This window comes from Oncorhynchus tshawytscha, linkage group LG30 (genome assembly GCF_018296145.1).
Source record: "Oncorhynchus tshawytscha isolate Ot180627B linkage group LG30, Otsh_v2.0, whole genome shotgun sequence".
NCBI lineage: Eukaryota > Metazoa > Chordata > Actinopteri > Salmoniformes > Salmonidae > Oncorhynchus > Oncorhynchus tshawytscha.
The window spans coordinates 27,463,854-28,040,569 of NC_056458.1; the positions used below are offsets into that span (position 1 = coordinate 27,463,854).

General features: G+C 42.0%; 1 protein-coding gene across 15 annotated transcripts; it reads right to left on the reverse strand.

The window, feature by feature from the left end:
* Positions 1-45,880: 45,880 nt before the first annotated feature.
* LOC112228466 (neural cell adhesion molecule 1) lies at positions 45,881-358,257 on the reverse strand. Of its 15 annotated transcripts, XM_024393804.2 has the most exons (23): positions 357,964-358,257; positions 119,760-119,834; positions 118,844-119,053; positions 118,251-118,394; positions 116,745-116,882; positions 116,253-116,370; positions 113,277-113,437; positions 112,448-112,590; positions 105,420-105,449; positions 100,308-100,458; positions 98,054-98,238; positions 97,333-97,429; positions 96,157-96,324; positions 89,882-90,007; positions 83,825-83,839; positions 79,723-79,770; positions 75,416-75,418; positions 72,214-72,338; positions 71,634-71,814; positions 58,978-59,185; positions 58,665-58,778; positions 57,559-58,116; positions 45,881-49,284 (listed from the first exon to the last, which is right to left on the reverse strand). In XM_024393804.2, exons 1-23 carry the CDS (start codon positions 358,013-358,015, stop codon positions 49,155-49,157), a joined length of 3,180 nt encoding a protein of 1,059 aa, XP_024249572.1. In that variant the 5' UTR covers positions 358,016-358,257; the 3' UTR covers positions 45,881-49,154. The 15 variants fall into 15 exon arrangements, with proteins under 15 accessions (XP_024249572.1, XP_024249574.1, XP_024249573.1 ...); XM_024393806.2 differs by lacking the exon at positions 83,825-83,839; XM_024393805.2 differs by lacking the exon at positions 75,416-75,418.
* Positions 358,258-576,716: the final 218,459 nt, after the last annotated feature.

Here is a 576,716-nt window from a genome sequence, read left to right on the forward strand (position 1 = left end):
TCGCTCTCTCTGTCTCTCTGTCTCTCTCTCTATATCGCTCTCTCTGTCTCTCTGTCTCTCTCTCTATATCGCTCTCTCTGTCTCTCTGTCTCTCTCTCTCTCTGTCTCTCTATCTCTCTATCTCTCTTACCCCTATCACTCTGTCTCTCTCTCTCTGTCTCTCTCTCTCTCTCTGTCTCTCTATCTCTCTGTCTCTCTATCTCTCTGTCTCTCCCTCTCTCTCTCTTACCCCTATCACTATGTCTCTCTCTCTATATCGCTCTTTCTGTCTCTCTATCTCTCCATCTCTCTTACCCCTATCACTCTGTCTCTCTGTCTCTCTATCTATCTCTCTTTCCCCTATCTCTCTGTCTCTCTCTCTCTCTCTCTCTCTCAATTCAATTCAATTCAAGGGCTTTATTGCCATGAGAAACATGTGTTAACATTGACAAAGCAAGTGAGGTAGATAATATATAAAGTGAATAAAGTGCCTTTTCTCGTGGCAACAGGTCACAAATCTTGCTTCTGTGATGGCACACTGTGGAATTTCACCCAGTAGATATGGGAGTTTTTCAAAATTGGATTTGTTTTCGAATTCTTTGTGGATCTGTGTAATCTGAGGGAAATATGTCTCTATAATATGGTCATACATTGGGCAGGAGATTAGGAAGTGCAGCTCAGTTTCCACCTCATTTTGTGGGCAGTGAGCACATAGCCTGTCTTCTCTTGAGAGCCATATCTGCCTACGGCGGCTTTTCTCAATAGCAAGGCTATGCTCACTGAGTCTGTACATAGGCCCTGCAGTGGCCCTGCCAGGCCCTGCATTGCCTAGCTCCACTCCTATTCCCCAGGCGCTCTCTTTTGATGACTTCTGTAACCGTAATAGCCTTGGTTTCATGCATGTTAACATTAGAAGCCTCCTCCCTAAGTTTGTTCTATTCACTGCTTTAGCACACTCTGCCAACCCGGATGTTCTAGCTGTGTTTGAATCCTGGCTTAGGAAGACCACCAAAAATTCAGAAATTTTAATTCCAAACTACAACATTTTCAGACAAGATAGAACTGCCAAAGGGGGCGGTGTTGCAATCTACTGCAAAGATAGTCTGCAGAGTTCTGTCCTACTATCCAGGTCTGCACCCAAACAATTTGAACTTCTACTTTTAAAAATCCACCTCTCTAAAAACAAGTCTCTCACTGTTGCCGCCTGCTATAGACCACCCTCTGCCCCCAGCATTGCTCTGGACACCATATGTGAACTGATTGCCCCCCATCTATCTTCAGAGTTCGTGCTGCTAGGCGACCTAAACTGGAACATGCTTAACACCCCAGCCATCCTACAATCTAAACTTGATGCCCTCAATCTCACACAAATTATCAATGAACCTACCAGGTACCTCCCCAAAGCCTTAAACACGGGCACCCTCATAGATATCATCCTAACCAACTTCCCTCTAAATACACCTCTGCTGTCTTCAACCAAGATCTCAGCGATCACTGCCTCATTGCCTGCATCTGTAATGGGTCAGCGGTCAAACGACCTCCACTCATCACTGTAAAACGCTCCCTGAAACACTTCTGCGAGCAGCCTTTCTAATCGACCTGGCCGGGGTATCCTGGAAGGATATTGATCTCATCCCGTCAGTAGAGGATGCCTGGATATTTTTAAAAATGCCTTCCTAACCATCTTAAATAAACATGCCCCATTCAAGAAATTTAGAACCAGATACAGATATAGCCCTTGGTTCTCCCCAGACCTGACTGCCCTTAACCAACACAAAAACATCCTATGGCGTTCTGCATTAGCATCGAACAGCCCCGTGATATGCAGCTGTTCAGGGAAGCTAGAAACCATTATACACAGGCAGTTAGAAAAGCCAAGGCTAGCTTTTTCAAGCAGAAATTTGCTTCCTGCAACACTAACTCAAAAAGTTCTGTGACACTGTAAAGTCCATGGAGAATAAGAACACCTCCTCCCAGCTGCCCACTGCACTGAAGATAGGAAACACTGTCACCACTGATAAATCCACCATAATTGAGAATTTCAATAAGCATTTTTCTACGGCTGGCCATGCTTTCCACCTGGCTACTCCTACCCCGGTCAACAGCACTGCACCCCCCACAGCAACTCGCCCAAACCTTCCCCATTTCTCCTTCTCCCAAATCCGTTCAGTTGATGTTCTGAAAGAGCTGCAACATCTGGACCCCTACAAATCTGCCGGGCTAGACAATCTGGACCCTTTCTTTCTAAAATTATCTGACGAAATTGTTGCCACCCCTATTACTAGCCTGTTCAACCTCTCTTTCGTGTCGTCTGAGATTCCCAAAGATTGGAAAGCAGCTGCGGTCATCCCCCTCTTCAAAGGGGGGGACACTCTTGACCCAAACTGCTATAGACCTATATCTATCCTACCGTGCCTTTCTAAGGTCTTCGAAAGCCAAGTCAACAAACAGACTACCGACCATTTCGAATCTCACCATACCTTCTCTGCCATGCAATCTGGTTTCAGAGCTGGTCATGGGTGCACCTCAGCCACGCTCAAGGTCCTAAACGATATCTTAACCGCCATCGATAAGAAACATTACTGTGCAGCCGTATTCATTGATCTGGCCAAGGCTTTCGACTCTGTCAATCACCACATCCTCATCGGCAGACTCGACAGCCTTGGTTTCTCAAATGATTGCCTCGCCTGGTTCACCAACTACTTCTCTGTTAGAGTTCAGTGTGTCAAATCGGAGGGTCTGCTGTCCGGACCTCTGGCAGTCTCTATGGGGGTGCCACAGGGTTCAATTCTTGGACCGACTCTCTTCTCTGTATACATCAATGAGGTTGCTCTTGCTGCTGGTGAGTCTCTGATCCACCTCTACGCAGACGACACCATTCTGTATACTTCCGGCCCTTCTTTGGACACTGTGTTAACAACCCTCCAGGCAAGCTTCAATGCCATACAACTCTCCTTCCGTGGCCTCCAATTGCTCTTAAATACAAGTAAAACTAAATGCATGCTCTTCAACCGATCGCTACCTGCACCTACCCGCCTGTCCAACATCACTACTCTGGACAGCTCTGACTTAGAATACGTGGACAACTACAAATACTTAGGTGTCTGGTTAGACTGTAAACTCTCCTTCCAGACCCATATCAAACATCTCCAATCCAAAGTTAAATCTAGAACTGGCTTCCTATTTCGCAAACAAAGCATCCTTCACTCATGCTGCCAAACATACCCTTGTAAAACTGACCATCCTACCAATCCTCGACTTTGGCGATGTCATTTACAAAATAGCCTCCAATACCCTACTCAACAAATTGGATGCAGTCTATCACAGTGCAATCCGTTTTGTCACCAAAGCCCCATATACTACCCACCATTGCGACCTGTACCCTCTCGTTGGCTGGCCCTCGCTTCATACTCGTTGCCAAACCCACTGGCTCCATGTCATCTACAAGACCCTGCTAGGTAAAGTCCCCCCTTATCTCAGCTCGCTGGTCACCATAGCATCTCCCACCTGTAGCACACGCTCCAGCAGGTATATCTCTCTAGTCACCCCCAAAACCAATTCTTTCTTTGGCCGCCTCTCCTTCCAGTTCTCTGCTGCCAATGACTGGGACGAACTACAAAAATCTCTGAAACTGGAAACACTTATCTCCCTCACTAGCTTTAAGCACCAACTGTCAGAGCAGCTCACAGATTACTGCACCTGTACATAGCCCACCTATAATTTAGCCCAAACAACTACCTCTTTCCCAACTGTATTTAATTTTTATTTATTTATTTATTTTGCTCCTTTGCACCCCATTATTTTTATTTCTACTTTGCACATTCTTCCATTGCAAAACTACCATTCCAGTGTTTTACTTGCTATATTGTATTTACTTTACCACCATGGCCTTTTTTGCCTTTACCTCCCTTCTCACCTCATTTGCTCACATTGTATATAGACTTGTTTATACTGTATTATTGACTGTATGTTTGTTTTACTCCATGTGTAACTCTGTGTCGTTGTATCTGTCAAACTGCTTTGCTTTATCTTGGCCAGGTCGCAATTGTAAATGAGAACTTGTTCTCAACTTGCCTACCTGGTTAAATAAAGGTAAAATAAAAAAATAAAAAATAAAAAACATAGTCAAAGCTTTCCTTAATTTTGGGTCAGTCACAGTGGTCAGGTATTCCGCCGCTGTGTACTCTCTGTGTAGGGCCAAATAGCATTCTAGTTTGCTCTGTTTTTTTGTTAATTCTTTCCAATGTGTCAAGTAATTATCTTTTTGTTTTCTCAGGATTTGGTTGGGTCTAATTGTGCTGTTGTCCTGGGGCTCTGTAGGGTGTGTTTGTGTTTGTGAACAGAGCCCCAGGACCAGCTTGCTTAGGGGACTCTTCTCCAGGTTCATCTCTCTGTAGGTGATGGCTTTGTTATGGAAGGTTTGGGAATCGCTTCCTTTTAGGTGGTTATAGAATTTAACGGCTCTTTTCTGGATTTTGATAATTAGTGGGTATCGGCCTAATTCTGCTCTGCATGCATTATTTGGTGTTCTACGTTGTACACGGAGGATATTTTTGCAGAATTCTGCATGCAGAGTCTCAATTTGGTGTTTGTCCCATTTTGTGAAGTCTTGGTTGGTGAGCGGACCGCAGACCTCACAACCATAAAGGGCAATGGGCTCTATGACTGATTCAAGTATTTTTAGCCAAATCCTAATTGGTATGTTGAAATTTATGTTCTTTTTGAAGGCATAGAATGCCCTTCTTGCCTTGTCTCTCTCTCTCTCTCTCTCTCTCTCTCTCTCTCTCTCTCTCGATGCATGCTGGGAGTTTTTGGAGTTTTGAGTGTTTGGTGTGGAAAGCTCTATCCTAACTAACTTTCTTGATTCTTTTCTTTACATGTTATTTTCTATGGTGGAGGGTTAATGCAATATTTGTTTTTAGCGGTATCCAAAGTTTTTTTTTTCAAAGTTAGGGTGGAAGAGGACAGAGTAACTTTCCTGGGGGTTGGAAGGTGTAGTGTGCGCAATGGCTTCTCAGCCTAGCGCGGAGGAGACGCTGTCGATACAGCATGGATTCAGGTGTGTTCCTGAGAACGGAGTTAAGGTGGAGGAGGTTCTGCTCGCGGTCGGTGAACAGGTAGGAGCTGAGTTTATAAATTCTGCTTCTAGAATGAACAAAGCTGTGGTTGTGTTCATGAAAAGGGCTAATTTGGTCGGTAGGCTAATTGCTAGCGGAATATTTGTAAGGGATGTGTTGGTGTCAATTTCACCTCTCTCTACCCCTTCAACAAGAGTTGTAGTGGCAAATTTGCCTCCGTTTATTACGGATGATCAAATTAGGAAAGAGCTGAGTCGTTTTGGTAAGTTTGCTAGCGGTTTCCGTGTACTGTCAGCAGGTTTTCAGGCAGATGCCGTTAAGCACGTTGTTTCGTTCAGGAGGCAAGTGTTTATGTTTCTGAACAATAATGAGCAACAGCTAAATGTGCATTTTAAAGTGAGGCATGGGGAGGGGCTCTATGCAGGTTTTGCCAGCACAGATAGTCTACGGTGTTTTGAATGTGGGGATTTGGGGCACAAGAGTTTTGCGTGCCCACATAAAGGCCATAGACAAGGTGAGGGTACAAGCGCAAGTGGGGGAAATCGAGGTCAAAATGCAGGGGGTAAGGAGATGCAGACAGCAGAGGCTGGGCCTAGTCAGTCTAGAGATGGTGGTGTAGATGAGGCTGGGCCTAGTCAGGCTCGAGATGGTAGGGTAGTGGAGGCTGGGTCTAGTCAGGCTAGAGATGGTGGAGAAGCAGAGGCTGGGTCTAGTCAGGCTAGAGATGGTAGGGTAGTGGAGGCTGGGTCTAGTCAGGCTAGAGATGGTGGAGAAGCAGAGGCTGGGTCTAGTCAGGCTAGAGATGGTGGGGTAGCTGTGGCTGGGCCTAGACATGCTATGGAGGGTGGTGCAGATGATGCTGGGCCGAGTCATGCTATGGAGGGTGGTGCAGATAATGCTGGGCCGAGTCATGCTATGGAGGGTGGTGTAGCTGAGGCTGGCCCTAGTCATGCTATGGAGGGTGGTGCAGATGATGCTGGGCTAGTCATGCTATGGAGGGTGGTGTAGCTGAGGCTGGCCCTAGTCATGCTATGGAGGGTGGTGTAGCTGAGGCTGGCCCTAGTCATGCTATGGAGGGTGGTGCAGATGATACTGCGTCTAGTCAGGTTATTCTAGTGGATGAGGAGAGTATAGTGGGGAAGTGTAAGAGATTAGGGGGAGGAGGAGGGTGTCAAGAGGAAAAGGAAAAAGGGTGTGGACAAAGGCACCATGGAAATGTTGCCTGTTGCTGTGGGTGAGGCCCTAACCAGAGAGAAAGGGCAGGTGGTCAGGGTGGGAGATAGAGAAGAGGAGGAAAGTGAGTCTGAGGAAGAGGATGAGGAGTTATTTTTTTCAGACTCCTCTTCAATTGGCCCGGAGCTGACAGCCAGTCAACCAGAGGGGTCTAAGTACACGTTGAGAGAACTGACAAGGTTCCTGAATGAGACTAAGGGGAAAAAAGTTAATCTTGAGGCTTTTTTTCCTGATCCTAGAAAGTTTGTAAGATCAGTACAACATGCTATGACAAATGAGGGGCATGGTGTCCTCTCACCCAGGAAACGGTTTAGGTTGAGGAAGTGGGTCACAACAGTGCGTAAAGGTTTACCTTCAGACACTGTTTAAATGTTTAATTTCTTACTGACACTGGGGCTTTTTGAGCTTTGCTATTGGTCTATTTCTCTGCTGGCTTTTCTCCCACTTCTTATGGAGACTCTTCGGGTAGGATCACTCAATATAAATGGCGCCAGAGATGCGGGAAAGAGGAGTGTGTTGGGTGAATATGTAAAACAAAAAAAAGTACAGGTGTTGTTTCTGCAGGAGACGCATAGTGATGTGGTGAATGAAGTTGATTGGGGGCTCTGGTGGAAAGGGGCAAGTGTGTTGAGCCATGGGACAAATCTTAGTGCAGGGGTGGCAGTCCTTTTTGCACCGGGTCTGGCTGTAAAAATTTGCTCCTCAAAGGAGGTGTGTAGGGGTAGGTTGCTTGTTGTTAAAAGGAAATTAACAACATGTGTTTTGTCTTTATAAATGTGTATGCGCCTAACACAGGGAGAGAAAGAGGGGTTCTATTTGGGAGTCTTAGACAGGAACTCTCACAAGTAGCGCCTGAGGAGACGCTGGTGATCGGAGGTGACTGGAACTGTACAATGGATTTTACAAAAGACAGAAATGGGGAAGAGCCTCATTCAGTGTCAGTGGGAGTGTTAAGGGATATCTTTAATCAGTTTGACCTAGTGGATGTTTGGAGAACTAAACATCCAAACACAAGACAGTATACGTGGGTGAAGGTTTTTGGGGCTAGGGTGAGTGCAGCTCGACTTGATCGTTTTTACATGTCCAGGAATCAGAGCAATAGGCTGCTGGGTGCTACCATTCTCCCAGTGGGGTTTTCGGATCACCACATAACCATGGCTCGGCTGTCTATTTCACCAGGGCCCCGGCAGGCATCTTATTGGAAGTTCAATGTAAAGCTCTTACAAGATGCCACTTTTTGCTCAGGTTTCCAGACTTTTTGGGAAAGATGGGGGCAGCGAAGAGAGGAGTATGAGTCTCTGAGTCAATGGTGGGATGTGGGGAAAGTGCAAATTCGGCTTTTCTGTCAACAGTACACAGCTCTCTCATCCTCAGAGGCTAGGAGAGTATTGGGGGAACTAGAGCGGTGTATTAGTGAGATGGAGGTAGAGATGGTGGGGCAAGGCAATGTAGGCCTCCAGGCTAACTTAGCCGAATTACGTAGGGACCTGGGCAGTTTTTTCCAGGTTAAAGCAAAGGGAGCACTTGTAAGAGCTAGGTTCTCCATGCTCAAGGAGATGGATGCTCCCAGCTCCTTCTTCTTTGGTTTGGAAAGACAGAGCAGTGAAGCCAAGGGTATGCATTGTCTACGGCTGTCTGATGGGCGGGTGACCTCTGTGGTGGGGGAGATGCGGGAGCGGACTGTGGAGTTTTATACTGAATTGTATAGGGCAGAAATGTGTGATCCTATGTGTGCTCAGGTCTTGTTCGCAGGACTCCCTAAGCTCTCTCGGGCACAGAGGGATGAAATGGACATTCCTCTGTTGTCACATGAACTGGCAGAGGCAGTAACCCAGATGTCCCCCGGTCGTGCACCCGGGGTCGATGGACTTCCAGTGGAATTTTACAAAAATTCTGGGGAACAATTGGACAGGATTTCTTTTGCGTGTTGCGTGAATGCGTCGGGGTAGGAGAGTTGCCGATGAGCTGCCGTCGGGCGGCTCTGACTCTCCTGCCCAAAAAAGGGGACTTGTGTGAACTTAAGAACTGGAGGCCTGTGGCATTACTCTGTGCGGACTACAAGATTTTTGCCAAGGTCCTCTCTAACAGACTGAAGTCCCATCTGGACTCTATAATACACAAGGACCAGACATATTGTGTACCGGGACGCTCAATCACGGACAACTTGTTCTTGATTAGGGACATGTTGGACTTGTCGAGAGGTTCTAATGTGAACTTTGGACTGGTCTCTTTAGATCAAGAGAAGGCTTTTGATAGAGTGGATCATGAGTATCTGTTTAATGTGATGTCTGTGTTTGGGTTTGGGAAGAGTTTTGTGACCTGTGTGAAGCTGTTGTATGCTGGGGCGTCATGTATGGTTAAGGTGGGAGGGGGCTCAGTAGGCCAGTCTGGGTGAGACGGGGCATTAGACAAGGATGCCCTCTATCTGGGCAGCTGTACACACTAGCCATTGAGCCTTTTTTAGGACTGCTACGCAGGAGACTGCGGGGAGTGTGCTGGACAGGCATGGATGTGGTGACAGGAATAGCAGTCTCAGCATATGCAGATGATGTTTCTGTGATGGTCAGGGATGGGCAAGATATGCAGGAACTAGAGACCAGTCTGAAGGTGTACGAGGGAGCTTCATCAGCTAAGGTAAACTGGGGAAAGAGCAAAGCTCTGTTATGTGGGGCATGGGGGGATAGGGCTCCTCCTCTGCTTCCAGGGGGTTTGCAGTGGGGTTGTGAAGGGCTTAAAGTGTTGGGGGTGTACCTGGGCTCGGAGAGGTGGGTCAGCAAGAACTGGGAGGGGCTGTCACAGGCAGTGGTGTCAAGACTGGCCAGGTGGAGGTGGCTCCTGTCCCAAGTGTCATATAGAGGGAGGGTGCTGATAATCAACAACCTGGTGGCATCTTCCTTGTGGCATAAACTGGCTGTCCTCAACCCCTCCGCCGTTCTGCTTGCAGACCTGCAACGCAAGCTGGTGGACTTCTTTTGGTCGGGACATCACTGGCTGAAGGCAGCAGTTTTGTACATGACCGTCCACGAAGGAGGACAGGGCCTGGTGGAACTGGAGAGCAGGATGGCTGCTTTCCGACTAAAGGCGGTGCAGAGACTGCTGTACCACACTGATGTTGGCTGGAGGGAACCAGCATGCGCGCTGCTGAGGAGAGCTGGCGGATTAGGGTTGGACCGGCAGCTGTTCCTCATGAAGCTGGAGAGGCTGAGTACAGCAGGTCTCTCAGAGTTTTACTCTGCGGTGCTGAGGGCCTGGCAGCTGCTAAGGCCCACACGAGAAGGGGGTGTGGAGCCTGGGCAGTGGGTGTGGGAGGAACCTATCTTCCACAACCCAGCCATCCCTTTGAGATCGGTTCAGTCGGCCACCCTGCAGAGGCAACTGATGGCAGGGGGTTTACAAAGGCTGGGTGACCTGAGACTGCTGGGAGAGGAGAGGTGGAAAACCCCGGAGGTCTTGGCGCAACAAACAGGAATAACGTCTCTTAGGCTGCTGGAGAGATTCCTGGAGGAGGTCCAGGAGGCACTGTCTGAGCCGGTAAGGGGGGTGTTTGAGAGGCCAAAGGGAGAGGGGCCACCAATGTTCCCGCCACTGCAGGTGACGGCAGAGACTGGAGACTGGCAAGGGGGTCTGGAGGACTTGTTAGATTTTAACACTCCGAGCCTGGGGAGTTTGAGGGGGTGGGAGGTAAAGCCCTCTACAACCTCTGCGTTAAGGTTAGGAGCATTAGAAGCCTAACAGGAGTGAAGGCTCATCAGTGGCAGGGGGTATGTGGGGCAGAGAGTATGGTGGGTTTTAGATGGAGGGCGCTCTACAAACCCCCAGTACCAAAGAGGTCAGGGGACCTCCAGTGGAGGGTTCTTCATGGAGCCCTGGCCACTAACAGCTGGTTGGCACGGGTTGATCCGGGAATTGGGCAGGGGTGTCCTTTCTGTCAAATGAAAGAAACTGTAATTCATGTGTTTTCTGTGTGCACCAGGTTAATGCCATTAATGTCTCTGTTGGAATGTCTGTGTGACAGGTTGGGGGTGGTTTTTGCTGTTGGGATGTTTATAATGGGATACAGGTATTCGAGTAAGGAGAAAGAAAAATGTGTTTTGTTGAATTTTCTGTTTGCTCAGGCAAAGTTAGCTATTTGGCTAACAAGGAGGAACAGGGTCAAAGGTGGGGGATAACAGACCCTTTACTACTGTTTAATGGGATGGTCTCTGCGCGCCTTAGGGTTGAATTTGAGTTCTATAAAATGATCAAATGTGTGGAGATGTTTGAGGAGATATGGTGTGTTGGGGGGGCTGTCTGTATTGCTGGGGAAGATGTTTTGGATATACAGTTGTAGGAGAGGGTTTTTATATTTTTATTTTTTATTTTAGGAGTGGGGGGGTGAGTTTTAAATGAATTGAGAATGTTTCAATAAAGAAAGACCAAAAGTCAAAAGTCTCTCTCTCTCTCACCCCTATCACTCTGTCTCTCTGTCTCTCTGTCTCTCTCTCTCTTACCCCATTACTCTGTCTCTCTCTCTTACCCCTATCACTCTGTCTCTCTCTCTCTCTCTTACCCCTGTCACTCTGTCTCTGTCTTTTTGTCTCTCTGTCTCTCCCTGTCTCTCTCTTACCCCTATCACTCTGTCACTCTGTCTCTCTCTGTCTCTCTCTTACCCCTATCACTCTGTCTCTCTATCTCTCTGTCTCTCTCTTACCCCTACCACTCTGTCACTCTGTCTCTGTCTCTCTCTCTCTCTCTCTTACCCCTATCACTCTGTCACTCTGTCTCTCTGTCTCTCTCTGTCTCTCTCTCTCTTACCCCTGTCACTCTGTCTCTCTGTCTCTCTCTCTCTCTCTCTCTCTCTCTCTCTCTTACCCCTATCACTATGTCACTGTCTCTCTGTCTCTCTCTCTCTTACCCCTATCACTCTGTCTCTCTGTCTCTCTCTGTCTCTCTCTCTTACCCCTATCACTATGTCACTCTCTCTGTCTCTCTCTCTCTTACCCCTATCACTCTGTCTCTCTGTCTCTCTCTGTCTCTCTCTCTTACCCCTATCACTCTGTCTCTCTGTCTCTCTCTGTCTCTCTCTTACCCCTATCACTGTGTCTCTCTCCACAGCTCTCTCTCCCAGTGTAAGAATCCAGCTGTTCCCAGTGGAGCAGAATTCCAAAAATGACCTTGAAATATCTCTCTCTCTCTGGACCCATTGTCCATTAGTGGAGGTACTCAGTCCTTCTTCTCCGTAGTGCTTAGCCACTGGACCGATGGCAAACAGCAGAGTAATTATATTACAGTGTTCCTGGGAAAGAGGGACATCTAGCCACAGGGAAGCTCCTTCGGCTAATCCCTGGATTTCAGTCCGCCTTTCAGAGCAGCTCTGGAGGTGGAGGATCCTTTAGCTGCTCAAGGATGTCAGGTCCGCTACCCCGGATCCCGGATACCCCGGATCCCTCCCCTCCATAAGCATTCCCTCTGGAATATACAGTAAGAATCCACATAAACTCTGTCTGTCCAGCGGCACCTATAGCGGTGGTTGATGTTCACTTAACACCGTGAAAACAAAGATGTAATGTTTGTAGTGGCCACTCTGCTGGACTAAATACACCAAACATTTGCATAAACACTTCTGTACACAAATACACTGTACTGTAAATATATTGTAGGACTGAGCACACACAAACACCCACACCCATGCGCACACACATCCACAAACACGTGCACGCACACACAGAGCGTGCTGACAGGTAAGGATGTATTTCCTGTGAGACGGTGCCCTCTATGTCTCATTTGCCATTATATTTGGGTCCTTTCATCACCTGGGCTCCATTTCTCTGCACCTCATTGACTGCACACCACATCGCCTTTTTATCAATAATTAATATGCCATGATAAATCACCCATAATTAAATACATTAGGAGAACACGGGTGTGGATTTACCACCCCTGAACCATTTCCAGTGATAATAAAATGAGTCTGATGCTCATTAAATATACATGAGGAAGTCACTGACTGAATAATAAACAATGGCCATTATGAAGACTGTAACTACTGTAACAAAGGGGAGATGCGGTAGGGGGGTGACACTCAGGATATGCATCCCAAATGGCACCCTATTCCTTATGTACTGCACAACATAGGGAATAGGGTGCGATTTGGAACACAGCCAGGAACTTCGCCACCACGCTGATGTAATTAGACTGTAACCAGATGACAGTAGAATGGAGATGTCTGAATAAAACATTTGAATAGTAGAATATACTCTGAGAGTACAAACATTAGGAACACCTGCTCTTTCCATGACATAGACTGATCAGGTGAATCCAGGTGAAAGCTATGATCCCTTATTGATGTCACTTGTTAAATCCACTTCAATCAGTGTAGATGAAGGAGAGGAGACAGGTTAAAGGAGGATTTTTAAGCCTTGAAACAATTGAGACAATGATTGTGCATGTGGCATTCAGAGGGTGATTTGGCAAGACAAAAGATGTAAGTGCCTTTGAACGGGGTATGGTAGAAGGTGCCAGGCACACCGGTTTGAGTGTTTCAAGGACTGCAATGCTTTTTCCCGCTCAACAGTTTCCCATGTATATCAAGAATGGCCCATCACCCAATGGACATCCAACCAACTTGACACAACTGTGGTAAGCATAGGAGTCAACATTGGCCAGCATCCCTGTGGAACGCTTTCAACACCTTTTAGAGTCCATACTCCGACGAATTGATGCTTATCTGAGGGCAAACGTGAGCGCAACTCAATATTAGGAATGCGTTCCTAATGTATTATACACTCAGTGTAGATAAGCACTTAGTGGTATGCAATCCTCCATATGTTACACAGGGATTGGGTAATGTTGGATGGAGATTGGGTAATGTTGGATGGAGATTGGGTAATGTTGGATGGGGATTGGGTAATGTTGGATGGGGATTGGGTAATGTTGGATGGGGATTGGGTAATGTTGGATGGGGATTGGGTAATGTTGGATGGAGATTGGGTAATGTTGGATGGGGATTGGGTAATGTTGGATGGGGATTGGGTAATGTTGGATGGGGATTTGGGTAATGTTGGATGGGGATTTGGTAATGTTGGATGGGGATTGGGTAATGTTGGATGGGGACTGGATAATGTTGGATGGGGATTGGGTAATGTTGGATGGGGATTGGGTAATGTTGGATGGGGATTGGGTAATGTTGGATGGGGATTGGGTAATGTTGCATGGAGATTGGGAAATGTTGGATGGGGATTGGGTAATGTTGGATGGGGACTGGGTAATGGTGGATGGGGACAGGGTAATGTTGGATGGAGATTGGGTAATGTTGGATGGGGATTGGGTAATGTTGGATGGGGATTGGGTAATGTTGGATGGGGATTGGGTAATGGGAAGGTCAGTCTAGGATAGTGTGGGGAATTCCCTACAATATGTTACAATGCAAATGTGTCAACTTACTTGGCTCTCAACATTCAAATGTAGACCACCCTTAGGAGGAATTTACCTTCTGGGATAGGAGGATGACTATCAATCATGTACAGTACATCAGAAACTCTGAGACTGGGTTTGGGGAGGATATTGACCTCTTTAGTAAATGTGGGATGAGTAAATACAAAAAAGAGGCAAGTAGTGTGAGGATTACCTTTCTCTCAGAGAACGGAGTGCCTTCATAGAATGAATGCCTCCTGCATAATTTACCCACCTGTATCACAAAAGCACCTAGATACTGTCACGGTTGTTAAAGGAAGAGGGCCAAGGTGCAGCGTTGTGAGCGTACATATTCTATTTATTAGAAAAGACGCCAAACTTAGCAATAAACACTACAAAACAAACCGTGAAGCTAAAGGCTATGTGCCATAAACAAAAGTCAACTTCCCACAAAGACAGGTGGAAAAAAGGGCTACCAAAGTATGGTTCTCAATCAGAGACAATGATAGACAGCTGTCCCTGATTGAGGGACATAGAAGTATAAATAATAGAGTATGTACGCTCACAACGCTGGTCCTCTTCCTTTAACAGCTGTGACAGAACTTCCCACCACCAAGGGATCAAGCAGCGTGGTAAGGAGGACATGGTGAATGGCAAGGGATCCTGGCCGAGAAGGATTGCCTGCCCTGGGAGCAGGTAGAAGCAAAATCAAATCAAATCAAATCAAATGTATTTATAACACCCTTCGTACATCAGCTGATATCTCAACGTGCTGTACAGAAACCCAACCTAAAACCCCAAACAGCAAGCAATGCAGGTGTAGAAGCACGGTGGCTAGGAAAAACCTAGGAAGAAACCTAGAGAGGAACCAGGCTATGTGGGGTGGCCAGTCCTCCTCTGGCTGTGCCGGGTGGAGATTATAACAGAACATGGCCAAGATGTTCAAATGTTCATAAATGACCAGCATGGTTGAATAATAATAAGGCAGAACAGTTGAAACTGGAGCAGCAGCACGGCCAGGTGGACTGGGGACAGCAAGGAGTCATCATGTCAGGTAGTCCTAGGGAATGGTCCTAGGGCTCAGGTCCTCCGAGAGAGAGAAAGAAAGAGAGAAGGAGAGAATTAGAGAATGCACACTTAGATTCACACAGGACACCGAATAGGACAGGAGTACTCCAGATATAACAAACTGACCCTAGCCCCCCGACACATAAACTACTGCAGCATAAATACTAGAAGCAGAGAGGAAGGTGAAGGCAGTAGCTAAAGCAGAGTGGCAGCGTTATGAGGGAACACGGCTAGCAAGAAAGCCCGAGAGGCTGCCCCAAAAACATTTTTGGGGGGGCACACAGGGAGTGTGGCAGAGTCAGGATTCAGACCTGAGCCAACTCCCCGTGCTTACCGTGGCGAGCATGTGACTGGTCAGGCACTGTGCTATGGGGTGATGCGCACGGTGTCTCGGTTGAGCATTCACAGGCCGGTGTGCTCTGTGCCAGCGTCCCGCATTTGCCGGATGGAAGCGGGCATCCAGCCAGAACGGGTTGTGCCAGCTCTACGCTCGAGACCGCCAGTGAGCCCCCACGGCCCAGTGTATCCGGTGCCTCTGCCAGAACTAAGCCTCCTGTATGTCTCCCCAGCCTGGGGAGTCCTGTGCCTGCACCTAGAACTAAGCCTTTTGTATGTCTCCCCAGCCTGGTGAGTCCTGTGCCTGCTCCCAGAACCAGGCCTCCTGTGTGTCTCTCCACTCCAGTGATGATCCATGGCAAGAAGCCTCCAGTGATGATCCATGGCACGAAGCCTCCAGTGATGATCCATGGCAGGAAGCCTCCAGTGATGATCCATGGCACAAATCCTCCAGTGATGATCCATGGGAAGAAGCCTCCACTGATGATCCATGGCAGGGAGCCTCCAGTGAGGAGTCATGGCACGAAGCCTCCAATAGCGGCCTCTAGTCCGGAGCCTTGAGCGACGTCCTTCAGTCCGGAGCCTCCAGCGACGTCCTTCAGTCCAGAGCCTCCAGCGACGTCCTTCAGTCCGGAGCCTCCAGAGACGGTCTCCAGTCCGGAGCCTCCAGAGATGGTCTCCAGTCCGGAGCCTCCAGAGACGAGGGTGCCTAGTCCGGGGCCCGCAACGAGGGTGCCCAGTCCGGGACCCACAGCGTGGGTGCCCAGTCCGGGGCCCACAATGAGGGTGCCCAGTCTGGGGTCGGCGACGAGGGTCCCCGCACCAGAGGTGCCACCAAAGTGGGGTGAGCCATTGGTGGAGCGGGGTGTGCATCCCGCACCTGAGGTTTAGGTTTTGCGGCCGGAGTCCGCACCTTTTGGGGGGGGTACTGTCACGCCCTGACCTTAGAGATCCTGTTTATGTCTCTATTCTGGTTTGGACAGGGTGTGAGTTGGGGTGGGTATTCTATACTCTATTATTTGTATTTCTATGTTTTGGCCGGGTAGATTGAGAACCACACTTAGGTAGCCCTTTTTTTCCACCTGTCTTGGTGGGAGGTTGACTTTGTTTATGGCACATAGCCTTTAGCTTCACAGTTTGTTTTTGTAGTGTTTATAGTTTTGTTCGGCGTCATTTTCCAAACAAAGAGAAAATGTACGCTCACCATGCTGCACCTTGGTCCTCTTCTTCTAACGTCCGTGACACATACATACTTTACTGTGAGACAAACAGTTTTCTCATTCGTAACCATTATCATTCTTAACCGTTATGATATGTGCAAAATCTACCCTAATGAGAAGGACAAAACTTCTCCACTACATTCCATATTCAAAACAGCCAAATACCATTTGATGTAGAATTTACAGTATTTACGGTCTTTGAAGTATGTCAACATCACCAGTATGAAAAAAACAGTACAAAAATGTACACACTCACTACTGTAAGTCGCTCTGGATACGAGCGTCTGCTAAATGACTTACATTTAAACGTAAAATCACCAGACCTAACTCACACTTTATCTGTTATAGCCATGTGGTGTCACAGTCACTCAACAGGAGCCATATATGAATGATTTGCATTCACAAAGTACTGCTTTCTGACAGTTGGCTGCATATAATATGTGATATGACGTGATGTCCCATCCACTACCCAGGAGCTGATGTTATGTCATTGATCATAGTGTGTCATGTCATATGTCCGCTGTCCTCCTGAGGCATATGCTGTTTAGTAGTGATTCATAAACCCTTTGTGACAGTGTAGGGATGGTATGCTTGACTGAGGCTGCAGTGTACAGTGTTGAATGTAGTGGGCTTGCACACAGACCACTCATGTTTAGAAAATTATATTAGTGATAAGAGTATCTGTTTTACGCACAACAACAGCTTATGGATACATAGGTGATCTTTACATTTGACTTCTGTTGATGGAAGATCTCATGCCTGCTGGGAGAGTTTCTGTTGGTTGAATATGCAGTTCTCTGTTGTAGTTGTTATCATAGCGTTGTCATCAATGGCATCATCATCGTCATCACCACCGTCATCATCATTATCACCATTGTCATCATCGTTATCATCACCATCTTCGTCATAATCAGCATCAGCAGCAGCTTGGAATCCAACCCACTGGGCATACTACATCATTTCACTGCGGATTATTGGGTAATATTTGGTTAAGACGTTGATCAATGAGATTACAACTTATATTCACCCACTCAAAAAGACTGCCAAAAGTTAAGTTGAATTTCCAATGTGTCATCAGGTTTCTTTCAACCATCTAAAAGCACAAACATGTTCCAATAGAAAAACAATGTCTGATTGTTGGTTAATAAGTTATCACTGAAAATGTTGCCAAGTCTCAAGACCTTGAAAATCAGTAATCATCAGTTGTTTCTGCTCAATTATACAAATAGCAATTGAATATCACACCTATAAACAACAGCGTTCAAACAGCCAAACTACGCCTTACAAAGCAGTGCAGTGAACACAACGTTTTAAGGAAACGTGGGTATAATTGCACTCCTTTCATGTGTGTACCTGTAGCGTGGCATTCTCTCCCGGTCTCTCTGGACGGAGGACGAGAGTGGGCAACAATACTGCCAGCTGCGGCCACACGCTGTGAGAAAAAGCCATTCATTTCAAGAGGACTTTTTGTTCAGTCTAGGAAATGAAGTGGTTATGATCAAAAACTGGAACCTCAGAATCTCTGTCTGAACAAACCTGGGGTTTTCAGAAAACGGCTCACATTAGAAAAACTGTTTGCATAGCATATAGCCTATAAGCACAAGACAGTGTGTGACAGTAATGTATGTCCCAAAATCATGTCTTTGCAATGAGAGATATGAATTAAATCAATCAAATGAACATTGTCTGCTCTTTTCATACCTTGTGTCCCAAAGATGAGTTGTGTTCATGTTCCAGTTCAAAGCTTTCCCATCAGGTGGTCAAATAATGTTTCTTTCCCCTAAAGGAGTGGACTAAGTTAACCCAAGAGTATCCTCAATCAATTCACCTAAAATCGGTTAAAATGTATTATGTTTGCACAGGAAACTTGCTATGGTTGTATTAATCACAAGTGCTCACTACTGTCTTCATTTAGTACTTATCACCCCCCCTACTAATTTTGCAATCAGGCTGAGAGGAACGTTAGCAGGTTTATAGCTCATTTCTTGCAATTCTACATATTTTACCATTCGGTGGTGGCAAATGTCTGCAGTTTTTTTATAATGATAACTGATGATCAATGGGCCATACCCCAGTCAGTAATTCGACCATGCTACAAGTTTAGATAGCTTGCCGCTAGACTAATTTACCAGTCAAAATAAATAATTGCTGACATGGTCTAGTTGAGTGACTGCTGATGCACAATCGCATTTTCAAAATTGCACCTTTTGTATGCTATTATTCTAACTCTCAGGAGTCATTTGAGGACCTGTCAAATTGGTGAGGTCTGCGGCCTGCCATTTTCCCATCCCTGGCCTAAGCTTTAATATGGTCCTGAAAAGGTATTTGCCTTGCATACTGTACGGACATTTACATTTTTGTCATTTAACAGACATTCTTATCCAGAGCGACTTACAATTAGTGCATTAATCTTAAGATAGCTAGGTGAGACAACAACACATCACAATCACAGGGGAGGCTCAGTGCGCTGCATGGCTATATTTTGACAAAAAAAAACGATTCCATGGGATCGAATGGCGGGCTTTTACACAGATGGGGCTCCATCTATGGTGGGACAGCAGGCCAGCCTCTGCACTCTAGTTATGAATGTGTCTCCCTCTGCCATATGGATGCGTTGTATGATACACCGAAGGCACTGCGGGAAAAGAGCTGAGGCACAGAACTCGGAGATATACTGTAGCAGCTAACTTAGATTGTAAACTACATCAAACCACATCCACAGCACACACGCCTGTTCGCAAAACTATGTGGAGATATGGAATCAGAGCATGACAATGTTCTATTTCATACCGAGGCTTGGTGGTTATCGGGGGGGAGTGTTGGAAAGATTTTTTGCATTGAGAGAGGAACTGTTGTCATTCACAATGGAAGAGCACTTTGGAACTTACTTCCCAATCTGTTTGACTGTGACATGGCAGTAAATGAAATTGAACAGTTGCTTGAGTTATCATGTGACCGAATGCATTCATGGGACACTACAGAGGAGATTTGGTTCCTGACTCAAAGGGAATACCCTGCCGTCTGCCTCTGAGCATTAATTAATGCTGCATTCAAAACAACTGGGAACTCGAAAATCTCAGACTTCAGTGCCTTCAAGATAACTGGGAAAGAAAACTAGCTCCAACTGGGAAATTGTTTTGAACAGTCATCCAACTCCGAATTACAACTTGGGAACTCAGGACTCTTTCTAGAGCTTTGACTTTCCAACCTAAAGATCACTGACATCATTATTTGACCTCGTATTTTTCAGAATTTTCAGATATCAAAATGGGGTTGGGAACCCCTGGAATTTGAGTTATATTAGCTCGCACCACCGCTAACTAGCTAGCCATTTCACATCGGTTACACATGCACAATGCCAATCATTGGCTGGAGTGGAGTAAAGCTCTACGCCGTTGGACTCACGCTTCACCATCTGGCAGTCCAACAGCACAAATCTGGGTTTGGCAGATGCCAGGAAAACGCTACCTGGCCAAATGCATAGTGCAAACTGTAAAGTTTGCTGGAGGAAGAATAATGGTCTGGGGTTGTTTTTCATGGTTCGGGCTAAGCCCCTTAGTTCCAGTGAAGGGAAATCTTAACGCTACAGCATACAATGACATTCTAGACGATTCTGTGCTTCCAGCTTTTTGGCAACAGCTTGTGAAAAGCCCTTTCCTGTTTCAGCATGACAATGCCCCCATGCACAAAGCAAGGGCCATACATAAATGGTTTGTCAAGATCAGTGTGGAAGAACTTGACTGGCCTGCACATAGCCCTGGCCTCAATGCCATCGAACATCTTTGGGATGAGTTGGAACGCCGACTGCGAGCCAGGCCTAATCACACAACATCAGTGCACGACCTCACTAATGCTTTTGTGACTGAATGGAAGCAAGTCCCAATATCTAGTGATAAGCCTTAGCAGAAGAGTATAGCAGCAAAGGGGGGACCAACTCCATATTAATGCCCATGATATTGGAATGAGATGTTCAACGAGTAGGTGTCCAGTTTTTTTCCCATGCATCGGCAGGACAGAAAGTAAGTAATAGTAAGGAATTCTCGAGGTTCTACTTGCCTGAGTTAGAATACCTCATGATGAAGCTGTCGATCATACTATTTACCAAGAAGGTTTTGATCTATATTTTTTGTAGCTTTCTGTATTCTACCTCAAACCAATGCTGGCAATAAGACCACACTAAACGAGCTGTATAGGGCAATAAGACCACACTCAACGAGCTGTATAGGGCCATAAGACCACACTCAACGAGCTGTATAGGGCAATAAGACCACACTCAACGAGCTGTATAGGGCAATAAGACCACACTCAACGAGCTGTATAGGGCAATAAGACCACACTCAACGAGCTGTATAGGGCTATAAGACCACACTCAGCGAGCTGTATAGGGCAATAAGACCACACTCAGCGAGCTGTATAGGGCAATAAGACCACACTCAATGAGCTGTATAATAGGGCCATAAGACCATACTCAGCGAGCTGTATAGGGCAATAAAGACCACACTCAGCGAGCTGTATAGGGCAATAAGACCACACTCAACGAGCTGTATAGGGCAATAAGACCACACTCAACGAGCTGTATAGGGCTATAAGACCACACTCAGCGAGCTGTATAGGGCAATAAGACCACACTCAGTGAGCTGTATAGGGCAATAAGACCACACTCAACGAGCTGTATAGGGCCATAAGACCACACTCAGCGAGCTGTATAGGGCAGTAAGACCACACTCAACGAGCTGTATAGGGCAATAAGACCACACTCAACGAGCTTTTATAGAGAAATAAGACCACACTCAGTGAGCTGTATAGGGCAATAAGACCACACCCAGCAAGCTGTATAGGGCAATAAGTCCACACTCAGCAAGCTGTATAGGGCAATAAGTCCACACTCAACGAGCTGTATAGGGCAATAAGTCCACACTCAATGAGCTGTATAGGGCAATAAGACCACACTCAGCGAGCTGTATAGGGCAATAAGACCACACTCAGCGAGCTGTATAGGGCAATAAGACCACACTCAATGAGCTGTATAGGGCAATAAGACCACACTCAGCGAGCTGTATAGGGCAATAAGACCACACTCAGCGAGCTGTACAGGGCAATAAGACCACACTCAGCGAGCTGTATAGGGCAATAAGACCACACTCAACGAGCTGTATAGGGCAATAAGACCACACTCAACGAGCTGTATAGGGCAATAAGACCACACTCAACGAGCTGTATAGGGCAATAAGACCACACTCAGCAAGCTGTATAGGGCAATAAGACCACACTCAACGAGCTGTATAGGGCAATAAGACCACACTCAACGAGCTGTATAGGGCAATAAGACCACACTCAGCGAGCTGTATAGGGCAATAAGACCACACTCAACGAGCTGTATAGGGCAATAAGCAAACAATAAAATGTTCATCCAGAGGCGGCACTGCTAGTGGCCGGTGGTTTTAATGCAGGGAACCTGAAATCTTACCTTCGTACTACCAGCTTGTCCCCTGTCCAACTAGAGGCAAAACAACTCTAGATAACCTTTCCTCCTGTTCTCTCTGCCATGCCATGCATTTGATGAGGCATCACAGGTAGCATAGATCTTGATTCCATATTTTGCGGGTTTAGAAGGTATCTACTGCCTGAAGGGGCAGCGGCCCCTAAATGGCATAAGCTGCTCATCAACAGTAACATTGGGCCCAGGGTTGTAAAACAGGGGAAAGCGGTCTACCCACTTGTCCCACACTGACCTGATTGCAGCTAGCTTGTCTCTCTGCCGCCTTGCTGGTCTGGTGTCTCGGTTATCGAAGCAGATATTCCTTGAAATAATGTGGAAGTTTTCCTGAGACATTGTTGCACTGAAAAGTTATCTGCCAGGTTCTGCATCCCACAGGGATTCTGTGGATTCCCCATTGGATCTGAAAACACCAGCAAGGATAAGAACCTCAAAGTATGCATGTAAATGAGTTTGGTCCATCTCCTTCCATCTCTCTCCAAAAACATGCCTTCCCTCCAAATTAGTGCAGAATTACTTTCTGGATTGGTGTCTGGAATGAACAAAAAAACACACCTTCCCTCCAAATGAGTCCAGAAGTATTTTCTGGATGGTGTCTGGGATGAACAGTTCAAAGGAAGACTTTATGTCCTACACATAAGTAGCTGCCATCTGCGTCGGCCCTGGTTGCATCCTTATCACATTGGCAGCCATGCAGGGTGATTCATTCCTTGGACAATTCAATTTAACATTATTTTTACATCCATATTTTTCCTCCTGCAGGCTATTGATGAGCTGGTTGCTGACGGGCTGGTCCTGGGGCTGGTTGCTGATGGGCTGGTCCTGGGGCTGGTTGCTGATGGGCTGGTCCTGGGGCTGGTTGCTGATGGGCTGGTCCTGGGGCTGGTTGCTGATGGGCTGGTCCTGGGGCTGGTGGGGCTGCTGATGGGCTGGTCCTGGGGCTGGTTGCTGATGGGCTGGTCCTGGGGCTGGTTGCTGATGGGTTGGTCCTGGGGCTGGTTGCTGATGGGCTGGTCCTGGGGCTGGCTGAGGGTCAATCTCATCCTCTCCAACTCACTGTCAGACTCCGAATTGACAGAGACATGATCCTCAAATTCTGAAAATTCTTCATCTTCTAAAGTGGAAGACGGTCCTTCCATATAGCTTCTCTCTCTGCAAAAATGATTTCTAAGGCTCTCTGAGCAGAGACTATTTTTGCCATACTGATTGATTGAGGTAAGGAGCCACACATGAAAAGCTATTTATTTGTTGTGTCTCTCCCCAATTTGCACCTGGCTGGGGTAGAGTGTGGGAAAATACAGATGATTTTTTTTTACAATGTATCGAAATAATGTTTTGTAATAACATTGTGCAGGTTCCAGCAAGATATTATGTACTTTCACACAATACAAAGGATAAAGATTGGGAGAAAAGCAGTAGACAGCCAGACAGGCAGGGAGACAGACAGGTTGTTGGTGCTATGTTGAAACAGCAGGCCCAGGGAAGAGGAAGACAGAGTGAAGGCACATTTATTTTTTATTTTTTTATTTCACCTTTATTTAACCAGGTAGGCAAGTTGAGAACAAGTTCTCATTTACAATTGCGACCTGGCCAAGATAAAGCAAAGCAGTTTGACAGATACAACGACACAGAGTTACAAATGGAGTAAAACAAACATACAGTCAATAATACAGTAGAAACAAGTCTATATACGATGTGAGCAAATGAGGTGAGATAAGGGAGGTAAAGGCAAAAAAAGGCCATGGTGGCAAAGTAAATACAATATAGCAAGTAAAACACTGGAATGGTAGATTTGCAGTGGAAGAATGTGCAAAGTAGATATAAAAATAATGGGGTGCAAAGGAGCAAAATAAATAAATAAAATAAAATAAATACAGTAGGGAAAGAGGTAGTTGTTTGGGCTAAATTACAGGTGGGCTATGTACAGGTGCAGTAATCTGTGAGCTGCTCTGACAGCTGGTGCTTTAAGCTAGTGAGGGAGATAAGTGTTTCCAGTTTCAGAGATTTTTGTAGTTCGTTCCAGTCATTGGCAGCAGAGAACTGGAAGGAGAGGCGGCCAAAGAAAGAATTGGTTTTGGGGGTGACCAGAGAGATATACCCCCTGGAGCGCGTGCTACGGGTGGGTGATGCTATGGTGACCAGCGAGCTGAGATAAGGGGGAGCTTTACCTAGCAGGGTCTTGTAGATGACATGGAGCCAGTGGGTTTGGCGACGAGTATGAAGCGAGGGCCAGCCAACGAGAGCGTACAGGTCGCAATGGTGGGTAGTATATGGGGCGTTGGTGACAAACGGATGGCACTGTGATAGATTGCATCCAATTTGTTGAGTAGGGTATTGGAGGCTATTTTGTAAATTACATCGCCGAAGTCGAGGATTGGTAGGATGGTCAGTTTTACGAGGGTATGTTTGGCAGCATGAGTGAAGGATGCTTTGTTGCGAAATAGGAAGCCAATTCACATAGCAAACCTTTGTTTCATTTTGACTTGTTTTCACTTACACACACACATTTTCCCACACTTTTATTACCCTCGGGTCCAGAAAATGAGGCCATTGAGTCTCAGGTTGAAAAAATTATTAATTGTATCATTTTTCTTTCAGTAAACATTGAAAATGGGTCTCACAGACCCGAACACCACACAAGGGTTAAATAGTTTTAACATTTTAATAACAGAGTTGACTCCAATACGTTTCCAGGAGAACATACAGTAATAAGAACATACAATATTTCTCCCACTGTCACGCCCTGACCATAGAGAGCCCTTGTTTCTCTATGGTGTAGTAGGTCAGGGCGTGACGAGGGTTGTTCTAGTTTAAAATGTCTATGTTGGTGTTTTGGTTTCGTTCCCAATTAGAGACAGCTGGTAATTGTTACCTCTAATTGGGGATCATATTTAGGTATCATTTTTACGCACCTGTGTTTGTGGGATATTGATTGTTTGTTAGTGTGTTTGGGCACTACGGCCTCACGGTCTTTGTAAGGTTGTTATTTTGTTTTGTTAGTTTCACTTAAATAAATATGTGGAACTATACTCACGCTGCGCCTTGGTCCGCTCATTTCCAAGATCGTGACACCCACAGACTTATAATTACGTAAATGGTTTACCCAAAATAATAAACAGGGACAATTTGATCGGTCCAAGTTTATGTAACCTATTTACTGCCACTTAACACAGAGGAGAGCGACAAGCAGTGGGTGTTTACTCTCTCTCTCCTCACTGCGATGGAAGGGAACAGCAGAGATGGGCCAGTGGCATTCCTCCGAGGGAACATTTTGAACTAAACAGACATATTTGTGGAACAGCCTGTGGGACTACTCTCTCTCTCTCTCTCTCTGTTTCTCTCCCTTTCTTTCTCTGTCTCTCCAGTATCTGCCAGATTGTTTCATAACAGGGCACCAGACCAGACGCTTCCATTGAGCTCCAAATTTGGCCTTTAGACAGCCACACAAGCTACAGACAAACATCTCACAATCTCATCCACTGTCATCATCAGACTTTTGCTCTTCATTTCACTCTCTCATTCAGTCAGAAATGTCAGTCAGTCAGACAAAAATGGCCAATTGACGTTGAAGTGTTTCCTAAAATGTCTTGTTGTTGCCAGATCAGAGTTGGTTGGTGTTGATACAGCCTGGTCTGGTACTTTTTTAAATATTTTAATTGAACCTTTATTTAATGAGGCAAGTCAGTTAAGAACAAATTCTTACTTACAATGGCGGCCCACCAAAAGGCAAAAGGCCTCCTGTAGGGACAGGGGCCTGAGATTAAAATATAAATAAAAATACAATATAAATATAGGACAAAACACACATCACAACAAGAGAGACAACACAACACTAAATAAAGAGAGACCTAAGACAACATAGTAAGGCAGCAACACATGACAACACAGCATGGTAGCAACACAACATAACAACAACATGGTAGCAACACAACATGGTAGCAGCACAAAACATGGCACAAAAATTATTGGTCACAGTCAACAGCACAAAGGGCAAGAAGGTAAGGACAACAATACATCATGCAAAGCAGCCACAGCTGTCAGTAAGAGTGTCCATGATTTAGTCTTTCAATGAAGTGATTCAGATAAAACTGTCCAGTTTGAGTGTTTGTTGTAGCTCGTTCCAGGCGCTAGCTGCAGCAAACTGAAAAGAGGAGCGACCCAGGGAGGTGTGTGCTTTGGGGACCTTTAACAGAATGTGACTGGCAGAACGGGTGTTGTATGTGGAGGATGAGGGCTGCAGTAGATATCTCAGATAGGGGGAGTGATGCCTAAGAGGGTTTTATAAATAAGCATCAACCAATGGGTCTTGCGACAGGTATACATAGATGGCCAGTTTACAGAGGAGTATAGAGTGCAGTGATGTGTCCTATAAGGAGCATTGGTGGCAAATCTGATGGCCGAATGGTAAAGAACATCTAGCCGCTTGAGAGCACCCTTACCTGCCGATCTATAAATTATGTCTCCATAATCTAGCATGGGCAGGATGGTCATCTGAATCAGGGTTAGTTTGGCAGCTGGGGTGAAAGAGGAGCGATTACGATAGAGGAAACCAAGTCTAGATTTAACTTTAGCCTGCAGCTTTGATATGTGCTGAGAGAAGGATAGTGCACCATCTAGCCATACTCCCAAGTACTTGTATGAGGTGACTACCTCAAGCTTTAAACCCTCAGAGGTGGTAATAACACCTGTGGGAAGAGGGGCATTCTTCTTACCAAACCACATGACCTTTGTTTTGGAGGTGTTCAGAACAAGGTTAAGGGTATAGAAAGCTTGTTGGAGACTAAGAAAGCTTTGTTGTAGAGCATTTAACACAAAATCCGGGGGGGGGGGCAGCTAAGTATAAGACTGTGTCATCTGAATACAAATGGATGAGGGAGCTTCCTACTGCCTGAGCTATGTTGTTGATGTAAATTGAGAAGAGTGTGGGGCCTAGGCTCGAGCCTTGGGGTACTCCCTTGGTGACAGGCAGTGGCTGAGACAGCAGATTTTCTGACATTATACACTGCACTCTTTAAGAGAGGTAGTTAGCAAACCAGGCCAAAGATCCCTCAGAGACACCAATACTCCTTAACCGGCCCACAAGAATGGAATGGTCCACCCTATCAAAAGCTTTGGCCAAGTCAATAAAAATAGCAGCACAATATTGCTTAGAATCAAGGGCAATGGTGACATCATTGAGGACCTTTAAGGTTGCAGTGACACATCCATAACCTGAGCGGAAAACAGATTGCATACTATAGTATGTACATCAAGAAAGCCAGTCAGTTGATTATTGACAAGTTATTCCAACACTTGGTACTGTCTGGTGAAATGTGACAGTGATTCTCAATTGCTGAGGCTGGAGGTGGACTAGTTATTGTTTAACCCTTCAAGGGCCAGTGCACTGACAAATACTGGTCCAAACTATGAAATCAATACATTTTGAGCAGATACATATATAAAATAGAATTGGTACTACATAGCAGTATGCCTCTGAGACAAGCCAGTTAGGGTCAAGTCAGCCTATGGATCCAGAAATGTTAATAAAGAGTACCAATCTGCCATCTAGTGGAGAAGAGTTAGAAATGCATCCATACGGTCAGAGATTCCAATTCATCGATCATCATTTCTCTTTACAGCACAATCTCTCAAACACGTCAGTTGTATTTCTGTTGACTTGTAAAATTAAAACATCTATAGACAAGGTTAGGAATTTCAACAGCTAAATGCATGAATTTGGTTCACTTTGAGATTAACATTGAGAGATCAAATGAAATCAAATTGTATTTGTCAGATGTGCCGAATACAACAAGTGTGGCCCTTAACGTGAAATGCTTACATACAAGCCCTTAACCAACAATGCAGTTTTAAAAAATTGAGCTAAGAAAATATTTACTAAATAAATTAAAGTAAAAAAATGTTTCACAAATAAAAAGTTACAAAATAAAATAACAATAATGAAGCTATATACAGGGGGTACCGGTACTGAGTCAATGTGCGGGGGTACAGGTTAGTCAAGGTAATTTGTACATGTAAGTACTGTAGGGGTAAAGTGATTAGTCCAGGTGGCCATTTGATTAATTGCTCAGCAGTCTTATGGCTTGAGGGTAGAAGCTGTACATTGAGAGATTTGATATTTTTAAGGTAGCTTGCACCTTCCCACCTGCCACAGCAGATACTGCCAGTATTCAATTACAGTAGCTACTGTGGGTCTCTCTACTCTTAAACACTCTCTACTCTCTATTCTGGAATGCATATATCTACAGAGTATTGCCAAAAACCTCCATACCACTTAATAACTTCAAACATAGACTCTGACCTGTCCAATGAGCCAAAGGATCCGCCACTTTTTTTCAATTTTCACCTAAAATGACATACCCAAATTGTTTCCTTTCAAATGGTATCAAGAATATGCACATCCTTGCTTCAGGTTCTGAGCTACAGGCAGTTGCCTGAAGCAAGGATGTGCATATTCTTGATACCATTTGAAAGGAAACCGTTTGAAGTTTGTGGAAATGTGAAATGAATGTAGGAGAATAAAACACTTGAGATCTGGTAAAAGACAATACAAAAGAAAAAAACATGCTTTCTTTTGTATTTGTTTGTACCATCATCTTTGAAATGCAAGAGAATGGCCATAATCTATAATTCCAGCAAAGGCACAATTTAGATTTTGGCCATTAGATGGCAACAGTGTATGTGCAATGTTTTAGACTGATCCAATGAACCATTGCATTTCTGTTCAAAATGTTGTATCAAGACTGCCCAAATGTGCCTAATTGGTTTATTAATACATTTTCAAGTTCATAACTGTGCACTCTCCTCAAACAATAGCATGGTATTCTTTCACTGTAATAGCTACTGTAAATTGGACAGTGCAGTTAGATTAACAAGAATTTAAGCTTTCTGCCAATATCAGATATTTCTATGTCCTGGGAATTTTTGTGGTTACTTACAACCTCATGTTAATCGTATTAGCCTACAGTAGCTCAACCGTCCCGCGGGGGACCCAACGATCCTGTAGAGGTTTTAAAAAGTGCACGTTCAGGCACGTTCTCACACACACACACACACACACACACACACACACACACACACACACACACACACACACACACACACACACACACACACACACACACACACACACACACACACACACACACACACACACACACACACACACTTTGCAGTAATTGAAATGAATAGAGCAGCTTTAATTGATACAGTCTACTATGTGCTCCCTCCCTCCTCTGTCTCTCTCCATAGCTTTCTCTGTGTTGTCTGTTGCTGTCGCTTTTGTCTGCTCTCTTCTGTTCCTGTCTCTTGTCTACCCTCCTCTCTCTTCCTGTTCTGGTTGGAAAAAGTGTAAAAGTAAACAATTGTTTTAATAGTAATATCACATATTGTTTCACCTCACCTGCATATTTTTTGTAAACCATGTTTTACATTTCACTGTCTGTATTTCACCTGTTATGATTTGTGCAAATAAACAAAACAAATTAGAATATATAGAGCAGCTTGAAGCAATAAATCAAACAAATCAAACAAATATTCAGAACTCCTTGCACACAGAACACCTAGCTGGTGATGGTGATATAACTGAGTAGAACAATCCTTCTACACCAGACTGACAACATTAACTACATCCTTCATTCCTATACATTTCAAAGCAATAAAATGCCATTGTGTGCGCAACCTACCTTTGTTCTCTCTCCATCTGCCCCCTCTGTGTCTTGTCTGTTGTTGTCTGTGTCTTGTTTGTTATTGTATCATTTGTCTATCCTCTTATGGCCTGTTCTGTGCTTCTGGTGTCTCTCTTCATCATATCATATTCTTCTGTTGCTGTCTCTGTGTCTTGTCTGGTGTGTCGCTCTCCATCACCTAATCTTCTGTTGCGGTCTCTGTGTCTTGTCGGTTGTGTCGCTCTCCATCACCACTCTGTACACCTATTATTCTGTTGCTAGCGGCCATGACTGAATTCAAACGTGAGTTGGTTTCGGGTATAGTTTGATGTGGGTGTCTCGTGTGTGTTCGCAGGATTGAAATAAATCCACCCTTCATTTACATTGTGATGCAGTCATGACTAGGGCTATGGCTGTCATTACATTTTGTCAGCCGGTTATTGTCATGTAAAGCCTGCCGGTCTCAAGTTAATTGACCGTTAATTAACATAAACACTTTTAGCATCACTATGCCTCCACGCATACAAACCACTGCCTTTGGAACATCTACATTTAAAAAATATAAATATATTTATTTTAATTTCACCTTTATTTAACCAGGTAGGCCAGTTGAGAACAAGTTCTCATTTACAACTGCGACCTGGCCAAGATAAAGCAAAGCAGTGCGACAAAAACAACAACACAGAGTTACACATGGAATAAACAAACGTACAGTCAATAACACAATAGAAAAATATGTATACAGTGTGTGCAAAATGAAGTAAGTAGGTAAGGCAATAAATAGGCCAATAGTGGCAAAGTAATTACAATTTAGCAATTTACACTGGAGTGATAGATGTCCAGATGAGGATGTGCAAGAAGAAATACTGGTGTGCAAAAGAGCAGAAAAACAAAAACACATATGGGGATGAGGTAGGTAGTTGGTTGGATAGGCTATTTACAGATGGGCTGTGTACAGCTGCAGTGATCGGTAAGCTGCTCTGACAGCTGATGCTTAAAGGTAGTGAGTGAGATATGCGTCTCCAGCTTCAGTGATTTTTGCAATTCGTTCCAGTCATTGGCTTCAGAGAACTGGAAGGAAAGGCGGCCAAAAGAGGTGTTGGCTTTGGGGATGACCAGTAAAATATCCCGGCTGGAGCGCGTGCTACGGGTGGGTGTTGCTATGGTGACCAGCGAGCTGAGATAAGGCGGAGCTTTACCTAGCAAAGACTTATAGATGACCTGGAGCCAGGCGACGAATATGTAGCGAGGGCCAGCCAACGAGATCATGCAGGTCACAGTGGTGGGTGTAATATATGGGGCTTTGGTGACAAAACGGATGGCACTGTGATAGACTACATCCAATTTGCTAGGTAGAGTGTTGGAGACTATTTTGTAAATGACATCGCTGAAGTCAAGGATCGGAAGGATAGTCAGTTTTATGAGGGTATGTTTGGCATCATGAGTGAAGGATGCTTTGTTGCGAAATAGGAAGCCGATTCTAGATTTAACTTTGGATTGGAGATGCTTAATGTGAGTCTGGAAGGAGAGTTTACAGTCTAACCAACCTAGGTATTTATACTTGTCCACATATTAAGTCAGAACCGTCCAGAGTAGTGATGCTAGTCGCGCGGGTGGGTGCGGGCAGCGATCGGTTGAAGAGCATGCATTTCGTGAAGTGGAGTGATGTAGTGTTGTCTGGCGTTGAAGCTCGTTCGGAGGTTTGTTAACACAGTGTCCAAAGAAGGGCAAGATGAATACAGAATGGTGTTGTTTGCATAGAGGTGGATCAAAGAATCACCCGAGCAAGAGCGACATCATTTATATATACAGAGAAAAGGTAGGCCCGAGAATTGAACCCTGTGGCACCCCCATAGAGACTGCCAGAGGTCCGGACAACAGGCCCTCCGATTTGACACACTGAACTCTATCTGAGAAGTAGTTAGTAAACCAGGCGAGGCAGTCATTTGAGAAACCAAGGCTGTTGAGTCTGCCGATAAGAATATGGTGATTGACAGAATTGAAAGCCTTGGCCAGATCGATGAAGACGGCTGCACAGTACTGTCTTTTATCGATGCCGGTTATGATATCGTTTAGGACCTTGAGCGTGGCTTAGGTGCATGTGTGACCAGCTCGGAAACCAGATTGCATAGCGGAGAAGGTATGGTGGGATTCAAATTGGTCGGTGATCTGTTTGTTAACTTGGCTTTCGCAGTCTTTAGAAAGGCAGGGCAGGATGAATATAGGTCTGTGACAGTTTGGGTCTAGAGTGAAATTGAGGGCATCTAGCTTAGATTGTAGGACGGCCAGGGTGTTAAGCATATCCCAATTTAGGTCACCAAGCAATACGTACTCTGACAATAGATGGGGGGCAATCAATTCACATATGGTGTCCAGGGCACAGCTGGGAGGTGAGGGGGCTCTATAACAAGCAGCAACAGTGAGGGACTTATTTCTGGAGAGATGGGTCTTTAAAAGTAGAAGCTTGAACTGTTTGGGCACAGACCTGGATAGTATGACAGAATGCAGACTCTCTCTACACTAGATTGCAATTCCGCCCTCTTCAGCAGTTCTGTCTTGACGGAAAATGTAGAATAAATCGATTTAATATACAGTATACCATCACAATAAATCCATTATCTATTTTAGTCAGGTCTAATTAAACATTATCCTACAGAGAGGGACCAGGGAATCTAGTCACAATAAGGACAAAGTGGACTGATAAGAGACACATTTTATTATCATGTATAGATGCAACAAATCTTGATCAGATGACAAAAACCACATGTTAATGCAAGGTGTAACCACGTCTATATCCCCTTTTCCTTTTCTGTTTGTTATGTCTTATTGGTTGCACCTGTTTCTTGCATTAGTTTTGATCCAGGACTATTTAAGCCTGTTAGGCCCGCCAGTTTTTGTGTGGGCTTGTTTGCTGTTAGTCAAGGTTGTTGCGTGTTGTGCTCCCTGTCTGTTTGTGCCCTGTTTTGGGTTGGACACTTTTGGATATTCGCCTGTTGTTTTGGGCGTGTGTTTTGGATGCCACAATAAAGTCCAGTTTCCCCCATTATCCTCTGCTCTCTGCGCTTGACTCTGCACCCACCACTCCAGGCTGTGTGATACTATGTAACTATTATTTGTTTTTTTTAAAAGTGTTGAAATTTGGTGAAATAATTTAATTGAGCTTTTATTTGTATTACTCTTTTTATTCACTTACTTACTTGTTTTTTCTATTGTTGTTGCATTGTCCAGAGGTTAACCTGCAAGTAAACATTTCATTGCACTGTCTCAACGTCAACAGTGAAGAGGCGACTCCGGGATGCTGGCCTGCTAGGCAGAGTTGCAAAGAAAAAGCCATATCTCAGACTGGCCAATAAAAAGGAAATATTCATATAGGCAAAAGAACACAGACACTGGACAGAGGAGCTCTGCCTAGAAGGCCAGCATCCAGGAGTCGCCGCTTCACTGTTGATGTTGAGATTGGTGTTTTGCGGGTACTTTTTAATGAAGCTGCCAGTTGAGAACTTGTGAAGCATCTGTTTCTCAAACTAGACACTCTAATGTACTTGTCCTCTTGCTCAGTTGTGCACCAGGGCCTCCCACTCCTCTTTCTATTCTGGTTAGGGCCAGTTTGTGCTGTTCTGTGAAGGGACTTGTACACAGTGTTGTACGAGATCTTCAGTTTCTTGGCAATTTCTCACATGGAATAGCCATCATTTCTCAGAACAAGAATAGACTGATGAGTTTCAGAAGAACGTTCTTTGTTTCCGGCCATTTTGAACCTGTAATCGAACCCACAAATGCTGGTGCTCCAGATACTCAACTAGTCTAAAGAAGGACAGTTTTATTGCTTCTTTAATCTGGACATCAGTTTTCAGCTGTGCTAACATAATTGCAAAATGGTTTTCTAATGATCAATTAGCCTTTTAAAGGATAAACTTGGATTAGCTAACACAATGTGCCATTGGAACACAGGAGTGATGGTTGCTGATAATGTGCCTCTGTACGCCTTTGTAGATATTTCATTTAAAAAATGGTCAGTTTCCAGTTTCCAGCTACAATGGTCATTTACAACATTAACAATGTCTACACTCTATTTCTGATCAATTTGATCACCTGTGTTTGTTGGTAGTTGTTTTCTGTTTTGTGTGTCTTCACCTTACAGAACTGTTTCATTTCGTTCACTCTCTCTCTTTGTTTTTTGGTTATTACAGTGTTCGGTTTATTTTTTTTAAATTAACATGGACACTTACCACGCTGCGTTTTGGTCTGAGCCTTCCTATTCCTCATCTGAGGAGGACAACGACCGTTACAACCTAAAAGTGCTTTTCTTTCAAATACAAGGACATTTTTAAGTGACCCCAAACTTTTGAACGGTAGTGTATATCAAATAAAATACTGAAATATAACATTTACATAAGTATTCAGACCCTTTACTCAGTACTTAGTTGAAGCATGGCAATGATTACATCCTCAAGTATTCTTGAGTATGTAAGTCTTCTTGACACGACAAGCTTACCCAAGTCTTCTTCGTCATACCCAAGTCTTCTTGGGTATGACACTACAAGCTTGGCACACCTATATTTGGGGAGTTTCTCCCATTCTTCAATGCAGATCCTCTCAAGCTCTGTCAGGTTGGATGGGGAGCGTTGCTGCACAGATTTTTTCAGGTCTCTCCAGAGATGTTTAATCGGGTTCAGGTCCCGGCTTTGACTGGGCCACTCAAGGACATTCAGAGACTCGTCCTGAAGCCACTACTGCGTTGTCTTGGCTGTGTGCTTAGGGTCGATGGTGCCGACAGACACCATCGTCGGCACTAGCTCCTAAGCAACTTTGCAGTATTTGTTTTCTTCTGAGTTATTTAATTTCATAATTAGCCCAGAATGTTTTTTATGTTATTACATACGGACGGAAGTAACTTTTGGATATCATAGCGGTGGTAACTCACCAGCATGATGACCAGGAATACAACTTTCCAGAATTGGATCCTTTGTTCGTACCAACCAGGGAAAATGAAATTATCCCAGAGGTTGCTCCAAGACACTGCCAGCGGAGAGGAGGTATTTGGCGTGGACTTCTAGTCCAACTCAGGAGGTGTGCACACCATCCACTGTTTCCAGGTATATTACTCGCTAGTGTTCAGTTACTGGACAATAAAGTAAACGAGCTCAGCGCAAGGATCTCCTGTCAAAGACACATCAGGGACTGTAACATACTCTGTGTCATGGAATCACTGTCCCCATCCATACAGCCATTCTCAGTACATCGCGCAGAGAGGAATAAAGAACTCTCTGGGAAGAATAAAGGCGCTGGTGTATGTTTCATGATGAACTACTCATGGTGTGATTGTGATAACAAACAGAAACTGAAGTCCTTTTGTTCACCCGACCTCGGTTATAGTCACAGCCGTGTATATTCCCCCTCAAGCCGATACCACTACGGCCCTCAAGGAACTACACTGGACATTATACAAACTGGAACCCACATATCCTGAGGCTGCATCTATTGGAGCTGGGGATTTGAACAAAGCAAATTTGAGGAAAATGCTACCAAAGTTCTATCAACACATTGACTGTAGTACTCGCTCTGGGAAAACACTCGACCACTGCTACTCCCCCTTTCGAAATGCCTACAAGGCCCTCCCCGCCCTCCCTTCGGCAAATCACATCACAACTACATTTTGCTCCTCCCTTCCTATAGGAAGAAACTCAAACAGGAAGTACCCGTGCTGAGGTTTATTCAACCCTGATCTGACCAATAAGAATCCATGCTCAAGATTCTTTTGATCATGCGGACTGGGATATGTTCTGGGTAGTCTCTGAGAATTACATTGACTTATACATGGATACGGTGAATGAGTTCATCCACTATTAAAACCTACCCAATCCAGAAACTGTGGACAGATGACAGCATTTGCGCAAATCTGAAAGCGTGAACCACCGCATTTAGCCACTAGGCTAGCCCTGGGGCGGCAGGGTAGCCTACTGGCTAGAGTGTTGGACTAGTAACCGGAAGGTTGCAAGTTCAAACCCCCGAGTTGAGGAGGTACAAATATGTCGTTCTGCCCCTGAACAGGCATTTAACCCACTGTTCCTAGCCCGTCATTGAAAATAAGAATTTGTTCTTAACTGACTTGTGTAGTTAAATAAAGGTAAAATAAAATTTGACCATGGCAAGGTGACTTGGAATATGGTTGAATACAAACATTGTAGTTATTCCCTCCGTAAGGCAATCAAACAGGCAAAATATCAGTACAGAGACAAAGTGGAGTCGCAATTCAATGGCTCAGACATGAGAGGTATGTGGTGATTGTCTATAGACAATCACTGATTACAAAGGGAAAACCAGCCACGTCATGGACACCGATGTCTTGCTCCCGGACAAGCTAAACATCTTCTTCGCCCTCTTTGAAGATAACACAGTGCCAACGAAGCGGCCCGCTCCTAAGGACTGTGGGCTCTAGTTCTCCCCGTGGCGGACGTGAGTAAGACATATAAGCGTGTTAACCCTCGCATGGCTGCCGGCCCAGATGGCATCCTCAGGGCATGCGCAGACCAGCTGGCTGGTGTTTTTACGGACATATTCAATATCTTCATATCCCAGTCTACGGTCTCCACTTGCTTCAAGATGTCCACCCTTATTCCTGTACCCAAGAAAGCAAAGGTAACTAAACTAAATGACTATCACCCTGTAGCACTCACTTCTGTCATCATGAAGTGCTTTGAGAGGCTAGTTAAGGATCATATCACCCCTACTTTACCTGACACCCTAGACGCACTTCAATTTGCTTACCGATGCAATCGAACCACAGACGATGCAATCATCATCGCACTGCATACTGCCCTATCCCATCTGGAGAAGAGGAATACTTAGGTAAAAATGCTGTTCATTGACTATAGCTCAGCCTTCAACACCAAGCTCACCATCCAAGCTCATCATTACATTCGACCCCGCCCTGTCCTGGACTTCCTGGTTCCTGGACTTCCTGACGGGCCGCCCCCCAGATGGTGAAGGTAGGAAACAACATCTCAACTTCGCTGATCCTCAACACATGGGCCCAACGAGGGTGCTTGCTCAGCCCCCTCCTGTACTCCCTGTTCACCCATGACTGCGTGGCCACACGCCTCCAACTCAAGTTTGCAGATGACACAACAGTAGTAGGCCTGATTAACAACAATGACGAGACAGCCTACATGGAGGAGGTGAGGGCCCTGGAAAATAACCTCTCCCTCAACATCAACCAAATGAAACTGCAGAAAACAGCAGAGGGAGGATGCCCCTATACACATCGACGGGACCGCAGTGGAGAAGGTGGAAAGCTTCAAGTTCCTCTGCGTACACATCGCTGACAATCTGAAATGGTCCACCCACACAGACACTGTGGTGAAAAAGACACAACAGCGCCTCTTCAACCTCAGGAAGCTGAAGAAATTGGGCTTGGCCCCCAAGACCCTCACAAACCTTTACAGATGCACAATTGAGAGCATCCTGTCGGGCTGTATCACTGCCTCAAGGACATCAACCACCCAAGCCACGGCCTGTTCATCCCGCTATCATCCAGAAGTCAAGTTCAGTACAGGTGCATCTAAGCTGGGGCCGAGAGACTAAAATACAGCTTCTATCTCAAGGCAATCAGTCTGTTAAATAGCCATCACTAGCCGGCTACCACCCGGTTACTCCACACTGCACCTTCGAGGCTGCTCCCCTATATACTGTATATACTGTATTCTATTCTACTGTGTTTAGTCAATGCCACTCCGACATTGCTCGTCCTAATATTTATATATTTCTTAATTCCATTATTTTATTTTTGGATTTGTGTGTATTGTTGTGAATTGTTAGATATTACTGCACTGTTGGAGCTAGGAACACAAGCATTTTGCTACACCCGCATTAACATCTGCTAAATATGTGTATATGACCAATAACATTTGATTGATTTGAGGTGAATTTTCACCCCAGTCTGAGGTCCTGAGCACTCTGGAGCAGATTTTCATCAAGGATCTCTCTCTACTTTCCTCCGTTCATATTACCCTTGATCCTGACTAGTCTCCCAGTCTCTGCCACTGAATAACATTCACACAGCATGATGTTGCCACCACCATGCTTCACCGTAGGGATGGTGCCAGGTTTCTACCAGATCTTGGCATTCACTCTTAGCATTCAGGCCAAAGAGTTCAATCTTGGTTTCATCACACCAGAGAATCTTGCTTCTCATGGTCTGAGAGTCCTTTAGGTGCCTTTTGGCAAACTCGGGCTGTCATGTGCCTTTTACTGAGGAGTAGCTTCCATCTGGCAAATCAGCACCGGAGTCTCTTTCCCTCATCGAGGGTTGATAGACTGATATACTCGCATTACTTAATTTAAACTGAACTACAAATGTATTGGGGATGCATGGGACGGACTATGATGGAGTTGCAGCAGAAGAGCGAGAAAAGGAGTTTGCTTGTCAATACATCTTCAACGGAACATGCCAGGATGATGGAAACGTAAAATTCTAAATCAGCCGACAATAGCAAACAAGTTACACCCCTTGTTTTTCCAATTCCGTGTCACATTTACTCTTTGAAGGCGGAATGTAGTTAAAACATTGCTATCCTCCGCCCAGAGGCTTAAGGGACCGTCTTTTTACTTTGTTTTAAAAAAAAGTGCGGGTGCCCCAGTTCGCAACGTTATGGAGATAGATGTTCCCCGGCCAGGACGCAGTGATGGTTGATGCCCAGGGAGTGGGGTGTTTCCCGGGTGGGCACCTGCAGGTCCAGAGATTAAGATGGACTCTCAAGGGGAGGGAAGGCAGGCAGGCAGGCAGGCAGGCAGGCAAGGCAGGGCAGGGCAGGGCAGGGCAGGGCAGGGCAGGGCAGGGCAGGGCAGGGCAGGGCAGGGCAGGGCAGGGCAGGGCAGGGAAGGCCAGTGGAGGTCTGGCTGTGGAGAGGAAAATTAAAGTACCAAATCAGGATGTTATGTCCAGCTGGGTTCCGAACCCAAAGTCAGTGAACCATGTCCAAATGGCATCTGCCGCAACTGGATCTATAACTTAAAAAAAAAACATTTGCCTAAAACCTTCAACTTACAAAATTGTAATATTAAACATTCATGAACATACATCTACATCATTGAAAAACTTAACTTCTTGTTAATCCAACTGCGTTGTTAGATTTCAAAAAGGCTTTATTGCGAAAGCATACCAGGCGATTATCTGAGGACAGCGCCCCACTTCAAACTATTTTTCAACCAGCACCGGCTTCACAAAAATCTCAAATAGCGATAAAATAAATCACTTACCTTTGAAGATCTTCCTCTGTTGGCAATCCCAAGGGTCCCAGCTACACAATGAATGTTTGTTTTGTTCGATAAAGTCCTTCTTTATATCCAAAAAGTCAGTTTAGTTGGTGCCATTGATTTCAGTAATCTACTCCTTCAACATGCATACAAAGGAATCCAAAAAGCTACCGGTAAACTTCGCCCAAACAATGTTTCTAATCAATCTTCAGGTACCCTAATATGTAAATAACTGATAATATTTCAGACAGAAAGAACGGTGTTCAATAGAAAAGGAAAATAACGAAGAGCACGCCCTCGTTCACACGCGCCAGAAGTCTACCTGTCCTGATGATAACACCTTGGAATAACTACAACTACTTAGTTTTTCAAGAAACAAGCCTGAAACCATGTCTAAAGACTGTTGACATCTAGTGGAAGCCATAGGAACTGCAATCTGGGAGCTATTTTTTGTATATCCCATAGCATTACATTGAAAAGGCCTGTGACCTCAAAAAAAAATAATTCCGGATGGATTTTCCTCTGGGTTTTGCCTGCCATATCAGTTCTGCTATACTCACAGACATTATTTTGAACCGTTTTAGAAACGTCAGATTGTTTTCTATACAATGATACCAATTATATGCATCTCTTAGCTTCTGAGCCTGAGTAAAAGGCAGTTTACTTTGGGCACGTCAGTCATCCAGAAATTCAGGATACTGCACCCTAGCCTTAAGAAGTTTAACCATCATCAAACGGACGTTGTATGATTTCTCATAAATTACGATACATAAATGGCTGGTTCTACTTTTCCTTACATTGTAGGTTTATGTACTTTGACATGAATCGGTCAAATTAGCGCTGTATTACCGTTTTCAACCTTTAATCCCAGAAAATAGGCATTAACTCAAAGAGCGTTGAGGCCTCAATGCCATCCTTGTTTCTGGGCTAAAAGTACATTTGGCCAAACCTGTGCTCACCCTGTTTCGTCTTCGAAGTCTTTTCCATTTACGAGAAACGGCCATGTCCATTTGTTGATGTTTTGTTCATTTGCCATAACCAGCCAGTCACCATCTTGTGGAATTTTATGGGACAGCAGAAAATAGTCAAAAATAAAAACAAATGTATAATGCAGAAACCAAATGTCCGAGAGACTTTATTTGATGACTTCCCGGAAGACCCAGCCCTGAGGGACGACCTGAGGCCGTTGGCCAATTTTAATAACACCCGAGGACGTCTAGTAAGGGACCGTACATTTGCAATATGGAGATCCTCATAAATCATATGGGAAATGCCACTCGCATCCCTTATGTAGGGGAGAGGTCATGAGGTCAGCGGGGGTCTGTCTGGAGCTCCAGAGAGGCCCAATAAGGGCAAGGCAGGAGTGTGGCCCAGACAGGGGTGCCTCGTGTGGGGTAGAGGTCACCAGGTCAGTGGGGGACTGTCTGGAGCTCCAGAGAGGGCCAAGGAGGGTTAGGCAGCAGTGAGGACCAGACAGAGGTGCCTTGAGTGGCGGAGAGCTCACCAGAGCAGTGGGGCTGTACCTGGACATCAGGTAGGACCCTGGGAGAAGGCTCATCTGACACTATCATTCATGAAGTCAGAGCAGACAGTTTCTGTGGTGGTTAGCGGCTCTGTGCCCCAACAACATGATATCAATGTCTTAAATGTTGCTACGTTTTGCTACGTGTAATCTGTAGCTGGCAATGTCAATATAAAATCAGTATCAGAACAGCTTAAATTATTACTTCCTACTTAACAAAATGTTCTTATTGAAAGACAAATATATGGTAAAGAAAGCATGTTCTATTTACAGTCTTTTCGGGCCTCTGAAGAAGCAGGTAGTCAACAGGTAGTCACTGTCAAAATCACTGTCCTTGGAGAGCAATTCTGAGGTAATCCTTTTGCGTGGACTGAGCGAGCGCTTATGAGGTGAAATGATTTGGCGATCTGGAGCAAAGGTAATTGTTTTAAAAGCATTAAGAAATGTGATAGTGTGTTAGGCCATATTGCCAGTGACAAGAACCATGTAGCCATGACGCGTTCCTTCATGATTTCCTGATTTCACAGACGGACCACTTAGAAGTTCAATAGAAGTTAAATCTTGGGAAAAGATTTATTTTACCCACTGATAGAACATAGGTTTTCACCAAATTGTCAGGAGTTCCATGATTGGCTTCACACTGCTCTAAAACAGCCAGTGGAGCAAAAGCTGGTCTCTGTAACTTTTTCATTCATTCAAGTCATATGGGATGGAAGTAATTGAAGTTTAAGAAAGTATTGGTCATGTAAATACAATTAACATTGATTTAAAAAAAATACAACGTAAAAATCGCAAAAGCAATTGCCATGTGTCATGTCTTTGGCTATACTGGATTAAGTGATATGACATGCTATTCTATAAAATCCTTTCGCTGTAATTAATATTACCTGAGCTAATCATGTAAATGTAATTAACTGGAAAGTCGGGGCACCACAAAATAATATTTATAGAGCAGTTAGCTTCCGAATAAACTCTTAAAGACCTAGTAATATTTTACATCAATAGCAGTCAATATCAATCGTCATCTTATTTCATTCTCATCTTCACAAACCCTGGCTAACAAGTTGAATCAACAATACAAAATTGGGTTAAATTATTTATTTACTAAATACCTAACTAATCACACAGAATTACATATACACAGAATGAACCATACATTGATTACAAATTATGTCATAAAGGAAAACGTCCCTAGCGGACGGAACATATATATGACAGCTGGTTACCCAAAGAAAAGGGGGTTGGGTTTGAGTGAAAGAGCGGGAAGACTGAAGCGATGTCTCTGTCGTGCCGTAGGCAGCTACTCTATCATAAGCACAGAATCTTATGCATTCTAAATTACCGCCCATTTGGAAAAGGAAAATGCAATAAATATTTACTCTGAGCTGCGCTTCGGTAGGTTGGTCGTAGATGCTGGTCGTGTTGGCCAACAGTGATCTTCTTGTCCTCGGAAAAATGTCTCTGGTGGTAAATTGGAAACGTTGTAGTAACGTCGTTGTGTGGTAGACGGAATACTCTGTCTGTTCTTTCCTAACCCACGTTTGCAGCTGCTGTTGCTAACTCAAGGGCTAGGAGGTATCACTTCTGTAGCGAATAAGGGTTGAAAGTTCATACCATTCGCAACCAAAGCTCACGCTGAGGTTGGCTTCCTTCTGTTGTTATTATCTGAACCCTTCTGACATCGGATCGTCATCCTAATGCACCCGGAACAGAAAGTTATATTGTCGTCAAGGCTTTATATAGGAAGGGAGAGGAGGGCGTGTTTCATAGTTTATAACCAATGTCTCTTCACGTGGGCGGGCCACTGAGTCAGACCTAATTCACTCATGAAAACCCAATTCTCACATTTTAGAAGCTAAAATCACATTTCATCCCCTCCCAAATAATTTCATATTCAAACATTTAAATTGCACAACAATTCCACGTGAATCTGATAACTATAATGTGTAGACTTTCCACTGTACATTTTATGTCATGCCATCATTGACGAGAATGTCTCAGATGACAACCGAACTGACATCATATTCATTAAGTACCAACGCATAGTATATGGTTAATATGGTTAATTTCTCCCACCTTCTGATGTTCCCAGAATCTCTGTTTAACAAAGGCTATTCAAGAGTCCCTCTGAAGAGTCAAGAGAGAGGGAAGGGAGAAAGGTATTTATGGGGGGGTCATAAACCTTACCCACAGGCCAACGCCATGACACATGGATTGGAGCGAAGAGATCCCTGAACCAATACCAGTTGGTTGTATTAATTTAAGTACTACGGGATAGAAGATATTGATGTTTTAAGGAAGTATTTTTTGTGTAAAGCCAATCAAATTCATAAAAATTCACCCAATGTAAGAAACTACTAAAGTAATTACTGTTGATTGGAGGGCTGAGGTTCCTGAACCAATAACAGTTGGGTGTATTCATGAAAGTCTTATGAGGTGGAAACTATTTAAGTTTAAAGGTTTTAATGTAAAGTAAATGTACATATATAGAAAATACCCAAACTCCAAAAATACAAAGGTAATTGCCATTGAATGAAGGGATGAGGTCCCTGGACCAATAACAATTGGTTGTATTCATGCAAGTCATATTGGATTGAAGCTAATGAAGTTTTAAGAAAGTATTCTTGACTTAATTTGATAAAATTAATAGAAAATAGAAAAAGTCAAAAATCGCAAAAGGAAATGCCTTGGGTTGGAGTAATGGTGTCCCTGAACCAATAACAGATGGAACTCATTGTGTATTTATTCCTTTTATTATTTTTTCTATTATTTTTCTCTCTGCATTTTGGGAAGGGCCCATAAGTTAGCTTTTCACTGCTAGTCACCTGCTGTTTATGAAGCATGTGACAAATCAATTATGAAAATGGGCATTGGCCTTACTGTACAATGTTTTTAAATATTTGATTTTGTGCTAGCATTGGATGTGGGAACGGGTGGAACCCTTTTTCTCGTTCATAAATATCTTTATTTCTATATGCGTGATCAAATTTAGATTGGTCTGTGGCATCCGACCACAGTGCCAGTAGGAACTTGGTTTCTAATGAAGACCATGATCTTAATTCTGGAGGAACTGTAGCGGTATCCTTGAACTTGTGCATAATTACTACCTCAACTGGCCGGTGATTTTTTTGAGAGGGTGTGATAACTGTGACGTTGGCAAAATATATACGCTTTTGTTGTCATGATTTGTTTACACTTCAAGGATATGCGTACAAGATGTGTCTTCGACTACCTCCAGAGGTGGTCAGGAAGATCTAATCCCAATCAGATAGCAATGAGTCTTTTGATTGTCTACACTTGTCAACAAATGTGTGGCACAATCAGAATGTGGACAAGATCAGGACAACATACGCATGTTAGAACCAGGTATAAATGGTGCTAGTGATTAATTTCATTTAGTCAGTTCTACCACCTGAACATTGCCCACTTTAAACAGGGTTAAATATCAATTTGTTGTAAAGTTCAGCTTCCGTCCACAGGGGGGCACTGTGTCACTGTCAGAACTGCTTCAGCACATATTATCCATTGTATTGACCAAACACAATTGCCCGCTCTAACAATGAAAAGAAATGTCTTCAAAATGGGAAGGCATTCGGGAGGAGGCAGGCAAGATCAGGTGGGACCATTCTAACAAAAGAGAAGGCAGATAAGAGTGTGATAACAGCCATAACACTTACATAAAATTGTTTTTTTTCTCAAAGTTACCGGGATGTCTTCAAGTCACTCGGTGTCCACATCACTAAGGAATAATCATGGTCCACACACATCAACACAGTCGAGGAAAGGACATGACAACGCCTCTTCCCCCTCAGGAGGCTTAAAAGATTTGGCATGGGCCCTCAGATCCTCAAAAAGCACTACAGCTGCACCATTGAGAACATCTTGACTGGCTGCATCACCGCTCGGTATGGCAAATGTTTAGCATCCGACCACAAGGCGCTACAGAGGGTAATGCGTATTGCCCAGTACATCACTGGGGCCAAGCTCCCTGCCATCCAGGACCTCTATACCAGGCAGTGTCAGAGTAAGGCCCTACAAATGGTCAGACTCCAGCCACCCAAGTCATAGACTATTCTCTCTGCTACCGCACGGCAAGTGGTACCGACGCACCAAGTTTGGAACCAACAGGATCCTGAGCAGCTTCTACCCCCAAGCTATAAGACTGCTAAATAGTTCATTAAAGCTACAATATGTAATTGTTTGGGGAAACCTGACCAAATTCACATAGAAATGTTTGTCTGACATTCTCATTCAAAGCATGTCTAAGAAGCGGTAGACCTGTTCTATATAAGCCATTTCTATACTTCCCTTTCTTAAGTTTAGTTTTTGCATATTTTAATTTCGGTTTTGTACAGCAGCTTCAAAACAGCTGAAAATACAATATTTTTGGTTATGGAAAATATGTTTCACAGCGGTTTAAATTATACAATGATTTTCTTCACAATGACTGGTTGTTTTAGAATTTTAGCAACCAGGAAATGGCGGAGAGATTTCTGCAAATTGCATCTTTAATTAAATAGTTAATAGCTACCCGCAATATCTATATTGACCATTTTTGTCTTTGTCAATTGTTTGTCGGGGTCCTATGTTGCTCAGTTAGTAGACCATGGCGCTTGCAACATGAGGGTTGTGGGTTCAATTCCCAATGAGAACCAGTTTGAAAATGTATGCGCTCACTACTGTACGTTGTTCTGGATAAGAATGTCTGCTAAATTACAAATATCAAATGAATACATCCCACTTCTGAGTGATGACATTGACATTGTAGAGGTGCTGGGGGAGGGTCAAGAGACAGGAGTGGTCCACTGTGTTGTGAAATCTCAACCAACCACAGCAGGCACCACTTCCCTCCAGGGTTTTCTTGCAGTACCTGGCCTGCTAGTGCAGTTTATTTTTGTCAGTGAATAAAAAAAAAAAATCATTTTTATACTGCATAGCGCAAGTGGTTATGAAAACTCATATCAGACCGAAATGTTTTTTTTTGTTTGTTGGTACCATCAAAAGGTTTGGGGCAGGACCAAAAACATCTGTGGCTGAAGCTCAAGAAGACCAGGACTAATGACACCACTGTAAATGGATATATAAACAATTACAAACCAACCTGTCTTTGGTCTTCATTAAACGTAGTGTAACTATACCACCATCTAGAGTTGTAATCCTCAGAAGCAAAAGGCCTTTGTGGTTGTATTGTATGGGCAATTTATGGTTGTCTGTGCTACAGCCATACAGTCATTGGTTACAGCATATTCTAACAATTAATCATGAATGACAATAATTTACTCAGGTTTGAGCGTAGCAGTGTACTTAATGCCCATTGTTGTTTACTTACAGTTTTTGAGCTACAAAGTGACTGAGTAAACCCTCTGAACAACAACGGATCCCAGCAAATTTGAGCAGTCACTGAACATTTAATTACATTTTTTTGGTAAACAAAGTGTCTTCATTCATCGTATCCAAATTTCAAACAAGCGGTACACTACAAACTACCATAAAATATAGATTTTTTTATTGACACTATTACTGAAGTCATGAGCAACAAAAATTCCAACAAAACATCTTCAGAATACTTTCTTCGAGGGGCTTCTTCTTGTCATTGTTGTGGCTAAGTAAACGTCAATTACGCAATGATTTTTTTCTTTAACTTTATTGAACACAATTTCTGACAGAATGTAAAGTCAAAATGTTTTCTTTTTTTCGGTTAGTACTCAGTATTTACACCAGTGACAGTGGAAAGAGAGGTGGTACCAATGATTCACTTAGTAAAAATCTGTATATAAGAGAGAAGGCCCCCAAAAGCAAGGAATGGTGGGTAGGAATGAAAATGGAAGTTACTGGGAAAGGTCTTGGTTTGGTGGGACAAGGTCCCTATCTGACTGAAAATGAAACATGACAGACTTTTGTTTGGCTATCGGAGTAAGAGACTTCAAAGCTTGTTGGAATAGCTGGGCAGCGTTCAGCAGGACACAACGCTTACCAGCGTTTAGATCTGTATTTTTGTTCTACATCATACATTTCTATCTCGTAGGGCCTACACATAAGAAATCACGTCAGCTCTAGCAATGGCATTTCTATCTGCAATGTTCCACAGTGTTTTCTTACTGAATATGGCCCTAGTCTCCATTCAAACACTTGAAAAACACTTTTATACTTCCTCTATTCCTTGAAATAGTCTGGCATGTTTGGTGAGGTGAAAGCAATATGATGACACCTCACTTTCACCAAGCCAACTGTGTCAGGTAAGTGGTCACTTTCAGGAAGTGAGGAAGTCAGAGAAAGAGTGTTTTTCCTTCTTACTGAATTTTCAACAAAATAAATGTATAGCATTTTTTGTTCCCTGACTTGTTTTCTGAAATAAGTTCCATGGCACGGTGCACTGGTGAACATTTCCATGGAAACGTATATAGAAATTGGTCCCACATTATAATTGCATTTGAAAATACAGGTCAAAAGCCACAGCAGTCTCCAGCTTTTTTTGGGACAAGAGAAACCCATAATGTTTTTTCAAATGACATAATCGTTAGGTATGGTTTATACACATTTAATCAGAAACAGTGTCATTTTGACACACCTACCCCTTTAGATTACATAACCTTGTGGAGTAAAAGCACTTGATGTCTATTTAGAAGAAAACTAAAAGTTTGGAACAGACAACAGTTTATACACTTCAAAAGATCAATGTACAACAGATAAAGCCTTGGTCAATTCCTATTTCAGGGACTTTTCAGTTCTGCCACACCAATGAAATCCATCTAAATCCAAGATAAAAGTACATTGCATGCTTGTTTCAGGTCAAGAAAAAACACATTTGACCTTCATTGCTGGATGCTCGGTTTTGAGGACAATCCGTGAGCACTACAAGTCATTTAAGCCAAATGAGATCGTATTTAATAATGTCCAAGGTTATGTGTTTGTTTTGAAACTTAACTCTTGGTGTAGTTATCATGAGTTAATCATTGGAATGAATGGTGTTTTTCCTTGTTTGCTTGGGGATGAAATTGTTTTTTGCATTAGTCACATGGAGAAATAGTGAATGAGGAGCCATGTGAAAACTATGTGGACACAACCTACCACCTCCATATTCAATAACTCAATGACATAGCCGTTTAGTATTGTTTTCACACTTTGCAAATCAGTTACATTGTCAGTACTCTTCCTGTGTTTTCCTTGGACCGTTCAGAAAAGGCATGGTGATGGACAGAAATATTAGGATGTGAAACCTTACGCCGTCGCCTCCTAGAGGTGGAATAGTCAAACACTGAGCAGGATGGAACGCATGCCGCCATTTTGACATGTTTCAGAAGGCACCATCTCCTTATTGTCTTTTTGATCTTGTCATTGTCTATTTGCTCGTTGCTGCCAACTTTTTTGTCATCTGTACTATTAGCTATACCTTTCATAACCAAACTATGCATATGTTTTTTATTCTATGACAAAGAACACATTGTATTCACACTAGGATATTCACGCATTCACAGTGCACAAGCTTGCAGTCTAAAGTATGAGAAACACTGTACAAATAGTTCAGATTGAATATTTGTTTTGATTTTCCCAAATCCACACTGGAGTACTATGGCTTAAATAAGAAATGAATCAATCTGGCCACTAAATGTGTTTATATGCTTAAAAATATGCTTAAAAACACAACACCATCTTTTTTTCTTCCCTTACATTTTGAGATGTGGCCCAATCACTAAATCGGAAGTGCTGTTCGCAACAGGCACAGTAATCTGAATTTATGGGACAAAGCCATCAATCAGGGGAATAAACAGGACTGTTTCTAGGCTATTTTAAGGGCTTCTGTTCGTACATTCAACTGCTACCACTCATATCCGGCCTTTGATTACATCATTCTCCCGTAAGCCAAGATGGTGGGCCATGCTACTCTGTATGCCCGTCACTCCCTGTGAGCCCTTGGGACCTGCAACATTTTCGGGATTAAAGGTGATCCCTGAAACCCTTGGAGTGTGGAACAGGTCCAAAGCGCTTCTAATTGAAGACTTAATGACAAAGATATAGAGGTATGTGTGTGAGAGAGAGAAAGTGTGTGTTCTTGCCAAATTAAAACCAAAGCAAATTAACCAAAAAATGGAATCTTAGAGTCAATAAATTGCGTAATTTCTGTGGAATGAAACATTGTCTTTCTGTGGTGTCTTCTTTTGTTTTGTTGTGTCTACACAATCTTAGGATAGAGTTACCACAGTGTAAACATTCAGGAACGAAAAGAAAACAAAAAAAGATAAGAACATATGGAAAAATATTTTCCTGCAAAGTAGACATGCTGATGCTAATCTCTAGCTCTCAAAAATTCTACATGAAAAATAAAGATACAATAAAAGGCAGTTATTTTGCACATGATTTAAACATGACAAACATTGAAAGCGTACTCATAATCCATTAGCAGTGAAAATATTGATGGCAATACTGCATAACAAAGTGAAAACATAACTGGAAATAGTGTGTGGATAAGGTGTTGGATTTATATGTGTGCACATCGTAAAGGCATGGTTCTGAAATAAAGCTACAATCCCCCATGGTTATCTATGCCAACTGATATTTAGCTTCTGTCCTATTTAAAAGACTGGTAACTTTGATGTTATATACAAAAGGAGGATAAGGAGAGTGAACTAGAGGTAAGGATTTTCCTTCTTCCTGTGAATAAAGAGAGAAAATTACAAAAGGAATAAGAGATAAAGAAAGAAAGAAACACTAAGGCATGTGCATGAGGTCTTATTCCCAATCTACATGTCTAACAAACTCATCTTTTGTTTGGAAAACTAATAGAAGACACTGAAGAAAGAGACCCTTTTTTTATTTTTAGCTTTTTGTCATTTGATGGAGTGGTGTTTGACGTTTTTCCTCTGGACTGTCGTGAACCCTCCCCTGATCCCTCCTCCCTTCTCGCGGTCGGGATCATGCTTTGCTCTCGTTGCCGTTTGTCTGAGCAGCTTCATTGGGGACGGTCTTCACCTCGGTCGGGGCTTTCTTCACCTCTGTCTCCATCTCTGGCGCTATACTTTTATCTTCTGTCATGATTTTCCCACTGGAGAGAACCACACAGAGGAGAGAGAGATTCTTTAAGGGATGAATACACAATCTCTTGTAGCACACAACTGTCTGTTCTAAGCTGCTTTTTGTCTTCAAAAAATAGGTAAAATAATTGCTTGAGTTTTTTCTGGGAATTTGTTTCCCCTGGAACCAAACGTGTTTCACACATAACAGGATATGCTCTGCTATCCTATCCTGACATCAAAGACAGCCACACGGATGTCACAGACATTTCATGGGAGAATGCATGGTGATTTGGGAAATGACAGAGCAGAGATACGGTACATGAGGGAATGGCACACAAACAGAACATCAATACAATTGTAAGACGAGATACAGTTGGTCTGAATTGAAGGAGGAGCAAATGATGAATAGGTAGAACAGAGAATGGAGAGGAATCTTCCCACATTAAGTCACTGACTGTACTACAAAACATCCACTTCAAGACTGCAACAAAATGATGGCACTGATTACTATAGTTCATTCTCTCCAAAAGTGCAGTAAAGTACAATAGCTTTGTGACAGGGTCAGACATTTTTGCCTAGTCATGCAATTTCACAAATGGCTTTAGATCGCACTTTGATCATTCAATGAAATGGAGTCAAACTTGTATCCCATCAGATGTGACAGAGCAGGGTAGTGCACTTCTCATCAAATTGCTTTCAACCTATGATTAGTCAGGGGTTAGTTTGTATTGATTGACTGTCCAAGGAAAAGACTCTTCCGATCCTGTATCTGTGAGTCCAATCATAACGGCTAATGAATGATCAAAATGGGTCAAGCCGTAGAGCTGAGAATCCTGAAGTGACTTGGAGTGAGTCTTAATTGGTGCGGTGTGCCTCAGTTTTCCTATGCTTTTCACAAACCTCTTCCACTGTCTCTTTTATGTTCAACGATATTCTTCAAACACTTCAGGTGACGAGTAACGGCTATGGGCTAGATAGTAAGGATGGACTTGTCACCTGGGTCTCTCTCTGGTAGTAACTAATCCTGAGGACTCCCAGGTTATCTGAGTAGTATGGTACTGATCTTCTGTATGGCAAAGAACCATGTTGGAGAATTTCACCTACCATGGCATTGTATTATACCTGGGAAACCATGTATTCTACTACCAAGGGAACCCCCTTAATGAAAAGCCCCTGTATATAAGGGCACAGTGACAGAGAAAACAAGGAAGTGGGGTGAATGATTGCTGATAAAAGACCTGAGTCTCTCCGGTCTCCTCCGTTAGCGACAGAGAGGCATTGTGGGTCATTGTGGCGGCCTCAAAGCGGAAAAGCTATTTCTTTACTATCTACAATATCTACACAATCCGCCTGGTGAACTGGGCTTTGTTGGAGTCCACTGGGATCTGGCTCCTACTGTCAGCTAAACTCCACACCAGGTATCTGACCCCAGATATTTGGGTTTGATTATGACAGCATCAGGACTTCCATTACCTTGTCCACAATAACCCTCTCTGGGAGGACAGCTGCTGCTGGGCACAGCGGGTGACCCCCCGGCCGGCCATGCAGGGGGTGTATTCAACAACACCACCCAACACCTTGTGGCTCAGCGGGCATCAGTTGCATCCGTGAAAAGGCACTTTCCTCTTTGGCGGTGTCAGGGCCAAAGCACTCTGCCGGCTGCAGTTAAAGAGTGGAAAACCGCAGGCTGTCTTCAACCTGACAAGGACAGGACTATTGCGGTGGACATTTTGTGACCTCAGGGGTGGCGTTCTCTGTCAGAGGTCTGGTGCTGTATCGCCCTGCGGTTGAATTTGTCAGAGTAGCGATAAAATTACCAGGTTGGCTGACGAGGGAAAAAGTCACAGGGTCATTTATCTCAGCACTGGCTGACTTTGGCATTAGAGAGTAGAACAGGAATGGTATCAACAGTGACAAAACTAAAGTTGCCGTTTGAAAAAAAAAACAGCTCAGCATACCGTCACGACAGGACCAGCCAGGCAAATGGTAAGTCGGCCTAATTAACTGCTAGACAATGCAGATAAACTGGGAGCCTAAAAGGCTTTTCTCCATGAATCCTGCTATGGTGGCATACTGTAAATGTAGCTAATTAGGATAACAGCCTGGACGGCTATTAAAGTGTGGCGTTGTTATAGCCTGGAGGAAAAACTGACCAGCCTGGGTTTGGCCAGGGCAGGGGAAACTAGGCTAGGCTGGTCTGGACTAGCAGGAGAGTGGGAGGGGAAAATGAGGCACCTTATTCCACATGCAACAACATAAGTCTCATTAATAATGGTGAACCAACTGGCAAGTGTCTTCACTGACATTTTCAACCTCTCCCTGGCCAAGTCTGTAATACCTACATGTTTCATGCAGATCACCATAGTCCCTGTGCCAAAGAAAGCGAAGGTAACCTGCCTAAATGATTACCGCTCCGTAGCACTCACGTCGGTAGCCATGAAGTGCTTTGAAAGGCTGGTCATGGCTCACATCAACACCATCATGCCAGAAACCCTAGACCACCCGACCAATTCGCACACTGCCCAAACAAACACATCTCAATCGCATTCCACACTGCCGTTTCCCACCTGGACAAAAGGAACACCTATGTGAGAATGCTGTTCATTGACTATAGCTTAGCGTTCAACACCATAGTGTCCACAAAGCTCATCACTTAGCTACGGACCCTGGGACTAAACACCTCCTTCTGCAACTGGATCCTGGACTTCCTGAAGGGCCGCCCCCAAGTGGTAAGGGTAGGCTACAACACATCTGCCATGCTGATCGTTAACACGGGGGTCCCTTCAGGGGTGTGTGCTTAGTCCCCTCCTCTACTCCCTGTTCACCCACGATTGCGTGGCCAAGCACTACTCCAACACCATCATTACGTTTGCTGACAACACAACATTAGCAGGCCTGATCACCGACAACGATGAGGCAGCCTATAGGGAGGAGGTCAGAGACCTGACAGTGTGCTGCCAGGACAACAATCTCTCTCTCAATGTGAGCAAGACAAAAGAGCTGATCGTGGACTACAGGAAAAGGAGCGCCGACAGGACATCGACGGGACTGAAGTAGAGCGGGTCGAGAGTTTCAAGTTCCTTGGTGTCCACATCACCAACAAACTATCATGTTCCAAACACACCAAGACAGTTGTGAAGAGGGCACGACAACACCTTTTCCCCTCAGGAGAATGAGAAGATTTGGCATGGGTCCCCAGATCCTCAAAAACTTCTACGGCTGCACCATCGAGAGCATCTGACCGTAAGGCGCTACAGAGGGTAGTGTATATGGCCCTGTACATCACTAGGGCCAAGCTTTCTGACATCCAGGACCTATATACTAAGCGATATCAGAGGAAGGCCCAAAAATTGTCAAAGACTGCAGTCACCCAAGACATATACTATTCTCTCTGCTACCGCACTGCAAGCTGTATCAGGGCGCCAAGTCTAGGACCAAAAGGCTCCTTAACAGCTTCTATCCCCAAGCCATAAGACTGCTGAACAACAAATCAAATGACCACCCGGTCTATTTACATTGACACCCCCCCTTGTTTTTACACGGTTGCTACACGCTGTTTATTATCTATGCATAGTCACTTTACAAATTACCTCGACTAACCTGTACCCCCGCACATTGAATCGGTACCGGTACCCCCTGTATGTAGCCTCGTTATTGTTATGTACATTTATTGTGTTACTTTTGTTTATTTTGTAAGTATTTGATTAACTCTATTTCTTGAACTGCATTGTTGGTTAAGGGCTTGCATGTAAGCATTTCACAGTTGTATTTGGAGCATGTGACAAACAACATTAAATTAGATTTTTTTTAAACTCTGCCCCTGTTGCTATGGGAACCCTGGTCTGGGTAATACTGGGTGCCAGGGAAGATAGATTTTATCTGTCCAATATGATGATATAATGGAAGAAAACAGAGTAGTTGCTGGTTTGTTTTAGCACCCAGATGCAGAGGTGCAGTTACACCTGCCAGCTGCAGTGTAGCTACATGTCAGCTGGAGGGCAGAGCTGTGTGTGTGTTTGTGTGTGTGTTTGTGTATGTGTGTGTGCGCGCATGCAGTGGGTGGGCCAAGCCATCCGAAAGTCCTACAGTTTCCTTACGCCTAGGTAAAATAAAAAATGTCCTCTGTTCTGAGATGGGAGGGTGGAGAGACTCTGTTTGCATTCGGTACCGGTAAAACCAGATTGCAAAGGGATCCTTCCCATGGTGCCCGGTGCTCAGAGCTGACAGCGGCAGTCAACGAAGAGGGAGCCCCAATACTCAAAGGCAGCGAAGTGAGGAAGGGGGATGAACAAACCCCCGAGCACCAAAAAGAGAAGGGGCAAGAAGAATCAAAAGATTGTTGTAAATATTTTAAGAGTGCCCATCGTGAAAAATGATCATACAGTGCCTTCAGAAAGTATTCATACCACTCGATTTATTCCACATTTTGTTGAGTTACAGCCTGCAGCCTGATTAACAAAATTGATTAAATTGATTTTGTTTCTCACCCATCTATGCACAATACCCCATAATGACTAAGTGAAAACATGTCTTTAGAAATGTTTGCAAATTTATTGAAAATGAAACACAGAATCATCTAATTTACATAAGTATTCACACCGCTGAGTCAATACTTTGTAGAAGCACCTTTTGCAGTGATTACAGCTGTGTCTTTCTGGGTAAGTCTCTAAGACCTTTCCACAATTGGATTTTGGTACATTTTCCATTATTCAAAATTCTTCAAGTTGGTTGTTGATCATTGCTAGACAACCATTTTCAGGTGTAGTAGATTTAAATCAAAACCGTTACTCGGCCGCTCAGGAACATTTACTTCTTGGTAAGCAACTACAGTGTAGATTTGAATTGTGTCCCAGTGTCTGGAGGAAAACAGAGGGAACCAGGTTTTCCTCTAGGATTTTGCCTGTGCTTAGCTCCATATTGTTTATTTTTTATCCTGAAAAACTTCCCAGTCCTTAACAATTACAACAAAACCCATAAGATGATGCAGCCACCACTATGCTTAAACATATGGAGAGTGGTACTCAGTAATGGGTTGTATTAGATTTGCCCCAAACTTAACACTTTGTATTCGGGGCAAAACAGTTCATTGCTTTGCCACATTTTTTTCACTATTACTTTAGTGCCTTGTTGCAAACAGGATGCATGTTTTCGAATTAAAAAAATATTTTACAGGCTTCCTTCTGTTCAATTTGTCAATTAGGTTAGTATTGTGGAATAATTACAATGTTGTTGATCCATCCTGAGTCGTTTTCTCTTATCACAGCCATTAAACTCTGTTTTAATTCACCATTGGCCTCATGGTGAAATCCCTGAGTTGTTTCCTTCCTCTCCGATAACTGAGCTAGGAAGGACTCCTGTACTTTTGTAGTGACTGGGTGTATTGATATACCATCCAAAGTTAAATTAATTAATTCACCATGCTCAATGGGATATTCAAAGTCTGCTTTTTTAAAAATGTACCCATCTACGAATAGTTGCCCTTCTTTGCGAGGCATTGGAAAACCTCCCTGATATTTGTGGTTGAATCTGTTTGAAATTCACTGCTCAACTGATAACTACAGATCATTGTATGTGTGGGGTACAGAGATGAGGCAGTCATTCAAAAATCATGTTAAAGACTATTGCACAGTGAGTCCACTATTGCACAGTGAGTCCACTATTGCACAGTGAGTCCATGAAACGTATTATGTGAATTGTAAGGCAAAATGTTTACTCCTGAACTTATTTAGGCTTGCCATAACAAATGGGTTGAATACTTATTAACTCAAGACATTTCAGCTTTTCATTTTTTAATTAATTTGTAATAATTTGAAAACAAAATTCCCCTTTGACATTATAGGGTATTGCGTGCTGGCCAGTGACAAAAAAAATCTAAATTGTATCCATTTTAAATTCAGGCTGTAAAACAACAAAATGTGGAAATAGTCAAGCGGTGTCAACACTTTCTGAAGGCACTTTATGGCCACTCTACCATAAAGGCCTGATTGGTGGAGTGCTGCAGAGATGGTTGTCCTTCTGGAAGGTTCTCCCGTCTCCACAGAGGAACTCTGGAGCTCTGTCAGAGTGACCATCAGGTTCTTGGTCACCTCTCTGACATAGGCCGTTCTCCCCCGATTGCTCAGCTTTGCCAGGTGGCCAGCTCTAGGGAGTCTTGGTGGTTACAAACTTCTTCCATTTAAGAATGGCGGAAGCCACTCAGTTCTTGGGGACCTTCAATGCTGTCTACATTTTTTGGGACCCTTCCCCAGAACTGACACAATCCTGTCTCGGAGCTCTATGGAAAATTCCATCGACCTCATTGCTTGGTTTTTGCTCTGACATGCACTGTCAAATGTGGGACCTTATATAGACGTGTGTGCCTTTCCAAATCACGTCCAATTAATTGAATTTACCACAGGTGGACCAATGAAATTGTAGAAACATTTTAAGGATGATCTTATTTAGCACAGCCTGGGGAGGAGACTATTCTACCCCGGGAAGTGGAAGAAGGGGTCCTCAGTGGACAAGTCCAGGAATGTAGTGAGCCTTCAAGACGCCTGACAAGACTGGTTGGTTGTTGTGTGGAAGACAAATCACCGTGGAGACGGGGAAGGAGGTGCCTCAGACCCACCAGACTTATGAAGACAAATCTATCCGTTGATGAGTCCTGCTTCATCACACCGATGCTCCGTTGAAGACAGCCTCATTGTAATGAACGTTAAGTCCTGATAATCCATCACTGATGTTTCGTTTTTTTGTTTGGGGTGTTCTGGGTGAAAAGCGTGGGACAAGAGCAAGCTCCTGGAATATCTCTCCCCAGAGTTTGCCTCATCATCCTAAGGGTTTGTCTGAGATAAGACTGAAACGTAGAACAAAGCCCTTTCATACTGCCGATGATCATAATGGCTTTTTATTGTTGTTACGAAGAAGGATTGTTTTCAGGAGATAACAACCGTAGAAGATGATTGTGGCAGTAACATTAAGGCCATAATTCTGTCGTATCTATCAGATTTGGTAAAACTTCTGATATGGCATTTATCATGACATGATATGTAAAATAAAAAACAAAAGATACAAAACAACACAAAATGATTGAGAAAAAAATGTATTTTGTTTCTATGTTTCGCTAGATAGTAGGTAGAGATAGTGGGAATCTCGTTCATCCATTCATGCGCGTCACTAATTAGATGACGAGGCATTTGGCTACCTTAAGTGAGTCATAGTTGCTCTCGCCGTAACCTGCGCGACCTCGATTTTTACATGCTACGCATGAGGAGCACGGGCCACTGTAGGAGTTCCGCTGGTCGGATCTCTTCACTTTGATACCCTGATGCGCCAAACCCAGCGAGCTTTGACATTTCTACGTTTTTGGGCTGCGCATCAGCCGCCTACCTTCCGACCGGAGGCCTTATATGGCGACATATCCACGATGCAACACAATCGTGACGAAAATTCCCATTAACTCCTTATGTCTAGTTTTTAACCCAGCCTTAGTTGAATGAGCGGATGTTCGGCGTAATCAACAGACTTTCCTACTGACGGGCCCTTCGGATGCTCCGAACCGGTGACGGAAAACGGGGTGAGTTGGTACTTCGTGGGGTCCCTTGGCCCAGCCTCTACTCCTTGGAACACGCCGTGTTTGGGACGGTGTACGGCGGCCAGTGGCAAAAACTCCCTATTGGTCGGGCCCTGCGGGGAAACCCTGGGAGGACCTGGCTCCTTGGAGTGGCCCTTCCTCTGAGGCTGTACTGGGCCAAGATAAGAAGATTTCACCAGTGGTACCCAACCCACTGGCGGCACCTTTTTTCGGTTCTCAGGAAGTGCATCCTGCATTACTTAGCTCACTATGCGACCTTCTCTCCCTGTGGTGTCCGCTCGAGGTCGCGTTTTGTTCGGCCTGCTTGCAGAGCCAAACCTTATCCCATGGGTTACGGATCTGACTTGCCTGTTTCCTTTGCTGCCTATCTCCTGCCCTGCTCACTCCTTTTCGTCGCCCTCTTTCTCCCTTTCGGTCTCCGCCGGCCGCCCGGCTTTGCACTCTAGGCCGAAGGCCTTTAGGATGTCCAGAGAGTACAGCAGGGTTTGTCTGCTGATCAGGATCGTGAATCTCGCGCTTCGTTAAAGCGTTAGGTGTCATCCGTGGCGATGTAGCTGATTGAATGGCTGCAGTAGTAGTATAGTGATTGATAGAAAGAGTGTAACAAAGGGAGGTTGCCCAAAACTATGAGAACAGACAGAGGATACAGTAGGTGGTGGTGGTGGAGGTGGGTGAGCGAAAACATACACACAGTAAAACAGACTCTGAGGAAGGGAGGAGGTCATACTCGTCCTTGGCCGGTGCAGGAGCAGCAGTGGAGTCTGCTGGGGCCTCTGAGCTTTTGCCCAGTGTATCAAACACATCCTTGGCCAGGCAGTCTATCTGTAAGTCCTTATTCTGACTGTCGCTGGCAGGGGTGCTTTGGACGGGTTCGGGCTGGCTCTGTGAAGCGGCATCGGCTTTGGCAGAGGGGAGGTTGAAGGTGGCCTTGGCTGCCTCTAAGGAAGAGGTTGCGGGGGTGGCGGGCTTAGGGTCGGACAAGGGCATGGCTTTTGGAGCCTCGCTTAGGTCGACGAGGGGAGCCCCGTCAGATTGTGCGGCAAACTGAGCGGCGGGAGCGCTAGCTTTGGGCGTGCTGGACTGGATGATGGGGGCAGGGGTGCTATTAGGGAAAGTTTTGGCCTCGGTCGGGGCAAGGGTTGGGGCAGCTGTGCTGGAAGTGAGGGTGGTAGTCTCGCTAGCTGGGCTATTCTGGGCTGTGCTAAAGCTCTCAGTGACGGGGTCAGAGTTAGTGGCGATAGAGGGGAGCAAGTCCACCACGGTGGCAGTAGTGTCAGCAGTGGGCCTGTGAGTAGAGGAGGAGAGCAGGAAAGAGACGAGCCATCGAGCAGCGAGAGGGTGAGAGAGGAGAGAGAGAGAGCAGGGACGGGTAGGGAGGGGAGACCAAGGCACAAACACACATCCAAAGTGAGTGCTACATGCAGTGATAAAGCAAAGAACTAGAGATTCAAAATGTTAAAGTGCAGTGAGGGATAGACACAAACACTATCTTAAGCAAACTAAAGCAAATTAAACCAAAATCAGTTTAGGGTCTAGGTTATTAAGTGTTTAAGGCTGGTACACACAACAACTAGCTATGTTTGTTACCATTAGCGTAAATAACAAACATCAGAGCACATCTTCAATATTTGATGTTGATATTCCATTCTCACATTCTTTTATCAATTAGTTTAGCCAATATGTCAGCAAACACATGATCAAAATGCTCAACTGCTGTCATGGATTAAGAAGTATATCTTATACATAGACATATCACATGATTAGTATGGGTTTTCCAGTGTAAGGCAACCCTAGTGCAGGGGGTCTACCTACAGCCAGTGCTGGAATACTCACTCGGGCTCGGTAAGAGGGGTGGTCTCATTGGGCTCTGTGGGTCCCCCCCCTTCATGGTTAGGGGTGCGGTCCTCTGTCCTCACCTCCACGATGGGCTCCTTTGACTCGTCCTTTCTGTAAGGGGAAAAATTGTTTTGAATAAATGCTGGTGCAGTACAACTATACTGTAGTGAGTTGTTTTGGTTAAAAACACTGCAATTCTGCACTGCCAAACTGTGGTCTAGTGTCTGGGAGTAGCTACTGCTTAAAGTGCATACAGCATTTCAGAGAGAAAAGCAAGGGGGCCAGGGAGCAGAGAAGAAGAGCGACTCACATGAATGCCGCTTTGCCCTCCTCGATGTCCTTGTTCTTTGCTCCAGGTCCAGACTTGCCGCAAAAATTAACGGCAATGCACATGAGGAAGCCACACTTGTTGAGGAAGTAGCAGGTCACGTCGACACCCACCAGCAGCAGCACAAAGACCACGATGAGGATCCCCACGATGGCCCCCGTGCCCAGGCCTGAGCCGCTAGTCATGGTGTCTGGAATGAAGGAAAGAGAAGGAAGAGAGAGAAGAGAGACAGAATGAGGAAGACAGAGAGAGTGGAGAGAAAGTTAGAGGGAGAGAGAAAATACGGGAAGAGAGGGAGTTAAAGAGAAAGTTACAGAGAGCGAGGAAAAGATAGAGACAGAAATGCGGAGTCAGCTTTTATCTCCAACCTTTCATCCATAACTTCAGAATGTCAGACTGCTTCCCTCCAGGCCTCAAGTGTGTTGTTGTTCTTTTAGTAGGCTCTGGGCCAAATCATTACATATTCTACTCCAAAAACTTCAGAGTGACACAACTAATTTCGGCACTTGATTTAATCTGTTATGATTAAAAATAGGTTGATGGTCTGATTATCAAACACCACAATCTTGGGCCTAGGGAAATCACACAGCATTTCATTAGTTGCATTCAACCAATTAACAACTGTCAGTTACTATCTAAGTTAATATGTTACTCACACCATTGCATGTATCAGCCATGTACGATACTATATTAGAGGTGAGCTGATACATATATTACCCATATTAAGACAACACACCAGACATGCCAATCACGACATGCTATACTAATCTAATCATTAGAACATGAAGCAATCTAATGGTGCGTCAATCAAAAATCATAAAGTTGAGTTCATAAACAGGTCAACCATTGGAAAACCTGGTTCATGCTTCCAACCTTTCCCCAAAATAAGATACGGCAACGTTAAATAAATATGCTTGTTTTCATATCATCACTGCCTGTAAGGGTCATATGCCTATATGACCCCATATGTGTATTTCGCTTACCCACTCTCACTATTGTTGACAGCAAAAAGCATTGGAAAGACAGTCAAATCAAACATTGTGCAAATATGTTTCAATCTCTTTTACATAGATGAATACTGCACACAAACAAATGCACACAGAAACAAACAATGCAGAAATAAAGCCAATCATTAGGGCAATGCATTGTGTTTTCATAAAGTAATCATACACGAGCTACAGTACTTACCAGAAAATGAACAAGGTTATATTCAGGACTATGTAAAATACTACAATATTAATATGAATAAGGATCTATAATATGCATTGCTCCACTACAATGGTTGAGCATGCATCCACACTGTTAATACTCTGCCTTCCACATACATCGTTCTACATGAACACACACACACCATACATTATCATGAACATGAGTTAATGCGAGCTAGTAACCCAACCACAAAACTGTTAAACAGATGAATGTTTCACACAAAATGTATTACGATGCTTTGTGTCAAATCAATCTCACACAATCAAATTTTGAAATCATTTGCACCTAATTTGCATTCAGTAAACCGACACACAAAGAGATCAGAGATTTGCTCTGACAGAATAATCTAAAAGTCCTGTTAGTTCAATACAAACCAGAGCATTTGGAGTATGGTTGATTTGACACATAATGCTCTACATATGACAAACAGGTTAGCTAGAATTCTGATGCCGGATCAAAGTTTTAACTCCAATCTTTGTTAGCTTTGTTAGGGGTCAAATATGAGACAAGTTGTATTCTGAATTAAAGCAAAACGCAGGCAATCCTTGATTAGGACTTACTCTTTGCTCTTGTCATTTTGAGAATGACAGGTTGTCCAAATGTCAGACATTAGACATCAGACACCACACAATATTCACAGTAGAATCAATGCAATAAAATGAACCGGTACTGAATAATTCTATGATTTACTGGAAAAACATCATCAAAACAGGGAAGGCTCCAGGGTAGGCATTTTTTAAACCTTTATTTCTACAGGTTTTTCTCATTGAGATCTAGAAGAAAAAGAAACGCACACCTATTTAGGCGAGGTGCTGGCTAGCGGAGTAGTTGAACTCAATTCAAGTTTTCTCATTGAGATAACATCTCTTTTCCAAGAGAGACCTGGTCCAATGTAGTTATATATATATATATATGAACCTATCATGCAATTTAATTGACATGGTTCCCTTTCTGAGATCAATGAAATGCACGGGAAGAGACTTTAAAGCTGCAATTTATTACTTTTTGGGTGACCCGATAGAAATGTGTGTTATAGGCCTCCCGGGTGGCGCAGTGGTTAAGGGCGCTGTACTGCAGCGCCAGCTGTCCCACCAGAGACCCTGGGTTTGCGCCCAGGCTCTGTTGCAACCAACCGGGAGGTCTGTGGGGTGACGGGTTAGGGAGAGCCTTGCTGGTAGGGATATCCTTGTCTCATCACGCACCAGTGACTCCTGTGGCGGGCTGGGTGCAGTGCACGCCAAGGGTGTGTGGTGTTTCCTCTGACACAATTGGTGTTATAGATATGTCATTCTCATTCGCAAGACTAAGAAGTGGGCTATTTCTATGCTGTTTCTATGCTTCCCCTTCTTAAGTTCGGTTTTCGCTTCATTTACTTTTGGTTTTGTACACCTGAAAATGCTAAATTGTTGGTTATTAAAAAGATATGTCAAAGTGATTTGGATGGGACACTATATATTGCTTACTTTGACAGATAAACTAAAATTAGGAAAACTATTCGAACTTTAGCAACCAGGAAATCACAGAGCGATTTCTTCTGCACCCTTTATTAAAAAATTCAAGCAAAGTGCTCATTCCCATTGAAATGTATTGAGAGCATTCCTTCCAAATTACCAGGATGCCTGGGTCTTATCTTACTGTAGTACACAAAGTGATTTTGGCAAAAAGTAGGCAATGTTTGTGCTCCAGGATCAATAAAATATGTTTCAGGAGACTGATTGAGACTTGGCTGCATAGAAAGGACCGCAAGGCGCTACAGAGGGCAGTGCGTACGGCCCAGTACATCCCTGGGGCCAAGCTTCCTCTATGCCTGGTGGTGTCAGAGGAAGGCCCTAAAAATTGTCAAAGACTCTAGCCATCCTAGTCATAGACTGTTCTCTCTGCTACCGCATGGCAAGCGGTACCGGAGCGTCTAGGTCCAAAAAGCAGTCTTGGCCCCAAGCCAAATAGCTACCCGGACTATTTGCATTGACCCCCCTTTTTTTAATTAGAATTTATTTTTTATGCTACTACTACTCGCTCTTTATTTTCTATGCAGTCACTTTACCCCTACCCACATGTACTGTACATATTACCTCAATTACCTCGACTAACCTATACCCCCGCACATTTACTCGGTACCGTTACCCCATGTACTGTATATAGCCTCGTTATTTTGCTACTTTTTAAAATGTATTTAGTCAGTATCTTCTTAACTCTTATTTTTCTTAAAAATACATTGTTGTTTAACTTCTTATGGCTGCAGGGGCAGTATTGAGTAGCTTGGATGAAAGGTACACAGAGGTGCCCAGAGTAAACTGCCTGCTCCTCAGTCCCAGTTGATAATATATGCATATTATTATCAGTATTGGATAGAAAACACTCTGAAGTTTCTAAAACTGTTTGAATGATGTCTGTGAGTATAATAGAACTCATATGGCAGGCAAAAACCTGAGAAGAAATCCAAACAGGAAGTAGGAAATCTGAGGTTGGTCGATTTTCAACCCAGCCCCCATTGAATACACAGTGGGATATGGATAAAGTTGCACTTCCTAGGGCTTCCACTAGATGTCAACCGTCATTATAAACTTGAATGAGGCTTCTACTGTGTTGTGGAGCCGGATGGGAGCTCTTTGAGTCAGTGGTCTGGCAGAGAGCCAGGTCCTGGTCACGCGCATTTCACATGATAGCGACCTGTGTTCCATGGCTTCTCTACAGACATAGGAGTACAACATCCTAAAGATTTATTCTATACTTTGACAAGTTTCTTCGACCTGTAATATAACTTTTTGAAGTTTCGTCCGACGTTCGGGTGGACCTGCACGAGCGTTTGGATTTGTGTACTAAACGCGCTAACAAAACTATCTACTTGGACATAAATAATGGACATTATCAAACAACTTTTTCCGTAAAGTTTTTTTGAAATCTGACACAGCGGTTGCATTAAGAAGAGGTATATCTATATTTCCATGTCTAACAGTTGTATTTATCGACATTTATAATGAGAATTTCTGTAAAATGATGTGGCTCTCTGCAATATCACCGGATGTTTTTGGAACTAGTGAACGTAACGCGGCAATGTATACTGAGATTTTTTTATAAATAAATATGAATTTTATCAAACAAAACATACATGTATTGTGTAACATGAAGTCCTATGAGTGTCATCTAATGAAGATCATCAAAGGTTAGTGATTAACCTTATCTCTATTTGTGCGTTTTGTGACTCCTCTCTTTGGCTGGAATTTTTCTGTGAGTTGGTGGTGACCTAACATAATCGTTTGTGGTGCTTTCGCTGTAAAGCCTATTTGAAATCGGACACTGTAGTGGGATTAACAACAATATTACCTTTAAAACGGTATAAAATGCATGTGTGTTTGAGGAATTTTAATTATGAGATTTCTGTAGTTTTGAATTTGGCGCCCAGCCCTTTCACTGGCTGTTGTCATATCGATCCCGTTAACGGGATTGCAGCCCTAAGAAGTTTAAGGGCTTGTAAGTAAGCATTTAACAGTACTTGTATTCGGTGCATGTGACAAATAACATTTGATGATTTGATTTGTGTACATTTATGCAAATCCAGTCGACACTGATACCTTGAAAGGGAGGATACTTTGTGTGGCAGAAACACAAATTCAGACACACACTTGATTTATGTATTTGTAGACTTGTAGCGTCTAGTCAGACTAGAGCTTACTGTCACTGTCACTGATTGCTCTTCTTTGAAATCATGTTGTTGACTGCATATTGTAATTCCACCAGTCTACATTACGCATAAAGAGGGATGATATGACAGTAGTAAAAAAAATTCTACTGGCAATAGTTGACAAAGATTTAGCACCATGCAGTGCAGTACTGTATTGTATATTCCAATACCTTGCAAATGGTATGTTCAAATAATATAAAAATCTCATCAGGGAAAACATCGGAAATGGTCGTAAATGTCATTACCTGAGTGAGTCACCAGATTTGAGTCAAAATGGATACCCATGGCATAAATTTCTATAAGTCTAACACAGAGTATAGTGCAACTGAGAGTTGAGATGTGTGCTTTCTGCCTCTGCTGGAATGGCTTTAATGATGCCGTTGTTGATATAAACTTCAATATACCCCTCATATGGCTACAGCTAATGTATTGGAGGGCAGCTCATTTATTAATACCATGCACCAGGGAGCTGATAGGAACATACTTTTCAGCGACTGCAGCAGTGCTAGGGAACAACTCAAAGAAAGTCCTGGCAAATCGCTTTACCGGGTTTTAGCCTAGTATAAACAGCACCATCTGGTAGTTACCATGACAATCATTCAATCAGTATTTATATTCACAGTATATAACATCCTCCCAGCCAAGTAAAAACGCTTTGAGAAATGAAAGCCCAGTGGCCTCACATAGTGTATACCAGGGATCATTAACTAGATTCAGCCACAGGGGGCGAAACATACACTACCATTCAACAGTTTGGGGTCACTTAGAAATGTCCATGTTTCTGAAAGAAAATCACATTTGTATTTTTTTGTTGTCCATTAAAATAACATCAAATTGATCAGAAATACAGTGTAGACATTGTTAATGTTGTAAATTACTATTGTAGCTGGAAACATCGGATTTTTAATGGAATATCTACATAGGCGTACAGAGGCCCATTATCAGCAACCATCGCTCCTGTGTTCCAATTACACATTGTGTTAGCTAATCAAAGTTGATCATTTTAATAAAAGGCTAATTGATCACTAGAAAACCCTTTTGCAATTATGTTCGCACAGCTGAATACTGTTGTGTGATTAAAGAAGCAATAAAACTGTCCTTCTTTAGACTAATAAAGGCTATTCCATACGAGAAATTGCCAAGAAACTGAAGATCTCGTACAACGCTGTGTACTATTCCCTTCACAGAACAAACTGGCTCTAACCAGGATAGAAAGAGGACTGGGAGGCCCCAGTGCACAACTGAGCAAGAGGACAAGTACATTAGAGTGTCTAGTTTGAGAAACAGATGCCTCGCAAGTCCTCAACTGGCAGCTTCATTAAATAGTACCCGCAAAACACCAGTCTCAACATCAACAGTGATGAGGTGACTCCGGGATACTGGCCTTCTAGAGGCATAAGAGGCAAAAGACCTCTGAAGAGAGGTAGAGGCGCTGAGTACAGCTGAGCGGCCAATTGTCATTTCCTCTCACACTAATTTGCCATATTCTCCGAAAGTCTATAAAGTTGAGTCACCCTCTGTGGCGGCAGTAGCTCCGACAGGCAACTCTTTATTTACTGCCATTGCTAAGAGCAGGAGAGAGAGTAAGCATTCACCTGCAGGGCAGAGTTATGATGCTTGTTTTCTCGCCGTTCCGTCTACATCTTAAAAAGTGCCATAAATCACATCACACATTTTAACACAGATGGGGTCGCCTCACAAAGCTTTCTTGGAAACTGAGAAACACAGAGACATGTAATGTCAGCACAGAGCATCAAATATTTGTAACAGACATTCAGGTGTTTGCCGCACATTTCTCAGATCATCCTGCTGATACCAAACAGAATACAGGAAGTAGGAGAGAAACACAGTCAATAACACCATTAATTAGTCATTACCCTATGAAGCATTAGTGTCCTAACCAGCGGGCAACATTTGGCATGGGATGTCATAATGTTGTCGTTCTCTGATTGTAAACTGGTTATCTGGTCAAATAGAACCAGGTTTTGCTGTCTTTTTCATGGCATCAATATGCCTGGGAAATACATAATACTTTGTTATCTGGTCAGATAACTAGATTACAACCAGGTTATCTGGTCATTTGTCATTTTACAATCATTATGCAACCTGACTATGTAGGGCATTAAAGACGTCGGCCTGACACCATTGCAACCTGTTTTGCCCTCTGGGTATGACTTTGCATAATAGTACAGTACGGTTAAGGTACTGCACACAGGTTCAAAACGATCCACGTAGTGTGCTCCTTATCTCTAGACAGATTACTCTCCCTACTTGATATCATAAAAGCGACAAGTTTCAACTCAACCTGCTGTCGCCTATGAAAACTTGGCGGGCGTCTTTAAGGAGTAGCACTTGCTTGTATGAAAGAAGAACCAAACAATGGGATTGGCACATGCGAACCCAGGAGCCAAACTCCAGGCGCATCACTTTATTACCTTCAGAGTCAATAAAAAAATGCTCATCTGAGTTTTGAACAAAGGACATTGATCTCTCTTTCCCATGGCAGGGTGTTTTCAGTGCAGTCAGGCTTTAGGGACAGTCCTAACCTTGGTTTACAACCCCATGATATATGATACTTTGTTCAAGTATCAGACGAGCACAAGATATGGGCTAAAACAAACGTAGCATTTCTGAGGATGAACAGTCAACAGAAGTCAGCACTGTGTCACACTCTTGCATTTCAGTATGCAAGTCTCGAGCTCTAGCTGTTATTTTTTCAAAAAAAGTCATAACACACTATTTTATAATTTCTTCTTAAAACCTACAATGATTACAGCATGGAAACACACTGGTATGTACCTACAAAAATGTGTCATAGAATATAATCATTTCACATTATTGAAAATGACGGACAGATTTTAGTTGTAAACAGCTGTAGCATTAATTTTGAGCATTTTCTGTTTTCAGGTAAAAAGAGAACAAAAGAAACAACAAAAAGAACAGCCTATATTTTGTTCTGAAGATCTTTTGAAAATATTATGTACACTTTGTCACAAAACATCATTTGAATGACCTTCAAACGGACAAGGCAGTAGCTTGTTCTTCATTTAATTATCCCATTCAAAACAAGCCTTGACTATGAAAAGAAATGAGAAGACGTAAGAAAGTTGAGATGTCATGATCTTCATGACTTCTCTTAACCAATGCAAAAATCAGAAAAATGTGCCTTCCCTGTTATGTAAAGTGGCAATTGAAGCTTTTATCCAAATACACAAATACACAAGGTAAGCACTGTTTTTTTCTACAATGTCCCAATATGACTCATGTCCATTGTGTGGTATAACATAACTTTTTCAATGCTGCCTTATTCAAATCCATAATTTTTACTTTATGTAAAATAAAAATATATGACAAAAAAAATCTAAAACATTCAGAATGATATAAGTACCAAGCACCCCATTTTAACCCTTTAACATAAAACTGATATCTTGATTATTCGTCTTTTGTGTGTGTGTGTGTGTGTGTGTGTGTGTGTGTGTGTGTGTGTGTGTGTGTGTGTGTGTGTGTGTGTGTGTATATGTCTGCACAAGGGTCAAAATGCATAAAAAACAAAGGGGTCTGGCCGAGATTTGAAGGCAAAGCTATCCTCTCTCCTTAAGCGAAACCCAGTTTATGAGAGCAAGAACACAGTCAGCATGGAGAGGATGAGAGATGCCAGAGTGTATTTCACACACAAGCAACCAAGGGTAGCTGAGACCACAAAAACACGGACAGAACCACACAAAACACAACGATTGTTCACAGATATTCACAGTAAAAAAGTGGAAAATAAAAGTTTACACCAAAAAAACAACAACAATTTAGTGTATGACAAACGTAAAGGTCCAGAGGTGCCCAAGACCACACATGAAGACAGCACAAGGAGAGAAGGGGAGGTGGGAGAGAAATAGGAAAAGGGAGAGAGAAAAAAGAGAGATAGAAAATAGGTCAGAAATACAGAAACGCAAGTTCGAAAAGTTCATTGAGACTAACAAGAGAATAAAAAAGGAAATCCAAGCAAGTTAGAGGGATCAAAGTAAAAAATAAAATCAATAGCATGTTAGTAGCACAACAAATGACATGTATCACAGCAAGCAAAGGTGAAAGGTCAGAGAATAGTTAAAGGTGCTGCGTGATGGGAAATATCGACAGAGACACATATATTTCAGCAATATGGCCCGAGGAGGTCGGGTATATGGCCAATATACCACGGCAAAGGGCTGTTCTGAAGCACGACACAACGCGGATTGCCTGGATACAGTGGTATAATATTGGCCATATACTCGACCCCCTTCTGGCCTTATTGCTTATACTACACACTCCCAAAGTGCCTTATTGCAATTATAAACTGGTTACCAAGATAATTAGAACAGTAAACAAGTAATTTTGTGTCATACCCGTGGTAGATTGTCAGATATACCACAGCTTTCAGCCAATCAGCATCCAGGACCCAAACTACCCGGTTTATAATAACACATATAGGACATTCTCCCTGGTTAATTAACAACAGGTGTGTTCTCACAACAATTACAGTACAGATCATACTGTTTGTATAATTTAAATAATGGGCAAGCCCCTGGATGTGAGAGCACATCAAGGAGAGAGTAATTAAATCAAATTCTCCATGCGGAAGAGTTGCCCAAGCAAAACACACATTCAAAAATAAAAACTGGTTACAATGTCAAGGCGATATCAGATGGCAGGTGAAATGGATTAATGGGTGATCTCATGTTACTAAAACTGCAAAAGTGAATAGCTTTTTAATAGTTTTACTCCATGTCAACCTTAGCCAGGGAGATTTGGATTGGTCAATTTAGGACTCCAGTGACCCTTGCACGCTCAGTATTGAGCACGCTCAAAATATCAATCCTTCCAGGAGACGTGAAAACAAGTGGGTCAGTATTTTCTTTATTCAACCTTACCTTGTTTTTAACTTGACCTGCACTGAGGAACATCGATTGAAGTTTACTTTTTAGGAATATATATATATATATATATATATATACAGACAGTACCAGTCAAAAGTTTGGATACACCTACAAGGGTTCAAGGATTTTTCTTTATTTTTTACAATTTTCTAGAGAGTGTGCAAAGCTGTCATCACGGCAAAGCGTCACTACTTTGAAAAATCTCAAATACAAAATAAATTCTGATTTTCTTAACATTTTGTTGGTTACTACATGATTCCATATGTGTTATTTCATAGTTTTGATGTCTTCACTATTATTCTACAATGTAGAAAATACAAAAAATAAAGAAAAACCCTTGAATGAGTAGGTGTGTCTAAACTTTTGACTGGAACTGTATGAAGAGGATAAAGTAAACAAAAATAGTAAACTTCACATCATATGCACTCACTATGCACTCATATTTATTTAGCTAATAAGTTGCATAGCCAATATATAACACAGAGCGAGTCTGGATTTATGACACAGCAGCTGTTTTCGGCCACATTTATCAATAACAGCTGTGGACCTTACGTCAGTGCAGATGTTTAGCTTAAAAATACACCCCCCCTTTTTCCCCTCAAATACCCACAGGCTTCGCATAAAAACAACTGGCACTGGCATTAGCACTGCAACACATGTAGTGGCAAAATAACTCAAATGAAAAAATGTAATAAAGAAGTACATAAAAAGGGAACTTGGACGGTGTCCGTGAACCTGCTCTGGCGGAATAATGAGTGATCCAAACCTCCCACTGCTACAGTATATGGATGGTTCCCACAAAGTGCGTGAAAAAGCCGGTCCCTGTGCCATGCACTGGCAGATAGATGCCTGTTAGGTCTCAAGTAAAGCATTAACACATTCATCCTATTGAAGTGTCACCATGCAAGACTGGAGGCTGCATCCCCAAGGAGGCTGCATCCCCACAGAGCCAAGGCACATATTCAGGTCAGTAAATACAGCAGTGAGCCTGAACTGAGACCCATTAAACCTGGCGTTGAAATAGAAAGACAGACAGAAAGAGAAAAAAGGAGAAAAAGAAAGAGAGATAGAGAGCAAGATGGAGAGACACTGACTTTTGATCCTCTTTCATAGAAACATCAAAAAAGCCAGATAGAGAGAGAATGTGCATGAGATAAATTGAAGAGAGAGGAAGCATGGAAGATGGGGAAAAAGAGAGCTCAAAAGAGATAGAGGGAGCTACCAATAGAGCCATAAGAAAGAGAAAAAGACAGAAGGGAGGTGGAAAAGTAAGAGAGACAAAAACATATAGATGAAGAGAAAGAGATATATAGAAAGAGACAGGTTCCAAGCTCAGGTTTGGTCAGTGGGGAGGCAACCCAAGTTAAAATGCAAACCTCTCAGGCCACAACACTGTCAACAGAGCATCAGCTGACCGTGACCACCGAGGCAGGGGTATCGCTATGGACTTGAAGAGAATGTTCTAGGCCTGACAGATACAATTTGTCCTGACATTATTGCTCACTGAACCTGTGCAGCAGTGTCAGCCAAGACGTTATAGGCCTGCAGAGACCAAAGGACTAATCTCACTCTACAGCAGGGCTGTTCAATTTCCGGTCCTGGAGGCCGAAACAGAGGATGAGGAGAGGATGAAAAACAGAAGTGTTTTGGCCTTCCAGGACCCATATTGAACAGCCCTACCCTACGGCAACAAAGACTCACAGTGGGCAAAAATATTCTGCCGAAAACAGTGAGACTAAAATGCTGACCACACCGTTCGTGTTGCGCGCGCAAGAGTTGCGAAAATAATGTTACACATACATGTTATTAAACCATTTAATCCAGACTGCTCGCGTGCGTCAACGAGCATCTGCGTAGCCAGGTGCTAAGTCCCGCCTCGCCCATCTCCTGCAAGTCCCGCCTCTCCCATCTCCTCATTGGTTTTTAGGAGCATATACCCAGGTGGGTGATTGAAAGCTAAGCTGAGATGCACCTTAAAGTTGGTTGCCAACTGGCATATAAAGTCCACAGAAGAAGAAGAAGACTAAGACTGAAGGAGGAGAGATTACTAGAAAATAACTAGGTTTCCCCTTTTATCTGTGGATTAATTGTCAGAGTAGAGAACACTTGATTTTGTGTGACTCAAAATTGAGACCCAGGAAAAAAAGGACCTTGTGCATTTCAGGTAAAATAACAATCCAATGTTTAATTATATCCCAGGACAAATTAGCTAGCAATACCAAGCTAGCCAGCGAGCTAAATGTCCATGAATGTGTTTTGACCTGTCTCCAAATTAATATAGTTGGTTCAGAATTTGTTTTGAAATATCAACCTGATCGCATTTGGTGTGGATGGACAAAATCAACATGCGTGCCCGGTGTAGTCAGCATGTAACTGCCACAGTCTTTGTTCAATTCTTATCTTATCACCCCAAAGCTTTGTGCAATGGTGGGAAAAGTGTTTCCAGATTAATAAATATGTAGCCCTGACAGAAGTTAGAAGAGGACTCTGCTACTCTGTTCTTTATCTGTCTAACTTTTGTCTATTTCCCACTTTCTTTTGGGATTAACAACTAGATGAGGGTGTGCCGATTACAACTCCACCTTCAAATCAAGAACGAATGAAAATATCATCCAGCAGAAAGGTTCAAACCAATCAATTACCCCAACAGGTTAACCCAACATATCAGGACAGAGGAATGACGTCTACATCTGTGTCAGCACTACGGTTGTCTCAAGACCTGACTAGAAGTCCATTTGGGTGAAGGACTGGAGGAATAAACATAGATACATCTGGTCACGGTGGCAGTGTTTCTGTTGGCAGTGTGTGTGTCGTTGAGGTGCAGGGTGGGGGGGCAGTACCTGGGATGGCGGTAGGCTCTGCTGCAGTCCTAAAGGAGATGGTGCCGGGCTGGGACTTGCCCTGCTGGTTCTCGGCCACCACGTAGACTTCATACTCCGTGTTCCAGTCCAGACTGCTCAGCACCACGTACTCACTGCCATGGGGCAGACGGATCTCCGGCTTCCAGTCTGAAACGTGCTTCTAGGGAGGGTCGCAGAAAAGGGGGGGTGAAACACTCAGACAGGACTCAGACATCCGTGGCTATGACACTCAAGCAAACTGCCCATCACTTTATATCACTGTAAAATCTTTCTATGCATTCACACTTATTTGTCCATCCATGAATCTTCCTACATGAATCCCTAACCATTTATTAATCTAGGCATAAACACAATAGTGATCTGTTGTCAATCTATTCAAATATGATCCATTCCTCAGTTTTTCATATGTATATCCATAAGTCTATGTGTGTTTTGCTAAACTGAAATCATCACAGTACAATCAAACAGGGGAGATACGTAATAAATAATCATATTTTTGGGGAAAACCAGGAAGCAAAGCGGTATGCACAGCGTTACCTCCTTGTCCTGTCATACTCACAGCCCTGTATCTGATCAGGTAATGTTTGATGGGCGAGCCCCCATCGTCCTGCTTGATCCAGTTGACCTTGAGGGCGTTGCCCATGGTCTGCAGCTTGCCTTCCAGCTTAGGGGGACTGGGCTCCCCTAAACGGGACATAGCGGGACACAGCGGTCAGTCAGTTACCATGGCATCGACCTACATGCTCAGCTCAGTCTCCTGCCCTTGGCCCTTAATGCAGGTGGCATGGCTGAATGCATCTGTCCCTCATCAAAGCCCATTGTCGGAGAACCAACACACGTTCCCACTCTGCCCCATCGCTTCAGGAGCCCAAACCACTGTGGGATATGCACTTATTGTCAATCCCTTTACTCTGATTTTTGTGTATTTACTGCTTTAAATGTCGTACATCTAGAGGACAAATGGATTGTCTTTATAGTGGCAGTGGCAGAGGATGTTACAAGACGATACAATTACGTTTTGTCCCTCATAGACTCAAGGGCGGTTTTATGACAGAGGGACAGTGAGGGCAGTGGGTAGTGGGGTGAGGGCCGTGGGTAGTGGGGTGAGGGTAATGGGGTGAGCTGATGGGAATATGTAATTCTCCTTCAGGTGCAGCTCGTTATCTGGCCTCTCCTCCAGACTAATGACAGGGACACAGGCTAATTATCCTCCTCATCTTGATTAGACATGTTACTCTATTACATTTAATAACATAATCATGATCTGCTGGGAAGGGAGGGTTGGTGTGTTCCAGCATGTGTACAGTATGTGTTTGTGTGCACCTTTTGAGAGTGCCTGTGTTCGTGTCTAATGATGTTAGCGTTCAAATTTACAGCCATGTCACCTCAGTCAAAGAGAGTTTAGGGAGGAGACTTCAATCACCATAACTCATTCATCATGGGCACATTGGTTACACACAGTTAGCGGTGTGAATATGTTATTAAAATAACTCACAGAATGTTACATACAGCTCCAGTATTCTACTCCCCACTATCACTAACCGCCCAAAAGGTGGTATCAGGTTTCAATTGGCTGCTGCAGCACATCTGCAATGTACACCATATTGCTTGTTTTTTGCTGAGATCAAAGGATATTATTTACTGTCCCATTTGTATGTATTCTTTTCTGACATTTTGCAGTCAGACACCCTGACCTTAGGTCACAACTGGTACAAGTTTTGAAGCTCAGTGCCAATCTTGAGGGAGCATTTTTGCCCATGATCACCCTGATGATATTTAACCACCAATGAACTCTGAGAGCGGATCATTCCCACAGAGGGCAGTGAAAGAGCAGTTGACAACAGAAATGGTTCCAGGCATTCTGAAAGAAACCTATGGAAGTGCAGGAGGGAATATTAATGTTGGACTTTCAATTATACTTCAGCATGGAAGTCTGTTTGGACCACCTCCTTTGACTTCAGCCAAAATAAGGTAAGAAAAACAAGAAATCATAGGGTTAAAGACAGACAGTTGAAACCTGCTCCACTTTTGCACACCCGATCAAGTGGATCTTGGCCTAAAGCTCCCTGACTTCAACCTGACTGAATCCTATAATGATTGGATTGTATTTTTCATTTTTATCCTCTACCCTGGCCCTGAAAAGCTGAGTACTTTCTTTCATTTTTATTTAAATTGAGTTACATCTTAATTAATGACACTTGAAACATTAATTGAAGGGATTACACAATTAGTCAATTAGGCATGCGTGAAGGCACTTGTTCTTGATCTCAGATTTTCTGATTACATTCTCTTGAAAATGCATTAGAATAAATAGTCTTGGAGTAAGCATGATATGATGCCGGAATTGAAATAAACAGGGTTAGTGATAAGAAAAAGTGGCATGTACAGAGAGTTATATTCAGTTTATCCAGTCATGAGCATCATTCCCAGTTAGGTGAGGTTTTTCCAAATGCTAAGAAGAAAGAAGAGCCATTAAGGTTATACGTGAATTAGAGATATTAACAAAAACATGCTCTTTCATGCAAACACCATATTTTATTAAATATGTAGTGATTAGAGGAGATTTTGAAATATCAATTTATGATAGTCGCATGATCATGCCCATTTTCATCTGATGCAACAATAACTCCACCTTTTTATTGGTCTCCCTAAATAAATACTGTACAGATAGCATTACTTTAAGTGTGTCTGCACAGTAGTGCATACATACATCATATCAATTTCTGAAAGTTACATTAGACAAAAATGTTTTATTTGTCAGATCCTTTACTCCAACTGACATGAACTGACATGGTTAAAGGCAATTATGTTCTGGAGTAAATAAAACTTGAGCTACCTTCACTGAATCACCTAAATTCTTGTTCACTTTTTCAGCTCCTTTAAAGACATCCCCGCATGTGTGAACAAATGAGCTTATTGATAGGTTTGTTGTGCCCAAATGCAATGGAAAGATTATTGTCACACCAGATGGGTTAAAGAACTCATGAATTGTAAATGGGACTGTAAGTTTTCAGTCTGTATCAATACATGTGAATAACACAGAGGCACTCTGGAAGACAAACACAGACAGACAGACAGGACATACTGTACATGCAGACAGGCCAGAACTTCCTGTCTGGTGAGACAGTAGAAAAGAAACAAGGAAGTTGGAGGAAAGAGGAGTGAACTTGCATGCATGCAGTAATGCAGAAAAGCATTCTGGGAGACAGAGTTTGAAAAGGAATTAACTCCATGGATGAGTAGGTCAATCCAGGTAATATACAATTCAATGAGAGTGCGATGCAGTTGCTATAGGTGATGGTTTCAAAAAAAGTGCTTTAAAAATATGTTCTGTTTGCATATGATAGCCATTGGAGGCACCAAAAAGAAAACTCTAGAAAATACATCAGGGTTAGAGGTCAACCATTTGCTTATCTTCAACTTCATTATGTAATGCTCACTGATAGCTATATAGCAGCATATTTAATATATTATGTGATGTATAGCTTTTAAGAAGGCAAAGAGGGAAATATACACCTCTCATAAAAATGTGAATTATACCCTCTCTTTTAGTGGGATACCAAGTAAGCATACCTAAATCTACATACAATTGTAGTAATATGATTGGATAGAATGCAGGTTGACCTAAAGTCAAAATCTATTCAATGGTTGCACTCTATTGTTCTATCAAAGTAGATTATTTTAGCTTAAAATCAAATCTAGTTTCCCACTGCTGCTTGTTGATATAATACGAATTGACCAAACAGAACAAAAAAAATTACCTTCTGTTCACCAACGAAGACGACATCATCAGCACCATGCAAGAGCCACATGACAAAGTCATATGATACGCAGGCACATGATTGGTTGAAAGGAAAGTGGAGGGGGGGTCACATGGAAAATACAAAACATTTTTAAATTATGTAAACATGGGTAAGGTACAAAACAATAAGAAAGTTAAAGACAAAATTATACAAAACAGAAACACAAATGACAAAAAGAAATACATAAGTTCACAATAGAACTTCTTTACACATCAAATAGACATAGAAAACATGTACAGCAACTAGATACATGAAGCATTTTAAGACATCCAGTTTCGGGTTTTCAGTGTATTGAATAGATATGTCATGACCAGGAATAAGCAGGCTCATATATGCAGGCTAAGATATGTCACTGTAATGTTTTTGTGTGAACTAGATGCCAATTCCATCAAATGCTGTCCGTCCAAATTTGCCTCATGCATCTTTCTTTGAAACAGTATTTCCTCTGGACTGGAATTCATGCGAATATAAATTTTTCATACTCTATTTCTACACAAACAAAATAATGGCTTTATATGAGACTGTAGCATATATTTAGGAAAACTCTTGACCTTAAAGGGTCTTCATAGAACCTTGTTTTCTGTGTACATTGTACATTTTGGCTCCAACCATGTTGTGAAAAAAAAGGAAACCAGAGGAAACTCTGCAGTATTGACAATACTGATTGACAAAGCACATTGTCAAATGTCATATGTGCAACTAAATATGGTATATGACAACAACAATATGACCACATTTGCGGGTGGGGGGGTTGATCAGCAACAGAGGAGATAGCTAAATGGGGGGGTGATCAGCAACAGATGAGATAGCTAAATGAGATAGCTGAAGTCCTCACACATTGTAGGACTTCAGGGTACATACTGTATCTCTGAGGGCATATTGTCAAAATGTATGGCCTCGATGTATGAGAACGCAGAATAAACCCATACCATAGTATAAAGTCCCATACTTTAAGAAATAATGTATATATGTTCATAGAGGAAATAAACATGAATCACAGCAACACTGAGTGGACTATGAACCTCGTTTAATGAATTATAAACATCATTAGACATGCAACATACTTACTCCAATTACCTGGTATCAAATGCATATAAAGAACGCACACTTGTTAACACACCGCAAGCCTTGAGGAAAAATCCCTCTTGCCATTTTTCACATTTAGCTAACTAGAATACTAATCACACGTGAAGGCAATCAGTATTGAATAATGACTGATTTGTTAATATTAGTTACATAGAGCCTATGAGCTCAACAAGTTATCATTCTACAGGTGAGTCAAAATCGAATTAGTAACTAATAGACCAGTGTTATTATACAGCTGTTATATGATGTATATTGGTCAGCCTTGTACATGACCTACAAAATAGTTCCTCAGGCTTCCTTATATTTTTCACAGTAGATAGATACCATCAATTCAACAAATACATAGTACACACACACACACACACACACACACACACACACACACACACACACACACACACACACACACACACACACACACACACACACACACACACACACACAAACACACAACACACACAACACACGAGGACCCAATGTTGACCCATAGCAGCTTCCTAATTTACAGCCAATCAAATCAGCTATGTTTATCCTAACAATACCTTAGGGAAACCTGATTTACCTTTCCCGAACATGTATGTAGCCTTTACCTCTCCCAAGAGCATGAAACATATGGCTAGGTTACCAATGTGGGAACTTCAAAATCCTCATTAAAACACACTATCCTGCAAACAAACCACGTTTTCTAATCAATAAAAAAATGATCTTATCAGTAACTGTCATCAACAACCATGAGTCTCAGTAACATGATATAAAAGAGCATAGCTTTATCTTATAATAGGAAGTTGCTCATCCATGCCTCTCATTCTTTGCCACCAGAGAATTTTTATTTTATCCACCCCCCCTTTCTTCCTTCTCTTTTCATGAGTCACAGGATTTATGTTAGGACAGATTAACATCCCTACTGTTATTCATAAATCTGTTAAAGATACTGGGAAAATTAAAGTCCTGGGCCCAGTTTGCCAAAAGCATCTTAAGGCTAAACTCATCGTAAGAACCTTCATAGGAGCATCGTTAAATCACCGAGTTGTTTCCCAAAAACATCATTATTAACATTGTACTTGAAAACGCTCGTAATCTAACGCCTGCATTAGACCACTCTTAGAACAGCTAGATGCATCATTATATGCTTTTTTTGCCCTGTTATCCTCTCTTTTTTAAAATCAAAGATCAGTTATCTTTCAGAAATCCCCAGTCTGTCAGAATAATATTTTTTGTTTTGCTGTCTGTCAAACCAGGCTCCCTTAGACACAAGTACACTATATATACAAAAGTATGTGGACACCTCTTCAATTGAGTGTATTCGGCTATTTCAGTCACACCCGTTGCTGACAGGTGTATAAAATCAAGCATCTAGCCATGCAATCTCCATAGACAAACATTGGCAGTAGAATGGCCTTACTGAAGAGCTCAGTGACTTTCAACGTGGCACCGTCATAGAATACCACCTTTCCAACAGGTCAGTTCGTCAAATTTCTGCCCTGCTCGAGTTGGGTCAACTGTAAGTTCTGTTATTGTGAAGTGAAAACATCTAGGAGCAACAACGGCTCAGCCGCAAAGTGGTAGGCCACACAAGCTCAGAGAACGGGACCGCCGAGTGCTGAAGCGTGTAGTGTGTAAAAATTGTCTGTCCTAGGTTGTAACACTCACTACGGAGTTCAAAACATCCTCTGGAAGCAACGTCAGCACAAGAACTGTTCATCAGGAGCTTCATGAAATGGGTTTCCATGGCCGAGCAGGGCACACAAGCCTAAGATCACAATGCGCAATCGGCTGGAGTGGCGTAAAGCTCGCCGCCATTGGACTCTGGGGCAGTGGAAATGTGTTCTTTGGAGTGATTAATCACGCTTCACCATCTGGCAGTCCGACAGACGAATCTTGGTTTGGCGGATGCCGGGAGCTACCTGCTCGTACGCATAGTGCTAACTGTAAAGTTTGGTGGAGGAGGAATAATGGTCTGTGGCTGTTTTTCATGGTTCGGACTAGGACTGTTAGATCAAGTGAAGGGAAATCTTAACAGTACAGCATATAATGACATTCTAGACGATTCTGTGCTTCCAATCTTGTGGCAACAGTTTGGGGAAGGTGCTTTGCTGTTTCAGCATGACAATGCCCCCGTACACAAAGCGAGGTCCATACAGAAATGGTTTGTCGAGATCTGCGAGCCAGGCATAGGCGCCCAACATCAGTGGCCAACATCACTAATGCTCTTGTGGCCCTCCAGCAATGTTCCAACATCTAGTGGAAAGCCTTCCAAGAAGAGTGGAGGCTGTTATAGCAGAAAAGGGGGGACCAACTCCATGTTAATGACCATGATTTTGGAATGAGATGTTCGGCGAGCAGGTGTCCACATACCTCTGGTCATCTAGTGTATATGAAATGAACTCTGTCATGGTTAGCCATGGAACACCCCAAATATTACCTGACGTCACTGTCAATACCATAGCCGCCAGGGGAAAGACAGAAGAGGTCAAGGAAGGGAGCTGCCTACATCTTAGAAGAGTGTTCAGACATAACACCTGGCATAGCCGAGGAGCCACAGATGCACAGACAGGAAGAAAGACAGAGAATGGAATGTACAAAATGAAGAGACTAGCTATATATCTAAAGGGCAGAGAAGCTCTAGGTGTGCTAAAGCTAATGGTGGAGATGTTAGTTAATGGCAGGACGGTAGCGCCCTTCTTTAGACTAATCAGACAACATGCAGCAGTGTTAGCTAATGTTACAGTGATCAATCCTGTAATCAGATGAGTGCTGCATGCTGCACTGCACTGCTTCGACATTAAAGAAGAATGTCTGTAAAACCCACTCTAAATTCCTTGAAATCAAACACACGCCAAACTGTGGGGGCCGATACCAAAAGCACAGTGTTTTGTAATACATACGTTTGGGGTTAACTGAATTCATATCAAGTAGAGGGCAACCTGTTTTAAGTAGAGGGCAACCTGTTTCTTGCTGGCTGGGGTTAGTCAGTGGAACTGTACTAAGGATTGAGGCAGTGAGCAGAGTCAGTGACTGCCTGACTGTCTCTCTGTATCACTGACCAACCCTATAACTAATAACAGTACAGCAGTAGCTCCTCGTCTCTAAAGCGGAGCGAGTAGCACTAAGCAGTGTGAGACCAAGCAGGCATAGAGAGGGATATTGGGGGGTAGAGGGAGACACACCGGCATACTCACTAAGGGCTGCACTGGTTGAAGGAATGAAGGTTGGTGTCACTGACGAAACTGCAAGATGGTGAAAACATGGTGAGAGGTGCCCGCGATTCCCCAGAGAGGGCAGTGCAAGTCGTTAGTGTTACAGACGACTGAACATCCTGATGGCAGAGCATCCCCTCGGTACACATCAGTCATCCACTGGCACCAACACACCATAGAGCGTCATATCGACTTTCAGATAAGGCTTATGCTGAGCAGCATGAAACACCTCATGAACAAGAGCACTTCAAAATCATGATGTACAGTACAACATCACATTCACCATAAGAATGTGTCATACCACAACCTGAGATGCTGCTATTATGGAACGTATTTAACTGTGTTTTATCATTAAAATCAGCTGGAATCTACATTGTACTGTAATAAACTAGTTTCACACTCATTTAACGTACACTATCATATTCTTATCTCACTAGGAACACCAGCAGGTAGCCCTGTAAATTCTAAATACATATTGACCTCCCCACATTAAAATTCCTAAGAGCAGAAGATGAGTTTCCATAAGCCTTGTTTGAAGCAGGTAGTATAGCTGTTGGTCTATGTTTGACAATTATCATTAGAATTGAACCCATTTTATCAACACAAACACAATTCATTCCAACCAAGCTGCTTTCTCAAGATAATCATGAGTCATTACCCACAAGGTAGGTGTTCTTGTAAAAACCACCGATTTGTGCAGACTCATGACAATGAAAATGTATCATTGGTAGTCAGCTGAAAATAGTTATATGAGAAACTACTCTCTTGTATGACTCAATTAACTGTGAACATCTAAAATCGTGTTATTAGTGACAAAAGCATATTGTGTAAGTGAACCATAAAATGGACTATCAATGTACAATACGCCTAATTTACCAGGCTCTATTTGTACACAAGTGAGGGTAGAACTGTCTAAGGGAACCTAAGTTGTTGCTTCAAGTGGGTCAGGCTTTCCTTACATATACTGTAAATGAGGTGAGGAATGGTATGGCAGACAAAGACACCAAATGATAAAAGCAACACTGCGGCCATTGACAGAACAACTCCAACCAGAGTGAAAAAGACTTGGTAGAACACTGTCAATTTAAAAATGAGAAATGTTTTCATTTGAAATTTAATTTGAAAAAAGCATGCCTGCTTTTGACATGATATTTGCAAGAAACGCTCATAAGCCATCGACTTCGCAAAGAAGCTTCACACTGCTTGACTGCCTTTAAGTTGTCATCAGTTCAGAAACAATCAGAAATGAGTTGTTTCACCGGTTAGAATTTGAATGATAATCCGTCTTTCATGAGCAGGCCAGCAACTATGTCTGGCAAACCGCAGATATTGCAAACCACATATTTGTGGTAACGTCCATTGCAGATAATACATTTTGAGAGAATGCAAAAATGACCAAAAGAAAAATCTTCTCAACCTTTTAATTATTAATAGGGATTCGGTCCGCAAAAGCATGCTGGGGAGAGATGGACGCTTAGAGCAGACTGGAAATCACATTTTGGATAGCTACATAATAACCAATAAACATATTTTTTTTCACTGCAATTGCATAAAAGCTGAGAGGCAGCCGAGGTATTTATAGCCAGGTTTCCATGGTGCCAGGGCCAAGGCACATCATGTTAGAAGGGTTTCTGAAAAACCAATTCGTTGAAAAATGCCAAGAGACAGGGAGAAGGAGGCTGAGCCATCCCTTAGAAGGGCATACTCACTCTCCAATTATGTCAGATCACCAGCTGGAATGCTGCGTGAGTGTGTTGGGAGCATTTTGTGAGGTAGCTGCTGTTGTATATGTAATTTGAGGTGTGGTTGCTGACGTTCTCCATAGTTTCTTCCACCACCTCAGCCTCGACCACCATGGCCGGCTTACTGGTGACTTCCTCTACCTACAGAGGTAAAACCCCCTTATACATGCAATCTACAGAGTTGACCTCAAGGCTATTGCCATGGGTCACTGGGTCTCTGTTGCCTTGACTGGAGCGAGGATATGTGTTGTCATGGCTACAGGAACAGCTGTGTTACCCGCTGCCCTCTGTGGGTCATCAGGTCGAGTCCCCAGAGGGAAAGGGGAACCTCAACACAGGGGGCTCTGTCTCTGACATGGTACCCATGACTAAACCTCCCTGGTCCTCAGCTTTGGTTGAAATGTCCTGGGGATCTGGTTAGGAACCTTGAGCATCGGGTTAGCCCTTAGAGAATCGTCATATCCCTTTGCAGGTTCTGTGGACACCTGGCTTACCTCTTATTCTAGTAGGACTTCTATAAGGGTGGTTGTGGACACTATGGACTTCTAATTGTTTTAACTTGGGTCACGGTATTTCAAAAACTAAGACATGTCTTCTGTTCCCAATTGATGGAGACACTGTGTAGAACAATGGCATGACACAGAAATGTACAAGAGAGCATTCACTATGGCCCATCTTGTAAACCCTGAGTCCTCCTAACTAGTACTATGACACACACGCCTGCACACACAAACCAATTAAAGGAGATTGAATTGAAACTTGTATAACATAATTATATTAAATATATCTGATCATATGTTTTTAAAGTAATTATTTCATTATATGCCATTTAATATCAACAGCTTTTGTCTAGATTTATAAGTTGTCCCTTACACCCTGGAAATACAGTAGTACTGTAATACAGTAGTACTCATACAACAACAGAGAAGACTAAAGTCTATGCCATCCCTGTGCACCTGGCTAGTCATGCAGGCCCTGAGGAATGTTAAGTGTGTGTTTGGAGTGTTCCAACCATTATCCCACCAATCACCTCTCCCATCCAGGCAGGTTAGCCTCCACAATAAAAACAGATGATGGTATCCATCTCCTCCAAACATAACCACATAAGAGAATCAGCATAATTATGAGATATTGTCTTTGTTGCGCTTCTCTGCCTTTGTACTAGGGTCTTATGAGGGGGAAAAATAGGCTTCTCTGTAATGTTGCTTCACACTGTCATGGCTGAGCAGAGATGCAATAAACCCGGTGGAAAAGCTGATGCCCGGTGAATTAGGGATGACTTAAAGGGATACTTCAGAATTTTGCCCATTTTTGGCAGAGTCAGATTAGCTTGTGGATACCATTTTTATATCTCACGTGCAGTTTGAAGGAAGTTGCTGACTAGTGTTAATGCAATTGCTAACTAGCATTAGTGCAATGCCTGGAGGTCTATGGTAACTGCTAGCATACTAGTAGATACAAAAGACGTCATTGTGCTAATGCTAGTTAGCATTGGCTCACGAAACTACCACTTAACTTCCTTCATACTGGATGCAGATTGCCAAAATCCCAAAGTATCCCTTTATGAACGGCAACAAACCATCAAACCCAACCACGGCTGGATCCTGTCTGTTGCCGATATCTCAGGCTACATTTAAATTGTGCCACATAAACAATGAGTCATCATTGAGAAACTAATGGCACTGAATATTTATATTTCCCTTTGGCTGATAATGCGGGTCAGTTCTTTGTCTTTGCTTGTATACGCTGCTGTATGGGCAATAACACTGTCCAACATGTTGTTATTGTCCATTATGTTCATTCGAATTACTGAGTATCTGTACAATTGGCTAAGGATTGAGTGACTATTTGAAGTCAATCAGGGGTCAATCAGTTCACTGTACAAAGGGAGAGGGGACAAGATGCACACGGGAGAAGCAAGTGGCTAAAAATGAGCTATGGAACTATGTGATTGCACGGTACATGGTCACTCATGTATTACACGCTCAAAGTCTGCTTAGAAACTACAATATGACTAAAACAAACCTGAGTCCACGTTAGAGTAATGAAATGGTATGCCGTCTGGAAATGTTTGAGACAAGAGTTATTGTGTGAGCGTTTTAATTGATTGAAAGCAAATACCAAAATGCCCCAATCAAAGCTTTGAGGTAATGGCCAAGTAGAATTCTTAATTCAATGAGATAATGAAACAAAGCAAATTCAATTGTCCATTGAAAATATGTTTTTTCATCTATAAAACAAGCAATTGTTAATTCAGTCTTTTACATAAATGTTTAAAATAAATGGATGAAATGAAAACAGTCAAAGAAAAGGATGCAAAGACAGGGAGATGAGAAACTTACTTGTGAAAGTATAGCCTGAGAAGTCCAATTGAACAAAAATAGATGGGTAAAGATGAACAAAATCAGAAGAAACAGAAACAATTAAAACAGAAATGTACAAAAATGGTAGAAGGTGGCTGTCCTGTCACTTGACAACTAAATGTGAACCATGATAAACAGTGATAATGGGATAGTTCACTTTGGTAAAGTATACAGTGTCTTCAGAAAGTATTCACGCACCTTGACATATTCCACATTATGTTGTGTTACAGCCTGAATTCAACATGGATTCAAAACATCTACACATAATACCCTATAAGGACAAATTGAAAACAAGTTTTTAGAAAGTTTTGCAAATGTATTGAAAATTAAATACAGAAATATCAAATTTACATAAGTATTCACACCCCCGAGTCAGTACTTTGTAGTAGAAGCACCTTTTGGCAGCGATTACAGCTGTGAGTCTTTCTGGGTAAGTCTCTAAGAGCTTTCCACACTTGGATTGTGCAACATTTGCCCATTATTCTTTTAAAAATTATTCAAGTTCTGTCAAATTGGTTGTTGATCATTGCTAGACAACCATTTTCAGGTCTTTCCATAGATTTTCAATACGATTTAAGTAAAAACTGTAACCTGGTCACTCAGGAACATTCACTGTCTTCTTGGTTGGCAACTCCAGTTGGCCTTGTGTTTTAGGTTATTGTCCTTCTGAAAGGTGAATTCATCTCCCAGTGTCTGGAGGAAAGCAGACTGAACCAGGTTTTCCTCTAGGATTTTGCCTGTGCTTAGCTCCATTCTGTTTATTTTTTATCCTGAAAAACTTCCCAGTCCTTAACAATTACATCAACACCCATAAGATCAACACCCATATACTTAAACATATGGAGAGTGGTACTCAGTAATGGGTTGTATTGGATTTGCCCCAAACATAACACTTTGTATTCAGTACAAAAAATGTATTGCTTTGCCCCAACTTTGTTGCAAACAGGATGCATGTTTTGGAATATTGTTAATTTTGTAAAGGCTTCCTTCTGTTCACTCTGTCATTTAGGTTAGTATTGTGGAGTACTACAATGTTGTTGATCCAGCCTCAGTTTTCTCCTATCACAGCCATTAAACTAACTGTTTTAATTCACCATTTCATTCAGATTGGCTGCTCGTATGCCCTCCAAGGCCCATCTACGGCTGCATCCCTGCCCAGTCATGTGAAATCCATAGATTAGGGCCTAGTTAATTTATTTCAAATGACTGATTTCGTTATATGAACTGCAACTCAGTAAAATCTTTTAAATTGTTGCATTTATATTTTTGTTCGGTATATTTAACCCTTACTTTACCAGCTAAGTTGACTGAGAACACATTCTCATCTACAGCAACAACCTGGGGAATAGTTACAGGGGAGAGGAGGGGGGATAAATGAGCCAATTGTAAGCTGGGGATGGTTAGGTGGTCATGATGGTATGAAGGACAGATTGGGAATTAAGACAAATAAGTGCCATGACATCTTTAATGACTACAGAGAGTCAGGACAAAAGACACCACCTTACACAGGCCCTGGGGCATTGGGATATTTTTTATTTTCAGACCAGAGGAAAGAGTGCCTCCTACTGGCCCTCCAACAGCATCTGGGGTCCCATCCAGGAACCAACCAGAATCAACCCTGCTTAGTTTCAGAGAAAAACCAGCAGAGGTATGTAGGGTGTTATGCTGCTCTCTTTGTCGTGACTGATACACCATCCAAAGTGTAATTAATAACTTCACTATGCTCAAAGGGATATTCAATGTCTGCTTTTTTTAACCCATCTACCAATAGGTGCCCTTCTTTGCGAGGCGATGGAAAACCTCCCTGGTCTTTATGGTTGAATCTGGGTTTGAGATTCACTGGGGGACACTGAGGGACAGATACTTGTACAGTATGTGTGGAGTACAGAGATGAGGTAGTCATTCAAAAATCACGTTAAACACTATCCATGCAGCTCATTATGTGACTTTTTTACTCCTGAACTTATTTAGGCGTGCAATAAAAAGGGGTTTAATACTTATTAACTCAAGACACTTCAGTTTTTCATTTTGAATTACTTTGTTTAAATTCCACTCTGACATTATGGGGTATTGTGTTGAGCCCAGTGACAAAGAGTCCAAATTATATCCATTTTAAATTCAGGCTGCAATACAACAAAATGTGGAAAAGGAGAAGGGAACAATTTCTGAAGGCACTCTAACTATTATCAGGAAAAAAAATCATAGATTTATAGAGCTCATGAGCCGTAAAATAAACATACCTAATCAATGTACCTTATAAATTAAGCATGTTTAGCATTCTGGACAGACTTCAAATAATGTCACAGTACTTTCAAGGTGAGAAAACATTCAGAACATGATGAAATAGAGTAATAGAGAGTTATGACTTTAGGTCGCTGTTTATCTGATTAAGGTACTCAATGCTCCAAATCAAGATGAAGTAAAAGGACAAGGCATCCCTCTAGACTTCAGACTGAAAAAAGGGTCTAAGTGGGAACTAAGGGTGGTTGCTACAGAAGCACAGAGGGTGAAAAGCACAGATGGAAGCAATGGAAGAAGCAAAACAGAATCAGACTGATTCATGCCTTAAATTTGTTGAATCAGAAGTGAATAAACCTAGAGAAAATAACCTTAACTACCACGTACAGCAACACCGCTCAGCATGACTGACAAACTAGGAGGGAGAAAATAAAAGATGGGGTCGCTTTTCCATTCCAACTCTCTAATTCCTTCAGTGTTTTTAGATGGCTAACACAGTGTGTGAATCTGGGCAGATTCATATTATGCTATTTTATTATGCAGCTCTTACAAATGAGATCCAGTGACTTAAATGTGTAAAGCGGCCTTAATAAAACATCCCAAAAATGGCGCAATCATAAACTGTTCTGGTAGTAAATTAATCTCTATATTTTCAGATTGAATGTTCCCCCTATGCCCGTGCTACTCTACGCATACAGTGGCTTATGAAAGTATGGCCTTGGCCTTTTTCCTATTTTGTTGCTTTGCAACCTGGAATTAAAATGTTTTTTTTGGGGGGGGGGTTGTATCATTTGATTTACACAACATGCCTACTACTTTGAAGATGCAAAATATTTTTTTTATTGTGAAACAAAGAAGAAATAATAAGAAAAAAAATGAAAACTTAAGCATGCATAACTATTCACCCCCCCAAAGTCAATACTTTGTAGAGCCACCTTTTGCAGCAATTACAGCTGCAAGTCTCTTTGGGTATGTCTCTATAAGCTTGGCACATCTAGCCACTGAGATTTTTGGCAAAACTGCTCCAGCTCCTTCAAGTTGGATGGGTTCCGCTGGTTCACAGCAATCTTTAAGTCATACCACAGATTCTCAATTGGATTGAGTTCTGGGCTTTGACTAGGCCATTCCAAGGCATTTAAATGTTTCCCCTTAAACCACTTGAGTGTTGCTTTAGCAGTATGCTTAGGGTCATTGTCCTGCTGGAAGGTGAACCTCAGTCCCAGCCTCAAATCACTGGAAGACTGAAACAGGTTTCCCTCAAGAATTTCCCCATATTTAGCACCATCCATCATGCTTCACTGTAGGGATGGTGTTCTTGGGGTGATGAGAGGTGTTGGGTTTGCACCAGATATAGCATTTTCCTTGATGACCAAAAAGCAATATTTTAATCTCATCTGACCAGAGTACCTTCTTCCATATGTTTGGGGAGTCTCCCACATGCCTTTTGGCGAACACCAAACATGTTTGCCTATTTTTTTCTGGCCCTCTTCCGTAAAGCCCAGCTCTGTGGAGTGTACGGCTTAAAGTGGTCCTATGGACAGATACTCCAATCTCCGCTGTGGAGCTTTGCAGCTCCTTCAGCGTTAGATTTGTTCTCTTTGTTGCCTCTCTGATTAATGCCTGGTCCATGAGTTTTGGTGGGCGGCCCTCTCTTGGCAGGTCTGTTGTGGTGCCATATTCTTTCCACTTTTTAATAATGGATTTAATGGTGCTCTGTGGGATGTTCAAAGTTTTGGATATTTTTTTATAACCCAACCCTGATCTGTACTTCTCCACAACTTTTTCCCTGACCTGTACGGAGAGCTCCTTGGTCTTCATAGTGCCGCTTGCTTGGTGGTGCCCCTTGCTTCAGAACAGGTGAATATATACTGAGATCATGTGACACTTAGATTGCACACAGGTGGACTTTATTTAACTAATTATGTGGCTTCTGAAGGTAGTTGGTTGCACCAGATCTTAATTAGGGGATTCTAGGCAAAGGGGGTGAATACATATGCACACAGCACTTTTCCATGTTTTATTTTTTAGATTTTTTTTAAACAAGTTCATTTTTTTTCATTTCACTTCACCAATTTATACTATTTTGTGTATGTCCATTACATTAAATCCAAATAAAAATCAATTTAAATTACAGGTTGTAATGCAACAAAATTGGAAAAATGCCAAGGGGGGTGAATACTTTTGCAAGGCACTGTATAACAACATTTTCACAACCTGGATTTTGGATTCGTCCGTAGGTAGAACTTGCAGAAACAACCTCTTCTTACTTGTGACTGCATCTGAGATTCAGAATATCAAACCCTCAGTGTTGATTTGTCTCAAGATACCGTTCATCTATAGGAAGGGTTGTAATCTTCCATTATACTGACATAGGCACAATGTATTGTTTAACTCCAAATTCACTATGTTTTACAAGTTTTGAAGATCCGGGCAAATTTTTTGCCAATCTTGAAGTTAGTAATTGCTTAATAATTTACTCTTCAGTGTCCAGACTAATCGTAAATGTGTGTTTTTACCAGAACAGGGTAAAACACTGTAGGCTTATGTGTGTGATGTGTGTTCATTTTTTGTGTGTTCATGCTCTCCGATTGGTGCACTCACAAGCACACAGCGCCTCTTTACTAACAAACGTGTCAAAGTGCTAGTCACCACTGTGTTGCAGACGACCAAAATAACACTTGGCCAATTTACCTTGACATCTACACGGATTTTTAGTCCACCAAAATAGCAGCCTTAAATTACATTGTCAAAATTGTTTTTGATGTTGTGTTGTGTAGTGTAAGTGATGCGAGCGCTGTTCCTTTCATTTAATGATTAGGCATTAGCATGAATTGATCTATCAGATACCTGTCAAGAGAAAATCTCAAAACGACAAAGAATTGTGCTCTGATAACATTTACAGTTGTCATCGTAGATATTGTCTTTTATTGTCCTCATGAAGAGGGACATTGTCCCAAAACAGCTTGCAGAAATGCACGGACTGAAGTTAGCTTCTCAATAAATGGAAAATGTTTGAGTTGTGTAGACTGAGAATGCCGACACACAGAGATAGAGACGAGACAATATGTTTTCTGCACCTAGCAAATTATACTCTGAAGGTTGGGAGGGGTGGTATGTGGGGTAGGGAAGGGGGCTGTCTAGCCCTCTAGAAATAACAACATCCCATGGGGAGAGAAGGACAAAATACACCAGAACTGGGTAAAACACTGTAGGCCTGTGTGTGTGTGTGTGTGTGTGTGTGTGTGTGTGTGTGTGTGTGTGTGTGTGTGTGTGTGACAAACACAAACAGACACTACGGTCACCAGGACCAGCGAAAGGGAGGGGGAGGACGGAAATTTGAATGGCGCCCCCCTTCCACCACCCATTAGCTGAAAAACGTAGGTCCCCACCCCTCCTTCCCTAACCTTTCTATGAAACCTAACTTAACGTAACAGGCATAAGAGAAACACCTCAGTTGAATTCCCACATCCAGTTTTCAGTGGAAAAGGAAGCTAGGGTGAAAATAGAGGTATCCCTGAAAACCGGAACATCCGGTTGTTGGTAACTCCGCTAAGGCTAATGCAAACAGACACACAGGCTGGGGGCAGTTGGCAATGCATCCCTGGAGTGCAGTGGCTGGACCTTCAAGGAGATCAGAAGGAAGATGCATTATGCATGTGGCGCTGGGAGCTTGGGGGGGATAGGTGGTTGCGGTTGGATGGCTAGACTACACGAGGTGGTGATAGGGAGGAAAAGCATTCGGGTTAAGTGAGTGCTATCTCTCTGCAGGAGGGAACAAGGAAGGAGGGAAGCACTTACGGACTGGCGCTGTCTTGAAGTTAAGAGGAGTGCTGCTCTCGCCCTCACCCTTGCCATTGATGGCAGACATCTTGACCTCATAGAAGGTCTCGGGCTTCAGGCCAACGATGGTGATCATGCTCAGGCCTGTCGGAAAAAAGGGGGATTTTAGAAAGCTCCATTAAAGACATTGATACAGACCTAGTCACCCGGCTGGCTGATGAAGCCCACTTGTAATGTCTTGGATGGCTCAAGGACAAGGATCATCAACTAGATTCAACCCTGGGCCGATTTTTTGTTGTTGAGTGGATGGTCAGGAGGCCAGAACATAATTACAAATCATTTGTAGACTACAAATTGACTGCAAGAAGCCCAAACCGATATAATATTTGACTAAAACATAATCATTTCAAACCTTGCTTACATTTGTATACGATCACTCTACTATGCATAGGAATACTTTGGAATAGATTTCCTAAATTAAAATTACTTGGAGCTGATTTGCTGGTGTTTTTACAGTCTTATGTCCCAAAATTGCTCAGAAAACTTTAAGGGCCAAATAAAATTACCCACGGGCCTCCAGTTGGGGAACCTTGCTCTAGGATGAGTGATGCAATGGGAGGCCTCTGCTAAGAGGAGCAGAGGGCAGGACAGAGTGATGGCTGATATTGTGATCTCCTCTCTGTCGAGGAGCAAGACAGTGTGGTGGAAAAGAGAGTGATCTGAGAGGGGGTATGTTGGCACTGTTTTTTGTGTATGAGCGAGCGTAGAGGCTGACCCTTGTCTGTTTGAGTGAGTGAGTGGGGAGGTTTATTGCTTGACACTGTGTGTGTGGGGGGAGTGTGTGTGAGGATGCCATATGTTTAGGTTGTCTGTTTTTTGTTTCTGTGTGTGTGTGAATATTTTCTAGTCCATAACTAGGTATCTGTGTGTGTTTGTTGGCAGGTCTTTCACAGTGCAAATGTCTATTGGCAGGCTGTTATGTGTGTGTCTGTGTGCAGAATTGCAGTCACTGGTGTGTGAACCAAGTTGTCTTTAGTTTGGGTGCTTCTGTGTGTGTGTGTGTGTGTGTGTGTGTGTGTGTGTGTGTGTGTGTGCGCGCGCATCAGGCTGGGCTGTGACAAGTGGCCCCTAGGTTCTGGGCTGACAGAGGAGCCTGTCAACAATCTGCTGATATATCCCATGTGAGAGTAAGACAGACAGACCAACAGATGTGCCCACATTAGAGTCCTGCATCAGGTTGGATACCCACGGTTCCCCACAGTTGACCCGCAAAGAAAATCAGCTAGTGGGTGGAATGAAAAAATGATTTCAACCTGCAGGTCAGCTCGCGGTTCAGAACAATTATATTGCGGGTCAGAAACGTTAAATAAAATGTTAAAACATTTACAAACCCAGGAGCTTGTTGTGTTGCGAATCACATTCTGTGAGTTTACATACACTTAGGGTGGAGTCATTAAAACTCATTTTTCAACCACACCACAAATTTCTTGTTAACAAACTATAGTTTTGGCAAGTCTGTTAGTCTACTTTGTGCATGGCACAAGTAATTTTTCCAACAACTGTTTACAGACAGATTATTTCACTTATAATTCACTGTATCACAATTCCAGTGGGTCAGAAGTACATACACTAAGTTACTGTGCCTTTAAACAGCTTGGAAAATTCCAGAAAATTATGTCATGGCTTTAGAAGCTTCTGATAGGCTAATTGACATCATTGAAGTCAATTGGAGGTGTACCTGTGGATGTATTTCAAAGTCTACCTTCAAACGCAGTGCCTCTTTGCTTGACATCATGGGAAAATCAAAAGAAATCAGCCAAGACCTCCACAGGTCTGGTTCATCCTTGGGAGCAATTTCCAAACGCCTGAAGGTACCACGTTTATCTGTACAAACAGTAGTACGCACCATGGGATCATGGGACCTCACAGCCGTCATACCGCTCAGGAAGGAGACGTGTTCTGTCTCCTAGAGATGAACGTACTTTGGTGTGAAAAGTGCAAATCAATAACAGAACAACAGCAAAGGACCTTGTGAAGATGCTGGAGGAAACAGGTACAAAAGTATCTATATCCACAGTAAAACGAGTCCTATATCGACATAACCTGAAAGGCCGCTCAGCAAGGAAGAAGCCATTGCTCCAAAATCGGCATAAAAAAGCCAGACTACGGTTTGCAACTGCACATGGGGACAAAGATCGTATGTTTTGGAGAAATCTCCTCTGGTCTGATGAAACAAAAATAGAACTGTTTGGCCATAATTACCATCGTTATGTTTGGAGGAAATAGGGGGAGGCTTGCAAGCCGAAGAACACCATCCAAAACGTGAAGCACGGGGGTGGCAGCATCATGTGGGGCGGCAGGGTAGCCTAGTGGTTAGAGCGTTGGACTAGTAACCGAAAGGTTTCATGTTCACATCCCTGAGCTGACAAGGTACAAATCTGTCGTTCTGCCCCTGAACAGGCAGTTAATCCACTGTTCCTAGGCTGTCATTGAAATTATGCATTTGTTCTTAACTGACTTGCCTAGTTAAATAAAGGTAAAAATAATAATACAAATAAATGTTGTGGGGGTGCTTTGATGCAGGGGCGACTGGTACACTTCACAAAATAGATGGCATCAAGAGAAGAACATTTCTGTGGATATATTGAAGCAACATCTCAAAACATCAGTCAGGAAGTTAAAGCTTAGTTGCAAATGGGTCTCCCAAATGGACAATGACCCCAAGCATACTTCCAAAGTTGGGTCAAAATGGCTTAAGGACAAGGAAGTCAAGGTATTGGAGTGGCCATCACAAAGCCCTGACCTCAATCCCATAGAAAATTTGTGGGCAGAACTGAAAAGCGTGTGTGAGCAAGGAGGCCTAAACCTGACTCAGTTACACCAGCTCTGTCAGGAGGAATGGGCCAAAACTCACCCAACCTGTTGTGGGAAGCTTGTGGAAGGCAACCCTAAACGTTTGGCCAAAGTTTATTAATTTAAAGGTAATGCTACCAAATACTACTGTATAGGCTACCAGCCATGCATGCAGTGGATCAGGGAACTGTCTATTATTTGTGTAGTGCTGAAATGTATGTTTCATCCTCCCACGTTAAAATAAGTTGCCAAGTGTACTTTCCCTGGCTAGCCTAGCTCACAGAAAAATGTCTAACGTAGGATAAATAAAAAGAAAGGTTATGAAATAGACCTACACCATCGTGGAAACAGGTGCTGCACAATTAAAGTCCCCAGTTTGGTTGGGAAGGATTTGGGACTCATTGTGGACAAGGACAACAACCCGGTAGCTGGATACACAGCCAGCAAAAAGTGCAAGCATGTATTTGTTGACGATAGGCTAATTCAGTTTATTATCAGTTAATTATTACTTTCATTCAGGCTTTCATTCATTCAGACCTTATGCAGCCATATCAAGTTTAAACCAGTGTGCTGGTCAAAGTTTGAGTGGTAAATAAATGTATTTTTGCTGCCAATATTCAATTCTGGGAATTGTTTATTTCAGCTTCAATTAAACTATTTGATTATCTAAACAATATTGAATGTAAAGGTCTTGTTTTGTTATGTCGTGGGCCCGGTTCCACAAGGGGTCTAAAGTGACTTAGCCCCCTCAGTTCAAACTTTAGCCCCCTCAGTTGTAGTCTAGTGTCCCTATATAAAAATAGCAAAAAAGTAAAAATTATTGAGTGACAGGTTGGTGGTTTCTCCACCGCGCTTTGTCAGTATAATGGACAGCACGCACCGCGATGTGTGTTGGAGGGCTATGGAAAGCCACTGGGCAGTTAGGTATGACTCCTCTTGTTACCATTAAAAGCGGGGGGAAAAATGCTTTTAAGTGTGCAAAGCTGTCATCTAGGCAAAGGGTGGCTATTTGAATCTCAAATTTAAAATATATTTTGATTTGTTTAACACTTTTTTCCTTACTACATGATTCCATATGTGTTATTTCATAGTTTTGATGTCTTCACTATTATTCTACAATGTATAAAATAGTAAAAATAAAGAAAAACCATTGAATGAGTAGGTGTTCTAAAACGTTTGACCGGTAGTGGGGTCAAATAAACCGTTGAAGCTGCTTCAGTCTTAGTTAGCTAGCTGTAAAAAGTGTTTGTGTTGTTAGCCTTAGTCTATTTAGCTAGCTCAAACCATTTAATATGCCACAATGGATATCAGAATGTAGCTTCACCAAAGTACCCACACAAAGGAGGAGAGCGATGAGTAACAGCAGCAGCATCAAACCACAAAGGCCGCTGCCAAGCCCAGCAGTGATGATGCTGCCGAGCTCCAGCTAGCTCCATGTGCAGAGCCTACCCACCCTTCCACAAGCACCATCAGGATAATGGCTCCACAGCCACCTCCACCTCTGACTGTTCCTGCTGATCTTGTAACAGAGGAGCCAGACCAAGTTAGTCTAGAATCCTACCCTAGCCGCAGGTTTTATGTCCAAAAACATTAATTTAATAGCAATTGGTTCATAGGAAGAGAGTGGTTGGACTACTGCAGATGCTATTACATGTTTTTATTTTTAACCTTCATTTAACTAGGCAAGTCAGTTAAGAACAAATCCTTATTTTCAATGACGGCCTAGGAACAGTGGGTTAACTGCCTTGTTCGGGGGCAGAACGACAGATTTTTACCATGTCAGCTCAGGGAGTCGAGCTTGAAACCTTTCAGTTACTAGTCCAACGCTCTAACCACTAGGCTACCTGCCGCCCCGGTTTTCTACGTAGCCTATTGGTTTTACTTGCTGTAAATCATGGATGGGAAACTTGATAGGGGCGGGGGCCACAAAAAACAGAACTCATAAGGGGCCGCAGTGGCTCATGGGTCCTCAGTGGCCCACATCCTTCACCCCCCCCCCACCTTGCGAGAAAAACATTATAACGGCCCTCTTTGTGCCAGCGAATATACATTATTTTTTAGCTTTAATGTTCATTTCCTACAATTTTGCACATTTTGCCATGGGGCGGAGAAAATATTTTTTATTATATAACTGATGATCATTGGGCCAAGATAACTGACGATCAATGGGCCAATACATGGGTCAAATTTGACCTGTAGGGCGCTTTCCATCGTGCTGATATAGAGCAGCAGAGAGGCTACAGATTTCAAAAACAATGATTTTGGAGTCTCGGCATTTGAACTTTATGTTTACTGTGGTATAACATAATTATATAAGCAGAATTCAATATAATTCCAATGCAAGAACCACCAAACATGTGGAGTTTCAACTGTCCCCTTGGTCACTTGATCCTGGCGCCGGGTCTGTTATGTCGGCTATAGGCTTTCATTAGGTAATAAAGGTAATTAGAAGGCCCATTTTAACAGAGCGATTTAAGATGTCAATGAGCCGCATCTCATTGTAAAACTAAAAAGATATCATTAATTCATGGCATGGTTTCCTTTTATCCAAATGTTGAAAAGTCATGCAGACAAATCAATTCATGCAGGGAGGGGAATAATCGCTACTACTCCTACTCTGGAGTCATAAAAACAATACTATTTGGCAGGTCACAGATCGGCTCTCGGAACAAATCTATGCTGGTAGGTCAGGTTGCGGAGAAAAATCTTATGTCGGATATCAGGTGGGGCTCAGAATTGATGTGGCCGGTGTGGGGCGAGTGTAGCTCCAAAAAATGGACACGCGCAGGATTCTAGCCCACATAGACTTCTAGCCCCTGGCAGATTTGGCGCGTTGTGCTGCCGCACTGATAATCAAATTCTAATATCTTCCCCAATATCCTACATAGGTTTTGATGGGCGGCATATAGCCTAGCGGTTAAGAGTGTTGGGCCAGTAAACAAAAGGTCCCTGGTTTGAATCCCCGAGCCGGCAAGGAGGAAAAATCTGCTGTTCTACCCTTGAGAAAAGCAGTTAACCCCCAACACCAACTGCTCCTCGGGTGCAGTGGATGTGGATTAAGGCACCTCTATGATTCAGAGGGATTGGGTTAAATGCGGAGGACACATTTCGGTTGAATGCATTCAGTTGTGCAACTGAATAGGTCTCCCCTTTCCCCTTATATTTTATTTACACGTTATTTATCCAGGACCCATTGAGGTGGATTTGTCTCCTCCAAGAGAACACTGGCCAAGACTCAATATGAAAGGTATTGATAATGCTCTGACTCTAGGCTTGTTTCTACGAACAAGCCTTATTCAAACTGAATGCTGACGTTCACATTTCTGGCTTGCTTTGATAAACTAGCCTACTCCAGAAACATTTCTGTATGTATATGGCTCTGGTCTACTGGCAATGTCATCTTGTTCTGGTCTGTCTGTCTGTCTGTCTGTGAGACTCACCATCCTCTGCGTCGTACTCCCTGCTGGTCCAGTCTTGGCCCTTCATGCGCCACTCGGCCCGATATTTGAGGATGGCAACTCCGCCGCTGGCATCGGGCTCCTCAAACTCTACAACGGCTGTACTGGAGAAAGGCTCCACACGCTCGATGGCGGGCGCCGACGGCACATCTACACAACACCACGGAAACATACAGGTTTAATCCTGTCCCTGGAGACCCACAGGATGTGTAGCCAATCAGGATCAAGGATTTCAAAGATTCAACCAATCATAAAGAGAAATGTGCCAGATTCATCCAATCATAGGGCCACATGTGAAGAGATCAGTCAATAACGGTTTCAAGGTGCTGGCAGTCTCATGTTACTACAGGTGACGGGAGCTACAGTACATGTGAAATGCTGTGCCAACTGCAATGGAATAATGCAAATGATATCTTCCAAATCCTTTTGGCAAGTCTCAGGCACTCAAGAACATGTTGGGATGATATTCTGAGAAGCACATGGTTTACTGACACAGGGTGCCTAACTAGTTTAAAAACGAGCTTAAAAAATGTAAGCATGGTTCTCCCATTGGTGCACTCACAAGCACACATTGCCACTCTACTAAAAAAGGTGTTAAAGTGCATGTCACCACTGTGTTGCAGATGACAAAAAAAACACTTGGCCTACCCATGACATCTGCACTGCTTTATAGTCCGCCAAAATAGCAGCCCTCAATTTGCACTAAACGCCAATATGTCTGAAAATGCCCTGGAAATTATACCCATTATGTTTTTATCACAATGGCACTTCACCTTAACAACTGAAAAGTAACTAATCTTGAAGCTATAAACAGTAAGTCAACCTCCAGATGTGATGTATGAAACTAACAGAGAAAAATACTTGAGGTTTCTAAAGTAAAATCAAGACCAAACTTCACGGTGGGCCTCCGCTGAACTGTTCCAGAAATGGTTGAGACTGCTTGAGGTGTGGTAATGACACTGGGCGGCTGTACTATATGCATTGGATTTTCCTTCCATTTAAATGAAAATACAAACTTCTATTGCTATCTTGGTTCAGCTATACAGTTTCATAATGAATTCACAATCAATTAAACAATAACGAATACATATGAATCTGAATATATCTTGGTGAAATCATTGTGTACAGTATATTACAGAGTAAGCCCTGTTTACTGACCTGCTTGGATGAGGAGGAACTCCTTGGACTCTGTTCCAATTAAGTTGGTGGCTGTGCAGTTGTAGCTTCCAAAGTCATTCTGGGAATCTGGGGTGACCTAGAAGAAGAAATAAGATGTCTGCATCAACAACATCTTCTTCCTTCAGTGATCTGACGTACCCCAGACGATAGCAGTGCCTTTTGTTCCTCACCACTTGCACACGTCTTGCTCAATAATTATCAAGTAGTGGGGGCGGTTGGACCCTCCGGCGGCACCATTAACCAGGCATTTTAGTGTAAATGTACCAGCGGCTCATACAGGCCTCTTTGTGCCACAGAGAGTGTTCTGGGTTCAGGGGACTCGGGGCATGAAACTCACTTTTGAATGGGAAGTCTCACTGCCCGAGATTCAGCACAGCAGGTCATGCATGCTGACTGTGTCTACCCAGGTCCTGGGAACAGACTCAAGGGTTGTGTCCCATATGGCACCCTAATCCCATTATAGTGCACTACTTAGACCAGGGCCCATAGGGTCAAAATTAGTGCACTATAGGGAATAGGGCGCCATTTGGGATGCAGATTATGTTCTATGTTCTGCTTGAGAAACCCAGTTTGAGCTTGCGTTTTAACATTGTAAATTGTATAACCCAAAAAGTAGTTGTCAATCCCAGGAGGAATGTAACTACTGAGGTTACATCCTTTAGAAAGGCACTTAAACCATCTTAGCCCTATTGTACCATACCTCGAGGTAGCTAATGGCTGGTGTGTTGTAGATCTTGACGTTGGTGGTGTTCGCGCTAGGCAGCTGCTGGCCATCTCTGAACCACACCACCGAGGCCCCCGGATGGGCCAGAACCTCACAGCTGATGTTGGCAGCGTTCCTTTCCCAGGTGTAGACCGTCACTGGGCCCTGGATCTTAGGAGCATCTGCAATGGCACGGGGGGGTCACCAGAAGGTCAACACACAGACTTCTGTTTATAAACATACTGCAGCAGACATAGCAACCTGTCCACCACAGACATAAAATCTATAAATAGCTGAAACACTACGCTGAATAAATACTAGAATACTATATTACTAGTACTCAGGGTGTTTTATTTATTGTTCTGGATACGTCTCCCACAGTAAGCACTATACTAAAAACATTTTACATTAAAAAAGTTGCCCATTCTGTTTTTTCTATGAAGACATAAGGCTGTATACATCATATCGTGAGCATAATAACTTTGTGCTACACCATGAAATACAATCACAGAAGCTGCTGTGGTTAGTTGCATTCAAGGAAAAAGTTTGAGCCAGCAACTCAGTGTAAAAATAACACTAGATAAGACAGAGGCTGAATCTTCATTCGGCACCTCTACATGATACATACATTTGTTTTATTATGCAATTTGTGCACCATAGTGAATAGTAAAGCTACCGTGTAAAAAATACTTTTTATTTGTTGGTGTATATGATTCTTTGCTTTGCCTTTAAATGGCAAGCATAGATCAACCAGTGGTCAGTAAAACACTTTCACTTAATGCCACTCTATGCACTCCATTTAACCGATTCACTGCAGTTGCTATAGAGCTATCACAATTTATTGATCTAGCACACATCCCTAAAGTGTTTTAGTCAAGCATGTTTTATATTGTAAGAAAGTAACCCTGGGATTCACTGGCCCCACATAAACTGTGTAAAATATTGTACTTCTCTCTAATATGTCCCTGATACTAAGGTCTCCCATGACACTGCTAGGCCTTGGTTCAAGTTCCAACCCTGGGTACTTTATGCCATTGCTGTCCCCAGCTGTTGGGATTGATGGACATCGCTAAATCGGCAGATTCTCCATCCCGCTCCCCCTATAAGGCCTTGCTCCTTTTCCGCAATCTCATCCCACTCTCTGAGTCTGTGACAAGCCTGTGCCCACGACCCTGCCATTCAATTACTCTAGACTGCCCCGCTAAATGGATTTCTCAAAATAAACCCTGCTTATCAAGAGGAGAGCTAAAACAATCATTGTTTTAATAAGATATTCATGCCAAACAGACTGATGTGCACCGAAAGAGCCAAGGCCAAACAGAAAAGACATTAACACTTTCCTATCAGCACATGGGTAGCACAAACAAAGATCGCACACCACAGATAATGGGAATTGAGTGTCTCAATTGTCTCAATCCTCCTATGTGTATATACTGTCCTGATTGTACAATCTGGTTGAGTTTAATTTTGGAGGGAGAGAGCTCTGCTCAAGACAAAGCACCTTTTATTTTCACTAATTACTGTGCAACACTGAACTAACAACCTGATTACCCACTAGCCAGACTCCGGCTAAACACTAGTCCTCACAATCCTATCAATTGTTTATTGTGATGCTATCTGGTTTTCGGAGCAGATTGCCTGTGTTTGGGGAAAGGGAATTTAATCCAATTAGACGTTCATTATTGGGTACATACTGTATTTTTTTCTCCCTCTTCCTTCTCCATATTCATGGAACATTTGAATGTGCAAAAATGAGATTACGCATGATTTGGCTCTCACTTGCCTGTGCACAGCTCTGTGTTATGTACCGTTAGCTGGCTGTGACTGTAATCTGATGCGTCTGGAACTCATTAACATTGAAATTTACTAGCCCATATTCCGTTTGTAAGCCAGAAAATTCAATTCAATCTTTTGCAAGCCTACAAAGCTGTCCTTACAGAGTTCTAGATACTGTGAACAATCCATTAAAATCTACTGACACAGCAGAAAGGAAAAATCAAAGGGTCAAAGGTCATGGGTCCATGGCTTCTGGTGTAAAGTGTGTCAAATTCAAGAGTAGGTGTCTTTTGGTAACTTCCGATCCAGCAAGAATTTCTTGGACTATCCCTCTCCATGACAATCTCATCGATAAAGTTTAAAATTGTTATTTGCAAATGGTCGTGAGGATTCAGGAAACTTTTGAAGATACTGGTAAAAAATGGTATCAGTGAAAACGGATGTGAGGTGTGATGTGAAAAGTTAGGTGTCTTACAGCGCACTTCCAGGTACATGGTCTGCTGGTCCTGACCAATGGAGTTGCGGGCAGTGCAGAGGTACTGGCCAGCATCGGTGAACTGCACGTACTTTAGGGTTAGAGAGGACACCCGTGCGTGACTACGCACCATTACGTTCCCATCAAGACTCTACCAGGAAGAAAAGAGAAGAACCACAATGAACACTTTGACTATTTCATGTTTTGGGATTACTTGACCACTCAAGGTGCAACCTTCTTTCTTCGGTTTTAAAATGTATTTTTTTCTGTGCACCTGTCAGAATTTGGACAGAATTTCATTTTCCTAGATTTGTCTTTTTCTACACAATTCCTTAACAAAATACTGCCAAATAAAGATGGCAAACATCCACCGGATGTTTTTAGATATTATCTGGGCTGCTTTGCAGGAGGTGGCGGGAAAACCAAACACATCAATAATGGAGCAATTCAATGCAGCAGGTTTTCTAAAAGCATGTCTGAAAACAAATCCAACAGCTATACTTCCAGCTTGCTTTGGGCTTCACACAGCTTCACACAGCTTCACACCAATGAGCAGAAATACATCTACTTGTTAAGGTACTAACACTCTCTGACTATTTTCTAAACAGCATTCCACACACTTCAGCTTTTGCTTTATTTGAATAATAGATTCAGAATTGATACGTGAGGCCATCCCTATTGTGTTATCTTCTCTGTGTCGTGAGAATGGCTGTGCAGCACTGTAAAAACAGCTGGCTGAGGATCTGAAGAGTGCCCTACAACCTTTTCAAAGGGCAGCATTAATCTTGTGTTAAGGGAATTTTAGAGCAAGCATCTGCTCCTGTGTCTTATGAGCCTGAATATAAATAATGCAGCACATCTAAGTGCAAAGGCTGTTTTCATTTATTCTATGATAAAGAGCTAATTTCATTGACAAAATCAAAATGGTACTGAAACTCAATATGGCATTTAATGGGAAGATTGGTTAATGAATGGCACACACTGATATCAAGGAAAACATGAAAGTTAATTGACCCGTTTTAACCGTTGAGAAGTCTCTTCCCTGACACATTTTAATAGATGTATTAGTCATGCCAGCTGAAACCCTATTAGATAAGCTGTCAAAAGATGTAAGATGTTCATCATGCTCGTACTGTCAGTAGTAGACTTAAACGCATTAAACTAAGTCACGCCATCTTGCAAATGTTTCATGGCGAGCAGGACGCCAGTATCAAAATAGGTGTGGTGACCCTAACAAATGAGTAAAGGGTGCATCATAACTTATCTGGAAAGTCTATGCATCTCACAGTATCACTAAATCAATAGCACTGACATGTACATCATCAATCTACATCAATCTAATTATTGGATCAGTTGTGGGGAATAGTCAGCAAATGATCTTCAGGTCAATGTTTCTGAGACAGAACTTGTTTATTACTGTATGTATGACATCATGTAACACCCTTTGGGAGGTCTTCTTAAGTCCACAAATGACTTGTTCAATGGCCAGAGGGGATTTGGTCTGTATCGCACATTTGGGGCTTTGCAATTCAATCTATTCGGTAAGTCGATTTAAGGTGGGATGGCTTAGTCATGATCCAAAGACATTGAGTTCTTTAAATTATAGACAGGATTTTTGGAGCGTGGATCCCATCCCGTTTATGCCTCACGCTCCATAACCTGTTAGTATGCAGGGCTGTCTACATAGCAGCTTCCTCGCCAAGTAATTGGTGGTAAGCTACACATGCAGGGCCTTTCTTATTACATGTGTTCTGAGGCGGGGGGAAAATGTAATATATATGCAGTGTGGACATTGCTTTACATTGTGAGGGTCGGTCGCACGCTAGCAAAGCTGAGGCACGATTCATGTCACACCTTCCCCTCGTGCAGATATTCTTGTGTTGTCACATATCAAGAGGAACAGGAGAGAGAGAGAGTGAGGGAGCTTTGCAAAAGCGAGGCTTTGCAATGTGGTCCCATAATACAATTCTGTGTCTATGGCTCTTATCTCCTCTAATAAAAAGCACAGAAGCATCATTCTGCCAACCCCTTTTCTCATTCTAATAAAAGTTCAAGGAAAATAGGATGGCTGGCTGAGCCCAGGAACAAGAGTGAAAAACCCAGCTCGATGTCTCACCAAGCCTTCAGAAACGGTCGTGCCCGCTGGGGATTGGGTGTCTCGCTTCTCTCTCAAAAGGTGTCATGTCTGAAGGAGGCCAGACTAGAGTGTGCTACGGACGCCGTGACACACTTACAGTGGGGTTTTGCTAAACTGACCAACTGACCCGTCGTATTGAGGGTGAACCCAGGAAGGCATGGATCAATCCTCTACCCATGGTGCCCATGTCAGTAATTGACACTACCAGCGTACACGAGGCAAATGTTGACTCAAACAATGGTGAAAAGATCAGAGCAGCTTATTCGAAATATCAAAAGCAAAGACATGGTATGACATTATGTGGAATGCAAACTACTTTTCCTACAAACTATGTGTCTATAATACCAGGGACTAAGACAGCTAGAACACTACTGGGCATCTGAAAAGAAGGATTTAGCAACACTAGTTATCTACTGAAGCTACGCTAAAATTAGCTAAGCATTAGAGGGCCAAAATACACTACATAACCAAAGGTATGTGGACACCTGCTTGTCTAAAATCTCATTCCAAAATCTTGGGCATTAATATGGAGTTGGTCCACCCTTTGCAGCTATAACAGCCTCCACTCTTCTGGGAAGGCTTTCCACTAACATTTCTGAGGGGACTTGCTTCCATTCAGCATTAGTGAGGTTGGGCACTGATGTTGGGCGATTAGGCCTGGCTCGCAGTCTGCGTTCCATATCATCTCAAAGGTGTTCGAGGGGGTTGAGGTCAGAGCTCTGTGCAGTCGGGTCAAAATCTTCGACAAACCATTTCTGTATGGACTTCGCTTTGTGCACGGGGGAATTGTCATGCTGAAATAGGAAAGGACCCTACCCCAAACTGTTGCCTCAAAGTTGGAAGCACATAATCGTCTAGAATGTCATTGTATGCTGGAGCGTTCAGATTTCCCTTCACTGGAACTTAGGGGCCTAGCCCAAACCATCAAAAACAGCCCCAGACCATTATTCCTCCTCCACCAAACTTTACAGTTGACACTATGCATTGCAGCAGGTAGCGTTCTCCTGGCATACGCCACAACCAGATTCTTCCGTCGGACTGTCAGATGGTGAAGTGTGATTCACTCCAGCGAATGCGTTTCCACTGCTCCAGAGTCAAATGGCGACGAGCTTTACGCCACTCCAGCCGACGCTTGGCATTCCGCAAGGTGATCTTAGGCTTGTGTGCGGCTGCTCGGCCATTGAAACCCATTTCATGAAGCTCCTGACAAACAGGTATTGAGTTGACATTACTTTCAGAGGGAGTTTGGAACTCGGTAGTGAGTGTTGCAACCGAGGACAGATGATTTTTACACGCTACGCGCTTCAGCACTCTGTAGTCCCATTCTGTGAGCTTGTGGGGCCTACCACTGTCGACACCTTCCTAATAAGTGGTTATGAAATCAACGATATGAGAGGAATTAATGCAAAATGAGGAGGGACTGAACTTGAGGGCAAGTTGCAAATTAGCAATCAGAACATCTAATGTAAAATGGACGTTCAAAAGGAAGCGTCTCATTTCATAAACCCGAATTGGACTTCATTAGTCTGGAATCGTTGTTCGTAGACATTTCCACTTCACAATAATAGCACTTACAGTTGACCGGGGCAGCTCTAGCAGGGCATACATTTGGTGAACTGACTTGTTGGAAAGGTGGCATTCTATGATGGTTCCACATTGACATTCACTGAGTTCTTCAGAACGGGCCATTCTACTGCCAATGTTTGTCTATGGAGATCGGATGGCTGTGTGCTTGATTTTATACATCTGTCAGCAATGGGTGCAGCTGAAATAGCCGAATCCACACATTTGAAGGGGTGTCCACACACTTTTGTATGTGTATTAAATTATTTGAATTCTGAATGATCAGAATTTCAGTTATGAAGATACAGTATGTTGGCTGTGGGGTGATTATCTAGGCTACATGACCATCTTCCTGAACTGATACTCAAAACCTAAAAACTGGCGTTTGGGTTTTCTGATGTGAATTCATGGTTGGATGCCAGAGTAAAGATCAGCTGAGACCTGAATTAATAATGAAGATGTTATAGATACAAGAAGCTATGTTTTCCAATGAACAGAACTTCAGAGTATTTTTTTTGTACATGCAGTGGGATTCATTAATAACGGCTTGCAAGATGATAACTGGGAGTTTTCATCTGTAGTTAAAACTCTGGGAAACTTATTTTCCCCAATCCACACCATTCATATGTCACTGAATCATTCATTATAAACACAGAACACATGTTGATGAATATTCAAACAAAATCAACAGTTATGCCTAATGTGACAGAGACATTGAGATTGTTGAGTAAATGCCTCAGATATTTACCAGAAAGGCATAAGCATTTCTTGAATTCTTCTTATAGTATTTATTTTTCTTTCTTTCTAACAAGCAGTGGAGTAGACAATATTAAGGTGCATCTCTATTTTAGGGTTTTCTTGTGCAGTCTACAGCATGGCTGGTTAGTGTTTTCAAAAGGCTCAGCTAGATTGGCTTGGCTTGGTCCACGGCAGAGCAGAGAGTGTTGGCTAATTGAGGTTTTTCAATGTTGCCTGGCTAAACAGGACTCACAGTCATTGGGACGAGCTTGGCAGTTATCACACCATGAATGGGAATGAAAACAGCTACAAGGAAGTAGACCTGGAGCATCTGCAGCTATGGGGGAACAGTCGACACCTACCTAATAAGTGGTTATGAAACCAACGATATGAGAGGAATGAATGCAAAATGAGGAGGGACTGAACTTGAGGGCAAGTTGCAAATTAGCAATCAGAACATCTAATGTAAAATGGACGTTCAAAAGGAACCTCATTTCATACTACCGAATTTGACTTCATTAGTCTGGAATCATATTTGTGGTAGATTTTGGAGAGTTTGAGAAAAGGCTTTGGGGAAAAAAAGCCAACACTGATGCTCTGCAGTGAACAGGGTTTGTCTAGATCCAGTGTGAAGCACTGGATCTGGAGTCTGGCTACGTGTTCAGTAGCCATACCTCGAACGTCTCGGGCCGAGTCCAAGAAGCCTGGAGAGGACAAACACACAGGGAACAACACACAAAACAGCGGGCCTTTAAAAATTAACCCTCAAACACAAAGCTCAAGACATGCATTGCATTGAAATGCACATGTTAGTTGCTGCTGATACAGGCTGTATTTTACCTGTAGAGGTCCAGTGAAATTAGCTCAATGTTCAAAACAAAGATGCATGGGGTTTAATGAGAAAATACATGTTAAAGAAGTGTAAATAAAACATGGCCATGTCCGAAATCTGTCTTGCCTATGACTTACTAAAACTACACACTCTGTACTAATTATTTTACATGCTATTTAGAATGTACTGTTTAGTAAAATTGTATGCAGTAAGCAACAAATATCAACATACTAGACTCACCCAAACTGAGGTGGCGCCATCTAATGCACAACTGTGTTGTTTTCCCGCCATTCATTCATTTTGGTACTGCATGTCTGGTACAGTCGTGGGTATGAAAAGATTATTCTCTACCTCAAAAGCATGCATTGAATTAATACTAAATGAAAGCTGAAAAGAGTATAGCATCCAGCCATTTAAAGCATACTACAGTTCAAAATTTCACATTCTATAAAACAATATATTTTTTCACACTCAAAATGCCTTCATTTTTGAATGCAAGTCTGGGTATTCGGACATGGCCATTTAAACATTTATTTTAGGTGAATAAGCCCTCACCGCCAATGATGACTTATCTAGATTTAGTTTTAAAATTGCCCTCAAACATTTGACTTTTATTACTTTAACAGCTTCCAACAGCTTCAGCTTTCTCATTTTTAGTTTTCCATGTTATCATCTCATCACAAGCAATAACAAAAACAACAGCATCATCATCAACAACCAAAGGACACACACTGGATACGCAGTTTCAAGGCTGGAATAGGATGAAAACATTTTCTTAAGGGGGATTTGTGATATTCCATGACGAAAGGTGTCAAACCAACAGCATTCTGACAAGGCTGTTCTTTCACCCCATCCCAAAGGTCACCTGCACCACGGGACATGTACGCTGACCAATGATCAAAATGCCAAACCATGAAAGGAAGCTCTGCAATGCATGATGGGAGGCTCTCTTATTAAGACGCTAAATGCTAATTAATGAAATATGAGGGCATTGACACTAATTTTGAGCAAGACATTGTTTGCCTAATCAGTAGCCAATATTGTTGCTAGGATATTCTACACCTTGATTATTACCTTTAGGTTTTAACATTTATACTAATTAAAGTAACATATTTAAAGAACCCCTTATATGAACTTTTCTTCCTAAAATAATTTGTTATACAACCCCTGATGTTTGCTGTATGGAAAGATTGTACAAAAACATTATTTCTTGCCAGGTGGTTTTCATGCAGTCCGTTTTAGTTTGAGATACATTAGGAATCAATAGATGAATTCTTTGGTGGAACGTGTCATGATGAATATGCATGTGCAATCTCATAGATTTGATCCACAACTCTGTTAAATCAAAAGGGACATGAATGGAAGATGGAGAGAGGTAGGAAGGAACTAGTTCAATGACAGATGACGGAATGACAAAGAACCAACGGAATCTTTGACAGCTTTTATCACAGGAACAGCAGGTTTTTCCCATTACAGAGGGCGGTAAATAAAATCCTCGGTGACACCCAGAAAAAAGAGGCAGACAGATACAGAATGGAAGGGAGGAGATAGACACTGGGGTTAGTGAGCAGTGACAAAGCAATGTTATCCAGGTGGATCATTCGTGTTAGTGGAGGACGGTGTTATACGTTTTAGACAAGACTGTCATGTATGCACTGTTGACTTGGACTGGTTCCATTGATTTCCACTGATATATGACATTGGGAATTGTAAGTGGCTTGGGATTCTTAATTAAAGTGACTTCCTTCAATCTAGAGTAATACACCTTACCAGAAGGGAAGATGGTCCAGATACGACAATACAATCTAGAATATCAATCAAGTGAAAATAAAACGTTAATAGTCAGTTCTATTATTATTACAAAATGTATTCAAAATCTGTGATAAATGATAAATATAGCATGATGGAGCATCTCTTGTGATCTCAAGCAAGGGATGGTGGTGTTGCCTACTGACTTCCAGTTATCCATTTCCTCCTGCATGGTCATTGAGGGGAGTGTGAGCTGGGAGGTGTTTTGACACCTTCCTCCACATCATCTTGATGGCTCTGGGGTGAAGTTTCCCCTAGATACAGATCTAGGATCAGCTTCCCCTCCCCTAATACTAAACTTAAATATTTATGGGGAAAATACAAAACTGACAAAAGATCAGAGTCTAGAGTAAACTTCATCATGATGTGCCTCCTGCACAGCCAGCCCGTTATAAAGCATTACCCGGCTACTTATTATGGAGTCAAGCATTACTTTTTAGTGAAGGAAATGCTGCAAGACATTCACACATCCTCTTTAAACGTCTAAGCTTCCAGCTACTGGCGCTGTCAAAGAAGCCAAGAGAGCCATCAGCATAAGAAAGCTTCAAGAATGTTATTTGAGCCTGGCAACCACTAGTCCCAGTTCAACTGAGGATAAATGCTAAATTGGACATTTGCTATCTATTCTGTGTTTGTTGACATAGCAATGGCTTAATGAACTCTATGGGCTTGTGACCGTCATACTGCATGCATATGCATTAACCTATGGTCCTATGGATTGAATAAAGTATCAGTCGTGTGTTTAAAGCAACATCTCAGGTAGCGAGCCACCATGAAAGTAATTGAGGATTAACAGCAGTGGTTGGTGTTTTGAGTGACGCTTGTTAATTTCCTCTACAATTGTTAGCTTCTTTCATAGTGATTAAGGAGCCATGTTTTAATAGGTGTCTAGTTGTGAGAAGACCTCTTAAAACATGGAGCATATACTGGTGATAAGAGAGGTGTGGAAACAACACAAAACCACAACAGAGCTATAAGAGTGGAAGGGAGAAAGTGAGTGTCTGCAAGGGCTATAGGGCTAGGGGTCTATTTGAAATGTAGCATCTAATGTACGTTTCCTGCAGACAGTTCATCCCACTGAAGAAAGAGGATGCAGGGCGTCTTTCATGACAGGCCAAAATCTCAAAACCATCTCTCTTCAAGCCACTTCTCACACTACCACCACCAATAAAATAACTGTCTCCCTGAAAACGTTCTATTTTAAATGTAACACTCTCTTCCTTCCTCCTCTAGTCACTTTTGGTTTAAACTTTTATTCTTGTTGTTCACGGGGCCTCTTTCAGCACTCTCTCTTGTCATCTACTTTAAAATGGTTGGATTGTCCATCTAAACCAAAGTAGGGCAGCGTGACCCAGATGTAGAATGCTGAGATAACTGCGTCTCCCTGAGACTACACACAAGAGAGGCGACTAAGTGTGTTAAGGTACTGTATATTGGGCCTATTAGTAGTTGATGCCACATTATACTAGGTATTGTGAATATACTGTGTGTATATACAGTCCCAGTCAAAAGTTTGGACACACCTACTCATTCCAGGGTTTTTTGTTATTTTTACTATTGTCTACATTGTAGAATAACAGTGAATACATCAACACTATGAAATAACACATATGGAATCATGTAGTAACCAAAAAAGTGTTAAACAAATCAAAATATATTTTAGATTTGAGAATCTTCAAAGTAGCCACCCTTTGCCTTGATGATAGTTATGCACACTCTTGGCATTCTCTCAACCAGCTTCATGAGGTAGTCACCTGGAATGCATTTCAATGAACAGGTGTGCCTTGTTAAAAGTTCATTTGTGGAATTTCTTTCCTTCTTAATGCATTTGAGCCAATCAGTTGTATTGTGACAAGGTAGGGGTGGTATACAGAAGATAGCCCTATTTGGTAAAATACCAAGTCCATATTATGGCAAGACCAGCTCAAATAAGTAAAGAGAAACAACAGTCCATCATTACTTTAAGACATGAAGGTCAGTCAATGGGAAAAATTTCAATAACTTTGACATTTTCTTCAAGTGCAGTGCAAAAACCATCAAGGGCTATGATGAAACTGTCTCTCATGAGGACCGCCACTGGAAAGGAAGACCCAGAGTTACCTCTGCTGCAGAAGGCCAGCATCCCGGAGTCGCCTCTTCACAGTCGATGTTGAGACTGGTGTTTTGCGGGGACTATTTAATGAAGCTACCAGTTTAGGACTTGTGAGGCATTTGTTTCTCAAACTAGACACTCTAATGTACTTGTCCTCTTGCTCAGATGTGCACCGGGGCCTCCCACTCCTCTTTCTATTCTGGTTATGGACAGTTTGCGCTGTTCTGTGAAGGGAGTAGTCCACAGCGTTGTACAAGATCTTCAGTTTCTTGGAAATTTCTCACATGGAATAGCCTTAATTTCTCAGAAACTGAATAGACTGACGAGTTTCAGAAGAACGTTCTTTGTTTCTGGCCATTTCGAACCTGTAATCGAAGCCACAAATGATGATGCTCCAGATACTCAGCTAGTCTAAAGAAGGCCAGTTGTATTGCTTCTTTAATGAGGACAACAGTTTTCAGCTGTGCTAACATAATTGCAAAAGGGTTTTCTAATGATAAATTAGCCTTTTAAAATGATAAACTTGGATTAGCTAACACAACCTGCCATTGGAACACAGGAGTGATGGTTGCTGATAATGGGCCTCTGTACGCCTATGTAGATATTCCATTAAAAATCTGCCGTTTCCAACTACAATAGTCATTTACAACAATAACAATGTCTACACTGTATTTCTGATCAATTTGGTGTTATTTTGATGTACAAAAATCAGCTTTTCTTTCAAAAACAAGGACATTTCTAAGTGACCCCAAACTTTTGAACAGTAGTGTATCTAAATAAGGTTTTCGCTTTGTCATTATGGGGTATTGTGTGTTGATTGTGAAAGAAATTGTTAAATTTAATCAATTTTAGAATAAGGCTGTAATGTAACAAAGTGGAAAAAGTCAAGGGGTCTGAATACTTTCCAAAGGCTCTGAATATATGACTATATACATCACCAAAGATCTTGTTTATTCCAATAGCAAATGTGAATCAAATATTCTCTTTGCACTTTCTGATGTAAAGCAATGCACCGCACTACATTGTTGTCTCACAGAGAATTATTGATGCACTTTTGAAGTACTTTGGAAACTTTCCCCCTCAGACTCATATCTTACGGTGTAAAAACACCATAAATAGTAAGATTCTCTGCGGAGAAACATGCTTTGAGATTCTGTACAAGAAGCAGAGAGCTAGTTTTCAAAGTTTTATTCCAGGGATAATTACTGACATATGGTGTAGTGAATAAACCAGGTCGCTTATAAATGAAAAGGTAATTATAAAGTGCTTATAATGTTTAAACACCACTTGAACTAGAAGGAAACATTATCTCTCTCAACTGACTAAACCAGCTGACTTTTCTTACACAACTCACAATCAGAATCGAACACTAAAAGATGGGTTTAGAAAAGCCGACGACACCATCAGAATGCAGCAATAAGAGCATGAAAATAGGCTTGAAATTAGGTCCTTTGCCTTTACTCTAAATGCAGAACAGCGATAATGCCTTTGAATCTGACATCCTTGCAAGATAGGAATATACACAGAGGTGGGCTATTCATATATACAGTAGATGGTGTGTAATATATCATATCATTCTGCAGGAGCATAATGCTGGCAGTGACAGAGATGCATAACCGCATGTAGATACACACGCACAATCTGGAATCAAATCTGCCCTTTGAAGAAAATGCTAATGCTGCTCCGTGTCCTTAAGATAAAGCATAGTCTTAGTCACAAATTGTTTTAGAAATACCTTGACTTGTCAAATGCATCGGGTGCCTATGTAAACATCCACGTTTTTAAAGTAAACAAACAAGGTACAAACTATACTAAAGGGGACACACTGACCTAGGGATTGAGTGAGTGGATAAAAAAATATATATAAAAAAATCTAACTTTACTCTGAGTCCACGTATAAAACCTATTTCTTTCCTTTATAAAATGCTTTCTGCTCCAATCATTCCAATGCACACATATGCCCCTTCCGAAGTGCTAATAATTAGTAAGAGTGCTGTTAGCAACACAGAGCGGAAATGCAGAGGTGCAAAGAGACTAAAGTAATTGCAGGGGAATTTGATATGCCTCTGTCCTAGTAAGAGAGATAGAGAGAGAAAAAGAGCAAAGCAGAGGAAGGGTGTGAAAGTGAGTGTAAAAGTGAGAGTGTAAAGTGGGAAAAGAGTTTCTCACCATGGCTGAATATTGATAAGAGCTGTTAGCAGTTGTCGATAGATATTGCTTGATTGCGTTTGGATGAGAAAACATGAAATGATGCTTAACAACTGATGTGGAATTTCTAATTACATTTGTCTGGGTGAAATATGCTGAGAGATGCAGCTGCACCTGGGGTTCAGGGATCGCTGATGTTGCTGCATTTCTTTCATTGTTTGAGTAAAGCTACAGTATGACTTGGAGCGGCTGGTTGTAAAGGGATATGAAAGCCTTCTAGTGGAGCGTCAGATAGGACCATGTCCTGAAACACATGCCTCCAAATGAACACTGGGTAGAGGATGAAAGAGGTGGGGGGGAATTGAGTGTAAACTATGATTCACAGTGACCATGCAAACAGCATCATCAAAGTGTCGAACCCTAATAAGATCAGACAGGGATTTTTTTTGCGGATGACAGGACTTGCATCTGCTTGATTCTATCAAGGTTTTATTTTTCATGTATATGGAGTTGCATTACCTGACCATCTGAATATCATACCTGGTAAATCCTGTTTAGAGGCTCCTTTAGACGAAGAAACCATGCATGAAACCACCAGGACAGACTAGTACATGTCCACTGGCTATTACTGTTGGACTTGCTCAAAGGAACTTTTGAAAGGTGTTTGGTATAATACCATGGATGAAATGGAGCTGTGCTTGTCTTTAAGTTTTTATATCAATATTCAGTTGGCAGTAGTTGGCACTTTGATTGACACATCCTGTCCACCACAGCTCGGGTCCCTGGTTCCATGCCCGTCCCTGGTCCCCAGACAAAAGTACCTGCTCTCCGTCTGTGAAGAACCTCCGGCCAAAGCTCCAGGTGATGGTGGGGGTGGGGTCTCCAGAGGCCTCGCAAGTCAGGGTGATCTGCTCCTCCAGCTCTGATGCAGTCTGATTGTCCAGGTAGGTGATCCTGGGTTGCACTAGATAAAAAGGAAAAAATACAATAAATTGATAGATGCCAATGGAATATACACTGAGTGTACAAAACATTAGGAACAACTGCTCTTTTCATGACATAGACAGACCAGGTGAATCCAGGTGAAAGCTATGAGCCCTTATTGATGTCACTGGTTAAATCCACTTCAAATCAGTGTAGCTGAAGGGGAGGGGATAGGTTAAATAATGATTTTTAAGCCTTGAGACAATTAAGATATGGATTGTGTACCATTCAAAGGGTAAATGGGCAATACAAAAGATTTAAGTCAATTTGAATGGGGTATGGTAGTAGGTGCCAGGCGCACCGATTTGAGTGTGTCAAGAACAATAACGCTGCTGTGTTTTTCCCGCTCAGTTTCCCATGTGTATCAAGAATGGTCCACCACTCAAAGGACATCCAGCCAACTTGACACAACTGTGGGAAGCATTGGAGTCAACATGGGCCAGCATCCCTGTGGAACGCCTTTGACACCTTGTAGAGTCCATGCCAAGGCGAATTGAGGCTGTTCTGAGGGCAAAAGGGGATGCAACTCAATATTAGGAAGGTGTTCCCAATGTTATGTGTATTGCTTGTATGCACATCGCTATAGTAAAACCAAGAAAAACATTTAAAAAGCACAAAAACGCAAAGGTCTTTTACTGCAGTTAATGGGAATCATTTTACTCTTACCGAACACATTCAAGCTGACTTCCTCCTCCTTCTCCCCAGCCTTGTTCCGGGCAATGCATGTGTAATCTCCTTCATCCACTTTCTTGACATCCTTTATTATCAGCTCCGAGCCGTCGTCATTCAAGCTGTATTTATCGTCCGATTCAAGGACAATGATGTTACTGAGGGGGGAGAGGCAGAAACACAGAGTTCACATCACAGACTTTTGTCTCCACAACATGAAGCTAAAAACAGTCCTCTTCAGTCTGTGACTAAGATCGGTTTGGGGGCTTTATCTCAAAGTTAAGCAGTTGGTAAACAAAATGCTTGGCTCAGAACCGTAAGTCTTTGAAGCGTCGGACCAGATCTCCACGTCAGAAATCGTACACAAAGCTTTTTTAAACTTCTTTCTCTGGCTCTGCACTGTAAATATATCATGGCTGTTTTACAAAGGGACAACATCCATAGGATGGTGATAGACTGTATGATGTCAAGTTAAGGATTTAAGGATTTTTTTCGGCACCCTTTGAACCACGACATGCCTGAGCTTTCCTTGAACTCTAAATCAGACGTGCATACACTGGGTTTGGACAGCAGTCCTTCATCTGTATGCTTGTAGGAGCTTCAATCCTGAAGCGTTCTCCAAGGGATACCAAATGACAGGCCTATCAGCGGCCCATGAAATAAATTACAAATGGTTGGAGCTGCTGGCCCCCCTCCCGACACCCGACCCCACTTTTCTCCTTCCTCCTCCGTTGAGGCCAAGCACTGATCGGATGGGTCTCCTCATCCTCCTATCCCTCTCATTCATTTAAACTCCAAGAGAAACTAGAGGAACACTACAGTAACTCTGTAGTGTTGTAATTCTTCCCCCACTATACTAGTTGTGTCAACAGCTATGCTGAGGATAGATCAAACAAGAGAGCTTTGGCCATCTTCAAGGAATTAGATAAATGGAATTCATACTGTTGACCCATTTCTTCTTTTATTGTGAGAATGCTTACCCTTTGATTACAAAAAAACAACATTAACCTCGATCTCCCCAACCAGCTGATACAAGCCACTTTATTTATGCTCATGAAAGCACTGCATCACTGCCTGGTACGGCAACTGCTCGGCCTCGGACCGCAAGGCAGTACAGAGGGTCGTGCGTACGGCCCAGTACATCCTGCCATCCAGGACCTCTATATCAGGAGGTGTCAGAGGAAGGCCCTAAAAATGGTCAAAGACTCCAGCCACCCTAGTCATAGACTGTTCTCTCTGCTACCGAATGGCAAATGATATGGGAGCGCCAAGTCTAGGTCTCAAAGGCTTCCTAACAGCTTCTACCCCCAAGCCATAATACTCCTAAACAGCTAATCAAATGGCTACACAGACTATTTTCATTGTCCCCCCCCCCTCTTTTACGCTGCTGCTACTCTCTGTTTATTATCTATGCATACTCTCTGTTTATTATCTAGTCACTTTAACTCTACCTACATGTACATATTACCTCAATTACCTTGACTAACCTGTGCCCCCGCACATTGACTCTGTACCGGTACCTCATGTATACCCCCTGTTGAGGCCCTGGGTCTCAACCACGCCCTGTGTAATTGGGTCCTGGACCTCTTGACGGGCTGCCCCAAGATGGTAAAGGTAGCAAACAACACCTCTTCTTCGCTGATCCTCAACACTGGGGCCCCACAATAATGCGTGCTCAGCCCCCTCCTGTACTCCCTGTTCACCAATGACTGTGTGGCCATGCACGCCTCCAACTCAATCATCAAGTTTGAGATGACACAACAGTAGTGGGTTTGATTACCAACAACGAGACAGCCAACAGGGAGGTGAGAGCACTCGGAGTGTGGTGTCAGAAAAACAACTTCTCACTCAACGTCATCAAAACAGAGGAGATGATCGTGGACTTCAGGAAACAGCAGAGGAAGCACCCCCTATCCACATCGATGGAACAGCAGTGGACAAACTGAAATGGTCCACCCACACAAACAGTGTGGTGAAGAAGGCGGAACAGCGCCTCTTCAACCTCAGGAGGCTGGAGACATTTGGCTTGTCCCCTAAAACCCTCACAAACCTTGACAGATGTACAATTGAAAGCATCCTGTCAGGCTGTATCACTGCCTGGTACAGCAACTGCACCGCCCACGCATCACCGGGGGCAAACTACCTGCCCTCCATGACACCTACAGCACCCGATGTCACATCAAGGCCAAAAAGATCATCAAGTATAACAACCACCCGAGCCCTTGTCTGCTCACACCGCTACCATCCAGAAGGCAAGGTCAGTACAGGTTTATCAAAGCTGGGACCGAGAGACTAAAAAACAGCTTCTATCTCAAGGCCATCAGACTGTTAAACAGCTATCACTAACAACATCACTAACACAGAGAGGCTACTGCCTACATACAGACTTCAATCATTGGCCACTTTAATACATGGCTCACCAGTCACTTTAATAATGCCACATTAATAATGTTTACATATCTTGCATTACTGATCCCATATGTATACATTATACTGTATTTTATACCATATATTGCATCGTGCCTATGCCACTCTGTCATTGCTCATCCATATATTTATATGCATATATTCTTATTCCATTCCTTTACTTACTGTAGATTTGTGTGCATTAGGTAGTTCTTGTGGAATTGTTAGATTACATGTTAGATACTGCTGCACTGTCGGAACTAGAAACATAAGCATTTCTCTACACTCGCAATAACATTTTCTAAACATGTGTATGTGACCAATAAAAATGTTTTTGATTTGGTATAGCCTCGCTACTGTTATTTTACTGCTGCTCTTTAATTATTTGTTATTTGTTACTTATCTATTTTTCACTTAACACTTATTTTTCTTGAAACCGCACTGTTGGTTAATGGCTTGTAAGAAGCATTGATTGCACTGTAAGGTTTACTACACCTGTTGTATTCGGCACATGTGACAAATAACATTTGGTTTGATTTGAAAGACAAGATAGTCGGTGTGACTTACCGGGCCCAGGTGACTGTGGGTTCAGGGAAGCCGTCAGCGTCACAGGCCAGCATCACAGACTGGTTTATGTCCGCCGTGGCATTCACCTCCGACTGCCTGGTGCGGATGCTAGGGAGCACTGAAACACAGACATACAGTAGACACAAGCATTATTGAAAGATACAGAGGTCATACGTGAGTAGGAAATTAATTATACTACTGTGATACTAAGATAAGACAATGTAAGGTTGTTATGGGCTTCAAACAAGTCTTAAAATGGTTTATAATCAGATCATGATGCACTATACTGGTTGGCTTTAAGTATGATAGCAGTAAATACATGTTACTGTAAACTTGTTACAGGATTGTTCTTTTTTTGGGATTCTGTAATGGTCTTCATAATAGCACAGTATTGGATCTACTATATTCTAAGTGTGTTCAGATCCAAATCCCAGGGTGAGAGCATAGGCGAAGAAAGAGGGGGTAGGGTGAGAGGGAGGATGTGATACTCACCGTTGACGATGACCTTGATGATCTTCAGGTCAATCTCTCCCCTGGCCATAACACGAGCCTCACAGGTGTACGCCCCTTCATCCGTTTTCTTGATGCCTCGGATCTGGAGGTGGTTGTTGCCCATGATCTTAAATCGAACTGTGAACAATCGCAAGAAAAGGAAAGAGAGAAGGCTCAATCATCATTAACAATAGGTGGTGCAGGTTTAACACAAGGCAACATGGGAAGGCACACATACAATGAGAATTCAGGAGGCGTGATCTGAGTTACAGTTGAATGCTGCATTTGCCCCCCCCCCATTATCAATATTACAATGTAAAAATAGTCATGAGTTATACATAGGTGTGGAGGGAAGATGATCTTTAGAACCATATGATATAGTCAATAACTCGCCACCAGAAAAACTAGTGACATATAGACTCATCAAAAGAAAGCTTTACCATCCATCCACTGGAAAAAATGTTATTTACATACAGTATGTTCATTGTTTCAATGTTTATTTAGATAATTAAGTGCTGTACTATTCACTGTGAGATTTTGTTACATTGCTCAACAGAGCATTGCCATGGCATTGTGCCTCTTATTCTTTGTCCTTTATATCCATACTGTAGTAAATGTGGTGAAACATGGACCATGTAAACATACAGACGCTGAAAGCAACTACTACTACTTCTTGAATTGCGTTGTCATAGCTCTACTATGTAAATATTCCATGAATCCTCTTTACTCTGTAAGTTCAAACATCTGGCAGCCAGCGTACAAATATTGTATGGCAACTGTGTTAATTCAACCCTCTTTTGAAGCGATGCCAGATGTAGATCTGGTTTAGTGAATCTGTATTTGGGCAAAAGCTTTGAATTCATTAACCAGACTTTTTAAATAGCTCTCTGAGCTGTGAATCACATATTAGCATGAAAAAGATGTGTACTTAGAGCTATAAGCACATGCAGCTTTGATATGGAAAAAGTTAACTGGAGCAATGTGGAAAATGTATTTACATAAGCAGTATGGGTTTCAGTCTGGGCTACAATTAGTGGTTTTCTAGTGAAAAACACATCCCTGTCCAGGGTCCAAGAAAACGCCACACACCAGAGCGCTGTGGTCACCCTGAGCCTCCCAGTGGTCGCCAGAGGGAGGGGTCCTCTAAGGTTAGAATAGTGCAGTCCGGAGAAAAACAAAATCCTTCAGAATGCCTCTCCGACAGCATCCCACTTGTCTGAATATGAAGCCTTCAAATATCCTTTCACAACTGACAACCACCATTTCTCTTGATCAAGAAATATCCTGTTTCCTGTCCTCACTTCATCTGTTATGTTGAAACACTCAAATGACCAAAAGGCAGGGAGGGCTGTGCTCTTAGGGAGAGAGCGAAGGAGTGTGGGGTGAATAAAAAAGAGCTGCAGATATAATGAAAGCAAACAAAACAACTGGGGGAGGGGGGGTCTCCACGACTCTGGGTAGTAGGCGACCCACACATTGGCACATCGATTTGTGTACAAGCCTTACCATCTTTTGTAACCTGGATCTTTGAGCCTTTGTGCTTCCAGATGATGCTGGCGGGAGGCGAGCTGACGACGTCACAGATGATGTCAGCATCATCCCCTTCATTAAACTCCTGTGGGGAAGGGGCGTTCTTGAAGGTTATCTTTTCTGTAGGGGAGAAGAATAGAAGTCAACTGCATTTCCCGAACAAGTCAACAAACTTAATAGACCAACATGTTCTATGGTGAGTGCTCCCTTTGTTACCCAGTCTATGCATTTGTCATGGCATTCCACCTGTTCATGATGGAACATACTATACAGTTAGTTTAGTTGTATATTCTAAATACGCGGGTTCTCTAAATGGAGAGAAATAGTTACCTTTACAATGACACTAGTGCGAAGATACAATCAACAATACTGTATGAAGGAGGACAATTGAAGAAAACAAATATGCACAAAATATGCACAGACACTTAAATTACATTCTTCAAAATTACATCGTGCACGTCACATATGTACAGATAATACAGTAAGGGGATTTCATTTGGTGGTAATCCACTAAATTACAATGAATAATATCAACACTTTTCAAGGACTGAGTTTGAGAGGGAACTTACGGAAGATTTTCACGTTGACAGTGCCCTGAGACTCCTTGTCTGCATTTTTGGCCACACACTTGTAGACACCGGCATTGTCCACATCAGCATTGTAGATAGTGAGGGTGGACGAGGACTCGTCGTTGCGGTTCACAATGATGTCCTGTCTGTTCGGTAAGAGCTTCTCGCCGTTCGGGGCATACCAATCAATGTCCTTTGCATCTCCAACAACTGAGGAGGCAGGGTGGATGTGTGAGCAGAGTGCAAATGCACTGTTTATGTGTCTTCAGCAGTTAGTATGAATGATAACCTAACAGATAACTATGTGCTGCCTTGTGAGGTGATGCTGCATCTGAGGTATGCATTATAGCTTTTTTGGCCTAGGGTTTCTCTGCTTTATGAAGACCATCTTCATACCAATATGCACAAAAAGGTAACTATTTGACATATTTGCTCAGATGATATACTACCTGAAAAAATACTGAAATTAAAACGCTGCCATTGATATTTTGAAAGAAGGGCAAAAAAAAGTCACATTTTCTGAAATCTTTCACTCCCTCATTCATAATGGAACAAAGAAGTGCTGAAGCAAACAGTATTTTGCTGACATCTTACTGCAAAAAAGTATACAGCTATCTACAGTTCTTTTCATCTAAAGGAAACATTGCTAAAGTGAAATGTTCTCATCTTTGCTATGACATATTGAGCCTCTATTTTCTCTTTGCAGGATGATGGCCTGCAGGAGTCTGCCAGTAGTGGGGGGTAACTGACCACAGTTGCAGGTCAGCGTCCTGGGAAACCCATGCTACTGCAGCCATGAGAACTTCTGTAGCACCTTCACTTTATGTAGAGTTATTTTCTATATCAAGCTGTCAAAATACTGTAGCTATTTGGGAGTTTGCAGTTATGGAGGCGATTGTATCTGTACCACACCTACCTTCGCAGAGGAAGAATTTGGACTCCCCCACGCTGATCTCTCCTTGCATCGGTGTGATCTCCACTTGCAGGGAGGCTAGAAGAGAAAAACACAGACAGAGCAGGTCTCAGAACAGTTCACATCAAACTCTGCACTTTTACATCGTTCCAATACACTTTACACACAGCCTGGTCCTATAACAGGCGTGAGCAAGGGGAGGGGAACAGGATGACACAGCGGCAAAGCACAGTGAGACAAGGCACACTTTAATGCATCAACAGCTTGACTGAACATCTGCCGCTGATCAACCTAAGATGAGCCATTTACCCACCCTTCACTTTTCAATATAATGCTGCATCTATGCCGTTAATTGGATTCAGTTAACAAAGAAGTATTTTAGTATTTGCAGCCTCATTTTAGTAAAAGCACAGTCACAAAAAAAAAATGTTGCAGACATAGTTGTAGAGTTGGTATGCTAAGTCGACAAATGAAAACACTTCTCACCCAACATTCCCACATTGTAGCCGTATAGGCCACAGTAGCATGTATTTAGATAACAATGTGTTAATTGTTGGCGCTCTGGCAAGGTCCCAGCATTGCTAATGCAGTAGGCAGCTCCCATCGGCATTAGTGGGATTGTTAGTGAGGTTGGGATGATGGTAGGGTTGTGCGGGCGGATAACATAATGAAATGTGGTGGAACAACACATAGCCATGGCAAATACTGTCCACTTATTGAAAAACCACTGTGTTGGACAGGCAGATTATCTGACAAAATATGACAATTAGGCCCTGGCACTATCTTAAAGGACCATTAATTATATGCCTTTCAAATGTATTTTAGACTTGTAATTACCCAGGCGTCCGATAAGATTTTATAATGGCACCTGACCGAGCTAACCCTGTGTTCTCACAATTTTTTCGTCTGACACCGAGTGTCCGCTCAGGAAGTGTAATGCCGTAAATCAAAGCATATTAGCTTCCTAAGATGCTGCCGAATACATTTAATAGTTCTGCATCAACTAAAGTGGGAGACAGAGATGAGATTTAGAATGTACAGGAGAGAATCAGCTGGTGTTTGTTCTCTTCAACTCTGCTGGATAAATTAAAGAGGAATCAACTTCCAACTTGGTGAGCGACAGGAGAGACATACTCCAAAGTTCGGGACAGCATACCTTAAAGATTTATATCTTCTTAGCCCAAGGTGTGCCTGGACAATCTTTCTTAAAAATTCTCCGATGTGGCCTATTTTAAAACGTTTCTCTTACCAAATCAGGAAATCAGGTCTGGTACTCTCTCTGCCATGATCTGTTCCTCAAGAGCAGAGGTGAAAGTAGGCATGTCTGGTCCAGTACGGCATCCTGGCAAAATAAATAGTGGGAGCACACCATACCGTGGACACACCATACCCACCATTAGTGGGGCTATCATTTGTTTTTCAACAGAACAAAGACCAAACACACCTCCAGGCTGTGTAAGGGCTATTTTACCAAGAAGGAGAAGGATGGAGCGCTGCATCAGATGACCTGGCCTCCACATCACCCAACCTCAACCCAATTGAGATGGTTTGGGATGAGTTGGACCACAGAGTGAAGGAAAAGCAGCCAACAAGTGCTCAGCATATGTGGGACCTCCTTCAAGACTGTTGGAAAAACATTCCAGGTGAAGCTGGTTGAGAGAATGCCAAGAGTGTGCAAAGCTGTCATCAAGGCAAATGGTGGCTACTTTGAAGAACCTAAAATATAAAATTATTTTGATATGTTTAACACTTTTTGGGTTACGTGTTTTATATAGTTTTGATGTCTTCACAATTATTCTATAATGTAGAACATAGTAAAACACAAAGAAAAACCCTTGAATGAGTAGATGTGTTCAAACTTTTGACTGGTACTGTATGTATACATACACATACATGGTGTGGCAAGGTATCCTAGTGGTTAGAGCATTGGACTAGTAACCGAAAGGTTGTAAGTTCAAATCACTGAGCTGACAAGGTACAAATCTGTCGTTCTGCCCCTGAACAGGCAGTTAACCCACTGTTCCTAGGCCGTCATTGAAAATAAGAATTTGTTCTTAACTGACTTGCCTAGTTAAATAAAGGTAAAAAATGATGTCTCTTTTAAATATATTATATTAAGTTTATTATTGTCTCCTACCACCCCTCCCCTAATTAAGTTATTAAGTTTATTATTGTCTCCTACCACCCCTCCCCTAATTGGAGTAAACTAATGGACAACAACACTTAGGCTTCTACTTCCAGCTGACACATACTATATAAATTTTATGGACACAATGTATTTTACAATAGGTATCTTTCATTTGTTTACAAATGAACCCCTCAGCTCCACTCAACCCCTCCCATATACTTTTTATTAATCACAATATTATTTAATACATTTTGGTATTTAATATTTTTTAGTATCAATTCGTATATTTGAGTTTAACCACAATACTGTTTGTATTATTTGTTCTGTCTTTTCTGGTGGATTAAACTGAAATTGCAACTAACTTTCTATGGCTTGTTTTAAAATTAGCGATATATTGGAGATGATTTCATTTTCAAATAACCAAAAGTTAGAGCTTTTAGTCTTAATAAATGGAAAAAGGCCAGTCTTTGAACACAGGGTGGGACATTCTTACTAATCTGTTAGAGAATCAGTTTGGATTTAAATATAACTTTTGTATAACTGATGCCTTTAGATAGAGGTCTAATGCTTTCATATTTAATATTTCTGCCCTCTGAATTCACATTCTTTATTTATTTATTTAATTTATTTAATTTATTTATTTAATTTATTTAAGTTTCATTTTGTCTTGCCGTTCCACATAAAATGGAATATTTTTTGCTCATATAATTAAAGAAACTGGTCGCTAGGTGTAGGCAAGACCATTAGCAAATAGGTAAACTGGGATATTATTTTTCATTTTATTGAATATCCGAAACATACAATATACTTGCAGTGAAGCTGCTCAACAACTACATCATACCAGTCTTCCAACAGACTCCCATTCAGAGTGGCACACAGAAACATCCAGGGTCAATGTCCTGCTCAAGGGCAGGTTGACAGATCTCCCACCAGGCCAAAAAACGTGAACCCGCATCCTCCAAGATCCCCCCCACAGTCCCCCCCAAAAGCTGTCCCTCCCACAGTCCCCCAAGAAGAAAAATAAAAATACCATTAATTCCATTCCCCACCCCCAAGAACCCCCAATGCACCAACAACCAAGAGAATGAACTAAAGAGAAAAAAAGAGAAAGACAGAAAACAGAAAACAACAATGCAAAAAAAAAATAATAGTAATACATTTAAAACAAAGGACATCAAGGACAACTGAAATCATAACAACAATGGCAACTGTAAATGTTTGTGTGCATGTCTGGCAATATTACATGTATGTGTGTATTCTTGCATGCGTTTATTTGAATGAGAGTGTGTGTATATGCATGTGTACAAACACCTGCACGGCATCAGCCTCAGGCAAACCAGCATTAGTTGTAAAAACACTGCCCCTTAGTGTCTTTCAAACTTACTTTTATTATGTTTTATTTTTACTTTTATCTTTGACCATCATTCTATCTCCCACACATCAACTCCACTCCCACTTGTCTCCAATTCCACATCCCAACCCTCAGCTTCCCTCAGCCCATCCCATCTATCTCTGCTGGCCACCCACTTCGGGTTTCTATGCAACACATATCTTTCAACTATGCTGTGATGTTTAACGTACAATTTCAATCTATCTAATCGAATAGAATCCACAGAATGCGATCTCATAACAGTACTATTTCTAGGGTCAATTTTAGATCAATGCTATGAATTTTCAGCCATTCCTGAACCTGAGACCAGAAACAGGCTACCTGAGGGCAATACCAAAATAAATGGTCTATTGATTCTGTATCCTCACAACAAAATCTACAGAGCTTCCATGATTATATGCCCCAAATATTCAGCATTTTGTTCGTGGCAAGAACTCTATATAATAATTTTAGTTGAAAAGCACGAAGTCTTGAATCTTGCATTGTTTTATATATCAACTCATACACCCTGTACCATGGAATCGGTACATCAAAAATCTCTTCCCAACTATTTTGCAATATCTATGGCACAGATATACACATACTGGTCCTCAAATGAAACTGGTATCCTTTCCTATTTATTCTATTTTTATTCCCCCGCCAGTTTTGATGCTTTATATTGGGCAGACAGACCAGTTCCCTACCTCCTCCTGCTGCCACCTGCCTCCTCCAGTCATGATCCTTTATATTGGGCAGACAGACCAGTTCTCTACCTCCTCCTGCTGCCACCAGCTGCCTCCATTTTTGGGGTATTGCTGTAATCAATTGGTTGTACTCTTGGATTGAGCAGACCTTCCCATACAATTGTGATAACTCCATGAAGGACATAACTCTACCATTCCAATTTCCAATATCATTTAAGAACAAAATACCCTTTTCAAACATCTTTCCCATAAATACAGGTATTTTAGCAATCAGCACATTTGAGTTCAGCCATATTATTTGTTGTAATATTTCTCCTATCTTTTCAGGGGGATGGAATTGTAGCCTGCTCTGCAATGCTTGTCTGAAAAAGAGAGATACTTTGAAAAAAGTCATTTTTGAAATTATAATTTTCAATTGACCCGAAAATGAGACATGGCAATCTGCACAAAGGCAAAAAGGCCATTTTTAAACAATGTAATCTACTTGAGAACCATTTAGGGTTCAAGTAAAACTTTTGAATAAGTGAAGCTTTTAGAGAGGTTTAGTGCTTTTATATTTAATAATCTTAACCCACCCATTTCATATTCATTATATAGACAGGCACTTTTTTATTTTGTCTGGTTTAGCGTCCCAGATAAAGTGAAATATTTTTTGCTCATATGATTTCAAAAACTAATCATCAGGAGTAGGCAGCGCCATAAGTAAGTGAGTAAACTGAGATATGACTAAGGAGTTAATCAGGGCAATTTTTCCATAAATAAGACAGGTATTTACCTCTCCATGGTTGCAGGGTCTTGTCTATTTCTAAGTTTTAAGTTTTCTATTGAAATTCATTGTGAAGCGCTTATTTATACATTTTGTGCTATGAATACCAAATATGTCTACTTCACCATCAGCCCATTTTATATGTAAACTGCAAGTTAATGTAAAAGTTGTATTTTTCAAAGATCCAACATGTAATATTGTACACTTATCATAATTAGGTTTTAGTCCAGAAAGTATAGAAAAGTTACCTAGATCTTCAATGACACATTGCAGGGATCTATCTTGCGGACTTAACTTGAGTCATCAGCATACATGGGCACCTTTGTTTTTAAGCCTTGAATTTCTAATCCTCTAATGTTGTTATTGGATCTAATTTTAATAGCTAGCATTTCGATGGCCATAACGAATAGATATAGTGACAGCGGACACCCTTGTTACTCTCCTCTTGACAATTCAAAACTCTGAGAAGTTGCCGTTATTTACTATTTTATACCTGGGGTTGCAATACATTATTTTTACCCACTTTATAAGAGAATGACCAAAATTGAAAAAAATCTGGGCATAACTAAAGTTAATCAGGGTGATTTTTCCACAAATAGACAGGTACTTTCCTTTCCATGGTAGTAAAATATAATATATTTTTGCTAACTTTCTAAAAAAATGTATTGTAGTAAGATAATTTCTTTCTTGTATATTCTATAGCATTCAGGTAGCGTTCTACTGGCAACTGCCAAACCCAGATTTGTCCGTCCGACTGCCAGATTGTGAAGCGTGATTCATCACTCCAGAAAACGCGTTTCCACTGCTTCAGAGTCCAATGGCGGTGAGCTTCACACCACTCCAGCTGATGCTTGGCATTGCGCATGGTGATCTTAGGCTTGTGTGCGGCTGCTCGGCAATGGAAACCCATTCATGAAGCTCCCGACGAACAGTTCTTGTGCAGATTGGAACTTGGTAGTGAGTGTTGCAACCGGAGACAGACCATTTTTACGCGCTGCACGCTTCAGCACTTGGCAGTCCCATTCTGTGAGCTTCTGTGAACAACCCGTTGTTGCTCCTCAATGTTTCCACTTCACAATAACAGCACTTACATTTGACCAAGGCAGCTCTAGCAGGGCATAAAATTTGATGAAATGACTTGTTGGAAAGGTGGCATTCTATGACGGTGCCACGTTGAGTCACTGCGCTCTTCAGTAAGGCCATTCTACTGCCAATATTTGTTTATGGAGATTGCATTGCCGTGTGCTCGATTTTATACACCTGTCAGCAACGGGTGTGGCTGAAATAGTTGAATCCACTAATTTGAAGGGGTGTCCACAAACTTTTGTGTATATAGTGTAAGTATATCAGTCCTGTAAAATAAAAAAATTAGGCATAGCACATTGCACAAGCCCTGCGCTTTTAAAATGGTTATATATGTGATTTTGCCAATGTTTAGAGCACCACCATTAGGTAAAAGGTCAGATTTTTTGGGGTGACATATTATTTTGTATACAGTGTAAATATATCCCGTCTGATTCCCAGTTTGTGGGGGGATTCGTATGACGTTGCCAGCAGTAAGATTTGAGTTTGATTTCCTGTAGCTTTCAAATCATAAGTCACTTTCTGTTTTCTGACCCCCAAAAATTAGGGTGGTTCCAAAACAATCACTCAGAGTTTAACAGGTTATACCACTGCCAACACGAGCTAATGCTAAAGCTAACAACAAAAAGTCGACTGGTAGGGACCACACACCGGTGGTCGTCAGTGCTGTGCTTTTTAAACACTCCCTCACAGTATGGAAGACTTTCACAGCTAACATATCAGGGAAGAACATAAATTAAAGGAGATCCAGAGATCCAAAATCCAGAAACTTTCAAGTGATTCCATACATTGAAACTAGTTCAGTTGAGTTGGCCCTCTCCCCCTCTCTCTCCCTGGAGTGCTGTACTGAAACAGCTGCAAAAACAGATTACATGACTTGTGATGTTGCTGGATGCAAGCAATTATGTAAAAACATTCCTTCCGCAGGATACTTTAACTGGTGACAATCCGGGTGAACAAAGAAAAAGGATCACACTGTCGCTGCATGAATCTGATAGAATTATTGACAGGACAAGTAAAAAATAGGCTCACATTTCAGCATGAATCGCCTTGATCAGAGCCGAAACGATCCATGCTACTTTTTCTTTAAGTAACCTGTTTTTTGGGGGATTTTCAAGTCCCTCGGTAGAGCAGCCGATTCCCCCTTTTTTGTTAAAGCTGTGCTAAAGCGCGATTGGGTATACCTTCTTTCCAATACAATTATGTAATTTGGGTGATCTATACATTTAACAATGGGGGGGCTTTAAAAAAGTATCACATAATAGCAGGAACAGCACCATCTAGTGGTCAGAACATGGTAATATCAGGATGTAGGATGGGACAACTTCAATGGCAAATTTCTCTAAAAAGGGTGAAAAAACATCACCAAATTCACTGAGAATACATTACATAGGATGAAGAAAAAATACTCATAGCCGCAGCTCCATACTAGTCGTCAAACAGAGAACTGATACTATATACTCGTTGTTGGGGTGGGGTTGGTGTTGGGGGAAACGTGGGTGGCTTGTTACAATTTCTTTGGATCTCATGTCTAATTTATTGTTAGAAAAACATTTGGTCAAAATTGAATGTTTGGTACTATATTTATTGACAATTATATGAATCATATTAATGTAATAATTTCTCAGAGATCAAATTATATTTCAACAAAATAAGTTCTCTTTTAAAACTGCAACCTGACCAAGATAAAGCAAAGCAGTGAGACAAACAACAACACAGAGTTACACATGGAATAAACAAACGTACAGTCAATAACACAATAGAAAAGTCTATATACAGTGTGTGAAAATGAGGTAAGATTAGGGAGGTAATGCAATAAATAGGCCGTAGTGGCGAAGTAATTACAATTTAGCAATTAAACACTGGAGTGATAGATTTGCAGAAGATGATTGTGCAAGTAGAGACACTGGGATGCAAAGGGGCAAAAAAATAAAACCAATACGGGGATGAGGCAGTTGGATGGGCTGTTCACAGGTGGGTTATGTACAGGTGCAATGATCTGTAAGCTGCTCTGACAGCTGATGCTTAAAGTTAGTGAGGGAGATATAATGTTGCAGGAATGCTAATCTTATCTGTTTCTAACAACAGAAACGATTTCAGAACAATCTGAGATGGTGGATATCGAAATCCTCTTTCTTGTGCTTTTGTGGTGGAACTTAGATATTTATATAAGCTTCATAGGTTTCATACGATTTTTGGCTTCGATTTCAGTTCCAGACATCTAGACGATGATGCTAACAAAAATAATATTGCTTCAAAAGACTTACTGAAATCCAAACTATATCTCCCTGCAGATTAATTGAGAAATTCATAAAAATCGATATTTTCCTTAAACATCATCTGTGCTTTGTTAGATGGAAACACATCCTCAGAGGCAGTGAAAACAGAGCTGTCGAAAGCATGTTCGCACTGCTTTCTATGAGGTATCGTAAAGGGACAACAATAACAGCTCTTATTCCGGCTCTCACCATTGGCAAAACCGCACCACAAACACGAACTCTGAGGACAAAGACAACCGGTGAAAAACAAACCAAATGTATTTCAGGTCAATAGGGTAAAATTTTATTTTTCGGTGTTTCAAACTCTTTAAAAGGATGCTGAAGCTTGAAACTCCAGAGTGTTACAGTTACACGGTAGAGTGTTTTAACCTCGTACACTTCCAACTGTCGACACAGCAACAAGTGAGATGATGTGTCCTTTGCTGAGAGCATATAGGAAACAAATACACTAAACATACTGGGGCGGGAGATCGATAGCCTTAATTACAATACAAATCCCAAACACTTCAGCCCTTACTGCTGCTGTCTGCTTCTGCTCCTTCTTCTGCTCGAATGTTCCAGCACATGGGGCCCAGAGCAAAGTCCCTGCACACCAAGCAATACTGCCCGTAATTTAATGGGGAGATAAGTGTAGCGCTTTATTCTGGATATGCATTTCTGAACGATGAGGGCCTAGGAAAAAACTCCTAATAGAACATGCACACAGGCATGTGCTGTGCAAGTTGGAAACAGCTCATTACTGGAGCAGCGAGCAGATACGATAAGGTAGTTCATTGGACAGTTTTAAATGTCGAGGAAGCCAACTGAACATACACTACAGGACCAAAAGTATGTGGACACCTGCTCATCGAGCATTTCATTCCAAAATCATGGGCATTAATATGGAGTCCATACCCCCTTTGAATCTATAAAAGCCTCCACTCTTCTGGGAAGGCTTTCCACTATATGTTGGAACATTGCTGCGTGGACTTGCTTCCATTGAGCCACAAGAGCATAAGTGAGGTCGGGCACTGATGTTGGGAGACTAGGCCTTGCCCGCAGTTGGCATTCCAATTCATCCCAAAGGTGTTCTATGGGGTTGAGGTCAGGGCTATGTGCAGGCCAGTCAAGTTCTTCCACACGGATCTCGAAGGAACCATGTCTGTATGGACCTTGCTTAGTTCATGGAGGCACTGTCATCCTTAAACAAGAAAGGGCCTTCCCGAAACTGTTGCCACAAAGTTGAAAGCACAGAATCGTCTAGAATGTCATTGTATCATGTAGCATTAAGATACCCCTTCACTGGAACTAACAGGCCTAGCCAGAATCATTAAAAACAGCCCCAGACCATTATTCCTCCTCCACCAAACTTCAGAGGCAGTGAAAAGCAGACATTATCGTGTGTGTAGCGAAATGCTTGTGTTCCTAGCTCCAACAGTGATATCTAACAACAATCTTCTTCACAACAATACACACAAATCTATATCCGCCCTCCACATTTTCATGTCACACATTAAACAAGAATGGATAACTCAAATGTAAATTTGAAATGATTCAACTTCAATCAGAGAAATGTTCAGCTGCTAATAGCTTATAACCAAACAGGGCTGTGTCTCCATTGTCAGTATAGAAACTAGGCCATAGGCTATGTTCCATTTAAAGTCTAATATATTTATTTTATTTAACCTTTATTTAACTAAGCAAGTCAGTTAAAAACAAATTCTTATTTACAATGACGGCCTAACCCGGCCAAACCCTCCCTTAACCCGGACGACGCTGGGCCAATTGTGTGACGCTCTATGGGACTCCCGATCATGGCCCGGTTGTGATACAGCCCGGGATTGTACCCAGGTCTGTAGTGACACCTCTAGCACTGCAATGCAGTGCCTTAGACCGCTGCGCTACTAGGTATAAAGAAGCATACTTCTCTATGGCGCTCCGCATGTTACACTAGAGAATGTTACAAGCATAAAGCATCTGCACACTAGACATTCCTGGAGATATATATAACATTTTTTCATTCCATATACATTGGATAACAACCTTTCTACCTAGCTGAATGAGAACATTAATCTTGGGTAGCAAATGAACACAGGCCATACATTGAACCTGTAAATTCACATGAGCCCAAGTGTGCTTTTGCTCATAAATCACTTAGCATATTTTCACTGGAGACAGCCATATCGATTCATCATGAAATAAAAGATCATCAAGGTTTTCATGTGAATCAACTCTGACGTAAAACAAACTCAAGATATTCACATATCACTATTCAATTGGACTTCACCATTGTTTCTACCTGTCATTCACAAGTCAGCACAGAAAATGAGCATGAGAGCAAGAGATTAACAACAATATTCACAGTTGGAATACATGGTTGAAACTGACATTGAATTACTGTTAATTAATGGGGTGGATTTGGTTCATGATGTATGATGCAATTTGGCCTCAAGGGTTAAAACTTCCTGGGGCGGCAGGTAGCCTAGTGGTTAGAGCGTTGGCCCAGTAACTGAAAGGTTGCCTGATGGGTTGGCGCCCCCCTTTTGGGTTGTGCCGTGGCAGAGAGATCTTTGTGGGCTATACTCAGCCTTTTCTCAGGATGGTAAGTTGGTGGTTGAAGATATCCCTCTAGTGGTGTGGGGTCTGTGCTTTGGCAAAGTGGGTAGGGTTATATCCTTCCTGTTTGGCCCTGTCCGGGGGTATCATCGGATGGGGCCACACTGTCTCCTGAACCCTCCTGTCTCAGCCTCCAGTATTTATGCTGCAGTAGTTTATGTATCGGGGGGCTAGGGTCAGTTTGTTATATCTGGAGTACTTCTCCTGTCTTATCCAGTGTCCTGTGTGAATTTAAGTATGCTCTCTCTAATTCTCTCTTTCTCTCTTTCTTTCTCTCTCTCAGAGGAGCTGAGCCCGAGGACCATGCCTCAGGACTACCTGGCATGATGACTCCTTGCTGTCCCCAGTCCACCTGGCTGTGCTGCTGCTCCAATTTCAACTGTTGTGAATCCAGCCAACATGCCAGATTTCAAAAAGGCTTTTCGGGGAAAGCAAACAATGCTATTATCTCCGTAAACAAAAGAGAGAAAACATATTTCAACCCTGCAGACAAAACGGAGAAACAAAAATATAAATCATGCCTTACCTTTGACGAGCTTCTTTTGTTGGCACTCCAATATGTCCCATAAACATCACAAATGGTCCTTTTGTTTGATTAATTCCGTTCATATATATCCAAAATATAAATTTATTTGGTGCGTTTGATCCAGAAAAACACTGGTTCCAACTTGCGCAACGTGACTACAAAATATCTCAAAAGTTACCTGTAAACTTTGGCAAAACATTTCAAACTACTTTTGTAATACAACCTTAGGTATTTTTTAAAGTAAATAATCGATACAATTGAAGACAGGATGATCTGTGTTCAATACAGGAAGAAAACACACTGATGCTAGCTTTCTGGTCATGCGCCTCTATCAAACAGTACACACGAAGCGACCCTCGTTTTGAACAGGACTACTTCTTCATTACACAAAGGAAAAACCTCAACCAATTTCTAAAGACTGTTGACATCTAGTGGAAGCGGTATGAACTGCAAGCAAGTCCCTTAGAAATCTGGATTCCCAATGAAACACCATTGAAAAGAGAGTGACCTCAAAAGAAAGAAAATCTGAATGGTTCTTCCTCGGGGTTTCGCCTGCTACATAAGATCTGTTATACTCACAGACATGATTCAAACAGTTTTAGGAAATTCACAGTGTTCTACTAATAATATGCATATCTTATCTTCTGGGGATGAGTAGCAGGCAGTTGAATTTGGGAATGCTATTTATCCAAAATTCCAAATGCTGCCCCCTATCCTAGAGAAGTTAAGGAGAAGTCTATCTTTAATTCCGTGAATAACACTTGTATCTTTATCAATGTTTATTATGAGTATTTCTGCAAAATCACCGGATGTTTTGGTATCAAAACATTACTGCACGTAAGGCGCCAATGTAAACTGAGATTTTTGGATATAAATATGCACATTATCGAAGAAAACATACATGTATTGAGTAACATGATGTCCCAAGAGTGTCATCTGATGAAGATCATCAAAGGTTAGTGATTCATTTTTATCTATATTTCTGCTTTTTGTGACTCCTATCTTTGACTTGGCTATGCTATGACCTAACATAATCATATGTTGTGCTTTCGCTGTAAAGCATTTTTGAAATCAGACATGATGGGTAGATTAACAAGATGTTTATCTTTCATTTGCTGCATTGGACTTGTTAATGTGTGAAAGTTACATATTTCAAAAAAATATTTTTGAATTTTGCGCGCTGCCTTTTCAGCGGAATGTTGTCGAGGGGTTCCGCTAGCGGAACGCCTGCGCTAGAAAGGTTAACCTCTGCTATAGACAGGTGGCACTGGTGTGTAAGCCAGAAACGTACAAACCAGAGACTTTAAATATACCCTTATTACTTCAAAATCTATGCTCTTATTTAGGATTCTATGTGATTTAAGCCGCCCTGTGTCAGGTAAGTTCTTGTCATTGGGATGTCTGCTCACAGAAAGGCATAAGAACTTTGAAGGCCCAAGATAAAAAATATTCCACCAGAAACACCAGAAAACTTTTCTGACAGAGAATGTACTTTTGCACTGCTTTCAGGCGGGAACGTGGTGCTTTAGAATGCCATGCCAATCAGGCCACGATGCACTTATCAAAGAGCATGGCCAAGATCCTACGAAGACGCAGTCATTTCCAATCACAAGATTAAGGCCCCACAGACAAACACAAACTGCCGCACATACACACGTACTCATAGACAAACTAAGGAGAGGCAGAGGATAGGCTCTAAGCCTGGGAGCATGCCTCTTTATGTCACTCCCTTGGTTTTCAGGTGCTCAGAGAGAGATTCTAATGTATGCTAAACCCCATGCAATTCCAAATTGTACATTTAGGTTCTCCACCTGGATGCTAAATTGACAGCATCTCTACTTATCTGAATTGGTAATCTCCATTAATTATAGGTAAACACTACTCACTGTCCATATTAGTTACTCAGTATGCCTTTATACAGCAAATAGCAGATCCAACACCTGCTGCCAGGCGACCACTGCCAAGTTTGTCTACTTTGTACACAATATTTCTTCTCGTTCAAGTGCCCCTGCCTTGCAACATTTTATTAACGCACACATTTTCCTCAGTAATTTATTTGGCTGGAAGTAATGAAAAAGACCTTCAGCAGAGAATAGCACTCCCCCTTCAAATTCAACTCATTAAAAAAGCATGCTCTTAAGTGATATTAGTGATACATGTTTTCAATCACATATAATCCTATTTGTTTAGAAGAAGTGGTGGGGGAGAGAATACTGAGAATGGGCAATCTTTTTTCCTTTATAAAAATGGTTGTCAGGTGCCAGGGGTGAGGGCCACGTGGGGTGAAGGGGGGAAAGAGTTGCCCTCATTAAGGGGCCTCCCTGGCAGGGCTCAACCCAATCACATAATTGTCCGACTGTTCCACTTCCACTGTTCCTCTCCAACCAGGTGCGTGGGATGCGCCAACCATGCAGCAGCAACATGCAGTGTCCTTGGGCAAGACATGGAAGGGAGAAAAAAGAGCCAGCATTGATAATGGGGCTGGTAATGGTCTTACCCCGTTGACATTGTCTCACACAGCTTCAAACTGGCATAAAACGATGTCGCATCATTGTAAATTCCTTTCCCTCCAGTTTATTTTTGTTCGCTTGCCTAGTCATGCTTCTCTATTACCGGGTCCAACTGGGCACCCCACAAAAGAACAGGCTGTGAAAAGTAATAACGGTAGACTAGAGCATTGGAAAGAATGCTGACCAATCAATAGTCTACCATGATATAAACAGTCACGCTCATAAGGCAGCAATACATTTCTCCATGTGTACACTGTGCCAGTGCTGCTGGCACTATAGCTGCACTATTCCATTACAAACATGACAATGACGAGGAGAGGCACTATAGCCACAGATACAGCTAGCGATTCCCCTTCCATCCATCCACTCTGTAATCAGTTACGTTGCCAGCAAAAATATTGTAATCAGATTATAGATACTGTTGAAAAACAAGATTATTACTTTTTGGATTACTGTTAAATTTAGAAATTATGTTTGCAAAAAAAACAAAACATTATAACACCTTTTTGTTTTCTCAATGACATTCAATTCAGCATAGAAAAAAGGTGCAAGTTTAAGTTTGTTCCTCCTGAGCGAGTCTGATCACAAGTCAGAGACCACTATGATGACACACCAGATGCATTTTATGGATCCTTTTTTGTCTTCTTCTAATGCCTCTTAAAACCTTTTTGGGCTGCAATCCCGTTACCGGGATGATATGACGACAGCCACTGAAAGTGCAGGGCGCCAAATTCAAAACAACAGAAGTCTCATAATTAAAATTCCTCAAACATACATGTATCTTATATCGTTTTGAAGATATTCTTGTTGTTAATCCCAACACAGTGTCCGATTTCAAATGGGATTTACGGCGAAAGCACCACAAACAATTATGTTAGTTCAGCACCTAGTCACAATAAAACACAGTCATTTTTCCAGCCAAAGAGAGAAGTCACAAAAACCACAAATAGAGATAAAATGAATCACTAACCTTTGATGATCTTCATCAGATGACACTCATAGGACTTCATGTTACACAATACATGTATGTTTTGATTGATAAAGTTCATATTTATATAAAGAAATCTGAGTTTACATTGGCGAGTTACATTCACTAGTTCCAAAAACATCCAGTGATTTTGCATAGCTACATCGATTCAACAGAAATACTCATCATAAATGGAGATGATAATACAAGTTATCCACATGGAATTATAGATATACCTGTCTTTAACTTCTTATGGCTGGGGGGCAGTATTGAGTAGCTTGGATGAATAAGATGCCTAAAGTAAATGGCCTGCTCCTCAGTCTCAGTTTTAGAAACGTCAGAGTGTTTTCTGTCCAATACTAATAATAATATGCATATATTAGCAACTGAGACTGAGGAGCAGGCTGTTTACTTTGGGCACCTTATTCATCCAAGCTACTCAATACTGCCCCCCAGCCATAAGAAGTTAAAAAAGTTTTTAAAAAGTAAAAAAAGTAATCAAAAAGTAACTGAAAGTAATCAAATTACGTTACTGAGTTTGGGTAATCCAAAGGGTATGTTACCGATTAAAATTCTGCACAGGTAACTAGTAACTGTTTTTTATTTTATTTTATTTCACCTTTATTTTACCAGGTAGGCTAGTTGAGAAGAAGTTCTCATTTGCAACTGCGACCTGGCCAAGATAAAGCATAGCAGTGTGAACAGACAACACAGAGTTACACATGGAGTAAACAATTAACAAGTCAATAACACAGTAGAAAAAAAGGGGAGTTTATATACATTGTGTGCAAAAGGCATGAGGAGGTAGGCGAATAATTACAATTTTGCAGATTAACACTGGAGTGATAAATGATCAGATGGTCATGTACAGGTAGAGATATTGGTGTGCAAAAGAGCAGAAAAGTAAATAAATAAAAACAGTATGGGGATGAGGTAGGTAAAAATGGGTGGGCTATTTACCGATAGACTATGTACAGCTGCAGCGATCGGTTAGCTGCTCAGATAGCAGATGTTTGAAGTTGGTGAGGGAGATAAAAGTCTCCAGCTTCAGCGATTTTTGCAATTCGTTCCAGTCACAGGCAGCAGAGAACTGGAACGAAAGGCGGCCAAATGAGGTGTTGGCTTTAGGGACGATCAGTGAGATACACCTGCTGGAGCACGTGCTACGGATGGGTGTTGCCAACGTGACCAGTGAACTGAGATAATGCGGAGCTTTACCTAGCATGGACTTGTAGATGACCTGGAGCCAGTGGGTCTGGCGACGAATATGTAGCGAGGGCCAGCCGACTAGAGCATACAAGTCGCAGTGGTGGGTGGTATAAGGTGCTTTAGTGACAAAACGGATGGCACTGTGATAAACTGCATCCAGTTTGCTGAGTAGTGTTGGAAGCAATTTTGTAGATGACATCGCCGAAGTCGAGGATCGGTAGGATAGTCAGTTTTACTAGGGTAAGTTTGGCGGCGTGAGTGAAGGAGGCTTTGTTGCGGAATAGAAAGCCGACTCTTGATTTGATTTTCGATAGGAGATGTTTGATATGAGTCTGGAAGGAGAGTATACAGTCTAGCCAGACACCTAGGTACTTATAGATGTCCACATATTCAAGGTCGGAACCATCCAGGGTGGTGATGCTGGTCAGGCGTGCGGGTGCAGGCAGCGAACGGTTGAAAAGCATGCATTTGGTTTTACTAGTGTTTAAGAGCAGTTGGAGGCCACGGAAGGAGTGCTGTATGGCATTGAAGCTCGTTTGGAGGTTAGATAGCACAGTGTCCAAGGACGGGCCGGAAGTATATAGAATGGTGTCGTCTGCGTAGAGGTGGATCAGGGAATCGCCCGCAGCAAGAGCAACATCATTGATATATACAGAGAAAAGAGTCGGCCCGACGATTGAACCCTGTGGCACCCCCATAGAGACTGCCAGAGGACCGGACAGCATGCCCTCCGATTTGACACACTGAACTCTGTCTGCAAAGTAATTGGTGAACCAAGCAAGGCAGTCATCCGAAAAACCGAGGCTACTGAGTCTGCCGATAAGAATACGGTGATTGACAGAGTCGAAAGCCTTGGCAAGGTCGATGAAGACGGCTGCACAGTACTGTCTTTTATCGATGGCGGTTATGATATCGTTTAGTACCTTGAGCGTGGCTGAGGTGCACCCGTGACCGGCTCGGAAACCAGATTGCACAGCGGAGAAGGTACGGTGGGATTCGAGATGGTCAGTGACCTGTTTGTTGACTTGGCTTTCGAAGACCTTAGATAGGCAGGGCAGGATGGATATAGGTCTGTAACAGTTTGGGTCCAGGGTGTCTCCCCCTTTGAAGAGGGGACTGCACGAAGAACATAACCTAACGAACCCTGCACTTACACCTCTCTTGATGACAATTACATTCTAGGGCCCTCTTATTATCATCCTGCGAGCGCCCACAATGCACTACTGTCTGGCGTTTTAGGGTTTTCCCTCTTTCCATTTTACAGGAAGAAGTCGTCACAATGGAGGGACTGTCACAATGCTCTGTCTTCGGTGCAATTATTAGTGCGCTCATAACTTTGTGAGTGTTATACTTGGCCCATCCAGACTACTTTCAGCCCCCATCAGGCCTGACTAATTGCATCAAGGGCAAGAGATGGTGGAGGGATAAAGCGCACCAATGGCAATCGTAATCCCCTGTCAACGAGGTTTGCACAATTACAGCATAAGAAATGGAGGGGGATCAATGCCGGCGAGGTGGAGCGATGGCCATCACGCATTAATGCACCTTAATGAATATGCCAATAAAGACAATTGGAAAAATGTGCCTTTTCAAACTAAACTAATTGTTATGGATGTTAGTTGGTTTTCTCTGCAATTTTCTTCAAATGAAAGTCAATGAAAATCATCTTTTCAAAAGATAATATCAAAACTTTGTGTTGCACAAAACCCGCACACGTAAACAACGGCCATGAATAAATCGAGGAGATGATTTAATGAATCTGTAACGAGTCTAAATAGATAACACTTTACTGCAGAATACAATATAATCAATGTCACTGAACATAATTTCCTAAAAACAACAATGCTTGAATATAGAGCCTCCTTAGCATTCCCACCAATGCCTTTGAGGGCTTATATATCCACTTGTGATCAGAGGCCAGGTACACCCAAATGGAGCATAAATCAGAGACTGATCTGAGGGATTGTTTCTGACCTTATCCAAGCATTAGTGCTCTATGTGTGGATGTCATACATGTATGTGTCAGCCAGCCACTAGGGCAGAGAGGAGAGGAGGGCTAATGGAGAGGGAGCAGAGAGCCAGGGACCTTTGGGGTTCCCCAAAACTGACAAGTCACTGTGGACGCATCAGTACCCCAGAGAGCCAAAAGCTCTTCTCATTTAATGGAGATAGGCTTTCCCCCACATTGGAGGAGCACGGAGATAAAGGGGATGGCAACGGGGTGTGGTGGGAGTGGCCAGAGGCACCGCGTTCTGATCTGGGAAAAAGAAAGAGAGAGAGAGAAAGAAGAAAGACAGAGACTGATTCATGGTGACATTTCAGTCAATTTGACTCAACATCAGGCTTTGACGCCATTTCGGATGAGTTGAGGGGTTCAGCGTTGACCAAAAGACAAACAATCATAGGTAAAAAGGGAATCCAAGACTATAGGAGAAAGGAAAGGACAGCTAAAATTGTGCAGCACTCAAATTACTAATCTATAGTGAATCCACTTAAAGCTCTTGGGTGGCACAACAACCATAAAATGGTTTGCAAATGAATATTGCAAAAGCTATTGGAGCCAACGATTGCGTCCACTCCAGTCATTGAACCACGTAGCATGCCATGTCCAGGGTCAATGTCCTTGTTTCATTAACATCTGTAATAGCCATTATGCCGGATTTGGGAAACAGCAATTATAAACTGCAATTTTTCTTCCCCCCTCTCCCCTTCTTTCTACTGCACAGCATTGTCATGCATCATTACCACTCATGTGATGGCAATACAGTCCTTCAAAGCATCAGAAAACATTCTAGGTGACCAAAGCTACAGGAATCCCAAACATATGCTTCCTCTCGTCCTAATTGAGACACACCATTGGCTCTTTTAAGGCTCTGTTATTTTCTCTCTCACACACAATTTAAAAAAAAAGTTCTCTCTTCCCAAATTACTGCTCGGCTCAGTAATCCTAGCATTAATGATACTGATGCCTGCAGTTTGCCCTCTCAGTTCAATGGAAGAAGCATGGCTTCCTTTCACTGACACAAGGCTAGGGATCCTGCAGGACTCTAATTGCACAGAGTTGGGGAGATTTAGGTGACAGAACTCTGACACTGGCGCTACTTAGCAATGTCAAGCTCTGTCTCTGTGAGTTAAAGTTCTATCAATAACACAGCACCTGCAATTTTTCCCCCACAGCAGTTTAAATAATTAACAATCTAAACAAATGAACTGTTTTCTTTTCTAATAGCAAAACAGCCATGGCTATAAACCCAGGGTTCAGCCTAGCTCTTAGAAGTTCCTGCTAGCCTGCTAGTGTAATGTAGCCAAGGCAAGGGGAGCTTTTCCTCCTTCCTGATAACTTGAGATATAGATCATGACAGTGTGAGAATAGCTTATTAAACAGTAGCAGGGAGCTCGTTTGTGTGGATAATGATGAAAAGGGGGAGTAGCTGTGGAACCAGATTAATAGGTGGGGCCCCCAGGAACGGGCCCTGAAGTCAGGTTTCCCGTGGCGGGGGCCTCCACTGAGCCATAATTAGGCTTAATTGACTTGCTATTGAAAGTCATCGAGACTGGTGGCTTGAGTGCGGTGTCAGCGAAAGAGCAGAAAAAGGTTAAACCAACGCAGGTTTCCCTTGGGGGTGGCTTAAAATAACATGCTTTTCCCTTTCTTCTACTCGGGTCCCCTCAGCCATTTTGAAACCTGTGCTATACTTGGCATTCCCCATATGAAGCGATTTGATAATTAGTCTGACATTTTATTTGAAGGGCAGAGAGGAAAATCTTCACAAGACAACAGAGTAGCACCGGATTGGAAACACATTTGTTTATTGTTTTTCTGCAGCACACAGACGGCTCTCCTCCTCCCCCTCTTCAAAATCATACATTTGCTCATTGAAGTGTTAATCTCAAATCGGTAAACAATAAACAGAAGATAGAGACTGTCTTATCTTCTCTGCGTCATTCAATAAAACAACATGGGGCAGAACGACTTGGGTTAGAGAGCTGCGAAATGCCTAGAGGTATCAACCAAAGATCTGAAGCTTTTCGTTTCAGTCTCCTCCATCTCCACAACATGGGGCAGAACGACTTGGGTTAGAGAGCTGCGAAATGCCTAGAGGTATCAACCAAAGATCTGAAGCTTTTCGTTTCAGTCTCCTCCATCTCCACTAAACAAAGTTAATTGTAAGGATTGTTTTTCTATTAATAATGTAAAATGAACAGCTGTACAGAAAAACTCATGTGAAGGTCAAATTACAGAGGAGGAACTTCTTGATGCATTTAAAGCCTTTAACCGGAGACTCATTGGCCTTGGCTCATTTTCTGTGAAGAACATGTAAAAGAACACATTTTCATTGACTGCACACTGTGCACCCCCCTACACATTTATATTATGTGGTGTTCGGGTCCACTGGGTAAAAGTGTGGGAAAGGGTGTAGGTGAAAACAAGTAAAAATGAAACAATAAGGTTTGCTGTGTGCCTTCACTCTGTATTCCTCCTCCCTGGGCTTGCTGTTTCAACATAACACTAATAACCTGTCTATCTCCCTGTCTGTCTGCCAGTCTCCCGCTTTTCTCGTACTCTTTACCCTTTGTAGTGTGTGAAACTACACAATGTCTTGCAGGAACCTGCACAATGTTATTACAATATATTATTTCGATAGAGAGAGAAGCTAGTATGGAAGATGAAGAATTTTCAGAATATGAGAATCATGTCTCCATCAATTCGGAGTCTGACAGTGAGTTGGAAGAAGAGGATGAGATTGACCCTCAGCCAGCCCCAGGACCAGCCCGTCAGCAGCCAGCCCCAGGACCAGCCCATCAGCAACCAGCCCGTCAGCAACCAGCTCATCAGCAGCCTGCAGGAGGAGAAATATGGATGTCAATTTTTTTTAATTGAATGTTCTTCTTGCCCAAGGAAGGAGCCACCCCGCATGGCTGCCAATGAGGATAAGGATGCAATCAGCGCCGACACAGATGGCGGTTACTTATGTGTAGGACATAAAGTCTTCTTTTGAACTGTTCATTCCAGACACCATCCAGAAAGTAATTCTGCACTAATTTGGAGGGAAGGCATGTTTTTGGAGAGAGATGGAAGGACATGGACCAAACTCATTTACATGTATATTTTGGGTTACTTAACCTTGCTGGTGTTTTTAGATCCAATGGGGAATCCACATAATCCCTGTGGGATGAAGAAACTGGCAGAACTTTTCCAATCACTTCTGTTATATAATAATCTACTTCCACATTATTTCCAGGATTATCTGCTTTCATAACTGAGACACCAGACCAGCTCGGCGGCAGAGAGACAAGCTAGCTGCAATCAGATCAGTGTGGGACAAGTGGGTGGACCACCTTCCCCTGTTTTACAACGCTGTGCCCAAAGTTACTGTTGATGAGCAGTTTATGCCATTTAGGGGCCGCTGCCACTTCAAGCAGTACATACCGTCTAAACCCGCAAATACGGAATCAACATCTGGGCTGCCTGTGATGCTGCTTCATCATATGTGACATGATTCAGGAAACTAGCGTACGTCGCAAGTCACGACATTCTTTTTTTTTCTCAAAATGCATTTTTGGGCAAAAATGCCTTCTAGAAAATGTGAACTTTCATGTGCCTTAATAACAAACTCGTATGCCATCTGTAAATACAAATACAATGTTATATTATGAGCCTTGTTGGTTAAGCCATAGCAACCTTCCCACTAGCCACGATTGGCTGAGATAATGAGTGGGCTGGACATGCAGAGAGAGTTCGGATTGGTTTGCCATAGAATCTCGTCAGTCTGTGTGGGTAATCCTGTCGAACGTTGCTTTTTTAAAATGTATTGTGTAGTGGAGCTACATAAGTGTGGCTCTCCTCTTTCTGGGGGATCAAGTTTTGAAATCAGTGGAATTAGAGTTTGATAGCTAAAGAGATGGAGGAAACACTTGTCTCCGGATTACATCTTCAAACTAAGGGCAACCGTGGCATGGCATTCCTAACAGGGAGACACATCCATGCACGATGATGTATACAGGTAAGATAGTCTACCGTTAGCTAGCTAGCGTTACATTTTCAGATATGACACATTTTCTAATTTTGACAGAAAGTGGTTTCATTTCAAGCTAAAGTATACTGTTAGCTAGCTAGCTAATGTTAGTTGGCTGGATCCATAGCTGATATTATTTGTTTTCCAGAACCGTTTGCTTTTCTAGTTAGAGCCTAATGTTAGCTAGCTAACATTGAACATGGTTGGTTAGCTCCCAGAACTATGGCATTGTTGGCACTGGTCATTGTTGACTCGTTAGCTAACGTTATGTGACGTGTGTGAACTTACTTTGTTTACCTACAGTGGTTCCTCCTTTAAAGGTTGCAGCGTACTGCGGCGCAGCTTGCATAGTGCCGCAGAATTCTATGGCATGTTATTTTAGTGTGAACCACTGGTACCATTCATTAAGGCTTGTTAGTGCTAGTTTGACCACCAGAGGGCATCTTAGAGAAGCATTTGATAGCCTTCAATAGTGGCTGTACAAGAGAATGTGGTCACGAGGGAGACCGGGGTTCAATTCCCAGACATGGAGGAAGGAATAGGCTGTCCTTTGTTCTTGTCACGATCGTCGAAATAACATTCGGACCAAGGCGAAGCGTGATATGGGTTCCACATCTTTTATTTTGTGAAACACACAAAACATTTTTTTTTTAAAGCAAACGAAACGTGAAGCTATGGGGTGCTCACAGGCAACTACACATAAACAAGTTCCCACAAAAAAACAGTGGGGAAATGGCTGATCCCCAATCAGAGACAACGCTGAACAGCTGCTTCTGATTTGGAACAATACCAGGCCAACATAGAAATAAAACAACATAGATTACCCACCCTAGTCACACCTCGACTTAACCAAAATAGAGAATAAAAAGGCTCTGACAGTCAAGGCGTGACAGTACCCCCCCTCAAAGGTGAGGACTCTGGCCGCAAAACCTGACTCTATAGGGGAGGATCTGGATGGGCATCTAGCATCGGTGGCGGCTCCGGGTCAGGACAAAGAACCTGCTCATCCCGCGGATCCAGCATCGGTGGTGGCTCTGGTGCGGGACTTTGCCCCCACCCAGACCACGGGTCCGGCCATGGAGCCCGGTGGAACGCCGTGCCTGGACTGGGCCTCGGAGCAGAGGAGGGCCCCGGCCATGGAGCTGGGTTGAACGCTGCACCCGGACTGGGCACCGGCGCCGAGGATGGCTCCTGCCTTGGAGCTGGAATGGACACCGTGCCTGGACTGGGCCCCGGCGCAGAAGAAGGCTCCGGCCATGGAGCAGGACTGGAAGCTGTGCCTGGACTGGACATCAGTGCAGAGGAAGGCTCCGGCCTTGGAGCGGGACTGGACGCCGTGCCTGGACTGGACATCGGTGCAGTGGAAGGCTCCTGCCATGGAATGGGACTGGACGCCGTGCCTGGACGCCGTGCCTGGACGCCGTGCCTGGACTGGGGACCGGCGCAGAGGAAGGCTCCGGCCTTGGAGCGGGACTGGACACCTTGCCTGGACATCGGCTTGCCTGGAAGCTCCAGACCGTTGACCCTCGCTGGAGGTTCCGGAACGTTGACTGTCGGCAGGAGGTTCTGGACCATGGACCGTCGCAGGAGGTTCCCGGACAGTGGACCGTCGTAGGAGGTTCCGTACTGTGGACCGTCGCAGGTTACAGACTGTGGACCGTCGCAGAAGGTTTCTGACTGTGGACTGTCACAGGAGGTTCCGGACTGTGGACCGTCGCAGGAGGTTCCGGACTGTGGACCGTCGTAGGAGGTTCCGGACTGTGGACCGTCGCAGAAGGTACCTGACTGTGGACCGTCGCAGGAGGTTCCGGACTGTGGACCGTCACAGGAGGTTCCGGACTGTGGACCGTCGTAGGAGGTTCCGGACCATGAACTGTCGTTGGAGGTTCCGGACCATGAACTGTCGTTGGAGGTTCCGGACCGTGGCCTGTCGTCGGAGGTTCCGGACCTTGGCCTGTCGTCTGAGGTTCCGCACCGGGGACCGTCATAGGAGGTTCCGGACTGTGAACCGTCGCCGGAAGCTCTGGACTGGGGACCGTCGCCGGAAGCTCTGGACTGTGAACCGTCGCCGGAAACTCTGGACTGTGAACAGTCAGCGGAAGCTCTGGACTGGGGGCCGTCGCCGGAAGCTCTGGACTGGGGACCTTCGCCGGAAGCTCTGGACTGGGGACCGTCGCCGGAATCTCTGGACTGGGGACCATCACCGGATAGGTACATTGTTTACCTAGCTAGCAAGCTATATGTCTTAAGTTCAAGTGTACTGTTAGCTAGCTAACATTAACTGGCTGGCTCCTTAGCTGACGTTATTATTTGTTTCCCAGAGCCATGTGCTGTTCTAGTTAGAGCCTAATGTTAGCTAGCTGACAATGAACATGTGTAACCAGTGTGAAATGCTCCCAACTCAGCTGTTGAATACACGGAACAGGCCTATCGATTCCTCTAAGCCTGTGTTCAAGGCCAAACACGTCCCTAGTGTCCTACGTGCCAAAGAAAATCAAAAATGTGGTTCTCATGAGTACGCTGCATAGGGATGGGAGAATCTGTGGCCAGGAGCATCAAAAACCAGAAATCATCATGGATTACAATACCACAAAAGGAGGGGTGGACAATTTAGTCAAGCTGGTGACTGGCTACAGCTATAAAGGAGAACCCTACGCTGGCCACTAGTGATATTCTTCAACATCTTGGACATCTCGGCATACAACGTGTTTGTCATCTGGATGGCGTTGAACCCAGATTGGAACAGAGGTAAGCTCCGTCTCGGCTCTTTCTCGAGGAGCTGGGCAAGACATTGGTAAGACCTAAAATCCAGAGGAGGTAACATATCCCAAAGACCCCAGCTTCTGCAGCCATCGTGGGGAGGATTCAGTAGGAGGATGCTGGTGCCCCATCTGCCCGAACCACAGAACCAACAACTCCAATATCAGAGGTAAGTGTGAGTGATGTTGTTGCATGTGTGTGCGTCTGACTCTCCTACCTTGGTCTGCTGTAACTATATATGTGAGTGTGTGAGATGTTAAGTGTTTTCATCATTCTAGATTGCAGCCGGTAGCAACAAGAAGAAGCGCTGCAATGAGTGTTGAACCAAGAAGGACAGGAAGACACAGTACACGTGCATCAAGTGCAAGAAGAGCATTTGCAACACACACACATAAAACTCTCAATCTTGCATCCTTCCGGTTACTAGTCCAACACTCTAACCTCTAGGCTACCTGAAGTCCTGGGTAGCCTAGTGAAGAATTGCAACATTTACCTGGAGCTAACTCTCCAAATAGCACTCCTGGGTGATTTGAAAAGTCATAGTCAAAAAAATATAATAATACTCTTAGCCCCCCAAAAATAAATATTTACTATCTGTAGAAACTATGAGAATAGAAATGTTCAGAACTTTTGTAAAACATCACAGCACAGTTGAAAAAAATATGGCAGATAGAAATCAAAACTGGATGATGTTAAAAGGGGTTGAGGGGAGCTGAAGGGTGGGACTAAAAATAACAAAAAACAAGATAACTAATATAAAATATACTGTGTCCATAAAATGTATATAGTATGTATAAACTGGAAGTAAAAGTATTGTTGTCCATTAGTTTACTCCAATTACGGAAGAGATGGTAGGGCTAGGGGAAAATAATAAAAGAAAATCTATAATAAAATATACATATTACCCCAAAAATATATGGGGGATAGGAAATTATGCAGATAATTACATTGATAGAAGCCACAATCTACCTGCAATATTAAAGCTGATCTACCCCTTAAAAAATCTTATTGCAATTGGCTCAATCGACAGAGGTACATTTGACTTCCTAGAAGCCCTTGGACAAAAGCTGATTTATCCTTTTGTTGAGAGGTCTATAAATCGCCATTTAAGTTCAGGAAGGATCAAATTTGTAATTGCTACAGCCTAGTCATCCCCCAACCCCCTTCAATGTCCCTCAGCACTGGGCTCAGATGACAAGTTGGAGAGGTGCCGTGGGGAGTGATGGTACAGGACTTAATCCAGGCAAAGCCTGGCAGTGAACAAATGAAGGACGCTGGTGTTATATTGGCTTAGGGCTGACACGGCCTTCAGCTTGATTAAGACCTGACACCCAGGGACCATCCGGATGTCTGCAGGTGTAACTTCTGTGAAATGGCTACCTAGTTAGCAGTGCATGCTAGTGCCGTCTCAATCGGTGACGCCACTTACTCAGAGACCTTGAAGTAGTTGTTTCCCTTGGTCTGCAAGAGCATCGGCTTTTGTGGAGCGATAGATAGATGGTTGTGGGAGGCAGTTGTTGATGTGGTCAGAGGATCCCTGGTTCAAGCCCAGGTTGGGGCAAGGAAAGGGACAGAAGCAACACTGTTACACAGGGAGTATGCCAAGCATTATCTGCAGTATGTTGCTAGCTCAACCCCTCTGAGTTGGAAGCCTACTTTGAGTTATGTTTGAAACATTTAATTGCATACTTGTATTACACAATACAAAGTATGCATTTTCCTTATGAGATATAAAATAATCAAACTATAAGTATGACAGGTTTGGGGAATTGTCTATACAAGACAAGTATTTGAGAAGGTCATATATATACTCTGTCTTTGTCTCGCACACAAACAAACATTGTCTGTACGTCCCAAAACAATAGATAAAAACCAATGGAAAAGTTATATATTACAGAGTCAACACAGACTGGATCCAATTTCATGGCTGTGGTGGATTTCGATTTCATTCACTGTGCAATGGTGCAAGCTAGGAAGCCGGCTCAAGGATGCAATGGAAATATCTCTACCTGAAACAAAAATCATTGACCCGTGGGCCTCTGGTCAGGGGTCTCTGACCTTGCAGTGTGTGGAAAGCATGTGAGGGGAATACCATGGGTCTGGTCAGCTGAGAGAAAAAACAAAACTGCACTCAGGAAAAACGTATTTGTCAGGTACCCATATCCTTGGAGGAAACTCCCAAGGAGACAAGGAAAATCACATTTGGGGACATTAATTATGATGGGTGGTAAGAACAGGGGAAAATGGTGAAGGAGCCTGGATCATAAGCGCTGTGGGACTCTGGGGGTTGGCTGAGGCCGAGGCGCCTGGCAAAGCCATCAGTTTATCCCTTCCCCTCGTGTGATGAGGCGTGAGACTCCTGAAGTAGCCTCGACTCTACAATCCTCACAGGGGAGAGTTGGCATGTCAACTCCAAAATCAAAATAATTGAACTCTCTCCCTACTGTCTCTCCCTACCGTCTCATTTGAATACATTGCTTGTGTACCGTCCTCCAAAAGGAAATGAATAATTCCTGTCTGAACTACTCAACATTGCTGTCCCACTCCTTCCCTGATTACAGTTGCTTGGCAATATGAATATCTACAATGATTTATTACAAAAATTACCCCCTTTTTCTCCCAAATTTCATGATATTACGATTTTGTCTCGTCGCTGCAACTCCCCAATGGGCTCGGGAGAGGCAAAGGTTGAGTCATGCATCCTCTGAAACATGACCCGCCCACCCCGCTTCTTAACACCCTCTCGCTTAACCCGGAAGCCAGACGCACCAATGTGTCAGAGGAAACACCGTTCAACTGACAACCGAAGTCAGCCTGCAGGTGCCCGGCCCACCACAAAGAGTCGCTAGAGCGCAATGAGCCAAGCAAAGCCCCCCCTGGCCAAACCCTCCACTAACCTGGTCGACACTGGGCCAATTGTGAGCCGCCCTATGGGACTCCCGGGATCGAACTCCAGGCTGTAGTTACGCCGCAGCTCTGCGATGCAGTGCCTTAGACCGCTGCGGCACTCGGGAGTCCCACTTGCCTCTGATTGTATTGCTGTTCTGGACTGTTTCAATATTACCCATCATGTACATTTTCCCACACTCTTTAAGGGACACATAGTTGATCTCGTCTTCTCGGTTGGCCTAAACCTAACTCATATTTCCCCCTCCCTGTTCCGTCTGTCTGACCACAAGATGCTTAGCTTCTCTCTTCCCTCATACTCACTCCACACTCTCCTTCTGCAACATCAAAGCTGTCGACCCCCTCCATGTCTCTGATGCCATCTGCTCTGCCCTGATCCTTGACCACGCCCCCAACTCACCTGATGAACTAGCTGCCCAATTCAACACTGCTGTATCTGTCTCCCTCAACTCTCTGGATCCCTCCAAACTAAACCTGGCCTCCTTCTCCTCCTTGTTTACCCCTGAGCTCCGTACAAGCAAGCTTGTAGCTGCCTGATGAGCCTGAGCAGGAAGTCTGGGCTCACTGTCCACACTTAGGCCTACAAACGCTACCTCTCCACCTACAGAGATGCCCTCAGTGCTGCCAGGTTGGCCTACTTCTCCAACATCATCCACAGCTCCAAGTAGTACTCCCAGACTGTTCTCCACTGGCAGCAAACTACTTGAAGGCCCCTTGAAGACATCTTATCTACTCCCTCCACTGAACTCTGCAACTACTTCCTTCAGTTTTTCAAGGAAAAGATCAGCAAAATAAATTCCTCACTGACTGATCAACCCTCTCAGCCGCCCCTCCCCCTGTCAACCCCCCAACCGTCACCCCTCTGAATTTGCCCCCAATTGACTCTCCCGATATATCAAAACTCATCATGTCATCCAAGACTACAACTTGCTCCCTGGATCTTCTCCCCACTGTTCTCATAAAAGCCTGCAAGCCTGATCTCTGTCCATATATCACACACATCTTCAACCTCTCCCTCGCCCACAGAACTGTCCCCTCTAACTACAAAACAGCTGCAGTCACCCCCATCTTTAAAAAATCCAGGATTGGAAACCACCATCCTCAATAACTTAAACCCCATTTCCAACCTCTCCTTCTTTGCCAAGACTCTGGAACAGACTGTTGCCTCCCAATTACAAACCCACCAGCTAACAACCTATTCGAGCCCCTAAAGTCTAATTTCCACCCCCTCCACAGTAGTGATGCTGCACTCCTCAAAGTTGTCAATTACCTCCTCACCTCTGCTGATGCTGGAGCCCTCAACATCCCGATTTCCCTTAACAGCCACACCTCAGACTTGGGTGTAGTTACACAGAGTGTCCCCCAGGGCTCTGTGTTGGGTCCTTTGCCCTTCATCATCTATATCCTCCCCCTTGGTCAGATCCTCTGTCACTTCAACCTTGACTTCCACTGCTATGCCGATGACACCCAAATCAACCTCAGCACCAAATCCCTCCTCAACCCACACTGAATCCTGGCTCTCTGCAATAAAAACATGGATACAACAAAACTTCCTCAACCTCAACAGTGATACAACAAAACACCTCCTCATAGGCACCAAAGCCACCCTCACCAAAGCTGTAAACCTCACCCTCACCATTGACGACACCACTGTCCCTCCCTCCCACCACACATGCAACCTTGGCATCCTCCTGGACTCCACCCTATCTTTTGACCACCACATAAGACCGACTGTCAAATCCTCATTCTTCCACAACATTGCCAATGCCAGTCCTGCCGCTGAAACCCTCATACATGCATTCATCTTCTCCCGTCTTGAATACTGCAACTCACCAGTCTCCAGCATCAACTCAAACCCCCTCCATCAGCTCCAAATGGTTCAAAACTCTGCAGCCTGAATCCTCACCCACACTAAGTCCTGGCAGCACATCACCCCTGTCCTCTGTGAACACCACTGGCTCCCCGTCTCCCAACGCATTTATTACTTCCTTCTGACCTACATTACAAAGCTCTTGCCGGGTTCGTATCTTGCCAGGTTCGTATCCTAACCCCAACCCTACCCTCCCCAAACCCTAAACTGGGGTTTGTATCCAAACCCCAACCCTACCCTCCCCGTACACTGATACATCACACTCTTTCCCTTCCAGAGAGATTTAGATCAACTTTATTATCCCACCAGGGGGAAATTCATTTAGTCATGTGCTTAAAAAGACGGTACATAAAACATGAAAACACAGAAACTACACAAGAGAATTCATTCAAAGTGCTATACATTTAAAGTGAAAGTGTAATATGCTGTATACTCGAGTGACCAACAGACTGTCTATTATACAGCCTTCCTTGAGCCACCCCTCTCTTTGTTAATGTTTTTGTTTAATCTGATGTTTTGTTTTGACTTTTTTTTATTACTGTAATGCAATGGGTGTGTTTCTAATTAAATGTACGCACATGGTAGACATACTGTGCAAGTTTCCTCTTTACAGCCTTTCCAAAGGAATACCAACGACTGAAATGAGCTTAATTTGTTTTGTCTGACATTAAAAGTAATATCATGAATGTCAAAAATGAATGTAAGCCAGGAAGGCTGTAAACGTGGCAATTAGGCTTCTACCTATGTATCATATTAATGACTTGTATTCTAGACGTTTTAGGACCACAAAATACAAATCTATTCCAAAATCTACTGGGAAAAAGGTAAAAGACCCACCTTTAAAAATTATAATTTCTAAAACCCCTCTAAAAACAAAAACTGTCCTCCAGAGACAGTCTCCTTAAGCTGCACAGAATCCATTTTCTTATCGATGCCCAACTAATCAAAGACTCCTGCACCTGCACTTTTTTTTGATGTGGACCAGCTCATTGAATACTGATGCTTCTCTACTCCGTTGGGCTTTGCAGGTCGAACTCATAGAGCCCAATGGAACTTCGACCCAAAGTCTGATATAGCCTTATCAATCTCCATTTCACCTGCTTTTTTCCTAGGTCTGAAGACATGAAAATGGACTGTAGGTACAGTATCTGCCACTTAACCAGACCTGGAACTGTATTTTAATGTATTCAAGACAGTTAATGACATTTAAAGGAAAAGCATCAGCTAACTCTTACAGTGATTCTTGAAACATTCATTGCAAGTCGTGAAGCTTTCATTCTTTTATCTGTTTCTGCATTAAAAGTTGCCTGAAGGGAAAATCTGGCACTCATCTGGTTTGACTTGGAGGCTCCGTGACTTTAAACTGAGACCTATGTCAAAGCCTCTTTCACTACAAGGGGACACTTAACAGAGGTACTGTGCACTAGAACAGGCTGTGGGGTCTAAGCATTTTAACAATGGCCTCGGTGGAACAAACTGCAGGACAAAAGGCGATCTGACAGTCTGAGGCTCTTGAGGACATGGACATGCTGAGGAACAGTGGAAGGGGGAGTCTGCTGATGCCAGAAACTACAAAGTGACTGTTAACTTTGAAAAGATTCTCTGAATATGCTGCCAGGGTAAAGTCAACAAGAAACCTGGCATGTGAAAGTAAATTATGCCTCTTGTTGAAACTTGTTTTTCAGTGACCTCTTTTGTTGTATGACTTCCAAGAGAGATTAATAAATGGCTACATATCAAAGCATATTAATACTTCCGATGCCACTGTGGCTCATTACGTGCCCCAACTTGCCTTACCAAACATTTCCGGAGAGACATCTAGAAATAGTCTACATAGTTAACTAGAGATGGTACATTAAATTGCTAATGTAACATCTGCAGGCCATCCGTATGACCCTAACTGAGGTTCAGGGGTCCTGGAGTTCAATGGTGTCAGCATTCAGAATGTCAACTAAGTGATACTGACCAGTGTGTGAATGTCCCCTCTGCCTTTTTCCCTTCACTCTCTTTCTCACACTTTCTCTCTCATTAATTATCATTATATTACTGGAACGGGGTATGCTGGTACAAAAGTGAGTGAGCGAAGTCTCAGGATTGTACTCTAATTAACTAACGAAGAAATGGACTCCCAACCCCCCTCCCCGGTTGGCTGGACATGGCCTGGGCCCTTATTAGAATGTCATGTACAAACCAGGGACACATAGTTCCCCTCAGCCACAGCCTTTCATCTCTGTAACTGTTCTACAGAGATGTATTTTCCTCCAAGAGAGCACATTATATATGCATAATTTAATATGTTGTTGAGATGTTATGCAAATATCACTAAGGACCAAGAATAGTCCCCTAATCCCGTTTGTAGTTAAACCCTCCATTTCTCTATTTGACCAAGAAGAAACTTTAATTTCTCCCCTTTGCAGCCACTTCAAACGATTGAGAGTGCACTACAGGAAGGAGATGCTTGTGGACTACAGGAAAAAGAGGAACGAGCACGCCCCCATTCTCATCGTCGGGGCTGTAGTGGAGCAGGTCGAGAGTTTCAAGTTCCTTGGTGTCCACATCACCAACAAACTAACATGGTCCAAGCACACCAAGACAGTCGTGAAGAGGGCATGACCCAACCTATTCCCCCTCAGGAGACTGAAAATATTTGTCATGGGTTCTCAGATCCTCAAAAGGTTCTACAGCTGCACCATCGAGAGCATCCTGACTAGTTGCATCACTGCCTAGTACGGCAACTGCCCGACCTCCGACGCAAGGCACTACAAAGAATAGTGTGTATGGCCCAGTACATCACTGGGGCCAAGCTTCCTGCCATCCAGGACCTCTATACCAGGCAGTGTCAGAGGAAGGCCCTAAAAATTGTCAACGACTCCAGCCACCCCAGTCATAGACTCTTCTCTCTGCTACCGCATGGCAAGCCGCACTGGAGCGATAAGTCTAGGTCCAAGAGGCTTCTAAACAGCTTCTACTCCTGAACATCTAATCAAATGGCTACCCAGACTATTTGCATTGCGCCCCCCTTTTACGCTGCTGCTACTTACTTTATTATCTATACATAGTCACTTTAATAACTCTACATGTACATATTACCTCAATTACCTCGATTAACCGGTGCCCCCGCACATTGACTCTCTACCGGTACCCCCTGTATATAGCCTCGCTATTGTTATTTTACTGCTGCTCTTTAATTATTTGTTACTTTTATTTCTTATTTTTTAAAGTATTTTTCTTAAAACTGCATTGTTGGTTAAGGGCTTATAAGTAAGCATTTCACTGTAAGGTCTACACCTGTTGTATTCGGGGCATGTGACAAATACAATCTGATTTGATTTGAGACAAAAGGTATGTTATGAGAATCAACTGAATCTAAGTGCATCTGGCTAACTTGAGTTGGCTCTCTGTGTGTTTCAGGGGAGCATTGATAACCCATTACGTATCCTCCAAACTTTGTGCCGTAGCCTTTGTGTTCTCGTGGGAATAGAACATGAGTGAGACAAATTAAGCTAATACAAAAGTGTGATCCGGTAGCACCACTTTGGCCTGTATGTTTACCGATTCGTATGCAAGGGTACTGTACCTCTCGGTTAAAATGTTTCCAAGCATGATACGAGGCTGGGGGAGACGTGGTTGTGTTATCCTTCATGGGCCAGCAATCTCATCCGAATGTTGACAGTGGTTAAATGACCTGAGCAGCTGTCTAGGCAGCGAGTAGCTTAGGTAAACTCGCTGCAATTGAGGAAGTTATGCTGCGAGCCCAGGGCCTGTATTAAAGAAGCCCATTTGACAATTTGTCATCACAAGCCCTTCAAGGGGGTATCTATTGCAGCCCAGCACAGCTTGAACCTGGAAGTAGCACCAAAGCACGGCTAGTTCTTTGAAGAAAACCTCTTACTTTCACAAATGAACCAAAGCATCCCTAGATACAGAGGCAACTCTTCTGTTAGAAACTTTGAAAACACAAATACTTTTTTCAAACAATTGTTTTCGAGTGGAGGCTTTAGAAAGGTCTGGGCAAAAATAGAGAACACATATAATCACTGTGCGTGACAACGGTACGTGATCGATCTGGAGGAGGTCTGCAGGCAACCTTCTGCACAGTTCTACTGACACTCTGGGTGCCAAGGGATAATGTCTTTCTGTAAAGTCCAAAGGGAAAGTCGATTCTATCCAAACCATTAATACCAATGTGGTAGCCTGTAATTCCAATACAAAACCTGGGCGGTGCAGTGAATTGACTCTTCCGTCTGGGCATTCTATCAATGGGGGCATAATCACACAGTTCATGGAGGGGAAGGGGGAGGGGGAATAAACCTTAAGAAGGGTCTTTATCTATCCATCTTCTCTCTCCCAGGCAGAAAAGCCCTCCTCAGGAGAATATCTCTCTATTATCAGCCCGATAGATCCATGTGCCGGATGGCCTCCTCTTTAAGGTTGAAATGTAAGGTCGAGGAGCGCTTTCTCTTTTCTTTGTTGCCTAGCAACAGGCCATACAGTGCAGCAGGCACTGTGCTTGAGGGGTATGTCAAAGTGAGTATTGATGGAGGTCTCTCAAAGATAGAGTATAGCGCCTATATACTCTCCAACGAGAAGTATGAAACCAGTTCCAGGGATCATCTCCTCAAGTCTCTGATGTGTTAATTAGCCAAAGAAAACAGCTTTGGTTTTGCATGTTTGACATTTGAAAAATGGGAGGAGCTACTCTAGGGAGCTTTTATACTGTAGATGGTGCCAAATGTGTACTGCTATCCCTGGAGGATGCCCACACTTTGATTCCCTATTAGCACTAGCTACCTGTTCTGCTCGGCAGAGGAATGTCCAGGATACGGGTCTGCAATAGTATGTGGATCTGCAATAATACCTATGCTCACTGCACAGACTCAAACAGATCCTTCAGTGAGGATATGTAGCAAACACTGTCTGAGGTAACTCTAAATCCAACTAAATCTCTTCAACACTGTCTTCATCCTGCGGGCACTACTTAAGCTATTTCGTACTTCATTCCTCAAACAATACCCAAGACACCTTGTCAAGAGGTTTTAATATCACTTACACACAGATTTGAGTTAACTTCTTGGTGACATGGGTGGCAGGGTAGCCTAGTGGTTAGAGCGTTGGACTAGCAGCAGAAAGGTTGCAAGTTCAAATCCCCAAGCTGACAAGGTAAAAATCTGTCGTTCTGCCCCTGAACAGGCAGTTAACCCACTGTTTCTAGGCTGTCATTGAAAATAAGAATTTGTTCTTAACTGACTTGCCTAGTTAAATAAAGGAAAATAAACAGGGGGTAGTATTTTCATGTCCAGATGAAATGCATGCCGAAATTCAACTTCCTGCTACTCATCCCCAGAAGATAAGATATGCATATTATTAGTAGATTTGGATAGAAAACATGTCTGTGAGTATAACAGAACTTATGTAGCAGGCGAAACCCAGAGGACAAACCATTCAGATTTTTTTTTGACACTCTCTTTTCAATGGATTTTCATTGGGAATCCAGATTTCTAAGGGACCTTTTTGCAGTTCCTATGATGTCACCAGTCTTTAAAAATTGGTTGAGGTTTTTCCTTTGTGGGATGAAGAAGTAGCCTTGTTCAAAACGAGGGTCACTTCAAGTGTACTGTTAGATAGAGGCGCGTGACCAGAAAGTCACTGTGTTTTCCTTCCTGTATTGAACACAGATCATCCCATCTTCAATTTTATCGATTATTTACTTTTAAAAAATACCTAAAGTTGTATTACAAAAGTAGTTTGAAATGTTTTGGCAAAGTTTACAGGTAACTTTTGAGATATTTTGTAGTCACGTTGAGCAAGTTGGAACCAGTGTATTTTCAAAAATAAATGGACATTTTGGGGATATATCGACGGAATGAATAGAACAAAAGGACCATTTGTGATGTTTATGGGACATATTGGAGTGCCAACAAAAGAAGCTTGCCAAAGGTAAGGCATGATTTCTATTTTTATTTCTGCGTTTTGTGTTGCGCCTGCAGTGTTGAAATATGTTTTCTCTCTTTGTTTACGGAGGTGCTACCCTCAGATAATAGCGTTGTTTGCTTTCGCCGAAAAGCCTTTTTGAAATCTGACATGTTGGCTGGATTCACAACAAGTGTAGCTTTAATTTGGTATCTTACATGTGTGATTTAATGAAAGTTAGATTTTTATAGTAATTTATTTGAATTTGGCGCTCTGCATTTTCACTGGCTTTTGGCCAGGTGGGACACTAGCGTCCCACATCCCAGAGAGGTTAAGAGTTTGAGTGAATTTCTATGCAGTGGCGATTTTAGCATGTACATCTTGGTGGGGTAAACAATTATTATAATTTGTTAATGCATGCCAGCAAAACCAACACAACACAAAAAAATACATGAATTGCACTATAACGGAGACAAATGGTGCCCACAAACTGTTAGGGCCTACATAAAGCTGTCCCAACAGCAGCGCTTTACTTTCAGCACCATGGAGTGAATCCTTATCCCACTACACTACCTTATCCCACTACCTGGCTATCAGCGGAGCCTTGTATGGCAGTGAAACAGTTAATTCGGCCTCATTTACTGTATTTAAAAAAAAACATAGCTGATATGGCTGACTTGCTTAAACAAATGTGGTTTCTACTGACAATTGAATGTACAAACTATGGCATAAGACATTAAGACATTAATGAGTGAGCTAGGACAAATGTAGTCAATATAATTATTTGTACAATGACTTTTGAAATGAACAGCGACAGCATTCAGAACATGTGCCATTCTTAAAGTATTCTCCCTGTATACCAAGTCAGAACCGTAGGATAAATAAAGGAGGCATATAAGCAGACAATGAAAGCTCTTACAATATTCAATGATTACATTTCTCTAAAACAGGCTTTAGCCTACATGTGCACCATCTGGTCAGAACAGTAGGCGAAAGTAAGGGGTAAATATACCAAATTATTAGGATGAGGCACATGGGCTACTAACAGCTTACTACACAACATACACTTAGTATTACTTTCTTGGCTACAGTATAAATATCTCCCTGGCATATTACATCATTTATGCAGCAGCATACAAGACATTTTTGGAATCATCGTGTTATGCTGTGCCCACTTGAACAGGAAGGTGGCGAGAGCACGATGAGACAAGGACATCTCAGCTGGCAAAACCGTCCCCTAAACTGGACGATGCTGGGCCAATTGTGTGCCATCTCATGGGTCTCCCGGTTACAGCCGGCTGTGATACAGCCTGGGATTATACCCGGGGCTGCAGTGGTGCCTTAGCACTCATTGTTGAATTTGCGAGTTTCAACTTGGTGTGTAATGTTTATGTCCAATGAGCACCGATACGTTTCATTTATAATTTCATATGACAAGTATTGAAAAGGATTTACCAGTAGATTGCCGACTTGATGCATGACGATGACTGCTTGTCTAGCTTGCTAGCTAAGATTTTGAAAGTATGACGTTGACATGATCAGTCCAATCAAAGCTACGGTAGATAGAACGTGATTTGACCTAATTTTATTTGTGGCCAATGACCTTGGTCTTCTTGGATGGGCACTTGTAATGTAAGTCTATGGCAGCACCCAAGGGGCTTGACTTTTCGAGCTCTGCCTATAGATTTTGAGGTGACGTAGTGTCCCCATAAGTGAAACAATCACGGTGCAACTAGAGAACATTACCAACCCCAATGCTCTGTAATTTCCCAAGGCTGCCCCACCACCAAAGAGAGCACTGAGCTACGCTGCATTTTGGAGCTGCCTTAGACAAGAAAGCAAAAAAAGAGACCATGTTTGTATGTGGCTTTCTTAACTCAATTAAATATATTTTTTTACATTGTTTGCAATCTGATACGTGACACATATTAATGCCAAAATAACATACAAAACAGGCAACAGGCAGTGCTCAAAACAGGCTCTGCCCCACTTGCCCTGAATGATGCATCACCACTGTTCCTATGAATCTCTCCATGGACATAGCACTGGGAGAATAATGAAGGTGACGAATGTTATGGAGACACCATAACCACCGCGTGTGGAATGGCTCATAGCAAAACTGATGGGAATCCATCCTGGTTGATTGAAATGGCAGAAAGCTTTTTGTCTCATCAAGAATTGGATACTAATTCCCCATTCTCAATCCTCACACTCGGACCATGAACTTATAGCATGAGGTCTCTCTCTGTATGTTAATACCAAACAGAGATGCTATAGTCCCAAGGAACACTTGGCTGTTGATGAGTTAGGATTTCTTACACAGACAATGTAACTTTCAGAGGGCTGGTCTAGAAGTGTGTGAAAATAGGAACTTATTGAGTGCTACTGGAGGCCTATCGCTGTGCTGGTCTATGATACCAATCCCCTTAGAGAAGAGATGTTCTTCAGCTGCAGAGACACTGTTGATATCACTCACAAACTGCAACTTGGTTATACCTCAGCTGTGAGAGACCATCTTAATCCTTACATCTATGTCCCTTTTGCCTAGATGCAAAAGAAAACTTTGAATACCCATAGAAAAGGCAGTAAAATTAAGCTAACTACTGTAAGACAGCAGCTGTACAAATGCCAATGCTTTGATATGCATTCAGTCAGTAACAAGCTGGAAATAAAGAATTCTGGAACACAAATACAACAAAAATCAAGACAACCCAGACTTAAAGAGTCACATTTACAACCCAAATGAATTCATGCCAGGGTAATTCATGGGGTTTCCTAGACTTTCAGTACCTAGGGAGCTCTGCGCTATTCTGAGGGGAAGGGCAACGATAAATTAAGAGATGCCAAAAAAACGACTATCTAGACTTCTTATTTTCTTTTTGGTGAAAGATTTGTGGCTGTGCTTCTTCGATTGGCCAGTCTCCTAGCGAATCGCACCTCCTCCACTATTCTCCCCACTGTGATTTGTAGGAGCGTTCCTAAAAATTATTGCTTCCGCCGGCCAGGCCCCCATGTCATCAATCAGTGCCCGTGGATGTGTGGAGCCGGTGTTTGGCAGCTGTCCATGTCATAAAATCGACCCAGAGCCCGGTGTGATGGTGTAATGCCGTAATGGTGTGCTGAGAGAGACGGTGCTAGGCGTGTGCCATGTTTTCTGAAGGGGCCCACTAAGGCTGACAAAAAAAAAACACTACTGAGAAGCACATTCCAGCTATTCGGTACTGAAGTACCCCCCGCAGACGTCCTGGAACTGGTTAAGAAAAAAATCAAGAGGAGAAAGGGGGCTTTGTCCAGACTATGATCCCTGAGGAGGAATGGCAAATTAGAAAAAAATACATTAACATTAAAGTGTTTGGAAATAACCACATTGTTTCTGGTTACACTAAAACCAAATGACAAGTTGCCAATGGTAGCTATTTTGAGAAGTTGAAAAACCGCAGGCTTCGACAGTTGACTGCATGACTTTCATCGAGGGGGGTCCTAAGGCAGAACGTGCCAGCTTAGCATTTAGGAGGCCCAATACTAATAACATTACGAACAGCAATTTGTGTTACTCCTCCTCAAATTGATTTATGAATGAGACCTTCCAAGCTTATTTTGGTTTCCCAATTAGGATAAACATATACATGTCCAAATGAAAAAAATTAAAACAAACAATACTTATGAATAATAATATGGCAACTACTGTCTAATAATGATAACAATTAAACAATATACACTACCGGTCAAAGGTTTTAGAACACCTACTCATTCAAGGGTTTTTATTTATTTGGACTATTTCTAGACATGAAAACTATGAAATAGCAGATATGGAATAATGTCGTAACCAAAAAACTGTTAAACAAATCAAAACCCAAAATATATTTTATATTTGCGATTCTTCAAAGTAGCCACACTTGGCGTTGACGACAGCTTTGCACACTCTTGGCATTCTCTCAACCAGCTTCACCTGGAATGCTTTTCAACAGTCTTAAAGGAGTTCCAACGCATGCTGAGCACTTGTTGGCTGCTTTTCCTTCACTCTGCGGTCCGACTCATCCCAAACCATCTCAATTTGGTTGAGGTTGGGTGATGTGGAGGCCAGGTCATCTGATGCAGCACTCCATCACTCTCCTTCTTGGTAAATAGCCCTTACACAGCCTGGAGGTGTGTTGGGTCATTCTCCTGTTGAAAAACAAATTAAAGTCCCACTAAGCGCAAACCAGATGGGATGACGTATCACTGCAGAATGCTGTGGTAGACATGCTGGTTAAGTGTGCCTTGAATTCAAAATAAATCACTGACAGTGTCACGAGCAAAGCACCCCCACACCACCTCCTCCAAGCTTTACGTTGGGGAATACACATGCGGCAATCATCTGTTCACCAACACAGCGTCTCACAAAGACATGGCGGTTAGAACCAAAAATCTCCAATTTGGACTCCAGACCAAAGGACAAATTTACACCGGTCGAATGTCCATTGCTCGTGTTTCTTGGCCCAAGCAAGTCTCTTCTTATTATTGGTGTCCTTTAGTAGTGGTTTCCTTGCAGCAATTCGACCATGAAGGCCTGATTCACACAGTCTCCTCAGAAAAGTTGATGTTGAGATGTGTCTGTTACTTGAACTCTGTGAAGCATTTATTTGGGCTGCAATTTCTGAGACTGGTAACTCTAATGAACGTATCCTCTGTAGCAGAGGTAACTCTGGTAACTCTAACTTCCTTTCCAGTGGCGGTCCTCATCAGAGACAGTTTCATCGGTTTCAGTTTCACCCCCCCCCCCCACACACACACACCTGATTGGCTCAAATTCATTAAGAAGGAAAGAAATTCCACAAATTAACTTTTAAGAAGGCACAAATGTTAATTGAAATGCATTCCAGGTGACTACTTCATGAAGCTGGTTGACAGAATGCCAATAGTGTGCAAAACTGTCATCAGGCAAAGGGTGGCAATTTGAAGAATCTGAAATATAAAATATATTTTGATTTGTTTAACACTTTTTTGGTTACTAGATTCCATATGTGTTATTTAATAGTTGATGTCTTCATTATTATTCTACAATGTAGAAAATAGTACATATAAAGAAAAACCCTTGAATAACCAGTAGTGTGTATATATATAAATAACATATAAATATAGGACAAAACACACATCACGACAAGAGAGACAACACAAAACTAAATAAAGAGAGACATAAGACAACAACATAGCAAGGCAGCAACACATGACAACACAGCATGGTAGCAACAAAACATGACGACAACGACATTGTAGCAAAAAAACATGGTAGCAGCACAAAACATTGTACAAACATTATTGGGCACAGACAACAGCACAAAGGGCAAGAAGGTAGAGACAACAATACATCACGCAAAGCAGCCACAACTGTCAGTAAAAGTGTCCATGATTGAGCCTTTGAATGAAGGGATTGAGTTAAAACTGTACAGTTTGAGTGTGTGTTACAGCTCGTTCCAGTCGCTAGCTGCATCGAACTGAAAAGACGAGCGACCCAGGGATGTGTGAGAGAAGAGAGACGGACAAGTACTCCCAAGTACTTGTATGAGATGACTACCTCAAGCTCTAAACCCTCAGAGGTAGTAATCACACCTGTGGGGAGAGGGGCATTATTCTTACCAAACCACATGATCTTTGCTTTGGAGGTGTTCAGAACAAGGTTAAGGGTTAGAGAAAGTTCGTTGGACACTAAGAAAGCTTTGTTGTAGAGCATTTGACACAAAATCCAGGGAGGTGCCAGCTGAGTATAAGACTGTATCATCTGCGTATAAATGGATGAGAGAGCTTCCTACTGCCTGACCTATGTTGTTGATGTAAATTGAGAAGAGTGTGGGGCCTAGGATTGAGCCTTGGTGTACTCACTTGGTGACAGGCAGTGGCTGAGACAGCAGAGTTTCTGACTTTATACACTGCACTCTTTGAGAGAGGTAGTTAGCAAACCAGACCAAAGACCTCTCAGAGACACTAATACTCCTTAGCCGGCCCACAAGAATGGAATGGTCTTCCATATCAAAGCCAGGTCACAGTTGCAAATGAGAACTTGTTCTCAACTAGCCTACCTGGTTAAATAAAGGTGAAATAAAAAAAATAAAAAGCTTTGGCCAAGTCCATAAAAATAGCAGGACAACATTGCTTAGAATCATGTGCAATGGTGACATCATTGAGGACCTTTAAGGTTGCAGTGACACATCCATAAGCTGAGCGTAAACCAAACTGCATACCAGAGAGAATACTATAGACATCAAGAAAACCAGTCAGTTAATTATTGACAAGTTTTTCCAACACTTTTGATAAACAGGGCAAAAATAGATATAGGCCTATAAAAGTTAGGATCAGCTTGATCTCCCTCTTTAAATAAAGGATGAACCGTGGCTGCCTTCCAAGCAATGGGAACCTCCCCAGAAAGGAGAGACGGGTTAAAAAGGTCGGAGATAGGCTTGGCGATGATAGGGGCAGCAACTTTAAAGAAGGGTCAAAACCATCTGACCCAGATTGTTATTTGGGGGTCAAGTTTCAGGAGCTCCTCTAGCACCTCGGACTCAGTGACTTGCTGCAAGGGAGAAACTTTGTTTGCGGGGCAGGGGAAAAAGAGGGAGATAGTTGCATTAGAAGGGGTGGGAGATAAGGAAATGTTGGACGGGAAAGGAGGCATGGCTGAGTTAAATAGGAATCCTGAGTTAATGAAGTGGTGATTGAAGAGCTCAACCATATGCTTCTTGTCAGTAACAACCACATCATCAACTTTAAGGGACATGGGCAGCTGTGAGGAGGAGGGTTTATTCTCCAGGTCTTTAACCCTTTTCCAGAACTTCTTGGGGTTACACCCACATAGAGAGAACTGCTCCTTAAAGTAACTAACTATGCCTTCTGGATGGCCTGAGTGCACTTATTTCTCATTTGCCTGAACGAGAGCCAGTCAGCCTGAGTATGCGTGTGACAAGCCTTTCGCCAAATGCAATTCTTGAGGTGGAGTAACTCTGCAAGATCACGGTCGAACCGGGGGCTGAACCTGTTTCTAATTCTCATTTTATTTATCGGGGCGTGTTTGTTAACAATACAACTGAAAATATCTAAAAAGAAGGTCCAAGTGTCTTCGACAGAGGGGATCAAGCTGATTCTATACCATTTTACAGAGTCCAGTTCATGAAGGAAGGCTTGCTCATTAAAGTATTTTAATGAGCAACAACTAATAAGCCTACAACTACTAAAATCTACTGCTACAACTACTAAAAACAAAAAAGAATGACAAAAACTGAACAACTAAAGAGCATCCTAAGGAAAAGCAAAGCTAAAAAGCTGTGTTTTAAGATCTCTTTTAAATATGTCCACAGTTTCGGCCCCTCTCAGGTTCTCTGGCAGGCTATTCCAGAGGCTGGGGGCATAATATCTAAAGGCTGCCTCTCCATGCCTCTTGGTCCTAGGCTTTGGGATAGTTAAAAGGCCAGTGCCAGAGGACCTGAGGGACCTACTGGGTACATAACTTAAAAGTATGTCTGACATGTTTTAGGGAGCACAATAGTGTATTGATTTAAAAACCAATAGCATATAGCATCATCTTAAAATGAATTCTAAAACTCACAGGCAGCCAGTGCAGGCAGACACCTTAAAACCGGTGTATTTAATGTGTGCTCTCTGTCTGGTCTTGGTCAGCACCCATGCTGCAGCATTCTGTATGTTTTGCAGTTGACCAATGGCTTTCTTGGGTATACCAGATAGGAGAGCATTATAGTAGTCAAGCCTGCTTGTAATAAAAGCATGAATGAGTCTCTCTGTATCAGCCTGAGAGAGAAATGGCCACAGTTTGGCAATGTTCCTCAGGTGGTAAAAATCTATTTTGGTCACATTCCTAATGTGTGTTCAGAATCTAAAATAACACCTCTGCTTTTTACCTGTTGTTTTATCTTCATTGCCCGCGAATTAAAATGTGCGGCCAGATTCTCTCTCTGTGCTTTGGCTCCAACAACATATACATATACAGTATATTTCCAAAGATCTTCACATGTTGATATTTATATGTGTTAAAAACTCAAACATTTTGATCTTAACATTTTAAAAAGTGCTTTCTTAAATTCACTGTCTGATTTCATTGCCCTGATTTCTATAGGTAAATGATTCCAGCCAGTTGGGCCTTTGTATCTGAAAGATCTTACTCCAACCCCATGATGTACTCTTGGAGTTTGTAATTGCTGCTGTTGTTGAAAGGATTAATGTGAGTATTGTAAAGTTAGGTGATCCTTAATATATACAGGGACATTTAAGTTGATATATTTAAAAATCAATAGGTACCAATGCAGTTGACATCTGTTTGGAAGTGAAAGCCAATTTAGTGATTCATACATTGTGCAATGATGTGTCTTATAATGGCATCTAATAATGAATATGCAAAGATAGTTATAAATATCTAATTCGCAATGTCTTGGTTGTGGTCTTGGTTAAGGTCTTGGTTGTGTTTTGATAAATGATGTCGCCATAGTCTAGGAAGCTGCAGTTGGGTTACTAAGGTATTTTTAATGGATAAAGTTTTTTTTAAAATTAGATCTGTATAGTATCCAAGTTGTACACTTAAAAACTTCTTAGGGCTGCAATCCCATCCCGTCACAGCCAGTGAAAGTGCAGGGCGACAAATTCAAAACAACAGTAACAATCATAATTAATATTCCTCAAATATTCCTCAAACATACATGTATCTTATAGAGGTCATCTTGTTGTTAATCCCACCACATTGTCTGATTTCAAATAGGATTTACAGCAAAAGCACCACAAACGACTATGTTAGGTCACCACCAACTCACAGAAAAATTTGGCCATTTTTCCAGCCAAAGAGAGGAGTCACAAAAAGCACAAATAGAGATAAAATTAATCACTAACCTTTGATGATCTTCATCAGATGACACTCATAGGAATTAATGTTACACAATACATGTATGTTTTGTTTGATAAAGTTCATATTAATATAAAAAAAATCTATATATTGGTGCGTTATGTTCACTAGTTCCCCAAACATCCATAGATATTGCAGAGAGCAATATCATTTTGCAGAAATACTCATTATAAATGTCGATAAATACAATTGTTAGACATAGAACTATAGATATACCTCTCCTTAATGCAACCACTGTGTCAGATTTTTTTTTTTTATTACGGAAAAAGCAAACCATGCAATAATCTGAGACGGCGCTCAGAAAAAAAAACATTATCCGCCATGTTGGAGTCAACAGAAATCAGAAATCACATTATAAATATTCCCTTACCTTTGACGATCTTCATCACAATGCACTCCCAGGAATCCTAATTCCACAATAAATGCTCGATTTGTTCGATAATGTCCATTATTTATGTGCAAGTAGCTACTTTTGTTAGTGCGTTTAGTACACAAATCCAAACGCTCGTGCAGGTCCAGCCAAACGTCGGACAAAAACTTCAAAAAGTTATATTACAGGTCGAAGAAACTTGTCAAACTAAGTATAGAATCAATCTTCAGGATGTTGTTATCATAACTCTACAATAACGTTCCAACAGGAGACTTCCTTTGTCTGTAGAAAAGCCATGGAACGCAGGTCGCTATCATGTGAAATGCGTGTGACCAAATGAGTGTGCAAAACCTGATGTATAGAGTACTGTATCGTCAGCGTATAAGTGAACGTGTATTCTGATAAATTATAGGCAATTCATTTATGAATATACAGAAAAGAATGGGGCCAATGCCAAGCCTTGAGGTACTCCTCTACTCAGTCCAAGAAGTTGTGATTTGTGTCCTTCTATGAAAACACATTGTTTTCCTATTGCTAAGATATGCATGGAACCATTTTAGTGATCCGTTAGTGAAGTTTTCCTAGTAAGATAGAATGATCAACTACATCAAATGTAGTTGATCAATAAAGATGGCACTAGTAAGTTTTCCTTGGTCACATGAAGAATTTATATCCTTGTTAAGTTTCATAAATGCTATCGTGGTAGAATGGTTGGGTCTAAAACCAGATTGAAAGGGTGATATTAAATGAATCTAGGTACTGATGCATTTGTGAATATATTAAATTCTCAAGGATCTTTTGCTAATGAACAGATTATAGATATAGGTCTATAGTTATTTAGGTCTAAGGAGTTTCCACCTTTATGAAGAGGGGTCACTCGGGTACATTGCCATACAAAAGGTTTTCACCAGTCGTTGAATAGATCTGCTCAAGGATACATTATAACATTAGCGGACCACCTTATATACATTTGGGTTCCAGTCCATCTAGGTCAGCTTCTTTGCTGATATTTATTTAATTGAGGACAGACAGTATATCAGTTGGTTTGATCTTTCTGAAGTTAATTGTCTGATTTGGGGTGTTGATCTCCTGGTTCCATGTATACCTAGCATTGATAGAATTGTGGATGACAATATTATTTGAGGTAACGCATGAGAAATGCTGATTAAAAACATCAGCTATATCTGCTGGCTCTTGAATGACATGGTCACTTAGGATTATTTGCTGAATAGGTTGATTATTTAAACCAATCTAAACAGTCATTTGCGTATTTCCAGAACGGCTGTGGAGTTTTTTAATTCTTTGTAAGACCATCCATATTGAAGGAATCTTTCGCATTTTTAGTTTTACTGGCATTTCTATTGCTATAAATGCTTCCTCCCTTGCCCCCTGTCTTTAAGTGAACTTGCTAACACACTAGTCTAGAGAGATGAGTAAGCTCTCTCTATGGATTTATCAGTAATTCATTGCTATGCTAAAATCACATTATGCAGATAATTCCTAGATTTATCAAAGTGCTTGGGGCTTTTTCCCCCCTATTTCTTCAAATGAATACATCTAAATAAGAAAGTGCACAGATATTGAATAGGCTAACTCCCCACCTGTACAATCCTCTTTTGCAGATATAATCTACATTGTACATTGGGACTGGAGTGGGAGTAGAAAAAAGTCTTACTAGATTTGTGTGACAGCCATGCAACAACTTTTGGATTTAATGAGGTCAGTTGTGGGCTGCCAACTTTCTTGTATCGTGTATAGATCCCCTCTCAAATCTGGGCCTTGAGGTCTACAGCACTGCTGGTTTGCAGTCTTTCCTCTAATCAGGGACTGATTCAGACCTGGAACACCAGGTGAGTGGAACCTCCGGCTAATCGCATGAATCCATTAAATAACTACCATTTAGAAAAGAATACACAAATACTTCCGACCTTGAGGCTATGATGAGTATACTGTACTATAGATATTCTTAGGGCGTGTAAAACATTTCCGAGGAAACACTGGATGGCTAAAACAATGTATTTTCAACTATAAGGTTATTTCAGTATTTGATTAAAGTAACAAAAAGATTGCTCATCGTCAAACTCTTTTTATATATCATCCCCAGTTATAATCTTTCCTTAATATTTGGGGTATGGTAATCTGAAGACAAAGGTGAGATTGGAAGTCCAGATTAAACATACAGGATAACATTATCCTCCTCACTGAGTCATCCATCTTTGTCTGAGACGGCAGGGCGTCCTCCTGAGCTTGGGGACAGGATGTGCAGCTCGATGACACAGCGGGTAAAAGTGAGGACAGACAGGGAATAGATAGGTTTGTCTGGTTATGCATTAAAATGGTGGCGCAAGTCACCTGGTGATTTGGAGAGAGCCTGTCTGCCCTGCTGTATTCAAATCAACAGGCTTTTGTTACTGAGAGACATTTGATTCCAATTGGATTTCTCTTTGATATTCACACTGTGTGACAGCATCCATCGCTGGATCAGACTCAAGACTGTTTGGGGGGCCTGTTAAGACCAATAATAAGCTGATGGCACTGGCTGTATACTGAATGAATGCTATTTCAAGAATAATCACTGAATATGAATATATATATCGAGCCAACATTTTGATTGCTTTTTGTGATTGTAGCATTTTTTCATTATCTCCAACTCGACAAATATTCTTGCTATCAGAGAGAAATGCTGATACGTTCTATAAAATGTAAAGCCATAAAACTCATTTGAATGAATTTTTCATGACACAAGCTTGTTTATTTTCATGTCCAATCTGATTTCCACCATGTGCAAGGGGATTTTAATATGCCGTGACTGACAACAATTTTCTACTCCACAAGATCTAACACACCCTCCATAGAACATGAGAAGCCCAAATGACTCAATGCAAAGAGATCACTGCGGAACATAGTCCTGATAGTAGTAAAAGCTGTCTGTTCAATACTTTGGCCAGAGTCTGATGACATTGATAGAATATAATAATCACCTCCCACCTGGGGCAATTTCTCTAATCTAGCTTCATTCCCCAAGTTCAAATACAGATATCAAAGGCATAAAAACAACGAAGCGAATACATTACTAGTTGTGCCGTCAGTAACTAATTGCGGCTAATGAAAAAGTAATAACAGTAATTCAGAAAACATTCATGTTTCATATCCTGAGAGGCATAATGTACAACATCATGAACTTAATGTTTCAGTCTATTACAGACAGAGGATGTCAAAAGTGCAATACGCACAGACGTTGCACTTTCTGATAGAGTTAATTTCAGTTTAAAACAATGGAATTGTGGTTGCTAGCATTATATTTTCTTTAGAAACATACAGTATACCATTAGCATATCGCTGATAGCATATTCTACATCATGCTACGAACACAAATGTATATTCTCCCAATACGTGTTAAAAATGGAAGGATCTTCAGTATTTTGATAGCACCACTGTCTGCCATTGAATACCCCCATAGACAGCATCATGACAGATGACAGTAACTCTTGGAAAGGGAAAATATTGACAAAGGCTCCCTGTCACTTATCATGACCTGTTCACCTAGGAGTCAATGGTATGTCATCACCCGAGGCGGCAGAGTACCTCACACAGCTCCGTACTTTGACACGCTCCGTTGTCATTACAGGAGGGCTACAACAGCATCTGAAAGCTCTTTAATAAACTGAGCGCATTATGAATGCCACTTATGTTCATGAATAACAACAGGCAACTACACTAACTTCTTTATTCTGTTTGTTAACGTGCATCACAAAAGCCAGTAGGAGGCTATGCATGGAAACATTAGGAACGATAGAAGAGCCTTATTATTTTGAGTCTCTGCTCTGGGCTCATTTAAAACCTGTGAGAGGTTCTATTTTATTCACATGTTTGTGAGCGTCATCTCCATATGAACGCAGCGCACGGTACCTGTTCTGTTGCCGGGGATCATGGGGCATTTGTGCTGATTCATCTGTGTGCATGTATTAACTCACTGCCAAGCAGGCTTCCAGGACACAGGGTCATGTGAGATGTCATGATTCAGTAGCTTTTATGGCTACTACATTAGGATAACTTCTATTTTAGGCGTACAATAGACAGGAACAAGAGGCACATGGTTGCCATCGGTAGAACAGATAAACAAATGTATCATTCTGGTGTAGCTACGGCAGGTGGTTGATATGAATATCAAAGATAAGTATAACAAGCGTGAGGCACATTCTAACACTCACTTTCTTTAGCGTTCCTACTGCATGTTCAGGTGAAAGTGGGATTGTTTCAAAGTGACATACTTTGGGGGCACAGTGCATAGTTATGACAGTGATATCCACTCTACCATAGTTCCTGTGTCAAACTAAAGGGAGACAGAGTAGTAACATCTAGAAAGCGCCAGTCAATAAGCTTAATATGAAAACAAACTTCAGAGAGGTAGCTACTGTACATGGACTGAAAACGCAATATCATTCTAGCTAGCCCCTCCCACTTGAATAATGTAGCAGTGTCAGTAAACAAACAATCTCTCATTTCCCACTGTGCTGCATCCACAACTGAGGTGACGTGTGTATGCCATTACTGTCTGTCCTAATGACCACGTACTAACACTTCTTGTTAAATAATGTATGACATAAGACAGCCTCCTGGCAGTGGGTAGGGAAGACAACACACCACGTCAGAGGAGAGAGGGAGGAAGTGAGGAGGGCAGCGGCAGCCACTCCTGTCGGCTCCACTGGCAGAGGTGTAACAAGCTGTTTACCGGGCGCTTTGCCCTTGAAAAAGGAGGACGGGAACCCAGAACTAGGCTGACGGCTCTGGTCGGCGATGTGAATGAGTACAGCATGCCTGCTCGCCCAATCATCGCCTTGCTGGCTCGCTCACTCACTCCCCATCCAGATACAGTATATATAGCAATGACTAGGAGGCTAGCATGTCACATTGATTTCAGAGAGTCTGTGCTAGAGAGACTGTGTGGAGAGTTTTATTAGGGGCTGTGTTTTTGGAGGAGAATGACTATCATTCATTACACCATTGTCTCCTTTAATGACAAGTAGTTTTTCTCTCAAATGTGGAGACAGCGGTCTGTGTACTCGGTTTGGAAATGGAAAAGTGATTAGGGTTTAGAATGTTTGGCTGCAAAAGGAAGTTGGGCCTTTTTTCACAACCCATTGACAATACATGACTTAGGTTGTGAGGGCACCCGTCATGGACTGTTGACCTCTGCACGGGACACACTTGCACTAAAAGCTGCTTGCTGCCACTCAATGTTCTACACACGACTAAATGAGACCCTCCTGTCCTGGACCCAGCTTCAGTTGAGCACCAGGTCACCCTTGAGAAAGAGGTATTCTGACCTCAATGAGATTTCTGGATTAAATGGGTACGTTTTTGGCTAAAAAATGTACCCATTTGAAACGGCCTATTTCTCAGCCCCAGAAACTAGAATATGCATATCATTGTCAGATTAGTATAGAAAACACTCTAAAGTTTCCAAAACTGTAAAAAATATTGTCTGTGAGTATAACAGAACTGATATTGCAGGCGAAAGCCCGAGGAAAATCCAATAAGGAAGTGCCTCTCATTTTGAAACCTCTCTGTTCCTATGCAAGCCTATCCTCCATTTAAAGGGATAACCACCAGATTCCTTTTTCTATGGCTTCCCTAAGGTTTCAACAGTCTTTAGACATAGTTTCAGGCTTTTATTTTGAAAAATGAGCGTGAAGGATCACATTGCGTAAGTGGATAGGTGGGGGCTCTCAGAGTGAGTTTTTGTGAAACTGAGTAAAGCGGCCATTGTTCCTCCCGCTGTTATTGAAAAACCTACACACTCGGTTGATATATTATTGAATATATATTTTAAAAACAACATGAGGATTGATTATAAAAAACGTTTGACATGTTTCTGTGGACATTATGGATATTATTTGGAATATACGTCTGCGTTGTCGTGACTGCTCTTTCCTGTGGATTTCTGAACATAACGTGACAAACAAACGTCGGTATTTTGGGTATAAAAATAATCTTTCTGGAACAAAAGGAACATTTGTTGTGTAACTGGGAGTCTCCTGAGTGAAAAAATCCGAAGATCATCAAAGGTAAACGATTAATTTGATTGCTTTTCTGATTTTCGTGACCAAGCTTCCTGATGCCTAGTGTACATGATGTTATGCTATGCTATCAATAAACTTACACAAATGCTTGGATTGCTTTTGCTGTAAAGCATAATTTCAAAATCTGAGACGACAGGTGGATTAACAAAAGGCTGAGCTGTGTTTTGCAATATTGCACTTGTGATTTCATGAATATGAATATTTTTTAGTAATATTATTTGACTGTTGCGCTATGCTATTCAGCGGTTGCTGACGAAAATGATCCCGCTAACAAGATGGGTAGCGCCAAGAAGTTAAATAAAAAATGAATAAAAAGTTACTGCGCCTCCCGAGTGGCGCAATGGTCTAAGGAACTGCATCGCAGTGCTAGAGGCGTCACTACAGATCGGGATTTGATCCCTGCTGTGTCGCAGCTGGCAGTGAACGGGAGACCCAATTGGCCCAGCGTCATCAAGGTTTGGGGAGGGTTTGGCCGGCCGGGGCGTCCTTGTTCCATTTGCCACAAGTGACTCCTGTGGCGGGCCAGGGGCATGCACACTGACATGGTCGCCAGTTGGACAGTGTTTCCTCTGACACATTGGTGCGGCTGGCTTCCGGGTTAAGCGAGCAGTGTGTCAAGAAGCAGTGCGACTTGACAGGGCTGTGTTTCAGAAGACGCATGGCTCTTGACTTTTGCCTCTCCCGAGTTTGTAGGGGAGTTGCAGCGATGGGACAAGACTGTAACTACCAATTGGATATCACGAAATTGGGGAGAAAAAAGGGTAAAAAGTACCCAAAAAATTGATATGGCTGTAATTGAACTTTTTATGCCGGCTTTAACCACATAAAATAGCTTTAAATCCGAGGCTCTACGATTGACCTTGAAGAAACGAGCATGTACTGTGTGTGACAACCTGAAAAGGCATTTCATTTGTCCAATCCTAGAATTCTGTCAGACAAAAGGGTCCCCCTGTGACCTCACAACAGGATGATCCGTGATTGGCTCCCCTGCATCTCCTCAATCTGATGTTGTGACCTAGTGTGTTAATACACAACTAGCCCCTAACACTGACCCTCTCAGCAAGTGTTATCAGCAAAGCCGCCAAGCTATCGAAGTACCAAGCTATCTATTCCTCATCGCCTCATCCCCAATGGGTTGTGGGGATAAATTAACCAGTTAGCATGCAGCGTGCCTTGGCTGGCAGCAACAGAAGCGTGAGTGCTTCATTACGAGGGAAAAAGGCCCAAAGGGAAGAACTATTAATCACACAACGCTACATCAAAAGATATGCGAACAGATGGCTCAGTGTAACCAGGGAATGAAGGCAGGAGAACAGCTAAAATGAGCTAATCCATTTTTTCTTTTCTGAAGGACTCAACCCCTCCATTTCTCAACACAGAGGTGGGAAATGCACCCGAGATGCTTCCAGGGGTGATGCCTAAAGACCAATATCCAATACAGAGGGATGTGCGGACAGCCTGTACATCAGTACATCACTGTACATCACTGTACATCACCAGTACATCACTGGGCTCAGCTCCCTGCCATCAAGGGCATCTATATCAGGCGATGTGAAAAGAAGAACAGGAAAATCGTCAAAGACTCAAACCATCAAAGCCATAGACAATTTTTCTCTGCTTCCGCACGGCAAGAGGTACCGGTGCATCAAGTCTGACATAAACAGGCTCTTGAACAGCTTCTATCCTCAAGCAATACAACTGATAATAGCTAACAAAATAGCTACATGGACTATATGAGTTTACCTTGTATCTTTATTAACCTTTTATTTCAATCTTTGCACTGTCTCTATGCACACTCACACAGAGTCACTCCAACACACACAAACACTCACTCCATCATTTGCTCACTCACACATAATATGCACATACATTTATCCTGACTACATACCGAGACACCCACTCACATACAAGCAGCTAATACTCTTATATCCTGTTGCCCAGTCTACAGGAAATCACGGACTACAAAAAGAAAACCAGCCACGTCACGGACACCGACGTCACACTTCCAAGACAAACTAAACACCTTCTTTGCCCGCTTTGAGGATAATACAGTGCCACCATCGCGGCCCGCTAGTACCCTCCAAGCTCATTACCCCTCTTTTACGCTGCTGCTACTCTCTGTTTATCATATATATGCATAGTCACTTTAACTATACATTCATGTACATACTACCTGAATTGGCCTGACCAACCAGTGCTCTCGCACATTGGCTAACAAGGCTATCTGAATTGTGTCCCGTCACCCACCACCCGCCAACCCCTCTTTTACACTACTGCTACTCTCTGTTCATATATGCATAGTCACTTTAACCATATCTACATGTACATACTACCTCAATCAGCCTTACTAACCGGTGTCTGTATGTAGCCTCGCTACTTTTATAACCTCGCTACTGTACATAGCCTCCCTACTGTTATTTTTCACTGTCTATTCACTGTTGTTTTTATTTCTTTACTTACCTATGGTTCACCAAAAACTTTTTGCACTATTGGTTAGAGCCTGTAAGTAAGCATTTCACTGGTTGTATTCAGCGCATGTGACAATTTTTTTTCTTTTCTTCATTTGATTTGATCAAGCTGGAGGCCCTGGGTCTCAACCCTTCCCTGTGCAATTGGGTCCTGGACTTTCTGACGGACCACCCCTAGGTGGTGAAGGTAGGAAAAAACATCTCCACTTCGCTGACCCTCAACACTGGGGCCCCACAAGGGTGAGTTCTCAGCCCTCTCCTGTACTCCCTGTTCATCCACTACTACGTGGCCATGTACGTCTCCAAGTCAATCATCAAGTTTGCAGACGACACAACAGTAGTGGGCTTGATTACCAACAACGACGAGACAGCCTACAGGGAGGAGGTGAGGGCACTCGGCGTGTGGTGTCAGGAAAACAACCTCTCATTCAACGTCAACAAAACAAAAGAGATGATAGTGGACTTCAGAAAACAGTAGAGGGAGCACACACCTATCTACATCGAAGGGACAGCAGTGGAAAAGGTGGAAAGTTTTAAGTTCCTCGGCCTACACATCACAGACAAACTTAAATGGTCCACCCATCCAGACAGTGTGGTGAAGGCGGCGCAACAGTGCTTCTTCAACCTCAGAAGGCTGAGGAAATGGGTCTTGTCACCCAATACTCTGACAAACTTTTACAGATGCACAATCGAGAGCATCCTGTCGGGCTGTATCACAGCCTGGTATGGCAACTGCACCACTCTCAACTGCAAGGCTCTCCAGAGGGTAGTGTGGTCTGCACAACGCATCACCGGGGGCAAACTACCTGCCCTTCATGACACCTACAGCACCCAATGTCACAGGGAAGCCAAAACCCACCCAAGCCACTGCCTGTTCACACCACTACCATCTAGAAGGCGAGGTCAGTACAGGTGCATCAAAGCAGGGACCGAGAGACTGAAAAACAGCTTCTATCTCAAGGCCATCAGACTGCTAAACAACAATCACTAACTCAGAGAAGCTGCTGCCGACATTGAGCCCCAATCACTGAACACTAATAAATGGATCACTAGTCAATTTAAACAATGCCACTCTACATAATGCCACTTTAATAATGTTTACATATCTTACATTACTCATATCACATGTATTTTCTACCATCTATTGCACTTTGCCTATGCCGCTCGGCCATCGCTCATCCATATATTTACATGTACATATTCTCATTCACCTCTTTAGATTTGTGTGTATAAGGTAGTTGTTGGGAATTGTTAGATTACTTGTTAGATATTCCTGCACTGTCAGAACTAGAAGCACAAGCATTTTGCTACACTCGCATTAACATCTGCTAACCATGTGTATGTGACCAATAAAATTGGATTTGTATAGAGTGGGAGTGGAAACGGTTGGACTGTTTACCATGCTGTGCTGTGCTAGTGGAGAGCAGGGGTGAACTATAGCCCTGGTCCAGATTAACCCTGTCTGTCAAGTTGCTGACACTCCAGATTAGGAGGCCCGCCCCCTATAATTGCCTCCAGATTCGGTAAACCATTTAAAAGTGAAGGTTCTGATATCTGTGTTAGTGTTTCCCCCCTCTTCTTCCCCTATCCCTCTCTCTCTCTCTCTGTCCAATATCTATCTGGTGCCTCTCTCCCCCTTCATTTCCATCTCCTTTCAAGGTGAATCTTTACTGTGGGGTTGCTGGGAGGAGGAGATTGTGGTTTCTTCTCTCATTGCGCCTCAGACTTTTGGGCTTTGAAAAGTGTGTACAATGGCTGCTTTTTGAGGAGAGAGAGCCCGGGTGAGGGGGAAAAATGAGGCCAGTTAGTCTTCATACAGTCGTGGAGGATTTAACATTCACAGAGCGTATGATAAAACAGAGAAAAGGAGAAAGAATGGCAGGCCCGGTTCACCCAGTGGCATAAATACATTTTTTGCCATTTATTTTCCTAACTGAATGCATGAGGCGGCGAAGATCACCAATATGATGCCGCCCTTATCAATGAGGCATGTCGGTGGAACGATGGGAAACTGTGAATTAGAGAGAGAAGGAGGGTGCCAGATAGTAGCAATATGTCTGACTAAGAGGAAAACAGCACTTCTGTGTTAGAAGACCTCCATCAGCGAGAGTTGTGTGAACGTTAGCGCAATAACTTTACCTTTTTCAAATGTTTACGAATGTCATGATTCATTGCTTCTCAGACCTCTGTTGCTAATCTACAAAGTCTGAAGGAAAAAATATTTTGGCTTCGAGTGCTTCAGTTTTGGAGCTCTGTGTGTGTGTGTGTGTGTGTGTGTGTGTGTGTGTGTGTGTGTGTGTGTGTGTGTGTGTGTGTGTGTGTGTGTGTGTGTGTGTGTGTGTGTGTGTGTGTGTGTGTGCGTACAACAACATATCTGTGGTTTGCTGAATGTGTTGCTTTGGAGTATTGTGTGTGGAGAGGTTTAAACTCGCTGGTGGGATGAAGTGGTGGCCTCAGCCGTGACCCTCTGCTGCCCCCAGTTTTACCACGGTAAATGGAGACCTGTGGTGCAGCCTCTATCCTGTGGCCAATGTCTTCCAATGGGCTGAGACAAAGGGGACTGGGCAGTCCAGATGTACATACGAAAGGCCCAGGACTATAAAAACTTACCTGAAGTCCCATTTAGCAAGGAGAAAATGTAATCAAATGCTGCTTGTCTGTCAAGTAACACCCCCTCCACACACACACACACACACACACACACACACACCCCTCCACATGCACACACTTCCCACCCCTGGCCGTTTTCCCTCCTTCTGAGGGACCAGATATACAGTGGGGGAAAAAAGTATTTTGTCAGCCACCAATTGTGCAAGTTCTCCCACTTAAAAAGATGAGAGAGGCCTGTAATTTTCATCATAGGTACACTTCACCTATGACAGACAAAATGAGAAAAAAAATCCAGAAAATCACATTGTAGGATTTTTAATGAATTTATTTGCTAATCAAAAACATCAAAAACATCCCACTGCTTCCATCTAATACAGCTGGAAACTCTGACCATGTTTCTCATTTAGAATTCTGATGACAGCAGGAACGCTATGGGCAGGAGATGCTCTCCTTATCTGAAATGTATCAACAAAGAGTGCCATCCAGTAGCTAATGCAGGTCTTTCAATCTGTGAATGTATTGCACCATATGGTTGTGGTGAAATCAACCTTGGTTGAAAAAGGCAACAAGTAGATAAACTACTACTGATCTGGTAAACTTAAATTACGCTTGGACAATAGCTTACAAAAACACAGACAACCACACTGTGTGTGTGTGACTGCCTAAACGCTTGGAGGGCCATTTACGCCCAAGCACTACAAACAATTTTCCGGCCTGTGTTTGTTTTTTTACCTGCTATGTTCAGCGATAACAAGCATATAGCACATGATAGAGTGGAATGGCTGCGTGTGAGAGAGGTAATTTTTCATGGAGAATGCCTTGCCCTCATCTATGCCTTGCCCTCTAGGGTTTTTCTTTATTTTTACTATTTTCTACATTGTAGAATAATAGTGAAGACATCAAAACTATGAAATAACACATTCGGAATCATGTGTCCTTTAGTAGTGGTTTCTTTGCAGCAATTCGACCATGAAGGCCTGATTCACACAGTCTCCTCTGAACAGTTGATGTTGAGATGGGTCTGTTACTTGAACTCTGTGAAGCATTTATTTGGGCTGCTATATCTGAGGCCGGTAAATCTAATGAACCTATCCTCTACAGCAGAGGTAACTCTGGGTCTTCCTTTCCTGTAGCGGTCCTCATGAGAGCCAATTTCATCATAGCGCTTAATGGTTTTTGCAACTGCACTTGAAGAAACTTTCAAAGTTCTTGAAATTTTACGCATTGACTGACCTTCATGTTTTAAAGTAATGATGACTGTAATTTCTCTTTGCTTATTTGAGCTGTTCTTGTCATAACATGGACTTGATCTTTTACCAAACAGGGCCATCTTCTGTATACCACCAATACCTTGTCACAACACAACTGATTGGCTCAAAAGCATTAAGAAGGAAAGACATTCCACAAATGAACTTTTAACAAGGCACTCCTGTTAATTGAAATGCATTCCATGTGACTACTTCATGAAACTGGTTGAGAGAATGCCAAGAGTGTGCAAAGCTGTCATCAAGGCAAAGGGTGGCTACAGTGGTTCCTCCGTTAAATGTTGCGAGCTTACACCACAGGACTTAAGAGGTACCCCGCATCACGGCTTCATTGCTCCAGACCACCACAAGGGGGAGTAAGAGTAGTCATTATGCATTTGGGTCCCAAGGTTTTTATATGACCAATCATATCGAGTAGTTCCAATGACGAATTTGACGCAAGCCACCCATCCCTGGTGACTTTCTTCAGCAAAGATGGCTGACAAGACATTACAGGGGAAGCAAATGTAAGTAGTTATAACGTCATAACGGGTCAGGCAAAAAATGTACAATTGAGAGCATATCGAGTAGTTCCAATGACGAATTTGACGAGAGCCACCCATCCCTGGTGACTTTCTTCAGCAAAGATGGCTGACAAAACATTACGGGGGAAGCAAATGTAAGTAGTTATAACGTCATAACGGGTCAGGCGACAAATGTATAATTGAGAGGAAGATGTTAGTTAATGTAGAGACAAACTATTGTGCATATTTTTTTGTCAAAGTTAACTTACGAAAATCGCTATTTAGCAAGTTTTTTTCCCGTCATATCCAATACCAGGTGTATCAAAATCCATGATTTGAATGATGCATGTATGGATTACAATTATACACTTCAACAGTGTTTACCACTCCTCCTCCTGGGACATCAATGATTACACATTGTTACTATGCATTAGACTAGAAACATGATTTAAGGAAATGCTGATTTATAATTCATATATACAGAATAAAAGACAGTACATCCTGCCAGCATGCCCAGAAGCGTGCTGAATGACGCATGGAAGAGAGCAAGGAACCAGATGGGAGTAACAATCCAGGCTATGTGCTCTGAGACCGACATAATAATGTAATGAAACAAGCAGGGAGCAAGTTTTGAACCCTCAACATTCTAGCCCGAAGTCCAGCACGCTATCGACTGTGCCCAAATTTATTAATTGGGGTTGGGGCCGATTGTGGCTAAAAACATTTATCTATTGGAATCTTTAACATGTGGAAAGGGGGAAAAGTATTATAATTCGTTTTTGACAAGCATAGCAGGATGGGCTATTATCTGAACAATTCAACCTTTATTAAAGACTTGTCTAATAGCCGAGCTAGGTGTGACACCCTCGCCCCTCGAGCTGGGTGTGAACCCCCCGACAAATAATTTGTATCTATCTTTCCACATCTACCTACACACGTATCTACCTCCACCTCTACACCACATCTATCTACACACGGTTAATGTTCTGATTTTTTTTATAAATAATAATAAATATATATATATTCAGGTCATGGTTCCAGAGTGGTGCAGTGGTCTAAGGCAATGCATCTTGGTGCAAGAGGCTTTACTACAGTCCCTGGTTCAAATTCAGGCTGAATCACATCTGACCGTGATTGGGAGTGCCATAAGGCGGTGCACAATTGGCCCAGTGTCATCCAGGTTTGGCTGGGGTAGGCTTTCATTGTAAATAAGAATTTGTTCTTACCTGACTTGCCTAGTTAAATAAAGGTTCATTTAAAAAAAAAACTGGCGGCAACCGCAGCACCATCAATAGGATGTGAACAGTGGCTGGTGCTGAAAATATAGCTAACTTGTTATGCAAGTGTCGCACACCAACAGATGGAGAAAACCTACACCAGTCGAGCAATTCATTTCAACAATAATCTTCATTTTAATTTGACTTTACAAACAACAAGAGGGCTAAATTGTTTAAGTAATTTATAGGGAAAAAAATTCTGCACGTTCAAACTAAAACAATGTAACTATGTTCTCTTCGGAGTACTTCCGGCGCCGACAGAGATGGCCGCCTCGCTTCGCGTTCCTAGGAAACTATGCAGTTTTTTGTTTTTTTACGTGTTATTTCTTACACTAGTACCCCAGGTCATCTTAGGTTTCTTTACATACAGCCGACAAGAACTACTGAATATAAGATCAGCGTCAACTCACCATCAGTACGACCAAGAATATGTTTTTCGCGACGCGGATCCTGTGTTCTGCCTTACAACCAGTGTAACCGAGTGGATCACATGCAGCGACAAAAAAAAAAAAAAACGACTCAGAAAAAGAGGGAAACGAAGCGGTCTTCTGGTCAGACTCCGGAGACGGGCACATCGTGCACCACTCCCTAGCATTCTTCTTGCCAATGTCCAGTCTCTTGACAACAAGGTTGATGAAATCCGAGCAAGGGTAGCATTCCAGAGGGACATCAGAGACTGTAACGTTCTCTGCTTCACGGAAACATGGCTAACTGGAGAGACGCAATCCGAAGCGGTGCAGCCAGCGGGTTTCTCCACGCATCGCGCCGACAGAAACAAACATCTTTCTGGTAAGAAGAGGGGCGGGGGCGTATGTCTTATGGCCAACGTGACATGGTGTGATGAAAGAAACATACAGGAACTCAAATCCTTCTGTTCACCTGATTTAGAATTCCTCACAATCAAATGTAGACCGCATTATCTACCAAGAGAATTCTCTTCGATTATAATCACAGCCGTATATATCCCCCCAAGCAGACACATCGATGGCTCTGAACGAACTTTATTTAACTCTCTGCAAACTGGAAACGATTTATCCGGAGGCTGCATTCATTGTAGCTGGGGATTTTAACAAGGCTAATCTGAAAACAAGACTCCCTAAATTTTATCAGCATATCGATTGCGCAACCAGGGGTGGAAAGACCCTGGATCATTGTTACTCTAACTTCCGCGACGCATATAAGGCCCTGCCCCGCCCCCTTTCGGAAAAGCTGACCACGACTCCATTTTGTTGATCCCTGCCTACAGACAGAAACTAAAACAAGAAGCTCCCACGCTGAGGTCTGTCCAACGCTGGTCCGACCAAGCTGACTCCACACTCCAAGACTGCTTCCATCACGTGGACTGGGAGATGTTTCGTATTGCGTCAGACAACAACATTGACGAATACGCTGATACGGTGTGCGAGTTCATTAGAACGTGCGTTGAAGATGTCGTTCCCATAGCAACGATTAAAACATTCCCTAACCAGAAACCGTGGATTGATGGCAGCATTCGTGTGAAACTGAAGGCACGAACCACTGCTTTTAATCAGGGCAAGGTGTCTGGTAACATGGCTGAATACAAACAGTGCAGCTATTCCCTCCGCAAGGCTATCAAACAAGCTAAGCGCCAGTACAGAGACAAAGTAGAATCTCAATTCAACGGCTCAGACACAAGAGGTATGTGGCAGGGTCTACAGTCAATCACGGACTACAGGAAGAAACCCAGCCCAGTCACGGACCAGGATGTCTTGCTCCCAGGCAGACTAAATAACTTTTTGCCCGCTTTGAGGACAATACAGTGCCACTGACACGGCCTGCAACGGAAACATGCGGTCTCTCCTTCACTGCAGCCGAAGTGAGTAAGACATTTAAACGTGTTAACCCTCGCAAGGCTGCAGGCCCAGACGGCATCCCCAGCCGCGCCCTCAGAGCATGCGCAGACCAGCTGGCCGGTGTGTTTACGGACATATTCAATCAATCCCTATACCAGTCTGCTGTTCCCACATGCTTCAAGAGGGCCACCATTGTTCCTGTTCCCAAGAAAGCTAAGGTAACTGAGCTAAACGACTACCGCCCCGTAGCACTCACATCCGTCATCATGAAGTGCTTTGAGAGACTAGTCAAGGACCATATCACCTCCACCCTACCTGACACCCTTGACCCACTCCAATTTGCTTACCGCCCAAATAGGTCCACAGACGATGCAATCTCAACCACACTGCACACTGCCCTAACCCATCTGGACAAGAGGAATACCTATGTGAGAATGCTGTTCATCGACTACAGCTCGGCATTCAACACCATAGTACCCTCCAAGCTCGTCATCAAGCTCGAGACCCTGGGTCTCGACCCCGCCCTGTGCAACTGGGTACTGGACTTCCTGACGGGCCGCCCCCAGGTGGTGAGGGTAGGCAACAACATCTCCCTCCCCGCTGATCCTCAACACTGGGGCCCCACAAGGGTGCGTTCTGAGCCCTCTCCTGTACTCCCTGTTCACCCACGACTGCGTGGCCATGCACGCCTCCAACTCAATCATCAAGTTTGCGGACGACACAACAGTGGTAGGCTTGATTACCAACAACGACGAGACGGCCTACAGGGAGGAGGTGAGGGCCCTCGGAGTGTGGTGTCAGGAAAATAACCTCACACTCAACGTCAACAAAACTAAGGAGATGATTGTGGACTTCAGGAAACAGCAGAGGGAACACCCCCATCCACATCGATGGAACAGTAGTGGAGAGGGTAGCAAGTTTTAAGTTCCTCGGCATACACATCACAGACAAACTGAATTGGTCCACTCACACAGACAGCATCGTGAGGAAGGCGCAGCAGCGCCTCTTCAACCTCAGGAGGCTGAAGAAATTCGGCTTGTCACCAAAAGCACTCACAAACTTCTACAGATGCACAATCGAGAGCATCCTGGCGGGCTGTATCACCGCCTGGTATGGCAACTGCACCGCCCTCAACCGTAAGGCTCTCCAGAGGGTAGTGAGGTCTGCACAACGCATCACCGGGGGCAAACTACCTGCCCTCCAGGACACCTACACCACCCGATGCTACAGGAAGGCCATAAAGATCATCAAGGACATCAACCACCCGAGCCACTGCCTGTTCACCCCGCTGCCATCCAGAAGGCGAGGTCAGTACAGGTGCATCAAAGCTGGGACCGAGAGACTGAAAAACAGCTTCTATCTCAAGGCCATCAGACTGTTAAACAGCCACCACTAACATTGAGTGGCTACTGCCAACACACTGTCAATGACACTGACTCTACTCCAGCCACTTTAATCATGGGAATCGATGGGAAATGATGTAAATATATCACTAGCCACTTTAAACAATGCTACCTTATATAATGTTACTTACCCTACATTGTTCATCTCATATGCATACGTTGATACTGTACTGTATATCATCGACTGCATCCTTATGTAATACATGTATCACTAGCCACTTTAACTATGCCACTTGGTTTACATACTTATCTCATATGTATATACTGTACTCAATATCATCTACTGTATCTTGCCTATGCTGCTCTGTACCATCACTCATTCATATATCCTTATGTACATATTCTTTATCCCCTTACACTGTGTATGACAGTAGTTTTTTTTGGAATTGTTAGTTAGATTACTTGCTCGTTATTACTGCATTGTCGGAACTAGAAGCACAAGCATTTCGCTACACTCGCATTAACATCTGCTAACCATGTGTATGTGACAAATAAAATTTGATTTGATTTGATTTGATTTGATTTAATAATTAAAAGCACACATTTGTAAATCACAAAGTCTGAAAGTAATTGGAAAGGTAGATACAAATTATGTGTGACATTGTGGTTATAATAAAGAATGTAGTCCATCATGCAAATGTTTCCTATTAGCAGGACAATAGACTTTTTATAGCCCGGCTACTGTTGTGAAAATCCCTCAACTTGCAATGTATTTGATGCTTAACTTGTTATGGCTGGGGGCAGTATTGAGTAGCTTGGATGAATAAGGTGCCCAGAGTAAACTGCCTGCTACTCAGGCCCAGTTGCTAATATATGCATATTATTAGTATATTTGGATAGAAAACACTCTGAAGTTTATAGAACTGTCTGAATGATGTCTGTGTATAACAGAACTCATATGGCAGGCAAAAACCTGAGAAAAAAATCCAACCAGGAGGTGGGAAATCTGAGGTTTGTAGTTTTTCAACTCTTTGCCTATCGAATATACAGTGTCTATGGGGTCAAATTGCACTTCCTGAGGCTTCCACTAGATGTCAACAGTCTTTAGAACCTTGTTTGATGCTTCTACTGTAAAGGAGGGGGTCAATGAGAGGGGATTGAGTTAGAGGTCTGGCAGAGTGGCATGAGCGGACCACGCGTTCACGTGAGAGTTACCTTGAGTTCCATTGCATTTCTGAAGACAAAGGAATTCTCCAGTTGGAGAAACTAAGAGATCACGCATTGGGCATTTGGATTATTGGGCTAAATGCGCAAACAAAAAGGAGGTATTTGGACATAAATGATGGACTTTACCAAACAAATTAAACATTTATTGTGGAACTGGGATTCCTGGGAGTGCATTCTGATGAAGATCATCAAAGGTAAGTGAATATTTATAATGTTATTTCTGACTTCTGTTGACTCCACTACATGGCGGATATCTGTATGGCTTGATTTGTTGTCTGAGCGCTGTACTCAGATTATTGCATGGTGTGCTTATTCGGTAAAGCTTTTTTGAAATCTGACACAGCGGTTGCATTAAGGAGAAGTGTATCTATAATTCCATGCATAAGAGTTGTATCTTTTATCAATGTTTATTATGAGTATTTCTGTAAATTGATGTGGCTCTCTGCAAAATCACCGGATGTTTTGGAACTACTAAACATAACGCGCCAATGTAAACTCAGATTTTTTTTATATAAATATGAACTTTATCGAACAAAACATACATGTAACATACATGAAGTCCTATGAGTGTCATCTGATGAAGATCATCAAAGGTTAGTGATTCATTTGATCTCTATTTCTGCTTTTTGTGACTCCTCTCTTTGGCTGGAAAAATGGCTGTTCTTCATCAACTTCTTTATGCTTTCGTTAATCTTCTTGATATTCTTCCTTTTTTCTGTAGCAATTTTGAGCAAATTGCTCAAGGGCCATGGTTGATTTGTATGTGAAGATGACATTATTGAATGTCTCACCAGCTTTGATCCATGCCTGGGCCTTCAGAACGCAAAGTTCTTTGTTTGTCAGATGAATCATTGGAATCATTGACTCACTCATGCGTTGAAAAGAGCGAGGAACGAGATGAAGTCACAATCCATGCCAGGCACAGCTGTGAGCTCTGGAACTCCACCTCTGACAGGCAGAGTCAACATATGTGGCGGGTTCATCAGGGCTTTGGTTCACCCTGACTTTTGCATTCCTCTTCTGGCAACAGAACTTGACCAACTGCTCACCAGGCACAGCAAGGGCTGCCCGGACTGTTTTGCTGTTCTGCTATTCTATGGATGTGTAACCGAAGCAAGATATCACGTGTGGGCGTCTATTTAGCACCGTTTCGTGCTGCTCTGAGACAAGCATGGAGAAATGAAAATGTTACAAGATATTCTTAAGATATGTGTTCAGTGAATATAAGCAAGTGATGTCTGCTAAAAAATCAAGTTAGGTTTCTCTAGAAATAAATCATTCTAAATAACAAACTGGCTTTATTTACAAATTAGTTAGAATGTCTCACCCCATGTTCCAGAATTGCCTTTCTCTCTCTCACTCTAGGTTAAATGAAAACTAAATCTCAAAAATATAGCCCAGTAATGTACTGCCGACCGTCACTTGTACAGCGCCATATTTTCCATTCCATCCTAACAGAAACCCTGAGGGTTTCGTTTTTCTCTGAATAGAAACACCATAATATTAATCAAATTAATGAATCCAAATTTCTTAAAATCAATCCCAAATACTATGTTATTACATAAAAGGTTTTAAATTCTCTGGTAATGCCAATACGGAATACCAAATGCTATCAAATGCTTTCTCAAAGATGCCCTTTGGTTGTCAAACTAGCAATAACTTGCATTAACAGAAAAAATGGCTGAAAATTAAATGATGTACCACAAAATGCAAGATGTGCCACAGTGTGACAAAACTTTTAAAGGAGGAACCACTGTACTTTCAAATAATCTATATTTTGATTTGTTTAACACTTTTTTGGTTACTACATGATTCCATATGTGTTATTTCATAGTTTTGATGTCTTCACTATTATTCTACAATGTAGAAAATAGTCAAAAAGAAAAACCCTGGAAGTAGGTGTGTCCAAACTTTTGACTGGTACTGTACAAGTCACTCAACATAGGAGTTTTTTCTCTGAACAGAGAGTCTATAGAAGATAATGAGAGAAAGAAAGTTCTCTGTGCAGTACTGTTTCCCTTCAGTCATCCCTTCGCTGCTCCCTCTTTTCCGACCAGCTAAATGTATCCCTTTCAATGGCTATGTGAAGTGTTCCCCAATTCCCAGAGCCATTTATTCAACTCGGCAGCTGTCAGGAATTACTCCGGGCCATAGCTGTTGCCGTGGCAACCCCCTATACCAATTAAATATGTATACATATAAAATATATTTTCGCTGTTCAATTCCATGTGCTCCCCCAGACACGAGAGCGTGCACCACTACTCTCTTGACAATGTGTACATTTCAAAGAGACTGCTGTTAAAAAACAATACTACTAGAAACAACACTCCTATGGACTATGTTTTGTGTTTCATTGTTAGCTGTTTGTTTTGCTTTCATCTTGATTCAAACCCTTCACATCCCGGCCAAGTTTCTCTCTGATCCACAACAAAAGTATGAGGCTGTTTATTCAGTTAAATCATTTGATAAAATAAAAGCTATATGTATTAAGAAAGAACAAATAAACTACATTCAGGGAATTAATAAAGAATACATAAAGAACTTCCTTTTTGAGTTGTGGGCCCTCTGATAATAAACACAATCCATTTAGAAGGTCATACATTTGAAGGCGCTCAGAAAGAGGCGTTCATGCCGATGTGGACGGAGTGCAAACAAGACCAGAGACATCTCATGCATATCTATGAGCCTCTTAAGAGCGACAGTCAGGGCCAAAAGGAAGTAAAACACCAACAGAAGTGTTTGATGGTAGCTATTGTAAAGATATAGTTAGGCCCAAATAAGATATAATATTCAAGAATCAATGGCTGTATATCAAGTCCAAGAATATACTGTTGAAGTCGGAAGTTTCCATACACTTAGGTTGGAGTCATTAAAACTCGTTTTTCAAAAGCTTGGAAAATTCCAGAAAATCAAAGTCAATTGGGGTTGTACCTGTGGATGTATTTCAAGGCCTACCTTCAAACTCAGGGCCTCTTTGCTTGACATCATGGAAAAAAATTAATCAGTCAAGACCTCAGAAAAGGAATTGTAGACCTCCACAACTCTGGTTCATCCTTGGGAGCAATTTCCAAACAACTAACATGAAGGTACCATGTTCATCTGTACAAACAATAGTATGCAACTATACACACCATGGGACCACGCAGCCATCATACCGCTCAGGAAGGAGACGCATTCTGTCTCCTAGAGATGAACGTACTTTGGTGTGAAAAGTCCAAGAACAACAGCAAAGGACCTTGTGAAGATGCTGGAGGAAACAAGTTCAAAAGTATCTACAGTGGGGCAAAAAAGTATTTCGTCAGCCACCAATTGTGCAAGTTCTCCCACTTAAAAAGATGAGAGAGGCCTGTAATTTTCATCATAGGAACTTATTAGATACTTATTTTTCACCATAATTTGCAAATAAATTCATTAAAAATCCTACAATGTGATTTTCTGGATTTTTTTTCCTCATTTTGTCTGTCATAGTTGACGTGTACCTATGATGAAAATTACAGGCCTCTCTCATCTTTTTAAGTGGGAGAATTTGCACAATTGGTGGCTGACTAAATACTTTTTTTGAAACACTGTATATCGACAGTCAAACGAGTCATATATTGACATAACCTGAAAGGCCACTCAGCAAGGAAGAAGTCACTGCTCCAAAACTACCAAAAAAGACAGACTACGGTTTGCAGTTGCACATAGAGACAAAGATCGTACTTTTTGGAGAAATGTCCTTTGGTCTGATGAAACAAAAATAGAACTGTTTGGCCATAATGACCATCGTTATGTTTGGAGGAAAAAGGGGGAAGCTGCAAGCCGAAGAACACCATCCCAACCGTGATGCACGGGGGTGGCAGCATCATGTTGTGGGGGTGCTTTTCTGCCGGAGGGACTGGTGCACTTCACAAAATAGATGGCTTCATGAGGAGGCAAAATTATATGGATATTTTGAAGCAATCTCAAGACATCAGTCAGGAAGTTAAAGCTTGGTCACAAATGGGACTTCCAAATGGACAATTACCCCAAGCATACTTCCAAAGCTGTGGCAAAATGGCTTAAGGACAACAAAGTCAAGGTATTGGAGTGGCCATCCCAAAGCCCTGACCTCAATCCTATAGAAAATTTGTGGGCAGAACTGAAAAAGTGTATGCGGGCAAGGAGTCCTACAAACCTGACTCAGTTACACCAGCTCTGTCAGGAGGAATGGGCCAAAATTCACCCAACGCATTGTGGGAAGCTTGTGGAAGGCTACCCAAAACGTTTGACCCAAGTTAAACAATTTAAAGGCAATGCTACCAAATACTAATTGAGTGTATGTAAACATCTGACCCACTGGGAATGTGATGAAAGAAATAAAAGCTGAAATAAATCCTTCTCTCTACTATTATTCTGACATTTCACATTCTTAAAATAAAGTGGTGATCCTAACTGACCTAAAACATGACATTTTTACTCTGATTAAATTTCAGGGATTGTGAAAAACGGAGTTTAAATGTATTTTGCCAAGGTGTATGCAAACTTTATTGTACCAGGTAGTAAAGCACAATGGGAGACAAAATACTTGTTACTCATATCCAGCCAGTATGTTAGGACTGTGTTGCAGCTTGCCCACACCCACCTGCTTGGGGCACACCTGGGGATGGAGAAAACCAGGGTGCAGATCGGGAACTGGTTCCACTGGTCTTGAGTCAAGCACGCCGTGGATTACCATATCACAGCTCCAAGGGTACATTATAGAAATCCTTGGGTTCCCTTGTACATTATAGGAGTGTCATTTGAGCGTGGCCATGGATCTGGTGGGTCCATTGGTGAAGAACGTGAGCGGACACCAACACATCCTGGTAATCGTGGATTACGCCACCCGGTATCCTGATGTAATCCTGTTACGCACGGCGGCAGCAAAATTTATCGCACGGGAGCTCTTCCATTTATTTAGCCGGGTGGGTATTCCGTGGGAAATCCTGACGGACCAGGGCACCGCGTTCATGTCTCGTGTGATGAAAGACGTCTGCAATCTATTACGAATAAAACAGGCGAAGACCAGTGTGTACCATCCACAAACGGACAGGCTAGTTGAACGCTACAATAAGACCCTAAAACAGATGCTGAAAATTGTCATCGAGAGAGACGGGAGAAACTGGGACCAGCTGCTGCCCTACCTGATGTTTTCATTGCGTGAGTTACCCCAAGTGTCGAGAAGGAGTGCCTCACCGTGAAGTGGGCACTGGACACCCTCAAGTATTACCTCCATGGGAAGAAGTTCACCCTGATCACTGACCATGCCCCCCTTGTGTGGATGGCAAGAGGTAAGGACATGTCTCACAGTAATTGATTGTTAATTAACATAAATACATGTTTAGCATCTCCAGGCCTCCACACACACAAGCCACTGATGAGTACCTTTGTAACACTACATTTAAATAGTCTAATAAAGAAATGCAATATACACCATCACAATAAATCCATTATTTATATTAGGCTGGTCTAAAGAAACATTAGGCTATGATTTTTTTTAGTTCAGAAGAACCGAATATGACTTTGCCTACTGTATGTTACCTGGCTATGTGCCATGTCATAGGCTGTAGGCCTTGAGCAAACACAAAGTCCCGTGCAATTATTTTATATTATATGATTTTATAATAAGAATATAATTTAACTTAGCTGAATAAAATAAAAAGGATATGTTTCCCATTCGGGAGTGAGTATGCATATGAAGTGGCTATGTTGAGTGTAAAAGTGATCATTTGAAACAGGTTCTATACACTAGATTTAGAGTTATTTGGCAACTTTAGTTGTGAATGATGCAAACCTTAGAATGTTTTAGAAATCAAACATATATGGGCTGCACGCTATTGATTATTTGCGAAAGTTGTAAAAAAACGAAACACTTGAGCTCTGTTCCATGCCTCAGGCTGCACAGCTATTCTCTCATCAAGCGATCATACTTTCACTATTTCTCAATTTAATCTAGTCTTTTGATTTACAATGGCCCATTATCAAATGGGCAGGAACATGGTCAGAGGATAAAATACAAGTCATCCATACGCATTCCAATAGTGAATGGAGGCCGCTTTCCCACTGTTTTTTTCCCAATCATGCCAGGTAGGCTACTCCGGTTATTTCACTCCATAGATCAACCACTGTTTGAAGAGCATGCAGCCTCTCATTGCGTGACAGGTGATATTCCGCCGAAACTCTGTATGCCATTGGCTCTCCAACCCTGTTGCTGCAGCTACCCAGTACTTAATTTGGGAAACCAAGTGAAATCTGTTCGGGAACATGGATAGTAACATGTTTTTACAGCGAAACACATTAAACTGTTGACAACCACTCTCTCTGCGCACTCGAGAAAGAAATGAAGGAGAGAGAGGAGAAGATAGAAACGCACAGGGGTGAGATATTCTGTAGTTAAAGGTAATGTGTCAGCCTATTAATTATGAAAATATATAAAATTCCCTATTACTAGGCTATTCACTATAATTGTAGGTTTAGCTGCCTTGCACAATCAATGAACCAACAGCATCGCCTAGGCCTATGCGTTCTCTCCCAGACACATGGATAGAAAGTTTGGAGCGCAGCATAAAGTATCCAGTCCACCCAGTATGCACAATAATACAGTCCACACTCAAAGGCATTCCAGTTAATGCGCGTCTTCATTACTTCCTGTTGAACGCAGAACAAGGGAGAGCTCAGTTGGCTGTTTTGGAAAGTTTTGAAAGTCTCAGAAATATAGTGTTCTATTGAAAAAGTTTGGTTACTAGCTAGCTCCCTTTTTGAGTTTGGATCCCACAACACGGTTGGTATCAGTTGTTGGGACAGCTGCAATCTGTCCAGGCATCCTGCCGACTAAGGGTCTGATGAGCTACCTGGAATAGCAGCTAGCCTAGCTGCCACTATTAGCTGCCTATCAAGCTAGCGGGATTTCCTTGAGGGCTTGAATGCAGCCCGTGATGCGGTTAGTCCTTGTGGCTGGGACCTGCCTTGTCTGGAACTACAAGGAGTAAAAGCATAGCTTAAGTTGCTACCATGACAAAGACCAAAGCCGTTGGTACCGATGAGGACAATTGTATCTCTCTATCACAGGTGAAGGATCTTTTAAAAGAACAAAAACATTTCTACAAGCAGTTGTTATAACAACAAGAAAATAGCTTCAAGTGTTAATACTGGTGGAGTTAACTAAAAAAATAATGGACAATCTGACCAGAGAGGTCCAGGACCTGAAGAACAGTTTGGAGTTCTCCCAGTTAAACAGGAAAACCTGCAAATGACAGCAATCTAAATCAAATCAAATCAAATCAAATCAAATTTTATTTGTCACATACACATGGTTAGCAGATGTTAATGCGAGTGTAGCGAAATGCTTGTGCTTCTAGTTCCGACAATGCAGTAATAACGAACAAGTAATCTAACTAACAATTCCAAAAAAACTACTGTCTTATACACAGTGTAAGGGGATAAAGAATATGTACATAAGGATATATGAATGAGTGATGGTACAGAGCAGCATAGGCAAGATACAGTAGATGGTATCGAGTACAGTATATACATATGAGATGAGTATGTAAACAAAGTGGCATAGTTAAAGTGGCTCGTGATACATGTATTACATAAGGATGCAGTCGATGATATAGAGTACAGTATCTACGTATGCATATGAGATGAATAATGTAGGGTAAGTAACATTATATAAGGTAGCATTGTTTAAAGTGGCTAGTGATATATTTACATCATTTCCCATCAATTCCCATTATTAAAGTGGCTGGAGTAGAGTCAGTGTCATTGACAGTGTGTTGGCAGTAGCCACTCAATGTTAGTGGTGGCTGTTTAACAGTCTGATGGCCTTGAGATAGAAGCTGTTTTTCAGTCTCTCGGTCCCAGCTTTGATGCACCTGTACTGACCTCGCCTTCTGGATGACAGCGGGGTGAACAGGCAGTGGCTCGGGTGGTTGATGTCCTTGATGATCTTTATGGCCTTCCTGTAGCATCGGGAGGTGTAGGTGTCCTGGAGGGCAGGTAGTTTGCCCACGGTGATGCGTTGTGCAGACCTCACTACCCTCTGGAGAGCCTTACGGTTGAGGGCGGTGCAGTTGCCATACCAGGCGGTGATACAGCCCGCCAGGATGCTCTCGATTGTGCATCTGTAGAAGTTTGTGAGTGCTTTTGGTGACAAGCCGAATTTCTTCAGCCTCCTGAGGTTGAAGAGGCGCTGCTGCGCCTTCCTCACGATGCTGTCTGTGTGAGTCGACCAATTCAGTTTGTCTGTGATGTGTATGCCGAGGAACTTAAAACTTGCTACCCTCTCCACTACTGTTCCATCGATGTGGATGGGGGTGTTCCCTCTGCTGTTTCCTGAAGTCCACAATCATCTCCTTAGTTTTGTTGACGTTGAGTGTGAGGTTATTTTCCTGACACCACACTCCGAGGGCCCTCACCTCCTCCCTGTAGGCCGTCTCGTCGTTGTTGGTAATCAAGCCTACCACTGTTGTGTCGTCCGCAAACTTGATGATTGAGTTGGAGGCGTGCATGGCCACGCAGTCGTGGGTGAACAGGGAGTACAGGAGAGGGCTCAGAACGCACCCTTGTGGGGCCCCAGTGTTGAGGATCAGCGGGGAGGAGATGTTGTTGCCTACCCTCACCACCTGGGGGCGGCCCGTCAGGAAGTCCAGAACCCAGTTGCACAGGGCGGGGTCGAGACCCAGGGTCTCGAGCTTGATGACGAGCTTGGAGGGTACTATGGTGTTGAATGCCGAGCTGTAGTCGATGAACAGCATTCTCACATAGGTATTCCTCTTGTCCAGATGGGTTAGGGCAGTGTGTAGTGTGGTTGAGATTGCATCGTCTGTGGACCTATTTGGGCGGTAAGCAAATTGGAGTGGGTCTAGGGTGTCAGGTAGGGTGGAGGTGATATGGTCCTTGACTAGTCTCTCAAAGCACTTCATGATGACGAATGTGAGTGCTACGGGGCGGTAGTCGTTTAGCTCAGTTACCTTAGCTTTCTTGGGAACAGGAACAATGGTGGCCCTCTTGAAGCATGTGGGAACAGCAGACTGGTATAGGGATTGATTGAATATGTCCGTAAACACACCGGCCAGCTGGTCTGCGCATGCTCTGAGGGCGCGGCTGGGGATGCCGTCTGGGCCTGCAGCCTTGCGAGGGTTAACACGTTTAAATGTCTTACTCACTTCGGCTGCAGTGAAGGAGAGACCGCATGTTTTCGTTGCAGGCCGTGTCAGTGGCACTGTATTGTCCTCAAAGCGGGCAAAAAGTTATTTAGTCTGCCTGGGAGCAAGACATCCTGGTCCGTGACTGGGCTGGGTTTCTTCCTGTAGTCCGTGATTGACTGTAGACCCTGCCACATGCCTCTTGTGTCTGAGCCGTTGAATTGAGATTCTACTTTGTCTCTGTACTGGCGCTTAGCTTGTTTGATAGCCTTGCGGAGGGAATAGCTGCACTGTTTGTATTCAGTCATGTTACCAGACACCTTGCCCTGATTAAAAGCAGTGGTTCGTGCCTTCAGTTTCACACGAATGCTGCCATCAATCCAAGGTTTCTGGTTAGGGAATGTTTTAATCGTTGCTATGGGAACGACATCTTCAACGCATGTTCTAATGAACTCGCACACCGAATCAGCGTATTCGTCAATGTTGTTGTCTGACGCAATACGAAACATCTCCCAGTCCACGTGATGGAAGCAGTCTTGGAGTGTGGAGTCAGCTTGGTCGGACCAGCGTTGGACAGACCTCAGCGTGGGAGCCTCTTGTTTTAGTTTCTGTCTGTAGGCAGGGATCAACAAAATGGAGTCGTGGTCAGCTTTTCCGAAAGGGGGGCGGGGCAGGGCCTTATATGCGTCGCGGAAGTTAGAGTAACAATGATCCAGGGTCTTTCCACCCCTGGTTGCGCAATCGATATGCTGATAAAATTTAGGGAGTCTTGTTTTCAGATTAGCCTTGTTAAAATCCCCAGCTACAATGAATGCAGCCTCCGGATAAATCGTTTCCAGTTTGCAGAGAGTTAAATAAAGTTTGTTCAGAGCCATCGATGTGTCTGCTTGGGGGGGGATATATACGGCTGTGATTATAATCGAAGAGAATTCTCTTGGTAGATAATGCGGTCTACATTTGATTGTGAGGAATTCTAAATCAGGTGAACAGAAGGATTTGAGTTCCTGTATGTTTCCGTCATCACACCATGTCACGTTAGTCATAAGGCATACGCCCCCGCCCCTCTTCTTACCAGAAAGATGTTAGTTTCTGTCGGCGCGATGCGTGGAGAAACCCGCTGGCTGCACCGCTTCGGATAGCGTCTCTCCGGTTAGCCATGTTTCCGTGAAGCAGAGAACGTTGCAGTCTCTGATGTCCCTCTGGAATGCTACCCTTGCTCGGATTTCATCAACCTTGTTGTCAAGAGACTGGGCATTGGCGAGAAGAATGCTAGGGAGTGGTGCACGATGTGCCCGTCTCCGGAGTCTGACCAGAAGACCGCTTCGTTTCCCTCTTTTTCTGAGTCGTTTTTGGGTCGCTGCATGTAATCCACTCCGTTACACTGGTTGTAAGGCAGAACACAGGATCCGCATCGCGAAAAACATATTCTTGGTCGTACTGATGGTGAGTTGACGCTGATCTTATATTCAGTAGTTCTTCTCGGCTGTATGTAATGAAACCTAAGATGACCTGGGGTACTAGTGTAAGAAATAACACGTAAAAAAACAAAAAACTGCATAGTTTCCTAGGAACGCGAAGCGAGGCGGCCATCTCTGTCGGCGCCGGAAGTAGTCTGTAAGTCTTTGAGAGACGACATCAGTTCTGTATGTGAATCCATGATAACAATGAAGGATAAATCAGATTATCTACAGGGGCAATCAAGGCTGAAAAGCGTTGTTGTGAACAGAATTGCAGAATCTCCACATGAGACCTGGATGTCTGAGGACAAAGTGAGGGAAATTATCTCAGAGAAACTGAAGATGGACCACAGGAAGATTGAGGTGGAGCACTCCCACAGGATTGGAAAACCCACCACCGGCCCAGGTGACTGGCCCAGGCCAATAGTGGTAAAGTTTCTGAGGTTCAGGGCCTCCCAAGTGGCGCAGCGGTCTAAGGCACTGCATCGCAATGCTAGAGGTATTACTACAGACCCAGGCAGTGCCACAACCAGGCGTGAACGGGAGTCCATTGGACGGCGCACAATTGGCCCAGCGTCATCCAGGCTCATCACGCTCTAGCGACTCCTTGTGGCATGCCAGGTGTCTGCCGGCTGACTCAGGTCGCCAGTTGAACGGCGCTTCCTCTGACACATTGGTGCGGTTGGCGTTTAAGGTTAAGCTGGCAGGTGTTAAGGAGCAGGGTGAGGCGGATCATGTTTCGAAGGATGCATGACTCCACCTTCACTTCTTCAGAGGCCGTTGGGGAGTTGGAGAGATGAGACAAGATCAACAATTGGGGAGAAAAAGGGGGGTAAATAAAAATATATATATCCCGGAGTCGCCTCTTCACTCTTGAGACTGGTGTTTTGCGGGTACTATTTAATGAAACTGCCAGTTGAGGACTAGTGAGGCATCGGTTTCTCAAACTAGACACTAATGTACTTGTCCTCTTGCTCAATTGTGCACCGGGTGTGGACTTGTAGACTTGTAGATGGACTTGTAGATGACCTGGAGCCAGTGGGTCTGGCGACGAATATGTAGCGAGGGCCAGCCGACTAGAGCATACAAGTCGCAGTGGTGGATGATATAAGGTGCTTTAGTGACAAAACGGATGGCACTGTGATAAACTGCATCCAGTTTGCTGAGTAGAGTGTTGGAAGCAATTTTGTAGATGACATCGCCGAAGTCGAGGATCGGTAGGATAGTCAGTTTTACTAAGGTAAGTTGGCGGCGTGAGTGAAGAAGGCTTTGTTGCGGAATAGAAAGCCGACTCTTGATTTGATTTTCGATTGGAGATGTTTGATATGAGTCTGGAAGAAGAGTCTAGCCAGACACCTAGGTACTTATAGATGTCCACATATTCAAGGTCGGAACCATCCAGGGTGGTGATGCTGGTCAGGCGTGCGTGCGGGTGCAGGCAGCGAACGGTTGAAAAGCATGCATTTGGTTTTACTAGCGTTTAAGAGCAGTTGCAGGCCACGGAAGGAGTGTTGTATGGCATTGAAGCTCGTTTGGAGGTTAGATAGCACAGTGTCCAAGGACGGGCCGGAAGTATATAGAATGGTGTCGTCTGCGTAGAGGTGGATCAGGGAATCGCCCGCAGCAAGAGCAACATCATTGATATATACAGAGAAAAGAGTTGGCCCGACGATTGAACCCTGTGGCACCCCCATAGAGACTGCCAGAGGACCGGACAGCATGCCCTCCGATTTGACACACTGAACTCTGTCTGCAAAGTAATTGGTGAACCAGGCAAGGCAGTCATCCGAAAAACCGAGGCTACCAACAGATGCATGTGAACTGGAGCGCGCTTCACATTGTTTTTATCCGGTATTAGAAACAGTTTATTCCTTCTTTAATCGATTATTTACATTTTAGGGTACCTGAGGTTGGATTAGGAACGTTGTTTGAAATGTTTGGACCAAGTTTACAGGTAACTTATTAGATACTTTGTAGGCATGTTGGGCGAGTTGAAACCGGTGTATTTCTGAATCAAACACGCCAAATAAATGGACATTTCTGGGACATAAAGAAGGACATTATCGAACAAAAGGACCATTTGTGATGTTTCTGGGACATTTTGGAGTGCCAACAGAAGAAGATCTTCAAAGGTAAGGCATTAATTACATCGCTATTTCCGACTTTTGTGGCGCACCTGCCTTTTGAAATATGATTTTCATGTGTTTGTATGCGGGGCACTGTCCTCAGATAATTGCATGGTTTGCTTTCGCTGTAAAGCCTTTTTTAAACCTGACACAGCAGCTGGATTAACAAGAAGTTAAGCTTTATTTTGATGTAAAACACATATATTTTCAAGAATGTTAAATATTTGAATTAGGTATTTTTGAATTTCGCACTGCAATTTCACCGGATGCTACCGTCCCACCTGCCTATAAGAAGTTAATGGAAGTCTCTCTAATGTCAAACATGTCAAGTGTGGTGTACCACAAGTCAGCTCTCTTGGCCCTCTACTCTTTTCTATTTTTAACAATGACCTGCCACTTGCTTTAAACAAAGCCTGTATGTCCATGTATGCAGATCATTCAACTATATTCGTGTCAGCAACCAAAGCTAATGAAGTCACTGAAACCCTTAAGAAGGAGTTGCAGTCTGTTTTGGAATGGGTGGCCAGTAATAAACTGGTCCTGAACATCTCTACAACAAAGAGAATTGTATTTGGTACAAATCATTCCCTAAGCTAGACCTTAGCTGATTCTGGTAATGAATGGTGTGACTGTTGAAGAGTCGAGGAGACTAAATTACTTGGTGTTACCTTAGATTGTAAACTGTCATGGTAAAAACATATAGATTCAATGGTTGTAAAGATGGTCTGCTTTTTTGACACCCCATCTTATCTTGATTAATGCTGCAAAGAAAGACCTAGTTATGATGCAGCTGGCCAGAGCAGAGCAGCACATCTTGCTCTTCATTGTAATTAGAGGGCTAGTATAAATACTTTGCATGCCAGTCTCTCTTGGCTAAGAGTTGAAGACAGACTGACTGCCTCACTTCTTTTTTTAAGAAACATTGTGTTGAAAATTCCAAATTGTTTGCATAGTCAACTTACTCACAGCTCTGACACAAACACTTACCCCACCAGACATGCCACCAGGGATCTTTTCACAGTCCCCAAATCCAGAACAAATTCAAGAAAGTGTACAGTATTATATAGAGCCATTATTGCATGGAACTCCCTTCCATACTTCCCTCATATTTCTCAAATGAACAGCAAACCTGGTTTAAAAAACATAATGCACCACCTCACAACGCCTTTCCCGTATTTTATATAGATATTGTGTGTATGTATTGACATGTAGGCTGTGTGCCATTTTTTAAAACGTTTTAGTTCTGTCCTTGAGCTGTTCCTGTCTATTAATGTTCTTATGTCATGTTTCATGTTTTGTGTGGATCCCAGGAAGAACAGCTGCTGCTTTGTAACAGCTAATGGGGTCCTAATAAAATATTCCAAATACCAAAGGCAATTACTAGAATTTGTTTAATTTTTAAGTATAGGCTGGACCAAGTATGTACCAAACAAATCTTAAAATCAGTTTTATTTACATTTCTCTGCCATGCGTAATATGCAGCAGGCTATATACTGTACAACGCCACAATCATTATTTTAATTCCGTTTTTCGGGGGAGGCTTGGGCTCATAGGCCTATGCATATGCATAAGCTCTAATATGCGTATGGGTGTTTTGAATTAATCAATCATCGCCTTAGAAAGCGCTGTCCAGTTCGTTTTTAGGCTTTGAAACAACATCCACAACGACCATGTTTTCCACTTAGTTTCAACCTGTTGTTGAACATCTGTCTTTAAATTGGTCACTCACAGAACAATACTGTTTTGATGATAAGTGTTTGATGTGATTATCGATAGCATTTCCATTGCTTGCAGGGACAATAGAGCACTGAGTACCAGGTCATTAGGACCTGATGGTAGTTAACGAGTTGAGTACTACCAACGCATGTCCAGAGGGAATAAAATGAAATTACCGTGACTCAACGGTCACATGGATCATGAATCATGACTGCCGGTGTGGCGGTAATACGGTCACCGCAACAGCCCTACTATCTACTCGAATGAGCGATAGATACACCTCTGCTGGCACACACAAAATTTGGAGGGCTAAGGTGATTAGCACCTGGCATGCTTTCACTGAGCCTTGCTGAGCAGTGATATCAGCAGTCACATGACATGAGAGAGGAAGCATTACGCCTGGGAAGGAGCAGCATTCACAGCATGGGACCCGGAGGTGGCTTATCGTTTCCTGGATTTGTCAGAGCTTCTCTAACTGCCATTCTAAACATCTTCATGGTTGTGACAAAGAAATCAATCGTAGGCGCCGACGGGAAACAACTAAACATATTAGAGTCAGAGGAGCTCTTGCTTTTCCACTGAAGTGGATAAAAGCAGACAGAGAATAAAGAGAAAATTATCAAAAAAGAAAGAGAACGGGAAAAACAGAAATGGAATATGAGAGGGAGGGAAAGGGAGAGGGAGACAAAGAGAGAGGGAGAAAGAGATAGATGGAGAGTGGCGAGACCAAGGCAAGGCTCCAGCTGTAGAGCTAAGCAGCAACACTGGAACAGAGGTTAGTTGCTAAGACAAGGCCCTGTGTTTCTCACACACTCCTGCTGCTGATGATACTGCCACAGAAAGCGCAGTCCTAGTTCCTGCTCTGGTTGCTATGGAAACACCTGCCTCCCTCTCTCCTCTCCTCCACTCCCCTCCCCCTTGCTGGTAATCCTACTATGAATAGGATGCGAGAGCACAGCTTTGGGGGAAAAAAGATTAACATGGCGGAAGGCGGAGGCAGCGAACTGAAGCGTGTCATACGCTCAGGAGGCCCCTGTTACAAACAAACACACTGGTGCGCCACAATTTTTTTCATTCCAAGAATGTTTTAAATATTCAGGATCCCATTAAAACACAAATAACAGGGGCGAGGAGAGTTGGAGAGTCATGGTTTTAAGGGTGTGTTTATACTAACTTATTTTGTGTTCGTAGATCTTGTTTTTTTTCACCCCCGTCTCCTCTCCACACAATATCCTAGTGGATTTTTTGTCACTGTGTTGGGTTATGTCGAGGTCTTGGTAATTGGAAGCAGTGGTTTAAATGGGGAAAAATAGCTCAAGCTTTGCTGCCTGGGGGTTCATGATGCTTTTATAACTCAATCAGCTCACCCCCCCGTAAAAACGGCTGAGCATTCGCCCACAGAGGTTGCGTTGGTGTCATCACTTCCTGCAATTTGTATGGCCTAGTTGCATTTCGAGTAAATAATTAATAAATTTGTACTTTTGCAATCCATTCCCTCCACTAACAGTTAAGATACACAATCCACAAATGTTGCTCCATTCAGGTTCTATCTAACTTCGCCTCCACCGCTCACTTACTGCAGTTCAAGATGGATTCAGCTCTCAGTGAATCAGCATTCATTCACTAGAAAAATCAGGGGAAAATTGTTCAACAAACAGGACAAAGTACACAAACATGGGGTGCTTATTTTTGAAAAAAACTAAATTTACAGGACTAATTCAGAGCAGCATTGAATGGGCACTGTTTACAATAACAAATTACAGAATATCCTCATTTTGTCAACAGTGCTTATCAATGGGGCACGGTATGGAAATGAAGGGGAGCTGTTTTCAATGCAACCCCAGCTGCACTCTATCTATCTATTTCTTGTATTGTGCTGTAGCTGTTGGCTGGGATGCTATGAGAGACTTGTCACACAGGTGTCAGTGCCTAGAAAGAGTGCTGTCAATAGGAGTTCTCTCTGTCATTACAGCCCTGTGCTCACCCCCGTTACCATGACACCAATCAACCCCTGCGAATGGGAGGAGACCGTCAGGGTCAGGTGACACATAGTTGTACCTCGCATCTTCACATCAGCCGTGTTCAAGTAAAGGGCAAGGGGGCGGGAGGTTGAGGAAGTGGAGAGAGGCGTGGGTGGAGGGAATAGTGCTCTAATTAGCCATTTTGTTCGTCTTCAAAACAAACACCTTACCCACCGCAGGCAGTTTGAGAGTGAACAAGTGAGCGAGTGAAAGGGTCTTGATTATACCCGATGGCTAAACGTATTTCGCATCCATTGTTTGCAATCCGCACTCTTCCTGTAAGGTGTTTTTGTGTGCATCTCCCTAAATCTTAGATAAAGCTGTGGAGTACAAAAGACTGTAGAATAAAAAGGCATCCAAACAAAGAGGAGATTAGAGTGAGGATTGCTACAGCGGGCTCTGAGGAGATAAGTTACAAAGGGAAGGCATATTCCTTTTTACCGTATTCTTCTTCTCATATTCTCTCGCTCCTCTTGCACCGGGCTAATTGAGTCTGCGCTTTGTTTTTCTGACATAATGTGTATTCTAACAAGAAAGAGAGAGCGAGGAAAGCAAATACAGTAACAAAAGTCAGGGGCATTGCCAAGAGGAAGGAAGTGCTTGTGGGATATTTTGAGGTGTGTGTATTTCATCTGATTGCCGTCAATGGGGGCCTAACAGAACTCGGCAAAGTCAGTGGAGTGCTCAGTCTTGTTTATGAATTGCTGTCATCCTGTATAGCTAAACTAATCAAACATGCAGGATACATAGTAGTAACACAGTCACAAGGGACTGGACAAGAGTATTTCATTATATTAAGAAATCAGTTCCTTTTTAAGAAAAGGAAAGTGGGAGTAAATCGAATGCCTCTGTAAAGGTATGTTATTTACTTATGTAGTAATTCCGTCCACACAAACGGAATACATTAATCAAATCTACTTTTTTTATCCCCTCCTAGCGATGCAAGAAGACAATAGAGAGGTAGGAGGAATTAAGATCACGCTCCAATTCACTGGAGCTCGTCCATACATCACGAGCACAAGGGTAACCATTTTGTTATATGTCTCCTTGTGATCAGGGCAGGGGATTTACAGCGGGGATGCTATTGTATATGTAGTTAATTAAAAACACACAACTCCCACACAACTCCTACCTTCATCCAGACGTGGCAAGGCATGGCAGACAAAGGGTAGGCACCAATCACCAGTATGCAGAGGGAGGGAAGGAGGGAGGGGGGGGGGGGGGGGGGAGATAATCATTAATACAACATAGGAAATGTCCTCTTGATGGAGGCAAAGAGAATCAAATATCTCACTATGAGAAACAATCAGGGCTAGCTCAGAAATCAATTGTGGGAGGATGGAGCCGTGCTAAATGCCAGGCGGTATTACTGCTACACGCAGCTGATGACATGGTGACGGAGCGTGATGTCATCACAGAGGGCAGAACATGTCAAAGAGCTGAGAGAGACACAGCATGTTAAGGTCACTGCCCTCATAACAACTTAGTGCTCCCTGTTATGTAACGCTTTCCTCCATCTAGATAAAATGATCTTATTGATCATTATTATTGATCTCATTGATGAGCACTTATGTGATGTTATAAAACTACTACAGACAGATACAAAGGGTCTGAAAGACTGACAGAGTTCTGTGTTTTTCAGGGCTAAATTAAAAGTACCCTACTGGCTTGCTACCATGCACCATTGGAGCAACAGAGTTGAAGGTTACTATAAAGATCAGGTAGAAGACAATGTTGGAAAAATCTATAAAAATGTGTAGCTTGTTATCAAGCCCACTGCCCACATATAAACAGTTTCCATGGCAGTATATGGGGAGGGTAGACATCTTTTACGAGGCTGAGGCTTTACTGTGTAGTATTAGTGTAACTGTTCCCAGTGGGTGGTCGCTGTGCCTTTATCATTCAGACGGAAGCAACTACTGTTTCACAGATGCTAAAGTCACCATTGTCTCCGAATAAGCAGTATTTAACACATCCAGACAAAATAAAGAAGTCAACAGCAAAAACTAAAAAGGATTCCCCAAGATAGACCTAATTTGTAAACATCCTTACTGAAGTTTATTGGATGTAGGGCATGAAGGGGGGGAAAGGCTTTCTCAAATAAATATTCTACTCTCTAAGGAGAGCTTGCCTTTAAATTCACCCCTTGAATCAGAGTATGTTCTGAACCCTGGGGCAGCCATATTTGTTGCTCTGAGAACACAGCGATCTGTTAGCTGCGTAAACACAGTTTTAAGCAAATACAGAAGTCCCAGATGTTCAACAGATTTCCCCCATCCACATCCATAGTGGATATTGACGGTGGGATCATCTGTGTGTAAAATAACATTTTGTGTGTAATAGATGGAGTGCTAAATAACATCAAGAACGTAGGCCGATGAAGAGCGGGTAAGGAATAGACACGTGTAATGCTTGTACTGCCTGCCCCCATGTTTGACAAGCCTTATCCACCAGGGTGATTGCCAATGGCTTAGGATGAAATGTAGCTGTAATGCTGAGGCTGCATTGGCACGCACTATGTTCACAAGCATTTGATGGTTGCTAGGCAGCACCCATTACTACTATACCCCTGACAGTTCTAAACTTTACTAGGCATGACACTTCACCCATCTCTTCACATAGCCCACCACATGCACTGCTTTCTTAACCACAATTGGATGGATCCATAAAGAATTACTGTATAAATATCACTGAATGATAAAAATATTGGAATAAAAAAGGCTAATGCAATTGAAGGCATCAAATTGTTGCTTACTGAAACTCCCAAGGTCATCCAATTGTTAGGCTATAATACATTTCAAGCATTAGTCTACCCACGCGTGGTCAACTATTTCAGCATCGTTTTGCGCTGCATTGAGACAAGCGTGGGGACTCTTGATAACTCAATCAATGTCTGATTGGTCGACCGAGAGTAGGCTGTTCTTTTGACAAATCGATTGGTTGACATTTTAAAAATGTGTATTTGTCCATGTAGTACCAGTCAAAAGTTTGGACAGACCTACTCATTCAATGGTTTATCTTAATTTTACTATTTTCTACATTGCAGAATAATTTCGAGGATATCAAAACTATGAAATGACACACATGGAATCATTTAGTAAGCTTTTCCTTCACTCTGAGGTCCAACTCGTCCCAAACCATCTTAATTGGGTTGAGGTCCTGTGATTGTGGAGACCAGATCATCTGATTCAGCACTCCATCACTCTCCTTCTTGGTCAAATAGACCTTAACCAGCACACTTAATCAGCACGGCTACCACAGCATTCTGCAGCAATATGCCATCCCATCTGGTTTGTGCTTAGTGGGACTCATCATTTGTTTTCAACAGGACAATGACCCAACACACCTCCAGGCTGTGTAAGGACTATTAAATAACTATTGATTTAATGTGCATGGCGCAGCCATGTAGCCTATAGGCTGCACAGACCAGTAACATAATCTAAATCTGCTATTAAATGGCTATTAAAAAAGGACAACCCTTTTTGGATCAAGGGAGAACCCTTTTGTGTTACATGTAAAAACCCTTTCCAAAGAGGAAAGAGCTCTACCTGAACCCGAAAAGGGTTTTCAAAGGGTTCTCCTATGGGGAGAGCCGAAGAACTCTTTTAGGTTCTAGATAGCACCTTTATTTCTAAGAGTCTAGAAAAATGTTGAATACCTGCTCCAAACTGTGTTCTCTCGCCCACTCTATTTATTCAGAGAGAAAAAACGACACAGCAAAGCAATACTTGTAATCCATAAGAAATCCAATTTATGATTCTATAATCTTAGCATGGCCTGAGCTCTGGAGGACCTGGAGAACTGACTGTTTCACAGCAACATGCTCCCCCTTTAAAAATAAAGTGCACTCATTATAAAGGTGAGGGTTGTACCAGCAGGGTCAAAGACACTGGCGCAAAAGGCCCTGGTCTGCCCGGAGAAGAGCGACAGCACAAAACGAGTGATCTCCGATGACAAAAAAAGAACAAAAAGATTAAATGAGAAAAGAGGAGAAATGAAAATCCCATTCATTTCCCTCCTGTATCTCTCCAATCTGTTAGCACTTGGCTACAGGAACGGTCAGGGAGAGAGACTTGAGGGAGGGAGGGATGGAGACGTGGGTTGCCTTGTGAACAGCCCCCCATCCTTATTTACTTATGCATGACTGCACTCGTTTCATCAAATCAGGGCTGGCTCTGACACTGGGCCTCCCATCCACTCCTCTCCTCTCGTCTCCCTGCTCCACCCAAGTATACAGTATAGCTAACACATTACACTGTGTGGAGAGTCCCGTCCTCTCTGCACACACACAGCCAGTTGGGTGTGTTCAACAGCAGCACAAGATCAAAACTTCCTCTGCCAGTCATCTACATTCAGGGCTGTTTTGGGTCTCAAAATGTCACAGCAGTTTTGTCAGCTTTAAACAAACAATGAACTGCACGGAGAGAAGCAGAATCAGGGCAGTCCAAATACTTTAGGAGTCAGTTTGATAAAGTTGGCCGTGTGGAATATGAAATGCAACTTTACTAAACTACCACTAGGAGAGAGTGGAATTGTTTGTGAAGACTGTGCTAAGGTATAAGTGAGAGAATGAGTCCACCCACATATATGGAGGCTATACTGAACTTAATGACCATTTAAAGATCTGACTTGCCCTGATAAGAAATGTGCATGTATGCACGTACACACACCACACACAAATACAGACAGACACACACACACTAAATGAGCCTGTGGCATGGTGACCTTGAGAAGAGACAGGCGATCCATGCGGATCGTGGGAAAGAACTTCATCATTGGCTGCACTCTGGACGTGACACATCCTGGATTCAGAGGGTGTGTGTGTGCCATTGATTTTTGGGGGGTATGAACTAAATCTGTCAATTTACATGTTTACTCAAATGCAACCCCAAACACTCACACATTTCCTCACTGACATCAATACATTGGATCAAAAATACTGTATATAATTTACATAAGTATTATTTACAGTCAATACACCATCTTTGGCAGCGATTACAGCTGTGAGTCTTTCTGGGTAAGTCTCTAAGAGCTTTAGGCACACTTGGATTGTACAATATTTGCACATTATTATATATAAAAATTATTTAAGCTCTGTCAAGTTAGTTGTTGATCACTGCTAGACAGACATTTGAGTCTTGCCATATATTTTCAAGCAGATTTAAGTCAAACTTACATTCAATGTTGTCTTAGTTAGCACCTTCAGTTTATATTTGGCCATGTGTTTTAGGTTATTGTCCTGGTGAAAGGTGGATTTGTCTACCAGTGTCTGTTGGAAAGCAGACTGAACCAGGTTTTCCTATAGGATTTTGCCTGTGCTTAGCTCTACTCCGTTTCTTTTTATCCCCCCAAAAACTCTCTAGTCCTTGCCATGACAAGAATACCCATAACATGATGCAGCCACTACCATGCTTGAAAATATGAAGAATGGTACTCAGTGATATGTTATGTTCAGTGATATGTTATGTTGGATTTACCCCAAACACAGCACTTTGTATTCTGGGCATAAAGTATTCATTTTTGCCACATTTTTTGCAGTTTTACTTTAGTGTCTTATTGAAAACAGGCTGCCTTCTTTTCACTGTCATGTAGGTTAATATTTTTGGAGTAACTACAATGTTGTTGATATATCCACAGTTTTCTCCTATCAGCCATTAAACTCTAACTGATTTAATGTCACCATTGGCCTCATGGTGAAATCCCTGAGTGGTTTCCTTCCTCTCTGGCAACTGAGTTTGGAAGGACACCTGTATATTTGTGGTGACTGGGTGTATTGATACACCATCCAAAGTGTAATAACTTCCCCATGCTCAATGGGATATTCACTGTCATTTGTTACCCATCTACCAAAAGGTGCCCTACTTTTAGAAAACCTCCCTGGTCTTTGTGGTTGAATCTATGTTTGAAATTCACTGCTCGACTGAGGGACCTTACAGATAATTGTATATGTGGGGTACCGAGATGAAGTAGTCATTTAAAAATCACTATTATTGCACACAGAGTGAGTTCATGCAATTTATTATGTGAAATTTTTATTTGAAATAACAAAGGGGTTAAATACTTATTCTCAAGACATTTAAGATTTTAATTTTTGAGTCATTAGTAAACATTTATAAAAACATAATTCCACTTTGACCTTATGGGGTATTGTGTGCAAGCCGGTGTCACAAAATCTCAAATTAATCTATTTTAAATTCAGTCTGTAACACAAGAAAATGTGGAAAAGTCAATGTGTGTGAATACTTTTTGGAGTACTTTTACCTGTGTAGGTACCAGGGTCCCGAAAAGGTCTAAAAACTAAACCCACTCAGCACATGATGTCCACAGACATCGAATTATGGCTAGCTAATGATACAAAAGGGAAAGCATAGCTAACTGATTTGCAAACTAAATAGCTTGATGTATGGGTTAACTAGCTATTTATCTATCAAAGTTATTGAGAGAGGGGCATTAAGAAGGGGGGATGAGGACAATGAGTTGTCCAAATGTAGCTAGCATAGCTAGCTGGTTAGCTAACTAATTGGCTTGCTGTAGCTATCCAACTATCATAGCTATCATAGCTAGCTAGCTTGTAAGAAAGGGGCGTTAATATACTGCTAATTGCTAAGAAGTGGGAATGAGTTGGCCAAATGTACCTACTGCTGGTGCATGAGCATGCACCTTTTCTGATACATATGATTTCTGCACCGTTTGTAGCTTGTCAAACATGTTTTAAGGGAGCAAAATCAAGAATCAGCCTGTCCAAATTTAGTTTAAACCTTCACCACCCGCCTCTTTTGTTTCTCCGTCTCTTGTGTCTGTATGCACTCTCACTGGCATATGCAATTGAAAAATGTGAGAGCTATTCATTCTCCTTACCAGAGTTTTGTTAGGCTGTGAGTCACTTCACTTTATTGCTGATTGACAACTGTTCCAGACCATTATTTCTCCTCCACCAAACTTTACAGTTTGCACTATGCATTTGGGCAGGTAGCGTTCTCCTGGTATCCACCACACCCAGATTTGTCCGCCAGACTGCAAGATGGTGAAGCGTGATTCATCACTCCAGAGAACACATTTCCACTGTTCCAGAGTCCAATGGCCGGTGTACTTCCGGCGCCGACAGAGATCGCGTTCCTAGGAAACTATGCAGTTTTTTGTTTTTTACGTGTTATTTCTTACACTAGTACCCCAGGTCATCTTAGGTTTCTTTACATACAGCCGACAAGAACTACTGAATATAAGATCAGCGTCAACTCACCATCAGTACGACCAAGAATATGTTTTTCGCGACGCGGATCCTGTGTTCTGCCTTACAACCAGTGTAACCGAGTGGATCACATGCAGCGACCAAAAAAAAAACGACTCAGAAAAAGAGGGAAACGAAGCGGTCTTCTGGTCAGACTCCGGAGACGGGCACATCGTGCACCACTCCCTAGCATTCTTCTTGCCAATGTCCAGTCTCTTGACAACAAGGTTGATGAAATCCGAGCAAGGGTAGCATTCCAGAGGGACATCAGAGACTGTAACGTTCTCTGCTTCACGGAAACATGGCTCACTGGAGAGACGCAATCCGAAGCGGTGCAGCCAGCGGGTTTCTCCACGCATCGCGCCGACAGAAACAAACATCTTTCTGGTAAGAAGAGGGGCGGGGGCGTATGTCTTATGGCCAACGTGACATGGTGTGATGAAAGAAACATACAGGAACTCAAATCCTTCTGTTCACCTGATTTAGAATTCCTCACAATCAAATGTAGACCGCATTATCTACCAAGAGAATTCTCTTCGATTATAATCACAGCCGTATATATTCCCCCCCAAGCAGACACATCGATGACTCTGAACGAACTTTATTTAACTCTCTGCAAACTGGAAACGATTTATCCGGAGGCTGCATTCATTGTAGCTGGGGATTTTAACAAGGCTAATCTGAAAACAAGACTCCCCAAATTTTATCAGCATATCGATTGCGCAACCAGGGGTGGAAAGACCCTGGATCATTGTTACTCTAACTTCCGCAACGCATATAAGGCCCTGCCCCGCCCCCCTTTCGGAAAAGCTGACCACGACTCCATTTTGTTGATCCCTGCCTACAGACAGAAACTAAAACAAGAAGCTCCCACGCTGAGGTCTGTCCAACGCTGGTCCGACCAAGCTGACTCCACACTCCAAGACTGCTTCCATCACGTGGACTGGGAGATGTTTCGTATTGCGTCAGACAACAACATTGACGAATACGCTGATTCGGTGTGCGAGTTCATTAGAACGTGCGTTGAAGATGTCGTTCCCATAGCAACGATTAAAACATTCCCTAACCAGAAACCGTGGATTGATGGCAGCATTCGTGTGAAACTGAAGGCACGAACCACTGCTTTTAATCAGGGCAAGGTGTCTGGTAACATGGCTGAATACAAACAGTGCAGCTATTCCCTCCGCAAGGCTATCAAACAAGCTAAGCGCCAGTACAGAGACAAAGTAGAATCTCAATTCAACGGCTCAGACACAAGAGGTATGTGGCAGGGTCTACAGTCAATCACGGACTACAGGAAGAAACCCAGCCCAGTCACGGACCAGGATGTCTTGCTCCCAGGCAGACTAAATAACTTTTTGCCCGCTTTGAGGACAATACAGTGCCACTGACACGGCCTGCAATGGAAACATGCGGTCTCTCCTTCACTGCAGCCGAAGTGAGTAAGACATTTAAACGTGTTAACCCTCGCAAGGCTGCAGGCCCAGACGGCATCCCCAGCCGCGCCCTCAGAGCATGCGCAGACCAGCTGGCCGGTGTGTTTACGGACATATTCAATCAATCCCTATACCAGTCTGCTGTTCCCACATGCTTCAAGAGGGCCACCATTGTTCCTGTTCCCAAGAAAGCTAAGGTAACTGAGCTAAACGACTACCGCCCGTAGTACTCACATCCGTCATCATGAAGTGCTTTGAGAGACTAGTCAAGGACCATATCACCTCCACCCTACCTGACACCCTTGACCCACTCCAATTTGCTTACCGCCCAAATAGGTCCACAGACGATGCAATCTCAACCACACTGCACACTGCCCTAACCCATCTGGACAAGAGGAATACCTATGTGAGAATGCTGTTCATCGACTACAGCTCGGCATTCAACACCATAGTACCCTCCAAGCTCGTCATCAAGCTCGAGACCCTGGGTCTCGACCCCGCCCTGTGCAACTGGGTACTGGACTTCCTGACGGGCCGCCCCCAGGTGGTGAGGGTAGGCAACAACATCTCCTCCCCGCTGATCCTCAACACTGGGGCCCCACAAGGGTGCGTTCTGAGCCCTCTCCTGTACTCCCTGTTCACCCACGACTGCGTGGCCATGCACGCCTCCAACTCAATCATCAAGTTTGCGGACGACACAACAGTGGTAGGCTTGATTACCAACAACGACGAGACGGCCTACAGGGAGGAGGTGAGGGCCCTCGGAGTGTGGTGTCAGGAAAATAACCTCACACTCAACGTCAACAAAACTAAGGAGATGATTGTGGACTTCAGGAAACAGCAGAGGGAACACCCCCATCCACATCGATGGAACAGTAGTGGAGAGGGTAGCAAGTTTTAAGTTCCTCGGCATACACATCACAGACAAACTGAATTGGTCCACTCACACAGACAGCATCGTGAGGAAGGCGCAGCAGCGCCTCTTCAACCTCAGGAGGCTGAAGAAATTCGGCTTGTCACCAAAAGCACTCACAAACTTCTACAGATGCACAATCGAGAGCATCCTGGCGGGCTGTATCACCGCCTGGTATGGCAACTGCACCGCCCTCAACCATAAGGCTCTCCAGAGGGTAGTGAGGTCTGCACAACGCATCACCGGGGGCAAACTACCTGCCCTCCAGGACACCTACACCACCCGATGCTACAGGAAGGCCATAAAGATCATCAAGGACATCAACCACCCGAGCCACTGCCTGTTCACCCCGCTGCCATCCAGAAGGCGAGGTCAGTACAGGTGCATCAAAGCTGGGACCGAGAGACTGAAAAACAGCTTCTATCTCAAGGCCATCAGACTGTTAAACAGCCACCACTAACATTGAGTGGCTACTGCCAACACACTGTCAATGACACTGACTCTACTCCAGCCACTTTAATCATGGGAATTGATGGGAAATGATGTAAATATATCACTAGCCACTTTAAACAATGCTACCTTATATAATGTTACTTACCCTACATTGTTCATCTCATATGCATACGTTGATACTGTACTCTATATCATCGACTGCATCCTTATGTAATACATGTATCACTAGCCACTTTAACTATGCCACTTGGTTTACATACTTATCTCATATGTATATGCTGTACTCGATATCATCTACTGTATCTTGCCTATGCTGCTCTGTACCATCACTCATTCATATATCCTTATGTACATATTCTTTATCCCCTAACACTGTGTATGACAGTATTTTTTTTTGGAATTGTTAGTTAGATTACTTGCTCGTTATTACTGCATTGTCGGAACTAGAAGCACAAGCATTTCGCTACACTCGCATTAACATCTGCTAACCATGTGTATGTGACAAATAAAATTTGATTTGATTTGATTTGGCAGCGAGCGGTACACCACTTCAGCCTACGCTTGGCATTGCGCAATCGGATCTTAGGCTTGTGTGCGGCTGCTTGGCCATGGAAACCCCTTTCATGAAGCTCCCGACGATCGGTTCTTGTGCTAACATTGCTTCCAGAGGCAGTTTGGAACTCGGTAGTCATTGTTGCAACCAAGGACAGACAATTTTTTACACGCTACGAGCTTCAGCACTCGGTGGTCCCATTCTGTGAGCTTGTGTGGCCTACCACTTCGCGGCAGAGCTGTTGTTGATCCTAGACATTTCTACTTCACAATAACAACACTTACAGTTGACCAGGGCAGCTCTAGCAGGGCAGAAATTTGACTAACTTATTTGTTGGAAAGGTGGCATCCTATGACGAAGCCACGTTGAAAGTCACAGAGCTCTTCAGTAAGGCCATGCTGCTGCAAATGTTTGTCTTTGAAGATTGTATGGTTGTGTGCTCAATTTTATACAACTGTCTGCAACTGGTATGGCTGAAATACCTGAATCCACTCATTTGAAGGGGTGTCCACATCCAGAAAAAACAGAGATAATGCATTTTTAGAAAACCAGGTACTAAGAGAAGTGTTTTTCAGTTTTTCTTGGTGAAGACATTTTTGAGTTTTCTAGCAATTATAAATATCTGGGTCCTTCTTTTTATTAATATACAGTATGACCTTTCTATATGGCACATCTTCCCTGGACGACTCAGCAACTAGATCTCTTGAGTGAGTGTGAGTTATAGGAAAAACAAAACACTCAAAGATATTGGTTATGCAACGTATTCCAAACTGTATCAGACATGCGTGTGTGTGTACTGTTCTGGACTATTCAGCAGGAGTGTGGATGCTAAGAGGTATCTCAAAAATGAACATGTCCATAACAGAGCAGTACGTGTGTGTGTCCATCTTGGGAGGGATGCGGAGCCATCTGGACAGCAGCGTAGTGCGTGTGAGGCGCATGGGCATGGTGCTGGGGGAGTGTCTCCGCCCTTGCATCAATGGAGCAAAGCTCAAAATCGAGGAACATCTATAGTACAGTATGGCACCTTACTGTCACATTCTGACCTTAGTTCCTTTGTTATGTCTTTGTTTTAGGTTGGTCAGGGCGTGAGTTGGGGTGGGTAGTCTATGTTATTTTTTTTCTATGTGTTTGGCCTAGTATGGTTCTCAATCAGAGGCAGGTGTCGTTCGTTGTCTCTGATTGAGAATCATACTTAGGTAGCCTGTTTCCCCATTTTAGATGTGGGTGATTGTTTTCTGTTTAGGTTGTTTCCCTGACAGAACTGTGTGCTTTCGTTTTCTCCGTTTGTCATTTTGTTTGAGTGTTTTTTGTCAACATTAAATATGAACAATTTCCACGCTGCGCTTTGGTCTCATTCCAATGACGATCGTTACACTTACCCAAGGTTTTGGGTGCATCTCAATAGTCTAAAGTGGCTCGCTATCACTATTTTCTTTTCTCTGCTGATACTGATCTGAAAGAACTTGACAGGTGAAAACAAATACCATAATGCTTTCATCTATCTGATGTTCAGAAACCATGCCACCGGCACACACCTTCGCCAGGCTTGAAAAGTGGGATTGATCTGTTTGTCTTTGTTTGTTTCAGTTGTTTAATCCTTTGGCATATTGTTAATTTCAACATTTCATTTTCAACAAAATTGCACTGGATTGGTTGAAAAGTAATACAAAACTTACATACCATGCACAATTTTGAAATAGTGGAATATACAGTGCCTTCAGAAAGTATTCATACTTATTCCACATTTTGTTGTGTTACAGCATGAATTCAAAATGGATTAAATAGATGTTCTCACCATCTACACAAAATACCCCATAATGACAAAGTGAAAACATGTTTTTAGAAATGTTATCAAATGAATAGAAAATGAAATACAGAAATATCTACATAAGTATTCACACGCCTTTGTTATGACACTCCAAATTGAATTTCCTTTGATCATCCTTGAGATGTCACTACAACTTGATTGGAGTCCACTTGTGGCCCACACACCTGTCAATATAAGGTCCCACAGTTGACAGTGCATGTCAGAACAGAAACCATGAAGATCATCCCTGAGAGTGTTGAAAGTTTCCAAGAGCACAGTAGTCTCTATCATTCAAAAATTGAAAAAATATGTAACAGTCTGGAACTGCCCAGACTGCTGGACATCCGACAAAACTGAGTAACCGGGCAAGAAGGACCTTGGTCAGGGAGGTGACCAAGAACTCAATGATCACTCTGACAAAACTACAGAGTTCCTTGGCTGAGATGGGAGAAACTACCAGAAGGACAATACAGCACTTCACCAATCTGGGCTTTATGGGAGTGTGGCCAGACGAAGCCGTTCCTGAGAAAAAGGCACATGAAAGACAGACAAAAATGTTACTATATGGCCTGAATGCAAAGAGCTATGTCTGGAGAAAACCAGGCACAGCTCATCACCCATCTAACACCATCCCTACCGTGAAGCATGGTGGTAGGGATGCTTTTCAGCGGCAGGGACTGGGTGACTGGTAAGGATAGAGAGAACAATGAAAGGAGCAAAATACAGGCAAATTCTTGATGAGAACCTGCTTCAGATTGCAAACGACCTGAGACTGGGGGCGAAGATACGTTCCAACAAGACAGTAGTGACTCCAAGTATACAGCCAAAGCAATGCTGGAATGGCTTCAGAACAATAATGTGAAAGTCATTGAGTGGTCCAGCCAAAGCCCAGACTTGAATCCCATTGAAAATCAGTGGAAAGACTTGATTGCTGTTCTCCCCACGTAATTTAACAGAGCTTAAGAAAATCTGAAAGGAAAAATCCAGATGTGCAAAGCTGATACAGACATACCAACATCGTCTCAAAGCTGATACAGACATACCAAAATCGTCTCAAAGCTGATGCAGACATATATCAACATCGTCTCAAAGCTGATACAGACATACCAAAATCGTCTCAAAGCTGATACAGACATACCAACATCGTCTCAAAGCTGATACAGACATACCAAAATTGTCTCAAAGCTGATACGGACATACCAAAATCGTCTCAAAGCTGATACCGACATACCAAAATCCTCTCAAAGCTGATACAGACATACCAAAATCCTCTCAAAGCTGATACAGACATACCAAAATCCTCTCAAAGCTGATACAGACATACCAAAATCCTCTCAAAGCTGATACAGACATACCAAAATCCTCTCAAAGCTGATACAGACATACCAAAATCCTCTCAAAGCTGATACAGACATACCAAAATCCTCTCAAAGCTGATACAGACATACCAAAATCCTCTCAAAGCTGATACAGACATACCAAAATCCTCTCAAAGCTGATACAGACATACCAAAATCCTCTCAAAGCTGTAATCACCACCAAAGGCTATTCTACAAAGCATTGACTCAGGGGTGTATATACTTATGTAAATTAGATTTCTGTATTTAATTTTCAATAAATTAGCAAAATGTTGATGCCATTGATTAAAATAGTGAGAATAGGATACAATGTCCAACCCAAAATATAAGCTTGTTTTACTCCATTGTTTGTAAACAATATAATTGTACAAAAAAAATGATTGGTTGAATAAGTAATGATGATTGCTAAAAGTTACATGAAATATATATATGACATTTCAAAAACAAATGTAAACCCCTTTGTTATCAAATCAAATCAAATGTTATTTGTCACATACACATGGTTAGCAGATGTTAATGCGAGTGTAGCGAAATGATTGTGCTTCTTGTTCCGACAATGCAGTAATACCCAATGAGTAATCTAACCTAACAATTCCACAACTACTGCCTTATATACACAAGTGTAAAGGGATAAAGAATATGTTCATGAAGATATATAAATGAGTGATGGTAAAGAAAGGCATAGGCAACATGCAGTAGATAGTATCGAGTACAGTATATACATATGAGATGAGTAATGTAGGGTATGTAAACATAAAAGTGGCATAGTTTAAAGTGGCTAGTGATACATGTATTACATAAAGATGGCAAGATGCAGTAGATGATTGTCATGCCCTGACCCGTAGATTGCTTTGTATGTTTCTATGTTTGTTTGGTCAGGGTATGATTTGGGTGGGAATTCTATGTTTGTATGTCTAGGTTTTTGTATTTCTATGTTTTGGCCGGGTATGGTTCTCAATCAGGGACAGCTGTCTATCGTTGGGACCGCTGTCTATCTATCTTTGGGAATCATACTTAGGTAACCTGTTTTTCCACTTTTAGTTGTGGGTAGTTGTATTTCTGTTTAGTGTTTGTTTCACCTTGCAGGACTGTTTCAGGTTTTCCTTTTGTTATTTTTGTATTCAGTGTTCAGTTCCTTATAATAAAGATGAACACGTATCCCGCTGCATTTTGGTCTGACGATTCCTCTTCTTCCGATGAAAGCCGTTACAATGATATAGAGTACAGTATATACATATGAGATGAGTAATCTAGGGTATGTAAACATTATAGTCAGTATGTTGGCAGCAGCCACTCAATGTTAGTGGTGGCTGTTTAACAGTCTGATGGCCTTGAGATAGAAGCTGTTTTTCAGTCTCTCGGTCCCCGCTTTGATGCACCTGTACTGACCTCGCCTTCTGGATGATAGCGGGGTGAACAGGCAGTGGCTCGGGTGGTTGTTGTCCTTGATGATCTTTATGGCCTTCCTGTGACATCGGGTGGTGTAGGTGTCCTGGAGGGCAGGTAGTTTGCCCCCGGTGATGCGTTGTGCAGACCTCACTACCCTCTGGAGAGACTTACGGTTGTGGGCGGAGCAGTTGCCGTACCAGGTGGTGATACAGCCTGACAGGACGCTCTCGATTGTGCATCTGTAGAAGTTTGTGAGTGCTTTTCGTGACAAGCCAAATTTCTTCAGAATCCTGAGATTGAGGAGGCGCTGCTGCGCCTTCTTCACAACGCTGCCTGTGTGGGTGGACCAATTCAGTTTGTCCGTGATGTGTACGCCGAGGAACTTAAAACTTACTACCCTCTCCACTACTGTCCCGTCGATGTGGATAGGGAGGTGCTCCCTCTGCTGTTTCCTGAAGTCCACGTCTCCTTTGTTTTGTTGACGTTGAGTGTGAGGTTATTTTCCTGACACCACACCTCCTCCCTGTAGGCCGTCTCATTGTTGTTGGTAATCAAGCCTACCACTGTATGTATTGGCAATAATTAACTTCATGGTGAGGCATGGAATAATAAAAAATATATATCCTTTGTCACATTGGATGTTTGAAATATGAGTAGGTATAATAATTCGAGTCATGCTTCTTCAGTTGTGGAATAAAGACAATTAATAATTGAAAGTTATAAAGAAATACTGTGTGTGAATACTGGAGTGACGTATGATTGTTAATCAAATTGTTCAATGACCATTTTTTTTATACTGCGTCCTTTTGTATAGGCTGCAAGTACATTTGAAATCCAGTTGTTTCAACGACATGAAAAACATGCATTTTTAATGACCTGAGAAAGACATATTTTCAACTTTCACTTTCAACCTCAAATGCTCCACACAGAAACATCTGGATTATTGAACCCACTCCAATGTATTAGTAGGTTAACCAACATCTGTAAACCAATGACTTTACACGAAACCAATGACTCAGGACAAAAAGGAAACGTATCAAAGGGAGTGTTATTTGAGATGCTCTCCTAATAAGGACACCGTACTCCATGCCTCTTTTCATGATCAGAATTCCAAGATCAGAGAGGTGACAGAAGTGTTTATTTTCATTTTCCATTTGTTGAGGTCACATCACGCCCTGCAGCGTTTTAGCTGTAATATATGTTTGCACCACTTTCTTCAACATTCGCCCACAAATAAAATAAAATTGTATTTTTCACATGCTTCGTAAACAATAGGTGTAGACTAACAGTGAAATGCTTTATTACGGGCCCTTCCCAACAATGCAGAGAGAAAAATAAAATAAATAATAACAAACCACAGGCCAATACTGTGCTGTGTAGAGGGTCCGTCCCAAATGGTACCCTATTCCTTATGTATAGGGTGCAATTTGGGATGTAGATGTGTCTTCTAATGATCTCAACCTCATATCTGTCTTCAGTGACAGACATATTATCTTCTAATACGCCACTCACAAAAAGCGATGCTCTCAGAGACGCAGACTTTAAGCTCACCCAATTTTTGTGTTTTCTTTCAAGACCCGAACGAACAGTGCTGCTGGAATGAATGAACGGGCACTGTGCCCGCCACGCAGTCAAAATATAGACTCTTTGAGCTCTTTCTTTTCTCCTCAAAATAGGTAGACAGTGAGAGAGGGAGCCCGCCATTGTAAATCAAGGTTTCTGACAGAAACTCTATTAGTTCAGTTGTTGAATTAATCATTGTTCTCTCCATTCTGAATGCAGATGGTAGATCTTTTAAGTCATAATACTCTGAATTATTCACATCATCTTCGCAGGAGTGATTTCCCTCTGAATTATTGAATTCTGCCATTCTAGGGATACAGTGCCTGATTGGCCTTTTAACACAAGGACCATCCTTTAAAAAAAAAAGATTCCCACCTCTTTTTTTCTGCGATTGCTTTTGAGTCCCCTTGAGAAATCCAACAGCCATTTTCAAAATAAAGCATGAGTCATCGAAAATTCAGCTCTGCAGGTTCAGGGATAAAGTTGGAATTCCGATAAATATTGCAGATTGTCGAGTGCCAGGTTCTGACAAATGTTCTCCTTGGGAAGGCGCTGTATCAACTAACCTTGATTAATTAACACAGTGTCCTGTTAATCTGTTTACCAAGTCCTGATGGAAATATTAATACCTCATTACTCACATGCTTCGTCCCTAATAGAGTCTAGGTATTGTCGTTGCCATAGATATCTCCCCTTGCCCACAGGATTTAATTGCGTCGCCTCCTCGTCGGCCATCTAAACGCCTCTTAGTGAAACGCTGTCCCATAAAGGATGATTTGTAACTTGTTATTTTATAGGGAAAAAGAACACCTGCAGGGTTACTAGGATGCCATGTAAAAACTGATTAGGCTGCTGCTTACAATTTGCCAGTGTGGGTCTGATTTCTGCAAACAATGCTGCAATAATAGAGATAGACAACAATCTCATAAATTAAATATGAAATGGTTATATTAACACTTTTGTTTGGCATTTATGAATTATTTGGATAGTTTACAGTTTTTGAGCAGTATTCCTCGTAAGGGAAAGGGACCGACTGGCTGATATGTGGTTGGTTTGCACCAGACAGTGTGACGACATAAGGAGAGAGATGTGAGGTTGCTGTCAATTAGCTAACTCAGAAACCCTCAACGGAGCATTCGAATGGCCTCAAAGAGACTAAAATTAATTTCACCGACCAGCCCAACTTTGGGAAAGCAGCCTTGTCCGTTACTGGTAAATCCTCATACCGCAGAATCAAAGCGTACAATTAATTCTAGAGCTAATCAGCCCTCTCCTGTACACCCTGTTCACCCATGACTGCGTGGCCATGCACACCTCCAACTCAATCATCAAGTTTGCAGACAACACTACAATGGTAGGCTTTATTACCAACAACGACGAGATGGCCCACAGGGAGGAGGTGAGGGCCCTCGGAATGTGGTGTCAGGAAAATAACCTCACACTCAATGTCAACAAAACAAAGGAGATGATCGTGCAGCCCCCTATCCACATTGACGGAACAGTAGTGGAGAAGGTGGAAAGTTTTAAGTTCCTCGGCGTACACATCACGGACAAACTGAAATGGTCCACCCACACAGACAGCGTTGTGAAGAAAGTGCAGCAGCGCCTCCTCAACCTCAGGAGGCTGAAGAAATTTGTCTTGTCAACAAAAAAGACTCAAACTTTTACAGATGCACAATCGAGAGCATCCTGTCGGGCTGTATCACCGCCTGGTACGGCAACTGCTCCGCCCACAAACGTAAGGCTCTCCAGAGGGTAGTGAGGTCTGCACAACGCATCACCGGGGGAAAACTACCTGCCCTCCAGGACACCTACACCACCCGATGTCACAGGAAGGCCATAAAGATCATCAAGAACAACAACCACCCAAGCCACTGCCTGGTCTATCATCCAGAAGGCGGGGTCAGTACAGGTGCATCAAAGCGGGGACCGAGAGACTGAAAAACAGCTTCTATCTCAAGGCCATCAGACTGTTAAACAGCCACCACTAACATTGAGTGGCTGCTGCCAACATACTGACTCATCTCTAGCCACTTTAATAATGAATAATTGATGTAATAAATGCATCACTAGCGACTTTAAACAATGCCACTTTACATAATGTTTACATACCCTAGATTACTCATCTCATATGTATATACTGTACTCTATACCATCTACTGCATCTTACCTATGCCGTTCGGCCATCGCTCATTCATATATTTTTATGTACATATTCGTATTCATTCCTTTACACTTGTGTGTATAAGGTAGTTGTTGTGAAAATGTTAGGTTAGATTACTTGTTAGATATTACTGCATGGTCGGAACTAGAAGCACAAGCATTTCGCTACACTAGCATTAACATCTGCTAACCATGTGTATGTGACAAATAAAATTTGATTTGATTTGAAGCATGAAGTCAAGAGACCTGCTGATTGGCCACTGCGTAACAACCTAGCTGTGCCAAAAGCCCTGGTCTGACCTAGAAAGCCTATGTAAATTACTAGGTTGTTACGCACGATAACATATCGGAATTGTCTGATATTAGCTAAAAATGGCAAAATCGGTATCGGCCGATGTCTAGTTTAATGCCCGATGTGCAAAACCGATGTCAAAGCTATATAACGAAGGTACATGAAGTAATGACGCCACGTAAAATATAGCGCTATACGTGCAACACAGCATTCCTAAACTAGCCCACAATGTCTGCTGTGTGGATCAAGCAGTCAACAAGTCAAGCAGTCATTTGAAAGAGAAACAACATTTCAGCGAGAAAACTCAAATGCAAAATCCATTAACCGCTCTGAGCACGGAACCCGGTAGCTGGCTGAAATTCCACAACATACGGTGATCGCTACATAAATAGTCATTTTAAACATTCATGAAAATAGAAGTGTCTCGCATGTATCGAAAGCCTAGAATCTTGCTAATCCAACCGTTGTCAGATTTAAAAAAGGATGTACTGCGAAAGAATACAATGCGATTATCTGAGTATAGAGCCCCATAAAAAACATCAATTTCAACCAGCACAGGCGTAACATAATCACAACTGCATTAAAATAAATGGTTTACCTTTGACGATACCTTTGACTTCGCCTGTTTGCAATCCCAATGCTCATTGTTACACAATGAATGATCTTTTGTTTGATAAAATACATTTTTATAGCCTAACACAAAACATTTTGTGAACCGCTTGTGTCGTGAATTCCGTCTCATTCCATTTTCGACAACACATTCCAGGCAAATAACCCACATAGAACGTGACTTTTCCAGTCATGTTTGGTTTCACTGCAATCAACTGGTTTGTTTGTAACATAATCAAACCTGATGGGTCATTTCGCGGGACGTATTGACTGAAAGAACCCAATTTGAAGACAATAAGTAATGACATCATTGTGCACCAATGATTTGCCCGCTGTTTCATTGATTGACTGTATTTTAACCCAATGACCACTGATCGTCTTGAAATCTAGCTGGGTAGACAGCCAATGAGCTGAGGTAAACGGCAATAGGTCATGTTTATGTGTTGCAAGACCAACCCATGTAGTAAGCTCTTGCGTAAAGAGAGTAATTCGCTATTTAAGTTTCATACCGGAAGGAGCAACACATATTACGCAGTGTTGTTTCGCATATTCAGCTGTTTATATATCAACCATTATGGCGACTAAGTCAGGGAAAGCTAAATCTAAGTCTTGATATACAGATGTACACACCATTTTAGAATAAATTGATTGGGAAAGTGAGACAGAAGATTGTTGTAGGATGATTCATTTAGCGATTCCCAAGTGGAGGAATATTTTTTTGAACGGGAGAGGACATCGTTTTGGACTGGTAAGTTCTTCTCATGCTAATACCTTTGTTTGAAATTAATAATATCAAATATTATTTGTGATTTTTTTTTACATTTTAGAAGCAATATATAAACATGTAATGTCATGATGCGTGTCAGATGCGTGTGTCTGCCGCCCCACCCCAACCCACATGAAATAGCCTATTTGAGGCTGTTGAGGGGAGGGCAGGCCCACAACAATGGCCAAAGTGAAATGGAGACAGTAGGTACAGCCGGTCTGTTGTAATATAATAAAGACAGTAGATCTAGCTGGTCTGTCATAATATATTTATCCTTATGTTCCCTGTACTCTCTCTCTCTCTCTCTCTCTCTATATATATCTATATATATATATCTGTTTATTATACCTGTTGATACAGGGCTCATATGTGAAACTATTCTAACTGAACATTTTCTTTCACAGTGACACTGACTCCGAATGGCAGCCCCCAGGGCCAAGGTGTCCATCCCCCACTGAAGCTGGTTCATCCAGCTCCTACCACAAGTGGTGTTCATCTGCCCAAATGTATTTCTGCAGGCATGGATCTGCCTCAGGGCCAAAAGGGCACAGCATGGAGGCGTCGCTGTGTTCTTTACAAAAATAAGTCCCCATCACCCGCGCCACATGCTTGGTGACCCTCTGCTTTACAGCAGAAAGAGACTGCTATGGCACCTGGCATCAGCAGCACAATATTGTGTAGAGCTTTGACAAAGTGGGTGGGGTTATATCGTGCCTGTTTGGCCCTGTCCGGGGGTCTCATCAGATGGGGCCACAGTGTCTCCTGACCCTTCCTGTCTCAGCCTCCAGTATTTATGCTGCAGTAGTTTATGTGTCGGGGGGCTAGGGTCAGTTTGTTATATCTGGAGCACTTCTTCTGTCTTATCCGGTGTCCTGTGTGAATTTAAGTATGCTCTCTCTAATTCTCTCTTTCTCTCTCACAGAGGACCTGAGCCCTAGGACCATGCGTCAGGAGTACCTGGCATGATGACTCCTTGCTGTCACCTGTCCACCTGGCCTTGCTGCTGTTCTAGTTTCAACTGTTCTGCCTGCGGCTATGGAACTCTAAACTGTTCATATTTACTCTTGAGGTGCTGTCCTGTTGCATCCTCTACAACTACTGTGATTATTATTATTTGACCCTGCTGGTCATCTATGAACGTTTGAAAATCTCGGCCATGTTCTGTTATAATCTCCACCCGGCACAGCCAGAAGAGGACTGGCCACCCCTCATAGCCTGGTTCCTCTCTAGGTTTCTTCCTAGGTTTTGGCCTTTCTAGGGAGTTTTTCCGAGTCACAGTGCTTCTACACCTGCATTGCTTGCTGTTTGGGGTTTTAGGCTGGGTTTCTGTACAGCACTTTGAGATATTAGCTGATGTACAAAGGGCTATATAAATACATTTGATTTGATAGAGGACTGAGGGTTTTCCAAATATTGAAAGTGTGTAAATAGTTACCCATGTTATTTTGTAAATGTATATATTTTTTTAGAAATGTATATATAAATGTATATATTTTTTTAGAATACCACTTTGGTATTTTGTATATAGTTATTTTTTTCAAAATGTATACCTTCACCAATAAGGCCACTTGGGTACATTTGGGCTACTTGTGTGGGACACCTGTGGGCCTTCATGATAAATGTCATGTAGCACCCTCATTTTGGAAGTTATCATTCTGAAACTTTGTACAAGTACTGTTGCCCTCTTATGCTTTTCACTGAAATTGTCCCCATCATCCTATCTGAATGTTTGTTTTATCTTGTTCATTTTAAAGATGATGATAAAACAATAAAATTGTATTATCTAAACCATATCTATTGTGTTATATTCTCCTACATTCAATTCACATTTACACAAACTTCAGAGTGTTTTCTTTCAAACGGTACCAAGAATATGCATATCCTTGATTCTGGGCCAGAGCTACAGGCAGTTAGATTTGGGTATGTCTTCAGGCGGAAATTGAAACAAGTAGGTGGGTAGCTTTATTAACACAGTGTCCAAAGAAGGGTCAGAAGTATCCAGAATGGTGTCGTCTGCGTAGAGGTTGATCAGAGAATCACCAGCAGCAAGAGCGACATCATTGATGTATACAGAGAAGAGAATCGGCCCAAGAATTGAACCCTGTGGCACCCCCATAGAGACTGCCAGAGGTCCGGACAACAGGCCCTCTGATTTGACACACTGAACTCTATCAAGAAAGTAGTTGGTGAACCAGGCGAAGCAATCATTTGAGAAACCAAGGCTGTTGAGTCTGCCAATAAGAATGTGGTGATTGACAGAGTCGAAAGCCTTGGCCAGGTCGATGAATACAGCTGCACAGTAATGTCTCTTATTAATAGCAGTTATGATATCGTTTAGGACCTTGAGCATGGCTGAGGTGCACCCATGACCAGCTCTGAAACCAGATTGCATAGTGGAGAAGGTACGGTGGGATTTGAAATGGTCGGTAATCGGTTGGTTAACTTGGCTTTCGAAGACCTTAGAAAGTCAGGGTAGAATAGATATAGGTCTGTAGCAGTTTGGGTGTAGAGTGTCTCCACCTTTTGAAGAGGGGGATGACCGCGGCAGCTTTCCAATCTTTGGGAATCTCAGACGATACAAAAGAGAAGTTGAACAGGCTAGTAATAGGGGTTGCAACAATTTCAGCAGATCATTTTAGAAAGAGAGGGCCCAGATTGTCTAGCCCGGCTGGTTTGTAGGGGTCCAGACTTTGCAGCTCTTTCATAACATCAGCTATCTGGATTTGGGTGAAAGAGAAATGGGGGAGGCTTGAGCAAGTTGCTGTGGGGGGTGCAGGGCTGTTAACCGGGTAGGGGTGGCCAGGTGGAAAGCATGGCCATCCGTTATCAATTATAATGTATTTATCGGTGGTGACAGTGTTTCCTAGCCTCACTGCAGTGGGCAGCTGGGAGGAGGTACTCTTATTCTCCATGGACTTTACAGTGTTCCAGAACTTTTTTGAGTTTGTGCTACAGGATGCAAATTTCTGCTTGAAAAAGCTAGCCGTAGCTTTCCTAACTGCCTGTGTATATTGGTTCCTAACTTCCCTGAAATGTTGCATATCACAGGGGCTAATTCGATGCTAATGCAGAATGCCACAGGATGTTTTTGTGCTGGTCAAGGGCAGTCAGGTCTGGAGAGAACGAAGGGCCATATCTGTTCCTGGTTCAACATTTTTTGAATGGGGCATGCTTATTTAAGATGGCGAGGAAGGAACTTTTAAAGAATAACCAGGCATCCTCTACTGACGGGATGAGGTCAATACCCTTCCAGGATACCCGGGCCAGGTTGATTACAAAGGCCTGTTCGCTGAAGTGTTTTAGAGTGTTTGACAGTGATGAGGGGTTGTCGTTTGACCGCAGACCCATTACGGATGCAAGCAATGAGGAAGTGATCGCTGAGATCTTGGTTGAAAACAGCAGAGGTGTATTTGGAGGGCAAGTTGGTTAGGATGACATCTGTGAGGGTGCCCGTGTTTACGGGCTTGTACCTGGTGGGTTCATTGATAATTTGTGTGAGATTGAGGCCATCAATCTTAGATTATAGGATGGCCGGGGTGATAAGCATGTCCAAGTTTAGGTCACCTGAGGGGCCTGTTGGAAAAAACCCTCGGACAGATTATATCGGTAGTCCAGTCGTGATGGATAAGCAGGGCTTTGTTGAGTAAAAGGGGCCCAGGCCAATTGGCAAAATAGGTATAGTGGAACGAGAAATTGGCCGATGGGCCTATTAGCTAACAGTCCGATATGCAGCGGCTAGCAATCCTGCCTGCTACTCTGTACCTCCTGGACTCTGACCTTGGTTATGATATTTTGCCTGCCCACGACCATTCTCTTGCCTGCCCCTTGGATTATAATAAATATCAGACTCAAACCATCTGCATCTGGGTCTCGCCCTGTGCCCTTAAAGTTCATGCAAGTGACTGATTGAATAAATCCTCACTATCAATATCTGAATTTGGCAGTAAACCCAGAACCTTGTTGAGAGAAAAGGATCCCTCAGTTTCAAGGTCTCAGCTTAGAGAGAAGCCTCGTGAGGTATTGGTCTGTCACATACCAGGACCCAGTATTGGTCTGTCACATACCCACTGGTCTAGTGTTTTAGAACCTGGATGTGTCCTAGACTTTTTAGGGAGGAGGCTTTAATGTTAACATGCATGAAACCAAGGCTTTTAGGGTTACAGAAGTCAACAAATGAGAGCACCCGGGGAGTAGAAGTGGACACAGTATTCGTCGTCACATGAATGAAGAAAATATTAATTATGAAAGATGAATAAGCTAAATCATGCAAATATAAATTGTCAGTATCTAAATGAAATAATGGGAGTGCCCCATTAGAGCTCACATCAGACCAGTACTTTATGCATCTACAGTTGAAGTCGGAGGTTTACATGCACCTTAGCTAAATACATTTTTACGTTTTTCACAATTCCTGACATTTAATCCTAGTAAAAATTCCCTGTTTTAGGTCAGTTAGCTCTTTATTTTAAGAATGTGAAAAAACAGAATAATAGTAGAGAGAATGATTTATTTCAGCTTTTATTTCTTTCATCACATTCCCAGTGGGTCAGAAGTTTACATACACTCAATTAGTATTTGGTAGCATTGCCTTTAAACGTTTTGGGTACCCTTCCACAAGCTTCCCACAATAAATTGGGTGAATTTTGGCCCATTCCTCCTGGCAGAGCTGGTGTAACTGAGTCAGGTTTGTAGGTCTCCTTGCTCGCACACTCTTTTTCAGTTCTGCCCACACATTTTCTATACAATTGCAATTGAGGTCAGGGCTTTGTGATGGCCACTCCAATACCTTGACTTTGTTGTCCTTAAGCCATTTTGCCACAACTTTGGAAGTATTCTTGGGGTCATTGTCCATTTGGAAGACCCATTTGCTTCCAAGCTTTAACTTCCTGACTGATGTCTTGAGATGTTGCTTCAATATATCCACATAATTTTGCCTCCTCGTGATGCCATCTATTTTGTGAAGTGCACCAGTCCCCCCTGCAGCAAAGCACTCCCACAACATGATGCTGCCGGTTGGGATGGTTTTCTTCGGGTTGCAAGCCTCTCCCTTTTTCCTCCATTATGGTCATTATGGCCAAACAGTTCTATTTTTGTTTCATCAGACCAGAAGACATTTCTCCAAAAAGTGTGATCTTTGTTCCCATGTGCAATTGCAAACTATAGTCTGGCTTTTTATGGCGGTTTTGGAGCAGTGGCTTCTTCCTTGCTGAGTGGCCTTTCAGGTTATGGCAATATAGGACTTGTTTTACTGTGAATATAGATACTTTTATACCTGTTTTCTCCAGCATCTTCACAAGGTCCTTTGCTGTTGTTCTGGGATTGATTTGCACTTTTTGCATCAAAGTACATGACGGCTGCGTGGTCCCATGGTGTTTACACTTGCATACTATTGTTTGTACAGATGAACGTGGTACCTTCAGGCGTTTGGAAATTGCTCCCAAGGATGAACCAGACTTGTGGAGGTCTACATTTTCTTTCTGAAGTCGTGGCTGATTTTTTTCCCCCCATGATGTCAAGCAAAGAGTTTGAAGGTAGGCCTTGAAATACATCCACAGGTACACCTCCAATTGACTCAAATGATGTCAATTAGCCTATCAGAAGCTTCTAAAGCCATGATATCATTTTCTGTAATTTTCCAAGCTGTTTAAAGGCACAGTCAACTTAGTGTATGTAAACTTCTGACCCACTGGAATTGTGATACAGTGAATTATAAGTGAAATATTCTGTCTGTAAACGATTGTTGTAAAAATTACTTGTCATGCACAAAGTAGATGTCCTAATCGACTCAGCAAAACTATAGTTTGTTCACAAGAAATTTGTGGAGTGGTTAAAAAACGAGTTTTAATGACTCCAACTTAAGGGTATGTAAACTTCTGACTTCAACTCTAAGTTTGACTGTGACACCCATTGCTGAAAGGTGTATAAATAGTTTGTTTCGGGCTAGGCTCCTTAGTTCCAGTGAAGGGAATCCTTAACGCTACAACATACAATGACATTCTAGACGATTCTGTGCTTCCAACTTTGACAATGCCCCTGTGCACAAAGCGAGGTCCATACAGAAATGTTTTGTTGAGATTGATGTGGAAGAACTTGACTGGCCTGCACAGAGCCTTGACCTCAACTTCATCGAACACCTTTGGGATGAATTGGAATGCCGACTGCGAGCCAGGCCTAATCGCCCAACATCAGTGCCCGGCCTCACTAATGCTCATGGCTGAATGGCAGAAAGTCCCCGCAGCAATGTTCCAGCATCTAGTGGAAAGCCTTCCCAGAAGAGTGGAGGCTGTTATCGCTGCAAAGGGGGATCAACTCTATTTTTTAAGCCCATGATTTTGAAATTTGACACGAGTAGGTGTCCACATACTTTTAGTCATGTAGTGTATGTGTCATATTTGTTTAGTTGGTGTTTGAATTTCTAATATATTGGTATGCAGTGACACAGGCTACATAACTCCATCTTGGTCACATTAAAAAAGTATTACTGCATTTCTAAGCAACGATTGTGGTGAGTTATCAGTGTCAGTGGTCTACACACAGATGTTAATCATTTGTGTGTGTGTGTCTGAATCTTCTTATAACTATGGATCAAGAGCATTCTCTCCCGCTGGGAGATACCTGCCACGTCAGACATAAAAACCACATCGGCAGAATGACCCGACAGATCCTTGATGAGGAGGAGGCCTGTCTGACTACCATGAGGACCCGGAGAGGCCTCCCTCCATGGTGCCTGGGAGTCTGTCGGCAGACTTTGTTTTACATTTTAGCTGTTCATTATCATTACCCAGGCTGGTTTCATTATTGGGCTTTCCAGACTTCAATATATTCTCAGTAAATATAGAGTATGGTTTCATATTCTAGGATTTTTCATCTCATGGCTCCTGCAACTGAATGAGGTCGGTGCTATTCTTTGCAGGTTTATCCATAGGGATAGTCACGTAGCCTCAATTCATACTGAAAGAGTTAAGAGATTAAATCTGGCATCTACACAAGTTTATAAAAGTATTTTGGGATCTTAGACAGTGTTAACACTCCCGTAGGGCAGAATGTCTTTAGGCAGATCAGATACTTTCATTTTTATTTCTCATTAATACTAGTCAAGTATGCGGGAGATATCCTTAAAAGAAAAACACTGAACAACTACAGGTTATCGATAACTACACAGGTACAAGTGGTGCACACACATGAGGGTCATTCAAGGACTTTGGACTTGTGAATAAATTGTATTATTCTGAATATATCATGTATCCTCAAAAATATAATAATCTGCATAAATTGAAGCCATTTGTCATATTAAGCATTTTGGGCAGCTCTTGTAGTCCAGGAAATCTTCGCATTTTTAGGAATAAATAACAGTAGCGAGACATGAATCTCAAATTTTCATTTGACTAGTGGAATATGGAGCAGAGCTGTCAACTTCTGCCCTGTCCTCTCTTCCAACATACTGTGGTCCCAACATACTGTTTACAACAACAAAGTTATGAAGGAGATTACCACTCTCCTCTCCAAGTTCTCCTCTCTGAGGCCGTGTTGTGTTCCCTCTAGAGTGTTAGATTCTGGGAACTTGCCGCAACCCTCGGCAGACCCACTGTGACAAACGGAGAGAGAGAGAGGGAAGAAACAAAGCCAGAGCACAATGCCCACAGATTGCTCACTCTGGCACAAGATGTTCTGCCCAAAATCCAGGCCCCTTTTTTCCCCTCCACGTTGGCAGGATGTCTGAGGATCATGTCTCTCTCGATAGGCAACAAGCTGTGGGAATCTGCTGAGGGACGGGGGGTGGCAGGGAAGGGAGACATTGAAGGGAGGAAGGGAGGATGGATGTGCTGGTGGGGGATAAGGGATGCTGGAGACTTGACAAGGAAGGGGATCAATGGGAGAGAGAAAAGGAGGGAGGAGGGAATCATTTCAATCCAGAGAGACAGATGCTTCCCAGCCAGAGAGAGAAAGAGGGAGAGACGGAGAAGCAGTGCCCTGGTTGACTTGTCATAATGGGGTATGGAGTAGCAGCATCGCTCTTCCATTTCAGAAAGTTAAAGCAAAGCCCACAGCATTCCTTTCATTGACAGAGAGCGAGACAATTTCTCAACGTTGTGTGTGTGTGTGGGGGGGGACCACACTTACTCCGCTGAATCTGGGTTTAGTGGGCCAAATACTAAGTTACAGATACATGGTACGTTTCTCATAATTATTTTCAGTACAGTTCATTTGCATGTCATTGCAAGATACTGTGCAAGATTATACAATGATGGAAAATCCAATAAGGACAGAAAGCATGCATCTAAGCATCATATAATTTAAATGGATCCACATTTACAATAAATAGAAAGACCTTGCAACTCATACCGGTCATACATAATGCACATGTCGTAGGCTACATATGCTCTCATTATTATCTGAAATCATTGATACCATGTCAGAAAGGCCCTGAGTAATGGATGACTCCTCCACAGCCCGGTAGGTCTCAGAATAGATTTTTCCCTCCACTAATGCTAGCAGCTAAAAACAATAAGCTAGCACTGCGGCTGGGGGTTTGTTTTTAACTAATTATTTGACGTGAAATACCCCTCCCCTGCCTTCCTCTCCATAAAGGTGTGCTTAAGTTCGGCTGGCAGCTAGCCGAAGTTGGCTAGGCAAACCAAACATGTGTGCTCGCATACTCCTTAAAAGACCTTCGCCCTAAAAATGAGAAAAAAGTGTCAACAGTACTGTTTATACATTTTTAGTTGCTGTGTAGCCAGTATACACTTCCTCAAAATAGTAAGAACTAATCTAAGATAACTCAAGAAATCGGTCATTAATTGTGACATTTTTTTTCTGAGAAGTTAGTTGTGCAATTTTACATCTAACTAAGATCTTTGGTGCAGTATTTCTCAATTAAAAAATGTACATGGAAATGACTTGAATGACAACGAAGACTTTACTAAAGAATCCCAACAGTACACCAATCATGGACGAAGGGGCGTAGACTTCGGCTCTTGAACTTCGACTGGCCTTGAGTAAAAATGCTCTTACAAAAAAATACTGCCGTTTTGAAATGGCAGTAAAAGTGCAGTAACTGCAGTCGACTGTGGTATTTTGGACGTAGTGATTGCAGAATAACTGCAGTGTACTGCACTCTGACCACAATCTTTTTTCATAAGGGTTGTGTGCCCGAAGTCCAAAATTAACAAAAACATGACATAATGCCATCATAATACTGTATATGCACAAACTTTTCCTAACTGTTTCAGCTGGGAACGCATGCGGACGCCTTTAGGAAGCTTGACAGCCAAACACACTCACCCATGCGCACACCGTATAACAATCCCATGTCTTTCTGTCACAGCAACGCCTAACTACCACCCTGTCATAAACAAAAACTGAGTACCATCCTAGCTAGCATTACAATTCTTTATAACGACAACCTTTGGTATTATAAACTGCACTGCATGATATAAGAAGTGTATTGTGTCTAATGTAGTCCAGCCCCTTAAATGGTAGAAAATAATAGGTTCTGTTTGATGAATACTCTAGAAGAATATATACCCCACTTGTCCTACAAAGCTGCAGGTCTATGGGGGAAATAGGCCAAATATGTCCTTAAACGTATTTGGTAGACTGATTCGGTTCTACAATCCTGGACAGGCATGTGCACAACAATAATAGTGGCATATAAATTATCTGGAAACTAAGACCCTGTATTTCATTTTGGTGCAGAATGCCTTAATAAAGAGGGGTGTATTGATGTTCCGATAAAGTGGATATTTCTCTGGGTGTGAAATGTGAGGGGAGGACTGAGCCTTAAAGTCACTTTATTACTGCTGAGGTGTAGTGAGACTCAATCAGGACTGGTCGAGCCCCAGAGCCAACAGCTCCTGGTGTTGTTTCCCTCTGTTAGCATAAGGTTACTACAAGCTTCACTCCGTTGATCTACGTGTGTATGTGCATGTGGGTGGAGTCGTGAACACCGTTTGGTAACATGACATCCTCGTTGGTCCCACTCCCATTCACAAGAGGGCGATAGGAAGAGCCTCCTTCCCTTGCTTGCAGCAGCTAGCTGGCAGCCTGGACAACCTACTTTAGTCTGGCTAAAAACATAGCAAACTATAGTTAGCCTTTTTAGCTTCCCACATCTCATGTGAAATAATCAGATGTATATATTTTTAAAAGAAGCCCTGCCAAATATTCTTCTACTTCCCGGTGTAACCTAAAACATGATCCCAGTTTGATATGCTGCTTGTGTATTCATTCCCATATCAGCTAAAATAGAACGTCATCATATTTGACTCATTGAGAAAGCTAGTTGGCTACAGCAGGTTCTACCATTTCACAATAACCTGTAATCACTAGTTATTAGTTATTAAATAAAATACCTTATTGGGTGGATTCTTGCTGTTTGGTTTACTGTTCGAACAGTTGATGAGATTATATTTGGTTATCATTGCAAAATAGGCTACTTTGATAAATAGCCTTCAGAAAGTATTCATACCCCTTGATGTATTCCACATTTTATTGTGTTACAGCCTAGATTCAAAATTGATTAAAAGAATACAATTTCTCACCGTTCTACACACACTACTCCATAATGACAAAGTAAAATATTTTTTTATATTTATTGAAAAATAAATACCGAAACGTATAATTTACATATGGGGCAGCAGGGTAGCCTAGTGGTTAGAGCGTTGGACCGGTAACCGAAAGGTTGGAAGTTTGAGTCCCCAGGCTGACAAGGTGTAAATCTGTTGTTCTGCCCCTGAACGAGGCAGTTAACCCACTGTTCTTAGGCCGTCATTGAAAATAAGAATTTGTTCTTAACTGACTTGCCTAGTTACATAACGGTAAAATGAAACACCCCTGAGTTAATACTTTGTAGAAGCACCGTTGGCAGCTATTACAACAGTGAGTCTTTCACCTGGATTGTGCAACATTTGCAAATTATTTTCATAATTCTTCAAGCCTTGTCAAATTGGTTGTTCTTCATTGCTGGACAATATATTCCATATATTCCATGAAGATTTAAGTAAAAACTCTAACGCTGCCACTCAGGAACATTCACTGTCTTCTTGGTAAGCAACTCCAGTGCAGATTTGACTTTGTGTTTTAGGTTATTGTCCAGCTGAAGGGTGAATTCAGCTCCCAGTGTCTGAGCCAGGTTTCTTTAAGTGACCATCTCTGTAGTGACTGGGTGTATTGATACTCGAGGTCGACCGATTAATCGGAATGGCCGATTAATTAGGGCCGATTTCAAGTTTTCATAACAATCGGAAATCGATACTTTTGGACACTGAAAAGTAGCTCTTCGTTGTGCGTCAAGCATTGCGCTGTTTATGACTTCAAGCCTATCAACTCCCGAGATTAGGCTCGTGTAACCAATGTGAAATGGCTAGCTAGTTAGCGGGGTGCGCGCTAATAGTGTTTCAAACGTCACTCTCTCTGAGACTTGGAGTGGTTGTTCCCCTTGCTCTGCATGGGTAACGCTGCTTCGAGGGTGGCTGTTGTCGTTGTGTTCCTGGTTCGAGCCCAGGGAGGAGCGAGGAGAGGTACGTAAGCTATACTGTTACACTGGCAATACTAAAGTGCCTATAAGAACATCCAATAGTCAAAGGTACTGTATATGAAATACAAACGGTATAGAGAGAAATAGTCCTATAATTCCGATAATAACTACAACCTAAAACGTCCTACCTGGGAATTTTGAAGACTCGTGTTAAAAGGAACCACCAGCTTTCATATGTTCTCATGTTCTGAGCAAGGAACTTAAACGTTAGCTTTCTTACTTGGCACACTTTTGCTTTCTTTGTTTTTGCATTATTTAAACCAAATTGAACATGTTTCATTATTTATTTGAGGCTTAATTGATGTTATTGATGTATTATATTAAGTTAAAATAAGTGTTCATTCAGTATTGTTGTAATTGCCATTATTACAAAAAAAAAAAAAAAAAAGGCAGATTAATCGGTATCGGCTTGATTTGGTCCTTAATCGGTATCGGCGTTGAAAAATCATAATCGGTCGACCTCTAATTGATACACCATCCAAAGTTTAATTAATAACATCACCATGCTCAAATGGATATTCAATGTCTGCTTTTTACATTTTTACCCATCTACCAATAGGTGCCTTCTTTACAAGGCATTGGAAAACCTCCCTAGTCTCTGTGGTTGAATCTGTGTTTGAAATTCACTGCTCGACTGTGGGTCCTTACAGATAATTGTATGTCTGGGGTAGAGAGATGAGGTAGTCATTCAAAAATCATGTTGAACACTATTATTCCATGTAACTTATTATGTTATTTGTTAAGCACATTTTTACTCCTGAACTTAGGCTTGCCATTACAAAGGCGTTGAATACTTATTGACTCAAGACAATTCAGCTTTTCATTTTTAATAATTTCACTAGGACATTATGGGGTACTGTGTGTAGGCCAGTGACAAAAAATCTTAATTGAATCCATTTTAAATTCAGGCTGTGCTACAACACAATGTTGGAAAAGTCAAGGGGTGTGAACACTTTCTGAAGGTACTGTATCTATAGTGACAACACTGTCCCAACAGCTGCGGAAGGAATGATACGGCGTCTCAATTTTCAGGTAGTAAAAAAGTATGTTGAATGCCGGAGCATATTGTGAAGGAAAACGACATTGCAACACTCTGAATCCTGCATTAGCGTAGATCTTGTAGTAAGCTATAACGCTAGGCTAACCTTAGCGTATTACCACACTAGCACTGAGCTCCTAGCCAACCGCATGTGTCTTTAATTAAACTCATTGTGCTCGGGAAACTATTTTGCAGGATTGAGATTTCCATATGCTATAAACAAGAAATGGAGTTGGCTTTTTTTCCATTAATTCACGTGTCAATAGGATACAGATTGTAATTCCCAGTCCCAGGACACACACACGCTGACACACTCATTCTCACACACACAGCCTGACAAACATAGCCACATGGACAGCCACACACATACACCTGACCCACTCACTCAGACACCAGCTAAAACCCCACCCACATATACAATGCACAAACAAGCAGAAGTGCTGACAAACAGATAAACACACACACGCACATACACACACACACTTCCTCACTCTCACACACACTGCCTCACTCACACACGAGACACACGCAGACTTGTTTAACATGCGCAGAGGTCACATCCTCTCTCCAGCTCTCACATCTGGCGTCCAGCGGACTCTATTACACGGCTCTGTGGTACTGTGTACTGTCTGTCATCCCCCCAGGAGCCCCGAGACAGCCAGCAAGCCCCCTCCAGTGATTTACTTCCCTTTGTCTCTCCACACTCCTGCTCCCAATTGTCTCTTAGGGAAGAGAGGGGGGTGGAGCACGGGGAGGGGGTTGGTCCCCCTCTGACAACACACACACAGGACTGGGAGAGAATATTTGGAATTGAGTGCCATGCTATCTGTTGTCATTTTTCAAAAATAAAGTGCCATGTACCAAGGACAATAACATTGTTTTGGTTAAATGGACAAAACCAGTGGTGCAACAAGTTTAATTTCTGTAACAGATTACATATGTGGCCAATGCACTTTACTGACTCTATTGGAGGAAGAGAGAGAGAGGGTTTGTCTTTAAATACTCTGGCAGATATTTGGCGGAGAGATTCATGAGCTGTGGAAGGTGTGGCATACACATTGAGCAATAAATCACGTTGGCTCCACCGGGGAATATTTATGTAACAGGGTGCACTGCCCCGGCGATAGACCCTCTCTACAAATACAGCATGAATGCAACCGAGCAAACATATGTTTCTCACACCGTAACACGTCTTTTGACTGACAACCAAGGAACAGCCTTGCTTCCCCGGGTCCCCTTGTCATTGGAGCTCCGATTCTTACTGAATGGCAGCAGGTAGTCTCAAATCCCCTGGAAGAAAATATGCCCTTTCTCCACTATCACCAAGAGACACAAAAGCAACCGTGCGAGTCCTTCAGGGACATAGAGTGCCACCCATGACACTAATGAACGCTGGAAAAACAAAGGCCTTTCATTGGACCCTGGAGCCCCCAGTGACACTGGAGCTGATGTCATTGTGCTGCTTCAGTCACAAACCGGTAAGGCCTCGTGACACAACCATGGCAACAGAGCTAATTATTCCAGGTGAAAATTAGGGAAAATTTGAAAATTATGAGGTGCTTGAACGACTCAATGAGTATCCCATCATCACGTTACCTTCCTTATTGAGTCAAAGTGTGGAGTGTCATGACTTGGAGGGATCACCCCTACATTGTTTTATGTGTACACTTATGCCCTCTCAACCATGTATGTCACAGAAAGTCCAAAGAGACAATATGTTTAAATCAGAGAAATCAATAGAAAACATGTTATCCCCCACTCGCTCCCTCTCTCCCCCTTTCCACCACACCCCTGCCAAGCCTGTCCGCCATGAAAAAGATATAGTGCCCTTCACTTCTGCCTGGGATGGGACAGAGTCAGCGGGGGCCTTTTATTCACCACAGAACACTGCCAAACACTTCCATGGTCATCACTTCCTCTGGGTCATCTTGGACCATCTCACTCACTGCCTTTTGTTGGGCCTGGACAAAGAATAGCAAACTGTCCTAAGATTCCCCCGATAGATCAAGAAACTAGGAGGATGGTCCTAGAACACAGACTGATGCTTGTGCCAAACGGGGGAAGACAAGCCCTTTTTCAAAATATACATTTGACTGACTGCAATGCAATTGCCCATGGCTGGAACTCCCCCCTCAACGATAAAATGCTTGTTCTCTGACTACAACACGGCCACTGCAAGTCACCTAGAAGTGAAAATCCTTGAATATGCATTATGCTAAGAACCTCCTTCATACTAGCATCTCATTAATGAGAGTTTTCCAGTAAACATGGAAAGTGTAGTCACATCAAGCCAGCGTAGGAGGATGTAAACATGTCATACAAGGATTTTCCAGCCACGAGAGGAACAGTTAAGGATTAACAATACTTGCAAACCTTGAAGAAAAATCTTGCACCAATGAACCAATGGCTTCAGGAATACAGACTTTTCAGTTTATTGGTTTCCCTCTAGAATATCACCTCCCTCCACAACTGTATCCCCAAGACGAATATTCCTTCACTGACATCTTTTCTCACTCTCTTAACTCATCACCGTTAATTGAACGAGTTAGCAATTAGCTTCAAGCTGATGCAGAGGCTAATACTATGGGTGATGGAGAGAGAGTGTAATTTTGACGAATGAAGGTGGAAACCATTACAGTTTAAATACAGTGTACTGCCATCAAGACAAAGTGTGACTGGGAGAACATGCTCATTCAAGGACCAGATAATACATCTTGAGCCTTCTGTTGACTAGGCAATATGTCTGGATTCAAACACTGCCTCGTCAATTGTGGGACGAGTGGGGGGAATGGGACATATTTCGCAATAAAGCAGAGGAGTTTTCAAAGTCAGTCTGCTGGCTCTGGCTCTGATTATAGCTTGATTGTGCACCATGCCTCATTTGAATTTCAAATGAGGTTTATAAATAAATGAATACAAAAACTAATTGGAAAACAACTCGCGATGCACACTTTGACAGCCCCGAAGTCTTGTCAGAGTACAGTAAACATCCTCTGACATTGGCATATCAGATTTTAAAGCCCAATAGTGATAGGGAACAGGAGCAACGATACTTTATCTTTACCGCCGGCTTCAACAAGCCCATGACACAAGTCGTTGCACATCGCTTACATAAGTCAGGGGAGACAAATGAGTTGACTCCGATTCTAAACCGCCAAAGGGTGTCTGATAAGATGACTACGATCTTTTTTCTTCCAAATGCACTGCCAACTATATAGGATGGGCAGGGTGATATGTCAGCCAAAAGTCTCCATCTGCAAAGGCTGTGTAGCCTTCTTCAGATGGCAAGGCTTGATGTCTGATGTTGACAACTAGCTCAAGTGGTCTGAATCTGCTTCCAATTTATAGCTGAACTAAGGCAACCATTTCTGTGATGAGACCATTTCCTATAAGAGCTGCACTCCCATTCAACTCTCGTAAGCAGTAGCGCCCAAAATGCTAGACTTGCTGATTCTAATGGCTCTTTATAGAGCAAGGCCCTGACAGCTTTGGTTCATGCAGTTTCACATTGCTGAAGGATGAGGGCACTGCCTTTGGCTCAGAGATCTTGCAGCTTTGGTCACCACTTGGCCTGCTAATATTCCCAAAAGCGCTTGCTTGCGCTCTCTGAGTGGAAAAGCCCACACAGCAAAACTAAGTATAGGGGAATCCTGATTGCATTAGGTGTTTTTACTAATATATGCGTAATTATTTCATCTTGAAAACAGTTATGGAAGTTTTGTGGTCCAACGTACTGTCATGGGTGCCATGTTTCAGGATTTAAAGGGCTTTCTGCATCTTCACAATGCCTTTGCCAGTGGCAGAAAAATTAAACATAGGCACTCAACAGCAGGGCCCTACAGTGCAACCATTTACTTGCATATGTGCCTAAATACTTATCTGTGCAACCTGGAATTTAGATTTAGGAGCACTAGCACGCCTAGAGAAATTAAGCATTCTACAGTACATTTGTAAAGAAATTATGAAAAATAAAACACTAATATATCTTGATTACATAGGTATTCAACCCCATGGGTTGAATCACCTTTGGCAGCGATTACAACTGTGAGTCTTTCTGGGTAAATCGCTAAGCGCTTTGCACATCTGGATTGTACAATATTTGCACATTATTATTTTAAAAAATTCTTCAAGTTTTGTCAGGTTGGTTGCTGATAAAAGCTAGACAGCCATTTAACTCTTGCCATCGATTTTCACTTTTTTTCAGTTTTACCTTAGTGATTTATTGCAAACAAGATGCATGTTTTAAAAAATATTTGTATTCTGTACAGGCTTTCTTATTTTACACTGTCATGTAGGTTAGTATTGTGGAGTAACAATGTTGTTGATCCATCCTCAGTTTTCTCTTATCTGTAACGGAATTCCTCTTCTTCAGAGGAAGAGTAGCAAGGATCAGACTAATGTGCAGCGTGGTAAGTGTCCATAATTATATATTTAATAAATCAACAGAACACTGAACAAAAGTACAAGCAAACAACCGAAACAGTCCCATATGGTGAAAACACTAACACAGGATACCCACCCACAAAACACAATAGAAAACAGGCTACCTAAATATGGCTCCCAATCAGAGACAACGACTGACACCTTCCTCTGATTGAGAACCATACTAGGCCAAACACATAGAAATATAACAACAGAACAAAACATTTTTAAAAAACATAGAATGCCCACCCTAACTCACGCCCTGACCAACTAACATAAAGACATAAAAAAGGAACTAAGGTCAGAACGTGACAGTACACCCCCCCCAAAGATGCGGACTCCAGACGCAAAACCTGAACCTATAGGGGGGGGTCTGGGTGGGCATTTACCGCGGTGGCGGCTCTGGAGCGGGACGTGGACCCCACTTCACCATAGTCTCGGCCCACTTATGTGGCACCTTAGGAGTGGCGACCCTAGCAACGGGTCCCGAATGGACGGGAGATTCCGGCAGCACCGGACAGGCGGGAGACTCCGGCAGCTCCGGAGTGAAAGGCGATTCCGGCAGCGCCGGAGTGATGGGCGATTCTGGCAGCTCCGGAGTGAAGGGCGTTTCCGGCAGCACCGGAGTAACGGACGGCTCCGGCAGCTCAGTACAGACGGGCGGCTCCGGCAGCTCAGGACAGACGGGCGGCTCCGGCAGCTCAGGACAGACGGGCGGAGAGCTCCAGGACAGAGCTCCGGCAGCTCAGGACAGACGGGAGACTCCGGCAGCTCAGGACAGACGGGAGAGAGCTTAGGGCGGGAGACTCCGGCAGCTCAGGACAGACGGGCGGCTCCGGCAGCTCAGGACAGACGGGCGGGCAGCTCAGGACGGGAGACTCCGGCAGCTCAGGACAGACGGGAGACTCCGGCAGCTCAGGACAGACCGGAGACTCCGGCAGCTCAGGAGAGACGGGAGACTCTGGCAGTGCTGGACAGGAGGGAGACTCTGGCAGCGCTGGACAGGCGGAAGTACCTGTAGGGAGGAGACGGAGAGACAGCCTGGTGCGGGGGGCTGCCACCGGAGGTCTCGAGCACCGAGCCTGCACAACCCTACCAGGCTGGATACTCCCGTACTCCCTGGATACTCCCCGGCTGTGCTGGCGAACCGGGGACACCATGCGTAGGGCCGAGGAGACGCACTGGAGACCAGATGCGCTGAGCCGGCTTCATGTGACCTGGCTCGATGCCCACTCTAGCCCGGCCGATACGAGGTGCTGCGCTGTAACGCACCGGGCTATGCCTGCGCACCGGGGACACCGTGCGCCTCACGGCATAACACGGTGCCTGCCCGGTCCACCTCTCTCCACGGTAAGCACGGGGAGTTGGCTCAGGTCTCCTACCTGACTTAGCCACACTCCCCGTGTGCCACCCCCCCAAGAAATATTTGGGGCTGCCTCTCGACCCAGCCGCGCTGCCGTGCTGCCTCCTCATACCACCGCCGCTCAGCTTTCGCTGCCTCCAGCTCTGCTTTGGGGCGGCGATATTCCCCAGCCTGTGCCCAGGGTCCCTTGCCGTCCAGAATCTCCACCCAGGTCCAGGAGTCCTGAGAATTCTGTCGCTCGTTACCGCGCTGCTTGGTCCTCTTTTGGTGGGTGGTTCTGTAACAGAATTCCTCTTCTTCTTCAGAGGAGTAGCAAGGATCAGACCAATGTGCAGCGTGGTAACAAACAAACAAACAACCGAAACAGTCCCGTATAGTGAAAACACTAACACAGGATACAACCACCCACAAAACACAACGACTGACACCTGCCTCTGATTGAGAGCCATACTAGGCCAAACACATAGAAATATAACAACAGAACAAAACATAGAAAAACAACATAGAATGCCCACCCCAACTCACGCCCCGACCAACTAAAATAAAGACATAAAAAACTAAGGTCTGAACGTAACACTATAAAAGCCATTAAACTCTGAAACAGTTTTAATGTCACCATTGGTGAAATCCTTGAGCAGTTTCCTTCATCTCCGGCAACTGAGTTAGGAAGGACACCTGTATCTTTTGTAGTGACTGGGTGTATTCATACACCATCCAATGTGTAATTATCTCTGTGGGAAACAAAGATGAGGTAGTCATTCAAAAATCATGTTGAACCCTATTATTGCACACAGAGTGAGTCCATGCAACTTATAAATGTGACTTGTTAAGCACATTGTTACTCCTGAACGTATTTAGGCTTGCCATTACAAAGGGGTTGAATACTTATTGACTCATGACATTTCAACTTTTTTTAATTTGCAAAAATGTCTACTTAATTCCACATTATGGGGTATTGTGTATAGGCCAGTGACACAAAACTTCAATTGAATCCATTTTAAATTCAAGGTGTAACACAAAATGTGGGAAAAGTCAAGGGGTGTGAATACTTTTTGAAGGCACTGGAGCTTTATTACCTCAAATATTTTTCATTGTACTCCTACATTTCTTTGTCTGCGCCTACATTTTTCAACTTACTGTAGGTGCAAATGTGCTTCTTATAAAAAAGATCAGCGTAGAGCCCTGCACTGGTCAAAACTAATTTCCTTTGGTCCAGACATTTAATGATTCTGACAGTGTTATGACTAGGACCTAAAGGCCTTGAGTTATTTGAAGCCTATGGCGTTTCTTGCTCTCTGTTGTTGGCGTAAAATGAGAATGTGCATTGACGGCATACTGGAGAAAGTGAGAGAAGAGATCAAAGACCACACATCAGTTAATTATTTATTATGGGGTATGATCTAAAATGTCCCATGCCAAGCAAAATAACTTGACGCTAATTACTAGGATCGTGAAAAACATTAACAGCCGATTAATGCCGGGAAGCTCAAGACACATTATCACCTAGGTTTGTCAAATATTCTTAAGCACAGAAATTATTGGATCGCTAACAGACTTCACACTCTTCAGTTTCTGAATATGCTCCAAGACTTGTTTGCCGGTGTCAGGTTAAGAGTTAAGAGTATGTTGGGGGGGGTGTAGATGCACATTAATACAGAATCCCTCCAAAACAGAGTGAAGAAATGACAAAGATTGAAAGCTCTGGCCCCCCCAGATGTGGTGAATAAACAGCATACCTCACATGGGCTCCATGTGGATCTTGCAGCAGGAAACAAAGACCATCCTGCTCGAGGTTTGAAAAATAAAATGGGGAAGCCCACATAACAGAACAGGGGCATTCACTTCGATCTCGACAGACGAACGGGATGGTAAACAGAATACATTATCCTCCCCGTACTTATGCCCGGCTGATAAAAGGCATTCTTTGTCTCTTGTTCTCTCAGCCTATACTTTCCTAAATTTCACACGTTTTTTCTAATTAGGTGCAGCTGCTTTTTATATACGGGTATTAGAGCAACAGAAGTCTGGAGGGAGAAAATAAAAAACTCCAGGAACTAATTTTAACAGATGGAGGTATTATCTATGTGGCGTCTCGACCCAAAGCACATCTCTCCTGAAATAAAAGGCGGATTGGAGGGGGTAGACATTATATTTCAAAAGGAGACGTTGGAAGGAAGTGCATGTTTCAATGACAAACTTTGGAAAATGTAATTGACAACTGGTGAGAATGGGGGAGAGAGACAATGATGCGTTATTTGGCGATGAGCAGTGTGTGTTGTCACTGCTGCTGGCACTGCTGAATCCCATTTGCAAACCTCTTTTCCCAGGACAGCCCCATGTATCCGACGTTAGGAGGTGATTTTTCCATTGTCAGCAAATGCCAACATTCATTTACACCAGCACACTGCTTCTGAAAAGAGTCTTGCGGTTCATTCGCCGAGGCGGTTCACTCTCTAGAGAGATATTTTAATGATCCCGTCCACCTGTCATTCTTCCTCTTCTCTGGAGTTCTCTGGAGTTTATGGATGGACGTACCCGTACTCAGATTGAACTATTCATCACATTACTTACACCCGATTACATACACCCATGTCTTTCCTTCTTGACAGCATATCTCAGATTAGCCACATTACTACAATAAATTCCACTGTCAGTGCTCCAGAATAAACATGTTTAATTGGATTGTCTCTCGCTGCTTATAATGAGAGATTTGAATGTAGGCCTATGATCACAATACATGTAATAGGCTATACTTTACATTAAAGTAGATCTTTCAGTGGTTGAAATGTAAGCATATATTCCCATAACAAATTAGAATTGTCTGGCATTGAGTTACATTATTCTCTTTCGACATCTCAACTTTCACACTAACTATTATCACTATGTGTTTTATGCAATTGAATTTGTCTCCCAGAGGTGCCAGATACACCTGTTTGGAATAAGAGGGCATTAAAATTCACTTGACATCTAAGTCAGCTTCAATCACCCAACTGCAGATATGATGGCTTATCCATGTAGTGTCCTGTAGTGTATCCAATACAATATATAGAGCTTTGATAGCAAACGTGGCAAAACAGTCCCCAGTCTCAAGCAAAGCACTACTGACCTACACAATGTAGTGGAAATGGTGATGACAGATGATAGTTCCCTCAATGCAGATAGACAATACAATCACAAACATAACATGTTGACAGCATTATATCTTCAACATGTTCACACAGCAGGCTGTAGAAAACATGACAGGAAATTGATACTACTGTCAATCATCTGCCGTAACTAAGACTGTAGGTATACCTAGGGACACCAACACATCTTTACATTGTAATTGATCATCTATTTTGTCTGTGAAATATCAAAACAAAACAAAACAAATCAATTCTGAAGTATGGGTTTCCCCTCTCCTTAGAGGGCTCCTGAGTGGCGGCGCATTCTAAGGCACTGTCTCAGTGCCAGAGACGTCACTACAGACCCCGGCTCTGTATCACAACCGGCCGTGATCAGGAGTCCCGTAGGGCGGCGTACAACTGGCCCAGCGTCGTCCGGGTTAGGGGAGGGTTTGTCAGGGGTAGGCCGTCATTGTAAAATAAGAATTTGTTCTTAACTGACTTGCCTAGTTAAATAAAGGTTAAATAAATACTGGAGAAGCTGTGTCTTAACCTCTGCAGGGAGATGATAACATCCTCTGTGAAGATTTACGGCCAGAAAAGTTTGTTGACTTCCACTACATTTTATTAATGCCCATTGGTCCGGATTAGAGATTCGTCATCGTCTCATTGGCTTTCCTCTGGCTGCAGGGCAGTCCTGGAAATATATAAAGGTTGTTCAATAAGGCTGTTTTCTTCTCCTGCAGCCTTATACGGACTTCAGACAGCGTCTCTAACTTATCCTCCGCCCCAGGAAAGAGCCGTGCAAGCAACATCCTGCCCCGTTAATTCATAGACGTGGCAAAAATATATACAAGTTAAAAGTTGATTTACTGCTTTTAAAGCGCATAAAGTTGTTTTTAAGACTAATGCAACTCTTCCCATATGCTGTTAATTCATTGTGATCGCATATTAGAGGAGAGGATTTGCAGATCGTCCTGTTTTTCCACCTGCCTGTTAATATGCTACTCCGTAAATGTATAATCTTGGGCAAATGTTGTTTAATTAGAGTATTATGAACTTTGCAGAGTTGGTGTGTGTGGGGATGGGGTTACTCCCATATATGTTTGGATTAGTACAAGGTAAATCATGGGGCTATGTGATCACATTAAAATAGTATATTCTGTGCCAGCAGCGGGGCAACTGCTCTCATTCCCTGGAAACCCTCCTGGTTACAGTGCGTAACGAGCACACTGTACAATTTAGCTCATGGCAGTTAATTGACCACTCTCTTCCGGCACCAGCACATGGGAATATTCTCGGATTACCTGTAATAGTAAAATGCTGTTATGTACAGTATACAACAGAAAGAGAATGCTTATTGCTTCCTTTCCTGGAAGGCTAACATGGGCAAAGAAGATGAAACTGGAGCTAACAAGCTAAGCAGCACCTCTCAGTGCTCAGGCTCTCTGCTGTGTGAGAACAGAACAGCCAGAGTGTGTGGTATAATCATTAACTAAGTTATTGTGTGCCACAGCCCATCTGTGACCCACACACAGCCATCCAATCTCAGCTCTGCTGCTAATGAGAAAATTGATCTGGATTGCTCCATATTCAAACTGTACATATTCAAAGTACATGTGGTGGGAGACTGGGATGGTCAATGGTGTGTGCCTTAACTGTGTGTCTCTGTTTGGCACAATAGCGGAATACCTTTTAATACAACTCAAATGGAAAATGCCACATTTTTCTCTGTGCTCTGAGTGTAACACATCAAGGTTTGAAATGTCCTGTTCTTGAAAATAGATTTCCATAAAAGCGACATGACTTCTATTTGAAAAGTGCCACAATTTACCAACATATATTGAGAGCTACATGGCCTATAAATAAAAGATTGCATCGCTGAATTAATAGAGGGATGATTTAGACTGAGATTGCATCAGATCTGGAGCACTACATTTGGGAGCTTCAGGGCCTCTGTAAAAATATTTTTGGAGGGACAGAAGAAGGGAGACAGGAAGAGAAAGAGATATACATAGCGAGAGAGAGAGAGAGATGCTCTCCTTATACAGTAATGATTTGCAGCAAATAGCTTGAGCCCTGTCTTCTTCGCTCATACACCTCTATTAATAAATACTACCTACATGTACCTGTCATGGTTGACATACCACAATAGGCAGCTTGTGTTAGCAAACATAAAGGAACACTGGCATGCTATGTCTTCTTCCTATATTAACAGTGATGCATTGTATGGAATGTATCCTTCCTTTTGCAAGGCTACTTCACCTGTGCTTTCAAATTTCTTCTGGCATAACTTCAAAAGCTAGAGCAGCCCCCTTCTGAAGTCTCAAGAGGGGTTGAACAACCTACAAAGCCCCCTAAAACATGGTTCTACACACACCATACACACGTTCATTTCTGGGTCAGATGTGAGTGCACTAGAACATCATTAACTGTCCCTGTTAGTACCCTCCATGCTGTTTAAGGTGTCCTGACTCAGTCCTAATCTCCTATGCATTAAATGGGAGGAATAAATTAGGTTCTAGTTGGGCTACATTAGTGACTCTGATCTTCATTTGAGTTTGAATCAGGGAGATAAAAATTAAATTAACAGTCTTTCAAAAAACCTGAGTGTTTTTTTCCAAAGGAGTATTTGACCTTCATACCAATGTGGCTTGGGCCGGAGAGAAGAGTTTGTCTCCCCCACACACACACAGCTCAGTAGACAACTACTGTATGTGAGCTGGGAAACAAACATGCTGTTTTCATTAGTGGTCAATGGATTTAAACCTTGAGGGCGCCTATCAGCCCACTGTTAAAATCTCCCCACACAGGCGCCATTGTTACGCCACTCCACACTTTCTGCTCGACTTGAGATCCCTGTTTTGGGGCGGTTTGTCATAGGATGGTACCGTTTTCAAAGAGTGCTACAAGCAAATCAAACAGGGGCCTGATTGATAAAGGGGGTTGAGGTCAGGAGCAAAATCAAAGCATTATTAATTTGCCACAGAAGCTTCACCTGCACAACTTTGGACAAAAAATACATGAAAGCCTTTCATTTAAACTTGTCACCCTGACAAGGGTATTTCCGTTCCCATATCTCTACAAATCTATATACAGTTGAAGTTGGAAGTTTACATACACTTAGGTAACACAATTAAAACTCGTTTTCAACCACTACACACATTTTTGTTAACAAACTATAATTTTGGCAAGTCGGTTAGGACATCTACTTTGTGCATGACAAGTCATTTTTACAACAAATGTTTACAGACAGATCATTTCACTTATAATTCACTTGTCAAAATTCCAGTGGGTCAGACATTTACATACACTAAGTTGACTGTGCCTTTAAACAGCTTGGAAAATTCCAGAAAAAGATGTCATGGCTTTAGAAGCTTCTGATAGGCTAATTGACATCATTTGAGTCAATTGGAGGTGTACCTTTAAACTCAGTGATTCTTTGCTTGACATCATGGGAAAATCAAAAGAAATCAGCCAAGACCTCAGAAAAAAATGGTAAACCTCCACAAGTCTGGTTCATCCTTGGGGCAATTTCCAAACGCCTGAAGGTGCCACGTTCATCTGTACAAACAATAGTACGCAAGTATAAACACCATGGGACTGCGCAGCCGTCATACCGCTCAGGAAGGAGACGCATTCTGTCTCCTAGATATGAACAAACTTTGGTGTGAAAAGTGCAAATCATTCGCCGAACAACAGCAAAGGACCTTGTGAAGATACTGGAGTATCTCCATAGTAAAACGAGTCCTATATCGACATAACCTGAAAGGCCGCTCAGCAAGGAAGAAGCCACTGCTCCAAAACCGCCAGAAAAAAGCCAGACTACGGTTTACAACTCCACATAGGGACAAAGATTGTATTTTTGGAGAAATGTCCTCTGGTCTGATGAAACAAAAAGAGAACTGTTAATAATGACCATCGTTATGTTTGGAGGAAAAAGGAGTAGGCTTGCAAGCCGAAAAACACCATCACAACTGTGAAGCACAGGGTTGGCAGCATCTTGTTGTGGGGGTGCTTTGCTGCAGGAGGGACTGGTGCACTTCACAAAATAGATGGCATCATGAGGAGGCAAAATTATGTGGATATATTGAAGCAACATCTCAAGACATCAGTCAGGAAGTTAAAGCTTGGTCGCAAATGGGTCTTCCAACTGGACAATGACCCCAAGCATACTTCCACAGTTGTGGCAAAATGGCTTAAGGACAACAAGTCAAGGTATTGGAGTGGCCATCACAAAGCCCTGACCTCAACCCTAGAGAAAATGTGTGGTCAGAACTGAAAAGCGTGTGCGAGCAAGGAGGCCTACAAACCTGACTCAGTTACACCAGCTCTGTCAGGAGGAATGGGCCACAATTCACCCAACTTATTGTGGGGAGCATGACCCAAGTTGAACAACTCGGTTGACCCAAGTTAAACAATTTAAAGGCAATGCTACTATATACTAATTGAGTGTATGTAAACTTCTGACCCACTGGGAATGTGATGAAAGAAATAAAAGCTGAAATAAAGCACTCTCTCTACTATTATTCTGACATTTCATATTATTAAAATAAAGTGGTGATCCTAACTGACATAAGAAAGGGAATTCTTACTACAATTAAATGTCAGGAATTGTGAAAAATTGAGTTTGATGTATTTGGCTAAGGTGTTTTGTAAACTTCCGACTTCAACTGTACTTATTTCCCACCATCTCCATGCAAAGAATTGTTCAATTTCCATATCTCTATAAATTGTATCAATGTAAATGGGTGTGGAACAATGCTGTTTTGGCCTTATCCACGACTCAGCAGAGTTAGTCATGAATCAGAAGAAGGGTTTCTGCTAGACTGAGCTGAGATGAAGAAGCAAGCAGAAACCTTATTCAGCGTGGGTTTCAAACTGCCTGGTATAGTCTCTCTGGTGGCTATGTTGTTGCTGGTGGGGTTGTTGCCTGTTTTGTTAGGTGCCTACTTTCTGGACTGACCTCACCACACTAGCGTGTCCCACCACTGTATGGAAGGATGCTACGTGGGGGACATTATACAGGGGGTATGCAGGGGTAAAGGGGAATAATGGCTTAATTAAAACTTCTTATGGCTTGGCGGCAGTATTTCGACGTCTGGATGATAAGCGTGCCCAAAGTAAACTGCCTGTTACTCAGGCCCAGAAGCTAGGATATGCATATAATTGGTAGATTTGGATAGAAAACACTCTAAAGTTTCCAAAACTCTCTAGGTATAACAGAACTGATATGGCAGGCAAAAACCTGAGGAAAATCCATCCAGGAAGTGGGATTTTTTTAATGTGGTTATTTTCAATTGAATGCCTTTAGAGTATCTAATGGGTTACGACCCAGATTGCAGTTCTTATGGCTTCCACTAGAAGTCAACAGACTTTGTTTCGGGCTTGTTTTCTGAAAAATGAAGAAGAATGAGACCTTTCTGTCTGTGGACTAAGGAAGAATGCAGAGCTGGTTTGCGCGCGTGACCCAGTGCGCGCCCTTCGTTGTTTTTCCTTTCTATTGAAGACGCTATTGTCCGGTTGAAATATTATTGATTATTTAGACAATTGACAGCCTGAGGATTAATTATAAACATCGTTTGACATGTTTCGACAAACTTTACCTGTACTATTAGGATGTATTCGTCTGCCTGTTTTGCCCGCCTTTGAGCCAGTGGATTACTGAACAAAACGCACCAACAAAACTGAGTTTTGGGGATATAAAGAGAGACTTTATCGAACAAAACAAACATGTCTTGTGTAGCTGGGACTCTTGTGACTGCAACCATATGAAGATCTTCAAAGGTAAGTGATAAATTTTATTGCTATTTCTGACTTTTGTAATTCCTTTACTTGGTTGTAAAATGTTTGTATGCTTTTTGTAAGCGGGGCGCTGTCCTCAGATAATCGCATAGTATGCATCGTATTCAAAGTATTTTTGAAATCTGACAAACGGCTGGATTAACAAGAAATTAATCTTTAAGCCGATGTATAACACTTGTATTTTTTATGAATGTTTATTATGACTATTGCTATATTTTGAATCTGGCGCTCTGTAATTTCACCGGATGTTGTCGAGGTGGGTCGCTAGCGGAACACCTGCGCCAGAAAGGTTAACATTCTGATGCTGCTACCATCTTGGATATGTTCACTCTTAACTCTCCCTCTTCTTCTTCTTCCATGCAGGTGTAGGAGAAACTGAAGAGAGGTTCAAGCAACCTCAAGCAACTTCAAAGGGCATAACCAAGGTTATGAAGTTCATGCAACCTCAGAGAGAAATGGCAATTGACAAACCAGTCACTTCATACGTACTTCATAGCACCTTTATAAGTAACCATTGTTCCCTAACTAACAGACAAAGTCAACTGCAGCTAGTCAGTACGGTGCTGCAAATTCTGCAAGTTTAGTCCAAAAGTAATTTCAATGTTTTTCAAGTGGCTTGTTCATAAATGTGTGTGGCGGGGGGTGAATCAGTGTGCCTCTGCCGGGGAATCAGTAGCTATTGACTGATCTGACAGAGCATATAATGGGGTGATGTGAGGCAGAGTGAGGTAGCTAGCGGTGATCCATTAATGAGCTTATGCTGCCCTGTTCCCATTGATCCAGGCTGGGGAGGGCTAGCCTGCAGCTTATGAGCACAGACACCACCATAGTCCCCCCATGAAACCCTACAGAGGCCTCCAAAACACCCTGATGGGTCGAGCTCAATTACTGAATGTACCGCATACTTCTATACTGAATTCTTGACATGCCTCACTGTAATATATCTACTGTTGTACATACAGTATCATTCTTCATATATATTTTTGGTGTATATACGCATAGATGGCATATAGATTACTGATTGAGTTATTTGGGTTGTTAATTGGATTCATTCTTGATTTCTTGTTTTTGATCATTTGTGTTCTTGTTTTGATATTTTACCCCCATAACATCTGCTGAACTGTGTATGAGACCAATAAACTTTGATTTGATTTGAGTTCAGTCGGTTCCGTTTTTAGCATTATTTTTACATCTAGGCCAAATCGATAAACACTAGGTAGACATTTAGACAGTGTACCTACGGACAGTAGTTTGGAGCTATAATTTAATAAGCAAATTATTTTACGTAGAAAAGAGTATTTCAATGGAGGAAGTGATTCCAAAATAGCACATAGCGAATGTGCTTAGAAATACACAATCAAATGCTCCAGACAGGATGTCTAAACTAAATGAGTAACAGAAAAGACTGTGGTTCACCATATTCGTGTCAATCTTCCCACGTCTGTCACTTTAAAAATAAACCATCTGCTAATGGTTATAGGGCAATGGCTACGGCTTTGTTGGAAAGTTGACGCTCTGAAATGCCTGTCTTAAAAACTAACATGGCTCTCGACATGAAGCTGTCCTGGTCACTGATAAAACATACCAAGCTGGCATTAGAGGTAAATGGGCTGAATTAATAGAAACCTCTCCACTCGACGGTACAAGAGACAGAGAGCCACAGCTAGAACCTGAAGCAGCCCAGAGGTCTGGTTTGAATTCCACTGACCCGGTGTCAGCTCTCAGGTTTCATTGGCCTCTAATGGCATAAATCAGACCAATCCAGTCTCATTGGACAAAACGCATTCCAATTTGTCACCGGCTAATAGGTGCAGACACAACAAATTAAAGCTCGTAAAAAATTACGCTCCGTTTACGAGAGAGTCTGAATTAGCCACAGACAGGTTAGGGAACATAACTAGGGCACTCTACAAGAGACCATCTTGAAAACATCTCACACTTGCAAATGTATACTGTATTCGAGACTTCAAATACTTAGGCTCCTTTTTAGCATTGTTGCTGGTGCATCAGAAGCTTTTTTGTCCTGGAAATAACAGGCGTCCTGGAAAGAAAACACTTTTTTTCAAGAGTTGTCTTCTTTTCAAGTGTTAATGATCTGATTATTTTTGCACATATGTTTTTGTTATGGAAATCTAATTCGAGATTATTGGGGACATCAATCGTCTTGGATCATTGGCAAACAAAGTGGTTTCGATGGGCCTCTTACAGGCTTGGGCTAGACCATAAAAGAACGGAATCCCTCACCTCTTGTACACACAGATTTCAATCAACAGTTTGGATCAACATCACCAACAGGAGGCTGCACTGGTTGCCATGGCAACATATTTTGCAACTAAGAGCCGGAAACACACTAACTGAATAACAACGGGGGCGGTGCTGACTTCAGAGAATGGTAGGCCGTTTTTCACCAGACTTATTATTTGCTGACATATCATTCACACACCAAACATCCAACTCTGGCAGCACTTTTTGAGTTGGGTGATCATTTGTCAGTTTTGGCATAATTAGGATATACAGTACATATTGTATTATCAGAGGTTAAAACATGTCCAACGTTATTTATTTTCCAAACGGCACTTTTTCCAAAGTACTAGAGAAAGACCTTTTAACTTGTGCTTTTGACAATGTACCAAAGTAACAGTGAAAAGGTCAAAGATTGGAACAGTGACATTATAAAGCCCAAAATAGGCACTGAAAGTACCTAGGAATTTTTACTACTGTCACTAATCCTACCTTTTGCCAACCAGCCTTTGTGCTACAGTATCATCCTACACCCTTGCTCATCTTACCCTCAGCAGACATAAACAAAGATGATCGATCTCTATTGTTGAGCCTTATTCTGCTTTTTCAACAACAGTGACTTTAGTGTGTGTGTCAACGGAATTGGTTTTCAATAGAGGCCGTGTGAGGTGGCGGGAGCGCCAAAACAGTATTTTGCTGAATGCTACCAGACTAAGTGGAGTGTATAAATGAGAGGGATATTGTAATGAAACATTTCAACGGCTACGGATTTGGAGAGCTGCTGGGTGCGAAGGAAAGGTAGGGCTCGACAAGAGTGAGGGGTTCTTAACTTGCCGACGCACCCGGGCGGGCATGGTGACAAGGATGGTGTCAGGTAGCACCTAGGTTAATAAGATTTCTCACAAGGTTGAAACGCTGACTGATTTACCGGTCTGATAAATTACCGGTACATATCCTTACATCTTGTTTGAACAAGGAAGATATTAGCTGTGATTTTGCACAGACACCCCCCACTTCCACAGCCCCCCCAAAATAATGGCTGTTTCAGACTTGTCTAGGCAATATATTTCCTTTCTAATTTTGGTCATGCCAAACTGTTACAAATGTTACAAATTCAGGAACACCTACTAATTTAACATCAGCAATAACACAGAGTTTCCCGTTTCATGCTGATGGATTTCTGGAGTTAGGGTCGGAAATGGAATATTCTCACTCCCTTTAAGTACAGTACACTTCTAATAACATGAACTCGTCATGGGAAGGCGAGTGTCTTTCATTAAGATAATTTCCCTACACATACAGACGGTGAGACCAGTGTGGTAACTACTGTGAGGGAGGAGAATAGGACAATAAGAGAGAAGGAGAAGAGGAGGAAAGCAGGCCCCAGCCCCCACCCTCCTCCCTTTCCCGCCCATCTAATGGATGGGTTTTGTATACATTCACTTCCAGCACTCAACACCTCCCTTGGCACAGAGGGGGGAAGCTAAGGCTCTTTTTACCACAATTAAGCTGTGATGAAAAGTGTGTGGCTAGTTTTACAGGACCTGTTTAACCAAAAACATTGTGGGGCCTATGTGATGGAGGAAGACTATTTGGGTCGAAACGTTCTCTGTTCCGCAATAGGCTTCGAGAGTAAGAGGATACCTGTGGGATATACAGTAGTTGTCACGTTCTGACCATAGTTATTTTGTGTTTTCTTTGTTTTAGTGTTGGTCAGGACGTGAGCTGAGTGGGCATTCTATGTTGTGTGTCTAGTTTTCCTGTTTCTATGTTTGGCCTGATATGGTTCTCAATCAGAGGCAGGTGTTAGTCATTGTCTCTGATTGGGAACCATATTTAGGTAGCCTGTTTTGTGTTGGGTTTTTGTGGGTGGTTGTCTTCTGTCTTTGTGTGTCTGCACCAGACAGAACTGTTTCAGTTTTTCACAGTTATTTTGTAGTGTTCACGTTTACCGTCTTTATTAAACATGATGAACACTAACCACACTGTGCTTTGGTCCCCTCCTTCGTCCACAGAAGAAAGCTGTTACAGTAGTGATGACTCTACCTCTAAGGCTACACAGGGTCTGACTCGGATTACTTTATCTGAACATGAATCAGTCATGTTACCATGTGTTTTACAAAGGAAGGACTGAGTAGGTTTACAGAGCCCTTGTGCAATGACAACATAACTAGTTCAAAATCATATTGCCACCTGAAACATATCATGCCAGATACACAGTTGGGTGGAGCGGAATAGTGTACAGCGCAACAGTACCACTTACTAATGCTCATTGTAGAAACTTGCTGCTTGGAGGTCAGTTCGATCAGGAGATAAGACTAGTATCATTGATGTATTAATTCCAGGAAGCTAGACAAACACAAAGTAAGAATCTTTCCAGTGAACTTTGAATATAAGAGAGCTTAATAATTACAAATTGCCCTCTCCGGGAGACTGGTATATACTCTCTGAAGCAGGGCGAGGAAGGTAAGGCATCAGGGAAAGGACAGGGTAGCTGGACAAATCTTATCCTGCATGTCTCCCACTATACTTTCAACTGACCTTTTAATTAACGTGAAGCATAGTCACGGTCGGGTTGCCAAAATGACTTGCTGATCCCAAACACCAGCTGAGAGAGGGGGGACAGAGAGAGAAAAAGAGGCAGAGAGAGAATGACAGAGCAAGCAGGCTCATACCTCTCAGTTGTGCTCGCACTTCTGCATACCATCAAAGGGGGATTTGAGAGTTTACAAGTACACTCTTTCTTTTGGACGGTCACGGCAGCAGGGGGATGCTAGGTCTGCCTGGCTGAAATGGATTCACTGCATACAGGCGTTGATATATGACCTGGCAAACTGAATTGCCTACCAAGACAGCTGTGGCAAAACAAAGAAAGAATCTGGACGGTCCTGGTTTCAAAAAGCTGTTGCATTGACATGAGTGATGTAAGATTCTCCTTAGCTTTAATTTCAGCACCATGCTTTTAAAAATCAAGATAGCATGGGTTTTCCAAATGGTAGGTCTAAATAAAATGAACACATTCCTCATTGTAGGCTATGATTTTCAAAGGTGTAGCAGCTTCTCCAATGACTCTGACAAACCATAGGGAGTCATTACTCTAGCCCACATATGTTGGAGGACATGGCCTTTCAAAGCCATCCATCACGGCTGGCTGATGAAAATGTCAAGCCAGCTTGTTTAGTCCGAGTCCTAATGTCAGCTGCAGGTAGCGAATTTCTAGACACTGTTGTCAAAAGGCATCAAAAACACACTGACTGACCTTTGAGATATAATGCCTTGGAGCGATTTTCTCTTTTATTTGTTATGCCCGTATTAAAGAAAGTATAGAGAGGACCATGAAGAATAGACTAGTAAACCATTATAAACACAGAAAGCTTGGGAGCTGTAAAAACAACGGACTTGTCCAAATTTGTGTGAGTCTTACTGAATTGTCACAGCACAGGCTCAAATATATGTTAAAATGTTTTTTAATCTTCTATAAAAATCATTAGTATCAAAAAAAATTAGACTGCTAAATATAATATGTATTACGAAGCAATGAGTAATTGTATGTGTATATATATATAAATTGGGGGGTGGTACTAGCTCCATTAATTTCACTGTAGCATTGGCCCCCTCTGTCGGACACGGACAAATTATACAAGATACAACTCACAAGGCCCAAGTGCTCTGTTTGGTACAATTTGTGTCCATATTAGACAAACACACATTTATTAAAAATGTTCTTGTATTTGACCTTTTAAGAGGTCCGGGGGGCTGATGTCAAGTCCTACAGAGACTATACATGTTTTTGGATTCTCCTGGACCAGACAAGTAAAACAGTATCTTGCAGTTCAATATACCTCACATGGAACTCAGTCAATAGCTGTTGACATCACAAGCCTCTCTTAGTCAATGAAAATTTAGCAGGGACTCTTACGAAAACTAGGTTGTGTAGTACCGCTTACGTCCACTAGATAATACACACCACTGGACGCACAGCAACGAGCGGAAACACATAATGTCAGACTAGTTTTTGGGGGGATTATTTAAACAGCCTAGTACGTGATTTCAGGGACAAGGATTTTTGTCAGCTCTAAAGGTTTTAAGTTATAATTATTTGTATTTATTTATTGGGAACATTTTAAATAGGAAATTAACAATCTAAGTGTATTATTTGAGGCTATATGGGAAAAATTGCAATACATAAATGGAGCATCTCTTACTAGGTCATAAAAACATTAACTTGTAATTCTCATTAAATTCCTCTGTTTATTCTGTTTTTAGAAAGACACACAAACCCAGTGGAATGCATGGCCTGCAATGCTTTAAATGGGAGGGCAATGATGAACTGAGTTATTGTTAATCTGGTTGGATAAATCTGATACTATTTTCCATTTCCACTGGAACATTTATTCTGGCTGCAGTCCAAAAAAATCTCCTACCGCAATGGCATTAAATTCCACTCAAAGTAAATGCACAGAACAAAAATATAAACACAACATGTCCATGTTTCATGTTTCATGATCTGAAAAAAAAGATCCCAAAAATGTTCCATATGCACCAAAAGCTTATTTCTCTAAAATGTTATGCACACATTTGTTTACATTCTTGTTAGTGAGCATTTCTTCTTTGCCAAGATAATCCATCAACATGACATGTGTGGCATATCAAGAAGCTGATTAAACGGCATGATCATTACACAGGTGCATCTTGTGCTGGGGACAAGAAAAGGCCACTCTAAAATGTGCAGTTGTCACACAACACAATGCCACAGATGTCTCAAGCTTAGAGGGAGTGTGCAAACATTGTGAACAGAGTGCCTCATGGTGGCGGTGGGGTTACGGTAAGGGCAGGCATAAGTTACGGATAACAAACACAAATGCATTTTAACGATTGGCAATTAGAATGCACAAAAATACCGCAACAAGAGCCTGATGCTCATTGTGAGGCCCATTTTTTAAGGTATCCGTTTTCCCAGTCATGTGAACTCTATAGATTAGGGCCTAATGAATTTATTTCAATTGACTGATTTCCTCATAAGAACTGTAACTCAGTAAAATCTTTTATATTGTTGCATGTTGCATTTATATTTTTGTTCAGTATTCTGTAGATAGTACATTTTACTTGATTAGAAAACAACCTTATCTACTGGAGTAAATGTAATATTTTACGTTATTGTGGTTTTTATCAGGATAGAACTGGGAAGAGATGTGCAAACAACAAAACTTTGAGTCATCATTCAGCAAGCCTTTTCTCTGGAATAATCTAACTCCAAATGAATCCATGCTGTACCACAGTGGCATCACTGTAGCATCAGGTGGCCCTGTGGCAGTTGTCTGAGATGGAAAGCCACAAAGGATGATAACGAATATCGGCCTACATGTAATTTCTCGACACGTACTGTATATTTCCCTACTGTGAGGGACAGAGAGGTGTCCTATATACTTCTAAAAGGAGGCCTGGGACGACTAATCTTGTTGACAAGCAGCCGCAAAATAAGCTCCTGTGCTGAGGAGTTCAGCATCATCATTAGTAGAGCCATCAAGGTGATTTTCCAGATCCCTGTCAAGTTAGACTTTTGGACTGTTTTCACATTGTGCTCTACACTACTGTATAGTATGTTCCATTCAGGAAGCCAAAGCTGTCCCGCTCTCCCCACTACCCCTGCCAGTCTAGATAATGAAACAATTGAATTGGCTCCATAGGAGTTTGACAGGGGGGCGAGGGCGGAAAGCCCCCCTTACAAAGTGCTTAATTCATTATTATTGCATAAGACTTCTTTGTCCCGCTCTCTCCTTCCACTCTATTGTCTAATGGATTATCCTCTTCTTCCCAGACACCCAGGAGAGTTCTTGATGGTAACTGTAATGGTGGAAGGCAAGTGGTTGTTATATGGAGAAGGGGAGTAGGGTAGAGGAGGGGGGAAGCACATATGCATAGTAAGACATCGTTTGGATGCCCAGGTACAGGGGAGGATGGAGTGGGGATGATCAGTACCAGCCAAAAGATTGGGCACACCTACTCATTCAAGGGTTTTTCTTTGTTTTAACTATTTTGTACATTGTAGAAGAACAGTGAAGACATAACAACTATGAAATAACACATATGGAATCATGTAGTAACCCAAAAAGCGTTAAACAAATCAAAAAATATTTTAGATTTTAAATTCTTTAAAGCAGCCACCCTTTGCCTCGATGAGAGCTTTGCAAACATTTGGCATTCTCTCAACCAGTTTTTCAACCACTACACAAATTTCTTGTTAACAAACTATAGTTTTGGCAAGTCGGTTAGGACATCTACTTTGTGGATCACACAAGTCATTTTCCAACAATTGTTTACAGACAGATATTTCACTTATAATTTACTGTATCACAATTCCAGTGAGTCAGAAGTTTACATACACTCAGTTGACTGTGCATTTCAACAGCTTGGAAAATTCCAGAAAATTATGTCATGGCTTTAGAAGCTTCTGATAGGCTAATTGACCTCAGTTGAGTCAATTGGAGCTGTACCTGTGGATGTATTTCAAGGCCTACCTTCAAACTCAGTGACTCTTTGCTTGACATCATGGGAAAATCAAAAGAAATCAGCCAAGACCTCAGAAAAAAAAATTCTGGTTCATCCTTGGGAGCAATTTCCAAACGCCTGAAGGTACCACGTTCATCTGTACAAACAATAGTATGCAAGTATAAACACCATGGGACCATGAGGCCTTCATACCACTCAGGAAGGAGACGCATTTTGTCTCCTAGAGATGCACGTACTTTGGCACGAAAAGTGCAAATCTATTCCAGAACAACAGCAAAGGACCTTGTGAAGATGCTGGAGGAAACAGGTACAAATGTATCTATATCCACAGTCAAACGAGTCCTATATCGACAAAACCTGAAAGACCGCTCAGCAAGGAAAAGGCCACTGCTCCAAAGCCGCCATGAAAAGCCAGACTACAGTTTGCAACTGCACGTGGGGACAAAGATTGTACTTTTTGGAGAAATGTCCTCTGGTCTGATGAAACAACATAGAACTGTTTGGCCATAATGACCAGTGTTATGTTTGGAGGAAAAGGGGGAGGCTTGCAAGCCGAAGAACACCATCCCAACCGTGTAGCATGGGGGTGGCAGCATCATGTTGTGGGGGGGGGGGGCTTTGCTGCAGGAGGGACTGGTGCACTTCACAAAATACATGGTATCATGAGGAGGCAAAATTATGTGGATATATTGAAGCAACATCTCAAGACATCAATCAGGAAGTTAAAGCTTGGTCGCAAATGGGTCTTCCAAATGGACAATAGCCCCAAGCATACTTCCAAAGTTGTGGCAAAATGGCTTAAGGACAACAAAGTCAAGGTATTGGAGTGGCCATCACAAAGCCCTGACCTCAATTGTTTAGAAAATGTGTGGGCAGAACTGAAAAATCATGTGCGTGCAAGGAGGCTTACAAACCTGACTCACTTACACCAGCTCTGTCAGAAGGAATGGGCCAAAATTCACCCAACTTATTGTGGGAAGCTCGTGCAAGGCTACCCGAAATGTTTGACCCAAGTTAAAATATTTAAAGGCAATGCTACCAAATACAAATTTAGTATATGTAAACTTCTGACCCACTGGGAATGTGATGAAAGAAATAAAAGCTGAAATAAATCAATCTCTCTACTATTATTCTGACATGTCACATTCTTAAAATAAAGTGGTGATCCTAACTGATCTAAGACAGGGATTCTATACTAAGGTTAAATGTCAGGAATTGTATAAAACTGAGTTTAAATGTATTAAGCTAAGGTGTATGTAAACTTCCGACTTCAACTGTAAGTATTCAAAACCTTTACTCAGTACTTTGTTGAAGCACCCTTGGCAGCGATTACAGCCTCGAGTCTTCTTGGGTATGACGCTACAAGCTTGGTGTTTCTCCCATTCTTCAAGTTGGATGGGGAACGTCGCTGCACAGCTTTTTTCAGGTCTTTCCATGTTCGATTGGGTTCAAGTCCAGGCTCTGGCTGGGCCACTCGAGGACATTCAGAGCTTGTCCCGAAGCCATTCCTGTCTTGTCTTCAAATCAAATCAAATGTATTTGTCACATACACATGGTTAGCAGGTGTTAATGCAAGTGTAGCGAAATGCTGGTGCTTCTAGTTCCGACCATGCAGTAATATCTAACAAGAAATATAACCTAACAATTTCACAACAACTACTACTACAAGTGTAAAGGAATGAATATGTACATAAAAAATATATAAATGAGTGATGGCCGAACGGCATAAGCAAGATGGAGTAGATGGTATAGAGTACAGTATATACATATGAGATGAGTAATGTAGGGTATGTAAACATTTGTGGCATTGTTTAAAGTGGCTAGTGATACATTACATCAAGATGGCAAGATGCAGTAGATGGTATAGCGTACAGTATATACATATGAGATGAGTAATGTAGGGTATGAGAACATTATATAAAGTGGCATTGTTTAAAGTGTTTTTGGTGACAAGCCGAATTTCTTCAGCCTCCTGAGGTTGAAGAGGCGCTGCTGTGCTTTCTTCACCACACTGTCTGTGTGGGTGGACCATTTCAGTTTGTCCGTGATGCGTACGCCGAGGAACTTAACTTTCCACCCTCTCCACTAATGTCCCGTCAATGTATATAGGGGGCTGCTCCCTCTGCTGTTTCCTGAAGTCCACAATCATCTCCAACGGCCTGTCTGGGAGTAAGGCATCGTGATCCGCGACTGGGATGGTTTTTCTTTTTTAGTTTGTGATTGACTGTAGACCCTGCCACATACCTCTCACGTCTGAGCCGTTGAATTGCGACTCCACTTTGTCTCTGTACTGACGCTTAGCTTGTTTGATTGCCTTGCGGAGGGAATAGCTACACTGTTTGTATTCAGTCATGTTTCCGGTCACCTTGCCCTGATTAAAAGCAGTGGTTCGCGCATTCAGTTTTGCGCGAATGCTGACCTCAATCCACGGTTTCTGGTTGGGGAATGTTTTAATAGACGCTGTGGGTAACCATCACCGATGCACTTGTTAATAAACTCGCACACCGAATCAGCGTATTCGTCGATGTTGTTGTTCGCCACATTGCGGAACATATCCCAGTCCACGTGATTGAAGCAATCTTGAAGCATGGAATCCGATTGGTCGGACCAGCGTTGAACAGACCTGAGCACGGGAGCTTCCTGTTTTAGTTTCTGTCTATAGGCTGGGAGCAACAAAATGGAGTCGTGGTCAGCTTTTCCGAAGGGAGGGCGGGGGAGGGCCTTATATGCGTCCCGGAAGAATAACAGTGGTCTAGGGTTTTGCCAGCCCTGGTAGAACAATTGATATGCTGATAGAATTTGGGGAGCCTTGTTTTAGGATTAGCCTTGTTAAAATCCACAGCTACAATAAATGCAGCCTCAGGATATGTGGTTTCCAGTTTACATAGAGTCCAATGAAGTTCTTTCAGGGCAGTTTGTGTCTGCTTGGGGGGGAACGACTGTGATTATGATCGAAGAGAATTCTCTTGGTAGATAATGCGGTCGGCATTTGATTGTGAGGAATTCTAAGTCAGGTGAACAAAAGGACTTGAGTTCCTGTATGTTGTTATGATCACACCACGTCTCGTTAATCATAAGGTTACACCCCCACCCTTCGTCTTACCAGAGAGTTGCTTGTTTCTGTCGGCGCGATGCGTGAAGAAACCAGGTGGCTGTACCGACTCAGATAGCGTGTCTCGAGTGAGCCATGTTTCTGTGAAACAAAGAACGTTACAGTCTCGGATGTCTCTCTGGAATGCAACCCCTGCTCGGATTTCACCTACCTTGTTGTCAAGAGACTGGACATTGGCGAGTAGGATGCTTGGGGGCGGTGCGCGATGTGCCTGTCTACAAAGCCTGACCAGAAGACCGGTCCGTCTGCCCCTTCTAAGGCGTTGGGTCGCCGGCTGGGATCCGATCCATTGTCCTGGATGGTAGGCCAAACAGAGGAGCCGCTTCGGGAAAGTCATATTCGTGGTCGTAATGTTGGTGAGTTGACACTGCTCTTATATCCAATAGTTCCTCCCGACTGTATGTAATAAAATCTAAGATCACCTGGGGGGCCAATGTAAGAAATAACACATAAAATAAATAAAAATACTGCATAGTTTCCTAGGAACGGAAGCGAGGCGGCCATTTGTCGGTGCCGGAAGTTGTCTTGGCTGTGTGCTTAGGGACATTGTCCTGTTGGAAGGTGAAACCTTCGCCCCAGTCCTGAGTGCTCTGGAGCAGGTTTTCATCAAGGACCTTTCTGTACTTTGCTCTGTTCATCTTTGCCTTGATCCTTACTAGTCTCCCAGTCCCTGCCACTGAAAAACATCTCCACCGCATGATGCTGCCACCACCATGCTTCACAGTAGGGATGAGGCTAGGTTTCCTCCAGACGTAATGCTTGGCAGTTAGGCCAAGTAGCTCAATCATGGTTTCATCAGACCAGAGAATCTTGTTTCTCATGGTCTGAGTTCTTTAGGTTCCTTTTGGAAAACTACAAGAAGGCTGTCATGTGCCTTTTACGGAGGAGCGGCCTCCGTCTGGCCACTGTACCATAAAGGCCTGATTGGTAAAGTGCTGCAGAGATGGTTGTCCTTCTGGAAGGTTCTCCCATCTCCACAGACGAACTCTGGAGCTCTGTCAGAGTGACCATTGGCGTCTTGGTCACCTGCCTGACCAAGACCCTTCTCCTCTGATTGCTCAGTTTGGCCAGGTGGCCAGCTCTAGGAAGAGTCTTGGTGGTTCCAAACTTCTTCCATTTAAGAATGATGGAGGCCACTGTGTTCTTGCGGACCTTCAATGCTGCAGAAATATTTTGGTACCCTTCCCCAGATCTGTACAGACAATTCCTTCGACCTCATGGCTTGGTTTTTGCTCTGACATGCACTGTCAACTCTGGGACCTTATATAGACAGGTGTGTGCCTTTCCAAATCATGTCCAATCAATTGAATTTAACACAGGTGGACTCCAAACAAGTTGTAGAAACATCTCAATGATGATCAATGGAAACAGGATGCACCTGAGCTGAATTTCGATTCTCATAGCAAAGAGTCTGAAAACATATGTACATAAGGTTGTTCTGTTTCTTAGTTTTAATACATTTGAAAGTATTTCTAAAATCCTGTTTTTGCTTTTTCATTATGAGTAGGTATTGTGTTGAGAAATGTTTTATTTAATACATTTTAGAATGAGGCTGTAACGTACCACATTTGGAAAAAGGGAACAGGTCTGAATACTTTCAGAATACACTGTAAAGTAAATGGAGTATCTCTGATTTACATACCAAATAATATGAAATGCTCTGAGTCCACATTGCCCCTCCCTTACCATCAATTCCACTGTCTATGTCTGACTGGCTCATTTCCCCACCACTCTCCCCCTCTTGAGCAGACACTACATCACGCTCAACAATAGACTATTAACATCCGCAATGAGGGCCCATCATCCACTACAACAGTGGGTAAGTGGAGATCTTTTATGAGGGGAGGGGTGGAGATGAGAGATAGAGAGGGACAATGCTCAATATGTCTAACAAAGAATTGGCCTATTGTTTCTCAGAGACCAGAGGAGACTGGAGGTTCAGGCGCTGCAGACATTTGCATTCCACATGTCCTCTGGCCGTGCCTCTGTTCCACAGTACCTCAGAAAGATGGTGAATGCTTCCACAAGGTCAGGGATAAGGTACTTGATAGCTTTCAGGAAGTGACAAATGCTACAGTACAGAGAGCTGTGCTTTAGTACAGTAGTACAGTTGAGCCAGCCCAGATTTGTTATTTTGTCACTAGGACACAAGCCTGCTCCCCTTCATCATCCAAAATGGTGGCTCAGTGAGATATAACAGGCCCTTGATGACAAGAGATGTCCCTGACACTTGCAGTGTTGCTCTCTCACCTTCCTACACTACGATTAGCCACAAAACATTACTAGAGGCAATGTGTGTACCCCCCTCCCATCACCTCCTCTTCTGAGGAATCTTTCCTTGGTAGTAGCAGTAGCAATCTTGTCTCGTCAAACTTCCCACTCCCCCGCAATTTTAACCATTCAGGAGTAATGAGAGAACCTGGAGCCTTTTCACTGGCGACATAATCTGCCGAGGCCCCTAGCCTGCCTGGGCAAACACCCTCAATAATGTTGCAAATGCCCTGTCACAAATCTTCACGACTAAAAAGGTGACAGTAATAAATAAATATATCAGTGCCGTTTCAACATTTCAAATTCCTGTGCTATCAGCTCCTTGGAAACGTGACTAGCATGGCTAAGGGTGGGAAGGCAGAGAACCCTGAAAGTGAACGGAAAGAAGTCAGTGCAGGTGGTTCTCAAGTCTCCTTAGTCTGAGCTGAAGTGAAAAAGGGATGAAAGTAAGGGGAGACAAGGAGAGCAAGTCACTTTAGACTAGTGAGTCCTAAGCTTCCACCTATCACATGACTGGGACTACCAATTAACCAACTGTCTGTTTGCTTTTGTTCAATTCATTATGTTCACATCTTTATTTCTGTACACTACTGTTAGTCCACACAAGACTAGGTCTAAGCCTATTCACAGTACCATCCCATAGAGGAGAAAAACTGGAGAGAACAGTGAGCAACAGGGAAAGATAGGTAACTGACTAAAGGAAACAGTTGAGTAAATGACGGATACAAAGTACAGTATATTGAAAGCAGGTGCTTCCACACAGGTGTGGTTCCTGAGTAGAGGTCGACTGATACCGATGCCGATTATTGGAGGACGAAAAAAAGCCGATGCCGATTTATTAATCGGCCGATTTATTTTTAGAAGTATTTATTTATTTGTAATAATGACAATTACAACAATACTGAATGAACTTTTTTTTCACTTTTAATATAATACATCAATAAAATCATTTTAGCCTCAAATAAATTATGAACCATATTCAATTTGGTTTAAATAATGCAAAAACAAAGTGTTGGAGAAAAAAGTAAAAGTGCAATATCTGCTGTGTAAAAAAGCTAACGTTTAAGTTCCTTGCTCAGAACTTGAGAACATCTGAAAGCTGGTGGTTCCTTTAAACATAAGTCTTCAATATTCCCAGGTAAGAAGTTTTAGGTTGTAGTTATTATAGGAATCATAGGACTATTTCTCTCTATACCATTTGTATTTCATATACCTTTGACTATTGGATGTTCTTATAGGCACTTTAGTATTGCCAGTGTAACAGTATAGTTTCCGTCCCTCTCCTGGCCCCTACCTGGGCTCGAACCAGGAACACATTGACAACAGCAACCCTCGAAGCATCGTTACCCATCGCTCCACAAAAGCTGCAGCCCTTGCAGAGCAAAGGGGAACAACTACTTCCAAGGTCTCAGAGCGAGTGATGTCACCGATTTGAAACGCTATTTGTGCACACACCGCAAACTAGATAGATATTTCACATCGGTTACACCAGCCTAATCTCGGTAGTTGATAAGCTTGAAGTCATAAACAGCTCAGTGCTTGAAGCACAGCAAAGAACTGCAGGCAAACACACAAAAGTGCTGTTTGAATGAATGCTTACGAGCCTGCTGCTGCCTACCACCGCTCAGTCAGACTGCTCTATCAAATATCAAATCATAGACTTAATTATAACATAATAACACACAGAAATACGAGCCTTAGGTCATTAATATGGTCAAATCCGGAGACAATCATTTTGAAAACAAAACATTTATTCTTTCAGTGAAATACGGAACCGTTCCGTATTTTATCTAACGGGTGGCATCCCTAAGTCTAAATATTGCTGTTACATTGTACAACCTTCAATGTTATGTCATAATTATGTACAATTCTGGCAAATTAATTACGGTCTTTGTTAGAAATAAATGGTCTTCACACAGTTCGCAAAGAGCCAGGCGGCCCAAACTGCTGCATATACCCTGACTGCTTGCACGGAACGCAAGAGAAGTGACAATTTCCCTAGTTAAAATAAATTAATGTTAGCAGGCAATATTAACTAAATATGCAGGTTTAAAAATATATACTTGTGTATTGATTTTAAAAGAAAGGCATTGATGTTTATGGTTAGGTACACATCGGTGCAACGACCGTGCTTTTTTCGCGAATGCGCTTGTTAATTAAATCATCACCCGTTTGGCGAAGTAGGCTATGATTCAATGATAAATTAACAGGCACCGCATCGATTATATGCAATGCAGGACACGCTAGATAAACTAGAAATATCATCAACCATGTGTAGTTAACTAGTGATTATGTTAAGATTGATTGCTTTTTATAAGATAAGTTTAATGCTAGATAGCAACTTACCTTGGCTTTTTGCTGCACTCGTGTAAGAGTTAGTTAGTCTGCCATGCAGGCTCCTTGTGGAGTGCAATGTAAGGCAGATGGTTAGAGCGTTGGACTAGTAACCGGAAGTTTGCAAGATCGATTCTCCGAGCTGACAAGGTAGAAATCTTTCGTTCTGCCCCTGAACAAGGCAGTTAACCCACCTTTCCTAGGCTGTCATTGGAAATAATGTGTTCTTAACTGAATTGACTAGTTAAATAAATAAAGGTAAAAAAAAAAATGAATCGGCCACAATCAGTGTCCAAAAATGCAGATTACCGATTGTAATAAAAACTTGAAATCGGCCCTAATTAAATGGCTAAATAATCGGTCGACCTCAGTTGACCCGAGTTAATAAAACAAATTAACATCCCATCATTCGCAGGGTCGTGTATAAAAATGCCCGGTTGCCCATTATTTTGGCTACCATGGCAAATAGAAGAGATCTCAGTGACTTTGAAAGAGGTGTCAAAGGAGCATAGAGAGATAAAAGGGTGTGTGTATGTCTCAGTCACCAGATCTCAACCCAACTAAACACTTCTGGGATATTCTGGTGTGCCTGAGACAATGTTTTCCATCAATAACTACTGGATTTCTTGTGGTAGAATGGTGTCACCTCCTTCCAATAGACTTCCAGACACTTAGAACACGTAGAATCTATGCCATGGAGAATTGAAGCTGTTCTGGCGGCCCAACGCCCTATTAAGACACTATGTCAGCGTTTCCTTTCATTTTGGACCTTGGTAGCACAAATGTCTTTGTATTCAGTGATTGTGGCGACATAAAGGAGCATTAGAAAAAATGCATCTGTGATGCAGTGAACAAGTCTATGGACATAGCTGTGGTAAAATGCGCTTCTATCTGGCTGCACTGTCGAAGCTGAAACAATGTTGGAAAAATGGCCTTGGCTCCGCCACCATGTGTGGCTTCTCTCTGATGACAATGGCTATAGCCCTGAGCAAAAACCTCTGTTGAAGTTCTCACTTCCACTTATCAGGATTGAATGGATGGACACACACACACTGGCTGTCACAGACACACATGCCTGTTTTTCGACAGTGGAGATTTCCACTTTCCCAGGAGATATGCCAGTACATAAAGCAGTATCCAGATAAATTAAAAACCAAGTGTCCACTTAACACTTTCTATTAGTGCCCTGGGAGAATACGAGGCAAGTGTTATAGGTAGAAAAACAAAATGAAAGAGGAAATGTTCTCCTTATGTCTGTGGAAGTATAGAAGATGGCTTCAGGGGGATCCTTTGAACATCAAACCTTCCCTGGAGCCTACAGGAGGACGTTCAAGGAGCCTTGTAAAGCTAACCCCAGAACTGAACTCAGACATTGCTACTGAACCCGTGATGAGGGCAACGGCAGAAGGCTATTTCCTCCATCTTATCTGACATACCTTCTATGTCTTGAATGTCATAGCTATCTTCATATGATGAATGATAAACTGGGGTATGTTATGTTGACATTATCAAGGATGGTCTTCAGATTAGGAAGTGTATAACTCATGATCAAATTATGATCTTAAGATGCGTTGCTAATCAATAGGCTATAATGCATCCATGCAGAGTTGTGGTACTGGATCTCATTAACTGTTGTGTTTGACCTCAAGGAACACCTTCCATGTTTATTTAATTATCTTTAAGAGAATAGGTATCTTACCTTATCATGATGAAGAATTGTACAGCCAATGTCAGCACAGCATCATGGGAGAAAAGAGAAGGAAAAAGTAGGTAAGTGCCAAAAAACATCTTTAACCTATACACCATGCATTAGCATTAGCTAAAGAGCCACCAGTGAGGCAAGATTGCAGTATCCTCACTGAGTGAAGAGTTGTTCTGCCTCTTCAAATGACAGTATTTGATGTCAAAGACCTTCGGCGAAGGCGAAACGGAGTGTGGAGCCCTGACAAAACTTACAAGCCATCGATACCTGAAGTTGAAGGTTGGGGAAGATTAGGTCACATGTTACGGCGGTAGGCTACCAAGTGTGAAATTAATAGGGCCAGAGGGGAGAGTGGAGCTGTATTACATTTCTTTCTACAGATCTGCCACAGGAGTTTCACTGATTTCCTTTTGTCTTTGGGAGCACGTGCCACACACTGGCCACACTCAGCATTAGCTCCGAAACCAGCCAACATTACCTCAACTCACACCACATACATGTCTACAAGTCAAGGACAAGACACAAAATGGCTGAGTATTCCCATGACATTTGATGGCATTGTGGGGTATTTGATCCCTCCAGCTGATAAACAACAAACTTTGTGACTTAAGACTGGGAATTATGAACAAAGTCAATGTGACCAACATGGTAATACAGTATGGTGGCTATATTATGACAACATACACGCATAGGGTATTCCTTATAGAATAAATGGAAGATAATGCTTCAAATAAATTGACAAGGCCTATCCACTCAATGGATTCAAATGACAGGTGTTCAGAAGTTTTGAGGTAGAGTCAAGTCTTTTAGGGCCAAGTCTAAGTCAAGTCTCAAGTCCCTTTTGGCAATGGCTTTCTGCCTGCTGTGGGTTAGGTCTGTAAACATTGTAAATTATTTGAAAAGACTCCCTTGTTCATTCGTCCATACTTGTATGAAAGAAAGCACATCAGGCACTATTTACATCAAAATACATTTCCTTTTAAAATGTAGACAGTTTACATTAATAAAAGTCATTGTACCGGATATGAAAAAAAGCTAACATAACCTTTTAAAGCTCATGGTATTTTGTGGCAGACATTGTCTATATTTCACTTCATTCTGTCACACAAACAGAAAATCTCTGGTGAGGGAAGATTAATGACAAGCAAACTGTTCAATAACTGCACCACTAAAGTGTCCTATATATCAAATTACATCTTGTGCTCTAAGACAGAGAACATTTATGTTGCAGACAGGTTACATTAAAGAAAGATCAAGTTTGTCAGCGTTCTTGCACTGAGCCTGGCACGATGAGGGCGCATGACGGGGCCTCCATGACTAAACACTGGAGGCACTGGTGGCAGGCACAGCCAACACTGTCATTGCTACCTGCTTGAGCCTTGGAAAGTCTTTTGCATGGATTCTCCAAAAATCCAGGCAATTAACTTCATTTTCATCAAAAGATACTTCAATGTAGCAAATAATCTCTGCTCTGACTTGACTTTGTCTCCTTTCTTCTTGCTGATCTTGTTGCGGTAGTCAGAGAACAGTCTGGAGGTTTTGGCAGGTGGTGGTTGTTCTTCTACTCCACTACTGCTCTTTGTAACGGTGGCTTTCCGTGCATCAGCCAAAACAAGGTCTGAATTATTTTTTTTTAAATGGTATATAACAGTATACATTATACATAAAAAAAAACATTATTTGGATGCAAGTGACATATAAAATGTTGCATGTTGCAATACATTGAACCTACGAATCAGACTCTCCTTCAATTCAGCTTTATCTTCATGTGGTATGAGGACATCATGATCAAGCCAGAACAGGCAGAAAGAGTACAGTGAAGTCATTATGTATACTTTGTCACCAAATGAACGTTTTGTTGCACAGATAGTATGTAGTAAGCTGCAAAGTTTAATTACCTTAGCCATCGCACTGTTTATGACTTTTGTTTCCTACAGTCCATCTCTAATCACCAGTTGTAATGAATGGGCAAAGCACTGTAAGTGCTGTTGCCTGCAGTTGGTTTGGATACTTCTACATCAGCATTGTACTCTTCACCAAATTATTCCCATAGGCTGGGGTTATCCACATCATCATCATCATGATCATTGCTTGCTTTGGGGAAACAAACTGTGAAGGCCTTTTTTATATTTTCAGAATTATCACATATGACATAATCTAATTTATGTTTTATGCCAAAATTATCACATATTACTTCAAATGTATTACTGATTATTTCCCCAGTGTGTGACCCTGTGAATCTATCACAGCTCAACAGAACTGACTCCAGTCTGGGAGTTTTTTTCTCTTCCGTTGACCATGTAATAGGCCATTACTCCCATGAAGCCCCTCATGGTCCTGTCAGTCCATATATCTACAGTGACAGACACTGATTCTGTCTTCTCTAGGGTACTTTTGATTGTAGCCTCTGTGTTCAGTGTTAAGTCATGCAGGCACCTGGTCAATGTGGGCCTACTTACTGGTCTATATTTGTCATCAACCACTAACATGAAATGCCTAAAGTGAGGGTTGTCCACTAAGGACATAGGCAGGTTGCAGGAAATGATCAGGTCTTGCAGTAGCCTCTGTTATGGCCTCCTGCCTGGGGTGGCCCTGGCTGTACACATGGACATCTGTTTTCATCAAGAATGAGTCAATGCTGCTCTGTCCTTCTGTCCTTGCACTGGCCACCTTTGCTTTGCAGAATTCAGTGAGCCTGCAGATGAACAACAAGATAGATAGTTGCTGCTTACTTGAGATGGAAGTACAAGGACACAAACAAATATTCAGTGGGGCAAAAAGTATTTAGTCAGCCACCAATTGTGCAAGTTCTCCCACTTAAAAATATGAGAGGCCTGTAATTTTCATCATAGGTACACTTCAACTATGACAGACAAAATGAGAAAAAAAATCCAGAAAATCCCGTTGTAGGATTTTTAATGAATTTATTTGCAAATGATGGTGGAAAATAAGTATTTGGTCAATAACAAAAGTTTATCTCAATACTTTGTTATATACCCTTTGTTGGCAATGACAGAGGTCAAACGTTTTCTGTAAGTCTTCACAAGGTTTTCACACACTGTTGCTGGTATTTTGACCCATTCCTCCATGCAGATCTCCTCTAGAGCAGTGATGTTTTGGGGCTGTTGCTGGGCAACACAGACTTTCAACTCCCTCCAAAGATTTTCTATGGGGTTGAGATCTGGAGACTGGCTAGGCCACTCCAGGACCTTGAAATGCTTCTTACGAAGCCACTCCTTCGTTGCCCGGGCAGTGTGTTTGGGATCATTGTCATGCTGAAAGAGCCAGCCACGTTTCATCTTCAATGCCCTTGTTGATGAAAGGAGGTTTTCACTCAAAATCTCACGATACATGGCCCCATTCATTCTTTCCTTTACACGGATCAGTCGTCCTGGTCCCTTTGCAGAAAAACAGCCCCAAAGCATGATGTTTCCACCCCCATGCTTCACAGTAGGTATGGTGTTCTTTGGATGCAACTCAGCATTCTTTGTCCTCCAAACAAGACGAGTTGAGTTTTTACCAAAAAGTTCTATTTTGGTTTCATCTGACCATATGACATTCTCCCAATCTTCTTCTGGATCATCCAAATGCTCTCTAGCAAACTTCAGATGGGCCTGGACATGTACTGGCTTAAGCAGGGGGACACGTCTGGCACTGCAAGATTTGAGTCCCTGGCGGCGTAGTGTGTTACTGACGGTAGGCTTTGTTACTTTGGTCACAGCTCTCTGCAGGTCATTCACTAGGATCCCCCGTGTGGTTCTGGGATTTTTGTTCACCGTTCTTGTGATCATTTTGACCCCACGGGGTGAGATCTTGCGTGGAGCCCCAGATCGAGGGAGATTATCAGTGGTCTTGTATGTCTTACATTTCCTAATAATTGCTCCCACAGTTGATTTCTTCAAACCAAGCTGCTTACCTATTACAGATTCAGTCTTCCCAGCCTGGTGCAGGTCTACAATTTTGTTTCTGGTGTCCTTTGACAGCTCTTTGGTCTTGGCCATAGTGGAGTTTGGAGTGTGGCTGTTTGAGGTTGTGAATAGGTGTCTTTTATACAGCTAACAAGTTCAAACAGGTGCCATTAATACAGGTAATGAGTGGAGGACAGAGGAGTCTCTTAAAGAAGAAGTTACAGGTCTGTGAGAGCCAGAAATCTTGCTTGTTTGTAGGTGACCAAATACTTATTTTCCACCATAATTTACAAATAAATTCATTAAAAATCCTACAATGTGATTTTCTGGATTTTTTTCCTCATTTTGTCTGTCATAGTTGTAGTGTACCTATGATGAAAATTACAGGCCTCTCTCATCTTTTTAAGTGGGAGAACTTGCACAATTGGTGGCTGACTAAATACTTTTTTGCCCCACTGTATATGGTCTATGGGATTTTTCAGCAGAAATGTCCAAGAAGTTGCATGCTTTGAACTCTCATTTTATACTAAGTTACTTCCTAGGACCAGGCTACAACAGAAACTATATTACATCTCAGAGTGATATGTATATCGCCGAGATGTAACTTAATAATCTCTGCTAACAAGTAGGCCTAGCTAACCCACCTCTTAATCTTTCAAGAAATATTCAACAATAATACATTTCCAGTTAGCTAAAAGATGACACACAAGAAAGCTAGATATATCAAGCTGGCATCTGCTAAACAAGCTGTTATTAGTCTAACCACATTGTAACGTGGTTAGCTAGCTAGCCTAACTGACCTTTCGCAGTGAATTTTCAAATGTCAGACAAAGTTAGATGTAGTTGCGCCAGCATCTTCAATGTTAATTACACAAGTTTTGCAAACAGCATTTCGTTTTTTTGCCACTGGCATTATACTCCAGATTCTCTGTAAGAATGCACAACTAAAACTTATCCCGGTACTGACTTGTTCACAAGTCTCTCATCTAGCCCAAGTCAAGTCTATTGATCATGAGTCTAAATCAAGTTGCAAGTAATTTTCTTTGCGACTTAATAGGTGCGACTTGAGTCCTAGTCTCAGACTCGAGTTGCCTTCTCTATCAAATTATATATAATTATGACGTAGTCTTTAACCTTCAAATGACTCCTCTGAGTAATCTTTATCTACACAAATCCGTTTATTTCTCTCAGCATTGCCCCCTTGCCCTATGACATAGCATGGGAACTTTATGGGGTATATTTAATATGACACCTTTCTAAATGGCAACCATAAATCAGGGAGGCCTGGCTATTGAATGGGTGGGACCTTTTATGCTAATTAGTTCTTATAGGGCTCTTCTAGAAAACTCCATGTGAAAGGTCAAAGAAAGAGGAGGGAAAAAAGAAGGGGAAAAAAGTCTCTACCACACAAGTCCATTTGCGCACACCAAGACGAAAAGGCATTTATTTAATACATATGAATTTGCATGGCTACTGGCCTCGGAGCACCATTAATGGCTGATTATCAGCACTCACAAGAGCACACACAATGGCACAGAGTCTAAATTGTCAAAAGCCTGCAGCGGATATTTAAAGGGGTGAAAATGAATGTGTGAAAATGAATAATGTCAATACGGGGGCCATAAGGGAGACATGCTAAACAAAAACATAGCACTAACAAAGGTTGACTTTCTCTAAAAGATAGTATATTTTTCTTTAATTTCTCCTCACACCCTTCCATCTCATTAACGAGTAGATTTAAAGCTTCAGTAAGTATTTTGAGTCGTTCTCTTTCTTACAACCTTCCTGAAAGCAATAACCCACATTGGGTCTGGATTTATATGTACACCATCTCTGATCCTTCTACTGAAGGGGTTTAGAGGCTAACAAAAGACAGCCATGTTTATTCAACGTTTCTTCATAGCCACGTTTTATGAATACTGGCATGTGTGCGCTATTTTGAATGCTAACAGTAGTGCGTTTATCTCTGGTCTCCCTAAACACTGCAGTAATAATACAAACCATGTTGCAGGAGGGCACGAGGACTGACTGTTCAAAAGCCAAGCACTGAGGTGGCAAATACTGGCTTAACTGGTCTACTTAGCCATCCTCTGGCAATGTGATGAGGCAGAATCCTAAAATATTATGGACAAGCTTAAAATCAGTCATGATTAAAATATATCATATATCTGACAAGAGTACAATTTATGGAAGGCATTTTCCCTCCAAAATGAAAACCATGTTTCTGGTCAATAACACTGATGCTGGTAAGAGCATTGGCATTTGGTTTGTGTGACTTTAATTAAGGAGTGAACAGTGAGATATTGCCCTATACACAGGACAAAAATAGATGAAGGTTGTAGCAGAGTGGAGATCCAACGGAACAGTTTCAAAAAACAACAGCAGAGACCAACCACAATGTAATGATGATCAATTTCCATTTGGGAGAGAAGACAGCAGTCTACCACATATATTTGGCTTCCAATACAAGAGGCATTCAGTAATATGTTAACTCTAAACAGAAAGTTACAAAGCAATACAATGCTTACATATGCTTGGAAACAAAGTTGATTGGTTGAACACATCTTTAGTAAAAGAGGGCTTTGAGTTTAAGGCAATTAGAAATCTCGCCTCAATGGAGACTTCACTGCGAGCCGAAGTCAGAGAAATGTTATTGTGCATTCCTTCAGTAAAAAAACGTTCATACTAAACAAAGCTGTCTGGTCAAAGCTTGCATTGAGTCAGGTTGGATTTAAAGTTATCCAAAGGCTTCTTAGCCTTGATTAAAATCAGAATTTCCTAAAGCTCTGCTGTTTTTACTCCGTGGAATGCGCCCACCAGAAATATATATTATCTTACGAAAATAAAGCAATAGGGAACATTCTCTGTGGATGTTAAAAATTGTTATTTGAAAGCCAAATATTGATTTGACCTACCCCAGATAAATGTCAAGGGGTCAGAGTATGGCTGTATGTATCAAGTATTCAGTATGAGGTTGGACACACATAAATATTGTTCTGCTGCCATGGCTCATTGTGTAGAGGGCTCTTCTGAGAAATGTCTCCCCTGTGGATTTAGGTTAGGAATGCGGTGTGTGGTAGCAGAGTTCACGGGTTCAATTGCTGCCTTTATTGTGCAAGTTACCCCCGGTGTCATGACTCAGATACTTGAGATCTATCCCCAGAATAAATGGGCAGCAGGGAGAGTAAGAGAACCCCGTGTAAAGGATTAGCTCATAACTCAGGAGTTACTGAAACTCTTTGAACCAACTGTATGTTTACCATAAGTAACAAATGCTAACAGGATAGACCAATGGGAAAACAATCTGGAAAATGTCAAACTGGTTGTTTTCAAAGACTCAAAATAGCCTTCTTGTCATCAGTAATTCTAGATTATGTGTCAGTATCATCACCCTTCAGAGCCTTCATAAGCACCTATTAACCAGGGAAACAGACTTGTAGGGAAATTCCCCGGGAGAGCATGTTAATCTGTTGGTGGCACTGCTGCGGCCAGTCGTGTGCACTGATGCTAGTCTCATGGACTCTCGTGGAATGACACATACTGTAGCTTATCGACAGCAAAAGGTAGAATTCTGATTTGTTCGTTTTTTTACTTCTACATCCGACTCTTCACTGTTATAGAGGGGGCTTAGGGAAACCCTAGTTTTGTGACATGCAACTACAGCATCAAGGGTTAATCTCAACATGCCTTTCTTGATATAGCTAGCTGTATCTTATGCTTTCAGTACTAGATTTGTTCTCTGATCCTTTGATTGGGTGGACAACATGTCAGTTCATGTTGCAAGAACTCTGATGGTTGGAGGACGTCTTCCGGACGTTGTCATAATTACTGTGGAAGTCTGTGGAAGAGGGTGAGAACCATGAGCCTCCTAGGTTTTGTATTGAAGTAAATGTACCCAGAGGAGGATGGAAGCTAGCCGTCCTCCGGCTACACCATGGTGCTACCCTATGTATCCTCTGAGGAGACTCCACTGATTTGCATTGATGTCCTTTCATATTCTGGATCTGTCTTCCTTCTTCCATATCACAGCACTTTCAATGCACACCACATCAGGAAGCGCAATAGATGACTATGTATTTAGACCAAAAGACCATTCACACAGGTTAGGCACCTTTCCATTGCCAGACTGTGCACATCCTCAGCCATGTTAGGGGCTGCCTTCTGAAGAGTCCTGTATGGAGAAGAGAAAGAAGCTGACAGACATAAATCGCATTCTGTCTAGCTGAGATGACTATGATAATGGCAGCCAGTTCTCCGACAGGCTTTTTCACAGCGGATTGTGTTTTGGGAGAGAGGCAAGGCTGTCCTTGTGGAACTATTGCGATTCACTGACCGCTCCCGGACTTGAATGCTGAATGCTCGAATGTCCATGCTTAAGCAGTCCCTTAATTACATGCTACATAAAATCTGCATTTGCATGTAGCTCAGGGTCCAAACACAGCCAACCACAATGAGTCAGAGGGTTCAGCAGCCCCAGGGAACATTAACTGTACCTTACCTTGAGTCCTGTAGTAGACGGTGGAATGAGAAGCCATGATGGAATTCATTGGTAACATGTTCAGCCAGCCATTCAGCCAATTGCCACTGTAAAATACACCTTCTCTCGATCCAAACGTCAGGGTTTGCATGTAAACAATTGCTGGCCCAACAACGGTATGAGAGTTATAGTGAACTCCAGTGTGTTCACTGTATGTGCTCACTGAGGTGCTGCAAAGCTTTCTAGCCGATTCCACTAACAATTCATTACATTCGGTATTGTGGGGTTGCGGCCCACATTCACGCATGCCATGCTTCAAAGGTCCACCATCCATTGACACCGTCTGCCCGACGCAATTGTGATCTGTGTGGGGACCGGATATTGCAATCCTACACAATACTGTAATATTGACTGGCTATTCATGAAAAGGATTTAAATTGTGTTGCCTTCACTGTGTATGCAGGCCCACCATTTTGTTCTCTTGACAATTCTGAAACAACAAATTCCACCATGGTAGGACAGTCACACCCCCCTCCCTCTCTCCTCTGAGGTGACATTATATACTACATGACCAAAAGTATATGGACACCTGTTCGTCGAACATCTCATTCCAAGATAACGCACATTAATATGGAGTTGGTCCCCCCTTTGCTATAACAGCCTCTACACTTCTGGGCAGGCTTTCCACTAGTTATTTGAACCTTCCTGCGGTAACGTCCTGCCATTCAGCCACAAGAGCATTAGTGAGGTGGGGCACTGATGTTGGGCGATTAGGCCAGGCTTGCAGTTGCCGTTCCAATTCATCCCAAAGGTGTTCGATGGGGTTGAGGTCAGGGCTCTGTGCAGGCCAGTCAAATGCTTCCATACCGATCTCGACAAACCATTTCTGTATGGACCTCACTTTGTGCAAGGGGGCATTGCCATGCTGAAACAGGAAACTGTTGCCACAAAGTTGGAAGCACAGAATCGTCTAGAATGTCATTGTATGTTGTAGCGTTAAGGATTCCCTTCACTGGAACTAAGGAGCCTAGCCCGAAACATGAAAAACAGACCCAGACCATTATTCCTCCACCAAACTTTACAGTTGGCACTATGCATTCGGGCAGGTAGCATTCTCCTGGCATCCGCCAAACCCAGATTTGTCAGTCGGACTGCCAGATGATGATGTGTGATCCATCAGTCCAGAGAAAATGTTTCCACTGCTCCAGAGTCCAATGGTGGCAAGCTTTACACCACTCCAGCGGAAGCTTGGCATTGCGCATGGTGATCTTCAGCCACTTTGAGGCTGAGCCGTTGTTGCTCCTAGACATTTCCTCTTCACGATAACTGCTTCTCCTGTGTCTTTATTTGTTATTGTTTTAAAATGTCTCAAAAAGAAGGGCAGCGTGAAATTTTGCCTCAGGAAGTCTCAACACAACCAATTCTCCTTGGAAGTCTATATCGGGAGATTATAGTAACATTTGCTTTACAGCCACTTCATCTAATCTTAAAAATAATCTGCTTTCTTAAGCGTTCTGTTCTGTAAATACTTTTTAGGGGAGATTTTAATGATTTAATGAAGTTATTGCTCCTCGTAGACTGACTATATCATATGAGGTGGTGGGAGGAATCAAAACTACAGGAGGGGGAGATCGGCAGATTTAAACTGACAAACAGCTCTGCAAGAATGTAAGGTGCCCTAGTCAGAGCATTTTTGTATCAATCAAGCGAATATACACCTTTGAAATAGCCACGACCTATAGCTATCCAACGGGGCAGAAATGGAGCCTCAAATCCGAATTAGATCATGTGAGACGTGCACATATATTCCAGATGACACTTCTTCATTTCAGGGCCCGACTCCCCGGAATGTTAATTCTGTCTAGACAGATGTTAGGAGGTAGCACTTGTTTTCAAGGGGACTGGAGGGACCCCCCTTTCTTCCCCACCTCCACCCTTTCCCTGCCTGACCCCTCGCTCCACTAAACTCTACAAACTCCATGAGGTCTCTGGCTCTGGCCTATATGTGGGAGAGGAGGACCGAGGGCTGCCTGCCTAGCTGGCAGGCTAGGACTAGAGTGTGGGGAGCATGGCATAACCTGTGACAGTCAACCCATTGCACTGTAAAGCACTGGAGAAATTATTATAGGTCTGTCGTTTGAAGTCCTCCCAGCACAATGGAGCAGGCATATATTTCATTTCCACAGTGTTGTCTGTTAAAGTCTTCACACTATCCCAGGGTCTGATGCGTTTATTCCAGTAGGATTCTTCTCGGTGATGTAAAACCAATTCTGCGCGGTCTGGAAGATGACGTCAAGATCCGGTTAAGTGTGCACAGCTGTAAATTCGAGGAGACTGAAGGAGATGTAAAAAAGCTTAGCAAGCAATATCCCCCATAGTTAAAGATCAAATGGGGGCTTGGTCTTCTTGCATTTCTGTAGTCTGCTGCTGGTGGCCTCCATTCGAGCAGATGTTGACTGCAGTCAGAATTCTGTATGTCAAAGCCTGGCGGGGGCACAATGTTAAAACTATTTCATTAAGAAAAAACCTTATATATAAAACCATTATCTGAGTCAGGTCACAGAAGCAGTAGAAAACATCTCTGCACTATTGCTGCTGAACATTGCATTCCATATCATCATTGTGAAATACCCTTTAGTATAATTTGTTATTGCAATCTAGCTATGCAAACAAAGATTGACTCCTAAACAGATCCCCATTCATTCTGGCTGTGGGGAATGACATGCTAGTTTGAAAGGCATTTGTACAAGCATTGAGTGTTATAACAAACCGTGCACTATGTACAATGGCCCAAGGATACGCAAACCAACGCAGCTTTGGAATGATGTCATTCGTCAGTGATGTCCAATTTGTTGGCGACAGAACAGGCCTGCGATGTAATTTTCGACTTCGATATCCCAGCTAGATGTGGTTGGGGATGGAAATAGCATACTACTAAATATCATACTACTAAAATTCTACTTCTGAAAGTAGAGGGGAAAATAATGTCTCTCTAAAAAATGGTTAATCAATATCAAGGAGATATGGCTCTGTTATGAGCTAATGTGGAGTGCAAATACTCACTTCATCTGCAAACTGGCAAAAATCTATAGCTCACCAGCATTAGCCTAGCTTAGCAGACCATAACCGGTGTTATTAAAGACAAATGAACCGAGGTGAGCATATTTTCTCGCCACACGCAGAAATGAGAATTTGCATGGAAACAAACACTTCATGGCTGGCTTGAAATCATTCCAATACACGGTTCTGATGGTCAGGGTCATGGCTTTTATAAAAATAGAAAATGATTATTTTTTTATCAGGATAAACTGCATGCAGGCTGTGAGTTAAAGCCTTCAAAATGGGGTTTGATTAAGGTCTTCTTTTTGTTTTTTAACTCAGGCACTAAGGAGGCCAAATAAAGCCCCCATGGACTCTGGACTGGAAAATAGTACCAACATGACCCAAATGAGTCCATAAAATACGTAAATGCCTAATAAAACATCTGTTGCGGGTGTAAATTGGTGGCGAGGAGCAGCGTGAATCAGATGCTAATATAGAGCTGGGTGACCGAGCCATACTAGGCTGGTGGAACTGACCACTTATGTGTCCGTCTCCACCAGAGAGCCATGGAAGGCTTTTAAATCCATGGGGGGCGTGAGATGACACAAACTCCCCACGTATCTGCGTCTACTCTTCTCAGGTTCATATGCTACTTAAGAGGCCAGCCAAGAGCCATAAATGAAGAGAAGTCTTCTACCATAAAGGACACTCTTAAAAAGGGGGAGTGTGTAGTAGATGCAGCTGGTCTTTGCGACTATTACCATGTAACAAACAGGGTTAGAATACGACTATATATGAGAGGCCATACATAATGGGTGCAAAACCCACCCGGGCGATTCTCACAATGCTGGAACTTGACAAAAAATTTAAAAAATCCTCTTGGATCACTATGATTAGGATTTGTATTTATTTCAGAATTATTGTTATGTTTATTGATCAGATATTATACATTTACCACAATTTCCACTGCAAAAATTCTCATTACCGCAAACAGTTTATAAGTCCCAAAAAGTAAACAAATCGATTTTTTAATATTTCTTTTTACTTTGCTCACCTAATGACAGAGGTCAAACATTTTCTGTAAGTCTTCACAAGGACATATTTCTTGACAACACATACTTAATCAAATAACTTGAAACAAAGATTTACAAAAAATCTACACAATAGGTATAAGCAGTGCTCCTAGTAAATAATTAAAGTTACCAGCACAGCACACTCATTGACTATACATTAGAATTAGCTTATTATCATTACTGAAATAAAGGTTATTTTCACCAAAACGGACCTAAAGATTACAGGACTAGACTTCCAGACAAAAGCTGCACAAAATGGAGGGAAAAGCCCATGAAGTAGAACTGGACACAAGGCTTCCGACGCAAAAAGACAGGCCATATTAAAATTGGCAGGAAGGAGAGAATGAAGGACAAACTTGGAGCTACTTTGTTGAGCTAAGCAATATGCTACAGAGCTATAAGCTGTCCCCAACTAAAGTTCAGGATTAATTATGCACCCGAGGCAGGTTTCTTTTGAGATTCTGGCTCTCCATAGGTTATACACCGATAATAATGTAACCTTGTTCTCCAACACATGTTTCGAGGAGGTGCTTGAATGCGGGGGGTAAGGTTATTTGTAGGAGGCAACTGGTCAGTGTGAACACAGAAGTCCAGCCAGCTCAAATGTGGACATGAAAGAGAATAGAATAGCCTTGACTTGGCTATGCCACTTATGTAACACAATAACAAAAACTTAGCGGCGAGTGGAACCGCAGAACAATATGTTCTTTGTGAGGGAACAACTGCAACACAAATGGCGGGTGCAGCCAAGGAACTATTTTTATGAATTAACTTGAGAACAGAGCTCTGTCAGGGTGCATTCTGATCTACAGTAACTGTCCAGTGTTTCCAGATTTCTATGAAATATGACCTAGAATTACTTACAATATGAGTGAAATAGTTTTCCTTTCAAAAATGGTAATAAGTATGTGAAAAATAAGCTTTTCTGTGCTGGCATGGTGTGGGCGTACCCAACAACAGAATGGTGTAGGAGTGTACTGGTCATTCAAAATATTAATGCGAGTAGACCAATGATTGGCCAACTCATCCTCTAGACCGCTGATTGGCCAATACATCCTCCTCTGAGGAAATACAATTTTTGTTTGAAATACAAATTTGAGGTGGGGCTTTTGAAGTGTTTTCTCCAATGTATACTTTAGCCACAAATATGAGTATAGGACGAGTCAACAACATTATTTGGGTATAAATTAACAGAATATGAACTTAAAATTGAGATTTTCAGTGAACAGTTACTTTAAACAGTACAGGCAGGCCAAATGCAATTTACCCCGGGCTCTTATCCACATGTATTGTACCTCCGGAAGTCTGCTGTGCACCACTGATCACATTAATGAGTGTCTTGGAGTGCACTACATATATCCCGTAAAGAGGGCGTGGCTTTCTAGATATGTACAGCTACTAGGCCTAAGTTCTGGCAGGATCGATGAGAAAGCTGAAATACTTTTGATTCAATCACGCTGATGTTAAACCAATTCAACTCTAATTGGATTGACCATTTCCCTTCATCAATCAATATGCAGTCTGTCACTTAGTGAAGAGGAAGCATGTCTACTAGTGTCAAACCAATTTCTTTCATTACAGAGACGTGCTTAAGGTATGGATATATACACAAGCATTTGAAAAGACGCACATTTCCATAACAATATCAGAAAAAGTTAACTTCTCCACTGTTTTCACTTTCTTCTGACTGGTTTTGTAATTACTACAGAGCTGAAGGAAAGAGATAAAGACATCAATTAGGGCCTGTAGCAAAGTATCATTTTGTTTTCTTCTCTCCTCTGGAAAAAAAAGAGTGTCTGTGCGGGTGCTCGGTTCAACTTTTTAAATGTTTATCAGATACACTATCAAGCCTGAACTCCTGGGCAACTTCAAGGTTTTAAATGCTTATCAGATACACTATCAAACCTGAACTCCTAGGAAACTTCAAGTTTGGTGGAGCTAAGGTTTATTTAGCTTTGTTCACCGAGCCAAGAAGGGGGAAAAGGCATTTGAATGTCTTTTTAATAGAGCACATGAGGGAAATCTATTCACTGCCAAGTCTGAGACCACAGCTGGAAAAAAAACACGACACAGATCACCACTGGAGTCGAACTGTGCTGAGACATAAAAAATGTGTACTTGTGGAAAGCAATCCAGGAAAATTATCCTCAGTAGCAATAGGGGATTCATGACGAAAGGAATTTGCTATTGTTCTTGGGAGTGCCTTCAACTCTGAAAATGTGGGTTAATGTTATTGGATAATTTGACAAATTAAAGCCTGAGAAGGTAGTTCTCTTCTAAAGCTTGCGAGTGTGCAGGGAGCACTAATAATACTGTCAACAAGGACCTGATCCTACCTGATCCTCCACAGTATGGTCTCCGAGTTGGTTGTTAAATCCTCTGGTTCGACCCAGCCCGACCAATAGAGAAGTGATGAGGAGCTAAAGGCTGTGACCTTCACCTCTCTAAGCCTCTGTTTAGAGTTAGTTAAGGTAAACCACATAGCCAGCTCATTTAATACTGGATTGAGATCCAGAAGTCTAATTAGGTGTCTTTTTTTGGCTTTACCAACCTGTTAGTTCTCTCTTTTTACTCCCTAGCTCAGCAAACTGAGTTCTATTACCCGAATGTGTTCAGGGCAACGCATGACTCATGCTAATGAAAGCACATTCAGCAGTCAATGAGCAGCTTTTGGCCTAATGTTTATGCATACAATTAATTTGGCTTAACCCAATCTCACTGTCTGAGGTGTTTTAATCTCTTCCCCCCTTCCCCCTGCCTATTAGACAGACTCATATGTCAACTGCTGCTGGAAATATAAATAAATATATTGACAGCGGGGAAAAAGAAAGAAAACACTGCTTTCTGTAACGGTTTTCTAGTGGTGATGAAAGAGAGTCGGACCAAACTGCAGCGTGTCGATTGCGATCCATGTTTAATATAACAAAAAACACGAACTTACAAAAAACAATAAACAAAACCGAAACAGCCTATCTGGTGCAAACTAACAACGAGTACACATAGGACACTAAGGACAATCACCCACGACAAACTCAAAGAATATGGCTGCCTAAATATGGTTCCCAATCAGAGACAACGATAAGCACCTGCCTCTGATTGAGAACCACTCCAGACAGCCATAGACTTTGCTAGACAACCCACTAAGCTACAATCCCAATACCACCACCAAAACCCCAAGACAAACACACCACAATTACAAAAACCCCATGCCACACCCTGGCCTGACCAAATACATAAAGATAAACACAAAATACTTTGACCAGGGCGTGACAGAACCCCCCTAAGGTGCGGACTCCCGAACGCACCTCAAAACAATAGGGAGGGTCCGGGTGGGCGTCTGTCCATGGTGGCGGCTCCGGCGCGGGACGTGGACCCCACTCCTTTAATGTCTTAGTCCCCTCTCCCTTCGTCCCTGGATAGTCCACCCTCGCCGCCGACCATGGCCTAGTAGTCCTCACCCAGAACCCCACTGGACTGAGGAACAGATCGGGACTGAAGGACAGCTCGGGACCGAGGCAGCTCGGGACTGAGGGGAAGCTCGGGAGTGAGAGAAAGCTCAGGAGTGAGAGAAAGCTCAGGAGTGAGAGAAAGCTCAGGAGTGAGAGAAAGCTCAGGAGTGAGAGGAAGCTCAGGAGTGAGAGGAAGCTCAGGAGTGAGAGGAAGCTCAGGAGTGAGAGGAAGCTCAGGAGTGAGAGGAAGCTCAGGCAGGTAGATAGATCTACCAGCTCCTGGCTGGCTGGTGGTTTCAGCAGATCCTGGCTGACTGGCAGATCCTGGCTGACTGGCAGATCTGGAAGAGTCTGGTTGACTGGCAGATCTGGAAGAGTCTGGTTGACTGGCAGATCTGGAAGAGTCTGGTTGACTGGCAGATCTGGAAGAGTCTGGTTGACTGGCAGATCTGGAAGAGTCTGGTTGACTGGCAGATCTGGAAGAGTCTGGTTGACTGGCAGATCTGGAAGAGTCTGGCTGACTGGCAGATCTGGAAGAGTCTGGCAGACTGGCGATGCTGGGCAGACCGGGCGGCGCCGGGCAGCTGGCGGCGCCGGGCAGACTGGCGGCGCTGGGCAGACTGGCGACGCTGGGCAGACTGGCGGTGCTGGGCAGACTGACGACGCTGGGCAGACTGACGACGCTGGGCAGACTGGCGGTGCTGGGCAGACTGGCGATGCTGGGCAGACTGGCGATGCTGGGCAGACTGGCGATGCTGGGCAGACTGGCGATGCTGGGCAGACTGATGGCGCTGGGCAGACTGGCGATGCTGGGCAGACTGGGGGCACTGGTGGCGCTGGGCAGACTGGCGGCACTAGCTGCTCCATATAGGCTGACAGCTCTGGCGGCTTCTTACAGACTGACCGCTCTGGCGGCTCCGTGCTGACTGGCAGCTCCTTGCAGACTGGCAGCTCCTTGCAGACTGGCAGCTCCTTACAGACTGACAGCTCCGTGCAGACTGACAGCTCCGTGCAGACTGACAGCTCCGTGCAGACTGGCTGCTCCATGCAGACTGGCTGCTCCATGCAGACTGACAGCTCTGGCTGCTTCATGCAGACTGACAGCTCTGGCTGCTCCATGTAGACTGGCTGCTTCATGCAGACTGGCAGCTCGGGCTGCTTCATGTAGACTGACAGCTCTGGCTGCTCCATGCGGACTGACAGCTCTGGCTGCTCCATGTAGACTGACTGCTTCATGCAGACTGGCAGCTCGGGCTGCTTCATGTAGACTGACAGCTCTGGCTCCTCCATGCAGACTGACAGCTCTGACTGCTCCATGCAGACTGACAGCTCTGGCTGCTTCATGCAGACTGGCAGCTCTGGCTGCTCTATGTAGACTGGCTGCTTCATGCAGACTGGCAGCTCGGGCTGCTTCATGTAGACTGACAGCTCTGGCTGCTCCATGCGGACTGACAGCTCTGGCTGCTCCATGCAGACTGACAGCTCTGGCTGCTCCATGCGGACTGACAGCTCTGGCTGCTCCATGCGGACTGACAGCTCTGGCTGCTCCATGTAGACTGGCTGCTTCATGCAGACTGGCAGCTCGGGCTGCTTCATGTAGACTGACAGCTCTGGCTGCTCCATGTAGACTGGCTGCTTCATGCAGACTGGCAGCTCGGGCTGCTTCATGTAGACTCTGACAGCTCTGGCTGCTCCATGCAGACTGACAGCTCTGACTGCTCCATGCAGACTGACAGCTCTGACTGCTCCATGCAGACTGACAGCTCTGACTGCTCCATGCAGACTGACAGCTCTGGCTGCTTCATGCAGACTGGCAGCTCTGGCTGCGCTGAACAGGCGGGAGACTCCTGCAGCGCTGTGTCGGAGGAAGGCTCTGGCTGCGCTAAACAGGCGGAAGACTCCGGCAGCGCTGGAGATGAGGAAAGCTCTAACAGCGCTAGATAGGCGTGAGACTCCGGCAGCGCAGGAGAGGAGAAAGGCTCTGGCTGCGCTAAACAGGCGGGAGGCTCCGGCAGCGCTGTAGAGGAGGAAGGCTCTGGCTGCGCTGAACAGGCGGGAGGCTCCGGCAGCGCTGTAGAGGAGAAAGGCTCTGGCTGCGCTGAACAGGCGGGAGGCTCCGGCAGCGCTGTAGAGGAGGAAGGCTCTGGCTGCGTTAAACAGGCGGGAGACTCCAGCAGCGCAGGAGAGGAGAAAAGCGCTGGCTGCGCTGAACAGGCGAGGCACACTGAAGGCCTGGTGCGTGGTGCTGGAACTGGTGGTACTGGATCGAGGACACGCACAGGAAGCCTGGTGCGGGGAGCTGCTACCGGAGGGCTGGGGTGTGGAGGTGGTACTGGATAGACCGGACCGTGCAGGCGCACTGGAGCTCTTGAGCACCGAGCCTGCCCAACCTTACCTGGCTCGATGCCCACTCTAGCCCGGCCGATACGAGGAGCTGGAATATACCGAACCGGGCTGTGCACCCGCACTGGAGACACCGTGCGCTCCACAGCATAACACGGTGCCTGCCCGGTCTCTCCAGCCCCCGGTAAGCACAGGGAGTTTGCGCAGGTCTCCTACCTGGCATAGCCATACTCCCTGTAAGCCCCCCAAGAAATTTTTGGGGCTGACTCTCGGGCTTCCATCCGCTCTGCCGTGCTAGCTCCTCATAATGCCGCCTCTGCTTTTGCTGCCTCCAGCTCGGCTTTGGGGCGACAATAATCTCCAGGCTCATTCCAGGGTCCTTTACCGTCCAATTCCTCCTCCCATGTCCATAACTCCAGGTGGTGCAACCTCTCCCACTGTAGCTGCTGCTGCTCCTGCTGCTGCTGCCTCTGTTGCCTCTTCTCCTGTTGCTCCTTTGGGCGGCTACACTCCCCTGGTTTAGCCCAGGGTCCTCTCCCGTCGAAGATCTCCTCCCATGACCAGAAATCCTTGGTGAGCATCTCCTTTTTCGGCTGCTCCTGCCTGTTGACACGCCGCTTGGTCCGTTGGTGGTGGGTGATTCTGTAACGGTTTTCTAGTGGTGATGAAAGAGAGTCGGACCAAACTGCAGCGTGTCGATTGCGATCCATGTTTAATATAACAAAAAAACACGAACTTACAAAAAACAATAAACGAAACCGAAACAGCCTATCTGGTGCAAACTAACAACGAGTACACATAGGACACTAAGGACAATCACCCACGACAAACTCAAAGAATATGGCTGCCTAAATATGGTTCCCAATCAGAGACAACGATAAGCACCTGCCTCTGATTGAGAACCACTCCAGACAGCCATAGACCTTGCTAGACAACCCACTAAGCTACAATCCCAATACCACCACCAAAACCCCAAGACAAACACACCACAATTACAAAACCCCATGCCAGCGTAGAAACATAAATTAAGGGAATACTTATTTGTTGCATTCTGAGGAGGGCTCTCACACAGTTGTGACTAGAGGAAGTAAAGCCATGACCAGAAATGACTTTTCATAGCAGGTTAGGAGAGCATTTTGTTAACCCTAACCCTATTTCTAAACTTAACCTACGTCTTCTAACCTGCCACATTAATTATCCTAACCTGCTGCAAAAAAGTCACTTCTGGTCATACTGTAGCTGTACTCCCTCTAAGTCAGAACCCTCTCACACTGTAAAAAAGCCAACTTGCTTAGTCAGCGTTATTCTGTGAGTTGAGTGGACTTCAAAAGGAGAAGAATTTTAGATAATGCGTTTGTTGAGTAAACTAACTCAGCTCGAAGTGAGCTGCATTCGAACCATCTTGTTGAATAAAATTACAAATTCATGTTTGCTCAAAACCACGCTCATTATTATCATATTTCCCAGCATGCTCTATAGCAGGTTGATTTTCAGAATTGGTTATTTCAATACCTGTGTTTTTGCATGTACATTGATTGTTTGATTAATATTATGCTACACAAACATAAATAACATACATTTTTCTAAACTAATCCAACCTGTTAGTAGTTGGATTTACTGCACCCATTCCTGAGATGGCTCTTTCAGGCAGCCCAATTCAAATCTGCTTTCCACTACTTGGTCTTTTGACCAATCAAATTAAATATTTTCAAATCAGATCTCTTTCAGAGGTGATCTGATTGGTGAACAAAATATTAGAATTGGGCTGCATGTGTAAATGCAGCCTTAGACACTCACTTGGTAAACACTACAAATAGTAATGGGTGGTAACTACAATTAACTCAAAAGGCAAAGCACACTGGGAAATATGCAAATAAGGTAGAATAAATTATCAAGTGACCATAAAATTAAATTTCTGAATTTACGTTGGTTCAGCTACAGTATATGCCCAAATGTTGAGCAAACTCACAATCCTATTAGGCTGGTTGCCTTACAATTGTACACTGAATCAACTTCAATGCTTTTTTGTGGAGCATACTTGGTCTTATTGCAGCTGGTTCAACTGTAAGTTGAATCAACATCTTTTTTTTTACAGTGCTGTAAATGGCTCCTCACCTTTCGGACAAATAACAGTGCCACGATCGCAAATATGGTTTTATGATCATTCATTAGATGGGCTCAATTAACATAATTGTGTAAGTGTGCCCCATCATGGAATGCATTGGATTTCGGAAACTTCTTACTTAAAGCTTGAACTAATTATTAACTGATACACCTTATCAGTTGATAGAAGTTGGGACTTCAAAGCCTAGTTAGATGTTTGACCTAGAGATGTTTCAGCAACAGACCATGAATCTCAAGTACAGAGTACATGCTTCATTCCTCAGTATGTGAAGACCCCCATACCCAGCCATGGTAATAGGAAACGATTCAATTGACTTAAGGCTATAGTATGTGACACTATTTTCACTCTGGCCAGACAGTCGTTCACTGGCAAGGTCCTCCGATGAGAGCTGAGTCTATAAAGCTGTTCAAACGCACGGCACACACACTAGAGCCGATAAGATGACCATTCCTTCCCTCCTCATTAACTGTTGTGTGTTTTAGCCATGACAACCAACACCCACCAAGAGTAGATACAGTATTTGCTCTTCTTGCTTGGCATGTTTTCAACATGCTCTTCCCTCTTCTCTGGTTTATTCCATCTATCCAATATCTCACAACATCTTGACGTAAGAAGCCTGAAACAACGGATAAACGCTAATGACCTCTCCCCACATCCCAGAAGCCTCAATTCCAGGCAATATGTTGGTTGCTCAGGTTACCTTGAAAATTAGCGGACCACAACTGCCAGTAATATAGTCACTGAAATCATTGTCTAGGTCTGTGGATCCAGACCATAAGTCTCAACATCTACAGTACCACAGGGTTTAAATCAGTGGTGGAAAAAGTACCAATTTGTCATACTTGAGTAAAAGTAAAGATACATAAACAGAAAATGACTCAAGTAAAAGTGAAAGTCACCCAGTAAAATACTACATGAGTAAAAGTATTTTTAAAGTATTTGCTTTTAAATATACTTCAGTATCAAAAGTAAATGTAATTTCAAAAATATATTTAAGTGTCAAATGGTGAAGTCTAAATCATTTCAAATTCCTTTTTCTTGTTTTTTTAAATTTACGAATAGTCAGGGGCACACTTCAACACTGACATAATTTACGAATTAAGCATTTGTTTTTAGTGCCAAATCAGAGGAAGCAGGGATGAAACCATTTTGAGTGATTTGGACCATTTTCAGTACTTTTGGGTGTCAGGGCAAATTTAAGGAAGATGAGTACATTATTTAATTTCGGAATGTACCGAAGGAAAAGTAATCAAAAAATATAAACAGCAAAGTAAAGTCCAGATACCCCAAAAAAACAACTTACGTAGTACTTTAAATTATTTTTTACATAACTACTTTACACCCCTGGTTTAAATATAATCTGCCTGCAGTGGACATTGTCTGAGCCAAGTTATGACAGCAAATCAATACATGTACTCCCCTGAAATAAAAACATCTAGTGAGGCTACTTTTTTATGGGTATTGCATTTCTTGGCGTAATGTCCCAATTGTCGAGCTCATCAGCATTAAAACAGTTAAAGCCACAGTGCCTGTCAATCGACTTAATACGGAAACAGATTAAATAATTTCAACTGCACCCTATACTAGTAACCTTTTCACGTGTGAGTTCCAAATATATTTCTTTATGTGCGAGATGCCAGAATTTAGGTTGGATGCTTTACTGAGCCGGACAAACTTCTCTTCACGAGAGCCAAAGCACTTCCCCAGTGTTTCCGCGGATCAATTATGCAGACATTTGCGCAGTAACACACAAACGTTTTCCCCCGGCACATTTTTTGGCTGGCGCTCACATTGCCTTTATTGCTGTTTTCCTTACAAATGTGTGTTCCTATCAAAGTAAGTGCCTTATTTTCTATATCTTGTTGTTGTTTCTACTGTAGCATACCGTATGTACGTATGGAGCATAATATATACTGCTCTGAAAAATAAAGGGAACACTTAAACAACACAATGTAACTCCAAGTCAATCACACTTCTGTGAAATCAAACTGTCCACTTAGGAAGCTACACTGATTGACAATACATTTCACATGCTGTTGTGCAAATGGAATAGACAACAGGTGGAAATTATAGGCTTAGCAAGACACCCCCAATAAAGGAGTGGTTCTGTAGGTGGGGACCACAGACCACTTCTGAGTTCCTATGCTTCCTGGCTGATGTTTTGGTCACTTTTGAATGCTGGCGGTGCTTTCACTCTAGTGGTAGCATGAGACGGAGTCTACAACCCACACAAGTGGCTCAGGTAGTGCAGCTCATCCAGGATGGAACATCAATGCGAGCTGTGGCAAGAAGGTTTGCTGTGTCTGTCAGCATAGTGTCTAGAGCATGGAGGCGCTATCAGGAGACAGGCCAGTACATCAGGAGATGTGGAGGAGGCCGTAGGAGGGCAACAACCCAGCAGCAGGACCGCTACCTCCGCCTTTGTGCAAAGAGGAGCACTGCCAGAGCCCTGCAAAATGACCTCCAGCAGGCCACAAATGTGCATGTGTCTGCACAAACGGTCAGAAACAGACTCCATGAGGGTGGTATGAGGGCCCGATGTCCACAGGTGGGGGTTGTGCTTACAGCCCCACACCGTGCAGGACGTTTGGCATTTGCCAGAGAACACCAAGATTGGCAAACTCGCCACTGGCACCCTGTGCTCTTCACAGATGAAAGCAGGTTCACACTGAGCACGTGACAGACGTGACAGTCTGGAGACGCCGTGGAGAACGTTCTGCTGCCTGCAACATCCTCCAGCATGACCGGTTTGGCGGTGGGTCAGTCATGGTGTGGGGTGGCATTTCTTTGGGGGGCCGCACAGCCCTCCATGTACTCGCCAGAGGTAGCCTGACTGCCATTAGGTACCGAGATGAGATCCTCAGACCCCTTGTGAGACCATATGCTGGTGCGGTTGGCCCTGGGTTCCTCCTAATGCAAGACAATGCTAGACCTCATGTGGCTGGAGTGTGTCAGCAGTTCCTGCAAGAGGAAGGCATTGATGCTGGATCAGCCTGTAGTGTGGTTTTCCACTTCCACATTTTGAGTGTGACTCCAAATCCAGACCTCCATGGGTTGATAAATTTGATTTCCATTGATCATTTTTGTGTGATTTTGTGGTCAGCACATTCAACTATGTAAAGAAAAGTATTTAATAGGAATATTTAATTCATTCAGATCTGGGATGTGTTATTTTAGTGTTCCCTTTATTTTTTTGAGCAGTGTATTTACAGCTTTTCACGTTTTCAAGTTCTGGTTACAAATCATGCATTCTGATTCTTGCATAGATTGTAATGGACACATGTGATGTGTGTAAAATACTTTTTCGAAGGTTGAACTGATTATATAGCTAATGCTAAGATATTTGCCAGCTTTGTGTGGCGCCATGTTTGTTGACATTATACAATGCATTTTGGGTAACACGAAAACGTCTATCAGACTAAAAATGTTATAACAAAATTAGGTGAAGGGATGATTCACATCTTTCGAGTAAACTTCCAGAAGTGAATGATGGTACATCCCCATCAACATGCATACTGCAAACACACTAAATTCATCTTGTCTCCTTTTCTTATCTTTGGTTGACAGGAAAAAAAACTAACATAGCGGCTTGCTCAAACTAACCATTGTTGGATTACTTTAGATTTTTTAAAGTGTTTTCCTCAATTATTTCAATCAATGGTGAGATCACCCGTGATGTGATGAATTGTAAATAGTAATTGCTTTTAGCTAATTCATATTATGGTTTAGGTCAGCCGAGAGTTAGATAAATATGTTACCTCTATCTTTCCTCAGTCAGCGTTAGGACTAATGTAGCCTACATTTGACAGTTTGGATGATTGGGTTATGCTGTAGATACTTCTGTGAATGCCTGAACATTGCAACCAAAAATAATCTGGTGACATTCAGGACATAACGTTGTAAGGACTGCGTTTGTGCAAAATGTTTCTGTGAAAAAAACAGTGTGGCCAGCTCAAACACTGACTGTTGCGTCAATCGAAACTGGATGTTCTAAATTAGTGTTCTAATCACAGCGGTTGGAGCGTACGCTGCAGGGACCACTGTAGAATGTTCACACCCGTGTGTTGGTACGTGTCAAGGGGTTAACCCTGAAAATACAACTAAAATATAACACAAGTGTTGTTTTCATTTGCTGTACTTCATTGTCTAACACCAAAGGCAGTCTGAAACATCTTTAATATGTTTATTACAGTGGTGGGATTGAAAACATATCCTCTTCACAAAATAACCCTCCAAAATCAGGGTCTCGATTCAATAGAGCCGAGAACATGTGTATTTATTTGTTGGACAGATGAATGCAATTGATGCAATTCAATAAATGATCCTCATAAAATGTGCTGTACTCAATGGTCAACGTCTGGCACACAACAATGTCTAGACAGGAAGAACAAACACAGGAGAGGGTAAAACTAGGGATGCACATCATAACTGCCTGCAGTGGAAGCAGGGCTCACCCCCATTTTCAAAATAACAATTGTACGGGTAATTCCACGACAATGACACTCAGGCACCTAAGAATCTTCTCAAAAGAATCCAGGCTCCCTCTTACGATTACACAGCTCTCCCATGGTCCACTGCCCAGTCCTGGTGTGCCGGTTTATGGGCAGACATTGTTGAGAGTGGGGGGGGGTGGAAGGAGAATGATAGAGGGGTGCCTTAATGGATCAAAGCAGTAGCAATAAACATATAAATAAACATTACGGTGGGTGATAGTTTTACAGGGGTGACTCGGTAAGTGGTAGAAAAGCCATTAAAAAGCCAGAGCCAAACCTTTAATCGAGTTTCGGCGAAGCTCGGGCAGGGATCTGATTACATGCAGGATGGGAGTGTTGAATGGGATGGATGGGGCCCATCTACTCCCACTACTCTCTCTCTCTGAGGCACAGACATAAAATGACAGCCGAGAGGCTCCGTGAACGCATTGATCTCCACCTGTCCTTCCTGCCAGAGGCATATGGCTTCAGTGATAACCTCAGCCCCTGCCAGCCTCTGCTATACTGAAACTTCTTCAAGAGGCAGATTGGCTTGCTTACCTCAGTGCTGTAGGTCTGTTCTGTTTTTGTTCCTTTGCTGTCTTTTGTTTTGGCATGGTTTGCTAACCCAAGCAAAAAATGTGTAGAAAGTGTGCTTGTGGATCAACAGACTTGGTTTATTCCACAAGAGCCCATATCTTTGATGAGCTCAAATGTTCTACATAAGGTTACTTGTAACTTGACTGTTTATCAGATTCTCAATATGCATTTGATCTCCATTGCTTTCTTGTTCTCTCACTAACTCATCGTTAAACTTCTTATGGCTTGAATCCCACTAACGGGATCGATATGACAACAGCCAGTGAAAGTGCAGGGCACCAAATTCAAAACAACAGAAATCTCATAATTAAAATTCCTCAAACATACAAGTATTTCACACCATTTTAAAGATACACTTCTTGTTAATCCCACCACAGTGTCTGATTTCAAAAAAGCTTTACAGCGAAAGCCTACCAAATGATTGTTAGGTCTGCACCTAGTCACAGAAAAACACAGCCATTTTTCCAGCCAAAGAGAGGAGTCACAAAAAAGCAGAAATAGAGATAGAATGAATCACTAACCTTTGATGATCTTCATCAGATGACACTCATAGGACTTCATGTTACACAATACATGTATGTTTTGTTCAATATAGTTCATATTTATATAAAAAAATCTGAGTTTACATTGGCACGTTATGTTTAGTAGTTCCAAAACATTCGGTGATTTTGCAGAGAGCCACATCAATTTTCAGAAATACTCATAATAAACAGTGATAAAAGATACAAGTGTTATACATTTTTTTTGTCAGAGTTTTCGTGGTATTGCTTTTTGCACTGACTTTACTGAACTCTGGAGAAAACGAACATTGTCGCTGGGTGAGTACATTTGACAATGTGCTCTCCCATCCATTGGACATTTTGTCTGCAGGAACTTGCTCTTTTTCACTCGGTCCACTCATCCAAGTGCCAATGTATTTGTTGCATGATGTGAACAGTACGAATTTGTGTAACTACCAAAGTCTAATGGTTTTAAATGACTGTTTTGTATTGTCTGGAAACTCCCTTGTAGAATTCGCTTGCAATAGGTCTCTTAAAAAAGAGAATCCGTGCAAGGTTATTAAACAGAAGTGCCTAGTTATTCTTCTTTTGTTGATATCAGGTAACGTGCAACCTAACCCTGGCCCTGATATGCAGTATGTCCCAAACCCCCTCTGATTTTAAATCAAGATCTGGTTTTGGTATTTTTCATTTAAATGTACGCAGGCTGTTGTCAAAATTTGATGGGGTTAGGATTTGGGCTAAATCAACTGATGCTGATGTAATTGTGTTTTCTGCTGATGATTTAAAAATGTTTTGTAATTCTATCAAATGTTTTGTAATCTTACCCAGTTGATTAACTCACCCACTCACCCAAATCTTAAATGCCCAGATCAATCTACCCTGATTTATTTGATATTGACAAATGTTCCACATAAATATTCTGCATTTGGTGTTTTTTGTAATAATTTAAGTGACCATTGTGCTGTTGTTGCTGTTGGAAATACTAAGGTTCCTAAAACAAACCCACGTTTTATTCGTAAGAGAAATTTGAAGTGTTTTAATGAGCAGGCTTTCTTTCATGATTTGTTTTATTTTGACTGGAGCAGATTGAGTTTATCCCTGATGTGGAAACTGCCTGGAAATTCTTTCATGATGGTTTTTCCAAATAGTAAACAAACATGCCCCATTCCGCAGGTTCAGGGTTAAAGGGCGGGTTAATCCATGGTTTTCTTCTGAGCTGTCTTGTATTATTCACAACCGTAATCTAGCCTGGGCTAAAGCAAGGAAATCATGTTCTGATGCTGATTGGCTTATTTTTGACCAAGGCCAAGTCTGAATATTTTATGTATGTTACCACTGATAACCTGAATGACCCTGTCACGTCCTGACCTTAGTTCTATTTTTATGTCTCTAGTGTTAGTTTGGTCAGGCGTGAGTTGGGGTGGGCATTCTATGTTTTGTTCTGTGTGTTAGATTTCTATGTGTTTGGCCTGGTATGGTTCCCAATCAGAGGCAGCTGTCAATCGTTGTCTCTGATTGAGAACCCTTATGAAAGCCTGTTTTCCCACTATGGGTTGTGGGTAGTTGTTTTCTGTTTTGTGTGTATTGCACCTTGCAGAACTGTTAAGTTTGTCTGTTTTTTTGTTAACAGTATTTATCAAATGTTTATGAATTACACGCTGCACCATGTGTTTTGAAGTTACAGACTCTGTTTTGCTGTATATCTGATGTTACTGAAACATGTGTTTTGAAGGAAATGACAAAACTGAATTGTTTCAATGAGCACTTTGTATCTTCTGGTAGGTTGTTTGATTCAGTGTCCTCTGTCTCTGTACAACCCTGTGTGGATGAACCAGTGAGAGCTGGTCAAACTTTTAGCTTTTGCCATTCTCGGTGCAGGTGGTACATAACGCCCTGAAATCCTTAGATCAGAGAAAGCCTGCAGGTCTTGATCTTTTGGATCCCTGCTTTTTAAATCTGGCAGCTGATTTCATAGCTGAACCACTTACATATCTGTTCAATCTAACCCTGGAATGTAATGAAATTCCAAAGATCTGAAATCAGCATTTGTCCTACCACTTTTAAAAGGGGGAGATCCAACTCTTTTAAATAATTATAGGCCAATCTCAAAGCTGTCACCCCTGGTGAAAATACTTGAAACCCTTGTGAGTGAACAGCTAAATTAGTTTTATTTACTCACTCTATTTTATTAATGTACCAATTGGGCTTCAGGAAGAACCATAGCACAATTACAGCAGCCATGAAGGTTGTAAATGATATCACTGAAGCCCTTGACAAAAAACAGCACTGTGTCTCACTCTTTATTGATCTCTCTAAGGCTTTTGATACAGTTGATCATGCTATACTAAGGCAGAGATTGTCGAGTGTAGGTCTTTCAGAGCATGCAGTTGCATGGTTTGCTAACTCTCTGTCTGATAGAACTCAGTGCACTCAATTTGATGGGCTTATGTCTGTTAAATTGTCTGTCTTTAATGGTGTGCCCCAAAGCTCTGTACCTGGTCCTCTCTTATTCACTATTTATATAAATGATTTAGACAAAAATGTCCAAAATTCGCAACTTCATTTTTATGCTGATGATACTGTTATTTACTGTTGTGCTCTTACAAAAGCTTCCCAGAACTTGCAAACTGCTTTTTATACTGTTCAACATACCTTGTGTCAATTGAAGCTTATCCTCAATACTGACAAAACTAAACAAATGGTGTTTTCTAAAGCAAGAAATAGACCTCTGAACCTTTCACCTATTACTACCTGTCAGGGCAAGGAGATTGAGGTTGTAACCTCATACAAATATCTTGGAATTTTAATTGATGATGGCCTCTCTTTTAAAATGCGAATAAATAACAAATAAATTGAAGCTGAAATTGGGATTTTATTTTAGGAATAAGGCCTGTTTTTCTGTTGAAGCCAGAAGGAGGCTAGTACCAGCTACATTTATGCCTTTACTAGACTATGGGGATATTTTATATATGAATGCTTCCGCTCAGTGTTTGAGATCAATTGACACCCTTTACCATGGCACTGTGAGATTTATTTTAAACTGCAAATCCCTTACGCACCACTGCACTTTGTATACCAGGGTTGGCTGGCCTTCTCTAGTAATTCATAGGCACAGTCACTGGTATACTTTTATTTACAAAGCCATTTTGGGTTTACTACTACCTTTTTTTTTGGCATTTTTATTGTTCAGAAATGTGGTGGGTACTCTCTTCGTTCGCTGGACTTTATCCTGCTGACTGTTCCAAATGTCCAAACTGAATTTGGTAAAAGGGCTTTTATGTGCTCTGCGCCATCGTCTTGGAATGCCTTTTACAAAATACTTTTAAACTGGAAGAACTTGTCCCGATTGGTATTTTTAAATCACTGATGAATGATCTTGAGACTGATTCCCTGACCTGTCAATGTTTTTAATTAGCTGTTTTTGATTTTGTTTTACTCTTGTGAATTCTATGGTTTTTACTAGATTACTTGTAGTTTTTCATGTTGTTTGTCTGTAATTTTTGTAAAGACTTGGTGCTGCCTATCTTGGCCAGGATGCTCTTGAAAAAGAGATTTTAAATCTCAATGAGCCCTTCCTGGTTAAATAAGAAAAAGCACACCATGCAATAATCTGAGTACAGCGCTCAGACAACAAAATCAAGCCATACAGATATCCGCCATGTCGGGGAGTCAACAGAAGTCAGAAATAGCATTATAAATATTCACTTACCTTTGATGATCTTCATCAGAATGCACTCCCAGGAATCCCAGTTCCACAATAAATATTTGATTTGTTCGATAAAGTCCATCATTTACGTCCAAATACCTCCCTTTTGTTCGCGCGTTTAGCCCAGTATCCAAATTCATGACGCGAGATCACTAGGTCCAGACGAAAAGTTGAAAAGTTCCGTTACATGTCAAAAGAAGTATAGAATCAATCTTTAGGATGTTTTTAACATAAATCTTCAATAATGTTCAAACCGGAGAATTCCTTTGTCTTCAGAAATGCAATGGAACTCAAGCTAACTCTCACGTGAACGCGCGCGGTCAGCTCATGCCTCTCCGGCAGACATCAGACCTCTGACTCAATCCCCTCGCATTCCCCCCTCCTTTACAGTAGAAGCATCAAACAAGGTTCTAAAGACTGTTGACATCTAGTGGAAGCCTTGGGAAGTGCAATTTGACCCCATAGACACTGTATATTCGATAGGCAAAGAGTTGAAAAACTACAAACCTCAGATTTCCCACCTCCTGGTTGGATTTTTTTCTCAGGTTTTTGCCTGCCATATGAGTTCTGTTATACACAGACATCATTCAGACAGTTCTATAAACTTCAGAGTGTTTTCTATCCAAATATACTAATAATATGCATATATTAGCAACTGGGCCTGAGTAGCAGACAGTTTACTCTGGGCACCTTATTCTTCCAAGCTACTCAATACTGCCCCCATAACAAGTTAATGTATGATTCCTCTGAGCCATTTGGTGTTGTGTGCACTGAAGTGGTGGAACAAGTTTTGCACAATTTCGGGAACCTTCCCAAAATTCCCTGGTTTTCCAGAAATCCAGGATTTCGGATTTCCTGCACATTTCTTTCCTGACTCTGAGAATCTTCTAACCATGATTTCTGGAAAACCTGGGTATTTTGGGTAAGTTACCAGAATTTCGCAAACCTAGTTCTATCACTTCAGTGTACACAACACCAAATGGCTCAGAGGAGTCATGAAGTAAGTCAGTAAAAGAATGAGAGAGAACAAGAAAGCAATGGAGAGTAAACGCTTATTGAGAATCTCATAAACAGTCAAGTTAAGTGGCCAAAAGGGGGGGGGGACACTGAAAAGCAGCCGGAGATGGAAGCTTTCCTTGGCTTCCAGTCCTTCTCTTTCCAAGGAAGTGTTTACTATCTATGTGATGTAGAGCCTGGGTATATTGACTGAGCTGCTCACCCTTGGCAGTCCGAGATGAAGATGTGCATGTTATTGTTAGCAGGCGTTCCTGTGACCAAATAGTTCATGTCAATCAGCTCGGTGTCTGTCAGCCCTCTCTGCAGATGCTTTCCATTAAGCTGATATTAGCCTCAATGTATTTAAACCTGCCTGGCTGCACCACACTCAGAGCAACTTCCAAGTAGTTGGATCTGCAATGTCTTGACAACTAAAGAAGCTCTGTCTCGCTCTCCCTGTTTCTCTCATCCCACTCCCTCTCTCTCTGTATCACTCAGTCAACAGACATTGGAATAGATAGTCATCCTGACCTGTGTTCTATTACAATTTACACCATCCATGTTTTACAGTGGAGGACATTTCATTCGAGGTGATTAGACCTCATTTTAAACGAGAAAGCTTGCTTTTCAATCGCCATTTGAACGGGTTTTCTTTTTCAGTTTGACAACCCAGACATGTAGGGTTCACCAAAGCTGTAATCTATTCAGAGGGACGGACACAATTACATTTGGTTAATCGGAACATTAACAGCTCCGTATCCTGTACTGTCAGCCCCGATTAGAACCGGTTCAAGATGATTCCCTTTGTAGCCAGAAAGAGAAAAGGGCTGAGCCTCAGTGATTGTGGTTGTTATGATATACAGCGTCGCAGGGAAGATATTGGCTTATATTAAGTTAACAGTACATAAGTACATTACAAGTTCCAGGAGATAAAAAATGGCAACGTCAGCTCAAGCTCAAGAGATATTAATGCTTCATCTGTAAAACAATTAACTCACAACTAATTAATGGGATACACTGTTATGAAACATTGTTTTATGTATGTGGGAAGACAATGTGTTTCCAACTTGAATGCAACAATTATTATATATTTTTTCAAACGGCATCCTCTGCCCTCAGTGTGTAATGACATGCTCTCAAAATAGCCCCGAAGATGAAAGCCTGCACAACACCAGTCAAATCCCTCACCCACATTCATATGACCTCTTTTTTTATTCTTCCCCTCTCTGCTCTCCTCCCCTCTCACTCTAAAGGTTGTAATTGTGGCTGCGCCAGGATAATTTTGACATCTCTGTGTTGCCTTTTTTTGGAGTGCGAGTAGTGTGGTTGGCTTTGAAACTGTCCCGTTCCTCATGTCACCAAAACCCCCAGAACCTACCACAAGGTCTTTGCATGTTTGACCTCCATTTTGGGGCCTTCGCTGGATGCCAGGGTGTGCTAACCCTGAGGGAGTATCTTGGAAATTGTCGGGATGTCTTTAGGGGCGGGGAGTCATTACCAAACAGAGCTGCAAAGGGGGTCGACCTGCTTTGCAGCCGTCTCACACGGATGACAGATGGCAGGGAATTCCATGTGCTACAACCTGTTTAGGAGAGGGAGAGGGCTTACAGAAATAGACAGGGCGGGCCGTAAGTAGAGCGGAGCGTTTTCGCTGGGAATGTGGAGCAGGGAAAACATCCTCAGCGCTTACTCGCTGGCATCCTACGCCAGCTCTCCCATACCTTCTGACACAGACGAGACTTAGCTCGCAGCTCTCCCATACCTTCTGACACAGACAAGACTTAGCTCGCAGCTCTCCCATACCTTCTGACACAGATGAGACTTAGCTCGCAGCTCTCCCATACCTTCTGACACACACGAGACTTAGCTCGCAGCTCTCCCATACCTTCTGACACAGACGAGACTTAGCTCGCAGCTCTCCCATACCTTCTGACACAGACAAGACTTAGCTCGCAGCTCTCCCATACCTTCTGACACAGACGAGACTTAGCTCGCAGCTCTCCCATACCTTCTGACACAGACGAGACTTAGCTCGCAGCTCTCCCATACCTTCTGACACAGACGAGACTTAGCTCACAGCTCTGACACACCGGCAGAGGGGTGAAATTTCTCGTGGTTCTCTGAGACCTTCAACCTCGCCTTGATTTGGCAGTTCTGAGCACTTAAATTTCACACAAGGGATAATCGAGTCATAAAGTCTATTTTTTTTAAAGAGAGAGATAGAGAGGTGAACTGCCAGGGGTATGTTTCTCTTTTCCGGTGGTGTTGTGGAGGCAGAGGAGCATAGAATTTAAAAAAATAACAACCGAGGGGAGACACTGGCCATGAACAGACAATCCATATTTTACTAGGAAGTCAGTGTTTTTTAAATACATTTTACCCCACATCAGATCATGACTATATTATTTTCCTAAAGATACATCAGCTGTCAAAGCTGTTAAATAATGCATTTTTTTACTGGAGTCAAAATAAAAGGGAAAAGTGCCATGCTGTTATATTATATATTTTTTGGTTAGCTCTCGGCGCTTCGGATGCTCTCTTAGCAATTTTATCATGTCCAGAATATCCTCCAATCTTGTAACAGTGCAGCCATTTTACATGTCTAAAGTAGTGTCCCAGCAGGAAACTGACAAGGCAAACAGACATCTCTGTGATGATGCCTAATGCTGTACCAGGAGCCTCCCATCCTGGCCCTAGCCTAATTAAAATGTCTATAGCAATTAAAGAGATCCCACACTAAGAAAAACAATAAACATACCTGCCAGCTCACCTAGGCCTCAGTCACTGATACCATGATTGTTCTTCTCAAAAGTCTCTTCTAATAATTTTCTTATGAAACCAGACATTTTTAGTTAACTGAGCGACTGTCATACTCATGAATGTGTACAATAAATCCAATAATATTAATGTATTGGATTTATACAACACTTGCCCTATGTTTTGTAACCAAGGTTAGTATAATCAGCTTTAGTGTGAGTGTGTGTGTGGGGGGGTGTATGTGTTGTGTGTCCCAACACAAGCAAACATGTTGGCTGTGAGCCAATCACAGATCGAGGCCAACTTCCTCACACCCTGAGCTGGGTTATTATAGGATCTAAGATTATTACCCCCATTAAGAAGACTACCAGGGGGCCGGATATCATTTGAGCACTGGGTGTCTATGGAGAACCCACCCATCGTGTGGATTCTCTCTCTTTGGGCCTGGTATCAACACAACACCACCCAGGCAAGAGGGATCTTTGGATCTGTGCAGTTCCAGAGACAATTAGCCAAGTCCAGCTAGCGACATCAGACAGAAATGCTATCCCCGGGTCGCCACTCCCCTCTGCTTCATGTCCACTGAACAACAGTAACAGGTTTTTAACCTACACTAACTTTATGTGGGGAAGTAAGTATTCCGTTACCACTGCACTTGAAAATCATCAAAGCTACAAATCACTTGCTATGTATGAAATTAGGATTAACTAGTGGATTTGAGCGTTAAGGCACTTTTGTTAAAACATTTCATTATGAAGCAATTAAAAACACACAAGGCTGATTTTATGTTACCCATTTTTATAGCTGTTGGAGGTCCCCACAATGAGTGCTGAAAATGGGGGGGAAAATCTGCCCTGCATGAGCACTTGGGAAGAAGAAATGAGTAAACAATGATACATTCTGGGTGTGAAACTTGGATCATTATGGACAGAGCTAGACAGTGCATAACCTTGCTGATAGGAGAGAATACAGTGGCCACCACCTATGGCCCAGAACAAGGCCCCATACCACACAGAAGGCGTGTAGGCCAGTGTTAATTTCGTCAACAAAAAGAGGGACCCAAATATTCGTGAAACACACGTTTTTTGGTCGGAATTGACAAAACTATAACTGCCTAAATAGACCCAGAAAAAATGAAAAATAAAATAACGATTTTTCAGTTGACTGAAACGAGACAAAATTATCTCTGTGACTACAATCTGACCAGCAAGGGGACTGGACAATACTTTTCGGAGAAATTGAGAGCTTTTCAGTGATAAGCACAATAAATATTAGCAGCAGTTTACTACCTTTTGCCTGGTTCTTTGGGACTGGGGGGCAGTATTGAGTTGCTTGGATGAATAAGGTGCCCAGAGTAAACTGCCTACTGCTCAGGCCCAGTTGCTAATATATGCATATTATTATTAGTATATTATTAGTATCTACACTCTGAAGTTTCTAAAACTGTTTGAATGATGTCTGTGAGTATAACAGAACTCATATGGCAGGCAAAAAACGGAGAAAAAATCCAACCAGGAAGTGGGAAATCTGAGGTTTGTAGTTTTTTAACACATTGCCTATCGAATATACAGTGTCTATGGGGTCAAATTGCACTTCCTAAGGCTTCCACTAGATGTCAACAGTCTTTAGAACCTTGTTTGATGCTTCTACTGTAAAGGAGGGGGGATTTAGAGGGGATTGAGTCAGAGGTCTGGCAGAGTGGCATGAGCTGACCACGCACGTTCACGTGAGAGTTAGCTTGAGTTCCATTGCATTTCTGAAGACAAAGGAATTCTCAGGTTGGAACATTATTGAAGATTTATTATAAAAACATCCTAAAGATTGATTCTGTACATCGTTTGACTTGTTTCTATGAACTGTAATATACCTTTTTTGACTTCTCGTCTGAACTAAGCGATCGCGCATTGAGCATTTGGATTACTGGGCTAAATGCTCAAACAAAAAGGAGGTATTTTGACATAAATGATGGACTTTACCAAACAAATCAAATATTTATTGTGGAACTGGGATTCCTGGGAGTGCATTCTGATGAAGATCATCAAAGGTAAGTGAATATTTATAATGCTATTTCTGACTTTGTTGACTCCACAACATGGCGGATATCTGCATAGCTTGTTTTGTTGTCTGAGCGCTGTACTCAGTTTATTACATGGTGTGCTTTTTCAGTAAAGCTTTTTTGAAATCTGACACAGCGGTTGCATTATGGAGAAGTGGATCTAAAATTCCATGCATAACACTTGTATCTTTTAGCAATGTCTATTATGAGTATTTCTGTAAATTGATGTGTCTCTGCAAAATCACCGGATGTTTTGGACTAACTGAACGTAACGCGCTTCATCAGTGAAGAGCCCACTTCTCCAGCTTGCCAGTGGCCATCAAAGGTGAACATTTGCCCACTGAAGTCAGTTACAATGCCAAACTGCAGTCAGGTCAAGACCCTGGAAAGGAAAAATGAGCTTCCCTGAGACGGTTTATGACAGTTTGTGCAGAAAAACTTTGGTTGTGCAAACCAGTTTTACCAGACGATCCCGCAGGGGAAGAAGCTGGATGTGGAGGTCCTGGGCTGGCGTGTTTACAGGTGGTCTGCGGTTCTGAGGCCGATTTGATGTATTGCCAAATTCTCTAAAACACCATTGGAGGTGGCTTAGGGTAGAGAAATTAACATTCAATTATCTGGAAACAGCTCTGGTGGACATTCCTGCAATCAGCATGCCAATTGCATGCTCCCTCAAAACTTGAGACATCTTTGGCATTGTGTTGTGTGACAAAACTGTACACTTGGGCTCCTGAGTGGCGCAATGGTCTAAGGCACTGCATCTCAGTGCAAGAGGCATCACTATAGTACCTGGTTCGAATCCAGGCTGTGTCACATTGCTGTGATTGGGTGGTGTACAACTGGCCCAGTGTCGGTGGGGCTTGGCCGGAGTAGGTCGTCATTGTAAATAAGAATTTGTTCTTAACTGATTTGCCTGGTTAAATAAAGGTAAAATAGATACATTTTAGAGTGGTCTTTTATTATCCCAAACACAAGGTGCACCTGTGTAATGATCATGCTGTTTAATCAGCTTCTTGATATGCCACAACTGTCAGGTGTATGGGTTATCTTGGTGGAGAAATTCTCACAAACGGGGATGTAAACAAATTTATGCACAACATTTGAGAGAAATAAGCTTTTTGTGCATATGGAACATTTCTGGGATCTTTAATCTCATGAAACATGGGATCAACACTTTACATGTTGTGTTTATATATTTTTTTCAGTGTAGCATCGAGTTCAATAGTAAAACAACAGTCTAGCTAAGTTTCTCTCTCTTGAGTATAAAAAAGTATGCCATCTTTGAATCTCGCTCAACCCTCCCACTTTCCCCACTGCATTTCATAGCCAGGGTCTGTAGCCTACGTAGTCAAGTCTCCCACTTTTCCTCATAGAAAACGGCTTGAGAGATTACCATTCAAAAGATATGACCCATAATACCGGACCTATTTTTTTTCTTTCTATCGTGCTTTGGCGGGCCGCATTTTACATTCATAAAGCATATCGCATGCTGTTCTAAAACTAGGCTACTTGTGGTTAAGCATTTGTTTAGGCTACACCTTGTTCGGTCATTTTACCTTATTAGCTAGCTATAGTTAACTACCTGGGCAGTGTTCAGCAGCGCGCAACGTTTTGGAACGTTTAGATAGCATATTTCTATGTAGAACAAACATGCCTCTTTGACATGTTGAATCTGCAACGTTCAAGAATTTTTTGCAACGGTATGTGGCCCAGGTGGCATTTGTAGTAGCCTATATTGCAAACATTTGGTGGCATAGAAGGAAAAGAAAAGGGAAAGGCTAAATTCCTCTTGCCACTACACTATATCTGACTGTGTAAATAACTTTAAGTTAATGTGGACCCAGTGACTCAGACTTCAGCACTTGGACCAGGACTCGAGGCAATACAAACGTGATGTGACTAAAAATGTGACTAAAAAGAGGATTTATTTACTAAAATAGCCCAATGTGTTTGTCATTTTGACAATAACTAGACAAAATCATTATTCAAATGACAAAAATGTGAGTAAGACAAAATTACTAAGACTAAACTAAATCTAAAAAAAGATTAACAAAATGAACATTGGAGTAGGCCAGAGGACCCTCTCGAGAAATGTTCAATGGTGAATGGTGGAGTGGAGTGAGCAGAAAGGAAAGGCAGTGCATGGACGATGTCCAGAGGGTCTTGCTGAGCTGCTTAATAGCAACCAGATTTGGAGCATTTAAGATGAAAACAAAACTCAAAAAGCTTGCAAGGTTTATGGGTTTTAAAGGGAAATTTCATCATGAACTTCATATTCATCATTTTCAGCACCAACCCAACATCAACATATGTGAAAATTGAGCATTTCTATGTTTTGTGGAAAAGAAGATAGCGGAAGAGAAGTGTTTCCAATGACATCGGTGTATATCTTGTGATTTTAACCATTTATCAGTAGGCATCGCCTACTAATTATTTATTAATTGGTTGATGATGTAATTGGAAACATCTTTTTTACTACAAAACATAGATACGCCATTTTTACATTTGTTGATATTGAGGTGGTGCTGGAGATCTGCATTTGTGTGTGTGCATGTGTGTGTGTGTGTTTGTGTGCCCTCGCACAAGTGTGTGCGTGCATGAGGTGACGGGGAAGGGGATTTGGACGGATTTGTCAGTATGGCTGTGTTATTTCTGGGTGTCATTTCGCTTGGGTGTTGCTGGGTCATTTGCATTACTTAATAGTATGTATCAAGGACTTTTCTGCATAATTGATTTTAAAAGTAGGAGTAATGTGAAAGAAGTAGAAATAGTATGAACAACCTAAGCAATAGCCTAGATGAAAAGTTTCAAAGTTACTAGTAAAATATAAAATGACTTACCTTAAGAAGGAGACAGAATACCAAGAAAACACCATTAATACCCCAGAGGATGTGGAGGAGAGGAGAAAAGAGAGAGAAGACCAAAACCTGAATTAGTCATTGGTTTATGATTTTCATGGTAATATACTGGTTGTAAAACATAAATTGATTTCGGGTGTGCAGTAATGGAAAAGTTTCTAAAAGATAGTCATGGTCAGAAAGTCTACAGTACCATTAACAACAAAGTTCACCAGTCATCTTCATGAGAGAACTTCCTAAGAAGCTTTTGAAAAGGCTGTACCTGAGACTAATGGCTAATTGAGACATCAGCCAATAAGCTGAAGTTCTTGAGAACTTTGTTTTCACCTTCATGTGACTGTCCTCATATCTTGTGATTGTTCATCATCATGTGAGAAATAACGGAGGTGAATTGAGACTACGTGCCCAAGGTTAATCATATTCTCACATTGGTTGCGACGCAGTGCAAACCGTATCTGAATTACAAAGGTGTCTTTTAGACACATTTTAAGGGTATTGTCATGGATATACCATCTACAAATGGTAAAATCACTGCAGCTAAAGCATCGTTGTGTTTGCTTGTCGGTAATTGAATTTGTGTTGGTTTAAGAGATTAACACTATCTCTGGTTACATGGCATCCTTTCAGTGGCGAGGTCACACTATAATCAGGGATCCCCAACACAGCAATAAGCGAGAGATTTCAATATCCTGCTCTCCAACAGACTTTGGGTCAGCATTCGCAAAATTTCACTGTGAACGTCATTCGAAAATAGCTCTCATTATCTTTGTGCAATGGTCACTTTATTACACAAAAGGAGTGAGAAACACAGCTGTAGATTTTCCCTCAGAGTGGAATTCAACTGTCTGGTTTAGTCTATTGTTAATTGATAAATTCTTAAAAATTATTCCAAAAACCCAAAGCTCTAAATAGGCTCTGCAGAAGAACACTAGAAATCTTTATTAAAGGCAGGAAAAGGCATTAATTTAAGCCCCTTAGCCAATAGCCTGGACCATTCCAGACCACTTCCTAAATTCCAGCAACACCATAGAACACTCGTTCATTCATCCTCCAATAAACTTCAGATTCACAGTGAATATTCAGCCGACGAGCCAATCGGACACATAGGAATTTGCACACGTGAAGTCTTGTGACAAATGCCAGGGTTGACTGTATCTCTGTAAAAACATACTTTCAGTTCAAGATTATAAGTGGCAGGTAGTACATCTTATTAAAGTACTTACAAACCACTTAATGTAAATGTACATTACTGTGTTGTACATAGGCTGGTCATCTAGGTTTGTACCTGTAGACTTTCCATCACCATGAAGAAAATCAATGACCAATACAGTAATACAGTAACCGAGTACATCGAGACATCAAGTGGTTTGTGATGATGTAATGTGATGATGTGGCTCAGTTGGTAGATCTTGGTGCTTGCAATGCTAGGGTTGTGGGTTCCATTTCTAGAAGGGACCAGTATGAAAATGTATGCACTCACAGCTGTAAGTTGCTCTGTATAAGAGTGTCTACTAAAATGGAAAAGGAATGAATAGACGATTTCAGTTTTCACATAGAAATAAGTTGTATTTCAAGAAACTGTATATCAAGCAAGTATTTTTATATTCCACAAGTATTATCAGATGAACTGTTTTGTACAGATAATTATCAGACTCAAGTTACAAATGCTGATAAACACTCAAATATATTTAGTTTAACATCTTTCACTAAAGTAGTGCACTGGGCCTTTACTAGGCTGTATTAGCGGACTAATATAGACATCTTCAACGGGGGCACTTTTTTCTTCTGCATCCCTCTGTCGCAGCACCCCCACCCCCATCCCCATCCCCACCCTACTTACAGCAGCTAGGCAGACACTTGATCATCTCTCCTCTCTCTCTATCTCCCACTTGTGTTGTCCTCATTCAGCAGTTTGTTTCAGCTAAGCTGATGTAATCGATGTTTCATGTACATACTTCTGACCTCCTGGTGGGTTGTAGCAGGTCTCAGTCTCTTACTGCTCTCCATTGGTTCGCTCTCTAACCATCAACCTAGATTCATGGAGAGCGCTGTATGCTCTGGGATACTGCTCGCTTAATGCAATCTCATATTGCAGCAGGAGCAGTGGAGTGCCAAAGAGCAGGGATTTGTTTCGGTGTCGCCTGCAAGAGCTGCCTCCCTCCTCGAAAAAGCTTATGACATGCACTGAACCCAGACAGGACTGGCCTTGGAGACTGCAACAGGTACATACACACACTGTCTGGCTGGGGTTGATTAGCAGTGAGGATGCATAAACTTTGTACCATCTCGGGATGCACTTCCATAACAGAAACCTGGGCCAATGTTACTTGGCAGCTGGTACCAGTTATTCTACAAGATGTGTGGGTAGTGGATGTTGGAGGAGGAGATAGGGGATCCATGTGGTCTTTGTTTACCACACAGTAATACAAGTTGTGGCTAAGAATGAAGTAGGGTAGAGAGGGCAGAGGGGATAGGATGAAAACAATCATCACGATTCAGCTGAAGGCTTACATATCAATAAAATATCTCAGGGGAATCCGGTGGGTGTGAGGCTGTGTAAGAATAGGCTGCACAGAGGAAAGGCTTCACCAGGCAGGTTGGTGGTGGTGGTGGTGTTGTTGTTCAGAGGCGGGACATCTCTATAAGAGCCACTCTTACATCTGAGATATTTGTCCACTGAGAAAGAAGCCAAAATGTTTTTGATTTGAAGAAAAGTGCTATTCCTAGAATTGGATAAAAAAGCTCAACATTAATGTTTCTCTACAGCACTGCACTCAAAAATATTAACAGACTCTGCAAGTAAGCGGACATTTTATTGTGGAGAAATAACATTAAAGACCCAGCTAAACCATTTAGAGTAGAGTTTTTGTAGGAATACGGGAATAATAACAATACTGAGACAGATTTACCCACAACAAAAACACAACAGCTGAGGAAACAACAAACCATGAATGGAATCATGGTATTGTATGAAAGGGAATAAACATTTAAACAGTGTTCTTCACAGTTCTATTTCTGGACAATCTCAGCATCTCGAGTTAACTGTTTTCTGTCTCAACAATGGCAATCTGCAGCCTCTCGATGAACCTGTCTTTGACTGCTTAATATGTTCCTGCAAAATTGTGGTTGTGCCAAAAGAACTGTTCAAAGGGGCTAGACAGGTGAGACAGTCATTCCAAAGAAGCAGTTACAAACAGATAAGAGCCCTGCTTCGACTAACCTACACTTAAATCAGACAGACACCACTGGCCCACTGAGGCCCCTCTTCATCATTACTAGCACTCCCCCTGACAGGTTGAGGTAAGGTAAGCTAAAAACGCTTCAAGCCAAGCCAAAAGCACACTGGCTAACAGCTCACAACATAGCATAAAAAAGCAATGATTTTCCTGAATGAGTGCCATAATGTGACATTATCGCCATTGCCAATTGTGAAATATTGATAATAGTTCTGACCATAAATTAGCAAAAACTTGGTAGTAGGCCTAAGCCTATATCTGGTGAGGCATTTGGGCACATTCCGTTAGGATCTCATGTTTCCTCCAGTGACATTTTCATTTAATAACCCTTTACAATACAGAATCCTCCTGCTACAAAGTGAGTGGAGTGCCCTACAACATCCATAATCTATGAGCTCTGGGTAACAAAGAAGTTCTAGACTGCCAGGGAAAGTAAGGCGGCCAATGAAATATGAAGACATTAAAAACTTTTTTCAACAAACTGGATAGTGGAGAAAGAAATAAAAAATAAAAAATACAATACAAAATTGGAGTGTTTTTGCCTGGAAAACACTGACTGGTAATGACAGATGTGGTTTAATATGTTTGCAAAATCTAATTGGCATGCTAATCCTTGTGCTGAGTCCTAGATTTTGCAATGTTTCGCATGTGCCAATCTTCTCTTGCGTTCCCCTGGGAACAAATAAACTATTCCCGAGATTTAACAACTTCCCTCAAAATGACTTATGTCCTCTTATTCAAATTGACAAGGTTTGTTGTTGGGGTTATTTTTGTTACCTCGCAAGCTGGCACACCTGAGATCCTGCATCTTGTAGAGAGAGAGAGAGAAAGAGAGCTATCAAGCCTACACCAATTAATGTGTGTGAAGTATCAGGCCATTTAGAAAAATATGCTAATCTGAACCTCGAGCCTCTCAGAGATTACAGAAAACGCAATTACTTTTATCAATATGACAGTGCATTTTGCTCTTCAACCTGTGCACAGACAATCATTGCTGACAGCCTGTCAGACCCCTAATGGGAAACACTATCTCCCCTGCTATCGTTTGTTTCGCTCGCTGCTGAATTTAATTGTAACCATCATCATTAACTCCTTATCTGTGGTTCATCCAGGACCTGGTACTCTTGACTCCCAGGCCACTGATCTGCAGTCCCTATACACACACTGCTCTTTAAGAGGCCAGTCTATGTCCTCATCGAACTCCATTCTATGGAGTCCAGTTCTATTATGATAGACTGGGTTCAGCATCTATTCAGCCAGCAGACATGCATCTTTCCAATGTACTTGGTTTTCCAATGTGTTTTATGGAGGACAGCATTGCTGTTGCTATCCCACCTGCTGTACTTTTGCCCTCCTATTGCCCTCCTATTATGTTCACATAATTGATTAGCTTTTATTCAGGACTCTGTAACATGCAGGAATTGAATGACTTGAGAAAACAAATAGCAGCAGTTTCAAATTTGCAAAAACTTTAGAAGGCAAAACGACACCTTTGCTTCTCTGGCAAATGAAAGCGACCATTTACTCAGCTCTTTTATAGTTTGTTTGGGTGAGCTTACAGTGCTAGAGCTCATGTCAACACCGGCCAAATACCAAATTACAAAGCGAAGGAGTGCCCATGCATGTTACATGTTTGTCAATACTCAAAATTAAAAACCCCTCATATCTCAATTGCCGTGGACAGAAATGCTAGACGTGGGCTGTATTCGGAACAAAAATACATTTCCCCCAAGACAGACGAGAGTTGTGATTCCCATCAGTCACCTGTCATGTAACACAAAGAGTACGGTTCTGAACCCTGTCGCGATAACATTGCCTCTTCAATACACCTGTCACACATTTAATGCTGTGTCATTCTAAAAGTGAACGCTTGGTGCACCCTGTTTTAACAGGTTTGTGCGGTGACAAATGCCCTGTTGTCACAAAAGTAGCTGGTGGAGGCAGACAAGCAATATCTGCTACGGCAAGATGGAGAAGTCAGATTTAAAGGTCCCATTTCCGACCAACTGTTATTAGGCGAGGCAAATCTTTTGTATGATGGTACTGAGAGCCACTAGTTTTTATTGAGGAAAACTCAACGGTTCTCTATCCAGGAGAGGTGTGGCTCATATGTAGGGAAACAGTGAATTAGATTGAATCAAGCTCATCACCTGCGATACATTCTCCAATTTGGAAATGAATACAGAACAATCAGCAGAGGACAACAAGAAATTATCAAACAAAGTCAGGCTTCTTCTGGAAGGACACTAAAACTTCTTTCGGATCGGTGTCCAGTCCACGGGACGGTTGAGTTAATGTAGGCTAATGCGATTAGCATGAGGTTGTAAGTAACAAGAACATTTCTCAGGACATAGACATATCTGATATTGTCAGAACGCTTAAATTATTGTTAATCTAACTGCACTGTGCAATTTACAGTAGCTATTACAGTGAAAAGATACCATGCTATTGTTTGAAGAGTGCACAATTTTGAACATCAAAAGTTATTAATATACCAATTGCATTTGGGCTGGAATAATACATTATGGCCTTTCTCTTGCATTTCAAAGATGGTACAAATAATGTTTAAAGAACAGTTGTTTTTTTCTTTGTATTATGTTTTACCAGATCTATTGTGTTATATTCTCCTACATTCCTTTCACATTTCCTCAAACCTCAAAGTGTTTCCTTTCAAATGGTACCAATAATTTTCACATCCTTGCTTCATGGCCTGAGCTACAGGCAGTTAGATTTGGGTATGTAATTTTAGGCGAAAATTTAAAAAAAGTGGCGGATCCTTAAGAGGGGGCCGTCGGCTCAAATAATAAGCCTCTGCACACTACCCTTTATTTCTCTCCAAACCCATTGTGGGTTAATTATCATAGTCTCTACAACCTTGTTGATCTGAAGATTGCCACTCAATCCCTTCATTTTCCTACCCTTCCTTAAGCCTCTCACCATATCTCTATCCCTCTGGTAAACACGAGTGCTATCTCCCTGGGCTTATCTCTTCTAAACCATCTTGTGCCTTCCACCTTGGTTAGGCTAGCTAAATCATCCCTCTCTCCCTCTTCTCTTCTATTATCATTTCAACGATGGCCGCCGCCTGTCCAACTTTCTCCCAAAGGTGAGCGGCCCTGCGAGTTTACAAAGTCCAGCAGCCAATCAAAGCCCTCTGAAAGTGGTCCAGAACTCTGAGCTGATTTATATTGCCAAAGATAGCAGTGTGGCTGACTTCTGAATCCAACAATCTGTCTGCCTGAGGTGAGGTTATGTATGGGTGGATAGAGCAGGGATTTAAAACTTGTTTAAATTAACCTTAAGAGACGCAGTAACTTGTTTTTTTTGCTTCTACTTTCAACCTTCATCACAGTAGCCTATTGCGATTACTTAAGGCTCATTCCTGCCAGGCTGAACGGTAGTTTATTTATACGGATGCTCCTCTCACCGCAAAGGGTCTATGATGCGTAATGTCTATATGCATGCAGCACTTTAGAGGGTCCTGTCATCTTTTAAAAAAAGAAATTGTCTCAATCACTCACAGATGTTCCTCTTCTCAGATCCCCCTCTCAGGATATTGTAAATAAACGGCCCTGCTGAACATGAGCCAGTAAACCTGAAACATACTACTGATTCGGCGATAGCCCTACAGCTTTGCAGTCAGCAGATGCCAAAGAAAATACAGTTAGATTCAACACATGCAATGAGCTTTTGCTCCTTATGGCACAAGAATGCAATCACTCGCATTGTTCTGTATTATAAAATAATATTAGAAGAAAATAAATATAAATGCTTTCAGATGTTGAGATTTGGACTAGGAGGAGTAGAGAGGGGTGTTAAACTCCAGGCCGCAAATAAATATTTCAATATAAGCGAGTGATCCTTTGTTGTCTTCTCTGGTACCTTTCATGTCAGTGTCTCTCGTACGGACTAATGAGATGAGGGGATGATCAATCAGAGAAGAGAAAAAGCTGATAAGGTTGTTGGTCTCGTGGTGTCCCCCTGGATTTGGCCCTGGCCTGAGCATACCTCCCACTGCTCTCTTAAAAGGGTACTAATGTATTGATTCAGAGCCACCAAGACTCTAATAAGCCGAGTCCCACTACAAGGCTAAAGATGTTAACCTTCACAATGAGCCATGAGGTGTTCAGGCAGAAATTGTGTGTGTGTGTGTGTGTGTGTGTGTGTGTGTGTGTGTGTGTGCGTGCATACAGTAGTGTCGTGGGGGAAAGCTGAAGATAAGGTCTCACAATAGCCGCTCACAAATAAACACTGCCCTGCTTCAGGCATGTAGTCGGTGGCACCGCTATGACTAGCAGTTGACCAATAACAACAACTGGCCTCCATTATAAACCCGAGCTGTCCGTGACAGTGTGGTTCATTAAAAGATAAAGGAAGTGGGATATAGCTGTCAGTCCATTAGCACTAGCTTCAAGCCCTCCTGAAAACAAGGCTATTAAATGAGTCTGACGAACCCCTTAAGTGACATGAGTTAACGCATTCCCTCATTAGGATTTGCAAGAGATAAGTGAGCTTACATTTTTATATGTTCTTTGGGAGCTCCCTCACATGAAAAGGGACTGGGTCCGTGAGTTACAAGGCACTAGGTATTTATTCAGTTTGTGTTTGTGCGGGTGTGTCTGTCTGTGTGAGAGGGAGGGAATTTGCCGTGTACGTGTGTGTGTACAGGTGTAGGATCTTAATTTAAGCCAGTTTGCTACAGCAGGAAAATAATCCTGCAGCAACAGGAAATGCTAATTATGTGGATTATAATTAATAATGGACAATTTTTTATATATTTCTCGTAATGGAAAATCTAGTCTGAAATTTCAAAGTGGAACTTACAAACTTCAGAACCCTTTTTAAACCTCAAATACACTAGTTTTAAATTCTCATGCAACAGGGTGATCAAGTTAAAGATCCTACATGTGTGCGTGTGTTTTCTTTCGTTAACCTAATAAATATAGCATTTAATTGCATTGAAGACAGTATTTGGACACCTTGATTGATTGATTGGTCAACATATGTCTCATATGGGATCTGATAGTGTCCATAGTGTGATGATAACTACGACTGAACTAGGTAAAGCACATTGGGTGCGCAGGGCGAGAGCTGTAATATGACGAGGGAAAAGTTAAGCCCCATGGTAGAGTTTTATCCTGATTCATTTGAGCCACAGAAGATGGAACATCTAGAATTTAGCTCCCCAGCAAAAGATCATGTGATCAGAGCTTGACCAAGCAAAATTGATGATGACTTGGTTAACATGACTGTGATTTTTCACCACCGCCCTCTCCCATCTCATCTCCCACCCTTGGGGATTACTTCCTCACCCGTGACACATACCGTATCATCGAACAAATCAGGATTGGAGATCTGCAGTACACCAAGCTTGGGAGCTACACAGGACATTGTAATGTGAATGGGATCAGCTCTGACGTACAATATTTCTGTGAAACTCATGTCATATAACGTGTTGTTACTTTAGATCAAACAAACAAGATCGCTCAGTGTATGTCTGTGCTCTCAATCTCCACCTGTTCAGTAATCATTGTGACAGTTCGCGATTGCAGCCTTAGTGATTAGACTGACTGCATTCCAATAGTCAGAAATGAACTCCCCAAAAGGCTGCAGTCCAATAACACTCTCTGACTCCTGTCATCCATACAGACTAGAATTACTCCTCAGTACGGATCAGGACCTTGAAAAGTGCTTGCTATTACTTGCCGTTAAGAGTGAACTACTTGTGCTGAGAGTACTGAAATTGAACCCGAGCTTTGAACAAGGCCAATAAGTTGGCCAACAACAAGGCCAACAACCTGGCCTGACTGACAAACTTTAGTACTGGGCCTCTCCGTGATGCAAAAACAACGACTGGGAGCAAATTACACTCACTACCAAGATATATGGGGGTGCAGGCTTGAAATACGTCCAGATGCATAGTTCAATATCAAATGCCATAAATAAGAAGTCAGCCTTTGATACCATGGTAAAGTTAATGGATTTTGGGGAAGCGCTGATATGCTATGGAGGTGTCCCTCTGGTCCCTTACAGAGGGGGGTCAGAAAAGGATTGTTTCCCCAAATGTTTTTCAGAAAGGAGGGTGGCTCTGAGAGGTCACTCAGCTTAGATTGCCTCCTGGAGCGAAGTTGGGCAGGGTTTCTGTGTAATTACGATGGGTCTGACATAAGAGGTTCTGAATGGACCCGAAGACAAATAGACCAGTTCCGTTTAGACCTTATCGGATCCAGACCAAGTGAGGGAAGTAGCAGAAAAGTACATTTTTAAGCTACGTTATTGATAAACTGATAAAATACTGATAAAGCGTAAGGGAGAGGAGTTAGAGAGAGGTGATGCTCTAGTAGGGGTCATGCTATGTGTGTAGGCTACTGTGAGTGTGAGCGAGTGACACGGCTCTGCAGCAGGGCAAGGACAACAGGGAGGAGGGAAGAAGAGACGAGAGATAGCAAACGACCAAGGCGACTCACACTATAGTAGACTAATAGCTGCCATAACTTGGTTATTTATCATCCAATATGATTACATAGTACCTGACTGCATCAAACCGGCAGAAGCTAGTTAAGCTACCTAGCTAGCTAGGCGTATTGAGGCTGTATGCGCTTTCTTGTCCTTCACAGTTACAAACAACAACTCCGTTCAGAATATAATTTAGCAGCCTACCTGTTGGCTCTTGGTCAATGTAGCCTATCCTTCGCCTTTAACTTCTAATTCATTGATTTGATATCTCCTAACACTTGCCCCACACAGAGGCTCTATGACTGTAGCCTATTGCCACTTTGCTGACTTATGGTTGGCAGGGGCAGCAGGGTAGGCTAGCGGTTAGAGCGTTGGACTAGTAGCCGGAAGGTTGCAAGTTCAAACCCCCGAGCTGACAAGGTACAAATCTGTTGTTCTGCCCCTGAACAGGCAGTTAACCGTCATTGAAAATAAGAATTTGTTCTTAACTGACTTGCCTAGTAAAATAAATGGTTGAACAAGCTACATGTGCCACTCTCATGAAAATCAAAGAGCAGCATACTTTCTCTTTACTGCAGCAGTTGAGGGCGGATCTGTATGGGTCCTTCTGTACAAGTCAGTTAACATTACACATATAGTACCAGTCAAAAGTTTACACACACGTGTAAACCAGGGTTTTTCTTTGTTTTTACTATTTTCTACATTGTAGAATAATAGTGAAAACATCAAAACTATGAAATACACAAAGAATGCCCCCTCCTTTACCTAGCGCTTCTCTGGCTCTTTGACTTCCTGTGGAGAGCGGGGACCGCAGACTGTCTCAGACCCCCCGCAGTTCCCTCTGAATGCTTTCTGGGGTGGAAACTCCAGTCACATGATTTGCAGTGACTAATAAAGTTCCGGTGGGCTGTTTGTTCCTTTTGCCCCGGCTTCCCTTCTCCCCTCAGTCCTTTCCCTGCTGCAGAGCCGACAGCACACAGGTTAGGCACGAAGACACCATCAATCACACTTAGTGGGCTGAAGTGAGAATGAAGCAAGCGGCAGCAGGCATTAGGCTCCAAGATATATTTTATGGCCTTGAGAACCCCTCAAAACTAGTCTAAAACAGATTTCACCTCTTGAATTTCAATCATAGTACAGCTGTAGTAGTAGAGCTATGGTGATAGTCAAGTTTCTTCTATTCTGAGCATTCAGCAGATACAGAAATCAGAACAGGGAACATTGAAGTCTACAAATGGGAATATTCATGAATGCAGCCGGAAAAAGCAGTCAATGGAACACACAATTTCCCTGGTCGTCAAATTGGAGACATTTCACTTTATGCATGAATGATTATAGTTGGCATGGCTTAATTTAGGGAATCAATCCAAATTCGAAATAGCTGTGCTCCAATTCGCAGTAACAAACAAGGAACAAGAACTAGCATTCAGTGTCTGCTCGACTATTCTTTGGAGACCATAGGTGCTCTCTTTGTCTGCCAGTGGTGGTGTTAACAAAAAGTCTAAGAACCACATTCACAAACCAGACATGAACAGCTGTTGACAAACAGAAATGTGAACATTGAAGGAAACATGTCCAAGATGGTCCAGAGTCCAACTGGCAACCATCAGTGGTCTCCACAACAGCTACACAGACCCTGTCCATTTCTCTGGCTGGCTAGGGCTTCCGACGAGTTCTCAATGGTGCCTTTGTTGTCCTGCATCTCAAAGGCATCCTTATGCCATTTGTCCACAACACTACTACTGTAAATGCTGAAACACACAGATAAGGGAGGCCTATTACCCATCTATGAGTTACTGCAAATAACATGAGCAAAGACCGGTCTGCTTGACAAGCAGCATGAGACCAGCTACAGTATATTGACAGGTATCGTGTTCAATCTGCCCTTTAGCGGTAATTGCTTTTTCCATTAGCATTCTTTGCAAGTCGTCAAGATCTTCACCAGCTCAAAGTGTGGGGCTATGGGGCATTTCAGGCAGCCCACCGAGGATTTGTTTGGGACTCTACCCCAAAAAATATCTAAGATGAGACCATTTATATATTTTTGTGAAATCACATAGCGCTGCCTTTTGCCAGAAACTCTTAAAAGACACACACAGAGATATCAAGAGCGATAATGGGTAGACCGATTTCAACACTGTATTCTACTATATAAACACTGCATGCTAAAAATCCCTGACACAACAAAAAGTCTAGGCTATAAGCATTGAAAGACACTTAACAAAAGAAACAGAAGACATGCTGCATGAAGTGTCAACAAAAAATTACTACACATAGACACATGATTACATTTTCTAGCCATAAGTGCAGTATAAATATACCAATGGTGCATTCCACTGATAAATATAACTCCTGCAACCACAATTCACATGGGAAGGAGTAGGAGTAAACCCCCTTCCTCAACATGAACTCTCTAAGATCTTAATGCATGCCCCTCATTCAGGGACTTCTATGGTACTGACCACCAACAGTCAAATTGCCATGGTTAGAGGTTCCAAGACCGTTCTATTCATTATTTTTCTATGTTTTTACTCCCCTCATCTCGGACTAACTGATTTAAACCGTCTAGTTTGCTATTCACAATTGTAATGAAGAAATCTAATTCACAGAAATGTAATCTATCCTCCCCCCCACCCCACCCTCTTATGGGCAAATTCAACCTTTCTCGCCACATTCACAATGTTTCAGTCAGTAAAGTCACATGTATTGTTAGAATGGCATTAGCCAAATTGATTAGAATGAGATAAATCATAATGAATACATCTAAATGCTAAAGCAAGAATTGCCAAGTACGTTTGGACGCAGATTACATTTCTGTAAATTAGATTTCTTCATTACAATTGTGATTAGCAAGCTAGGCTGTTTCAAATCAGTTAATCCAAGATGATGAGGGGAGTAAAAACATAGAAATAGAATGAATAGAATGGGCTTGGAACTTCTAACCATGGCAATTTGACTGGTAAGTCAACTCATGGGTACATTAATGGGTACACTGGGTGCCTGCTATTGTCATGCAATAATTTCCATGGTAATTAAGTAAATTTGAATGAACAATGTTAAAACTGCAATATGTAACTTTTTGGGCAACTTGACCAAATTCACATAGAATTGTGAGTTATAGATCTGTCATTCTCATTGAACTCAAGTCTAATAAGCAGAGGATCAGCTCGCTATTTCTATACTTCCCATTCTTAAGTTTAGTTTTTGCATATTTTAGTTTTGGTTTTGTACACCAGCTTCAAACAGCTAAAAATATAATATTTGTAGTTGTTGAAAATATATTTCACAGCGTCTTAGATTGTACAATGATTCTCTACACTTTCGTTGCTTGTTTTGTCACATAAACAGAAATTAGGCAAACTATTCCAAAAAAAATTCAACAAGGAAATGGAGAACGATTAGTGCATATTGCATCTCTAACCGATGCGGCTCATGCAATGGAATATTTTTTTTTTAAATGTCAGTTGAGTTGATTCAACAAATCACAACACAAATTGATGGGTACACTTCCTGTTTTTACTTATTGCTTTTATTCTAGGTTGAAGATGAGAATGTTAACCTTTTACTGCAGTGGCCTAAATCAGGGTCAAACAGAGTGTTTCTTGGTCTTACTTTGAAACAAAACTATACACCTCATACACATAGTTGTGCTTAAAAAAAGAAGACTCCTGTATCATGTCAGATATAGAGTTGAAATGTATTACATTTTTTGTTTGCATCCCAATATTACACTTTATATACATCAGATGACTGAAATATAACAACTGTTTGACATAGAAAGACCGGAATTTGTAAAAAATAAAATAAAATAAAAACAAACATGATGTTTATTAATTATGAAAACTATTTATAACATTCCACCCATGAGGCCACAAGACAACAATGTAATAATTCCATGAGGAACCTTTCGAAAATAAACAAATTGATAGGACGAGCTCCGTTGCTGGAATCGACAGGATTAGCATTGAAAACGTGACCAGCAGTCGGGGTATCCAGTAATAAAGTGTCTACATTATTTTAAAACATCTCAATAAATAGAATGACAGTAAAGCAGTTAGGCTAAACAGTAGAGGGAAGATATTGGAATATAAAAATATATGTATAACTACTGCAGACAGGTGCAGCGTAAATGTTGCTTTTGTTCTTCTCTTTGAAGGGACGAGGGCTTTTCCCGATGCATGTTTAATGGAATAGGACTAGCTGTTATCCTTCCCAACTAGAGAGACTGTGTCACCAGTTCAGGCGATTTATACTCAGGGATCAGCTCTACGCAGTACAGGGTGATGCTGGAGAAAAAGCAATTACTGTAAGCCAGTGTGACAGCAACACACAGTGCCACTGTCTGGGCATCCTAAATGGTTAAAACTGTTTGGGTGGACGGGATAGAGGGCTGGGATGGGTTTATTCCACCCACCGAAAAGTAAATAAATAATGCTCTGCATTATTTCTGCTTGCTGAGCGCGAAAAGTTAAATAATAGCATTCCTTTCAGCTGAGTATAATGGGGTCTACTGTACTCTCTTCATCTGCTGGAAGACTCCAAATCCCAATGCACTGGACACTCTAAATACATCTGGCCATAAAGAGAATAACAGGCATGAAAATATCATTAGGGGTATACCGGGGAGAGGTAACCCAGTAGGGCTTCGCTGTAATGTCAGCAGCAATTTGGAGTGACAGGTCAGTGTCCGAAGTGCGAAGTAACACGAGGGCTGTAAAAAGATGATTAGTACGGGGAATACCAGATGAGGGTTCTCTCACTCTCTGGTCTGTTATTCAAAGGTTTGGAGCAAAAGGGGTTTGAAAGGACAACTCTTAAATCTCTGCATGCTACCCAAGTTCAGTGAGAATCAAATGTTTTGGTCTATTGTCATAACATGCCATTTGATTACGGATAAGCAATCCATAACTGGATTTAATGTGTTCCAAGTGTTTCATAAAAAGATAAGAGCAAAAGATAAAAGATAAATGTTTAAAAAATTGATCCAATTACTGTTTCTCACTCTACAGTTTAATTGTCCCTTGATAGAACATACTACTGAAGGATCTCAGTCATAGCCTCCCTTACTAACCTCTTACTGAAATCCAATCTGGGACTGGAGTGAAAATAAATCCAGTATACAGCTGCTACTGTAACACATTGTCCATCATCTCAGCCAAAATGACATATGTTCCCCTGGAGCCAGGAGATTAAACGTAAAAACAATTGTGTGGGCTGTCTGGGAATCAGTCATCTCATGCACGCACACAATTTGAACACAATTGCGCACAATTTCACACACACGTTTTTCTATCCTCATTGGGACCCACACTTTATTTCCATTCAAAATCCCATTTTCCCTAACCTAACCCTTACCTTAACCCAAACCCAAACGTCTAACCCTTAAGCTTAAAATAGCTTTTGTCACAATTTCTTGTTTTACTATCCGTGTCGGGACTTTGGAGGATTTCAGGTCCACACGAGGATAGGAGAACAAGACCCGCCACACACACACACACACACACACACACACCACACCACACCACACACACACAAACACACAACTGAAGGCAGCCAGGCATCTAGGGACTTAGATAATGATCATTACTATGTGCATTTGAGTCATATCTTAGTCAGATCAGTGGATATAAGTATCTTAAAATGATATGATTAGTACTACTACTACTACTAATATCATTATTCATATTATCATACTGGCTTACTAAAGGCAAGGGCCCACATTGTGAAAATAGAGAAATGTCACAGCCTATCATGCATGAAGATTAATATGACTATAAATAAGCACTATTGCAATTGTCACAATGCCCTCTTCCCAACACAATAAACTGTGATGACTCACACTTTAATTTAGAGGAAAGGGGAGACAAACTGCACTGAAGCCCACGCAAATACCCAGAGTGCCATATTTCCCTCTCTCATGATTTATCACATCACCCCCGAAACAAAGAGTAGTCACGTAGATTAATCTCAGCAGGATCAGCCATTTCCACTAGCAAACCTTGACACATTTCTGGGTTTTCTCCTTGGGGCTATTCTGGGATCTTCCGGAGGAGAGGGAGCTGATGCATGGAGGCCTCTAGTGGACTGCGAGCCACGCCTGATCTTATCAAGCTTATTGTCTGGCTTTAGAGAGGTGATAAAATGGGACTACAATGTATTGATTGTAAGCTTGGGATATCACACCTTCATAATAGCCAAGGGTTAAAGACACGATCACTGGTCTACTGACCTTAAACTTACAGAATAGAAACGTTCAGCAAAAGTCATCAGCCATGGTGCTAGAAGTATGGGTCAGGTTCCCCCAATGGAAGCTTTTGGCTAGTATCACATCCCTTTGTGATCATAGTCCCGCACTAGGAATTGTCAACTCACTAGGAATGGTCGACTAGAGAAGACAGAACCTGACAGAAAGGAAGGGCGGAGAGGGCTGGAGGCCCATGACATCAGCACATTAGGTTAGTGTGTGCAGACAGGGATAACAAGCACAATGTGCACAGCCTCCAAGACAGACGGTCCCAGTGAAACAGCTCTTAGTTCAGTCAGCAAGGCTGATTCACGACTCCCCCCTGCATTAGTGATTCTTAGCAGCAAGCTTCCACTTTAGACTGATGACAGGAAAGTATTTTTACTCTGACTCAGTACTACAGCAAGGGGTACGGAGGTTTAGCTGGTAGACACAGTGCCATCTGAAAGTATTCAGACCCATTGACTTTTTCCACATGTTATACGTTACAGCCTTATTCAAAAATGACAAAGCAAAAACAGGCTTTTTGACATTTTTGCTAATAGTAATTTTAAAAAACGGAAATATCACATATATTGAGTATTCAGTTTTCAGACTCTTCACTCAGTACCTTGTTTAAGCACCTTTGGCAGCGATTACAGCCATTAGTATGACGCTACAAGCTTGGCACACCTGTATTTGGGGAGTTTCTCCCATTCTTCTCTGCAGACCCTCTCAGGGTATGTCAGGTTGGATGGGGAGTGTCGCTGTACAGCTATTTTCAGGTCTCTCCAGAGATCGGGAACAAGTCCGGGCTCTGGCTGGGCCACTCAAGGACATTGAGACTTGTCCCAAAGCCACTCATGCATTTTCTTGGCTGTGTGCTTAGGGTCGTTGTCCGGAAGTTGAACCTTCACCCCAGTCTGAGGTCCTGAGTGCTCTGGAGTAGATTTTCATCAAGGATCTCTCTGCACCTTGCTCCTTTCCCCTTGATCCTGACTAGTCTCCCAGTCGCTGCCACTGAAAAACATCTGCACAGCATGATGCAGCCACCACCATGCTTCTACGTCCTGCAGACGTGACACTTGGCATTCAGGCCAAAGTGTTGAATCTTGGTTTAATCAGAACAGAGAATATTGCTTCTCATGTCCTGAGAGCCTTATGTGCCTTTTGGCAAACGCCAAGCGGGATTGTCATGTGACTTTTACTGAGGAGTGGCCTCTGTCTGGCCACTCTACCATAAAGGCCTGAATTTCGGAGTGCTGCATATATGGCTGTCCTTCTGGAAGGTTCTCCCATCTCCACAGAGGATCTCTGGGGCTCTGTTAAAGTGACCATTGGGTTCTTGGTCAACTCCCTAACCAAAGCCCTTCTCCTCTGATTGATCAGTTTGTCCGGGGGGCCAGCTCTAGGAAGAGTCTTGGTGGTTACAAAATTATTCCATTTAAGAATGATGGAGGCCACTGCGTTCTTGGGGACCTTCAGTGCTGCAGAAATGTTTTGGTACCCTTCCCCAGATCTGTGCATCGACACAATCCTGTCTCGGTGCTCTACAGACAATTCCTTTGTCCTCATGGCTTGGTTTTTGCTCTGACATGCACTGTCAACTCTGGGACCTTGTATAGACATGTGTGTGCCTTTCCAAATCATGTTCAATCAATTGAATTTATCACAGGTGGACTCCAATCAAGTTGTAGAAACATTTCAAGGATGATCAATGGAAACAGGACGCACCTGAGCTCAATTTCTGGTCTCGTAGCAAAGGGTCTGAATACTTCTGTAAATAAGGAATTTTGTTTGGTTATTTGTAATAAATTTGCAAATATTTCTAAAACCCTGTTTTCGCTTTGTCATTATGGGGTAGTGTGTAAATTGATGAAGAAGAAAATATTTAATCCATTTTAGAATAAGGCTATAACGTAACAAATTGTGGAAAAAGGGAAGGAGTCGAAATACTTTCCGAATGCACTCTCTTGCATTTTGTTCTTGGACTTGCTCATAACCCCCTAATGAACTAAATGAGGCATGTAAATAGAATGACAGACCGGGGCCAGAGCGTGTAAGGTAGAAAGAGAAAGAGAGAGGGGGAGGATGTTGATGAGTGGTTTTTGGTATTTATTAGGATCCCCATTAGACATTGCAAAAGCAGCAGCTACTCTTCCTGGGGTCCACATGGAACATGACATAATACAGAAAATTATTAGTCAAGGACTGAAATGCATACATTTAAAATATCACACATTGCCTATGTCATGACGTTGGCCTGGGGATAGGTTTATGACAGTCATAAATACCTCTTCCCCCCCTTTTTTCATTTCTCTACCCTACTGATGTTACATTTGCAAACCCCTTGGTTAACATAGAGCTTCTGGGAACATCAGAAGGTGGGGGGAAATGAACTATATTCTGGTAATCCGACCAATTGAACATATGCGGTGGTACTTAATGAATATGATGTCAGTTCGGTTGTCATCTGAGACATTCTCATCAATGATAAGATGACAAACTCTCCAGTGGAAAGTCTACACATCAGAGTTATCGGATTCACATGGAATTGTTGTTCAATTTAAATGTTTGAATATGAAATTATTCATGATGGGACGAAATGTGATTTTAGCTTCTAAAATGTGAGAATTTGGTTTTCATAAGGTTAGCGCTCTGCTCAATCAGTGGCCCGCCCCTGTGAAGAGTCATGGGTTATATTTCAGACACACCCTTCTCGCTCCACTATATAAAGCCTTGATGAAAATATAACCTCCTGTTCTGAGGATGTGAGGACGATGGTCCGATGTCAGAATGGTTCAGATAATAACTACAGAACGAAGCCAACATCAGCATGAGCTTTGGTTGTGAATGGTATGAACTTTGAACTCTTATTCACTACAGAAGTGATACCTCCTAGCCGTTGAGTTAGGGTTAGGAAAGAACAGACAGAGTATCCCGTCTATCATACAACGACGTTACTACAACGTATCCAGTTGACCACCAAAGACATTCTTCAAAGGACAAAGGACAAAGGACTCGGTTTGGCAACACGGCCTTCCATCTACCACCAACCTACTGAAGCGCAGCTCAGAGTAAATATGTATTGCATTTCCCTTTTCCAAATGGGCGGTAATTTAGAATGCATAAGATACTGTATTTACGATAGCACAGCTTCTTCCTTTGTTACTCAGTCTTCCCGCTCTTTCACTCAAACCCAGACCCTTTTCTTTTCTGTAACAAACTGTTATGATTAATTATGTGTATGTGTAATTCTGTGTGATTAGTTAGGTATTTAGTAAATAAATAATTAAACCCAATTTTGTATTGCTGATTCAACTTGTTAGCCAGGGTTCGTGAAGATAACCAAGAATTTACAACTTTCAGATGAGACTGAATTAAGGTGACGATTAATATTGACTGCTATTGATATAAAATATTACTAGGTCTTTAAGAGTTTATTCGGAATATAACAGCTATAAATATTATTTTGTGGTGCCCCGAATCTCTAGTTAATTACATTTACATGATTAGCTCAATCAGGTAATATTAATTACGGAGAAAATATTTTATAGAATAGCATGTCATATCAATTCTTGACGCATCCGATCCCTTTAGTGGGATCATTTTCATCAACAACCACTGACTTGCACAGTGCCAAATTCAAATAAAATTACAAAAAAAAATTATATTCATGAAATCACAATTGCAATATAGCAAAACACAGCTTGGCTTGTTGTTAATCCACCTGTCGTGTCAGATTTTGAAAATATGCTTTACAGCGAAAGCAATCCAAGCGTTTGTGTGAGTTTATCGATCACTAGACAAAACATTCTGAACACCTAGCATCAAAGTAGCTTGGTCACGAAAATCAGAAAAGCAATACAATTAATCGCTTACCTTTGATGATCTTCGATGTTTTCACTCACGAGACTCCCAGTTACACAAATGTTCCTTTTGTTCCATAAAGATTATTTTATATCCAAAATACCTCCATTTGTTTGGCGCGTTATGTTCAGAAATCCACAGGCTCGAGCGGTCACGACATCGCAGACGAAAATTCAAAACAGTATCCGTAATGTCCACAGAAACATGTCAAACGTTTTTTATAATCAATCCTCAGGTTGTTTTTGAAATATATAATCAATAATATATCAACCGGCACTATCCCTTTTTCAATAGGAGAGGGAGAGACAATGGCTGCCCCACTCTGTTGCGCAAGCAAAACTCATGCTAACACCCACTGATGTGATGTTATCTTTCTCGCTCATTTTTCAAAATAAAAGCCTGAAACTATGTCTAACGACTGTTGACACCTTGAGGAAGCGATAGGAAAAGGAATCTGGTTAATATCCCTTTAAATGGAGCGAAGGCAGGTTATGGAACATGGAGCTTTCAAAATAGAAGCCACTTCCTGGTTTGATTTTCCTCAGGTTTTTGCCTGCAATATCAGTTCTGTTATAATCACAGACAATATTTTGTGTTTTCTATCCTAATCTGACATTATATGCATATTCTAGATTCTGGGCCTGAGAAATAGGCCGTTTACTTTGGGAACGTTATTTTCCCAAACATAAAAATAGTGCCCCCTAGATTCAAGAGGTTAATCCGGCATAGCCAAAGACACGACACCTATATATCAGTGCATACACACAATGTCTAAGTCCAATACATAATACAGCGCAAATAACAATACAAGGTAAACTACAAAAGTATGTGGACACCTGCTAGTCGAACATCTCATTCCAAAAGCATGGGTATTAATATGAAGTTGGTCCCCCCTTTACTGCTATCACAGCATTCACTCTTTTGGAAAGGTTTCCACTAGATGTTGGAACATTGCTGCAGGGACTTGCTTCCATTCAGCCACAAGAGCATTATTGAAGTTGGGTGATTAGGCCTGGCTCGCAGTCGGTGTTCCAATTCATGCCAAAGATGGTCGATGGGGTTGATATCAGGGCTCTGTGCAGGCCAGTCAAAGTCTTCCACACCGATCTCGACAAACCATTTCTGTACAGATTTTGCTTTGTGCACAGGGGCATTGTCATGCTGAAACAGGAAAGGACGTTGCCACAAAGTTGGAAGCACAGAACCGTCTAGAACGTCATTATATGCTGCGGCATTAAGATATCCCTTCACTGGCACTAAGAGGCCTAGCCCAAACCATGAAAAACAGCCCCAAACAATTACTCCTCCTCCGCCAAACTTTACAGTTGGCACTATGCATTTTGCCAGGTAGCGTTCTCCTGGCATCCGCCAAACCCAGATTTCTCCATCGGACTGCCAGTTGGTGAAGTGTGATTCATCACTCCAGAAAAGTTTCCACTGCTCCAGAGTCTAATGTCTTCAAGCTATATACAATTCCAGACGATACTTGGCATTGCGCATGGTGATCTTTGGCTTATGTGCGGCTGCTCAGCCATGGAAACCCATTTTATGAAGCTCTCGAGTTCTTGTGCTGACGTTACTCCTAGAGGCAGTTTGGAACTCGGTAGTGAGTGTTGCAACCGAGGATACAATTTTTACCTGCTCCGCGCTTCAGCAATCAGCGGTCAACCGAGGATAGACGATTTGTACCTGCTCCGCGCTTCAGCAATCAGCAGTCCCGTTCTGTGAGCTGGTGTGGCATACCACTTTGTGGCTGAGCCGTTGTTTCTCCTAGAGATTTCCACTTCACAATAACAACACTTACAGTTGACCAGGGCAGCTCTAGCAGGGCAGACATTTGTCGAACTGACTTGTTGGAAAGGTAGCATCCTACGACGGTGCCACGTTGAAAGTAACTGAGCTCTTCAGTAAGGCCATTCCACTGCCAATGTTTGTCAATGGAGATTGCACGGCCGTGTGCTCGATTGTATACACCTGTCAACAACAGGTGGGGCTGAAATAATCAAATCCACTAATTTGAAGTGGGGTCGACATACAGCCATTCTATATACACTATATATATAAAAGTGTCTCCTCACAGTCCCCTTTGTGCATGCAGGAAGGTGTTCTTTCATCTGGTTTTTGAATCTGGTTTTATTGCTAGCTTATCTGGGGTGGCAGAGTTCCATGTAGTCATGGCTCTATTTAATACTGGGTGTTTCCCAGCCTCTGTTCTGGACCTTGGGACTGTGAAGAGACCTCTGGTTGCATGTCTTGTGTTGTACCAATGAGTGTCTGAACTGTGTGCCAACTGCTTGAACAGTTCAGCACCTTCAACACATCAATACATTGCACAAAGACCAATAGAGATGCAGTCAATCTCTCCTTAACTTTGAGCCAGGAGAGACTGACATGCATGTTACTGACACTTGGCCTCCGTGTACATCAAGTGCAATATGCGCTGCTTTGTTCTGGACCAACTTCAATTGACCTATGTCCCTCTTTGCCACACATAACCACACAGCTGGGCAGTAGTCCAGGTGCGACAAAACTAGAACCTGTAGGACCTGTCTGGTCGACTGAGATGTCAACAAGTGCTGGCTCAAGAGTGTGTGTGCTTAAGTGTATGGTCCTTTGTTCGCACTGTTTTTGTCTCTTGGCTTAGTGTCACCTCCAGCCCCCTTTCGGCACGAATCTGCCAGGCTGGCTCAGAGTCTCGGGTGAGGCCAAGCAGAAGATGGCCGCCCCTGGGAGCCCATCAGCTTGGCTCAGGCTGTCTCGCCCACTCTGCTAACCACAGGGGGGCTACAGCGTGCCTCGCCATCTGCCACCCTCACCTGACTAGAGGGAACCAGCCACCCCCATGGTGGTCACACCCTGCCTCCCAGCATGACGCCAGTCTGGCACTGGCAGTCCCTGCTGAATGGGCTGATGGGGGCCTCCATAGCCCCAGCCAGACTAAATGCCACAATCAGCACAGGGGATACCGGGTTCTGTATTTATTATTAATGTTTTCTTAATTATTCATCATACAAGTGGATCGCTGTGTTTGCCAGACATGGGCACACCATTGTCGCCACCGCCTGGCATCTCAGCGGGATAGCTGGTGCCACCGTTCTATAGCCTACAGGGAACTGGGGGTGTCCCCTCAGGTGATGTTTTTTTATATCTAATTGGGTTTTGTTTACCGGCTTCTCTGACAATTCACAACAGATTATTTGGATGTGTGACTCATCTGTTTACCCATCTCTTATTTGAACAAAATTCTAATCGCAATGCATTTTTCATCATCTCAGAGCATGTCTTCAAGCGGAGGACATGAAGAAAAAAAAATCACTTCCCTTAATCAATTCAATGATGGTGTGTTGGAACACCTCTTTCAGGTAAACTAATTTTGCTCCTAAATGTAATCGATCTCAACATATAATATTCTTTGAAAGGTGAATGTGCCAAATTAAATTTCCCACAAAGACTCTATTCAAAGAATATCTCTTGATACTTTCTCTACTTGAAAGGGTCCACATGGTCTTATCTGAGACACTGAGATACAACACAGGTTTAAACCTTTCACACACCAACGCATTTGGTTGACCTTTGCCTTAAAGGATGAATAGGAAATGGTGTGTGGTTGGTCAGTGTGCATTTTCTGAAAATGGCGGATGATTATGAAAGGGACAATTTACATTTGAACTGTACGCCAATCACAAGATCCCTTCCATGCTGTGGTGCTCATTCATACCTTCCAATAACCATAATCACATAAGCACAGCACCTTTTCTACAGACTTGTCTCTGAATGTCAATACTGTAACACACTCAAAGAAGTATCACAGTAGAGACTTCAAGGATTTAGTTGGAGGGAAATACAGTGGTTGACCTATAATCTGTGCCATTATAAGACATATTTACACAGCGACAACTGGTTTTCTTGACAAGTGACTTGACAGCTGTCTAGGGTTTGACAGAAAACTGTTACTGTGCTGACCATACCTAATAGCTAGGTGCAGCAAATGGTGAATATGCAGAGACAGTAGATATAGTATGTTGCTTACTGTATGATGCACTAGGATAGCAGCTACTAGGCTTCAAGGATAGCGAGTCACTCAGAAGTAACAGACCCCTGCTTTGCACACCCTTTTGCCCACAGGCAAACTGGCAGCTGATGTGGCGTAAGTGCCATGCAGATAATGGGCCCCTCGTTTTGACACTGATGAGGAGGCACAGCGTAAATGTGCCTAATAGCATGTCAAATATAGAGCAGGCATTAGAGCCTGGGCCACAAACTCTCTATGACCCACACACGCCAGTACAGACAACCACCCCTTCCCCAAAACCTGTCCCACCACCCCCGTCCCCTCACACCACCACAGCCATCCCCAACCATGAATGAAATAAAGGTCAGCATTTAATGAGGTTATGGTGCAGTTAGTTTATGGTGCAGTTAGTTTAAAACCCCTCCTGGAGCATCCAAAGAGTGCAGATCCAAAGTAAGGGCTGTGAGAGATATCGATAAACAAAAAACTAGTGGGCATTTCCTAGATTGGGTCCTTGCTCAGCTGGCCCTTACATCTTAAAGTCATTGCAACATGCATTCTTTACTGCAGACTTTCCTCATCTCTCAGAGACAAGGTTTACTGGTCTAATTGTCAATCATTCAGACTACCCTGTTGCCCCTGACTCTCTGAAGATAATTTGGGCTATGCCAACTCCCTGACTGTTGAAAAATTCAAGAAGGGAAATGCATAAAGTTATTTCTTTACTTCAGCCTGTATCACACACAGGGTCCCTGGGGCCGTTGATCGAAGTGTAATCTGGCTGTTCAAACACAGCTGCATCGATAGGCCTGGCCCAGGCACCCATGGACACAGGGCTTTCATCCCAGTGCGCCCCCATTACAAAGCCATTCACAGCTGTCACTGTATTGCCCAGAAACTGAATATCATTACAGAAATACTTTCCATCCACAAGCAGGGTAGGGTTACAGGAAGCACCACCAATGGCCAGCCTCCAAACTAGATTTCCCATTCAATCAAACTAACATAATTCTATGCTTCACATGATTTAATTTCCAGAGGAAATCCAACTGATAGCAGAGACTTGTGTCCCTTGAATTGTAGCTACACCACAGAAAGTTGCATTTATCCATGAAAACTAAAGTTACAACAACCCATGCTAATGGTCCTGTGTGCAAAGTTTGTCTGCAGTTAAAAAAAGGAATATAAACAGTAGTTTCATCTAGGAATTTATTTAATTACCTTTTAACCTTGCTCTCTGTATGCCCCTCCAACAAGCCTCCCTCATTTAGTTTAACCAGTTTTGAATACTGCAAATCAAGAATGAAGATGACAGCGATAAATGTTGTGCAAAGGAAGAGCCCCTGGGGCATTCATGCAAATCCCACCGCAGGCTCCCGTACTTCCCTTCCATATGCATTGCCCTGCTAACTGCTGTATTTGTATTTCTCTGTGTCCCTACTAGTGTTAAGAGACAGAAATCTGTGCGCACCGTGCATTGAACTGAATCTGTCTAAGAAAAGGGCACAGATTATATAAATAAATGCATTGCACAGACTGAATGTGACTACTTGAGACGGTGCCTCCGTATTAACATGAGATGTATATTATATTGTTTGTGTTAACGGTTCTGTCTGTAGGAGGGAATTTGAAATGATCGGCTCTCCAGAGGCATTAAAAACCATTGAACTAGCAAGAACTACCATTTTGGGGAATGAACTAATTAAGGCTCTTCAATGTCCTAGGAAAAATGGTACCCTGAGACTGTCTTCCCCAATAACGGTAATGAGAAAGAATGAAATAGAGAGAGAGAAAAAGAGCGAGAGAGAGAGAGAAAGAGAGCAGTCTTCAGACCCATGAGGTGCCTGTCTGCGTCAACACAAAAGAAGGGGGGAAGGGGTGAGATTTGGAGCTCTCTCCTCTCTGGAAGAGTAGACATGTTATATTCTGAACGATGGCGACGTCTTTGTTTTTCTCCCTGGTCGCGGCAAACCTCATTAAGGTCCATAAACAATAGGAGCTGTTCCTCTAATGAGAAGAGCCTCCAAAAAGGCGAAGTCCTTGGGAACCTGGCCATGTCTGACTACTGCATCTGCCCCAGTCTCATGCATCCTGCATAGCTAACAACCAGTTCATTCTCACCAGCGAGAAATCCGGCCTCATTTTCAGCCCCAGCAACTCTCTCTTTCTCCCTCCCTCTCTTTCTTTCTTTCTTTCTTTCTTTCTTTCTTTCTCCCTCCCTCTCTTTCTTTCTTTCTTTCTTTCTTTCTTTCTCCCTCCATCTCTCATGTATTGGTAGTCTATTTCTCATGTACACCATCCTTTTTACCTCATGACACTTTGGGGATATTTCTGGTTATAATTTGCCCAGGGTAAATCTGACACAGTGATTAATGAGGACTGCCTTTTCTGGTACCCATTATTAAGGAATGTGCCCAGAACCTGGGGGTCAACAGTCCCAGAGGTTTCTATGGAACAGTATCTGGTATGGTATCCAATTGATGCACTATGCCATTAAAATGCATTGGACCTGACGACACAGTGGAGTATGACTCAATACTAGGCTTTGAGAGTGTGGCCTTCATGGAGGATGGTATGCTTCATAAAGCTGTCGTATAAAAGGGAGAAAATAGTTTCTGTGAATTAAATGGTGGAAAATTCCTCTGATGTGGCATTTCAAGTTGGCCTTTAAATTGACAATGGGTCAGAAGATACGTGAGATATCAATGCCTATTGACAGCCCTATCAATTAGCAGTGATAATGTGACGATAAGAGTGTAAGATAATGGGTAATGCATTTCTGCAATACAACCGGTATTGTGTCTGAAAATGAAGATGCATGACGCTCGATAATGCTGTCACTTGGAAGCCAGGTGAAAAGATATGAGATCGTATGACAGAGGACTCAAAGTTTTACATTCTGGTTCAAAGGGAGGGTGACTAACACAAAACAATCCCAGTGGTTTGTCTATTGGCCCCAGCCCACATATTGCCCACAACCCACCATCTGTCATCACACAAGATACTGTAGAATGTCTTGCGAGAGGACAGAGTTTGGCCCGCGGGTTGTTTTATTTGCCACACAAGTTTTCTGAGCAAAAATAAATATATGTTTTATTTTAAAACAAGATCATTGTTGGGCCTCCCGAGTTGCGCAGTGTCTAAGACACTGCATCGCAGTGCTGGCTGTGCCACTACAGATTCTGGGTTTGAGTCCAGGCTCTGTTGCAACCGACCGTGACCGGGAGACCCATGGGGCGGTGCACAATTCGGCCCAGCATCGTCCGGGTAAGGGGAGGGTTTGGCCGGCAGGGATGTCCTTGTCCCATCGCGCACTAGCGACTCCTGTGGCGGCCGGGCACAGTGCATGCTGACACGGTCGCCAGGTGCACTGTGTTTCCTCCGACACATTGGTGCGGCTGGCTTCCGGGTTAAGTGGGCGTTGTATCAAGAAGCAGTGTGGCTTGGTTGGGTTGTGTTTCAGAGGACGCATGGCTCTCGACCTTTGCCTCTCCCGAGTCCGTACGGGAGTTGCAGCGATAAGACAAGACTAACTACCAATTGGGGAGAAAACAGGGTAAAAAAATATAAGAACTAAAATACCATTTTAAATACAAATGTCATTGTTGCACATAAGACTAAAAACACCAAGAAAATCCGCTCCAATTGATTTTAATTTTGGAAATCTGTTACCACGTATTCCCACACATAATAGAAATAGATAGATGTGGTCATATACAAATGTAAGCAAGGTTTGAAATTATTATATTTTAGTCAAATATTATATTTGTTTGGGATTCTTGCAGTCAAATTGCAGTCTACAAATTATTTGTAATTATGTTCCAGTCCACCGACCATCCACTCAAGAAAAAAATTGGCCCGGCAGCTGAATCTAGTTGATGATCCTTGCTGTAGGTTGACAAATGAGGAGCCTCCAGCACCATAAAAAGAAACAATGTGTCCTGTAGCCGTTTTAGGGGCTTTCTGAATCCAGATTAAATGGTTTAGCTTTAAACAGCTGTCAATCGTGATTGATTTTCTCCAACTGGACCAAGCCAGACACACTGCAACCCCATTAAAAGGTTGAAAAAGTACCCAATTGTCATACTTGAGTAAAAGTATAGATACCTTAATAGAAAGTGAATCAAGTAAAAGTGAAAATCACCCAGTAAAATACTACTTGAGTAAAAGTTTTAAATATACTTAAGTATCAAGAGTAAATGTAATTGCTAAAATATACTTAAGTATCAAAAGTAGAAGTATAAATAATTCCATATATTAAGCATGTCACGCCCTGACCTTAGAGATCCTTTTTATGTCTCTATTTTGGTTTGGTCAGAGCGTGAGTTGGGGTGGGCATTCTATGTTTTGTTCTATGTTTTCTATTTCTGTGTGTTTGGCCGGGTGTGGTTCTCAATCAGAGGCAGCTGTCTATCGTTGTCTCTGATTGAGAACCATACTTAGGTAGCCTTTTCCCACCTGTGTTTGGTGAGTAGTAATTTTCTGTTTTGTGTCTTTCTGCACCTGACAGGACTGTTTTGGTTTTCGTTCAGTCTCTTTGTTATTTTTGTTATTTCAGTGTTCAGTTCTAATAAAAGCATGAACACGTACAATGCTGCACCTTGGTCCTCTCCTTCCAACAGCCGTTACAAAGCAAAAGGCACCATTTTCTTGTTTTTAAAATGTACGGATAGCCTGGAGCACACTCCAACATTATTTACAAAAGATGCATTTGTGTTTAGTGAGTCCGCCAAACCATAAGCAGTAGGGATGACCTCTTGATAAGTGCGTACATTTCAAAATTGTCCTGTTCTGCTAAGCATTCAAAGTGTAACGAGTACTTCGGTTTGTCAGGGAAAATGTATGTAAAAAGTACAATATTTTCTTTTGGAATGTAGTGAAGTAAAAGTTGTCAAAAATATAAATACTAAGTACAGATACCCCAAAAAATTACATAAGTAGTACTTTAAAGTATTTTACACCACTGTTAAAAAGCAATTACCAGACTCCAGATATACAGTATGTTTAAAGTATGAACTACAATTATTTTATTGACTTTCAAACAGAAGCTATTGCAAACGGGGTTTAAATATATTAGGGCTAAACAATCGAGACACGATTTTTGCTAATTGCTACCTTTTCAAGTCCCGTAACAGAAACACTTTCACAAAGTATTGCTCTGTTGATTCCCACCCCCTCTCCACTGTTTACACGACCACAGGAGAGGTATACTGGATATGATGTTCAACAGTGTCTAATTAATGTTCAACTGCTGTATCATTCAACAAACACTTATCTTCATGGGAGATCCACTGTGCGTCACTGATCCCAGTTGGTCATTTTTAGGGTAGATGAGGGTATGTATGCATGGATTGAAAACCCTTGACACCATGAAGATGTCAATACGAATAATTATGAATATGAAGCATCTGATAAATAATTAGAAAGCCACACTGCCGGGCGAGGACTATAATATATCCATATGGATCATGTTATTGAGCCAATCTCGTTAATGTGCAGATTCACTACAACGTCAATGACACAAGAAAGCAAATGAGCCATGCCAAGAACATCTGAAATCTTGGGGCCTGGGCCTATCAACTGAGTAACTGAAGGAGACTTCTTGGCTTTGGTAAAAGGGTGACCCCTTAACACCAACCATTAACTTCAGAGTGCAGGCCAACTGGATGTCCATATTGCGTGGCACTATCAATCATATGTTGCCTGACACCCCCCTTTGTTCCTCCAATGTAAACATTGATGTCTTTCCTCAGAGGCTCCGGCCCAGCAACAATCTACATTGATATTGTCTCTATAACCAGTCTGTCACAAGTTATGTAGAGGAATGAGGGCTTTGCTTGAGTAAAAAAAGCAATCCGAAGAAGTCCACTATATTCTTGTGCGTATGTGCCAAGTGACATCGAACCTTTAAAGGGTTATTTTGGCCAAATTATTATCCAAAATAGGCCTATTTTGCAGCTACGTTTTGTCAAAGCACTGCATCCTTTTTCACAGACAAGGTGGTGCTGACAATTTTTTCTGCTAATCACTGTAATCCGTTAAACTCCTTGGGAGCCGGTATCTCTTGGAGGTATCCTCCACTCTCTGAAGGAGCAGCACATCTGCACCTGCCTCCTTGCTCATCTTATCTCCTTCCCAGCCAAGAGAATTGGGTGAGCGATGGAGAGGTGGTGGGAGATAAAATGGCCGACTTGTTTGCAGCTACCGGCTAGATTAATGACCCCAAATATTACGACAATTTGGCAACACACATCGAGGTCATCACCTTTTAATCTGCCAAGATTTTGGTCAGCCTCTGTCCCTAGTCAGCCGCTAACGAGAGTCTAACTTTGCAACCAGAAATGAGAGCTCGAAGCACCCTATTGAAAATGAACATGGTTGGCCACAATGATTCAAAGTTTTTTGGGCAAACACAAATGTAATGTAGAATAGGTAGAGTGAAGTGCTTTCTGATAAAGTAGGGTTTGGACATGTACAGGCACTGGAAACAATCAATCAGAGTGACAGGTACAATCAGAGGTGTGCCTCTAAATTGCAGGTCTGCTGAAGAGGTGGATTGATTGTGTCGATAAAGGAACTGGGCCAGTTGCTAATTCTCTGTGGTGGGGAATTATGAAGAGCAAGAATAACATTGTTCTCTGTACTGCTCAGTCCTTTATTCCCATTTCAAGCAAGTGGCAAATGTCAGGTCTGCCTCTCTGCCGGTGAGGCCCCTTGGCATGGAAGAAATTGATACTGACATTAAATTAAAAGCTAAACAGGTTCTTGGAGGGACTTCAGACAACTCGAGTTAGAGTAAATTGATAGTGAAGTGATATTAAAGGGGCTAAGAGAAGGGGTTGAATTTAGGGAGTGCATTTGTCACTTAAGAATAATGCTTGGTGCATATTGATACTTGTGTTCAACAGTAAATGATGGACTATTATGCTATGATGTCCTGAAGGGAAGATCACTGGTGTTTCCCATGTTTCTTACCACTGCTCTAACAGCATATTTATGACATTAATCAAGCTTTATTTACACTGCACATTTCAGACATGGACTGCCAGGGAATGTGCTTTACAGGAAAAAAACGAATAAAAAACAATGTAAATAAAAGCTGAAATATTTACAACACAACAAAAATGACAAACTGAACAACTAAAAAGCATCCTAAGGAAACGCAAAGCTAAGAAGATGCTTTTTAAGATCACTTTTAAATATGTCCACAGTTTCGCCCCCCCCTAATTATTCCAGTGACTAATAAGCACGCACCCAATAAGAAAATGACTGTAGAAACTGTTAAATCCCCTTGGATTGATGAGGAATTGAAAAAGTGTATGGTTGAGAGGGATGAGGCAAAAGGTATGGCAATTAAGTCTGGCAGCCCAACTGATTGGCAAGCATACTGCAAATTAAGAAATCATGTGACTAAACTAAAGAGAAATAAACTACACTATGAAAGAAAGATAAATTATCAAAAGAATGATAGTAAAAAGCTTTGGGGCACCTTAAATGAAATTTTGGGGGAAAAAGCCAACTCTTCTTCATTTATTGAATCAGATGGCTCATTCATCACAAAGCCCACTGATATCGCAAACTACTTTAATGACTTTTTCATTGTCAAGATAAGCAAACTTAGGGATGACGTGCCAGCAACAAACGCTGACACTACACATCCAAGTATATCGAACCAAATTATGAAAGACAAGAATTGTACTTTTGAATTCCGTAAAGTCAGTGTGGAAGAGGTGAAAAAATGTTTATTGTCTATCAACAATGACAAGCCACCAGGGTCTGACAATCTAGATGGAAAATGATTGAGGATAATAGCAGACGATATTGACACTCATATTTGCCACATCTTCAATTTAAGTCTACTAGAGAGGGTGTGCCCTCAGGCCTGGAGGGAAGCTGAAGTCATTCCGCTACCCAAGAATAGTAAAGCCCCTATTTACTTGTTGTGTTTGACCAGATACAATGCTATTCTACAGTAAACAAATTGACAACAGAATTTCAGCATGCTTAAAGGGAAGGACACTCAACAAGCACAGCACTTACACAAATGACTGATGAGAGAAATTGATGATAAAAGGATTGTGGGGGCTGTCTTGTTAGACTTCAGTGCAGCTTTTGACATTATTGATCATAGTCTGGTGCTGGAAAAACTTGTGTTATTACTTTACACCCCCTGCTATAATGTGGATAAAGACCTACTTGTCTAACAGAACACAGAGGGTGTTCTTTATTGGAGGCCTATCAAATATAATCCAGTTAGAATCAGGAATTCCCCAGGGTAACTGTTTAGGCCCATTGCATTTTAACATCTTTAATAATGACATTCCGCTGACTTTAAGTAAAGCCAGAGATTCTATGTATGCGGATGACTCAACGCTATACATGTCAGCTACTACAGCGACTGAAATGACTGCAACACTCAACAAAGAGCTGCAGTTAGTTTCAGAGTGGGTGGCATGGAATAAGTTAGCCATAAATATTTCTAAAACTAAAAGTATTGTATTTCGAACAAAACATTCACTAAACCTCAACTAAATATTGTAATAAATAATGTGGAAATTGAGCAAGTTGAGATTGTAAAATGTCATGGTCAAAACATATTGATACAGGAGTAGCTAAGATAGGGAGAAGTCTGTCTATAATAAAGCGTTGCTCTGCCTTCTTAATAACACTATCAACAAGGCAGGTCCTACATTTATCATCATTAGTCATTTAGGTCAACATTGGATCATTCAGAGATCCTCACTGAACTTCTGGAGAGAGTTTGCTGCACTGAAAGTAAAGGGGCTGAATAATTTTGCACGCCCAATTTTTCAGTTTTTGATTTGTTAAAAAAGTTTGAAATATCCAATAAATGTCGTTCCACTTCATGATTGTGTCCCACTTGTTGTTGATTCTTCACAAAAAAAATACAGTTTTATATCTTTATGTTTGAAGCCTGAAATGTGGCAAAAGGTCGCAAAGGTCAAGGGGGCCGAATACTTTCGCAAGGCACTGTATCTCTTACAGTACATGTTTAGGAACATTAATATATTGGGGGAAATAGTGTCACTTTCCTGGAGCTAAACATACTATTTCATAAAATACAACATTATCAGTCCACTTAGTGGACTTATTCTGTGTGCAGATGCAGAACCTTGCTGCAATGGCTAACTGAACAGCAAAGCACCACTTACACAGCAGACACTGTAGATGAAACGAGACAGCTGTCAGTTATCTGAGCAGCTCTACTGTGGTGTAATCCGACAATAATGAATCATTCAATTCCAGCCAAGTGAGTTTGGTGGTTTAGATTCGATGCCTGAGCGTCCCGTCTGAACTGTTTTTTGCTATTCATTTACTTGACCCCTCTGTAAGCATATTTGAAGTAAGGGCTGTGAGATCTCGTTTCTTCATTTGGAAAATATATATATATATAAATATATATATATATATACACACACTACAGTCCCTATGTTTGTCTTCAATGACCAGCTTTGTTCATTATACCATTTATTTTATTCAAATGCATAAATGTGGTCAAGACAATATAGGGAACATGAAAGAGTAGGCATCTTTATAGGCCTGAAATTGGTCATGGTCCAGGATTATATAAATCGATGTGTGGTTATACTGAGAAAAAGCCTTAACAACCCATTGAGTGAGGCATATTACAGATGATATGCGCAAACACAGCAACGGACAACAATCAATTCAGCTGCACGCTCGCTCAATGACCCAGCAGCCCCTCCCTGATGACACTCTCCATTGTGCCCTCACTCTTTCTCCACCCCTTCCCCCCACCTCACCCCTTTTACCTTTGTGTGCCTCTCTCTTCCCCCAGCAGGGTTTTTCTTTAAGTGAATTTCTTTATTGTTTTTAGTGCATAACCCTAATAAATCACAGGCTTCCCTATTATTGTGAAGCCGAGTGGCTTGACCATGAACAACATAATGAGAAGCCCTACTTCAGAGTCTTTAGATTGGGGTCAAATGGGGGAAAGTCTCACGCTGTTTCAAAGTAATCCTCATATTATATGATTAAATATAATTGGTTGAGTAGCAACACAGTTTTTTTATCTTTCCAAATTTGTAATATTTTTCTGCAACATTCGGGTGCAAAGAAACACCTTGTCAAAAAAAATGGTCACAAAAAATTACTCCTCCCAGACTTTGGTTGAAATGTGGTGTGGCTCCGGAACAATTCTTTGGGACTGGAGGGACATTACAAATCTCTCTCAGGAAATATAACAGCAGTTTACTAACCACCTACTACCCCGAACACAACACCACCATTCATCTCAGCCAAACAGAGATGATTAAGTCGTCCAAACTGGATTTACGTATGGACAGCAGGAGCGCCTCTGCCACCCAACACCACCACCACCACTGTAAATGTAATGTTTGGTCTCTGCTAACATGATCTTGGCCTTCACAGTTTTTTTTATGTGTGCTGTTTTGTCTCACTTCTTTTCTTTGCTGCAAAAAATGTTTACCTTAAAAAACATAGGACATTGACACAGCGATGCATAGATTGAATATCACAGCAATGCCACACTGACAGCAAATGTGTCTAATTGTCTGTTATAATCTCCACCCGGCACAGCAGGAAGAGGACTGGCCACCCCTCATAGCCTGGTTCCTCTCTAGGTTTCTTCCTAGGTTCTGGCCTTTCTAGGGAGTTTTTCCTAGCCACAGTGCTTCACAGTGCACCTGCATTGCTTCCTGTTTGGGGTTTAGGCTGGGTTTCTGTACAGCACTTTGAGATATCAGCTGATGTAAGAAGGGCTTTATAAATAAATGTTATTTGAGTTAGATGATGCTTTTGAATTTAAGGGGCATAAACAGTATGGGGACGACTAGGAATAAATTCAGTATTCTTGCCGAGCCTTCCAATAATGTTCCACGTGACGGCAAAATAAGTAAAAGGGTGGCTCTGGAAGCATTATCTCTTCCATCTTAAATTAATTTAGCTGCTTTCACATTTTGGCTTGGATATATCCAGGCGATCCAAATCGTTGCCTGCAGACACAAACTCAATATTCATTTCATTATGCTTCAACAAACCATATTTCTGTCATAAAATGGAAGACCCCATTATTATTTCTCTGTTCTAGTTGCCTCAATGATTACTTTTGGGTTCGCTGTTTGTCTGTTTTTCAACTCTGCTCATCTTGTGCTCTGAAAGAGAACCTAGCAAGACTCTCCCCCAAAAATGCCAGTTGAAAACAGAGAAGAATTGGGTGACATTTAATGTTATTAACCTAGGCAAGTCAGTTAAGAACAAATTCTTATTTAGAATGACAGTCTACCCCGGCCAAACCCTAACGACGCTGGGCCAAATGTGCACCGCCCTACGGGACTACCAATCACATCTGGTTGTGCTACAGCCTGGAATTGAACCAGGGTCTGTAGTGACACCTCTAGCACTGAGATGCAGTGCCTTAGACCGCTGCGCCACTCGGCAGTCCCTATGTGCAGAAAATAATTGTCTATTAAGAACAAGCAGACCCAGTCTGGATAGCAGAATGTCTTTAAAAAAGGTAAAAACAACATTGGAAAACTACTGGGAAATGTAAACACTTGTTGATAGTAGTAAGCAGTACCAATGCAGCTAGTCTGGAATCAACAGGGCCCTGAACAGCTTCTACCCCCAAACCATAAGACTGCTAAATAGTTAGTTAAACCAAATAGCTACCTTGATTGGGAGTCCCCTATCTGCATTGACCCTTTTTGACTCATCACATACTCTGCTGCTACTGTTGATAATCTATCCTGCTGCCTAGTCACTTTATTCCTTGTTACATGTAAATACAGTGCCTTTAGAAAGTATCCACACCCCTTGACTTTCTCCACATTTTGTTGTTACAAATTGTGATTAAATGCTATTTTTTAAGATTCATGAAAAATAAAACATGAATATGCAGTTGAAGTCGGAAGTTTACATACACTTAGGTTGGAGTCATTAAAACTCGTTTTCAACACTCTACAAATGTCTTGTTAACAAACTATAGTTTTGGCAAGTCGGTTAGGACATCTACTTCGTGCATGACACAAGTCATCTTTCCAACAATTGTTTACAGACATATTATTTCACTTAAAATTCACTGTATCACAATTCCAGTGGGTTAGAAGTTTGCTGTGCATTTAAACAGCTTAGAAAATTCCAGAAAATGATGTCGTGGCTTTAGAAGCATCTGATAGGCTAATTGACATCATCTGAATCAATTGGAGGTGTACCTGTGAATGTATTTCAAGCCTACCTTCAAACTCAGTGCCTCTTTGCTTGACATCATCGGAAAATCAAAAGAAATCAGCCAAGGCCTCAGAAAATTGTAGAACTCCACAAGTCTGGTTCATCCTTGGGAGCAATTTCCAAACGCCTGAAAGTACCACGTTCAACTGTACAAACAATAGTACGCAATTATAAACACCATTGGACCACGCAGCTGTCATACCGCTCAGGAAGGAGACACGTTCTGTCTCCTAGAGATGAACATACTTTGGTATGAAAAGTGCAAATCAATCCCAGAACAACAGCAAAGGACCTTGTGAAGATGCTGGAGGAAACAGGTACAAAACTATCTATATCCACAGTAAAAAACGAGTCCTATATCGACATGGGGACAAAGATCGTACTTTTTGGATAAATGTCCTCTGGTCTAATGGAACAAAAATAGAACTGTTTGGCCATAATGACCATCGTTATGTTTGGAAGAAAAATGGGGAGGCTGCAAGCCGAAGAACACCATCCCAACCGTCAAGCACGGGGGTGGTAGCATCATGTTGTGGGGGTGCTTTGCTGCAGGAGGGACTGGTGCACTTCACAAACTAGATGGCATCATGAGGAAGCAAAATTATGTGGATATATTGAAGCAACATCTCAAGACATCAGTCAGGAAGTTAAAGCTTGGTCGCAAATGGGTCTTCCAAATGGACAATTGACCCCAAGCATACTTCCACAGTTGTGGAAAACAAAGTCAGGGTATTGGAGTGGCCATCACAAAGCCCTGACCTCAAACCTATAGAAAATGTGTGGGTAGAACTGAAAAAGCGTGTCAGGAGGAATGGACCAATATTCACCCAACTTATTGTGGGAAGCTTGTGGAAGGCTACCCGGAATGTTTGGCCCAAGTTAAACCATTTAAAGGCAATGCTACCAAATACTAATTGAGTGTATGTAAACGTCTGACCCACTGGGAATGTGAAGAAAGCTGAAATAAATCATTCTCTCTACTATTATTCTGACATTTCACATTCTAAAAATAAAGTGGTGATCCTAACTGACCTAAAACAGGGAATTTATACTAGGATTAAATGACAGGAATTGTGAAAACCTGAGTTTAAATCTATTTGGCTAAGGTCTATGTAAACTTCCAACTTCAACTGTATCTTGATTAGATATGTATTCAACCCCCTGAGTCAATACATGTTAGAATCACATTTGGCAGTGATTACAGATGTGAGTCTTTAGGGGTAAGAGCTTTGCACATCTGGATTGTACAACATTTGTCCAATATTCTATTTTAAACGCTTCAAGCTCTAACAAGTTGGTTGCTAATCATTGCTAGTCAGTCATTTTCAAGTCTTGCCATATATTTTCAAGCCGATTTAAGTCAAAACTGTAACCAAGCCACTGTAACCAAAACACTATTTGTCCTTGTGTTTTAGGTTACTGTCCTGCTGAAAGGTGAATTGGTTTCCCAGTGTCTGTTGGAAAGCAGACTGAACCAGGTTTTCCTCTAGGATTCTGCCTGTTTATCTCTATTCTGTAAATTTTTATCAAAAAACAAACTCCATAGTCCTTGCTGATGACTAGTATATCCATAACATTATGCAGCCACCACCATGTTTGAAAATATGAAGAGTGGTACTCAGTGATGTGTTGTGTTGGATTTGCCCCAAACATAATGATTTGTATTTAGGACAAAACTTTAATCGCTTCGCCACAATTTTTTGCAGTATTACTTTAGTGCATTATTGCAAACATCATGTTTTGGAATATTGTTATTCTGTCTTTTAGGTTAGTATTGTGGAGCAACTACAATGTTATTGATCCATCCTCAATGCTTTCCTATCACTGCCATGAAACTAACTAGGACGCCTGTATCTTTGTTGTGACTGGGTGTATTGATACACCATCCAAAGCATAATTAATTTCACCATGCTCAAAGGGATATTCAGTGTCTCCTTTTATAGTTTTACCCATCCACCAATAGGTGCCCTTCTTTGCAAGGCATTGGGAAAACTCCATGGTCTTTGTGGTTGAATCTGTGCTTGACATTCACTACTTGACTCAGGGACATTAGAAATACTTGTATGTGTAAGGTACAGAGATGGGGTATTCATAACCACTATTATTGCACACAGAGTGAATCCATCCAACTTAATATGCGACTTGTTAAGAAATGATTTACTCCTGAACTTATTTAGGCTTGCCATATCAAAGGTGTTGAATATTTATTGACTCAAGCCATTTCAGCTTTACATTCTGTATTAATTTGTAACAATTTCTAAAAACAAAATTACACTTTGGCGTTGTGGGGTACTGTGTGTGGATCAGTGGCACACAATCTCAATCCATTTTGAAGTCAGGATGTAACATAACAAAATGTGGAAAAATTCAAGGGGTGTGAATACTTTCTGAAGGCACTCTATCTACCTCAATTACCTCGCACCCCTTCACATTGACTCAGTACTGGAACCCTGTGTTTATCGCCAAGTTATCATTACTCATTGCATATTTATTAATATGTGTTATTACTTTTCTATTATTTCTTTATTTTCTCTCTGCATTGTTGGAAAGGGGCCGTAAATAAGCATTTCATTGCTAGTCTACACCTGTTGTTTACGAAGCATGTGACTAATAAAAGGCCCTTCCCATCAATGCAGAGAAAAATATAAATAATAACACAAGGAATAAATACACAATGAGTAACGATAACTTGGCTATATTTACACGGGGTACCAGTACGTAGTCGATATGCAGGGATACAAGATAATTTAGGTATATTTATACATATAGGTAGGGGTAAAGTGACTAGGCAACAGGATAGATAATAAACAGTAGAAGCAGTGTATGTGATGACCAGGGGTTCCCAAACTTTCTGGGCCCATGATCCCCTTTCGATATTTGAACATTTTCACAACCCCAACCATGTGAACGAAAGTATGTAATTAACAGCCAGTGTTAACTTTTTTATTGGAGGCTATGGCAGTCAATTAAAAAACACTGATTCTCTTCTTAACTCACCATCGCATACATTATGTCAGACTCATTTTCAATTGTGAGTATCTTAACTCAGCACCACTAATGAGATAGGTGTGCATGATGCATGTAGCGTCCGAGCTTCTCAAAGTCAGAGGGCGTGGTCGACAGTACGCACCTCATCTCTGCTGTCACATCCAACCTGGATCGATATTTGGTTTTAATGCAGATGAGAGCACTGAATCCAGCTTCACACAGATATGACCATATTTTTCCCAGTCGGCCCCGTCACGGGTGCGGGAGCGTAATCATCGACTGACACTATTTAGCATAACGCAACGGACATAAATATTCCTAGAAAATATTCCTATTCATGAAAATTACAAGTGAAATATATTGAGACACATCTTAGCCTTTTGTTAATCACCCTGTCATCTCGGATTTTCAAAATATGCTTTACAGCCTAAGCTAGACAAGCATTTGTGTAAGTTTATCGATAGCCTAGCATAGCATTTTGTCCAGCTAGCAGCAGGTAACTTGGTCACGGAAATCAGAAAAGCAATCAAATTAAATCGTTTACCTTTGATGAGCTTCGGATGTTTTCACTCACGAGACTCCTAGTTAGATAGCCAATGTTCCTTTTTTCCAAAAATATTATTTTTGTAGGCAAAATAGCTCCGTTTGTTCTACACGTTTGGCTGAGAAATTGGCCGGAAATTGCAGTCACGAAAACGCCGAAAAATATTCCAAATTAGCTCCATAATATCGACAGAAACATGGCAAACGTTGTTTATAATCAATCCTCAAGGTGTTTTTCAAATATCTATTCGATAATATATCCACTGGGACAATTGGTTTTTCAGTAGGACCGATTGGAATAATGGCTACCTCTGTATTTTACGCGAGAATCACTCTGGGAGCCATCAGGTGACCAGTTGCGCAATGTAGCCGCTTACGGGTATTCTTCAACATAAAAGCGTAAAACTACGTCACAATGCTGTAGACACCTTGGGGAATACGGAGAAAAAGTAATCTGGTTGATAGCCCATTCACTGCTCAATAGGGACGCATTGGAACGCAGAGCTTTCAAAAGATGAGTCACTTCCGGATTGGATTTTTCTCAGGCTTTCGCCTGCAATATCAGTTCTGTTATACTCACAGACAATATTTTTACAGTTTTGGAAACTTTAGAGTGTTTTCTATCCTAAGCTGTCAATTATATGCATATTCTAGCACCTTGTCCTGACAAAATATCCCGTTTACTAAGGGAATGTTATTTTTCCAAAAATGAAAATACTGCCCCCTAGTCACAAAAGGTTAATGCAGATGAGAGCACTGAATCCAGCTTCACACAGATATGACCATATTTTTCCCAGTCGGAGCTTGTTTTTATTATTATTTTATTCCAAGTTGTCTTGAACTCACTAAAGTCAGAACAAAGATTCCGAGTTTCCAGTTGTTTTGTGTTTTGAACATGGCATTATAATGCTCAGAGGGAGACGGCAGGGTATTCCCTTTGGGTCAGGAACCAAAGTGACCCATGAATGCAATCAGTCACATGACAGCTCGATCAGCTGTTTGATTTCACTTACTGGCATGTCATCTGAGCCAGGATCACAGTCAAACGGATTGGGATGTAGGTCCCAAAGTGCTCTTCTAATCGCTGGAGGTAAGCAGTCGTCACTCATGTGGTACACTTACTGATGTTGTTTTCTGTTAGAAACATGCACAGCCAAGGGAAGGGGGCATGGTTCACTTTTGAAAGACACTCTCTCCAATAAGAATTCTTTCCTCTGAATCCACTTATTTGGTCACTCATCTGTAGAATGTTTTTGTTTTCCCCCTGCATGCTTGCATTCAGTTTATTCAGTTTCCCAAATATGTCTGCTACATAGGCTAGGACACATTTTCTTTATATTACACAGAATGTCAACCAAGGCTGTTTCTTTTAAAAAACAATTTACATCCATTGTGAATGACAACAGCTCCTTTCTCAATGCGACAAATCTTTCCAACACTCCCCCTTGATAACCACCAAGCCTCAGTATGAAATAGAACAATTTCATGCTCTGATCCCATATCTCCACATAGTTTTGCAAACAGGCATGCACGCTGTGGATATAGTTTGATGTAGTTTACAATCGAAGTTACCTGCTGCAGTACATCGCCGAGTACTGTGCTCAGCTCTTTTGCTGCCAGTTGATCTCAGTGTATCATACAATGTGTCCATATGGCAGAGGGAGACACATTCATAACTAGAGTGCCCGCTGTCCCACCATAGATGGAGCCCAATCTGTGCAAAAGCCCACAATTCGATCCCATGGAATCTGTTTTTCGTCAATATAGTCACGCAGCATACTGAACATCCCCTGTGCCGTTTCATACTTGGGAATCGTGAGACAGAAAAATATGTCGTCATGACATGTATAGCAAACAAAAGTCAATGCATGGGCATCTCGGCCCTCACAGCTAACGTCCATTTGGAGAGCATCAGCAGGGGAGTTTGAGTCATTCAGTCAGTTTCCTCTTGATTGCTAGCAATAGCATAAATTCTTTGTTTAACAGTGTTATGTGACAAAGGTATTGATGTGAGTTTTTGTGCCTCTTCCTCCCCAAACATTATTTCACCATATCAATTGCAGCCGGTAATATCAAAGTCTCTGCAATAGTGGTTTCATAGCATAGCGGGCCTAGCCATTCACCGCAGGAATAATTCAAGTGCAACGGTCAAGTGTGGCCTTTTCCCATGATCTAAGGGTGCTCTTTGGTTGAATTTTATCTTTTAGATTTTGATCATTTTCATTTAGATTTTTAAGGTTAAACAAATGACTATGATTGAGATACAAAGACGATATTATAATCTATATATTTTATTTTTCTTCAGGATTTTAGAAACTCCCGTGACCTCATTTTCATATCAGACGACCCCACGTGGGGTTTCTATCTCCAGTTAGGGATCCGCTGCTATAGACCGTCTCATTGTCGTCAGTGATCAGGCCTACTACCGTTGTGAAATCAGCAAACTTAATGATGGTGTTGGAGTCGTGCGCAGCCACGCAGTCATGGGTGAACAGGGAGTACAGGAGGGGACTAAGCACGCAGGTGCCCCAGTGTTAAGGGACAGCGTGGCAAATGTATTGTTGTTCTTGACACAAACCGGTGCGCCTGGCACTTACTACCATACGCTGTTCAAAGGCACTTATTTTGTCTTGCCCATTCACCCTTTGAATGGCAGACATACACAATCCATGTCTGAACTGTCTCAAAGCTTAAAAATTATTCTTTAACCTGTCTCCTCCCCTTCATCTACACTGATTGAAGTGGATTTAACAAGTGACATCAATAAGGGATCATAACTTTCACCTGGATTCACCTGGTCAGTCTATGTCATGGAAAGAGTAGGTGTTTCTAATGTTTTGTATATTCAGTGTATATGTGTATTGCAACCAGTGGACAGCCAGTGAAAAATATGCTCTTGCAATAGCTGGATAGTGCAGATCCCAGCCTATGGAATAAAAGCTTGAGGGAGTTCCTCCCTTCTAAACTTCTAGGTGGTATTGTGCTCCATAGAGTCAAAAACAAGTTTAATTTAGGAAGACCATGAGTAGGGATTTTAATGCTCGATCTATTTTGTGCTGATTAACAACAAAAATAATTATATATGCTGAAACCCGCACACTTTTGATAGACTTAAACAGCTGCAAATTAACGAGACATCAACATGTCACCAACAAAAATAATAGACCTATAGCAAATGCAGCATATGGCATTCATTTAACACATGCAAATAGCACTTTTCGGTAGTGCTCAAAGCCTACCATTCCATTAAAGCAGCATTTATTTTTCAACTAAAAAGTAATGAGCCTAATCAGTCCTCCATGACATCAAAATCATAAAAAACAGTTGGCTAATAAGTCCTTTGTTTTACCAGAGCATAAACCAGAGATTATATATTTCTATATTTTCCAAGTCATGTTTATATTCTTGAAGATCACAGAGTATTAATTAAATTAATTGTAATGATTGGAAATCTGACTATGATTATGCTATATCTTTATTAGAGGTCAACCGATTAATTAGGGCCGATTTCAAGTTTTCATAACAATCGGAAATCGGTATTTTTGGGCACTGATTTAGCCAATTTAACTTATTTTTTATATATACCTTTATTTAACTAGGCAAGTCAGTTAACTTCTCTAGGGTAGGGCAACATTCGGAAATTTGGATGAAAAGCATGCCCAAATTAAACGGCCTGCTACTCGGGCCCAGAAGATATGATATGCATATAACTGGTAGATTTGGATAGAAAACACTCTAAAGTTTCCAAAACCGTTAAAATAGTGTCTGTGAGTATAACAGAACTGATTTAGCAGGCGAAAACCTGAGAATTTTTTTGGGGGGGTTTTGTAGTTTTCTATTCAATGCCATTACAGTATCCATTGACTTAGGACTCCATTTGCAGTTCCTATGCCTTCCACCAGATGTCAACAGTCTTTAGAAATAATTTCAGGCTTGTAATTCTTATAAATGAGGGAGTAAGACCAGTCTGAACAAGTGGACCATACCGTGTCGCAGAGCTTTTTCAGCCGCATGTGCATTTCTTGTTTACCTTTTTATATTGACGACGTTATTGTCCGGTTGAAATATTCTAGATCATTTAGGCTAAAAACAACCTTAGGATTGAATATAAACATCGTTTGACATGTTTCTATGACCTTTACGGATACAATTTGGATTTTTTTTGTCTGATTGTTTTGACTGCGTTTGAGCCTGTGGTTCAGCTAACAAACTGAGGTTTTTGGATATAAAGAGACTTCATCGAACAAAAGGAACATTTATTGAGTAAATGAATGTCTTGTGATTGCCACCATATGAAGATCATCAAAAGTAAGGGATTAATTTTATCTCTATTTCTGAGTTATGTAACGCTTCTGCTTGGCTGGTTACTGTTTGTAATAATTTGTCAACTGGGCTATGTTCTGGGCTAGGTATGTTCTGGGCTAGGTATGCTTTCACCGAAAAGCATTTTATAAATTTGACACTGTGGTTGGTTTAACAAGAAGTTAATCTTTAAATCTATGTCAAATATGTTTTGTTTTCTGAATTTTTATAATGAGCATTCCTGTAATTGAATTTGGTACTCTGCAATCTCACTGGATGTTGGCCAGATGGGACGCTAGCGTCCCACGCACTCTAGGGAGGTTAAGAACACATTCTTATTTTCAATGACGGCCTAGGAACGGTGGGTTAACTGCCTTGTTCTGGGGCAGAACGACAGATTTTCACCTTGTCAACCAAAATTGCAACCTTAGAGTTAACTAGTCCAACGCTATAACCACCTACCTCTCGTTGCACTCCACAAGGAGACTGCCTATTACTCAAATTCAGTAAGCCACGGTGAGTTGCTAGCTAGCATTAAACTTATCTTAGAAAAAAAATCTATCAATCATAATCACTAGTTATAACTACACATGGTTGATGATATTACTAGTTTATCTAGCGTGTCCTGCGTTGCATATAATCGATGCAACGCTGTGGGATGATTTAACAAAAGCACAATTGTTGGACTGTCGTTAATCCAACGTGTACCTAACCATAAACACCAATGCCTTTCTTAAAAGAGAAGAATATATTTTTAAACCTGCATATTCAGGTGAAATTGTGTAACTTCTTCTCTTGCACGCAGAGTCAGGGTATATGCAACAGTTTGAGCAGCCTGGCTCATTGCGAACTAATTTGCCAGAATTTTACGTAATTATGACATAACATTGAAGGTTGTGCAATGTAACAAGAATATTTAGACTTAGGGATGCCACCTGTTAGATGAAATACCGAACGGTTCCGTATTTCACTGAAAGAAATAACGTTTAGTTTTTTCAAAATGATCGTTTCCGGATTCGACCAAATTAATGACCAAAGGCTCGTATTTCTGTGTGTTATGTTATAATTAAGTCTATGATTTGATAGAGCAGTCTGACTGAGCGATGGTAGGCAGCAGCAGGCTCGTAAGCATTCATTCAAACAGCACTTTTGTGCGTTTTGCCAGCAGCTTTTCGCAAGCACAGCGCTGTTTATGACTTCTAGCCTATCAGCCTAATGGCTGGTGTAACCGATGTGAAATGGCTAGCTAGTTAGCGGGGTGCGCGCTAATAGCGTTTCAAACGTCACTCGCTCTGAGACTTGGAGTGGTTGTTCCCCTTGCTCTGCATGGGTAATGCTGCTTCGAGGGTGGCTGTTGTCGATGTGTTCGTGGTTCGAGCCCAGGTAGGGGCGAGGAGAGGGACGGAAGCTATACTGTTACACTGGCAATACTAAAGTGCCTATAAGAACATCCAATAGTCAAAGGCATATGAAATACAAATGGTATAGAGAGAAATAGTCCTATAAATACTATATTAACTACAAACTAAAAACCTCTTACCTTGGAATATTGAAGTTTCATGTTAAAAGGAACCACCAACTTTCTCATGTTCTGAGCAAGGAACTCAAACGTTAGCTTTTTTACATGGCACATATTGCACTTTTACTTCTCTAACACTTTGTTTTTGCATTATTTAAACCAAATTGAACATGTTTCATTATTTATTTGAGGCTAAATAGATTTTTATTGATGTATTATATTAAGTTAAAATAAGTGTTCATTCGGTATTGTTGTAATTGTCATTATTACAAATAAATAAATAATAATCGGTATTGATTATTATTTTGGTCCTCCAATAATTGGTATCGGTTTTGAAAAATCACAATCGGTCGACCTCTAATCTGTATGTGAAGGACATCAATTTATGGCCACTTGTGTCAACTAAAACATTGATTTATCATGCAATAGATGTCGTTCAATTGGTAATATTCATTTTTGTCTTCTTATAAGGAAGAGGAAAGTAATCTAAAAGTAGGTAATCAGATTACGTTAATGAGTTTGGGTAATCCAAAAGTTACTTTTACTGATTACAATTTTGGACAGGTTAACTAATAACTAACGATTTACATTTAGAAAGTAACAGACCCAACCCTGTCTATCATGAATCACATAGCAAACAGTTATTTTCTGATGACCTAAGCATAGTCTTGCATCAACATTGAGACACCTACATTGCCTGTGCCTAGGGTGTGGAGACAGCAGCACCAATTTACTAAGGTAAAAATTTCAGACTAGCACATGTCTTGCCATATTCTTCTCTCCCAGAGGAGGCCATGTTTTCTTTGCTTCACACAAAAGATGCTGCAGCAACATCCATAGCACCTGCAAAACCAACCTAGCCAATCATAAGGCGTGCATCTAACCCACAGGATGAGCTTCGAGCAATTGCTAGGCATTACATCAGAGTGATGAGTCAATCCCTGGGCTTGGGGGACAATACAACACATGCCCCAGTCCTTTATATCTGTCCCTCCCAACAGCCATACCAAAAATGAATGTGTGTGTTGTGTGTCTATCTGTGTGGACATGTTTAACTATATTTGTGGAGACCAGAAGTCCCACAATAGTAAAACAAAAATTCGACCAACTGGGGATATTTTGCCAGTCCCAACAAGGAAAAATGCTATTTCTAGGGGGCTGAGGTTTATGGTAAGAATTTGTGTTAAGATAAGAGGTGTAAAGGTTAGGGTTAGATTTTGGGGTTAGGGGTTAAGGTTAGGGTTAAGTTTAGTGGTTAGGGAAAATAAAATTTTGAATGGGAGTCAATTGTGTCCTCACAAGATTAGTAAAACAAGACCATGGGTGTGTGTGTATATGTCTAGGGGATGTGGTTAGCATGTTTTAGTAGTCGTGTGTGCATGTGCGTGCGTGAGGGGTGCCATACAGGGTCGCCTCTCAACTTTCGAAGGCCTTTCCACTTCAATGAAGAAAAAAATCCATTCAGATACCAGGGTGGGCGAGGGGAGAGGGAGGTTGCTTTTCAGCAAACCAAAACCCCTTTCTCTTCTCCCTCCAATACTCTATAGAATGTCTTCAGAGCTTACACAATGCAAATCAGTCTGGGTCCCTATTCATGGATTGATTAATATGCAAAGACGGCCCATCCTTATCAAACATTCAGCAATAAAAAAATATACAACGCAAGCTGCCAGTGGAGTCATTTTGAATTTTTCATCCCTTTGGTCTTTCAACCGCAATGGGTTCATTCAATAAGTGAAATATGAAACCATTTGGTTTCGATAATAACATCCCAGTTTTTGACAATTGTTCAACATTAACTCACTGATCTTAATATGAGACAGTAAAACCATGGCATTGTCATGACTGTCCTGTGAGGATAAAAATAGGTCAGATCAGGTTTGCAAAGAATAACTTCAATCAGACCCCCTCTCAACCGCAGAGGGGGGGAGGAAGGAACTGGTGGGGGTTAACAACCCTGTTGTAAATCAAGGAGAGACGATTCACGTCTCTAATGTGGCTTTGTTTCAAGAGACTTTTCACGGCAAAACTCTAACACGTTCAAAAGTGAATACAGGAACCATAATTTTAACACAGAATGTGGGGAATGGTCAGAGGTGATCTATAGAACACTAATGTCATTTTGTTTGTTATTTTGTGATGTCATTAAAAATGTTATAAAGGAAATACTGTAACTTGGAAAGTATACCCACTACATGTATGAAGTTTCCATCCGATGTGTTATGCATGTAATATGAAAAATGATGAAAGTGTTTTTGTTAAGAGAGGGATATGATTTTAGGAGCCATAAGAGATCATTGTTTTACATACATTTTGCACAGTGACAAGTCATGCCAATGAGTGAGGTCAGAGAACATGTCAGCATGACAGAACCAAACTGTATCAAATTATGGGTTAAGAATTAGTATATCAGACCAGAAAAGTGTGATGCTGCAGCTACACGCTAAAAGTGGTTTGAACTCTGAATCTCAACACGAGGTAGAGACATTATTCTCACCTCCTGGACAATCACTGGTAAGGCTGATTAGCAGTCCTAAATTTAGTATCTTTGAAAGAGAATTTAAGTAGGACCATCTTACTACTCTGCTCAAACCATCGCATTACGTTACTCGCATTATCCCACTGAGAACCATCGACCCGGCTGGCTAGCCTATCTTCAGAGAAGCATCTTCAGGAGCGAATGGAAGGAAAATAAACGCTGTAGTTCTGTTCAGGACTACACGACAAGTCATTGGACAACTACAAAAGGACAACAGTATGAAACTTGTCGAAACCATTTTTGACAATCAGAGCCTTACAAGCGTGCCGCAAAAAGGACCAACTCCCATTACAAGGTGGCCCGGTCCACCGAGAGAGATCCGGCAAACCAAGACATGTCACGTAAATACATTTATGATTTCTTACTCAAACAGGGCGGCGGTTCGTGTGCAAAGTATATGATTACTGTAAGTGAGAGAAGTTTCTAAATGTACCAAAATAGTATGTCTCTGTCCCTCTCTGCCCCACTCTCCATCTCTTTTGTAACAAGCAGCCATGTTGTGTCATTCTGCTAGGGACCTGTTTTTAACGTATTAAGTGTGTATATTTATCCTGTATTACCATTTAATTAGCTAGTAAATAAGTAATTCAACTCATTTGTGTAGTGCTGAATCATAAGTAAGGTTCTGGTTTTTGCAGATGCAAAGAGGTTAAAACTGTTCAGAAGGGTGATATGACACGAGGTTCTGATTAATACATTGACCGTTTTTTTGTTGTTACCCCTTTTTTGTGGTATCCAATTGGTAGTTCCAGTCCGCTTTCAGTCTATTATTGCACTTGCTAAGGTCTTACTCAATAATTAAATATACTTTTGACTGGATTGGTTCAAAGGGGCTCTCTTAAGTTTATGTTCCATGAAGAACAGTCATCATTGGGATGAAATCAATTCTTCCAAAGGAGGCTTATCAATGAACCACAGAAAATCACATTTTGGCTCACTAAATTGAATTGCCGCCCATCTCCACATTCACACAGTCTTTTGAACAATCCTAGACACACAGGGGTTCTCCAACATCTTAGTGAACAAAATCAGCATTGACCGCAGAATCTGCTGCGAGAATCTAACTCGACTCACAGCGAGGGAGAGCTGTGACACACTGGTCTGCAAAGGAGGCCATTGTAAATGCAGATTCGAACAGAAATGTGCTGAGCTTTGATTGGTTATCTTTAAAAAAATATCTATCCTGGGGTGTTGAGACCTCACGTTGTTTGGAAGGATGCGGCGCTCAGAGACTGTGTGTGGTTTTCCATGTGGGTGTTGGAGTGAGAAAGACAGAGGAGAACCAATCAGTGAAAAAGCAAATCCCCTTCATTATCGATGTATCATGCAGACAAAATACAAATAGCCTTTCCAATTGAAGTCAGGAGGACTGCAGGTGAGCTGACAGAAGGAATGTTAAACTTTAAAAGAGGTTGTGGTTAACCCCACAAAAAAGAGCAGATTTGTATTACGTACAGGATGAATGACCTGTACTTCATACACACAGACGTAGCCAATCATTTCAAACAAGAGTAGAGCTACGTTGAAGACTATCAATGTTATGCCAAATTTAAAGTACAATTTACCTCCACTTTGGGTACACACAATGCTGTACATTATTATTATTATGTACATTACAGAGTAGTCTAAAACTTTGTGTGTATATCCCTTTAAACGCTATGCCTCTCACCCAACAGGATCGGGGCAGGGTTTGAAGTTGGATGTTTTATTCATATCTCATTCCAAGCAACAGACCGAAAGCCTTATAATTTTCCCTTGTTAAGCTGCTTTTTACAGTTTCCCCCTCTCAAAAAAGGGAATCATATTTTCATAGTGGCTTTGAACTTGCCACATGAGTTGAAATCCCAGATGTTAACCATCTTGGAAATGTTTATTTTCTGTCCAACTGTTGACTAATCTTAAACTTCACCCTCTTCTTAAGGTAAACTCTACTTCGAACACAAAAACAACACGCTTTTTGCAAAGTCTTTGCACTCCCCATTTTTTATTTGCTTCATTTGAAAGAACTCCCTGAAGTGTGTTCTCTCCTGGACTTACTTTTTTGACATTGATGGGGACCTGAACCTACCAAAAAGCACCAGAGCCAGGGGCTTCCGAGAGAATGCCACCAATGTGATGGTAATGTGTGGCGGGAGCCATCGTTTGGCTGGCAGTCACGTGCACTTAATGGTAAGGGTCATAACAGGGTCAACACCAGACAACAACACCAGACAACAGCACAGGCACAGTTTTTGCACCACTACCGTCTGTCACAAATCACACAGCTCCAATGCAATATTCCAAACGTGACAGGAGCCAACTACAAAACCTCCTTAAAACAGCTTCCGAGAGACAAATGTGATGTAAGATAAAGAGAAGGGAAGAATGGCTTCTCACTTGACTGAGTCTGGGAATTAAATGTAACCAGCAACAGCTCCCTGTCTGTCTAGTTGGATCCCCTATGTGCTCTCTGACTTCAGACTGATAGCAACAGATGTGATGATACACCTCCATTCCACAGAACTAGTTACTGTTAATACTCCCCCAACCAGGCAAAGCCATTGTCTTGCTGCCTTTTAGTCCAGCCAGTCGTAAAATATAAGCCACATTTCATGTTCAATTAGGTTCTTTCTCAAACAATATACAGTATATAATTTCTTCCAGCAAAGAATCTAGCGGCATTTTCTTGGATGTTGGCCATTGTTCCTTGTTAGTAGTCACTGGCATCGGAATGTAATTATCAGCGAACTGGAACTGAATACTTTTAATTACATTGTTCCTGCTTTCCAACAGCATATTAATGTTGTTACTTGCTTAGGAGTAATACCTCACAGGCTAATCAAATAATGTCATCCTTTTTAAAATTGTATTTAACCTTTATTTACCTAGGCAAGTCAGTTAAGAACAAATTCTTATTTATAACAACGGCCTACCCCGGCCAAAACCAGACAACGCTGGGTAAATTGTGCACTGCCCTATGGGAAACACTGGGTTAACTGCCTGTTCAGGGGCAGAACGACAGATTTGTACCTTGTCAGCTCCGGGGTTTGAACTTGCAACTTTCCGGTTACTAGTCCAACGCTCTAACCACTAGGCCACCCCGCCACCCCACTACCCCCATTAAACCTGAATATTTCGTTAAAATAAATTCATGTTAGCAGTCAATATTAACTAGGGAAATTGTCACTTCTCTTGCATTTTGTGCAAGCAGAGTCAGGGTATATGCAGCAGTTTGGGCCGCCAGGATCGTTGCTAACTGTGTGAAGACCATTTCTTCCTTACAAATACCGTAATTAATTTGCCAGAACATAATTATAACATAACATTGAAGTTTGTGCATTGTAACAGCAATATTTAGACTTATGGATGCCACCCGTTTGGTATTAGATTAAATTCCGAACGGTTCCATATTTCACGGAAAGAATAAACGTTTTGTTTTCAAAATGATAGTTTCCGGATTTGACCGTATTAACAACCTAAGGCTCGTATTTCTGTGTGTTTATTATATTATAATAAAGTATATGATTTGATATTCGATAGAGCAGTCTGACTGAGCGGTGGTAGCGGTGAACCACCAGCTTTCATATGTTCTCATGTTCTGAGCAAGGATCAGAAAAGTTAGCTTTTTTACATGGCACATATTGCACTTTTACTTTCTTCTCCAACACTGTGTTTTTGCATTATTTCAACCAAATTGAACATGTTTCATTATTTATTTGAGATTAAATAGATTTTTATTTATGTATTATATTAAGTTAAAATGAAAGTGTTCATTCAGTATTGTTGTAATTGTCATTATTACAAATATATATATATATTAATCGGTATCAGCTTTTTTTGGTCCTCCAATAATCGGTATCGGCGTTGAAAAATCATAGTCGGTCGACCTCTAAAGCTGACCACACCGCTCGCGTCACGTGCGCAAGCATTCCAAAACAAATGTACACATACATGTTATTCAATCATTGCACCCACATTGCTCGTGAGCGTCTGCGTGGCCAGGCGCTAAAATAGAAATTGGTTCTATTTGTGACTCTCAACTTGCTGCAAGGCCAGCCTCTCCCATCTCCTCATTGGTTTTTAGGAGCATATACCCACGTGAGTAATTGAAAGAACTTAGGTCCACACTCCGGTCAGTTGTAGTAATGCTGTAAAGTTGGTTGCCAACTGCCATATAAAGGCCAAATAAGAAAAAGAAGCCTGAAGGAAGGAGGAGAGATGAGGAGAAACAAATTTGGTTTATCTGTGGATTAATTGTCCAAGTAGAAGACCTTGTGCATTTCAGGTAAAATAACAACCCAAATATATACCAGGACAAATTAGCTAGCAACAACAAGCTAGCTAGCTAAATTGCCATAAATGTTTAAGGCTTTTTGACCTGTCCCCAAATGAATAGAATTGGTACAGAGTTTGTTTTGACATTTCAACCTGTGTGTCCTGATCGCTTCTGATGTGGGTAAACAAAATCAACTAGGGCAGCAGACACACTTGTGGTTTGGTCAGCATGTTACTGTACATGCAGTATGCTTTGTAGACTTCACCAAACAGAGGTTGCTATCCGGTTTTGTGATAAAACAAAGGTGTGATTGAATTTATTCTGACACTGTATTCTTATTGTCTCAGTCTTTATGCCTATATATTACAGTCACAAAGCATAGGAATTTGACAGGTTACAGCGCAAACAACGCAAATATCACAACACAGGTTAATTTATTTTTTGGATTTTACCCACACCCTGCTACTGATAATAGTAGCATATATTCTCCATAGACAGAAAGAAAAACACTGTACAAGCCATGGGTTTCTGTTTTCTCTCCAAAAAAAAAATCAATAGGCCAACTCGGGGGAGAAAAAGAATCTCAGACGTATATACAAAGTGTCATATAACCCTGACTGGAAGGGCTTGCTAGGTCCATCAAATGTATGTATAATGTAAAATGTATTGAGGTAGCTAACTATGCTACTATGTGGTTCATGTTACAAGCATGCACGGTCTGTCAGCACGGAGCTCCATTAATCAAATACAATGTAGCCTATCATATTGAGGGCTGCAACTCTGTAACTGACAATCAGCCTTGGGATATTTTCAATCACCTCACATGTACGCATGAATTTATAAAAAAACTCCTTTAAACACTTGTCATTAAAAACAAAATAAGACATTAGGCTTTCACGTTTAACCTAGAATTCTATAATCCACTAAGAAATGCCGTAGCTAGCGCGTTCTAATTTATATTTTGCATGTACATAGGATTGAGGACCGAAACAAAGCATCCCCATTAGCAACCAACGTTTGAGCACAATATGTGCGAGACCTCAACATCTATATTTAATGCATAAAAAGCTACCCAACTCATTTTATTAGAGTACTGTAAATGGTTATAGGTTTCTCAGAAATTTAATGTGACAGGCATCAAATCTAACACACAATCTAAAATCTCTTGGGGGATTTTGCTGACACAAAGGTGAACCAATGAAATGCTTGTTTCCCCAAGACCAAATGCACCCATCTTCCCCTTGGAGCTTAACCCACTCCTCAGCAACAACAAAGCTCAGGGTTAGGAAAAACAGGTTGTCAAACTGCTCCTATCAAACAATGTCTAGTCCAGAGAGCCCAAATCACGAGGAATACAGCTCAATTAAAGGACAAGTGATATTCTCTTATTACGCAGATAGTTACCAGTAGCCTACGGACAGTAGCCTACGGACATTAGACTATTCGGGATTTAGTCTATACGGCGATGAAATAAGGCACAAAATATAGTTAATTTCCCTTCATGTTACCACAGCCATTATTGAGAGAACATAGCCTACTATCCCGTTTCTCTCATGTTTCCATAGCCTCTGTGTCCTTCCTATATCCGAGGCAACAGCTCCAATATGATATAACTAACTGTCCATTGAAACACACATATGAGACGCGGTAAGCACGGATGAGATACGGATGCTGCTATAAAGTGAACAAAACACTGAACTTTCAGAATTTATAGAAAACTTTCCTTATTCAATGAATAAAGGTGGCCATCTCCAATACAACATTGTAATTATTTATAAAAACATAATCTTACCTGCATAGCCAAAGAAGAGCAATGCCCAGATGAGATCCATTGTTTGAATCATTGCAATATCACAAAGTTATTCTCCTTGAAGAATAGATAGACAGACTTGGCTGGACGAGTTCTGTGTTCTGAAGAAATATTTGTTTTCCAACTATTGTATTCTGATAGCAATATTATAATTGGTCCTTGCCGCTACCCTGGAACGCACGCGAGTAGAACGAAGAATGAGTGACAAGCAGCAGCCGTAGCACACACAACACGAATTAATCCGCCAGGGCAAAGCGTTTGCGCTCACACGCTCGAGGGGGGAAATGGGATGCAGGCACAAACTAGTGCGCTCAGTTAGTCGTTCTCCACTGCGGCTGCACAGAGACGGCTGATGGTGTGTTAGGAAAATCTTGTCATGGAGTTTGTGAATATTTCGGATTAGGAATCTCACCAAGCCACTATTGAGCCTTACAAAACAGAAGTGCATTTTGAGAAGATATTTAACCAAAAATATTTTGCCCGGTTATTTTCAACCATGAAGAAAATGTAAGTCTACATCCGCACCTGCAGAGGAGATGTGCAGTTTTGCGCAATTGTGCATTGTCTCCACCTACTGTTTATCACCATGTGACTCGCCAAATTACCAGTTCACCTTTCTCATTATGAAAATTAATGGATGTATTCCTTGTGCAGCTTTCCTTATTGGTTCCCACGTTTTGTATTTAGCACCTAATTTAACCACACTGTGGTACCTACTTAGTCCATAAATGCATGAATCTTAAACCAGTCCGTATTTTTTTTAGGAAGCTCAGTCACCATCTGGTCATGACAACGACACTCGGCGACCTAATTAATAGCCTAAAATGCTTCCCGGGGAAATAGGGCATCCTCTGCACTGCGTCACCAAAGTCCCCTCTAACTAAACTGCATATGTTTATAGTTTCCAATTCCTGTTAGCAGTAAGGGACTACACAGAAATCCCGCAAGTGGCACGCCTCCCTTTATGCCAAGTGCAAAACACATTTAGTGTTATGTTTCAGGACGACTAGAGCAGACAATTCATTAGCAGGTGCAACATGAGGTCGTCCATAGAAAACCAAGAGTTGCATTTCTATGGCCATTTGATTAATAGTCTACTTAGCATTTTACACCATATATATTTAACACCATTTCATGCCTTCAACAGCTATCTGTCATGAGCAGATATTCTCATATTCCATATTCACACAAGTGATATCCATTTGATCAGTGGAACTTGCTCCTATGGTTAATATCTGATTGAAAAAGGTGAAAAGGCCTACTTATGCATGAACATGTAGACCACAGTACACTGTCAAAAACATATAAAATCCACAATCAGATAGAATCTCAGTTTGTCTTACTGCAAGATGCCTATCTACCAGCTGTAATTAAATTCCAAATTTGCAAGAGACAATCCTGAAATAGCTGACCTTAAATGCTTATCAATGGAGCACCTGTCCAGTTAATGCAGATCTGTCACACATTTGTACTACTTTATTAAGTAAATCCCAAATGGAAAGAACGAAGCTGATTAAAAACCTGCATTAACTGATGCTAAACTCCTGCCATATTACCACGTCCATGCTAAACTAAGCTTTATAATCATTGAAAGATTATCAACTTAATATTTTTTTTATTTAACCTTTATTTAACTAGGCAAGTCCGTTCAAAACAAATTCTTATTTACAATGACGGCCTACCCGGCCAAACCCTAACCTGGACGACGCTGGGACAATTGTGCGCCGCCCTATGGGACTCCCAATCACAACCAGTTGTGATACAGCCCGGAATTGAACCAGGGTCTGTTGTGACGCAACTTAACTAGACTAAGGTGGTGTGTATGAGGAAATTGGGAACTGTTAGACAATACTCATATTTCTATGTGGGTTCTGAGGTTCGAAGGCCAGGTGGCTTCATGCTGTGGCTGATGCATCAGAACTTTTCTTGCGGGTGTTGCCCAAAAAGATAGGAACTGATGCCCCCACTGGTCGCCTTGTGGAAGTGCATCAAATTTGGTCCAACTTTACAATGTGTCCAGAATACCAATGTATTTATATGGTAGTTCAAATCGAATCAAATCTAACTTTATTTGCCACATGCGCTGAATACAACAAGTGTAGACTTTACCGTGAAATACTTACTTACAAGCCCTTAACCAACAGTGCAGTTCAAGGAGAAGAAAATATTTACCAGGTAGGCTAAAATAAAAAGTAATAATAAAAAGTTACACAATAACAATAACAAGGCTACATACAGGGGGCACCGGTACCGAGTCAGAGTGCAGGAGTACAGGCTAGTTGAAGTAATCTGTATATGTAGGTGAGGACGAAGTGACTATACATAATAACTATACATAACAAACAAACAGCGAGTAACAGGGAGTCAATGTAAATTGTCCAGTGGTGATTTTTATGAATTGTTCAGCAGTCTAATGGCTTGGGGGTAGAAGCTGTTGAGGAGACTTTTGGTCCTCGACATGGCGCTCCGGTACCGCTTGCCGTGCGGTAGCAGAGAAACCAGTCTATAACTTGGGTGACTGGAGTCTCTGACAATTTTATGGGCTTTCCTCTGACAACGCCTATTATATAGGTCCTGGATGGCAGGAAGCTTGGCCCCAGTGATGTACTGGGCTGTTCGCACTACCCTCTGTAGCACCATGCGGTGATGCAACCATGCTTTCGATGGTGCAGCTGTTGAACCTTTTGAGGATCTGGGGGCCCATGCCAAATCTCTCCTGATGGGGAAAAGGTTTTGTCGTGCCCTCTTCACGACTGTCTTGGTATGTTTGGACCGTGATAGTTCGTTGGTGATGTGGACACCAAGGAACTTGAAACTCTCGACCCGCTCCACTACAGCCCCGTCAATGTTAATCGGGGCCTGTTCGGCCCGCCTTTTCCTGTATTCCACGATCAGCTCCTTTGTCTTGCTCACATTGAGGGGAAAGGTTGTTGTCCTAGCACTACACTGTCAGTTCTCTGACCTCCTCCCTATAGGCCGTCTCATCGTTGTCGGTGATCAGGCCAACCACTATTGTGTCGTCAGAAAACTTAATGATGGTGTTGGAGTCGTGTTTGGCCACGCAGTTGTGAGTGAACAGGGAATAAAGGAGGGGACTAAGTTTCACCCCTAAGGGGCCACAGTGTTAAGGATCGGTGTGGCAGACGTGTTGCTGCCTACTCCTACCACCTGCGTGTGGCCCGTCAGGAAGTCCAGGATCCAGTTGCGGAGGAATGTGTTTAGTCCCAGAGATTCGTGGGCACAATGGTGTTGAATGCTGAGCTGTAGTCGATGAACAGCATTCACATAGGTGTTCCTTTTGACCAGGTGAGAAAGGGCGGTGTGGAGTGGGATTGAGATTGCGTCATCTGTGGATCTGTCGGGGCGGTATGCGAATTGCAGTGGGTCTAGGGTGTCTGGTAGGATGCTGTTGATGTGAGCCATGACCAGCCTTTCAAAGCACTTCATGGCTCCCTTCTGCACATGGACTATGGTGGTCTGCTTGAAACAACATGTAGGTATTACAGACTCGGTCAGGGAGAGGTTGAAAATTGTCAGTGAAGACACTTGACAGTTGGTCTGCGGATGCTTTGAGTACATGTCCTGGTAATCCGTCTGGCCCAGCGGCTTTGTGAATGTTGACCTCTTTCAAGGTTTTGTTCACATCGGCTACCGAGAGCGTTATCACACAGTCACCCAGAATAGCTGGTGCCCTCATGCATGCTTCAGTGTTGCTTGCCTCGAAGCAAGTATAAAAGAATTTAGCTCGTCTGGTAGGCTCACGTCACTGGGCCGCCGCTCGCGTCTGGGTTTCCATTTGTAGTCCGTAATAGTTTTCAAGCCCTGCCACATCCGACGAGCATCAGAGACGGTGTAGTAGGATTCAATCTTAATCCTGTATTGACGCTTTGCTTGTTTGATGGTTCGTCTGAGGGCATAGCAGGATTTCTTATAAGCGTCCGGATTAGTCTCCCGCTCCTTGAAACCTCTAGCCTTTAGCTCGATGCGGATGTTACCTGTAATACATGGCTTCTGGTTGGGATATGTACGTACAGTCACTGATGCACGTATTGATGAAGCCAATGACTGAGGTCAAATCAAATCAAATCAAATTTTATTTGTCACATACACATGGTTAGCAGATGTTAATGCGAGTGTAGCGAAATGCTTGTGCTTCTAGTTCCGACAATGCAGTAATAACCAACAAGTAATCTAACTAACAATTCCAAAACTACTGTCTTATACACAGTGTAAGGGGATAAAGAATATGTACATAAGGATATGTGAATGAGTGATGGTACAGAGCAGCATAGGCAAGATACAGTAGATGGTATCGAGTACAGTATATACATATGAGATGAGTATGTAAACTAAGTGGCATAGTTAAAGTGGCTAGTGATACATGTATTACATAAGGATGTTGTCGATGATATAGAGTACAGTATATACGTATGCATATGAGATGAATAATGTAGGGTAAGTAACATTATACAAGGTAGCATTGTTTAAAGTGGCTAGTGATATATTTAAATAATTTCCCATCAATTCCCATTATTAAAGTGGCTGGAGTTGAGTCAGTGTCAGTGTCAGTGTGTTGGCAGCAGCCACTCAATGTTAGTGGTGGCTGTTTAACAGTCTGATGGCCTTGAGATAGAAGCTGTTTTTCAGTCTCTCGGTCCCAGCTTTGATGCACCTGTACTGACCTCGCCTTCTGGATGATAGCGGGGTGAACAGGCAGTGGCTCGGGTGGTTGATGTCCTTGATGATCTTTATGGCCTTCCTGTAACATCGGGTGGTGTAGGTGTCCTGGAGGGCAGGTAGTTTGCCCCCGGTGATGCGTTGTGCAGACCTCACTACCCTCTGGAGAGCCTTACGGTTGAGGGCGGAGCAGTTGCCGTACCAGGCGGTGATACAGCCCGCCAGGATGCTCTCGATTGTGCATCTGTAGAAGTTTGTGAGTGCTTTTGGTGACAAGCCGAATTTCTTCAGCCTCCTGAGGTTGAAGAGGCGCTGCTGCGCCTTCTTCACGATGCTGTCTGTGTGAGTGGACCAATTCAGTTTGTCTGTGATGTGTATGCCGAGGAACTTAAAACTTGCTACCCTCTCCACTACTGTTCCATCGATGTGGATAGGGGGGTGTTCCCTCTGCTGTTTCCTGAAGTCCACAATCATCTCCTTAGTTTTGTTGACGTTTCCTCAATTGATGTATTCCTCAATGCCATTGGATGAATCCCGGAACATATTCCAGTCTGTGCTAGCAAAACAGTCCTGTAGTGTAGCATCCGCGTCATCTGACAACTTCCGTATTGAGCGAGTCACTGGTACTTCCTGCTTTAGTTTTTGCTTGTAAGCAGGGATCATGAGGATAGAATTGTGGTCAGATTTTCGAAATGGAGGACGGGGGAGAGCTTTGTATGCATCTCTGTGTGTGGAGTAAAGGTGGTCTAGGATTTTTTTTCCCCCCGCTGGTTGCACATGTGACATGCTGGTAAAAATTTGGTAAAATTGATTTAAGTTTGCCTGCATTAAAGTCCCCGGCCTCTAGGAGGGCCGCTGCTAGGTGAGCATATTTTTCTTTGCTTAAGACCTTATAGAGTTGGTTGAGAGCAGTCTTAGTGCCAGCTTCACTTTGTGGTGGTAAATAGACAGCTACGAATAATACAGATGAGAACTCTCTTGTTAGAGTGTGGTCAACAGCTTATCATAAAGTACTCTACCTCAGGCGAGCAATACCTCAAGACTTCTTTAATATTAGACATCGTGCACCAGCTGTTATTGACAAAAAGTCACACACCCCCACCCCTCGTCTTACCAGAGGTAGCGTCTCTGTTCTGCCAGTGCATGAAAGAACCCGCCTGCTCTATATTGTCCGTTTCTTCATTTAGCCACTTCTCGGCGAAACATAAGATTTTACAGTTTTTAATGTCCCTTTGCTAGGATAATCTTAATAGTAGGTCGTCAATTTTATTTTCTAACGATTGCACATTAGCAAGGAGAATGGAAGGCATTGGGAGTTTATTCACTTGCCTCTGGCTTCTCAGAAGGATCCCCGATCTGCGTCCCCTTTTCCGGACACTTTTCTTCACGCAAAAGGCGTGGATTTGGGCCTGTTCCAGTGAAAGCTGGATATCCTTCTCGTCGGACTCGTTAAAGGAAAAAGTCTCTTCCAGTCCGTGGTGAGTAATCGTTTTTCTAATGTCCAGAAGTTATTTTCTGTCATAAGAGACGGTAGCAGCAACATTATGTACACAATAAGTTTCAAAAATGAAGTTACACAAAACACAAAAAAACAAAACAAAATTGCACAATTGGTTGGGAGAATGTAAAACATCAGCCATGTTTTTCGGCGCCAACTTGTAGAATGTAATTACAATGTCGGTAAACATTGTTATTCTTTCCAGATGTTCATGAACCTTATTTTAAGTGGGACCCTCTGTTAATTTGGGGGGGGGGTGTAAATCTTAAAGAGAAATCTTAGCAGACTTTTCTATATGTCTGTGAGAGGTAGGTATTTCTGGACCACACCAACTCTTAATCATTCTGCATTAAGAACAAAAATACCTTCTGAGAGCCAAGTCCTATCAAATCAAAATGTTTGATTAATTTTATATTTTCTGTTGATAATATTTGTTAAATTTAGTCGCTGTATAATGTATTCAAATAAACTGATCTAGAACATGCAATGTGTCTTTTAATATCCATGTTGATCTTAATATAGGCCTACTGTAGGCTACATTCAACATCCTGAAGTTTTATATAGAGATGCATACACGGTCCCGCAGTTTACTTGAATATAAACAACATTGAAAGGTAATGTTCTTGCAGAACTTTGTGTTGTTCTCACACTTCATCTAACACAAGTGAAGCATGTACTAGTTGGAGACAAATTGGTATTTCGTTACCAGCCATACCAGCCTCCCTCAACAATTTGCAATAACAGTTTCTTACTTCCCAGAATATTTGAGCAGATTTCTGAGTGACAGGCAACAAATCATTTTCAGAGGTGTCTACCATGCTAGACACCTCTGGAAATTCTCTGTTGCACGTAACTCAGAATTCTGGGAAGCTAAAAATTGTTTTTGCAAATGTTTGAGGGAGGTTTGTATGGCTGGTAACGAAATTACCAATGTGTCTCTTCAAATACTACATTCTTCAGTTGTGAAGACTTAAATGACAAGACGAAATGTCAGAACAACACAAAGTTCTACAAGAAGAGATGCATCACGTTCTTGATCAGTTTTTTTGAATATATTAAACAGCGACAAAATTTAACAAACATTATAAACATTTTCAGATGCTTTCACAGGTGGAGTGAAATGCTTATGTTTCTAGTTCCAACAGTGAAGTAATATCTATCTAGCAATACAATAACAATACACACATAATAATCTGTTACAGGCTTTGGAATTTTCAATGTATTTTTTGAGGTCGGGCGTTAGCATGTTAGCACATGGGGCGCACTGATTGGTGTCATCTCGTTAGTCCGTATGTGTTCCACCTGTGCTGGCTTGTCCATCTCGTTAGTTAGAAGGCGTTTCACCTGTGCTGGCCCAGGGCTTGAGAAATATGGAGAGTTAACACGTTTAGTTGGCACTCCCTATTTGATTTCTAGAAAAACTATCCTTTATCTGATCTTCCCTGTTTTCATTTTGCTCCACTTTTTGGTTTGCTTTCTGTCTTTAAGTTTGGTGTGTTTTTCTTTTGTGGGCGCTCATGGTGGATGTCTTTTAGGTTCCAGTTGTTGTTGCTAGTCAACAGTCAGTGGACACCCCCATGAGTGTCTTTCAGAACCCTTCCTAAAACCCCACCTATTTTGGTTGTGGTCAGTGTCTCTTTGTTAGTTCCTCCTTCAGTTTGAGCAACAATTTTTGTTTTTCTTAATGGGAAGTAAAAAAAAAAATCAGAACGAGCAATGTCAGAGTCCGGAGTGTGTATATAATCAGTGCCTTCAGAAAGTATTCACACCCCTTGATTTTTTTCCACATTTTGTTGTTACAAAGTGGGATTAAAATGCATTTACCTGATTTTGATTAGATAAGTATTCAACCCCACGCATAGTCAATCATGTTAGAATCACCTTTGGTAGCGATAACAGCTCTGAGTCTTTCTGGGTAAGTCTCTAAGAGCTTTCCACACCTGGATTGTGCAACAATTACCCATTATTCTTTTCAGAATTCTTCAAGCTCTGTCAAATTGGTTGTTTTTCATTGGTAGACAACCATTTTCAGGTCTTGCCATATATTTTCAAGCAGACTTAAATCTAAACTTTAACAGCCACTCAGAAAAATGCACCGTCTTCTTGGTAAGCAACTCCAGTGTAGATTTGGCCTTGTGTTTTATGTTATTCAACTCCCAAGTGTCTGGTGGAAAGCAGACTGAACCAGGTTTTCCTCTAGGATTTTGCCTGTGCTTAGCTCCATTCTGTTTATAAATGTTTTCTTATCCTGAAAAACTCCCCAGTACTTAACGATTATATACACACTCATAACATGATGCAGCCACAACTATGCTTGAAAATATGGAGAGCGATACTCAGTAATGTTTTGGATTTGTTCTAAAAGTTATACTTTGTATTCAGGACCAAAAGTTAATCGCTTTGCCACATTTTTTGCAGTATTACTTTAGTGCCTTGTTGCAAACAGTATGCATGTTTTGGAATATTTTTATTCTGTAGAGACTTCCTTCTTTTCACTCTGTCATTTAGGTTAGTATTGTGGAGTAACTACAATATTGTTAATCTATCCTCAGTTTTCTCCTATCACAGCCAACAAACTGTTTTAAAGTCACCATTGGCTGCATGGTGAAAGCCTGAGTGGCTTCCTTCCTCTAAGTTAAACAACCAATCTTTATCAAAGACAATGCGAAGTAGAGGACATGGAGAGGCTGAAAGAGGAGTGATCAGGAAATCCATTTGTGTGAAGGTATGCATAATTTAGTTTAGATACTCTCATGCGGCTGGCTTATCAAACATTGCAAACGAAAGCCTTTTTCGTGGCTTTTGTTGGGTAGCATGTCACTAAAAATATCCTGTTCATGTTTATTTTTTGTTCCTTGCACTGTTTTTAAGTTTCATTATTTATTTTACAGATGTCCATTGGGCTGGGGTTTGATTTGAACTTGGCTTGGAACAGCACAGGCTATTTGATTGCCCTGATCCATGCTCTTGCCAAAATAGCAACAAGGGCTTCCCCATTTACACTTGGAATGTCCCCCCATGCGGGGATATTCCAAGTGTAACTGGGGAAGCCCTAGTTGCTATTTTGGCAATAGCTTGGATCAATGCACTCAAATAGCCTGTGCTGTTCTAAGCCAAATTCAAATCAAAACCTGTAAAAAAAATTGTGAAACTTAACAAAAACAGTGTGAGGAACAAAAATAAGCTTGAATAGGATATTGTTACTGACATGCTACCCCCAAAGCCATGAAAAAGGCTTTTGTTTGCAATGTTAAGCTAGCCTGAAATTCATCAGAGGTCACCGTAACATGAGTATCTCCACAAAATGACACATACCTTCACACAAATGGGTTTCCTGATCACTCCTCTTTCAGCCTTTCCACCCCCCCCCCCACACACACATTGTCTTTGATAAAGATTGGTTGTTAGATGAGGGTGTGAAGGATTAGAGCAATAGTTACTCAATTGACACCCCAGGGAACTTTGCTCCTGAAGGGCATTTACACACCAAAATGGAACAAATTACATTTAAGACTTCTTTTGAAGTTATACCATTTGAAGAGAAGGATTGTTGATGGAAGTATAATTTGGTCACACTCTCACAAAGAGAGGGGAAAGGAGTTCAACGACCAGTTTTGATAGCCTTTAGCCGCACCCTCATTCTACTCCTCCTCTGTTCCGTGGGTGATGTGGAGGTAAACCCAGGCCCTGCATGTCCCCAGGCACCCTCATTTGTTGACTTCTGTGATCGAAAAAGCCTTGGTTTCATGCATGTCAACATCAGAAGCCTCCTCCCTAAGTTTGTTTTACTCACTGCTTTAGCACACTCTGCTAACCCTGATGTCCTTGCCGTGTCTGAATCCTGGCTCAGGAAGGCCACCAAAAATTCTGAGATTTCCATACCCAACTATAACATTTTCCGTCAAGATAGAACTAAAGGGGAGGAGTTAGCCTGCAAAGTAATGTCATACTTTCCAGGTCCATACCCAAACAGTTCGAACTACTAATTTTGAAAATTACTCTCTCCAGAAATAAGTCTCTCACTGTTGCCGCCTGCTACCGACCCCCTCAGCTCCCAGCTGTGCCCTGGACACCATTTGTGAATTGATCGCCCCCATCTAGCTTCAGAGTTTGTTCTGTTAGGTGACCTAAACTGGGATATGCTTAACACCTCGGCAGTCCTACAATCTAAGCTAGATGCCCTCAATCTCACACAAATCATCAAGGAACCCACCAGGTACAACCTTAAATCTGTAAAAAGGGCACCCTCATAGACGTCATCCTGACCAACTGGCCCTCCAAATACACCTCCGCTGTCTTCAACCAGGATCTCAGCGATCACTGCCTCATTGCCTGTATCTGCTACGGAGCCGCAGTCAAACGACCACCCCTCATCACTGTCAAACGCTCCCTAAAACACTTCTGTGAGCAGGCCTTTCTAATCGACCTGGCCCGGGTATCCTGGAAGGACATTTACCTCATCCCGTCAGTTGAGGATGCCTGGTCATTCTTTAAAAGTAACTTCCTCACCATTTTAGATAAGCATGCTCCGTTAAAAAAATGCAGAACTAAGAACAGATACAGCCCTTGGTTCACTCCAGACCTGACTGCCCTCGACCAGCACAAAAACATCCTGTGGCGGACTGCAATCGAATAGTCCCCGCGATATGCAACTGTTCAGGGAAGTCAGGAACCAATACACGCAGTCAGTCAGGAAAGCTAAGGCCAGCTTCTTCAGGCAGAAGTTTGCATCCTGTAGCTCCAACTCCAAAAAGTTCTGGGACACTGTGAAGTCCATGGAGAACAAGAGCACCTCCTCCCAGCTGCCCACTGCACTAAGGCTAGGTAACACGGTCACCACCGATAAATCCATGATTATCGAAAACTTCAACAAGCATTTCTCAACAGCTGGCCATGCCTTCCGCCTGGCTACTCCAACCTCGGCCAACAGCTCCACCCCCCGTAGCTACTCGCCCAAGCCTCTCCAGGTTCTCCTTTACCCAAATCCAGATAGCAGATGATCTGAAAGAGCTGCAAAACCTGGACCCGTACAAATCAGCTGGGCTTGACAATCTGGACCCTCTATTTCTGAAACTATCCGCCGCCATTGTCGCAACCCCTATTACCAGACTGTTCAACCTCTCTTTCATATCGTCTGAGATCCCCAAGGATTGGAAAGCTGCCGCAGTCATCCCCCTCTTCAAAGGGGGAGACACCCTAGACCCAAACTGTTACAGAAAGCCAAGTCAACAAACAGGTCACTGACCATCTCGAATCCCACCGTACCTTCTCCGCTGTGCAATCTGGTTTCCGAGCCGGCCACGGGTGCACCTCAGCCACGCTCAAGGTACTAAATGATATCATAACCGCCATCGATAAAAGACAGTACTGTGCAGCCGTCTTCATCGACCTTGCCAAGGCTTTCGACTCTGTCAATCACCATATTCTTATCGGCAGACTCAGTAGCCTCGGTTTTTCGGATGACTGCCTTGCCTGGTTCACCAATTACTTTGCAGACAGAGTTCAGTGTGTCAAATCGGAGGGCATGCTGTCCGGTCCTCTGGCAGTCTCTATGGGGGTGCCACAGTGTTCAATCCTCGGGCCGACTCTTTTCTCTGTATATATCAATGATGTTGCTCTTGCTGCGGGCGATTCCCTGATCCACCTCTACGCAGACGACACCATTCTATATACTTCCGGCCCGTCCTTGGACACTGTGCTATCTAACCTCCAAACGAGCTTCAATGCCATACAACACTCCTTCCGTGGCCTCCAACTGCTCTTAAACGCTAGTAAAACCAAATGCATGCTTTTCAACCGTTCGCTGCCTGCACCCGCACACCTGACCAGCATCCACCACCCTGGATGGTTCCGACCTTGAATATGTGGACATCTATAAGTACCTAGGTGTCTGGCTAGACTGCAAACTCTCCTTCCAGACTCATATCAAACATCTCCAATCCAAAATCAAATCTAGAGTCGGCTTTCAATTCCGCAACAAAGCCTCCTTCACTCACGCCGCCAAACTTACACTAGTAAAACTGACTATCCTACCGATCCTCGACTTCGGCGATGTCATCTACAAAATTGCTTCCAACACTCTACTCAGCAAACTGGATGCAGTTTATCACAGTGCCATTTTCACTAAAGCACCTTATACCACCCACCACATATGCTCTTCGGCTGGCCCTCGCCAGACCCACCCACTGGCTCCAGGTCATCTACAAGTCCATGCTAGGTAAAGCTCCGCCTTATCTCAGTTCACTGGTCACGATAGCAACATCCATCCGTAGCACGCGCTCCAGCAGGTGTATTTCACTGATCATCCCTAAAGCCAAAACCTCATTCGGTCGCCTTTACTTCCAGTTCTCTGCTGCCTGCAACTGGAACGAATTGCAAAAATCTCTGAAGTTGGAGACTTATATTTCCATCACCAACTTTAAACATCTGCTATCTGAGCAGCTAACCGATCGCTGCAGCTGTACATAGTCCATCGGTATATAGCCCACCCAATTTACCTACCTCATCCCCATACTATTTTTATTTGATTTACTTTTCTGCTTTTTTGCACACCAGTATCTCTACCTGCACATGTTCATCTGATCATTTATCTCTCCAGTGTTAATCTGCTAAATTGTAATTATTCACTCCTATGGTCTATTTATTGCCTACCTCCTCATGCCTTTTGCACACAATGTATATAGAATGTTTTTTCTTTTTTTTTCTTCTACTATGTTATTGACTTGTTTATTGTTTATTGTTTACTCCATGTGTAACTCTGTGTTGTTGTCTGTTCACACTGCTATGCTTTATCTTGGCCAGGTCGCAGTTGCAAATGAGAACTTGTTCTCAACTAGCCTACCTGGTTAAATAAAGGTGAAATAAAATAAAAATAAATAAAAACTAGGCTTGGTCTGCCCTTTTAGAAAAAGCACATGAATATCAAATCAGGTTTTCATGTGATCACATGTAAAGGTAGGGCCGGATTCAGAAATCAAAGGCCATGGGGCTTTGTTTTTTAATAGCCCCCCCTTATAATAAAACCAGAATAATATTTGAGATGTGGCATAGACTACATTTGAGGAAAATATGTGAGCAGGGTCAAATTTTTTATATGCCTTTTAAAAATGCATTTCATGCAATGCTATGTCATTTACATGACAAAAGAGCTTAATCTTTTTTAATACCATACAAATTACCAAAATGAACAGCTTCTCTGAAACTGACAAACGGAGATCAATTTGGTCTTGAATTCAAACAAACAATAGCCCAGGCCAATGAAGCAACACACATAGAATTGCACCGGAGAGGATGGCTGATGTTTTACATGCTCCTAACCAACTGTGTTACGAGTTCATTTTTTTGCATTGTTTGTAACTTCTTTTCAAAAAACGTATTTTGTACATAATGTTGCTGCTACCATCTCTTATGACCGAAAATAACTTCTGGACATCAGAACAGCGATTACTCACCACGAACAGGTAGAAGCTTTTTCCTGTAACGAGTCCGACTATCACGTTTCAGGTAAGACCCAAATGCAGACTGTGTTGAAGTAACAATGTTTATTACAGCAACGGGCAGGCAAACGACAGGTCAAGGCAGGCAGGGGTTGATAATCCAGAGTAGTGGGGCAAAGGTACAGGACGGCAGGCAGGTTCAGGGTCAGGAAACTGGAGACAAAGGGCTGTAAGACATGGCTTTAAATCTAGACACAGGATAGGTAGGAAGAATACGGAAGGTACGGGGCAACAGAGGACGAACAGCAGAGGGGTTAATGATCTTGGAGTGGGGGGAAAACGTCTTGGCTTCCGGAGGTGTAGCCTCGGGACGTTAGCGGCGTGCCAGGACTATAGTGGCTTGACCTTTTTGGACTATAGTACCTTGACCTTTTTGGACTATAGTACCTTGACCTTCTTGGATACCAGTCGGTCCTGCAGAAGCGAAGTGGCCTGGGCCTTACTGAACCCCTCCCAGAGGTCCTGGTACTCTGCCGGGGCTGGTGGAGAGGTCCAGGGCAATTTCCAAGCCCCCAGGAAGATGTCCCGGGGCAGGCAGAGCTGACTTCAGGCAGTGAGTGTGACAGGATGGGTTCCAGCCCACAATGGCACCTGTAGCCCAGTCAATAGAGGGATTGTGCCGCTGGAGCCAAGAGAATCCCAATAACACAGGAACCTGCGGAGACTCAACTAGCAGGAATTGGATTGTCTAGCTGTGGGTCCCTGACACTCATAGGTTGAGGGGGGTGGTGTGGTGGGTGACCCGGCTCATAGAGCACCCATCCAGTGCTCTAACATCCATGGGAATGGAGAGGGGTTGATTGGGATGCCCAGCTCAGAAGCCAGGGGAACATCCATAAGACTCACATCGGCCCCCGAGCCGATGAGTACCTGGAGAGGCCTGGACTGGTCGCACCACAGCAGGATGGCATGGAGAGGGGGGCGAGTAAGGGGAGAAGAAAAACTATATTTAAGACCCACCAGAGTACTCACTCTAACGAATGAGCTAGGACTCTTGAAGGGACAGGTAGAAACAAAATGACCGGCAGGACCGCAATACAGACTTACCATATTATAGACCACTCTGGGTGTCAAGTCTGCGTACACATTCGGCTGAAGACAGCCTAGCCCTGCATTGGCTCGGAAGAGGTGAATCGTCAGTCTTCGGCGATTCTTGGAGGAACTCAGGTAAGCTCGGATCCTCGGGTAAGCTCGGACCTCTGGAGTTCATCAGATGCAAGGTGGGATCCTTGATTGAGCGATTGGGGCTTGCAATCAGACCTCTTCTCCCTCCTACGTTCCTGTAGCTGACTATCAATCTGGATGGTCAAAGCGATGAGCGAGTCAAGATCTGTTGGTAGCTACAAGCTCGTCCTTTACTTCCTCTGATATTCCCTGCAGGAACGTGTCGAACAGTGCTTCCGGGTTCCAGGCACCCTCCGCTGCTAGCGTGCGGAAATCCAATGCATAGCCTGCTTAACTGAGGGAGTGCTGCCGAAGCTGGAGTAACTTCCGGGCAGCCTCTCTCCTGGACAACAGATAATCAAAACTTGTTTTTACCTCCGCCATGAATCCCTTCAGACTGAAGCATATGGCTGACTGTTGTTCCCAAATGGCCGTAACCCAGACGAGGGCCCCCCCGGACATCAGCGTGATGAGGAACGCTATCTTAGAGCGGTCTGAGGGGAAGGAGGAAGGCTGCAGCTCCATGACGAGGGAACACTGAGCGAGAAATGCCCAACAGGCGCCAGACTCTCCATCGAAGCGCTCTGGGGGAGGTAAGCGGGGTTCCCGGGAAACCAGGGTGATGGCGCTGCTACCAGCTGGGTTACTGAGGGGCAGGGAGGTTACCGTCATGGTAGGCTGACTAGAAAACAACCCACGGAATTACTCCTGCATATTGTACAATGGTTGGTCATGACGTTCGGCCGTGGCCTGGAACCCTTCCATCAGACCGCGAAGCAACTCCTCGTGCCTACCAATGGTGGCTCCTTTGGAGGAGATGGCGTATTGGAGCTGGTCAAAGTCTTCCGGTTCAGTCATGGCCAGTTCGTACTAATGCAGACTGTGTCGAAGTAACAATGTTTATTACAGCAACAGGGGCAGGCAAACGACAGGTCAAGGCAGGCAGGGGTCAATAATCCAGAGTAGTGGGGCAAAGGTACAGGACGGCAGGCAGGCTCAGGGCGAGCAGGAAGGTCAGAACCAGGAAAACTAGAAAACAGGAACAATCGAGAGACAGGAGCAGAGGGGAAAACACTGGTAGGCTTGACGAAACAAAACGAACTGGTAACAGACAAACAGAAAACACAGGTATAAAAATACACAGGATAATGTGGAAGATGGGAGACACCTGGAGGGGGGTGGAGACAAGCACAAAGACAGGTGAAACAGATCAGGGCGTGACAATGCCCTATACTGCTTTCCCAGGAACAGGCCCAAATCCCTGTCATTTGCGTGAAGAGAACACAGAGAAAAAGCGGGCGGAAGTCGAGCTGCCTACTGAGAATTCGTAGGCGAACAAGTAAATCCCCACTGCCATCTGTTCTATTGGCAGACATGAAATCATTGACCTACCAGCAGGACATTATTAGCAAGATTAAACTACCAACAGGACATTAAAAACTGTAATATCTTGTGTTTCACGAGTCGTGGCTGAACGACGACATCATAGAGCTGGCGGGTTTTACTGTTTCGGCAAGATAGAACACCAGCCTTTGGTAAGACAAGGGGTTGCGATCTATGTATATTTGTAAACAACAGCTGGTGCACGATATCTGAGGAAGTCTCAAGGTTTTGCTCGCATGAGGTAGAGTATCTTATGATAAGCTGTAGACCACACTATCTACCTAGAGAGTTTTCATCTGTATTTTTTCGGAGCTGTCTACATAACACCACAGACCAATGCTGGCACTAAGACTGCACTCAATGAGCTGTAAACCGCCATAATCAAACAGGAAAACGCTCATCCAGAGGCGGCGCTTGTAGTGACCGAGGGCTTTAATGCAGGGAAACTGTTTAACCAAATTTCCACCAGCATGTCACATGTGCAACCAGAGGGAAGAAAACTCTCGACCACCCTTACACCACCCAGAGACACGTACAAAGCTCCCCCTTGCCCCCCATTTGGCAAATCTGACCATAATTATATTTTCTTGAATCCCGCTTACAAGCAAAAATAAAAGCAGGAGGCACCAGTGATCAATAAAAAAGTGGTCAGATGAAGCAGATGCAAAGCTACAGGACTGTTTTGCTAGCACAGACTGGAATATGTTCCGGGATTCTTCCGATGGCATTGAGGAGTACAACACATCAGTAGCTGGCTTCATTATTAAATGCATCGATGATATCGTCCCCACAGTGACCGTACGTACATACCCCAACCAGAAGCCATGGATTACAGGCAACATCCGCACTGAGCTAAAGGGTAGCAAATGTGCATGAGAGCATTAGCTGTTTCGGACAACTGTGTGATCACGCTCTCAGCAGCCGATGTGACTAAGACCTTTAAACAGGTCAACATTCACAAGGCCGATAGGCCAGACGGATTACCAAGACGTGTACTCCGAGCATGCACTGACCAACTGGCAAGTGTCTTCACTGACATTTTCAACCTCTCCCTGTCTGAGTCTGTAATGCCAACATAGTCCCTGTGCCCAAGAACACTAAGGTAACCTGCCTAAATGACTACTGACCCAAAACACTCAGGTCTGAAGCCATGAAGGGCTTTGAAAGGCTGGTCATGGCTCACATCAACACCATTATCCCAGAACCCCTAGACCCACTCCAATTTGCATACTGCCCTAACAGATCCACAGATTATACACTCTCTATTGCACTCAACACTGCCATTTCCCACCTGGACAAAAGGAACACCTATGTCAGAATGCTATTCATTGACTACAGCTCAGCATTCAACACTATAGTGCCCTCGAAGCTCATCACTAAGCTAAGGACCCTGGGACTAAACACCTCCCTCTGTAACTGGGTCCTGGACTTCCTGACGGGTCGCCCCCAGGTGGTAAGGGTTGGTAGCAACACATCCGCCACACTGATCCTCAACACGGTGGCCCCTCAGGGGTGCAATCTCAGTCCCCTTCTGTACTCCTCATTCACTCATGACTGCATGGCCAGGCACGACTCCAACACCATCATCAAGTTTGCCGATGACACAACAGTGTGTGATAACCGACAGCGATGAAACAGCCTATAGGGAGGAGGTCGGAGACCTGGCCGTGTGGTGCCAGGACAACAACCTCTCCCTCAACATGATCAAGATAAAGGAGATGATTGTGGACTACATGAAAAGGAGGACTGAGCACGCCCCCATTCTCATCAACAGGGCTGTAGTGGAGCAGGTTGAGAGCTTCAACTTCCTTGGTGTCCACATCACCAGCAAACTAACAAGATTTGGCATGGGACCTCAGATCCTCAAAAGGTTCTACAGCTGGGCCTCCCGGGTGGCGCAGTGGTCAAAGGCGCTGTACTGCAGCGCCAGCTGTGCCACTAGAGACTGAGTTTGCGCACAGGCTCTGACATAACCGGCTGCGACCGGGTGGTCCGTGGGGCGACGCACAATTGGCATAGCGTCATTAAGGAGGGTTTGGCCAGTAGGGATATCCTTGTCTCATCGCGCACCAGTGACTCCTGTGGCGGGCCGGGCGCAGTGCACGCTAACCAAGGTTGCCAGGTGCACGGTGTTTCCTCCGACACATTGGTGCGGCTAGCTTCCGGGTTGGATGCACGCTGTGTTAAGAAGCAGTGCGGCTTGGTTGGGTTGTGTATCGGAGGACGCATGACTTCGTCATCCTTCGTCTCTCCCGAGCCCGTACGGGAATTGTAGCGATGAGACAATATAGTAGCTACTAACAATTAGATACCACTAAATTGGGGAGAAAAAGGGGCAACAAAAAAAAAGTTCTACAGCTGCACCATCGAGAGCATCCTGATCGGTTGCGCCACTGCCTGGCATGGTAACTGCTCGGCCTCTGACCGCAAGGCACTACAGATGGTAATGTGTATGGCCCAGTACGTCACAGCTTCCTGCCATCCAGGACCTCTATACCAGGCAGTGTCAGAGGAAGGCCCTAAAAATGGTCAAACACTATAGCCACCCTAGTCATATACTGTTCTCTCTGCTACCGCATGACAAGTGGTACCGGAGCGCCAAGTCTAGGTCCAAGAGGCTTCTAAACAGCTTCTACGCCGAAGCCATAAGACTCCTGAACATCTAATCAAATGACTACCCAGACTATTTGCATTGGCCCCCCCACACTGTTTTTTACACTGCTGCTACTCTACCTACAGTGGGGCAAATAAGTATTTAGTCAGCCACCAATTGTGCAAGTTCTCCCACTTAAAAAGATGAGAGAGGCCTGTAATTTAAACCTAATGCTTCACACAGATGTGCCAATTTGGCTGGATATCCTTTGGGTGGTGGACCATTCTTGATCCAAACAGGAAACTGTTGAGTGCAAAAAACCCAGCAGCGTTGCAGTTCTTGACACACTCAAACCGGTGCACCTGGCACCTACTACCATACCCCGTTCAAAAGGCACTTAAATATTTTATCTTGCCCATTCATGCTCTGAATGGCACACATACACAATCCATGTTTCAATTGTCTCTAGGCTTAAACATCTGTATGTGACCTGTCTCCTCCCCTTCATCTAAACTGATTGAAGTGGATTTAACAGGTGAAATCAAAAAAGGATCATAGCTTTCACCTGGATTCACCTAGTCAGTCTATATCATGGAAAAAGCAGGTTCATAATGTTTTGTACTACTCAGTGTAGATCACATTAATAATACCATAGACCTTGCCTCCTACACCACTTTGAAGGAGTTTTAAGAACATACCTTCATGCCATATGGAATCAAAGGCTTTTTAAAGTCTATAAAACAAGCACATATTTATGAATTAGGCTGTTGGAAAAGATTTGAATACTAAGCAACCTGCATACACATTGTTTGAAGTCCAATAGACCAACATAGCTACTGTAGTAGGTCAAAGCTGTGTGCTGGAAAAACTTGGTAGAGCATGGGTGGACTAAGCATTGTGGTGCTCAGGTGAACTTCAGACCAATACCTACATCTCACTTCTAACATTGTTTATTGTTTTTTATTTATTACGGATCACCATTAGCTGCTGCCTACTCTTCCAGGGGTCCAAACAAATGAAGGAAAAAACTAAAATAAAACAGTACATATAACATTATTACACCACTACATATCTACAAAACAACATGTATAATTCCACCATACATAGGTGTGCTAGCATGTGTGTACCTGTGTCTCTTCACAGTCTGAGCTGTTACTTAAGGTTGTAGGTTTATTGATTTTTTAAAAATCTGATTTTACTGCTTGCAAGAGTTACTTGATGTAGAAAAGTTCCATGTAGTTATGGCTCTGTCTAGTACTGTGCGTTTTCCAGAGTCTGCTCTGGACTTGGGGACTGTAAAGAGACCCCTGGTGGCATGTCTTGTGGGGTATGCATGGGTGTCTGAGCTGTGTGCTAGTCATTTGAACAGACAGCTTGGTGGTTTCAATATGTCAATACCTCTCACAAAGACCAGTAGTGATGCAGTCAATCTGTCCTTTACTTTGAGCCAGAAGACATTGACATGCATGTCATTGATGTTAGCTGTCTGTGTACATTTAAGGGCCAGCTGTGCTGCTCTGTTCTGTGCCAACTGTGATTTGACTGCGAAGTAGTCCAGGTGTGAAAAAACTAGGGCATGTAGGACTTGTTTTGTTGATAGCAATGTCAAGAAAGCAGAGCAGTGCTTTATTATGGCCAGACCACTCCCCATCTTCGCTACCGTTGCATCAATGTGTTTCGACCTTGACAGTTTCTAATCCAGGGTTACACCAAGCAGTTTAGTCTCCTCAGTTTGCTAAATTTCCACATATTCCACATATTCATTACAATATTTAGTACCGGTTTAGGGTTTAGTAAATGATTTGTCCCAAATTCAATGCTTTTAGTTTTTGAAATATTTAGAAATAACTTATTACTTGCCACCCATTCTAAAACTGTCTGCAGCTCTTTAAGTGTTGCAGTGATTTCAATTGCTGTGGTAGCTGAAGTGTATAATGTGGAGACATCAGCATACATAGACACACAGGCTTTACTCAGTGCCAGTGTCAGGTCAAAATGACATTCCAGGGACAAAGTGGAGTCTCAATTCAATGGCTCAGACACGAGACAAATGTGGCAAGAACTCCAGACAATCACGGATTATAAATGGAATGCCAGCTACATCACATTCACTGACACCTCACTTCCGGACAGCTAAACACGTTCTTTGCTCCATTCGAGGAGAACAAAATCGAGCCACCGACCTGGGCCCCTGCCGCTCACGAGGACTGTGTGCTCCTGATCTCGTGAGTAAGACATTCAATCATGTTACCCCTCGCAAGGCTGCTGGCTCAGACGACTTCCCAAGCTGTGTCCTCAGAGCATGTGCAGACCAGATGGCTGGAGTGTTTACGAACATATTCAATCTCTCCCTATTCCTGTCTGTTGTCCCCACTTGCTTCAAGATGTCCACCATTGTTCCTGTACCAAAGAAAGCGAAGGTAACTGAACTAAATGACTTTCGCCCCGTAGCACTCACTTCTGTCATCATGAATGGGTTTGAGAGGCTAGTTAAGGATCATATCACCACCACCTTGCCCCCTCCTATACTCCCTGTTCACCCATGACTGCGTGGCTACGCACGTCTCCAACTTAATCACCAAGTTTGCTGACGACACAACAATGGTAAGCCTAATTACCAACAATGACGAGACAGCCTACAGGGAGGAAGTGAGAGCCCTGGGGGAGTAGTGCCAACAAAATAACCTTTCCTTCAACGTAAAACAAAACAAAGGAGCTGATCACAGACTACAGGAGAAAGCAGAGAGAGCCGGCCCACATCCACATTGACGGGACTGCAGTGGAGAGGGTGAAAAGCTTCAAGTTCCTCAGCTTGCACATCACTGAGGACCTGAAATGGTCCCTCCACACCGACAGCGTGGTGAAGAAGACGCAACAGCGCCTCTCCAACCTAAAGAGGCTGAAGAAATTTGGCTTGGCCTCTAACATGCTGACCACCCCACCCCTCAAGTGTTGCAAAATAAATGAACACATACATGTTATTCAATAATTTCATACAAACTGCCTCTCCCATCTCCTCATTGATTTTTAGCAGCATATACTCAGGTTGGTGATTAATAACTGAACTGAGGTCCACACTCCAGTCCAGTTGGTGGTCGTAATGCACCTTAAAGTTGGTTTCCAACCGCCATATATAGTCCACAGAAGAAGTCTGAAGGAGGAGAGATTACTAGAAACTAACTATGTTTCCCCTTTTCTCTGTGGATTAATTATCGGAGTAAAGAACACAGGATTTTGTGAGACTAAGATTATTATTTTTTTTTAAATGGCCTGTTCATGCCACTACCATCTAGAAGGCGGAGACAGTACAGGTGCATCAAAGCTGTGACCAAGAGACAGAAAAACAGCATGTATCTCCGGGGCCATCAGACTTTTAAACAGTCATCACTAGACGGCCTCCACGTTAATAATGTCTGCATACTTTTTTACCTACTTGATATGTATATACTGTATTCAAGTCATAGCTCATGCGATATGACCACTGCTGTACACTCCTTTTCTATTCATATACTGTCCATCAAGGGGCACAACTTTGGTTTTAGAAGTGGTGGGGGGACATACAGTGGGAACATTTTTATTTTTTTCTGTCATAATTGAAGTGCACCTATGATGAAAATTACAGGCCTTTCTCATATTTTAAAGTGGGAGAACTTGCACAATTGGTGGCTGACTAAATAATTATTTGCCCCACTATATACAGTACCAGTCAAAAGTTTGAACACACCTACTCATTCAAAGGTTTATATATATATTTTATATTTTCTAAATTGTAGAATATATAGTGAAGGTATCAAAACTATTAAATAACACATATGGAAACATATATTTAAGATTCTTCAAGGTAGCCACCCTTTGCCTTGATGACAGCTTTGCACACTCTTGGCATTCTCTCAACCAGCTTCATAAGCTAGTCACCTGGAATGCTTTTCCAACAGTCTTGAAGGAGTTCCCACATATGCTGAGAACTTGTTGGCTGCTTTTCCTTCACTCTGCGGTCCAACTCATCCCAAACCATCTCAATTGGGTTGAGGTCGGGTGAATGTGGAGGCCAGGTCATCTGATGCAGCACTCCATCAGTCTCCTTCTTGGTCAAATAGCCCTTACACACCCTGGAGGTGTATTTCTGGTCATTGTCCTATTGGAAAAACAAATTATAGTCCTACTAAGCGCAAACCAGATGGGATGGCGCATCACTGCAGAATGCTGTGGGGGGAGGCATGTCCCTGCTGTCCATACTGTCTATACACACCATTATACACTGCATGGCCAAAGTATGTGAACACCCATCTTGTCGAACATCTCATTCCAAAATCATGGGTATTAAAATGGAGTTGGTCCCCCTTTCTTCTATAACAGTGGTTCTTAATCTTGTTGGAGGTACTGAACCCCACCAGTTTCATATGAGCATTCACCGAACCCTTCTTAATTGGAAAAATAAAATATGATTTTTAGGTATATATTTGACTGGTGCACAAAACGAACCGTGCATCAACATCACTGTGTTCAAAGAACAAAATCATCAAAACATGATTTTCACACAAAAACATAATAATGAATATTTACTGCAAATCAGCGTGACATCTGCTGTTGCCTTTCAGAGACCAGTTCAGAAATGCGCGGCTTCACCTTGGCAAGTGCCACTCTCATGTAATTTTCTCAACAAAGTCTGTTCCTTTTCTTCGTTTTTATGTCCAGCATCCTCGAAAAGGATTGCTCGCAATGATATGTTGTAACAAACGGTATGAAAATCTCCAGAGCTTTCTTAGCAATAACAGGGTAGGTTACCATTTGTTGACACCAAAACGTTGAAAGCGTTGTTGTTCTGAAGAGCTGCTGTTGAACCTGGCTCTGCTGAATTTCAATGATTTCATCGAGGTATTCATCATTGACATCTGCTGTCTCAACACTAAACGTGAACGGCTGTCTCACCCATGCTGGATATGACTCTCTTGTAGGGAAGTATCCGTTAAGAGACTTTGCAAGCTCATCTAAGTGCGTGGCAATTGCTTGCTTCAGTTCCGCGGGTACAGAAATGTCTCCGATTCCAGATACATCTTCGATCTTACTTACACAGTCGTCCAGCAGGGGAAAGTTTGCGAAGTTATGGTTCTCTGTTCGTCGTTTCCATAACGATAGCTTTTTTTGAAAAGCCTTCAGGTTTTCCTCCGCTTCGATGATGTTCACTCCACCGCCCTGCATCTTTTGATTGAGATGATTGAGAGCTGAATTTTGCCGGGCTTGAAATCAGATCTGCAACTACTTGAGCCAAGATGTCTTTGCTCATGTCCTCTATTCTGTCGCTGATGGTGTCATTTGAAAGAGGAATTTGGGATAACTTAACTTCAGCCTCTTTTCCCAGCATGATATTCGCCATCTTCAACACAGCTGGTTTTATGAGTGTTTCACCAATGGTGTGTGGTTTGCCCTGCTTTGCGATCAGGTAAGCAACTTCGTACGATGCTGTGAGGATCGGTTTGTTGATGGGTACAAAGCCGAGAACAGGCAGAGTAGCCTTTTCATCGAATCTGGCTCTCTTCACCTTGAATTCAGCGAGCGTTGTGTTCTTATATTTTCCATCTCCATGCAGCTTAAGGAAGTGTTCTCTTAGTTTTGCCGGTGCTAGACTAGAATTGCTCAACTTGGCATTGCAAATCATGCAGTTAGGACGCTGACTCCCATCACGTTCCGTTATACATGTGAATCCATATTGTACATATCCGACCACTTTCACGTCCGACCACTTTCTTTTTTTGCTCGACATAGTAAGTATGAAGGGATTCAAATATTAAGACAGTCACAAGTCGACTACTGAGCGCACCAAATTCCCTGCAGCACAGATAGGCCAAGTGATGTAGCGTGATCACCTGCAGCCAATGATGGCCAAGCGGGGCGTGTCATCACGAATCATATGAATCGGATGTGTGTCTTGACCTCCGCCGAACCCCTGGGGTTCGATCGAACCCAGGTTAAGAACCACTGTTATAACAACCTCCACTCTTCTGGGTAGGCTTTCCACTAGATGTTGGAACATTGCTGCGTGGACTTGCTTCCATTCAGCCACAAGAGCATTTGTGAGGTTGGGCACTGATTTTGAGCGATTAGACCTGGCATGCAGTTAGCACTCCAATTTATCCCAAATGTTTTCGATGGGGTTGAGGTCAGGGCTCCTCTTGCAGGCCAGTCAAGTTTTTCCACACCGATCTCTACAAACCATTTCTGCATGAACCTCTCTTTGTGCACGGGGGCATTGTCATGCTGAAACAGGGAATGGGCATTCCCAAACTGTTGCAACAAAGTTGAAAGCACAAAATCGTCTAGAAAGTAATTGTATGGTGTAGCATTAACATTTCCCTTCATTGGAATGAAGGGACCTAGGCCGAACCATGAAAAACAGCCCCAGAACATTATTCTTCCTGCACCAAACTTTACGGTTGGCACTATGCATTCGGGCAGGTTGTGTTCTCCTCGCACCCGCCAAACCCAGATTCATCCGTCCGACTGCCAGATGGTGAACCGTGATTCATCACTCCCCACAGAACACATTTCCGCTGCTTCAGAGTCCACCACTCCAGCGATGCTTGGCATTATGCTGGTGATCTTAGGCTTGTGTGCGGCTGCTCGACCATGAAAACCCATTTAATGAAGCTCCCGACGAACAGTTATTGTGCTGACGTCGCTTCCAGACGTGGTTTGGAACTTGGTAGTGAGCGTTACAACCGAGGACAGACCATCTTTACGTGCTATGTGTTTCAGTACTCAGCGGTCCCGTTCTGTTTGCTTGTGTGCCCTACCACTTTGCAGTTGAACTGAAAGGTAGAATCCTATGATGGTGCAACATTGAAAGTCACTGAGCTCTTCAGTAAGGCCATTCTACTGACAATGTAAATCCTATGGAGATTGCATGGCTCTGTGCTCGATTTTATTCACCTGTCAGCAACGGGTGTAGCTAAAATGGGAATAAATGGGAATTTACTTCAGCATTAAGTTTTCTGCAGGCTTCCTCATGGTTCTATTTAAAATCATGTTCTCAGAACATTAAAACATTCCATAAAAACCACAAGAAAAGATTAATAACATTCAAAGAACATTCTAAGAATGTTATTTATAGAATGTTATATATATGTTATTTAAAGACAGTTCCATTCTCAACATCAACAAAACTCTCCTCTATCTTTGTTAAGCGTGTTCAGGTGTGTTGACCTCACTCACAAATTTGTCACACCTGATCTTAAAACTTCTTTGGGGTCGGTGTCCCTTCCACAGGATGGTTGCGCTAACCCTAGGCTAATGCAATTAGCATGAGGTTGTAAGTAACAAGAACATTTCCCAGGACATAGACATATCTGATATTGGCAGAAAGCTTAAATTCTTGTTAATCTAACTGCACTGTCCAATTTACAGTTGCTATTACAATGAAAGAATACCATGCTATTGTTTGAGGAGAGTGCATAATCTTTAACATATTAGGCACATTTGGGCAGTCTTGATACAACATTCTTAACAGAAATGCAATGGTTCATTGGATCAGTCTGAAACTTTGCACGTACACTGCTGCCATCTAGTGGACAAAATCTAAATTGCACATGGACTGGAATAATACATTATGGCCTTTCTCTTGCATGTCAAAGATGATGCTACAAAAAAAAACACAAAAGAACGATTGTTTTTTTCTTTGTCTTTTGTCTTTTACCAGATCTATTCTGTTATTTTCTCCTACATTCCTTTCACATTTCCACAAAGTTCAAATTGTTTTCTTTGATATGGTACCAAGAATATGCATATCCTTGCGTCAGGGCCTGAGCTACAGGCAGTTGGATTTGGATTTGGGTATGTCATTTCAGGCGCATATTGAAAAAAAGGGGAGTATCCTTAATGAATGCTTGTTTCCTTTGAAATGGGGTCTGTTTGAATAGACAGAAATAAACAGCTTCGTAAGCGTAAAAAATGGTGGTTGGCATGGTTTCCATTTTCATGCAGGCTTATCCCCCCCCCCCCAATCCTAACAGGAAAACAATGGCTTTGCATATGCCCGATTCAGTTTCTCAGCAAGGGGAAATTTGGTGGCAAAAAGCCAGCCGGAGTGAGCTGATGAGGAGCTGTTAATGAACGATGGCCTTTTTCCATATCTCTGTGCCGCCTCCTAACTAGGCACGAGTTACCTATCTCTTCTTCTCCATTTGACTGAGCCAAGGCCTCGGAGAACAGAAACCAAGGGTGATTATCTACAGTAGCGTCATACGTTCTATACTGAAGCTGAAGAGCACCCTCTGTTAACATGTACCTGAATCTTCCCCTTCTTCTGCTACACACTGGAGTAAGTGTATGCCGATAGATAGGAATATTTCCATCCCCTTCACCACTTTCATCCAAGCATGTACATGGAAGCTCGCTTTGAACCTATACCTGATGGCTTCTCACTTTCATGTTTATGCTGTTCCTCATTGCTTTTCCAATTTGTTTATGCCAGATATTGTAAAGGTGAGAAATGCATGGAATGCATATTGTGGTATTCCTTTGAAAAACACATATGATTATCAACAAGCCTCTAGTAAAATACAAAAGAGACTGGCTCTAGTTGTGGACTTAGTGATAAATTGCTTGTGGACTCCGTCACACATAATTGTAGCTGGTGTTTTCATTCCATTTATGCGAAGAGTGAAATTGTCCCAAGTGTTGGTCGGCACAAAACAAATGGGCCTTTGTCGGTTGTGCAATATTACTAATGGTGGAGGGGTCAAGGGCCTTCATTTGTGGGTAGATGGAGGTAAGGAGTAGTGCAACAGCAGGTCAAAGGTGATGTGTGAAAATATGTAACTCATAATGACGCCCATTAGCCAGCTGCTCAAACTTTCTTTTAGGCTGTTACAGTATGGAGGCATAATTCATAACGGCATTTAATGCCTCTTAATCTGTCCAATCTGAATGCAGGAATACAGGCACTAAACATAAAGAGAATCTCAGATACCTTGTGTATACTTTTTAACCAGTAGTTCTGAAAGTAGCACCAAAAGTAATCCCCGACGATCGCGTACTACGGCATGTGCTGATATGCGCACCATGTCATTGCTCTCCCTTTCTCTCGCTCTGCATCTTGCTAACTGTCACTCAAATGGTCAGGGGCTGAAGCTAATAGGCTAGAACTCAAATTGCTAAGGGGCTGGCCAACATGGTGGACAATGGCGCAGCACAACTTCCAGAAAAATAGTCGATTTCAAACTACGGATTTCATGGATACTTGATGTTAAACAGCTTATGCATGTATGAACTACAAATTGACACATCCAGCCCAAGCGGGAGGTTGAAAAAAAAAGTTTTATTTTATATTTCACCTTTATTTAATTAACCAGGTAAGCTAGTTGAGAACATGTTCTCATTTACAACTGCGATCTGGCCAAGATAAAGCAAAGCAGTGCAACACAAATAACAACACAGAGTTACACATGGAATTAACAAGAGTACAGTCAATAATACAATAGAAAAAAAGAAAGCCTATATACAGTGTGTGCAAATGGCGTGAGGAGGTAGGCAATAAATAGGCCATAGTAGCGAAGTCATTACAATTTAGCAGGTTAACACTGGAGTGATAAATGAGCAGGTGATGATGTGCAAGTAGAGATACTGGTGTGCAAAAGAGCAGAAAAGTAAATAAAAACAATATGGGGATGAGGTAGGTAGATTGGGTGGGCTATTTACAGATGGACTACGTACAGCTGATGTTTAAAGTTAGTGAGGGAAATATAAGTCTCCAGCTTCAGCGATTTTTGCAATTCGTTCCAGTCACTGGCAGCAGAGAACTGGAAGGAAAGGCGGCCAAAGAGGTGTTGACTTTGGGGATGACCAGTGAAACATACCTGCTGAAGCGGGTGCTACGGGTGGGTGGTGTTATCGTGACCAGTGAGCTGAGATAAGGCAGAGCTTTACCTAGTATAGACTTATAGATTACCTGGAGCCAGTGGGTCTTGCGACGAATATGTAGCGAGGGCCAGCCGACTAGAGCACACAGGTCGCAGTGGTGGGTGTAATAAGGGGCTTTGGTAACTAAACGGATGGCACTGTGATAGACTGCATCCAGTTTGCTGAGTAGAGTACTGGAAGCTATTTTGTAGATGACATCGCCGAAGTCGAGGACCGGTAGGATAGTCAGTTTTACTATAGTAAATTTTGCCGGCATGAGTGAAGGAGGCTTTGTTGCGAAATAGGGAGCTGATTCTAGATTTGATTTTGGATTGGAGATGTTTAATATGAGTCTGGAAGGAGAGTTTACAGTCTAGCCAGACACCTAGGTATTTATAGTTGTCCACATATTCTAGGTCGGAACCGTCCAGGGTGGTGATGCAAGTTGGGCAGGCGGGTGTGGGCAGTGAACGGTTGAAAAGCATGCATTTGGTTTTACTAGTGTTTAAGAGCAGTTGGAGGCCACGGAAGGAGTGTTGTATGGCATTGAAGCTCGTTTGGAGGTTAGTTAGCACAGTGTCCAAGGAAGAGCCAGAAGTATACAGAATGGTGTCGTCTGCGTAGAGGTGGATCAGGGAATCGCCCGCAGCAAGAGTGACATCATTGATATATACAGAGAAAAGAGTCAGCCTGAGAATTGAACCCTGTGGAACCCCCATAGAGACCGCCAGAGGTCCGGACAACATGCCCTCCGCTTTGACACACTGAACCCTGTCTGCAAAGTAGTTGGTGAACCAGGCGAGGCAGTCGTCAGAAAAACCAAGGCTATTGAGTCTGCCGATAAGAATACGGTGATTGACAGAGTCGAAAGCCTTGGCCAGGTCGATGAAGACGGCTGCACAGTACTGTCTTTTATCGATGGCGGTTATGATATCGTTTAGTACCTTGAGCGTGGCTGAGGTGCACCCATGGATTCGAAATGGTCAGTGATCTGTTTATTAACTTGGCTTTCGAAGTCTTTAGAGAGGCAGGGCAGGATGGATATAGGTCTAGAGTGTCACCCCCTTTGAAGAGGATGATGACCGTGCAGCTTTCCAATCTTTAGGGATCTCAGACGATAAGAAAGAAAGGGTGAACAGACTGGTAATAGGGGTTGCAACAATGGCGGCGGATAATTTTAGAAAGAGAGGGTCCAGATTGTCTAGCCCAGCTGATTTGTAGGGGTCCAGGTTTTGCAGCTCTTTTAGAACATCAGCTATCTGGATTTGGGTGGCTGAGAAGCTGGGGAGGCTCGGGCAAGTAGTTGCGGGGGAGGGGGGGCAGAGCTGTTGGCCGGGATTGGGGTAGCCAGGAGGAAAGCATGGCCAGCCGTAGAGAAATTCTTATTGAAATTTTTGATTAACATGGATTTATTGGGGGGGACTGTGTTACCTAGCCTCAGTGCAGTGGGCAGCTGGGAGGAGGTGCTCTTGTTCTCCATGGACTTTACAGTGTCCCAAAACTTTTTGAAGTTAGAGCTACAGGATGCAAATGTCTGTTTGAAAAAGCTAGCCTTTGCTTTCCTGACTGACTGCGTGTATTGGTTCCCGACTTCCCTGAAAAGTTGAGTATTGCGAGGACTATTCGATGCTAGTGCAGTCCGCCACAGGAATTTTTGGTGCTGGTCGTGGGCAGTCAGGTCTGGAGTGAACCAAGGGCTATTTCTGTTCTTAGTTCTACATTTTTTGTAAGGTGCATGCTTATTTAAGATGGTGAGGAAATTACTTTTAAAGAATGACCAGGCATCCTCTACTGACGGGATGTGGTCAATATCCTTCCAGGATACCCGGGCCAGGTCGAATAGAAAGGCCTGCTCGCAGAAGTGTTTTAGGGAGTGTTTGACAGTGATGATGGGTGGTCGTTTGACAGCGGACCCATAGCGGATGCAGGCAATGAGGCAGTGATCGCTGAGATCCTGGTTGAAAACAGCAGAGGTGTATTTGGAGGGTAAGTTGGTCAGGATAATATTTATGAGGGTGCCCATGTTTACGGATTTAGGGTTGTACCTGGTGGGTTCCTTGATGATTTGTGTGAGATTGAGGGCATCTAGCTTACACTGCTGGGGGTGTTAAGCATATCCCAGTTTAGGTCACCTAACAGAACGAACGCTGAAGATAGATGAGGGGCAATCAATTCACATATGGTGTCTAGGGCCCAGCTGGGAGCTGAGGGGGGTCTATAACAGGCGGTAACAGTGAGATACTTTTTTCTGGAGAGATACATTTTTTAAATTAGAAGCTCAAACCATTTGGGCATAGACCTGAAAAGTTTTACAGAACTTTGCAAGCTATCTCTGCAGTAGATTGTAACTCCTCCCCCTTTGGCAGTTCTGTCTTGGTGGAAAATGTTTTTGGTGGCCTTCCTAAGCCAGGATTCAGACACGGCAAGGACATCAGTGTTGGCAGACTGTGCTAAAGCAGTGAGTGAAACAAACTTAGGGAGGAGGCTTCTGATGTTGACATGCATGAAACCAAGGCTTTTTCGATTACAGAAGTCATCAAATGAGAGTCCTTGGGGACACGCAGGGCCTGGGTTAACCTCCACATCACCCGCGGAACAGAGGAGTAGGATGAAGATACGGCTAAAGGCTATCAAAACTGGTTGTCTAGTGTGTTGGGGACAGAGAATTAAAGGAGCAGATTTCTGGGCGTGGTAGAATAGATTCAGGGCAAGGTGGGGTGCGGGTACAGTGGACGTAAGCCCAGGCACCGAGTGATGATAAGAGAGGTTGAATCTCTGGACGTGCTGGTTATACTGGGTGGGGTCACCGCATGTGTGGGGGGTGGGACAAAGGAGGAATCTGAGGCATGTTGAGTGGGACTAGGGGCTCCACTGTAAACTAAAACAATGATAACTATACTAAACAACAGTATACAAGGTATATTGACATTTGAGAGAGACATAAAGCGAGGCATAAAGCAATCACAGGTGTTGATTGGGAGAGCTAGCTAAGACAACAAAGGGTAAGACAACAGCTAATCAGCTAAGACAACAACAGCTCAAATGGCGATAAATGGGCAGAGAGGGTTGGTTAACTACACAGGGCCTGAGTTTGGGGCTAGGGCCCCAAATTAAGTTTGAAGACGACAAAACAGTGATAGGCCTGATCACCGAAAACGACCAAACAACCTAATAGGGAGGAGGTCAGAGACCTGGCCGGGTGGTGCCAGAATAACAACCTAACCTAATGTAATCAAGACAAAGGAGATGATTGTGGACTACAGGAAAAGGAGGACCGAGACCAAAATGCTTCTCAACAGCTGTTACCCCCAAGCCATAAGACTCCTGAACAGGTAATAAAATGGCTACCCGGACTATTTGCATTGTGTCCCCCCCGCCAACCCCTCTTTTACGCTGCTGTTACTCTCTGTTTATCATCTATGCATAGTCACTTTACCTATACATTCATGTACATATTACCTCAATTAGCCTGACTAACCGGTGCCCCCGCACATTGACTCTGTACCTGTACCACCTGTACAGTGCCTTGCGAAAGTATTCAGCCCCCTTGAACTTTGCGACCTTTTGCCACATTTCAGGCTTCAAACATAAAGATATAAAACTGTATTTTTTTGTGAAGAATCAACAACAAGTGGGACACAATCATGAAGTGGAACGACATTTATTGGATATTTCAAACTTTTTTAACAAATCAAAAACTGAAAAATTGGGCGTGCAAAATTATTCAGCCCCTTTACTTTCAGTGCAGCAAACTTTCTCCAGATGTTCAGTGAGGATCTCTGAATGATCCAATGTTGACCTAAATGACTAATGATGATAAATACAATCCACCTGTGTGTAATCAAGTCTCCGTATAAATGCACCTGCACTGTGATAGTCTCAGAGGTCATCATGAAGAACAAGGAACACACCAGGCAGGTCCGAGATACTGTTGTGAAGAAGTTTAAAGCCGGATTTGGATACAAAAAGATTTTCCAAGCTTTAAACATCCCAAGGAGCACTGTGCAAGCGATAATATTGAAATGGAAGGAGTATCAGACCACTGCAAATCTACCAAGACCTGGCCGTCCCTCTAAACTTTCAGCTCATACAAGGAGAAGACTGATCAGAGATGCAGCCAAGAGGCCCATGATCACTCTGGATGAACTGCAGAGATCTACAGCTGAGGTGGGAGACTCTGTCCATAGGACAACAATCCGTCGTATATTGCACAAATCTGGCTTTTATGGAAGAGTGGCAAGAAGAAAGCCATTTCTTAAAAATATCCATAAAAAGTGTCGTTTAAAGTTTGCCACAAGCCACCTGGGAGACACACCAAACATGTGGAAGAAGGTGCTCTGGTCAGATGAAACCAAAATTGAACTTTTTGGCAACAATGCAAAACGTTATGTTTGGCGTAAAAGCAACACAGCTCATCACCCTGAACACACCATCCCCACTGTCAAACATGGTGGTGGCAGCATCATGGTTTGGGCCTGCTTTTCTTCAGCAGGGACAGGGAAGATGGTTAAAATTGATGGGAAGATGGATGGAGCCAAACCTAATGGAGTCTGCAAAAGACCTGAGACTGGGACGGAGATTTGTCTTCCAACAAGATAATGATCCAAAACATAAAGCAAAATCTTCAATGGAATGGTTCAAAAATAAACATATCCAGGTGTTAGAATGGCCAAGTCAAAGTCCAGATCTGAATCCAATCGAGAATCTGTGGAAAGAACTGAAAACTGCTGTTCACAAATGCTCTCCATCCAACCTCACTGAGCTCGAGCTGTTTTGCAAGGAGGAATGGGAAAAAGTTCAGTCTCTCGATGTGCAAAACTGATAGAGACACACCCCAAGCGACTTACAGCTGTAATCGCAGCAAAAGGTGGCGCTACAAAGTATTAACTTAAGGGGGCTGAATAATTTTGCACGCCCAATTTTTCCGTTTTTGATTTGTTAAAAAAGTTTGAAATATCCAATAAATGTCATTCCACTTCATGATTGTGTCCTACTTGTTGTTGATTCTTCACAAAAAAATACAGTTTTATATCTTTATGTTTGAAGCCTGAAATGTGGCAAAAGGTCGCAAAGTTCAAGGGGGCCGAATACTTTCGCAAGGCACTGTATATAGCCTCACTCCTGTTATTTTCAGTGTCATTTTACTTAAAAAATAAATTATCTTTACTTATCTATTGTTTACCCAATACTCATTTTTTTACTTAAAAAATGCACTGTTGGTTAGGGCTTCTAAGTAAGCACGTGACAAATACACATTGATTTGATATCCTGAGTCATGATAGAAAATGTATGGAGTGGAATGTAGTAATGTACAAATACCCCCAAAAAACAACTTTAGTAGTACTTTACACCACTGATTCTAAGGAATGGTGTATTTGGTTGACAACGTCTGGTGATGTCATACTGTAATGAATCAACACAACAAATGTTGAGATATAACACAACCTCAATTATCAGTTCAATTAAAGAGAATGTAACTTTCCTTTACAGAAGATGAGATAAATGGAAGTGACAATTAACCAGTGACCATCTTACATACCACTCCTGCTTCATAGCCATATAAATCAAACCAAGTTGAATGATAATAACAATGATATCCTTTTCGATAGAACGAGCTGTCCAGAATATCAACGTTTTTGCCTGATTCATAAAACACCAACAATCCTGAAAACTTCATTATGCTTGTGTACAGAGGCACTGGTTTAATCTGTATGTGGAGTTACCTTGGCCACAATATTTGTCACGCCCTGACCATAGATTGCTTTGTATGTTTGTATTTTTAGTTTGGTCAGGGTGTGATGTGGGTATTCTATGTTGTAGGTCTAGGTTTTCTTTTTCTATGTGTTTGGCCTAGTATGGTTCTCAATCAGAGGCAGCTGTCTATCGTTGTCTCTGATTGAGAGCCATACTTAGGTAGCCTGTTTTCCCATTTTGTGGGTGATTATTTTCTGTTTAGTGTTTTTGTTGCACCTTGCAGAACTGTTCGTTTGTTGTGTTTGTTCCAGTATTCTTCTCTATTAAAAGTATTATGAATACGTACCACGCTTCACATTGGTCTTCACCTTCTTCCACCAACGACAATCGTTACAATATTGTCAGCATTCCCAGAGGATCAACACAAATAATAAAGTGCACTATTCATTCCCCCCCTTAGGGAATATTCATAAGAAGAATAGATCAATTGAAATTCAAGTTTTTAGTTTTGGACAACTCTCCCACATCGACCTTGCCCTTCTACTTCCTGGTACAAGGTGAACGACATGACCCGAACTTCCCCCCCCAAAAATGTACATGTTCCGTAAAAAAAACATGGCCAACGAGCAGCAAGGTACAGGTCAAGCCAATTACTTTGCTAGGAAAACTATGTTAATACATTGATTGTCAACACCGTGCTGACAATGTGACACCTATGGACCTGGCAACCGAGAGACAGAGAGAGATTGATGAATTTGCCTTAACACTTCAAATTGACAACCTTTGGCCAATCTGGACCTTGTTAAGTTATTATCTGAATAAGGCTGTTTGCTTTGAAGAGGTTATTTTCACTCCCCTGAAGCTCACAGACCTTTTGTACTGTACCTAGCATAGTTATTCACTTTAACAGTTGAATTAAACAAATACAAAATTAGAATTGAGAGATTTCAAGTATGGTTCTATGTGCTGTCCCCAGATATTTCATTGAGCATGGCTCCAAACATGATTATGGTTTTCACAAAAGGACAGGGATATTTTGCATTAAAAAAACACGAGTGGTTCTCATTTTAAAGTATTTTGTCACACATAGAGCCCGATAAAAGGTTTGGGAATGAAGACGAGGTCTGTGGAGGAGGTGTTTTACTGTTATTCAGCAGGGTACAGATCTTTTATGATGACAATAACATGATGAAGCAGCTGGGTCAGTCATCATATAAACTGCATCCTGACAGTCAGCAGAGCAGCAAGTTAGGCACATTTAACAGGAGGGGAGAACAGGGCATGATTTATACAGCACTGATGTAAAATGGGGGGGAGACTATTTTTGAGAGCTTGAGTGATTGTATTTGATTTCCTTGTCAAATCCCCCCACAACACACCCTACTTTTGAAATCGCCACTTGTGGTATAGTAAGACTGAAAATGTTTTAGACTTCTAGGCCTATATGTTTGATTTTAAACTACAACTGGCATGTCATCTGCTATTGTTAAGTATTACCAGGGGATGTTCTGAGCCATTGGGATGGAAGGTGACTGTCTGGCTGTGAGGACTATATTCCCACATGTAAACTGGACTGCTCAAAAGAATAACAAAAGAATACAATAAAAAGTCCCAATATTTCAGTGGCCCTCTTGAAGCACATAAACATTGTACCCAATGTCTCCCCATCAGACACTTTGAAAGATACAAGGGTAACTGTCTGTTGTGGCATCTGGGCTGAAGCAGGACATCTGGCTAGTTGACATTCAGACACATTGGCGCGGTGCATTGTGAATCCCTAAAAGACCTGTGTCTCTGTGACACGGATGGATATCCTTACAAAGCGCTCTCTTCGTCTCTCCAAAATTTGTGTTATATCCAGTCTCTGAGAAGTTCTCTCTTTATATAGGTGCAGTATCAGACACCCCATCTTGGAGGTTTTAATTAGTTAAGGGATAATCAGTTGAGAGTGCTTTATTGTTGAGGGGGACTCTCAAATGACTGCCTCGCCTGGTTCACCCACTACTTCTCAGACAGAGTTCAGTGTGTCAAATCGGAGGGCCTGTTGTCCGGACCTCTGGCTGTCTCTATGGTGGAACCACAGGGTTCAATTCTCGGGCTGACTCTCTTCTCTGTATATATCAACGATGTCGCTCTTGCTGCGGGTGATTCCCTGATCAACCTCTACGCAGACAACACCATTCTTTGGACACTGTTAACTAACAGTGTCCAAACGAGCTCCAAACGAGCTTCAATGCCATACAACACTCCTTCCGTGGCCTCCAACTCCTCTTAAACGCTAGTAAAACCAAATACATGCTTGTCAACCGTTCGCTGCCCGCACCCGCCCGCCCGACTAGCATCACTACTCTGGACGGTTCTGACTTAGAACATGTGGACAACTACAAATACCTAGGTGTCTGGCTAGACTGTAAACTCTCCTTCCAGACTCATATTAAACATCTCCAATCCAAAATCAAATCTAGAATCGGCTTCATATTTCGCAAACAAAGCCTCCTTCACTTACGCCACCAAACATACCCTCGTAAAACGGACTATCCTACCGATCCGCTACTTCGGCGATGTCATTTACAAAATAGCTTCCAATACTCTACTCAGCAAACTGGATGCAGTCTATCACAGTGCCATCCGTTTTGTCACCAAAGCCCCTTAAACCACCCACAACTGCGACCTGTGTGCTCTAGTCGGCTGGCCCTGGCTACATATTCGTCACAAGACCCACTGGCTCCAGGTCATTTATAAGTCTATACTACGTATATCTCACTGGTCATCCCCAAAGCCAACACCTCCTTTGGGCGCCTTTCCTTCCAATTCTCTGCTGCTAGTGACTGGAACGAATTGCAAAATCGCTGAAGCTGGAGACTTATATTTCCATCACTAACTTTAAACATCAGCTATCTGAGCAGCTAACCGATCGCTGCAGCTATACTTAGCCCATCTGTAAATAGCCCACCCAATCTACCTACCTCAGCCCCATATTGTTTTTATTTACTTTTCTGCTCTTTTGCACACCAGTATTTCTACTTGCCCATCACCATTTGCTCATCTATCACTCCAGTGTTAATCTACTAAATTGTAATTACTTTGCTACTATGGCCTATTTATTGCCTTACCTCCTCACGCCATTTGCACACACTGTATATAGACATACTTTTTTTCTACTGTGTTTTTACTGTATGTTTGTTTATTCCATGTGTAACTCTGTGTTGTTGTCTGTGTCACACTGCTTTGCTTTATCTTGGCCAGGTCACAGGTGTAAATGAGAACTTGTTCTCAACTAGCTTACCTGGTTAAATAAAGGTGAAATAAAAAATATATTTAAAAAAGGCTCTGTTCTTTAACACTACGTCACACTGGAATAAAAATGATCACGTTACGGAGCTTTATCTTCTTCTTTGTATTATTTGTGTCACTCAAAATTGTTTTATTTCACAGAACAATCCCACTGGGCACAAACTGCTTGAATCAACATTGTTTAAATGTAATTCGTCAAAGTATTGTGATGTGGAATTTACGTGGAAAATACACTGGATTTTAACAAAAGTCACCAACGTAAACTATTGTTTGGGGGGGGAATTTCAACCACAGTAATATGTCATCATGGTAACCAAATTTCAACATAGACAACCCTTGAATAAAATATGTTGAATTTGTACCTTTAAAACAACATCAGATCTTCAACGTTGTATCTACATCAATAAATAAATACAAATTAGCTGGGCAGCGCCTCCTACTGGTCTCCACTCCAAGGTTTAAACCAAGCCCAGCCCTGTTTAGCAATGCTATTTCTCACTGACTATTAGCATTGTGCTTATTTGCTATCGTGAGAATGAAAGTTGAGAGTTTGCCACTTAAAAAACAAAGTCGATTCACTGTTGCTATTGAAGTCATTCCAAAGGGTAGGTTTAACAGAGCAAATGAAATGTGACCATGCCCTATCATTCATATAAAATCAATGATGCTATTTACGCCTATATAGCATTCGCAAAGTCATCAATAGCTGTTGATCAATTCAACCCAGAATTCAACAAAAAATAGACAATAGGCCTAGGGTTTCAAGCTCTGGTCAATTTAAAATATTGAATTGTGTTTGGTTGTCAACGCAAACAAATACCAACATATTAAGGAGATGTAGCTTCTGCTTGGATAGTTCCATCTTGGTCACTGACTTAGTCTGACTTTAACTCCAGTTTGTCTACAAATTAATAATTGATATTTTGGATTCACATCTCCATCTCAACCAAAAATCTATGTTAAACAATAGGACAATCAAAGCAAACTTTAAAGTGCATTTAGATTTAGATTTGATTTGATCCTATACTTTAACTTAGGATTTTTGGTTGAGATGGAGGCGTGAATCCAACATATACATTATTCATTTATATACAAACTGGAATTAAACCCAGACTAAGTCCATGTCACAGATGGAACTATACAAGCAGAAGATACATCTCCTTATTAAAATGTTATTTGTTTGTGATGACAACCAAACACAATAAATAGCCTATTAACTTGTCGACAAGTTAACAAATTATGTTGGATTCACATCTCCAACTCAACAGTGTTGGGCCAGTAACCGAAAGGTTGCTGGATCGAATCCCCGAGCTGACAAGGTAAAAATCTGTCATTCTGCCCCTGACTAAAGCAGTTAACTCACTGTTCCCTGGGTGCCGAAGATGTGGATGTCGATTAAGGCAGCCTCTCTGATTCAGAGGGGTTGGGTTAAATGCAGAAGACACATTTCAGTTGAAGGCATTCAGTTGTACAACTGACTAGGTATCCCCCTTTCCCAGCCAAAAATAAAAGTTAAAGAATAGGATTAAGCCAGTGGTTCAGATTGAACTATCCAAGCAGTAGATACATCGCCTTCAAATGTCAATATTTATTTGTATTGGCAACCAAACACAATTCAATATTGCTTTTGTAATAGCCTGAAGTTAATGTAACATTCAACCTTAAAATAAGTAACACAACCATGGCCACATTTTGAGGTTACTGAAACTATAAATGTATTTTTATGTGATCATACACTGCTCAAAAAAATAAAGGGAACACTTAAACAACACAATGTAACTCCAAGTCAATCACACTTCTGTGAAATCAAACTGTCCACTTAGGAAGCAACACTGATTGACAATACATTTCACATGCTGTTGTGCAAATGGAATAGACAACAGGTGGAAATTATAGGCAATTAGCAAGACACCCCCAATAAAGGAGTGGTTCTGCAGGTGGTGACCAGACCACTTCTCAGTTCCTATGCTTCCTGGCTGATGTTTTGGTTACTTTTGAATGCTGGCGGTGCTTTCACTCTAGTGGTAGCATGAGACAGTCTACAACCCACACAAGTGGCTCAGGTAGTGCAGCTCATCCAGGATGAGACATCAATGCGAGCGGTGGCAAGAAGGTTTGCTGTGTCTGTCAGCGTAGTGTCCAGAGCATGGAGGCGCTACCAGGAGACAGGCCAGTACATCAGGAGACGTGGAGGAGGCCGTAGGAGGGCAACAACCCAGCAGCAGGACCGCTACCTCCGCCTTTGTGCAAGGAGGAGCAGGAGGAGCACTGCCAGAGCCCTACAAAATGACCTCCAGCAGGCCACAAATGTGCATGTGTCTGCTCAAATGGTCAGAAACAGACTCCATGAGGGTGGTATGAGGGCCCGGAATCCACAGGTGGGGTGTTGTGCTTACAGCCCAACACTGTGCAGGACTTTTGGCATTTGCCAGAGAACACCAAGATTGGCAAATTTGCCACTGGCGCCCTGTGCTCTTCACAGATGAAAGCAGGTTGAGCATATGAGCATATGTGACAGACGTGACAGTCTGGAGACGCCGTGGAGAACGTTCTGCTAACTGCAACATCCTCCAGCATGACCGGTTTGGCGGTGGGTCAGTCATGGTGTGGGGTGGCATTTCTTTGGGGAGCCGCACAGCCCTCCATGTGTTTGCCAGAGGTAGCCTGACTGCCATTAGGTACCGAGATGAGATCCTCAGACCCCTTGTGAGACCATATGCTGGTGCGTTTGGCCCTGGGTTCCTCCTAATGCAAGACAATGCTAGACCTCATGTGGCTGGAGTGTGTCAGCAGTACCTGCAAGAGGAAGGCATTGATGGAAGGCATGACTGGCCCGCCCGTTCCCCAGACCTGAATCCAATTGAGTACATCTGGGACATCATGTCTCGCTCCATCCATCAACGCCACGTTGCACCACAGACTGTCCAGGAGTTGGCGGATGCTTTAGTCCAGGTCTGGGAGGAGATCCCTCAGGAGACCATCCGCCACCTCATCAGGAGCATGCCCAGGCGTTGTAGGGAGGTCATGCAGGCACGTGGAGGCCACACACACTACTGAGCCTCATTTTGACTTGTTTTAACGACATTACATCAAAGTTGGATCAGCCTGTAGTATGGTTTTCCACTTTAATTTTGAGTGTGACTCCAAATCCAGACCTCCATGGGTTGATAAATTTGATTTCCATTGATCATTTTTGTGTGATTTTGTTGTCAGGACATTCAACTATGTAAAGAAAAAAGTATTTAATAAGAATATTTCAGTGTTCCCTTTATTTTTTTGAGCAGTGTATAAATAAATAATGCAGATAGCATGCATAGGTTGTCGCATATCTGTGGAGATCTTCACAATTTCTGTAATAATGTGTGCAGGATCTTTGCATTGATCAATTGCATTGTTCACTTGAGCCATTTACTTTTTATGTAGTCCTGCAATCCAGGCCATTTGGTTCTGCCAAGGCAGCAGATACTCATCCTGGGTTCCAGCAAAATTAAGGCAGTTTATACACAATTTCAAAAACATTACAATACATTCACAGATTTCACAGCACACTGTGTGCCCTCAGGCCCCTACTCCACCACTACCACATATCTACAGTACTAAATCCATGTGTATGTGTGTGTATAGTGCACATGTTATTGTGCGTGTGTCTATGCATGTGTCTGTGCCTATGTTTGTGTTGCTTCACAGTCCCTGCTGTTGCATGAGGTGTTTTTTATCTGTTTTTGAAGTCTAATTTTACTGCTTGCATCATTTACTTGATGTGGAATAGAGTTCCATGTAGTCTATGTAGTACTGTGCGCCTCCCATAGTCTGTTCTGGACATGGGAACTGGGAAGGGACCTCTTGTGGCATGTTTTGTGGGGTATGCATGGGTGTCCGAGCAAAGTGCCAGTAGTTTAGACAGACCTCTCGGTGCATTCAACATGTCAATACCTCTCGCGCTGATAAGACACTGATGTCCTTTGCAACCACGTACCTATGTGAGAGTAGATTCTCGGCCCTCACTAGCATAAACTAAATACAGGCACAGACTGTGTGTGGAAAATTATTTAAGACTGAGACTCTCCAATACAACCCAACATTGCAGAGTTATGTGCATCCTTTCAAGCACACCCTTCTCATTAACCTGTGTTAAGTTATTCACAATTCTCAATTAACAAATCAGGTTTTATGTAAGATGGTTAAATAAAGAGCAAAATTATTGATTATTATTATTTTTGCCCTGGTCCTATAAGAGCTCTTTGTCACTTCCCACGAGCCGGGTTGTGACAAAAACTAACACTCATTCTTATGTTTAATAAATGTATCGTATAGTGTGTGTGTGTGTGGCAGGCTTACAATGATGGCAAAAACCAACATTTGAGAGTGCGCTGACCCTGATACTAGAGGAGGAACGCAGCTGGAGGTTGAATGTTTGAAGGGGTACGGGACTATAAAAAGTTTGGGAACCACTGATGTAGAGTATCTTCTGTTTCCAGAAGGTGTCAAAGTCTTTTAGCCAGCAGTCTGGCATTACACATCAGCAGTCTGGCACATATGTAATGCCAGCAGTCTGCTGACTCTTTCACACCCACGGCCCAACGATGGTACTGGACCTGACTCGATTGGCCGTTTTCTTTTTAGTCTTTTAATGCTAAAATCTGTTCAGTAAAATCCAAATCAGTTTAAAAAAATACTAATCTAAAAGCCTTTTAGATGAGGCACAGTGATAACACATTAATCTGTTGTATAAATAAACAAAATATCTGACATTGTATTCCCATTGGAACTTTACTGTGCATTTAAATGGTTGAAAGCGCAGTGATAGACATTTGGGTGAGAACTAAACCAAAAATCTGATATTGCTTTTCCATTAGAATTTGGTTGAGTGGGTAAATATATTTTTGAGTGGGTTGATCTCATTGATCAACATCTCAACCAAATATTACCCGATTATCCACATTGAAATTATGTGGTGTGCCCAGTGGGATGTCTGTAAGCATGGCTCTGTCGAAAAGATGTGTATCCTTTGATACGAAACATGAGCTCAAACAATTGTGCCTCCAATTTTTGGAATTGGCCTGATCCAGCAGTTTCCAGGAGCTGAAAACTTGTCTGATAAGAAGAAATTCTGCAATCAGTGCACACCTAGAGGACATGGCATAGATTACCGGAAAAGGGCCTTGCTTGTGGAGTCGCCACATAAAAGGGTTTCAAGAGCCTTATGTTAGATAAAAAGACATCACAGTGTTTTTTACTTTGAGGCGCAGGACTTTGAACCTTTGCATAGCCTGGAACATTATCATTACATTATTTTCAGATTTTCTCTTCCTTTATCAAAGAACAAAGGAAGTCTTCAAACTTCTAAAAATTATATCGACTCTATCTTGTAAAATCATGAAGGACGGAAGCCTAGTAATGCTCACTGTAGACTTGGAGGGATTCATTTTCTAAAACCAATAAATCTTTGTGAAATAGGCTTTTTACATTGATACATCAGACAGGGCAAACCTGTCTCCTGGCACACTAGAAAGTACATAATCTTTCAGCAACCAAAGTTATTCTGTATTGTTGTATTTTACTATAACCATAAGCCTTATTTTTGATCTGGCATTCATTTCGCTCAAGTGGTATGGGGTCCAGTCTCGAAGAGAGCGATGAGAATAATTTATTCACGTTCCAGCTTGGCTTGAGGTTGAAGGTCCAGTGAAAAGGGCACCTGCCCATCCTTTTCACAAATTCCCCTGCTGCATCTATGGATACTACATCAACATGTTTTAAAATCTCATTTGTTTTGAAGACCTCATATTTGAAACATTCCAAAGCATTCTTCAAATTCTTCAAAACTGTGAATACATTTGAATTGGCAGACCCAATGAGTTTAAGTAGAAATGGCACACTTGCATGTTTCAGCAACATCATAAATGTTTCATAGTACAGTTGGGGGCTTGCATGTAACAAATGGTCTTAAACACCCCATGATTCGGGTGCACTGCTTTGGAAATGGCCCAAGTGGTTATCCCACAATGAGGGCCTTAATTTGGATTGAAGCAGGCCTGTCACACAGCTTCACACGTTCATCAGACATGCACTCAACTCAAAGTACATGGCCCATACGACAGAGGTATTTTGCACAGAATAGAGTCTCCTCTCATTCAGTGAGAAATATAGTTTTTTGAATCTCCAATGATTTTTCAAACCCAACTGATTCCAGCCTCTCCACACATTCCAAAGCTGCTACTCGAGATTAATTGACAGTAGCCTAGTTAAGATGTGTGTGGTAGAGCCTAGGAGGCAGTCGCAGCTACTGCTTTATGGATACACTCCCATAGATATAGAATGGGCTTCCCCATTCAAGTCAACCATGGCATAATGGGCGGCCATTGCGAGTGTACCCGTAGGATCAGGGCAGGAAATATACTCTTCAATATGTGCTGTGATTTGTTGATTCAACTCGACTGACATTACAAAAAATATATTGCATAGCCCCACTCGGTACTCGTTTAATAATAAATAATTCCCCTGGACCACACCCACAAATTGGGGAAAACCAACATTATTTCCTATTGACCCCCATTGTAAAAGAGGCAACTATGTCATTGATGTTCTGTTATACAGAAATAACAAAACGGCAAAAAGATGTTGTTCAATGTAAACGTAGCCAGGTAAAACATCCAGATTTACAGTTTGCAATGCTCCCATGTAGGGAAATATAGCGTGAGAGAAGAGCCCTGTGGCTCCAGGCTATTCAGTGTGGCAGTGGGACATGTGGGGACGTGATGTCCAAGTAGGCTACAGGTAGCTATGTGTGTGGAAAACATTTAATAGCAGGTAAGACTTAACTTGTTTAGTATAGTCTGTTTGTAATTCCACTCACTTCTTGTAGATGTGTAGTCCATTTGTTTGTGTTGTCAGTCTTGGCTAGCTTAATGTTCCGGTCGATAGCTAGCTAGCACTTCCTCACTCAAGTGGCTGCTAGCATTGTTATGAAATGCATTTTTCTAAGTAGTGAAAATGCTAGGGAGCTGGCAATGTTGAAATGTGATCTTTAGACAGGTTGTACTTTTCATAAATGTGGTTTTGTAATTGACTAAAACAAGCAAACAACAAAAATAGTTTTTTCTGTGAGCCAATGGGGTAACCTATGTAACCACAGGTTGTTTTCCCACAGGCTGGCAATGTCCTATCTAATACCGACTGGGTCTATTGCATGAGCCACAATGGTTAACATCTTTTGAATGAACATTCTACATTACCATGGAAGTTATTGCATCATAATAACAGGCAGCCATTATGAGTTTACCAGTCCAATTGCCAAGGTTAAATGTTCCAAGTCCGTTCTATTCATTCTATTTCTATGTACACTCCATCCCCAGAGTGCTGTGGGTAATAATATTTGATGAGACTCCAGTTGAATTCCAAACACTTAAAAATACACACCCTATCCCCTCAGCCCTCAAATTAAGTGGACACTTCTGGTGACATATCGTGACGTCTGAAGAGTATACACTTGCAGGGCAAAGGCCGAAGGAGGAAGGAATGGTTTTTAAATGGACGGCCCTTGCCTGGAAATTCGTCACTCGTTCATTCACTGATGATTGTGTTTTCAGCCACCGGTAGCTTGTGGGTGCTTTATATGCGCTACAGTCAACTATGATTGCATGTGTACTTATATGAACTATATCATCAGTAATATACGCCTACTGTAACGTTAGCCTGCCTAGCTGGAACTTCTGAAGATGTAAAATGTTTTATTTCTACAATTTCCAAAAGCTAACCAAACACAAATATAATTACTTTTACGAGACAGTGTGTTTGTGCCCTCATGTGCATTAGCAGCACAATTTCTAACCTTTTCACATTAGTTTTTACTTACTTATCCATATTGACGTTGAGATTTGAAGTTTTGGCTGACTTTTCTTAGCGGATGTACAATCATCGCAAATTGAATTATGGGGCGTTTCAGGCGAACATAATTGTACACTCGCAAACTCAATCAAAAACGAGGGCTGAGGAGCTTATGTTGCGAACTTCCCTTGTTTGGCTAATCGTTTGGACCAACATCCTAGATGGTGACAGGGATCCCCCAATGGCAGAAGGTGAGGGTAAGTGGACGAGGGTGTTTCTTTTATGAGTTTGAAACGCAGCTCAGAATTGTGTATCTTTGCAGTTTGCCCTCTCAGATAGAGTCTGTGTCACTGACTGTGCAACACCTGCGCTCTCTTTTAAAGTGCTCCCTCATAGACAGACCCAGATGAAATAGTTTCTGCTGTGGGAGTACAGGTGCATGGCATTACTGTCTTTTATCTTACTCCATCAGATGCCCCTCATTCATATTGCATTAAAACACTTGAAATAGTTTTTGCGTTTCAAAATGGAATGGTCTTGTCAGCATCTTGAAACTGGGCGAGTTAGTTACCGTCATTGAAGGCTATCCACATTCAAAGGTCCACAATGTAAGGTATTGATTTTCATTCAGTATTTATCAGCAGTTTACAATTTATGCTCATATATGCTGCAGTATATGGCAACAGGTTGGTAACCTTTGCCACTGGGCTGGAAACCGAAAGGTTGTTGGTTAGAATCCCTGAGCCAACTAGGTGAAAAATCGGTCGATGTTCCCTTGAACGAGGCACTTAACCCTAATTGCTCCTGTAAATCGCTTTGGATAAGAGTATCTGCTGAATGGCTCAAATATAAACATGTAAAATGTAAGCTATTGAGTGTGCTTAGCTGCGTTTGTTTTTAGAGTCCGTGGAGCAGGTCTCCTGGCTGTGCTAATGACTAAATCGAGCAGTAAGGTAATGTGGTCAAACATTGTTTGTTGAATTTAAACACTGTAGGCTAATCCTAGACCCCATTACAATTTCTCTAAATTAACGTCAGATTTCGAACAGTAAATCATGCATATCATTCAGTCAAACAATGATCCTCGATCCACCTGCAAGCTCTGTGTTAAGTTCCATAACACATCTTTTAAATCAGTAATTACCTTTCCCACAATGCTAAATTGACGACATTTCCATTTAAAACACATTTTAGGGGGGAATGTAACAACACATTGCTCAAATGAACCATTCTAATTACCTGTCAAACTGAACTAGCGTTCGGCATGAGGAATGAGGGGGAATGAGCAAGGCACTTTTGAAGAGGTATAAGGAGTGTTAAAAGTGACTATCAACACACTGCTGGGAACCATGGATAATAGTAAAAGTGGGTGAATAATAAGCTTTCACTGTACTGATAAGTAACCAGGTCTGACAGCGGAGGTAATTAGAATGAATTATGGAGGGACTGTTATTTCTCTCCGCCTTGCCTCACAACAGATCTGGCTCTGTGTGTTTGCGGAGAGACTGCTCACTGAGCTGTGAAATCAGTACCAGACAGCATTCCTTCCCCTTCCCATCCAACACATCTAGTCTATCCTGTCACATGTGCCCCCCCATGACAAACTACTGCCCCCCCCCTTCACTCTCTTTTTCCCTCCCTCCCTCATTCTTTGTCTCTCTCTTATCTCCCCCATCTCTCTAGATCTGTTTTTACCACACTTCAGGACCAAAAGAGCTGGCTGTCAGATATGGAAGTCTGATGGCCGCAGCTGAAGCTGGAAAGCTTTCACATGTGCGAACATAAATCATACTCCTATGACCCACCATGACTGGGATCTGAAACTCCAGCAGGGGAAATGGGGAAGTGCTTCCAGATGGGTCGCTACAGTAGGTTAGATCATATAGATCTCCCAGGAGTTAGCGAACCAGTGTACTGCTTCTGTGTGCCTGTTAAAGTTCTGGCAAAGCAACAGTTGTCAGTCGCTACTTTAGTGCATAGGCCTACAACTGAGTAATATCCACAAAATTATTCAAGACAGTATGTGAGATCTAAACTTATCTCCAGGAACTCTGAGGCTTTCCTAATAGGGACACCCTATACTATAGTTCAGTAATGTGATTTTTTTTTAGTTTGTGAGGGACAACCCCACAAGTTTGAAGAATAACATTTAAACAAAGCAATTCAAATTTTGCTTGAGACCTTTTCCGGACTTTTTCTAAATGAAAACTTTGTATACTGTAGATAGCATCGCTTATCGGAAATGTTCTTGAGCTCCCCCAAAAAATGTACAGTGCAACAGTTTAGGCCCTAAAGCTATTACAAAGCCAACATGCACAAGAACTATCCTAACCCATGTTTTACAACAGTTTATTAAGTTTGGGACACATTTACATTTTAGTTGTTGTTCCATCCCCGAAAGTAAATTAGGTAAAGTCTCTGTCATTCATAGGTTACAATAAAATGGGGTGTCATGGTGAATTAATAGAAAATACACCTTCAGCATAAGGAAAACTAGAGCTCAACCCAAGCAGGAGTTGTGGTGAGTGAATTTAATGTTGCTTGAAAGCTGTATTTAAGTGTGTAGTTTGTCGAGGGGGTCATTTCTGGATTGTTAAGGCCAGTCTCTCGTCAGCGATGCTCTCCATATTATGTGAGGTCATACACAGACTTCAAAAAGTTCCAGGCAGAGGACTCTTTCTGTCAGATAACAGTGAATTAATAGGAATGCTACTCTGCCCATGAAAGGGAAATGATGAATGAAAGCACTTCTGTGGCATACTGTCCGTTACAGTGCTGTGATTGTAGTTGTGAAATTGCATTTATCAATGGTGGTAGTAATGTTCGGATTGCTGGCTCTTTGACGACAACATTGCATGAGCATTGGGTCAAAGTGATCTTCACATTTACACAGGGGTGAAAGTAGATTTAATTTCTTCAAGGTATGGGGACCTTCTATGTGTGCATGAGCTTTTTTAAATATTTTTTTATGGCTTAATCATAGACTTACATATACAGTCCATTCAGAAAGTATTCATACCCCTTGAATTATCCCACATTTTCTTGTGTTAGTCAGAATAATACATTTATTAAATGTATAGTTTTTCTCACTCATCTGCACATTTAATACCCCATAATGAAAAAGCAAAAACATGTTTTTAGATTTTGCAAATTTATTGAAAATGATATACAGAAATATCGAATTTACATAAGTATTCACACCCCACCCAACGTCAATACTTTGTAGAAGCACATTTGGCAGTGATTACAGCTCTGAGTCTTTCTGGGTAAGTCTCTAAGACATTTGTCCATTATTCTTTTCAAAATTGTGATGTCAAATTGGTTGTTGATCATTACTAGACAATCATTTTCAGGTCTTGCCATAAATTTGAAAGTAGATTTAACTCAAAACTGTAACTCGGCCACTCAGGTACTTTCACTGTCTTGGTAAGCAACTGTAGATTTGGCCTTGATTTTTAGGTTATTGTCCTGATGAAAGGTGAATTAATTTCCCAATGTCTGTTGGAAAGGAGACTGAACCAGGTTTTCCTCTAGGATTTTTCCTTATTTTTCCTTATTTTCACTGTCAAAGAGGTTAGTATTGTGGAGTAAAATTCCGTTTTAAAGTTACCATTGGCCTCATGGCCTCATGGTTTCCTTCCTCTACGGCAACAGAGTTAGGAAGGATGCCTGTATCTTTGTCGTGACTGGGTGTACTAATACTCCATCCAATGAGTAATTAATAACTTCACCATGCTCAAAAGGATATTCAATGTCTGCTTTTTTAAACCTCCCTGGTCTTTGTGGTTGAATCTGTAATTTATTGTGCTACTGAGGGACCTTACAAATAATTGTATGCGTGGGGTACAGAGATGAGGAAAAATCCATGCACCTTGTGACTTGTTAAGCAAATGTTTAGGCTTGCTATAACAAAGGGGTTGAATACTTATTTACTCAAGACATTTCATGTTTTAATTTGTTATTAGTTTGTAAACATTATGGGCTATTGTGTGTATCCCAGTGACAAAAAAAATGTAATCCCCTTTAAATTCAGGCTGTAACACAACAAAATGTGGGAAAAGTCAAGGGGGTGAATACTTTCAGAAGGCACTTTAGAATCTCTATGGGCCTAATAGTAAAGATTTGTTTAATTTTTAAAAATGTATTAGTCTAACTTCTAATGTGGCATGAACACCAACCAGTCATGAACACTAACCAGTCATGAACACCAACCAGTCATGAACACCAACCAGTCATGAACACCAACCAGTCATGATGTTTTTATCTGATTTGTCAAGCAATTACTTCAAAGGCTCATGTAGGCTACCTACAGCACGTTACTCAGGGACAGTTGAATGACAGGGTGTGTGGGAAAAAATGCAGCTTCTCTTCTGGTATTACTTAATTCTGTCTAGAATACTACACTTAAAAAATATACATAAACGCAACATGTAAAGTGTTGGTCCCATGTTTCATAAACTGAAATAAAATATCCAATAAATGTTTCAAACTCACAAAAATATTATTTATCTAATTTTGTGCACAAATTGTTTACATCCCTGTGAGTGAATGTTTCTCCTTTGCCAAGATAATCCATAAACCTGACAGGTGTGGCATATCAAGCAGCTGATTAAACAACATGATCATTACACAGGTGCAGCTTGTGCGGGGGACAATAATAGGCCACTCTAAAATGTGCAGTTTTGTCACACGACACAATGCCACAGATGTCTCTAGTTTTGAGGGAGTGTGCAATTGACATGCTGACTGCAGGAATGTCCACCAGAGCTGTTGCCAGAGAATTCATTGTTCATTTCTCTACTATAAACCGCCCCTCCAACATTGTTTTAGAGAATTTGTCAGTAAGTCCACCTGACCTCACAAACGCTGTCTTCTTGTGGGTGAGCGTTTTGCTGATGTCAACGTTGCAAACAGAGTGGGGTTATGGTATGGGCAGGCATAAGCAAAGAAAACAATTGCATTTAATCGATAGCAATTTGAATGGACAGAGACACCGTGATGAGGCCAATTGTCATGCCATTCATCCGCCACCATCACCTCATGTTTCAGCATGATAATGCACGGCCCCATGTCGGAAGGCTCTGTACACAATTCCTGGAAGCTGAACATGTTATTACATGGCCTGCATACTCACCAGAACTGTCACCCATTGAGCATGTTTGGGATGCTCGGGGTCGACGTGTATGACAGTGTGTTCCAGTTCCTGTCATTATCCAGTGTGACGACCCTCCCACTCTGTCTGCCGTATTCTCTCTCTGTTATTTCCTTATTAGGATGCTGGTGGGCGGAGTTGGGAGGGTCGTCAGCTACATGGGAAACACCTGGGCCCGGTGTCTCCCAGGATAAATACACCACTTCCCCATTCATGGAGGAGACTCTCTCCATGCAGACACCTTTATGGATTTTGTTGTGTTTCTTGGTGGTTTTTGGGTTGTTTGCGACAACATCTTTCAACACCCTGCATTATCACATTCATGCATGCAAAACACTCACTTACACTACTGATTACTGATTACACACACCATTGTATATTTTCCTTAGTTGTTTTAGTTAATAAATATATCTTTTGTTACGCCTTATCTCCACGTTGTCTCCCTTTTGTTACGGGCTTTGAGCCGGTTCGTGACACCAGCAACTTTGCACAGCCATTGAAGAGGAGTGGGACAACATTCCACAGGCCACAATCAACAGCCTGATCAACTGTATGCAAAGGAGATGACACGCTGCATGAGGCAAATGGTGGTCACACCAGATACTGACTAGTTTGCTGATCCACGCCCCATCCCCCAATTTTTTTGAATGGATTTTACCCCCCTTTATCTTCCCAATTTCATGATATCCAATTGTGATCTTGTCTCATCGCTGCAACTCCCCAACGGGCTCAGGAGAGGCAAAGGTCTAGTCATGCATCCTCCGAAACATGACCTTCCAAACCGCTCTTCTTAACAACCGCCTGCTTAACCCGGAAGCCAGTCGCACCAATGTGTCGGAGGAAAAAATGTTCATCTGACGGACGAAGTCAGCCTGCATGCGCCCGGGATGCCGCCAAGAGTCGCTAAAGCGCGGTAAGCCAAGTAAGTGGTTTAAATAATGCAAAAACAAAGTGTCGGAGAAGAATGTAAAAGTGCAATATTTGCCATATAAAAAAGCTAACGTTTAAGTTCCTTGCTCAGAACATGAGAACATATGAAAGCTGGTGGTTCCTTTTAACAGGAGTCTTCAATATTCCCAGGTAAGAAGTTTTAGGTTGTAGTTATTATAGGAATTATAGGACAATTTCTCTCTATACGATTTGTATTTCATATACCTTTGACTATTGGATGTTCTTATAGGCACTTTAGTATTGCCAGTGTAACCGTATAGCTTCCGTCCCTCTCCTTGCCCCTACCTGGGCTCGAACCAGGAACACATCGACAACAGCCACCCTCGAAGCAGCGTTACCCATCGCTCCACAAAAGCCGTAGCCCTTGTAGAGCAAGGGGAACAACCACTCCAAGTCTCAGAGCGAGTGACATTTGAAATGCTATTAGCGCACACCCTGCTATCTAGCTAGCCATTCCACATTGGTGACACCAGCCTAATCTCGGGAGTTGATAGGCTTGAAGTCATAAACAGCTCAATGCTTGAAGCACAGCGACGAGCTGCTGGCAAAACGCACAAAAGTGCTGTTTGAATGAATGCTTACGAGCCTGCTGGTGCCTACCATCGCTCAGTCAGACTGCTCTATCAAATCATAATAACACACAGAAATACGAGCCTTAGGTCATTAATATGGTCGAATCCGGAAACTATCATCTCGAAAACAAGACGTTTATTCTTTCAGTGAAATACGGAACCATTCCGTATTTGATCTAAGGGGTGGCATCCATAAGTCTAAATATTCCTGTTACATTGCACAACCTTCAACCTGTTATGTCATAATTACGTAAAATTCTGGCAAATTGGGCAGCCCAAACTGTTGCATATACACTGACTCTGCATGCAATGAACGCAAGAGATGTGACACAATTTCACCTGGTTAATATTGCCTGCTAACCTGGATTTCTTTTAGCAAAATATGCAGGTTTAAAAATATATACTTCTGTGTATTGATTTTAAGAAAGGCATTGATGTTTATGGTTAGGTACAGTTGTGCAACGATTGTGCTTTTTCCGCAAATGCATTTTTGTTAAATCATCCCCCGTTTGGCGAAGTTGGCTGTCTTTGTTAGGAAGAAATAGTCTTCACAGAGTTCGCAACGAGCCAGGTTAGCAGGCAATATTAACTAAATATGCATGTGTAAAAATATATACTTGTGTATTGATTTTAAGAAAGGCATTGATGTTTATAGTTAGGTACACATTGGAGCAAGACAGTCCTTTTTCGCGAATACGCACCGCATCGATTATATGCAATGCAGGACACGCTAGATAAACTAGTAATATCATCAACCATGTGTAGTTAACTCGTGATTATAATTGATTGATTTTTTTACAAGATAAGTTTAATGCTAGCTAGCAACTTACCTTGGCTTCTTACTGCATTCGCGTAACAGGCAGTCTCCTCGTGGAGTGCAATGTAATCAGGTGGTTAGAGCGTTGGACTAGTTAACTGTAAGGTTGCAAGATTGAATCCCCGAGCTGACAAGGTAAAAATCTGTCATTCTGCCCCTGAACAAGGCAGTTAACCCACCGTTCCTAGGCCGTCATTTGAAAATATGAATGTGTTCTTAACTGACTTGCCTAGTTAAATAAAGGATAAATACATAAAAAAAAAAACATCTGCAAAATCGGTGTCCAGAAATACCAGTTTCCAATTGTTATGAAAACTTGAAATCGGCCATTCCGATTAATCGGTCGACCTCTATTGAACACTAGTAGAAAAATGTAATGTAATATTGGAGACTTCAATGATGTATATCCATAACCTCTTGAATGCCTCTAACCCTAGAGAAAAACACATTATGGTTCAACTATAGAGACACAACACAATAGGTTTACGCATTACAAACAGAAAATAAACTAACTACCATGGAGGTGAGTGGCTGTGGCCCTCTTCCATTGAAAAGGTGCCCACTTTACTGCAAGGTGATTAATGCCTGTACAAATAAGATGGATGTCGAAGGCTGCCAAGCGCACGGGAGGAATGGCACTGCACAGGCCTCAGACGGAGACAAAGGATGAATCAAAGACTCAAATGTGACATGCAGGAACTGCGGCACAGAGAGGGAAAAGGACCATTTTACATAATACATAAATTAACTCTGGGCTGCTGGTTCGAGCAACTCTCCAGTGGACTGCTCTTACTAAGCAGGAAATTAAAGTGAGAGGCATCTGACAGATGACTTGACTACTTGAAATAAGGAGAAAAAATAGCACTGAGTGGGATCTCATTTCAAGTTCCATAAAGTGAAATAGGAGTTCTGTACTGTGGCGGTACCACCTCTTGTGTGTTCTTTTGAGCTGTGTGGGTCAGAGAGGGGACGCACAAAGTTGAACCCCTATTATTACTCGGCAATATGTTTACGTCTAGATTCTAAGCTCGGTCTTAGCCGAGGGATTCTAAGATAACATCTGGAAATGTTTTAATATGGTCATACCAAGGATAATTTAGCTATTTGATTTAGAATTTTAAGACCTCTTAAAGGCAGGGTTCCCCAACTGGTGGTCCGCAGGTGGTTTTATTTGGCCCCCCAACTTTTCCAAGCAAAAAAGACTGTAAAAACACCAGGAAATCAGCTCTAAGTGGTTTTAATTTTGGAAATATGTTCCCACGTATTCACATGCATAATATAGAGAAACGTGATCGTATGAAAATGTTAGCAAGATTTTAAATGATCTGTTTGGGATTCTTGCTGTCAAATTGCAGTGGATTCTTGCTGTCAAATTGCAAATCGTGGCTGAACCTAGTTGATGATCTCTGCCTTACTGTATAAAAAAAATACTTAAAAAATTATTGGATGAAATATTGAATTTGGCATTACTGCTGTTAGTCCATCCGAAAAATCGAAAGGAAGTTTGTATTGAAGTGTCTGTCCTATATCTGAGAGGTTTTCTTTATTTAAATGAACATGTATTTATTCCCTTAGTTTAGTACCTAACATATCTCCATATATACTTCCATTCATTTTTTAAACTGGTACCGGGTGTAATATTTGTGTTGTGGAGAATATCAACAGGAAGGAGACGGGAGTACAGTTTAATGTTGTTTGGTACAGTCCCCGGCCCAATAGTGCGCATGTGCACTTACTATTCGGTGTCATTACAGAACACTGCCGTAATACATTATTGCTTAGTAACAGCATAGTAACTAATATAGACAGCTATAGATCACCGGTACTACACCGGGGACCTTCAGAGGAGTCTTGTGAGGCTCGAGCAAAATGGTGTTCGTGAGAATCTTTTTTTTTTATTATGTTAATTCGATTTCATGAATGGAGAGAAAGACTAAGTGGAATGCAGGGAATCTTAGCGGGCCAGGAAGTGATGAAACAGAGGACTCATGACTTCAGGCACGTGTGCAACAGTAGCCCCCAGAGAAGCAGAGCAGCAGGAGAGTCTACCCAGCAGCTGCATCTTGTCAATGGGCTGTCAGGGAGGCCAAGTGGGAGTCTGTTACCCCCTCTTCTGAAACACCCTCCTCCTCCTCCCCTTCCAGATGTCTCAGGTTGTGAGTCCCTCTGGGGTCCCCTCCATCAGTGCTGGTGTGGGGCCGAAATGGACACACGCCAGGGGAGGCTCAGATCAGGGCAAAGTTAGTGAGGGGAGACTGGGTCAAAGTAAATTACTATCGGGTTTCCTTGTGTCTCTCCGTGGGATACTTATAGATTTTTCCCTTCTGTTAACTTTGTTTTTCCAGATTGCAAAGTTAAGAGCGACAGAAAGCGATAATTAGTTATTTAAATGGTAGATTGTATGCCTTTCCTGCTTTCATAATCTAATTCCCATTTTAGCCAGATTGGAATATTCCAATTTAAAGCCATTTGGTTAACAGACAGATTGATTTCCTTGAAAAGAAATGACTAATTTCAAATGTCTTTCAATTTAATATGATTAGGATTGTAAACTAATAACGCTAAAATGGATAGATCACGGATGTGCATATGCAGTAAGAAAGATTTTTTAAAAATGCATTACATAAATGTAACAAATTTGACAGTTTACATAAATTCAGTCCACGATCAGATGGCCACCAAATATTTAGTAGCAATAAATAAGTGCTATAAAACTCTACCAATACATTAATTGTAACGTAGAAGAGCTCATTTGATCTCATCAAATCAAGAATAAGCTAATTCAGTTGCAAAATGTGTACAATGACTATCACAGACCCTACACAAGATATGACGTTCACATTTCAACCAACGCTTTTAATTTGACAACTGGAACTATTCATTTTTGCTCTTAGTGGAGCAAAGGGCATCATTTTTAAATCAAGCTATGCTAAAACTTGCCATGCTGCAGTATTTCGAGTACGTCAATGGCCAAAGTCACCATTAAAGTATTTAATGACAGTCTTCAGGAAGCCATTATCATTGGGGAGTAATTCATGAATGATTAATCCCCTTCCTTCACCTCTTAATATCATCGGTAGGTTCATTATGGTGTCGGATAGCAAAGGGGGCTGAACCTGAATCTCTGCTTTTCCTGGAAAACAAGTGCTAGGGTGAGGTCTTAAACAAGGACTATAGTGAGGTCTTAAACAAGGACTATAGTGAGGTTTTAAACAAGTGCTAGGGTGAGGTCTTAAACAAGGACTATAGTGAGGTTTTAAACAAGTGCTAGGGTGAGGTCTTAAACAAGTGCTAGGGTGAGGTCTTAAACAAGGACTATAGTGAGGTCTTAAACAAGGACTATAGTGAGGTTTTAAACAAGTGCTAGGGTGAGGTCTTAAACAAGGACTATAGTGAGGTCTTAAACAAGGACTATAGTGAGGTTTTAAACAAGTGCTAGGGTGAGGTCTTAAACAAGGACTATAGTGAGGTTTTAAACAAGTGCTAGGGTGAGGTCTTAAACAAGGACTATAGTGAGGTTTTAAACAAGTGCTAGGGTGAGGTCTTAAACAAGGACTATAGTGAGGTTTTAAACAAGTGCTAGGGTGAGGTCTTAAACAAGGACTATAGTGAGGTTTTAAACAAGTGCTAGGGTGAGGTCTTAAACAAGGACTATAGTGAGGTTTTAAACAAGTGCTAGGGTGAGGTCTTAAACAAGGACTATAGTGAGGTCTTAAACAAGGACTGGGTGAGGTCAAGCAAGGGATTGGGTGAGTTCTTAATAAACAAGGACTATGGTGAGGTCTTAAACAAGGACTAGGTTGAGGTCAATCAAGGGTAGGGAAATATTTAAGAGTTGTGAAGGTCCAAGAGACATATACTGTATTAACAACTTACAAATTAGGAACATTGACGTCTTTATCTAGCAAGTAGAAGCAGCACACTTCAACACTTCTAAAGCACTGCTTCAAGTTAGTATCTCCATCTCTCCCTTGCATTCAGCTAGCCATTGGTTGATTGGCCATGGGAGAAACACCCGGCAAAGACCTGTCAAACCCTGTCAAAATAGCCTTTCCCTACTCATTGAACATTAGCAAGCACAATGTATTGCACACTGTTAATAGTATTGCCAGGTTGGCTGATGGAGGGGTTACTGTTGAGAGAATATTAAGTTGTTGACTGTAACGTCTGAATGATAATGTGTGGTGGTACAATTTTCCCTTCCCATAAATCAAAGCCAAGCAGTGGCATGCATTAGCATATTATTTTCCAGAAGCCTGTATAGCATAACATATAAATATGACATGTTCAGTATTTGAAATATGTATAAGTTGGACAGTATCCCCAAGCATGCAGTGGGCTTACAGGCATTTCATAGCATCAGGCTCCTTATCCTTCAGGGGACATTTTTATCAGATGTATGGAAATATCAGAGGCAACAGTCTGAAACAGCTCCCTAAATACGTTTATCTGTCTGCAGAAATATATATATACGTCCATTTCTGTAACGGGAGTAATTATGACCTACAACCAACAGAAAGATAGATATGCCCCTTCTTAAAATAAACCTTGGTTGGTGTAATGGTAGTGATTTTGGTGTTTGCTGTTGATTCGATGAGTCAAAAACATTATCATTGATCCCCTGTGATACAATTAGGTTAGAATGGCAACAGCTGTTATTAATGATGAACTAAGGCATGATTTCTGATTTGTAGCTTCATTAGATTTGAAGTGAATGCCACTGAACATTTGTCTGTGAATGATTGCAGTGTGCACATCACGTCTGTTGCAGCCACCAAGGTGTCATGAATTTCATTTTTGAGAATGGATGACACTTTTTTAAATTCACAATGTACAATTCTGAGACTGTTGTACTGGGGGGTATAGGAAATCAGAAAAGCTATTTTCTCCCTGTTGGTGAAGCAAGCTGCCCTGTGTATGATTTGTTTGGATAATGTCTTGAAGATAGTAGTGAAATGTATTGAGCATACTCCACATACACCCACACGATACCCCAAAACACCCACAGGCGTATTATTGTGGAGTATCGAAGAGTGAAAGCCTTGTTGATTGTTCAAAGGGATTTCATAAATCCACTCAAAGGTTTTGATAACTGAAACTGATAACCATGTAAGAGTATTATAATTGACTGATTTCAGTGCATCGTCTTAACAGCTAATTAAGAACACATTTACCATAGCCAGCATTTCAATGGCACATGAAAAGAGGCATTTATAACAAAGGCAAAAGGCAGCAAAGACTTAAATCTCTGGATTTCCTTCCCAACTTAATGACAGTTCTGACGTATTCCATCTGTCTTTGTTCTTTTGATTTCCATTAATGCACTCTAAGTCATTATGTCTAATTGGTGGTGAAAGGTAGCCTTGAGGGGAACAATAGGAGAATGGATGTGGTCCCAATTCATATGGCATCGGCAGATTTGTTAGAATAAGTGCACAAGGCACATCAATTTGGTTATTGATTAGTTTATTTGTGGGGCAAAAAAAACTTTGCCACCGTCATACGGGACTAGGTCCCTGTGCTATGCTGTTATCGGGAGGACCAATGGACCATACTCAATCAAAGCGGACTAGTAAGAGATTAAGAAATTATGCATTTTTAGACAACTACCCCTTAAATTCAAACATGCTATCTCATAGTGCAGTAATGACCATAACTTGCTGACTACTTAGGTTCTTACTGCAACTTATGTAAGCTCTTAGACATAAATGTAGCTATATCCTTAATGAAATTTAATAATACCTTGAGACCAGAGAGTGGAATATATTTTGGCTCCAGAACCAACTATTTCCATTGGGGGCTATTGATCTCAAACATTCAGGAATCCATTGTGTGTGACTTTCAGACACCTGAAAGAAGTTTCTAACTTTCCACTACTACACTCTTAGGTTCTAGATAGCAATTATTTTTCTATCTTCTGCTGTCCCCATAGGATAACCCTCTGAAGAACCCTTTCTGGTTGGATAGAACCCTTTTGGATAGAACCCAAAAGGGTTCTACCTGGAACCAAAAATAGTTATTCTATGGGGGCAACCGAAGAACCCTTTTGGAACAATTTTTTTCTAGGGCTGTAAGTGTGATTTTCTCACTCATCCAAGGCGGGAAAAACTCCTAAATCACAGTAAGTATTTTCCAGGTGTGATCACTGTGCTATAACAGTGGAGCTGGAAACGACTTGGGGAACATTCTTCTTCCCTGCACATGGACCTGGTCTAACGCCATCATAGTGCCATTAATCTGCTAGAGCTATCCAGACTGACGATTTAAAGTGCAAGGGGGCTGATTACTAAAAAATTTCCCCTCAAACACTCATAGGTCAAGCATGAGTCACTATCAGCAACAAATAATACATCTCATTCAATTAGACGTTCGAAACCTCTGATTCATTCATATGCAGATATGAATGACAGGGCTTTCTGTAAGTTTTTGGCCTTATGCTCCTTGGAATACTCAAGAATGGACCTACAACTTTCTTCCTGTCATTATAAATGAAATGTAAATTATAAAAGGCTATGATCTGATAAGGTCAAGGCAACTTATAAATAATTTAGAATTTCCTGGCATTTCTCGCTATAAAATATGTGTATCTATGGTGGAATGAAAAGGCAAAGGGATTTGAACACAGTTCTGTTTTTGGCCAGCACCAGAGAGTGTGTTGGTTTGTTTTTATGTGCCAAATTGTCACTATTAACTCCAAAATTATGATAAGCTCTGAATGACCATCGTTGATGAGGGGAGAACACAATCTGTCTCTCATTTCACAATAAATTATGCTCAACCAAGGACAAACAGCACTGGTTGGAGTGTAATGGCAGTTTGCACACAAGGCAAAGAATATCATTAGCACTAAAACTCAAACTGCATTTGCTTTTAAAACAGACAGCTCCAAAATGTGGTCTCAGCAGTCATGTTTGATGCCAAAATGCCCAAACCTCATTTGGGAAGTCTGTTTTTGTGGGAAGAAGACACTCTCCTTATGAAGAACACATTCTAACCAGTTTATGTGCAGTCCAAAACGAGTGGTGTTTAGAAATGAGCACATTCAAATCCTTATACACTCAGTGAGTTATCACAAAGCAACCTTGACAGTTATGCAACACAAACCACCTTTGATTTGAGCCCTGTCCATCTCAAACTCAAACACCCCTTAAAAACTGCACAGCAATGACAAAAGTATATTTACTTGTACATAGTTGTGAGTTTTATGTGAATAGTGAGGGTGTGTGTGATCTACATGACTCACTTCTACTGACAAGAAGTTGTTGGAATGGGGAATAGGTCTTATTAAAGACATATAATGTTTGAATGGGGCGTAATGTATGACATGCCGCTTATCGATAAAGCTAACTGACACCAGCCCTTCTGGCTAACACATCTCAGCCCTGGTATTTATTTTACCAAAGTAAATGACTGAGACGAGCCCAAACGCTGAGCCATGGGTTACTAAAAGGCAGCTCAACACTATTTGCTCTACCTGTTACCCCAGGAAATATTAAGTCTAATTACATACAGCCGGGAGGAACTATTGGATATAAGAGCAACGTCAACTCACCAACATTACGACAAGGAATACGACTTTCCTGAAACGGATCCTCTGTTTGGTCCACCACCCAGGACTATGGATCGGATCCCAGCAGGCGACCCAAAACAACGGAGCCGCAGAAGGGGCAGACGGAGCGGTCTTCTGGTCAGGCTCCATAGATGGGCAGATCGCCCACCGATCCCAAGTATACTACTAGCCAATGTTCGGTCACTTGACAACAAAGTAAACAAATTCCGAGCAAGGGCTGCCTTCCAGAGAGACATCAGAGCTTGTAACATTCTCTGTTTCACGGAAACATGGCTCACTCGGGATACGTTATCAGTTGGTACAGCCACCTGGTTTCTTCACACATCGCGCCGACAGAAAAAACCTCTCTCTGGTAAGAAGGGCGAGGGTGTATATGCCTTATGATTAACGAGTCGTGGTGTGATCATAACAACATACAGGAACTGAAGTCCTTTTGTTCACCTGACCTAGAATGCCGACTGCATTATCTACCAAGAGAATTCTCTTTGATTATAATCACAGTCGTGTACACTCCCCCTCCCTCCCCCCAAGCAGACACCTCGACAGCCCTGAAAGAACTTCATTGGACTCTATGTAAATTGGAAACCACATTTCCTGAGGCTGCATTTATTGTAGCTGGGGATTTTAACAAGGCTAATCTGAAAACAAGGCTCCCTAAATTTGATCAGCATATCGAATGCGTGAACCGGGCTGGAAAAAATCTGGATCATTGTTACTCTAACTTTCGCGACACATACAAAGCCCTCCCTCGCCCTCCTTTCGGCAAATCTGACCACGACTCAATTTTGTTGCTCCCAGCCTATAAACAGAAACTGAAACAGAAAACGCCCATGCTCAGGTCTGTTCAACGCTGGTCCGACAAATCTGATTCCACGCTTCAAGATTGCTTTGATCACGTGGACTGGGATATGTTCAGGATAGCGTCGAACAACAACATTGATGTATACTCTGATTCGGTGAGTGAGTTTATTAGCAAATGCATCGGTGATGTTGTACCCACGGCAACAATTAAAACCTTCCCCAACCAGAAACAGTGGATTGATGGCAGCATTCGCACAAAACTGAAAGTGCGAACCACTGTTTTAATCAGGGCTAGGCAACTGGAAACATGACAAAATACAAACAGTGTAGCTATTCCCTCCGCAAGGCAATCCAACAAGCTAGGGGTCAGTATAGAGACATAGTAGAGTCGCAATTCAACGGCTCAGACACAAGAGGTATGTGGCAGGGTCTACAGTCAATCACGGACTACAAAAAGAAAATCAAGACCCGTCGCAGACCCCGATGTCATGCTCCCAGACAAACTCACTTTGAGGACAATACAGTGCCACCGACCGCAGCCAACGTGAGTAAAACATCTTAACGTGTTAACCCTCGCAAGGCTGCCGACCCAGACGGCATCCCTAGCCGCGTCCTCAGGGCATGCGCAGACCAGCTGGCTGGTGTGTTTACGGACATATTCAATCAATCCCTATCCCAGTCTGCTGTTCCCACAAGTTTTAAGTTCCTCGGCTTACACGTCACGGACCTCAGGAGGCTGAAGAAATTTGGCTTGTCACCAAAAACACGCACAAACTTTTACAGATGCACAATCGAGAGCATCCTGTATCAACGCCTGGTACGGCAACTGCTCCGCCCACTCCCGCAAGGCTCTCTAGACGGTAGTGAGGTCTTCAAGGACAACAGCCACCCGAGCCACTGCCTGTTCACCCTGCAGTCATCCAGAAGGCAAGGTTAGTAGGGGTGCATCAAAGCAGGGACCAAGAGACTGAAAAACAGCTTCTATCTCAAGGCCTTCAGGCTGTTAAACAGCCATCACTAACATTGAATGGTTGCTGCCAACATATTGACTCAAATCTCTAGCCAATTTAAAAAATTAAATATTGGATGTAATAAATGTATCACTAGTCACTTTAAACAATGCCGCTTTATATAATGTTTACATACCCTACATTACTCATCTCATATGTATATACTGTACTCTATACCATCTACTGCATCTTGCCTATGCCATTTGGCCATCGCTCATCCATATATTTATATGTACATATTCTTATTCATTCCTTTACACTTGTGTGTATAAGGTAGTTGTTATGAAATTGTTAGATTACTTGTTAGATATTACTGCATGGTCGGAACTAGAAGCACAAGCATTTCGCTACACTCACATTAACATCTGCTTACCATGTGTATGTGACCAATGAAATTTGATTTGATTTGGTAAATCATGTATTGTGTCATTTTTATTGTCAATAAACAAATCATATAATTTTGAAACCATTATACATTAATGTGAATGCTACAATGATTGGATAATCATGAATAATGAGTGAGAATGTTACAGATGCAGAAAGGTCATGCCTCCAAAACATCCTAATCTTTCATAATTACCAATAACAGGGGAGGTTATCATATTTATATCTCTAACTTTCACACTCAGCAGTATTCATATTATTTTCTTGTTTACAATTAAAATGACTCCAAAATTACACAATACATTATCTACCATTCATTTCAATTGGACACAACATGTTTCTGAAACACAACAAAAACCAACTGCAAATGCATCTAACAAGAGCTAGGAATATGGGACAAAATATTAAACTCCTGACTAAATTGAATATACTGTGGCAGATGGCAGGGAGAGGTAAGGGGAGTGGTGATTGAAGGGAGATATCTTGCAGCCCGCTGGCTCCACCCCGAACCTTATATGAACTTCCTACACCAACGAGGCAAGCCTGTGGATCATTAGGCCATGAAGTGCTTGGGGACAAAAGAGGAAGTGGGCTGCACAAACAGGAAGAAGACAGAGGGAAATAAGTGTGAGAAGAGTGTGAGAGAGAATTAGCTGTGTGATTACCCTTTGTGACCTGGACTATCTGATTACCCCTACTGTGTACTGAACCAGTTTGGTTCAGTACACAGGATCTGAGTTTTAGGATTACCCTTGCAGAACGGAACAGACAGCGAGAACCGATTGTGGACTGTGAACTGGTTGCTGAATTCCCCCCTTTCCCACAGTTTGCAAATCTCCCTAATAAATAACCTATTTGTATTCTAGTTGTGGTTCGCGTGCGTGTTTGGTTATTGAACTTGGTGACGTGGAAACCCCACCCCTTGAGCCTGCTACAATACTATAAGTGAATACTTATGACACCTTAAAATGGGTGGACTAGATACATTAAGGGATTTCATTTCTAAATGGCAAAACAGATATGTATCAAAATACCCTCAAATAAAAGGTGATATTCTGCACTATGCCCTCATATAAAGGCATCACCTCCTGAGCTCTTTTCAACCAAAGCGGAAGGCAGGTAGAGGATGGAAGACTGTACCGCTGAGTGGTGAATTATACTCTTTAGGAGCCTTTCAACTCAAGAAAGACATGAAAAAACAGATGAGAGCAGGACTGACTGAGAAAAGGGATTTGAAAAGTGAGAGATAATAGACTTATTCACGAACAAATTCAATATCACTTTGATTTGATTGTGCACTAGGGCTAGCTCCTCTTACTTCCTGCCATTCCCTCCCCCGCCCCCATGCTTTCAAAATGACTCCAAAGCCAAGAATTTCATTTCACTTTCTACCAATGGCTTTTGTTCCTGCCATGTAGTTTTTCACCGTTTGCACAGCAAGGCCAGTGCTCCAGTCCAAAATGTTCACTTTTTGAGTCTGAGGTGATGCCTCAGAGCCCACAGAAGAACAATGAAACACATTCATATGCGATAGCTATAGAATGCATTCTCAAGTGTAACATTAACGTTTAAGTGCTCAATCCTTTATAAAGCTTTTTAAGGGTTCAGACAGCATTCATGAATGCTTATAGTGTCAATGAAAGTGTTATTCCATTCTATTACAATAACTGTTATTACAGTTATTACATTCAAAGCCAAGAGAGAGATGTGTTGGTTTGTTTTGATATTTCATATCCTCATGAGGCATGTTCTCTCGAGGTAGCGCCACAGTGGTCATTCAATGCCTTCTCTTACATGTGTATTGCATTAGAACAACGTTTCGGGATGTTTACCAAATGTATTATCGTCGCAACCTGGTGATAGGGTGGACTACTATGGGCACTGTTTCTAGAATCTCTGGTTAAATTGTGCATGAGCATTTTTTACTTTCTAAATGGTTAAATGTGATTATTGTAAACATCTGTGAGTTTGCCTCATTTACTATTATCCTAAATTAAAATCAATAATTATTTTGCTATATTTAATCATGTACATGTATTTTCCTTGCTGTGAACAGTATGTGTAACTGCATTTCACAACATGACATTTTGACCACATCGAATTGGGGGCAATTACACAGATTGGTGATTTTTGTATAAAAGTTTGTCAGCACGATGACACCATATCATTTGGTTTTGTACTGTTGATTTTGTCATATGCACTGGGGTCGCAGAACTCTGCAATCATTTTCTAACTCAAATGGTACAGAGAATTTGGGGCGCTCTCTCTATCAAAGCCACTGGCCTCACACCAATATACTGATTTGAGAGTCAAACTATTACTCCAATAACATCTAACCCTTGTCAGTGTTGATATTCTATGTCTGGTCATGATTAGTTTAAGTTAAATAACAAAGCAACTGATTTGTTTCTTCCCAGAATCTCCATCTGACAAAATGTAGACTACCGTCTTAAGCAAAGTCTCTTCTAGCCTGTGATATAAAACATTTGATCAGATTCAGTGTGGCCTTTGAATACTGTTAGTTGAAACAATGCATACAACCCAAACATTTGATCAGATTCAGTGTGGCCTTTGAATACTGTTAGTTGAAACAATGCATACAACCCAAACATTTGATCAGATTCAGTGTGGCCTTTGAATACTGTTAGTTGAAACAATGCATACAACCCAAACATTTGATCAGATTCAGTGTGGCCTTTGAATCCTGTTAGTTTAAACAATGCATACAACCCAAACATTTGATCAGATTCAGTGTGGCGTTTGAATACTGTTAGTTTAAACAATGCATACAACCCAAACATTTGCCCCTGTTCTACTGATTTCAACGTGACAAAGATATGAGTGATTAACAAAATTGTGTTGCGTTTACTTTTGTGCGTTGGTGACCTAGTTGAAACAAAATGCAGCTGGCTCTAAAAGTTATCCTCTTACCAATGATATACATATTATTCCCAGATTCTGTGTTTTTTCAGTAGAGTTTGTTTGAACAGCATGTGTAACCTGACCCTCTTGTTCTATTGATTTCAACGTGATATCGATATCAGTGATTGACAAATAAGTGTTGCGTTTCTCTTTTGGCGACCCCCCTCCCTAAATCAAAATGGATCACTCCAAAATGTAACTGACTGTCTTGAGCAGATTGTCCTTTAACCAGTGATGTAAACAATATTTCCAGTTCATGTGAGGTTTCTTAGTTGTGTCCTAATCAATATGAGTGATTCATTGTCACATACCAACAGTGTTTTTGGTACATATGCAGTTTTATAGGGTGCTTGTAAATAAAAATACAAGAAATATAAATATGATGAAAAGCCAATCAAAACAAATCTATTTCAGTCTGAGAGGGAGGAAAATCACAACAATGACTTTTGTACGTTGTTGGCACAGAGTGGCTTCGATCACATCCAAGTCTCTTGGTTATTGTTAATAATAGACTTTGGTATGCATGGCAGGGGCCTAGTCGATGAGAGTTGGCCGATGTGCGGCGTACATATTTAAAGTTCCGAGCTAAAGAAGCGAAAAATAAGCAAGGCTATCACTATGAATATGCATTAAAACACTAGCGCTAACCCACCCAATGCTTTCTCTCCCTTTACTTTAGAAGGAACGCTTCCCAAATAATGCAATGCAACAAAGGTGAACTGGACTTGGACCCTACTCTAGCTGGGAGGCTGGGAGCGTGTGGATACAGTTGGGGGTTATGCTGTACTGATCTCAGCTTTGGAGGATATTGCTGAGCTGAGTTGCAGTAAGCCTGGCATATCAAACATAGGATTCTGTTTACCGGAAAGCTCTGAATGCTGCCTGCCATATGCACGGTGCCCAGGGGCATGGAAATAACACTGACAGATCCAAATGCTCAGCCCTCTCATACTCTTTGCCTCATCATACAGAGAGATGCTGCTGTACATCATATGTTATGTATATCACATTTAGGCCTGGGCTGCTGATGAATAATTGAGCATATTAAGTTAAGCCAAGTCTGGAGCTAAACTCTTCTTATTTGGTGCTCTGTGTATGTGCTGCAGTCTGAGAATTCAAAAGCCAATTTTGAGTTATTTCACCTACAGTGAGGGAAAAAAGTATTTGATCCCCTGCTGATTTTGTACGTTTGCCCACTGACAAAGAAATTATCCATCTATACTTTTAATGTTAGGTTTATTTGAACAGTGAGAGACAGAATAACAACAAAAAAAATCAAGAAAAACCCATGTCAAAAATGTTATAAATTGATTTGCATTTTAATGAGGGAAATAAGTATTTGACCCCTCTGCAAAACATGACTTAGTACTTAGTGGCAAAACCCTTGTTGGCAATCACAGAGGTCAGACGTTTCTCGTAGTTGGCCACCAGGTTTGCACACATCTCAGGAGGGATTTTGTCCCACTCCTCTTTGCAGATCTTCTCCAAGTCATTAAGGTTTCGAGGCTGACGTTTGGCAACTCAAACCTTCAGCTCCCTCCACAGATTTTCTGTGGGATTAAGGTCTGGAGACTGGCTAGGCCACTCCAGGACCTTAATGTGCTTCTTTTTGAGCCACTCCTTTGTTGTCTTGGCCGTGTTTTGGGTCATTGTCATGCTGGAATACCCATCATACAACCCATTTTCAATGCCCTGGCTGAGGGAAGGAGGTACATGGCCCCGTCCATTGTCCTTTTGATGCAGTGAAGTTGTCCTGTCCCCTTAGCAGAAAAACACCCCCAAAGCATAATATGTTTCCACCTCCATGTTTGACGGTAGGGATGGTGTTCTTGGGGTCAGAGGCAGCATTCCTCCTCCTCCAAACACGGCGAGTTGAGTTGATGCCAAAGAGCTCCATTTTGGTCTCATCTGACCACAACACTTTCACCCAGTTGTCCTCTGAATACTTCAGACGGGCATGTATATGTGCTTTCTTGAGCAGGGGGATTTCAGTCCTTCACGGCGCAGTGTGTAACTAATTGTTTTCTTGGTAACTATGGTCCCAGCTGCATTGAAATCATTGACAAGATCCTCCCGTGGAGTTCTGGGCTGATTCCTCACCGTTCTCATGATCATTGCAACTCCACGAGGTGAGATCTTGCATGGAGCCCCAGGCCGAGGGAGATTATTTTGACAGTTATTTTGTGTTTCTTCAATTTGCGAATAATCGCACCAACTGTTGTCACCTTCTCACCAAGCTGCTTGGCGATGGTCTTGTAGCCCATTCCAGCCTTGTGTAGGTCTACAATCTTGTCCCTGACATCCTTTGAGAGCTCTTTGGTCTTGGCCATGGTGGAGAGTTTGGAATCTGATTGATTGCTTCTGTGGACAGGTGTCTTTTATACAGGTAACAAACTGAGATTAGGAGCACTCCCTTTAAGAGTGTGCTCCAAATCGACGGCTCGTTACCTGTATAAAAGACACCTGGGGGCCAGAAATCTTTCTGATTGAGAGGGGGTCAAATACTTATTTCCCTCATTAAAATGCAAATCAATTTATAACATTTTTGACATGCATTTTTCTGGATTTTTGTTGTTGTTATTCTGTCTCTCACTGTTCAAATAAACCTACCATTAAAATTATAGGCTGATCATTTCTTTGTCATTGGGCAAACGTACAAGATCTGCAGGGGATCAAATCCTTTATTCCCTCACTGTGTAACTTGAAGAAGAACAGTTGGCAAGATACTAGAGACTATACCCTGCTTTCTGTAATATACACTATCAACTGTACTGCACTGACCCTTCCCTTTCTGACCATTGACCCTGCCTTCAGTCCAGTTTCCCTCCAGCACTTGTTTATGTTTTTGTTGACAACGTGTTTATTTACTGCCGTTTCCTACTGACATTCCACTCTGAGCATTTTCCCCCAATGAGACGACTTAACGTGAAAGCTCGTATTTCATGGTCAATGGTTTAACGATATAATTACAGTTAGGGCCAAGTAAGTACACTCATGTCCTAGGTTTTGGCCTTCCAGTCTCGTGGTATTTTGGTTGATTGTACAGTGAATCAGCCATGGATAGTCTGGTGTATCTCCCTTCTCAGGCTACCAATTTGAAGGAGTATTTTTCCATTCTAACCCTAGCTATGTATGTTGACAGAATTATCTTTTTTAGCTGTTCCTGCACCATTATCAATCATGTTAACTATGTGACTACCTACCTTCTGTTATGGGAAACAACATCACAAATATAGTCTATCCACTGGGGTCACTGCCAAAATACCATTACAAAATTAGACAACCGGGCTCTGCATGGACACACTTTATAGTTCATCACGCTCCCTCTGTTTTCAATCAGAGTTAAAGGAGAGAGTGGGCAGCTCTTTATACTGAGTTCTCTTTTTTCTCCCGTCCTCTCTGTCAGAGCACGTCAGCACAAATCCAAAATATTTTACGTCTTTCTTGTTCCACTAATCAAGGCTAATGTGTTTACCATAATTCATATTACTGTGGTGTCCCAGCGAGAAAAGCAAGCGGTTCTGCTGAGCGTTTTCATAATGCATTAGATATCATATCAATTTAAAAACTATCAGTGGCGGTACATGCTGTGTCGGCTGTAGAAGAGCACCACAGGCTCAGCACACAACCCCTCCTGAGGGGAATGGCTTCACATCCAGTTAGTTCACTCTCTGCCTTGTACTCCTGCCCCCTTCCTACCCCTCTCCTCTTCCTAGCTCCGAGCTGTCCGGGGATGTGATGAGACATGAGGCCTGTATTCTGTCTGTCACCATATTTACTGCACAGTCCCTGCAGACTCAGCCGGTTAAAGTTCGACAAGCCGCAGTAAACAACCTGTTCACTCGCTGGAGCTCTGTGAGGCAGGGAGGGACGGCGGGAGGGAGGGAGGGAGGGGTGATGAAACACACAGAGATGAAGGTTGGGAAGTGTGTAAGTGTGTGTCTTCATGTGACTGGTGTGATAGGGAATAGTGTGTGAGGCCGAGGAGAAGTGTGTCAGAAATTGTATCGCATTATGGTGTGTGCATATGTGTGTGTGTGTGCGCATACATGTGTGTGTCTGTTAGTGTGATGTTGTTACAGTAGGTGTGAGAGATACAGCAGGGTATACAGACAGAAGAGTATGTCGCAGTATACAGTATGTGAAAAATAATAAGGGTGACATGGAATAAACAAGGTGCTAGCTGCTGTGCAGGAGTCAGAAGCGAGAGGAGGATGGGGGTTGGGAGGGAGTCATTGCTAGTAGAGAGGGTTGGCTGTAACAGTGAGCCCCTGGATTGTGGTGTGAAGTTGGGATTAAGGGGAGGTGATTGGAGTGCAGCCGCAGCTCACACCATTACACAGAGGGGCCTTAGCCAAAAAAGACAAGGGAGAGGATGAGAGAAAGAAATCAGGAGAGAGAGACAGAGAGGGGGAGGAGGGGAAATAAAGCAGGAGAGAGAGGAAGAGACAGGTACTCTGTCAATCTGAGGAAAGCCAGGTCCATTGATATCTTGAAGAGGCTCATTGTGTCAGCAACTCTCACCTTCCGCCTGTCACTTATAGAGCTTGGAAACAGTCGGGCAAGTTTGCATCCAGGGAAAAGGTCAAATACAGGTTCCTCAAAATCAATGGCCAGATGCTGGACTGAAAGCAATGTGTGCGGCGCACTGGAATGACAATCATTGCGACCTCTCAGAGCACCCTGGTACATGAAGCGAATTGTGAATTATTGCACCACACTTTAGTGATCAACCAGTAATTTGACAGTATTTGCGAACTGGGAGAAAAGTGAGATTTATTCTGTTTGGGTCCATTGTTGTTGACGTTGTCGCATTGCTAAATGACTTGGGGTCTTATAATCTGCTCTACCTGCTGTTCATTTCGTTGAATAGGGCTGGCAGGCTGAATAGAGCTGCTGTAATTTCCCATAAATGTTCCCAAGTTAGACATATTCTGAATGAAATCCGTTACCATTCACTGTCTGTGGCTCTCTTTGGGGATTCAACATAAGCGGGCCTTTTAAGCCGGCATCCAAATCCAATCTGTTCTCAATGCAGATATGGCTTTTGAGATTTTTGGGGGGGATATGTTATTCTCCATGATCTAGTGTCTCGTTCCATTGAGTGGATGCTGTTTTCTTCTTCTCCAGCATTGACTGCTGAATATTGGAACTGATATAATGACACCACAGTGGGCTCACGAGTAGAAATTCCTTCTTTCCCCTGAATAAATGCAACCATTATTTTATATTTTTTACTTCCTGACTTTCTGTATCAGTAATTCTGAAGTCACATTATAAAAGTCTTCCGTCTTTATTCACTTTGGAAATTACATATGAACTGAACTCAAAGTTCATGGAAATTAAGCTACAGAATGTGCTGATTAAAGTAATAGCATGTGACTCATTGTTTGTTTAATATTACTTTTTTTAAATAATTAAAGTGAGGGAGCGATGGAGGTTATGTTGAAATTGAAAAGTGTTATTAAATGTAAATGTAATTTCATGACTTTGTGCTGTAAAAATGTTAATTTTAATTATGTTACGGGGGTTAAGACCAAACAAGAAATGTATAGTGTTGGAAGATGGACAGGGATTGAATGAGAAGTAGATGAGGAAGAGAGCGATTCATTAATCCAAGCTGTGAAACTTCGCAACGTTGGCTCCAAAAGTGCACTCAACTCTTTTTTTCCCCTCCAAGTCCATCTTAGGACTTTAAAGACCAACATTTTACATCTGTAAACCATTAAGTATATCGGACCATGCCTTCCATTACAGAGGATCTCTCAGCCTAAGCAATTTATTACTGCACCTAATAACCTGAGTATTCATTTCACAGGAACGGGAAGTACGCTAGCTGAGATAAATCTCAGGGACATAGTAAGTGTTGTCAGTTAAAAATCCATCTGGAGCAGAGGTAGGGCTGACGGTATCACAGTAGCATATATCATTAATATGGGTTTAGGAGCCTAAAAGTGCCACTATGTTTTGAAAGGTGATCCCCAGAGAAAGGCGATACTGATGAATAATGGTCAGGCGTAACCCCAAGTTTGTATCTTTTAGATGACACTTTGAATAACGGTATGCTACTTTAATCAACTCAAGTGATTGGTGGCTGATCTTTTTATTGACTGAGGTATCTCCACAAGCACCAAGTGTATTTAGCATACACTTATTAACTCTATTAAAGTGTTGCATCATGTTTTATCTGAGACAACTGGGAAAAAAACAGTAATGGAAACATCGATTCCCAGTGCCAGGCATGTGAAGACCCGTGGTTAATAGTAAATCAATGAAATACAATATGGCCTTGGAGTATGCTCTCTCCTGCCCTTTTCTAATCATTGTCTCTGGTGACTCTCTGTAGCATGTGGCCTATGAACCATTACAGCATCCAGGACGGTATATCGTCCTAGAGTTTGACAGGAACCTTCCCAAGCCCTCCTGGGGTGCTTTGTGCTAGGGGCTATCCCACTGGGCACAAACTGGTTCAATGTTGCAAAGTAATTTGTCAATTTATTGTTATGTGTAATCAATGTGGAAAATACATTAGATTTCAAAAAGTTTATTTTTTCATCTAATTTCAACCAGCGTTGTAAACATTTAAAATAACTAATTTCAGTATAATCAACTAATGCTTTCAGAAAGTATTCAGACCCCTTGACTTTATCAACATTTTGATACGTTAAAGCCTTATTCTAAAATTGATTAAATTGTTTTTCCCCCTCATCGATCTACACACAATAACCCATAATGACAAAGCCAAAACAGTTTTTTAGTCATCTTAGCTAATTAAAAAAAAAATTAAACTGATATCACATTTACATAAGTATTCAGACCCTTTACTCAGTACTTTGTACATATTCTTATTCATTCCTTTACACTTGTGTGTAAAGGTAGTTGTTGTAAAATTGTTAGATTACTTGTTGGATATTACTGCATGGTCAGAACTAGAAGCACAAGCATTTCGCTAAACTCGCATTAACATCTGCTAACCATGTGTATGTGACCAATACATTTTGATTTGATTTGTTGAAACACTTTTGGCAGCGATTACAGCCTTGAGTCTTTTTGGGTATAACGCTACAAGCTTGGCACACCTGTATTTGGGGAGTTTCTCCCATTCTTCTCTGCAGATCCTCTCAAGCGTTGTTAGGTTGGATGGGGAGCATCACTGCAGTTATTTTCAGGTCTCCTCAGATATGTTCGATCGGGTCCAAGTCTGGACTCTGACCATTCAAGGACATTCAGAGACTTGTCCTCCGTTGTCTTGGCTGTGTGCTTGGAGTCGTTGTCCTGTTGGAAGGTGAACATTCTTCCCAGTCTGAGGTCCTGAGCACTCTGGAGCAGGGTTTCATCAATGATCTCTCTGTACTTTGCTCCATTCATCTTTCCCTTGAATCTGACTTGTCTCCCAGTCCCTGCTGCTGAAAAACATCCACATAGCATGATTCTGCCACCCCCATGTTTCGCCGTAGGATGGTGCAAGGTTTCATCCAGACGTGACGCTTGGCATTCAGGCCAACGAGTCCAAGAATCTTGTTTGTCATGGTCTGAGAGTCCTTTAGGTGCCTTTTGGCAAACTCCATGCGGCTGCTCAAAGTCCATGAGGCTGCTCAAACTCCGGGCGGCTAGCTCTAGGAAGAGTTTTGGTGGTTGAAAACATATTCAATTTAAGAATGATGGAGGCCACTGTGTTCTTGGGGACCTTCAATGCTGCAGAAATGTTTTGGTACCCTTCCCCAAATCTGTGCCTCGACACAATCCTGTCTCGGAACTCTACAGACAATTCCTTCGACCTCATTGCATGTTTTTTGCTCTGACATGCACTGTTAACTGTGGGACCTTATATAGACAGGTGTGTGCCTTTCCAAATCATGTCCCAATCAATTTAATCAAGTTATAGAAACATCTCAAGGATGATCAATGGAAAAAGGATGCACCTGAGCACAATTTAGAGTCTTACAGTACAGGGTCTGAATACTTATGTAAATAAGGTATTTCAGTTTTTATTTTTAAGAAATGTGCAAAAATGTCTAAATCTGTTTTTGATTTGTCATTATGCTGGTATTGTGTGTAGATTGCTGAGGAAAACAGTTAATTTAATACATTTTATACTAAAGCTGTAACGTTACAAAATGTGGAAAAAGTCCAGGGGTCTGAATACTTTCCAAATGCACTGTATGTGTTGGAACTGCGTTGAAAATTCCACATAAATGTAAAATATTTTTTATTCAATATACAGTATATTGGGTGGTTGAAATTATTATTTGATTAGTAATGCCTGTTCAGGCAGGAAACGTGGTACTGTGGTTTGACATTTTATTTCAATATTCTGCTTTATTTATGATGGCCTGACGTTGAAAAAATTACGTTGATTAAAATCAAATCAAAATCAAATCAAATTTATTTATATAGCCCTTCGTACATCAGCTGATATCTCAAAGTGCTGTACAGAAACCCAGCCTAAAACCCCAAACAGCAAGCAATACAGGTGCAATTACTGTCAACATTGAAACAAGTTCAAATATCATACATGAAATTCAACATAATTTCAACCCCTGAGTATACAAAACATTAAGAACACCTGCTCTTTACATGCCATAGACTGACAAGGTGAATTGGCAAGAGAAAAGAGTGCCTTGGAACGTGGTATGGTAGTAGGTGCCAGGTGCATCGGTTAGTGTCAAGAACTGCAACGCTGCTGAGGTTTTCACACTCAACAGTTTCCCATGTATATCAAGAATGGTCCACAACCCAATCATCATCCAGCCAACTTGATACAACTGTGGGAGGCATTGGAGTCAACATGGGCATCCCTGTTGAATGCTTTCAACACCTTGTAGAGTCCATGCCCCAGCGAATTGAGGCTGTTCTGTGGGGGTCGCAACTCAATATTAGGAAGGTGTTCATAATGTTTGGTATACTCAGTGTATATATTGAATATAGGATAATACATATTTTTACATATCATTTTCTATTCCAATGTATACATAGATCTGATGATTATGTTGAAATTAGACTGATGTATCTGTTAGTCAGGTTAAGTCAATGTATTTAAGTTATAATTTTACCCTCATTATAATGTTTACAACGCTGGTTGAAATAAAATGAAAACACTACTGGTTGATGACATTATTTCAAATCCAATGTATTTTCCACGTTGATTCAACAAGTTTGTGCCCAGTGGGATGTTTCTCTGTGTCAATATCAAGGCCATAGTAAGACAAAGTAGTCCCCAATGAGAAATACTGGGTTGAATGCTCCAACCTTGACTTGTCATCATGAACAGAGGTTTGTCAACTACCTTCATGCCACCTTTGCCATGTCTCTTCTATAATATCTCTTGCAATTCCACATTCGCTGTTACCTTCTGAGTTGCAAGAGACCAATTACAAAAAAGAACAAAGTTGCCTAACAGTGGTTAACATTCTGAGAAGTGCTCAGTCATTCAGTGTGTTTGCTTTAATTCCTCTGATGACATGTTGCAATGCCAAGAGTGTGGGTTCAATTCCCGCTGGGGTCACTGCACGTATGACTCGAAGTCACTTTGGATTAAAGCATCAGCTAAATGGCGCATCTTCCTAATGAACACATTCCTAATATTGAGTTGCACCCCCCCTTTTGCCCTCAGAACAGCCTCAATTCTCCGGGGCATGGACTACAAGGTGTTGAAAGCGTTCAACAGGGATGCTGGCCCATGTTGACGCCAATGCTTCCCACAGTTGTGTCAACTTGGCTGATGGACCATTCTTGATACACATGGGAAACTGTTGAGCGTGAAAAACACAGCAGTGTGCAGTTCTTGAAACAAACCGGTACGCCAGGCACCCACTACCATACTCCGTTCAAAGGGCTATGATTTTCTCACATTTGAGATATTACCTCACATGCTGCTCACAAGCAGGAGCTACTATTCTGAAAGCAATTTAATCACTCTACAAACAAACACTTAAAATTTTTGATAACAAACCAAACAGTTACCACCATTGTCATATAATTTACAAACATAATTTAGCTTTAAGGAGTATGTAGATGCAAGCCTTGTCTTTAAGATCCTGCATGGTCTTGCCCCTCCACCTCATGCTCAAGGAAGGCACCTCCAGGATAACAAGGGCAGTAACTAGAGGGGATTGCGGCATAGTATAATCGGCCAAGAGGGCCTTCTCTGTTAGAGCTATAATATACTGGAATGCAATGCCCATGGACTTGAGAAGCTGCACTGATTATTGTACTTTTAAATTTGAATTGAAAACATGACTAAAATCTATCCAAACCTGTGCACATGAGTTATTTGTGGTTCCTCATATGTAAGATGAGAGTTTATGACAGTGTTGTTGTTGTCGTTTAGAATGATATATTATTGGATGTAATGTAAATGAGCTTTCGGCTAACCCCGGCACATTTACATGGATGTTGCATTATTGTTATATTGATGTTGATTAATGTGCCTTGTCCCCTACAAATAAATAAAGGCACTTAAATATTTTCTCTTGCCCATTCACCTTCTGAATGGCAGACATACACAATCCATGTCTCAATTGTCTCAAAGCTTAACAATCCTTCTTAAACCCGTCTCCTCCCCTTCATCTACACTGATTGAAGTGGATTTAACAAGTGACATCAATAAAGGATCATAGCTTTCACCTGGATTCATCTGGTCAGTCTGTCATGGAAAGATGTTTTGTACACTCAGTGTATATACTCTATATATGCAGTATATTATCATGAACTGTCGAAACAACAAGAAAATAAAACTTGTATAGCCCCCTATAGGCTACACGGTGCTGGATCTCTGTGTTATGAATATCAGGACAACTTGTGACAGACACCGTAGGGGGAGTAGTTTCAACCTCCCTAATGAGCTCCTCTGGAACAAAACAACAACCACATCAGACATATTGTGTGATTCAGTGACAGAGATAGACACCAAAGCACTTGGCAAATATCTTACAAATACTATACTTCTGTGATGGGGAAAGCAAATAATAATATAGAAAAAATGTTGTACTGTGCAATCAAGGTATTATAACCATGGCTTGTGTGCAGACCACAATCTATTTACCCTGTGCCTCGATGTCTGGAGGTAGGCGAAACACTAAGGTTTATTTGTAGTGCGGCTGTTCAGCGACCACAAACTACATGTACAGAATAGGTTGTTTAGAAACTATTTTATCATTGCATAATTTTCACAGCTAAATCCCATAAAGCACAAGGTGAAAAGGTAGAATATGAAAACAGTGGACCCTGTGGTGGAAATCATAATTTTAATGCCAGCAAAGTGGGATCTATGTTTAATTCATATCAATTGATTAACTCGATCAGAGAGTAGCCACAGTGGGCATGTTTATGATTCACAGCTCATCTTTTCCCAAAATGTTCAATTAAGTCAAATACAATACACCTCAGAGTCCTACTAATGGGAGTTTAATTTCATAACTATATAATGTAGCCTATTGACTTTTCCTTAAATAGGAGATGTGAGTCTTCTCTAATTAGTTGGTACAGTATGCCTTGTTATTCACCATCTCATTTTCTCACTCTTCTGACCAGCAATCCGCGCACTCTGTTTTATTTGTAATAATTTGATGTTACTGCATAGTACTTTCATATTTGACATGACGTTTTATGGTTGTCATTAATGTAACATTTCAAGTAGTGCTGTCAACAGTGGATAGTAAGAAGCAAGGCTTCCTATTAGTTGACATAGCGTGCCATGATACATTTAAATATGTACTGTGCAATCAAATTACTTCAACTTATGCCATGTTCTAATTGTTTGTATTTTGTCGTCTGAGGTAATTCCCTCATGCAGGGCTTTAAATCTGAGTTTCAAATCTTCTAGTATAACGAAATACTGAAAGTTTAGTACGTTTATTTTTGAAGCACAATATTAATAAGTATAAGAGTTCATCATCATAAACAGCCCGGGAGACTTCCTATTCACAATAAAATAATTCCAAACTTACTGCCACTATTGGCTCTTCCTAATGTGGACATTCCTCAAGGAAGGGCACAAATACACATGGAAAGTAAATGGAAGGTGAGTCACAATATCTTATTATACAACTGGAGACACCTTGTTATTATGGGAGACAGGTGTTTGGCACAACAGTGCTATGATACATTTTGTTGTTATTATTATTAAGAAAGCTATGGCACCCCATATCAGCTTTAGTATTGAAAATAGATTGTTACTTCAATCAATGCAATTGTCTGCATCATTTCCAATCCCCAAAATATTTTTGGTGTTAAATATACATATTATTTCATATATACGTGTGTGTGTATATATACACTGCTCAAAAAAATAAAGGGAACACTTAAACAACACAATGTAACTCCAAGTCAATCACACTTCTGTGAAATCAAACTGTCCACTTAGGAAGCAACACTGATTGACAATAAATTTCACATGCTGTTGTGCAAATGGAATAGACAACAGGTGGAAATTATAGGCAATTAGCAAGACACCCCAAATAAAGGAGTGGTACTGCAGGTGGACACCACAGATCACTTCTCAGTTCCTATGCTTCCTGGCTGATGTTTTGGTCACTTTTGAATGCTGGCGGTGCTTTCATTCTAGTGGTAGCATGAGACGGAGTCTACAACCTGGGTCTCGACCCCGCCCTGTGCAACTGGGTACTGGACTTCCTGACGGGCCGCCCCCAGGTGGTGAGGGTAGGCAACAACATCTCCTCCCCGCTGATCCTCAACACTGGGGCCCCACAAGGGTGCGTTCTGAGCCCTCTCCTGTACTCCCTGTTCACCCACGACTGCGTGGCCACGCACGCCTCCAACTCAATCATCAAGTTTGCGGACGACACAACAGTGGTAGGCTTGATTACCAACAACGACGAGACGGCCTACAGGGAGGAGGTGAGGGCCCTCGGAGTGTGGTGTCAGGAAAATAACCTCACACTCAACGTCAACAAAACTAAGGAGATGATTGTGGACTTCAGGAAGAGGGAAACCAGCAGAGGGAACACCCCCTATCCACATCGATGGAACAGTAGTGGAGAGGGTAGCAAGTTTTAAGTTCCTCGGCATACACATCACAGACAAACTGAATTGGTCCACTCACACAGACAGCATCGTGAAGAAGGCGCAGCAGCGCCTCTTCAACCTCAGGAGGCTGAAGAAATTCGGCTTGTCACCAAAAGCACTCACAAACTTCTACAGATGCACAATTGAGAGCATCCTGGCGGGCTGTATCACCGCCTGGTACGGCAACTGCTCCGCCCTCAACCGTAAGGCTCTCCAGAGGGTAGTGAGGTCTGCACAACGCATCACCGGGGGCAAACTACCTGCCCTCCAGGACACCTACACCACCCGATGTTACAGGAAGGCCATAAAGATCATCAAGGACATCAATCACCCGAGCCACTGCCTGTTCACCCCGCTATCATCCAGAAGGCGAGGTCAGTACAGGTGCATCAAAGCTGGGACCGAGAGACTGAAAAACAGCTTCTATCTCAAGGCCATCAGACTGTTAAACAGCCACCACTAACATTGAGTGGCTGCTGCCAACACACTGACACTGACACTGACTCAACTCCAGCCACTTTAATAATGGGAATTGATGGGAAATGATGTAAAATATCACTAGCCACTTTAACTATGCCACTTTGTTTACATACTCATCTCATATGTATATACTGTACTCGATATCAGCTACTGTATCTTGCCTATGCTGCTCTGTACCATCACTCATTCATATATCTTTATGTACATATTCTTTATCCCCTTACACTGTGTATAAGACAGTAGTTTTGGAATTGTTAGTTAGATTACTTGTTGGTTATTACTGCATTGTCGGAACTAGAAGCACAAGCATTTCGCTACACTCGCATTAACATCTGCTAACCATGTGTATGTGACAAATAAAATTTGATTTGATTTGATTTGACAACCCACACAAGTGGCTCAGGTAGTGCAGCTCATCCAGGATGGCACATCAATGCGAGCTGTGGCAAGAAGGTTTGCTGTGTCTGTCAGCGTAGTGTCCAGAGCATGGAGGCGCTACCAGGAGACAGGCCAATACATCAGGAGACGTGGAGGAGGCCGCAACACAGCAGCAGGACCGCTACCTCCGCCTTTGTGCAAGGAGGAGCAGGAGGCGCACTGACAGAGCCCTGCAAAATGACCTCCAGCAGGCCACAAATGTGCATGTGTCTGCTCAAACGGTCAGAAACAGACTCCATGAGGGTGGTGAGACCATATGCTCGTGCGGTTGGCCCTGGGTTCCTCCTAATGCAAGACAATGCTAGACCTCATGTGGCTGGAGTGTGTCAGCAGTTCCTGCAAGAGGAAGGCATTGATGCTATGGACTGGCCCGCCCGTTCCCCAGATCTGAATCCAATTGAGCACATCTGGGACATCATGTCTCGCTCCATCCACCAACGCCACGCTGCACCACAGACTGTCCAGGAGTTGGCAGATGCTTTAGTCCAGGTCTGGGAGGAGATCCCTCAGGAGACCATCCGCCACCTCATCAGTAGCATGCCCAGGCATTGTAGGGAGGTCATACAGGCATGTGGAGGCCACACACACTACTGAGCCTCATTTTGACTTGTTTTAAGGACACTACATCAAAGTTGGATCAGCCTGTAGTGTGGTTTTCCACTTTAATTTTGAGTGTGACTCCAAATCCAGACCTCCATGGGTTGATAAATTTGATTTCGTTGTCAGCACATTCAACTATGTAAAGAAAAAAGTATTTAATAAGAATATTTCATTCATTCAGATCTAGGATGTGTTATTTTAGTGTTCCCTTTATTTTTTGAGCAGTGTATGTGTATATATATATATATATATTTAAAAAATCCCCCCCTTTATTATTTTCCCATAACCTGACCTCCACTGCCCTAATTGGAGTAAACTAATGGACAACAACACTTAAGCTTCTACTTCCAGCTTATACATATACTTTATACATTTTACGGACACAGTATATTTTACATTAGTTATCTTTTGTTTGTGTTTAGTCCCATCCCTCAGCTACCCTCAACCCCTCCCATCTATCTCTGAACACCATCTAGTTTTGATTTCTATATTTTTCAACTGTGCTGTGATGTTAAACAAAAGTTCTCAGCCTTTTTATAGTCCTAGTTACAAATTGTAAATGAAACATAAATTTTTTTGCAGAGAGATTTACTATATTATTGATCAATTGACTGACTTTTCAGATCAACAAGGAGTGCTATTTGGAGAGTGAACTCCAGGTAAATGTTACAATTCTTCAAGAATTCCTGAACATGCGTCCCAAAAACAAGCTACATATGGACAGCACCAAAGCAAAGATCTAATGATTCTGTCTCTTCGCAGCAAAATCTGCAGAGCTGGGACGGTTGTATCCCCCATATATATATATATATTAAAAACGTTATAAGAATTTTGTATAATAATTTCAATTGAAAAACTCTTAAGTTTTGAATCTGGCGTCGTTTTGCGTCTGGCGTCGTTTTGCGTATCATTTCATAAACCATGTGCCATGGAATCGGTACATCGAAAATATCTTCACAACTATTTTGCAATCTGTATGGCACAGCTGTCAATTTTTAGTCCTTAAATGAAACTGGTCTACTTTTTTATTTATTACAATTTATTTTTCTTTCTTTAACCAATTTTGGTTAAACTCCACCAGTCATATTTATGATATCATTTACAAAGGTTATACCATTATATTATTGTATTTTAGTTGAACAATAATATTTGTTGTAATGTGTGTTCTGTCTTTTCTGGTGGATAAAACTGAAATTGCAACTAACCTTCTATGGCTTATTTAAAAAATGTGATATTTTGGAGATTATTTCATTTTCAAATAACGAAAGTGAGAGGTTGTAATCTGAATAAAGGGAAAAGGCCATTTTTGAACATGGGGTGAGCCATTCTTGCTAATCTGCTAGAGAACCAGTTTGGATTGGAGTATAGCTTTTGTGTGACTGAAGTCTTTAGTGAGAGTGTTGCGATAGCTAGCAAAAGAGTGTATGAGCGATTTGCTAACTACACTTCGAGATATGTACTGTATTTGGACATTGAAACTACATGTTTTATTTGTCTCTATACTCCATCATGTTGGATTTGAGCTCAAATGTTTCATATAAGGCAACAGTACATAATGTCCCCTTTTTTAGGGTACTTTCATACATATCTGTTTAACTGTTTAGAAATGAAAGCACTTCAAATAATGTAAGTCATTTTATTTCTGAAAACTTCTAAATTAATCCTGAAAATGCCAAGTTTAAGAAAAATCATGAAAGGAATTATGAATAATGATGTTGTTACAGGGACTACATCAAAACATGCCAACCTCTCACCATTACCGAGGTTATGATTTTTGGGATTGTTTAATCTTGGTAACACTTTGCTTGACACCCAGTGTCATTTAAGTGATAATGCCCAAGTGGCTGGTGTGTAGGCATGTTGTTAGGCCCTTGACAAGGTCGAGGGTCGGCAAACCGTGCCAATATATCCTCCAAACACCGGCTTCGATGGCATTATCACTAAAATTACACTGGGTGTCATGCAAAGTGTTCGCAAGATTTTTCTGAGAAGTCTCATTTCACTGCAAAGGGGCAAATACCGGTAGCCTAGTCAAATTAACATCCAATCACATTAACCGTTACTGTCACACCCTGACCTTAGTTATCTTTGTTTTCTTTATTATTTTGGTTAGGTCAGGGTGTGACGAGGGTGGTATGTGTGTTTTTGTCTTGTCTAGGTTTTTTTGTAATTCTATGGGGTTTTGGTATGTCTAGGTCTATGGTGGCCTGATACCCACAAATAAAAGCTATTTGTCACCTAATATAAAATATTCTCTTAAATCTAAAATGCTGGAGTATTATCCCATTTTAAGGTTTGACCCAGATGCAGACAGTGTTGAAGAAACAAACGACAGGCCAAGGCAGACAGGGGTCAATAATCCAGAGAGGGTGTAAGAAGGTACAGGACAGCAAGTGGGCTCAGGGTCAGGTCAGGCAGAGGTCGGTTAACCAGAGTAGTGGGGAAAAGATACAGGATGACAGGCAGGCTTAGGGTCAGTGCAGGCTAAACGGTCAGAACCGGGAAACTATAAAACAGGAGCAGGGTGTATGAACAAAATGAACTGGCAACAGACAAACGGGATAATGGGGAAGATGGGCAACACCTGGAGGGGGGTGGAGACAAAGACAGGTGAAACAGATCAGGGCATGACAAGTATAGAGCCACGTTTTATGTTAGCTTCACTGTCCAAATAGATATGGAGGGGAGTGTATATTTAAACAACCTTGGATAGATAGCATAGATAGCTAACCATCTTGGCGAACATAGAGGCAAAAAAATCTAGCTATTCACCATTAATTAGCTGCTCACCACTCTTTGCCAGCAAGCAAAGTCTATCTCCTAAACAGACAAAGTTTTGTTTACATTATTGTGGTTTGTGACATCTTCACATTCCAAATGTATTGAGAAAAGTTTTTTGGGCAGATTTAAGTTATGTTGTTCATGTCTGTGAGCAGGAAGTCGCCCTGCTGTCATATCTACCTTCAAAAGTGGCCAACCTACAATGAATGATGTGGAATGATAATTGTCAACCCAGCATAATTTGAGTGAGGGAAAATTATTTGCCACTTAGGGCTATCATACCGAGCCATGCAAATGAAACAAATAAAACTCTTAATCTCTTGCAGACTACCTCAAGTTTTACAATCAATCATCATGTAGTAACCTTTGGATTGCCTATCCCATTTTTAGTTAGCTGATATCTTAATAGATTTATGCAAGGAGTGGGTAATTTGTAGTTTCTTAATTAACTAGGATGACTCATCTTGAGGTAGGACTGGCATGAACCCGTTTAATTTCATTCTGAGGGAATAACATTCCACTAACCTTCACAATAACAGATGCTTAGTTGAAAGGTGAAATTGTGAGGAACCACATACAGTCTTCAAACCTCTTAAAAGTCAATAAAAGGACAGGTCACCCAAATTACAAAATTACATTGGTTTCTTTACCCTGTAAGCAGTAAATCAGCATAAGGAAAACCAGCGCACTGGAAATTGTTGCTTGTTTGTTGACACATTGTACAGTCTTTTGGCAGCTGTTATGATACCATTTATGTTAAATCGTTTGTAAATGAGAGATAAGCAGTCGCCGGAGGAACCGGACCGTGGATCGTCGATGGAGGAACCGGACCGTGGATCGTCGCCGGAGGCTCAGGACTGGGAACCCTCGCAGGAGGCTCCGGACTGGGAACCCTCGCTGGAGGCTCCGGACTGGGAACCCTCGCTGGAGGCGCCGGACTGGGAACCCTCGCTGGAGGCTCTACGCTGCAGACCGTCGCTGGAGGCCATGGATCATCACTGGAGGCTCCGGGCCATGGATCATCACTGGAGGCTTCGGGCCATGGATCATCACTGGAGGCTTCGTGCCACGGATCATCACTGGAGGCTTCGTGTCAAGGATCATCACTGGAGGCTTCGGGCCATGGGTCAACACTGGAGGCTTCGTGCATGGAGCAGGCACAGGACGTACAGGGCTGGAGACACGCACTGGAGGCTGGGTGCATGGAGCTGGCACAGCTCAACGCGTCCTGGATAGATACTCACTTTAGCCCGGCAAGTGCGGGGCGCTGACACAGGACACACTGAGTTGTGAAGGTGCACTGGCGACACAGTGCGTATCATCGCATAACATGGTGCCTGAACGGTCACATGCTCCTTAAAGCGATTGCGGGGAGTTGGCTCTGGTTTGAAACCTGGCTCCTCCAACCACCCCGTGTGCCTCTCGTGCTTGCGTCATGGTTGCGACCCCCGGAATCTTTGTTGATGCTCCTTCGCTGCTTCCGCCTGCTTCCCCGGCAGGCTTTCATATCTCTCCAATACTTCCTCCCAAGTCCAGGCTATTCTCTCCTCAACCTCCTCTATAGACCAGGATGCCATCTCCTCCCGGGCACGCTGCTTGGTCCAGTTGAGGTGGGATCTTCTGTCACGATCGTTGAAAGATGGATTGGACCAAGGTGAAGCGTGGTAGGCGTACATCATACATTTATTCAATGAACACCCAAAAACAAGAAAGATAAACAACACGTAAAGTTTTGTAGCGCTAACACAGCAACTATACAAAAACAAGATCCCACAAACTAAAGGTGGAAAAAAGGCTGCCTAAGTATGATCCCCAATCAGAGACAACGATAGATAGCTGCCTCTGATTGAGAACCATACCCGGCCAACAAAGAAATAGAAAAACTAGAATGCCCACCCAAATCACAACCCGACCTAACCAAATAGAAAAATAAATTGGCTCCCTAAGGTCAGGGCGTGACACAAACAACCTGGATTTCAGTTGAGATTACATTAAAAGTACATGGTGCAAGTGATCAATGCTGTTCGAGATAATTACAGCAATTGTGAAGATCTCCACAGACCTGCGACGACCTATCTTGAACATGCATGCCTATAATTACATAAAAATACATGGATGTGTTACTCCTTTTAAGGTTGAATGTTACATTAGTTTGTAAGATAGCCTTGTGGATATTTATTGTATTACAAAAGTAATATTGAATTGTGTTTGGTTGACAATGCAACCAAATATGAACATTTTAAATGAGATTTTACATTTACATTTGAGTAATTTAGCAGACAGCTAGATAAGACAACCACATGTGGCAGTCATAGTAAGTACAATTTTCCTCAAAAAAGTAGCTATCAGCAAAGTCAGAGCTAGTAAGTGTGAGTAAAGTGAGGGGCCAGTGTTAGTTCATGAAAAGATTTTGGGGTGAGGAGGCTGTGGGATTATTTAACATACTCTTTGAAGAGGTAGGATTTCAGATGTTTTCAGAAGATGGGCAGGGACTCTGCTGTCCCAGCTTCAGGGGGAAGAGGGTTCCACTATTGGAGTGCCAGGACAGAGAAGAGCTTGGACTGGGCTGAGTGGGAGCTGCCCTCCCGTAGGGGTGGGAGGGCCAATAGACCAGAAGTGGCAGAACGGTGTGCTTGGGTTGGGGTGTAGGGTTTGAGCATTGCCTGAAGGTAGGGAGGGGCAGTTCTTCTTGCTGCTCCGTAGGCAAGCACCATGGTCTTGTACTGAATGTGAGCTTCTACTGCAAGCCAGTGTAGTGTGCGGAGGAGCGGGGTGACATGGGAGAACTTGGGAAGGTTGAACACCATGTATCTACTGCTTGGATAGTTCCATTTGAGCAACTGGCTTATGCCCATCCTTTTACTTTTGGTTGAGTTAGAGACGTGAATATGACAAGTTAATAAGCTATTTATTGTATTCCAAAAGTGATATTGAGTTATATTGTGTTTGGTTGTCATCGCATCCAAATATCAACATTTGAAGGAGATTTATCTTCCGCTTGCCACTGGTTGGCTTTAATTCCAGTTTGTCTACAAATTCATAATCAATATGCTGGGTTCACGTATCAAAATAAAAAAATGTGACTAAATCAAATCAATATTTGTTCTTTAGCCCTATTCTTTAACTTAGAATTCTGGTTGAGATGGAGACATGAATCCAACATATAAATTATTAATTTGTAGACAAACTGGAGTTAAAGCCAAACTAAGTCAGTGGCACAGATGGAACTATCCAAGCAGAAGATACATCTCCTTCAAATGTTGATATTTGGTTGTGTTGACAACCAAACACAATTCAATATGACTAAATATCGTTACATTTTAAATCAACCAGAGCTTAAAACCCTAGGACTATGTGAATCCTGGGTTGAATTGATCAACAGCTGATGATGACTTTGCAAATGGCTATATAGTCCTAAATAGCATCATTGATAATATATAAACGATAGAGTATGGTTACATTTCATTTGCTCGGTTAAAGCTAGGCTCTAGCTGGGCCACTCAAAGACATTCAGAGACTTGTCCCAAAGCCACTCCTGCGCTGTTTTGGCTGTGTGCTTTCGGTCGTTGTCCTGTTGGAAGGTGAACCTTTACCCCAGTCTGAGGTCCTGAGCGCTCTGGAGCAGGTTCATCAAGGACCTCACTGTACTTTGCTCTGTTCATCTTTCCATCGATCCTGACTAGTCTCCCAGTCCCTGCCACTAAAAAAAACAATCCCACAGCATGATGCTGCCACCATTTCAGTGTAGGAAAGGATGAAACAGCGTCTGTGCCACCAGTAAGTACAGATAGTAATGTTAGTATAAATCCCCTCGCACGGTCCCCGCAGCAGGACAACTTTCTCACTGTTTCTGGAAGGAAATGCTGTAGGAATGCTCAACCGGTGTCGCTCATTCAGCTGACAGAAACTTTCAACCGGTTTTCCCCATTAAGCAGCGAGTCAGAGGCCGAGCCTTCTCTTGTCTCTACTCCTCCCGTTACGGGGTCTGAGACGCCGAAGCTTCCCACCATTAACTCTGACAAATTGAAAACTCTAGTCCTTACCCGCAGTATTAGACTTAAAACGAATCATCCAGCGATCACACACTGTTTATCAGGGGGCAGGGCTACCGACGTTAAGGCTAATCTGAAGATGGTGCTGGCTAAAGCTAAAACTGGCGAGTGTAGAGAGTATAGAGATATTGTTATCCACGTCGGCACCAACGATGTTAGGATGAAACAGTCAGAGGTCACCAAGCGCAACATAGCTTCAGCGTGTAAATCAGCTAGAAAGATGTGTCGGCATCGAGTAATTGTCTCTGGCCCCCTCCCAGTTAGGGTGAGTGATGAGCTCTACAGCAGAGTCTCACAACTCAATCGCTGGTTGAAAACTGTTTTCTGCCCCTCCCAAAAGATAGAATTTGTAGATAATTGGCCCTCTTTCTGGGACTCACCCACAAACAGGACCAAGCCTGACCTGCTGAGGAGTGGCGGACTCTATCCTAGCTGGAGGGGGGCTCTCATCTTATCTACCAACATAGACAGGGCTCTAACTCCTCTAGCTCCACAATGAAATAGGGTGCAGGCCAGGCAGCAGGCTGTTAGCCAGCCTGCCAGCATAGTGGAGTCTGCCACTAGCACAGTCAGTGTAGTCAGCTCAGCTATCCCCATTGAGACCGTGTCTGTGCCTCGACCTAGGTTGGGCAAAACTAAACATGGCGGTGTTCGCCTTAGCAATCTCACTAGGATCAAGACCTCCTCCATTCCTGTCATTATTGAAAGAGATCATGATACCTCACATCTCAAAATAGGGCTACTTAATGTTAGATCCCTTACTTCAAAGGCAATTATAGTCAATGAACTAATCACTGATCATAATCTTGATGTGATTGGCCTGACTGAAACATGGCTTAAGCCTGATGAATTTACTGTGTTAAATGAGGCCTCACCTCCTGGCTACACTAATGACCATATCCCCTGTGCATCCCGCAAAGGCGGAGGTGTTGCCAACATTTGCGATAGCAAATTTCAATTTACAAAAAAAAAATGCCGTTTTCGTCTTTTGAACTTCTAGTCATGAAATCTATGCAGCCCACTCAATCACTTTTTATAGCTACTGTTTACAGGCCTCCTGGGCCATATACAGCATTCCTCATTGAGTTCCCTGAATTCCTATCGGACCTTGTAGTCATAGCAGATAATATTCTAATCTTTGGTGACTTTAATATTCACATGGAAAAGTCCACAGACCCACTTAAAGGCTTTCAGAGCCATCATCGACTCAGTGGGTGTTGTCCAACATGTCTCTGGACCCACTCACTGTCACAGTCATACTCTGGACTAGTTTTGTCCCATGGAATAAATGTTGTGGATCTTAATGTTTTTCCTCATAATCCTGGACTATCGGACCACCATTTTATTATGTTTGCAATTGCAACAAATAATCTGCTCAGACCCCAACCAAGGAACATCAAAAGTCGTGCTATAAATTCACAGACAACACAAAGATTCCTTGATGTCCTTCCAGATTGTCTACCCAAGGACGCCAGAGGACAAAAATCAGTTAACCACCTAACTGAGGAACTCAATTTAATCTTGCGCAAAATACCCTAGATGCAGTTGTACCCCTAAAAACTAAAAACATTTCTCATAAGAAACTAGCTCCCTGGTACACAGAAAATACCCGAGCTCTGAAGCAAGCTTCCAGAAAATTGGAACGGAAATGGCGCCACACCAAACTGGAAGTCTTCCGACTAGCTTGGAAAGACAGTACCGTGCAGTACCGAAGAGCCCTCACTGCTGCTCGATCATCCTATTTTTCCAACTTAATTGAGGAAAATAAGAACAATTCGAAATTCCTTTTTGATACTGTCGCAAAGCTAACTAAAAAGCAGCTTTCCCCAAGAGATGATGGCTTTCTCTTCAGCAGTGATAAATTCATGAACTTCTTTGAGGAAAATATCATGATTATTAGAAAGCAAATTACGGACTCCACTTTAAATCTGCGCATTCCTTCAAAGCTCAGTTGTCCTGAGTCTGCTCAACTCTGCCAGGACCTAGGATCAAGAGAGACGCTCAAGTGTTTTAGTACTATATCTCTTGACACAATGATGAAAATAATCATGGCCTCTAAACCTTCAAGCTGCATACTGGACCCTATTCCAACTAAACTACTGAAAGAGCTGCTTCCTGTGCTTGGCCCTCCTATGTTGAACATAATAAACGGCTCTCTATCCACCGGATGTGTACTAAACTCACTAAAAGTGGCAGTAATAAAGCCTCTCTTGAAAAAGCCAAACCTTGACCCAGATAATATTTAAAAAACTATCGGCCTATATCGAATCTTCCATTCCTCTAAAATTTTTTAGAAAAGGCTGTTGCGCAGCAACTCACTGCCTTCCTGAAGACAAACAATGTATACGAAATGCTTCAGTCTGGTTTTAGACCCCATCATAGCACTGAGACTGCACTTGTGAAGGTGGTAAATTACCTTTTAATGGCATCAGACTGAGGCTCTGCATCTGTCCCCGTGCTCCTAGACCTTAGTGCTGCTTTTGATATCATCGATCACCACATTCTTTTGGAGAAATTGGAAACCCAAATTGGTCTACACGGACAAGTTCTGGCCTGGTTTAGATCTTATCTGTCGGCAAGATATCACTTTGTCTCTGTGAATGGTTTGTCCTCTGACAAATCAACTGTAAATTTCGGTGTTCCTCAAGGTTCCGTTTTAGGACCACTATTGTTTTCACTATTTTATTTTACCTCTTGGGGATGTCATTCGAAAACATAATGTTAACTTTCACTGCTATGCGGATGACACACAGCTGTACATTTCAATGAAACATGGTGAAGCCCCAAAATTGCCCTCGCTAGAAGCATGTGTTTCAGACATAAGGAAGTGGATGGCTACAAACTTTCTACTTTTAAACTCGGACAAAACAGAGATGCTTGTTCTAGGTCCCAAGAAACAAAGAGATCTTCTGTTGAATCTGACAATTAATCTTAATGGTTGTACAGTCGTCTCAAAAAAAACTGTGAAGGACCTCGGCGTTACTCTGGACCCTGATCTCTCTTTTGAAGAACATATCAAGACCATTTCAAGGACAGCTTTTTTCCATCTACGTAACATTGCAGAAATCTGAAACTTTCTGTCCAAAAATGATGCAGAAAAATGTATCCATGCTTTTGTCACTTCTAGGTTAGACTACTGCAATGCTCTACTTTCCGGCTACCCGGATAAACTTCAGTTAGTGCTAAATACGTCTGCTAGAATCCTGACTAGAAACAAAAAAATTGATCATATTACTCCAGTGCTAGCCTCCCTACACTTCCTGTCAAGGCAAGGGCTGCTTTCAAGGTTTTACTGCTAACCTACAAAGCATTACATGGGCTTGCTCCTACCTATCTCTCTGATTTGGTCCTGCCGTACATACCTACACGTACGCTACGGTCACAAGACTTATTTTCCACCATAATTTGCAAATAAATTCATAAAAAATCCTACAATGTGATTTTCTGGATTTTTTTTTCTCATTTTGTCTGTCATAGTTGAAGTGTACCTATGATGAAAATTACAGGCCTCTCTCATCTTTTTAAGTGGGAGAACTTGCACAATTGGTGGCTGACTAAATACTATTTTGCCCCACTGTATACAGTGTTTACGTTATCAGTGAATTGCTACGGTTGGGAATGATATATGGCCTAAACCTCTGTGGACGATCAGATGGTTCAGAGCTAAAATCTGCTACAGAGCTCGTGATGAGAGCAAGAGACTTAGCATCTTAATTCTCATTATCTCAAAACCTTATGGCTGCCAAGATAATAATCGAGCCACCAACTGTTGTTGGACAGACCTGTTTACTGTGTGACTGGTGGTAGGGCTCCAGGGGATAACACAATGATGACAGCAAAAGCACAGCATGGAAATATCCCAAAGCAGAATTTGAAATGCAGGTTGTGTGCCAGTCATCACAGTGAATACTGATTTAATAAAAAAATCCTGACAGACACACATCTATCGCTTTTTTGGCTTCCCATTGGTAAAAACCAGTGGCTGTTTACCCTCCAATTGTTGTTTGAATATTTAATTTAAGAGATTTATTTGCCTCCAGCTGAGGTTGAATATTGTGAATCTTGGTGACAATATTTAGCTTTGTGTCCTTTTAAATCTCTGAGATGTCTCAAATAACTGACCTCATTTCACCAGCTAAATACTCTTCCCTTTTCAAATTGTTTTTTTTTTTTACCCCTTTTTCTACTCAATTTCATAGTATCCAATTGGTAGTTTACAGTCTTATCCCATCGCTGCAACTCCCATGTGGACTCGGGAGAGGCAAAGGTCGAGAGCCGTGCGTCCTCCGAAACACAACCCAGCCAAGCCGCACCGCTTCTTGACACAATGCCCGATTAACACGGAAGCCAGCCACACCAATGCGTCGGAGGAAACACTGTACACCTGGAGACCGTGTCAGCGTGCATTGCCCCCGGCCCGCCACAGGAGTCGCTAGTCGCTAGGATAAGAACGTCCCTGCTGGGCCAATTGTGCGCCGCTCCATGGTTCTCCCGGCTGGCTGCGACAGAGCCTGGACTCAAACCCAGATACTCTAGTGGCACAGGTACTCGGGAGCAATTTTAAAAAAAAACTGATAACGTTGAAGGGGCAAACTAAGGGAGAAAATCACCCATTTGTTTCAAAGACTGTCTCGCTAAAGTAGTTCACTACTATCTACTAAAACCGTAGTGTAATGTAGTGAAACCTATTGTTCGAGAGTTTGATAGAGAGTCAGCGTGAGTCCACTAGTGCTCCAATCCCGGTATCATATTGTTGAGCCAAAGAGTCTCGACTGGCAAACTGATTTTTTTTTTGTAGTTGAAGATTTAAGTCTCAGATTTTGTTACCTCTCTACAAGAAATCTTTGCTCAGTAATTATATCCCCAACTCCCTGGGCATTTGAGCCTTTGTTATTCTCAAATTACAGTTACAATGGCAAACATCCTCATTGAAATATCTAGCTGTTATTGCAAGTTTATTTGTCAGTGGCATAATGGATTGTTTGTAATGACCCCCTCAGCTGTGATATGGATCTTGGAGGCAATAAAACCTTGAATAGGCTGTGAAACGCAGAAGAATAAAATATGCATTTGATCACTGTGGAATTTATGACGGACCCTCTATTCAGACAGCAAAAATGAGGGCCTCAAGGTGACATCTGACTTGGAACCGAGTGTATTTGGTCTTTCTCTAACATTTTATTTAGTGTGCTTGCGAAATGACATAAGAAAGTAGCACATTGCTCAAATATTGAAATGGGCTACAAACTAAGTTACAGCTGTAACGGTTCTCTTGGGGTGAAGTAGAGGCAGACCAAAACGTAGCGTGATTATATTGATTCATGTTTAATAAAAAAAGATAACCACGAACACTACAAAACAATAACAGTAGAAAAGCAAAAAAAAAACAGCCCTGTCTGGTGCAAAACACAGAGACAGGAACAATCACCCACCAACACACAGTGAAACCCAGGCTACCTAAGTATGATTCTCAATCAGAGACAACTAATGACACCTGCCTCTGATTGAGAACCATACTAGGCCGAAACATAGAAATACCCCAAAACATAGAAAAACAAACATAGACTGCCCACCCAACTCACGCCCTGACCATACTAAATAAATACAAAACAAAGGAAATAAAGGTCAGAACATGACAACAGCCCCTCGGGGTATTGATTGGACAAAACAGCCCAACCCCATCTCCACACAGAGTGAATTTCCTTAAGTGATGAAGAGTCAAAGGTTAAAATCTTCATCCAATTGAAACCAGTCCCCCAATTAACCCTCTATGCATTGGTGGTGCTGATCCCACTTCTGACACATGTTTCAGGGGTGGCAGGTGGTTAGAGTGTAGGGCCAGTAACCAAAAGGCTGCTGGATTAAATCCCCAAACTGAATCTGTCATTCTGTCCCTGAACAAGGCAGTTAACCCACTGTTCCCACGTAGGCTGTCATTGTAAATAAGTTTTTGTTCTTAACTGACTTGCCTATTTAAATAAAGTTTAAATACAATGTTTTATTGCAGCCACCGATGTTTGCTGTATTGTTATTATGGGCAACATTGTGGGATGTCCACTTCAATTTAAGATGTCTGATAAGCAGGGGCTGGAACCTAAATTATTTTCCAATCAGTTCATTCTGAACAGAACCATTATTTTATTTTGCTGTTCCAACCAGCAAAATAAAGTTCTGAACCGATTCAAACCCACAAAAAGTTACGGTTTATAACATTCCTTTCTGTTCCTTTTTAAACCTCTGAAATCCTTTAAAAAATGTATTTAGCTCAACATTAAATTACTTCATAGAGCAGCTTGATCTTGCTATGGAGCGGGCAAGCTATAATTGTTTAGCCTACATGAATTGGACAGACAAGTGTAGGGCGTGAGATGCTACTGAAATTTTGCTGGAGGGGAGAGAGAGCGAGAGAGGGTAGGGGAGGAGGCTTGGCTTGAAGCACTGGGTATCTTCTTATGACATGCATTATCTGAATTAGGCTCACAGAATTATACCTACGGAGGAGCAGCTTCTATGATGGAACTTTGAGTGTATTTAAACTTCGTGGGAGTGGGCTGAACGTTGGACCAGCTAGCTAACAAGCTTACATGTGCAGAGTGGCACCAGAATAAAAATAAATACAGGTTTTACCTGTTTGTAGTTAATAAATCCAATGTGAAACGTAATAACTATAGTATCCTTAACTAACATTGAAAAAGTGAATCCATTGTTCTCTAATTAAAAATCTCTCCCTAATTTCTGAATCATGCTTCGGAGGGGGAGGTGCAGGTAGCCTACACATGCACACTGTAAAAGATTTTCAGCTAGCAGGCAGACACTGGAATAAGTTTCTGAGTGACAGAGTAAGGGCTTTGCATAGGTGCTTTGTTGCGTTTTTTTGTGGGACTGGGGAAAAAACGTCAGGAATGTAAAAGAACGTTATTAACTGGTTCTCATGCTTTAAAAATAACGGTTCTGTTCCACAACAGTATACATGTAGATCACTTTAGTTCTCAGTTCTCAAAAAATGGTGATATTGTCCAGTTTTCAGTTCTGTTCCCTGAACTGGTTCAACCTCTGCTGATAAGTGAGGCTTCCATGGAAATCAAGGGACCTGCTGAGAATGCTATATATCCTCCTCACTCTCAGATAAAGAGTTTTGCAAAAAAACATTAATTCACATCTAAACTCTGTGAATGAAAAATCTGAAAACAGTCATATTTTACACACACACGAAGGCACCCATAATCAATCATTTCTGATGAAAAAAATAATAATGTGAAAAATTGGTGGAGCTAGCATTTTGGAAATAAACTCTTGAAACACATTTAAATGTAGGTATATAATTGTGTTCACATGTTGAACCATTTCTAATGATAAAGATAAAAGGCACTCATAAGGTTATACAGTTGTCACAGAAACATATTAGACATTTATTTCCTTTAAAAAGAAAAGACAGTCATGAGGGCAGATTGTTTTCAGTAAAAGCTGTGTTGGGGACCTCAGAAATGTCAGTTGCTCAATACAACACATTGTCGCATTAAGAGACCTTTCCTAAACCATTTCCCTCTAAAAGAGTAGTCAGATGTGGGCAAAGAAAATGACAGAATTTTAAAAAAATTCTCTCAAAGCGTATTTTACAAAAACAAACTATTAATTGTTTCAGATATCGCTTAGTGGTGGAATAATGAATTCTAACATACATTCTGTTTACCAAGTTTAAAATATGCAAGTTGTGAGTCTGCATAAGTTCTCACAGTGGTTGATGGAGCAGAGCTGAGAGGCAATGCATCTGATAATCTGTGGGAGCATCGACTGGAAATACATTAAAGTGAGATAGTAGATGACTCAAAGACAGTGTGATAAAGCTGAAACCTGTCAAACGCAAGGAGTTTTGGAGAAAATGCAATGCTGGAAAGGGTTAGGAAAGGGAAATTGCTGCCCATTGGGCACAAACTGGTTAGATCAACGTTGTTTGAACGTAATCTGTGGAAAATTCATTGGATTTTAAAAAAGTAATCTACTCTTGTTTTGAGGGTTAAAATTTAAACCACAGGATTTGTCATAATGGTAACCAATTTTATAACATAGATAAACCTTGTGTAAAATATGTTGAATTTGTACCTTTAAAACAATGTCAGATCTTCAATTTATTAGACTTATTAGACTTAGTGGCAGAGATGGACCTATCCAAGCAAAAGATACTCCTTCAAACATTGATATTTGGTTGCGTTGACAACCAAACTGTCACGTCTGCTCCCTCTCTTCCCTCCCGCGCTCGAGTGCGCAATTCCTGCCATCTATTACGCACACCTGCCTTCCCTCGTCACGCGCATTAGCGATATTCGACTCACCTGGACTGACTCATAACCTGTTAATTACCTCCCCTATATTTGTTACTCCCGTTGGTTCCTTCCCCAGGCGTCATTGTTTCTGTTTCTATGTCATGTGTGCTGTTCGTGTTTACTTGTTTTGTATTATGTTACATTTATTTATTAACACTCACTCCCCAAACTTGCTTCCTGACTCTGGCACTCGTTACATCTACATTGTAGAATAATAGTGAAGACATCAAAACTATGAAATAACCAGTGGCAATCCGTCATTCAGGGCAAGTGGGGCTGAGACACATTTTTAGCAAATAAAATATATATATATGTACACTACGGTTCAAGAGTTTGGGATCACTTAGACATTTCCTTGTTCTTCAAAGAAAAGCACTTTTTTTTGTCCATTAAAATAACATAAAATTGATCCGAAACGTTGTGTTAGCTAATCCAAGTTAATCATTTTAAAATGCTAATTGATCATTAGAAAACCTTTTTGCTATTATGTTAGCACAGCTGAAAACGGTTGTTTTGATTAAAGAAGCATAAAACTGTCCTTCTTTAGACTAGTTGAGTACCTGGAACATCAGCATTTGTGGGTTCGATTACAGACTCAAAATGTCCATAAACAAATAACTTTCTTCTGAAACTCATCAGTCTATTCTTGTTCTGAGAAATGAAGGCTATTCCATGCGAGAAATTGCCAAGAAACTGAAAAAGACCAGTCTCGGGTACAACAGTGAAGAGTGAAGAGTGAACTATTTAATGAAGCTGGCATGGTCGAATTGCTACAAAGAAACCACTACTAAAGGACACCAATAAGAAGAGACTTGCTTGGGCCAAGAAACTCGAGCAATGGACAACATACTGACCGACTCCGATGAGTCTTTGTGAGATGCAGAGTAGGTGAACGGATGACCTCTGCATGTGTGATTCCCACCGTGAAGCATGGAGGAGATATGATGGTGTAGGGGTGATGTGCTGGTGACACTGTCTGTGATTTATTTAGAATTGAAGACACACTTAACCAGCATGGTTACCACAGTATTCTGCAGCGATACACCATCCCATATGGTTTGCGCTTAGTGGGATTATAATTTGTTTTTCATCAGGACAATGACCCAAAACAGACCTGTATCAGATGACCTGGCCTCCACAATCACCAGACCTCAACCTAATTTAAATGGTTTGGGATTAGTTGGACCGCAGAGTGAAGGAAAAGCAGCCAACAAGTGCTCAGCATATGTGGGAACTCCTTCAAGACTATTGGAAAGCATTCCTCATGAAGCTGATTGAGAGAATGCCAAGAGTGTGCAAAGCTGTCATCAAGGCAAAGGGTTGTTAATTTAAAGAATCTCAAATATAAAATATATCTTGATTTAACACTTTTTGGGTTACTACATGTTTCCGTGTTATTTCATAGTTTTGATGTCTTCACTATTATTCTACAATAGTAGAAAATAGTAAAAATAAAGAAAAACCTTGAATGAGTAGGTGGTGAGGTTTTTTTAGGCTGTTCGGGCACACAACATATTTTCTAGAGGCAAGCCGGAGCCAAAGCACACTCGCATACTCCCTTAATGTAACAGTATTTATTCAACCTTAAAATTTGTAATACATCCAAGACCACATTTTGAGTTTACTGTAACAATAAATGTCTTCTTATGTAATCATAGAAAGTGTGCATATTCAGGGCCGCAGGTCTGTGGAAATCTTCACTATTTCTATAATCAGCTGCACAGGTCATTTGGTTGTGCTATTAGATTAAGCACAGTGATAACACATTAAGTTGTCGTATAAAACAAAACAAAATCTCTGACATTGTATTCCCAATTTAACTTTTGTATGCTTTTAAATGGGTGAAAGTTCAGTGATAAATCCTTTAGGTGACAACTACACCAAAAATCAAACATTGGTTTTCCATTGGAATTTGGCTGTGCTTTTAGATGGTTGAAAGAATAGTGATAACAACAAACTATTGTCTGTATTTTTGAGCGGGTGAATTTTTTTTCTCATTGATCAATGTATCTACCAAATATTACCCAATTCTCCACATTACACGGTGTGCCCAGTGGGTGTCTACTGGCAAGTAATTTGTTTTAGATTGCCGGGACACAAACACACTTCTCCTGCAGAGAAAAAAAGATTCAAGCTCACACCTGCTGGCTACCTGAAAGACCAGTGGTGCATTCAAAACTAGCCAGTGGTATGTAGATTGGTTGTGGGGAATTCCATCGTAATGACAACTTAATTCACACTCAAAATCAAGTATTAAATAGGATGCCATTAAGTAACGGACAAATCAGAGAAAATCCTGATACTACTCTTTGTTAATGAATATCCCTTGCTGGTTTTCAGTATATCCATCAAAAAAGGATTGGCTACTTCATGACAGCTTGCATTCAATCTAGGGAAAAGTGGCTAAAGGCTGTATTTACAGAAATATTACCCAAGGGGACTGTTTTTGTTTATTTGGATATTTATATTTTATATATGGGTGTCACGACTTCGGCCCCTCTCCTTGTTCGGGCGGCGTTCGGCGTCACCGGCTTTCTAGCCATCGCTGCTCCATTTTCATATTTCTATTGGTTTTGTCTTGCTCCATACACACCTGGTTTTCATTCCCTATCACACTGAATGTATTTAGTCCTCTGTTCCCCTACATGTCTTTGTGTGAAATTGTTTTATGGTATGTGGGTACTGTCACGCGCCAGACTTTTGTGCTTCTGTTTGGACCGGGATAAAAAGTGCACCTGTTAACTACTGTCGTGTCTTTGGCTATCCCGGATTAAGTGATATGACATGCTATTCTATAAAATCCTTTCTCTGTAATTAATATTACCTGATTGAGCTAATCATATAAAGGTAATTAACTAGAAAATCAGGGCACCACAAAATAATATTTATAGAGCTGTTATCTTCCGAATAAACTCTTAAAGACCTAGTAATATTTTTCATCAATAGCAGTCAATATTAATCGTCACTTTATTTCAGTCTCATCTGAAAGTTGTAAATTCTTGGTTATCTTCACGAACCCTGGCTAACAAGTTGAATCAGCAATACAAAATTGGGTTTAATTATTTATTTACTAAATACCTAACTAATCACACAGAATGAATCATACCTTGATTACAAATTATGTCATAAAGGAAAACGTCCCTAGCGGACGGAACAGATATGACAGCTGGTTACACAAAGACAATGGGGCTGGGTTTGAGTGAAAGAGCGGGAAAACTGAAGAACAAAGGGAGAAGCGATGTCTCTATCGGGCCGTAGGCAGCTACTCTATCGTAAAAACAATATCCTATGCATTCTAAATTACCACCAATTTGGAAAAGGAAAATGCAATAAATATTTACTCTGAGCTGCGCTTCAATAGGTTGGTGGTAGATGGATGGCCGTGTTGCCCAACAGAGTCCTTTGTCCTTTGAAGAGTGTCTCTGGTGGTGAACAGGAATCGTTGTAGTGTCGTCATTGGGTGGTAGACGGGATACTCTGTCTGTCCTCTCCTAGCCCACGTTTACAGAGGCCGCTGCTAACTCAGCGGCTAGGAGGAATCACTTCTGTAGCGAATAAGAGTTCAAAGTTCACACCATTCGCAACCAAAGCTCACACCGAGGTTGGCTTTGTTCTGTAGTTATTATCTGAATCATTCTGACATCGGACCGTCATCCTAATGTACCCCTAATGTACCCAGAACAGGAGGTTACATTTTTGTCAAGGGCTTTTATATAGTGGAGGGAGAAGGGTGTGTTTCATAGTTTATAGCCCATGTCTCTTCACAGGGGCGGGCCACTGATTGAGCAAAGCCAAATCTCTCATTTGGAAGCTAAAATTACATTTAATTTTTTCACCAATAATTGTATATTTAAACATTTGAATTGCACAACAATTCCATGTGAATCTGATAGATATAATGTGTAGACTTTCCCAGATACAGTTTAGCTCGTCATGTCATCAGTCATAATGTCTCAGATGACAACCGAACTGACATCATATTCATTAAGTACCAACGCATATTTTCAACTGGTTCTATCACCAAAATATCGTTCCTTTCCCTCCACTTGTTTGATGTTCCCAGACTCTGTTTAACAAAGGCTATTCAAGAGTCCCTCTGTAGAGTCAAGAGAGAGGGAAGGGAGAAAGGTATTTATGGGGAGGGGGCATAAACCTTACCCACAGGCCAACGTCATGACACTACACTCTCCTGCACCTGACTTCGCCTCCAGTACACACCCATAACAACGGGCCAAGATGAAGAAAACTGGTGACACCTAGAATATATAAACTCAGCAAAAAAAGAAACGTCCTCTCACTGTCAACTGCGTTTATTTTCAGCAAACTTAACATGTGTAAATATTTGTATGAACATAACAAGATTCAACAACTGAGACATAAACTGAACAAGTTCCACAGACATGTGACTAACAGAAATTGAATAATGTGTCCCTGAACAAAGGGACAAATTCAAAAGTAACAGTCAGTATCTGGTGTGGCCACCAGCTGCATTAAGTACTGCAGTGCATCTCCTTGTCATGGACTGCACCAGAATGGCCAGTTCTTGCTGTGAGATGTCATCCCACTCTTCCACCAAGGCACCTGGATGTTCCCGGACATTTCTGAGGGGAGCACCTGGAAGTTCCCGGACATTTCTGAGGGTAATGGCCCTAGCCCTCACCCTCCGATCCAACAGGGCCCAGACGTGCTCAATGGGATTGAGATACGGGCTCTTCGCTGGCCATGGCAGAACACTGACATTCCTGTCTTGCAGGAAATCACGCACAGAACGAGCAGAATAGCTGGTGGCATTGTCATGCTGGAGGGTCATCTCAGGATGAGCCTGCTGGAAGGGTACCACATGAGAAAGGAGGATGTCGTCCCTGTAACGCACAGCATTGAGATTGCCTGCAATGACAACAAGCTCAGTCCGATGATGCTGTGACACACCGCTTCAGACCATGACGGACTCTCCACCTACAAATTGATCCGTCTCCAGAGTACAGATCTTGGTGTAACACTCATTCCTTCGATAAACACGAATCTGACTATCACCTCTGATAAGACAAAAATGTGACTCATCAGTGAAGAGCACTTTTTGCCAGTCCTGTCTGGTACAGCGACAGTGGGTTTGTGCCCATAGGCGACATACGTTGCCAGTGATGTCTGGTGAGGACCTGCCTTACAACAGTCCAGCCTCTCTCAGCTTATTGCGGACAGTCTGAACACTGATGGAGGGATTGTGCGTTCCTGGTGTAACTCGGGCAGTTGTTGTTGCCATCCTGTACCTGTCCCGCAGGTGTAATGTTCGGATGTGCTGATCCTGTGCAGGTGTTATCACACGTGGTCTGCCACTGCGAGGATGATCAGCTGTCCGTCCTGTCTCCCTGTAGTGCTGTCTTATGCGTCTCACAGTACGGACATTGCAATTTATTGCCCTGGCCACATCTGCAGTCCTCATGCCTCCTTGGAGCATGCCTAAGGCACGTAAATGCAGATGAGCAGGGACCCTGGGCATCTTTCTTTTGGTGTTTTTCAGAGTCAGTAGAAAGGCCTCTTTAGTGTCCCAAGTTTTCATAACTGTGACCTTAATTGCCCACCGTCTGTAAGCTGATAGTGTCTTATCGACCGTTCCACAGGTGGATGAATTTCGCTTCACTCGCATTAATTGTTTATGTTTCATTGAACAATCATGGGAAACAGTGTTTAAACCCTTTACAATGAAGATCTGTAAAGTTCTTTGGATTTTTACGAATGATCTTTGAAAGACCGGGTCCTGAGAAAGGGACGGTTCTTTTTTTGCTGAGTTTATATAACATTCTATTGGTTGGAAGAATTTTATATCATAATTTCAATTGAAAAATCCAGAGTCGTTTTGTGAATCAGTTCATAAACCATGTGCCATGGAATCGGTACATCGAAAATCTCTTCCCCACTATTTTGCAATCTGTATGGCACAGCTGTCAATTTTTTGGTCCTTAAATGAAACTAGTCTACTTTTTTTATTTATCACAATTTTCTTTAACCAAATAGACAGAAGAGCCCTATATGGCATACCAATCCAAACTCATCTTTCGGCATGTTCAGCCCACTCATTATCTCAGCCAATCATGGCTAGCAGGAAGGTTGCTCCCTTTGTCTGTGGCTAAACCAACTAGGCTCGTAATTTAACAAATGTATTCGTATTTACAGATGGCATACAAGTTTGTTATTAAGGCACATGAAAGATCACATGTTCGAGAAGGCATTTCTGCCCAAAAACTATGTTTTTTGGTTTACATTCAAATGGCTCTCCTGTGATGTAGTGACCCGCGACATATGCCTAGTTTCCTGAAACTGGTCACATTTGGGTCTTTAATGCAGGGCCAACAGACAAGTTCCTTACTTTCTCCCCCTTCCACTTGCCTCTTCCATTTTTGCTAGAATGCTGCAGTTAGTTGGTTGTAATTTGGATAGAACAGACATTTCAATATTTTGTTAGCTTCATGTGTGACATATCTCTGCCAGTCTTATTTATGATATAATTTACAAAGATAATATCTGAATTTGTTTTAATCAATTAGTATATTTGAGTCTAACCATATCATTTGTTGTAATATTTGTTTCGACTTTTCTTGTGGATTAACCTGAAATTGCAACCAACATTTTATGGCTTGTTTTAAAAATAGCGTTATTTTAGAGATTATTTCATTTTCAAATAATCGAAAGTGAGAGGTTGTAATCTCAATAAAAGGAAAAAGGCCATTGTTGAACACGGGGTGAGCCATTCTTACTAATCTGCTAGAGAACCAGTTTGGATTTAAGTATAGCTTTTGTATGACTGAAGCCTTTAGTGAGAGTGCTACGATAGCTAGAAAAAGAGTGGATGAGCTACACTCTCCTCAATATGTACTGTTTTTGGATATTGAAGCTACATGTTTTATTTGTCTCTATACTCCAGGATTTTGGATTTTAGATAAAATGTTTTATGAGGCGACAGTACCTTTTATTTTAGGGTATTTCTCATACATATCTGTTTACTGTTTAGAAATGAAAGCACTTTTTTATAAAGACTGGAGTAATTTTCTTTCTGAACACTTCTAAATTAATCCTGAAAATGATATTTTTTTAAAGATCTTTAACATCCGTTTCAATAGTAATTACTGTACCTTTTAGCATGTTTGTTTCTTTCTCCATTGTGGCAGCTTTTTTGTCATTCATCTCGAGGCTCGCCTTCAACTCCTTAATAGCTTTACTGATTAGTTCAAGTATTCCCAATTGATAATTTATCGACTTTAGCAAGTCGGTTTCTACACTTACCATACCAGGTGGTGAAAAGCATCGTCTGTGTCAGGTGAGGAGTCTCATTTTCATTTGGGGATTGGTTCTCCATGCTTACTCTCAAACATGTTTTGGTGTTGACTGTGTTGGTAATATTAGTAGCTACATTTCTCTAGCCTTATAATTTGTTTTGTGTTGTTATCCAGTTATCGAGTATGTGTAGTGCAGTGTTAATATTTAGTCAGATTTACAGATATTGAATATTAAGTTTTTGTCTTGAGTCATTCTGCACCGCTGTCTTCAGACCGCCATCGTCCAAGAAGAACTTGCCATAAACCGAGCGAGTGAGATGTAGGGCATCCGAGCCAAGGGCTGGAGTGAAGTCAAGACGGAGAAAGGTTTAGCCCTGCCATTTTGATTTGCAGATGTGATTATTTTCTCCAGTGGCGGATTTAGATATAGGCGACATGGGCAGCCGCCCAGGGCGGCATCTTGCCGGTGGCGGCACGGGGTGCCCACACAAACAATTTGGAATAGTGACATTTGCGCAATTGGTTTTCTATTGCTCCTTTGCACATCAACATCAACATGATATCATGTTCTCCCCACTGGAAGCCCGAGGTTGGTGGAGTGGGGAATCTATCAAATAGCTCACCTCTAACTTTGTGCAGTACTAATGAAATTAGTCAAATCAGTCACACTACGAAATGCTACCAAATAAACCACAATTCATTCATAAAACTGTGAATATATAGTTTCACAGACATATTGTTGCATTTTTTTCTGGTTTGTGCGAAATCGTTCAGAATAATATAAAACCAGTCTGCACACCACCAAGGTGAATTGGTTTGGTCTTGACTCTTGGTTGACAGTGTTGGGGGATGGGTAATGAATTGATGCTTGAGTGTCAAATCAACATTTGTCTTTATTACTTCTTTTTGATATTTACAAGTATTATTTTTGTATATATTTTATATTTATATAGTTTTACAGGTTATGATTATTTATTTTGGGGGGGGCTGAAGGTGGGGTTCGCCCAGGGAGCCATACAAGCTGGAAACGCCACTGATTTTATCTATTGATGTAGTTCTTACCTCTCAATAAACAAAATGCATTTCACGAGATAAGAAAAGAACACTTGATACTTATTTGGTATTATTTCAAATAGGAATAAAACACCAAAAAGCCCCTTTCTAATCTGTATAAACTGAAAGTAACAAAACTTTCACCCCACTATCTTGACAGGCTTCCTGTCTTCCGACTTCCAGAAGAAGGAACACGCATGCTGAGGATGGTAGAACTGTAGCAGGCCCATATGAAGTTATTTTTCAAAAAAGAGACACCCAAGGGTTAGGGTTCACTTCATCATCCACTTATTCACAGTCCACACACAAGTTCAAACCCTGAAACCTGAGTCCCCCATGCCAAAAGACCTAGCTAGTGGAAATAATCAGTGGCTTTCGGTGAACCTTGGTAGAAACATATAATGAGGATGGTTGAAAGACAAAAAAGGCCAGATACAAAAAAATGACGAGAACCCAGACAGAGATTAAGAGAAACCAGACACTATAAAATGCATGACCAAACCTCGCCAGTGTGCCAGACATGTAATTTTCAGCAGGTTGTTTCCAATTTAAAGGCAAAACTGTCAGCATAAATCTAAATAAAGTAACCTTGAATTAAAAGTGATATCTAGTGAAAAAGCCACAATCGCCTCATTCTGACTCAACGAGAATTAATCCTAATAAGAGGTCAAATGATGAGACACACATAATGACAAATGTCCATGGCATTTATTTGTCAAAAAATACAATTTCCATACAGATGTATTTTTAAAAAAACACACAATGTGAAGGGATAGAAGAAGACTGAAATCCTGGATGTCCTTGAGCAATATGTTATTAAAATTATAGTTTGGTGCAAATACCTTAGACATTTCAGCTACCATAGGAGGCTGCTGAGGGGAGGATGGCTCATCATAATGGCTGGAATGGAGCAAATGGAATGCATCAAATACATGGAAACCATATCTTTGATGTATTTCATACTATTCCACTCCAGCCATTACCATGGGCCTGTCCTCCCCAATTAAGGTTCCACAAACCTTCTGTTTCAGCTACATGGTAGAGCCAGTATCCCAGAACCCAACCAACATGAAATGTAACCTCAAAGTCAATGGCACTGTGAATCAAAAATGGTACATTTGGGAGGTAGCTTTTGAGGGGATGAATTGTGGGTCTGTAGTTCTCTGAGAGAAAACGACATCCAGATGGATAGAGGCAAAGGCTTTGCATACTTCAAAACCACCATAACTGGACATCAGACTGGAATATATGCCAGAAAAGTGTTTTGCATATCTTGAGGTGTAGTTCCTTTCAAGCATTTTTCAGAACACAGTTTTATATTTCAAAAACTGTCCAGTAGTTGTAAGTAAACATATTTCAAGGAACTGTCCCTACATAAGGGCGGGAGTGGGGTTGGGTGGTGGGCTACGAAAGGGACCACTGACCATTGTATTGTCAGAGTACAACTGCAAAAATAACTTTTTGAGTTACACATAATGATATCTGAGGTAAGATACCGCTCATGATAATGATAATTATTCATGATAATGACCACATATTCAACACTTATTTTGTTAGGGGAAAATCTGAGCACTTCACAGGGGCTCAGACATACACTGAGTGTACAAAACATTAGGAACACCTGCTCTTTCCATGACATAGACTGACCAGGTGAATCCAGGTGTAGCCTATGATCCCTTATTGATGTCACTTGTTAAATCCACTTCAATCAGTGTAGATGAAGAGGAGACAGGTTAAAGAAGGATTGTTAAGCCTTGAGACAATTAAGTCATGGATTGTGTATGTGTGCCATTCAGAGGGTGAATGGGCAAGACAACATATTTAAGTGCCTTTGAACGGGATATGGTAGTAGGTGCCAGGTGCACTGGTTAGAGTGTGTCAAGAACTACACTGCTGTTTTTCGCGATCAGCAGTTTCCCGCGTGTATCAAAAATTATCCACCACCCGAAGGACATCCAGCCAACTTGACACAACTGTGGGAAGCATTTGAATCAACATGGGCCAGCATCCCTGTGGAACGCTTTTGACACCTTGTAGAGTACATTACCCAATGAATTGAGGCTGTTCTGAGGGCAAAAGGCGGTGCAAATCAATACTAGGAAGTTGTTCTTAATGTTTTGTACACCCAGTGTATACACCACCCTGTGAGATAAGGCCTAAGCTCTTTGCTGAGTAAATGTATTAATCACTGTGTTGATTTAATTTTTTCACAGATTGTCCCCAGTGTTTCCTCCTCACCAGTTTTCCCACACACAAGTCCCTGGGAATCTCTTAATTTTCTTGTACCTTCTATTTTTGAAAGTTCACATCAAATGTGTCCTTGACTTGAGAAATATGACTGCTTGGATATTCTTGTTAGCAAGTTCAATTAGATGCATGATATTTCAATTAATGTTATTATTGATGCTTACTCTTTGAAATTACTTGAAACCCCTTTGTGGATGAAAAATAATAGCCATTTTTTGACATTTGAAAGGGAAAGAGAACGAACAAAAAACCTTTGAGGGGCAGTGATTTAAGAATATAAAAAGATTATCAGAAGCTACCTTCCACAAACCAACTAGACTAGCTACTACTCTACGCCGTAAACAAGTATGTGAGGATATAATTATTGTCAGAATCATCTTTGAAAGGGATTGCATGGCTCAAACTCTGAAACTTTAGGTATGATTGAAGCATATTACTATTCATTTTTTATTTTTTTAACTAGGTAGGCTAGTTGAGAACATGTTCTCATTTGCAACTGTGACCTGGCCAAGATAAAGCCAAGCAGTGTGACACAGACAACAACACAGAGTTACACATGGAGTAAACAATAAACAAGCCAATAACACAAACACGTCAATGACACAGTAGAAAAAGAAAGTCTGTATACAGTGGCGGTGGCGCTACAAAGTATTAACTTAAGGGGTCTGAATAATTTTGCACGCCCAATTTTTCAGTTTTTGATTTGTTAAAAAAGTTTGAAATATCCAATAAATGTCGTTCCACTTCATGATTGTGTCCCACTTGTTGTTGATTCTTCACAAAAAAATACAGTTTTATATCTTTATGTTTGAAGCCTGAAATGTGGCAAAAGGTCGCAAAGTTCAAGGGGGCCGAATACTTTCGCAAGGCACTGTATGAGAGAGACATACAGCGAGGCATAAAGTAATCACAGGTGTTGATTTGGAGAGCTAGCTAGGACAACAACAGCTAATCAGCAGGTAAAACAGGTCAAATGGAGATGAATGGGCAGAGGTCAGAGGGTCGGTCAACTACACACAGAGCCTGAGTTCGCAGCTGGGGCCGGCAGATAAAATAAATAAATAATAATAAATAAATAAATAAATAAATACAACAGAATGGAGTACCGTGATTAATGGACAGTCCAGCGGGCATCAACTATGTAGCCAAGTGATCATAGGGTCCATGGGGGCAGCAATAGATGGAACAGGGAGGCCATGGAGTAGTCGTTACTATGCTAGCAACGCGGGCGACACGGCGTTAACTATAACTAGGGGACCTTGAGTTACATGTGTTTTTAGTATTAGCGGTTGGTGGCAGTGGCTAATTTAAGAAAACAAAAGTGTGGATTATACTCTCTCCTTGTCCATAAACTGCTTTAAAGGAAAATAAACAAATATATCAATTTGTAATTTAGCTGAACTAACCCTGTAATTTACTCTGTTATCAATGCTGAACAGGCCTTTGATATAACTAATTTGGTTTATGGTGATTTTGTCTGTATACTATGTATGCTGAAAAATGAATTGCCTCATTGAGGACATGAAAGTTTTATTATCCAGTTTATTTTATTTTTTAAAACACAGTACCTTAATAGTATCAGTATTGACCACCATAGCCAAGAAAATATATATTAGCACTATCGGCCTAGAAATTTCACATCAGTGCCTCCCTGACAGTTAATGAGGAACTGAAACAGATTTAGCACCATTAAATATTATCAAACACCCTCAGGCAGGATATGACAAAACAATGTTTTATTTTTTACAATAATATTTGGAAATGACAGAGTTGGGTATTTGCTAAAATGCTATCGTAATATGAATCGGAAGGCATATGTTCGTTCGGGCAATTGATAGACACTGCAGTAAATGAAACAATTACATAAACTTGGTTCCCAATTGTCCCCATGTTGGGAAATAAGAGATTTAGATGTAGCCTAGTCCGAGTTGGCAGTCAAAATTGCACTGACACCATGGGGAACATTTGCCTGCTTCTGTCATCATTACTCACATTTGTCTTTACAACTGAATGGGATTTACCAGCTTGCTTGCACATTTGATCGTTGCCAAAAACATTTTATTGACAACAAAGAGATATCTGCTAACTGTGGATAACAGTCATTCAAGGTCAGCATATCTAGCTGAGTGAGTCTTATTTCTTCTTAGTTAACCAAATCACATATGCAACTTGTAGCCACTGAATCTGCATAAAATGTTTTGGAAAAAAAGTCTGTCACTCACCAACTCATCCAAGCTTGTATGACATGACATCCCATCCCGCAACTAGCTAGCTACAAGGCTCTGTGTTTTTAGCTTGCTAAATAAATACATAAATAGATGTTAGCCTATTAGCCATGACGTCATTGCACTTAACTTTTCTCCGTTTTTGTCCAAAATATTGAGTAAGGGAAACTCAAACAGTTCATCACCCGATTGGCTGCAGGCAGCAAACAATGTACAAGCTGTGATTTACAACCTGATAGCAATATTTATTGGAATTTCAAGAAATGTATTGGTAAATTATACATTGACTGCTGCCAACAATGCCCGACTACATAATAGAAGTTTGAGTCAAATAGAACCTATTGTATTTTTAAAACCTCTTATAAAGTTGGTTTTGTAGCATAAACTGTGAATTTGATATTTTTGACTGATATTATCATTGTCTGTTTGTTTCATATCTACAAAGTAGTTAAAATGTTGTCAGTTCCACTTTAAGTGACAATGCATTATTCATACATTCACATAATATTTAGCGGGAAGACATCGCTAACTCATGGGGTATTACTAGGCCAAACAGTAAGAGATACCCAAACAGCGTGCGATGAAGTCAAGCATAAACTCCAATAAAGCTCCATAAATACCAATCAAACTTTATATGCAAAATCATTACCTATAAAGCAGGGTTGATTACTGTGGAAATGTAGCTCAATCTATCATTAACCTGATATTCAGAAATGTTTTAATTCACTACAGTACCTGATTAAGCTCTGATTTTAAAAAACAACAACACAACTTCTGAGAGCTATTTCAATCAATAATAAGACTGTAGGAATCCATACATTGAAGAACTGTACATGTGTGCACAAATGTGTATGTGGGGGCATAAATTGGGGACATGAGTGTCATTTTACCAACTGAAGCTTAAGTTGACACCCTCAAATGACTCGCTATGAAAATAAGATTTCACAGATAGTAAGTTGTCTTTTTCAAATTACTTATTTGTGTCTGCATAAAATGCAAATGGCCTCCTCTGTAAGTTGGCAGTGATTTATTAAACATTTTATTCCCTTTCATGCACCAATTGTACCTACAATTTCCAGACCTTCCTCTTATATGTATTTACGGATGTCCCACCACGTCTGTTCACATACACTGTATCCCACTCAAAAACTCTTGCCCCCCCCTCCCCCCTCCACCCTGCTTCTACCAGCCTATAAACAGAAATAAAAGCAGGAAGCACCTTAATCTCTGTGGCCGACGTGACTAAGACCTTCAAGTGTTTAAATACTTACTAAGCAGCCGGCCCAGATGGTATCCCCGGACGCCAGTGGCGGTCGGTGACGTTCAAGACGAGGGAGGACGATTTTATTTTTTATGAGCATGGCCTTATTTCTATTACAGCATATTGGATGACTGTCATTCATATTTCATTCACCCAGCTCAAATAAAATAAAATCAAACGTTATTGGTCACATACACATATTTAGCAGATGTTATTGCGGGTGTAGCCCAATATGTTTGTGTTCCTAGCTCCAAAAGTGCAGTAGAATCTAACAATTCACAACAATACACACACATCTAAAATAAAATAATGGAATGAAGAAATATATAAATATTAGGATGGCAATGTGGTGGCATTGACTAAAATACAGTAGAGTAGAATCCAGTTTATACATAAGAGATGAGTAAAGCAGTATGTAAACGTTTTTTTAAAGTGACAAGTGTTCCATTATTAAAGTGACCAGTGATTTCATGTCTATGGGCAGGGTTGAATAACTGGGTGGTAGCCAGCTAGTGATTGAGAGAGTGATTGAGATAGATGCTGCCTTGAGATAGATGCTGTTTTTCAGTCTCTCGGTCCCAGCTTTGATGCACCTGTACTGAACTCGCCTTCTGGATGATAGAGGGGTGGACAGGCCGTGGCTCGGGTGGTTGATGTCCTTCGTTATCTTTTTGGCCTTTCTGTGACATCGGGTGCTGTAGGTGTCCTGGAGGGCAGGCAGTGTGCCCTCGGTAATGTGTTGGGCAGATCTCACTACCCTCTGGAGAACCCTGCTGTTGCGGACGGTGCAGTTGCCATACCAGGCAGTGATACAGCCCGACAAGATAGTCTCAATTGTGCATGTGTAAACGTTTGTGAGGGTCTTAGGGGCCAGGCCTAATTTCTTCAGCCTCCTGAGGTTGAAGAGGTGCTGTTCCGCCTTCTTCACCACACTGTCTGTGTGGGTGGACCATTTCAGATTGTCAGTGATGTGTACGCCGAGGAACTTGAAGCTTTTCACCTTTGCCACTGCAGTCCAGTCAATGTCTCCAAAAGTCCACGATCAGCTCCTTTGTTTTGTTGAGAGGGATGTAACATCGATAGGTTTAGGCTACTACTGTACATGATCTCTAATTCTGCCTATACCTATCATGAGGCTGCTACAACCTACCCTATGAATGAAAGTTTACAATGTAGGTGCACAGGTCGAGAGAAACATTTAATCAAGGTGATAGACAGTGATACATTCAATACCAATTTGCACACTCTTGCCAGCATCTAGCTGGTCTAGGGTGTAATCACTAGTCCAACAGTTGCAAACGAGAGTTTCTATTGTACAAATTCAGGTATGTTTATCCCCGTTTCGTTACATTTCCTTCCATTTAACTTCTTATGGGACGGTAACGTCCCACCTGGCCAATATCCGGTGAAATTGCAGAGCTCGAAATTCAAACTACAGAATTATTCATATTTAACTTTCATAAAATCACAAGTGTAATACATCAAAATAAAGCTTACATTTTTGTTAATCCAGCCGCTTTGTCAGATTTCAAAAAGGCTTTACGGCAAAAGCACACCATGTGAGGACAGCTCCCCACATTCAAAAGCGAGGAAAACATATTTCAACCAGGCAGGTGCACCACGAAAGTCAGAAATAGCGATATAATAATTGCCTTACCTTTGATGATCTTCTTCTGTTGGCACTCCAAAAGGTCCCAAATATATCACAAATGGTCCTTTTGTTTGATAATGTCCTTCTTTATATCCAGAAAACTCAGTTTAGCTGGCGCACTTCAGTCAATAATCCACACAGTTTCCCTCCATCAAAAAGCATACAAAATGATTCCCAAACGCTACTAATAAACTTTTTCAAACAAGTCAATCAATGTTTATAATCAAACCTTAGGTACCCTAATACGTAAATAAACAATACAATTTAAGACAGAGAATCGTTAATGTCTTTACAGGAGAAAAATACCAAAGTATGTGCTCTCCTCCACACGCTTGGAAACACCACAGCCAAAATGGGAGCCACCTAGACAAACTACCATTTCTGGCTCATTTTTCCAAAAACCAGCATGAAACTCTTTCTAAAGACATCTAGTGACATCTAGTGGAAGCCATAGCAACTGCAATCTGGGAGGATTGTGCCTTATAATAAAAGTGACAGCCATTGAAAACAGTGGTAGGCTGAAAAAGGTTTCTTTTTGGGGTGGTTTGTCCTCAGGGTTTTGCCTGCCATATCAGTTATGTTATACTCACAGACATTATTTTACCAGTTTTAGAAACTTTAGAGTGTTTTCTATCCAAATCTATCTGCATATCCTAGCTTCTGGGCCTGAGTAACACGCAGTTTACTTTGGGAACGCTTTTCATCCGGACGTGAAAATACTGCCCCCTTACCCAAGAGAGGTTAAGAAACGTTTTTCAACAGAATCGTCGGAATGTATACACCCCTGATTACACGCAAACACAGTTCACTTTCATAGCCGCCACAAACAAACAGCATGATAATTTTGCTTGTTTTAGAATTCCTTCTCACATCTACACGCTCTCCTCCTTTCACCTTTTCCCTTCACTTGTGGGCTTCAGTGCACAATACACTAGCTGTCTGTGACCAGGTGAAAAAACCTTTCCAAGTCAAACCTTCATATCATAACTGCCACACACAGACTACATTGTTGTCACCATATTAGGTAACGTCATGCACTACAGTGTACAGTCAGCAAGCAGTTAAGCAGTTACACTGGCGTGCCCCGGTGGCAATAATTTAATAAAACCAAAAGCTTACCTTGACTTGGAAGAGTTCCAGTATTGGATAGCTATAACAAACTAGCCAACATAGCATCCCTCTCTATGTGAGCCGGATGTTTGAGTAGGCTTCACTAGCTAAGTGAAAGTGATTAAAAAAAATGAAATTCAACTCGCTCTGTTGCTTCTCCATGTTTAAATTAATGTATTTGCTCAAAACTGTTAAACTATTATCTTTCGCTCTCTTTGAGTCAACTACTCATCACATTTTATGCACTGCCGTGCTAGCTAACTGTAGGTCATGCTTTCAGTAGTAGATTCATTTTCTGATCCTTTGATTGGGTGGACAACATGTCAGTTCATGCTGCAAGAGCTCTGATAGGTTGGAGGACGTCGTCTGGAAGCTGTCATAATTACTGTGTAAGCTTATGGAAGGGGGTGAGAACCACGAACCTCCTAAGTTTTGACTTGAAGTCAATGTACCCAGAGGAGGAAGGTAACTATCTGTCCTCCGGCTACACCGTGGTGCTATCCTACATAGTGCTGTTGAGGCTACTGTAGGTTTTCATTGCAAATCAGTGTGTTTTAATCAATTCTTTGGTGATATGTGAATATATTTTGTATCGTTTTATCTAAAAATGACAATTGTTTCAATATTACATTTTTATGAAATTCACTGAGGAGCATGGTCCTCACCTTCCTCTGAGGAGGAGCCTCCACTGCTTGACACGTCCTCAGAGCATGCACAGACCAGCTGGCTGGAATGTTCATCGGCATATTCAACCTTTCTCTGTCCCAGTCTGTGATCTCCACATGCTTTTTTTTAATTTAATTTTTTAATTTAACTCAGCAAGTCAGTTAAAAACAAATTCTTATTTACAATGACGGCCAAACCCGGACGATGCTGGGACAATTGTGGACTGCCCTATGGGACTACAAATTACGGCCGGATGTGACACAGCTTCAAGATGTCCGTCATTGTTCCTGTACCCAACAATTTAAGGTAACTGATAATAACTGACAATCATCCTGTAGCTCTCACTTCTGTCATCATGTCGTGCCTCGAGAGGACCAGATCAGTGTCACCTTACTTGACACTATGGACCCATTTACAATTTGCATACGACCCAACAAATACATGGGTGACGCAATCGCCATTGCTCTACACACTGCCCACCTGGACAAGTGGAACACTTATGTGAGAATACTGTTCTTCGATTACAGCTCAGTGTTCCACACCGTAGTCCCCTCCACACTAAGCCTACAGGGAGGAGGTTAGAGCCCTGTCAGAGTGGTGCCAGGCAAACAGCCTCTCCGATAAAGTCAGCAAAACCAAGGAGCCAAAGCCGTGGGTGCTTGAGGGTGCTGCAGCACCCCCTTAAAAAATAAAATAAAGGGTAACACTTAATTTTAAGGGGTCCTTATTACAGTGTAGTTACATGTGTAGTCACACTGTGATTTAAAAAAAAATAACTTGTAAATGGTGGTAATTGCAGTCTGTACGTCTGTCTACAGACGTGTAACAATTCATGCTTGTTTCAAATGGGCAAGTTTCCACTGAATTTACCAATTTAGTTTTTCCTTTCTTCTCACCTGCATCCAATTCAGTAATAACTATCACAAGGTTGTAACCTCTTGTGGACAGATGCGCTGGATTTCCCGAGATTTCATAGGCTCTAATTACCTACCCGTGAATGCACACAACTCAATGTTGTTGCTAGCATGCCAAAACGTGCACCATCTGGGTTAACTTGGTTGAGTTTACAAAACCAGATAAGATGTAGGTCAAATTCACTGACTGGGGTCTACCATACGGGTGTCATCCTCAAGTGATTATCATCCTCAAGTTGGAGGATAAACACACACGTAGACCACAGAGTACATCTAAAATCTGCATAAGTACAATGTAATTACTAATTAATTCATGTGTACTTATAAGTATATTACCCATCTTGACAACCTGACCCTAATTGCAAAGCTTCTGAAAGCACCACTCAAGTGAGAAAACACACTAGTACACCCACAGGGTGCATGTGATATCTGCATAAGTACAATATAATTACTAGCTGTTACACAGGATTAAGCTAGTCAAAATTAAGTATTTTGAGGGGTACTTACTTATTATTATGTAATTAGAAAGTATTTGACCCCCTCTGACAAGCTAATCATCAGCTTCTGAAAGCGCCATCCAAGTGAGAAAATAAACATACGAATACACCACAGAGTACATATCTGTAATATCTGAATAAGTTCAAGGTCATAGCTAGTTGTAAACACAGGATTTAGCTATTTAAGTGTGACTTTAAAGTTACCTATGAGCAATTTCTATATAATGACTTACTACTCATTACCAAGTGAAAATACCTACAAACAAAAGATGAGCTTCTCCTTTAGTTAACTATATTGCAACATGTAAAAAAATGTATTGTTAGAGTAATTATTTGATTAATTAGATGAAACAAAGATTTAGGCCTAACTCAATAAGTGGTGAGTAGTAGTATAGATAGCTAATTTAGAAAAACTGGATTGTCTTTTTCTTCCCTTTTAACATTACAATTAACAACGAGTCTGAGGCCTTGTGGGAATCTGTGTTAGAGAAGAAAAATGTAGCTGTGACATTTTACATGACTCTAAACTAGTTATTATCATCATGATTTCTATAGTTTAGACCTGCTACCAAGCTAGTTGCTGTGTTATCCACCTAGCTGAATAAATTGCTTGGAAAATGTACTTTCTATCTCCTGTGTTGCATGTTGCGCAGATGGGTAGATGAGATTAAAAGTATCCCTTAATTTCTGGGATAAATATATAATTGCACCACAGCATCCCATCCAAACTGAGAATGTTGCTCAACAGTGAACCCCTTGCAAGGTTACATGACCGAATATTAGTTTGTCTTATCAACATTTTAAGTGCCCCACCCCGTGTCATCGTGGTGGGGCACGAGAGGACCCTGCAGTGGAGAGGACCCGACATGGACCAATCACACCACCACCTTGGAGAAGAGATCGCAACAGCACCTCTTCAACCTCAGGTGACAAAATAAATATGGCATGGGGGCCCTCGGATCCTCTACAACATTTTGACCAGCTGCATCACTGCCTAGTACGGCAATTTCACTGCCCTCAACCGGAAGGCTCTACAGAGGGTGGCGTGGACGACCCAATACATCACATCTACGCCAGGCAGTGTTTGAGGAAGGCCCAGAAGATCATCAAGGAATCCAGTCACCAGAGCCCCGGACTGTTCATACTGTTACTATCTGGCAAGTGGTATCAGAGCATCACGTCACGGACCAACAGACTCTGAGACAGCTTCTACCATCAGGCCATGAGACTGTTGAACAGCTAACCCTAGCTGTCTCCCAGCATAGACCAGCACCCTAGAGACTATTTGCACCTTAGATACTAACTGCACCATAGAGATTATTTGCACTGACTCTCCACACAGCCAACCCTAACACACATACGTACACACACAAGCACACAAACAAACTCAGACACACACACACACACGGTCAGCGTTACTGTTCTATTACTGTATATACTATTTATTCTACTGCACAGCCACTTTACTCTTTTATTGTTACTATATAGTATATTGGTTCATGTACTGATGAATGCACTGAATTATTGAGGGAACTAGCACACACGCATTTCACTGCACCTTTTATACTTGCTGTAAATTGTGTATGTGACAAATATTTGATTTTTACTGCAGAAACCATGCACTCTTTCACAGGAATTGTTACAAAATCATCAGGAAAACTTTAATAAATCTGTATGTTAAATGCTGGTGGTACTTTGGTGTGCCTTCTACAGTATTATAGGAAATTATTTTATAGGCAACATGACTTGTTACTTGTTGCTGCCTTAAATCTTAGCTTTAAAGATTAGCTTTGTATCACCCTGTAAACATTGCATAATTAACCAAATGATTAAAAACGCTGGTTTGCTGGCATTTAATTATGCGCAGGATGGGTTGAATTCTGGCTTTAGTGTGTCTCTTTCCCATTACCTATGGTTCAGTCATGTATGTATCAAAGCAATGCTATTACCCCACATGCAATAATCACTTTCTGGGAATTGTCTATTGGAATAATTGAACTGTGGCTGCTCCTTTGACACTGAGGAAATGGGACTTGATAATGAAATGATGAAGCGCCAATGACAGAACATATCCACTGGAGATTCTGCCTGACTTTTGTTCCTCATTGTCAACACTTCATCATCATCATAATGACGGCAACATGTGAAGGAACTAACGTAAATGTCATGTGCACAGTTAGCCACTGGTAGTTCCCTTGCGCTTTGCATCAACGAGCTTTCAATGGGCTAACATTTGATGATTGATAGCACATGGAAAACCTCCAAATGTCATATCCTTACTTCTTACACATGAATCATAAAACACGGGACGAGATGTTAAAAACTGTCCATTGTGCCAATAGATGGAATGCACTCACATGAGATTTGCCGTGATGTTGACAGAGTGGCATGGGAGGTTTATTTCTTAGACTGGGTTAAGATGTCAATTTTGGGACACATCCTCAGTAGTGTGCCTTCGAATCAGTGGGTGTTTCGGCCTTTAATCACTAAACACCCTCATCAAAGGTGGCCAGCTAAAGGGTGATCAAGCCTTAGCTTGTGTCCCATGCCCAATTAAGATGTCCCACGGGACTATGCAAGGCAGGGGCATCCTCTTCCCTGAGCCAGCCGACCGCATAAACCAGCTGACCGCATACCTCATATGCCCTCCTCAAGTTGGAGGGATCTGAATTGGGTTCTCAGGTGGGGGTGGGGGTCATGAAGTTATAGCCCAGCAAGGGTCCTTCCGTTTGATCCAGATCCACTGGCTGCCTCTTTCAGCTGCTTGAGAAACTGCTCTGACGGTCTGCCGCAGAGCCTGTCCATGGATTCCAAGTTCTTTCAGCAACCTGATGGTGGAAGAAGCCACGAATCCTCTGCATCCCACTTCAACTGGCCAGACTTTTGCATTCCAGCCACGCTGAGTTGTCTGCTGCCAACTCTGTGTAACGCAGTTTCTTACGCTCGTAGGCCTCTTCAACAGAGTTTTCCCACGGGACTGTGAGCTCTATGATGTACACAGCCTTTCGTGAAGGGGACCAGAGTACCATGTCTGGCCTAAGGTTGGTAGAAGCAATCTCAGATGGAAAAATTAGTTGCTGGCCAATATCGACAAGCATCTTCCAGTCCCGGGCCATGGCTAGGTGTCCAGTTTCTGGCTTCGTAGGAGGATACTTGGGCCTTTTCTGTCCCTCCCGGATGAATGTTGTTGTTTTGACAGGATTGCTTGTTTTTGGAGGTCATGAATTGGTTGCACTCCTCTTGGTCTCAAGTGCTGCAGCCAGGCTCTTGAGGACCTGATTGTGCCTCCAGGTGTAGCGGCCTTGTGAGAGGCTGGTCTTGCAACCTGTCATTATATGCCTGAGAGTCGCTGGAGCTGGGCAGAGGGGGCAGGTCGAGTCCTCGCCATACCATTGATGTAGATTTTTTGGTGATGGAAGCACATCATAAACAGCTCTTATGATGAAGCTGATGTTGCTTGCCTCCATTTGCCAAAGCTCACTCCAGTTGATCTTTCTCCTCTCCAGGCCTTCCCACCGCGTCCATTGCCCTTGTTTGGCAAGAGAGACAGCCTTTGCACTTCTTGCAGTCTCCTCCTGTCTGCGCACCTCCTCGACCACCTTGATTGATTATCCATGAATGATTATCAAATCATTTTCAGCACTGTACAATTTATGGAATGGCGGTGTACAGGTATGTGTATTATGTAACAATATTTGATTTACCCTGATTATAAGGAGAGGCTATTAAACATACAGCCTATGGGATATTCAGAATCATAGGTATTTTTTGTTTCAACATCTCCAGTGGGTCAGGCACGCATACTAAATGTGTTTCACTACTTTACACGCATGCCTGTAATAGTCAATACCTTGGAATAATGAGCAGACCACTGTAGCTAACTTCTTTCATTTCCATCCTGACAACCACTTCACTTGGCTCGTTGTGAGTGCCCCCCTCTCTGCGCTGTATGATTTGAGGTCTATTACCCTTGAAGGCGAGTAGAGCTTTATAAAGTTTGTGTGTGTGCAATGCACTCCTTATGCTGGGTGCAACTGCAGTGTGCCTCTCCTTTGTTTTGGTCATAAATCAAGGCAGAGAGTTTGGTGGTGAGATCAATATGACAAATCATGCCGCTGCGTTAGGTTCTGTAATACAACACTTCGACCAGTATTGTTTGCGCTGTGCAGGTTGAATCATAAGAATTAATTATCTTGTTTATGGCTAAATATTAAGTTTGGAGTTTTTGTGCTCGGCTTGGAACTATGAAGCAATTTTTGCACTTGGGGCAAAGGTGCAATCGCCTGACAAATGATATGGATTGCTCGCTCTTTTGATGTCTCCATATTATACCTTGTCAGTACACATGCATTTGGTTTACAACGCAATGCAGTGCTTTTTAATATTGCAGATAGAAATGGAATAAATGCATAGAGGAGATTTCATATTCAAGATTCACCAGACTCTATATTTACTTTATAAACATTGAGTAATGCTGCACCTAATGCAATTTGTTATGATCCAAAACAGAGATGTAAAGTACAGTACTTAAAGGACCACTTCAATTTATAATCACTGTTCAAGCCATCAAGTAAAACTATTCTAATAGAAAAAAATAGATAGTTCACTGGGGAACACTGTAAACCAATGAAACCTTTTCAAATAACCATAAAACAAACCTGTCACTTGCATCATCTGACAGCTTTTACATGCTAGGGGAAGCCTATAAGCACATACCATTAATTAGAGAACATGTGTGCATGGCTTGTACAACAGTGTTTGGAATCCTCCATACGCTCTGAGCTGTAAGGATCAGGGGAACTAATGGGTGTGTATTCTGTGGCTAGAGCTTTTCTCCCCCTCTCACAATTCCCTTTGAGCATCCAATACGCTTACAGTTCACTGTGTCAAGCCGCGAACCTGCAGCCAAGCTATCCATTCAGTTTATCGATGACTACAGTGGGTAATCTGGGTGCAGTGTGGGGGGGCATTGGTGTGAAGCCAATATCCACCCCCCACAGTGTCGTTTATTACAGCCAAGAGGTGCCACATTGATCTCTGCATTGCAAATAAATTCAGTTGATTATTCCCTGCTGATAATGTGGAATGGAGTGAACCATGCTTTCTCAGGAGCCGGGGGATGAGGGGTTATGGGATAGGCTACAGCCCAATGCTATGTAACAGTGGATCATAGAAAAAGGTGCTGATTAGAACCTAAAAGGGTTCTTCAGCTGTCCCCATAGGAATAACCTTTGTTGGTTCCAGGTATAACCATTTTGGTTCCAAGTAGAAATATTCTACTGTAAAAGTGGTTAAATGATATATGTTGTAAACCACCCTAAACTAAAAAAGTGTAAAAAAGAATAATCCCTGGCTATTTTAAGCTCTGATATTGCTAAAATGTTGAATACAAGTAGGCAATTGCTTACCCTACATAAACAAAAAAACATAATTACGATATCTTAATGCATCTTGGAAATATAGACCTGTAAACACAGTACTTAATGGTAGCTGGTTAATAGACAACTTTCCAAGTCAAATGTACTCTCTTTCAGTGCTGTATGGTCCTGCCTAATAAAAATACATAAACTTACATGGTTTTTGATGTTATGGCTATTATAATCTAATCAGCTCTAAGGAAACAAGTGGGCTGAGTGAAAATAGTGATTTTCAGTCAAATGTTCCTCTGTGGATTTTATATGTTCACCCTACGAACATTTATTTGTTCAGCCCCATATATTTGGAGATTTGACTCCAAATACATTATGTAGTCAAAAATCCAATATGGCTGCCACAATACCATTAAATCATGGTTTAATCCCCTGTACACACGTTTTAAATGAGAGACATCTTTCAGATTTGTGTAATTCAACTATTTTTGACCCTTCCATAATTACACTCAAACACCATTGTCTGGATATAGAAAAGGTAAGTAATCCAAGTCACAAGCATCTTTGAGGATCAATGAGGCAACTCGGAGGCTCCAACGAAAAGAAAAAGAACCCTGGACACCCTCTCCCTAGCTCTACTTGCGGTATACCAACTGTGGTATAACATGTGTCTCCAGGAATGGGCTCTTAAGTCATCTCATTATTTAGAAGTAAGCTTTGATTCATTGCTAGTCCAATACTCATTGCATTGGGATGTTCCGGTGCACTCTTATGCTGTTTGGGTTGAGCTGGCACACATTTCTTAAAAGAAAAATCATGTCCACCATGCTGGCTGTCTGCCCTGGAGTTACCGTATATGGTGTTTGGGGTGGTCTCGTAGAAATATTGGTTGAATAATATTTCTAAGATACCGGAACTTGTGAATTCAAATAGATTTTATAAAAAAGTAACACGCTAAGCTGGTGTCACACCCTGACCTTAGAGATCCTTTTTATGTCTCTGTTTTGGTTTGGTGAGTTGAGTTGGGGTGAGCATTCTATGTTTTCATACTCCACATTTTCTATTTCTATGTGTTTGGCCGGGTGTTGTTCTCAATCAGAGGCAGCTGTCTATCGTTGTCTCTGATTGAGAACCATACTTAGGTAGCCTTTTCCCAACTGTGTCTTGTGGGTAGTTGTTTTCTGTTTTGTGTCTTTCTGCACCAGACAGAACTGTTTCGGTTTTGTTCGTTCTCTTCGTTTTTTTTTGTTAATCAGTGTTCAGTTCAAATAAGAAAGATGAACACGTACCACACTGCACCTTGGTCCTCCACTCCTTCCAACAGCCGTTACAGCTGGGCCATCGATCAACTCTTCCCAGCCTCGGCACACGCCTTATATACAGTTTTCATCCTTACATCACATACATGGCTACTCCTCTTTATGTTAATGATCAACTCCTATTGGTTTCACACCACTATTGTTTTCCCATCCCAAGTTCTTCTTTGAGGCGGGCTTTTTCCCGAATCTACAAATCATTTAACACTACAAATTACTGGACCGATTATATTTGTGGCGCAACTGTGACAATTTGGGTTAAAAAATAATAGGGGGCTCTACCAGGCTGCAGTCACAAGTACATTCATTATATAGATTATATCAGCACCCACCAGGCTATAGTTACAAGTACATTCATTATATAGATTATATCAGCACCCACCAGGCTAGTTACAAGTACATTCATTATATATATTATATACACCAGGCTGCAGTCATTCATTATATATATTATATCAGCACCCACCAGGCTATAGTTACAAGTACATTCATTATATATATTATATCAGCACCCACCAGGCTGCAGTTACAAGTACATTCATTATATATATTATATCAGCACCCACCAGGCTATAGTTACAAGTACATTCATTATATATATTATATCAGCACCCACCAGGCTATAGTTACAGTACATTCATTATATCAGGCTATAGTTACATACATTCATTATATATATTATATCAGCACCCACCAGGCTATAGTTACAAGTACATTCATTATATATATTATATCAGCACCCACCAGGCTATAGTTACAAGTACATTCATTATATATATTATATCAGCACCCACCAGGCTATAGTTACAAGTACATTCATTATATAGATTATATCAGCACCCACCAGGCTATAGTTACAAGTACATTCATTATATAGATTATATCAGCACCCACCAGGCTATAGTTACAAGTACATTCATTATATAGATTATATCAGCACCCACCAGGCTATAGTTACAAGTACATTCATTATATATATTATATCAGCACCCACCAGGCTATAGTTACAAGTACATTCATTATATAGATTATATCAGCACCCACCAGGCTATAGTTACAAGTACATTCATTATATAGATTAAGACATTTATCTATGCATGCATCTGGATTACAATGTGTGTCCTATTTCTTTTGTATTTTGTTTTTTCTTATGCTTTTCAGGTGTTGTTACAGGTTCTTTTAAAGCTTTTAATGATTCTGTTTCATTGCATTATTACTTCACAATATGCTACTGAAAAATCCCCATAGTGGATGGAACCAAGCACACAAGCGCATAAGGCAAGTGTCCACAACAATAAAGCAACACAACCTGAAACTCATTGACAAGAAATGCTATCAACTTAGTGGGCCTTAACACGTCATAGGAATTGTGTCTATCCGATGTCAATGCCATCTTGAATCTGCCGTGGAGTTGCTGTATATGTTGACTTGGTGACATTATGGTGTATGGGGAGGATGCAACCCCATATGATGACAAGCTCATAAGACAGGTGTTCACCACATTGAACCAACACACCTTTCCAATTTCAATGCAATCCTGAATCTCAGAGGAACTGTCCTCGATAGGCCCACTCCACCATCAGTCCACCTCTGGCTGTTAATAAAGACAGAGATGCCATGTAACTGGACTGCCACATGCCAGGAGGCCATTCGACAGCCAAAATGCCATCTGGAAAGTGCTGGTGTGCATTGCCCTCATATGTACCTATTTTACTACCACCCATGGCTTGTCAGCCCATGTGACACCTGAGATGGACTCGTATGTGAAAAATTAGCTCTCATGCAGTGGTGATTCATGCATTAGTTTGGGAAACTGTTCAGTAATCCCAGCATCCCTATAAGGACATAATGTCATCAATGTCAAACAAGGGGCCCCTTAGGATAGTCAAACTTAAACAAAGATGCTCTATGTGATCGTGTATGGCTGCTGGGGACTGACTGAGATATTTAGTATTTTAGTATTTAGTATTTATTAGGATCCCCATTAGCTGCTGCCAAGATAGTGGTCTTTGTGCACCATGCTTGATCAGTTCCACCACCTCTGCAACCCCTTTACTTTCCATCAAAGCCCACGGATCATCTTAAAAAATATATATATATATGCGTGGAGCTGTGCTACTTCCCTCATAACCAACAATTCCTAGTTGGAGTCTATGGCCTACACTCTAAGCAATCCCTAGGTAACCTGAGGTCACTCTCACAACTTCTCTCACTCTCCCAGTGGCGGTTCTGGGGGGGCAGGGGGGGCCAGTGCCCCTGTGACAACAATTTTGGACCCCCTTGTGGCCCCCCTAAATGTGGAGTATGAAATAATTTTTACATAACTAATTTTTGCTATCGTTCTTTTTTTACATCCGTTATTAGACAGTGGCAACGATGATGATTATGAACATGGTCTTTTGCCTGCTAATGCCTGCAATGCAGTGAAGAAAAACGATGACAACAATAACGTCTAATTTAACTGGCCTCTCTAACAGTACAACTGGCCCCAGCTTGGCCCCCCCAGTTGAAATGGTCTAGAACCGCCACTGCGCTCTCCTCATCTCCTGCTGGGCCTGCCCCAAACCATAATCAAAGGCAACTACCCACAGTAAATATCTGCCAAATATTCATCCGACTCGACTTCCAAAGGAATATATAGGATGTGACCAGCAGGACTTTTTGCCAAATTCAATATAAATTAGGTATTGGAAAGGTCTAAGGGCATGTCTGTTTGTGACATCCCTTTCCCAGACTCTCCCTCATAACCAGACAACCAATATTCCACTACTGGAGCATTCAGGTTGAGATAACATTCCAGTTAGTCAACGGGTCTCGTTGGCATGCAAGCTGCATCAGCTAAGTGCCTGCACCCAACTGTTGTAAAAATGGAAACTGGTCACCGCACAGCCTTGAATACCCGACCAGTCATACGGATACTGCCTTTGTCACTGCAGCTTGCCCAGAATGATCAGTTAGCTGTGCAACCTGGTCAGGCCCCAGAACTACAACCACTACTGGCTACTTTGTCTCCTTACCGTTAGGACACACTCAATGGCTTGGTCACCTCCAAGACATTGAATCAACCTTGCACATTTAGTTTCAGTGGGGAAAAGAGAAATGTTAGAGCTGTACATACAGTATACGCTACAAGTGACTGACTGTTGTATTACAGGTTGCTTTCCTTTAACTTAGTTATGCTTCTATGTGCTTATTTTGTGAAAAATATGAACACACGTTGAAAAGCTAGTTGGCTTCAGCTATTCAAACACAACAGAGGCATGGCAGTACCACTCATAGTCCTGGTTATACCAAGATCTGTATGATATTCTGTCTTTTAAAGGGTAAGACAATACAAAATAAAACAGGGAAGTTTATATGCAGGCAAAAGGTGTGTGAGATGAATTATGTTGGCCATATTGGATTCAGAATACAATTGTATTCACACCAAAAAAGTATTTATGGGCATGAGTGTTGTACATTATTCTGAAAGAAATCAACAAAATTCATATTTACATGTGATTTGACCTCCATCAAATGGTTTTATGGCAGCCATATTGGATTTTGGATGCCATATTGGATTTGAGGCCAAATCCAGGGTGGCCTGAAAGATAATCTGTGGTGGCCCCCTGACTAAATTGCAAGATCAGGGGCTAAAGATACAAAATCCTTCAAGGAACTTTGTTTTTCTGTTGTTTTCCTAAGAGCTGATTACAATAGCCACAACATCAAAAGACGTGTAACTGTATGTATTTTTGTCCGGCAGGACCATACTGCACTGAATGAGAGCAAGTTTGACTTGGAAAGTTGTCTATTAATCAAATACCAAAAAGTAAAGATTACATTCATCATAAATATTCATAGTTGTTATTTTCGCCTTTTGTATCTGTGTTTACAGGTCTATATTTCCAATATGCATTAACATACCTAATGTTGTTTGTTTGTGTATGTACATCAGACAACTTACTACTTGTATTCCACATTTTAGCAATTTCAAAGCTTGCAATATTGCGCTACAAGAGTTTATGTGGCCTTTCCCCCTCCAGCGAGGCATTATTCTGCACTTTTCAGGTTTAGGGGGTGTGTCTCAATCTATAAATGTAACCGCTTTTGCAGTCAAATATTCTTACACAACCTTCCATTTCATAAATGGGAGACATTAGTTGTGTTTTATTCTAACTAGGGTAGGGGTCTCCCAAAAAATGGAGGCCTTGCCGCCAACCTATCAGTGTTGACTGTCATTAAAGCACTTTGCGAAAAGAGAAATGATAAAGATCAAAGGAAATCTGGATACACAGCCAGCGAACACGATGCACTCTTCACCTGAAATGGGTCTTTCCTTTGCTCAACAGTTCATATAGATTAATAATATACGCTAATAATGGTACTAAAAGTCAAAAGCAGATGTCACAATACATTATGTTAAATATTGTTTGTTCAGCCTGTGCACCCGCATGAATATAAAACTTATTTGAACTAAGATTGCGTGCTTAGTGCTGTATTTTTTATTATTATTAGCTATTCTATTAACCTTGCTGTAACCAGTAACTCAAATGGGAAATAAGTCACTATGCTGTGAACACGGTTTTCCTCACTTCTTCCAACCAGTAAACGTCTTCATCTTAGGACCAAATCAACGGAAGTGCTTGCTCTCGCCTTTCGCATGTACTTAATACAGTTTACCTTAATACAGTTTACCTTAATTCAGTTTACCTTAATTCAGTTTACCTTAATACAGTTTACCTTAATACAGTTTACCTTAATACAGTTTACCTTAATACAGTTTACCTTAACAGTTTACCTTAATTCAGTTTACCTTAATACAGTTTACCTTAATACAGTTTACCTTAATACAGTTTACCTTAATACAGTTTACCTTAATTCAGTTTACCTTAATACAGTTTACCTTAATACAGTTTACCTTAATACAGTTTACCTTAATACAGTTTACCATCACTTTCAAGAAACAAAAGAGGTAAAGTGCTTTAAGTAAGTGATCCTGGTTGATTCGATGTGCTAATTTCCCAAGTTATGACATACAGTAAGGCAGCCTCGGATGCCAAACACAGCGAATTCCTACTAAACACTTAGTTGTACCCTCAGCAAGGTTTTAATTTTTCTTGAAAATCCATCTGCGGGTAGGGGGGAGGAGAGAGAGAGACAGACACTCCAACCCCTGCCTTAACAATCAGTATTGACAGGGCTTGACCTTGGACATGAGACAGCATCGGCTTGTCTCCCTCCAGTGATCAAATAAATCTTGTCAGAAAATCAGTTACACTGGAGGCACCGAGAACCGGCCAAAAGCCTAAGGAAGCTGATTCTGACTGAAAATACAGTCCCTTCTGTCAAGCTTTTTTATGTGCTGGATTAGAAATTCCATACATTATGCAATAAACAGACAAGGCCATACTCTCCTGAGTAGAGTGGTGCTTTTGACAAAAAGGCAGAGAAAAAAAACTGCCATTGCTATTCATGATATGCATCTTACTGCACAGAGAAACAGTACTGCAAGCTTAAAATGCAATATTAAGAATGGGATTTCTTTTCAATGACCCTTAGGGATAGATGGTGCATACAAAAGGAGTATGAAACTTAGGGCTGGGAATTGACAAGGACATCACAATACAATATTAGCACGGTACTTATACTAGGTGCCGATACAATATGTATTGTGATTCTACACTGAGTGTACAAAACGTTAGGAACACCTTCCTAATATGAAGTTGCACCCCCCCCCCATGCCCTCAGAACAGCCTCAATTTGTCTTGACATGAACTCTACAAGGTGTCGAAAGCGTTTCACAGAGCTGCTGGCCCATGTTGACACCAATGCTTCCCACAGTTGTGTCAAGTTGGATGGGTGTCCTTTAGGCGCTGGAACATTACTGATACACACATGGAACCTCTTAGCCACCGTGCTTCTACACCTGCATTGCTTGCTGTTTGGGGTTTTAGGCTGGGTTTCTGTACAACACTTTGAGATATCAGATGATGTACGAATGGCTATATAAATACATTTGATTTGATTTGAGCATGAAAAACCCAGCAGCGGTGCAGTTCTTGACGCTCAAACCGGTGCACCTGGCACCTACTACCATACCCCGTTCAAAGGCACATAAATATTCTGTTGTGCCTATTCACCCTCAATGGCACAAATACACAATCCATGTGTCAATCGTCTCAAGGCTTAAACATCCTTCTTTAACCTGTCTCGTCCCCTTCATCTACATGGATTGAAGTATATTTAACAGATGACATCAATAAGGGATCATAGCTTACACTCAGTGTATACATATCACGATTCTATATGTATTAACATTCGACACTGCGATTCTATTACAATTTGATGTTCCAAACAATATGCTCACTATTTGTCTGCTGCAGTGACAAGAGAAAGACAGTCATGGATATGAACGTGCTGGAAACATGTTGACTCACCATGTTAAAAAGCTATAGGATGAGAAATACCAGAGTTTTGGCGCAGGTACAGCTGACTAGCTAACGTTAACTACCGAGTCAGAATATCTATATAATATCGTCAAATAGAATATCGCTATACTCAAACTGTATCAATTTTTCACCCATCACTAATTAAACTACTATTTGCATTGCCCCCCCCACCCTCCCCACACCACTGCCACTCTCTGTTGTCATCTATGCATAGTCACTTTAATAACTCTACCTACACGTACATACTACCTCAACTAAGCGGTGCCCCCGCACATTGTACCGGCATCCCCCTGTATATATTGTTATTTTTTACTGCTGCTCTTGAATTACTTGTTACTTTTATCTCTTATTCTTATCTGTATTTTTTTAAACTGCACTGTTGGTTAGGGGCTCGTAGGTAAGCATTTCACTGATTACCACCTGCTGTATTCGGCGCATGTGACTAACAACATTTGATTTGATTTTTGATTTGATTTGACATAATACGTTGAATGGCCTCACTCTGTGTGTAATAATAGTGTTTAACATGACTACCTCATCTCTGTACCCCACACATATAATTATCTGTAAGGTCCCTCAGCCGAGCAGTGAATTTCAAACACAGATTCAACCACAAAGACCAGGGAGGTTTTCCAATGCCTCGCAAAGAAGGGCGCTTATGGGTACAAATAAAAAAAGCAGACATTGAATATCCCTTTGAGCATGGTGAAGTTATTAATTACACTTTGGATGGTGTATCAATACACCCAGTCACTACAAAGAGACAGGCGTCCTTCCTAACTCAGTTGCCTGAGACGAACACTCAGGGATTTCTCCATGAGGCCAATGGTTACTTTAAAACTGTTAGAGTTTAAAGGGATACTCCAGGATTTTGGCAATGAGGCCCTTTACCTATTTCCCCAGAGACATGCTAGCAGATACCCATAGACCTCCAGCCATTATGCTAACTACCTCTAACTTTCTTCATACTGGACACAGAGACATTAAATAGGTATTCATGAGTTCATCTGATATTGAGGAACTAGACAAAAGGCCTCATAGCCAAAATCCTGAAGCATCCCTTTAATGGCTGTGACAGGAAAAAACTGAGGAGAGATCAACAACACTAACCTAAATGACTAAGTGAAAGGTGAAAAGTGAATTCCAAGAAAGAAGCCTGTTCAGAATTTTTTTAAATCAAAATAATGCATCCTGTTTGGAAAGGGGGGTACCTAGTCAGTTGTCCAACTGAAATGTGTCTTCCGCATTTAACCCAACCCCTCTGAGTCAGAGAGGTGCGGGGGCTGCCTTAATCGACATCTTCGGTGCCCAGGGAACAGTGGGTTAACTGCCTTGCTCAGGGGCAGGACAACAGATTTTTACCTTGTCAGCTCGGGATTCAATCCAGCAAACTTCTGGTTACTGGTCGAACGCTCTAAGCATTAGGCTACTTGCAACAAGGCAATAAAGTAGAAATGTGGCAAAGAAATGTACTTTATGTCCTGAATATAAAGTGTTATGTTTGGGACAAATCCAACACAACACATCACTGATTACCACTCTTCATATTTTCAAGCATGGTGGTGTCTGCATCATGTTATGGGTATGCATGTCATCGGCAAGGACTAGAGTATTTTAGGATAAAAATAAACTGAATAAAACTAAACACAGGCATGATCCTAGAGGAAAACCTGGTTAATTCTACTTTCCTTTCCTTTCAGCAGGACAATAACCTAAAGGCCAAATATACACTTAAGTTGCTTACGAAGACGACATTGACTGTTCCCGAGTGGATTAGTTACAGGGCCACTGGTTTGTGTCAAGAACTGCACGCTGCTGGGTTTTTCACCCTCAACAGAGTAACAAGAATGGTCTACCACCCAAAGGACACCCAGCCAACTTGATACAATTGTTGGAAGCATTGGAGTCAACATGGGCCAGCATCACCTTGGAATGCTTTCGACACCTTGTAGAGTCCATGTCATAACTTAATCTGATTACTTTCACTTACAGTTGAAGACAGAAGTTTACATACACCTTAGCAAATACATTTAAACTCAGTTTTTCACAATTCCTAACATTAAATCCCAATAAAAATGCCCTGTCCTAGGTCAGTTAGGATCACCACTTTATTTTAAGAATGTGTAATGTCAGAATAATAGTAGAGAGAATGATTTATTTCAGCTTTTATTTTTTCATCAGGGCTTTGTGATGGCCACTCCAGGGCTTTGTGATGGCCACTTTGTTGTCCTAAAGCCAATTTTCCACAACTATGGAAGTATGCTTGGGGTCATTGTCCCTTGAAGACCCATTTGCGACCAAGCTTTAACTTCCTGACTGATGTCTTGAGATGTTGCTTCAATATATCCACGTCATTTTCCTACCTCATGATGCCATCCATTTTGTGAAGTGCACCAGTCTCTCTTGCAGCAAAGCACCCCCACAACATGATGCTGCCACCCCCGTGCTTCACGGTTGGGATGGTGTTCTTTGGCTTGCAAGCCTCCCCCTTTTTCCTCAAAAACATAACGATGGTCATCATAACAGTTCTATTTTAGTTTCATCAGACCAGAGGACATTTCTCCAAAAATACGATCTTTGTCCCCATGTGCAGTTGCAAACTGTAGTCTGGCTTTTTTACGGCAATTTTTGAGCAGTGGCTTCTTCCTTGCTGAACGGCATTTCATAACGCATCTCCTTCCTGAGCGGTATGACGGCTGCGTTGTCCCATGGTGTTTATACAGGTGAAGGTGGTACCTTCAGGCGTTTGGAAATTGCTCCCAAGGATGAACCAGATTTGTGGAGGGCTACAATTTTTTTCAGACGTCTTGGCTGATTTGTTTGGATTTTCCCATGATGCCAAGCAATGAGGCACTGAGTTTGAAGGTAGGCCTTGAAATACATCCACAGGTACACCTCCAATTGACTCAAATGATGTCAATTAGCCTATCAGAAGCTTCTAAAGCATGACATAATTTTCTGGAATTTTCCAAACCTTTTAAAGGCACAGTCAACATAATGTTTGTAAACTTCTCTCCCACTGGAATTGTGATACAGTGAATTATAAGTGAAATAATCTGTCTGTAAACAATTGTTGGAAAGATTACTTGTGTCATGCACAAAGTAAGTGTCCTAACCGACTTGCCAAAACTATAGTTTGTTAACAAGAAATTTGTGAAGTGGTTGAAAAATAAGTTTTAATGACTCCAACCTAAGTGTATGTACACTTCTGACTTCAACTGTACCTTGCCTCGTTGGCTTGCTAGGTAATCAATCCTCTGATGACATCTGCAATGTTGTAGGCAATAACCATTTGATTACGTGTTTGTTAACTTGCACCAGCTGTATTTGAAGTTGCATGTGATCATATCCACTGCTAGGTAAACAAAGAGTTTTCTGATTCCAAACGGCATGCCCAACTTTTCATAAGATCTCCCGGAAATGGGTCTATATGTCATGTGAATTTGACAATAATCTCCTCTCTTACAGTGACATGATCTTGGCCACACTTGAGACAAACGTAAGCTACCAAAAAGACACCTTGTAAAGTTAATCATATTTCTCTTTAAAGTATTTTAACACATGGTTTGTGTCATTTATTATCTTATGACACTGTATGGAGAAGTTCTATTCATCAGGTCTAAGAAAAGTATTGATCTTTCAAATGGGAGGGATGTCCCACAGTACCTTATAAAAGCACACAGCTAAAATATTTAAACCTTCTACCTTTGTCAGCCTGCTGTTCCGTGGCCCAAAAATGAAACAGTACCATAGGCACAGTGGGTTACTACACCACATTATAACATGCTACAGCTGCACCCTTCTTAATCACCCCCATAATTCTTCATCAAGTGCCTTTTGAGGTGTTGTAATAACTGGCAACAGCATTGCTGTCACCACATCTGAGTGGGTGATGCTGCTGCCAGCGGTACGGTATCTAGTGCTGCCTTGGACAGAGGCCACCATTTTCTCAGACAGGGAGTGTTTAGAGTCTGGGGAGGTCGTAAATCAATCATAGTAACTGAGTCGCTATACAAGGCTGCTGAGTGGCGATGCAGGTCACAAACCCCTGGGCCCTGTGTCTCCATAGAAACGAAGGCCATGGCTGTGACACTGACATGTGCATGGACTGTGCCCATCTCTGTCTGCCTCTGTGTAGACCAGTCTCATTCATAAGAAGAAAATATCTGTGTAAAATGGTTCAACTTTGACAAAGATGCGGTAACATGCTTTTCTCCCCATGTGCATAGACCACTGAGGAAATTGTATAATATGACCAATAAAGTAAACATAAGAGATGGGAGGATATAAAAGATATAAACTGGAAATACATTTTTATCTCACAACCACTATTTAGGTGTATAAATGTTGATGTATTAATAATACATATTCAAAGAATGACTCTTTCTAAGCTTATTGAGCATTAGAGACAGACAAAATGAACAGGTGGATCATGCCTCCTCCTCCTCCCTTCTAGAACCCTGTTCTTGAGTCCTTCTTTACCTTAAGGGTCACCGTGCTAACAGGCTTCTGCGCCAGTAACTAACTGAACCATTGAGTTCCATTAACATTCAATTAGCAACACTTTATCCACTCTCTCCAGTAGCTCAAGATTTAATAATTTACAGGGCACTAGTGAACATGCTGCTGGGTAATGGCCCTCAAGTGTCTAAATCGAGTAGTATGTGCCATCTCCACACTCAGCTATGTAAAAACTTTAAGAGGATTTGTCTGAACTAATAGGATGTGACAGTGTGATAGGTCAATAGGTGGCATGTTCAATAGCGCAATGCTTCCTGGCAGGCAAATGGGCTCTCAACATTATTGCAAAGTAGCAAATCTACGTACATCTTTCCTGATTACCTTATCTACACTACAATTCGCCTCAACGTGGCAAATATTTCAAACAAGGTCATTTCAGGAAGAGAGATTTCTCTGCAGATATTCCAATTTGTGATCAGGGGATATTCCTTGTAGCAAATCTAGATAACTTCAGGACATGAAAATACATTTTGCAGTGAATTTTTGCCAGGCCAAGAGCTGATATCTGGGTGTAGAAACGCCATCTAACTAACGACTCGATTCCCCCAGAGTTTGACAGGACTGCTGTCTCACAGGAGCTGCATGCCAAACGTTTCACACTGTCCCTCACATACAGCGTAAAGTTCCAGCAGATCATCCTGGCCATCAGAACTGATCCACTTGGCCATGATGACATATAAATGACTGGTGACTGGGACAACGGACTCATCACATTACATAATATACCATATGATATCCCTCAACACAGCATGATTTCCATACTTCCTTGACAACTCTACAGTTTAATTGTTATATTGTTCAGTACAGTGCAAGGCTAGTGAGACAAACAATAGCTTTGGGAAATTATCACTCTGTTGTTTAGTCTAAAGCTTCAGTTCAGCATCCAAAGCTGTAAAAAGCTGAGTCAGATGTTGGTGTAAATCATTAAATGGGGAAATGAAATAAGGGGCATTAACAAAATGTATTCACTTCACAGGTTTATATAAGGTATGGGAGCGTCAGCAGTTATGATAGCAGTGCTAAATCACAATAAATATGTTAGTCACAAAACATTGGTCCAGCCATGTTCTCGTATATTTGGATGATGGCACATACAATTTTACCACATAAAGATTCATCTCAATCAATCTAGTTGTCTTGACTTCTTTCTTATGTTATTCTCGTTGGCACCAAAAGTGAAAAACGTGTTGATTGGGGGATAGAATGTGATCAGACCATCAGATAATTGGCATATACATTACTCGTGGGCGAGGTCGAGGATATTGGAAATTTAATCAAAGCCTATTTGATGATAACTTGTTTTTAACTAGGACAAAAGAATATATAACAGAAATTTTCCGACATAACATACAGTAAGTACAGCAAATCCACTTATTGTATGGACATTTTTTAGGTGCCTTTAGAGGCCATGCAATTCAGTACTCAACTTTTTTTTAAAGCAATTTAGGAGTCCATACTAACAAAGGAAATAGAAGATCTAACAGAACAGATAGATAGCAATAAAAAGTGAATAATGGAGGCACAGAATAAGTTAGAGGGAAAACAAAAAGAAAAGGGGGAACTTATTCAACAAAGATAAAGTGTAATATATTATTATAATAAAGCAAACTGGATGGAATATGGCGCAAAATGCACCAAATAATTTTTTAATCTTCAACATAGAAATGTTACCAAAATTAATTTACTGAAACTTCTTACAAATGACGGAGTCACCTATGATTCACAAAGTTATATTTTGAAAGGCCCCTTACACTTCAGTGTTGTGATGCAAAATTCTAGAAAAATGTATAGCGCATAGAATTTAAAAGGTTTTGCCGAACATTATTAATTCTAATCAGATAGGTTTTTTATATGGACGATATATTTGAGATAATACAAGGCAAGTACTGGAAACAATAGAACACTATTCATAGAGTTTATATATTAATGCCTGGAACATTTACATTTTGGAGAATCTCTTATAATGGCTACTTCTCAGAAAATGTAACTGTCAAGAGGAGTAAAACAAGGTTGTCCAATATAAAATATTCAATTTTATTTGGAACGGCAAGCCAGACAAAATTAAACGGGCCTATTTATATAATGAATTCAGAGAGCAGAAACGATTAAATTTTAAGGCATTAGGCTTCAATCATACAAAAGTTATACTTAAATCTGAACTAGCTAATTAGTAAGAATGTCTCACCCTACAGTATGTTCAAGAAAGGACTTTTTCCCTTTATGTAGATTACAACCTCTCACTTTCAGTTATTTGAAAAGGAAATCATCTCCCAAATATCACTATTCTTAAAACAAGCCATAGAAAGATGGTTGCAAATTCAATTTAATTCACCAAAAATACAGAACAAATAATACAACAGATACTGTGGTTAAATTCAAATATACTAATTGATTAAAAACATTTTTACAAAGGGGAATATCTTCATTAATGATATCATAAATACTACTGGTGGAGTTATGTCATACATGCAGCTAACTAAAGCATATGGAAATGTCTGCTCTACCCAAAATTACAACCAACTAATTGCAGCAGTATTGCAAAAATGGAAGAGGAAGGTGGAAGGGGTAAAAAGAAAGGAGCTTGTCTGTCAGCCCTGCATTAAAGACCATAATTGTTTAAAGAAAAGTGTGATACATAAAAAAGTATACCAGTTTCATTGAAGGACCAAAAAATTTACAGCCATGCCATATAGATTGCAAAATAGTTGGGAAGAGATTTTCAATGTACCGATTCCATGGCATATGGTTAATGAACTGATACGCAAAACAACGGCGGATTCAAAACATTGAATTTTTCAATTTAAATTATTATACAGAATTCTTGCAGACAACATAATGTTATTTATATGGGGGATACAAACTTCCTAGCTCTGCAGATTTTGCTGTGAAGAGGCAGAATCATTAAATCATTTGTTTTGGTACTGTCCATACGTAGCTTGTTTTTGGTCACAGATCCAGGAATGGCTGAGGAATTGTAATATTTACCTGGAGCTAACCCTGCAGATAGCACTACTGGGTGATCTGAAAAGTCATAGTCAATCAATCAATAATATAATAATATTAATATATAAAAATGTATTTACAAACTGTTGAAACCATGAGAATAGAAACGTTCAGACCTTTTGTGAAACATGACATCTATTTGCCATATTGAAAAATATATGGCAAATAGATATCCAATATGGACTGTGTTAAGAGATAGACGGGAGGGGTTGAATGGAGCTGAAGTTTGGGACTAATAACAACAAGATAACTAATGTAAAGCATACATAGGTTAAGAACCAAGTTGATCATTAGAAAACCCTTTTACAATTATGTTAGCAGAGCTGAAAACTGTTGTCCTGATTAAAGAAGCAATAAAACTGGCCTTCCTTAGACTAGTTGAGTATCTGGAGCATCAGCTTTTGTGGGTTCGATTACAGGCTCAAAATGGCCAGAAACAAAGAACTTCCTTCTGAAACTCATCAGTCTATTCTTGCTCTGAGAAATGAAGGCTATTCAATGTGAGAAATTGCCAAGAAACTGAAGATCTCGTACAACGCTGTGTACTAGTTCCTTAACAGAACAGTGCAAAGTGGCACTAACCAGAATAGAAAGAGGAGTGGGAGGCCCCGGTGCACAACTGAGCAAGAGGACAAGTACATTAGAGTGTCTAGTTTGAGAAACAGACGCCTCACAAGTCCTCAACTGGCAGCTTCATTAAATAGTACCCGCAAAACACCAGTCTCAACGTCAACAGTGAAGAGGCAACTCTGGGATGCTGGCCTTCTAGTGTCTGTGTTCTTTTGCCCATCTTAATCTTGTCTTCTTTTTGGCCAGTCTGAGATATGGCTTTTTTCTTTGCAACTCTCACCTAGAAGGCCAGCATCCTGGAGTCGCCTCTTCACTGTTGACTTTGAGACTGGTGCTCCATACCAACAGTGCTCCATAACAACAGCGTCACCTTCATAATTATCACATGATGCTTCCATAAGCACATTAATACACAACATTTTTCACATAACCTAGAGAAGGCTGGAGTATACAATTGCTAGCCCAAGAAGAATTCACAATTGTCAGACAATTTTCTATCCATACTCCTTATGAAGGCGTTTTGCTAATAAAGACAGCGATTATACAGCACCCTTTCAACAAAAGTGCTATTCAGTCAAAATACTTCCCCATACATTTAAGGGCCAATCTAAATAGTGTTGGTTATTTTGGCAAAGACCGTGATTGAGGCTGGGCGAGATTGGCCCTTAGGGGCACCTCTGAAGGTAGCCTGAGAAGAGATAAGCTGAACTGATGAGCCACACTGTTTCATATCGCACTAATCCCTGTTTTCTCCGCTCAACCTTTTGAAACAGAAATAGATATTTAAGCTGCAAATCCCAGTGTTAAACAGCGCACAGGGAGACCTTGTGAAATCAGGGTCTTGTAGAGAACAATAACATTTGTAAAAGGATGTCTGCTGAGATAACCTGGGGTTAACATCGCAGAACAACCACACGTATTACAGAGAGTGCTTACATCACAGCCTATGTAGTTCTGCACAATGGAGGAACAAAAACACAATTTCCTTTTGTGCTCCACTAACTAAAGAGAATGAGAGTCCTCTCTTAATGACTGACATACTGTACATTTTAGCTGTCTCCGATTGTCGAAAGGGAATGAGAAAAACCTAAATACATACAGTATCAGTCAAAAGTTTGGGCACACCTACTCATTCAATGGTTTTTCTTGATTTTTACTATTTTCTACACTATAGAATAATAGTGAAGACATCAACACTATTAAATAACACATAAGGAATCATGTAGTAACCAAAAAAGTGTTAAACAAATCAAAATATATTTTGGATTTTTTTAAAGTAGCCACCCTTTGCCTTGATGACAGCTTTGCACACTCTTGGCATTCTCTCAACCAGCTTCACGAGAAATTATTTTCCAACAGTCTTGAAGGAGTTCCTACATCTGCTGAGAACTTGTTGGCTGCTTTTCCTTCACTCTGTGGTCCAACTCATCGCAAACCATCTCAATTGGGTTGAGGTCAGGTGATTGTGGAGGCCAGGTCATCTGATGCAGCACACCATCACTCTCCTTATTGGTCAAAGATCCCTTGCACAGCCTGGAGTTGTGTTGGATCATTGTCCTGTTGAAAAACAAATGATAGTCCCACTAAGCGCAAACCAGATGGGATGGCGTACCGCTGCAGAATGCTGTGGTAGTGTCGTGGAAATTATAATCAAGTAAGGGAGAAGATACTTTCAATTTCTTCAAACAATCACCTATATTTAATATTGATTCATTATTGCAATAATACCAGAAAAACTGAGGTCTTTCAATGTAGACCTAAAAATGCTTAGTCATGGCTGGTTCAAATCCCTCCCGGCAGCTAGGGGCATCACAAGCCACCTCGGGTTAATCTTGTGGTTATGTGCACCAGGTGTTGTTTACCCACCCGTGGCTTAGTTTCTCAGAAGCAAAGATGATAACAGGTCTGTTCTGTTCATAAAACTCTCTCTAACCAGAGTCACCCTGTGTCCTCGATGATACACCCAGACCAGCTGCAGGGAGCTAGAGTGGAACCATCCCTTTATTAAAACAAAGCAGGTAAATACGTAATTTTTCTCTCACAGTTGCCATGGTGGTTAAGTGTGCATTGAATTCTAAAGAAATCACTGACAGTGTCACAAGCAAAGCACACCTCCTGCATCCTGCACGGTGGGAACCACACATGCGGAGATCATCAGTTCACATACTCTGCGTCTCACAAAGACACGGCGGTTGGAACCACAAATCTCAAATTTGGACTCATCAGACCAAAGGACAGATGTCCACCGGTCTAATGTCCATTGCTCGTGTTTCATGGCACAAGCAAGTCTCTTCTTATTATTGGTGTTCTTGAGTAGTGGATCCTTTGCAGCAATTCAACCATGAAGGACTGATTCATGTAGTCTCCTCTGAACAGTTGATGTTGAGATGTGTCTGTTACTTGAACTCTGTGAAGCATTTATTTGGGCTGCAATTTCTGAAGTTGGTAACTCTAATGAACCTAACCACTGCAGCAGAGGTAACTCTGGGTCTTCCTTTCCTGTGGTTGTCCTCATGAGAGCCAGTTTCATCATAGGGCTTGATGGTTTTTGCAAGTGCACATGAAGAAAGTTCTTGAAATGCTCCGCATTGACTGACCTTCATGTCTTAAGGTAATGATGGAGTGTCATTTCTCTTTGCTTATTTGAGCTGTTCTTGCTATAATATGGACTTGGTCTTTTACCAAATAGAGCTATCTTCTGTATACCACCCCTACCTTGTCACCACACAACTGATTGGCTCAAACATTAAGGAAAGAGATTCCACAAAGCACAACTGCTAATTTAAACGCATTCCAGGTGACTACCTCATGAATCTGGTTGAGAGAATGCCAAGAGTGTGCAAAGCTGTCATCAAGGTAACGGATGGCTACTTTGAAGCATCTCAAATATGAAACATGTTAAATGAGTAGGTGTACTGTGTATATATACACTACCATTCAAAAGATTGGGGGTCACATAGAAATGTCCTTGTTTTTAAAATAACATCAAATTGGTCATAAATACTGTGTAGACATTGTTAATGTTGTAAATGACTATTGTAGCTGGAAACAGCTGATTTTTTGAATGGAATATCTACATAGGTGTACAGAGGCCCATTGTCAGCAACCATCACTCCTGTGTTCCAATGACACGTTGTGTTAGCTAATCCAAGTTTATAATTTTAAAAGGCTAATCGATCATTAGAAAACCATTTTGCAATTATGTTATCACAGCTGAAAACTGTTGTCCTGCTTAAAACCTCTTACAGCTACCCCCCTACTTTTTTCAATTTCCGCCTGAAGACATACCCAAATCGAATTGCCTGTAGCTCAGAACCAAGGATATGCAAATTCTTGATTTAATTTGAAGGAAAACACTCTGAAGTTTGTGTAAATGTGAATTGAATGTAGGAGAATATAACACAATAGATCTGTTTTAGATAATACAATGAAAAAAACATACATTTTTTTCATTTTATTGTTGTATCATCATCTTAAAAATGAACAAGACAAAACAAACATTCAGATAGGATGATGGGGACAATTTCAGTGAAAAACATAAGAGGTCAACAGTCCTTGTGCAAAGTTTCAGAATGTTAACTTCCAAATTGAGTGTGCTACATGACATTTATTTTATCTTCATTTAACTAGGCAAGTCAGTTAAGAACATATTCTTATTTTCAATGACAGCCTAGGAACAGTGGGTTAACTGCCTGTTCAGGGGCAGAACAACATATTTGTACCTTGGGATTTGAACTTGCAACCTTCCGGTTACTAGTCCGACGCTCTAACCACTAGGCTACCCTGCCGACCTATGAAGTCACCCAGGTGTCCCACAAAAGTAGCCCAAATGTACCCAAGTGGCCAAATTGGTGAAGTTATACATTTGGAATAGAATAATTATATACAAAATACCAAAATGGTATTCTAACACCCCCCCCCCCAAAAAAAAAAGACATTGAGAAAAAACATGAGAAAAAAATGTATACATTTACAAAATAACACTTTCAATATTTGGAAGACCCTCAGTCCTCTACAATTTGCAAACAAAATTCATTAAAAATCCTACAATGTGATTCTCTGGAATTTTTTTTCTCATTTTGTCTGTCATAGTTGAAGTGTACATATGAAGAAAATTGCAGGCCTCTCTCCTCTTTTTAAGTGGGAGAACTTGCACAATTGATGGCTGACTAAATACTTTTTTGCCCCACTGTATATAGAGTACAGGGAACATAAGGTTGAATATATTATTATAGACCTGCTAGATCTGTCTATTTTATATTATGACATTTCAGCTAGATCTACTGTCTCTATTATATTATGACAGACCAGCTGTATCTACTGTCTCCATTTCACTTCAAATAGGCTATTTCATGTGGGGGTGGGATGGGGCGGCAGACACACGCATCTCACATTTTATTACATTACATTTTTATATATTGCTACTAAAATGTTTTAAAAATCAAATAATATTTTAGATTATTAATTTCAAACCACGGCATTAGTATGAGAAGAACTTACCATTCCAAAACGATGTCCTCTCCGTTCAAAAAATATTCCTCCATTTGGGAATCGCTAAATTAATCCAACAATCTCTGTCTCGCTTTCCCGATCAATTTCTTCTAAAATTGTGTGTACATATGTATATCTAGACTTAGATTTAGCTTTCCCTGACTTAGTCGCTATACTGATTGATATATAAACAGCTGAATCTGCGCGTTTACCAAAACAATGCTGTGCGTAATATGCGTTGCTCCTTCCGGTATGAAACTTCAATAGGGAATGACTCTCTTTACTCCGGAGTTTACTACATGGGTTGGTCTTCCAACACATAAACATTACATATTGCCGTTTACCTCAGCTCATTGGCTATCTACCCGGCTAGATTTCAAGACGATCCGTGGTCATTGGGTTAAAATACAGTCAATCAACGAAACAGCGGTCATATCATTGGTGCACAATGATGTCATTACTTGTTGTCTTCAAATCGGTTTCTTTCAGTCAATACGTCCTGCGAAATGACCCATCAGATTTGGTTGTGTTACAAACAAACCAGTTGATTGCAATGAAACCAAACATGAGTGGAAAAGTCCCGTTTAGTGTGTGTATTTACATCGAATGTGTCGTCGAAAATGGAATGAGACGGAATTCACGACACAAGCGGTTCACAAAATGTTTTGTGTTAGGCTATAAAAATGGATTTTATCAAACAAAAAAACATTAATTGTGTAACAATGAGCATTGGGATTGCAAACAGAGGAAGATTTACTTTATTGCAGTTTGTGCTGGTTGAAATAGTTGTTTTTATGGGGCTCTATCCTCAGATAATCGCATCGTATTCTTTCGCAGTAAATCCTTTTTTAAATCTGACAACGCAGTTGGATTAGCAAGATTCTAGGCTTTTGAAACATGTGAGACACTTGTATTTTCATGAATGTTTAATATGACTATTTATGTAGCGATCACCGTATGTTGTCAAATTTCATCACGGGTTCGGTGCGCAGAGAGGTTAAAAAGTATTTTGACAAAGTCCGCCACAATTCAGCCAATGACACCCATTGGCTTGGTCTGAATTTACTTCCTGTGTCACAGGAGCACACTGAATTCTCTGCATGGCTGTTTTCTATCCATCAAACTAAGTAACTGATGAATTCAGTCCTTTTAATGAGTCAATGTGGCTTGCACAGAATGGTTGAAACAACATTAGCCCGGGTCCCTGGCAAGTGGCTGTGTGAGCGTCTGTCTGAGTGGGTGGGGACGGGAACAAAGTGGGGACCGCCATTCCAAATGGACTCTGATAGAAAGTGATTAAGCAGCCAGCATAGACTAACAGAACATTTCAGCGTAATTAGGGAAAATGAAATTTGCATTAGCTCCACAGAACAGAGATCTCTTTTCGCATGACTGTTTGGAGCCATACATTACTGAGCGTGGGCCTCCAAACCCCAATCAGACAAACCCTCTTCCAGCTGTTCTTAAACAGTTCACATTCGTTCGAACAATTGGCCATGTCGCTCCTTTTCAATTTTCTGAGCCCACCAGACAAAACGGCAACATGGTGGGGAATTCATCATTGTGCAAGTTTCGGTCTTAATATGGTAACACTGAATAGGACAGAGGAACAAATATGCTATAAACTATTATTTTTTTTAGATGAGGGGTTATAAGAAATTAAACTGTGATGGAATGATGTGAGGAAGCCCAGAAGCAAAGCCATTCTAGCTTACCACCCCAGTGGGGTTTATTTGTAGGAAGTCTAAGATGTAAGATATTTTGATTGGGCTAATTAAAGTGATAATTGAGCATTTAATTGAAACAGACAATGGGGATAATAACTACAAAGATATATTTGAATTGAATTAAACAGTGCATATGCTTATTTGTCCTCTTGCAATATTTTACAACCAAGAAAATGTGTTCACTTCTTTTGTTCTAATCCATTTTTCACTGCACTAAAATAACCCTTCAATCACATGATGGTGAGCACAAGCATTCAGTGCAGAGGAGAAATGTTGGCCTAATTTACTCTAGCAGCCTTTTAGAGACCTCATACACTCACCACAACAGGTGTCAGTGCTACGGTGCTTTCAGTAGTTGCGAGCAGGAGATTTTGCTATTCAAATTTAATTATGCTTTCTTATTGAAATACAATAAAGCCATTTCTGCTGGAGCTAACCCCAAACTGTGTTTTAAAAGGAGTCCACCGTGCTGTTGTTAGAAATCAATAAACCCCTGCCTATAAGCAATTACAATTCATTCCTTCTCCGAGCCAAAATATGAATCCACATAATGAACTAGAAATAAATACAAAATGCACACAGTGCCAAAAGCAAAACTCAAGGGTGCATTTGTATGACTCTACACATTAATTAATAGTACGAAGGTGCTTCAAAACATTGAAAAGTCTCCTAAAGTTCAACAATAACAACTACAAGTAATGCACCCTCTTTTTAATCAGTGGCTTATTAGTATTTTGTTTCTTTAACCTGTTGACATTTAAGTCCTTTGTCAGACATAGTCATATTCAATATTAATGAGTCATCTGTATTTCTCAGCATAGGTGAGCAAAGATGTGTTTTTCTGTTTCATTGAAGATGCCAAGGTCACCTACTTCAAAACACCAACAAGCTGACAAACTCATAAGAGATCCATGCCACCATTTATGTGATGTACGACACCCTCAAATGCGAGTAGTCTGTGTTATAGGATACAAGAAAGCAGCTGCTGCTTTCAGGTTGCTGTCGCTGTATTGACGCAGATTATTTGTAGGGCTGTACAGAGAGAGGAATGAGAAGTATCATTGCTGCGAGTGCACAGTGTTGCTGAAGCACCCTGTGTCCAAGCCACTGGGCATGACGTACAGCTTGTCCAAGGCTAGACAACCCACAGTCCTCCAAAAATAACTAAGCAGTGGGGACTAACCATATTGCGGATTGGCTGTATGTCTTTATTGTATCGAGGTGTTTGTCTCACACGCACTATGCTTTTCTGTCATCACCATGATCATCATCATACGCACCACCACAGCCGAACTTCATCATCTCCATCGTCATCAATATTATCATGTTCAGCAATGTTGTCATTATCATCAGCACGTTTCTGAACAACAACTTCCAATCATTACATGCTGAATAGGGAGATCACTCTGAGCATCATGGCTTGTGTGATACTCCTGACAGGGCTTGATTAATATGTCTGACCTTCAGGGAAACTGTCTCATCTCAGGGGCAGGGGCCTACTAAGATTCAAACTCCAAACCAAACCAAAGAGTGTACTGACAAGATATATGCTGCCATTGCGGAATAAATATCTGCAATGGCAGAAGGCAGACAAGAGAAGGCGTGATCAGGCGGGAACATTCTAGCCAGAATTCTTCTCACAGTTACCCGAATGCCACTAATCCACTTATAACAGTACGGCCGTAGCACCCTAAACATTCGGAAACTTTTATTCAATCAAAAAGACAGGGAGTGAGAGATTCAGAAATATGGACACAAGGTGCAAGACTCTGGACCATTACTTGGGCTTTTGCAAGTTTCATGCTTTCTGTTGCTTTCTCCTTCTTCGTATGATAGACTCCACTTTGAGCACATTGCAAATACTGAGGACATCCAGCACCCCATCTCATTGTTTTAGGCTATCTGGAAAACAACGTGTTTTAAGTTAAATTTTCAATGTTGTATAATATAAATACATTTTGAATTTGAATTGAGGACTTGACATGGAAATACATTTTTATAAATACCATGTAGGCTGTCATTGTAAATAAGAATTTGTTCTTAACTGACTTACCTAGTTAAATAAAGGTTAAATCAACTTTAAAAATAAGTCTCACGTAGCAAATTAGCAATTGAATGTTATGTTGACCACATTCGACACTTTCTCATTGACCTCCATACAAAAATATCAACTTTCACTGGTTAATGTCTTTTTGCGCAGACAGATGTGGGGGCAGAGTCAAACCTCTCACTTCACCTCTTCTTCTCTGACCAAGCCCACCAATTCTCATTGATCTTTAAAAGCATTGTATGGCATAGGCATAATAACACACACAACAATTCTTAATAACTGCCCCATATTGAGCTATGCATGTCTTTGAATGTGCTGAAAGTTGCAAAAGGATAAGTTTGTGAGCTAACATAGTAACGTCATGATGGATTCATATTATACATGCTGAAAATAAAAATATTGAAATCCCCAAAATAAATCCACTTAAAAAAATGTTTTAACAATTTGCGGACCCCTGAAGAGGACAGACCCATTGCACTCAAAAAACACTGTTCACTCAGTCCCTGATCTCAACTCTCTTAATTAAAGAGCATGACCAGGAAATTGCTTTCACCAAAATGATGTGTATTTTTTATTTTATTTAACCTTTATTTATCTTCTTGATGCACCCATCCCGTTAAATCGCTTACCTTTGATGATCTTCGGATGTTTGCACTCACGAGACTCCCAGTTACACAATAAATGTCCCTTTTGTTCCATAAAGATTATTTTTATATCCAAAATACCTCCATTTGTTTGCCGCCTTATGTTCAGAAATCCACAGGCACGAGCGGTCACGACATCGGCAGACGAAAATTCCAAATAGTATCCATAATGTCCACAAAAACATGTAAAAGGTTTTTCTAATCAATCCTCAGGTTGTTTTTCAATATATAATCGATAATATATCAACTGGGACTTTAGCTTCATCAATAGGAGAGAGAGACACAATGGCTGCTCCAAACTGTTGCGTAAGCAAAATTCTGGAGACACCCAGCTATACACTGACGAGATGTGATCTTTCTCGCTCATTTTTTCAAAATAAAAGCCTGAAACTATGTTTAAAGACTGTTCACAACATGGGGAAGCCATAGGAAAAGGAATCTGGTTGCTATCCCTTTAAATGGAGGGAAGGCATTCAATGGAACATGGAGCTTTCAAAATAGAGACCACTTCCTGGTTGAATTTTCCTCAGGTTTTCGCCTGCAATATCAGTTCTGTTATACTCACAGACAATATTTTGACAGTTTTGTAAACTTTAGAGTGTTTTCTATCCTAATCTGACAATTATATGCATATTCTAGATTCTAGGCCTGAGAAATAGGCAGTTAAATTTGGGTACGTTTTTCATCCAAAAATCAAAATACTGCCCCCTTACACTCAACAGGTTAACAGTTAAGAACCAATTCTTATTTACAATGACGGCCTACCTCGGCCTACAATGACGGCCTACAATGACGGCCTGCCTAAATCCTAACCCCAGACGACGCTGGGCCAATTGTGTGCTGCCCTATTGTACTCCCAATCACGTCTAGGTGTGATACAGCCTGGTGTCAAACCAGGGTCTGTAGTGACGCCTCTAGCACTGAGTAGCAGTGCCTTAGACCGCTGCACCACTCAGGAGCCCATTTGAGCCTATTACTGTGTCATTTGCCGCCTGCAAAATGTGATCATTCCACTCCAGCTTCCAGCTCCCTCTTCACAGCCCTGTGCGCCCTGTGCGTGACAGTTTTGAAGGAGACATCGGACTAAATAATATGGATTACCAATTAATTTCACGTTGATGGCAGTGTAGGTGAAATAAATGACCTTGTTAGCTACAGAGTTTAGTCTTCCAGTCAGGTTAAAGTGCATGCATGATCAAGTCATACTTAAGTGAGTTAATATTAAAATCAATCTTCGACTAGAAAATGAATACATGTAAAGTGCAGGAAGTCCAGGACACAGTTGCATAAGGAGGAGTTCAGACCCAGGGCTGTGAGCTTTGTAATGAGCTTATCGGGCACTATGGTATTGAAGGCCAAGCTGTAGTCGATGAACAGCACATATGCATATCCTCACATATGCATTCCTTTTGTCCAGGTGGGTAAGGGCAGTGTGCAGTGCAATGGCGATTGCGTCGCTTGTGGATCTGTCAGGGCGGAAGGCGAATTGGAAAGGGTTCGAGTGTGACGGGGAGGGAGAAGGTGATTTGGTCTTTGACTAGCCTTTCGAAGCACTTCATGATGATGAAAGTGAGTGCTACTGGTCGGTAGTCATTTAGTTCTCTTTCTTGGGCACAGGGATGATAGTGGACATCTTGAAGCAGGTGGGTATAGAGGCCTGAGCTAGGGAGTGATTGAAAATGTCAGAGAACACAACAGCCAGCTGATCTGCACATGTTCTGAGAGCACGGCTTTTTGTTATCTGGGCCAGTAGCCTTGCGAGGGTTAACACGTTTGAATGACTTACATACATCCTCAGTGGAGACTGTGTGTAGCCCACGTTGTCATCGGGGGCTCTCCTCAGCAGCTCAGTCATTGTGCTCGAATCTTTAGACATAGGTGTACAGTGTCTGACCTTGTTTCACCATTTCCCCCAGATGCACGCCGCAGCGGCTCTGTTGGTAAAACCACAGCTTGGCACTTTAATTGTGAATCTCACAGACACTTTTTGAAATGAATGTACCGTTGTGCTCCTGCGTCACAGTCTGCCATATGTGGCAGTGTGAGGCGCCACCATTAAAAGGAGCCCGAGATGGAATGAATCGTATTAGCAAGACAATTAATTTGTGATTAATACTCTTTTATTCAAAGGCCCAAAGGGATTAGGGGAAATTATACCATTATGCTGGGGGAAAAAATGTCTCAATTTTGACAAATGGGCAGATAGGAGATTTCCCTTCCAGCCACACCTCAGGACACTCGGCTGCAGGCAACGTGGGGGATTCACCACAGGTTCTCACATTTTTCCTGGAGGTCCTGGTTTATTGTTGTTAATGGAAAGCCAAAGCAATGACACATGTTTGTGTTTATTGTCAGCTGGCTCATATAACAAAATGTGCTACACAGTAAAACTATGGTAGTTATAACTGGAGTGAGGAACAATGCATGAGCAAGCAAGGGGGGTGCAGCAACATGGTGCTTGTGGACTGCTAAAATATGAGCTGGAACTTTGTATTAATATTTTTATTTGTAATTATCAGTGGATTAAGTGTGTTAAATAGCAGCCCAATCGGCTACCTTCACTTTTACTAAACTGCACAGGTGTCCAGTTCAGAAGGACATTATGAGAAGGGGTGAAGTACAGAGATTCTACATTTAAATAATTTAGCAGACACTCTTATCCAGAGCGGCTTACAGGAGCAATTAGGGTTAAGTGCCTTGCTGAAGGGCACATCAAAAAAAATGTCGCCTCGGGGATTCGAACCAGCAACCTTTCAGTTACTGGCACAATGTTTTTAAGCGTTACCTCAAGACTTACCTTTCCATTTCCTATATAAGCTGTATTACCCAAGTGTACAGTATTTCCACTTAAGATTAATTCTCAAAAACAAAATCAGTTTATTCAAACAAATGGCTATGGTTTCATGTGCCGTTCACATGCTCCATCGCTCCATTAAGCAAATTAAATAAAGGTCATCTCTCTATTCACTGAGCAATGATTGAATGCTCGATAAAAATTATATTAGGTCGGCATAAATTGTGAAGGTTCTTAAGTAAGTAGGGAAGCATTCACACTGCCATTAATAAAGGTCAGTTAATTTGATGGAAAGTACTAATGTCACCCTAACTCTCAGCGTGGAGTCATGGCTCTGCGTTCGCTAGGCCTAAGTGTCTGTGCCCACTCAGATGTAGATCTACTGAGAATTTCAAATGTTGTTTTGGTGCGCATTAAGGTAAGAAGTCAGAGATCGAGAACGAATGTGATGTTTCAAATGTTAAGAATTGGCTACAATGGAGACTATCAGGGTTAATGTGCACCTGAGCAACAGTGGGTGGTGAAATGTATACTTAACAAAAATATAAAATGCAACATGTAACAATTTCAACAATTTAACTGAGTTATAATTAATGTAAGGAAATCAGTCAATTGAAATAAATTCATTAGACCCTAATCTATGGAAGTGGAGGGCCTGGGATGGCGTAGTTACATGTGGTCTGCGGTTGTGAGGCCAGTTGGACATACTGCCAAGTTCTCTAAAACAATTTGGGGGGGCGGTTTATGGTAGAGAAAATAACATTAAATTCTCTGGCAACAGTTCTGGTGGACATTCCTGCGGTCAGCATGCCAATTGCATCTGTCTCATTGTGCTGTGTGACAAAACTGCACATTTTAGAGTGGCCTTTTATTGTCCCCAGCACAAGGTGCACCTGTGTAATGATCATGCTGTTTAAATCAGCTTAATCAGGTTTCAGGTAAGACCCAAGTGCAGACTGTTGAAGTAACAATGTTTATTGCAACAACAGGGGCAGGCAAATGACATGTCAAGGCAGGCAGGAGTCGATAATCCAGAGTAGCGGCAAAGGTACATGACGGCAGGCAGGCTCAGGTCAGGCAGAGGTTGGTAATCCGGAGGTGGAGCAAAGGTACAGGACGGCAGGCAGGTTCAGAGACAGGCAGTGGTCAGGCGGGCGGGTACAGGGTCAGGACAGGCACAGGCACAGGCCAAAAACCAGGAGGATGAGGAAAAAGAGCGACTAGGGAAACCCAGGCTCTGAGACAAACTGCTGGTAAGCTTGAACAAACCAGATGATCTGGCAACAGACAGACAGAAAACACAGGTATGAATACCCAGGGGATAATGGGGAGGATGGGTGACACCTGGAAGGGGTGGAGACAAGCACAAGGACAGGGGAAACAGATCAGGGCGTGACAAGCTTCTTGATATGCCACACCGGTCAGGTGGATGGATTATCTTCGCAAAAGAGAAATGCTCACTAACAGGGATGTAAACAAATTTGTGCATTTTAGAGAAATAAGCTTTTTGTGTGAATGGAACATTTTTGGGATCTTTTATTTCAGATCATGAAACCTGGGACCAACACTTTACATGTTGCGTTTATATTTTTGTTTAGTGTATAATTGGCAGTGCTCTTCAAGGGTCATGTGGTGAAACCACTCAAGTGGTTAATACCACAGGTAAATATTTTTTATGAACTGAAGAAGAAAAAACGTTCCTTACCAATGTTTTCAGGGCAAATGAGTGCGTTAGGAAATTGTAAAGTTAAGTTCTACATTTAAAAGCAGCAGTGGAGATATTAAAGTTAGAAGTTTTAGACAAGTCCTCAACCGTCAGCTTCATTAAATAATACCCGCAAAACACCAGTATCAACGTCAACAGTGAAGAGGCGACTCCGGGATGCTGGCCTTCTAGGCAGCGTTCCTCTGTCCAGTGTCTGTGTTCTTTTACCATCTTAATCTTTTCTTTTTATTTGCAACTCACTCTAGAAGGCCAGCATCCCGGGGTCGCCTCTTCACCGTTGACGTGGAGACTGGTGTTTTGTGGGTACTATTTAATGAAGCTGCCAGTTGAGGACTTGTGAGGCATCTTTTTCTTCAACTAGACACGCTAATGTACTTGTCCTCTTGCTCAGTTGTGCACCGGGCCTCCCACTTCTCTTTCTATTCTGGTTAGAGCCAGTTTGCGCTGTTCTGTTAAGGAACTAGTACACAGCTTCGTACGAGATCTTCAGTTTCTTGGCAATTTCTCGCATTGAATAGCCTGACGAGTTTCAGAAGAAAGTTCTTTGTTTCTGGCCATGTCGAGCCTGTAATCGAACCCACAAATGCTGATGCTCCAGATACTCAACAAGTCTAAAGAAGAACAGTTTTATTGCTCCTATAACTAAGTGTGCTGTGCTCAACAATACACTGCTCTCTTCTGGTACACAGAATGTAAACCACAGTTTCTCTATGAAACTACCACCCAGCACTGCCAATTCAATTTGATTATATTTTAAAGAGCCTACCCACACTATGTAATTACGAAAAAAAGACACAACAGATCCACATTCTCTCCCTGTGAGAAATAACATTTCATGCTGTTGCTCTCTTTTGCAAAATTATGTTTAAGCCAACCAACATTCAAACAAAGGCCCTGAAACCACAAGTTGAACAACAGTAGACTGAGTACACCCATGTAGTAACCAAAAAAGGGTTAAACAAATGAAAATATATTTTAGATTTGACATTCTTCAAAGTAGCCACCCTTTGCCTTGATGACAGCTTTGCACACTCTTGGCATTCTCTCAACCAGTTTCACCTGGAATGCTTTTCCAACAGTCTTGATATATGCTGAGCATTTGTTGGCTGCTTTTGCTTCACTCTATGGTCCAACTCATGCCAAACCATCTCAATTGGATTGAGGTCGGGTGATTGTGGAGGCCAGGTCATCTGACGCAGCACTCCATCTCTCTCCTTCTTGGTCAAATAGCACTTACAAAGCCTGGAGGTGTTTTGGATGATAGTCCCACTAAGTGCAAACCAGATGGGATGGCCTATCGCTGCAGAATGCTGTGGTAGCTATGCTGGTTAAGTGTGCCTTGAATTCTAAGTAAATCATTGACAGTGTCACCAGCAAAGCATCCCCACATGATCACACCTCCTCCTCCATGCTTCACGGTGGGAACCACACACGTAAAGATCATCCGTTCACCTGCGCTGCGTCTCACAAAGACACGGTGGTTGGAACCCAAAATCTCAGATTTGGACTCATCAGACTAAAAGGACAGATTGCCACTGGTCTAATGTCCATTGCTCGTGTTTCTTGGCCCAAGCAAGTCTCTTATTATTGCTGTCCTTTAGTAGTGGTTTCTTTGAAGCAATTTGGCCATGAAGGCCTGATTCACACAGTCTCCTCTGAACAGTTGATGTTGAGATGTGTCTGTTACTTGAACTCTGTGAAGCATTTATTTAGGCTGCAATCTGAGATGCAATTAACTCTAATGAACTTGTCCTCTGCAGCAGAGGTAACTCTGGGTATTCCTTTCCTGTGACGGTCCTCATGAGATCCAGTTTCATCATAGCGCTTGATGGTTTTTGCAGCTGCACTTTAAGAAACGTTCAAAGTTCTTTAAATTTTCCGGAATGACTGACCACGTCTTACTGTCATTTCTCTTTGCATATTTGAGATGTTGGTCTTTTAACAAATTAACTTTTAACAAGGCACATCTGTTAATTGAAATGCATTCCAGGTGACTACCTCATGAAGCTGGTTGAGAGAATGCCAAGAGTTTGCAAATCTGCCATCAAGGCAAAGGTTTGCTACTTTGCTACTACATGATTCCATATGGGTTATTTCATGGTTTTGATATCTTCACTATTATTCTACAATGTAGAAAAAAGTAAAAGAAAGAAAAATCCTTGAATAAGCAGGTGCAACCAAACTTTTGACTTGTACATAAATATGAAATTCGGTGTGCAGGATAATTCTCACGTAAACACATTTATGTGTGACAATCGAGAGCAGGCGGAACCCAAACAATTTTGCTAAATGTAATTTATTTCACGCAAAATTGGGTATTTTTCCGTCTTTCTGTGGCTTGACGAGAATTTTGGTATATTGTTTAGATAATGAAAATATTCACTTTCCACCTATAGTAAGCTTAGACGGTCCCATTTTAAAGGTCTCTAAAAGGCACATGGCCAGTAAACTAATACGGGCAATGTAATTGGATTATTACACCGTTATGCAGCCCCACGTGGAAGGAAAGAGGAGGAAAGATAATCACCTGTTAGCAAAGTGGTTTCCTCCCCTCTAAAGTAAATAATTGGATTTGTTTGGAGAGCTCAATATCAGTCAGAGGACCTTGCCCACCTTGAACACGGCTATCAAGAAATATTATGAAAATGAAATGGCTCAAAACATTCCTAATAGACAAATGATATTGCAATTGGGCTGTACAAAGACATCTCATACATCAGATTCATTATATTTTCATTTTTCACTGTTTTTGTAGCACAACTCTGTTCCTGGTGCATTATGGTATGCACATATTATTATCTATACAGTTGAAGTCGGAAGTTTACATACACTTAGGTTGGAGTCATTAAAACTCGTTTTTCAACCACTCCACAAATTTCTTGTTAACAAACTATAGTTTTGACAAGTCGGTTAGGACATCTACTTCGTACATGACAACCGTCATTTTCCCAACAATTGTTGGGAAACAACCGTCATTTTCCCAACAGACAGATTATTTCACTTATACGTGTCACACCCTGACCATAGTTTGCTTTGTATGTTTCTATGTTTTGGTTGGTCAGGGTGTGATCTGAGTGGGCATTCTATGTTGGATGTCTTGTTTGTCTATTTCTATGTCTGGCCTGATATGGTTGTCAATCAGAGGCAGGTGTTAGTCATTGTCTCTGATTGGGAACCATATTTAGGTAGCCTGGGTTTCACTGTGTGTTTGTGGGTGATTGTTCCTGTCTCTGTGTTTTGCACCAGATAGGACTGTTTTAGGTTTGTTGTTTTGTTAGTTTATTCATGTACAGTTTCTTTATTAAAGTACAATGAATAACAACCACACTGCATTTTGGTCCGCCTCTACTTCACCTAAAGAAAACCGTTACAATATGTCACTGTATCACAATTTCAGTGGGCCAGAAGTTTACATACACTAAGTTGACTGTGCCTTTTAACAGCTTGGAAAATTCCAGAAAATGTCATGGCTTTAGAAGCTTCTGATAGGCTAATTGACATCATTTTTGGGGACTTTGGGGATATTTTATTTATGAATGCTTCCGCTCAGTGGTTGAGATCAATTGACACCCTTTACCATGGCACTTTGAGATTTATTTTGAACTGCAAAACCCTTACGCACCACTGCACTTTGTGTACCAGGGTTGGCTGGCCTTCTAGTCACTCATAGGCTCAGTCACTGGTATACTTTTATTTACAAAGCCATTTTGGGTTTAGTACCTTTTTATTTGGGCATTTTTATTGTTCAGAAATGTGGTGGGTACTCTCTTTGTTCGCTGGACTTTATCCTGCTAACTGTTCCAAATGTCTGAACTGAATTTGGTAAAAGGGCTTTCATGTACTCTGCGCCATTGTCTTGGAACGCCTAACAAAATACTTTTAAACTGGAAGAACTTGTCCCGATTGGTATGAATGATCTTGAGACTGATTCACTGACCTGTCAATGTTTTTCATTTGCTGTTTTTGATTTTGTTTTACTCTTGTGAATTCTATGGTTTTTAGTAGATTACTTGTAGTTTTTCATGTTTGTTGGTAATTTTTGTAATGACTTGGTGCTGCCTATCTTGGTCAGGAAGCTCTTGAAAAAGAGATTTTAAATCTCAATGAGCCCTTCCTGGTTAAACAAAGGTTTAAGATTTTTTTTTTTGTCAATTGGAGGTGTACCTGTGTATGTATTTCAAGGCCTACCTTCCAACTCAGTGCCTCTTTGCTTGACATCATGGGAAATCAGCCAAGAAATTGGAGACCTCCACAAGTCTGGTTCAACATTGTGAGCAATTTCAAAATGCCTAAAGAAACCACGTTCATATGTACAAACAATAGTACGCAAGTATAAACACCATGGGACCACGAAGCCGTCATACCGCTCATAAAGAAGACACGTTCTGTCTCCTAGAGATTAACGTACATTGGTGCGAAAAGTGCAAATCAATCCCAGAACAACAGCTAAGGACTTGTGAAGATGCTGGAGGAAACAGGTACGAAAGTATCTATATCCACAGTAAAACGAGTCCTATATCGACATAAATGGCATCATGAGGAGGGGAAATTATGTGGATATATTGAAGCAACATCTCAAGACATCAGTTAGGAAGTTAAAGCTTGGTTGCAAATGGGTCTTCCAAATGGACAATGAACGCAAGCATACTTCCAAAGTTGTGGCAAAATGGCTTTTGGACAACAGAGTCAAGGTATTGGAGTGACCATCACAAAGCCCTGACCTCAATCTTATAGAAAATGTGTGGGCAGAACTGAAAAAGCGTGTGCGAGCAAGGAGGCTTACAAACCTGACTCAGTTACACCAGCTCTGTCAGAAGGAATGGGCCAAAATTCACCCAACTTATTGTGGGAAGCTTGTGGAAGGCTACCTGAAATGTTTGACCCAAGTTAAACAATTTAAAGACAATGCTACCAAATACTAATTGAGTGTATGTAAACTTCTGACCCACTGGGAATTTGATGAAATAAATAAAAGCTGAAATAAATCATTCTCTACTCTTATTCTGGCATTTCACATTCTTAAAATAAAGTGGTGATCCTAACTGACCTAAGACAGAGAATTATTACTCGGATTAAATGTCAGGAATTGTGAAAAACAGAGTTTAAATGTATTTGGCTAAGGTATATGTAAACATATGTTTATGTTATATGTTTATGTTCAACTTCAACTGTATATATGTTTTTACCTTAATGTAACTAGACAAGTCAGTTTAGAACAAATTCTTATTTACAATGACAGCCAAGGAACAGTGGGTTAACTGCCTTGCTCAGGGGCAGAATGACAGGTTTTTATCTTGTCAGCTCAGGGACTTGATCTAGCAACCTTTCAGTTACTAGCCCAACACTCTAACCACTAGGCTACCTGCTGCACAGGAGACTGCATGAATTATTTTACTGGGTGACATTCACTTACTCAAGTGTGGCAATTGGGTACTTTTTCCACCACTGCTCACCATCATATTGCAAATCTAAGGATTTGGTGCATCACAATGGGAGAATGTCCACTGTGAAACAGAACAGACACACTGGGGGTTTCCTTCAAGTTAGCTAGGATGTACCATATCCCTTCGATCTGGCAGGTTTAAAGGTAAGACCCAGGTGCAGACAATGTCGAAGTAACAAAAGTTCATTAAATCAAACAAAGGTACAGGACGGCAGGCAGGCTCATGGTCAGGTCAGGCAGTGGTCGTTAATCCAGAGTAGTGGGACAAAGGTACAGGATTGTAGGCAGGCTAGAGTCAGGGCACGCAGAAAGGTCAAAACCGGGAAAACAGGCACTATAGACAGGACAGGAGCAAGGGGAAAACGGTGGTAGGTCTGAATGAATAAAACAAACAGACAAACTGAGAACACAGGTATAAATACACAGGGGAAGATGGGTGACACCTGTAGGGGGGTGGAGACAATCACAAAGACAGGTGAAACAAGATCAGTCATCAGATATGCTATAATGTTCACATAGCTGTTACGGTACATTTAGTGAGACAAGGAATTGTGGCAGACGAATCCAGTTGGATCATTACTTTGCCCAGACCAGACTGCCTCGCTCATGGATCAAGTTCCTTTAAATTGAATGGTTGAAGTGCACTGCCAGGGAGTCTATCACTTTAAACATTAGTCTCAATCGGCACTTCACTTTTTACTTATAAAATGCGGTTAAATGCAGTATATGTAGTAGCTGACTACTTGTCCATGCATGGAAATGGTTTGAAAATTGGCAAAGACACATTAACACTACATGAGTGACTGGTTTACAGTAGCTATTCTTCAGATTCAATTCTCTTGGATGTCGGTGGGTGTGCCCGAGTCAGTCAATTAAACTGCTGAAGGAACAGACAAGACATCTCTGAAAGTGATGATGGCACATGGAAACACTGAAAGGATCCACTTCAGTGAAGGAAAAACAGTATGTTCCACAATGTTACAGTACAGAGGGAAGACTGCTCCCCACTGGCCACAAACACACACACAGCATCTGGTTGGAGAATTTTCCTGTTTCCAACCTTTTCTATCTCTGCTTATCAATGTACAGGAGGAGAAATACAGTACAACGTGGCATAGCAGTAAGGGGATGCAAAAGGCTGAAGGAGTGAGCGTATACGTTGGTATCATGTCGTTTCCATGACTTGGTTATCCATCCATGGAAAGATGGAGTCACAGCTCTCTGTGTCTGTCTGAAGTGTTTCGGCACAGTATGACACTGCTGTGGGATTCTTCGACACATTCCTATCACGCGCTTCTGACATATGTCTCATACGCACATTAGGAAGTATTTAGAAGGCTCTCCACTGAGGCATGCTACCCCAGGAGTTTATACTTTCCAGATGTCGCAATAGAAGACTGGAGGCACTTTGCGGTATTACTGTACTCTCTGGAAAATAGAGTTGAATGCCAGATTTTGGTTTTAAATAACTCATACATACACGTCACATACCCGTTTAGTCAGTTTTAATTTATTCACAAATGCCTTTGTTTAAGAGTGTGTCTTCTTACTGAAAATGTGAAAATGCAAACTTTGAAGTTAAGATATAATTTCCTGAAAAAGCTAAACTCAACAGCAATATCCAGGGAACAGTGTTTGTGTGGTACTTTAGGCTTATCAAAATACGGAGTTAATAAAATGTCTCAAGTATAGTACATTTTCTCCTTGAGAGTGAAGGGTATATTTGACCTTTTTGCTCTCAGGGAAAACCTCAAAGGGATACTTCTTCACCTTTGCAGAGTGTAAACACAGCGCCGTGCTCCCTGGCTGTCATCTTGTCTACAGACAGTGTGCTTTCCCCTAACTGAATTCAGATCCTGTTGTGCATGGCTGCCTGATGAAATACTGATGCTCTCTTCTCTTTCCAATACCATGCAGTGTCAGATACAGGATAGCTGGGGCTGGTGGTTTAGAATACACTATTTTTGAAAGTCAGAGCAGTGTGGTGTCTTCATATATGATGTGTCTGCCTCAAAGGCCAGGTTTAAAGAATAACCTAGTACCACAGAGAAACCTTGCCACATACTATTACAGTATTATCAGCCCAGTTTCCTCTCCAACCCGATATTCACCAGTCTATGACCTTCATTGTCCTCAACAAAAGACAAATGCATTACATCAGTGGTGTTATTCCAGGTTAACTACAGGGGAATTACTTATGTAATCACCATGTACCTGGTATAAAAGCACACGACCACAGGCAGTTCTAATATCTTTGCCAAATATGTGCGGTATTCAGAAGCTAAAAGAAAATATAATTCTCTCTTGATCTTCTCTAACAAGTTTAGCACCCAATCCATTGTTAGGGGGAGTGGCCATATGATGAGAGTGACAGATCGAAGTCCCAGCTCGCCGACACTTCAGAAGTGTATCACAGTATGACAAGATCCTATAGTCTCTGTGCTAATTGAAGGTACACTATGTCCTCTGACAATGAACAGTTGAGAGATACGTTAATGACAACATGTTTCATAGTATTGCATATCACTGTTATAGCATCAAGTGCCCCATACTGTACCTATTGTGAACTGACAACATCAAGATGATTCTTATAAACATTTAGGCATTATGGTTTTTTTCCAATAACTTCTGTGCGCAACATTAGTTTGTATGCAAAGATGTTTCAAGTTTTTCTTCTGCTTCTGAAATAATTAATTGTTCCCTATCGTTCCATTATGTATCTCTAAATAAATGAATATAATTGGATTCATTAATTACTATCTATGCATGCGGATTGACCAGAGCAGCTATGGAAGAGAACGCCTCTGTTCATGTTCAAGCTGTTTGTTGTTAGGGGTTGTGTAATGGTTGTCGTTGGGAGAAAGAGAGGACCAAGGTGCAGCGTGGTAAGTCTTCATTGTAATTTAATAAAGAATGGATACTGAAACAAAACCAATACACGACAAACGAACAGTCCTGAACGGTGCAACAAAACACAGAACAGAAAATAAACACCCACAAAACACAGGTGGAAAAAGGCTACCTAAGTATGATTCTCAATCAGAGACAACTGACGACACCTGCCTCTGATTGAGAACCATACCAGGCCAAACTCAAAACACAACATAGAAAAACGAACATAGACAACCCACCCAACTCACACCCTGACCATACTAAAACAAAGACATAACAAAAGAACTAAGTTCAGAACGTGACAGGTTGTTAGGGGTTTGACCATCTCCATATAGGCTTAGATAAGAGAGTTTTCTTTGGACAAAATGTAACTAAGTACTAAGGATATTCAATTGTCAATATCAAAATCTTACATGTGTGACTGGACAGATGAATGAAACTGGCATTAATGACACGGTCAACCACTGAAATTTCAAACAGGCAGTGGAGAAAAACGGCCTCTTCTGCATTTAAGACCATAACACAGTATGGGAGGTTGGGAACCTTTTGAGCTACTGTGGTGAATTTAGGAGGATAACTGGGAAAAGGGCTCAAACCACTTACAGTTCAAGTCACACCCCTTGTAGGAGAAATCCACTTAGTATGTAAGCTATAGCATATCACAAGATCACTACTTCACAACTTGTTATCGTTCACAGATACTGGGGTGCTTTAGTTTCAAGTTCAATAGCTTTACATCCTACCGTCTCATCTACAAATAGAGCACCACTAATCAATTCCAAATGGCTGGCTGCATATCTGCAAATGTAGCGCTAGCTAAATAAAACTTTGTGAAATGTCTTCACATCGTGGAAGTGCTAATTTAAGCAAATAATCCCACTATGTAATTTATAGAGGCTCGATCTGAAATAATGCAATCACATATATTTTGAAGACATTTGAAATGCAATGCTTGCCGCAATGATTAGAACACAGTGCTTCTGCATTGGGACTGTTCATACCCTCTCCCTGGTTTCATCACTAGGTTTGATATGCTGTCACTTTAAGACTGCACATGTCTCACAGACAAATTGATATTTTGGGGGGAGCAAGCAACAGTGAGATGGGCTGGCCAGCAGTAGATGTGACCGAGCAATAAGAGGTAATTTGGCAGTGCACAAAGGGTCTGAGAACCTTGTCAGCAAATCAAATGCAATGGATCATTTTCAGTAATATAGCCATCAAGAGCCGGCCAGGTGGAACCTTGTCTTGGCTGAATTATTTTCCAGTTGAGGACAATTCTGGCGAGGAGCTCAAGATACTGTAATTAGTTGGAAACGCCTCTCTTTACGTATCTAGGTTACAAAAGCCATGCAGACTGATGGAATTTCCAACTTTGGTATCCAGCCATTTCAGTGTTGTCATAAGAATGACAATTGGTAATTTTCCATTTCTTGTTCACATGATTTAAAATAGTATCCTGCACAGATCCATGCAATCATCTACCCAATAGAAACCCATAACATTCTCCAGTCTTTCAAAATTTTGTAACACTTATTGAAAATTCATTATTTAAGAGAGATAAATCTGGAGCAGATCTCTTTGGCAATGAAGCACGATCCCAACCATGAAACACGGTGGTGGCAGCATCATGTTGTGGGGGTGCTTTGCTGCAGGAGGGACTGGTGCACTTCACAAAATAGATAGCATCATGAGGTAGGAAAATTATGTGTATATATTGAAGCAGCATCTCAAGACATCAGTCAGCAAGTTAAAGCTTGGTCGCAAATGGGTCTTCCAAAGGGACAATGACCACAAGCATACTTTCAAAGTTGTGGCAAAATGGCTTAAGGACAACAAAGGTATTGGAGTGGCCATCACAAAGCCCTGTCCTCAATCCTATAGAAAATGCGTGGGCAGAACTGAAAAACTGTGCGAGCAAGGAGGCCTACAAACCTGACCCAGTTACACCAGCTCTGTCAGGAGGAATGGGCCAAAATTCTTATCGTGGGAAACTTGTGGACGGCTACCTCAAACTTTTGACCCAAGTTAAACAATTTAAAGGCAATGCTACCAAATACTAATTGAGTGTATGTAAACTTCGGACCCACTGGGAATGTGTTGGAAAAAAAATAAGTTGAAATGTATCATTCTCTTTACTATTATTCTGACATTTCACATTCTTAAAATAAAGTGGTGATCCTAATTTACCTAAAACAGGGAATTTGTACTAGGATTAAATGTCAGGAATTGTGAAAAACTGAGTTTAAATGTATTTGCTAAGGTGTATGAGTTTTTGTAATCCAAAATTACATTACTGAATTTGTAAAGATAATTAGTAAATGTAATGGAATACATTTAAAAAGTAACCTACCCAACCCTGTTGGTTATGACATATGAATAGTGACACCAAACTGTATTCCCTTTGTCTGAAATATATAAAGAAAAAAGCACAAAGACAGGGCTTAATCTACCACCTATTTTCCACAATAATTCAAATGTATTGTTAAATTAAAAGACGTATAGCATTTATTAGACTATGAATATGATCTTAGACCTCCATTATCAATTTCAAATACATTCTTAATTTCCAATTAAATATCATACCCACCTCATAACACTCAAACACAATTCTCTCCAGTTTCTCACAGCAGGAAAATTATCTTGCAGAAACAGGAAATGTGAACTATTATAATTCATGGACATGAACCAACTGAAGCCATTTGCCTTTGGTTTTAGTCCTACTCATGTTTACATCATCTTAATGTGGATTACCAGTCAGTCATTGTTTTTATTTTGTGTTGTGATAACTATTGGCACCCAACTAAAATCTCAGAAAATGTACAAATATGTTGCTTGTCCCTTGAAAATGAATCATGTGCATATCTTGTGCTTATTTTATCACAAAGAACACGTTCTAATGAAGCAGCAAACAGCCTGCTCTTCCCTGAGTCAGTACAGTATTGAGTCTGCTGCTGCGCTGTGCATTTAGCTGACCCAACGTAACAATGTAGCGATTGGTGCTTTAGAAACATGCTGAAGTTCAGCAAGCTAAATCAGCTGATTAAATCACTGGCGACCAATATACTTGCTCAAGATTTGTGCAGGAGTAGAGAGATGTCTTTTTGTTTTTACAACTTTCTCACTGTCTATCGGAGTATACAGTACCAGTCAAAAGTCAAGATGACTACCTCATGAAGCTGGTTGAGAGAATGCCAAGAGTGTGCAAAGCTGTCATCAAGGCAAAGGGTGGCTACATTGAAGAATATAAAATCAAAAACATATTTTGATTTGTTTTACTACATGATTCCATTTGTGTTATTTCATAGTTTTCACTATTATTGTACAATGTAGAAAATAGTAAAAATAAAGAAAAACCCTGGAATGAGTAGGTGTGTCCAAACTTTTTACTCGTCTGTAGTGTCTGTTAGTGTCTGCCTGAGTGCCGGAGTTTCATAGAGAGTCATGCTACAAGACAGGTCTTTAGAGGGAGGCAATGCTTGCAAATTTATTTTGAATTTTGGAATATTGACAAATGGCAGTTGGTACGTCGAGTGCACATCATCTCAATTCTTATTTTGCCTAAAACAGACTTGAGTGATCAATATTAAACACATAAGCAAATGGCAACTAGATACAGGGCTTAGGGGCCAAGTGTTCGGTTTGAGATTTAGCCATGAATTCAAAACCCAGAGTTCAGGTGAGTTCGTGAGAGGCTTTGCTGGCAGCTCCTATTAATGTGAGACCGTGGGCTGCAGTTGTGCCATCCTTTAATATGGAGCAATATCCACAGAAACCAATGCAGTCTTCATCTGGCTCAAGCTGGGACCCCGAAAAGTCCATTGAAATGCATAGACTGAGGAAATATGGCATTGCATTTCATTCTGTATGCGCTGCGAGAGCAATCACTACCGCATTAATGCACAGGACAATGTGAGAATTCAATTGGTATTTCACTGGGTCCAATCTTGAGTACATACATACAGTAGATAAGGCAGATACTGTAATTCTATCCCTTTTCCAGGCCAACTTAATTTCCTGAGTGTTACCGCTGGTACCACATGCAGATATAGCACAAAGTCGCCGTTCATTGTGTGATATCGATGGTTAATTACAGAGGAGAATAATGTGAATCCAAATGTCTGGGCTTTGCAGCATATTTGAATATGTGTTGAATTATTCATTTTTTTGTTATTGTTGCTATGTTCATCCTTGCTACTGAAAATGTTGATAATTGAATCAATGATGATTGCAAGGTCAAGTTTCCCGAAATGCCAGATTTCCAGTCCGCCCTTGGCCAGAGGGCAGATTGCATTATTTTCTTCCGTACAAAAGCTACTTCAAATAGAGCAAGACGCAATACGTCTAATTGGTTACTTCAGAGCTAAAAGCAAAACAGAATACACACTTGTAGGTTGGAGAAAGTTTCATGGTATGTTTGAAATGTCACTGATATGGATGTCTGATACTGTATTTTTGATATCCCTGACCAAAAATGTATCCATAACTAAATGATACTATAGCACCACACTCACAGCCTGAGCTGTGTGCTCTTGCCCTAAGTTTGGGATTTCTGAGACTATGAGATCCTTTTGATCTCAAATGATGATCTATTGTGCTCTCTCCATAGTAATCATATTGAAATTTATAATAATGTACAGTGCATTCGGAAAGTATTCTGACCCCTTGACTTTTTTCACATTTTGTAACGTTACAGCCTTACTCTTGCCACGTTCTGACCTTAGTTATTTTACTATGTCTTTGTTTGAGTATGGTCAGGGCGTGAGTTGGGTGGGTTGTCTATGTTCCTTTTTCTACGTTTTGGAATTTCTGTGTTTGGCCTGGTATGGTTCTCAATCAGAGGCAGCTGTTTATCGTTGTCCCTGATTGAGAACCATATTTAGGTAGCCTGGTTTCACTTTTGAGTGGTGTGTGATTATTTCCCGTGTTAGTGTTTGTTACCACACGGGACTGTTTCGTTTGTTTCACTTTGTTATCTTGTATTTTTGTAGTGTTCAGTATGTCTTATTAAAATGGACACTTACAATGCTGCAAATTGGTCCGACCTCTCTTACTCCTCATCAGAGGAAGACGACGAACGTTACAGAATCACCCACCACCAAAGGACCAAGCAGTGTGGTAACGGGCAGCAGCAGCAGCAGCGATCTCAGGACTCCTGGACATGGGAGGAGATTCTGGACGGAGATGGACCCTGGGCACAGGCTGGGGAATATCGCCACCCCAAGGCAGAGCTGGAGGCAGCGAAAGCTGAGAGGTGGCGGTATGAGGAGGCAGAACGGCAGCGCGGCTGGAAGCCCGAGAGGCAGCCCCGAAAAAATTATTGGGGAGGCACACGGGGAGTGTGGCAAAGTCAGGTAGGAGACCTGCGCCAACTCCCCGTGCTTACCGTGGAGAGAGAGGGACCAGGCAGGCACCGTGTTATGCCGTGAGGCGCACGGTGTCCCCGGTGCGATACATAGCAGTGCCTCCTATCGGCCGGGCTAGAGTGGGCATCGAGCCAGGTGCCATGAAGCCGGCTCAGCGCATCTGGTCTCCAGTGCGTCTCCTCGGGCCGGGGTACATGGCACCAGCCTTACGCATGGTGTCCCCGGTTCGCCGCACTGACCTGGCTACGGGGAGCATTCAACCAGGTAAGGTTGGGCAGGCTTGGTGCTCGAGACCTCCAGTGCGCCTTCACGGTCCGGTCTATCCGGTGCCACCTCCACGCACCAGCCCTCCAGTGGCAGCCCCCCGCACCAGGCTGTCTCTCCGTCTCCTTCCTACATGTGCTCCCGCCTGCCCAGCGCTGCCAGAGTCGCCCGTCTGTCCTGAGTTGCCAGAGTCGCCCGTCTGTCCTGAGCTGCCAGAGTGTCCCGTCTGTCCTGAGCTGCCAGAGTCGCCCGTCTGTCCTGAGCTGCCAGAGTGTCCCGTCTGTCCTGAGCTGCCAGAGTCGCCCGTCTGTCCTGAGCTGCCAGAGTCGCCCATCTGTCCTGAGCTGCCAGAGTCGCCCGTCTGTCCTGAGCTGCCAGAGTCGCCCGTCTGTCCTGAGCTGCCAGAGTCGCCCGTCTGTCCTGAGCTGCCAGAGTCGCCCGTCTGTCCTGAGCTGCCAGAGTCGCCCGTCAGCCAGGAGCTGCCAGAGCCGCCAGTCAGCCTGGAGCTGCCAGAGCCGCCAGTCAGCTTGGATATGACGCTACAAGCTTGGCACACCTGTATTTGGGGAGTTTCTCCCATTCTTTTCAAGCTCTGTCAGGTTGGATGGGGAGCGTCACTGCACAGCTACAGTGACTTCGGAAAGTATGACATTTTCCACAATTTGTTAAGTGACAGCCTGATTCTAAAATGGATTAAATGAATACAAATCCTCAGCAATCTACACACAATACCAAATAATGAGTGAAAACAGGTTTAGAATTTGTTTTAAATGTATTACAAATAAAAAAACTGAAATAACTTATTTACATAAGTATTCAGACCGTTTGCAATGTGACTCGGAATTGAATTCAGCTGCATCCTGTTTCCATTGATCTTCCTTGAGATGTTTCTACAACTTGATTGGAGTCCTCCTGTGGTAAATTCAATTGATTGGACATGATTTGGAAAGGCACACACTGTCAATATAAGGTCCCACAGTTCACAGCGCATGTCTGAGCAAAAACCAAGCCATGAGGTGAAAGTAATTGTCCTTAGATTCTGTCAAGAAACAGATCTGGGGAAGGGTACCAAAACATTTCTGCAGCATTGAAGGTCCCCAAGAACACAGTGCCAGGGCCTCCCGGGTGGCGCTGTGCCATCAGAGACTCTGGGTTCGCGCCCAGGCTCTGTCGTAACCGGCCGCGACCGGGAGGTCCGGTATGGTATAGAAATGTAATCAAGGTTTAAAATTATTTTGTTTTATTCAAACAATATATTTGTTTGGGTTTCTTGCGGTCAATTTACATTTGGCAAATTATTTGTAATTATGTTCCCTGCCCTGCAACCATCCGCTCCAGAAAAATGTTGGCCCGCCACTGAATCTAATTGATGACCCCTGCTGTGTAGGCTATGTCAGATTTGTCGTATCATAATACTTCTAATGAATACAATCAACTGTTGAAGAGCCACATTTGAACAACATTTGAGCAATGACAATGAAAGCTGTGTTAACTTTACAACAACAAACCTTTTTAGTCCGTATAAAAGTTAGTTGTATTTGTTGCATCAGAGTAATACCCACTCTAATAGACGATTTAGTGGGTATTTATTCAACCTCGCAGCCAACGGACCCTCATGAGAGCAATTTATATGCATATATTCATTGGAGGCAACATAATTATATTACAGAGTGGGATAATGATATTTTCTGCACATCAGCCAGTAGGAGAGTGGATTCAGTCTTCCCAGGGCTGTCAAATGCAATGACCACACGTTCTCTTTTTCAGCCATCCTTGTCATTATTTCCCATCTTTCTCAGACTCCCTTAGTTTGATCTGATAAATAAGGACCTCTATCACTTGGTAACATGCTCACATGGGGCAAGCACTCAACTTTCCCCCGTGGCTCGCCTTGTCGCACATCTTAAGCCTGGGCCGTGTTTAAAAACTCTTTATAGGCAACAGGGAAAGACTCCTCTGCTGCCTTGCTGCCTTACCCCCCGTGTTTGGATTCTGGTCATATATCCCATTAGCGGCAGGGACCTCTGTGGGAGACCTGTGAAACAGCACCTGCTGCACTTGGACAGGCGGACTGTGGCACTACCGTAGCCAGAGGATATGGAGACGGGCAGCATTTTAATAGCAGCACCTGCTCTATACTCTTCACTCTGTGGCCCTGACTGCCAGAGAACATGCAAGCTCTGGTTAGCACAAGTGCTGTGTGATGTAACACAAGTGCCTGTGCTGCGTAAATGGCCATGTAAAATTCCATCCACTCACCAAACATGTATGTAGATTCGGGAGAGGACCCAACTTCAGCATGCATTCATTCTTTTAACAGTGCATTTATTTTTTAACCTTTATTTAACTAGGCAAGTCAGTTATGAACAAATTCTGATTTAAAATGACAGCCTAGGAACAGTGGGTTAAGATGCATTGTTCAGGGGCAGAACGCCAGATTTTTAAATGTCAGCCCGGGGATTTGACCTAGCAACCTTTCGGGTACTGGCCCAACGCTCTCACCACTAGGCTACCTGTCACCCCAATATGGAGAGCAGAGATCTGTTAAATAGCCCTGAATTCGACTTTTCTCCACCCCCTCTTAAAAAAATCACAAAAATGTTGGGAGTGTCCCATTCATTTCTTTACTAAATGAGTAATCACGCTGATCACCAACGACAATTAGACAGCCTATCGGGAGGAGGTCAGAGACCTCTTCTTCAACGCGGGCAAGAGAAAGGAGGTTATTGTGAACTACAGGAAACGGAGGGCTGTAGTGGAACGGCTCGAGAGTTTCAAGTTCCTCGGTGTCCAGATCGCTAAGGACCTATCATGGTCCAAACACACCAACATAGTCATGAGGAGGGCATGACAACGTCTCTTCCCCCTCAGGAGTCTGAAAAGACATAGAATGGGTCCTCACAAAGTTGTACAGCTGCACCATTGAGAGCATCTTGACTGGTTGCATCACCGCTTGGTATGGCAACTGCTCGGCATCCAACCGCAAGGCGCTACAGAGGGTAGTTCTTACTGTAGCATCCCCAGCTGAATGAATGATCAACTCAAACTGATGGTTCATGAAAGTTTAATGTAGTACCATTTCCATAAACACACCGTAAGAGCTGATGGACAAACAAACAAAAATGCTCTTACAAGATGAACAATGCATTCCACAAACAATACACTTTTACACTACTTTACATTAGTGTGCTTGATACATCAAAAGCATGAGAATTTCTACCAGAATAGTTGATTACATGCTAATAGCTTGCTAATGTGGCCCAAGATGAACTAATATTAGCCAGCACAAACAGTGGAGCTAGGTTACAGCTAATAACGTCAAATTGATTGGAGACTTTAGAACATCAATTACAACACAATATCCATTCAGTACACTTTAAAAAGAATTAGAAAGATTTCTGAAAGAAGACCAATATTGAAAGGCAGTAAATACCTTGTTCTCGTTCCATGTAAGTGCTCAGTTTGATGCTGTTTCTTGGGTGCTTGAACAACCTTAACAACCTCAACCTTAAGCTTTCTAGCGCGGATCCCCTCGACAACATTCCGCTGAAAAGGCAGTGCGAGATATTCAAAAATATTTTTTAGAAATATGTAACTTTCACACATGAACAAGTCCAATACAGCAAATGCAAGATAAAAATATTGTCAATCGACCCATAGTGTCCGATTTAAAAAATGCTTTACAGCTAAAGCACAACATATGATTATGTTAGGTCAGAGCCAAGTCACAAAAACACACAGCCATTTTTACAGCTAAAGAGAGGAGTCACAAAAAGCAGAAATATAGATAAAATTAATCACTAACCTTTTATGATCTTCATCAGATGACACTCATAGGACTTCATGTTACACAATACATGTATATTTTGGTTGATAAAGTTTACATTGGCGCGTTACATTCACGAGTTACAAAAACATCCAGTGATTTTGCATAGCCACATCGATTCAACAGAATACTCATCATAAATGTAGATGATAATACAAGTTATGTACATGGAATTATAGATATACCTGTCCTTAATGCAACCGCTGTGTCAGATTTTTTTTTAACTTACGGAAAAAGCAAACCATACAATAATCTGAGATGGCGCTCAGAAGAATCAAGTCAAATTAGCCGCCATGTTGTAATCAACATAAACCATAAATTACATGCTAAATATTCCCTTACCTTTGATGATCTTCATCGGAATGCACTCCCAGGAATCCCAGGTCCACAATAAATGCTTGATTTGTTCAATAATGTCCGTTATTTATGTCCAATTAGCTACTTTTGTTAGCGCATTTGGTATACATATCCAAACGCTCGTTCTGGTCAGCGTTACGTCGGACAAAAACTTCAAAAAGTTATATTACAGGTTGAAGAACCATTTCAAACTAAGTACAGAATCAATCATTAGGAATTTTTTATCATTAATCTTCAATAAAGTTCCAACCGGAGTATTCCTTTGTGTCTTGAGGAGCCATGGAACGCAGGTCGCTATCATGTGAAATGCGCATGACCAGGAAATGACTGACTGCCAGACACCTGATTCATTCTGCTGTCATTCAGTCCCACAACACAGTAGAAGCCTCATTCAAATTTCTATAGACGGTTGACATCTAGTGGAAGCCCTGGGCAGTGCAACTTCATTAATAGCTCAAGGGGATTTCAATGGGAACTGTGTTGAATACATACCAACCTCAGATTTCTCACTTCCGGTTTTGATTTCTCCTCAGGTTTTTGCCTGCCATATGAGTTCTGTTATACTCACAGACATCATTCAAACAGTTTTAGAAACTTTAGAAACTTGTTTTCTATCCAATACTAATAATAATATGCATATATTAGCAACTGAGACTGAGGAGCAGGCCGTTTACTTTGGGCACCTTATTCATCCAAGCTACTCAATACTGCCCCCCAGCCATAAGAACTTTTAACTAAATATGCAGGTTTAAAAATATATACTTCTGTGTACTGATTTTAAGAAAGGCATTGATGCATTGATGTTCCATATATGAAATAACATATATGGAACCCTTAGTAACAAAAACGTGTAAAACAAATCAAAATATATTTTGCCTTGATGACAGCTTTGCACACTCTTGGCATTCTCTCAACCAGCTTCATGAGGTAGTCACCTGGAATGCATTTCAATTAACAGGTGTGCCTTGTTCAAAGTTAATTTGTGGAATTTCTTTCCTTCTTAATGCGTTTGAGCCAATCAGTTGTGTTTGACAAGGTAGGGGAGGTATAAAGAAGATAGACCTATTTGGTAGAAGACCAAGTCCATATTATGACAAGAACGGCTCAAATAAGCAAAGAGAAACGACAGCTCATGATTAATTTAAGACCTGAAGGTCAGTCCATTTGGAACTTTGAAAGTTTCTTCAAGTGCAGTCACAAAAACCATGAAGCGCTATGAGGACCGACACAGGGAAAGAAGACCCAGAGTTACCTCTTCTGCAGAGGATAAGTTCATTAGAGTTAACTGCATCTCAGATTGCAGCCCAAATAAATGTATGTCAACATGTCAACATCAACTGTTCAGAGGAGACTGCATGAATCAGGCCTTCATGGTCAAATTGCTGCAAAGAAACCACTACTAAAGGACACCAATAAAAAGAAGAGACTTGATTGGGCCAAGAAACACGAGCAATGGATATTAGACCAGTGGAAATCTGTCCTTTGGTCTGATGAGTCCAAATTTGAGATTTGTGGTTCCAACTGCCGTGTCTTTGTGAGACGCAGACTAGGTGAACGGATGATCTCCGCATGTGTGTTTACCACTGTGAACCATGGAGGAGGATGTGTGATTGTGTGGGGGTGCTTTGCTGGTGACTTATTTAGAATTCAAGGCACACTTAACAAGCATGACTACCACAGCATTCTGCAGTGATATGCCATCCCGTCTGGTTGGCGCTAAGTGGGACTATCATTTGTTTTTCAACTTGACAATGACTCAACACACCTCCAGGTTGTGTAAGGGCTATTTGACCAAGAAGGAGAGTGATGGAGTGCTGCATGGTTGAGAGAACGCCAAGAGTGTGCAAAGCTGTCATCAAGGCAAAGGGTGGCTACTTCGAAGAATCTAAAATCTAAAATATATTTTTTTGGTTACTACATGATTCCATATCTGTTATTTCATAGTTTTGATGTCTTCACTATTATTCAACGATGTAGAAAATAGTCAAATTAAAGAAAAACCTTGGAATGAGTATGTGTGTCCAAACTTTTGACTGGTACTGTAAATTGTAGATAATCCTTCCTGTCTCATGCTCTTGGTCAGTCCCTATTTCACAATAACATTGTTTTCCTCAACTTCTGGCTTTAGTGAAATTGGGTGGCACGTTGGCCAGAAATTGGGTGACACATTCAACACACTCACACTTCCACACTCATCACATATGCTGCTACAGTCTATTATCTATCCTGTTGCCTAGTCACTTTACCCCTACCTATATGTACATACTGTATCTACAATACTTACATACATTTCACATGGACTCTGTTGTGGTACTCCATGTATATAGCCAAGCTATCATTGCTCATTGTGTATTTATTCCTTGTTTTACACATTATATTTTTTAAATTGTTTTCTGTATTGTTGGGAAGGGCCCGTAAGTAAGCGTTATACAGCTGAATGAAAAACCACATTGACATGGTCCATAATCAGCAAAGTTACAATACCAGAGCTAGTGTTATGTAAACAGTACTGCGAGGAGCAAGTTTTTCTTTACATGCAGGTTAGGGAAATGTATAGTGCAACTTTATAGGATGTCAATATAAATGAATATAATGTGGTTGTTTTCTTGCCTTTTAATAATTATGCTATTTGTTTTTACCACTTTGTAAACGAGTGTTTTAATAATTAATACTTTTAAGTGCTATTCTGTATCCACATTGTGCATTTTGTTGTATGTCTTTTACCCAAATACATTCAATTCAATAATATTTCCACATTAAATCAGATATTATTTGTCACACACTTCGGAAACAACAGGTGTAGACTAACAGTGAAATGCTTAAACCACAGAGGCTAAATACATCTGATCTGAGTCATATGTCAAAACCATCTCTGCATTGAGCTTTGCTCCTTGAATGCCAATTGCTGAGAGAGCCCACTAGTCCTGTATCTGTGTGGTAGACCAATGGCTTGGGTGTCTGATTGTGAAACAGATAATGGATTAAGGCAGCCTGGAACACAACCATGCTCTGCATTCCTATTGGGGAATGTCAAGTAAATTGCTTGCTAATTACAAACTCTCCAATGCATGTGGAGAGAATTCTATACTTACCCCTCTTTTAGGATGTGAAGGCCTACTCTGAAATACCTTAGGTTACAACTTCTGTTGTTTTCAAAATCCTTTGAATTATCATTCATTCTGACTCCATTAGTCAAGTTCTTTGACATCAAGGCTTGTAATTGTTGTCCACATGGGTTGAATAATAGATGGTCACACATGTCTATCACTGCCTCCATTTGGTAGCAATTGGTATTGAATGATTCAGTGGATGTCTGAAAATGCTGTGGTTTTGTAGACATCCGTCCTGACTCATGCTCTTGCTCAGTAACTATTTGACCATAACAAATTGTTTTCTTCAATTCCCAAGTTCTTCTGGCGTTAGTGAAATTGGGTGGCAAAGGTGGCAGTGCTGCAAGGAATACATTGTATTAACCAATGCAACATAAATATGTTATAGGATACAACATTATCTCATACAGTCCATGATAGTTAGAGAGGAAGGTAGCATATACATCTAAGCACTAAATAGAATACATTTTGAATATCCTATTTTGATGGTCCATATGTTGATGTGCATACAGAGATCACAGGAGAAGGAAGGTGTTGTATCTCCAGGAGGAAATTATTTCTGATTTGCACAGGGAGATGATAATGCAGACGGACATTTTAATATTTCTGCAGAGAGCCATGATCTCTGTATTCATATGGGCATCAGTTACAGTCATGTAACCACATAATAAATATATCCAGCACACAGCTCTGTATCAAAGGTAGTGGTACATAAAAAATATGAATCAAGACATTTGTTGAATGTTTTTACCTTCACATGGCTACTCAAAAGTAGAAATATGTGCAGGAATACATCCAAAAGGCACAATCTAATTAAATGAATCTTTCTAACATTTGGAGCAGGCCTATCCTTGGAATTGATGTGACTAGCATGCCTTGGACATAATGATGAGATTATTGTGGATTCTATTTGAAGTTTGTTGTTGTTGTTTTCTTTTCAGCAGTGATTTCTGAGAAGTCCACAGTTAAGGTGTACTGGACATTGGCTAACTTATGTGACATAATAAACAAATATGTATACTGCCATAACAGCACAACTGTTATTGGATACTACATTATCCTACAGCTACTCTACATATTCCAATATTTTAGTTGTAATGAATGTCGAGTTACTTTGCACTAACTTTTCATATTTCATATCGGCCAGCCACTACCAACAAGTTTTTAGAACGTAATCATCTTGCCTGGGACATAACGAGGACAATTAACAGGGATAAAAAAATTAGCAGATGTGCTTCACCTGCATTGACTCCACATTTGTCAGTGACAGAGTCACTATATAACAATTTCATAAAAGCGTCAATTTGCTCTATATGGGGAGGCATGCTCAAAATAGATTCCATTAGAAACAGTGTTTGTGAGGCTTCAACCGCCCGCATTGAGAGCTGCATAATGAAAAATGAGTGATATGTCGATCAAATCCTCACGCTGCAAAATGAGCCGAGGAAAAGTTCACCGTCTTTACTCATCACACTAAGGCACCATCTGCGCCCTACTCCAAGGCATAATGGCAGTTTGAAGAATGAAAAGCAATTTATTGATGCTACACAACGTGATTGGATTCAATGTCTCCATTACTAGCGACAAAGTGTGTTGCAGGTAACATATTTATCATGTCATAAATGCAGGGGGAGGGGAGTTTACACAATTGTCTGGCACTAAGGGCAAAGTAGAACTGGTGGGAAGAGCCCTTGCATATGGCTAGTACATCTCCATGTATTATCTCACAGGTCTTATGTACAGTTCAGTGGTTATCATAAGTATTCACCCCCTTGGATTTTGTCAGATGTTTTTGCGTTAGAAAGTGGGATTGAAATGGATTGAATTGATCTACACAAAATACTCAATAATGTCAAAGTGAAATGAAATTTAAACAAATGTTTACAAATTTAATAAAATAAAAGTACTAAAATATAGTTGTTGCGTAAATATTCAACACCTTTGTTTAGGGAAGCCTAAATTAGTTCAAGGAGTAAAATGTAATGTAAATGTAAAATGTAACAAAGCACATGCTGAAGGCTACTTGTGCTCACTGTGTGAAATAATAGGGATTTACATTATTTTTGAAAGACTACCGTTAACTCTGTCCCCCATACATAAACATTTGTAAGGTCCCTCAGTCAAATACTGAATTTCAAGCAAAGATTCAACTACAAAGAACAGGGAGCTTTTCGAAAGTCTCATAAAGGGCAGAGTAGTAGATTTGTAACAATAACAAATCAGACATTGAATATCTCTTTATGCATGGTCAAGTTAAAAAATGATGCTGTGGATGATGTATTAAACCACCCAGACACAACAAAGATACAGTTGTCCTTCTGAACTGAGCTGCAGGACAGGAAGGAAACTGCTCAGGTACAGTGTGTTGCCATGAGGCCAATGGTGATTTTAAAACAGCTACAGAATTACATGGCTGTGATGGGAGAAAACTGAGGTTGGAACAACAACATTGTAGTTACTCCACAATAATGACATACGTTACAATAAAATATACAGAATAAAATTATTCCAAAACATGCATCCTGTATGCAACAAGGCACTGAAGTTAAACTGCAAGAAAACACAACAAAGGAATATACTTTTTGGCCTAAATGCAAAGCACCATATTTGGGCCAATCCAACACAACACATCACTGAGTAAACTGCTTCATTATTTTTAAGCATGGTGGTGGCTGCATCATGGTTTGAGTAAATACTGGGGAGTTTTTCCAGGATAAAAATAAACGGAATGGAGCTACAGTAAGCATAGGAAACATCCTAGAAGAAAACCTTCCTCAGTCTGCTTTACACCAGACACAGAGAGGAATTCACCTTTCAGCAGGACATTAACCTGCAACAAAAGGCCAAATCTACAGTGTTGATTACAAAGAAGAGAGTGAATGTTCCTGAATGGCCAAGTTAAAGTTCTGACATAAATTTGCTTGAAAATCTATGACTTGATAATTGCTTTCTAGCCATGACCCCCAAACACCTTAATTAACAGGGCTTGAATAAAAAATCATTTTTTTAAGGTAAATATTGCACAATCCAGGTGTGTAAAGCTCTTAGAGACTTACCCAAGAAGACTCACAGTTACAGTCGGTTCCAAATGTGAAGGAATCCAAGGGGGTGAATACTTCGTGTGTGAGTGTGTGTATGTCTGCACATTTGCCATTCTTTGTTTAAGATCGGAATAGAAAAGGCCATGTGCAGGAGGACCGTAAACACATTTCTATTTACTGACAAAACTGTGTAAATTAATTCAATTTTACTTATCCTTACATACCTACACTTTCAAATAAGTCAATAGAGGTATATTATTTACACATTTAAAACCATAGCTACAAAAACCACAGCACCCCACAAATAATAATTAACATTTCATGACCTGAACTTAATTTCCATTCCTTTCGCTTACTACTTTGTTTTATTTCACGTATGCTTAATTATGATGCTCCCTCTGCACGCCTGGGAATCTCAATCTTTTTCCTGTCTGGATATGATTGTCTTCAAACAAGTTTAACACAAATGAACAAGTCAATTCTGCATTCATGATCATTACATTCCTCATTGCATGATGCGTTGACAATCATAATGTGGTCCATAGCCATGGTGGAGTAAGTCTATTGTGTCAGTGAAACCCCAGAAGTTAAGGATAGGCTGTTTAGAATAATGAGGACTACAGTATACTAAACGGGCCCAAGCAGGAAAAAGAGAGCAGAATTGTAGCTTTCCTTTGCAGCCACTGGTGGACATAATATACGCTTGCGGTATTGATATATTTAGGTTATCAGGCACCACCAGAAAACATGCAAAGCTGCAATACTCAACTTTAGAATTCCTTTGACTGTTGGTGTTGAATACTTATCCTGACCTTTGCTTCTCTGGGATGAATTGTAGTAAACTACAGTGCCAAGCTGGAGGAGAGAAGACAATGCACTCAATCTTCAACAGACACTGTTAAATCCTTCATTATGCTTTCTCTGGGCTTTTCTATTATCAAGTCCTTGTTTCAGGAATAAAGCCTGCCTACTAAGCCTTTGCCAGAGGCAATGTGTCTCAAACCCTGCCATATTCGGGTTTGAAATAAGTACGGAAGTATGTCCTTCACAAGTTGTTGCAAATTTACTTCTCAACCATTTATCAATGTAGTGAATTAATTTGCATATTGTTGGAGCAGAATGTCACATTTCACCACAGTGCATAATTTGCATATCAATTGAACAGAAGCTATGTAAGCTACAAAATCAAACAGGAAGCAACAAAATCAAACAGGAACCAATACTGTTTTGAGGCCAATGTAAGAAAATAACAAAGTAAAATGCAAACCAATGTTTGCTGAGGTCAAGTAAATTACACCTTAAAAATTATATACAGTATTTCAGTTCCACAATGTATTCAATATATGTCCAAATTTGCATATCACCATTTTAAGTTGGAGTTCCTCTAAAAAGGTAACAGCAACTTACATCTCAGAGAATGGGAATCATATCTATGTGTATGGATGGAGGAAATGGCCCTTGAAAGGCAAGAGAAATGCTGCAAATTTACTAGAGCCCAACAAATCCTTTCATGCTCGAGTAAGTCCAAACCAAGGCGATGAAACTGCACCATCCTGATAAGGGTAGCCTGCATTTTATGCAAGTTACACATGCCATTGCCATTTAATGGTTTACTGACATTTATAGAGATGTGTATTTTATTGGAATAGTAGCGCCATGTTGAAATTCAGGTAAGCAATTTGTAAGGAAATCTATTTTATGTTGTAAAAAACAAACACAAGCTAATTAGGGAACATAATGGAGCGATAACTACCAGACTGTGAAAACAACAAAGAATTCTCAGGAATAATTGCCATCTCTGATACTGCCAAATCTATACACAGTACTGCTCCAATCACTGCAACATTACTATTACAAAAAAGCATTGAATCGGGGGGCAAGTTTCCTGGAAGCCACATTCAAGGGCAAGTCCTTCGACGAGTGCCATACCCTTTGGCCTGGAGTGTAGACTGGAGCTGAGGAACAGCGATTGGGTCCTGGGATTGGGGCCTGGTGGAGGCACGGTGAAGGGCAGCCCGGGCCCTCCTCCAGGTGCGATGACAACGGCGCATATGGTCATGGACTGAGGTCACTGCTACCTCAACCTCTTGGGCAGGGAACAAGGGGGGGTGATAGCCCAGAGCACACTCAAAGGGTGACATACCTGACGAGGCGTTGATGAGGGTGTTGTGGGCATATTCCATCCAGGGTAGCTGAGCACACCAGGAGGAAGGGTTAGCCGAAGTCACACAGCGTAGGGCAGTCTCCAGATCCTGGTTGGCCCGTTCGGTCTGGCTGTTGGTCTGGGGGTGATATCCAGATGAAAGACTAACATTAAGACCAAGAGCTGAACAAAGGATCTCCATACCTGGGATGTAAACTAGGGTCCCGTCGGAAACGATGGCAGTGCGAATGCCATGCAGTCGAAACACATGGGATACCACCAGGTCCGCAGTCTCCCTGGAGGATGGAAGCTTGGAGAGGGGAATGAAGTGAGCCGCTTTGGATAATCTGTCGATAATGGTGAGGATGAGTGAGTTACCGTTAGATGGGGGAAGGCCATTGACGAAGTCTAGAGCTGTGTGTGACCAGGGACGACTGGGTATGGGAAGAACGCGAAGCAGACAGGAAGAGGGTTTGGTGGAGGTTTTGTTCCGGGCAAAGACCGAGCAGACTGAGACAAACTCCCGGACGTCTCTCTCCATGGTGGGCCACCAAAAGCGCTGATGCAGGAAGGCGACAGTCTGGTTCATGCCAGGGTGACAGGTGAGGTGAGTAGAATGGGCCCACTGAAGAACTTCAGAGCAAACTGAATCTGGAACAAACAGAGCCTTTCTAAGACTTACCTCGGTCAAGCTGGTTCTGCTGAGCCTGGCGAATACGGGACTCGATGTCCCAGGAGACAGCGGCAACGATGCAGGTGGATGGCTTAATGGTCTCTGGCTCGGAACCTGTGTTGTCGGTGGTGAACTGATGGGAGAGGGTGTCAAATCAAATCAAATTTTATTTGGTCACATACACATGGTTAGCAGATGTTAATGCGAGTGTAGCGAAATGCTTGTGCTTCTAGTTCCGGCAATGCAGTAATAACCAACGAGTAATCTAACCTACAATTCCACAACTACTAGCTTATACACACAAGTGTAAAGGGATAAGAATACGTACATAAATATATATGAATGAGTGATGGTACAGAACGGCATAGGCAAGATGCAGTAGATGGTATCGAGTACAGTATATACCAATGGGATGAGTAATGTAGGGTATGTAAACATAAAAGTGGCATAGTTTAAAGTGGCTAGTGATACATGTATTACATAAAGATGGCAAGATGTAGTAGATGATATAGAGTACAGTATAGACGTATGAAATGAGTAATGTAGGGTATGTAAACATTATATTAAGTGGCATTGTTTAAAGTGGCTAGTGATACATTTTTTCCATCAATTTCCATCAATTCCCATTATTAAAGTGGCTGGAGTTGAGTCCGTATGTTGGCAGCAGCCACTCAATGTCAGGCTCGATGTTCTTAGATCCGGGGCGATAAGTGAGTGTGAAGTTGAATCTTCCAAAGAAAAATGCCCACCTGGCCTGCCAGGAGTTCAGACGTTTGGCGGTCTGGATGTAGGACAGGTTTTTGTGGTCCGTCCACACAATGAAGGGAATAACCTGACCCTATAACCAGTGACGCCAGCCCTCAAGATCCAGCTTCACAGCCAGAAGTTCCCGGTTACCCATGTGGAAATTTCTTTCTGCAGGTGAGAGCTTGATACTATTCAGCCCACGGAAGTCTATGCACGACGTCAGTAACCCATCCTTTTTCTTGACAAAAAAACCCAGCCCCTACCGGAGAGGAAGAAGGCCTGACATGTCCTGCAGCCAGGGAATCCTGGATGTACCCCTCCATAGCCTTTTGCTCAGGGAGAGAGAGGTTATACAAAAAGCTACAGGGGAGAGGAGCTCCAGGCTGGAGGTCAAAAGTGCAGTTGTACGGCCGATGAGGCGGCAGGGTGTGGTGCTTGCTGAACACAGGAGCTAGATCGTGATACTCTGGAGGAACTGATGACAGGTCCGGGGGTTCTGGAATGGACTGGGGCCAGAGACAAGGCAGGAGGAAGGGCAGAATGTAGACAATTACAGTGACAAAATGTACTCCAAGTGGTGACCCATCCAGCGGTCCAGTTGATCTGTGGGTTGTGCAGCTTTATCCAAGGATGGCCAAGAACCAGGGGAGAGCGAGGGCAGTCGATTATGTGGAAACTGATCCTTTCCTGGTGATACCCAGAGAGACGCAGGATGACCGGCACTTGGGGTGGCATTGAGGTGTGAATTGAGTGGAACAGTGTCCAGACCCAATTGGGTAACAACACCTCGGTCCAGGAAACTCTCGCCGGCACCCGAGTCGATGAGGGCAGGTAGAGAAAAATCCTGGCTTTGCTATACAAGAGTGCCATCTAGCAAGGGTCTGGGGGAAGATGGACCAGCGCTTTGACTCAACAGTATATCCCCCACATCTAATCATCTATGCTTAGTCTAATACAGTGATTACTAAAAGATACCAAAAACGATTTAGTACAATCAAAGTAAGTTAATATGATGTGGCTGTCCATGGAACTGATTTCTGTGGGTGTGTAAAACATACATGTTCACTCACCCTATTTGTAGAGAAACACCAATACCACCATCATCATTCATGTTGCCTAAACAGTCTGACTCTGTCATACAGTACCTGCTTTTAGTTTTTGTTGTCCTATGCTACCTGGCTAAAATGTTTGCTAACTAGCCTAACGATGGGCCAGGCCAGCTAGTTAACATTAGTCTACTACATGTAGCTACATGTTGAACTTCCATCCTCTTAGGACAGGGGAACAATGTACAGTGCATTTGGAAAGTATTTAGACACCTTTACTTTGTCCACATTTTGTTACGTTACAGCCTTATTCTAAAATCAATTCAATAGTTTTTCCCCTTCATCAATCTACACACAATGACAAAGCAAAACAGGTTTTTAGAAATTTTACATAAGTATTCAGACCCTTTACTCAGTACTTTGTTGAAGCACCTTTGGCAGCAATTACAGCCCTTCTTCTTAGGTGTGAGGCTACAAGCTTGGCACACCTGTATTTGGGGAGTTTCTCCCATTATTCTCTGCAGATCATCTCAAGCTCTGTCAGGTTGGATGGGGAGCATTGCTGCACTGCTATTTTCAGATCTCTCCAGAGATGTTCGATCAGGTTCAAGTCTGGGCTCTGGCTGGGCCACACAAGTACATTCAGAGACTTGTCCCAAAGCCAATCTTGCATTCTCTTGGCTGTATTTAGGGTCATTGTCCTGTTGGACGGAGAATCTTCACCCAGTCTGAGTTCCTGATCCCTCTGACGAACCATCAAACAGGCAAAGCATCATTACAGGACTAAGATTGAATCATACGACACTGGCTCCGATGCTCATCAGATGTGGCAGTGCTTGCAAACTATTATAGACTACAAAGGGAAGCACAGCCATGAACTGCCCAGTGACACGAGCCAACCAGCGAGCTAAATTACTCCTATACTCGCTTCGAGGCAAGTAACACTGAAACATGTATGAGAGCATCAGATGTACCAAACGACTGTGTGATCACACTCTCAGAAGCCGATGTGAGTAAGACCTTTAAACAGGTCAACATTCACAAGGCCACAGGGCCAAACGGATTACCAGGACATGTACTGTGAGCATGCGCTGATCAACTGGCAAGTGTCTTCACTGACATTTTCAACCTCTCCCAGTCCGATTCTGTAATACCAAAATTTAAGCAGACCACCATAGTGCCTGTGCCCAAGAACACTAAGGTAACCTGCCTAAATGACTACCAACCAGTAGCACTCACGTCTGTAGCCATGAAGTGCTTTGAAAGGCTGGTCATGGCTCACATCAACACCATTATCCCAGAAACCCGAGACCCACTGGTACAGCAACTGCTCCGCCCACAACCGTAAGGTTCTCCAGAGGGTATTGAGGTCTGCACAACGCATCACCGGGGGCAAACTACCTGCCCTCCAGGACACCTACACTACCAATGTCACAGGAAGGCCAAAAAGATCATCAAGGACAACAACCACCCGAGCCACTGCCTGTTCACCCCACTATCATCCAGAAGGCGAGGTCAGTACAGGTGCATCAAAGCTGGGACCGAGAGACTGAAAAACAGCTTCTATCTCAAGGCCATCAGACTGTTAAACAGCCATCACTGAGTGGCTGCTGCCAACATATTGACTCAAATCTCTAGCCACTTTAACAATTAACAATTGGATGTAATAAATATATCACTAGTCACTTTAAACAATGCTACTTTATATAATGTTTACATACCCTACATTACTCATCTCATATGTATATACTGTACCCTATACAATCTACTGCATCTTGCCTATGCCGTTCGGCCATCGCTCACCCACATATTTATATGTACATATTCTTATTAATTCCTTTACACTTGTATGTATAAGGTAGTTGTTGTGAAATTGTTAGATTACTTGTTAGATATTACTGCATGGCCGGAACTAGAAGCGCAAGCATTTCACTACACTCGCATTAACATCTGCTAAACATGTGTATGTGACCAATACAATTTGATTTGAATTTGCATAGGTCCCCAACAGATGATGCAATCTCTATTGCACTCCCCACTGCCCTTTCCCACCTGGACAAAAGAAACACCTATGTGAGGATGCTATTCATTGACTACAGCTCAGCATTCAACACAATAGTGCCCTCAAAGCTCATCTATAAGTTAAGGAACCTGGGACTAAACACCTCCCTCTGCAACTGGATCCTGGACTTCCTGACGGGCCGCCCCCAGGTGGTAAGGGTAGGTAATAATACATCTGCCACGCAAATCCTCAACACAGGGGCCCCCTCGGGGGTGCGTGCTCAGTCCCCTCCTGTACACTCATGACTGCAAGGCACGACTCCGACACCACCAACAGTGCCAGGCACGACTCCAACACCGATGTCACAACAGTGGTAGGCCTGATCACCGACAACGACGAGACAGCCTATAGGGAGGAGGTCAGAGACCTGGTGCCAGGACAACAACCTCTCCCTCAATGTGATGAAGACAAAGGAGATGATTGTGGACTACAGGAAAAAGAGGACCAAGCACGCCCCCATTCTCATCAACAGGGCTGCAGTGGAAAGCTTCAAGTTCCTTGGGGTCCACATCACCAACATGGTCCAAGCACACCAAGACAGTCGCGAAGAAGGCACGACAAAACCTATTCCCCCTCAGGAGACTGAAAAGATTTGGCATGGGTCCTCAGATCCTCAAAAGGTTTTACAGCTGCACCATCGAAAGCATCCTGACTGGTTGCATCACTGCCTGGTATGGCAACTGCTCAGCCTCCGACCACAAGTCACCACAGAGGGTAGTGCGAACGGCCCAGTACATCACAGGGGCCAAGGTTCCTGCCATCCAGGACCTCTATATCAGGCTGTGTCAGAGGAAGGCCCTAAAAATTGTAAAAGACTCCAGCCACCCTAGTCAGAACTGTTCTCTCTGCTACCGCACAGCAAGCGATACCGGAGCGCCAAGTCTAGGTCCAAAAGGCTTCTAAACAGCTTCTAGACCCAAGCCATAAGACTCCTGAACATCTAATTAAATGGCTACCCAGACTATTTGCATTGCCCCCCTCTCCCCTCCTTTACACAGCTGCAAATGAGAACTTGTTCTCAACTAGCCTACCTGGTTAAATTTAAAAAACTGCTGCTACTCTCTGTTGTTATCATCTATGCATAGTCACTTTAATAACTACCTACATGTACATATTACTCCAACTCACCAGTGCCCCTGCACATTGACTTTGTACCGGTGCCCTCCTGTATATAGTCTCGCTATTGTTATTTTACTGCTGCTCTTTAATTACTTGTTACTTTTATTTCTTATTCTTAGCTGTATTTTTTTAAACTGCATTGTTGGTTAGGGACTCATAAGTATTCGGCGAGTGTGACTAATACAATTTGATTTGATTAGTGTGAAGCCAAATACAAAATTTTTTTCCTTGAAACTTTCTTTGGTGCACCAGGACAATTCACAGCTAAGCTCATTCAGTTTAACTCAATACTGATTGGCTATTATTTTATTTTATTTCCTTGCTGGCTGTCATTCAATGCGGTTGGCACAACAATTTCACATTATTTTTGATCAGACACCGTCAGACAAATGGGCAACACATACTGAGACAGAGGGGCGCTGTTTTGTTTGCTCGGATGCTTTCTCTAGTGATAAATGGGGCGGCAGGTAGCCTAGTGGTTAGAGTGTTGGGCCAGTAACTGAAAGGTGGCTGGTTTGAATCCTTGACCAGACAAAGTAAAAATCTGTTGTTAACCCACTGTTCCCTGGTAGGCTGTCATTGTAAATAAGAATTAGTTCTTAACTGACTTTCCTAGTTAAAAAAGATTTTGAAGGACATTTATTGAACACAAAGAGACAAAAGATAAATTAGTTGGTATGTTTTTCTCTTTTTTTGGTACATTTTTGGGGGAAGCCTGGCTTCCCTTGGCATCTATGAATACACATCACTGCTCTTTAGCCCTATAGAGAACATTGGATTTTGTCCTCCGTGGGATACAGTGGCAAAACTCATATACCTTGAAGATGTAATCATGCTGGGTAGAAAGTGTGGTCCCGAGTTCAATTCCCAAGGGGATCAGTAAGAAATGTATGCACTCACTACTGTAATCTAATTGTCAAATGTACAGTGACTTCAGAAAGTATTCATATCCCTTGAGTTATTCCACATTTTGTTTTGTTACAGCCTGAATTCAGAATTGACTAAATATATGTTTTTCTCAGTCATTTACACACAATACCCTATAATGACAGTGAAAACATGTTCTTTGAAATTGTATCAAATGTATTGAAAATGAAATACAGAAATATCTCATTTACATAAGCCTTAGGTCGCACTCTGAAGCAGGTTCTCATCAAGGATTTGCTTGTATTTGACTTATTCATTGTTCCCTCTATCCTTACCTGTCTCCCATTCCCTGCCACTGAAAATCATCCCCATAGCATGATGCTGCCACCACCATGCTTCACGGTAGGGATGTTGTTAGATGGGTGATGAGCTGTGCCTTATTTTCTCCAGGCATAGCACTTTGCATTCAGGCCAAAGAGTTCAATGTTTCTTATCAGACCACAGAATCCTTTGCCTTATGCTCTCAGAGTCTTTCACGTGCCATTTTGCAAACTCCGGGCTTCCGTCTGGCCACTCTATCGTAAAGCCCAATTGGTGAAGTGCTGTAGAGAGTGTTGTCCTTCTGGCAGTTTCTCCCATCTCATCCAAGGAACTCTGTAGTTCTATCAGAGTGGTCATTGGGTTCTTGGTCACCTCCCTGAACAAGGTCCTTCTTGCCCGGTTGCTTAGTCTGGTCAGATGGCCAGCACTAGGCAGTCTAGGCAGTTCCATATTTTTTCAATTTCCCAATGATAGAGACCACTGTGCTCTTGGACACGTTCAACACTTTAGAAGTAGTTTTATCCCCTTCCCCAGATATATGCCTCATTACAATTCTATCTCAGTGATCTACGGACAGTTCCTTGGACTTCATGGTATAGTGTCTACTCTGAGATGCAGTTGAATTGGCCACAGATAGACTCCCAATGATGATCAAAGGAAATTGGATGCACCTGAAATTGGATGCACCTGAGCTCAAGGGGTGTGAATACTTATTTAAATCAGTTATTTCTGTATTTCATTTTCAAAAAACATTTCTAAAAACATGTTTACACTTTGTCAATATGCAGTATTCTGAGTAGATGGGTGATAAAAAAATGTTTAATCCATTTTGAATTCAGGCTGTAACACAACAAAATGTTGACTAAGTCAAGGGGTATGAAGACTTTCTGAAGGAACTGTAAGTGGAAATAGGATACAGCTCACAGTAGGGCTGGGTGGTATATCATATTTGACTATATATGGGTATTGTTCCACGTACCGTGTGGATTTGTATTGTACCTTATTTAATGGTATTTTAATGTTTGATTTGTTACATTTTATAAATGAGTAATGACTCAAAAAGATTACGGCAACCATCTGTTTTTATAGACAATTGCTAGCTAACTTGCTACCACAACAAGTCAATAACTTTGGGAGTGCGAGTTTGTCATAAATCAATCAGTGCTGAAAGTAAGAACTGCAATTGAACTCCAAAATACATGGTCACTGAGGAAAATTGATTTTTGGGACCAAATAGATGCATACTAAGACAAAAGAAACGTGACAAATTAGTTCAGGAAATGGAGACATTTATGAAAAAGCTGGAAATTAAGGAATAGAGATAAATGTTGGAATTGAACAAATGCAGTGGGGATCTTAAATATTCACCCCCTTAGATTTCTTCACATTGTATTGTGTTACAAAGTGGGATTAAAGGTTAGTGTTAGGACATAGACAAACACACTATCCAGGATACACTTCCACATTCCATTCCCCCAGGTGGGGAGCCTGGTTGATAAGCACATCAGCTGCTGCCAATTGAGGTGATCGTCAGTCAGTGTCCCAACTTGCAAGCTGCTGGTTGGTTTGATGGCCATTAGGCCTTTCGTTTGGTTTAGAATCTTTACTTTGTTCATACCTGTTTGTAGTTTCCTTTTTGTATGCATTTATTTTTGTCATCTGAACAAATAATAATCTGCTTGGACTGGACGACCAAGAGAGACAGAGTTGGCCCTGGACCAAGGTAAGATTACTGTCTCCCTAGGCAAATGTGCATCCAACACAGTCCTCAAACACTGATTTCTCACAAATGCACACATTCATTCAGATTACAGACCATGTAACTAGGCCTAGAACCTCTAGACGAAGCGAGAGAAACAATGTCCATAGGCTAGTTATTGGGTTCGTTACAATCCTCAGTTTTCTCCCATCACAGCCATTTCCATTTAACTCCGCAGCTGTTTTAAAATCACCAATGGCCTCACAGTGACAACCCTGAGCAATGCCCTTCTTGTACTGCAGTTCAGTTCAGAAGGACAATGTCAGATTTTTGGTTTAGTTGTCATCTAAATGTGTTATCACTACACTTTAGACAACAACTTAGTTTAAGGTTGAATAAATACTCTTACATTTGTTTGTAAGAGCCTAAACGCTAGGCTATTTACAAAAGTAATATTGAATTGTTTGGTTGACAACACAACCAAATATCAACATTTAAATGACATGTAGGCCTATCTAACGCTTGGATAGTTTTATCTTAGCCACTGGCTTAGTCCTGTTCTTTAACTTTTATTTTTGGTTTAGTTGGAGACATGAATCCAACATATAATTAGTTAACTTGTCGACAAGTTAAAAGGCTATTTACTGTATTGCAAACGGGATACTGAGTTGTGTTTGGTTGTCAACGAAACCAAATATCAACATTTGAAGGAGATGTATCTTCTGCTTGGACAGTTCCATCTGTGCCACTAACTTAGTTTGGCTTTAACTCCAGTTTGTCTACAAATTAATAATTTATATGTTGGATTCATGTCTCCGTCTCAACCAAAAATCTAAGTTAAAGAAAAGGACTAAATTAAATCAAACTTCAAATGCACTTTAAATAAAGTTTGATTTAGTCCTACTCTTTAACTTAGATTTTTGGTTTAGACACAGTATTAACTTAGACTACATTTGAAATCAACCAAAGCTTGAAACCATAGGCCCAGATGTATTTTCTATTTAAGTGATAACGCCCTCGAATCCGGTGTTTGGAGGATATTGGCACAGGTGTTGTTAGGCCCGAGACAAAGACAATTTCGGCACGGACAAACCGTGCCAATATCCTCAACACTGGCTTCGAGGATATTATCACTTTTATACAACAGGTTACCAACATATTCAAATAAGGATTTACATATTTTGGAGTTATAATGGATTATAGTCGGCTACTATAGCAGGTTAGAGTGAGTACTATATAATCATAAGCCAAATAATGTGTTTTAATGTCACGCCCTGACCATAGAGAGCTGTTTATTCTCTGTTGGTTGTGGGGTGTGATAGTGACTAGGGTGGGTCATCTAGGTGATTAGTGATTTGTTGGCCTAGTATGATTCCCAATCAGAGACAGCTGTTTATCGTTGTCTCTGATTGGGGATCATATTTAAGTAGCCATTTCCCCATTGTAATTTGTGGGATATTAACTGTTTGTGTGTAGTTGCTTTCTGCACTGCATGTAGCTTCACGTTTCGTTTATTCGCTTTATTGTTAAGGGTGCACCTTGTGCTGAGGACAATAAAAAGCTATTCTAAAATGTGCAATTTTGTCACACAACACAACGCCACAGATGTCTCAAGTTTTGATGGAGTGTGGAATTGGCATGCTGACTGGAGGAATATCCACCAAAGCAGTTTCCAGATAATTTAATGTTAATTGCCCCTACCATAAGCCGCTTCCAGCGGTGTTTTAGATAATTTGGCATTACTTCCAACCTGCCTTACAACCGCAGACCACGTGTAACCACGCCAGCCCAGGACCTCCACATCCGGCTTCTTCACATGCTGGATCGTCTGAGACCAGCCACCCGGACAGCTGATGAAACTGTGGGTTTGGAAACCAAATAATTTCTGCACAAACTGTCAGAAACCATCTCAGGGAAGCTCATCTGTGTGCTCGTTGTCCTTACCAGGGTCTGACCTGACTGCAGTTCGGCGTCATAACCAATTTCAGTGGGCAAATGCTCACCTTCCATGGCCACTGGCACGTTGGATAAGTGTGCTCTTCATGGATGAATCCCATTTTCAACTGTACTGGCAGATGGCAGACAATGTGTATAGTGTCGTGTGGGTGAGCAATTAGCTGATGTCAACATTGTGGCAGTGGGGTTATGGTAAGGGCAGGTATAAGCTACGGACAATGAACACAATTGCATTTTATTGATGACAATTTGAATACCATGACAAGATCCTGAGGCCCATGTGTCATGCCATTCATCCATCACCTCATCTGTCAGCATGATAATGCACAGCCCCATGTCACAAGGATATGTACACAATTCCTGGATGTCCCAGTTCTTCCATGGCCTCCACACTCACCAGACATGTCACCCATTGAGCATATTTGGGATTCTCTGGATAAATGTGTACGACAGCGTGTTTCAGTTCCCACCAATATCCAGCAACTTCGCACAGCCATTGAAGAGGAGTGGGACAACATTTAACAGCCTGATCTGAAGTTGATGTGTCGTGCTGCATGAGGCAAATGGTGATCACACCAAATACAGATACCTTTTTTTTAAGGTACCTGAGGTCAATAGATACTTTATTCATAGTCATGTGAAATCCATAGATTATGCCCTAATGAATTTCTTTATTGTCTGATTTCCTTATGAACTATGACTTATTAAAATCTTTGAAATTGTTGTGTTTATATTTTTGTTTTTTCACACAGTTACTCCATGTAACTTATAATGTGATTTGTTAAGCCAAATTTTACTCGTCAACTAATTTAGGCTTGCCTAAACAAAGGGGGCGAATACTTATGCAACGACTATATTGTAGTTATAAAATTAGTATTAATTTGTAAACATTTGTGGAATTTTCTTTTCACTTTGACATTATGAAGTATTTTGTGTAGACCAATGACAGATCAATTAAATCCACTTCAATCCCACTTTGTAACAACAAAATATGGAACTCCAAGGGGGGTGAATACATGAGGAATTTGATTCCTATGAAATGTTTTACAACTACTTCTGTCAGTTTTGTCCTACTATTATGTTGGGTTGAACAGTATACAAATATCAGAATGTAGAAAGACCATTAAATACACTTACAATTCATTTGTTGCCCTCTTGGTCATGCACTAACCATAAAGCATATTATGAACTTTTATCATTGAGAAATGTAAAATACCGTTATTTTTTTATGCTATTTGAAAAATACTGTGATATATTTTGGCCATATCGTCCAGCCCTACAGTAACTCACAGAACCTGGAATAGGTTTTCAAGCATCTAAAACAGTATTAGTTGAAACCCTCCAAGTATCAACGAATAAAAGAATAGATGCCACTGCTTGGACTTGTTATGAGTGAAAAAAAGACAGTGGATGGACACACTCAGTTCACTGCCGTTAGGCCTACATTGCAGAGATATTATTATACGGTACAGACGGTGTTACAACAGAAAGACAGTCTGACAGAGCCAGTCTTTCTTGGGAATGAATCCTTCAGGAACACCTGCTTATAAGAATAAGCAAACATTTTTTTGAAAGGCATCCAGAATATAGCAACCTAAAGCATTTTAAAGCAGTCTGAGTCGATATTGAATAATTGGAGCTTGCCAGCTTATTAGCTTCACTCTGCAAACTTCACTCTTGTCAAGCTTTAATTATCCGACTCAAGGACAAATCCTGCACTTCACCAGGTGTTCAAAAATGCACACCTTAACCACTAATATGACTTTAAAAGGAAAAACCTGACTGCATGTAAGGCTTGACCTGCAAGGCCATCTCATTTTCACGTAGAAGTGGACCACAAACATCAATACTCACATTTGTATGAAAAAATTGCCCCAATGGCTGTTACAATCTAGCTGTAGTTATGACGTGAGGTAAAACAAAAAATATATGAAATGACATTTTATTTCAACTTTGTAGCAAACCTAAACTGAAGGGAATATTTGTCTGTGGAACGTCCAGGGAGCACATATTGTGCACCCATGTCAGCCAATTTAGTATGCCAGGTGTACCAACATACAGTATATCAACCAGGATGAACCAGCTGCTCAGTATTCACAGTGGCTGTAGGTCCAGTGTGTACCCCTGTCTGGCTTGGTCAGGACTACAGTACCACTGGGAAGTGAGTATGAATACTAATAAAGACAGCCCCGGGAGCAATTCTACCCATCCCTCCTTCCTTCTCCCGGGTTGTAATTGGCTGTCCCGACAGAGCCATTTGTACCTTATTACCAGACAGGTGGGCATGACACATCCATACAGAACATTAGATGGTGGAGAGCCTGCACAGAATGTGCTTTGGGGGCACTTTCGCAAGCACATAGACAAAACATTGGGTCTACCTTGGTGATACAGGCTTGTGGCATCATTCTGAAAGGTTGAAAACATTCCCCTGTGAAGACTTTCAAAGTGCAGTAATTAACTATTCTTGTCCATGGTGTGGGATTCATGGTCTGTGCCATGGGTTTATACACCAATAATTGCAGATGGTTATCTTCTCAAGTCCTGATAGAGTATCCTGCAAGTTGTGATACCAATATCCATTGCTGTGTTCCAGAGCACGTCATCCAGTAACCCACGGGTCCTTCAGGTCTGACAGCACACCTACAGTAGGGGAAAGAAATTATCAAGATTTCATAAATTGGGCAGAAATGTACAACATTAGAACAGAAATGTACAACAACATTTTCATCTCTATGTGCCCTAAGAGTTTGGTGGAAATGCTGGTCAACATGAAATAGTAGAAACTTTAAAAATCTTTCACATAATGAAAGAAAATGAAACAGTGGTGTAGGTAAACCTTGTGTATATAGTATGAAGTGGCTCTCCTTTTCTCCTTGAATTCCTTCATTTGCACTGACGGGAAAGAAATTGGACAGGTTTAAGGAATTCCAGGTAGGGATTGAAAATGTTTTCATCTGCCCTGAATATGGAGGGGAAGAGATTAAGTCACTTCATAGCTTAGGCTTAGTGCCCTACTATTGAGATGTAGGTTTAGTGCCCTACTATTGAGGTGTAGGCTTAGTGCCCTACTATTGAGGTGTAGGCTTAGTGCCCTACTATTGAGGTGTAGGCTTAGTGCCCTACTATTGAGGTGTAGGCTTAGTGCCCTACTATTGAGGTGTAGGCTTAGTGCCTACTAGGCTTAGTGCCCTACTATTGAGGTGTAGGCTTAGTGCCCTACTATTGAGGTGTAGGCTTAGTGCCCTACTATTGAGGTGTAGGCCTAGTGCCCTACTATTGAGGTGTAGGCCTAGTGCCCTACTATTGAGGTGTAGGCCTAGTGCCCTACTATTGAGATGTAGGCCTAGTGCCCTACTATTGAGATGTAGGCCTAGTTCTCCTTCACCCAAAAGGGGTCCTCTTGTGTTTTCATAGGAAGCAATGACGATGTGTGACGATTTAATAATCCTCGCTTGCAATACAGTTTTGGAAACATTTGGAACTTTACTTTCAATTCATCGAGAAATAATGTTTCCAAAACCAAAAGGTAAAATTACTAAACAACTTGTTTATCACGAATTCCACGGCCATATTTCCATGTTACACCAACGCCAGAAACATTTCCCAACTAAATAATACTGTTAGCTGCAGCTGTTGTAATACAGTGTATATTTAGCATTTGAACAACTATTTTTGATGTGATATGCAAGTATGTTCCTAGAACCGTATCACAATTGCGAATCGATTCATGTTTAGATGGAGTATAAGGCTGTTTTGGCTGCCAGAGCCAACTTACCCCTGAACATAATATATAGGCTAAGGCCCCTTGATTGTACTGGCAATAGCAACTAACAAATTCTTTCCTCTGTTCGCAAATGCCACCACAGAGAAATTAAAGGAGACGGCACGCGTCAAAATGATTGATTGATGACCCTACGTCATGATGACGCGTGCATGTTTAAATATGGGCCCCCGCCCCGTCCCCCCTGTTCGTGTGGTCATGTGTTAGAGGGTGTTTGTTATTTTATATCTATATGTCAGGCTTTGAAGTAGTCCAGGTGATTGATGAGTAGGGGTCTGGTGGAACTGGGGGGTTTGAGTGTTTGAACTTTTGGGACCGTGTATGTCCCCCACCCCCAGCTTTATCTCCCTTATGTTTGTTATCGGATGAAGTAGGAATGTCCGGGGCTATAGAGCTGTGGCATATGCATTATAAATGTTCAGAACAAGCCATTAAGACCTGAATATTAAACATCTAAAGTATGTCTACAAGGGCAATTCTCGGAGTGCTTTGCAGCTCATGTCATGAATCCAACGACAAAAGCCTGGAGGATGTTTTGCGTGAGGCTCCAGAATGTTTTAAAGGATTTTTGTGTACAAGCGAGGGACATATTTCGTACATATTCAACCCTGAGGAATCTACGGTTAAGATATTCACAGACCGCGGACCCTACGTCATGATGACGCGTGCATGTTTAAATATGGGCCCCCGCCCCGTCCCCCCTGTTCGTGTGGTCATGTGTTAGAGGGTGTTTGTTATTTTATATCTATATGTCAGGCTTTGAAGTAGTCCAGGTGATTGATGAGTAGGGGTCTGGTGGAACTGGGGGTTTGAGTGTTTGAACTTTTGGGACCGTGTATGTCCCCCACCCCCAGCTTTATCTCCCTTATGTTTGTTATCTGATGAAGCAGGAATGTCCGGGTGTTATAGAGCTGTGGCATAGGCCTTATAAATGTCCAGAACAAGGCTTGCGAACCCAGAACCGTAAACCCTATTTTTAAACATGGATTTTGCGATCAGTGGCAAAGCTGTGATGACTGTTGCAACGGAAGCAGGACTGCGTCTGAAACATAGAGAAAGGGCAAAGTATACAGCCGCAATATACGATGCACCAAAAAAGCGGTTTCTAAATGTGTATAGAACCCAGATACCGCCCGCAACTGCGCTGAAAGATGAAGTGCCGATGTCTAACGGACAGCAATGGGGGTATCCGTTTGATTACTTGGCCTGTAGCGTGAAACTCTATACGTTAGCCGAAGGAGAAGAATATACCGACCAGAAATTAGGAATGGCCTATGGGGTTGAAGACTGGACGGTTTTTCGCCAGGTCTTGTGTCCCGAACTGAGCCGTATCACCAAGGGTTACAGCTTGTTCACAGGCTACGAGACCCGTTGGGAAGGTACCCCGGACACATCCGGAAGAGTATTTCACCGGGTGAAAATACAGAGAAAGAATGGACTTCCCTGTGGCTGCGTGGAGTTCTACATCAGCACAGAGGAAATCCGAAACCAAAACATCAGGGATGGCGGTTCGGACGGTGATTTTAGGCTTCGAGTGCTTATACCCTTTAAAAGTTGGCCTTTAATGGAATTGAAAATGTTGGAGATGTTGGACGCTCTGTTTGTACAGAGCCAAAAGCGCCAGATCATTGTTCGGCTAAAGAAGTGCATAATATATATGAATCCGGAGGATTACGACGCAAAGCAGCCCCAAGAAGGTGCAGCCCCCAAAGAAAACGAGGTAAACTGCGTTGTTAACCCTGCCCAGATACCCCGAGGGCTGGTTCAACAATAAAAGGAGGGTCCTTAAAACCTGCAGTTCTTAACCTACGCATGAACCATGGATAATCCTAACGCATATCAGAACTCCGAAACGTCATGGGGGCCAGAAACTAAGGACTGTATGCCTCGCAGCCCTACATTCTACTCCCCTCTGGCAAGACCCTCGACACCCCCTACATGTACACAGCCTGAGGACGTGTTTGATGGGGTGGTCAGTACTATTTTTGTGGACACCATCAATGCCTCAGTAGCCACGCTTTTAGACGTGGTGATTGGAGAATATATACAAGAAAAATGCATCGGTTGTGAGATTAATCACCCCAGCCAGCGCAGGCATCCATGCCTATACGAACCCCCAAGATACTACTACTTCAACAATTTTGAGGCGCTGGTGAAAAGACTTTGGTCCTGCAGGTTTATACCATCGCTGGTCAGAGCCCTGGAGGCTATGGGCCTTGTGCCGTCTATCCCCAGAGTTTACGGGTTAACTGAGGCATTCCTACATGAACTGAAGGAGGCGATCCACATCCACGAGAAACTCAAAGAAATCCGACACACCCTGGTGGACGATAACAAATACCGGGAGGCTGTGGCAGCTGATGTGATGACTTTCTGGCTCAATAAACCCCAAGAGACCGAGTGACATTTTTGTTATTTAGATGTAGAGCAATGGGTAACTATGTGTATACGATGTTAGAGAGAATAAATACTTTTTTTCTTTTGAGAGAACTTACAAGTGTTATGCATCAAATTATTGAAAATAAAGTGAACAATGTATCGTTCTACACAACCCACAATTCCGGGACTAATGTAGAGCTAATGAAAATGGACCAAATCATGAATCCTGTACGACATGCGGGCGAGTGTCTACATGTCACGCCCTGGTCTATGTATTTTGTGTTTAACTTCATGTATTGGGTCAGGCCAGGGTGTGGCATGGGGTTTTTGTATTGTGGTGTGTTTTGTCTGTAAGAACTGGGATTGAAACAAGTGGGGTTATCTCAAAGATTTTACTTTATTGGTTTCAATCACACCATTTAATTGTCTCATGTATCATATTTGCATTTATTCTTTGAGTTTGTCATAGCTGATTGTGTGTTGTAACTATGTTAGTTTGAAACAAAGGCTGTTTCGGTTTTAAACTCTTTGTTTTTGTAGTGTTTGTGTTTATTCGTGTTGTACGTTGTTCATTAAACATGGATCGCAATCTACACGCTGCAGTTTGGTCCGACTCTCCTTCACACCTAGAAAACCGTAACACTACAATGGACACATGGTAACCCGGCTTGGTGGTGATTCTGAAGAACTAGAAACAACCTTGTCTAAGATTTTACTTTATTTGTTTGAAACACCATTTAATTGTAACATGTATCATATTTGTTGTTTATATACTTTTATAGCTGATGTGTGTGTGTGTTGTAAAAATTCAGCGAAACAAACCTGTTAATCTAAACCAAATATACAAGGTTTTGCATGATTCGATCATTGAGAAAGCGTGGACATGTATCCTGCAACGAATTCTGAATTGTCTGTATACGCAATACATAATGTTTTCTTGAAAATAAAAATCCCAAAAAATGAAATGTTGTTATTTGAAAGTGGCTCATTAACGGATTGTACCTCAGAGAGGCAAGAAGGATGGCAGAGCAGATTTTGAAAAACATTTATTATAATCCCTCTAACCCGGGGTCTTATGGGGGCAAGGAACGTTTACAGAGCGCTATAGCCGAAGAAACAGGTCACAGGTTAAGCGGTGCTAAAGTGAATGAATGGCTATCAGAGCAGGATGCGCACACTCTACATAAACCCGTAAGAAAACATTTTCAGAGAAATAGAGTTTTTTTCTACCCACCCATTGTCCCAATTTCAGGCTGATCTATGTGACATGCAGGCCCTTGCAGATAAAAATGATGGAAATCGCTACATGCTAACGGTTATAGATATTTTCTCTAAAATAGCTTTTGTCCGGGTCTTAAAAAATAAGAGTGGCGCTGAGGTGACCCGGGCATTTGCCTCTATCTTGAAGGAAGGAGGCACCCCCAAGAAAGTGCAGACTGATGGCGGAAAATAATTTTTTAATAAGACTTTTCAGAAACTCATGAAAAAGCACAATATAGTACATTTTGCTACAGGCTCGGATTTGAAAGCTTCAGTTGTTGAACGCTTTAACAGAACTCTGAAGGAGCGGATGTGGCGCTATTTTACAGCTCACAACACGCATAGATGTATCGATATAGTTCAAGATTTAGTAATTGGGTATAACAATAGTTATCATAAGAGTATAAGGATGAAACCCTCCGAGGTCTCTTCTGAAAATCCTTTTCAAGTCTTTAAAAATCTGTATGGTTTGCTCCCCCTTCGCCGTAAGAAAAAAATACCTTTTAAATTCATTGTGGGGGACTTGGTTCGTATATCCAAGTTGAGGGGTGTTTTCGACAAAAAATACGTGCAAGGATACAGTGACGAGCTTTTCACGGTTACAGAATGTCTGCCGCGCATACCCCGGTCTACATATTAAAATATTATGACGGGGAACTTATAGAGGGATCTTTTTATGAGCAGGAATTACAGAAGGTAAAGGTGGGTAAAGACAAAGTGTTTCACGTAGAGGAGATTCTAGATCAAAAGAGAGAGGTCAAAAATGGGTGCTGGTCCGCTGGAAAAACTGGCCCCTAAAATTCAACAGCTGGGTATTAGAGAAGGATGTGGTGGAGGCATCTGAGGTTAATTTAAACCCCCATGCATGATAATAATACATCCTCATTCGGGTGTACACCGGAGTGCATAATGGAACACAGCGGCTTCTACCTGACTCTCCCCAGTAATGCGTCCGCACATATATATCGTAATAATCGGAGTTCTAATTATACAACCAATTTTCCAAAGCCTATAGAGTTATCAGAGGCCTGGGAAGTAGGTCTCAGCGAGATTACATACCCCCATAGCTGGTATAATATCAAAGATAAGGACCGGGAATTTTATTTCAAAAAGTTATCGGAACCTGCGAAATTTATTAAGGTTAAAAAAGGGTTCTATAGAACCGTCGACAGGCTCGTCTCCGAGTTGAATGAACGTCTATCGCAGAACAGTATGGAAATATTCCTGATGTACAACCCTATACATAAAAGGGTACAAATCTCAGGAGATGCTTCCGGGGGGATAAAGACCGGCGGTAATTTAGCATACATGTTGGGGATGGGTCCCAATAAATGGACGTATGTGAGAGATAAATTATTCACATTCCCCGCGGATATACATGCAGGATTTTACAACATATTTGTGTATACCTACATCATATCCTATCAAAGGGTCGGAGACAGCTGTGTGCCACTCCTGAGAACGGTTCATATAGACGGAAAGGATGGGGACATAGTCACTGTCACCTACGACAAGCCACACTACGTACCTGTAAGCAAGAAATATATTGAAAGCATTCTTGTTGAGCTTAAAACGGATCAGAACGAAAACATTGAATTTACTTATGGTAAAACGATTGTAAAACTCCACTTTAGACCCACCAAAACCTCTCTACATATAATATTAGTGTTATATATTTTATATACTTTATATACATAATACATCTAAATTAAAATTATGGAACACCGACATCTCGACCCTAACCGGTATGTCACATACTATGTGGATCAAGTGGGTAATGGGTTACCCGGCTATTATGGGTCCCCCACCATGTATGGTTCGGGGATAGGAGGTATATTTCGTAACCTCTTTAGGATGGTTTTACCGTTTATGAAGAGAGGCTTCAGCATAGCCAAACCGCATTTAAAATCAGCAGCAAAAAATATAGTAAGTGAGGTTGTCGCCAATGCTATGACCAGATGTCGAGAGTCAAGAAGGCTCGGGGTTGATGATGTTGTCTCGAAGACCGAAAAAGAGACCTCTGGGTATAAGGCGAAGGCTTGCGCCTAAAAAACGGAGGTTAACGGTTAAAAGAAACTCCGTTAGTCAAAGACTGGGTAAAGTGAGGAGGTCTGGACCAAAAACGGTAAAAAGAATACTCAGAAGTATTTTCTAAAAGAACAAGCACCATGGCTCTTTTACACCGCATGTCCTCTGAAGCTATAAAGACAGAGCTCGATCTTTTCACGGCCCCCTTAACTGGACCTCTCTACTGAATGTTGGGTTATGTGGAGATAGCCCCACTCTCAGCCATTACAGACAACGGTCCTATAGAGTTTTTCATACCAGGCCACGGTGACAACTATCTGGACCTCAACAATACCTTGGTGCATTTGCGTCTAAAAGTGACCAAAAGAGATGGAACTGATATTGCAAACGATGCCAAAGTGAGTCTCATTAATTACCCAGTGGCCACCATCTTCTCCCAAGTGGATGTGACTTTGGGGGAACGTCTAATCAGTCAAAGCAGTGCCACATACCCATACCGGGCCATCATGGAATGCTTACTCAACTACTCTGAAGACACTCTCAAGACCCAATTCAGCGCAGGGCTTTTTAGCAAGGATACTGCAGGAGTCTCTATGGAATCGACAGACCCATCCACCGGTGCAAATAAAGGACTGGAGGCAAGGGCTCGCTACTGTGCAGAATCTCGAGAGTTTCATCTGCTAGGCCCTATACACTCTGACATTTTATTTCAAGAACGTTTACTCTTAAATGCGGTTGATTTAAGACTAAAATTAACCAGGGCCAAGGATGAGTTTTGCCTAATGTCTGCAACGGATGGGGACTTTAGCTTAAAAGTGTTGGGGGCCACGCTTTTTATTAAAAAAGTGTTGGTATCTCCGGCAGTTCGTCTGGGTCACTCACAGGCTTTGCTGAAAGGAAATGCCCTTTACACTCTCCAAAGAATTACCATGAAAACCTTTAGCATACCTGTGGGCAGCAGAATCTGCAGTCAAGAACCTATTTCTAGGCCCTTTACCGCGATACGTGGTTATAGGTTTGGTTGATCACGACTCCAATACGGGCAGCTTAAATAAAAAACCATTTAATTTTCAACACTTCAATGCAGAGTATGTAGCTCTGTGTCAGGACGGACGTCAGGTCCCTGCTAAGGCTTTCCAACCACAATTTAATAACATATCTGTGCGAGAATTTTACAATCTATTCCAGGCTACCGGGAGGCATCTAAAAGATCTCTCTTTACCTATTGACAGAAATGATTTTGCAGAGGGTTACACAATGTATGCTTTCAATTTATCCCCTGATGATGACACCTCAGGAAATCTTTCTGTGGTGTCCCAAGGTAACCTCAGGCTGGAAATGCGTTTCCGTACACCTTTAGCCTGTACCGTTAGCATGATTGTTTATGCCTGCTCTGATTCAATCTTGGAGGTGAATAGCCGAAGACAGGTTTTAGTAGATTATTATTAAGGATCGTTGAGCAAAGTCATGAATACCCAAGAGTTGGAAGGGCTCATGAGCCGACTGATTGGAAAACAATTTTGCGGAGTGTTGGCTTGTGATGAATTACCTATGGAGAAATGGAAGGTGCGGCCTGCCATGTTTATTGTCAATACCCATCCTAAACACATGCCGGGTGAACATTGGCTAGCTGTGACATTAGAAGAGGAAGGAGGAAGAAAAATCTCAACTTTTTTTGATTCCTATGGCTTTCCCCCCGGTTTTTCACATTTCCCCAAATCTATTAAAGAATTTCTGACCCAAAACTGCTCAAAGATATACTACAACATCAAACAGGTGCAAGATAACCTTTCAACTACATGCGGTCAACACTGTGTATTCTACCTATGCCAAAGAGCCCGGGGAGTTTCTTTTGAAGATGTTATGTCTCTTTATAAGGATGATTTAAGAAGTAATGATAACGTTGTAGCTTGTTTTGTTAGAAAATATCAAAAGTGTTCAAATGTGTATCCTTTAAGAACGTGTAATCAAGGTGTATGCTCACGCCAAATGTTTCAAGAATGCCACAAATGTTAAATTGCTTATTTTTTCAAATAAAATTTATTGAATTTAATCATAGTCATTCAAAAGTCATTCAAAAGTCATTCAAAAGTCTAACCACCCAGAGAGATCGGGATTAGGGAGGTCCGGAGGCGTTCAGGGGGGTAAATGGGTTATCGTCATTCATTTCATAAGGATGCGAGGGTTTTGGGGCATCTTTAGGGGTGCTGTATCTCGTTGAAGGTTTGTGTTTTAAAGAGTGAATCTGTTGACGAATCTTATAGTTGGGTACACCCGAGAGGGGTATGTTGAGGATGGCCAGGGCCTTAAGAAGCTGAAGCCACCCTGGAGGTCTTCTGTCATCAGCAACCTTGTGGGCAGATGTGGTACTTTTAAGCAAGTCAAGTATATGTGAACCCTTGACAACCGAACCCTGAAGGATAAACTCTCCTTTGTCGTTCCAAGTAGCTGCCCCATTTGAGTCTTTTAGCTTGTTCATAATGTAGCTAACATTTTTCCTGTTACGTGCCGGAACATGGGTTAACAAGTCATGCATAACTTTATCTTCAACAGGCATTTGATCTTCAGACGGTAAGCTCACAGGTACAGGCATTACAGGAGCGTGGCTCTCGCTAGGCTCGTCATCTTTTAAAGGGTCCTGTAGGGAAATAGTTAAATGGCCTGTCTCTCTCTCCCCTTGTTTCACCAAGGACAAATACCTTTGCAAGAGGTTTGTGTATTTTTGGACCTTATCATAGGGGTTCAATCCTTTTTGATTCAAAATATCCTTCATGGCCGTATCCAAATCATTTTCCGCTGTTTGTCTGATATTTTCGGGACCCTGCACTTGTTTTTTTAAGTCTATCCAACTCTTGTTGTGGCACCAGATACATTTTATTGGCCATCACCCTATGTGTTCAACCACCACGTCGGGCTGCAATAAGGCTGGTGATGAAGGGCACGGCTATACTTAGTAAAGGTAGAATAAAACCGCCAGACTGTTGTATGCTATGTCGTTTCTTTTGAAGACTGACCCTTTTATTGGCAAAGAGCTTGATCGCGGTGTTTTGTCTCTTTAATTTTTTCAATTCTGTCAGGGTGAGTGGAATGCGTCCTTTGAGAAGATTCAAAGCAATCTCACATAGGGATATGAGATCTGAAGAACAGTGACCCAAGATGGCCTTCCATTCATTAGATGTAGCCCCAACTAGGCTTCTCAAGAGGGGCAAGTTTCTTTTTGAACGCAGAGACATAGCGGCTACTTTTTAGGAATGTACGCAGCCGGCCACTCCCATGGGAACAGACCGGTTCGTAGCCTCAGGTGTTCAGGAGTATTTGCTTTTAAATCCACGATTAAATAAGAAAATGGCGCTTTGGTAGCGTCCTCGTAGCTCTCCATAAAGTAGGATTTCCTTCCTGGGTACATCTGCTGAGCTAGAGTGTTAATTTGTAGTTTGTCTCTAGGATTTTTGAACAAAACCATGTAATTGGCGTTCAAACTGATGGTGCGGCTATTTTTACCTTGGTGAAACACATTCTGCACCAAGTAAAGCACGGACAGGTTTCTATGATGAGTATATTGGGTAAACGCTCGGGCAATTTCGGGATGTTCGCTACCTGCAAATAGCATATCGTCCAAAACCAGCAGATTGTTTTTATGAGGTAAAAGTTCATCATCAGACAGGGAATCAGGTATTCCTTCAACAAACTTGATTTCTATTGTCTTCAACAATTCATCATACAGAGGTTGATAACAAGAATAACACCACACAACATTATCAGGCTTTTGAGATAACACATGTTCAGAATTCTCTAAAATACTTTTTACAAAACAAGTTTTACCACTATTCGAAGGCCCTGCGATTAAGGCCGAAAATGGTAGTTGCAACCGGGGGTCAAAACCTTCTACAGCAGTCATATCTTAAGCTTTAAGACACCCTGTAGCATGTAGCATAAGTCAGTAGCCATAGGGCAATGTGGTCCCGTCAGCCAAAAGCAGTCTCTTGTCATAGACAACCCTGAATCTTTTAGTGAGTGGGGCATTCCTCAGATGGAAGCCCTTTTTATCCCTAACAATCTTTTTGTAGGAGCTCAAAATCTCCAAGTCACTATTCCTGTCATTTAGGAACCCCTCGACCAAGCGTGTGATTGATTCCAAGTTTTACACGCGGGGTATTTTCATAGTTTTGAGTCACGCCTTTGGCTTTCAACACCACGTGATTCTTTAGAGTCCTAAAAGCATAGCTTTTGGGACCACAGGAGGACCATTCTGTGATATGGTCACCCTCTGCGAGTTCACTCGTTAAGCCACCCAGATAGTTGCTGAGTGGGGGGCTCCAATCCCCCGGTTTGCTTACATAGACCACAGAGTCTGTGTCATGATAAAGAACCCGCCTCTGAAGCTGCTCCATGAGCTTGTACAGTTCAAGTCGGCCACAGGCCGTGAAAAATGCTGCAAGAAACACATTTACATTACCCGGGGGTAGAACCCACTTCTTGTTACGTCGCCATTGCACCAAGGCAATGTCTTGACTCAAGAATGAAAAATGTGAAATTTCGTATTGGTCCGAAAAAACAAATTCCAAAAATTCTTCAGGGTCTTTAATAATCGACGTTGTTAGCATATTACACCTCTGCGCTAATTTGCCCCAAAGCAAATTTAAGTACAATTTCGACACATTTCGTTTGGTTTTGTTGACCTCTATTCTGTCAGGGTCAAGAAGGATGCCTTCTCTGTCATGATAGTCTTGAATGTACCTGTCTTTACTCTCTTGATCTGTGACCGATGCAGGATAGCCTGAAGCCATTTGCTTACATCTCAAGAAGGTCTTGATGTACTCTTTAAAAAGAGTGTCTGATTTCTTTGAAAAGTTCCATACTTCAAAGATTTTGGCCACACGATACCCCATCTCTAAAGCCTTAGAGAATTCAGCTGTGACCCATACACCTGTCAGGGCTCTTTCTTGATCGGTGTGATCACATGGGTTTTGTTGTATGTTTTCACTGCAGGTGCGACAAAGGGGAAAGAAAAGTTTTCCTTGAGGGCCCTGTAAGGCAACACAGGTATAAACAAACCCCTTGGAGGGTAGACTGTTGCTTTGATCAGACCAAAATAGTTTTGAGGTAAGTCAAAATCACGATGAATAATTTCCGGATGCCCTATAGGATAGCATGAGGAACTCATTACATGCGGATAAAGGGATGTAAAATCTACATAGCCTATTGTCTCGTCGGGTTGCGCTACATACCGCAATGTCAAAGCATTGGTACGGCCGCCATACAAGGCCTGTCTGGGATCCAGGGGCTCGGGGGTGTCAAAGCTGGAAAGGAAGGATTGAACATGAGGATCAGACTTTTTGAGGGCTGTCCATTCGTGCTCCCACAAAACAACCACTTTTAGACCGTAAGTAGCCTGTAAAGAATCAACTTTGTCTTGAAACTCTTGGTACATTTCCCCAAAAGTCTTTTGGGTTAGGACACACATATTCTGGGGCACAAAGCAAGATTTGCAACCATGGAAGAAACAACCGTTGTACTCATATACGGTCTCAACCCCGTCAATCTGGGTGTAGCCATCTACATGGTAAGAGCCAAATGCCTTCTCCCCTCGATTCAAAGCATGTTGAATAAAAATGTCTTTATCCTGGGCCATATACTCTAACCATTGAATGGACCCACTAGAGTATGACTTGAATTGGCGTTGGTAGTTGTCAGGCGAGGGGATAGCTATAGAGGCTGTAGGCAGATAGTGTGCACGGTAGGTTTTCATGCATGCCGATGCAATAGTTGTACAACTCCAGGGGTCAATGCCTGCATCTTTGATTACCTCTTCTCTGAATCTGAGGCATCCTTCACGAAGTATAACCACATCATTGTCACAGTATGATTCCATCTCTTTATGGAAATCAAAGGTGCCATGTCTTACTGTCTCGTACCACGTCATTAATCTCTCACGCTCTTTGGGAGACATTTGATCACACCCGTACATTTCAGGGCTGGGATATGATCCGACATAATTTAGATTCTCCTCAGATGTGAAGAAGTGGGGGAACCAGCCTTTCAAAACCCAAGGCCTCTGGCATTTGGGCCAATCGCATTGGTAAGAAGCTTAGGCTGTCAATGTATCTCTGGTTGAAGGCGGGGTCTACAAAACACAAGATTTTACTACCTTGAGCTATGACAGCAAGGCGTGGCACCCTGGGTATCAATGGATTCAGAAGCAGGTAAGAATCGTAGGCTCTAGCATTGTGGGCTATAAACGTAAAGTTTCGGTACTGTGGTTTTCTAAAATGTTTTAGAAAGAGTAGTGCACAATTGGATCCTTCTGCAGACCACAGATTGGACAATGTATGATTCCACACACATGTGGTTTAGGGCTATCTATTTTAAGGCTGTAATTGCAATGACATTTTGGGCATTTCTTGTTAATGGCACAAATGCTTACAGATTTACAGGCCTTAGGGTGCCATGTTTCAATTTTGTGTTTATCGTAACAGTAGGTCGAACGACATGTGCGGTGGCAATCCTCACAGGGTGTCAAGTTTAGGGGTTGCATAGGGCACTCTGCATCCTGACATACCGAACAGTTATAACGGCATGTGTGCGTCTTTCTGGAATGGTTGGTGGAATGGTTGGTGTTACATGTATGATTTTAGCGTCTGTATTTGCATTTTTTAATGGGGTTGCTGTTTAACATGCGTGGAATTGTTCTATGCCAGAGTACAGAGACGATGTTATTGTCTCTCAATTAAATCCCCCAGTCGTTTGTATAGCAAAACATTCCTCGATTTCAAAGCCCTGGAAAATAATGTGAAAAACCTTTCTTGTTCGGCTGCAGGTACTGAGGCCGTAGAATTGACGGGGTCGATAAGGTTGGCCGCATCACAGAATAGCTGGTCGTCAACATCTGACATGTCATTAAAAACAGGTCTCTCGGGTGTTTCATCGGGAATGTTCGGTGCGTTGAATCTGAGCAATGTACTTGGGCCACAGTTGTTCGTTGCCTGTTGGGGTCGGGAATATGTCGGGAGGGAGTCGACGTTCCCTGTATTCTCGGTGAGTTTGAAAAATCGCTCGTACAGAATGGTAGAATTGCATCTAAGTCCCCAGTGTCAGATGTCCATAACGAATCCTTTATCATTCTTGGCTGTAAATACATAAAATAGTTTTTAAAATAGCACACACTATTTTTTTATTTTTATATATAAATATTCTTGGGTATGTGTTTAATTATAAGGACTTACAACGTAAAAAGGCTGATGGCGACTGACTGTCTGACTTTTGAGCCTCCTCATGTTGCTCCAGATCCGGTAAATCGCGTAAAAGCTGCGTAAATGTTTGGGATTCTAACCACCGTTAGACATTATTAAACGTTATAGCTATATATATATATATATATATATATATATATTATATATATATATATATATATATATACACTTTTTAACTTATATTGGCCTTTGGCCTGAAATACCCAAATAACTAGGGTTTAATATTACAATAATATTCAAACAAATCTTAAAATATATTTTTCATTTACTCACCTCCAGAAATATCCATTATGAGAGATTCACTTATTTTTTAATCTGTCCGGGAAGCTAAATATTCGGGCCTTTGGGTTTGCGCTAAAGCAGTGCTAACCGTGTTACAAATAGTTCTGTCCCTAACTATCGAAAAGTACGGAATGAGTTTCGGGGAGAGATGTATGCAACAACCGCTGTATGCTTGTTTTAGAGACCAAAAGGCTGTGAATTCAAAGAACCGTTCTGTCTGCATCGGGTTTGCTGGGCTCCCGGTGCGTTGATTAGATATCAGTGTTTAACCCCGGGCGGTCGGCCGATATCTTGACATGCCATATGGCCGATAGTGCAAACCTTGGTTTCAAACGATGCTCTACAGATAGAGCGATGGGACCCCGTGTTGAACCCACACACACACACACACACACACTCCTGCGGCTCCGTCACACGCCCACTCATGCACGCAACCCTATTTCCCATGTCTTTTTCTTCGAGACAAAGCTGGGGGGTGATGTGAAATACTCTTTGCCTTAGTTACGGGTGAGATACAGTTTTTTAAATTCCTTTTATTGAATTCCAAAATATTTCATACACCCTTTAAGACATGTTTGAATTAAGTAACACCATTGAATAATATTGAAACATGCATCACATGTGTTTTATGTAAAAAACCTTGGAGGCCGGTCTTTGTACATTATTACAAACTTTAATAAACCGCAATGTTCATAACATACCATTGTAGGAATAGACTATAAAATAATACATGTTTTTTCCGATCTTACAGTTGTCTGCGCCAGACCCTAGCGTGAGAGAAAAGAGCGCTTCCCCTTAGTTAAATGGGTGCTATACCTTTTCAAAACCACTGATTTAATTCTAAATATTTAACACATACATTTTAACACACGTTATAATTCAACATTTTTTACTATTTCTTACAGATATAGGGTCCTGTTAGCCCTAAACATTATCCGTTTCCAATTCCCCATCGCAAAGTCTTTTCCCCGCTCCATCGAAGCTCTGTCCACTTTCACTCCAGGGAAAGATCCGCCTTCGACCTTGTTGGTCCTGGGTATGTCTCAACGATAACCTCGGCCATCGCCGTAATTGTTCACAATTTTCGAAAAGACTGTCCAGCTTATTCATCAGGGTTCGGAAAATGTGGTAATCGCGCCATTTAAAACTGAACATTATTTGAAAAAAATTTACATCCTTGCATGCTTTGGAAGATACCTATGAACTGACCGTTTTCGTAGCATTTGCACTATCAAATTGATCACATGCTAAAATTGTCACTCTGGAGTCCGGGGTATACGCCATTGAAGTGACTCTTAGGGCCATCAGATCATTTCGTCCACAGACTTGTTCTTCCAACGCATATCCGGGCAGCCTTGAAGCACTCAGGGCGCGTTCCATTTGACACACCGCTAGTCTTATTTTAAGCCATTCTCGCATCCTTAGCGCTGGAGAAAAAGTCTCGGGTTCTGCCAGATAAAAGGGTTGGGACACGCTGTCTGTGAATATCTTAACCGTAGATTCCTCAGGGTTGAATATGTACGAAATATGTCCCTCGCTTGTACACAAAAATCCTTTAAAACATTCTGGAGCCTCACGCAAAACATCCTCCAGGCTTTTGTCGTTGGATTCATGACATGAGCTGCAAAGCACTCCGAGAATTGCCCTTGTAGACATACTTTAGATGTTTAATATTCAGGTCTTAAAAATGGCTTGTTCTGGACATTTATAATGCATATGCCACAGCTCTATAGCCCCGGACATTCCTACTTCATCCGATAACAAACATAAGGGAGATAAAGCTGGGGGTGGGGGACATACACGGTCCCAAAAGTTCAAACACTCAAACCCCCAGTTCCACCAGACCCCTACTCATCAATCACCTGGACTACTTCAAAGCCTGACATATAGATATAAAATAACAAACACCCTCTAACACATGACCACACGAACAGGGGGGATGGGGCGGGGGCCCATATTTAAACATGCACGCGTCTTCATGACGTAGGGTCATCAATCAATCATTTTGACTCGTGCCGTCTCCTTTAATCTCTCTCTCACCACCAATAAAATTATGAAATGGATCAATTCCATGAACACATGGTCAGAATGAATGTGCATAATAACACTCAAAATTGATTTAGTAACCTGCAGGATGTGGCAGACCGATGCTCAAGTATATTTCAATCCATTATTGTTTTCTCCTCATTTGGCAGCCAAAAATGTTTGCCAGTGTTTACGTTGATAGCGATTTCAAGCACATTCCGCTAGACATGACCCACATTTTAAAGGTGATTAGAGTAGAAAAGTAACCATTATTTATTGGAGATTTTTTATGTTTAACTTTGTACTCACCACCGCAGATTGTTTGTGGACTGATCAGTGCCCGAAAACCGCACAATTGTGTACTGCGTCATTCATTTCGTACAATATGTTACAAAATTGTAAGTGCTTAAGATCCCGGACTGCATCTTTAATCTTTATTTGTTGTTTATTGAAATCCATATTTTATTGGTCGTTCAGAACAGCACCATTTCCATTGAATCAAACATTGCACTCCGTTCTATGCTCCAAGTTCTCAATATCGAGACATTTGAGTGTGCCTTGTCTTCCAAATGATTGTGTGCTATTGCCTTCACACTGTATAATTTTTATATTTTCATTGCACTGAATTACTGCTTTATACATGATGGAATCATGTCATTTTGCCTTGACCTTTTGTTTAGAAAAATCTTCATGTGTATTTTAACCTCCTGCTGATATTCAAACAATTTCACATCCAAATAAAATTGTACTTTTTAATATTATTGCAGGAGTTGGTGCTCACAGAGGCCAGGTCATCTCCCTGGGCTTACTGATGAACTGTAGTCACAGATCTGGCTTCAATACACATACTGGTATGATCAGATTCCAGGAATAGATGCACTTTGGGTAAGTAAGAACTGTCCTTTTGCAGTCTGTAAAAGCTGGACAGTTGACAACTTCACTTGGCAGCACACTCATGTAAAGTGTGCTGTGAAATGAGAAACTGAATCCATACACTTGGAACTGATATGCATTTTGTGTCATACTCTCTATTGCCACAAAAAATGTCTCGCCTCTTTGTCCTTGTTTACTCCCCCTCACAGATCTGACACTATACATGATAGGTATAGGAAAAACTCCATGTTGAGTTTCAGCAGCCATTTGTCTCACAAATTTAGTACTATCACATCCACGAAGAGAAGTGAACAAGGGCATGTGGATGGAGCAACACTGACCAGGTGTGGTGCACAAAGATACATTTAGATGTAAGCATGATGGGGTAAAATTAGGATAAGCTTTAAGCCCGACATAGAAGCAAAGATTATTTTATTGTCCTATTGTTCGTTTATGGGTTGTTTGAAAATGTCATACAGTATTTAGGTTTTGGTACCACATCATTTGTTCTCATCCCTAAGGGAATTGGAAAATAGTATTGACATAAGTTGTTTTTGAATCAACTCTATATTGCCGAGTGTTAGCCCATGCATGGCTATATTGTGCTTTCCTAATTGAAATATTAGCAATGACCAATGGTAAATAACATCATACAATAAATCAGCATGAATGCTTCAGTCAGGCACCCATCTCAGATGTTGGCATTGCTTTCTAAAATATGAATAGATAGAATGAGAGAGATGATTGTGTCCCGGTTTAAAAACTTTGCTCGCACTCGCTTCCACCCAGCCAGCATGTTTTGAATTTGACTTAAACATTTTTAAATGGAAACAGTAGAGAGAGACAGTGGGGTAGCCAACTGTGAAATTACTTGAATATCTCCATTTTACTTGTCGGCATTACTTATTTGTCTCTTGCTGTTGCTATGAAGCATTTTTACCGAGTATACCAGACATTTCAATCATGCCCATTTTACTATTTTTCAAAGCAATAAACGTGGGCATCATTTTTGGAGAGCTTTTTCTGTATTGGTGGAAGAATGCCAATTGAAGTCTCATTCACGTTCACATCTTTATTCTCTATTTGACAAATCCACACACTTGTGTGGTATTTATCTTTCTCACCTGCCTTAATTTGGTCCATTTCATTTCTTCATGTGTTGTGTTGTGGTGATGGATTGTGGTTGTACATGTTTTTTTTAGGAATATGGACCAATTCAGGGTTGAATGACTTCACAAAAGGCCTTTTCACACAACTTAACTGAATTCAACCAAGTTGTTCTGAGATGGCCTGGTTACACGTCCACCAAAGTTGCTGGAATGTGCTGAAATAAACATTTCCGGACCAGCATAGTTAGGTTTGTGTTGGCATGATAGTAAAAAGAGGGTACATATGTCTCTAGCGAGGACCAAGTTTAAGCTGTCACTGAGAGCATGCTGTAATACTTTTGTGCAGTGTGAATTTCATGCTACATTACATATGCAAATACACATCCCACTGGTATGACATATTTGATAAGGAACAGGAAAAACAAACGTGTTTATTTAGTCAGGATAACAGCGAGCAGGACGGTTCTGAGACTAAACCAAATATAACCTTGACAGTTCTGTATTTTGTTTGAATATAAGACTGACAAATTTGAGTGATACAGTAAATAACTGTATCCTACTTTGGTATACAGTAGTCTATTTAAGGATATTTCAGCTCTTCTTTGAAAACTAGGTGGAGAACAGTTAAGTTCTCATTGCTGTATTTGACTCTATGACAACTGTGTCCCAGTTGACTCAGCATACCTCCCTCTCCCCCTGACTCGCTTCCAGACAGTGAGCTATAACAAGGAGGGGGTAACAAATTCAACATGGCATTCGATTTGCTCCCGGCAGCCAGGTTTACCACATGCTTTCCAGTCCCCTGCCTCCTGTATTCATCCCCCCAATCATGTTGGAATGTTGTGTGCACCTTGTCTGGGATCGGCCAAGTGCTGATAAAACTGTGGCAGATTGATTTGGAGAAATGTCAGAGGCTGTCTCACATACACAATTGAGCCAGGGTTGGGTGCTGGAACGCCAACCCTCTTAAAATGCAGATACTGTAGGATGTGTCACTCACCACGGGTCTCGATATACAGTACCAGTCAAAAGTTTGGACACACCTACTCATGGGTTTTTCTTTATTTGTACTACTTTTTACATTGTATAATAATAGTGAAGACATCAAAACTATGAAGTAACACATGGAATCATGTAGTAACCAAAAAAGTGTTAAACATATTGTGGCAAAGAAGGGGGTCGAGTGATAAATGGCAGATATGTGAGAGCAGAACTAATAAACGGGCTCTGCCCGATCACTAAAATGTCCACCCCTGTCAGAACTACAGATCACAAAGATTCTTCAAAGCAGCCACCCTTTGCATTCTCTCAACCAGCTTCACCTGGAATGCTTTTCCAACAGTATTGATGGAGTTCCCACATGCTGAGCACTTGTTGGCTGCTTTTCCTTCATTCTGCAGTCCAACTCATCCAAAACCATCTCAATTGGGTTGAGGTCGGGTGATTGTGGATCCAGGTCATCTGATGCAGCCCTCCATCACACTCCTTCTTGGTCAAATAGCCCGTAGGATTAGGGTGTGTTGGGTCCTTGTCCTGTTTGAAAACAAATTATATTCCCACTAAGCGCAAACCAGATGGGATGGCGTATCGCTGCAGAATTCTGTGGTAGCCATGCTGGTTGTGTGCCTTAAATTCTAAGTCAATCACTGACAGTGTCACCAGCAAAGCACCATCACAACACCTCCTCCATGCTTCATTGTGGGAACCACACATGCGGAGATCATCCGTTCACTTACTGTGCATCTCACAAAGACACGGCGGTTGGAACCAAAAATCTCAAATTTGGACTCATCAGACCAAAAGGACAGATTTCCACTGGTCTAATGTCCATTGCTCGTGTTTGCTGGCCCAAGCCAGTCTCTTCTTATTATTGGTGTCTTTTAGTAGTGGTTTCTTTGCAGCATTTTGACCATGAAGGCCTGATTCATGCAGTCTCCTCTGAACAGTTGATGTTGATGTGTCTGTTTCTTGAACTCCGTGAAGCATTTATTTGGGCTGCAATTTCTGAGGCTTGTTACTTAAATGAACTTATCCTCTGTAGCAGAGGTAACTCTGGGTCTTCCTTTCCTGTGGTGGTCCTCATGAGCCAGTTTGATGATAGCGCTTCATGGTTTTTGGGACTGCACTTAAAGAAACGTTTGAAGTTCTTGAAATTTTCATGTCTTAAATGATGGACTGTTTCTCTTTGCTCATTTGAGCTGTTATTGCCATAATATGGACGTGGTCTTTTACCAGATACGTTTATCTTCTGTATACCACCTCTACCTTGTCACAACACAACTGATTGGCTCAAACACTTTAAGAAGGAAAGACATTCCAAATTAACTTAAGACACACCTGTTAATTTAAATGCATTCCAGGTGACTACCTCATGAAGCTGGTTGAGAGAATGCAAAATGTGTGTGCGAAGCTGTTAAGGCAAAGGGTGGCTACTTTGAAGAATCTCAAATATAACATATTTTGACTTAACACTTTGTTTTCTAAATGATTCCATGTGTTATTTCATAGTTTTGATGGCTTCACTATTATTCTGCAATGTAGAAAATAGTAAAAATAAAAACCCTTGAATGTGTAGCTGTGGCCAAACTTTTGACTGGTACTGTAGTACCATGTGTTCAATGTTTGAAACCCCAGCCCCGTGCATTTCCATTTGGTATTCATACTGTTTGTCTGAAGCAGCAGCAAGCTGGAGTAGATGAGAGATTTTGGAGATGCTCCCATGTATGATTCATTAGAAACAAGACCAGGGGTACAATTCAATCAAACATGCAGTGCAGTATTTATGAAGTAAACCTTTTTTCCATGGGGTAAAACACAATTGAAGAAAAGATTTGTTCTGACTCCAGTCAAGGGACAAGTAGACAGCGTTCTTATTTCAAGAACACAGCATGTAAAGTGCTATATCAGGGTCGATTTAAAGTCCTAAATTAGAGGGGAACTGGTGACCAATGCACTCCTAGACTGCTATGACAATACAATTTTTGCCAAACAAATGACACAAAATACTGCATCTGACAGCCTATTTTTATTATGCACATAGGCCTACTATCCACATCAGACTTATAAATAAACTTGATTGGCCAAGGCAGGCATCATATCCTAGTTTAGTGTATCAACTCTGGCATGCATTGTCATAGCACCTCCAGAATGGTGCATTCTATTCTGCCTTCTTATCCAGTAAGGTAACCTTTACATTGAATACGTTAACTCCAGCGAGCACAGCAATTGACATGATGAGCTGCTTAAATTGATATTAAATTGATATTTAATGGTTAACAATAGTCAATTTGTCTCATGGAAGAAAAACAATGATGTATGTGTTGGAGCAATAAAATGTTAGGTGTTTAAATCCAGGGCAACTTGTCAAAAGATGACTCTGCTTGTAAATATTTTGATCACTCACAAGATGACTATAATGTTGTCTTAAAATGTATATTGTGAACACTGCTTATAGATTTTCCAAGACTTCTGAAAACGAATACCTCTGACGTACAATAAGGCTTATTTCCCGTACACCAATTAAGCCTAGTCCCTGACCAAATCAAATCAAATCAAATCAAATTTATTTATATAGCCCTTCGTACATCAGCTGATGAAATAGCATTTAATGGAGATTATTTCTAGGAAACTTGGCCTGTAATATTTTAGTATCCACAGTCCAATAGTGTGCTCCAAGAGGTCCTATGCTAACATTAGTATTTTACCCAAAATTATCAAGGAACAAGGCGAGACCCAGATGCAGACACAGGAGGCAGATGGATAGAGTCTTACAATGTTTAATAATCCAAAGGGGTAGGCAAGAGAATGGTCGTGGACTGGCAAAAGGTCAAAAACAGATCAGAGTCCAGGAGGTACAGAGTGGCAGACAGGCACGTGGTCAAGGTAGGCAGAATAGCAGGTACAGAGTCCAGAAACAGGCAAAGGTCAAAACCGGGAGGACTATAAAAAGGAGAATAGCAAAAGGAGTATGGGGAAAAACACGCTGGTTGACTGGACTAAACATACAAGACGAACTGGCACAGAGAGACGAAACACAGGAATAAATACACTGGGGAAAATAAGCCACACCTTGGGGGGTGGAGACAGTCACAGGAACAGGTCAAACAGATCAGGGCGTGTTTACAAAATATTGTATTTGAAAGATAGACTATCAGCTAAATGGCTGAATATTGACTAATCTATGACTAATTATGACTGAAGGGGGATATCTAGTCAAGCATGATAAATACTGTAACAATTCCCTGTAGCGAAATGTTGTTCCTGCCCATACACTGACTGCATAGGGCCGGCCTGTGCACTTAAATTAGTCAAAGTGTAGGTATTGTGGAGGCCTTGGCATTTCCAATTGTATACCTGCACTGACAAAGTATGCTCATCAAATGCCATTCTTCAGTTCTCACTCCATCTTTTCTCCATTTCAGGTTATACATTAGGCACAAAATGGAAATTGACTATTGGAGTAAAAGAAATGGACTTGCTGCCATCTAGTGATCGTTTGTGTGCAGTTAATTCTCCTCAAGGAAAATGACCATGACACATTCATTGTTGAAATTCAGTCACAGTTCTATTATTGATGCTGCTATTGACTAAATGGTACCTTTAAAAACACAACTTGCTTTCCCGGTTAACAACGAACCTAGTTTATTTTGCTGATACATTATTGCAGTGACCAACACAAGCAATCTTGTGGGTTTGGTGGTTTTAGTTTCCACCCTCTAGTGGTGTACAGTGGAATCTCACACATGAAAGAAGCATTGTCCCATCATCAAATAATTGCCCCAAATGTATTTGATGTATATGAGCAGAGCATAAGAGGAAAAGTAATTGAGCTACTATGCGTGCAACCTCATTATCTGTATATCACATGGGATACACAGATACATGTCTATTGTAACTTTAAAACTGACATTGCCAGAGATGGAGTTGGACATGACTGCAGGATCACCATTAATGCAAATGATATATAGATGAATACATGATTAGTCTTAAAGACACAATCCTGAGTATGTGTTTACAAAAACTCAAACTATTAACAATGGAGTAATACATCCCTATAGTCAGGGTTGGGGAGTAACGAATTACATGTAATCCATTACATGTAAGGGATTACAAAAACCGGTAACTGTAATCTGTTATATTACTAGCAAAAATATTGTAATCAGATTACAGATACTTTTGAAAAACTAGATGATTACTTCAAAGATTACTTTTATATTCAAAAAGGATGCTTGTGAAAAAACATCTGACACTTCTCTGTTTTCTCAATTTTAAGATGCCTATCATTCATTGTTTTTGAAACAGTGTACAGCCAGTGAAAAATGCGTTCTTGCAACAGCTGCATAGTGCAGATCCTATCGAATAAAAGTAAGGCTTTTATTGTTCAATCTAATTCATGCTGATAAAAAAAAATCTATAGGCCTATTGGACACATGCTCAAACTCGTACACTTTTGATAAACTTAAAGGGTAAGTCAGTAGTTGCTTCATCAATTTTTTTGCATTATAAATGATATACACTACCAGTGAAAAGTTTGGACGAAACTACTCCAGGTTTAAAAAAAAATTAAATTATTTTCTACATTGTAGAATAATAGTGAATACATCAAAACCATGAGATAACACATATGGAATCGTGTTTAACAAATCCAAATATATTTTAGATTCTTCATAGTTTCCACCCTTTGCCTTGATGACAGCTTTGCACACTCTTGGCATTCTCTCAACCAGCTTCACCTGGAATGCTTTTTCAACATTCTTGAAGGAGTTCCCACATATGCTGAACTTGCTGGCTGCGTTTCCTTCACTCTGCGGTCCAACTCATCCCAAACCATCTCAATTGGGTTGAGGTCGGGGTGATTGTGGAGTCCAGGTCATCTAATGCATCACTCCATCATTCTCCTTCTTGGTCAAATAGCCCTTACAAAGCCTGGAGGTGTTTTTGGTTCATTGTCCTGTTGGAAAACAAATTATATTCCCACTAAGCGCAAACCAGATGGGATGGCGTATCATTGCAGAATGCTGTGGTAGCAATGCTGGTTAAGTGTGCCTTGAATTTTCAATAAATCACTGACAGTGTCACCAGCAAAGCACCCCCACACCATCATACCGCCTCCTCCCTGCTTCACGGTGTGAATTACGCATGCAGAGATCATCCATTCACCTACTCTGCATCTCACAAAGACATGGCGGTAGGAACCAAAAATCTCAAATTTGGACTCATCAGACTAAATGACAGATTTCCACTGGTCTAATGTCCATTGTAAGTGTCTTCTTATTGGTGTCCTTTTAATAGAGGTTTCTTTGCAGCAATTCGACCACGAAGGCCTGATTCACAAAGTCTCTTCTGAACAGTTGATGTTGAGATGTCTTTTACTTGAACTCGGAAGCGTTTATTTAGGTTGCAATTTCTGAGGCTGGTAACTCTAATGAACTTATCCTCTACAGCAGAGGTAACTCTACGTCTTCCTTTCCTGTAGCGGTCCTCATGAGAGCCAGTTTCATCATAGCGCTTGATGGTTTTTGTGACTGAAATTATCCGGATTGACTGACATGTTTTAAAGTAATGATGACTGTAATTTCTCTTTGCTTCTTTGAGCTGTTCTTGTCATAATATGGACTTGATCTTTTACCAAACAGGGCCATCTTCTGTATACCACCAATACCTTGTCACAACACAACTGATTGGCTCAAATGCATTAAAAAGGAAAGAAATTCCACAAATGAACTTTTAACAAGGCACACCTGTTCATTGAAATGCATTCCAGGTGACTACCTCATGAAGCTGGTAGAGAGAATGCAGAGTGTGCAAAGCTACCATAAAGGCAATGGGTGGCTACTTTGAAGAATCTCAAATATAAAATATATTTGGATTTGTTTAACACTTTTGCTCACTACATGATTCCATATGTGTTATTTCATAGTTTTGATGGCTACTTTACAATGTAGAATATAGTTAACTTTTGACAGGTACTGTACCTTTTTGTTGTCTTATGCCTCTTATGGGGAAAATAATCTAAAAGTAACTGAATGTAATCAGATTACGTTACTGATTACAATTTTGGACAAGTAACTGTAACGGATTACATTTAGAAAGTAACCTGACTATAGTTGGGGTTATGATGGGGCAAGGCAGTGCTCTAGACTTGCCTAGTTAGAAAAAGGTCATATAAAAAAAATGTACAGCTCTGTACTAAGATAATGGGGCATTTAAATTCCATTTAAAAAGCAATGGGTATATATCAATTATTGAAATGACTATTGAACAGAAAGAAATACAAAAGAATGCGAAGTTACTGTGACATTTCTATGAGCAGTGTTTCATATCTTTGGGGTCAACCTTGGCAGGTCTATCATTTGCATGCAAACAAACATTTCCCAAAAGGTTTGAAACCATTAGGATTAAGATGAAATCAAAAGGAAACAGGGACTCAGAAAGAGAAAATTAAACTCAGATAAGCAATGTCACTACTCCTCAAAAGATGGCAGCAATGCACAAGCATCGAAAAACAGCTGAAGCCTATTTATCTGATCTGGAAATGGCACACAATGGACACATGGATACTGTACACATCATGAGAGTGATACATATCAAATCAAAGTTTATCTGTTGCATAAACAGTTTTGCAGATGCAGCGAAATGCTTGTCTTACTAGCTCCTAACATTGCAGAAAAATGTCAAACAAGTACACCATTTATTTCAGTAGAAACAAATGTCCGAACGAATCCAACAACCCCAATAACACTATCAGTAATCTAAAAGCAATCTATGCGTCTATATAACGAAAAATGTATACTAAGAATATGTACAGCAGTAGATGCAGTACCATTCAAAAGTTTGAACACACCTACTCATTCAAGAGATTTTCTTTATTTTTATTATTTCCTACATTATAGAATAATAGTGAAGACACCAAACTATGAAATAAAACATATGGAATCATGTAGTAACCAAAGAAGTGTTAAACAAATGTAAATATATGAGATTCTTCAAAGTAGCCACCCTGTGCCTTGATGACAGCTTTGCTGCGATGTTGTCCCTGTGATGTCTGGTGAGGACCTACCTTCTTACAGGCCTACAAGCCCTCAGTTCAGCCCTATTGTGGACAGTCTGAGCACTGATGGAGGGATTGTGCGTTCCTGGTGTAACTCAGGCATTTGTTGTTGCCATCCTGTACCTGTCCCACAGGTGTGATATTCGGATTTACCAATCCTGTGCAGGTGTTACACGTGGTCTGCCACCACGAGGACGATCAGCTGTCAGTCCTGTCTCCCTGTAGTGCTGTATTAGGCGTCTCACAGTACGTATATTGCAATGTATTGCCCTTTGGCTAAGGTGTATGGGACCCTGGGCATCTTTCTTTTTGGTGTTTTTCAGAGTCAGTAGAAAGTCCTCTTTAGTGTTCTAAGTTTTCATAACTGTGTAATTGCCTACCGTCTGTAAGCTGTTAGTGTCTTAACGACCGTTCCACAGGTGCATGTTCATTAATTGTTTACTGTTCATTGAACAAGCATGGGAAACAGTGTTTAAACCCTTTACAATGAAGACAGATTATTTCACTTATAATTCACAATTCCAGTGAGTCAGATGTTTACATACACTAAGTTAACTGTGCGAGGACTGTTGTGGGGGTGCTTTGCTGCAGGAGGGTCTGGTGCACTTCACAAAATAGATGGCTTCACAAGGAAGGAAAATTATGTGGCTATATTGAAGCAACATCTCAAGACATCAGTCAGGAAGGTAAAGCTTGGAAGCAAATGGGTCTTCCAAATGGACAACGACCCCAAAACAACTTCCAAAGTTGTGGCAAAATGGCTTAAGGACAAAGTCGAGGTATTGGAGGGGCCATCACAAAGCCCTGACCTCAATCCCATAAAAACATTGTGGGCAGAACTGAAAATGCATGTGCGAGCAAGGAGGCCTACAAACCTGACTCAGTTACACCAGCTCTGCCAGGAGGAATGGGCCAAAAAGCTTGTGGAAAGGTTCCTCAAACGTTTGACCCAAGTTAAACAATTTAAAGGCAGTGCCACCAAATACTAATTGGGTGTATGTAAACTTCTGACCCACTGGGAATGTGATGAAAGAAATACAAGCTGAAATAAGTCATTTGTTCGACTATTATTCTGGTATTTCACATTCTTAAAATAATGGTGATGCTTAGCGAACTAAGACAGGGAACTTTTACTCGGATTAAATGTCAGGAATTGTGAAAATCTGAGTTTAAATGTATTTGGCTAAGGTGTATGTAAACTTCTGACTTCAACTGTATATATCAGTGGCTGTCAGTGCTGTATAAGATGAGGGAGGACAATTATTTTTTTCTTGTGTCTGGCCTTATTTCTGTTACAGCATATTGGATGACTGTCATTCATATTCCATTCACCCAGTTCAACGTAACATCAATAGGATTAGGCTACTACATGATACAAAAATGTTCCCTATAACCATCATGAGGTTGCTACAACGTAGGTGCACACAGGTCGAGAGCAAATGTTGAGGTGACAGACAGTGACACATTCAATACACTATTGCCTGCATCTAGCTGATCTATGTTGTTATTAGTCCAACAGTTACACTGGTGAGCCCCGGTGGCAATAAATTAGTAAAAGCTTACTTGACTTGGAAGAGTTCCAGTGTTGTTGGATAGTCATAGCCAGTTTGCTAATGTAGCATCCCTCTGAGCAGGGTGTTTGAGTAGGCTAAACTAACTAGCTGCATTTGCTAGCTAAGAATGTGAAATTTAAAGAAAATGACACTCTCTCTAACCCTCCTGCTTCTCTTTCATTTTGGAAAAAATGTATTTGTTAACTGTTCAACTATTCTTTCTTTCTCTCTTGAATCAACTACTCACCCATATTTGATATTTTACTGCAGTGCTAGCTAGCCATATCTTATGCTTTCAATACTAATTTCATTATCTGATCCTTTGATTGGGTAGACAACATGTCAGTTCATAATGCAAGAGCTCTGATAGGTTGGAGGACGTCCTCTGGAAGTTGTCATAATTACTGTGTAAGTCTATGGAAGGGGGTGAGAACCATGAGCTTCCTAGGTTTTGTATTGAAGTCAATGTACCCAGAGGAGAATGGAAGCTAGCTGTCCTCCGGCTACACCATGGTGCTACCCTACCCTAGTGCTGTTGAGGCTACTGTAGACCTTCATTGCAAAACAGTGTGTTTTAATAAATTATCTGTTCACGTGAATACATTTAGTATAGTTTTATCTAAAAAGAATAACTTAACATTTTTTATGAAATTCACTGAGGAGGTTGGTCCTCCCCTTCCTCCAAGGAGCCTCCAATGATATATATATATATATATATATATATATATATATATATATATATATATATATATAATATTGAACTCTTTGGTGTCACATCTGGAGGAAACCTGGCACCATCCCTGCTGTGAATCATGGTGGTGGCAGCATCATGCTGTGGGGATGTTTTTCAGCGGCAGGGACTGGGAGACTGGTCAGGATCGAGGGAAAGATGAACGGAACTGTCCTGTGAAGATCTGAAGGATCAGGTTAGTTGGTCCACTCAGTTGTCAGGTTTACATCCAAATGTGGAACTTATAGTATTAAATGTGATGTTATCCTTCTAAATGAGAACGTTTTTTCGTGTAAAGTTTATCCAGTCAGTAACCACACCCATGTGAGCACAGACATTATGCCAAATTTAATGGAACACTCTTTTCCCCCAAGTATTTAAAATTACCCGCTGAAGAACTCTTTATAGACCAGTTACGTGCAGCGCGAGCTGAATACATTACAAATGGTTAAGAAATGTAAATCTCTAGAGACCAGTACATTGCCGGGATGCTACGGGCGTGTAAAATGGTTCTAGCTCTACATTAGACCAGCGGGACTGACTGCGTGAGCTGAAAGGTATGACATGGTTAGAAACTCCAACTCTCTCTTGAATATGAAGAAGACTACGCAGGAACATTCAGTCTGCAGCTATTGAAGTACTTTAGTCTAGTAAACTTGAACCACCAGGTGGTATGTTGAAAGATCCATTCTAATGAATACTTCCTCTGGAAGATCCGTTCTCAGACACTCTGAGACCAAGAAGCTATGAATACAAAAGACATGGTGATCTCTGGTGGACAACCAGAGACTTACACAACCAGAAACTTTCTGTCAAATTACTTCCCGTAGATGGATCAAGTGTTTTCAACAGAGACCACAAAGACATGCACACATAAATATGTACATTGCAATTCTTTCGAATGAGCGGCGGTTCATGTGCAAAGTATTCACATTTCCATGAGCATAGTTATCAGCTGTATGTGCGATAGTGGAAGTCCTTTGTCTCTCCCATTCTCTCTTTTTGAATCTGCCATTTTGTGTAACAAGCCATCATATTGGTTTAGTCCACTTTTCCACTTTTTAGTCCACTTTTTTTAAGGACTTTTCATTGCATTGTATAGTAATCAGTGTGTAACCTATCCTGTTTGTGTGTTTATGGAATTCTGTGTGGTTAGTTACTTAGTACATAAATAATTAATCCAATTTGAATATTGCTGATTCATAATTCAGGCTAGGGTTCGTGCAGATATCCAAGAGTGAGACTGAAGGTAAATAAATATTAATGAATTGACTGTGACTGATGTAAGATATTTATATCTTTAGAGTTTAGTCGGGAGATAGTAACTCGTCAAATAACTTTCCTGTGGTGTCCAGATTACTACAATCGCGTAATTATTTTATCAAATAACAGTCAAACACATTTATGATAGACAAGACAGCAGGGAAAGTACAAAGAAATCCTTGATGAAAACCTGCTCGAGAGCGCTCAGGACCTCAGACTGGGGTGAAGGTTCACCTTCCAATGAGACAACAACCCTAAGCACACTGTCACATCTGCTCCTGCT

Excerpts from the sequence above, each read along its gene's own strand:
- LOC112228466 (XM_024393804.2), bottom strand. The coding sequence starts at position 358,015 with ATGATTCAAACAATGGATCTCATCTGGGCATTGCTCTTCTTTGGCTAT. Across the intron at positions 100,459-105,419 it reads CTCGGCCCGAGACGTTCGAG|AGTCTTGATGGGAACGTAAT; the intron begins GTATGGCTACTG and ends TCTTCCTGGTAG. Across the intron at positions 98,239-100,307 it reads CATGTACCTGGAAGTGCGCT|ATGCTCCTAAGATCCAGGGC; the intron begins GTAAGACACCTA and ends GTGCCATTGCAG.